The sequence below is a fragment of the Ambystoma mexicanum genome, chromosome 2q (assembly GCF_040938575.1).
Source record: "Ambystoma mexicanum isolate Mex_15411 chromosome 2q, UKY_AmexF1_1, whole genome shotgun sequence".
Lineage (NCBI taxonomy): Eukaryota > Metazoa > Chordata > Amphibia > Caudata > Ambystomatidae > Ambystoma > Ambystoma mexicanum.
The window spans coordinates 362,967,250-363,543,965 of NC_090924.1; the positions used below are offsets into that span (position 1 = coordinate 362,967,250).

The 576,716-nt window shown below is 46.5% G+C and overlaps 1 protein-coding gene across 1 annotated transcript; it reads right to left on the bottom strand.

Annotated features, from left to right (window-relative positions):
• Window positions 1–670: 670 nt before the first annotated feature.
• On the bottom strand, window positions 671–392,157 carry UBFD1 (ubiquitin family domain containing 1). Its single transcript, XM_069647393.1, has 7 exons — window positions 392,023–392,157; window positions 351,958–352,344; window positions 256,710–256,918; window positions 183,861–183,926; window positions 98,575–98,680; window positions 40,598–40,680; window positions 671–1,165 (listed from the first exon to the last, which is right to left on the bottom strand). Exons 1-7 carry the CDS (start codon window positions 392,036–392,038, stop codon window positions 1,055–1,057), a joined length of 978 nt encoding a protein of 325 aa, XP_069503494.1. The 5' UTR covers window positions 392,039–392,157; the 3' UTR covers window positions 671–1,054.
• Between the last annotated feature and the right edge of the window lie 184,559 nt (window positions 392,158–576,716).

Consider the following 576,716-nt stretch of genomic DNA (forward strand, 5'->3'; position numbering starts at 1 on the left):
AACCTAGATTAATCAACATACACATTATTCAATGATGTTTTAAAAGGGATTAAGTTTCCCCTCCAAAACATACACTTTCTTACCAGCATCCTATGCCCTGCAGGGGACTACAGGCACCAATTGGAAATCTAAAGAGGCTTGCATGGTAATGTGCGCTAAGAGACAGCAAGGGTGGGTTGGGTGGCTGCCAATATAACCTTTCACCCTATTAAGTGCGATGCCAAGCAAGGATGTCGTTTGCTGGCCCACGTTCCTCAGGATGCAAACTGGGCAAGTCTGTTGCAGGTCGCCTGGAGAGCCAAGGGTAAGGAGAGAGTAGAGGGCTTTCGGGCAGTCAAGCGTGCTCCACTTAACGGCAACTTCAGACTTCAATTGGGCCTCCAAAACACAGCGATACTAATCATTCCCCAAACCATAGATGTCTCTAATCACTTCTGCCAAAGAGGACAGGGAAGCAAAAACCAAAAATCTTTGGGATTCAAAAACAGCAATTAATTCACAAAATGATTTGCCACAAAAAAATAGCTGCACAGACCGGGGGAAAACCCACAGCATGTGATAATGATAAATGATGCATTCCACAAAAACAAAAAAAAACGTATGGGAAGAGCCAAATTAAGAGAAACATTTGCAGCACAATAATTAAGAAAATATTTGTCTTCTATTCAAATTCAGTTAAAAAAAAATATATTTTTTTCTTATTTTTTTATGTCAAAACTTTCTGGAAGAGCTAATTCTTATATATACTTTTTGGCAGAATAATCTTATTTTCTTACAGGTAACATTTTCTGGATAAAGGCTGATTTTCCTTTGTCTTTCAATACACCTGAAGCGGACTGCAGAACATTTTTTAAGTTAAAAAATAAACTAGGAGTGACCCAATGTCACCTCTGGCTCCCATCAATGTTGCGTGTGGGGGGGGGAGGCGGGTCAACAGTCAAAAGTCTTAGGGCAAACAGTCCTGGGTTGCTTGGGACCCAGGCGATGGCAGGTCGTCCCCTCCCAATGTCCTCTCGTTTGGGGTCCATCTCCTGTGCCAGAGGTGAACACGACTTCAAAAATACTGCCATTTGCCCAAGACGGTGTCCTTGATTGCATCCACATACTGCATCGGTACCCAATATACCCAATAATAGGAGGCTTCCGTCGGACCAAGCTGAAATGCCTAGGAACATAGAGGAAACAAGATTAAAATTGCAATGTGTGCTTAAATCGCGAAAGCATTCATTAACTACAATCGTGTATGTCAAGCTAAGCATCAAGGTCAGAACCTGGCCCGAGCCATCAAGCTTCTGCTCTCAGCACAGATTGACAAGAAGAAAAAACATTTCATAAAAATCCATTAATAATGTTCATTTTGAACATTAGGACGACATGAACAGCAAAACTCAGGACGATCCTAAAGTTGGGGCTAAAATCAGCACCTGGAGAAGCTAGAGCGTGTTGACCAGAGGAAATTCAATCTTGCAAGGAGGCTTTACCAACAGAGCTGTGACAATTTGTATTGGAGACAAGAAAAAAAAAAATAGCTCTTCTACCAGAAACACTTCACAAAATAGCCTAATTGAGCAAAGCAGAGGGATGTGAAAGTACGTTTTATAATGATAGGCGGTAAAGTGCTGTGATGGCAAGGATAACAGTTGGGAGAGGAAGGACACTTGTTCTTACAATCGGGACTAAACACTAACAAATATGTTAGAGCAAATATTTATCGAAATTAAAGATTTAATGAGGCAACGAGACGCTAGATTGTGTGGAGTAGGTGGGCACAACCGTATGTTAGTGAATAATATCTTTTACTGCTTTAGATAATTCTTTCTGACATGAATTTCATTCAAAGGAGCCATTTGGCATAAAAGGATCCTCCGACACAAGGATCAAAATACGTACACAAAAAAAGACAGGGTGTTTCCACTCAGTGGGCCGAGTGCTCACAATATGCTCTTAAAAAGCTGCAATTTTTTAAAAAATTATTTGAGAACTCATTAGAGAGTGTACAATTAATGTGTTGACTCCAATAAAAAGTGCCCACATTTCTGTTTAATTCTCTTTAGAGGAAACGGCAATCTAGAGCTACTGGATGACTGCAGATGACTTTTAGGTTGAGAGGGTTTAAACAGATTAAAAACCCTGGAAAGTTCTTGATTTCGGGAAGTAGGTAATACCATTTGAAGGGCAGCAGAATTGGGAAGGAGAGGGAGGCAGGGCAGCAAGCACAGGGACAGAATTTGAAAAAGCACATGGGTGCAGTAAGGGGCAGGGTAAATAGTGGGTGATTGAGTCAGCCATATCGAAGGGAGCACAGAGTTGGTGGCCCACAGATGATTTGAGGAAGAGGCATAAATGAAGCAGTATCAACAGAACATGGATAGCAAACATCCATGGAGATCAGGGGAAGAGGTACAGCAGAGGTGGTCAACAGTGCGAGCCACTGATAGTGGCTAGAGCCACTATCGGCTCAAGACTGGACTACTGTAATGCTCTCCTCGGAGGCACCTCCAGCAAAAACATTGCCAAACTCCAACTTGTCCAGAACAATGCCCTTAGGGCTGCCACTGGATTCCCAAAAAAGGACCACATATCGGACCTAAGGAGACAGGTTCACTGGCTTCCTGTCAAACAGAGAATCATCTTTAAAATCCTCTCCATCACTCACAAATGCCTCCATGATCTGGCACCCCCCTACCTCGCCCAGCGCATCGCCTTCCCCACCTCCACAAAGCCATCTAGGCTAGCCTACACCAACTTGATCACCAAGCCCAAAACCTGCAGAGTGCGTGCAGGGGGCTCCAGCTTCCCAGCCATCGCTGCCACCCACTGGAACGCACTACCTCCACACATTAGGGTAATCGACTCTCACCTAGCCTTCCGCAAGGCCATCAAAACCAGCCTGTTTGTCTGAAATGTCAGGCGCCGTATGCCCACCTGTACTCTGTAACCTAGCACATATGATGTAACCAAGTAACCGCATGTCCTAATGTACTCATGCCTACGTACACTTTCATGTAAACAGCGCCTCAATGCCTTGGGGCTGTAGTGCGCTCTACAAATGTAAAAATAAATAAAAAATAAATAGTGCAAGTAGCAATGTTGAGGACTTTATTCAGAGGAACCAAAGAGAGGGCAAGGACCAGGAAGGCAGGCTAAAGCAGTAGTCCCGAAAACTAAAAACAAGGGTAAATGTTATGGTGGATTGATTGGTAAGGTGTGGACAGATTTCCTGGTTAAGAGGTTCGTCGTAGCTGCCTGGGCAGTTCAGGTGATAAAAAGCTAGAGTTTGCAACCAGAGGGGGTGGGGAGATGAGGAGACCAGGGTAAAGAAATGTGAGATGTACAATAGGCTAATTAGGTTTTGGAGGCAGTGTGCATGAGGCACTGAAGAGACAGTCACATATGCAGGACAGGTAAGGGGATTTGGTCTCAGCAAATCAGTGGTAGAAGAAACCAAACAAGTAGACAGTTTACAGCAGGAGAAGCCTTGAGGGACTCTTTGGCAGAGTGGGTCGAAGTGGAGGAAAAGCTAGACCGGCTTGACGAGGTAGAAAGTAATCCAGTTCAGCATTTGATCTTGAATTTGTATATCTGAGAGTGTATGGAGAAGAGGAGTGGTTGACCATATGAAAGGTTGCAAATAGATTGTATAGGAAGCGGTTGGCAAGTGGTGGGCACAGGCGAGGAACTTGATGTCAATCAGTGCTGCCTCTAAAGGGGCAGCTTCAAAAACTCAGATTGAAGAGGTTTGCATTTACCATTGGACTCAAGGTAGCTAGTGATTCTGTGGAACATTACACATTTAAGGAATTCACAGTAGTGAGGAAGGCAATAGACTGCAAGTTGATGAAGTTGTTGGGGATCATCAGAGTAGTGTTGGAGGCTAAGCACGGTCTCTTTTATAGCAGGTAGGGAAGATGCCAGCAGTAAGGTATTTTGAAGAGGATGCAGTGTAGACAAACATACTGAGTGTGTGTGTGTGTGTGTGTGTGTGTGTGTGTGTAAGGCAGTTCAACCCCTTAAGTTTAGGGAAAGGGTTCAATAGGAGCACAGGAGGGGTTGGCCTCCACGAGGACATGAGCAAACTGAGCCAGGGAAGTCTGGTAGAGGGACAAAAGGATAGGAGAAAGCATCAGTAGCGTAATCAGGGTTACCTTGATTTGGGCATTCTGGAGAAGTGCAAAATTGTTGGCAGATGACAAGTTAAAGAAGTTGGGTCAACATGGGCTGAAAGGGGAAGGGGTTGATGATGCGGTCCAAGGGATTCAGAGGAATATTAGGTACAGAGAGGCACCTCCGTTATGCGTGGGTAGCTTACTTATTCATTTGTACTGCGCCGAAAGCCCACAGGCATCAAGCGCGAAACATATACACAAGAGACAAATCCGCCAAAGACAGGACAGGGACAGCAGGACTAATCTAGAAGGGAGAAGGAGGTGAATTACTTAAACAGCAAAGTTTTCAGGGCTTTCTTAAAGGTTCTCAGATTGTCATCACTTGTAACAGCAGCAGGGAGGGAGTTCCAGAATGTTGCCGCTTTGACAGGGAAGGATTTTCCTAGGCTTTTTCACGCTTATATTTAGGGCATTTGACCTGCTTTATGTCTGCTGACCGCAATGCTCTATCAGGATGGTACTGCGGTTTGAGAGTTTTCAGGTAGATTGGCGCAGCTCCATTTACACATTTGTGGACAATGGACACTACTTTGAAGTGGATTTGTTCTTGTCTGGGTAACCAATATAGGATCCTACTGTGATGTGTAATGTGCTCTCATTTTGTGAGTTCGTTGATAACGTGAACCTAGTTATTTTGTAGCACCAAACACTTGCCTACATTCCAATCAATTAAGAGTTGCAATAGTCCAATTTGGACAAAACTGTCTCAGGGATAGTTGCTGCGTTGTCTCAGGTGATATATGGTCGGATATTTTTCAGGAGGTGGAGGGAGTAGTTGCAGCTTTTTGTCATCTGATTGACATATGCATCAGTTCATGGAGGGTGACAAAAGAGTGAGCAGAGACGGAAGAGTCAAAGTAGTTGCTTAAAAGACTAGGAATGAAAGTCAGATGGTGGAATCAGAAAAGGAGGAAAAGTCAAGGGAAATGTGAGAAGGAAGCACAGTAACAGTGTGCAGGGTAGCGAGAGTTGCAGTGTCTTGGGTGGAGACTCCCGTTTCACTAATGACCACAATTGACTGCAATGTTACAGTCATGCGAATCAAAATAGTCCATAAACAAGTGACCAGTTGGGCTTCCTTCACTCCTGGAGTCCTGCAGTCTGGTGAGGGGACTCTAGCTCTGGTTGTCCTGCTTCTGGAGACCCTACAGTGATTTTTCTTCACCAAACTAACTTTGTGAAAGACTTTGCTATCTAAGTACCTCCGCTCCACAGACTTTGCTCCAATTGACTTTGGCTGTCACAATTCCTGCAGACTCTTAGTCCATTTGACTGATACTTACCTATCACCTATACGGACAAGTTATCACCCATGTCCCTCATAGGTGATAACTTGGTTTTTAACTATCATTGCTGGGAAAGTTTTTATCTAGACTTCATTGGAAGATTAAAAGTGCTCAAATGCTCTGAGAACCCGTTAAACCTTTTTCCTTCCCTTAACCCTTCCTTCCTACAAACCTCAGAATCTATAAAGTGTACTAGTGATACGTAAATGCCATTACTGTCCTAGCTAGCGAAGTCACCTCAGGGTGTAGAAAGTGTGCAAGTAGCATCTCTAAAGAGCATCCACTAACTTTGTGTTGATTCTGGAAAAGTATTTTAAAGTGTATTGGTTTGCTGCATATATTGCCATTTTTAAAGAATGATTACTTATAAATAATTTTATTTAACAATAGTTTTTAACAAAAACCTTGAGTTTAAGTGTTACTTGGCTACTTGTATTTGTGGATTTCATTGCTACAGCTCACATTTACACCCTTCTTGAGATAAGCCTGGCTGCTCAGTCACACTACAAACTTGTGTAGTACAGGCCTATAACAAAAGGTGGGTTACTTAATACCAAGAGGACAAGAGTTGTGTAATCTCCCACAGGGTTACCACATAAATTCTTGCCTAACACCTTAATACTGTCACTACACAAATATTCGTTTTATATTGACCCACTGATCGTGGTCGACTTTTAAAGTCACCTTATAGGTGTTATGCCTTTAATGCACGCTTCATCAGGAGTTATTTATGAACGTTTTAAATTTACACTTTAAGGATCCCAAGTACATTTAAGCAGCCCGAGTTTGGCATACTTTAAACAGGGTCCGCACAAAGCTTAGAGGGGCCCTTGGCATCAAAACACTTCCAGACCAGCTAATTCGCATATGTAGAAACATAGATAATTAGGTCACAAAATAAGTGCTATTCAAGGACATCATGGTGAGTTACATTAAATGTAAGTATTCAGAGTAAGCTAAGAGGTAAGCATTACATGTTCTTTATATCATTTGTGGGGGAGAACATCACAAGTGAGGATGTTTTGGAGTAGCGAACAGTGTAAGCTGAATCACTTGTACAGACACCTAATTTTGGCACATCAGGCACAGCGAGAAAAAAAAAAAAATGATTTGCCTTGGAGCACGCACTTTGGTTAAGTGTGAAAGCCGGAGACCAGTCTGGAACTCAGGCACTTAAATGCATCTTCTCAGCTTAGTTTGTAGAAGAACAAGTTACTTTCTTACCTGGTAACATTCTTTCGATGGGATGGTCAGACGACGTATTCCATATCTGTGAAAGGTAATGTCCACAGCTGTGCTGCTTCGGAAAATCTTTGGTGTCTGCGTCCTGTGTCGATGAACCGTCCCCGAGGACCTCCTCCGACGGCCGACGTCACCCGATGTGATAAGTAGGACGCACAACGCCCATAGCCTCAGTTATAGTTTTTTCCCCAGAACGTCTGCCACCAGTTTTCTGCCAGTCAGACACACAAGGTCTTGCGGAACGCAAGCTGCAATCACAAAAGAAATTTTGCAGCGGGGAAGGCAGGGAGGGAGCGATATGGAATACGTCGTCGGACCATCCCATCGAAAGAACGTTACCAGGTAAGAAAGTAACTTGTTCTTTGAGGGGATTGGGTCCTCCGACGTATTCCATATCTATGAGAGACTCCCAAAGCAGTACCAAGCAAGGAGGTGGGAAAGAATTTAGAATACAAATTTAGCATGCCCAATCAAATTGCGGAAGAGAACTGCCTTGCCAAAGGCCAGCTCTTGCCCTCTGATGGAATCGAGGGCGTAGTGACGTACAAAAGTATGTACTGAAGCCCAGGTGGCTGCATCACAGATGTGATGAATAGGAACTCCCCTTTGCAGGGCAGTAGACGCAGCCACTCCCCTTGTAGAATGGGTCCGCAAGCCAGCCGGAGGATCCTTACCCGCCAAGTGGTAACACTCGGAGATAGCTAAAATAATCCAACGAGACAAAGTGTTTCGTCACAGCTTGTCCCAAACGCTTTCCAGCGTAACCAATGAAAAGTTGATTGTCCACTCTGACCCGGGAAATGCGCGAAATATAAAAACTCAACGCTCTCCTAGGATCAAGCCTATGGAGCCTCTCCTCTTCCTTACCAGGATGTGGAGGAGGATAAAACGCCGGAAGAACAATCTTATGGTTCAAATGAAATTCCGAAACCACCTTCGGAAGAAAAGAAGGACGAACTCTAAGGACAACCCTGACCTTATGAAACACAGTGAAGGGTGGCTTAACTGAAAGTGCCTGTAACTCACTCACTCTGCGAGTGGAAGCAACCGCAACCAAAAACACAGTTTTCAGAGCTGTCGGCCTCAAAGGGCAAGAATGTAAAGGCTCAAACGGAGCACCCATAAGAAACTTAACAAGGTTCAAATCCCAACCTGGCACCAGAAAAGGTGACTGAGAGAACACATTAGTGAGCCCTTTCAAAAACTGCGAAATTAAAGGAATTTTAAAATAGGAACACTCTTCAGACGAGCGCTTAAATATGGACAGCGCCGCCAGGTAACCTTTAATGGTCCCCACTTGCAAGCCCCTGTGGGCCAAAGAAAGCAAAAAAGACAGAACCATGGGAATGTCATATTCGAAAGGATCCACATTCTGAACTCTGCACCAGTCGCCGAACTTTCTCCAATGGCAACGGTACAGAGACTTAGTTGCCAGCCGCCTGGCCGAGAGCAACACCTCCATCCCGTCTTCAGGGAGGTCCCAATCCTTATACCTCAATCTTTCAGAAGCCAAGCGTGAAGATTGAGGGATTTGACCTCTGGATGGAGGGAAGACGACGTGGAGGGCAGATGGACAAGTCTAGAAGATCCAGGTACCACGTCCTCCGGGCCCACGCCGGAGCAATGAGAATCATTCGGGAACCGAACCTCCGTAACCTCCTCAGCACTTGCAGGATGACGGGGACTGGAGGAAACGCGTACAGCAGTGGGAATGACCACTCCACCACGAACGTGTCTCCTAAGGCTCCTTTTGGAGGAAATTCCAGCGAGCAAAACCTTTTGCACTTCCGGTTGACACTGGAAGCGAAGAGATCCACTTGAGGGGTCCCCCAAAGGGTGAAGATCTCCAGGAGATCTCCAGCTCCCACTCGTGAGAGATCGTGCTCTGCCTGCTCAGAGCGTCCGCCGTCTCGTTGTTGTCTCCGGCCAGATGAACCGCCGAGATCGAAACTTCCTGCTGGATGGCCCAGAACTCGAGCTGCATCGCCTCCCTGCACAGCCGAACTGACCCTGTCCCCTCCCCCCTTTTTGTTGGGGTAGTGCATGGCCACCGTGTTGTCCGTCAGAATCAGGACACTCTTTCCACGCACAGTCGGCAGAAAAGCCTTCAGGGCTAGTCTGACGGCCCTCAGCTCCAACAGATTCATATGGAGTCTGGACTCCGACGGAGATAAACGACCGCTGACTGTCAACTCGTTGGCATGAGCTCCCCATCCTGTGAGGGATGCGTCCATCCCGATCGTCACCTCCGGCCAGGGCATACCAAAATGGCCCCCCCCCCCCCTCATCAGATTGCCCTCGACGGCCCACCACAGAAGGTCCCGGGCTACCAAGGGCAGCACCTGAACAGGGTCCGACAGCCTGCCAGAGGACTGAGACCACTGGAGCTTGAGTGCCCACTGCAAAGATCTCATCCGCAGACGAGCCTCTGGCACCAGAAGAATGCAGGATGCCATGAGGCCGAGCAGTCACAAGAACACGGACGCTGGGAGATCCTGGGCAAATTGAAACTTGTTCATCTGCTGAATGTGAAGAGCCCTCACCTGAGGAGGAAAACACTGCCCCAGGGACGTGTCGAGCACTGCTCTGATGTACTGGAGCCGCTGCGTTGGTGTCAAATGGGATTTCTTTAAATTGAGGGAGAAGCCCAGCCTGTGAAGGGAGTGGCAGGTGACGGACAGATGATCCAGGACTTGCTCGGGAGAGCTCCCCCTGATCAACCAATCGTCCAGGTAGGGGTAGACGTGAATCCCCCTTTCCTGAGATGCACTGCCACCACCACCATGAGCTTGGTGAAAACCCTCGGGGCGGAGGTCAATCCGAACAGCAGGACCCGAAACTGAAAGTGCGAGTCGCCAACCGCAAACCTCAGGTACTTGTGCTTGGGATGGATCGGCACATGGAAGTAAGCATCCTTGAGGTCGAGAGACACCAACCAGTCCTGAAGTTGAAGGGCCTGGGGGACTTGAGAAAGTCACCATCTTGAACTTGTCCTTCCTGAGGAGTTTGTTCAAACCGCGGAAGTCCATGATGGGTCTCAATCCCCCATCTTTCTTCTAAATCAAAAAATAAGGGGAATACCATCCCTTGTTCCTCTCCGCTACAGGCACCAGTTCTATGGCGCCTTTCTCAAGCAGGGCTTGAATTTCTTGCGCAAGGAGCGGATCCGGACTCTTCAAAGAGAGGTTCCCTGGTGGATTGTCGTGAGGCCTCTGCCGAAAAGGAAGACAGTAGCCGTGGGTTATGATCTCCAGAACCCACACATCCGAAGTAATGGCTTGCGCCAGTCTTCCCCCAACCGGCGAACCATGGGACCTGGCCTCATGACTGAGTGGTAGCGGCTGCGGCGTTGCCCGAGGGCAACGTGGCAACTGCCCGAGCGGCATTGGCACCTCAAGTACCTTTGTTTCCACCTCTGGCACTCTTACGATGGCCTCTTTGACTGCTAGCTCCCCTCGCTTTACTGAAGGACGAGTAATAGCGAAAGGAACCTCCCCTCCATTGCTGCCCCCTAGGACGAAAAGGCGGAGGTTGGCGAACTGCAACACCCAACAACTTTGCTGCAGCTTTGGAGGTCTGCAACCTCTCAGGGCTCTAGTCAGCCTTGCTGCCAAAAAGGTGTTCACCGTCAAAGGGCATGTTGAGGAGCCGGGACTGCACATCAGGAGCAAACCCAGACTTACGCAACCACGCAAACCTGCGCATGACTGTGCTCCCGCCATGGACCGGCTGACACAATCTGCCAAGTCCAAACCCGACTGAACGGCCTCACACATGGCATCCTTGCCATCCTGAACCATAGCAAGGAAACTGCCCCCTTCAGGAATATGTTCAGCCGCTAATGACGCTGATAACAGTTCCAGAGTGTGTTTGAAACGAGACAAAGCACATATGGAGTTGGCCGCCTGAAGTGCCATACCCCCCCCCCCCCCACCGAAGAAAACACTTTCTTTGCCCAGCCGTCAAAACGTTTGTCGTCCCTATCCGGAGGGATGGTAGGATACGACTCCTGCTTCGCCGGGGCTGTAGCCGTCTGCACCACCAAACTCTCCGGAGTGGGGTGCCTAGACAAGTAGCAGGGGTCGCTACTGGCTGGACGGTATTTTTGCGACAAAGACTTGCCCACTGCTGGGAGACTCTCCGGAGCAGTCCAAGCCGCCGCCACGCTTCTCTGCAGAGCCATATGAAACGGCAAAACCGGGTCAGTGGGGGGACCGAGATCAAGGATGTCCGTGAGATCATCCTGAACGAACTCCCCTGGGGGAGCTGACCAACCCAAGTACTCCGTGACCCAAGACATAAGGCGCCGATATGAAGAATCAGCATGAGTGCCAGGCTCCGGCCTACAAAACTCCACCTCCGGAGAGGTGTCCAGTCCACTGGCATCATGCAGTGACTGCCTCAGGTCATCAAACTGGCTATGGCCCGAGATAAGCTCATCTGGAACCGTAACCAAGCCGTCATCAAAGCCTTCATCACCCTCTGAAATGTACTCCAGGCGGGGAGAGGAAGACCCCTGGGGACCAAAGCAGTGCCTGACCTTAGCCAGAGCCTTTCTAGGGGCAAACCCCGTGCCACGGGGCACCTCCACCACCTCCTCGAAAGGCGTTGAGGGCGCTGAACGAGTCGGCGCTGGCGTCAACAGAAAAGGCGTCGACGTCAGCTGCAGCGCCGGCAGCATCGGCGGCGTCGACACAGGCCTCGAAGCCGGAGCTCCGAGCGTGTCCCTCGACGACCTAGGCGCCGACGACCCCCTTGGAGGCGGAGCCTCGAGAGAAATAGTCGACAACCTCGGCGCCACAGGCGTCGACGTCTTCTTCAAAGACGGCACAGGATCACACGGTCTCGAGCGCGTCGAGGACCGGGACCTGGAACGGGCATGGCGAGAACGGCTACCCTTGTCCGAGCGGGACCTCTCCCGCGAGCCGTGCCGACCCCGAAGGCGTATGAGCAGTGTCTCGACCGGTGCCGACCGACCCCACTCGGAGGCACGGACGGACCGGTGCCCTGCGATTCAAGAATCGCTAGCATCTGCTTCCCGAAGATAGCCCATTCCTCTGGTGTCGCTTGCATGGAGGGATAAGCGACCCGCCGACGGGTGGAGTCCTCGGAAGAGGACGGGGAAGGCGACCAATGCCGGCGCTTCCGGGAATGCCTCGAAGAGGCGGAGGAGTGGCGAGACCGACTCCTGGAAGGAGACCCACTGGACTTCGACGATGACGCAGAGAGTCGCCCCTCGAGGCATCCGTCAAAAGCCCCGCAGACCTCGACTTCCGGGGCTTAGACACCCGGCCTACCGACATCTTCTTCTTGTGATCCCGCAAGGCCTTTGCCGTGAGCGACTGGCAGTCGACACAGGCATCCGTATCGTGGGCCTCCCCGAGGCACCAGAGGCAGGCGTCGTGCGAGTCCGTGACTGACATCTTGGACCCACAGTCCTCGCATTTCTTGAAGCCCAGACGCGGGGTTGAAGACGAAGTAGACATCGCCACGAACAGGTCTTCACAAAAAACCGAACAGGTTCAACGAACCGAGAATCGAAAACAGCAAACTCCGAGTCGAGGCGTACCGAGATTCACGAAGCGAACACGTTCGCGGAAAAAAAAACGGAACTGAGGCTATGGGCGTCGTGCGTCCTACTTATCACATCGGGTGACGTCGGCCGTCGGAGGAGGTCCTCGGGGACGGCGCATCGACTTCATCGATGCAGGACGCAGGCGCCAAAGATTTTCCGAAGCAGCACAGCTGTGGACATTACCTGTCATAGATATGGAATACGTCAGAGGACCCAATCCCCTCTAAATATTGTTTGCTGTAGGTCCTTTTGACACTTTGTTTTTAAAGCAGCATCTGACTTTAGAATCAAGTGCAAAAAAAAATTGTTTTGCGAACTGAAGTAAACTGCTGTTTTAGCAGTGGTTTCATGATTGCTTTTATTTTGACGGCATACATTTTTGGCCATGTTCAAATTAGCAACATGCTTTTAATTTTGAAGCTCAGGATAAGGATCATCTCAAATGTCAAAACAAATAAATCTCCAAAAGGAAATCTATATACCTAAACAACATTTCCTGCTATTGCACAGGTTTCAAGGAATAACCAGGTTTGGGTATAGGGAGGAAAGAGCAGGGCCACTACTGTAGGATGGTCTCTTCACCAAGACAGTCCAGGGGCAGTGAGAGCAAGCAATTTTGCAGACCATCAAATATTAACAAAATCAGTACAGGGCTAGGACGAGGGAAAAACAACCTGTCCAGGCTCTAGGACCATTACTTCTATGCCCAATGAAATGACCCAAAAAGACAGAACACAAATCATTTGACCGAATATAGGGTGTATGAAAATCCCGTACAACCAAACATTCTATCAAATATGCCATACATGACCATTATAGCGAACAAGGGGAACAGGGGTTGCAGGGTTGTCCCCCGCATAGGGGAATAAAGTTTTTATTTTTTTTTAAAGGAAAGGCCTCTGCGCCTTCAGATCCTGAGCACCTATTGAAGGGAGCCAGTGTCGCGGGGAGTCAGCAACACAACGAGGTGTGCTGCCAAAAGTTAACTAAGGGGTGGCGGGGCGTGTATTTGTAGGGTATGCTTGGGGAGGCATTTACTTTGGGTTGTTTGATCGTAATGGTCAAGTTAGCTACTGTAATTTCATCCACGAACTATTCCGTAACGGGTAAACACAAATTATCTGCACACAACACTGGACCTGGTAAATCATCATAACCCACTTGCCCTTTCCACACTCCCAGGTTTGGCCTTCAAAAACAATATAGATCATAATAAACAACTTGGGCAAATACAGAAATCTTTAGAGAAATATGTTCAGCATAAACAGCAGTATTGTAGCAGAAAGACAAACGTCTCTGCCGGATTGACTCGGCCATCTTGCAGCACCTTGCAACATTAATTTGCAAAAACGACATTGTTGTAAAAGCATTTCCGGAGACATGAGGCTAGCCGCCCGCTGTCTCCCCTTATCTCCTGCACTCGAAAGCTTCTAACACTGATTAGAGAGCATTAATCCACAACAATTTGGACATTTCAATATAAATCAAGGTTTGCCAATACGGATTGACACTATGAAATCAAGAGTCTCTAGACTCATCCCACAGCACTTTTACCAGTGAAATTTTTTCGGCCAATCCGGCATTGCACGGACCTATCTTTTCTGGGAAAAGCACAGCAGAGGTTGTTTCCTCGTCGCACCACTTTGTGATGATACTGCACTGGTGAGGTCATCCCTGGCCTGTCTCCCAGACGTTCTGCCCCGATTACCGCGGGTCCAGTTTCTGAGGAAGGCAACTTTTGGAGTCAATTGCCAGACGTGTGGCTTATTTGCTGAAACGTATCCCAGATGTCTATTCAATTTGGTCATTATTAAGTTTTGAAAAATCTTTATTAAAATGACACGTATTAAATCTTGACCCTAGAAACACAATTCTCACAGAAATAAATGTTGCTTTTTTATCATGAGACTATCTCGATTGCTTTCAGGGTCTGACACAGCCACTAATTTGTTGTTTAAGTGATATCGTCAGGATACACACAATATGGAAATCTTCCTAAAAAATATTTACAATCAAATCACCAGCAATTTGGACCCTATCGTTATTGGCTAGATGCAGTCCCACTCCACTGCTGTATTTGGGACACTCCCCAATTTCTGTTTTAAAATGCAATACAGCGAGGGCCTAAACAAATGTGTGAAAAAGGTAACCTTTTTTTATTGTTTGAAGAAGGAAGGCTTCTTAAGCAGAAATGTCACATTGCGTGAGGAAAATGTGAAATGCTGCACACACAAAACACGTATTGGTGTGTTGAATAAGCATCTATAAAAATAAGGGAGATGTTAGGAAAGATCATCTTTTTTGCCATTTTCCTCCCACAGACCTCTATGGCACACCCTTTCATTGTGCTTGTTTTTATCGGCATCCTGACTTTTTGGAGGCAGGTAAAGACGTCTGCCATAGTAGCCTTGCCGGTTGCTCATTCCTATGAGCAAACTGATTAGTCTCCCCAAGACTATCAGTACTGAGACTTTGGGCCGCATTACAAGTATGTTGGTCTGGAATTAACGTGCTGGTAATTCAGTTTACCGGCAGGTTTTCGGACCAACATACTACAAGTTTGCCGGTGGGGTGGCCCAATTTACCTCCAGCCAAGAGCTATAGATAAGCCAGGCACCCCACCAGCAAAAAAAACAGCTGATATAACCCATTTCCGGTAATCCCACCCTGGAGTCCGATCGAACTCCATAGAATGGGGATTAATCCCTTACTGACACCTGCAATCTTCTGGTAATTCCAATTAATGGCATCACCATTTGGTGGTATCCACCAAACTTGTAATGAAGCCCCATGTCTCTCCAGGAATGTGTTGTATTGTTACAATTGCAAGAAACGAACAAGTTACTTTCTTACCTGGTAACGTTCTTTCGATGGGATGGTCCGACGACGTATTCCATATCTATGACATGTAATCACCACAGCTGTGCTGCTTCGGAAACTTTTTCGGCGTCTGCGTCCTGCGTCGATGCGCCGTCGTCGAGGACCTCCTCCGACGTCCGACGTCATCCGATGTGATAAGTAGGACGCACGACGCCCATAGCCTCAGTTGTAGTTTTTTCCCCCAGAACGTGTGACATAAGTCAACTGCCAGTCAGACACAAAGCCTTGCGGAACATAAGCTGCAATCGCAAAAGAAATTTTGCAGCGGGGAAGGCCGGGCGGGAGCGATATGGAATACGTCGTCGGACCATCCCATCGAAAGAACGTTACCAGGTAAGAAAGTAACTTGTTCTTCGAGGGGATTGGGTCCTCCGACGTATTCCATATCTATGAGAGACTCCCAAAGCAGTACCAAAGCAAGGAGGAGGGAAAGAATTTAGAAACAAAACGTAGAATAGCCAATCAAATAGCAGAGCAAAGGACCGCCTTGCCAAAGGCCAGATCCTGTGCTCGGATGGAATCAAGGGAATAGTGACGTACAAATGTATGTACTGAAGCCCAGGTGGCTGCATCACAGATGTTGCGAATCGGAACACCCCTCTGCAGGGCAGTAGACGCAGCCATACCCCTGGTAGAATGGGCCCGCAAGCCAGCCGGTGGGTCCTTACCCGCCAAACGGTAGCACTCCGAGATGGCCAAAATAATCCAGCGAGACAGTCTGTTTCGTCACAGCTTGCCCCAAACGCTTTCCAGCGTAACCAATAAAGAGTTGATCATCCACTCTGACCCGGGACATGCGTGAAACATAAAAGCTTAAAGCTCTCCTAGGATCAAGCCTATGGAGCCTCTCCTCTTCCTTACCAGGATGCGGAGGAGGATAGAATGCCGGAAGAACAACCTTCTGGGCCAAATGAAATTCCGTCACTACCTTCGGAAGGAAAGAAGGACGAACTCTAAGGACAACCCTGTCCTTGTGAAATACAGTGAAGGGAGGCTTAACTGAAAGTGCCTGTAACTCGCTCACTCTGCGAGCGGAAGTAACCGCAACTAAAAACACAGTTTTCAGAGTTAACAGCCTCAAAGGGCAAGAATGTAAAGGCTCAAACGGAGCACCCATAAGAAACTTAAGAACCAGGTTTAAATCCCAACCGGGCACCAGGAAAGGTGACGGAGGGAACACATTAGTGAGCCCTTTCAGGAACTGTGAAATCAAAGGGATTTTAAAGTAAGAACACTCTTCAGACGAGCGCTTAAAGATGGACAGCGCCGCCAGGTAACCCTTAACGGTACCCACTTGCAAGCCCCTGTGGGCCAAAGAAAGTAAAAAGGACAGAAACATGGGGATGTCACATGCAAAAGGATCCACATTCTGAACTCTGCACCAGTCGCAGAACTTACGCCAACGGCAACGGTACAGAGACTTTGTTGCCGGCCTTCGGGCCGAAAGCAACACCTCCATCACGTCCTCAGGGAGGTCCCAATCCTTATACCTCAACCTTTCAGAAGCCAAGCGTGAAGGTTGAGGGATCTGACCTCTAGATTGAGAACCTGACCCCCCTCCCGTGAGAGCAGATCGTCTCGGTAGGGAAGACGACGTGGAGGGCAGATGGATAAGTCGAGAAGGTCCGGGTACCACGTCCTCCGAGCCCACGCCGGGGCAATGAGGATCATCCGGGAACCGAACTTCCGTAACCTCCGCAGCACTTGCGGGATGACGGGGACTGGAGGAAACGCGTACAGCAGCGGGAATGACCACTCCACCACAAACGCGTCTCCTAAGGCTCCTTCTGGAGGAAATTCCCGCGAGCAAAACCTTTCGCACTTCCGGTTGACACTGGAGGCGAAGAGATCCACTTGAGGGGTCCCCCAAAGGGCGAAGATCTCCAGGAGAATCTCCCGAGCCAACTCCCACTCGTGAGAGATCGCGCTCTGCCTGCTCAGAGCGTCCGCCGTCACGTTTTCGGCTCCGGCCAGATGAACTGCCGAGATCGAAACTTCCTGCTGGATGGCCCAGAACTCGAGCTGCATCGCCTCTCTGCACAGAGGAAGTGACCCTGCCCCCCCCCCCCCCTTTTTGTTGAGGTAGTGCATGGCCACTGTGTTGTCCGTCAGGATCAGGACATTCTTCCCTCGCACAGACGGCAGAAAAGCCTTCAGGGCTAGCCTGACGGCCCTCAGCTCCAACAGATTGATATGGAGTCTGGACTCCGACGGAGACCAACGACCGCTGACTGTCAGCCCGTTGGCATGAGCTCCCCATCCCGTGAGGGATGCATCCGTCACGATCGTCACCTCCGGCCAGGGAAGCCAAAATGGAGCCCCCTTCATCAAGTTGCCTTCGACGGCCCACCACAGAAGGTCCCGGGCGACCGAGGACGGCACCTGAATCGAGTCCGACATCCTGCCGGAGGACTGCGACCATTGCGTCTTGAGTGCCCACTGCAAAGATCTCATCCGCAGGCGAGCCTCTGGCACCAGAAGAATGCAGGATGCCATGAGGCCGAGCAACCTCAAGAACTCGAACGCTGGGAGCGTCTGGGCATGCTGAAACTTGTGCACCATCTGCTGAATGTGAAGAGCCCTCACCTGGGGAGGAAAACACTGCCCCAGGGAAGTGTCGAGCACTGCTCCGATGTACTGGAGCCGCTGTGTTGGCGTCAAATGGGACTTCTTTAAATTGAGGGAGAAGCCCAGCCTGTGAAGGGAGCGACAGGTGATCGATAGATGATCCAGGACTTGCTCGGGAGAGCTCCCCCTGATCAACCAATCGTCCAGGTAGGGGTAGACGTGAATCCCCCCCTTGCCTGAGATGCGCTGCCACCACCACCATGAGCTTGGTGAAAACCCTCGGGGCGGAGGTCAATCCGAACGGCAGGACCCGAAACTGAAAGTGCGAGTCGCCAACCGCGAACCTCAGGTACTTCTTGTGCTTGGGATGGATCGGCACATGGAAGTAAGCATCCTTGAGGTCGAGTGACACCAACCAGTCCTGAAGCTGAAGGGCCTGGAGGACTTGAGAGAGAGTAACCATCTTGAACTTGTCCTTCCTGAGGAGTTTGTTCAAACCGCGCAAGTCCATGATGGGTCTCAATCCCCCGTCTTTCTTCGAAACCAAAAAATAAGGGGAATACCATCCCTTGTTCCTCTCCGCTACAGGCACCAGTTCTATGGCGCCTTTCTCCAGCAGGGCTTGAATTTCCTGCGCAAGGAGCGAATCCGGACTCTGCAAAGAGAGGTTCCCCGGTGGATTGTCGCGAGGCCTGTGCCGAAAAGGAAGACAGTAGCCGTGGGTTATGATCTCCAGAACCCACACATCTGAAGTAATGGCTTGCCACTCTACAAGATGCTGCGCCAGCCTTCCCCCAACCGGCGAACCATGGGACATGGCCTCACGACTGAGTGGGAGCGGCTGCGGCGTTACCTGAGGGCAACGAGGCAACTGCCCGAGCGGCCTTGGCACCACGGGTACCCTGTCGTCCACCTCTGGTACCCCTGCGTTGGCCTCTTTGACTGCCAGCTCCTCTCGCTTTACTGAAGGATGAGTAATAGCGAAAGGAACCACCCCTCCACTGCTGTCCCCTAGGACGAAAAGGCGGAGGTTGGCGAACTGCAGCGCCCAACGACTTCGCTGCAGCTTTTGAGGTCTGCAACCTCTCAAGGCTCTCGTCAGCCTTGCTGCCAAAAAGGTGTTCACCACCAAAGGGCATGTTGAGGAGCCGGGACTGCACATCAGGAGCAAACCCCGACTTCCGCAACCACGCAAACCTGCGTATCACGGTGCTCGCCGCCATGGACCTACTGACGCATTCAGCCAAGTCCAGACCCGACTGAACGGACTCACACATGGCATCCTTACCATCCTGGACCATAGCAAGGAAACCATCCCGTTCATCCCCTTCGGGAATATGTTCAGCCGCTAACGCAACACAGTTCCACAGAGTGTGCATGAAACGTGACAAGGCACAAATGGAGTTGGCCGCCTGAAGCGCCATACCACCAGAAGAAAACACTTTCTTCGCCCAGCCATCAAAACGTTTGTCGTCCCTATCAGGAGGGATGGTAGGGTACGACGCCTGCTTTGCCGGGGCCGTGGCCGCCTGCACCACCAAATTTTCGGGAGTGGGGTGCCTGGTCAAGTAGCAGGGGTCGCTACTGGCTGGACTGTATTTACGCGACAAGGATCTGCCCACCGCCGGGAGACTCTCCGGAGCAGTCCAAGCCGCCGCCACCCTTCTCTGTAAAGCCATATGGAACGGCAGTACCGGGTCAGTTGGGGGACCAACATCAAGGATGTCCGTCAGATCATCCTGCACAAACTCCCCTGGGGGAGCAGACCATCCCAGATACTCAGACACCCTAGCCAGAAGGCGCCGGTACGAGGAATCGGCATGGGAGCCAGGCTCAGGCCTACAAAATTCCACCTCCGGAGAGGTGTCCAGTCCACTGGCATCATGCAGTGACTGCCTCAAATCGTCAAACTGACTATGGCCCGAGACAATTTCATCTGGCACCTGACTAGGAACCAGGCCATCAGAATCCTCATCCGCCTCCGAAATATATTCCAGGTGGCGAAAAGGCACCCGAGAGTGCTTGCTCTTAACCAGAGCCTTCCTAGGGGGTACACCCGTGACACGGGGCACCTCCGACACGAAAGGCGTCGAGCGAATCGGCGCCGACGCCGAGAAAACCGGCAACGGCGCCGAGAGGATCGGCGTCGACGTCAGATGCAGCGCCTCCAGTATCGGCGGCGTCGACACAGCCCTCGAAGCCGGAGCCCCGAGCGTGTCCCTCGACGACCTGATCGTCGACGGCTTCGACGACGTCCTCGAAGCCGGAGCCTCGAGAAAGCCTGTCGACGCCCTCGACGCCTCAGACGTCGATGTCTTCCTCGAAGACTTCACAGGAGCACACGGTCTCGAACGTGTCGAGGACCGGGACCTGGAACGGGTACGGCGAGAACGAGCCTCCTTGTCCGAACGGGACCGCTCCCGTGACTCGTGCCGACCACTCTTGCGAGCGGCGTCTCTCGACCTCACACGGCCGACCCCACTCGGGGGCGCGGACGGCTGAGTACCCTGCGACTCAAGAATCGCCAACATTTTCTTCCCGAAGGAAGCCCATTCCTCCGGCGTCGCACGGCTGGTGGGGTAACCGACGTGCCGTGCAGAATCCTCGGAAGAGGACCTGGAAGGCGACCGGTGACGGCGCTTCCGAGAATGCCTCGAAGAGGCTGAGGAGTGGCGAGACCCACTTCTAGAAGAAGACCGACGAGACTTCCGACGATGACGCGGAGAGTCACCCCTCGAATCATCCGTCGAAAGCCCCGCCGACTTCGACTTCCGGGGCTTGGACACCCAACCTACCGACAACTTCTTCTTACGTTCGCGTAAGGCTTTGGACTTGAGCGACTGGCAGTCGATACAGTCATCCGTGTCGTGGGCCTCCCCGAGGCACCAGAGGCAGGCGTCGTGCGAGTCAGTCACCGACATCTTGGACCCACACTCCCCGCACTTCTTCAAGCCCGGACGCGGGGTTGAAGACGAAGTGGAAGACATCGCCGAAGGAAATTCACAAACGAACAGGTTCGAAGAACCAGAAAGAACAGAACTCCAAAGAGTGGAGGCTTAGAACCGAGAAACACGAAGCAACACGTTCGTGGAAAAAACAGAACTGAGGCTATGGGCGTCGTGCGTCCTACTTATCACATCGGATGACGTCGGACGAGGTCCTCGACGACGGCGCATCGACGTCATCGACGCAGACGCCGAAAAAGTTTCCGAAGCAGCACAGCTGTGGTGATTACATGTCATAGATATGGAATACGTCGGAGGACCCAATCCCCTCGAAAAGAGGGTTTAGGGGGATGAAAAAAGCTGTAAGTACTACTGCCTTCCCTAACCGTAAAAAAACAGTACTGGCACACAAAAGAACGGTTCCTTGGGAGAAAGAAAAATATATTTTGCGGATGAAAGTCAAAACAAGTGATTGTGGCAACTTTGGGGTAATCAAAAAGGGAAACACGATAACGGGGGTGCCTTTCCATAGACGGCAGATGGTGCAACGCCTATCTAAGAGGGATAGGTCAAGAAACAGTCCCGGACCCTATACAAAATGTACAGTTAATTGTGAATAAAACACACTCAATGTTAGAACAAACAGCCTAAAAAAGGGCAACCACCGGAAGTGAAGGTGTCTACGAGAGTGTGATTAGATCTCGTAGGGTGAAACCAGGTTGCATCAACTAGCATGTGGTAACTGGGGTCATCAGAATTTTTTCTGTATGTTTAATCACCCTAATGGCTCCTTTTCTCTGCATGCTGTGGTTGTCAAAACAAGAAAAAAACAAAAAAAATAAGATCGAATCTTCTTAAAAACACAAAGCCCAACATAGCTATAGGGTGTTAGTTTTCACTGTGCCCCCTATTAATCTCAGGGGTATCTGGTTATGTTGTGATGTTTCTGCTGGCCTCTGAATCGGGCAGCAACGGCAGGCTGCTTGAAATCCTATGAGGAAACACAACTAACATTGCAGGAGGGGCATCAGTATACCTTGTGTTGCAATGTTAAGTTGTAGTGCAGCCAAAATCTGCTCATAGTCTAGTTGTGAAGCTGATCAATGCTGTAATAAGAATTTATACTCTGCAGCAGTGAAGAGCATGGCCATCATTTTGTGTGGCTTTTGCATAGACACCGGAACCCGTGGGTTGGGAGGGGAGAACATGGGAGCATAGTGGCAGCCAGGGTATAAGCCACCGTGAGAGAAAGTGAGTGCCACCACCTAGTGAGAATTTACAGAGACCATCGAATACACCTAGCTGGATTCATAGATGTCCAGGAAAAGACGTCTGATGTAAGAAGGCAATGTGGTCAGTGTGGAAACAATGCCTGCACCACAGGGATGTAAACGAATAGTAGTCAGTGCCGTCATGGCGTACTGAATGATTCATACTTCAGCAGGATGTGCAGTGGGGCGTTAGCGGGCACATACCTGAGAGAGCTCTTAATGAATATCCTCTGCAGCCGGCTCTTGAAGGAAGACACAAATTGTGTGGCAAGCAGCCGGGAAAGCGAATGCTTGCTTACATGTGCGTCACTGGGGTGGGCGGGGCCTGTGGGTAATGGAGCACATTTGCCGGGCCAATGGGCAAGCACATAGTGGAGAGTGTTCCTATGGTAAGGCGCAGTGGATGGGGTGTGTGCATCCACCGGAGTGCAGGGTGGCGGATCAAGCAGCGAAGCCAACACAAAATGCCGCAATTGCACACATCACCTTACAGTGAAGTGCAGTTAGGATAATTTGCATCCTAATATCTTTTAATATAATGTCGTTTTGGTTACTTCAACTTGTGAAACAAGGCGCCTGCTCCTGCATTTTCTGCCTTTTTTTTTAACTTTCTTTATTAAGATTTTACAAGCAATACAAACAGTGAAAATAACCCCCCAAAATCCCCCACCGCCCCACCGGTACTGACGTAAAGGTGCAAGGTCCCCTCTAAACAGATCACTCCTCAGAGGCAAATAAGACAATGTGCGAGATAGATCCACCGTAGGGTACAGAGTCCGGTACCGTCTCTGCCCAGTCTCCTCTGGAACCACAGACCCATAACCTACACCCGCTTACCCCGGGCCACCCAAGGCGCACTCGCCTGCAAACAACCGGATACCTCCCCACCAGGCTGGCTGGGCAAATCGTCCTATGGTGATATAGGGTCCAAACCCCGGTCCGTGGATTGTTGAAGAAGGTATATCGTGTAGGCATTCCACATCTGCCTGTCCCCCCAACTCGGTCCTTTCATTGCACTCCACTTAGTTTCCATATCGTTACAGTATAAAATATCAGCAGACCATTGGGCAATTGTCGGACTCTGCTTTTTACTCCAGCCCATGGCCACTCAGCGTTTAGCCAGGATCAAAAGAAGGCCCATCAGCTTCCTGGTCGCCTTAGGCATCTGCTTGGTATAACCCAGTAGAGCCATTACAGGATCTGGCAGAATCAACTGCCCCACAATATGCCCAATCACAAATACACACCTGCTTCCAAAAATATTCAAGATCCCCGTATTCCTAGGCCACATGAAGGAACCCCGCGCCCTCACTCCCACACCTAATGCAAGCCCCCAAGCTCTGGGGAAAATATTCCTTCAACTGAGCTGGGGTGTAATAACATTGGTGCAGAAATTTGAAATGGATCAGTTTGAAATTTGTATTTATAGCCCCTTTCCGTATCATTTCACAGCAATAATCCCAAGTGGCCACCTGTATTTCCTTGCTTAACGTCCTCTCCCACAGTTCCCGGGACGATGTCCCAGCTCCCAATCTATTCCTCAAGGCCATTGCATATAAACCCGAGAGAACGCGTCGCCCAATACCCCCCCCCCCTAACCACTTTATCAAGCATTATAGCTACTGGGGGAGACTCAGGGAAGGAGGGGGAACAGCCGCTGTAGCGATACCCTCAACCTATAATACAAAAAAAATCTAACCACGAAAGGGCCCCCTTCTCTCTCAACTGATCAAGCGTAATAAACAGTCCGTTCGGGAACTGATCCCCACATTTAGTTACACCCAGCCTCTTCACCATCGCCATGTACCTGGCCTCGCTGGTCAAGGGAACTCCAGGGATAAATATAAATGACAGCTCAGGTGAATAAAGAAGCCTGCCCATAGATATATGCTCCAGGAAGGACCAGGGTCTGCACGTTAACTCCACCAGGTTCCTCTGCAACCGCGAGCGTGCCGGAGCAGTCGGAATAAGCGACCGGAGCAGCGCTGGTGACACAATTGACCTCTATCTCCACATGGCGACGTTCCGCTGCAATGCCATACCAATACCAGAAAACTAGCCTGTGCTACCAGGTAATACAATTCCAGATCAGTTAATGCTAGTATCACCCCTCCCGAACAGGTGCTGCGAGCTTAAACCAAGAAACACGGCCTTCTTACCGGCCCAGATAAATTTTGACACCAGCGAGCGGAGATCCCGAAAATACCTCTGGGGTACCCTAATCGGCACATTAAGAAACATAATAGCTTGGGCAAAATGGTCCTTTTAACAAGAGCGATCCTGCCGAACAGGTTAATCGGAAGAGAGTCCCATCTCATCATCGCCGATTTAGCCAACAAGAGACTCGCCATAATTCCTACAAAACACCACCACCTCCTCCTCCTCCCTAGCCACAGTGACCCCCCAAATAGCGGGTACTGGTCAGATCCCACTGAAACCCCCAGGCGTCCTGAAATTGACTCGGCCCACCAGTCAACGGGAATATGACTGACTTGTTAGTGTTCACCTTAAGCCCTGAAATTTCACCAAACTGCTGCACATCTACCATAATGGGGACCAGGTTGATCTCTGGATGACGAACAAATAGGACCATATCGTCCGCGTACAGCGAAATCACCACCTTATGCGTGTGCAACTGGACTCCCCGATGCAAATGCTGATCCCTTACCCTCTCAGCCCACGGTTCAATCGCCAGGGCAAACAACAGAGGAGATAGTGGACAACCCTGGCGAGTCCCCCGCTCAAGTGGTATCAACCCCGTGGTGAGCCCATTCACCCTCACCCTGGCTACTGGATTAGTTTCAAGGACACCAAGGGAAAAAAAAAACCACCCAAACCCATCCTACGCAAAACTGTAAACAAAAAGGGCCATTCAACAGAATCAAAAGCCTTGGCGGCGTCCAACAACACCGCCACCACCGGATTGTCCTTCGGGAGCGCAGACATCAAAACAAATGTCCTCCGCAGCCCGAACGAGGTTGACCGACCGGGTATAAAACCCACCTGATCAGCTCTCACTAGTATCGACATCAAAGACAGCAACCGGGTCGCTATAATTTTTGCCAAGATCTTATCTAAATGGATAAGCGAAATCGGGCGGTAAGAAGAACAGTCGCTACCAGGCTTCCCTGGTTTTAATAACACCACCACCACCACGGCCTCTCTAAGAGTCTGGCAGTCTGCCCTCCGACACCGCCTCCTGATATACCCGCAATAAGTACGGAGCCAGTTTATCAGCAAAGCATTTATAAAATTCAGCAGTAAAGCCGTCCGGCCTGGGGACAAGCCCCCACACGGCAATTATTTAATGGCCCCCACCACCTCCTCTAAAGATACTGGCCTATTCAACCACTCCCTTTGCTCCTCAGAACACCAGTACAGACCTACCTGATCCAAATATGCCTCGATAGTGGCCTGAGCGGACTGCAACTAGGACGCATACAAATGACTATAAAATTCCTGGAACTCCCGAGTTATCCCCTCATCGTCGAAGTGGTCTATACCCTGGTCATCTGTAATTACCACAACCCTGTTTTCTCGGCCACGAATCTGGGTGGCCCTAGCAAGCGATCGACCCGGGGCTTGACCTTCCCCATACTTACAAGGGGCCGCCTTATCCCACAAATATTTCAACTCCCGCTGGGCTAGAGCATGGAATTCCTGTAGCTTCCGCATGATGTTACCCTGTTGGGCCTTGGATGGATTGGGCCCCTCCCACTGTAAGATACGCAACTCACCCTCAACAGCTGTTAAGTCCCTACAAATCTTCAATATTCCCAACTCTTTCGCCAAGCACTCCCCTTATCACATATTTAAAACCTTCCCATAATGTACCGGGTGATGCCACAGACCCTTCATTCATCTTGAAATATCCATCGATAGCCCTACCTAACTCTTCCCTGAAAACTCCATCCAAGAGCGCATCACTTTTGAACCGCCACAAAGGTCTAGACTTCCCCTGTTCCCCCACCCGAAAAGACAGAAGGACTGGAGCATGATCCGAAAGTCTGTGCCAGGATGTCTACCCCTTCAGCCCGGCCCATGATCGTCTGGGACACCAGAATATAATCCAGCCTAGCAGCAGAGCCATGCTGCGCAGAGTAGTGCTTAAAGTGGTTCACCTCCGGATTCCATACCCTCCATATGTCCTCAAGACCCCACACAATAAGCATGCCTCGTATCTTAGTGGAACATTTGCTACTTGAGCACGCAGTAGTGCCTGCCTGATCCAGAGTAGGGCCTAAAATGGAATTAAAATCCCCCACCCAGATAATTTCCCTGTCAGAGCGCTCACCCAACCGTCTTTCCAACCACTCTAACAAATCTATAGTATCCGTGTTGGGTCCATAGTAACACACCAGCGTATAGGGCTTCCCTCGGATAATCCCCTGTACCACTAGGCCCCTGCCCTCCTGATCTTTCACCACCGCCGTTAGTCTAAAGCCAACCGAGCTGTGTACCAAGATGCAAACACCCCTCGAGTAAGAGGAAGGAGGAAAAATACCTGTGACACCCCCAGCTCCTACCAAATTTAGACTCAGTGGCAGGGGACAAATGAGTCTCCTGGAGGAGGGCCACCTCCACTCAGTGTCGCCTCAGATATTGTAAAACCTTGCAGGCTTTAGGTTGGTCATTAAGGCCCCTGACATACCATGTCTTACAGTTCAGTATTGCCATCAGGGAACATTTTGACATACCAACCCACCTCCACATGACACCCCCCCAGACCCACACTGTCAGTACCAAACAGCCCCCCCCCCGTCCCCACCCCCCACTTGTTGGTGGACCCTCCTCACATATCCACCCCCCCACCCCCTCCCATCTCCCAAAGGCAACACTCCCAAAACCACCCCACCGCTCCCCGCTGGATACCCCAACCTTCCAGCACTTGTAATACCCCCCCCCCCCCCAACATGAGCACAAGTCGCTTTCGCTCAGAGGGCGACTACGAGCCTGACCCCCCTCCCAGCACCAAATCAAGAGCCTCGTCTCCTAGCAGGTTCAAGCTCCCAATGTTGCGTGGCTACCCGCAACCAACGCATTAATCGCCCATTACACAGGGTCACTGGTTTTCCTTCCTCATCTTGGGGGAATCCGGCAGCCTATCGAGAAAGGAGGCGGCTTCCTCCGGGGTTTGAAAAAACTTTTTCCCCATGCACCACGTGCAGCTTGGCCGGATACAGCATAGCGTACATTATATTCTTGTCCCGCAGCCTCCTTTTCACATCCAAGAAAGTTTTCCTAACCACTTACACCTTATCAGAAAAGTCCGGGAAAAACTTAATCACTTCGCCCTTACAGGATACTGTACCCTTCTCCCTTGACTTTCGGAGAGCCACATCTCTATCCCGGTAATTCAGTAGCCGGGCAATCAATGGACGCGGAGGGGCCCCCGGAACTGGCCTCTTTGCACTCGGTATCCTCTGAGCCCTTTCTACTATGCACAGCAGGGAGAAACCTTCAGTCCCCAGTGCCACACGCAGGATGTCCTCCACCAGGGACTCCAAGCTCCCCTGGCCCACCGACTCGAACAAACCAATAATCCTTACATAGTTTCTGCGGGATCTCGCTTCAAGGTCCTCCCGCTTATCCTTGAGCTCCTTCAGCACCTTTTTGATCACGGACATGTCTCCCGAGACTGAGGCAGCCGCATCCTCCACTCCGGATGTCCGCCCCTCCGCCTCGTCTAGCCTCTCCCCATGTTTATCCAGACAGACCTGCATGTGGTCTACTTTGCAGGTGAGCGTGTCCAGTTTTCCGTCTAAGGATTGTATCCCGGACTGCAGCTGCGTAAACATATCCTTTATATCTGGAAACGCCATCACGGGGTCCGACTCAGCCCCCTCCGCAGTATCCATCGATCCGCTGTTTTTGGCTGGAGTGGCCAAAGTGCAGTTTCAACTGCTGCTTGCCCCCCTTGCTGGACTTGGACATTATACATGGGCTGGTAGGTCACCAAGGCAATCCCCAGCATGTGGAGGTCCAGGACACCAGACTCCCCTCCAACTGCCGCCACTCACCCAGGTCACCTCACGGCCATGCCGAGTATCTTCCCCGCTGGCTCCTATGAAAACACAGCCGTCTACCAGTTCGCAAGGGGCCCCCACCTAGGCCTCACCGTGTCCTCAGGGGCAGGATGTCTAGACAGAAGCCCACTCCACCTATAGTCGGTCCACATACAACCAAACTTCCCGAGTGCCGTAGACCCCGGTATTCGTCCGGAGGACCAGGCCAGGATTCACACGGATTCCCCCAGAGGACAGGGCAAATATGAACCCCAAATGCTGTTTAGTGCCTATCCTTGTCACAGGAGGCCCCCCCCCCAATCCGGGTACAAACGCAGCATACAGATCCAAATTACAGTGCTGCAGAGATCATCCACATCCCATGGCGCCAGCCCAAATCCAGCCTCAGAGTCACAAATCCATGCAAACCGCAGGGGCGTCAGTATGACGGCTGGTGCACTCCACTACATTATGTTCAAGGGATGAAGGCAAGCAGCAGATTTCTCGCTACCCAGTATCCTCTCCACGCAGCTCCAGCCTCGGGCAATCAACATGCGAGGCGTCGACTCTCCCTCCGCCGGGGTCCCAGGCCACGCACCGAGCACCACTGGTCGCGTCCACAGCTCTCCCCAGGACTCCTCCCTGGCGGCCTCACACACCTCCACGGCTGGCAGCTCCTTATCCCCAGAGACAGGACAGCCCAGGGAGCACCTGCGCGGTCACGGACGTGCTGCGGGGGAAGCACCTGATCTCCGTACTCCACCGGGCCCAAGGGCGCACAACGGCCACCCCCTCCGACAGTCTTTGACTTCTCCAGGCAGGTCCCACCACCATCCACCAGTCCTGGCCGCTCTCTCCCAAGACTCGGGCAGGCACTCCCAGCACCCGGCATCTTTTGAAACTGGCACCACTTTCCTCTGCCAGTTCGTTCGGCCCAGACGAGGCCAGAGCACGCACTCCACCAAGCTCCAGCCGGGCAGCACCTCCCCCACACTTCTCCCGCTCGGACCTGGGCCGTCACTCCGCCACAGCAGCCGACGGCAATCACTGCCCCAAATCGGCCCGAAACCAAGTCCACAGGGGGCCCAGGGCCAAAATACCTTCACACGCTGCGTGGCCACAGCTCTTCTCATGGAGACGTCCGGATGGCGATCCAAATGTATATGGTGCTGGAGAGCTTCACGGGCTTGCGGCCATCTTTGCCGGGCTCACTAGCGCCCCCCCCCGCATTTTCAGCCTTCTTGCATGTATGCAAACTGTGCTGTGCCCACTCCTTTGTTCATCCAAGGAAGATAGATCACCTGTCACCACCTCACTGCAGTGACTCCCATTGCAACAATCCTTTGATCTCTGGTGGTGTTGAGGTGGTCTGTCCAACAGAATACTTAATACTATTTTGGGTGTTTTACTGGAAGCGGTCTGGAACCGATTCTTAAGCACTGCGACCAACAAACTAAATCCTGTATCCGAAAGTGACCCCTGCACCGGCAGCCCCTGGTCATTCCCTGGCATGACCAAGCACAGACAATTGTGCCCCTAACATGTTCCGCAAACACCAGCAGTGGTCTCTTTAGACGTTAACCTACCTGTTTCTATCCCCATAGGGTTACATGGGCATAAAGTCATGTCCTTAAATCACTGTTTCACAACTTTGGTTGGTGGATGTCTGGCCAAAGATATTTTTCTAGGATTTTCTTAAGGAATGGATTGAGAGTGTTTAATTTCCTGAAATTAACCTTTTTGATTCATATTAATGAACAACCACTGCCATCGCCAATCGCTTCATAAACCTACCTATGACGTAGGTACATTGGAACTAGTGATCTTTGGGCACAATGCTCTAAACCAGCTCATGGTCTGACTTTATAAGAGCTGGAGACGGTGTTCTATGATCCTTAAGTGTTTTTATTCCTAATGCACAAGAACTTGCCTGTCCATTGCCCTGCCCTTACCTGTTATCTTGCCATTGAATCATGAATTGCTATTCTGTTTCTCCCAAGTGCGAACATATCTAGGTTTCATTAGTGTTGGTGTGACAATATGGGACTAAAGGATTTTCTTGCTTAGTGTGCATTTTAAAAAGGGATACTACACTACTGTATATTGCTTTACTTCATGGTCTAACTGGAATTACTGGTTTTGCTCTGTGGGGACATTGTAGCCCTGGACCACTCTCACCCTTCCTGAGACTTCCACTTGCAGCTCTGCTACCTTACCTAGATTGGTTTGGCCAAGCTCGATCTTCCCTGTTCACCATACTAGGGTGTCCTCCCAAATTCCGCCCCTTCAAGGCTGATTTTGGAAATCCATCTTAACAGGAGATAATTTAAAACTTTTAGTGTGCAACACATTTTGATTTATACCACACGCCGCTACCACCTTGGGGCAGTCTCCAGGTGCTCAATTGGCTTGAAAGACAATATAGATTTGGATAAATAGAATGCCACGTGATCGAATTTTTCAATTGAAAAATAACCTGCTGACAAATATTGCAGTTATCAAGGTATTGAGAAGAGATATAAAATTTCCCTTAGGCTGTTAGGTTTTAGTCATCAAGTTTCCTCTTGTTTTCACTTTAACTATATTGGATAATGCCTATCACACACAAAATAAGTCATTTATTTTGACGTCTCAGATTTAAACACTGGGTGCATGTAAATGTTATGTTGCATTGGTTTCTTGCTCAGTGACCAGCCCATATTAGGGCTACACATTTTACTTTAATGTTATCAATAACAAGTGTTTATCCATTACAAATATTTAAGAATGGTCAATTAGGGTGCCTAATTATCAGCAATGAATCAAATGTTACTCCAACAAAACAATGATGTTACTCAATTCTAGTATGAACTGTAAAAAAGAAAACTGAAAAACAATGCTTTGTTGGGTTAACATTTGATTCATAAACATGAGCTGTTCCTTTAAACCAATTAAAATGTACTTGTTTTTATTAAACTCAGAAGGATAAACAACTGAGTTACTCTCCAAGCAATTTGTGCAGGTTGTTCTACATATATTTATGTAGCAGGTGTACTGAACCACTAGACTATTATTCCAACTTTATGTGAAGGACACAATGTCAGGTAAGATCTGATGGCATCTTCCTGAAGCAAAGAGTAACCAAGATGCCATAACAGTGACCCCTTTCACTTACCAGTGCACACTGCTACCTCTACAAGAACATAAGAGCTCAGAATGTACGATTTTGGTCACAGAGCGTAACCTGTGGCAGTTAAGAAACACACTGGCACCAAGAGATTATGAAGCAAGTCAAATGAAACATACAATCCATTTTGAAGTGATTTTGTTGCCAAAGAAATTTGAGGTTTGAGTTAGACAGTACGTCTGCCTAGTTCAACTATTGCATTTACCGAGTATATTTTTAGAGTTCTTGACTAGAGAATGCATTACCCACTACCATGTCAAACTGTATCAAGCAATAATAGAATTACCAACACAAAAATTAAATATTTTGATGGTGTACAATTACTACTTTAGCTTAAGAAACCACCAGTATATTCTGATGAAAGTTCTGACACCTGCTATATAACACTTAAATCACTCCAAACGCGAAACAATAGCCATAGCAGTGTATGGCGGAGTAATCAGCATTTCTGCTACAGCCTTTGCTGGCAAAATAAAACAGCAACAAAAACAACTCAGCAGACTTATTTTTCAACAAATAACAAAATGTACAGGAATAGTGAGACAGTGGATTATGGATTCTTGTGATTAACATCTTTCTGAAGGTTTCTGCTCAGAATATTCCTAACGTTAACTCTTGAGAAAAATGTTGACATTATTAGTAATTTGATAACCCAGGCAACGGCCTTTAAATCCAACATGGAAACGGTCTGCATGCTTGCTTCTGCCTTTTTGATGACTCAAATTACCAGCAGCAGCTCAAGCCAGATGTCTAACCATCTCACTTTTAGATGGGCCAAAAATTATTTTTTCAAAGGAACATCTTTTGTTAATCTTATGCAGTATATTAGCACTGCTAACAAGACGACTTTTCACTATGACAGAACACAAAATATTAAACCGGTGAAAGTCAAAGACATTTTAAGAAACAGGGTGTCCGGTCAAAGGTTCGAATCCAAAAGGATCCTAAAACCAAAACCAAAGGGTCAAATATATAATATATATATAATACATTACTCACCGTAATCGTATTTCTGATGCTTGTATCTGCTAAGATTCACATGCTGTGCATAGGCTGACATCTAGTGGAAGATGCGGAGTACTAGTTTGTTTTTCGAAACTCGAAAATGGGCGTCGACACAGGGCGTGCCAGTAATACTATCCCTAGTGTGACGTCCACTGTACCCAAGATCCCTCACGCGTCTAGGATCCTCAGATTGTATTTTTTCTGACATGAGGTAGCATGAGGAGTAGCGCGAGTACAGATAATCCAAGCAGATGGACAGAAAGGTAAGACTACAAGCAATCATGCGCCTTCTCTCAGAGGGGAGGAAGGGTGGGTTGCATGTGAATCTAAGCAGATATAAGCATCAGAAATACGATTACGGTGAGTAATGTATCCCTTCTGAGGCTTGTGGAATCTGCTTAGATCACATGCTGTGCATAGATTAGCGAGCAGTACCTGAAGGAGGTGGGATGTGAGAAGGGTCATGAGCAAATAAGTGTCTTAGAACCGCTTGTCCCACTTGTGTATCTGCCTTGGAATGGGTGTCAATGCAGTAATGCTGAGTAAAAGTGTGAATAGAGCTCCAAGTAGCTGCTTTGCAAAGGGTGTCAAGGGGTACATTTGCAATGAAAGCCAGAGTGGCCCCAATGCCTCTAGTAGAGTGGGCTCTTGGCGTGAAAGGCAGAGTTCTTTCAGAGAGTGAGTAACACAGCTGGATACAGTTAATAATCCACTTGGAGATGGCACCTTTAGAGACGCGATCCCCCTCTCTGCCTGTAGCTACGGAGACAAACAGTTGATCTGTTTTTCTTAGCGGTCTGGTTTTATTTACGTAGTAGAGGACCGCCCTACGCACATCTAGGGTGTGTAGTTTCACGTCAGCCGAGCTTTGCGGGTCCTGGAAGAAAGCCGGAAGCTCGATGGACTGGTTTACATGGAATTTTGATATAAATTTAGGCGAGAACCTAGGGTGTGCGTAAAACCAGTTTGTCTTTATGGACAGTAAAGAAGGGATCCTGCACTGACAGAGCCTGAATTTCACTGACCCTTCTTATAGAAGTAATAGCTACTAAGAAGGCCGTTTTATAAGTCAGGTGTTTGAGACTGCTTTTATGCATGGGTTCGAAAGGGGGCCCCATGAGCTTGGCTAGCACCACATTAAGGTCCCACCCTGGTGGGTTTGAAATAGGAGGGTGAAGTCTCTTTACTCCTTCCATGAAGGCTTTAACTACTGGTACTTTCCACCACGAAACCTTGCTATGGGAAGTGGTTTAAGCCGACAGGGCTGCCAGGTGTACTTTCAGTGGGTTAAAAACCAATGTTGCATCTAGCTAGTGGAGCATGTATGTAACAATAGTGGAAGGAGTACAATCAACCGGGTTGATTTGTCTACTTTGGCACCAGATAACAAACCTCTTCCACTTGTCAAAGTAACAGTGCCTTGTGTTTGGTGTCCTAGATTCCTTTAGGATGTCCATACACCTCTGTGGCAAATTGAGATGTCCAAACTCTATGACCTCAGGAGCCATGCTGCCAGGTTCATTGAGTTGGGTTGCTGGTGCACTGTTTGACCTTGGTGCTGGGACAGTAGGTTGTACCAGGCTGGAAGTTTGATGGGCTCGCACACCGCCATCCTGTGTAGGTGTGGGAACCACGGTTGTCTTGCCCACATGGGAGCAACTAGGACGAGCATCATCGATTCCCTGTTCATCTTGTTCACCACTTTCCTGATGAGGAGTTGGTGGAAAAGCGTACGCAAACATCCCTGATCAGTTCATCCACAGGGCGTTCCCCTGGGAGTCTGGTTGGGGGAACCTGGATGCGAATCCTGGGCATGGTCTGTTTGCGCTTGTGGCGAATAAGTCTATAGTGGGGAAACCCCACTGAGAGAAGATATCTTCTACGACCTCTCTGTGTAGAACCCATTCGTGTTCCTCTGGGAGGGAGTCTCTGCTCAGAGCATCCGCTAGGGAATTGAGCTCCCCTGGAACATGTTGTGATGACAGGAAGATGTTCCGTCTGAGTGCCCACATCCAGATTTTCTGGGCAAGTTTGGACAGATTTGGCGAGCGAGTCCCTCCTTGCTTGTTCAGGTAGAACATGGCTGTTGTGCTGTCCGTCTGGATTTGCACTGACAGGTTTAGTAGGTGGGGCTCGAACGCCTGAAGCGCTCCGAATACTGCCAGAAGCTCTAGCAGGTTGATGTGGTTCTTGGCCACTGAGTGAGACCAGAGACCCTGAGCTGTGTGGTGGAGATGGTGAGCTCCCCACCCAGTCAGACATGCATCTGTAGTGACTACTGCCTGTACTTTGGGATCGTAAAAGGGTTTCCCCTGTGCGAGATTCTCTCTTGTCCACCAGTGAAGGCTTTGTACCAGTGTTGGCGAAACGACCACTAGATCGTCCCACTGACCACTTGCCTGAGACCACTGTTTCGCCAACCATTCCTGCATGGGACGCAGGCGCGCGTGGGGGACCAGGTAAATACATGACGCCATCATGCCCAGTAAACGCATTGCTTTGCGTACCGTTATTTGTTGACCGGACTGATAATGCGGAATTTGCAGTAGTATATTCCGAATTCTTTCTTCTGAAGGAAAGGTCAACCCCTCCTGGGTATCTAGGATTGCTCCTAGGAATTGTTTTGAGGTGCTTGGCACCAGGCTTGACTTTTTCTCGTTGATTGAGAAGCCTAACTCGTGGAGGAGGTCGATAGTCCTTTGAATGTTTGTCCTGCAAATTCCTGGGGTTTCCCCCGATATGAGCCAGTCGTCCAGATAAGGGTACACTGGGATTGTCTCCCTGCGTAGGTGTGCAGCCGCCACCGCCAGTACCTTGGTGAATACCCTTGGTGCTGAAGCTATCCCGAAGGGCAGTAGCTTGAATTGGTAGTGTCGACTGTCCACCTTGAAGCGCAAGTACTTTCTGTGCGCTGGGAACATGGAAATATGAAAATAAGCATCTTTCATATCCAAGGTTGCCATGTAATCCCCTTTTTTAGGAGGGGGGATTACCTCTTGTAGCGTGGTCATACGAAACTTTTGGGGATTGACATACTTGTTGGCAGGCCGTAAGTCCAATACTGGGCGCATTGTCAAATCTTTCTTTGGCACAAGGAAGTAAGTTGAATAAATACCCTTGTTTACCTGGTGTCCCGGGACGAGTTCTATCGCGTCCTTTCCTAGCAGAATGGCGATCTCCTTGAGGAGAATCTTCTGATGTTCTAAGGAGTGTACTCTTTGTCGTGGAGGATGGTTCCGGGGAAGCTGCAGTAGCTCTATACAATATCCTGTGGATACTGTTGACAGCACCCATCTGTCTGATGTGATCCCTTCCCAAGCCTGGGTGAAGTTGGAAATGCGTCCCCCTACTGGGGTTGCGTGAGAAGGGACCCTGAACTGAGCGTCACTGCTTTGGAGGAGGCGTGCCGCCTCCTTTGCTGGGGCTGCCTCTGCCTTTACCCCGACCTCTCCTATTACCCCTGCCGTAACCCTGGGTAGACTGTTGGTTGTTGTTCCACTGTGTACCCTGCCCCTGGGAATAGTTAGATCCTCTCTGGGAATTTTGGCCGCGTGGGCGACGAAAATTACTATTCCCTCTCTGGTTAGGGAGTTTATTGTTTAACTGGCCAAGGGACTTGAGTGTTTCATATTCGTCCTTGGCATTTTTCAGTGAGTCTTCGACCGCCTTACCAAACAGATCAGTTTCCACCGGTTTGTCCAACAATGATGCCTGGGTTAACCACGCATGTCTTTTGATAACAGTGCCCTCCGCTATCAATCTGCCTGCGTTGTCCGCGGCGTCGAAGGTTGCTTTCAAAATGCAACCAGACACGGCTCTACCCTCTGCGGAAATCCGAGCTAACTGGCCCTTTAAAGGTTCAGGAGCAGAGGCTATGAGTGCCGCGACTTCTTCCCACTGATGGCAGTTGTAGCTGGCCAACAGGGTGGTGGAGTTAGCAATCCTTGCTTGATAGGCAGACGTTGAGGCTACTTTCCTGCTGAAACCGTATTGTTTTTTGCTCTCCTTGTCGGGAAGAGCTTCGGACGATGACAAGGGTGTTTCAGCCCTCTTACGAGTGTTGGTGACAACTAGGGAGTCTGGCTTCAGATGTCCTCTTATATAGAGAGGGTCAGACTGGGCCGCGATGAAAAGTTTTTCAACCCTGGGATTGACTACTCTGGTGAGGTTCGGGTTCACCAGGGACGGATCTATTCTCCGCTGAATGGACTTAAGGATAGGGATGTCTGGGCAACAGGCCTCCTTTCTCCCACTAACTCTTCTGCGAAGTCCCTTTCCTCCTGGACACCGTGGGTGTCAATGTGGAAATGTTCTGCTGCGCGAGCAAGAACCTCATTTAGGAGGGGTTGTCATCGACCGGGGAGTCGGTAACCGGGGCTTCGTTCTCTACCGGGGAATCTACTCTGTATGTTTCAGGGTCGTCTTCTTCTTCCTGGTCCTCATCCCCATAGTAGCCCGTCCCGGTTTGCTCTTCTATCATACCAAATTCTTGGTCCTCACCAAAGGAAGCCTCTCTTTGATACCGTGAGTATGGTCTTGCGTAAGGCTGTACCTCGAAGGGTTCTGACCTCATCGGAGTTTCAAACCGGGGCTTTTTACTCGGGGGGGGGATAGGATCAGTAGAGCCTGAGGGTGTGGCCCCTTGTGGATCATACGAGAGGAAATGTTCTGGATTTTTATCATAAAAATCAGCCAAAGAAGACATTCTTGACATGACCCTATATGTCTTCACTGGACCATTTTTTGGAACTGGGAATGACTCTCTCAGCAAGTCTATGGGATTTAACTTGAGTAGCTTTGCTGGTTGTAGACCCATCAGCAGACCTGGTTTTGTCTGTCTGTTTAGGGGGAGTGGAGTGTTTGAGGTGTGGAAGAATGTACAGGTAGTTTCTTCTGCTGTTTTTCCCCCTCCCCGTGCGTTGAAAAATGTTTTCCCTGTCCTTTAGTGGCTCCGGAGTTTTTCGACGCCTGGCGTCGAGGATCGGGGGTGGTGTCTCTATCCTTTGAGCGTGGGGCCTCGCTGGCTTTAACTGCGGGCTCCGACTCCTGAAGCGCGGCCTGGGGGTGGAATTAGTCTTCGTCTTCCGACGATCGAACTTCTGTTAGCCTAGGGAGCGAGGCACTCTTGGCAAGAGTGGATGATTGCCTGGAGTCATGCGGCGATCTTGATCGAGAGCGCCCAGAGGACACCGAATCGGACCGTTCTGTTTGTGCCTCTTTACGAGAGCCCGACGTTGTGGAGTCTCGGTTGGACTTAGTGTGTTTAGTGTGTGTAGTATGTGAAGCGCTTGTGTCGCCGGGGGTCTTCCCCATAGCCACCCTGCCGGACGACCTTCCGACGCCGTAATGCCCTCGCCGTCCGAAAGTACGGCGTCGCTGCCATCGCTGAAGGCGCCCTCCGCTGCCATGGCCGCCTGCCTGGCGTGGTGGGACTAACGCTTCGTCGAACGGTCCTTAAGTGTCTTAGGTTTAAACCTACTACACGCTCTGTAGTTCGCTTCGGGGTGATCCCTCAGCAAGCAGAGATTGCACGTGGCGTGCCTGTCGACCCAAGGGTATTTGCGATTGCACTTGGGGCAGAATTGAAAAGGGGTACCCTCCATACGCACCTTGAGGCAGCGGGCAGGGGAAGGATGTCAATAGATTAATCTTTTAAATTTTTAGCAAAAGTATGGCTAAGGCCAGGGGACTCCGCAAAATGCTTCCGACCAGTATGGCGGAAAAAAACAATCTGAGGATCCTAGACGCGTGAGGGATCTTGGGTACAGTGGACATCACACTAGGGATAGTATTACTGGCACGCCCTGTGTCGACGCCCATTTTCGAGTTTCGAAAAACAAACTAATACTCCGCAGCTTCCACTAGATGTCGGCCTATGCACAGCATGTGATCTAAGCAGATTCCACAAGCCCCAGAAATTATATATATATATATATTTTTTTTTGGTTTCCGTATAGGGAAAAAAGTGGTTTTGACCACAAAAAAGGGGGTTTGAGAATTCGTTTTTTTTTTTTTTAAATAAAAAAATTCGACCCTTTTGTTTTCGGTCCTTTTGATTAAACCCTTTTGTCATTCGGTCCTTTTGATTCGATACTTTGACCTATAACCAGGAAACAGTGCATACAGTTTAAATACCGTACTTATATGCCTTAACCCTACTAGCTAACTAGTTTGCATGCAGAATACAAATTTCCCCATTGCAGTTCTCATCCCCCTAGATGTTTAAACTTCCGTTCTTGTCCTAAACTATGGTTACTCAAAAACATCATTTACGAATAGGCTCCCAATTAATATGCTCTGCTATAGCAAAAAGCAGTGTTAAGTAGTAAAATATTCGAGAGGACTCAGTGGGCCCTGCTTTGAAGTGTTTGCTGAGCAGGGGGGTGGGGGGGGGGGGGGGAGTTTTCTCACTGGGCCTCCTAAGGGGTTGGGTAGGTGACAGCGAGGCCTTCTCAGGGATAGGCAGAAGAGAGCCTAGCACCTGGAAGCAGCACAGCCCCGCTGCAAGCATTGTGATAGTTAGGATACACTTGGCAGACGGTGCCTGTCGGGGCCCCAATGAGTGCAGTGCCCTCAGTGACAGTACAGACTAACAATCCCTAGGTACAGCCCTGCATTTCAAAAGCAGAGATCATACTTCTGATTTGTGCCCCATACAGCTTCTAATACAAAGTATTATACTGTGCCAACCACTAGATGGTAGACGATGCATAGCATGTACATGTATAACAGATTCACATGTTCCTCCCTCTTCCAGCACCGGCCTTTTCCGCACAGCGCGTTTGCTGCAGTTTTACTTTTGGTGTCTCCCGTTGGCTGCGGCCAGACGGGCACTGGACCGATCAGCACTGTATGTTTCCTTTTATATACTGTCACCCCGAACACAAAATGTAGTGGTTGGGATGACCGTAGATTTAAGGACTACACAGAGTTCCCAGTAAATGGTGCTATACTGTAACTAAAAGATCCATCGCACAGATTGCTGCATCCCATAAATTATGACATTATGTCCTGCCTAGATCTTATCATTTGATAATTTTTAATGGACCATATTGCAAAAAGTAGAAGAAAATCAGACTAGGGAGATGCAGCAAAAATGGACAGGACAAGAACAGATCCTTTTTTCTCACTCAGTCATATTAATGGTCTTAATGAAAACATGTCACATATGTAAGATCAATACAACATCAATTTGCATTTAATCTAAGTTTCTGAAGCACCATTGGTATTTTTATTTTAATAAGAATTTGTGGGACAAAAAAGTCTGTTTTTATACATTCAATGTTCTCTCAGCCATTATGTTTAAAAAACAAACACTACACTTTATGCAGTAGGAGGATATTTAGTTTCCAGCCATTCAAACTCATTTAAGTTAAATTATGTTCTTACGGTTATGCTCCGATGCCTAACATCGCGATGTAATAATGTACGCGACACAGTGGACGGTGAAACGTAATTACAGGATGCACAAAAATAAAATGTCTCCAAGCATACCGTTCCCTTTTTCAGCATTAACATGAAAAGGAACACAGCCTTCTTCATTACTCTGGTATCTAAAGTAAATATGAAAAAATGAGTGCTTTTTCATCAAGCAACTTGGAATTAAATCACCAGTGAATAGACATACTGAGATCTAGATTTTCATTAATTCTTCAGTCCATGAGAATGGGAGTTTATGACTTCCTAATAGAGAAACAGTAATCAGTCCGGTCTTAGAAATGTAACCTGAACAAACGAGCAGAATTAGAAAATCTCAAAAGATAAAAGGTTAGATCATATACATAGGTCCCACTGCACTACATTTGCAATGTTGTAACTCGAAGGAATAACTTTCATAGGTTAACTGTAGTGGAGGACTGTTAATAAGTGAACCTAAAACACTACAAAAAGATGTTTTGAGTTGTAGATTATCCAGAAGTGTAGAGGTAATTAAGTTAAAGCGTTTCTAAACTAAGTGAGCATATTGAGACAGAATAATTTAGTTGCTCCAAGTTAATAACTCCTATTCATTACGTCTTTAGACCCAGAGTGAAAAGAAAGAAAAAGAATTCCGAAGAAGGTCCATCAATCAAAAAGGAACAGGACTGAAACGTGCATGTATAGAAAGAAGGCCATTGCTGGAGCTTGGGCAGAGCCAGTTAATATTAATTGCTTAGAAAAAATGAGCGTGTGACGTTTTAAAATGTGATTTTTTTGTTTCCACAGTACACAAAAGATTGTGATATGTAGTCTATTGAAGAAATTGTCATGTGAATTTTGGTTTGATTTTTGTCTTGACTGTTGGTAATCTACACATTGGGATTTGAAAATGATAGTATTTACATGGTGTTCTCTTTAATGTAACAATACTCAGATGTATGCTTTTTTAAAAGTGTTTTACATTTCCTCACTTCCTGTTACTTCATATATTTGGTTTTTCACTACACCACATATCTCCAGTGCGTTTATCACGATCACACATGACAGAATTGGTTAAAGGATTACTTACCATCATGTAATAATCTTCATGTCCCTCAATAACTTCTGTGATCACATTTTTAATGGACCCCATGGGGATCTTTTCTGTTCTTTCTGTATTGAAATAAAGGGAAAAGGTGGAGTCAGAACACAGCAGATAAAGCAACTCCAATTTACCATATGCTGGATGTCAGCACTGACTGCCAAGAGAAACGATGGGTTAAGGCCTGGTACAAAATACTGGTCATATTCCTCGATTTTGGTCCCCAATTCAATTATCCACTTAAGTGATGTACCAGCCCCTTTCACTCCCTAAAAAAACAAGCGAATACTGTCAAACAGAATAGGTGTAAAAAAAATACTCCCAACATGAAACAGGAACAAACGGACACACATGAACATGCCCCCCCCCTACTTCCATCCACAGAGCTTTGATATGTTTGGATTAGTGGCACACGCTGCACAGTTCCACGGGACGCAGTTTGCCTCAATTTTCTATTTATTTTATTTATCTGCGCTCCTCGGCTTCTGCACTTTCCACTCTCCCCCTTCCATGCACTTTTTCCCCTTTTCCCTTTCCCATGCACTTGCGCGTTCTCAATGTCACTGGTCTTAGTAAGATCGTTTTTATGTTGTGCAGTGTTCTCCCTTGTTCCACTCCCTTGCCTAGCCGCGCTCTGAAACACTTGTGTACGTGTGCGATACAAATAAAATATATCATATCTTAACTAATATTGTTTGATCTGAAGAGGAACTGAAATTTAAAAAAAAGTTAAGGTAAAACTGCATCTTTTGATTTCCATGAATTACGAGGTGCAAAAAATGCATTCTAAAAAAAACGGGTTTTGAATTAAAATGTATATTTTACTGGCCTACAAAATACTCTTATTGGTAATGTGAGTGTTTTTTACTCCATAAAATAATCTCACTCCAAATGGGAATAAAAAGTAACGCAATCCCACAACAAAATCTTATTTGGAGCCATGCACTCACAGCTCCCTCTTTTCTAAGCAGGGCAAAGCCGAATTCCAGCTTCAAATGGTAACCCAACAACCCCGAACAGGGTACGGCATATCATCCCAGATGGCCAAAAGGGTGTCTCTGCCACCACCAGACAACTCAATAGCTGGAATAGAACTTCCATCCGTTCTAGAACACTTCTGTCGAAGCCCAGCCCACAATACGCACATCAACATACAAGCCATCAAAACCATAATTTTCCGTCATATAGCTTTATTAAGATTTTACATTTTTTTATAATAATTGAACACTATGCTCCGGATGCATAGAACAAACCACATAAGGAGAATTTAATTTCCGAATTGGAGGACAACACAAAATGTTAAGCTGAAAAGAGAAACCTACAAAATGCAGGCTCCACAGATCACAGTTCATATACATCAAAGTAAACAAAATAAAACATGTGTACAACCATCCACCATTCTTGGGTCATAGCAACAGAAGGGTAATTCGTTGATGGGAAAAGATTGCTTACATGGAGTGAACAAGCAAGAGCCGTCTACACTTCGCTGTTGCTTTGTGTAGATCATTTAAAATATCTTTGCCAGGCTTTGACGATAGGAGAAGCAGGGTCTTCCAGTGGCGTTAGGAGACATTTCACCAGTACCAGGCGCAGTGAAATAAACAGTTGGTACCATGTCTGCCTTATGTTCGGGAACTCTGCCAAACAAGCAACCTGAGTGCGAGCTATCCTCTGCTCAATGAACCTCAGACAGTCAAACACACACCACAATAAGACCCATTGTAGGTTGCAATCCCACACTATGTACTTAAAGGTGGCTCCTTGGTTGCTACAACACAGAATTGGTAGCAAGATCAGGACAAGAAAAAAAGTTATTATTGGAGTTAAAACTTGTCATTGCAAATTATTTCTACACAGGACTTAAGTGGGCATTCATACTTTCATCTGATATTACGTATGCTCCCAGCCTTCCACTCAGTCTTCCAATGGGGTCTCTGGATAACGCTCCCATACCTCCTTGGCTTTCAGTTTTACTGGAGGTAGGATTTGGCATACAAGCTTTATACGTACTGGAGATGTTCCACCCTGCCACAACAAGACCCTTTAGAGAATCTACAGTTCTGTGTTCCACCGAAGTCAGGCCATGACCTGTGAGACACCTACAGAGTTGTAGCATTGACCATACGCTGTTTGAGACTACTATGGTGGCAATTTTGCATAGTATTAAAAACATAATAAATGAACCCTTGCGATTCCCCATTTGTCAAACCTTACAGCTTCTCCAGAGAAGACCTGCCGATACGCAGACTTACCCAATGATTCTAGTGGAACCTAGATAAACTTTCCAAATGTAATTTCCCTATGGCGTTGTCCCCATCGTAAAGACTGAAGGCACCCTCTCCTTTCAGAGTCTGGACCACACCTTTCTTACCATTTTTGCAGGGACAGGAAAAGCACCCGCTGTAGCTCGATCATCTCATAAGAAATTCAACAGTTTACAAAAAATGTACAATATGCTGGATCATTTTCCAAAGCTCATCTAGTACTCCCCATTACTCCCAGGGTGCTACATGGTTAATTTGGGCAGCTTGATAGTGCTTCGAATCAGGAGCACCCAACCCTCGCAAGGAAGACTTAAAAAGTGGTTGTAGATAGAGGAGAACTGCCACTCCAAAAAAAATGAAATTGAATAGACATGCACCCACAGCTTCATACAATGAAATCTTAATACATGTGGGATTAACTGGGATCAGATATACTAAGTCAAATAAGTTCTTGGGGAAACTCATCCAAGAAGGATACATTTTGGTAAGTTCACAAGGTTGTTGCACACATTATCTTTATACACTTTCTCGAAGTCTCCATTGATCAGACCACCCAAATATTTGACAGCCTACAGGGGAAGTGCGTACTGCTACACAGTAGCACAGCCTTGAAGTAAACGGTGTGAACACAGTCCAATAAATAGAATGGATAACAGCCCATATGGTTCAATAATTTCTAGAAGAGCAGGCAGATTTGTAGATGGCTGTTTAATATGCAACATAACAGAATACACAGATATAACATGATTTCGCACAAGCAATCTGTATTCCATGATCTTAAAAGGATGACTTGAGTCGGCAAGCTACAGTTCCGTTATCAAGGCAAATACCTGGGGTGGCCGGGGGCAGCCCTGCCTGGTGCCTGATCCAATGCTCACAAGTGCAGAGATTAAATCAGTCCTGGAATCATTATACCATTATTTCAGCCAATTCAGTGTTGGAGAGGGGGCATGGTACCAAATATTAGGTTATTTGTTGAGGGGCAGACCTAGCTTCGGGAAGCAATGGAGCACTTTACAATCATGGGGGAAGAAAATGGTGAGTGAGCAGAGAAACAAGGGAGTGGGGAGTGAACAGGGGAGGGTGAGTGTGGCACGCAACCAACGGGATTTCATGAGACGTGAGAGGAGCTCGAGTGGGAGAGAGAAGGGACACTGGAGCAGGAGATAACCAGAGCAAGATGAGCAGACCAGCACTCCTCTATATATAGACTGATCAAGCCAGAGACTTACTGCAGCAAATAAGAACTATGTAATAGTGCTTGTGTGATCACACTTGCCTGTATTGGGAACTGAAAATGCCATTACCAGCTACTGAGTGATTAAACCTTACCCTGTCACTCCAATCATCTTGTGGTCATCATTATATAACATAATTGGCGGCAAGTTGCAGGGGAATCTCCACACAGTCAAGATGCAAGGCGCCAATCCACCACACCCCGCATTCCATGGCCTCAGTGGGAACTCTTGTTCACCACCTACCTGGATGCAGGACACTGACCCACTGCCCCCCGTGCTACAAAAAGAGCCATGCTACTTAATGCCATCTGGGTGGAAGGGCAGAGGATATTTGAGGGCTCAAACCCCAAGCTAGTGGAGGAGGACGTCTCTAAAGAAGCCATCAGGTGCATAGTAAAGCAGTTTTCCAACAGACTACTGTACTATACCAGATTAAGTTCTATAATAGGAAAGAAGTTTCAGAGCTGGTGGACGACTGTTACATGGAGAGAGTTGGCGGCTTTTTGTGACTTTGGCAACAGAGAACATGATCTGTAACCTGCTTGTGGTTCACATGAACTCGAGAAAGGTCCAGGACAAATTAATTGTGGAAAAGGAGCTGGTGCTCGATAAAGTGATTGATTGCCAGAACCGTTGAGGAAACCTCCACCAGGCACAAAGAAATGGCAGGAATCGCCCCAAATCCAGAAGTGCATACCATGCAGTACCGCAGCCAGAAAGAGAAATCCAGGTGGGATAACCAAGATGACAGCCAGCAGAAGAGAACCATTGAAATGCCATAGGTGCACCAGCACCTGACACGTAGCCAATGATGGCGAGTGTCCAGCCAGGAACAAAGTGTTCGAACTGCAGAGGTTCGGACAAATGGTGGTTGCAACTGGTAGGGCAAGAAAATGGATAGTGGTGCAAGAAGCGAGGAACCTTCAGACGAGTGTTAGGGAGAATTCTCTGTTTAGGCTGAATTTCTTAACCTAGTGAGTCCCCCAGCAGCTTTGCTGGATTTCTGGAGTTTGTTTCTTCTTCCTGCCAAGAGTGAGTCTCTTTTCCTCACACTCTTGGACATGATTCGAGGGGTTCCTGTGATTGTTAATGTGTTTTATGGGCTATGGGGCCTTTTACTCCATAGGGTCTCGTGTTTTTACTATGTGTGTTACACAGCACCCTCAGTGCAGTGACACAGGGGTGTCATAGTGACACCCCACCATAGACTCCATACCCTGGGACTGACTACCGTCTCCCAGGGCCTGTAAAGTCGCCATTGGCTTTACTAATCCCAAATTATGAACAGAAACCAGTACAAACCATCATATTGTGGACGTACTGGTCGGGGCAATTCGATTGCCCCAGGGTCTGTTATTCGAGGGGGCACGTCTCCGTCCCCCCTGATCGAGTTTTGGCTGGTGGCAGTGGATACTTTTTATATTCGACCGCGAATATATCTCTATGGGATTTTCCCATTGTTCGAGGCTACCAACTTTAATTATTTAATTACTATAGCCACGAACATACCGCCGGGTTATTTATTTAATATTAATTCACTGGTTGGTATTTTTTGCCAGAACTCGATTCTAAAATGGCGTTTGTGTTCTCTTCTGTGACTCCAACCCAAGTCGAGCCCTTTGTTCCACTTTTTGGCGGGCTTCTCCACAGAAGCCTCCAGAAGTGGTGCCACTCTGTCTGGGTACCACAGGAGGTGTGGGAGGGGGGTTTAGGCACCCTGGACTGAGTTGCCTTGGCAACTCAAGTCGCACTCCTGTGTGATTGGCCCAAGTGGTGAGACGGCCGGCTCACCACTTAGCATGTTTGATTGACAGCTAGGCTGAATGAATAGGGATTTCTTGCATAAAAGCAGGGCTTTTGGGACTGGAACTTCAGAAGTCGCCACAGGACCTGAAAGATCCGTAGAGTGAGAAGCTGAGCCGACCGGCAACGACGACACCACCGGTGGAGCCCTGCTGAACCATCTCACCACTTCCCGACGACAGAGGAGATCTTCTTGCCGGAGAGTCTCTTCCCCTTGAGCTGGTGGGGACAACCAGTTTGCTTTCCTTTTTGCCTACCAGGACGTCTAGTGGTCGAATTGCCTGTGCCAAGCACCCCGGCAACCGGATAGCCACTTACCACTGAACCGCGAAAGAAAGGACCACTCCTTTGAATCGAGAAACTCTGCGGCTGGTTTCTTTCCTGGCAGCACAACGATCTCCTGTTTTCCTCCCCGACGAGATCTCTTCTGCCGGACGAAGCACCAACTCGCAACCGCTGCCAGGACAACTGCCCCCGCTGGAGTGTCCTCACCATTTCAAGGTACTGTGTCCGCCGGGCCTCCCTTTCTATAGATTGCTACAAGGTGACAGTAAATCCTTAACCTTCTAGACTGGGCTGGCCTCTTGACCATCTAACTGGTCCCTTTCTTTTGGTCCAACTCCTTTCTGAACCTTCGAGACTTTTGTGCACTTTACAACCGTGTGACCTTGGACACATTTCGTTCTGATCCTCTTAAAGTGGGTCCAGCTTTCTGAACTCCAACTTCACGGTTTTATTCTGCCTTCCTCTCTTGCTGTGTTCTTGTAAAGGTGTTGGGACCTGTTTCTATTTATTCTGCCTTTCTCTCCCTTTTAAACCGAATTATTAGAGTGCCATCTGCGTTAAGCGCACACCGCTGTCTGAAAATAAGTGGTGCTTTACTTAAGACTTGTCTTATATTCTTTTAAGGGAGTGTATATACTTTAGTGACTGTTTTTGAACTTGCTTGATATTAGTGCCAGTGTGTTTTCATAGGTGTGTTTTTAAATAAAAAAATATATATCTTACACCAAAGCTCTGGTCAGTGTTTGCTTGTTCTACTGTATCTACCTGTCCTATTGTGTCCTATTGTGTATGCTCTGTATACTGCCTAACTCTTCTTGAGAGAAGTCTGACTGCTCAGACACAGCTACCAGGTAAATCTGGGTGGTGCAGACTGCTACCAATTGGGTTTACTGCTAACTCCTGTAGTCCTAAACTTTTTGCAGTGGTCCAAGGGACCTGCACAGGTTTCTGCATAACAACAAGGACAAGCAACCGTTATCATGGTCAATAGCGTCACAGCAAAAAGATAGATCTGCACAATCGGGGATGACGGAATGGAAACCAGAGTCACGGCTGACTCCGGTTCGGAGTTACCCATTCTGCCAATACCCACGTACAAAGAGGATGGTGCAAAACAAGGTGCAAGTTTTGCAGACCAAACACAAATCCACAGTGTTTGGCGGTGCATCCGTTAGTCTGCTGGGGTACATCAAAGGCACAGTAGAGTTCAAAGGGAGGAAGAAACATACCAAAGTACATTTTGCTAAAACGAGCACTGCCGTGCTTGGGTGGGATGACCAAGCAAAGTTGGAAATAAAGATCGACCCAGCACAAGTGATCTGGTGTTATCAGTAACAAGTGGAGGAGTGTCAGTATTGGATGAGGATTTGCCAGAGTTTCTTGAAGGGATTGGGCAGAATTAAAAACTTTGTGCACAAAACCAGGCTATGCCAGAATGCCATCTTGGTCAAATAAAGTCAGGCCAGCCACAGCAAGACAAGCGCTAAAGCAGCAATTGGAGAAGATGTTCAATGAGGGCACGATGACATCACAATGGTTAAGTCAGATACTGCTCATAAAGAAGCAAGACTCAAACAACTTGTGGATGCATAGACTTGCGCAGTCTAAACCTAGAAGTCATCACTGACAGTTACCCGCTTCCCAGCATTAATGAGTTAATTTTAACGATGAAGGCGGCAAACATCTTTTCAAAGTTGGACATCTGCCATGCGTACCACCAAATCAAGACAGCTGATGGAATTGATCAACCTGTTTGGTACGTTCCAATACACGAGAATGCCACTTGAATTTTCCTCAGCTGCATCCGCTTTTCAACTGATGGACTGAAAAACATGAGGAATGTAGTCTACTTCCAAGATTACATTCTCATATATGCAGAAGACGCACAACAAGGTGTTAAGGTAAGCACTGCACAAGTTACAAGATGCAGGGGTACGGCTCAGATATGAAAAGTGTGCAATCAGTATTGAAGTGGGAATTAGTCCAAAAAGGAACTTAATTAAAGCCATAGTAAAAGCTCCTGCACCAACTAAAAAGATATTTTTTAGGCCTTTCAGAATATTACACGAAGTTCGTGCCCAGGTTCTCAGAAGAAACAGCTTCCCTAAGAACTGCTAAAAAAAGGGGAGGAGTATAAGTGCAACCTGACCCATGAAAGGGGGTTCAAAGAGGTGAAAGACAGAATACTAAGTGCGCCATGCCTAAGACCATTCAATCCGCAATGGAGCAGGGTCATCACCACAGATGCCAATCTAGCCGCAGCCCTCACTCAGAAACGAGGTAACGCTGAATAAGTGGTAGCTTTTGCGTCAAAAGGGCTGTTGGATGCTGAAAATAAGTATTCGACGATTGAAGATGCTGGCATGTGCTTGGGCTGCTGAATACTTTAGGACATGTGTGGGGCACCAGGTTCACACTGCTTAGCCACCACAAACCACTCATACGTATGAGGAGGCCAGGCAGTACCAAAATGTCCACCCCCAGGTTAGCGCGCATAGCTGCAAATCTACAAGATTACACATACAACATTGGCCAGGTAGTAGGATGAAGGAACTCACAGGCCGACTGCATGCAGAGATGAGGGAGGTAAAGACACTGCGATACATGAAACCGACTGGGCTCGCAAAGGATAGGCTGATGAGAGAGCAATCCCAGAAGGACTGAACCACTATGGAAAGTAGCAGACGAAAAATACGAAACAGATGGTTTGCTCTTTAGAGGAGATCAAATCATACCACCAGCGGGCATGAGGAAGATAATCATACTCAGGGCTCACTCAGGACATTTAGAGACCAGTATGAGGCGGCGCTGCGTCAGGAATGCATTCTGGAGGCAGAGTATCGATAACATGCAAATGATGATGGATCGATGTCACAAGTACATAAACAGCAACAAACTACTAAATGTGCTTCAAGCGGATTCTAACAGATACCTGAAGAGGTGTGGCCTAAATTGGGATTCGATTTCACAGGCCCACCGGAAGCAATGGGGCCAGAGCATAGATACGGGATAGTAATGAGTGAATACTTATCAAAATGGGTGGAAACAGTTTGTGGCAGACATTACCATAACAATGGTCATCAAAGTATTCACTGCTGTGTTCCAATGGGAAGGATTGCCCAAGCAGATAGTCACTGACAATGGGGTCCAGCTAGTATCCAGAGAGATTTATGATGAATAACAATATCAAACAAGTTAAGGCCTCTATATCACTTTCAAGCAAATGGATTGGTTGAGAGAACCAATAGGTTCATCAAGGGTGCACTGCAGCTGGCCAGAGCTTCAAAGATGGAACCATACCAAACTGTAAAAGAGACCTTTGCGCCTCATCGCCTCACTCCTAATGGGACCACAAATGTGACCACACATGTGATGTCATGAAAGATTTGGGATGTCATGGGTGTTAGTCCTTGCAGTGCACAGGTGGCACAAGTTTTGGTTGCTTAGCTTACCATAATTGTCAAATATCGGGATTTTTTCGGTTTTACCTGTAACCATAACATTCCTGTAAAAACGATTTTCCATTGAATTTCACAGGTTTTTTTAGTAGTGCAACCTAACCATAACGTCCCTTTAACAATGTCTTTTGTTCGTGAATTTCATAGGTTTTTAGTAGGGCACTTTAAGCATAAAGTTGCTTTAGGGTCGTTTTTCAGTAAAGGGAAAAGGTTTTTAGTAACATATATAGACTTCACCTGGTTGGCGTATGTGCAATTACACAGCAAGTATCTGTAGGACTGCATTAGTGTCCGCATCTTCAAATGCACTTTTAAGTAGTTGGGGAAGCGCACGTGTTTACGTTCCACACCTAGACCTACGTATTCATGCAGTAGGCTACCGCATTTAAAGTATTGCTGTCCACTTCATGGGTGGCTATGCAAACTTAACAATGTGTGGCTAAAGTACTCCTATCTGTATAACAGCCACTGGTAAACAAAACAGCAACCTGCACTGTGACGTAGGTGTGTTAAATGTGGCATTACTTTGATTTATCTGCTGCTTCCCTTTCAATGACCCGTGAAACAGATACATTGTGTGCACTCAGCAGTCTGATGGAAAGTATGAACAGGTCGCGTGCCGGTTATACAGTTGAAGAAAACATGTAACTGCAAGTGGGACAGTTTGTAGTAAGGCTGCAATATTGCAAAGCTGGTGCACCTTCCTCACGCACATACTAGTGGATGTAAAGGCAAGTAAGGAAACAGAATATGCAGAGCGCAAGCAATCTTACTGGTGGTTAGAAAAGCGCTGTATGTGCATGGGTTGCACAGAATAAATGGCTTTGCGGTATACGTAAAGAAGCTGTGGTTGGCGTTGTTGTAAACATTCTTGTATTTCACAATGTATGTATATCCGTGAATGGTACCGCTAACAGTAATGGCATAGCATGAAGTGTTTTGTACTCCATGTGACAACTCAAATTAAAAGGACAAAGGAGCAGTGAGCCGACTACCGCCCATCGAAGAATGACGTTGGGTACTTTCATGTACAGCATTTGCCACATCTGTTGCGGTCAACAAGAGGGGCACTCCTGTAGGGCAGTGAAGCTGTAAAACCTTTCCAAAGCATATGCTGCGCTACAGACCCTTACCCGGCAAAGGGCATTGTATATGTAGTGCAATGCGCTTTTGTACACAGGGGAGGTACCTGGACGTGCATTGCAACGGTCGTTACAGGAGCATTACATTGAGTGCCGTCTATATAGGTGAGGGCCACCCAATAATTCCGTCTCCCGGCACGTCCCCATTGTATCTAGGCAGGTGATGCCCCTTCTGTACCGGACCTTTCCTGGCTTTCCTTCTGTGGCGTGTGTGAGAACACGATAATAAATAAAAATGTACTGGGGAACGTAAAAAGGTAAAAAAAAGACAGCACCTTTCACAGATGAACAACGGAATTGCCAATGCACGCATTCAGGAGAACACTGTAGTTCAATCGGTTAGAAAGGAGTGTGCTGTACAAAAAGGTTTCTTTACGTGTTGCAGAGCATTTTCAAGAGAGTCGCAGCGCAACACTCGCTACAAGAAAATATCACTACTTGCAAGAAAGGCACCAAGCCGATTTAGATGGGGTGTGCAGAAATCGAGATAGCTGTCACAGTAAGATGAACGTTATAGCTAGGGAAATGTATTTGTGCTGTGAAACGTCATAATGCCATGGGTGAAGTATGCCATTGGCACATGACAAAGAAATGCACAAATACACTTCTTTGCAATGTACCGCACAATGTCTCCATTGACGGACCAAATAGAAAATGACGCTGCCACATCGGTAGCTGCATACTGCAATAGAAAGTTGTGCAAGAGATCAGAAAGAAATGCATGAACTGGGTAAGTGCCTCCATCGCAAACGGCATTGAAACTCATGTAACATGCTGTGCAATGTTCCCTGCAAAATGATCAAAAATGATAGTCATGATTGCGTATCACACACAAACCAAAATCAGGCACTTCATTGTACCTACTCCATAGCACTACACATGCACATCATAGATTAGTAAATGAGTAGCGAGTGCACAGTGTTTTGCATTCACTTTCACTGAATGTATGTGCGTATACCCTAAAATCTGCATGCTGTGCCTCGTAAAACACACAGCCATAACGGCACCCTTTGCATTTCTGTGAATACACAGTGTAGCACTGTCAGTCCGTACACACCACACCCACAAACTTTATTGCCCAATCCTGTAGCCTCTGTAGACCCATTTCTATGGGAGTCATCTGCAAAAGTAGTGTATGTACCACGTGCCACCCTGCAACTATTGCAATATTCACAGACTTTTCTTGCTGCACGCACGAGTGGGGGAATAACTTTCTACCAGGGGAGCGCACGTCAGTTGTGGTGGCTCTAAAAAAGAACTTTTTTTTTTTTTTAAAGGTGCTTCACTAGAACCACTTTTTGGGGGGTTTTCGTACGTGAATGCGTGTTTTCAACTTCAGCTCACATTCTTACAGTAGGATCTTCAGTGCACTCTGAAGATTGTGAATGAACATTTCATTGCCACTGGCCGACAGACATGCCATTTGTCTTGAAATGGTGTATGCATCGGGAACCAATGTTCTCAGTCTCACAGAACATCCCAGCAGCACTCAACAAGTCGCATGCTTCTGTTGAGACCCCTTCTGACCTCTGGCTTGCGACGAAGCATTGGAATAATGACAGATTCTCCTCAATTTCTCTGCAGTTTACATGAGAAAAACACTTGGCAGTAGGAAAAATGTGCTGCACTGCTTTCAACAAACTCTTAAGTTGACTCAACACATAGGAACAAGGCATGCAACCCAAAAAGAAGCCTCCAAAGTGCACAATCACAACATATACAGTTGCCGAAGAGGCCATGCATCAACATTCTAGAAGCAATCAGTCAAAACAGCATGATTCCATACCACTCCACAAAACATCCACTCCCTCCAAACCTAAATTGCTAGACAAGTCTTATTGAGGGCATACCCGCACAGATCCTCCACAAAGTAATCACCCACGATGAACTGTCTTGCCATGTTTGCCAGCCAAAGTACACAAAGTTATGGAAAAGTAAAGGCCTCCCCTTTCTTGTGACGCACACCCAGAGCACCCGATTGGCCAAAGGGCATAGTCCCATTTTCATTGGGCAGCATGCTGAGAAGGGAAGAATGTACCATGTGCCTTTCTCCAAGTACCACAAGCTCCTCGCCCCAGTGAAGCAGGAATGGTCCTTCCTATTGGTGCACTTTCCTGTGACGCACACCCCGAGTACCACCTGATAAAACAATCGCTACAGTCCCACTGCCACAGGGCAGCTGGTTGAGAGGTGTCAAATGTGGCACGTGCGGAACTTCAAGTATGTCAAGGGCCAGCCCAGAGAGAAGCAGTATTCCCTCTTGCTATTGCCAGACACCGTAAGCATGTGCATGGACAATCCCCACAGTTCTGTTTACGTGTCCGCCACTCGCAAATTCCCTGGATATGGCTTTCATGCTGCGTGCGTGGGGGAATAACTTCCAACCAGGATCAGGGGAGTTTGTGGTAACGGGCGGCTCTTGGAAGAGGCTGTGTGTTTTTTTTAATGCTTCTACAGAAGCACCTTTGTTTTGGTTATTAGCTTTTGTGTTGTCTTGTGCTACCATTGGTACAGAACTCTTCACGGCATCCTGTTCAGGAGCAAACAAAACTGCATTCGCAATTTGTGTCAATAAAATGCCATTTTGTTTGAGGAACTCAGCATTTCCACAACTAATGAGGTTAGTGTTGCAGAACATTGCAGGAGCACACAAAAAAGTATACACGTTTGTTGATGAGACACCTTCCTACGTGTGCCTTGGAACATCCATGAGCAGTAGCCCATACTCTTCGTCGTATTATGTATGAGAAAAGCTCCTTGGCGGTGGGAAAATGCGTGCCCCTTGACAGCCAGCAATCTCCTCAGTCTACCAAACAAATGTAAGCAAGCCAAGTAACCCACATGCATAGCGCAGTTGTAGACGATAACATCTACTACTGCAAAATTGGCAAGGTCTTTGCAAAGTGCATGAATCTCGGCGAAATTCCACTGCTACACAGCGTTCCACAATTTGTTCACTCCTTCCAAACCAAAATTGCCGTCTACGTGTCTTTCCAGGGCCTAGTTGTGCAGATGTCATCACAAAGGGATCACCTACAGTGGACACAATGCCTTTCGCCATGTCAGCCACCCTCAGTATGCCCAATATAATGTAGAGCACTTTCACCTCCCCTTCCCGTTAACCACAACACCTCATGGGCTAATCCCCACACTACCATGTCAATTAGCCAAGGTGGTGTAAAGGGCAGATTTTGGCACGTGCACCTCCCAAAGTAGCATGAGGGCCACACCCCTCTAAAGCTAGAACAGTCCTCCTTACCTTTCCACCATCTTCTCTGCAGCTTTACTACATTGGGTTACGTATAAACAGGCATACACACATCCACCAATCACATCGACGAACCCGCCATCATCCTACACTGTCACTCCTGTAGAACACTTCAAGTGTATCATTGCACATTTACAGTACAAATGGCATTGCAAAGCACGTGCAGTACAAAGTCCAATGAAAGTATGCATGATTTCTCCATCCCCATACATTCACATAGCCACCCATCATGTGGCTCTTGTAACCCTGAAAGTACTGCATAATGCACGACCATTTCCTGATAGTGAGGGAGGAGGGGAGGTTGGCGGGGGGAGCAATATCGAGCAGGATAGGGCATTTGGTCTTCCATCGTAGTTATTTATTTTTTTAACTTGCTTGCCAGCAACTTTCTTTTTTTTTCTCTTTATATGCGTTTGTTTCACTCTCCTCACATTTTCGCCACATTCTGCTCAAGGCTTTTTGCACAGTGTGCAAGAAAACGGCATTGTCGCTTAAATAAATGCCATTTCTACGGAACCACTGTATACTTTGCAACCTCAATCTCATATTGCGTAGAGAACATGCCAGCAGTTTCCATAAATTCAGACATGCTTCTGTTTATAACACACCTTCCGACCTCTCGCTGGCGACAAATAACACTGACATGCGCCCCTACTCTTCTTGGTGTGATGCATGAGAAAACTACCTTTGCAGTAGGAAAAATCTGCATCACTGCATTCAGCAAACTCTTCAGGTGACGGATTTTATGTCCACACGACATGTAACCCAAATGTACACGTCCATAGCGCACCATGACAAAGTCAATGTTCGTGACAGAGGCCACATATCCGCTAAGGCAAACCATACCCCCAAAACGGCAGTTATATTTACAACCCCAAAGAGCATCCACTCATTCCAACCCGAAATTACCAGCAATGCCCCTTTCCACCCAACACATCTGCAAATGGCACCCAAACGTATCACAGACGATAAGCACTGTGCGTCTCCCCATGTCCACCATCCTCACGACAGTATTGGGACGATTTGGTACCGCCCATTCCTGTCAACCACACCGTAAACTCCTATTTGCCTCTTTCCCACAATTCCATTTCCCTTCCCACCCATCTCAATCACAGGATGTGGCAAGTGCGCTTTCCCATCTACAGGGAAGGCCACGGGCTAGTAAAGCGCACAATACTTCTTCCGTTTTGCACAGTCATTTTTGCAGCACTCCATTTGGTGCTGTCAAATTGTCAAACATGCACGCACCAATCACATACAACACCTCTGCATTGCACACTGTCATTTCTATACAGCCCTCCATATTTACTGTTACACACTCAGTACACGTTCCCTCCAGTAGAAACTCAAATAATGCACGCTTGCAGCATCCACACACATCCTAATACGCACCCAGCACACCTTTCGCCATGCACACAACAGTGCAGCCCTTTCCACACACACCACAACAGTATACATCCAAATAATCAACCACATGGGCACCCAACATTAGGCATAAACGTAAAATAAGTAGCAGCAGTTCTACCCAAATCTCCCACACCATAAAACACCCATTCACGAAAACATGTCACACTTGGCACAATCCACAAACGTACCACGAGCACAATCGACAAACGTACCACAGCCTGCGCCACCCCTACGCACTGCCATTCAGAAAGGGAGTAGTTTCTTACCTGTAACTCCATTTCTCCAGCATTGGTATCTTTCATGGATTCACATGCTTAGAATATTCCCCGTCGTCAGGCTGGGAATCCCGAGGGTTCCAGGTCTGACGACGGGGAATATTCTAAGCATGTGAATCCATGAAAGATCCAATGCTGGAGAATATGAATAATTTTGTTGCTCCTTTTTCCTGCCATAGTTAAAAGTTGTGGATAGATGCTTTGGGGCTACGTGGGATACACATATCGGGTCATAGCTGACTGACCAATAAGTGGAGCAGAGCAGCGTATGGAGATCAACACAGGAACAACAGTTGAAGCAGGTGGTTACCCCCAGTAGCTTGATACCCCCAGTAGCTTAGACTAATGGTTAGGATATTCATAGAGTAATATCACCCTGCTGTGCACAGTGTGTTGGTATGAAGCGCAGAAAAGGGTTTGATGCGAGGGAGCGAGATCCAGGGATGGAGCTGGGCATTTGTTGGTGAAGTTTGGGGGAGGAGGGAGGTAGGCATAGTTTTGTTGGGGATCAGGGGTGAGTGGGGGAGTTTGGTTGAGAGGGAGGAGGGAGGGGGGGTTGTGGGAGCTTGGTTGGGCTAGTGGGGGATGGAAGGGTAGTTGGGGACAGGGAACAAGCTTACACACATGCGCTACTGCACATGGGGCAGTAGACAAGGGAGGAGAGGCGGGACTGAGTATAGATGAGAGATGGGAGACCTTAAGATAGCAACCTGGAATGTCAGGGGGCTCAACAGTTACTTGAAGAGGAATAAGATCATGATGTATCTAAGGAGGCTGCGGATACAAGAAACTCCCCTCACAAAAGAAAAACAGGATGCGAAAGTGGAAGGAGACCACCATAGGAGCAACATTCTGCATACGCCCTAGGGGTGATTACTTAGATAGCACCACATGTCCACTTTCAGTTATTACAGTCCACAGTGGATTCAGATTGGGGGATGGTGGTGATACAGGGACCAATAGAAAATAGATAGTTGTGATACAGTGGCCTATTTCAAGACCCAATATAGAAAAGTTAGTCTGTACATTGGGGGTGAGGTGATATGGGGAGGAGACTAATTGCACGTTGGACCCAAGGGTGGATAGATCGGACAGGAAGTTAAACAAACCTACCACTGCAGCCAAAACCTTGAGGACCCGTTTGGGAGATTTTCATCTGGAAGATATATGGAGGCTACACCACCCACATGAAAGACCGTATTCTCATTTCTCGGCCCCACAAAACATGTACACAGCTAGATTATTTTAGCTAGAAAAATGTTTATTAATTTTATTCAAACCAAACAATACAAACAAACCCAACACGCAGTGCAGTTTACAACAATTCCATTAAACGCCATTTGCATTTCCATTTTGCCACTGCTCCCCAAATCCCACCCTCCATTATGAGCCTATTTGTACTTCGCATTCAGTATATGCTACATGTGGCCAGGTTTCACTATCCTTGGATTCCGTTGGGTCCGATATAGATCCGAACAGTTCCGCTATTAATAATTTCCATGCCATCAGGGTACCCACTTCTTCCTCCCCATTCATGTTGCTCGCCTCCTGCCATACTACCGTTTCGGCCTCCGCCCATTTCTGTAACTCCTTCCACCATACCTCCACCCGTGGCTTGTGGCACTTCTTCCATCCCATGGCGATCCTCCGTTTTGCTAGCACGTATGCCAAGTTTCTCAGTTTCTCAACATGTTTAAGTTTCCGTGGTCTGGGGAACCCTCCCAGCAAGCAAGCCCAGGCCGTATCTATGACGGGCGTGACCCCTTTTGTTGCTAATTTTTGTGCCACTTCACCCCAGAAACATTCGATTACTGGGCATGACCAAAACATGTGCGTCAGGTCAGCGTTTTCCATATCGCACTTGGGGCACGCCTGTCGCCCAGCGTTTCGGAACTTGGATATCCTCAGAGGGGTCATGTATGCTCTATGCATTATGTACAGCTGTATTTGTTTAAGTCTGGCATTTCTTGACACTTTCTTATGATATCCCAGGGCGCGTTCCCACATCCCATCGGGGCCCCCACCTCCTCCTCCCAATCAAGTCTCGAATGTGTCAATTCCTTCCCCACCATCTCATACAATCTAGAAATCTCATGCCCCCCTCCCGATATGTCATATTGCCCCCACAGTAGCATCTGGTTCCTCTGCCAACACTGTTTCAGGCCACATTTTCCAAATTTTCTGAACCATCCTATGGTATGTAACATATTGGCCAGTATGTAATCCCACCTCCTCCCCAAGTTCTTCAAAATCTCCAATGGTCCCCTCTTGCCAGATGTCCCCCAACGTTACCAGCCCCACCGATTCCCAGTAGGTTCTGATAATCACCCTCAGCTGCTTGTCCCCTCCTGCTAAAGCGACCAGCGGTACGGGGAGCACGGGAATGGGTCCTCCATCATCCGACACGCTCAACGCCACATTTTCCACCCCAACATCATCCTAGGGCACTCCTTCATATCTGACTCAGGCAACCATATCATTTCCCTCAAGTAAAATGGTGTGCAAACCCGCTCAAACAACCTGTGTTCAGGGGTCACTTCGTCGGAGAGCCAATTGGCCACATATTGTAATTGACTTGCTACATAGTAGACCTCAAAATTGGGCAGCTTGATACCCCCCTTTTCGTAGAAGTTCTGCAACTTCCATAGCGCTACTCTATTCCGGGTACCATGCCATAGGAAGTCCCTGCACACACTATTCAGTTTAGCGAAGAACTTCTTGGGTATCATATGTGGGATATTACTAAAATAATGTAAAAGCCTAGGTAGGACCACCATCTTAAGCATTGCCCCCCGTCCCATCATAGCTGGGGCAACTTCTCCCAAAACTTCAAGCATTGCTGGATTTTCTCAACAGCTACCTCGGTGTTGTGCTTATGTTCCTCTTCTGCGGTGTGATACACATTTATGCCAAGGTAACGGAAAGAACCAATCACCCAAGGTATCTGTAACACCGGCAACCTTTTCTCCAGGGTCCCCTTATAGCTACCTAGCGGGAATATACTAGATTTGAGGATTTACCACTATGCCGGACAACCCCGCGTACTTCTCCATCACTTCAAGGATATATTGAAGATTCTCTTCCAGATATTTCAAGTATAGTAATAAATCATCCGCATATAAGGATATTAGATGCCGCTCCCCCCCAACCTCAATACCCATCGTATTGTTGCCTGAGGTATTTCACTAGGGGCTCCAGGGCTAGAATGTAAAGCATCGGGGACCAGGGGCACCCCTGCCTGGTGCCTCTACTAAGCTGCCATCTCTCGGATATCACTGATCCCGTTCGAACTCTGGCTAGCGGCTCGCCGTATAGCATTTTCGCCCACCCGATATAACCCGGCCCTACTCCGTAACCTCCCAGGGCCGCCAGCAGCCATGGCCACTTAAGAGTCAAAAGCTTTTACTGCGTCTAGGGATACAATCGCCATTTCGCCTTCATTCCTATCCGCCCATTCTATCACCCGGTGGAGTCGCCTGTGATTATGGGTTATATTCCTATTCGGGACATAGCCCGTTTGGTCTGGGTGGATTAATTTACTAATTACTCTTTGCAATCTGTTTGCCAGGACAGCCGTCAGTATCTTGCTGTCCTGGTTCAGCATCGACAAAGGCCTGTAGGAGCTACAGCTACACCCAGTTTGTTGGGTTTAGGGAGCGGTATTATAATCGCTTCTCTGAGTGACTCCGGCAACCTTCCCATCTCAAACACTTCGTTAAGCATGTCTAGCATTGGGGGGGGGGGGGGGGGAGCATTTCTCTATATACATTTTTTATTTTTTTTTAAAGAATTTTATTAATTTCCAACACAACCAACAATACAAACCAAACACGCAGTGCAATCCACAATCCTTACATTTAACATCAATTGATCATTGTTCATTGCTCCCCTGTTCTCCCCCCCCCCCTCCGCGAGCCCGTTTGTTCTTCACGCCCAGTATCTACCGCACATGAATGGGCTTCATCATCGTCAGATTCCTCTGAATCTAGCGCTGTTCCAAATAGGCCAGATATCAATGTTTTCCATGCCATCAGGGTACCCATTTCCTCCTCCCCAGTCGTACAACTTGCCTCTTGCCACACCAACGTTTCAGCCCCCGCCCATTTCTGTAAATCCTTCCACCACACCTCCACCCGTGGCTTGTGACTTTTTATCCCATGGCTATTCTTCGTTTTGCAAGCACGTACGCTAAGTCTTTCAATTTTCCAACATGTTTCAGCTTCCGAGGCCTGGGGAACCCTCCCAACAGACAGGCCCAGGCTGTATCAACGGCAAGCGTGACCCCTCTCTCTGCTAACTTTTGTGCAACTTCTCTCCAGAAACCCTCAATCATTGGGCACACCCAGAACATGTGTGTCATATAAGCGTTCTCTTCATCACACTTAGGGCACGCCTGTCTTCCGGCATTCCGGAATTTAGATATCCTCAGCGGGGTCATGTACGCTCTGTGTGTTACATACAACTGTATTTGCTGCAATCTGGCATTCCTAGATACTTTCTTATGGTATCCCATGGCCCTCTCCCACATCCCATCCTCCATTTGGGCTCCCACCTCCGTTTCTCAATCCAATCTCAAATGCGTCAATTCTCTCCCAACCTTAGTCATTACCATCTCGTATATTGTAGAGATTTCATGCCCCCCTTCAGTTATGTCATATTACCCCCATGATGGCGTCCGGCTCCTCTGCCAAAATTGTCTCAGGCCACGTTATCCGAATCTCCCGCACCAACCTGTGATACGTGACGTATTGGCCCCCATGTAGTCCCATCTCCTCCCCAAGTCCCTCAAACTCCTTAATGGCCCCCTCACGCCATATATCTCCCAACGTTACTAGTCCAACTGACTCCCAATAGGTTCTGATAATCACCCTCAGTTGCTCATCTCCCCCCGTCAAAGCAACCAGTGGCACATGCGGAGAACACGGAAGCGGATCTCCCATCATTATACATGCTCGTCGCCACATTCTCCACCCAAGCCTCATCATCCCCGGATACTCCTTTATTACTAACTCAGGCAACCAGATAATTTCTTTCAGGTAAAACGGGGCACAGTCATGCCCGAACAATCTAAGTTCCGCGGTCTCTTCAGCGGAGAGCCACTTTGCCACGAATTGCAATTGACTCGCTATATAATAGGCCTCAAAATTAGGTAGCTTGACACCCCCTTTTTCATAAAAGTTCTGCAACTTCCAGAGCGCTACTCTATTCCGGGTACCATGCCACAAAAAGTCTCTACACACCCCATTTAGTTGAACAAAAAAGCTCTTAGGAATCATGTGTGGAATATTGCTAAAATAATGCAGGAGCCTAGGCAAAACCACCATCTTAGGCATCGCTCCCCGTCCCATCATCGCTAAGGGCAACTTCTCCCAAAAACTCATGCATTTGTGGATTTTCTCAACGGCGATCTCAGTGTTACGCCTGTGCTCCTCCTCCACCGTATGGCACACATCTATTCCAAGGTAGTGGAAAGAACTTACAATCCACGGCACCTGCAACACCGGTAACCTTTCCACGGGTATTCCTCTGTAGCTGCCCAACGGGAAAATGCTCGATATTTGTGGGTTCACTGCTATACCAGACAATCTCGCATACCTACCCATCACCTCCAGAATATACTGCAGGTTTTCTTCCGGGTATCTCAAATATAATAGCAAATCATCTGCATACAGGGATATCAGGTGCCGTTCCCCCCTCCCCCCCAACCTCGATACCTATTTCATCACATTGCTGCCTCAGGTTCAGCGCCAGAGGTTCCAGAGCCAAAATGTACAACATCGGGGACCAGGGGCACCCCTGTCTAGTGCCCCTGTTGAGTTGCCATCTCTACGATATCACTGCACCCGTCCGCACTCTGGCCAATGGTGCACTATACAGCATCTCCGCCCGTCTAATGTACCCCGGCCCCATTCCGTACTCTCCCAAAACCGCCAGCAGCCACGCCCATCTGACCGAATCGAAGGCTTTCTCCGCGTCTAACGACACGATTGCCATCTCACCATCATTGTCGCATCCCCATTCGATCATCCGATGGAGTCGCCTGTGGTTGTGAGTGATGTTCCTGTCCGGGACATAGCCCGTTTGGTCCGGGTGGATCAACTTGCTTATTACTTTCCGCAATCTATTCGCCAGGACAGCCGTTAATATCTTGCTGTCCTGGTTCAACATCGGCCTGTACGATCCGCATCTGTGCCCAGGCTTGTCGGGCTTAGGGAGCGGTATTTTAATCGCCTCTCTGAGCGACTCCGGCAACTGTCCCACCTCAAACGCCTCATTGAGCATTTCCAACATTGGGGGAGCACTTCCGCCCCATATGCTTTATAAAATTCACTAGGTAATCCGTCTGCTCCCGGGGTCTTACTAAAGGGTAGCTGCCTAACCACCTCCTCCAACTCCTCTAGTGTAATTGGAGCATCTAGTGCTTCTCTTTCTTCTATGCTTATTTTGGGCAATTCAATGTCTTGTAAAGTTTCCAACATTTCATCCCGGCTCCCTCCTCCTCCATCTCCGTATAACTCTCTATAGTAGTCTGCAAATTCCCCATTTACTCCCTCTTGGGTATCTGCCACCACCCCGTCTTCTCTAGTTATTGTTCTAATCGGGGGTCTCGGGGTTTCACTTTTATATAGCCACGCCAAGAGACGGCCCGTTTTGTCTCCTCCCGCATGTTGTCTCTCAATTTACTTTTTATAATTGAGATTAGAGCCTCTCCCAGTATTCCGTGCATTGTTGCTGTAGCTTAAGCACTAGCTCGGTGTCCATGCACTCGCTTTTTAGTTCTATCTCTAACTCGCCTTCCACTCTTTGTAAATCAGCCAGAACCCCATCCTGCAGTCCTTTCGATTTAGCAATGGCCACACCCCGCACCACCACCTTGAATGCCTCCCACAGTGTCCCCGCCGAGTCAACGCTGCCTGTATTCATCTCAAAATAACGAATGATTTCTTCTCTTACATCTTCCCGAAAAGCCAGGTCCTTAAGCGCCTCCGCACGAAGGCGCCACGTAGGGATCCGTGCTCTAGGGCAGCCGTATTGCCACCCCACCACCAAAGGCGAGTGATCTGATAGGACTCTCGCTTTGTATTCTATGCAAGAGATTTCTGTCATCACATCCGACGTGGCAAAGACATAATCAAGTCTGGTGTGCAGCTGTTGTGGGGCCGAGTAGTGAGAATATTGCCTCTCGTTAGGGTGCTTAGTTCTCCACACATCTAATAACGCCTGCAATGCCCGAGCCGCTGGGGCAGGCCTGACCATCTTGTCATCTGACCTATCCACTACAGGGTTCAGCACACAATTGAAATCCCCTCCCCAAATCACCGCGCCACCCACGCACCAGCTCAGGCTGGTGCACATAGCCCGGAAGTACTCTTCCGTATTGTGGTTGGGGGCGTACGTGTTTACCACGTACACCTCCTTATTCTCCACCACCCCTCTCACCATGGCCAAACACCCCTCAGTATCCACAGATTCCTGCCTCAGCTGAAACGGGACGTGTGGCGCCACCCATACCAGCACACCTCTAGCATAGGCCGAGTATGTGGACCCCACTACAGTACCTTTCCACTTTCTCCTCACCAACTCCAGTTTATCCCGGGTCAAATGCATTTCTTGTAATAACGCGATGTCTATTTTCTGTCTTTTCAGATACAGCATGACCTTATTCCGTTTTAGGTGACTATTGAGTCCCCTGACATTCCACGTCAGTATCTTAAGCTCCCCCATGGTTCATCAATACCCCTCTCTCTCATTTCCAACCGCTCCCATCTACTTACGCAATCCAGATACAATGCTAGGTCTAGTCCCTTTAGGCTCGCGATTAAACTCAAACTCCCCAACACTATATACACACCAAACTCCCTCCCCTCCCCCTCTCCGTCCCTTCCCCTTCAACCCCTTCCCCAACTGTTACCAAGCTCCATCCCTGGATCTCAGGCACCCCCACATCTAGCCCTGTCTGATACACTCAGAGCTCAGTAGGGTGAAGTCGCCCTAGTGGCTACTTAACTATTGATACTACAGGTGGGTGCGAGGACTAGCCCTGAAAGGCTCCTTCTTAAAGCAACAGCAATAGTGCAAACCATGCATTATCTGCTCCACTCCAGGCCCGTCTACGAACGGGCCACTTCAGTGACTATAATCAAGTCCCTAGTCTCAAGCAACCCCATCTTCGATCACTGTTTACTTATCTCCTTCGCCTCTTCCTTCCGCGTGGACGTCTGGCTCCTGGGGGCAGCCCAGCGTATCTAACCATCCCATGGCTTCCTCCGGAGTGTCGAAAAAGAAAGTTCTGTTTTATGAAAGACCTTCAGTTTTGCTGGGTAAAGTAGCATATATTTCTGCCCCGCCTCTCTCAGTCTCCTCTTAACCACCCCGAAGTTCATTCGGTTCCTCTGCACCATCAGGGTGTAGTCCGGGTAGGCTGTTATTTTAGCCTCCCCTCGCTCGATTGTTCCACCTTTGCAAAAATATTCCAGAATCCTCTCCCGGCCCCTGTAGTTGAGGATCTTGGCAATCACTGGCCTGGGCGGGTTGCCTGGCGGCGGCCTCGTCAGAACCCTGTGCGCCCGCTCCACAGCGAATCCCTGCGTCAAAACTCCTCCAGTGATCTCCTGTAACAGCATGTTTTCAATAAACTCTGTGGGGTTGCGGCCCTCTGCTCCCTCTGGTATGCCCACAATGCCAATGTTGTTCCTTCGGGCACGCCCTTCCGCTTCCTCCGCTCTGCTCTCTAGGTTGCCCACTCTTTGCACCAGGTCGTGCAGTTCCGATTTGTGTGTGGCGCAGTCCGCCGTATTCGAGCTCCCTTCTTTCTCCAGGCTCTGTGCGCTCCGACAGGGACCTCACATCCTGTCGAAGTAGCTTCACCTCCTCATGCACTTCACCAACCTTAAGGTCCAACACAGTTTTTAAAATCGGCCACTACCATTTCAAGCTTGGCCTCCCAGGATGCTTTCAGATCTGCTTTCAGCTCCGCAATTGCGGCAAGAACCTCTTGATTTGGACTCACGGTGGCCATGCCACCTGCAGACGGCTTATCTTTGCTCCTAACACTTTCCGGGCCCATCAGTGTTTTGGCGAAATCGTCTAGCGTTGGTTGCTTCACTTTCTGTCTAGAGACTTGTTAGACATGACGCAACAACCGTATTGCATGGGTCCACCCACTTCTACTGCTTCACAATTAGGGGGAGAAGGGCACCCTTTCCGTTTCAGTGTCCAACATCCTATCCAAGCATGGGGGGCCACAAAACCTCAAAGCTCCACCAACCTTCTCCGCTCCACACTCTCCCAGTCGTCGTACACCTCGGCATGCAATGTGTATCTAGTTTCCTTTCGTAGGAGTCTCGGACTCGCCCATTTCCACCTACTGTCCGCTGTGCAGAGCATCCACCATAGCCCTTGCTCTGAAAGTGGTGGTGCGTCCTCTCGTACAGTGCGCCCACACCCCTGTCACATAGTCCCAGAGTGGCGGTCCGTAGCTGACTTTCGTGTCTGAGGGGACCCTCACACACACGTTCTTTTGCGCAATGGATTGTGTTCTCCCACGTAGTTGGAAAGAGAAATTTCTTTGCAGGGGTACTTCCTGTCACTTGTCCTACGTGTCGCCAAAGCAATTATGCGGCTCGAAGTGCCCACGTACTTTTCGGGATTGTAAGGCACTACTTAGTGTGCCTTTTGATTGCAGCACAGCATATTACTCTGTGTCCTGGTACTTTAATCTGCGCCGGCGACTGTGCAAAGTACTGCTCCTTACCCTGGGACACCACCTCAGGTGTCATTAGTGCGCAACTCCCATCCATACACTGGCTGTGCGCGGGTGACCCCCGGCGGGCGCACTCCCCAAAGACCTCTTGTTGTGCCCGTCGGTCTTTCTCCTCATTCAGCGTTGGCCTCGTCACTCCCTCGTTCCATGCCTGTATGCTGGGCTCCCATGCTCTGCATCTCCACGATAGTGTGAAGTCGGAGCGCGCGTCAGGGCTCTCCGCTACTGTGTCCTCCAGCACGGGCAATGACTTTTTTCCCCCCTGGCTTCACTCTGCAGGAGTCCGGAATGCCTCTCGCAACACTGGAACAAAGCGGTGGAGCGTGGTGCCGGAGCGCTACTGTACGCGCGTCGTAGGGGCTAGCTGTAGACTAAATGTATCCTACTTCGGATACATTGCATTTCTCCAAGTTAATTCACTCAACTTGCTCTTCACCGCACCGCGGACACCGCCCAACTTCAGCTCCTCCTCTCAGTGTCCCTCTCTGCCCGTGGGCATCCACCATGTCTCCTCTCCCGTCACCATGCCGATCCTGCTTCTAAAAAGTCTCGACTCCTGCAACACGCTTCCGACCGCAGGAAGGCAATTCCAGGCTTCTCACGCTCCGACCGCCGTCAGTCCATGCGCATATATTCTCGGTTTTCCATAAACGTAATACGCTGTGTAAATATGGTAATGGCACCCTGTCACGCTGCGGGTGTACGGAACCTGTCTGGCACATATGTCCACATCCGGAGCACCGCCTTGTCCTTCCAGTCCGCTGTGGTCATCTCACAACTCCTCGGTCAGCTGTTTCCTTTGTCCTCGCTGTCGGGCGGCCATCTTGCCTTCTTCTATCCGGCTCACGATTTCTTCTTCTTATGGGATTATCTTCTTCGCGGCGCGACCGCGGTCCCTGCAAACTTCAACAGATACAGCCGCTCTGCTCATAAGTCCGCGCCTGGAATTATAAGCATCTACAAGCATTTATTCATGCATTTTCAGCACAGGATCAATGCAGGATCAAGGGAGCTCCTCCAGCGCACGTCTCTTCACATGGCCTTCTTGGCCACGCCCCCTTCTCTATATACTTTATAAAATTCGCTAGGGAACCCGTCTGCTCCTGGGGTCTTACTGGTGGGCAACTGCCTCACAACCTCCTCCAAGGTAATTGGTGCATCAAGCTCTTCTCTCTCCTCATCACTTATCTTGGGTAGTCCTATATCTTCTAGTGTTTCAGTTATCTCCTCTTGACTACCCCCCCTCCTTGTCCCCTTATAGCACTCTATAATCCGCAAATTCCTTGTTGACTCCTTCTTGAGTGCCTACTACATCGCCATCTTCTCTAGTTATTGTCCTAATCGGGGGTCTAGGGGTCTCGCTCTTGTACAGCCACGCTAAAAACCTACCCGTTTTATCTCCTCCCGCGTGCTGTCTTTCTACATACTTTTTATAATTGAGGTTAGAGCCTTTCCCAGTGTTCCGCACATTGCTGCTTTAGTTTAAGTACTAGCTCCGTGTCCACACTGCCATTTTCTAATGTTCCTTCTAGTACATCTTCAACTCTTTGTAGGTCAGCCAGAACCCCACCTTGCAGGCCCTTGGACTTCGCTATGGCTGCCCCCCGCATCACCACCTTAAAAGCTTCCCATAGTGTACCCGCCGAGTCAACACTACCAGTATTCGTCTCAAAATAGTTAATGATCTCATCTCTTATGTCCTCACGAAAAACCGGATCTTTGAGTGCCTCCGCTCGGAGGCGCCATGTCGGGATCCGCGCCCTCGGGGGGCAGTATTGCCACCCGAGGACCAGGGGCGAGTGATCTGAGAGGACCCTTGCCTTGTATTCTATTTGAGTGCTCCCTGCCATTACATCCAGCGTGGCAAAAACAGTCCAATCTCGTGTGTAACTGCTGCGGAGCAGAGTAATGCGAATATTGCCCATCATTGGGATGTTTTGTTCTCCATACATCTACCAAGCCGAAATCATCTAGTAACACCTGCAATGCTTTGGCCGCTGGGGTGGGCCTGTCAATCCTGCTATCAGATCTATCCACCTTGGGGTTCATTACACAATTGAAATCCCCGCCCCAAATAACCGCGCTTCCCACACACATACTAAGGTTGGTGCACAGAGTCCTGAAGTATGCCGCCGTACGTTGGGGGCGTACGTATTTACGATGCATACCTCTTTATTCTCCACCAGCCCTCTCAATATAACCGTCCTCCCGTCAGTTTCCGCCACTGCCTGTAGTAGCTGAAACGGGACATGCAGCGCCACCCAGACAAGCGCTCCCCTAGCGTAAGCAGAGTACGACGAACCCACCACAATCCCTTTCCATTTCCTTCCCCCCCCAACTAGCTCCAGCTTCTCCCGCATCAAATGCATCTCCTGTAACAATGCAACATCTATCTTTTGCCTTTTCAAATACAGCATGACCTTATTCCTCTTCATATAACTTGTTCCCTGACATTCCACGTTACTATCCTGAGATCTCCCATAGCGCACTGATATCTTCCTCCCCCATTTCCAACCGAACCCTCCCGGTCATGCTAAGCAGATACAACCCTTCAGCTCTTCCATGTAGGCTCATGTTTAAACTTAAACTCCCCAAAACTATGTACACCCCAAACTTCCCTCCCCCCACCCAACCCTTCCCCAACAACGCCCCCTCCAACTGTTGCCCAGCTCCATCCCTGGATCTCAGGCACCCCCACATCTAGCCCCGTCCAGCACAAGCTTATGCTCAGGGCTCAGTAGGGTAAAGTCGCCCTAATGGCCACAACTATTAGTATTTCAGGGGTGGGTTGCTTCCATCCTATTACTCCCATTTCCAAATTTATTACGCATTGTGTTAACCCTATGCAGCTTCCAATTACATTTTACCCACTATATTCCAGTCCATGCCGAGCACAAGGCCCGAATACTATCCAGTGTTCAACCAGTCTCGCTTCCCGGTATAATGCAGTACCCCCTCCCACTTACCCCCTAATGTCCGTGGCACCAGTTTTTCAGTCGTCCTGTTCCTGCCGGTCATGGTCCACTTCTTGTTCCAGGCAGCCTTGCAGATCCAGCCATGTTACCACCTCCTTGGGAGTGTAAAAAAAAAGCGCTCTGCTGTTATGTAGCACCTTCAGCTTTGCCGGGTTCAGGAGCATGTACTTAATGCCTGCTGCTCGCAGCCTCCTCTTGACGGCCACGTAGCTGTATCTCAGTCTCTACACCAGCATCGTGTAATCCGGGTATGCTGTAATGTTGGCGGATGCTTTCTGTATTGTTCCACCTTTACGAAAATATTCCAGGATCTTCTCCCCATCTCTATAGTTCAAGATCCTCACGATGATGGGTCTCGGCGGAGCCCCAGGTCGTGGTTTCCTCATTAAGGCGCGGTGCACCCGCTCCACCGTGAATCCCTGCGAAAGCTTATCTGCTCCCATTTCTTGTAGGATCATGTTTTCTATGTAGTTTGTAGGGTCTTGGCCCTCCTCCCCCCTCCGGCAGGCCGACCACCCGTATGTTATTTCTCCTCGCTCTTCCTTCCGCTTCTTCCACCCGATTTTCAAGGTTAGCAACCTGCTTTTTGAGCACATGAACTTCCTTTGCATTATTTGTGCTGACATCAGTATTGGTCTTTACGGCACTCTCCAGCCCACTTGTTCTCTCCGCCAGTCCCCTGACATCTCGCCGTAACAGGGTAAGTTCAGTCCCTACCGCATCAATTTTGCCCTGCAGGGCTGTCCGTAAGTCCGCCATTGCCGCGCCCCACTTGGTGCTCAGCTCCGATATAGCCTCCAGGATTTGGTGCTCATCTCCCTCTGGGGCTTCTTCAGCAGTAGTAGTCGCGGCCACGCTGTGCTCCGATGTTTGGGGGTCCTGTGCGTTTTCGCGAAGACCTCCATTGTGGGTTGTTTGGTCTTGGTTCTCAGACTTTTCACCGACATGATGCAACCTTGCCCACGTGTCTGGCTCCGGCCTGGTGCTGCTTAGTTGTTGTTCAAGCCGTTGGGGTCTCTGTACATCAACCTACACCAATTGTTACACATGAAATTGTTATTCGGGTGGGTTGTGACTTTCCGCGTCACAATTTCCTCTGATTTATTATTATTTTTTTTTTTAATGGGGGCCCCCCCCCCAACCCCTGTTTTCAAAATATTTAACCAACCAAAACTAAAAAAATATATATAAATAAATAAAATTCAACCTTTTTTTTTCCGACCATTTGACTGTGGATCAAATGGTCATTCCATCTTTTATTTTCGACCATTTGACTGGACACCTGTGTCCGTGCCTGTTATCAGCAGGGTGCTGTCTTCTGCATCTTCAATGCTTCTTTCTAGTCTCTGCACCTATCAAAGGCTGGTGGTACATACAAGGTGCATCTACTCATTTGCTGCGTCTGCGGGCCGCAATGGTCGATCTAAGCAGCATATGCGTCCCAACCCTTACGAGGCTGCTTCACGGTCCACCAGTGTAATCCTTTGTTCAGGATCGGTCGCCATTTTGTTCCGGGCGTTACAGGTCTCGGCATTACTTGTTTTGTCCGTATTTGCTCTTCCACTCCTCGGTGCGGCTTCGGGATGTAATCCCTGCGTGCTCGTCGCTTTCAACCTATTGTGGGAACGCTGTCATTCCTCTTGTCTGTTTCGTGTATACATCGTCCCGGTCCAGTGGGAGCGCCGAGGACGTGCCGCCTATCTCATGGCCAGGTGGCCCAACGCTGTATACATCCTCTCGTCAGTCCGGGCTATTCTAGAGCTTCTCTCCGGTAGTCCGCCACTCACTGTTCCATCAGCCGCTGCACGCCTGCAGCCCATTCACTGCCCGCCTGGCACCCGATTTCAAGTGCTGCCGGGGGTCTCTGTGTTGGCACGCCGCCATCTTAGTATCAATTACGCCGCTCCCGGGTCAGGACACAAAGTGGCCTAATTCCCTCTACTGTGCCCACTTTCTCCCGCCGATACGCTCATCTGCTGCCTGAGGTATTCACCCAGATACAGTACCTTTTTTCTGCTGGAATCAGCCGTCAACACATGCGTTTTGCTTCGGATCAATAAGTCGGATCACGGTGCTCCAAGGAATCGCAGCCTACTCCATGGCTGCTTAGCCACGCCCCCGTACACAGCTAGATTATATGTTTGCTACTCCGGAGTTGACAGGGGAACTAGTGCGGTCGCAATACAAAGCGAGGGTCCTCTCAGACCACACGCCACTGACATTAACATGGCAATACTCGCCTCCTAGAGCTAGGATCCCAACGTGGCGGCTTATAGCAGAAGCATTGAAAGACAGTGTTCAAGGTGGACCTGAGAAAGGAAATCTTAGAATATTTTGAAAATAACACTGGAAGCGTAGAATCGGTTGGCACTCTATGGAGACATTTAAGGTGGTGGTGAGGGGGAGCAGCTATATCCAAATCCAAAGTGTTGCAAGGAGGCATAACGCAGGAGTAGCAAAAGGCAGAGGTGAAATTAGAGGCAATTATGCAAAGAGAGAACTTCCCTGAGGTTGCCGAAACCATAGACCAATTGCAGCAAGAGTGTGGAGGGCACAGGAAGAGGTTATGCAACTTAAATTACAAGAAAGAGGCACTCACAGGCTGGGACAAGCAAGGGAGGTTGCTAGCATGGTTATATAAAAATGACACCCAGACCAACGATCAGAGCAATAATGGGGGAGAATGGACAAATACCTGATACCCAAGAGGGCATGAACATCAACAACTGCATGGAGACGTTGAAGGAGCGAGATGATAGAAACATTAGATGATATTGGTTTACCTAAACTGGGTATTGAGGAGAGAACCTAGAGGCTCCAATCACATTAGAAGAACTAGAAGCAGTAATTAAGCTATTACCTACTAGTAAGGCCCCAGGAACGGATGGACTCCCTAGTGAGTTCTACAAAACCTATAAGATGGAAGTGCTCCCCCCGCTACTGGCAATGTTGAATGAAGCGTTAGAAATGGGGATACTACCGGAATCCCTGAGAGGGGCAACTATTATTCCGCTTCTCAAACCTAACAAGCCAAGCACAGACTACGGGTTGTATAGACTGCTATCCATGATGAACCAGGATAGCAAGATATTCACAGCTGTGTTGGCAAACAGGCTGAGACAGGTTATTAACAAACGTATACATCCGGACCGGATATGTTCCACACAGAAGCATATCCGACAATCTCAGAAGGCTCCACTGTGTCATAGAACAAACAGAAGGAGACTCACAAGAAGTTGAAATTGTCTCATTAGATGCGGTTAAGGCCTTCGATTCTGTCAAATGGCCTTGGCTGCTTGCAGCCCTAAAAGAATATGGAAGAGGGCTCGGGTACCTGAAATGGGCGAAACTACTGTATAGTATGCCACTAGCCAGAGTCAAGACGGGAGCAATCATTTCAGAGAGGTGGCAACTCAGTAGGGGCGCCAGACAGGGCTGCCCTTGGTCCCTGATGCTGTTTATCCTCGCACTAGAACCCTTAGCGATATATCTGAGGCAACAATAAGAGGCGGTGGCAATCTACACAAAAGGTGGGCCACATTTACTATCAATGTATGCCGACGCTATGCTGCTATACTTTAGGTATCCGGAGGAAAACCTGCAATATATCTTAGAAGTGATGGAGCGATATGCATTGCTCTCTGGCATCACAGTTAAACCTAAGAAGTCGTGTATATTCCCCGTGGGGAGATAAAGGGATTCTGCAATAAAATCTACCAGTATTACAAATACCTTGGGAGACTAGAACCTTTAGATACCTGGGGATTGAAATCTATCACACGGTGGAGGCTGAATATAAACCTAACACAGAAGGCAGTGGCAACATTGAGAATAGCATGAGATTCTGGGTTAGGCTCCGTTTGGCCATGGTAGGGAGGGTGGCACTGTTGAAGATGGTAGTTTTGCCGAGGTTGTTACATTTTTGGGGGGAATATACCGTACATGATACCCAAGTGATTCTTTGTCAAGCTTCAGAGCATATGTAGAGGGTTTATAATACGAGGAATAGAATAGCCCTGTGGAAACTGCATAACATATACGATAAAGGGGACATAAAATTGCCCAACTTTGAGGTCTAATATCTGGCCAGCCAATTACAATATGTGGCTAAGTGGCTAACAGAAGACTCAACATCGGAATCCAGATTGTTGGTCTGAATGTGCTCAGTTCTTGAAAGAATGGATATGGCTTCCAAAACCAGAGATAAAAGGGTGTATGAGGATGTTAGAACTGAGATGGAAGATGTGGCGTAAGGCTTGCCAGGCCATGGAGAACCCGACCCCATGCTCTCCAAAAGTGCCGCTAGTGGCATTGACCGGATGGGACGAGCAACTAGGCAAGACTATTTGTACCGGTGGGCATTGCAACGCTGGGAGATGTATGGCGAGATGGGAAGATAATAGAATTTAACGTACTGGTATAAGAAACGGGTCTACACTTAGGCCAGCATATAACCTACACCAGACTGTTACGGCGGGTTAAAGAGACATCGTCCGAAATAGTGCTGGAAGACCAACCTGACACGGCCATAGAAACAATGTATGTTATCTCAGAGGGGGGGGGGTTGGGAGGGGGGCGAGGTCTCTCGAATCTATGAACTGCTGATGTGCAGGGTGGGAAAGGAAGTGACCCAGCTGAGATGGGACTGGGAGGAGGAAGCCGGGGAACACATGAATGATGGGTTGTGGGAGAGTCCAGAGATACCATAAAAAAGTGTCTAGGAATGTGAGGCTGCAACAGATCCAGCTATATGTTACCCACAGAGCGTACATGACCCCCCCAGAGGATTGCTCGATTCAAGAGCGCAGAAATACAAACATGTCCCAAATGTGGGTAAGTGAACGCAGGGATGATGCATGTGTTTTGGGCATGCCCGGAAATTGGAAAATTCTGGGAGAAGTAGCCCACCGCTTAACCGAGAAGGGGATCAAACTAGATGTGGAATCTGTGTGGGCATGCATGGTAGTTTTTTTTTTCCTAGACCGCGCAATCTAAAACATGCAAGTAAACTCAAGGACTTGGCCTATATACTTGCCAAGCGCAGAATTGCCATGGGGTGGAAAGCAAACAATAGGCCAAGGATAGAGGTCTGGTGGCATGATCTCCGGAAATGGGCAGAAGCGGAAACAGCGGTATGGAATGAAGCGGTCAATAGGGGGGGCAGGATGCGGAAGCAGAAACTGATGGCCTGGAGACACTTAGTGGCCACACTGTCTGGTCCACCCAGGCCTGCCTAAGTGAACATGATTCCTCCGGAAATACCGAGGGGGTGGTACCCCAAGAGGAAACGATGGCGGAGGGCGAAGTGGAGTAGGCTCGAGTTAAGGTGGGGGGTTAAGGGGAGGCAGTGGACATGGCACGGATCTTTATATGATGCTTGAAGTTACATGACATGCACTGATTTGTTTTTGTTCACTGGTTGTTATAAAAGTTAAGTTTTAAAAAAAATTATATAAACTATAACAATGTTAAAATCAATACAATTCAGGTAAGTAAAAATAGTTAACAAAGATGGATATATACATTAGATATTTGCTGTTGCAATACTCAGTTCAATAGTAGACCTTTAGATGATAAACTGGTAAGTATAGAATGAGTGTCTCAAAAAGTCAGATGGGACACCGGGGGACCAGTGACCCTTGGGCGGCAGAACAAAAGAAGGCAGGTGCTGTCTAAGTTGTCAAATATAAGAAGATTTTTCATACCTAGTAATGGAATTTGATTCAAAGGGCTCGGGGCTACATAAGCCACCTGACGGATTTCAGCTTCTAGGGCGGATGTTAGGCCCGGGAGAAAAATGGTTGGGTTGTCCACTCCTTGACTCAGGAGGCGGGGAACAGCAACACAACTGCCTAGATAAGCACCAGGAGTCAAGACAGTACCTTCTATGAAGAAACTGTCACTGATCGGTCCCCACGGTAAGAAGAAAGCAGCTCTGGTTCATGTCTCTGGCCTTGGTGGCTGAAGGAGGAACTTTCGGCAGGATCAGATGGTCAGACTCGGTCGCAGGGATGCTCAGCAGACTATCTTTGCAGCACTTGCTTGTGGAGGATCGACTCAGGCTTTGCAGCAGTGGCGGTCATCACCCTGCAGACATTCTTCCTTCTCTGTCGCACAGAAGAGAGGGCTGGAGCAGCAACCACTTGGCTTGGCAGTAGCTGCATACGTCTTCTTTGGAATGGATTTTACAGTGGTTGGCTTCAGCATCAGGACCCTCCCTTTTATGCAGGAATCCAGCTAATCACCATGCATCCAACATTCAAACTTTGGGTGGTGGCTGTCTAAAAGAGACAGCCATATACCAAGTCAAAATTGGATGCAAGTAGACATACTGGAGGACAAAGACATGAGTTGTGGTGTCCTCCCTGCTTCATCTCCTCCCAGACACACTGGTGCCTTCAGGCAGGCTTCCCAATGACAGCCCGAAGACCAAGGAGTGAGCAGGACTTTCCCCACCCAGGTTAGCAGAGGGAGGCTCAAGAAAGGGCAAGCCAGCATGAGTTGGTGAAAAAAGAGGCACCAGTTTAGGTCCATGGTGACCCATGTGTCCTTTACCGCAGTTGCGACAGCATCATGCATGTAAAAATAAAAAATAGTCTCAAAATATCCACTGCCACCACTCAGGACACACATATCCCTCTAACCTGGTAACAGAATTGGAATATAAATTAGAAACCAAAGAGGGAAGCTCAAAGAGCTCCCAACAGCATTGCACAGAAGATGCCATGTGCTGCAATAGTAAAATACAGATGCCTCAAATAGATGGAGGAAAGCAAACTCATCCAAGATAACCAAAAAGAAGTGAGGAAAAAGGTTCCCACTCACTCGGGAGTCAGTTAAAAACCAGAAGTGCAGCAAAGGTGCTGGGGCACTCACTAAGTGGGTAGGTAGTATTACACACAAGTTGGAAATTCTACCCAACAATTAGCTTTTTCAAAGTCCCACAGACATCAGATGGTTCAGAGTGAAATTAGTGGCAAAGTAGTACACACTATTCTCGTAGTGGAAAAAAGAGCATTTTCAGTTCCAACTACATTAGGTGAAGGAATAGTATGCATACCTGGAGTGGCTGCCTTATGTAAAGGACCATAAAACCAGAAGCTGAGCACACAAATGTGTTTACTGAAAGCAATTCTCATTTCTAGGCTGCGTAGAGCTGCATTTAAAGAAAACCATATACACACACACACACACACATTACATTCAACAAGTAGGTTTTCAAAGTTAAGCATGTGTAATGGGGCCCCAGTACCTTCCTAAATGTTTTGTTTTTAACAAAAAAAATTAAGTGAATGATTTACAAACACATAATTGTAAAGCAGCGTATGTTCTGCATTTTAATTGAAACAAATGAACAGGGTCACTGAACCCGGTGCATACACTACTAATTTTCACACAAAGGTCATCTTTATCAGAACGTAAACATGAGCTGGATTGTTTCTTTGGTCAATGATTTAATATACAACACAAATATTTAAATTAAATATATTTACAAGACATTCATCAATTCACAAAAACAGTATCTACAAACAATACATTGTGTTCTCCCAAGATGATTAACTTGGATTACAGTGCAAGACATAAATACCCTTCAATCAGTGAGGAATAACATTGAGACAAATGTAAGAATTCAATAAGGTGTATTTAATTACACAGCTTTAACAGTGTGTGTTTTGGACACTGGGAAAAAGTCTACACTGTGTAGCTGCGAGTTGGTAGGCCCATTATCAGGACGAGAGGAGAATTGTAGTGGGAAGGTCCTGTTCGCTCGTGTTTGAAACGTGCCACAGTGTTGCTCTATGGCATCTGGACTGGAAAACAGTCCAAAAACGATGGCTGGCAATCATCAATAGTTGTTGCGTACCACATGTATCCTCTTACCATTAGGCGTTCTGAAGCTGGCAGCCGCAGGCTCTTCAGCGTCGCTGGACACGCTTTCATTCTCCGTGATGATTCAATCCACGTAGGCCTGGTGATACCAACCAGACAGCGCCTTACATATTAAGCTCCTGCGGAGGTGGAGATATTTAGGATCTGCCCCCAGTGGAGTTCACAAAAGAGGGTACATGTGGTATGCAACAACTGATTGCCAGTCATCGTTTTTTGGACTGCTTTCCAGTCCAGATGCCAGAGCAACGCTGTTGCACCTTTCAAACACGAGCGAACAGGACCCTCCCACTACAATTCTACTCTCGTCCTGATGAAGAACTACCAACTCACAGCTAGCCAGTGTAGCTAGAATTGGCCGAAACACAGTCGTGTCAACTTTTTCCCCAGTGTCCAGCACACAGTTAAAGCTGTGTAACTACACCTTACTGAATTCTTACATTTGTCTCAATGTTATTCCTCACTGATTGAAGGGTATTTATGTGTCTTGGACTCTAATCCAATTTAATCATCTTGGGTGTACACCAATAAATCGTGTGTAGGTACTGTTTTTGTGAATTGATGAAAGTCCTGTAAATATTTTTAATTTAAATATCATTTGTATTGTATATTAAATCAATGACAAAAGGAAAACCAATCCAGCTCATGTTTACCTTCTGATATAGATGACCATTGTGTGAAAATTAGTAGAAGTGTATGCACCGGGTTCAGTGACCCTGTTCATTTGTTCGTTTCAATTATCCACCCACATGGATAGAGCAGAGCTGTAACCAGAAGCCCTTATTCGATTATTTTCTGCATTTTAAGACTTTGAGACTGAGGAAAAAACACACAAAACCACAACTGCATGTATATTTTACATAGTACATTGTCTTTATCAGTGTAAATGCAACCGTCCCAAGTTCCCCATTTGCTGCATCCCAGTGTATGGAATTGGCCAGTGTTTAAGGGTGATGGGAATAAGAGCTTTGTAATAACTGAGCCAATATGAAATAAAGTTTGCTCCAAAGCCCAGACACACTTACTACAAAGCGTTGCGCCAGGAGGATACATCCATTGCATAATGCTAGCAGAAGGCACTTGTTGTAGCCCTAACAGATGGCATGCAGGTACATTTGATTGAAATGTGCCTGCCTGGAGAAAGCAAGAGGTGCCCTTCGCTCTGAAAGAAGGGGCGTGGCTATTCACCAGAGGCCATGGACTATGTTAAAGCCAGTAATCTGGGACAGAGGAGACTGTCCGTCTAGGATCTCCAACCCCCCCCCCCCCCCCCCCCCCCCCAATTCCTCCATTGGAGGTAGAAAGAAGCCCAGAGGACCCGAAAGATTCAGCCCTGTGCATATGTCATCTACATCATGGGCTTTTCCTCAGTCAAGGACACAGATGAACCTGTAATGAAAGTAAGACTCAATTTCTTGTGCGAAACTGCATCTTAACATTGATTTTCGTATAAAAGCAACGATGTTTAGGGTGTCTATTTAGGACAGTCAATTTAAACATGCTTTATGTAACGGTCCAGTGCCAAAGCTGAAAAGCCTACTAGTGCATGCCTTAGTCTTTATTACAGTTTAAGGGTTCCACTATTTAGATGTCAATAGGGATCCCCTGAAGCATGCGTTTAACCCCATCCGGATCTATTCAAGTAAGAGGTTTGTTCCAAATGCCCTCTGACTCTTCTATTGTAGCAATTTTCAAGCACTCTCAGATGGTGAGCATTAGGGTAAAAAGCTATTGGCTTGAGTAACATACTGTCCTCATTAGGTTTCATATTAACAAATACGTTTTTGTGCCGTTCGAAGGCAGATTTCTTGAACAGGATTGGCACTTTGTACCTAATTTACTTTAAGAAGGTTCAGTTGAGGGGTAAAGGGTCTCAACATACCACCTGGCACACCCAGGCATCCCGGCAATTATTGTTCAACCATTATAAAGCCACCTCAGTGTTTAGATCCATTTTAACGGTAGGGCCAATGATTGCCTCTCAATCCTGTCCTATGGAAAATCTACAGTCAATGCTCATGCAATCTGTCTGTTTTTCAGCAGTTTGTCCACAGTAGACAGTCTCCAGGCATCAATGTTATCGAAAGGCCAAATGTATTCACTTAGCACTGGGCTGGAAGGAGGTGAACTTGCACTTGAAGTTTCAGCTTCTCTCATAGAAGTTACATCAGTTTCCAGTCGTTAGATAAGTCTTTGATAACCGCTGGTGAGTCCGGGGAGGTCTCCAGTGAGCAACTTCTCTGGTAGACTAGGACTGTAAACAAAAGAATGGTCTGCTGCTGCTGGGGAGCACTGGGATCAACCGGTCCTGAAGGGCAACATTTATGGTGACCGAGTCAGTGCACTGATCAACCCATGACGACAACAGGTAGGCAAAGGCACCACTCAATGCACCAACGTTCTTTTAAGATCTTGCTTTACTTCATAGCAGGTCTGGTTAAAAGGTGCACATGTTGCTCAATGTCCCCGCGCCCCTCCTCCCCATCGGTCTTTGACCCAGGGAAACACTGCAGGGAGAATGGAAGCAGGCGGAGATGGTAGTATTCCCCAAAAATGGAACAATGCACCACCACAGTGTCCTTGTCAGTTCCAAGAGGTTAAGTTGCAATCATCGGCAGAGCTTCGAATTGAACCAGCAGAGCTTTTGCACAAACCAGGTAACGAAGCAAACTGAGATTCCCTCTGAGCCATATCTAGAGTCTTCTACAATAAATTTTGCACCCGCTCAAACTTTAGGCAGCCAATATCAAGTGGGGGCTAGCTCTTTGAAACTTGGGTGAATCTATTGCTGGGCTTTGGCCTAGAATGTGTATTCCAGAAGAACAAGTTACTTCTTACCTTGTAAGGTTCTTTCGATGGGATGTTCCTTCGACTTATTCATTATCCTTAATAGATAATCTTCCAGCTTGCTGTCCTCAGAATTTATTTTTCATTAAAGGCCGCTGCGCGTCGACGTCCCTCGAGCCGATGTCCTTCGACGGCCTCTGTATCGGCGCTGACGTCATCATGCGTATAAATAGACTCGCGCAGCGTCCGTTGCTCAGTTCCGTTTTGACGTTAACAGTTGATTTACATGAATTGGTTATTGACCTTGAAGCGCAAGCTGCAACCACAAGGGAAGTATTACTGTGGGGATGGATGGGAGGGGCATAAGGAATATGTTGGAGGAATATCCCATCGAAAGAACGTTACAAGGTAATCAGTAACTTGTTCTTCGAAGGGATTGTGTCCTCCGACGTATTCCTTATCTTTGATAGACTGCCATAGCAGTGGTGAGTAATTGGAGGTGGGAGTAAAATGCCACGTTTCCCTTTTAGGAATTAACCGAATGTAATACGGCTTTGCCAAACCTAGTCTCTTGACTAGAGGAGGAATCCAGGTAGTAAAATCTTGTGAAAGTATGTGCGGATGACCATGTGGCAGCCGCACATATGTCTCGAACCGGAACCCCTCTTTGGAGGGCAGAGGAGGCTGCGATACCCCCTGGTTGAATGAGCCCTAAGATTTTGAGGAGGCTCTTTCCCTGCTAGTTTGTAACATTCCAGAATGGCCAAAATAATCCATCTGGAAATGGTTTGTTTTGTTATCGGTAGTCCTAATTTGTTGGTCTGCTTGCCTAATCCTAGCAAGTCTGCTGATGTAAAAGCTTAAAGCCCGCTTTGGGTCCAGCCTATGGAGCCTTTCTTCCTCTTTCCCCGGATGGGGAGGCGGATAGAATGAAGGTAAGGTAATTTTCTGAGTGATGTGGAATTCAGAAACCACCTTTGGGAGGAAATTAGGCTTCACCTGTAGGACAACTTGGTCTTTATGAAAAATTGTATGAGGGGGTTTAAAAGATAGAGCTTGTAATTCGCTCACCCTTCTAGCAGATGTTAAAGCCACTAATAAAACAGTTTTAAGGGTGAGAAATCTTAGCGAACAAGAGTGGAGTGGTTTGAAAGGAGTACCCATCAGGAAATTTAAGACTAAATCTAAGTCCCATAAAGGAACCTGGAAAGGTCTTGGAGGGTAGACATTAGTTAATCCCTTTAGAAATTGTATTACTAAGGGTAATTTGAAATACAAAGGCTCCTCTGCAGTTCGCTTGAAGATCGATAGCGCTGCGAGATGGCCCTTGATAGTGCCAACTTGAAGGCCTGAATTTGCCAAGTAGAGTAGAAAGGATAACACCGTTGGTGTACCACATGAAAAGGGGTCGATATTCTCTTCTCTACACCAACTGCAAAATTTGTTCCAACGGCAGCGGTATAAAGACTTTGTTGCTGGCCTTCTGGCTGAAAGCAACACTTCCATGACGTCATCAGGGAGGTCCCAATCCTTGTATCTCAACCTTTCAGAAGCCAGGAGTGAAGGTTGAGGGTTCTGATGTCTGGATGGAGAACCTGACCTCCCTTCTGTGAGAGAAGATGCTCCTTGAGTGCAAGACGAATTGGAGGGCAGATGGACATGTCCAGAAGGTCCGGGTACCACGTTCTCCTGGCCCACTCTGGGGCAATTAGGATCATGGTTCTCTGGAATCTTCTCAACCTCCTGATCATTTGAGGAATGACAGGGACTGGTGGAAACGCATATAGGGGTGGAAACTCCCAGTCCACTACGAACACGGCCCCTAGAGCTCCTCTCGGGGGAAACCGATCGCACTTTCTGTTGGTACGGGTGGCAAACAGATCCACTTGAGGGGTTCCCCAAAGGGCGAAGATCTCCTGAAGGACTTCCTGAGCTAGTTCCCACTTGTGGGAGACTGTGCTCTGCCTGCTCAGAGCGTCCGCCGTCAAGTTCTTCTCTCCGGCTAGGTGAACTGCCGATAGAGAGATTCCTTCTTGAATTACCCAAAACCAGAGCTGCATTGCCTCTGCACAGTGGCAGTGATCCTACACCTCTTTTGTTGAGTTAGTGCATGGCCACTGTGTTGTCCGTCATTATCAGGACATTTTTCCCCTGTACAGATGGCAGAAAAGCTTTCAGCGCTAGTCTGATTGCTCTCAGCTCTAACAGGTTGATATGTAGTCTGGACTCCAATGGAGACCAACGACCGCTGATGGTCAAGTCGTTGGTATGGGCTCCCCACCCTGTGAGTGAGGCATCTGTGACTACTGTTATCTCTGGCTATGGTTGCCAACACAGTTCCCCCTTCAAGAGGTTTTTCTGGCAGGCCCACCACTGAAGTTCTCGAGCCACCTTGTCCAGAATCTGAAGGAGGTCTGTCATTCTCCCTGAGAATTGCGACCACTGAGTTCTCAGTGCCCACTGAAGAGATCTCATTCTCAGGCGAGCCTCTGGCACAAGGAAGATGCAGGATGCCATGAGGCCTAGCAACCTCAAAAGTCAAAGGCTGCGAGACGTTGGGCATTTTGAAACTTGGTGACCATCTGCAGAATATCTTGAGCCCTCACCTCTGATGGCGAGGCTTTTCCCAGGGAAGTGTCCAGGACCGCTCCAATGAACTGGAGTCTCTGTGATGGTATCATTTGTGACTTCTTTAAATTGAGGGAGAAGCCCAGTTTGTGAAGGAAGTGGCAGACATAATCTAGCTGGATCGGAGCTTGTTCCGAAGATACAGCTCTGATCAGCCAATCGTCCAGGTAGGGGTAGACATGGATCCCTTCCCACCTTAGACTTGCAGCCACTACCGACATTAGCTTGGTGAAGACCCTCAGGGCGGAGGTCAGCCCAAATGGCAGAACTCAAAATTGATGAGAGCCGCCAATTGCAAACCTCAGGTATTTCCTGTGTTCGAGATGGATTGGCACATGGACATAAGCATCCTGGAGGTCCAGAGATACCAGCCAGTCCTGGAGCTGGAGGGCCTGAAGGATCTGAGAGAGAGTTACCATCTTGAACTTGTCCTTCCTGAGGAACTTGTTCAATTCTCTTAAGTCCAAGATAGGTCTCAGTCCTCTGTCTTTCTTCGGTATGAGAAAGTAGGGGGGAGTACCAGCCCTTGTTCCTCTCCGCTACAGGTACCAGTTCTATGGCACCTTTCTCTAGCAGGTCTACAATTTCCTGCAAGAGGAGCAGATCTGGAACTTTCAGAGAGCTGTTCCCCGGTGGATGACTGAGGGATGCGTAGAATAGGCAGGCAGTAACCTTGGGCAACTGTCTCCAATGCCCAAGCATCTGACGTAATAGCCTGCCATTCCGTCAGATGTTGAGTTAACCTGCCCCCTACTGGTGTTTTGTGAGGAGAGTCCTCAGAGCGGTTTGGAGACGGCTGATGCAGATGCCGAGGGCAAAGAGGCACCTGCTGCGGCTTTTGTATTTTTACCCCGTCCACCTCGGGTGAATTTGTTCTGACCCCTTTGAACGGGCTGTCCTCTGCCTTTTCCGAATGCGGAATAGAAGCGAAAGGACTTACCCTCTCCAAGAGGTTCCTGAGGGGCGATATGGTGTCCGACGGATTGCAGCTCCTAGGGATTTTGCTGCTGCCTTTGATGTTTGTAGTTTTTCTAAACTGTCATCCGCCTTCTTACCAAACAAAGAAGAGCCGTCAAAGGGCATATTCAAGAGTCTGCTTTGCACATCTGGAGCAAGACCAGACTTTCGCAACCAAGCAAATCTCTGGGTTGTTGTACTTGCCGCCATGGCCCTGCTGATGCTGTCAGCAGAATCAATGCCAGTTTGAAGGGATTCGCACATAGCGTCTTTACCATCCTTGATTAGGAACGCTTCCCTTTCTTCTCCCTCCGGGAGGCAGTCAGCCGCTGATGAAGCACACTCCCAAAGTGTGTGGCTGAACCTTGCGAGTGTACAAGTAGCATTGATGGATTTCAACGCCATGCTACATGCGGAAAATACTTTTTTGGCCATAGAGTCATATCTCTTATCCCTATCCTGTGGAACAGTAGGGTAAGCCGATTTACTACCTGCTGAAGTAGCTGCCTCAACAACCAGACTCCCCGGAGTTGGGTGTTGGATAAATATTCAGGGTCAGCAGAAGACACCCTATATTTAGCTGATAATTTTTTGTTAACCGCCGGGATTACCTCAGGCGTCTCCCAGTTTGCCAATATTCTCCTTTGTAATGCCGCATGAAATGGCACCACAGGATCCTCCTGTGGACCTTTGACCAAGATGTCTGAGGTCGTCTTGCTGAAAAGCAGGTGAGGGTGTGGACCACCCCATAAACTCTATTATCCTTGCCATCAAGGTTCTATGAGGGGTTTCAGCATGTTCCCCTGAGTCTGGTGTGGCAAATTCCACTTCTGGGGAAGTGTCCAACCCACTTGCTTCCTGTAGGGATTCATGGAGGTCTTTCTACCTACCTTTCTCAGAGGTAAATTCCTCTGGTGAAGGAGTTGCAGATCCCTGCAATTCAAAAGGTCTTTCCTGATCCAAATCCTCCCCTTCTTCATAAACAGAAGACAAGACTCTGGAGTGATCAGGTCTTGAAAATGGTATAAATCCCATTTCCAGAGCAGAAGGAGCCAAATTCGTCATGATTGGCCGAGAAAACTTAGACATCGTTGACGCAGACGTTAAAGGCTTCGAAGCCATCAAAAAAGGCGTCGAGAAAGGCAGTAGAGGCCTCGAACTCGAGAGTATCGGGATTCTACTCGAGGTTGTCAATGACATTCTCGTGCTCGAGGCTCTGGGTATGGACACTGGCTGTGAGGTGGCCGTGGGTTTATCCTTTCTCAGCGTCGAAGACGGCGTCAACTCGACTGACCCTTTGATAACGGCGATCTATGTGTCGAAGGGATCTTCGACGATGGCGAAGATGCAACTTTGCCTTTACTCGAGGGTTCGTGACGCTCTCTAGTGGCTTCTTTCGCCGGGTGCTGCGACTCGCGGCTTTTTGGTTTTTCGGGTCTTTCACCCAGGGTATCACCCTCAGCAGTCTTCGAGGGGGTCGAGGCCGCTTTTTCAAAGACGCTTAGCATCTTTTTCCTGAATTTCTCCCACTCAGCCTGAGAGCTATGTTTTGTGGGGCAGGAGACCCTTTTTGGGGAAACGGAAGACGAGGATGAGGAAGGGGATCTTCAACGTCTCTTTTTTGAATGCTTCGAGACCTAGAACGAGAATGTCTTGTGATGGCGAGGAGACGAATGTCTCGACGCCGCTGAGGAACCTTTCGAAGAAGTTTTAACTGCCTTACCTCTCTCCAGCTTCCCCTTACGCTCCTTTAAGGCTTTCGCCGTCATGGACATGCAGTCCTCGCACTCCGAACAATGGTGCTCGATTCCCAGGCACCATAAACAGATCCTGTGAGGATCAGTCAACAACATTTTCTTTCCACAGTCTCGAAAGTTTTTGAAGCCGGACCGTGGAGTCGTCGGTTCGGGTGAGGAAGCCATAGAGTACGAGTCAGTATTCACGAGGAATAATGATATATTTGACTGAAGAACCGAGCAACAATATTCCGAGGCCCCACGAAGCGCGGAAAAACGGAACTGAGCAACGGACGCTGCGCGAGTCTATTTATACGCGTGATGACATCGGCGCCGATACAGAGGCCGTCGAGGGAGGTCGACGCGCAGCACCCTCTACTAAAAAAAAATGTCCGAGGCCAGCTAGCTGGGAGATGATCTATTAAAGATAAGGAATACGTCGGAGGACACAATCCCTTCGAAATAAACAGTCACTGAGGAATTTGTCTTATCTGGTCAAATCCTGCTCTGTTCCTGCACAGGAGGGAAGTCAGTAAATTACCACACAAGGCCCCGAGTCGTATCCAGCATTTAGTGTTAGCAAGGCTAGTCTCCATAACTACCTGGTCAAATGGGTGATCCCAGGGTGACTTACCCTACCTACTCCCATTTGCTCACACAGACACAAACGTGGCAAACAAATACTGGTGCAAGTACACTAAACTGGATCTCACTAGGCTGCCCAGCAGAGCTGTCTCAGAGCTACTGTACCCTAGTATAAATCAGGTATTCTGCCATCCACCAGTAATTACTGTACACAGACAGTGGTCACATCGAACTGGTCACGCTGAACAAGACCAGAGCCCATAGTTGTATAGTCTATGTAGGCCTGCTCTGAACACCTTACAGGCTAACAGCAAGCTATTTATCTGAACATTTGTAATGACCTACTATTGGGTGCAACACGGTTTAATATGTTGCAACACGTGTGTACACACAAAGGCAGACACGTGTCTCACTATTGAACAGCTAGATTTAGCTATACATGCATTTGTCACAGGGTATGCTCCACTGATCTTTATTTGCTCTTTGGGCATTGCTCTGCTGATACAACTTAGAACACGAGCTGTGTCAATATATATGCATCAGCCAGCAGCTATATCTGCATTCAGATTGGAATTAACCCCAATTGGAAAGTATTCAGCAGCATACTGATGACCTTTACTTTAATATGTTGTAAAATACTTGTTTTTATTCACTCAAGTATGTGCCTTGCACAATGGACGGAACACATTTAAAAGTTATATTTCTTCAATATACAGATGCCACTTAAGCTTCAATATGATTTTCGCCATTTTCACAATGTTAATCCAATGAAGCAGGAAGCCTATTAGTTATGATTGTGTTGGAGTTATGGGAGGGTACCTAGTTTAGAACGCTGACATCACGATTGGCCATGTGCACTGTTAATTTTTAAAATCAATGCCAAGGCCATTAAAAACTGACCTACAAGCAAAATGCAGTTGGTGTTGGGCATCCTGAGATTTTCAGGTGTCATTTTTAAGACACTATAGTGCCTTTTAAAAGGCATCCTTTGACAACTTTTTTTCAATAAGTTCTCTGAAGTCCCTGGACGCTCAACTAACTAAAGAAAACTACCAACTTGTGTGACGAGTCTTGCTCTGGAACACCGCTTTGCCTGCATCTCACCCTGCCTGGCTCCTAGACCACTAGGGTCCCCCTTCTGCCCCAGAGAACTCATGTTATAGAATTGGGAAGGGATGGATACTTTAAGGGGTCTGTCTTGAAAAATAAAACAAGGGTTCAAAGGTTTACTTGCAAATGAATCAGTTGGCAACTTTAAACTCTGGGTGAATAGTTACAAAGTTATTGCTAACCTTAGAAATGTTTTGACATTCTGAAAAAAAAAATTGAAAAAAATTATACAAATATTCTCAAAGTCTTACTTTACAGTAGGTAAAGGGTCATTTTACCTGCGAATTGGGTTCCCCTCTTCCAAAAAGTACTGCTGTTGGTTTCACTGGGATAATTGCATGTGTCCCCAAATGGGTCTTGCTTATCCTGGCGTAATATTAGCCTGTCCAGAATAAGTCTGCATAGGTCATATTAACCTTTTAGGTTGCTGCTAGCTACAGACAAAAGTATATAGGTTTTACTTACCTTGAGCAGAACTGTTATCAGAAAATAAGCTAGAGTTATTGCTTCCCTTAGTCTGAACTGAAAAGCAATTGTAATTGAATATTACACCCCAAAGTCCAACTCCCCTAGAATAACAATCAGAGTTATAGGCCTTTTACTGATATTGCATTTATAACGTGCCTGTACACAAGTGTTCCTAGAATAAGTGCTACACTATTCTGAAAAGTATATTGTCCAGTTGACTTACTATGTGATTTCCTGCTGAGTGTCACAGGACAACTGATAGGGTCACTGCCCTGTATTACTGAAAGTAATCTAAAAGTAACTATTCTATTTGCTTCCCTAGAATTGTTAGGTGTTCCAAATTAGGTTATATGCTTTTGCCTGTGTACCTTCAAGCATATGTGTTTATATGATCTGTGATAGTAACCCCCCCCCCCCCCCCCACTCCTCCCAAGATTTATATGGGCCTACTTTTATTTAAATAAACCATTTATGTTTACAATATGTAGTGTTTCAGTGTCTTTGGCTCATGTCTATTACAATTTCTTTGTACTGATTTTACAGCCCTCTTTCCCTCCTAAAATAAGCCTGGCTGCTCGGTCTATGCTACCCTGAAATCAGGTGTTACAGCCTTATACTAAGAGTAGTCTCTTGTACTGCCTACGTAGTTGGACTTCAGAAAAACTGTCCCAACAGCTAGTAGTGATCAAGAAGTATTTTTGTCAATGTAGCTCCTCTACTATTCTCTAGAGCGTGGATTACCACTGAAATTGGTGTGCATCAAGGCAGGGAAAAGCGCATTCAGAAGTCTCTGCTCATACTTGTAGTTCTCTGGCCAGAATAAGTGGATCCACATAGACACTAGTGAATGGAAGGCATAAACCCAGCAGATTGATGTTAATCCTGCAATTTTAATCCATGGCTTGAGATCGTTTGTACAAATATGATTGCGTTTTTGAGCCCTTTCCATTTACTCGGTTCACAGAAATTGGTATAAACTCCCCAATCTACTGGCTTGCTAAACCAGACAGCACTACTGAGTATGTTTCCAAGTTTTACTGCATCATACTTTCAAGCAATTGTTAGTGTTAATATATGCCCTATAGTATTGCCATGCCAAGTACAAAGCTTTTAGTAATTTACTGGCCGCCTTATGTTAGTATTAATCCCACTAGATTTGTATATCTTACATGAAAACTACATCTCTGATCATACTACTAGAAGACTATAATATGGATTTTAGTGACCCTAATGGCACTACAGCTACGTATGCCCCTTAGCACTTTCCTCAAGGAGCCTGACTTTCACTTTCCAACCTCCCAGTCTACTCCTACACAAGGATGCACGTTAGACTTGGTGATTATATATTGCACAGTCCAACAATTGCTTTTTATCACCAGTTAACTGGTCAGACAACGCACCTTTTTCAACTGGGGCAACCCACACTTGTCTCACTGTTGTAATAGTACCATCTTTTAAAGAATTGTAAACCTCATCACTCAAACTAAGTACTGGGCTAAACAAACATTCAGAGTTTAAGAACGAAGACACCCCTTACAATTTAAAAGAAATTGGGTTACTCTGCCATTCACGCCCAGCCTTGACACAGAGGACCGTCTCGGATATGCCGTTTCTGCTGAAAATACCGAATAAGCCAGCCTCTATTCAATTACTGGGTGACTCAATCGGGATTTCATCCACAGCGAGGCACAGAGCAGACCCTCTTAGATGTAAAGGACTCCTTCCTCCAAATTATAGATCAGGTCTCCTGACGCTCTTGGACCTATCGGCCGCTTTTGACACCTTGGACAAGTCCATCCTTTTACAGCGATTTCCTAATATAGCACACACTTCACACAAAGTAGTCTCATGGATTGTTTCTTTTCCTAAGAATAGAGCATCACGAAACTGGGCAATGCACCATCTGACCCAATTGCAGCAGAATATGGAGTGCTACAGGCATCCTATATCTATTTGACCTCCATCTCGAACCCCTTCATGACATTCTGTCATAGTGGGTGTGAAATCTCAGAATTCTGCAGATTTGTAGGCTAGATCCTCAATCAACAAAATCAGACACATTTTTAAATGTATTGTATTGAATCATGGATGTTCATATATTGGCTGGGCCTAAACAAAGAAAAATAATTATGCTCAATGGTGCGGCCTCGGCTTTACGGCAAAGTATGTGAGCTTTACACAGAATTCACTTTAGCAGGGTACACAATTAAACCCTTAAGAGATGTGAAGGCCCTTGGAGTTTTTCTGGATTCACATCCCAAATCTCATACTGAGATCAACACATTTTCAATTGATGCTAAGATAACTAAGACCCATTATCCGAACTTCACTGCTCCATTATTGCTAGAGGTATTGAAAGAGCAAGGCTAGATTAGTGTACCTATTAGCTCTCTTCAGCAGTTAAAATTGCAGCTCACTTTGGCAGTTGCAATTACGCTATATACATCAAAGGATATTGGGCAGAATATTTTGGACCCCAGTTCGTATGTGTAAATTGGGATTAGTTGGTGATGATCGGTGTTGGGGTTGTGGGAAAGAACAAGGTACTTTGATATATATGTTATGTTATTGTGAAAGAGTGGTGAGTTTCTGGAGGGAGGTTATTGATAGGGTCGATCAAATTTGGGACATTGTTTATCCACGCACTCCCTAAGCGGTCATCTTATTATTGTATAGTGGTGGACGGGATGTGAGTTGGGTGATATCGTGTGGGGTAATCAAAGTTTTGTTGGTGGCGGCTAAACAGGTGTTGAGGGTCTGGAAGACACAGAATAAGCCGATGGTGGAGGACTGGATTTTAGATGTTAGGATTTTATCCAGGCTTGAGAAAACGTATTGTAAACAAAACAAGGAAACCCTTTATGAGGAAATTTGGGGGAGCTTTATTGACCTTTATGGATGATGCTAGATTAGGTTCTGGAGTGGAGTGCATTGGTCTATTAGCATTAATATATGGGGAGGGGGTTTGTGTTGTTTATGTGGTTGTTTTGTGTGGTCTTACTTGTTTGTTGTCATTTGTTTGATACATCTGGCTTTGTTTTAGGTTAGTCCTAAGTTTCATATGGTGGAATGACAATGCATTACTTACCATAAAAGCATTTCTGATGGTTGTATCTGCTTAGATTCACATGCTGTGCATAGTCCGACATCCAGTGGTCACTGCAGAGTATTGCATTTTGTTTTTCGTAGTCGAAAAGGGGACGTCGACAAGGCGTGTCTAACACTATCCCTATAGTGACGTGCGTTGTACCCACAATCCCTCACGCGTCGAGGTCCCTCAGATTGTTTTTTCCGCCCAGTTATTGGTCGCCTCTATGCAGAGCTCCTCGAGAGACATTGCGAAATCATTTATTCGACCCTTGGTTGTTTATTATTATCTAACATATAGATCCCTCCCTCGACGAAGCTGCAAGCTGTTTCTCTGCCGAGCAAGATCTTCGACGGAAGGACGAGTGGAGGAGATCCTTCGGCGTCGCCGAACACGTGGCCTGGCCTCGCCGGCCTTACACAGTAGGGAGAGCGGGTTTGTGTGGTCTTTTCTTTTCTCTCCGAGAATGCCTTTCTCTTTTCCCCTCCCTCTCTTTCGAGGTCGTAATCGCACTTCTTGCCCTCAGCTATGGAGACGACGCCCTTTAGGTTTTGCCCACTTTGCAAAGGCAAATATACCTGCAAGGACAAGCACAAACGGTGCAACCGTTGCTTGCCCCTCGATCACAAGGAGGACGGCTGTGCGGCCTGTAAGTTACTTAAGCCCAAAACGATAAAGGACCGTAGGGTCAAAAGGTGGGCGGCCTACGCCATGTCTAGGTCAGATTCCTCGCCCGCTGCAGAATGTGACGAGGACAGCGATTACACGGCCTCCGTAATGGAGGTTGTAGACCTCTCGAGGGAGCATTCGCGCTCCTCTTCGTCCGGCCCCGGCCCCGACAGGCCCGGCTCACGGCCATTTTATGGGGATGAACACCCCGGCGACAAGGACGCACATAAGAAATCTCAAAAACACATACCCCACGGCACGCATTCGTCGAAGACAAAGGCGGCCATAGCGCCAACGGAGGCGTCGGGCCCACCGGCGTCTTCCGCCGACCGTAAGGGTTGTCGGCCCTCCCCGCTCCCGCGACAGGCGACCGGGCACTCTGGAAATAAGGGCGCTAACCCCAAACCCTCAGGCGGCGACGCGCCTCGTAAGAGTGCGCACGTTGCCAGTAAAGGCTCGACGGTACCTAGCGTGCACGTTGCCAGTAGAGACTCGACGGCGAGCGATCCCTCGGCAGACAGAATGATCGCCGAAAGCCTCGCGCGTATATCTTCGAAGGACGGGCAGAGACGGACGTCAAGTGACGCGCTGAAAACTGCGCACAAGGCCAATAACGCCGAAGGCGCCGGAAAGTAGGCTGGGACAGCTCCCACCGTCGACGGAAAGCCCTAGCCTGCCAGAGCACTTCTCAGAAGGCGAAGGCACATTATCTCCGACGCTATGGGACAGATCTAGGCGAATACAAGGAGAAGAGACTCCTTTTTCACTCCCATACCGCTCTGGCCTACCCCAGTGGACCTTAGAGAAGTTCCAGTCCTGTATGGACAAGTTAGACAGATTCATGGCCATTCCAGAAAATAGGACACCTAAAAGACCTAGGGAGGTACTCTTAGAAAGTCCAAGGGCTAAATACCCGAAGTTGTTCTATAACCCCTTTCAGGAGGATATGAACTCTTACAACCTCACCGAAGAGGACACACTCTTCCAGGAGGAGTTCATTAATGATGAAAACCAACAAGAGGAAGAAGGCTTCCATGAGGACACTAACATAAGTGAGGAAGGGTACGAAGAAGACCCAGGTGAGGGTGACCCAAATCCCTGGCAGTCGCCATCAGGGTCTACAGAGCCAGACATTGGACATCAGGTCGCCTCAGACCACACCAGTCAGGAACCCTTCGCCTGTTGACAACCAGCCCACTGTAAATGCGCTGCTGAGGAAGGCAGCTGCACATTTCGAGGTCGAAACTGGGGAGGTCACCCCAGACACTGACTTTGTGGAAAGGATTATCAAAGAAAAACCACCCACCAGCCAAACTATCCCAATACTCGCCTCTGTTAAGAGACGAATCAACCCGTCACTGGCCACCCCTGCACTAGTAAGAGGGGTTAATCCAAGAATCGAAAAATTGTTCTCACCCTCTTAATCAGACCCATTATATATTAAGGGTCACTCAATCCCGGACTCCTTAGTGGTGACTAACGCTAGGAAAAGGGCTGGGGTTCCACTGTCTACCAGCGAGGCACCCCCGGATAAAGAGGGGAAAAAGCTTCATGCCGTAGGCAAAAGAATTACCACCTCGGCAGCGGTCTCAACTAGAATTGCCAATAATAACACATTGCTGGCAAGCTATGCTGATGCGCAATGGGGAAAGCTTAAGCAGGACATCGAGGAAGTCCCTGAACCCCTAAAAACTAGATTGCTGGCTACAGTTAATGAAGGGTCTCTGGTCAACCAATGCATCGTTAAGAATACCCTCGATGCAGCGGAAACAGCTGGCCGCTCTTTGGTACAGGGAATTCTGCTGAAGCGCCACGTCTGGCTTCGCAATTCCGGTTTTAAGGCAGAAACGCAATCGTCGCTCAAGCCTATTGAAGAGTCTAACCTCTTTGGAAAGGCAGTGGACGAAGCACTGGAAAATGTGAAAAAAGAATTTGATACCATAAAGACCTTGGACCAAATCTCAAAGCCCCCTAACAGGCGGGGATTTGGCAACAAGCGTTCTTTTCGTGGCCAACGCCAACAACAGAATAAACTTCAATATTCTGCCAACAACTACCAAAGTAATAGTGGCCAGTACAATCAGAGAGGTCAACGCCGTGGCAAGGGGAGAGGCCGGGGTTCCACCCCTAGAGGCTCCCAAGCCACCAACAACACCAAGTGACGCGAAGATTCGGGTCCCCTCCCATGCATCGCCGGTTGGGGGCCGGTTAACATCCTTTCTTCCAGCATGGGAGGGAATAACATCAGACCGCTGGGTACTATCCACCATAGCCCGCGGCTACTGTATAGAGTTCAACAGTTCCCCAACATACAGACCCCGAGGGGACGACGCATGACACCAGAACACCTCGCCATCCTTCTCCAAGAAGTGGACCAGCTACTGGAAAAAGGAGCTATAGAGGTCGTGCCTCTATCTCAGGTAACGGAAGGTATTTATTCATTGTACTTCCTTGTACCCAAAAAGGATCTAACCATGCGCCCTGTATTAGATATGCGCCCAGCGAACAAGTTTGTCAAACCCCAAATGTTTCGTATGGTGACCTTACAGTATACCCTTACCTCGACGACTGGCTCATAACAGGGGATTCTTACGAGACATGCTTCTCAAACACCCAAAAGACTGTAGACCTTTTGTTCCAACTGGGCTTCTCCTTCAACGAGAAGAAGTCCAGCTTAGACCCCAGCCAAGTCAAACAATTTCTGGGGGCTCTAATTCGAACAAAGGACGGCCTCGTCTTCCTCTCCAACGAGAGGGTCCAAAACATGCTGTTTCAGATCCCCCAATATGTGGCAGGTCGAGAGGTGACCGTGCGCAAAGCGATGCGCTTGCTAGGAATGATGGCATCATGTATTTATTTGGTACCTCACGCGCGCCTGCGCATGCGCCCAATGCAAGAGTGGCTCAACAGCCAGTGGCGTCAGGCCAGCGGACAATGGGACGATCTAGTGGTGGTCTCGCAGGCCTTGGTTCTCTCGCTACAGTGGTGGACAAAGGAAAACCTGGTAAGAGGGAAACCCTTTGCCACACCCGCAGTGGAAGCCACTCTAACCACAGACTCATCCCTCACAGGATGGGGGGGCTCACCTATCCCATCAGACTGCTCACGGAGTGTGGACTCCGAGCGTAGCATCCAAGCACATAAACCTATTAGAGCTGCTGGCCGTGTTACTAAAAGCCTTCCAGGAACACCTACAAGGGAAGACAGTGATGGTCCTTACGGACAGCACCACAGCCATGTACTACCTCAACAAGCAAGGGGGCACCCACTCTCCAGGACTGTCCATGCTGTCCCAGAATATCTGGAAGTGGGCTCTCAAACACATGTTCCTACTGTCGCAACATGTACCAGGGGAACTCAATCTGCTAGCAGACGAACTCAGCAGAGACTTCCCTCTGCCCTCAGAGTACGAATGGCAGTTGCACGAAGACATCGTCTTCGACGTCTTCACACAATGGGGATTCCCAGAAATAGACCTGTTCGCAACTCTGGAGAACTCACAATGCCAAGATTACGCCTCCAGGTACCCCCAGAACCAATCCAAGGGGAACGGTCTATCGATTCCATGGTCGGGGAAATTTGCTTACGCCTTTCCCCCGACTCCCCTTCTCAACAAGATTGAGCGGCACTTTCTGCATACACCACTTCCCAGCTTAAAGTGTCGTGGTGGAAAGTCCCAGTTATAAAAGCCTTCATGGAGGGAGTAAAGAGAATACACCCTCCGATAGCAAACCCAGCTCCCGGCTGGGACCTGAATGTGGTACTTACCAGACTCATGGGCTCACCCTTTGAACCCATGCACAAAGCAACTCTTAAAGACCTCACTCTTAAGACCGCTTTCCTAATAGCTATCACCTCCATTAGGAGAGTAAGTGAACTACAGGCTCTTTCTGTTTTAGACCCCTTTGTAGCAGTTCACAAAGATAAAGTGGTTCTACGCACGCACCCAAGGTTTGCACCGAAATTCATCTAAAAATTCCATGTAAACCAGTCAATAGAACTACCAACGTTCTTTCAAAACCCTTCCAATTCGGGAGAAAAAAGTCTGCATACACTTGATGTGCGCAGAGCTGTCATGTTCTACATGGAAAGAACCAGACCACTGAGAAAGACTAATCAGTTCTTTGTCTCGGTGGCAGCAGGAAGAGAAGGAGATGCAGTTTCAAAATCCACTAGATCTAGATGGATTGTTCAATGCATCACTCTCGGTTACACTCTTGCTAAGAGAACTACCCTGCAAGCCAAGAGCACATTCTACTCGAGGCACTGGGGCATCCATAGCATTCATTGCAAATGTTCCCCTTGAGTCCATCTGCAAAGCGGCAACCTGGAGTTCTGTGCACACCTTTACAAAACACTACTGTCTAGATGCACACTCTAGATCTGACTTCCAGGTGGGACAGGCAGTATTAAGACATCTTTTCTCTACTGTTCCTTCTCATAACCCACTGCCAACTCTGGGTACTGCTCGCTAGTCTATGCACAGCATGTGATTCTAAGCAGATTAACAAACATCAGAAGACAGTGCATTACTTACCGTAAAAGCATTTCTGATGGTTGTATCTGCTTAGATTCACATGCGCCCACCCTTCCTCCCCGCTCGGATGGAAGGAACATAGACACCTTTCTACATCTCTCTTTTCTGTACTCGCTCATGTATAGAAGGCTCACTCAGGGCAGAAAAAATACGCCTTGTCGACGTCCCCTTTGACTACGAAAAACAAAATGCAATACTCCGCAGTGACCACTGGTTGTCGGACTATGCACAGCATGTGATTCCAAGCAGATTAACAAACATCAGAAACAGAGTTATGGTTTGGAATTCTGTTTTATTTTGTTTTCCACTGTTATGTATTTTTCAATTCAATGACCTAGGATGTTAATTCTCTTTATTGTAACTTGTTGAAAATGAGAAATAAAGAGTTTAAAAAAAAAATTGGAGCTCACAATTCTGAATCTTCCAAAACATGCCCATCTTTCACAGGTTCTCAAAACACTTTGTTGGCTCCATGTAAAGTCTAGAATTTCATTTAAACTACTTGCTATGCAAGGTTTTTGTGTGATGGCAAAACCCCTCTGTCTCAAGAAACATCTAAAATGGTACACTACCAGTTCAGCATTAAGGACTCCTTACAAGCATTCAGTGTTTGTCCCCAAGTGTACAAAAGTGCCAAAGGATATGGGAGGTCAAGCACTTGATTTGCATAATAATGAAGATCTTTTCACTTTTCGTAAACATATAAAAGCTTTTTCTTTTCTGAAATACATGCTCCTGGGCTGCAATCTTTCCCTCTATTCCTTGTGATAGTTTGCACGCTTACATACTGCAAAGTTGTAGCGCCTCATCTTATTAAACTACAATATGATTCAATGGCTATGCACATTGTTGATTGGTTGTAGGCTTTGGATATTGAAGTGAAGAGTAGTAACAACTATCCTTCCTGGATCACGTTCACCCGCCACCGGTCAAACAGTTTCAAGATCAGAGCTTTGTGCAACGCACCTCGCAGGGGAAAAAACTACAGAAAAGGACCTTCAAACTGTCCTCTGTGAAGCCACAATGGCCAGGACAAACCAGTCATTGCAGACAGCCTAATTAATCTAATCAATTATTGCTAATATCAGGGAATGCATTTTGTTTGAATATACCATGCTTAATGCTCATATCTGTGCTGGAGATTAAATACAGAGAAATGGTAAATGAAAGGAAGCATTCTATGTGTTTTTCTATTTACCAGTACACACAGAGTATGTCGCAATATACAAGCTTGCTTCAGTGATACTGTAGAGAAGGTAATGACTTTAAAAAAAAAAGTTATTTTATTGGCAGACTTGAGACAGTTACACGTTTTTGAGCACTTGAACATTGTTGGACATGAGATACAGCAGATAAATGAACAATCGTGGGTATCGTCTTCGCTGGGTAAGGGTCAGGCCTGTACAGAACCAGTACGCAACATGTTCATGCGGATGGCAATAAGGCCGGGATAGAGTCCTCATCAGTCTTTATTTAAGTAGCTGCAGAAGGTGGTCCAGACATTTCTGGGGCGATACTGCGTTCGTAGAGAGGCAATGTATTCCTCTTTGCATGTTTGTGTTGTGTCCATGTAAGGGCCGAGAGCCACATCTTAAAGGCGGGCGGGGAGGGGCATTTCCAACACTGCAATATACATTTCTTAGCGACCATGCAACCCACATTCAGAAATCCTGCCATTTTCTTAACCCAGTCCCCTCTCCAGATACCAAACAGCAACGCCAGCAGGTCCGGGTTTATTACCGTGCCCGCAATTTCAGAGAGTGCCTCAATAATATCTCCCCAGAATTTATTCAGCGCAGTGAACGACCAGAACATATGCGCGTGGTCCGCATCTTCAGCACGACATCTGGGACAGACCTGCATTCGGCTGCAGTTGAACCTGGTCAGTTTACGTGGGGTATAGTACACTCTATTCACTATTTTATACTGCATGCAGCGATATCAGAAATTTAGGGAGACTTTACTCGTGTGAGAGGACATCTTCCTCCTCGTGTCGCCCGAGATGTTGAGGCAGAGTTCCTCGGCCCATGCATTCTGGGCTTTGGGAGCCGTGTCTGGGAGCTTCGCTAGTAGTATTTTATATAAGGAGGAGACAATACTCAGATTGTTGCTGGAGTTTTGCAATATAGTGTGAGAAAGTAATGACTTCTAAGGTTCATCAATTACACAAGAGTAATAAGAATTGGTTCCTACAAATATTGCTGTCGGACAGTAAACCTGTTGTGTGCTCAGGTGAAGTGGTTTCTCTTGCATTAAGAACAGATCCACCTCTGCCAAAAGCCTTGCGTCAGGTATAGCACTATTCTCTGCCACAAAAGCAGGCACAGCTTCAGGAGGTGAGCATTTCTGTGTAGATGTGGAGCTCTGGGAAGTGGGTAAGAAATCATTAATGTGTGGTATACGCTGCCTAAGAGATCAAGCGGGCTCTCAGGAGCACATCGTTACACATTTGGCTCCACTGGCGAGGCCTCAGACATGAAATCACCAAGGTGAAAGTAGAGGAAACCCGGATGGGTACATGAAAAAAAAGTGACCAGGTAGCCTCTAACGAGGTGGGGCAGGGACCTTTGACCTTATAATTGGCCTCCTCTGACAGACAGTCCTCCAACAAAGTGAGGTTAAAGAGGTAAACCAGGGAGAAACCTTAATTGAGTTTTCATAAAGGCATCATTAACATACTCAATGCCTGAATAGGATTCGAATTTAGGATATAGGCATTTAAGTGAGGAAACTTCAATTTTTCCCATTACCAAAAGCTCAAATATAATTTCAGTCAAACTACAGATAACAGGAGTAATACATCTTAAGACTACTTGGTGATACAGTGCCACATACTTCCATCCAATATGCCGTTTTGTACAAGAATTTTCAAATGATTTCCATTTCTCAGATGAACCCACTTGTTCTAAAACAGGCTCTCACTTGTTTAGCATTATGTTTATGTTGTACATAGCACATGGTTAGTGGCAAGTCCATATTAGAATTGCATTTAGAATGTTTTTGTCCAATTCTCCACTTGTTTAGTTTGCATGTGCAGTGTAGTTCATCTTTCATGATTCATTAAACACAGACCTTTCCGTTAGTTTACAACAGATGAGAAATCACAAGTTTACACAGCACATCAAATCATGGACAGAAAAGCATGCAGGAATGGTCTAGATGACTGCACAACATACCAGGTAAAAACACCAGCACCAAGAGGCAGCCAAGCAGGGAGGGCCTTTAAGTCCAAGTCCCCCCACATCAGACCTAACCCACAACCACATCACCTCAAAACCGAACAGGTAAAAAGACCTAGGTACCGATTCCCCTGTACGAGGATCCTTCAATAGACCTAACCCAAGGTGGAAGGGATATTGGTGTGGCTTTATTCAAGAAGAGATTGTGTTTAAGATATTTAATGATTTATTCACTTTGGTCACCCGCACAAGTGTCTAATACAATATATTGAAACCTGAAATTGCTACAATTCCTTCCCTTTCTGTCTTCTTTTTTTTAACCCTAGCCAATACGGTGTCTACTCGGGAAACACTGTTCCTATTCCCATCAACAAGCAAAAAAGATACCAAACGTGCGGCAATAAACACAAAGGCGAAAATATTTACAAACTACCCACATGTTCCCTTTGAGGTTACCTTTTGTGCCGATCCACAACTGATCTTGTTCCAATTTAAAAGTCAGCCTGACTTTGCCACCTGATTTGTTGTACATGCCGGCCAATGGTACAGTGGGCAATCGTTCCTAAAAAAAATAAGTTTAAAAAAAGTTAAAAATATATAAAAGTGCAAATGTTAACACTGCCATCAATCCCAAACGACAATACAAATGGACCCGTTCGGACCATCACAAAGGGGCTTCAACACTCCCAACCACTGCATTAGGATAGCATTTCAGTTCAGGGGAGTTTAGAACCTTAATATGACTAAAATGCGAATGTCATACCAAGGTTGGGGATGGCATAGAGAAGTGGCAGAGAAAGAGGAAGCAGGAAAGAAGGAAGGTGTGAGCTTGAAAGGGGAGGAACAGTGAGAGAATGAGCATGCAAAAGAGCGAGCAAGGGAGAACCAGCAAAAGCAGGATATTTAAGGAGGGGGAGAAGTGAATAAGGAAGAAAAGAATGGAGAAGTCAAAAGGAGGAAATGCTATGTTGTAGACCTAGCACAGTGGAATCCTGATGGAGAAGAGAAAAGGCATTGTGACTTTGTCACTGTTCAGACGCTTAACTTAATTTTCATCAGTAACCAGTGTGCACTAAACCAATCAGTGCAGATTTGATTTCATCCACTTCCACGATCAGGACTTAAATAACATCCACGGATCGATTTTGGATGGGCTGCTGGCGTGATCCAACAGGCATGTGCCAGTGAGGTACCAACAAGGAGATAAAATCTCCTGCTGAAACACTGCCTGCCTTCCCTGGGACACCCCGCTGCCCACTTCCACAGAGGGTGGACTCCTCGCTGGAGCGCCGGGGACTGTGGGCCTGGCTGGGGGAGGGGCGACCACTGCACTGCTTAGCGCGCCCTGGGCTGGACCGTAACAGCATTGCTAAACCCCCTGCTTCCCGGTTCAGCGGACATCGGAAAAGACGACCTGGGACGGGCCTCCCTCTGCCGGTGTACAATAGGATCCCATTGGCAGCTCTTTGCTTGGGCTGCATTCCAGGCCCTTCCCTTCCGCGACTGCCTGACCTACCTGGCCCTGCTCTCACGGCTGCTGGGGGCCCCCGAACTTGGGGACCCGTGTCAGCTGGCCCTGCCATCGCCCTCTGGGCTGGAGCTCTGCCCCTGCAGGCCCACGGGGGGCAGGGGGGAGAGCGTAGAGGACAGCAGAGCTGTGCAGCCCCTGGCTCTGCTGCACATGACCTAAGTGGCCTGGGCATTCCACTGCAGTGTTCTCTCTCCCGGACCAAAGTGGCTCCACATACCTACCGCCCATGAACCATTCGGCACAGCGGATCCTGTGGCTGGCATCCTGGACATCTCTGGCCAGCTGGAATAGAGTGAACACAGTGCATCATTCCCAACAGGGTATTCACTCCGCATAACTCCTTCACCACATTCACGGGATCTACATTGTCCTGAAGCCCAAGACTCATCTGGGGTATAGCTACTGCTGCCCATGTACCCACATGCTGACCCCACTCACAGCCAAGCAGTGATTAACTTGGCTACTTACATCTCTCTTGACACCCTATCATACGGGGGAGACCACAGGGGGACAGAGATAGTCCCACTAGACATGACAGTCCCACTAGACATAACAGTCTGCACTGACGCTCTGAGTGGCCCTGCTTCACTCGATAGCAAGCCTCCACTCGCTAAGATCTTCTCCTGGGATTCGTGGCTAGAGTCCGCACCCTCTCACTGGGGTGCTGTGTACCTACCATAACACTCTCCGGGTACACTGTACCACGGTTGCTGCACCCCTGATTCGGACCCGTATACTTATACGGCGCCCGGCGACATGGAGCCCTGTACCTCACCATCCAGCGAAGGAACTTTAACCCTCTCATCAAAGGTCACTACTCGGAGAAGGATTACCAGCTTGACTTGGGCTCTACTGCACCCCTGAAGCTCCACAACCCTATTTTCCACGTGGCCGGACAGGATCTTGCCCAAAGGAACTAATAAAAAGCAGAGCTCCATCAACATGTACACCACAGCAGCATCAAAACCGAGTGATCCCTTATCAGAAACACAGGCATCTATATCAGTACCTACCAAAGCCACTGAATCACAGAAAATGATGGCAAACATGCAGGAGGGTTTCACGGCCCTACATTCAAAACTGGATGACATGAGTGGGAATATAAGCTCGATCAAAGCCCATATGGAGAAGACGGACTCTCGGGTCGCGGAATTGGAGACTAGGGTCAGGGTGGTTGAGGACGATGTCACTGCCCTCAGGACTGAGGTGGGCGCGCTGTCCAGGCAGGTCCAAGACATCCGGAAGAATGAGTACCTGGAGTCTCGTTCCAGGCGTAATAACCCAAGCATCATTGGGGTCCCAGAAGATTGATGGCTCCATGGAGGACTTCGTTGAGCGCTCCCTGCTCTCGATTCCGGATTCCCTGAAATTCTCCCGCAGTTCCCGATTGAGAGGGCCTACCGCTCCTTGACGGCAAAACCCAGACCAGGCGCTTCTCGCCCCATCATAGCGAGAGTCGTGAATTACCACGATAGAGATTCCCTACTTCAAGCAGCAAGAGCCAAAGGCGACCTCTTCCATAGCTCCTCTAGAATTCACCTTTATCCAGGCCTCTGTGGCTGTCCAACAGCAGAAAAACCTTCCAGGCAACCAAGAAAAGGCTGCGAAACCTGGAGGTCAAATACTCAATGCTCCACCCTACTAAACTCAGGATTGAACACTGAAATCGGGTCTTCTTCAGCATCCCTGAGGAGGCTTCCAAATTCATTGATGAGCATTTCCCTGGCTGACCGCGTCAGTCTTCGCCCCTCCGTTCACCCTAGGTTACTTTCCGTTGTAAGCTCAATAGTACCAAGTGTGGATCTAGGCCCGGATGGCTGAAGGGTCTACGCATAACTCAATCCTTCGGATCGACAGTCATCTGGTCCTGCCCCATGGGATTGCTTCCTAGCTCTCATGTATGGATATTGTTCAATAGTGCCGGGGGTAGGGCCGGGCCTGGCTGACCGGTACGTCATCGCACCGTTATACCCATCAGATCGATTACCATCTGGTCCGGGCCCACACTTTGGTTTCATTTTTGAGTTTTATATACTGTTCTAATATTGTGCATCACGCAACGCCTAATTAATGTGTACCGTTTCTGCATTATGTACCACAAACTGGGTAGTTAACGCCCCACTCAGAAGTATTGTCGCTCATGGCTGACGCACGCCCCCCCCCCAGGCGATGCTGCAGCTGTTTTTGGTTCATTTGGAGATTTCTTGGGATGGCACCTTTCTAATTGGGGGCCGAAGTGTACGCAAGTGTACTGTTGGACTGGGAGCTGTGTTCAACTGGCGTGTTCTGCGCCCAACGTTGCTACTGTGGACTTGCTGCCTGCTCCCTGGGATCCACTAGTGCACAAGAGGAAGGGTCGTGTTCCTCCAAACACGCTGCTCGTGTCTACATTTGACAGGAAAAAGTAACTCATCATTCTCCCTTATGAGTTATTGCTAGTTTCACTGGCTAGTTTCACTGCCCTGCTTGTGCTCGTTTCCGACTCTTGTGAGCCGTTACACTTACCAAAACTCCCTTTTCTTTTTTTCGTCTTCTCACTAGACGCTGCCACGCACCGTCACCAGTCCCTCCCCCTCTTGGATTGTGATTGGCGGAATCCAGTACAACTACTGCGGTCACGTGCATCGAAGTGTACGCAAGTGTACTGTTGGACTGTTTGACGGTGTGGCGGGTGAGTAAATCTTTAAGTATATTGTAGTGAGCAGATCCTGGAAACTTTATTTCTAGTCTCGTCTAAACCTTATTGCGGATTACATTGTAGTTGAGCGGTACCTGTGCCTGTTGTTTATTACTGACTGATTATGGTTGGGAGTTTACACAATGGTAAAAGTGTATCTAAGGCTGAAGTGGGCACTGCACTTGATAGCACTGTTCCCATTCAGCTTCATGACTCAACATTGAACGAGTCTGATCCAATACTGTATGAGGCACATGATAGAAAACGGGAAATGGATGGTAATACTGTCCCGTATAGCCTGCAATCTCTGTCTGTTGAACCAAATGACGCAACAGACTTACGATTGGCTGTAAAGTCGGAATCGCACATGGGAGCAATGCATAAAGGAAATGTCCAACAAATCCCTATTTATAGGACTCCGTTTAAGGGGAAAACCCCATTTGTCTCATCTTCCAAGACCTCTAAAAAAGAGCTCTCTGATGTATCTATCATGGCTCCATAAGTAGCAACATCATTAATGAATGGGAAAAACGATGCCGCATTTCCCTAGGGCCCTCCTCACCCGCAGTATTGCATCCCTCAGATATGGAAAGCATTTATTTACATAATGGTGACGATTTGACTGATGCCGTCTCCTCCCCTGATCATGATTTACCTTCAATGCCACCTTATACTGGCCCCTCCACTAGCTCTCCCTCTAATCAAACTATGGGAGAACTTTTTGGAATAGGGGTGGTCAGTGAATCAGCTTCTAGAAAGCGAACTGCTAAAATGACGGGAGTAGGCGTTGAAACTCACCCTTCAGACAAAGACTCGTTGAACAAAACCTCTGATATTGATGTAAACAGTGCTATTGATCCAACTAATATGGATGACGAAAATGCTGCATTTCCGGTAATTACTTCTATCCTGAAATTACTGGACAAGGGGCACGACCTTACCCATGTACATCTAAATTCGATCAAGGATAATATAGCAGACTTGTCTGGGAAAATAAGTAAAATCGAGGGCTTCATGTTGGCTTATGCCACGTGTAAAACTGAGAAAATGACGCTACTCTATTCATACTTATTAAAAACAGCGCAAACAATGTCTATAAATAAACTTGACTCTTCTCAGACAGATGAATTTTCCTATGAGAATGCATTGGCTCTAGGCGCATGTGGTCAAAACACAGCTCCTAGCACATCTTTAAGTGTGCTTCTAAAGCTTATTCAAGCAAATTCAGTTCAAATAGACGAAGTGCTATACCGATTAACGGTTCAGCAATGTCTTGCTAGAAAATCCCGTGAAAATGATACCCGTGAAAGAAACAAAGTGACTTCAGACGTTGCTAAGCATGACGATCCTAGTAGTCCTACGCCACTTGTTGACGTGATAATGAATGATGAGGCAGACCAAGAACTGACAGAAGATGGTAAGCAGAGTGACGATAATGTCAACTCAGTCAAGGTTATAACTAATATTGAGATCGAAACCGAATTCTATAAAAACACTCCCATTCCCTTTATATCTCGTAAGATGAAACGAGCCCAAGCAAAATCTATAAAAAAAGTAAATAAAAAAAACAAAAAAAAAAATCCTGCCTTGACTACTGAAGAGTCCTCCAAGTCTCAGAAAAAAAAACAAAAAAAAAAGGACAATTAGATCGTTCCAATAGTGGCCAAGGTGAAACACAAAGTGTGAATGGTAAGCAGCAATCCAATGAGCTTGTGATTGACTTATCCCAATTAAATGACGAATCAAAAGCATTGCTGAACTTGGCTCTCCCCCCTGAGCAGAAATTAAAAGGCTCAGGAGGGAAGGCCATGGTAAATGACTTGCAATCATGCAGTGTTATGGCCTCTGAAGAACACAACATACAGAAGCAAGGGTGTCTTTGAGCATTCTATCCTGTCTTTAAAACTAAGACGAGCAGAAAAGTGTCAACCTATGACGCTAAAACCTCTTTACCTCTTAGTGAAATATCTCAAGTATCTGTGAGCGATCTTGTCAATAAAGAGTTACAGAAATCTAGAGAGGCGACTTTGAACGCTAAACAAAAAACTGGCGCTGCTCCTGATGGAACGCAAATTGATGAACACTCTGAAATTGTTGATGTAATAACCAAAAAAATTCTAGAAAGCATTGAAAGTGCTGCCTCTCACCAAGATAGAGCGATTCAAAACCAGAGTAATCATCCTTCAAACATCGTCCATGAGGAAAATGATTTGGAAAACCGTGATGTATGGTCACCTAAAAATTTGGAGGTTGTTTGATGAAGAATGTTTATTCTCTAAGGATGCTTGCTATATATTGGGTTGGCAAAGTGATCCCCAAACGAATGGTCAACAAAGATTGAATAGATCTTTCATATTCAATGCATTTAAAGGAAGCCCACAATTAAGAACCTTACATTCGTATGACATCGAATGGATCAGACTAGCAAATCACAATAATCTACGCATGATATGTGCACCCCAGTCCCTAATAATTACGAGGTTACTTTGGGAACACAGGAAGGATTTCCATTTGCGTGGTTTAGAGTCATCTTTACTGCGGTCTATGGAAGAAGCGGAGTCCTTTTTAAGATACACCGCCTGTGCCGGAACTAAACCAACTTGGGGGAAAGAACAGGCGGCTGACTTTATCACCCAAATTACGACACTAGTAGGCGCAGCCTCTAATCTAACATGGCTGGTGCCACTGATGTCTTCTAGTATAGACATGGCTGCAAAACAAAAACAATCCTAATAATGCCGATTTAAGGTTTTTTTCATGGAACTGTTGTGGTATGAAAAACCTCGGCGACTGGCTTAAGATGTGTGTATCCAGTCGGCCAGTGTTTTATTTATACAGGAGACTATGTGTTTGAATTCCTTCTTCATTGATGGATACGAAACGCTCAGCGTACCTGCTAGTCATGGTCTTGCTTGTCGTCCCTCGGGTGGTGTGGCAATTATGATTAGCATCATCAGCCATAATTCAAAAATTCTTTATTCAGCAGATAATCTATTGGCGATCGAATTCTCTGCATGTGATTACCCCGATCACATATACCTATTAATGTGTTTATTACAATCCAGCTGATTCCCCAATAGAAAAATTTGACACGTTTGATGTGATTTTATTAGCAGCAATGGAGCAAAACCCCAATTATTCGATATCGATTGGTGGGGACTTCAATTCTATTTGTACTAGTTTGGGGCTTCCTAACAGACAGGATTGTATCTCCAAGCACAAAACCACTTTAAAGCACAAACCCAATAGCCTCTCTGGAAACTTGAATTTAGAAGTGTGCCCAGTAGATGCTCTGTGAAAATTGCATTTAGAAGTGTACCCAATAGCCTCTGTGAGAGTTACATTTAGAAGTGTACCCAATAGCCTCTGTGTGGAAAATTGTACTTAGAAGTTTCGCCCAGTAGCCTCTCTGGGAAAGTTGCATTTAGAAGTTTATATAACCCATCATATCACACCACCACGCTTACTCTCTCCTTTACATCACCACTCAACTAGAACACAGAGATACTATGACACCATTCGGTATAACTGTTCTCATACGAACATCCGCCGCTTACTCCACATCATTCTATGTAAACACTGCTGGTCTCACACCCCAGCCAGGCGTTTTCCTCAGGCCTAACGCAGCAACATCCGTTCCGGATAAATCCTGCCAGAACGAACACATTCTCCTGATCTCTCAACCACCACACCTACCGATAAGAAGCAGCTATTACACAAGTGCCGCACGAGCTGCACACATATCCGGTGCTCACACGCACCTTTTTGACTCTCCCTACTCTCTCTACTGATCTGAACTGCGGTTCCCAAGGGCGTTCAACCTACCAGCGCCTTCAGACCATACCAATGGTATATAAGGCGCTATATAAGTGCAAAATAACATAACATAACATAACAATTCTAAGAGGAAAAAAACTGATACAATACTTTAGAGATTGGAACATTGTCCTGGTAGACTTTGAACCTGGATCACATAGTGGTACCTGGAAGCGAGGTGGAGCGTCCTCCTATCTTGACAATGTTTTCATTTCAGAAAGATTAATGGGGCGCGTGAATAAGATAACAATAATTGACACCCCTTATAGCGATCCCGCGCCCATCAGTATGGTACTGAAATTAGTATTCTCTACTCTTGAAACCAATCCAATCTTAAAATTGATTAATATCAAGCGAGCGCAACATTCTTTAGGATGGCACCCCACCTTGTGTAGACGTTTGAATTTTCTGGTTCACCAGGACCTATGGAGAGTTCCCAAAGGAGGTGATATTAATCAGAATGCAAATTTACGTGAGGCATGGAACACCTTGGTTATACAAAAACATCTTCACTCCATTACTTTTAGTGAAGGGCTACGTGCTTCTCAACATCCTCATGCGTTCAATGCTCAAATTGCCTCCCTAAAACGTGACAAAACTGAGAAAATTGCGAAAATTTACTTTGAATACTGACTGTTACTCACTATGTAAAAAGAAATTCTGCTCAAAATATAACAAGATCAAATGCCTAAAATATAGAAGTTATATGAGAACCAAGCAATTATTAAAGCAATAGTTGCCAACGATACGCGTAGATTATGGTCAATCATTAATGATACGAACAGATATGAGCAGCGTGATCCAAGTTCTTCGGTTCCATCAGAATCTTGGAAATCCTTTATGACGGAGAAATTTAAACTACCATCCCACTTCCGAAACATAAGTAGCAACATCATTAAAGAACAATGTTCTGATGACGTGTCATTTACCATGGTTGATATACTGGACGCTATTAACACTAAAATTGTCTAAAGCACCTGGTCCAGACGGGGTGCCTTCGTGCATTCTGAAGGATGATCCGATTTTCTGGGCTACAATTCTTTATACCAAATTCACTAATATATTGGTCTCAAATTATATTCCTAAATCATGGCGAAACGCCATAATTATTCCGATATACAAGAAAGGTAATCCAAACGACGCTGCAAACTTCCGGCCAATAGCCCTTATGGACGCCTCGGCCAAGGTGTTTGCCATTTGTCTGAATAAATATCGTTCTTATCAATATAAGCTTGTATCCTCTTTAATAAAGTTTCAATCTGGGTTCAGAAAGAATATCGGAACATCCCTCAATGCTATTCTCCAGCATGGGGTCTGGCATGGATTCACATGCTCATGAATATTCCCCGTCGTCAGGCTGGGAATCCTCGGTAAAGAAAAAATCAGTATCAGTTTCGTTTCTGATCTGTCTTTCGTAGTAGTAACCAATCACTGATCTCTGCGTCATACTGACCACAGCCAATGACTGCCCTCTACCTAAGCCCCGCCTCTGGCAGCCATCTTCAGATTTTTACCGCACGTTCAAGTGTTGGGAGTCCTCGTGCTTAGCTCTTCTGCTTTACTGCGTGTTTCGCGCTTTTTCAGGTGAATTTTCACATTTTTTCGGTTAATCGAGCCTCAAGCTCCACTGTTTCTACTCCCGTTAACGGCTACCCGTTACGGGATTTTCCTACGCCCCTCAAGGGTGAAGATTTCGTCGAATCAACTTCTTGGAGGATTCCAGAAGATTCGCAGCCTACTTCGAGATGGCCCAGGATGCGAGTTCGTCACCCGGTCCCAAGCTGTTTCGCAGCTGCCCTGGATGCGGGCTGCAGAATGGGTTTAAGGAAGACGAACATTCGCGATGCCTCTACTGTCTTCATGGGGACAAGACTCATGTAGAGAAGGACTGCCAGTTCTGCAAGAACTTGTCGGAGCGGACCATGAGGGACCGTCGATCCCGTCTCGCAAGCTGGTTGGAGAAGGGCTCGACGGGTGAGAAGAAGAAGAAAGGGTCCAAGCGGGCTTCTAAGTCCTGTGCGGGCGCCCCGGCGACGGGGGCCCAACACCAGGCCAAGCGCCGCGAGTCCGCTGGCTCCGGGAGCGCCGAAAGGTCGGGCTCTTGGGTCGCCAGGCAGGGCGCACCTTCCCCGGCACCGTCAACCACGAGCCAACGCTCCGGTTCGGGGAAGAGGAAATCCGAGACCACGGGTAAGCTTCGGGAGAAGCCCCGTCCGATCTCGGAAGAGGGGGAGCGAGGCGTCGCCCCTCGCCCGAAGGAGAGGCCCGGGACGCACCTAAGGTGGTCAAGGCCCCTACCCAGCAGGCGAAGGCCTCTATCGAGGCTATCGCGGTGACTCTGGCCAAGCCGGCAGAGACACCGCCAGCGGAGACCACCTCCGGGACTAGAGTTTCCCTGCCGCCAAGGAGGGAATCCTCTTTTCAGCCCATCGTTGTGGCCGCCATGATGGAAGAAGCGAGGGGGGGGGCACGGTGCCCTCCTCGAGCTCGGAGTCAGCCTCGGAGGAGGAACTGACCGAGGCCGTGAGGAACCTCGAAGTCCAATTGGAGAAGGTTCGATCCCATCAGGAAGATCCTCGGGAGATAACCGAGGAAGACGACGATGGTGAGGAAGAGCGGCCTTCCCTTCCGGCGCAGCCGGATCCTAGGCCTCAGGATGGCTCGGCGGCCATTTTGTCTGCCATCCAGTCCTTATGCTCTGAGATAAGGACGAGATTCCCACGGCCCAGGCCGGAGGACCCGCAACCTGGCCCGTCGGGAAGTCCTCAGAACAAACGACGGAGGACCCAACCCTCTCCTCCGCTCGCACCCGTAAGGCCTACAGTTCCCTCCTCATCCTCCCACGAGTCGGGAGATGACGGTGCGTTGGGCTCGACGACGGGTTCGGAGGGCGACGGAACGGGTCTCCCGTCGCACGGGCCTCGCCGCCCGACGAGATTGGCTCATTCCACGCCATGATCGCCAGGGCGTCCGAATTGTTCCAGCTCTGCCCGGAGGAGCAGAAAAAGGAAGGTTTCCTCTATCAGCGCCGGGAGGCCAAGAGGAAGACGGTCATCGCGGTGCCCCTAATCGATGACATCTGGGAGGAGGGCCTGTCGGTTCTCAAGAAGCCCTCCACGGCACCAGCCAAACGGGACCGGAACGAGAAGTACCGGGTCCTCGAAACCGCTCCCCTGTGCCTCAGGGCCCAGCCAACGCCAGACTCGGTCGTCTCGGCGGCGGCGAAGAAGAAAGGAGCGAAGTTCAGGAGCCTCAACGTCGAATTCCCCGCCGGACGGCGAGGGAAAGAAGTTGGACACCATGGGGCGGCGGGTCAGTTCGTCGGCGGCGGCGATCAAAGCGGCCAACGCCCTGGCGATCGTGGCCCGTTACGACAGGGAGCTCTGGTTTAAGCTGGCCCCCATATTGGACTTCCTGCCGGACGACAAGAGGTCCGAGGCTCTGGAAATACTGCAAGAGGGCGAGGTGGCATCGGACCACGCCATAACGGTGGCAACCGATATTGCCGATACCGGGTTCCGCCAGCTGGGCAACGTTGTTTGCCTACGACGACGGGGGTTGGCTCCGAGCGACCGACTTCCGTCGGGACGTCCAGACCAGGGTGTTGGACATGCCGTTCGACGGCAGCAACTTGTTCGGGAAGGCGGTGGACGAATCCCTCCAAGCCATAAAAACGGACACGGAGACGGCCCGCGCCCTAGGAGCCCTTCAGCAACGACGGCCCTTTCGGAGCGCCGGAGGCAGACAGGGTGCCTCCAAGGGATCCAGCGGTGGCTCGTCGTCCTATCGCCAGCGGCACGCTCCTTGTCTCAGGAGGCCTACAGGGGTCGCAGCAAGCAGGCAGCTTCTCGCCGCCGTCGGCAAAGTGGCCAGGGCGGCAAGGCCACCACCTCCAAGCAGGACTGAATGGGCCGTGGTCTCGGGCCCCCAGCGAAGCACCCCGGTGGGAGGCCGGCTGACGAATTTCGTCGGCGTGTGGAAGTCCATCTCCACCGACCGTTGGGTGCTGGATACCCTGGCAAGAGGACACTATCGAATTCCTGAAGAAGTGCCCTCACGTTCCACCTGTGGCCAGGAAGGAAAATCACGTCCCGCAACTGCTGTTGGAAGTACAGGCGATGCTCAGGAAAGGCGCCATCGAGCTTGTCCCGAAGAGGCTCCGGGGTGTACTTAAGGTACTTCCTCGTCAGGAAGAAGACGGGAGGCTGGCGCCCCATCCTGGACCTTCGTCGTTTGAACAAATACATCAGATCACAAAAGTTCAGGATGGTCACCCTCCAGCACGTACTGGGACAGCTGGAGGAAGGCGACTTTCTATCGTCGTTGGACCTGGAGGATGCATACTTCCACGTTCCCATCCTCAAAAGTCACCGAAAGTTCCTCAGGTTCGTCGTCCAGGGACACCACTACCAATTCAGAGCACTGCCGTTTGGATTGAAGTCGGCCCCCAGGGTCTTTACCAAGTGCCTAGCACCAGTGGCGGCGCGGCTGCGCCTACAGGAGATTCACGTCTACCCCTACCTGGACGACTGGCTCATCCGCTCAAGGACGAGGGAACTCGCTGTCGAACACACTGCGAGGACCGTCCAGCTACTCACAAACCTGGGATTCGCCATAAACTACCCGAAGTCCCACCTGGTGCCGTCGCAGGTGGCCCTGTTTCTGGGAGCGAAGCTCGATACAGTGAGGCGCCTGGCGGCCCCGTCGGAAGAACGGACGAAGACCATTCTAGGCAAAGTGCAGCGCCTGCTAGCCACGGACGTGGCCAGGGTGAGTTCCATCAAGTCCCTCCTGGGGATGATGTCCTCTTGCATCTACCTGGTGCGCCTCTGCAGACTACGGATGCGCCCTCTTCAAGAATTCCTCGATGCCCGTTGGATACAGGCGACTGGCACCTTCGAAGACATGGTCCCCCTCAACGAGGTGTTCCAGCAGGCGATTCAGTGGTGGGGAGTTCGAGCACACCTCACGGCGGGCAAGGACTTTCAGACGCCGGCGTACCAGGAGACGGTGACGACGGACGCCTCCCTGGAAGGTTGGGGCGCCCACACCGGAGATCTCCACGCAAGAGGCCTCTGGCTCCCGGAGGAGAGGCTCCTGCACATCAACGTCCTGGAACTCCGAGCCGTGTTCTAGGCTCTCAAATCGTTCCTCCCGTCGCTCAAGGGCAAGGTGGTGCGGATCTTCACGGACAACACCACGACAATGTTTTACATACGGAAGCAGGGAGGCACCAGATCCCCAGCCCTATCCAAAGAGGCACAGGATCTGTGGCACTGGGCGGTCGCCCAGGGGATGTTCCTGTTTCCCTTACACCTGGCAGGAGAAAGCAACACCATCGCCGACTCGCTCAGCAGGGAGCTGCGCGCGTGTTACGAGTGGGAACTGCGCCAGGATCAGGTGGATCTACTCTTCAGACGATGGGGCAAACCCCAAATCGACCTGTTCGCAACAGCGACGAACTCGAAGTGCAAGAGATCCGCCAGCAGGTTTCCCCAGCCGAGAAGCATGGGCCATGCGTTCTCGTTCCCCTGGGACGGTCTATACCTGTATGCGTTCCCTCCGTTGCTGCTTCGACTCAGCCAGCTCATGAGGTCCCGGTGCAGGATGATCCTCGTCGCACCGGCGGCCGAGGCAGATCTGGTTCCCGGACCTTCTGGACTTGTCAACGTCCCCTCCCATCAAGCTGTCGGCGGACGCGGACCTTCTCTCCAGAGAAGGAGGCGCCATCTTCCACCACGACCCGGCGTCGCTGAACCTGCAGGCCTGGCTCCTGCAGCGCTAGAGTTTGGAGGCTACGATATACCGGCCGATTGGAGAGAGGTTCTTGCAAAGGCCAGGGCGTCCTCGACTCTCAAATGCTACGGTCATAAGTGGAAGAGGTTCTCTATCTGGTGCCGAGCACAGAAGATCAACCCCCTACGGATTACGGCCCCTCAAGTGCTGCCGTACCTGCTATCGTTGGCAAAGGCTGGGCTAGCCCATGCCTCCATTAAGATTCATCTGGCAGCGATCTCCAGATATACCAGAACCACAGGACGGACGTCCCTGTGGTCCCATTGACTGGTAAGAGTTTATGAAAGGACTGTTCCGGTCGTTCCCGCCGGTGAAGGCCCCGGCGTGGGAACTTAACGTGGTGCTGACCAGGCTCATGGGGCCCCCATTCGAGCCGATGCACTCCGCACCTATGAAGTTTGTGTCGTGGAAGACTGCGTTCCTAGTGGCCATTACCTCCGCACGATGAGTGGGAGAGATCCAGGCCCTATCCTGCAAAGCACCGTACTTGACTTTCCATGCCTCGAGGGTGGTGCTTAGGATGCACCCCTCCTTTATGCCCAAGGTGCCGTCGGACTTCCATCTTAACGAGCCCTTGGTGTTACCGGTTTTCTTCCCGTCTCCTTCGTCGCCGGCCGAGAGGACTTTGCACTCGCTGGATGTGGCTAGAGCGCTGAAGTTTTACGTGGACCGCACGAAGAGTTTCCGGAGGACATCACAGCTGTTTGTGAACTTTGGACCTGTGAATCAAGGGAAGGCTCTCTCGAAGTCTTCTATTTCCAGATGGCTCTCCGGCTGCATCATGCACTGTCACCGGTTGGCTAACCGACCGCTGCCAGGCCGTCCGAGAGCCCATTCGACCAGAGCGATCGCTGCTACTACGGCGTTCTTATCTGTGTGCCCCTGCTGGACATCTGCAGGGCTGCTACGTGGAGGTCGACGCACACCTTCACGAGATTCTACTGCGTCGATCGGGATTCCAGGGAGGAGTCCAGGGTCGGCCAAGCAGTGCTGCGCAACCTGTTCGCTTAAGGTGAGCCTGGTGAGGAGGTAAGAGATGCTTAATGTTGAGTTTTTTGTATTGCTTAATGTTGAGCCTTTTGCCACCCCCCGTGGTTGTGCATGTGTGTACTGCTATCTATTCTTATATTCATGAGCATGTGAATCCATGCCAGACCCCATGCTGGAGAAGGAACAAGTTACTTACCTGTAACTGTTGTTCTCCAGCATGGGTCTGGCATGGATTCACATGCGAACCCTCCCGCCTACCCCTCTGCGGCTCTTCACTTGGTCATTCTGCCACTTCACGTGCTACCAAATCTGAAGATGGCTGCCAGAGGCGGGGCTTAGGTAGAGGGCAGTCATTGGCTGTGGTCAGTATGACGCAGAGATCAGTGATTGGTTACTACTACGAAAGAGATCAGAAACGAAACTGATACTGATTTTTTCTTTACCGAGGATTCCCAGCCTGACGACGGGGAATATTCATGAGCATGTGAATCCATGCCAGACCCATGCTGGAGAACAACAGTTACAGATAAGTAACTTGTTCCTTATACTCTCACTTAAACGCAAAGTCTAAATCACCTGGGTCTGGACCTATATATATTGCGTCATTAGATTTAACCAGCGCATTTGATTGTATTATTCGCAAAGTGTTGTGGGTAAGAATGATCAACCTAGGCTTTCCACATAGACTTGTACAACTGCTTGCAATGCTGCACACGAACACCTGCTTTCAAATTAGAACAAACAAGGAAGGTGCTCTCTCAACCCTCATATCTTCGGAAATGGGGGTAAAACAGGGTTACAATCTTGCAGCAACCCTGTTTAACTTGTATCTTTCTGACATTGACAAACTATGGGTGTGTAATGGTATGTTTCCGGTAAAATTAGGTAATATGAAATTAGACTGGCTCTGTTTTGCCGACGACATTATATTATTTGATAGGACTCCCTCAGGTCTGCAGCTAAAATTGAACATCTTTTACGAATATGCTGCAGATAACAATCTTGTGGCTAACCCCAATAAATCGTAGATTATAATCTTTCATAATAGGAAAAAAATAAAGTCGTATTTTTGGGCAATCGCCGACGGAAGACTAGAAATGACGCACTATTAGATACTTAGGATATCCATTGGAGAGCAGTTACTCACTTAAATCATGGAAAGAGTTTCTAGCTACAAAAACCCGCTCTCTTATCCATGATGGTCCTCTATGGTAATTTTTGTATGTAGTCGGTGCTGCCTTTGTTGGACTTCTATTTACTAAAAGTTGAACCCATTATTCTCTTCGGCTTAGACATTTGTTTAACAAACATCGATCAGTATCTCAACCTAATTCAAGGGACTCTATGGAAAAAAACCTTGGGGTTATCTCTTGCAATACCAAACTTGATTATTTGTCACGAATTGGGTCTATCTTCGTTAGCGTCGAAATGGAGATGGCAATTAATGAGATATAATAAAATGCTGTCGCCACCCAGGAATTCACTATATGTAGATCTAAAAGTTGTATTAATGAATGGTGATGTGCAATCATTGGAAATGTTTAAAAATCAAATGAACTTGCTCTTGGACAATATTGAAGTAACTTGTGATGATTTAATAACTGGTTTGTCTAGAAACAAACGCAAACTATATGATTGGGACTGGAGGATGATAATTGAAAAAAAATCTGAACTACTCTATGTACACGGAGTGTGCTAGTAGACTTAGAAAGAGGGGTACGCATCCCTTATATCTTACTAGATGTCCCCATTATAAGGTGAGAAAGATCCATCTAAGATTTAGACTCAATCAAATTTCCACCTTGGAGCGCATATCGAAATGGACCTGTGTGAAAGGATCGATCTTGGACGCAAACTGTCACTTCCGTCTTTCCATTAGGCAGATTGAAACTATAAAACATCTTGTGGTCTATTGTCCTTACTTTGAGGAAAATAGACAAACGCTTCTGGGGGAATACCATCCAGGCCTAACTTATTTATCAAGGACTGTTTTCTGGGATCAGAGCATGCAGGGCGACAGTATGCGTTTGATCTTGGCACCATCTAGGCTACTATTCAAAATTGATGATGAATTGAAAGTTATGAATTTTACATTAGGAATAACTTCCGATCTAGAAGTTCAATAGAGTACTTTGTAATGGAGGAAACGTCATATCTGCTGCTCGGTTTAGACCCCATAAATTAATGAAATAGTAAAGGTGCTTGTTTACTGTTTACATATGTACTAAGCGTGAGATTGTTTCATTCTGATATTGAATCCACGTAAAAGGGCTGTATTGAATAGATTCACACGCTCTCTGAGAAATCTAAGTGGATAGCTTATGTTATGATGTATGTCAAGCGTAATATGGAAAATGTATTATGTATGGAATGTGCCAAGTGTAAAATTATGCTTGTAACGTGAAAATTGCGTAAACTTGAATGTTTATTTTGCTTTTTCTCTTTTAAAATTTTTCATGAAGTAATTTTAAATGATGATTTGGTTGTAAAAGTTTATAACTTGATGTAAACTATATACAATTTTTTAATACAAAAAAAATTGGGGTAGGGGAGGGTATGGGTTAGGGGCTATAAAGTTGATAAAAGGCTTGACAAGCGACTGAGGATCTGAGTACTCAAATGCATCCAGGGGAATCTCACCAGATCGACGCCCCTACACATTTATTCAAGACGCTGTAGTTTATGCTCGGATGTGTGCAGTTGCCTAATGTTGCAGTTTCCCTGTTTTAATGGCTGACGATAGTATTGTTTGCATGAGCTGGAATGTCAAGGGGCTGGGCAACTATACTAAAATGCGTAAGATACAGTTATATATAGAACGGCATAAAGTTAAACTACTTTTTTTGCAAGAAATGCATGATTTGTCCAGTGGATGTGAAATGTTTGCAAGATCATGGGGCCCCAAACGCTATTATACCGACTATTCCACCCATAACCGGGGCGTAATGATCTTAATTCATAAAAGCCTCAAATTTCAACTTAAAGCAACCCTGGTAGACCCCCTCGGATGCCATGTTTTACTATTTGGGGCCCTATTGGGCAGAGAGTTCTACTTAAGTCAACATCGACTTTTATACACATCTATCCTCCCTGCTGGCTGCATTTCCTCTGGTCCCTATCCTCACCTTGATAGATCAGGCTCCTGACCCAGTCAACTCTCAGGCCAGCCAAGTCCGTCCGTCCATCCATCCATCCATCCATCCATCCATCCATCCATCCATCCATCCATCCATCCATCCGAGCTACTGGTCCATTTGGAACTTACTGATGCTTGGAGGCCAATCCATCCCAATTCCCGAAATTATTCTTTTTACTCTTCTGTACACAATTCACACTCACACATTGACAGATGGCTCCTCTCGAATATTCTTCTCAGGGCCGTTAGCCACTTGTCTATCCTCCCCAGAACATTCTCAGACCACTCCCCGGTGTTGGTCTCCCTCAGGTGGAGCGCAAACAATCCAGGGTCCCGCTCATGGAGGCTTAAGCCGCACTCTTTACTGGACATTGCCTTTGAAACTGAACTGGGGACTTCCATAGATGACTTTTACGTTAAAAACTGGTTCCGTTGAGTTGCAGGCCACCCTCTGGGAGACATTTAAAGTTTACATTAGAGGCATCGCAATATCCAAAGAGCCGGGTCCTTAAAGTGCTCCAGAGGAGTATCGCAAAGAGGGAAGTCTGTCTCGCTGGGCTCGAAGCCCAATATGCTTCCTCACAGTCGCCCTCGGTTCTCTCGGATATAGGTGTCGAACTTGACACATTCCGTGCTTACGCGAACGGAAATTTCTCGACGACCCTCAATCCACTCACAGATACGGAGAGGGTGAGCGCCCTGGACGAGTCCTAGCTAGATTGGTCAGTCAAGAGAATGGGCTGCCCCATATCCCAGCTATGGAGAGGTCTGATGGCACACTGGCCTGGTCATCATACGTTATCAACACCGAATTTCGATCTTTCTACAAGACCCTCTACTCTAATATGGACAATGCCCCCACAACTGACAGGCATTCTTAGATAGCATTCCACTTTCTGTACTTAGAGACCAGAGATGCCCTAGACACCCTAATAATGCCCGATGAAATATCCAAGGCTATTGACTCTGACCTCGGGAAAGGCCCCTGGATCCGACGGACTCCCCATCGAGTTTTATAAGCGCTACAAGACCCGCCTGGTTCCCCAACCTGCGCCCTTTGGGAGGAGGCCTGCGAAGCCGGCACCCTCCCCAACCCCTCACTCTTCGGGAGGCGATACTCAGTCTTGCTTAAACCTGGCATGTCCCCCACACAATGCTGTTCATACCGCCCCCTCTGCCTTATTAACGGATGTCAAAATTTACACTACGGTGCTGGCCCTGACACTAGCTCCAGATAGGTCAATCATTATTCATCCAGATCAGTCGGGATTTATTCCGGGGGCCCCACTTCCCTTAATCTGCGCCGTCTATTCAATATGCTTGCCCGTATTGAACCAGGCACCCAAGCGATTGCAGCCACGTTTGATATGCAGAAAGTATTCGACTCAGTTTCCTGGAGCTACCTATGGCAGGTCCTTGAAGTGTAACTTTGGTGCCCGCTTTCAGGCCTGGGTTAAACTATTGTACTCTGCCCCCATTGCCAGGGTTCGCACTGAGGACCGGTGCTTGACCCAATCCAGATATCCAGGGGCACGAGACAGGGTTGCCCCTTCTCTCCGCTGATATTTGCTATACCCATTGAGCCCTTGGCTGATAGAATACGCCAATAACACGCACAGAGGCATCAGACTGTCTGGCTCCCCCAAGATCATATCCTCTACGCAGACACCGTCCTTTTCATCGGTTCTCCAGAACACAACTTAGCCCCAGTACTTGAAGATGTCATACTTTTCGGTGAGTTATCGGGTCTCAAAGTAAACTGCTCTAAATCGTTATTTCCATGAACCAAAGTCACCATCCCTCCCCCCAACCCTCTGGGATTCGCTTGGTCACATTCCGAGATCACCTACCTTGGAGCAGTGGTCACGCGCCACCACTCTTTGTATGAAGCCAATTTCGGGAAATACTTGATCACCCTTGCCCGAAAATGCATAGGGTGGGCTAAACTACCAGTTTCCCTGCCAGGCAGGATTGCCATCCTTAAGATGGTGGTGTTGCCCCAACATTTGTATAGATTTTTGAACATTCCTTTATGTCCTGGCTGCAAATTTAAAGCACTGACCCGGACCCTGAACACCTTCTCGTGGCACTCTGGTGCGGTACGCCTTAAAATGGACACACCAACTATACCAATGTCGAGAGGTGGATTTGGCACCCCCGACTTTGAGAAGTACTACTGGCTGCTTAGGCCCTCTATGCGACATATTGTTAAATTCCTGCTGACCCCCCTCCCTGCATTGGACTCGAACACCTAGCTGTGGACGACCGTGATCTACGCTCATTAGTTCTCCCCTCCCATTATAATAAATTTAAACCCCTAGACCCTGTTGGTTCCACGGCACCAGCCTTGAATAAGATGTGGAAAAAGGCTAACACACCACGCCCCTTCCATGGAGGCTTTCCCCTCTGGAATTTTCTCCCGGAGTCTCCCCGAGTGGATGCCACAACAACTCGTCTCTAGGCTGCTGTAGGTCTTCAGACTATGTGCAATGTCTTTGATCAAGGTATCTTTATGAAATGGCTGGATCTGCCAGAGCCCCTGCGAGGCAGGCCCTTTCACTGGTTACACTATGCGGGTCTCCACCGCACGCTCAAGCGTAGGTGCCCAGACTTCCTATCAATCCCGCTCGATGATTCGATTCTATCAGAACTCCTAAATACCTCGTCTCACATGGGGAAGTCTCTAGATTATACGCCCTTCTACAGAGCAGTCACCTCCCCATTTATTAAGCTCAGAGACTCCTGTGCCGAGGATCTCGGCACCGAAATGACTGAAATGCTGGGACCACATGAGTGCTTGTATATATGAAATTTCACTTAACCCTCGATGTAAACTGATCCAATTTAAGATACTCCACAGAATTCACTACACCCCGATCAGACAGCCACATGTCCAAAGAACACCCCTCCATTTGCCCAAGGTGCAGATCCGATGACACTTTGCACATGATCTGGTCCTGCCCATCTCTCTATGTTCTGGGGGGAGGTGTGCGCTACTGTATCCAACATATCGGATAGCACCATCACCCCACCCCCATTGATCTGTCTCTTCCACGAATTTCCCCGCCTGGGACATGCCTCTGGGAGGCTGGCAGGTCTCTGTATGCTACTGGCCTCCCGCTGTATTCTACTATTATGGCTTCGCCCCAGGGCCCCCACACACTCACTGGCTTTGTGCACAGTCCTGTGGGCCTCAGACAGAGGAATGCTGGATGGGTCTACAACCTGTGATCACTAGACCCAGGAATATTTGGACCCCTTTCCGCTCATATTTCCACCCTGTCCATAGAGGATGAAAGTGACCGGATTTCCCCAGCGCCCATCTCTGTTTAAATAAGGAGTCTCATCTGTATCACTGGATATTGTGACCTCAACTGGTGTTTAACGCTCTGTATAATTTCCCACCTGACCTTGTACATGGATTGTATGTTCGCTATCTGTTTGCTGCTTGTTTTCTCTGTTGTAAAAAAAAAAAATGCCCTTCAGAGCCTTTCCACCAGTTAAGCACACTGGATCCTTAACACATAATTAAAAATACCTTATGCTTCCTTCACTAACTGCGCAGTGTAGTTAGTGACCTGCTGTTTGGGCCTGCAGAGAGGCGAAGGGAGCTTTGGCTGAGCATCCAGCCTTTGTTTCAACAAAGGGGCTTTTGACCCCAGGCTCAGATTCAAACTCGAACTCACCCCCCTCCCGCCCCGCTCACCCCAACCAAAAGACTATTTGAGTCTTTTTCCAGGAACTTCACAGCACGTCAATGGGTTGTGCCTTTTTTTCCATAGTAACACAAATTGCTTGGTTCCCTGTACTGTAGTATGGGCATCCCACGTGTGGCAACAAAAGGACTGGATGTAGGTAAAAGATACTGATACAAGGGTCTTTTCGGTAACTAAAAGGTGCTACCAAAAAAGGGATTAACACTTGCAGGAAAGGTGCAAACCAAGTGACCAGGAACACAGGCTGAATCAGACCAGGATAGCCCATATTCCACTCCAGCTACCAATGCGTCCAACTCAGGCAGCCACTTTTTTTAACCCCCCGTATGCCCCTGCCGGCACCCACCTACCCCCTGTGCAATAGTCCCACCCAATGGAATAAAGAACCCAGCCTACTCCACCAGACGAATTACCAGAGTGCTGTCCATGCTATCATACAACTCAGGACACCAGGATGGAAATGGTAAAGGGAGACTTGCGAGCTTCCTTCACCATTTCCAAGGCAACCATCTTTGCTTGGAGGGACATTAGCGTGCACGCCCAATTAACATTGATTTCAATTCATTAATAAGAATGGAAAAAAGCATTAGCACCCCAGATTTCCATCTGTGTTAATACTAGCCAGGTGGCTTGAATACCAAGCCTGTGGAGGACCAAATACCTTGGTGAAGTCAGCTAGCACACCATTACCATCCAGGTAAGTCTGCAACTCACCATTAACACCAAGTCATGCACCATTAGACATTATGTTGAAAAAGAAGGAACAAGTTACTTACCTGTAACTGTTGTTCTCCAGCATGGGTCTGGCATGGATTCACATGCTCATGAATATTCCCCGTCGTCAGGCTGGGAATCCTCGGTAAAGAAAAAACCAGTATCAGTTTCGTTTCTGATCTGTCTTTCGTAGTAATAACCAATCACTGGTCTCTGCGTCATACTGACCACAGCCAATGACTGCCCTCTACCTAAGCACCGCCTCTGGCAGCCATCTTCAGATTTGGAAGCACGTGAAGTGGCAACGTGAAGTGGCAGTATGACCAAGTGAAGAGCCGCAGAGGGGTAGGCGAGAGGGTTCGCATGTGAATCCATGCCAGACCCATGCTGGAGAACAACAGTTACAGGTAAGTAACTTGTTCCTTCTCCAGCATGGGGTCTGGCATGGATTCACATGCTCATGAATAAAGAATACATAGCAGTACACACATGCACAACCCCGGGAGGTGGCAAAGGCTCAACATTAAGCAGTACATCAAACTCAACATTAAGCATCTTACCTCCTCAACAGGCTCACCTCAGGCGAACAGGTTGGGCAGCACTGCTTGGCCGACCCTGGACTCCTCCCTGGAATCCCGATCGACGCAGTAGAATTTCGTGAAGGTGTGCGTCGACCTCCACGTAGCAGCCCTGCATATGTCCAGCAGGGGCACACCAGAAAGGAACGCCGTGGTAGCTGCGATCGCTCTGGTGTAATGGGCTCTCGGACGGCCAGGCAGCGGTCGGTTTGCCAACCGATGACAGTACATGATACAGCCGGAGAGCCATCTGGAAATGGAAGCCTTCGAGAGAGCCTTCCCCTGATTGACAGGTCCAAAGTTCACAAAGAGTTGTGACGTCTTCCGAAAACACTTCGTGCGGTCCACGTAGAACTTCAGCGCTCTAGCCACATCCAGCGAGTGCAAAGTCCTCTCAGCCGGCGACGGGAAGAACACAGGCAACACCAAGGGTTCGTTGAGATGGAAGTCCGACGGTACCTTGGGCATGAAGGAGGGGTGCGTCCTGAGCACTACCCTCGTGTCGTGAAAAGTCAAGTACGGGGCCTTGCAGGAAAGGGCCTGGATCTCTCCCACCCGTCGTGCGGAGGTGATGGCCACAAGAAACGCTGTTTTCCACGACAGAAACTTCAACGGGGCCGAGTGCAGAGGCTCGAACGGAGGTCCCATGAGCTTGGTCAGCACCATGTTGAGCTCCCACGCCGGGGCCGGAGCCTTCACCGGCGGGAACGATCTGAACAGTCCCTTCATGAACTCTTTCACCAGACGATGAGACCACAAGGACGTCCGGCCCGTGGTTCTGGTGTATCGGGAGATCGCAGCAAGATGAATCTTGATGGACGCGTGTGCCAGTCCAGCTTTGGCCAGCGTCAGCAGGTACGGCAGTACCTGGGGAGCCGTAATCCGTAGAGGGTTAATCTTCTGTGCGTGGCACCAGACAGAGAACCTCTTCCATTTGTGTCCGTAGCATTTAAGAGTCGAGGACGCCCTGGCCTTTGCAAGAACCTCTCTGCAGTCGGCCGGTATGTCGTATCCTCCAAACTCTAGCGCTGCAGGAGCCAGGCCTGCAAGTTCAGCGATTTCGGGTCGTGGTGGAGGATGGCGCCTCCTTCCCTGGAGAGTAGATCCGCGTCCACCGGCAGCTTGATTGGCGGGGACGCTGACAAGTCCAGAAGGTCCGGGAACCATATCTGCCTCGGCCACGCAGGTGCGACGAGGATCATCCTGCACCGTGACCTCTTGAGCTGGTTGACTAGCCGGATTAGCAGTGGCAAAGGAGGGAACGCGTAGAGGAACAGGCCCTCCCAGGGGAACGAGAAAGCATCGCCCATGCTCCTCGCCTGGGGAAACCTGCTGGCGAACCTCCGGCACTTGGAGTTCGTCGCCGTCGCGAACAGGTCGATCTGGGGTGTGCCCCACCGTCGGAAGAGGTGATCCACTAGATCCTGCCGTAGTTCCCACTCGTGGCACGAGCGCAGCTCCCTGCTGAGTGAGTCGGCGATGGTGTTTTTTATCCCTGCCAGATGAAACGGCACCAGAAACATCCTTTGGGCGACGGCCCAATGCCACAGGTCCTGCGCCTCCTTGGACAGTGCTGGGGACCTGGTTCCGCCCTGTTTCCTGATGTAAAACATGGTGGTGGTGTTGTCGGTGAAGATCCTCACCACCTTGCCCTTGAGGGACGGAAGGAAGGACCTGAGGGCCCAGAACACTGTACAGAGCTCCAGGACGTTGATATGGAGGGACTTCTCCGTCGGGAGCCAAAGGCCTCTCGCGTGCAGATTTTCGGTGTGCGCTCCCCACCCTTCCAGGGAGGCATCAGTGGTCACTGTCTCCTGGTGGTCTGGGGTCTGGAAGTCCATGCCCGCCGTCAGATGCGCGTGGTTGCCCCACCACCGGAACGCTCGGCGGAAACTCTCGTCGAGTGTGATCCTCTCCTCGAAGCCGCCCGTCGTTTGGATCCAGCGCGCGTCCAGGAACTCCTGCAACGGGCGCATCCGGAGCCTGCACATGGGAATGAGGTAGATGCAAGAAGACATCATTCCGAGGAGGGACTTGATGGACCTCACCTTGGCCGCGTCGGAAACCAACATCCGCTGTACCTTGCCCAGGATGGACCGTGTCCTTTCCTCCGACGGGGAGGCCAGAAGGGACACTGTGTCGAGCTTCGCTCCCAGAAACAGTGCGTTTTGCGCGGGTACCAGGTGGGACTTGGCGTAGTTCACGGAGAATCCCAGGTCTGTGAGAAGTTGGACGGTCCTTGCCGTGTGCTCCACGTCGAGCTCCCTCGTCTTGGCTCGGATGAGCCAGTCGTCCAGGTAGGGGTAGACGTGGATCCCCTCGCGGCGCAGCTGCGCCGCCACCGGTGCAAGGCACTTGGTGAATACCCTGGGTGCCGACCGTAGTCCGAAGGGGAGGGCTTTGAACTGGTAGTGACGCCCTTGGACCACAAACCTGAGGAATTTTCGGTGCCCCTTTAGGATGGGAATATGGAAGTAGGCATCCTCCAAATCCAACGACGACAGGAAGTCTACTTCCTCCAGCTGACCCAGGACGTGCTGGAGGGTGACCATCCGGAACTTCTGCGCCTTGATGAACTTGTTCAGACGTCGCAGGTCTAGGATGGGGCGCCATCCTCCCGTCTTCTTCTTCACGAGGAAGTATCTCGAGTAAACTCCGGAGCCCCGAAGCCTCTTTGGGACGAGTTCGATGGCGCCCTTCCTGAGCATCGCCTTTACCTCCAGGAGAAGCTGAGGGACGTGAAGCTCTTTCCTGGCCACGGGGGGGACGCGCGGGCACCTTCTTTGAAACTCGAGCGCGTGGCCCCGGGCTAAGGCGTCCAGCACCCAACGGTCGGTGGAGATGGATTCCCACACGCTGACGAAGCTCGCCAGCCGGCCTCCCACCGGGGTGCTTCGGTGGGGGCCCGACCCCACGGCCGGTTCAATCCTGTTACGACGAGGCTTTGCCGCCTTGACCTCCTTGGCGACGACGGCGGGGTCCGCTAGACTTGCCTCGTCCTCTGTAGGCCTCCTGAGACGACGAGCGGGCCGCTTGACGGTAGGTGGAGAAACCGCCGCCGGAACCTTTGGAGGCGCCCTTGCCTCCGCTGCTCCGAAAGGGCGTCCGTCGTTGCTGCAGAACCCCAAGGGCCCGGGCCGTCTCAGTGTCCGCTTAAATGGCCTGAAGGGAATCGTCCACTGTTTTCCCAAACAGGTTGTTCCCATCGAACGGCATGTCCAGGACTCTGGTCTGTACGTCTTGACGGAAGTCCGTAGCCTTGAACCATCCACGCCGCCTAAGGCACACGCCGTTGCCTAACTGGCGAAACCCAGTGTCGGCGATGTCCGTCGCAATAGTGATGGCGTGGTCCGACGCCACCTCACCTTCCTGTAGGATCTCCAGGGCATCCGCCCTCTTGTCGTCCGGTAGGAAGTCCAGCAGGGGAGCCAGTTTGTACCATAGCTCCCTGTCGTAGCGGGCCACGATAGCCAAGGCGTTGGCCGATTTAATCGTCGTCGCTGCAGACGAGATGACCCTGCGTCCCATAGCGTCCAATTTTTCCCTCGCCGTCCGGTGGGGAAGTCGATGTGGAGGCCGCACCCCCCCCCGCTTTCTTCCTGGCCGCCGCGGAGACGACGGAGTCCGGGGTAGGTTGCGCCCGGAGGCACAGGGGGGCCGCGTCCGGGACCCGGTACTTCTTCTCGTACCGGTCTCTTCTAGCTGGCGTCGTGGAAGGGTTCTTGAGGAGGGCGAGGCCCTCATCCCAAATGTCGTCCAGTAGAGGCACTGCGAGGACCGTCTTCCTCTTGGCCTCGCGCCGTTGATAAAGGAATCCTTCCTTTTTCTTCTCCTCAGGGCAGAGTTGGAAAAGCTTGGATGCCCTGGCGATCATGGAGTGGAACGATCCAATCTCGTCGGGCGGAGAAGCCCTGGTGGGAGGTGACGACGGTAGATCCTCGTCGTATACCTCGTCGTCCGTACCCGTCGCTGCCGTGCCAGTCCCCGTATCATCCCCTCGGGTGGACGGGGAGGAGGGCTGGACGGGGCGCGACGGCTGAAAAGGAGGTGGAGGGTGAATCCTTCTTTTCTTGGGCGGGGGAACACCAGAAGGTCCCGGTTCAGGATCCCCCGACGGGAGAGGTTCCTCCGTCGGCAACGGTAGTCTCGTCCTTATCTCTGAGCATAAGGACTGTATAGCCAACAAAATGGCCGCCGAGTTGTCTTGCGGCGCTGGCAGAGGGGAATCCGACGGGCGATCAGGGGCCCCGTCGGCACCCTCGACGATGTCGTCGTCACCTGCGTCGGGATCCATCCCGACGGGCCGGTCTTCTTCCACGCCAAGGCCGTGGCTTAAGACCTCGATCAGCTCTTCCTCCGAGGTTGAGGCCGAATCTACGACGACGCCCTGCCCCCCCTTTTTCTTCCCCGCCGGGGATTTCACGGGGGTCCTATCGATGGGCACAAAAGAGGACTCCCTCCGAGGTGGCAGGGAGACTCTGAGCCCCGAGGTCGCCACCACTGGTGTAGCCTCCACAGGCTGAGCCAGGGCCGCCGCGACAGTATCGATAGAGGGCTTGGCCAGATGGATTAAGGCCTTCACCACCTTAGGTGCGCACACCGCCTTATCCTTGAGGGGGGGGGAGACACTGCCTCGCTCCCCCTCAGATGGGGCCTTCGAGCTCGACCGGGGCCTCTCCAGGAGCTTCGCCGGGTGCTCGCCCTTCCTCTTACCCTACCCAGAGCGTTGGCTCGTGGCTGAAGGTGCCGGGGAGGGTGCGCCCTGCCTGGCGCCCGTAGAGCCCGACCGTTCGGCGCTCCCGGTGCCAGCGGACTCGCGGTGCTTGGCCTTGTGTTGGACCCCCGTCGCCGGGGCGTCCTCAAAGGTCTTAGAAGACCGCTCGGATTTCTTCCTCTTCTTCTCGCCCGACGGGCTCTTCCCTTCCAGCCAGTTGGCGAGACGTTGATGGCGGTCCTTCTTCATGGTCCGCTCCGACATATTGCCGCAAAACGCACAGTCCTTCTCCACGTGCGTCTTGTCCTCATGTAAGCAGTAGAGACAAAAGGAGTGTTCGTCCTCCTTAAAGACGTTCTGCAGCTGGCATCCAGGGCAGATCCTGAATAGCTTTCCGGGCGTCGAGCTTCCCTTCTCCTGGGCCATGTCCGGGCCTGAGAAGCTTCTGGAGTCCTCCAAAAGCATAGCTCGACGAAATCTTCACCCTTGAGGGGCGCAGACGAATCCGACACGGGTCCCCGTTGATCGGATGGAGAGTCGGTGGAGCTTGAGGCTCTTTTGACCGAAAAAACGAAGTTTTTGAGAAAAAACGTGAAAAAATAGCACTAACGCTCGAGAGCAATAGCACGAGGATCCCAACACATGAACGTGCGGTAAAAATCTGAAGATGGCTGCCAGAGGCGGTGCTTAGGTAGAGGGCAGTCATTGGCTGTGGTCAGTATGACGCAGAGACCAGTGATTGGTTATTACTACGAAAGACAGATCAGAAACGAAACTGATACTGGTTTTTTCTTTACCGAGGATTTCCAGCCTGACAACGGGGAATATTCATGAGCATGTGAATCCATGCCAGACCACATGCTGGAGAACCACACAAAAAAAATTTGTTGAACTGGTAGATTGTCTATCCAGCCTTCCCTAGTCCAAACACAGAGGACTTACTTTTACAGACCATCAATGGATTTACAGACTGATCACACATGGTAGGGTCTCAGCAACCAATTTGATTGCGGGCCTTCTTGGTCTAGGACTAATCAAAAAGAAATTGCTTCTAGCAATCAGCAGATGTATGACATTATTTAGGTATTGATTGTGTTTTGCTTATTATATATTCTCCGTTATGTAGGATCATGATTTAATGTATCCGATTGATCATGCTCGCCATCGTATAAACAACGCAGCTGTACACATCTCCAAACTAACATAGATCAACATTACGCATATACGTGGGCACCGAACATGATCCTTTCTTCAACTGGAAGATCAAAGTGGTAAGCATTTACCTGCAGTTTCCAACAGAGTTGTATGTGTCAGAATACTGGCCACCATGCATCAAAGTGCCATCTACACTTTGTGATACTAGAGTAAATAGGGCTCCATATTACGTGGTATTACCCGTGTCCATATAAGATATAACGTAAATGGCACCCATGTCACCACCGATACGGCTATCCATTAAACCGTCGCCTGTAGATATGATATTCTGAAATTGTCAACTTCAGCGGCAAGCAGATGCACTAATTATATATATATATATATATATATATATATATATATATATATATATATATATATATATATATATACATATATATATGTGTAAGGAATAAAGGATTGTGGGGTAAAAGAAAGCAGGTACAGCATAGATAAACTACACTTCCCAGTAGGCATGGGGAAAATGTAGTTTCCTGGGCCGTTAGGTCACAGCTGCTAGTGATCTGCAATTAGTGCGGGTCTTCATAACGGCCGCTCGCCCATGCTTCAGTGCTGTTGATTAATGATTTGGAGAGCACGGGCGGCGACGGCAGCAGGCAGGAGCAAAAGCAGACCACTTAGAAGAGGCGTGAAGGAGTCACGCTAGCCATGCCGTGTGTAATCTTGATTCCTGGGCTGCGGCGGTGAAAACTTTCTTACTGCTTCATTTATTGCAGGTCCGGGTCTGTCACGGATGACTCCCCGGGCCATAAAGTTAAGTGGTGCCTATGTTTATGTGCTTGCCGGGCTGCAGCGGTGAAAACTTTCTTACTGCTTCATTTATTGCAGGTCCGGGTCTGTCACGGATGACTCCCCGGGCCATAAAGTTAAGTGGTGCCTATGTTTATGTACTTGCCGGGCTGCGGCGGTGATTTTGGGGAAAAAACACTGACTTTCAATGCATTTATGTTTTCGCTGGGCTGTGACGGTGTTCGTTTGATATGCCATGTAATTTTCATTTGAGTCCAGGCGATTTAATGAAGAAAGTCCGGAATTATGTGCACACTAATGGTGCTTCCATCTTTTGAAGCTAATTAGTGCGGAAGGTTTCTGCCAGAGATATTATGTTCTGGACACAAGAGATATTGTGCCTAGAAAGTCTTTTAACATGGATACTAGGTGCCTTCCAAGTCCATTGTTTCATGATTTATGAAGTATCTGAGTGGGTCAATGCTGTCTAGTTCATTATGCACGCAATATTGACAAGTCATGATTTCTAATGCAGATGGTTTTTGTATATGCACAAGTTAGTGTACGGTTACGTGAATACAGGAGTCAGGTCAGGTTGTAGGAGTCATTATTGAAGATTTCCTTCAATTCATTAGGTGTTCTTTGCTGGTATATGTCTTTGTTTCCCCCTCCTTTCCTTTATTTATCCATCCCCTTTCCCTAACTCCATCTTCCCCCCATTGGCTGCCACGTGGCTACCTGTATTCTATAGTCAGGCGCCCGTGCCAACCACGGTGGGAGGGGTCGATCCATTTGACTTCTGTGGTTCGGGAGACAGGATTGAAAACCACTCTCCCTTAAGTTCAGAGATTTTGACAGAATCAACAGCCCCCGAATTCGGGAGTACTGAACCACCCAGGCCAAATGGATAACCCTCCTTCTTTAGCAGAAGTGCTAAAGGTACTACAAGATATTCAGGTGGAATTGATACATGTAAGGCAGGAATCTAGCACTTTGAAGAATCAAGTGCAAGGATTAGTAGCACAAGGGACCCCACTGGAGGAAGCAGGGTCGTCTACGGGTAGAACAGGAACCAGAACACCCACTGTTGTGGTTCAGGCACCCAGCAGTGTGCCTTTGGCATCACCTGAAAGGTTTTCTGGGGACCCAAAGAAATACATGACGTTTTTGACCCAGTGTAGATTACATTTTCTGTGTAAACCATCGGCCTTTGAGACTACTCAAGCAAGAACTGCTTTTGTGATTTCATACCTAACAGGAGATGCAGCTGCTTGGGCGATGCCTTTGGTACAAAAAGATGATCAATTATTGTATAATTGGGATAATTTCCAGGCTGAATTCGGTAGATTATTTGATCGGAGGGAAGTATCATTGGCGCAAGACAGGGAGTTATTGGCGCTAAAACAGGGTACCAGAGATCTAGTTTCGTATGTGACTCACTTTAATAGACTGGTAATTGAAACAGATTGGCCAGAGAATAAACGAACAGTTCTATTCTATCAGGGATTGAAGGAAGAGTTAAAAGACGCCATGGCACAGGTAGAACCTCAACCCAACACATGTACAGCTATGATTGATTTAGCATTAAGGTTGGATCATAGAATGAATGAGCGAAAGGGAGATAGGAAAAAATCAGAGGTGGTACCTTTTGTACGATTAGATAGAGGTAGGGTGAACAACAGAAACAGTGAAGGGGAACCTATGCAGATTGGAGGGGTTAGGGGACAATTATCGGCCACAGAAAAGGAACAGAGAAAGGCTAATAATTTGTGTTTGTATTGTGGTCAACCAGGACATTATATCCGTACTTGTCCAAATACTCCTAAGAAGGTAGGGAGTGGAGATAAGAGCAAGGGCGAGTCGGGAAAAGGATTGGGCCGGCCTTAGGGGGAACAAAGGTGTCGGGCTCAGTGGTAGAAAAGTTCCCCACGTGGGTAGCAAATACTTCTCGAAAAGGTAATTCTCATTTGTATATACTGGTAACTTTAATTTTTGCTTGTAATAAACAGATGGTGTCGGCCATAATAGATTCAGGGGCTACTGGAAATTTTATTGACATTGATTTGGCCAAAAGACTAGGGTTGCCTTTGAGAGAAAAGACTCAAGTGGAAGGGGTACAGTCGGTGGATGGGTCACCTTTAATTTCGGGACCCATTTGTCAGCAAACTCAACCCATAGAAATGAGGTGTCAGTCTGGTCATGTGGAGGATATTGTACTAGATCTCATTGCAGCTCCCCAGTTTGGTCTTATTTTAGGAATTCCTTGGTTGACTCAGCATAATCCAAGAATTGATTGGGTAGCTAGAGAGATATTTTTTGAGAATACGGAATGTATGGGTCACATTGAAGAAGAAGTGAGCCCTGCGTTGTTTTTGGCAGATCAACCCCCAGCAGTACAAGTAGTGCGGGCGGTGGGAGCACAGGTTCCGGTGCAATATCAAGAGTATGTGAATGTGTTCGATAAAGGCGGAGCGGAACAACTACCCCCCCATAGACCATACGATTGTGTCATAGAGTTGGAACCTGGGGCTAAATTACCATGTAGTAGAATATATGCATTAACGGAAACTGAGAATCAACATTTGAGAGAGTATTTGGATGACATGTTGAAGAAGGGATTTATTAGACATTCCACATCACCAGTCTCATCCCCATTGTTTTTTGTGCCTAAAAAAGAGGGTACGCTGAGAACATGCATTGATTATCGTGCATTGAATAAGGTGACAGTTAAAAACAGATACCCACTCCCTTTAATTACTGGACTGTTGGACCAAGTAAAGACAGCAGTGATTTACACCAAGCTTGATTTACGTGGAGCTTATCATTTGATTCGGGTCAAAGAAGGGGATGAGTGGAAAACTGCATTTCGAACTAAGTTTGGATTGTTTGAATATTTGGTTATGCCTTTTGGTTTGTGTAATGCTCCTGCAGCATTTCAATTTTTTATGCAGGAAGTTTTGAGTGAGTTTTTGGATATTTTTGTTATTGTATATATTGATGACATTCTAATTTACTCAAATTCACAAGAACAACATGTGAGTCATGTAAGGGCAGTGTTAAAGAAATTACAAGAACATCAGTTATGTGTGAAATTGGAAAAATGTGCCTTTCATGTGAAAAGAGTGGAGTTTTTGGGCTTCATATTGACCCCGGACGGAATAATTATGGACAAAAACAAGGTACAGGCAGTTTTGGATTGGCTCAAACCCCAGTGTGTTAAAGATATTCAGTCTTTTTTCGGTTTCGCCAATTTCTACAGACGATTCATTACTAATTTTTCTCAGGTTGTAGCCCCTATAACACGACTACTAAGAAAGGCAACCAGCTTTTGTTGGAATGAGGATGCAGAAAAGGCTTTTCAGGAATTAAAGATGGCATTTACATCAGCTCCAGTGTTGCGACACCCAGACACGGATAAGATGTTTCAAGTAGAAACCGATGCGTCCAATGTGGCAATAGGGGCGGTGTTATCACAGAAAGATTCAGAAGGAAGTTGGCACCCAGTAGCGTATTATTCATGAAAACTCACTCTATGTGAACAAAATTATTCCATTACAGATAAAGAACTATTAGCTATCAGAGCTGCTTTCCTGGAATGGAGACATTTACTGGGAGCTAAACATCAGGTGTTGGTTGTGACAGATCATAAAAATCTACAGTACTTCAAAACTGCCCACACATTGAGTCCAAGACAATTACGGTGGTCTCAATTTTTCAATGAGTTTGATTTTGTGGTGACCTTCCGGCCAGGAAAAAGAAATGGTAAGGCAGATGCTTTATCACGTCAACAAAACCTGGTATCGGAAACCAAGTCCATAATCCCCGCAGAAAGAGTGGTGGGGGCAGTAATTTCTAAATTGATGACACAAGTGAAAAAGGCAATGAGGAATCAAAGGAATCTGAGTTGGGGAATGAGTAACCCTTTGGAAACATTTAAAGAGAATCTTCCTTACTATGATGGAAGATTGTATTTGCCCACTTTGGAACTCCAAAAGAAGGCTTTGTATTGGTGCCATAATTCCCTTTTGGCTGGTCATTCAGGGAGTAAAAAGACACAGGCTCTAGTGGAAAAATACTTTTGGTGGCCGAATTTGAGACAACAGGTGATCACGTATGTGCAAGAATGTGAAACATGTGTACGAAGTAAATCTGATCATACTAAAAAGTCAGGGTTACTTAAACCATTGCCCACGCCCACTAAAATCTGGACACACATATCAATGGACTTTATTACAGACCTACCACCAGATGATCAGTATGACACAATATGGGTGATAGTGGATTACTGGTCTAAACAAGCTCACTTTGTGCCCTGTAAAGGAATTCCAGGAGCAGGGAAATTGGCGGAATTGTTTTTGCAGCATGTGGTTCGCCTGCATGGGCTACCACGTACTATTGTTTCTGATAGAGGACCACAATTCACATCCAAGTTTTGGCGCGCTTTCTGTCAGATGTTAGGAATTGATTGTGCCTTGTCCACTAGTTATCATCCTCAGACGGATGGACAAACTGAAAGGGTTAATCAGACGCTTGAACAATACCTGCGCTGTTATTTACATGATGGTATGGAGTCGTGGGTTCGAGCATTATGGTTGGCTGAATTCACATATAACAATGCTGAACATGCCTCTTTGGGAATGTCTCCCAATGAGTGCTTGTATGGACAGGTACTGGAAATGTTGCCAGAACAGTTACCAGAGGTTGAAAACCTTCCAGTACTACAGGACAGAAGGCAATTACTTCTAAACATCAGACAAAAGGCGCAGGATAATCTTGAATATGCAAAACATCAATATAAAATGTATGCAGATAAAAAGAGAAGGGAGGCTCCTCAGTACAAGGTGGGAAATAAGGTGTGGCTATCCACACGCAATTTGTCTCTGGTAGGATCTCGAAAATTTGCTCCTAAATACATTGGACCTTATGAAATAGTAAAGATTGTGTCTGAGGTTGCAGTAAAATTAGATTTACCTAAGTCTCTGAAAATTCACCCGGTATTCCATGTGTGTCTCCTTAAACCCGCAGCACCTGGAACACGCATGAAGAGACCTCCTGCCATTCACAAAGAGGATCATGTTGAATATGAAGTAAAGAAGATTTTGGATTCAAAAAGAAGGAGACAAGTGTTGTGGTACCTCATCCAGTGGACTGGATATGGATTGGAAGACTGTTCCTGGGAACCTGCTAGTGCAGTACATGCACCTCGTCTGGTAAGACTGTTTCATGCAAAGTATCCGGAGAAGGCAGGCCCTGGGAAGAGCCCTGGAAGGGGAGGTAATGTAAGGAATAAAGGATTGTGGGGTAAAAGAAAGCAGGTACGGCATAGATAAACTACACTTCCCAGTAGGCATGGGGAAAATGTAGTTTCCTGGGCCGTTAGGTCACAGCTGCTAGTGATCTGCAATTAGTGCGGGTCTTCATAACGGCCGCTCGCCCATGCTTCAGTGCTGTTGATTAATGATTTGGAGAGCACGGGCGGCGGCGGCGACGGCAGCAGGCAGGAGCAAAAGCAGACCACTTAGAAGAGGCGTGAAGGAGTCACGCTAGCCATGCCGTGTGTAATCTTGATTCCTGGGCTGCGGCGGTGAAAACTTTCTTACTGCTTCATTTATTGCAGGTCCGGGTCTGTCACGGATGACTCCCCGGGCCATAAAGTTAAGTGGTGCCTATGTTTATGTGCTTGCCGGGCTGCAGCGGTGAAAACTTTCTTACTGCTTCATTTATTGCAGGTCCGGGTCTGTCACGGATGACTCCCCGGGCCATAAAGTTAAGTGGTGCCTATGTTTATGTACTTGCCGGGCTGCGGCGGTGATTTTGGGGAAAAAACACTGACTTTCAATGCATTTATGTTTTCGCTGGGCTGTGACGGTGTTTGTTTGATATGCCATGTAATTTTCATTTGAGTCCAGGCGATTTAATGAAGAAAGTCCGGAATTATGTGCACACTAATGGTGCTTCCATCTTTTGAAGCTAATTAGTGCGGAAGGTTTCTGCCAGAGATATTATGTTCTGGACACAAGAGAGATACTGTGTCTAGAAAGTCTTTTAACATAGATACTAGGTGCCTTCCAAGTCCATTGTTTCATGATTTATGAAGTATCTGAGTGGGTCAATGCTGTCTAGTTCATTATGCACGCAATATTGACAAGTCATGATTTCTAATGCAGATGGTTTTTGTATATGCACAAGTTAGTGTACGGTTACGTGAATACAGGAGTCAGGTCAGGTTGTAGGAGTCATTATTGAAGATTTCCTTCTATTCATTAGGTGTTCTTTGCTGGTATATGTCTTTGTTTTCCCCTCCTTTCCTTTATTTATCCATCCCCTTTCCCTAACTCCATCTTCCCCCCATTGTCTGCCACGTGGCTACCTGTATTCTATAGTCAGGCGCCCGTGCCAACCACGGTGGGAGGGGTCGATCCATTTGACTTCTGTGGTTCGGGAGAGAGGATTGAAAACCACTCTCCCTTAAGTTCAGAGATTTTGACAATATGGGATACATTACTCACCGTAATCGTATTTCTGATGCTTGTATCTGCTTAGATTCACATGCTGTGCATAGGCCGACATCTAGTGGAAGCTGCGGAGTATTACAGTTTGTTTTTCGAAATTCGAAAATGGGCGTCGACACAGGCGTGCCAGTAATACTATCCCTAGTGTGACGTCCACTGTACCCAAGATCCCTCACGCGTCTAGGATCCTCAGATTGTATTTTTTCTGACATGAGGAAGCATGAGGAGTAGCGTGAGTACTGATAATCCAAGCAGATAGACAGAAAGGTAAGACTACCAGCAATCATGCGCCTTCTCTCGGAGGGGAGGGTGGGTCGCATGTGAATCTAAGCAGATACAAGCATCAGAAATACGATTACGGTGAGTAATGTATCCCTTCTGAGGCTTGTGGAATCTGCTTAGATCACATGCTGTGCATAGATTAGCGAGCAGTACCAGAAGAAGGAGGTGGGATGTGAGAAGAGTCATGAGCAAACAGGTGTCTCAGAACCGCTTGTCCCACTTGTGTATCTGTCTTGGAATGAGTGTCAATGCAGTAATGCTGAGTAAAAGTGTGAATAGAGCTCCAAGTAGCTGCTTTGCAAATGGTGTCGAGGGGAACATTTGCAATGAAAGCCAGAGTGGCCCCAATGCCTCTAGTAGAGTGGGCTCTTGGCGTAAAAGGCAGAGTTTTTTCAGAAAGAGAGTAACAGCTGTATACAGTTGATAATCCACTTCGAGATAGCGCCTTTAGAGACGCGATCTCCCTCTCTGCCTGTAGCTACGGAGATAAACAGTTGATCTGTTTTCCTTAGCGGTCTGGTTTTGTTTACATAGTAGAGGACCGCCCTACGTACATCTAGGGTGTGTAGTTTCACCTCAGCAGAGCTTTGCGGGTTCTGGAAGAAAGCCGGGAGCTCGATGGACTGGTTTACATGGAATTTAGATATAAATTTAGGTGAGAACCTAGGGTGTGTGCGTAAAACCAGTTTGTCTTTGTGGATAGTAAAGAAAGGATCCTGCACTGACAGAGCCTGAATTTCACTGACCCTTCTTATAGAGGTAATGGCTACTAAGAAGGCCGTTTTATAAGTCAGGTGTTTGAGACTACTTTTATGCATGGGTTCGAAAGGGGGGCCCATGAGCTTAGCTAGCACCACATTGAGGTCCCATCCTGGCGGTGGGTTCGAAATAGGAGGGTGAAGTCTCTTTACTCCTTCCATGAAGGCTTTAACTACTGGTACTTTCAACCACGATACCTTGTTATGGGATGTGGTGTAAGCCGAGAGGGCTGCCAGGTGTACTTTCAGAGAGTTAAAAACCAAACCTGCGTCCAGCAGGTGGAGCATGTATGTTACAACGTTGGAAGGAGTGCAATCAACTGGGTTGATTTGTTTATTCTGGCACCAAATATGAATCTCTTCCACTTGTCAAAGTAACAGTGCCTTGTGTTTGGTTTCCTGGATTCTTTTAGGATGTCCATACACCTCTGTGGTAAATTGAGATGCCCAAACTCTATGACCTCAGGAGCCATGCTGCCAGGTTCATTGAGTTGGGTTTCTGGTGCACTGTTTGACCTTGTTGCTGGGACAGTAGGTTGTACCAGGCTGGGAGTTTGATGGGCTCGCACACCGCCATCCTGCGTAGGTGTGGAAACCATGGTTGTCTCGCCCACATGGGAGCAACTAGGATGAGCGTCATCGATTCCTTGTTCATCTTGTACACCACCTTCCTGATGAGGAGTTGGTGGAAAAGCGTACGCAAACATCCCTGACCAGTTCATCCACAGGGCGTTCCCTTGGGAGTCTGGCTGGGGGAACCTGGATGCAAATCCTGGGCATTGTTTGTTTTCGCTTGTGGCGAATAGGTCTATAGTGGGGAAACCCCACTGAGAGAAGAGATCTTCTACGATATCTCTGTGAAGGACCCATTCGTGTTCTTCTGGGAGGGAGTCTCTGCTTAGGGCATCCGCTAGGGAATTGAGCTCCCCTGGAACATGTTGTGATGACAGGAAGATGTTCCGTCTGAGTGCCCATATCCAGATTTTCTGGGCAAGCTTGGACAGATTTGGCGAACGAGTCCCTCCTTGTTTGTTCAGATAGAACATGGCTGTCGTGCTGTCCGTCCGGATTTGCACCGACAAGTTTAGCAGATGGGGCTCGAACGCCCGAAGCGCTCGGAATACTGCCAGAAGCTCCAGCAGGTTGATGTGGTTCTTGGCTACTGAGTGAGACCAGAGACCCTGAGCTGTGTGGTGGAGATGGTGAGCTCCCCACCCAGTCAGGCATGCATCTGTAGTCACCACTGCCTGTACTTCGGGATCGTAAAAGGGTTTTCCCCTTGCGAGATTCTCTCTTGTCCACCAGTGTAAGCTCTGTACGAGTGTTGGCGAAACGACCACTAGATCGTCCCACTGACCACTTGCCTGAGACCACTGTTTCGCCAACCATTCCTGCATGGGACGCATGCGCAGACGCGCGTGGGGGACCAGGTAAATGCATGACGCCATCATGCCCAGTAACCGCATTGCTTTGCGTACCGTTATTTGTTGACCTGACTGATAATGTGGAATCTGCAGTAGTATATTCCGAATTCTCTCTTCCGAAGGGAAGGTCAACCCTTTCCGAGTATCTAGGATTGCTCCTAGGAACTGTTTTGAGGTGCTTGGCACCAGACTTGACTTCTTCTCGTTGAGAGAAGCCTAATTCGTGGAGGAGGTCGATAGTCCTCTGAATGTTTGACCTGCAAATTCCTGGGGTTTCCCCAGTTATGAGCCAGTCGTCCAGATAAGGGTACACTGGGATTGCCTCCCTGCGTAGGTGTGCAGCTGCCACCGCCAGTACCTTGGTGAATACCCTTGGTGCTGAAGCTATCCCGAAGGGCAGTACCTTGAATTGGTAGTGGCGACTGTCTACCTTGAAGCGCAAGTATTTTCTGTGGGCTGGAAGCATGGAAATATGAAAATAAGCATCTTTCATATCCAAGGTTGCCATGTAATCCCCCTTTTTTAGGAGGGGGATTACCTCTTGTAGCGTGGTCATACGGAATTTTTGGGGCTTGACATACTTGTTGGCAGGCCGTAAGTCCAATACTGGGCGCATTGTCAAATCTTTCTTTGGCACAAGGAAGTAAGTTGAATAGATACCCTTGTTTACCTGGTGTCCTGGGACGAGTTCTATCGCGTCCTTTTCTAGCAGAATGGCGATCTCCTCGAGAAGGATCTTCTGATGTTCTAAGGAGTGTATTCTTTGTCGTGGAGGGTGGTTCCGGGGGCGCTGCAGTAATTCTATACAATATCCTGTGGACACTGTTGACAGCACCCATCTGTCTGAGGTGATCCCTTCCCAAGCCTGGGTGAAGTTGGAAATGCGTCCCCCTACTGGGGTTGCGTGAGAAGGGACCCTGAACTGAGCGTCACTGCTTTGGTGGAGGCGTGCCACCTCCCTTGTTGGGGCTGCCTCTGCCTTTTCCACGACCTCTCTTGTTACCCCTGCCGTAACTTTGGGTAGACTGCTGGTTGTTGTTCCATTGTGTACCCTGTCCTTGGGTATAGTTGCCTCTTTGTGAATTTTGGCCGCGTGGGCGACGAAAATTACTGTTCCCCCTCTGGTTAGGGGGTTTGTTGGTAAGCTGGCCAAGGGATTTGAGAGTCTCGTATTCGTCCTTGGCATTCTTAAGTGCGTCTTCGACCGCTTTCCCAAACAATAGATCGGGTTCCACCGGCTTGTCTATTAATGAAGCCTGGGTTTCTGTTTTGAATCCCGACTGCCGTAACCACGCATGTCTCTTGATAACAGTACCTTCTGCTATCAATCTTCCTGCGTTGTCCGCGGCGTCGAAAGTTGCTTTTAATATGCAACCAGACACGGCTCTCCCTTCTGCCGAGATCCGAGCCAACTGGCCCTTTAACGGTTCAGGAGCAGAGGCTATGAGCGCCGCGACTTCTTCCCATTGATGGCAGTTGTAACTTGCCAACAGGGTGGTGGAGTTTGCGATCCTTGCTTGGTAGGCGGACGTTGAGGCTACCTTCCTGCCAAACCCGTACAGTCTTTTGCTCTCCTTGTCGGGAGGAGCTTCTGACGACGATAAGGGTGTCCCAGCCCTCTTCCGAGTGTTGGTAACCACTAGGGAGTCTGGTTTAAGATGTCCTCTTATATAAAGAGGGTCAGACTGGGCTGCCCGAAAGAGTTTTTCGACTCTGGGGTTGACGGCTCTGGTGAGGTTAGGATTCACCAGGGATGGATCTATTCTACGTTGGATGGATTTGAGGATAGGGATGGTCTGAGCGACCGGCCTCCTCTCTCCCACCAACTCTTCTGCGAAGTCCCTTTCCTCCTGTACACCGTGGGTGTCGATGTGAAAATGTTCTGCTGCGCGAGCGAGAACTTCATTAAGGAGGGGCTGGTTATCAACTGGCGAGTCGGTAACTGGGGCTTCGCTCTCTACCGGGGAATCTACTCTGTATATTTCCTGCTCATCTTCTACCTCCTCCAGGTCCTCATCATCCGCATAGTATTCAGTCCCGGTTTGTTCCTCCATAATTGTAAACTCCTGGTCCCCTTCAGGGAAAGTCTGTCCTTCGTATCTGGGGTGTGGAGTAGAGTATGGAGTAGAGTAAGGCTGCACCTCGAAGGGTTCAGGTCTTTCGAACCGGGCCTTTTTACTTAGGGGGATAGGATCAGAGGAGCCTGAGGGTGTGGCCCCTTGAGGGTCATACGAAAGGAAATGTTCTGGGTTTTTGTCATAAAAATCAGCTAAGGAAGACATCCTTGACATGACCCTGTCTATGTCTTCACTGGACCATACTTTGGAACAGGGTATGACTTTAGTAGGCAACTTAGAGGACTTATCAAGGGTACCCTTGCTGGATGTTGATGTCCCAGTAGATTTATGTGCGTCTATCTGCTTAGGGTGGAAGGATGGTCTTACAGGAGTGGAAGGCTGTGCTTTCCGCTGTTTCCCCCCCTCCCCGTGCGTGGAAAAATGTTTTCCCTGCCCCTTGGAGGCCCCAGAGACTTTCGACGCCTGGCGTCGAGGGTCAGGAGAGGTATCTTGTTTCGAGCGTGGGGCCTCGCTGGTGTTAACTGCGGCCTCGGTCTCCTGGAGCGCGGCCTGGGGGTGGAAGTCGTCTTCGTCTTCCGACGATCGAACTTCCGTTAATCTAGGGAGCGAGGCACTCTTGGCAAGAGTGGATGATTGCCTTGCGTCATGAGGCGATCTCGATCTGTGCCTCTTTCCGAGAAGTCGACGTCGTCGAGGTTCGGTTGGGTTTAGTGTGCTTAGTGTTTGTAGGGTGTGTAGCGCTTGCGTCGCCGGGGGTCTTCCCCATAGCCGCCCTGCCGGACAACCTTCCGAGGTCGGGGACCTGCGCTCGGCAGTCTTTTGACGCCGTAATGCCCTCGCCGTCCGAAAGTACGGCGTCGCTGCCATCGCTGAAGGCGCCCTCCGCTGCCATGGCCGCCTGCCTGGCGTGGTGGGCCCAACGCTTTGTCGAACGGTCCTTAAGTGTCTTAGGTTTAAACCTACTACACGCTCTGCAGTTCGCTTCGTGGTGGTCCCTCGGCAAGCAGAGATTGCACGTGGCGTGCCTGTCGACCCAAGGGTATTTGCGGTTGCACTTGGGGCAGAATTGGAAAGGGGTACCCTCCATACGCACCTTGAGGCAGCGGGCTGGTAAGTGTAGGAAATATATAAGGTGTACCTATATACCAAGAGTGAAGAGTATGTACCACTCTCCCTACTTGCAGGGCCGAGGCCAGCGGCCTACTAGGCCCGGGCCGAGGCCAGCGGCCTTCCGAGGCCCAGATCCGTCGTGCAGCAGCCGACGGTCGATGTCTTCTCCAGCCGTCGTCGAGTGTCGAGGGTCGACGTTGGGGTGGGGAAGGATGTCAATAAATAATTTTAGACTTCAATAATTAGCAAAAGTATGGCTAAGGCCAGGGGACTCCGCAAGATGCTTCCGACCAGTATGGCGGAAAAAAACAATCTGAGGATCCTAGACGCGTGAGGGATCTTGGGTACAGTGGACGTCACACTAGGGATAGTATTACTGGCACGCCTGTGTCGACGCCCATTTTCGAATTTCGAAAAACAAACTAATACTCCGCAGCTTCCACTAGATGTCGGCCTATGCACAGCATGTGATCTAAGCAGATTCCACAAGCCTCAGAAATATATATATATTTTTTTTTTACACAGATGATTCCTGAAATGATGCCCGTTAAGCAGAATAAGTGAGTTTCACTGAATACAATGATAAGGAATCTTCACTTAATTAAAATAAACTCATCAATTGAGTAGTTACATTAAATATGCGTGAATAGGTTTTGCGTTTTTTTTTTTAAAGTTCCTTTTTTTAAAATGACTGCGTAGAATCAGTAAACAATATCCTCCTTGTTGAATTGTAAACTACGTATCAGTCGAGTGGTGACTGATTTCCAACTAATCCACTGCTACCCTAATCATTAGCAAAATATTTTCTCAAAGATCGAAAGGCTATTCAAGGTAAGAGTCAATACTGACAATAAGTAAGAATACATGGATAAGAGCAAAATTCTATTTTAGATACATGAACACTTCAAGATTTTAACTAGGAATATACAATGGTGGAAAATTGGCTCGCTTAATTGGACCCAAGTCAGGAGAATCCTATGTTTTCGGGTGACATATGACTCCCAATAAAGCAATCAAGTAGAATTCTGGTGCCTGTAACTGCTTAGATGCACATGCTATGCATATAGTCCGACATCTAGTGGTAATCATGGAGTATTGCATCTCGTTTTCAAAGTTCGAAAAGGGATGTCGACCTGGTGTGTCTGAACACTATCCCTACTGTGACGTGTAGTGTACATGATACATCATGTATCGAGGTCCCCCTGTTATTTTTTCTGCCCATGAGGGAGCCTGAAGAGAATACGCGTGCGAGTACAGAAGGATAGGAAAAGTGTAAAAGGTCTACGTTCCTTCCAAGCAGGGAGGAAGCATGTGAATCTCTGCAGATACAAGCACCAGAAATACAATTACATTAAGTAATGTACGTCTATAAATCTGCTGAGAATCACATGCTGTGCATAGACTAGCAAGCTGTGCCAGGAGATGGTGGTGGGATGTTGGAAGGAACGGCAAAAATATGTCCCAACACCGCTTGACCCACCTGACAATCAGTCTTAGAATGTGCTTTTAAGCAGTAATATTGTGCAACTGTGAATATGAAGTGGGAGACCCAAACGTGGCCCTAGTTACACCCAGCCCAGCGACAGACATGAGGTGTACATCACTTCTGGGACCCTCCTCCCCATGATTGATGCATCACAGGTGTGACAAACGCTACTCAGAAAACCATTCAGACCATACCTGGATGATAGTATTGGAGATACAGCTGTCAACAATTAAACAAGTTGACTGACTGCAACCTCTAAGAACGCTGATGACACCACGGCTGACATGACCGACATGACAGATATGTTAGACATGAAGCCCACAGGCATACCGGCACAAAGCTACACAAACTCTTTGCTTTATTGTTGATAGACATGAAGCATAGGCTAATGACTCATAGTTGGAGGACTGACGCATGTATGCCTTTTGCTACGCAGAAACTGCAAGATGCCCAAGAATACATATGAACTGCTTGCCTATGCTTACTGACAACTAACATGGACATCCATGCAAGCAAGGATGGAGCAATAGATACATTGGAGTGAACGGGGGAAAAGCAAGATGAACCTCAAAAAACAGGCAAATGCTGACCGGCTGATCCTGCCGAAGCATGCAGACAAGGCTTCCAGTGCAGACACTGCACAACCTCACCAGGGACAAGCAGGAAGGGAAAGTTTCCAGTTAACAGAGGAGATCGTGCACCTGCGAGGAATAAAAGCGAAAATCCTCTCAATTACAAGCAAGAGCTCCATTTCGTGGTCCCTACACATGTGACCTGAATCTGAGACAGAGCCTATTCATTCAAGGCAGACAGAGAAGGGTGTTCCTCATCGAACCAAAAAGGTAGAAAGAAACAGGTATACAGGTTCAAAGCTAAATGTTCTGTCTCAGGGCCTAGGAGATCCAAGATGGTAATTTATTGAGAACATGCAGCACCTTCGGGGTACTTCGCACTACTTTGAATAGTTGCACTTAGTCTGGTAACTTTCCAAGGCTGAGGAGACCCTTTCTGTCCAATCCCTAAACATCTTCCACAATAAGCATACACTATGGTGCACCTGTCAATCACCTTTATACTAACCTATAAATTTGTATTTGTGACACCAAGTTGGTCTCAAGAGGAGGCACCAGATATGGCTTACCCAATGATCATACTAACCCCTTATGGAATGAATACATAGTTTGCCCCACTAACCAATCCCTTCCCCAGTTAGGTTTCTGGGATGTAACTGTTTTTGTGACATGACTGATCACCAAAATAGAATGACGACTGCCTGGAGAGCAAGCGAACGTGGAGAATTTTGCATTGTTCATGTTGCGATCCCTGTCATTTTAATTGTTAATAAAGACAGTGAACTTTGTCATATGGCTGGGTCTTCCGTTCTTGAGGGAGGGGATTTGCAGGGCCCAGTTTCTCTTGCATGTAAATGGGGAGACTGATAATAGCTCCTCTGGCACTACATTACAAATAGACCTCCAGGTAGCTGGTTTGCAAATAGCAGCTAGAGGAAGGCTATAGTAGCACATGTGCCTAGAGTAGAATGTGCTCTAGGCGTAAAAAGGTAAAACTCTCCTTGAAAGAGTAACACATTTGCATACAATTAACAATCCATTTTAAATATGCCAAGAGAGGATCCCCATCTCTACCAGTGGCATTGGAGACAAGGAAGTGGTTGTGTTCTGTCTGTCGAAGTGGATTGTTTTATTGAGGTAGTACATAACTGCTTTCCTAACATCTAGTGTATGGAGATATCTTTCAGCAGAATGAGTTTGTTTTTGAAAGAAAGATGGATGTTCTATGGATTAATGTACATGGAATTTGGAAATTAATCTGGAAGCAAAGCGCGGATGTGTGCGTAAAACCACTTTGTCCTTATGAATGGTAACAAATGGGTCTTTAACTGAGAGCTTGCAGTTCACGCACCCTCCCAATGAAATAATAACTACCAGGAAAGCAAAGGTACGAACCCTAACACTGGCTTTGTGCATTGGCTCAAAAGGAGGTCTCATAAGTTTAGTAAGGATGACATTCAAGTCCCATCCAGGAGAAACAGGGGGTGAAGTCTTTTTACCCCTTCCATAAAAGCCTTGATTAAAAGGTATTTTACACCATGAAACCATGCTTGGAAAGATGGTATAAGCAGAAAGGGCAGCAAGGTGAACCTTTAGGGAGTTAAAAACTAGTCCTGAGTCTAAGAGGGAAGTTAGGTAAAGGACTGTGTGAATTAACGGTCAATTGGGTTCATGTTACGAGTACCACACGAAATGACAAATCGCTTCCACTTATTGACCAAACAATGCCTGGTATTTGGTTTACATGCCGCTTTAAGAATGTCCATACATCTTTGAGTAAGCGGAAGATGCCCGAACTCCGGAGCCAAGCTGCTAAATTGAGTTTGATGACATGGGTGCAGTGTTGCCCCCTGATCCTGGGATAGCATGTTGTAGGGGCAAGGCAGTTTCACTCAGAGGGCAAATTGACACCTCATGAGATGTGAGAACCATGACTGATCATTGGTGCTATTCTGATCAACCTGTTCCTGGTGCATCTTGTAAATTATCCCGTTGAGGAAAGGGTTTGAGGGTCCGGGGGGAGGGATGAAGCTTAAGCAAATCTCCCTGACCATTTCATCCAGAGACCGTTCCGCTTGGGCGTGTTTGGGAGATATGGGGAGGTGAAATCTGGACATTGTGCTTTCTCCACTGTTGAAGAGGTTGATGTCTGGATGCACCCATTCTGCAAAGATGCTCTGCAAAATGTGAGCATGTAATCACCACTCATGTTCTATGGGTAGTTGAACGTTTCTGCTGAGCATGTCTGCAAGAAGATTGTGTTCCCCTGGAACGTGTTGAGACGGGAACAACATGTGTTTGAGTGCCCACTTCTAAATGCTTTGGGCCAGTTTGGACAGTCCTGGAGAGTGCGCCTCTCCCTGCTGGTTTATGTAATACATGGTTGTGCTGTGTCAGGATTAGAACAGTTTTCCCCAGCAGTTGTTGGAAAACATTTAAGGCTTTGAACATTGCTAGCAGTTCTAACAGGCTGATATGTTTGTTTGAAACTGATTGTGACCACGTGCTGTGTGGAGAAGGTGTGCTCCCCACCCTGACAGGGATGAGTCTGGTGAGAGTGGCCTGTACTGCGGGGGTGGTGAACGATTTCTGTTTAACAAGGTTCTCCCTTGTCCACCACTACAGTGATCGTACGAGGTCTTTCGAAACAACCACTAGATTGACCCAGTGACCGCTTGCTGGACACCATTGGCTCGAGAGCCACTCTTGCATTGGGTGCATCGGCAGACGGATGTGAGACACCAGAAATCTGCAGGAAGCCATCATTCCCATCAGCCGCATGGCTTTCCGTATGGTTATCCGATGACCGGCTACATATTCAGGGTTTTGAAACAATGTCTTTTGGACTTTCTAGTTGGAGCAGAAGACAAGCCAGTCTTCTGTCCAAATTAGAGCTCAGAGATTGTTTCACTTGTTTGGGGACAAGGGTTGAGTTTTTCTGGGTGGAGAACCCTAGCTGGAAGAGTAGGTCTATCGTCTTTTGGGTGTTCTCTAGACAAGCTTGATGTGTGTCTCGTGTTATAAGCCAGTCATCTAGATAAGAGTACACCGGAACCGATCGTCTGCATAAGCGAGCTGCTGCCACTGCCAGAACCTTGGTAAAAAAGGGAAGGACCTTTCATTGATTATGTCTACTATTTTGAATCTCAGGTATTTCCTGGACACTGGCAACATTGAAATATGAAAGTATGCATCTTTCATATCCAAGGTTGCCATGTAATCTCCATGCTTCAGTAGTGGAATTACCTCCTGCAGAGTTATCATCCTGAACTTTTGAGGCATGACATACTTGTTTGTAGGACGCAGATCTAATACAGGGCGCATAGTTACAAGGTTTGAAATTGAGAGGCGCTGGGACATATTTAGCTCCTGGTTATAGCCCGGGAGATCCTGGTAGGCTTGAAACCAACAGCTACATTTGGCTCTACAGGTCAACTGGTGCCATACAAATATATCCATGTGACATTAAATCTATGAACCACACCCCGACTGTGCCACCGAAATCCAATTAACTTCAAAAATGATTTCCCTTTGCCAATGTGGTTGCAGTCAAATTAATGTTCTTGGTTCGTTGAGCCCATTGGGCGTTTACACGTGTTTCGGCCTCTCAATGGCCTTTGTCAAAAAAGATTCTGGGCAAATTAAATCATATCCATGTTCTGGAAGCAGTTATAATCATACTAATCAAGAATAGTATTTAAATAGAAGTGTACATTATAATCAAAGTAAAATAATAATGTGCGAAATGGAGAGGGAGCCTAAGGTTTGTAGTCGCCATTGATGATCAAACATGCACAACACAAATGACAATACAAGAAACAAAATAAAAAAGGAAACAGAAAAGAGAAAATATATATATATATATATATATATATATATATATATATACACATACACACACACACTAATTCACTTAAGCATTAAATAATAGTTCCTTGCATTCCTTTTATATTATTCAATCGAATATACCCCTTAGTGTTCAGAAACCTCAGTCTTGTATGTAGGTCATGAGCCAATAAATTATACCTCGTGTTTAAACACGTATATATTAGTTACTATTACCACTTTTCAGGAAATGTGACCCCCCTTAACACGCTGCGGCTGGTACAGTTGATTAGGCACTTGTTAGCTTGTATTCCTCAATGGTATGAATAACTAAACCTGCTTACCATATTAAATTCTGATAGGTCATGGGATAATCCCTGTAAAGGCAAAAACATATGTCTAAATTCCGTAGTCTATAGTGGTTCCAAATTTTAATATTATATGGCTGAAAGACTGCCAATTCATGCCTGCCGGCTATAGCATACTCATCTGTTCATGCATTGTAGTGTACTTGTTTGCAATGGCGAATCTCATAATATTGCTTGACTTGAACGTGTCCGTACAGAAGCTTAATCTGTTATGGTGACGCAGACATAAAAAGGAAACTATCGTCATGGACACCATGCGCGTACGTCAGCACAGCCTTTAGCATTGTTTAATGTACGTAATCTCGTTTCTCAGGTCGCGGACATACATAAACATCCCCTTTCCCCCCCCTCTTACCTTTCTAAGATACGGACATCTTTGGTCGCGTCAGCACTGCTGCTGAAAGCACCGACTAACACGCCCTGTATTGTATATTCGTTTCCTTGGCAACATCCGTTGTCCCTCTTTGATGTCTACATTATTGGGCTTGGTCGCCATGTTTTAACGAAGTCAAATAGTGAATGTGCCGAATAGTAACCAATTGCAAATCCCACGCATTAACACCAATAAAAGTAGCTCTAAAATTTCTAATTCACATTAATAGTAATTAATGTATTAGCAACATGCATTTGATTTGAATCCTATTGCGCATTGGGGCTAATTAGCGTTACTTAAAAATGTCCTGATTCACACTGATAGTGTTTAATATTTATATATTAATTAATCCATATTACTATTTGAGTTTCGGACCTGTTTCAGCATGCATTTAATTTGTATCCTATTATTCAAAAAGGCCACTGAGTTCTGCACTCGGTTGGGTCTCCCAACTTCCAGTTCCACTGTTCACAATTTTATTCTGTGCGGTCTGCGCTGGTCCCTAATAGATTAGGTTCCAAAGAATATGCAAATTGTCATCACACCCATCTATAATCCTCATTATTTTAAAACCTGTTAGTTTTATGTATTGTTAGCTTAACCTTTTATTCGATATGTTGATTTAATTTTTGATTCTGTACCAGATATTGCATGCTCGTGTTGCCGAGTCACTCTGTAACCGGAACAAACCCCCATGTGACATTAACCCTGCGCCTTCAAGAGTGTATAAATGCGCACTAGGACACAAGATATTTCAAGCCTAATGGGCGACATTAAATGGCAAAATGTTATAGTTTGCACCCCATATGGGAGTTAAATTTGCAGCACGCTACTTGTTTCCAGAGGTAGCTCCTGCTTACTGGGTGATGCCGGATACCCAGGAGATGCTTTTAGGTCCTGCTAATCAAATCTTTATTTCAATTTCTGTAGTTAGATCCTTTTTGGGTACAAGATGTATATTGAATAGACACCCTTGTTGATCAGGGACGAGTTTGATCGCTCCCATTCACAGCAGGGCCTCCACATCGGCTTCAAGAAGGAGATGGTCTTGGCCATTCTTCTGTTTTTTTGGCAGGAGGTACCAAGGTGTCTGGAGGAACTCTATACAGTAGCCCTTGGCCACTGTTTGGAGCACCCACTTGTCTGAAGTAATCCCCTCGCATGCGTGGGTGAAGCACGTTATCCCACCTCCTACTGGCAATGCATGGGAGGGGACTAACTGGAGAGTCATTTGTTGGTAGGGGAGCCTATCACAGCTAAATTCCTACCTCTTCCTTTGCCGCAGCAAAGACCTTGTTAAGTGGTCCGATTGGTGCTTATTGACCCTTGAGTGGAGTACCACGGTGAACCCACTGCAGCGTGGGAGGCATGTGTAGGTCAGGAAAAGGACTGCCCTGGAAAGGACCGTCTGGTGTTGAAACCCGGTGCTGCAGATACGGTTTGTTGGATATTTGATTTAATGACTTCTTGTGCTCTTTCTTTGCTGTCCAGAGCGTCAACTGCCTTCCCAAACAAAGCAGAATAAGGGAAGCCTGCATCTCTGGTTTTAACCCAGAGTTCTGTAATCACGCGTGGAGCTTCAGTTGAGTTCCTTCAGCCAAGACTAGCTGTCTGTGGAGTCCAGTGTTCTTCAAAATATTTTGGGTGACCTGCCTGTCCCTCCCCCTAAACAATAGTGAGCAATTGCCACATGGCTGGCTCATCAACACTTTCAAGGCCCTCTTGTACAAGCCTCTATTGAATGTCACAAACTGGCAAGCAAAGTAGTGTTTGCAAGACAAGCAGTATAGGCTGCTGAAGTTGCTATTCTTTTGCCCAAGGCATGCAATTTCTTACATTTCTTGGAGGGAGGCACTTCAGCTGAAGACAGTGGCACTCTGTTCCTGATTCTCTGGTTGTTAGCATGCAGGAGTATCCCCGAATGTATAGGGGATGCATGGGAGCACGTCTAAAAATCTTTTCAACCCACAGCTCGTGTTAGGGTAGGCATGAGAATAGAAGGGGAAATTCGCTTCTTTATAGAGTTAAGTAAAGGGATAGCTTGACTCACTGGCTTCTTCTCTAGGGATATCTTCAACAAAGTCAGGGTCAGGCATCACCTCCCGAGTGCATTTTAAAAAGTTCTGCTGCTTTTTTCAGATTATTAAACAGCAGTTTATCAATGGGCTGATGCATCTCAAGGCTGCACAACAAGTGTAGCGTCTGCAAATGTGGTCTGGCTCTGCCTCCCGAGTGGGGCTCTAGGCCAAGGCCCCTGGTTATTGTTGTCATGAGGCCATGTGTCTGGGTCCTGGGCAGTAGGATCCTGGCAATCGTCTCCCTGGTTTGCACATAATATAAACCCTTATCCCGATCATATGGATCATCGAGAAAATTATCACCTGAAGTATCTGTGTGTTGAAGTATGTATTGAAATAGTTTGAAAAACAGAGGGCTGAAGTCTGAGACAAACTGCGTAGGTTACTCATCTGATGGAAGATATCTTTTTGGGAATCTGTCTGAAAAAGAAATAAATTCAGACATCTTCATGGTTTGTTCGAACATTTCCCTGGTCCAGGACCCTCTAATAGGAATTTCAGATAGGAGAAAAAAAAAAAAAATGACCTTCGCTTCAAAAAGACTTTTGTGACCCTGTAAGGACAGAGGTGGTATATGCCTGAACATACCCTTGCGATAAAGCAGGAGAGGAAAACTGGGACCTCGTACTATGGGAGTCAGTTTGCTTCGGTGTTAAGACAATTTCTCCCTTAACTGCAGGCGAGTTAATGGTTGACGTATGTTTCGACGAGTCCGAAAGGTCCGTCTAAGATTTAGGAGGAGCACCATGAAAAGTCGAACACCTCGAACCATGCGCTGCCCGCAGAGGGTTGAAAACCACAGGTTCTCTACGTCTCGTTGTGAATTTTGACATACTTGTATGTGAAGTCGGCTTTTTCGATGGTTTAGTCAAGGATCACCTAAGAGTTGTGTGCTTAGTCTCTCTGTGTGAGTGTATGTCCTGGTCGCCAGTGGGGGAGCCCCCCCCTCAGCAGCAGTGCGGTCAGCATGCCTATTGGGGCTGGGGACACAACAGTCAGAAGACTGCAATGTCGTCTCCGGCATCCAAGCCTGAGCAAAGGCTGCTGGAGGGTTCCTCATCTGAGGAGACATCGCTGGTGGGGGAAAGGGATTTGACTTGCATAGCGTGGGCCGCCAACGTGCCGTTCTTTAAGAGTCTTAGGCTTAAAGAGTCAACAGGCTCAACAGGCCATGCAACGCTGTTAGTCTCTTGGTCACGAGGCAAACCGTGTTACCATCTTTGAGTGTCCCTCCAAGGAAACTTCCTATTAAAAGGAAGGGCAAAATTTAAATTGAGTTCACTCCATCAAATACGAAAGACAATAGTAAAAGCCGAGGGGAACATAAGTGATTAAAAAGCCATGCATGATAAGAGGCGGGGAGGGGGGGGGCGGGGGCAGAGACTGTAGAACTGATAACAATGGCACGGCTAGAAAAGATAGTAATGGGAAATTGTAACAGGTGACACTTGAACACGTTGGACTGGAATATAAATTGTAAAAAGCAAAATGGACAGCGTGAAGCGCGCATAGCTAGATGAGCAAAATAGGAGTTACGAGATGGAGTCAACCTACCCCCGGGAATTAGAGTAGTAGGACTGCCACTAGGGCGATATCTCCCTGCTAAGCCTTGAGTACCTGCAATTGCTGGAAAAGGGCTAGATGTAGGGGTGCCTGAGATCCAGGGATGGAGCTGGCCAACAGGTGGGGAGGGGTAGAGATAAGAGGGGGTTGAAGTGTAAGTTAGGGCAGGGGGGGAAGGGGAGAGTGGGGTGTGGCAGGGAAGAGGAGTGGGCGGGGAAGAGGGAACGTTGGGAGTTGGGAAGTGTGTTGGGGTTGGGATGCAAAGAGGGAGGGAGGGGAAGGGAATAGTTTCTTACCTGTAACTCCATTTCTCCAGCATTGGTATCCTTCATGGATTCACATGCTTAGAATATTCCCCGTCGACAGACTGGGAACCCTCGGTAAGCTTATATAGCCTTTTCCTATAGGAAAAGGCTCGACACTTTAGTGTCCTATCTATGTTGTTTTGGGCCGTGCACGCACGCCCTACCAAGACGTAGCTGTATAAATGCCCCTCCCCCGCGGCTCCTTCCAGATTTCGACCCCTCCAAGTGGAACGGGGTGAAACCAGAAAAAAAATGCGAAGATTGCATTTCGGGGAGGACGCATGTGAATCCATAAAAGATACTAATGCTGGAGAAATGGAGTTACAGGTAAGAAACTATTCCCTTCTCCAGCATTGGATCTTTCATGGATTCACATGCTTAGAATAGAATGCACAGCAGTGAACGTGAAACAATGAAGGAGGTGTAACTGCAATCGAGCAATCACCCCATTCTGCCAAAGAAAACGAACCATGATTACATAAGATTCGAAATCAACCACCTGTCACCGTACTGCATACCGCAATATACATAAGTTAAAAAACAGGATACATAAAGCACGCATTGGAACCACATATGCATGTTCGTGCATATAATTAAAAGCATATATTATATATATATATATATATATATATATATCCATATCTGCATGTATAAACACATATCCAATCAGCATAGAACCCTCTCGAAGAGAAAAGGCTTACCTTATTGAAAGAGATGTAAGTCTGCTCAGCCCATTTGAACCTCATCCACATGCTGTCGTTCTAAGCAGTAGTGGCGGGTGAATGTATGGGGCACTGACCATGCTGCTGCTCTGCAAATGTCTGCCAGCGGGATCCTCGCCCATAATGCCGTCGACGAGGTCGCTCTGGTCGAATGGGCTCTCGGACGTCCTTGTAGCGGCTTTCCCGCTTTCGAGTGACAGAAAGCAATCGTCGACGAGACCCATCGAGCCAGACCTTGTTTCGAAATTGCTTTCCCCTTTGCTGAAGGGCCATACGCAATGAAGAGCTGCTGTGTCGATCGAAGTTGCTGGGTACGATGCAGGTAGAATTTTAGAGCCCTCTTGACATCGAGGGTAGGCAGAACCTTTCCCGCTGCCGACGATGGCGTTGCAAAGAAGGTGGGTAGGACCATGGTAGAGTGTTTATGAAAAATCGTAGGAACATTCGGGATGAAACGACTCCTCGTTGACAAGATCACCTTTTCCTTGAAGAATCTGAGATACGGAGGGTCTATGACCAATGCTTGTAACTCAGATTCGTCTAGCCGACGTTATGGCTATTAGAAAAGCCACTTTCCAAGATAGAAACTTCATGGACGCCATAGCCATTGGCTCAAAAGGTGATTTCATCAAACCTGCAAGTACCAAGTTAAGGCTCCACGTTGGTGGAAAACGCTTAACCAGGGGAAACGTCTGAAACAAACCTCTCATGAAATGTTTAACCAATCCGTCACTAAACAAAGGCGTAGAGTTCCTCCTTCTTGTGAACCTACAGATGGCCGCCAGGTGAACCTTTAGAGATGAAAAAGACAAGCCACTCCTCGCCAAATGCAACAGATACGGAAGGATCTGTTCCGGAGTAACTGAGGCTCCACTTCCGCCTGCTCTTGGCACCACACACAGAATCTTTTCCACTTACACCTTTAAGACTTGTTGGTGGACGGGGCCCGCGCAGCCTGTAATATTTTTCGACAGTCCGATGGAATGGTCAAGGCCCCAAACTCCAAAAAGTCAGGAGCCAAGCCGTGAGGTTGAGACTGTTCGGGTCGTGATGCCACACCGTTCCTTCGTTCCGTTATCGGGTGGTCCGCTGACAGATGAAGGTCGGAAAACCATGGTTGTCTCGGCCAACATGGCGCCAACAGGATGACTCGGCACCTGTACCTGCGTATCAACTGCAGAGTCCTCCATATCAGGGGAAACGGAGGGAAGGCATAGAGGAACTTGTCCGTCCACGGGAAGGAAAAAGCTTCTCCCACTGAATTTTCCTATGACCATCTGCTGGCGTACATTTTGCACTTCTTGTTTGCCTTCGTGGCAAAGAGGTCCAGCTTCGGTTTCCCCCATTTCTGGAAGACCTTTGCCAAATGATCGTCGTTTATTTCCCACTCGTGAATCTGGTCCATCTTTCTGCTGAGCGAGTCCGCCTGCTCGTTTTTCACTCCTGGCAGATGATGGGCTATGATGGATACATCGTGCTTCAGCGCCCAGTGCCACACCTTCTGAGCCTCGATGGAGGGCCCTGACCGCGTACCGCCTTGCTTTCGTAAATAAAACATTGTCGTGGTATTGTCCGTCAGAACTCTCACTGTGGATCCCCTGATGTGAGGCAGGAACGCTCTCAGTGCCCAGCGGACTGCTCTCAATTCCAGAATGTTGATGTGTAGGAGAGATTCTTTCTGAGACCAACGGCCTTGTGTCTGCAGAGTGCCCATATGCGCTCCCCAGCCGGTTAGGGACGCGTCCGTTACCATTGTGAACTGAATTTCCGGTTCCTGTAGAGGCACTCCCTTGGAAATATTCCGACGATTCCTCCACCACCGTAGGGTTGACATGAGCTCGACGTCGTCGATGGTCAACTTGTCTGACCAAAGGCCCTGAGACTGCGTCCAACGAGCTGCCAAAAACTGTTGAACTGGCCTCATGAAAAGGCGACAGTTGGGCACTAGATGAATACAGGATGCCATAGCTCCCAGGATTGACGTATATTTTCTCACCGACAACCTGGAATTGATCTTCAGCTGGCCTGCCAAACGACTGAGCCTGGTGATCCTGTCGAGGGATGGTTTGACTAATCCCAGCTGGGTGTCGAACTGGGCACCCAGAAACAGTAAGCTTCTGGACGGCGTTAATGAGGATTTGTCGAAGTTTATCGCAAACCCCAATCGTTCCAATAGGTTCAATGTGTCCTGTAGACTGTCGTGCGTCGACGACGGGGAAGATCCCCTCACCAACCAGTCGTCAAGATACGGGTATACATGGTGGCCCTGCCTCCTCAGCCAGGTTGCCACTGGAGCCAGGCATTTGGTGAACGTTCTGGGGGAAGATTTTAGCCCAAAAGGGAGAACTGTGAACTGGTAGTGATTGTGTTCCACCACAAACCTGAGGTATTTCTTGTGTCGCGGACACACCGGTATGTGAAAGTACGCGTCCTGCAGGTCCAGAGACGCTAGAAAATCCCCTTTTTGAACTGACCTTATTACCTCTTGGAGCGTGAGCATCTTGAACTTTATGTCCTTCAACGACTTGTTCAGTTTTCACAGATCTAGGATGGGACGCCATTTTCCATTCGGCTTTTTCACCACAAAGTACCGGGAGTAAACCCCTTGACCCCTTTGCGACGCTGGGACGTGTTCTATAGCCCCTTTTTGTAGCATAAGTGCTACTTCCTGCAGCAACACGCTCAGATGGGAATGAGCTACACGCACCGGTGGAATATGCGAGGGTTGCTTTTGAACTGCAGGGAATGTCCGTATTCTACGGTGTCCAACACCCATTGATCTGTGGTCATCAGCTCCCATTCCTTGATGTAACATGATACTCTGCCCCCCAGAACGTTCCGATGCCCGTCATTGCTGACTCTTAGCTCGCTTATCCCTCGTCGACGACGAGAAACCTGCCCTTTTCTTAGGGGCTTGGTAGTCCCGGCGCCGTCTAGCGGCCTGTGAAGCTCGTCTGTATCCTTGAGAGGAATATGTTGATCTACCGAAGGAACGGTCCCTGGAAGAGAACCTGGAGTTCCCCAAAGCTCCTCTGAAGGGACGAAAAGACCGGGAACCCCGACCACTCTGGAGAGCTCCCAAAGAACGTGCAGTGTCCGAGTCCTCCTTCATGTCCTTCAGGGCTTCGTCGACCTTCTCGCCAAAAAGGAGGTCCCCTTCGAAAGGCATATCCAATATCTTGTACTGCACCTCGGGTCGGAAGTTGGTGCATTTCAGCCACGCCTGCCGTCGGAGGACCACACCGTTGTTCACCTGCTTGAAACCCGACTCTGCAAGATCTACTGCGATGTTAATTGCATGATTTGAAGATTCCTCACCTTCCCTGACTAGTAGCATAGCCGCTTTTCGATGTTCATCCGGAAGGTGTTCGAGTATGGGTGCCAGCCGGTGCCACATTTCCCTGTCGTATCTAGCGACTATGGCAAGAAAATTGGCCGCCTTAACCGTGGTAGCACCTACCGTCAGGACCTTCTTGCCGAACGCATCTTGGCGTCTAGCATCACTTTCCGAGGGGGTCGTATACTTGTGTTGTGCCCTCGCCTTTCTCGCCGCCGATACCACAGAGTCAGGTGTCGGTTGTGAGCAAAGGCACGAGAGTAGAGTCCGCGGCCTTGAATTTCTTTTCCAGACGACCTTTAACTGCTGACTCTGAGAAAAGGTGACGCATGGTCTGCAGACCTTCCTTCCACACGTGTTCTAGGATGGGCACTGAAAACACAAACTTTCTCCTTTGACCCATGTGGTCCAAAAGAAAGCATGTTGTCTTTTCCTCTTCTTGTGCCACCCCAAATTCCTTGCAGGCTTTAGCCATATTATGGAATGACCCGATATCGTCTGGAGGAGACGGCTGGGCCGGGCTCCTTGGCGTTTCCAACTCCATATCGGACTCCCAGGTCGGATCCCTGGAGGGGGAAAGTGAGACTATTGACGACGCCCTGCTGCCTGATTCCGAATCCAACAGCTCCCCTTCCTCGCGGCGTGGAACCGAGAGGCTTGCTTCCGGAGGTCCTGCGGCAGGGGTTGCAGGTGGAGAACGGCGAGACGGGCCAGGGTAGTCGACGATCAACCCGGCCGGGGCTGTTCGAGGCATTCTATCGTCCAGTGTCCGTAGCAGAGATTGCAGCGTGGATAAGACTTCCAACGATAGAATCGATTGTGGATCCAGCAGGGGGGCAGAACCCAGACAGCTTTCGGAGACCGGCTTGGTAAGTTGCAACCCCAGGTCTGCCGGGGCAGCTACCCTTTCGACCTCGTCCCCCGAAGACACCGACAAGGCCTCTTGCTGTAGGAGTGTGTCTGGTAAAACTGGGTCGTAGACCTCTGGGCACCAGGCCCTTTGAGGGATATCCGTCGACGAAGCCATAGTTGTTCCTGTCGGCGTCGACGTCTGCAATGCAGGTGCGGTAGATGTTAACTGCGTCAATGGCAGAGAAGTCGACGACCGCCCAACCGTCGACGACGGTGGTGGTGGTGGTCGTGCAGGTTTATGCGTTGCTCCCGCCTTCTCTGAACTCGACCTGTGTTTTTCCCTTTCTCGACTCGAGGTCGATCCATGACGATTGCCTGAGGAGGATTTGGATTTGTCTTTCTTTTCTCGTCAAAGATGAGGACGAAGAGGCACCTTTCGACGCCGAGTCCTTGGAGCGGTCTTCCGACGACTCTTTGACCACCGGTCTAGGCTTCTTCACCGGGGGCTCCGATGAGCGGCCCGGGGCCCCGGAAGATTTCGATGCAAAGGCCACGCTGCGTGTTGAGCCCACCTCTGAAGGCGGGTATGCCCCCGCTCCATCGTTCAACCATGCGACAAGTCTGCGACTCCGATCCTTAAGGGTTTTCTGGGAGAAGCCCTTAAAAATGTCGCAGTCAGCCGAGTGGTGAGGGTGCAGACAGTAAATGCAGTCCATATGCGCATCCTCCTCATAGACCTTCTTTACGCCGCTCGTAGCGCATGGGCGGAAAAGTGCTTTTCCTGACATCAAGAGAAGAGTGTAACCTAACCAAGTAGAAAAAACACGAGGTGTTCACACTTTGGAGACGGTCGAAATCTAGAAGGAGGGGCGGGGCATTTATACCGCTACTTCTTAGTAGGGCGTGCGTGCGCGGCCCAAAACGACATAGATAGGACACTAAAGTGTCTAAAGTTTTCCTACAGGAAAAGGCTATATAAGCTTACCGAGGGTTCCCAGTCTGTCGAAGGGGAATATTCTAAGCATGTGAATCCATGCAAGATCCAATGCTGGAGAAGTTGATGTGTTTATAGTTAGGGGAAGTTTATGTTGGGGAACGAGCCTACACGAAATGGGGAAAAAACACTTCGATATGGACTACACTTGCGGAGGGAGAGGAGTGGGATCATAATACATCATGGGGGACCTTAAAGTAATTAATTGGAATGTTAGAGGGCTCAATAGCTATCTAAAGAGGAATAAAGTTATGATGTATCTGCGTAGACAGAAAATAGACATAGCCCTGATACAGGAGACTCACCTCACAAGAAAAGTTGGAGGTGATACGAACGAAGTGGAGGGGGACCGTTGTGGGCGCAACATATTCGGCCTATGCTAGAGGGGTGATTACCTGGGTAGCACCGCATGTCCCATTCCAGCTACTACAATCTACAGCCGAAGCAGACGGGAGGATGGTTATAAGAGGGCTGGTGGAAAACAAGGATTTAAGCATTATTTCCCATTTTTTTTTATATGCCCCGAATCAGGACATAGCGGCATACTTTAGGACCCTATACAACAAACTCAGCATGTGCTTAGGGGGGGGCAGTGATCTGGTGAGGAGACTAACTGCGCACTAAACCCGAAAATGGTTAGATCAGATGGTAAAATAGTCCCACCCCAGCCGCCAGGACGCTGCAGTCACTGTTAATGGATTTTGGGTTTGAGGGTGCGCCATCTGCAGGACAGACAATATTCGCATTATTCGGCCCCACAAAATGCACACACTAGGTTGGACTACATGTTTGCCACACAGGAGCTAATGGCAGAAATAGCGCAGACAGAATATAAAGCGAGGGTCTTATCAGACCACTGGTACTGGTATGGCAATACCGACCCCCGAGAGCAAGGATACCAACGTGGCGCCTCAGAGCAGAGGCGTTGAAAGATACAATCTTCAGGGAGGATTTGAGAGAGGAAATCATAAGCAATTTTGAGATCAATACTGGCAGTGTTGAGACAGCAGGTATGCTCTGGGAAGCCTTTAAAGTGGTAGTGAAGGGGGATAGCCATAGCCAAGTCCAAGGGACTACAAGGAGGGATATTAGCCGAACTACAAGATGCAGAAAAAGAATTAGAAGCCGCGCCAAGAAGGGGCGGTAATACCAAGGAAGATAACGAAGGCTGCAACAGAAATGTGCTGCGTGCTGGGACAGGTTGTGTAATCTCAACTATAAAAAGTACATAGAAAGACAGCATGCAGGAGGGGATAAACCAGGGAGGGCCCTGGCATGGTTATATAAAAGCGAGACCCCCTAGACCCACAATCAGAACAATAACGAAGGAAGATGGTCGCATAGTGGACACTCCAGAAGGTGTTAATCAGGAATTTGTAGACTATTATTACCGACTCCTGTACGGAGATGAAGAGGCAAGAGATTACAGGAAAATAAGAGAAACACTGGAAGACATTGGGTTGCCGCAAATTAGCGCAGAGGAGCGAGAGGAGCTGGATGCTCAGATTACCTCTGGAACTAGAAGACGTAGTGGTGCAACTACCCACCAGCAAGACTCTGGGGGCCGATGGACTCCCTAGCTAATTTTATAAAATGTATAGAAATGAGGTGCTCGCCCTGCTCTTGGCGATGTTAAATGAAGCATACGAAGTGGGAAGGCCAGTAGAGTCCCTAAGAGAGGCGATCACACCGCTCCCTAAACCAAATAAGCCTGGCAATGATTGGTGCTCATATAGACCGCTGTCAATGCTGAATCAGGATAGCAAGATGCTAACAGCGGTCCTGGCAAAGAGAATGAGGAGGATCATTAATAAATGAATACAACCCGAACCAGAACCGTTATGCCATGAATAGGAATATATCCAACAACCTCAGATGACTCCACCGAGTTATTGAACACGCGAATGGGGACGCGGACGAAATGGCAATCGTATCGCTAGATGCAATAAAGGTCTTTGACTTAGTCAAATGGCCCTGGCTGATTGCAGCCCTGACCAATTATGGAATAGGGCCTAGGTATCTCAAATGGGTCAAACTATTATACAGCGTGCCGCTGGCCATGGTTAAAACAGGAGCAGTAGTATCAGAGAGGTGGCAACTCAGCAGAGGCACTAGACAGGGATGCCCGTGGTCCCCTATGCTGTATCTCTTAGCCCTAGAGCGCATGGCAATATACCAGAGGCAGCAGTATGACATAATAGGCATCACCATAAAAAGGGGCACCGCACCTAATCTCATTGTATGCAGACGATATGCTGTTGTATCTACGTTACCCTGAGGAAAACCTCCAATATGTTCTGGAAGTGGAGCGATTTGCAGGGCTGTCTGGCATAGCAGTGAATCCTAAAAAATCTTGTATATTTCCACTGGGCAGATACAAAAGGGATCCCGTTAGATCAATTACCTGTTTTACAGATACCATGGGAGGTCAACACGTTTCGCTATCTTGGGATAGACATCTATCACACGGTGGATGCAGAGCACCAACATAACACAGAAAGCGATCAAGAGTATTGAAAACAGTATGAAGTTCTGGGTAAAGCTCCCCTTGGCAATGATGGGACGAGGGGCAATGTTGAAAATGGTGGTCCTGCCAAGACTATTGCATTATTTTGGGAACATCCCATACCGGATACCAAGGCGATTCTTTGCTAGAATACATGGCATATGCAGGGAATTCCTTTGGCATGGGACGAAGGAACAGAGTTGCCCTTTGGAAGCTACAAAACTCGCACGAGAGGGGGGTATAAAATTGCCAAACTACGAAATCTACTATATATCAAGCCAGCTACAATATGTAGCAAAATGGTTTTCAGAAGAACCAACCACAGAATCCAGGCTGTTTCGACTGGACTGTGCCCCATTCTTCTTAAAAGAAATGTGGTTGCCCAGATTAGATATGGAAGGGCGCCCAAAGATGATACTAGGGTGGGAGATATGGCGTAGGGCCTGTCAGGTAATGGGGAAACCATCCCAGTGTTCCCCGCAAGTGCCACTAGTTGCACTGTCGGGAAAATAAAAGCAACTAAGGATGACAATCAGGAAGCACTGGGAACCGGTAGGGATAGCAACAATGGGAGACATATGGCAAGAGGGGAGGATAAAAGACAGATGTTGGAGGAGGAAACGGGGTTACATACGGGACAATATATTACATACCATAGGGTGGTGCGGCGAATCAAAGAGACATGGTCCACCAAAGATACAATATATGACATAGCAGAAGGAGGACACGAGATATCTAGAATATATGAGCTGATGTCCAAAGTGGGGAAGGACGTGGTACAACTGAGACAGGACTGGGAAGAGAAAGTGGGTGCCCCAATGAGAGATGGGATGTGAGCGCGAGCCACGGGTACCATAAGAAAGTGTCAAGGAATGCGAGGTTACAACAGATAATTATATATAACCCACAGGGCTTATACGACACCCCAGAGGATAGACAAATTCAAAAATACAGGACAACAATCATGCCCCAAATGTGATGAAGAAAAGGCCGGAATGGTGCACATGTTTTGGACATGTCCAGTAATTGAGAGATTCTGTGGAGAAGTAGCACATAGGCTGGAAGAAAAATGGATTAAGATAGTGGTGGAAACAGCGTGGGCATGCCTGATAGGGGGGTTTCCCAGACCACGTAAACGCAAGCATGTAAGTAAACTAAAAGACTTGGCATACATACTTGCAAAGCGTAGAATCACTATGGGATGCAAGGCATGCCATAGACCAAGAATAGAAGTATGGTGGAAAGACCTACAGAAATGGACAAAAGCTGAAACCACAGTATGGCAGGAACCTAGCAATTTTGGAGGGGAGGAGGCTGAAACCTTGATAGCCTGGAAACATCTGATAGCCACGTTATTTGGGCCCACGCAAGACCGGTCAAGTGATCGGGACCTAGCAGAGACCACAGGAGAGGAATCCCTAATGCAAACGAGGAAATAGAATATGAAGGAGAGTAGGCTCGAACGGGGAGGGAGGGAATGGAAGAAGCAGTGGACACGGATGGAATGATGCAAAATCAAAATAATATATCCACTGCAAGTTTGGTTTGTGTTTGTTGAAATAAAATTAATAAAAAATAAATAAGAAAATAGTAGCCAGACAAGGGAAAGTAGAGGGAAGGACAAGAAAAGATATTCTCTAATAAAGGAGAAGGTCAGAAAGAAGACCCCCAACTCTTCCTACTGTCAAAGTCCGATGGTGGAGGCCGCAGCCAGTCCTAGAGTCCAGAGGAAGTCTTTGGACGAATAAGGTAGCCAGTCGAAGGAGGTTGAGAGTACATCAAAAGATGGACTGTAGTTCGAATAATATAATAGCAATATACCTGTAGCATGCTACCAGCTCTGCATTACGTGACCGACCAGCACGGTGGAGGAAAACAATCTGGGGGATCTCGACGCGCGAGGGATCATGGTTACACTACATGTCACAGTAGGGATGGTGTTAGACACGCCCAGGTCGACCATTTTTTAACTTCAAAAACAAGATGCAGTACTCTGGGATAACCACTAGACGTCGGACTATATCCAAGCACAGTCATAAGCATCAGAAATTACGTTATGGCATTTGGACCATTGATCTAATACAAAACTAAAATACTGGGCCATCTTAAAGCTCTTAACCTACTCATAGCCAACCTGCACGGTAAAGCGCCCAAGATCACCAAGGTAGAATCGTCCCCTCCTTTTGACTTCAAAGAAATGACCGAATCAGAAGTTATCACCCTGCTTAAGTCCATCAAACTTAACTGTAAGGAGGATGCCTGCCCAGCTCAAATCAAAGACTCGCACATATCCTCGCTCCCTTCCTAACCGGCTTCATTAATTCATCCTTCCAGGCAGGCAATGTTCCTACTGGATTTAAGGAAGCCTGGGTATGCCCACTCCTTAAAAAAACCATCCCCTGACCCAACGGTCCCAGGGAACTACAGGCCCATCAACACTGTCCCTTTCTTACTAAAAATCCTGGACAAAGCTGCCTACTTGCAAATCCAAGAATACCTGGAAGCGAACAGTCTCAGCCTGCGGCAATCTGTCTTCCGCCCAAGACATGGGACCGAAACAGCACTCAGATTTGAAAAATCAAATGGACGATCTTAGAGACACAGGCAAACCTGCACTACTCCTGCTCCTAGATTCATCTGCCTCGGTCAACCTGGTAGATCATAACACTCTCTACCACCATCTCGCTACTGCGGCTAACTTCTTTCCAACAGAAGGTGACTGGATCACGTCCTCCCTTCAAGACAGAGCCATGAAAGTCTTCTCCGACTCGGCCTGTGCCACGCCAAACCACATCAAATGTGGAGTTCCACAAGGGTCCTGCAAAGTACCCACGCTCTACCACCTCTTCACGAGGCCTTTGTTCAGCATCCTTGACTCCCTGGACATCTCGTATACAAATTATGCAGATGACACATACTAATCCCACTCACTGGGGACTATAAATCAGATATGAACACCCTCACCAACATCTACTCTACTATCCAATCCTGGATGGCGGATAACTGGCTATGTCTCAACAGTGAGAAAACTGAACTTCTGCTCATCGGTTCGCCCACTACCTTGGGCAACTTTGATCAACAGTACACCTCATTCACCATTGATAATATTCCCATCACAATATCCAACAACGCCAAGACACTTGGATTTTACCCAGACTCTGATATTACCATGGATAGACAAGTGAATGCCATTGCCTCCTCCTCATCCTATTACTCCAAAGTCCTTAACGCAGCCAGACCTTTCCTATCATGCCAAAATTGCCTCACTATTGCCCGGGCAATAATTCGATCTAGGCTCGACTTTTGTAATGCCCTCCTCGTAGGGACATCCTGCAAAAACCTTGCCAAGCTCCAATTGGTTCAAAACAACGCCCTCAGGGCGGCTACTGGAACCACAAGGAAAGACCACATCTCGGAAGTAAGAAGGCAGGCCCAGTGGCTCCCTGTCAAAGAGAATCATCTTTGAAACCCTCTGCCTCGCTCATAAATGCCTCCATGATATTGCACCCCCTTACCTTGCTCAAAGAATTGTACAACATCACCACAAGACCTCTTAGGAAGGGCTACTCCAACATGATTCTCACTCCCAAGACAAGAACAGTCTGCTGGGGGATCTAGTTTTCCCACAATGGCCGCATCCCATTGGAATGCCCTTCCCACGCACCTAAGAACGATCGAGTCCCACCAAGCCTTCCGCAAAGCAATTAAAACTAAGCTTTTTGTTTGAACTCTGAATTATTACTGTGTAATAATGATTGCATCTCTGTATGTATCCACCTGATCTATATGTAATGTTCTATTACCAATGTAACCAAGGGACCTCATGGTCGCATGTGCTCCACTTAATCAAATCTTCTTACAAAATCTCATCTAACAGTGCCTCGATGCCTTTGGGCTGTAAGTGCGCTATACAAATGCAAATAAAATGCGACCATCAAATTTAATCCAGGAGGAGGAAAGCAAGGCACTTGTCTTCTGCCAAAATGTCAGTGCAGTGTTCATCTAGTATGTAATGTAGGTTGTATAATTAATTTCAATTGAGTTTCATATATTCAAATCACCAACACACCATTTCATTTTTATTAGGCTCTTCAATTTACAAATATTGAAGTAGTCATTACAATTTATCAGCAAACAGGAAAAAGCTTACTTTTGTATAATGGAGAGGTTAAAAAGCAAAAGTGGTTTGGGAGAAGAAAACCTTGAGACATGGAGATGGTGCTAGTGTTGTATAGAAAAAGGGCATATAGTGTGTGAGGCATACAATACAATCAGAAGGGATTAAAATGGAACACGCAAGTGAGTGAGGCCCAATCAGGGTAGACCGGGAGGGCCCGGCATTCACTCAGTTGCTCCCTCCCATGATACCCATTGCCTTCATCCGAAAAACTATCAAATGTTGCGCTGATAACTGGTATGTACTTGTAATCAATTTAAATTGGTGTTGTGCAGAGAAAGGCATTGCCAAAATCTCTTGCCTCACAAGACATCTACTTGAAGACCACTGTATTAAGAGATTTTCATTACGAGAGGAGTAAAATAAAATGTAAGGAACAAACCGCACCTTAAACTAACTTGCAATTTTAGAGCGAACCTTTGGTTTGACAAGCCTGATGGAATGTCATGGAGACACGGTTTAATATTTTACCAACTAAATACTTGGCTTCACTTTCAATGATAAAAATAATAAATGTACTCAGCGTAGTGACTACCTTACTCCTAGTCCATAGTCGCCTTTCCTCCATACTTGTGGGACATTCCTTCCTTCTGGACGAGACTGGAACACTTTTGTAAAAAGCATCAAAAATTTCGAATTTTGTCCCTTTATTTGTATGCGTGGTACCGCACGCGGCCATAACCCCGCCATCCTGAGCTCCGCCCCACACATTGCCCTTCAATTCTTTTCCATCGCCAGGTCTGAGACTATTTAAGCAATAATAGAGGATACTTTAGAGTGGACGGCAGGCGGGCGGCCGTATGAAGGAAAGGGGACTATGGACTAGGAGTAAGTTGGTCACTACGGTGAGTAACTTTATAATACTCCTACGTCCCGTCCCCTTTCCTCCATACTTTTGTGAGATTCCCAAGCATGCACCACAGTTAGTTTGGGTGGATGGAGGGATGGAAAAAACCCTTACTGAAATAAATTCCTAAGGACAGCCTGACCAAACTGGGCATCAAGCCCTGGAGCTCAGGTCCAAGCAATAATGCTTACAAAAGCAGATGGGGAAGCCCACGTAGCTGCCTTGGCGATCGTTTCCCAAGGAACATACTTTTGGAAGGCAACAGCAGCCGCTTTGCCATGTACAAGGTGGGCATGGATGCCCTTCGGAGGTTGAAGTCCTTGAACAGTATAGGCTTCAGAGATGCAGGAGGCAATCCATCAGGAGATCGTTGCCTTTGAGGCAGGTTTCCCTTTCGGGTCTCCGAATGTGACAGAGTTGTGAGGAGTCCCCGAGCTCACTCGTTCTGTCGTGGTAAAACTTCAGGGCTCGCCTGATGTCAAGGTGTGAGATCCTCTCAGAATATTGGGACAGACTCGGAAAAAAGACAGGTAATGAGATCGACTGATTCATATGAAAATCGGTAACCACTTTAGGTAGGGAAGAAGGATGTGTGCGGAGCACAACCTCAGCCTTATGGAAGGTGAGGAATGGATATTCTACACAGAGCCTGGAGCTTGCTTACTCGCCTCGCCGATGTTACTGCAATCAAAAAGGTGACCTTCCAAGAAAGGTATTTGACATCAGTAGTGGCCATGGGTTCAAATGGTTTATGGCATAAGACGGTGAGGACCACATTCAAATCCCATTTGGGATGAGGATTGCGTACCAGTGGGAAAAGATGTAATAGACCCACAAAATGCCTTTTAATGACTGGATTAGTCAAAGAAAAGGAAAAGCTGTCAGTGGACAGATAGCCTGCAATAGCAGACAAGTAAAACCTGCAAGACATGAATGTACGAAGCTGCGAGGTGAGGTATGAACGAAAGACCAGTGACAATCGTAGCGTGCTGGCGAGGTGTGCGGGGGGGGCGGGAGGGGAGTCGAGCTGTTTAGCTAAACACCAGTGGCAAAAACGGAGCCACTTGCTCCTATATTGAGACCTCGTAGAAGGTTTTCTGGCTGCTTGAATAATGCGCATATTGTCTTCGGGCAAGCTAACTATCTGAATTCAGACACCAGGCCGCCAAGCTGAATGATTGTGTGGGGGGGGGGTGCGCACATCTGGTGAACACACTGGTGAAGCAGATTGGGAATCAACAGCAACCTGAACGGAGGAAGAATCGACAGATGCTTAAGTTCCGAGAACCAGAATCTGGCTGGCCGCCAAGGAGCTATGAACAGGAGAGTGCAGTTCGATGTATTCCAGAGCTTGCATAGTGACCGATGAACCAGTGGCGGGAAAGCATAGGCCTTCATGTTGTGCCATGGGATCTCGTGAGCATCCGCTAGGGAGGAGACCCCGAGAACATTCCTGGATGCATATAGAGGAAGTTTCCAGTTTGTAAAAGTCACAAAAAAGGTCCACTTCTGGAGTGGTCATGAATAGTCAAGATTCTGCAAAGGATACAGATACGACCAAGAAAAGGATACAGATGACGAAGACAAATTCTGAATCCTTTGCAGCAGGGATACTGGATTGCTAGTAGAGTAGGTCAAATAGAGACCTTCCAAGTGATTGCACTCTATGACTGAACATAACAGTCCGATCACTGGAAAGGGCGCAGAGGAACAAAACACACCAACCTATGAAAGAATAAGGAGCAATGAATACCAAGGCACCTTGTTATGATCTCTCTTTGTAACTATATGAAGAATAAAGCACCACTAGCATTTAAATAATGAAGCGCAGTCCTAAACAGCATCAAAGAAGTATCCCAATAGAAGACAACGGCAAAAGGAGGGAAGGTTAGTAAGGGTAAACTTATCCTGAACGGCACGAGGGTCACACTAGATACGGGTTGGTGCACTACAACAGGATAGCGTCCAAAGTCTTGTGCACAATCTTTTTGTGGAGTCAAACTTGTGTAACAGTACTTCTTGTAATAACCACTCCGGCCCTAATAGGTTGACTAAACAAAAATAGATGCTTGAATTCTAAGGAATGCACAAAAAAAGAAACGGTCTCGTAATCCTTCTTACGAAAGTAAGATTGTTGTGGAGTTAATAACTCCAATATACTAATTAAATGATATACCACACTTGGTATGCAGGGTCCAATATTTCTGCGTTGTCCTTCCCAGTAATCTTGGAGAATGAAGCAGAGAGAACTGTTGCATGTTAGACTGAATACCACAGACATGCGCTGCTGAACTCTTATGGTAATTACTCAGCGGTAAATAGCCAGTCGGAATAAACCTTGGCTGCGACTATATGCGGCAGCTAGCAGAAATCCAAAGGCTGCCGCGTAGTAGAGGGAAAGGAAGCAAGTGTCCCACGGTTGGATGCACTGTGGAAACAAAACAAAAATAAATAGCGGTTGAGAACCCCCCGCTCAGGATTCTGGAACACGCAGCGTAATTGTGCAACTCTGCTCGAAACAGAATACTGCTGGCAGAGCCGACACAGGAACGCCGGACAGCTTCACAAGGGTCTCCAGAAGGGTAATAAGGTAATCAGAAGCCACGCGCATGAAAAGACATGCTGTTAATATACATAGCTTCATACCACACATGATCACAATAGGTCACGTGACCCCTAATGGCGAGTGTAATGTACACACAGTTTTCCCGGCAGCAAATCAAAAAGTCTCCATTTAGATAGAATGGTCTTGTTTTGAAAGCAGAATGTCTCATTTGAGGAGAGCGTGGCCTGGAGTCAAGAACCCGGTTGCCCATCGTGACAGGAGTGCCCCACTGGCGAAAAATGGCAGAGAGGACAGTTCCCAGTCTTGACTGGCAGCTGAGTCTGCAGTTACATTGATGTGACCCGGAATGTGTACAGCCAGCAGCCAAATGACGTGCTGGATGGCCCATTCCCAAATCAGTATGACTAGGTCCACAAGAAGAGGTGACTTGCTTGTTGATATTAAACATTTGAACTGGGATCATCTTGGAATCCAAGTCTGAAATCTGAGACCAAGAGCTCCGAAGAGCCATCCGAGTGCGCCTCCTCTTCACATGTGCAAGAGGAAGGGCTAGCAAACAAGAAGCCATGAGGCCCAGGAGTCTCTGAAACCACCAAGCCGTCATGTGCAAAGACCGGAGGAAGAGCTGCCACGTGGTGAATAGGTCTGCAATCCTGTCCGCCGTTAACACCCTGGTATTGGCAGTATTCCAACAGAAAGCTAGCAAAATCAGTTCTTGCAAGACCGTCATGGAAGATTATAGCCAGTTCACAGACAGCTCAAGGTGGAACAGGAGCTGGAGGAGGGACTGGAGATTGTTCAATGTCGTCTGTGGGCAGGGACTGTAGGAGCCAGTCGTCCAAATACGGTTTTACATGAACACCCTGTAGCCAGAGGAAAGCTGCGATGACCGACCTCTTCGTAAAGACACGCAGCGCTGAGCTGAGACCAAACGGGAGTACACGGAACTGGAAGTGTTCCGCTCCCAGAGAGAACCGCCGATACTTCCGATGTGGCCTCCATATCAGGACGTGCATGTAAGCATCCTGATGTTCCACTACACTGAGCCAGAGAGGACAATTTGGCAAGGCGTGATCATCTTGATTTTCTCTTGGGGAAGAGAACGATTGAACTGGGAAAGAGGATAGTGCGCAGGCCAGCCTGGTTGGGTTTGGGCGCTGAACAGACGAGAGTAAAAACCCTCCCCTTGCTCCCCAAGGGGAGCAGGTTCCACTGTCCCGAGGTCTAGAAGCTTCTGTACCTTGGCTCTGAGGGAGGGCGTACCGATCCGTTGGAAGGGAGCGTTGAAGGATGGGGTATGGAAGGGCAATCGAAAGCCGACCCGAGTGATGGACAAAACCCACTCGTCTTTGGTGATGGTCTGCCACACCTCCCGATGAGACGCGATTTGTCCTCCCACTGCACTCTCGTGCGACCGACAAATATTTTGCAGATTTGTAGGCAGGGAGACTACCTGTCCCTGGAGAAGAGGCTGATGGCCAAGAGAAAAACCGACCACCTTGCTGTTGTTGCTTTCGACGGGTCCCGCCGATTGGAGGTTCAGTTTGATACGCACGACTATCCTGAAGCCCCCTGAACCCAGAGAAGGAGAGAGTCTGGGACCCTGACCTCTGTGTGTAAGGGTCCTTAGCTGGGGCTATGAAGATTTGGGGGTTTGGGTACTCACTTTGGTCTTTGTGAGCTCCTCATCGGTAGAAGAATGAAACAATTCCTTGCCATCAAAAGGAAGGTCCAGCACTTCCTTTGAAAACTTTGTCGCGTGGAGCCACGCATGGTGGGAGGTGTCAACCCCTACCATAAGGCCTCAAGCTGAGGTATCTATGTGAGGGGCCACAGCTTCCAGTAGATCCTGTGCCAACACTCTGGCGTCCGACAAACCGGCTTTAAAGTCATCTAGCCTAACCGCAGGAATGCACTCCTGGAAGTCGGCCAACTTTTTCCACAGCCTCAGATTCACCGGCGTGAACGTCGGTGCAAGAGAGGTATCCAAAATGGCCGCCGTGAACAATGGAGGTTGGGCCACCATTTTGTCGACACCCGAGGAGAACAGCATCACATGTGGAGATGAGGCAATTGTCTCCTCAGAGAGTGGGGGGACTTTGACACAAGGATCCTCGGCAGAGCCGGTACTGGGTGGTCTCTGATGTTTACTGGACATCTTTGAACTGGACGTAACATTAGCCTACAGAGGAGGAACCTCGGCAGAGCAAGTAGTGGAGGGGTAATGGTCCGTGACCGCCCTCTTCGCCCCCCTCGACAGACCTGGTACCACCACGACCCCGAGCGTGGGACAGTTGAGGGATGTACCTCACCGACAAGACCTTCAAAGAGGGTGTCTCAGATCTGTCGGTGGTGACTTTAGCTCCAAGAAGAGGAAACTGGTTTTAACCCGGGACCTATAGCTCCCTCAAGAGGGGCCTGGACTCGTGACTCGGCCCTTGGGGCACCTCAGGGGAACCCCTGACGACAGAGCTACACGAGCCCCTCCCAGACCTGGAAGACCCTGGGAAGGAGTCCCCTGGCCGTGGCGCCCTAAAAAGTAAAGAATTTACAGGGCGTTTCTTTTTGTCGATGAAAAGCTGGAAATGAGGTGAGGAACGTGCTGAAACACTTCCTCCCACCGAAGAAGACTACAGTGGAGTGCCCGGACGGATAAGGAGTCGCAATAGAAGCACAGATCCCAATGATGTTCCAGGTCTAGACACTTCAAAGAGAGCGGGGATCCGCCCTAGCAAAGCGACATTTGCATGGAAAACAGGACACGAATCCCAGACGCTCCAGCATAGACAAAGAACTAGATGACCGAGGAACCGCAGCAGGAAGGAAGGAAATAGGGAATAAAAATAAAAAATCCCAGTGATGCTAATGCACCCAGCCCCAACCGCACGGAGAAAAGGACTGAAGTGTTGCGCGAGGCAGAGCTCAAGAGGGCGGGGTTACGGCAATGTGCGGTACCCCGCGTAAAAATAAAACTGCCAAAAATTTGCAATTATTGATGCTTTTTTTAAAAGTGCTCCGGTCCCGTCCCAATGGACGGAATGTCCCGCAAGTATGGAGGCAAGGGGCCGGGAAGTAGGACTATTGACATTTACAGCTAAGGATTTACATCTCTTACAGGCTCAAAGCAATGGGATGTGAGCTATGCAATCAAGTTACACTGATCAAAACAAGCTCGGCCCACACACGGTGTGATGAAGTTACTGTAGCCAAATCAACAAAAGGAGAGAACACAGCAGGGGGTGCGGCAGTGGAGCCGGGTGGCTTGGCAGGTAAGACACCTGCTATGTGATTCAACCCCGTAGGTTGGTAAATGGGGGATCCCAAGAGCTACTCTAGTACTCCTAAGGCTCGGAAGAAATTTTAAAAAAGCACATATAATGCCTAAACATAGCCAAAAAAAGAACACTTTGCTTGGTTAAAAAAAACGTCAACTACACGCACACCAGCAGCAGATGAGAAACACATGCAGCATGGAGAATGGACTGCCCAAGGCCCATAAGCTTGCACATGGAGCAGAAGCTCTAGATTGGCACTCATCCGAAGGACAAGGCCTGCCATGGACTGTGCACCAGGCCTCTGATGAATCTTATGTCATCGCTTCTTTCCCAGAAGTAGCTTTGCCCCATGTGGCCAGAGGATGGCAGCCACTACCTGATCCTGACCCTGGGGGCGGCTATTTGAGGGAGAATCACATGGGGGAGGTGACACTCAGGGAGAGGACAGCATCTGGTGTGGCAGCCGTGTCTCACCTATCAACCCTAGAACCCCTTCCTACACAACCCTAAGAATAATCCCTTCCCTAATGGACTCATTGGTTGTACTTACCCTACCATTCCCCTAATAAAGTAATAGGACGAGAAAGCATAGGAGTTACTTTAATGAAAATTCATCCCCCAGGATTGGGACGAGAAAGCTCTCCAATGACTCACTCACAAGAGCGTTACGTTACAAGGGCGAAGAATAGAGGAATGAGGATTACTTGCAAGAACCACATACAGCAGTCTAGTCTTTCCCCAAATCATATTGGCCAGAGCTAGTATAAAAGCAAGGAAAGAATCAGAAGTATGAGAGAGGACCAGGTAACAAGAATCGTGTGGTGCAGAAGAAAAGGTTTTGGACTGCTATTCCAGAGAAGAGAAAGGGGCACCCTTGCACCCAAACAGCTTGTGGAGAACTGGAGAGTGCTGGGGTAACCAAGGGGCCGCTGTGGGCACCAAAAAGTGGGAGAAACCCTGGGAACCAGCAGTGTGCCAGAGAAAAGCTGGAAGCTCCCTCACTGGGAGATTTCCCCAATTTATGGCAGAGCAAGGTCCCGGTGGCGGCACAGGAGTCCAGACAGCTACGAGGTGTGAGGGGGCAGCCCGGTGAGCAACGCATTTTGGAGAGGCATGAAGTAGAGCGTGAGGAAGCAAGTAGAGCGTGAGGAAGCAAGTTGTGCTTCCTGAAGGATGCAGAGACTGGGACGTTGTCCAGAGTGCAGACGCTTACAGCAACCTGCTTTGATTGTAAAGAGAAACCTGGGGAAGGAAGTCACTTCCCCTGAAAGTGGATTGCAGAATCCAAAAGGTGAGAGGAAAGTCATATGTACTTTTTTTATACTTTAGGAAGCTTGATTATTCTTGGTTTGAACTTTTTGGTATTAGTAAAAGGAACCTGGGGAAGCGAGCCATCCCCTGGAACTGTGAACATTGCCCATTTGGACTTTTGGTTTGGATTTATACCTTTTGTGTTGGATTCAAACATTTGCACACTTTTGAAAGCAAGAGAAAATTGCCTTTGCATCTTAGATTTAGTTTAGAGTGTTGAGGGCCAGAATAGGATTTCGGAGTCCAAGACATATTCTTACTTGGGACATCGCGACAAAGGACAGACCCATTAGTTTTACTGTTTAAAACATTTTATTAATTTGGAATAAAACAATGATATATAAAAACCGGCATATCATTATTGAATATCGAACAGTCTGAAAACGAATGTAACCGAATAAACAATTGAATACGAGCATATTATTCAAGTCGGCATCAAGAATCTTATTGAAAATTGCATAATGAATGAGACAAAAAACAGGGGAGGACAAAGACAAGGACATGACGGGAAACTAGGAGAGGAGAGGGGTAATGATAAAATATGAACAAGCTTATTTTCATCGTGAGTGTTAAGGTACTGAACAAAAATATTCAATTTTTTGTTAAACTTCTGCATAACATCAAAAGAAGAGGTATGGCATTTTCCTATCCCATGTATAGAGCAAACAGTGTTCCACCAAATGTTATATGATAGGTTGGTTGTATATTTCCACTTATAAGAAATATTCTGAAATGCAATACTTACGAACAAATTAAACAAAGAGGGACAATCAATGTGACAAATAGCTGGATTAACAATAGATCCAATCATTAGGTTACCAAGTTTTAGGGGCTCTGTTATATGAAAAATTTGCAATGGAGACCAAATTGAAGACCAAAAAGCGTGCCCATGTTTACAATTAAAAATTAAATGAATGAAGTCTGGGTTAGGTGCAGAACAAGACCAGCAGTTATTAGGTACATTATCTATAGCTGCAATAGAGTAAGAAAGGCACGATGAAAATTGAAAAAGCAGGTGTGAGTAACATTGAAAATTTAATGACATTTTCCATATTTTAGTCCAGTGGTCCGGGGTTGGTTGTAGATCCCATTCAATTTCCCATTGTCTGAGTGTTAGTACTGAGTGAGTTAGGAGAGAGAGGATCAGTCACAGTGGAGCAATAAGACTAGCTTCAATAATAACCCAAGGGGGCGCGCTATCAATATGAGATTCAGAAAGTTTGAAAATAGTGGTTTTAAGACAAAAGCTTTGCGATATAGCTGAAAATTGGGGAATATAACTCCACCCAAGGCTTTGGGGAGTCTTTATTAATGCCAATACGCAGTACTTTGTGATTCAATAAGAATTTGAGAAGCGAATCAAGTTTTTTGAAAAAAACATGAGGCATGGATAGCAGTGGGAATCATGGCTAAAGAAGAATAAATGGGACTGATCATCATTTTAAATCGTATGAGGCGTCCCCACCAGGAAAGGAAAAGGACCAATTTGAAGTCATTTCTGACATTTTTCAATTAAAAGATTAGTATTAATAGTAGTGTAAATGTCTTTGGTACTTAGGAGTCCTAGATAAGTAATATGAGATGGTTGCCAAGACAATCCAGATAGAGCTGTATTAAAAAGCTATAAAGAGGCAGAATTTCAGACTTCTCAAAATTCAATTTGTATCCGTATACTGAGAAATAAATATTTAAAGTAGCTATTCAATTTTGAATAGATGAGGCAGGATTAGATAGAGTAAAATGTCATCTGCATAATCAGATGGATTAGTTTCAATATTATTTATGCAGATACCTTTGATGTTGGTGTTCGTTCTAATATTTTGAAGAGGTTCTAGAGCAAGATTGAATAATAGGGGAGATAGCGGGCAACCTTGACATGTTCCTCTTTCGATTCAAAAAGAAGAGGAGAGGGAGTTATTAATAAGGATATGGGTGGTGAAAGAAGAATAAAGAATTTTGATAAGATTAATGAAATTAGGAGGGAGGCCGTGCCAGGATAGGGACTGGAACATGAAGGGCCAGGAGACACAGTCAAATGCTTTCTCAGCGCCAAGGTTAAGTAGGGCTAGAGATTTTTGGGATTTTTGTGAATGAGAATGTATTGAAAAGAAGTCTAGAGTTGGTAGAAGTGTAGTGATTTTTGATGAAACCAGATTGATCAGGATGCACGAGTTTGGGAAGGTGTGATTCTATCTCAGTGAAAAAGTTTGAGTTGGAATTAATGAGAGAAATGGGTCTGTAGTTTTTAACTAAAAAAGGGGTCTTTGTCAGGTTTGGGAAACAGGATTAAATGAGCCTCACCAAAAGAACCAGGGCTTTGACCTATATCCGCAAAATAGGAATATAATTCCAGAGGTTTTGGTGCAATAGAATCAATGAAAGATTTGTAGATGTCTGTGGTAAACCCATCGGGGCCTGGGGTTTGAGATCAACAATGGCTTGTTTAATTTCAGAAAGGGACATCGGAGTATCGAGGGAAGATGGGTCCGACTGGCCAGATTTACTTTGTTTATATCAAAGAAAGAATGGATATCTGAATTATTAATAGAAGGGTCAGAGGTATATAAGTTGGAGTAGAAATCAAGAAAGGCATCACTAATATTTTGGTTTGGTTAATCTGTTGCCAACGGGAGAGATGATTTGGGTGATGAGGGATTTTCCTTTTTTTTTATTCAATTAGGACGCTAGCATATTACCCGCTTTGTTGGATCCGCAGTGAAGTTTTGTTTTAGATTTCCGCAGTGAGTTAGCAGCTCCGGCTGTACACATTTTGTTGAAATCAATGCGTTTAGCCATTAGAGTTTTCATAGTGGTGGGATCCGGGTAGGATTGCTCAAGTCGTTTAATTGATGCGAGGAGATTATTATGAATGAATGAGTTCAGATTGTCTTTTTTGACAGCAACAAACTGTACTTTAAAGCCACGAAATGTAGCTTTAAAGGCGTCCCAGTTATTAAAGGACGTATGCTCCGGACGATTATTGTGGAAGAATTCTTGAATAAAAGAATTGGTGTTTTCAATTAATGACTTATTGAGTAGAAACTAATTAAATTTCCATCTGGTATAAACTTGATTAAAGGGTATCCAATCAAGAGTGGTGGTGAACAGTGCACGATCAAAAATAGTAATGGGGCCAATATCCGAGTGCAAGATTGAGGAAGTTAATGAGGAATTAACAAATATATAGTCTAACCTGGAAAAGCATTGGTGGGGGAGAGGACGACGGTGAGGGGGGGGGGTTCTTTCTGCTGTAAATATGCGTTGTACATCTTGTATGCATTGCCTGTAACCCCGTTTATGCTAAGTTGTAACCTTTCTGAAATGTGCCCAGATACCCTTGGTTCGGTGCGCTATATAAATCAATAAAACAAAATACACGGACAATAGTAACCAGTAAATTGATATTTGCATCAATGATAATCCATCTGCCTTCAGGGTCTTTATCTTCAGCAACTAGTGAGAAGTTCAAATGTTTAATTATTAAAATAGAGACTCTATCTTTGTCTAGTGCATTCGAATATAATGTGTGACTAATCCATGGGGCTCTAATCTTAAGGTTTTCTGTATCTGAGCTCAAATGGGTTTCTTGGCGGCATAGGATATCTTGCTTAACAAGTTGAGATAAGACCTTACAACGCTAATAGGGTGTCCCAAACCTTTAACATTCCATGGAGTTACTTTAATAGACATTTATAAATGTGAGTAGGATATTGGCTAAAGAAATGTATAAAGCATAGAGAAACAACTTTCAAATACTGTAGTGCATAAGACAAAGCGTATTTTAGTGCACTTGAGGCAAAAAAACATACCGACAACACTATTAACATTGAAGTATAAGGAGTAACACAGGAGGGGGAGACGACAAAAGTTGAAAGAGCATATAAGCGAACAAGTTGAAAATGTAAGGATGTATAAAAGTAAAGACTTAAAGGTGAAGAAGTGATTAACAAGATAGAAAGTGCATAAGAGTACCATAGCGGGAGCCAAAGTACAGAGATGGGCGAGGCACAGACCAGGAAGAGCCAAGAGCAAGAGGAGAAAGTAATAGCAAAAGTTGTAGAAAAACATGAACGTATGTCATAGTTAACGATAACAAGAGGCAACAAAGCTAACGGGTTAGTTATGTAGTAGATTACATTTTGGTAGAGGTGACAATGAGGCTAGGAACCATATTTATGAATTTCAAGATTGTAAAGTAGCAAGAGAGGGATCGATTGATTTGATGGGAGATGAGGTAGATGTAGCATCTAATGGAATAGAGGATGTTGACCTGCTGCGTTTAGGTGTGAATTTGATATAATTATATTCCAATAGTCGGTAAAGGAGGAGGATGATGATGATCCAAGGTGTGGGTGTTGGCAAAAGATTTTGAAGGAGTAATATCCATTGGTGTGATTTGCAAGGCTTGAAGAAAGTTATGAAGGTTATTTGGTTCTGTGAACTCTTTAGTGGGGCCATCTAGGATGGTGATGATCATCTAATAAGCCATATCTAATGTTAAGTGATTTTAGGAGAGGTCTCATATCTAGGAATCTTCCTTTTGGCTTGGGTGATTCTAGAGAATTCTGGGGAAATAAATAAATTCTGTTGCTCTGAAATAAAATGTTTTTTCTAGCAGATAGTAGAACTTTACGTGCTTGCTAGTGTCTAAGGCAGCAAGCAATGACTGTCTTGGTGATGAATTATTGTTGGAAAACCGAGGTCTGATTCTGTGGGCAAGTTGCAGCTCTAGTGGGGATGAGAAGGTGATTCCTAGAGTTGAGGGGATACAATTAATAAGAAAACTGATTGGGGGGGAGAGGGGGTCATCTCCAACTTTTTTGGGGATTTCGTAAAAGCGTAAATTATCCCTTCGATTTCTATCTTCTAACTCAATGACTTTGTTTCCAATTGTGTCAGTCTTCCTTGCATGTTTTCCAAACCTTCCACTCTATCCTCCACAGTGCTGATTCTTTCCTCTGTTTCCTCAAGTCTACCAGAGGTGGTCTTTATTTCAATTTTAAATTGTTTGATCTCATCTTGAATGGAGGATGTGCGGGAGTCGAAGGAGGAAATGGAGGATTGTATATTACCATGTTCCTCTAGGATTTTCTCCATACAAGCATTGAATGGAGTGCTGTCAGATGTCGAGGATTTAGTGAGATCCGACATTGTGATATGTTGAGCTGATAAGGTATGGCGAAGACCGGAATAGATGTGTTGAACTAGATGCTAAACATTAAATATGCATGCAAAGGCTGGTTTGAAGAGGCCATTTGCCGCCAAATTTACAAATACTAGAATCTGATAGAGAACAGAGCAGTTGCCCCAACGAATGTTGTGCGAATTGATATTCTGGTAAATAAATGGCAGTACCAAGATTCACCAAGCAAAGACATTTTGTTTAGCGATGGAAAATGGAAGTTGTTTTCCAGCGGGTAAAGAATTTATGATCGCATGAGCATCTTCACAAGTGAGGCTTCAATGACAAAATGAGAACACCAGGTTGCACCGAATTATTCGAAAGAATCACAGGGAATGAGCATGAAAAGAATACACAAGTTATATTAAAGTGCTGCGCATCTGTGTTCTTAAGAGAACATAAAAATTAGCATAGGTAGTAATAGGTGCAGTTTAGTACATGCGGTGCAAAGGCTTACTTAAACTCAGCCTAAAAGCGTGCTAAAAAAATTATACCTGAGAGAGAAGAAATGAGCAGATGCCTTATGAAGTATAAAAGCACTTATTGGCTTTGTGGTGATGAAAGGGTGCTTCCCGACATGAGTGAGATGTCTTAGTAACGAGAACCAGTCAGCTGACAGGATGCGTCAAAGCACTGATGACGCAAGGCTGTGGATGTAGGCTCCGCCCCCAACACAGCCAAGCAGCACGAAGAAGGTTCACCAGCAGTCAGCAGGTGAGACAATGGGCGTCTTCACAAAGAAAAAAGGCTGAATTCATTGTCAGACGACGTTGCCTGTGGTTATTTTAAAAGCATGTTTCCGTAGTACGCGCTCCGACAACGTGAGCGTATTTTCTGAGGAGAGTGAACGCCATAATGCTTGTGACGATATCCAGTAAATATGTATGTTTACAGCTGTTCAGAAGTGCCGCAGGTGCGCCAAGTCCACGTACAATATTAATATCCCTGGATTATCTCAGATAAAGAACTTTAGAACAAAGAAAGTACCGTTCTGTAAGTTCAACGTTTCCTCTGCCCCAGAGCTCAAGAGTTATGCGGGCATATCCGTTGCCGATTGGCCATGCATCCCCCCCCCAGACCCATTAGTTTTGTTGAGGTAGGGAAAGGCCTCCTAGAGTAGGGATAGTGAGGTGCATTTTTCCACTCTTCATTTAATAAAAGGTTTGTAAACAAAACAATGAGTCCTCTGTGTCTGCATCTCATTCCTGGATTCTCACACCTCCAAGCAAAACAGACAGTAAATCAGGTCCTCACATTTGGCGAACCACTGCGACCGACAGCGTTCAATTGGCAGTATACTCGATAGGCCGAGAGCTGCCTTTGTAAAGCCAGTTCCCTATGAAATTGGCAGGTAAAGCAATGGCATAGGAAGCAGCCATGACACTGTCTGAGCAGGCCTGGATAGAAGAACAGTATCTAGGAGACTAGGAGCAGTACAAGAGCTGGAAGGTTCAGAACAGGAGGGTCACTTGTGTTCGATCCAGGTAAACACAGTGCGCCAGAACCCGAAGGTTGATAAGTTAAAGCAGAGGGCCTCTTCAGGGCCTGGACACATTGAGGGCAGAGTGTACGTTTGCTGAAGCGTGTCAGGGGTGCTACATGCCCCTTCAGGTTGCTGAAGTGGGTCAGGAGTGCCATATCTCCTACAGATGGCTGAGCAAATAGGGCAATATTAATACCAAAGAAAGAAAGGGTTCAAACTAGTGTGGCAAGTTGTAGGCCACCAGCACAACCCTAGAGCTAGTACCCAGGTAGGTGAAAGAGGTGTTGCAGACAGTTCAGGGAAGCAGAGAAGAAGCATCGGGTGGGGAATGTCACAATTGCCCATTCCAGACCCCTACAGACATGGTCTCCAAATGCCACAGGGCACCAAGCCACACAACTGCAGCTAGGGTCGTGGAGGACTGGACCCATCAAGACCACATGAAGTGTCCTTGAACACCAACTCCTTGACACTGACTGACTTTGCACTCTGGCAATATAACCGTCTCAAGTCGGGAACATACAAGGTCTCTCTCCTCCTGACCACCATTTGACTGTAGAAAGCTCCCATCTTGTGTTCTATAGAGAGCTGCTAGTGTCCCATAAGAATTCACACAGCCCATCCTGGATGACTGGTGTAGGGGGAAACAGGCCACAAGGCTATGGCATTTCCAAAATCCAAGGATTTAGGGACAGACAGTCCAGCAAGGAAGAAATTTTAAAAACATCACCTTGCCTATCTTGGCCAAGTGTATGCAAACCCCGATTACTAAAACAATTGACTCCGATGATCCGGAGATGCTTATAAATAACTACAATCAGGAGATTACTGAAATGCTCGATAAATTTGCACCAATGAAAGAAACTGGTTAGAGATTTACCAAATCGCCACAAATGGTTCTCCCCTTCCCTGGCAGAACTCAGTGAGCAAAAGGCAGGCCGAACACACCTGGCACAAAGATAGATCCACTACTAATCTGTTAGATTGGAAACAGAAAGAGAAACAGTATAAAGCAGAAATTGTTGAGGCTAAGAAAAACTTTTACAACAACCAAATTAGCTTAGCTGGAGATGAGACAAAGGAACTCTTTCGCCTTTTTAGATCCTGGGAGAAACCCACTGCTTGTCGTCTTCCTATAAAACCGACAGATAATGACTGCGAACAGGTACAGAAGGCTTTCGCAGACAAACTATTAAAAGCCCAAGACAAAATTAAACTAGAAGCACAAGCAGCCCTGTCCCCTACACAAATGCCTACTCCAGTACTTACCGAGACACATCATACTTGTATAAAATTGCCACAAACTCAGCCAGCTTCTACATCTAGCAGGGATACTTATCAGGTTCTGCTGCAGGTTTTACCTTTAGAGAGTCTCCTGCTGCTGATATTTTGAAAATCCTTAAGTCTATGCACCCCACTAATTGCCCTGGCAAACTGCTTCCATCCAAACTCCTTTTGGAACATAAGGAACTTTTCGCGCCTTTTCTTTGTAGATTCGCAAATGCCTCCTTTCGAACATGTGTCATTCCTCAATCAATAAAGAATGTAGCAGTTTCACCGCTGCTAAAAAAAAGTGGGCCTTGATCCCTCTGACGTAGCAAACCTAAGGCCAATCACCAACACCCTGTTCTCCCTTAAGCTAATAGACAAGATAGCAACTATCCAGCTACAGGCCCACGTCCAGATGGCTGGCATCTTACATGTTAAGCAGTCAGGGTTCAGAAGCCATCATGGCACAGAGAGTGCCCTTCTGGACCTGCAGACATATATGCTCTCTAGACTGGAAGATAGCAAGTCAGGGCTGCTGATGTTGGATTTATCAGCAGCCTTCGACTTGCTAGACCACAAAAGCTTGCTTGACAGAATGCAGACTGTTGGGGGCCTCTCTGATAATGCCATAGCCTGGTTGAGAGCATTCCTGGAGGGTCGTCGGTCACAGGTGCATTGGGGGGACAGTTCCTCTGGGTCACAAATCAGAACGTGTGGAGTGCCCCAGGGGGCATGTCTTTCACCACTGTTATTTAACATCTACATTTTTCCTCTCCGTTACGAATTAGATCTTTTCCAGACCTTTTTTTGTAACTATGCCGATGACTTCCAGTTGGTCCTCAACATTACTGGCGATTATGACACGGATCAATTTACAGTAAATGCAGTTTATCAACTGATAAAACAGTGGATGTCTACTAACTGGCTGTGTCTGAACGCTACAAAGACGGAGCTCATGATCTTTGGCCCACGTCAGGCAAAAATCAAGTTGGGCCAGGAGTATACTGGTTTTAGGATAGATGGTACTTTCATCAACACCGTGCAGAAAGTAAAAACCTTGGGCAGATTCATGGAAAACAGTTTAGACTGAAGCACATGTTGCAGCCATTACCACTAGCACTAATTATCATCTTAAAGTGCTCAGGCAAGTTGCACCACTAGTTTCGGTTGAAAACCGTATTACTCGTGAGAGCTGTCATTTTACCACGTGTAGATTACTGCAACGCACTTCTAGGCGGTGCAGGTAAAGCAGAAATCCAGGAGTTACAAAAAATACAAAACAAAGCTAGTCGCATTGCATTGGTTTCCTGTGGAAAGCAGAATTCAATTTAAATTGATAACTATATGCCATAAATGCATCTTTGGTAGTGCTCCTGCTTAACTTAAGGATGTCATTAGCATGTACCAGCCTAAAAGAAACCTCAGGTCGGCTGAAGGCTATCTTTTGGTACAGCACCGGGTGAACCGCTCTCGAGGCTCTGGAAGGGCCTTTCACATCCAGGGAGCTAAGGCATGGAATGCATTGCCTGCATCCCTGCGCAAGGCAACTGATCTTCTTGCCTTCCGAAAACAATTAAAAACGCATCTTTTTAATTAGAGTAAACTCCTGCGGTAGTCTTTTTACTCACTGTACTCTGTTCTCTCGGCGCCTGGATGCCTATGGGCTTTGGCGCGGTATAAGCACAACAAGATAACATAACAGGACCAAGCTTCAGGGATATTCCTTAAAGTTAGGGTAACCAGGCTAGCTGGCCACCCACAGACACTGGAAGGAGCCTTTACTTTTCACATCTTTATCGCTAGGAGGGCTTCATATTTCTGGTACATCCCAGTGAGTAATTACTTAAGCCATTAAGTCGGGTAGCAATGGGGAAAGGGATACCATGGACTAAGCAAGCAAATGTTGCCAAGTATTCTTACAAGCCTTTAAATAAAACTATCTGAGCCAGGTGGAATATTTATGGAGTGAATGTACGCCTGTCAGAGGATGATAGAGGGATAAAGTGGGAGTAGAAAGAAATGGAAGGGTAGGAGGAGCAAAAAAGGCACACAATGAGCAGGTGTGAAAGGAAACGGGAGAACAAGAGGGTTATTTTTGAAAGTATCGGGACAGCGAATACCTTCAAGAGGGAAGCACAGACGAGGGGCATTCAATTTGAATCTGGGAGTCTATGGGACCACTTGATAACCCTCAGGCATGAACACCCAATTACGACCCTACAGAGGTCCACCTCCATGATAAGAAAGGGCCTGGGATCCATGCAAACATGACTCCAGTCCTCCACACAGCACATTAAGAGAATGGCTCAGTGTCTGCTCTCGGGGATGCTGAAAAGGGTGGATATGCCACTCAACTTTTATAAGACAGGACTTTTACACTTGTATTCCATAGATCAATGAGCATCATGTGAACTCTGCAGTGAGCCAAACACAGGCATAGAGAGAGGAAAGTACAGAATAAGCAAACTGGATTCCTAAAAGGATAATTCAACCTGACTGGCAATTGACACAACAGTTGAGTGCCCTCTGTACAACTTGAAGAGTCAAAATATAGGCAGTGAGTTCAGAGGGAGGTGCAGAAGGAATGTGTGCGCTATAAAGGAGCAGGAGCAGAAAAGATGCTTTAGGTTTGGTGAGGGTCTACAGAAATGAGGAGGCTGCATGCTGGGAAAAAGACTGAAGCGTGTAATGCATAACGGCCAGGCTTCTGGATTGCCAAGGGGTGGCAGCACCTTGCACAAGGTGGTTGGCGACTTCTGGCATAGCCTGTGGATTGGTAGATTCTGATTAAGCACGTTACTACGTTTTAAACTGTTTGCTGTGGGGGCATAATGTAGAGGCTTGTGGTTATATTGCTAGAGTTGGTCAATGCCTGCACCTTGGAAGGTGCTTGTAAATAAGAGTTGAAGATTCACAAATGATCAAAGGGACACACCAACAAAGTAAGGTGATTCATGCTGGTCACAGGCACGCCATTCCTAAAGCTTGGGCTCCCAGCTGTTTGGAGTGTGAACATTTACATGGGGGTCTTCCCCTTCAGTGAGAAAGGGCATACTACTCGATATAGGAGAACCCTTCAGGTAGGAGCAGTTTGCTGCTGATTTAGGGACTACCGCTAGGTTGTAAGGGGAACAAAGCCAGTATTGGTGGAATCCAAAGTATGAAGTAGAACATTGCTACTTTTAAGAGATCTCCGGAGGTCGGGAGTGAACATTGCTGGATAAGGGTAAAAGAGGTGTGAAGACACATTTGAGAGCTCAGTGTGGTGTACAGGTGTGATGCAGGTTAAGGGTATATTTCTAGAGATTTAGACTCCTTGTCACTGGCAGGGACAGTCCTGCACTGGGGCTTTGTGGGTTTGAAGGTCAAAATGTTAGAGTTGTGGATTCCCATCTGGTGATGCAAACACATTGCATGACTTAGTGTTTAAAGTAGGAGTGACTGCATCCTAAAGTTGAATGTTCCCTGGGGTAGATTACATAGCGCTGGAGTTTGTGCATAGTTGTAGAAGTGGAGGACATTTACTGGAGGTGGGACTTGCTGTGGACCCGCTTCAGGAATTCAAAACAATTTAAGACAGCCTTAATATTACAGACACCCTGTGCACTAACGGAATGGGACAAACACTTTAAAGGGCGCTATAATCCAGCACGTGTGAAGACAAGGGCACACTTGCACAACGTTTTGTATGTTCTCTAGCTTAGCTAAGAACAAGGAAACATTTTACTGCCTCAGGTGGGCTGGCTAACACACGGTCAGTTGGCAGCCTTTAGCATTACATGGTTAATTATCTGATAAGACACAAGAACAGGAAATATGCAGTTGACACAAATATGTTTGAAGTATGCACATTTACAAACTCGGGCCCCAAAGTTTGCAATGAGCAGCAGTTGGAAAAAAAGTTAAGATATCGTCACCCGATAACAGAAAGCCTTCATACATAGCTTGCAGAAGAACGTAATTCTGTAATGTTAAAGATATCCACTTCGGATAAACAAAGTGACACGACTGTTGAAAAAGCAGATATGACAAATCCACACGTGCAGGGAAGCAATGTCTTAATAAAAAAAATGGCGCATCACGATGGAGAGCGCCACGGTCTAGATGACAGCGAGAGGGGCTGGGGAAAGGAGCAAGACATTGCCAGGTCCAGAGTAGCAGATGCCCATTGATTATATTTCCTCTCTAACAAGTATGTAACAAATGGATCGTCCTGCTGTCATAAAGCTTAATGATAGGCATGTAGCGGAGAGTAGCTTAGAAGGAGATGCGTTTCCCTAACTTTCAAACTAAACATCACTTGTTTCAACATCTGAATATTCAACATGCTCTTTGCTTATATGATAATCTTGTTCATAGGTTTGATATCAGCTTTTTCTCTAGCTTGCTTAATGAGGATGAGAACCCTCAGAAGAGGGGGGGGGGGTTCATTAATACGATAACTCGTGTAGTGTATATTTAAGTGCAAACAGTCAGAACGCTTCCTCCAAGTGAGTCAAGAACCTTCATTTACGCCCCCCCCCCACACCCCATCCCAGTATGTAGGCTTAATTATGTCCATAACACCAGAGACTAGGCCAGACTGTCTTTAAGTGCTGGGACACGGCCTAGGGTGTTTTAAACATGGATGACTTGGGGTTGATTGTCACAGCCTCGCAGGAGGTGGAGATACAGGGATTGTGGTCACACCTGGACTGCAGGCAATCGTATCACTGTAGGTATGGAGGGCACATTGTTGGTGCCGAGTCAGCCAGATGGTGTGGAGGGTGTAAGTGAGGCATACTTATTGGTGGGAGTGGAACATTACAGGAATTGATGGAGCACTGTGTGTGTAGAGGACTCATTGCAAGTTTCTTACAGACAAACTTTACTTACCGGTGCACCTTTAATGGCTGGCATCACATCATCTGGTTTTCCTTTATCCAATACTTTTCTGTGTTGCTATAAAATAAAGAAACAATGTCAGGACTGAACGAAGACAATGAAATAAATCCAATCAAAACTAACCTTGAAGTGAATTGCAATATTAGAACTCACCTCCAGTTTAATGAGCCTGATGGGAAGCCACCAGTCCCGGGACAGATACAGCCCAGCAAAGTCCACCCCAGCCTTGCCCGTTATGCGATTATAGTGGTTAGTAACCTGGTCAAACAGAACTCCTACAGAAAAAAGCAGTTGTGTTCCAGTATAGTACTTAGGGGATAGTGCCGCAGAGATAGAGGAGTGACACACAAGACAGAAAGCGGATGTCAGCAGATCAGGGAGAGCTGGGGAGAGGTGAATTGGAAACTATGGAGAAGGGTGACTGCAGTAGACCGGGGGCCTGGGCACTGACTAATGACCTAAAAACTGCAAACGAAAACAGTCTGGTCAGACTTGAGGCGTGACAGGTAAAGCAACCATTTCAGCTGAGCTATTTTGATTAGCAATTAAGATAGACCTGGTTATTTAGCATGGGGAGGTATCCACAGCATAATCATTTGAAAAATGTCCTCGCCGAAGAAAACTAAATTTGCAGTGCAGTGATTATTAACCTTATTCCTTGCACAGATATGAGAGTTACATTCTGCCATGTTTAGTCACCTGGGAAATTCCTATGCAAACAGAAAGGTGCCAGGGGAGTTTCATAGGGTATTCACATTGGGCAAACGCTCCTCTTCTGTGTTCAGGCAGTATTATGTATAAACAATCCGCTTTAGTTAATATGTTCTGGGCCTGCTAAACGCAAAAGGGAATTGAGAGTTAAATGCTAAATCTTCAACAACCATGGACTCGTGGTTATGTTTCGCCCTTAAGTGATGGGCATGGGGTGCACGGAGCAGGTGTCCATTCCCACAAGTAATGTGCCAAAATGTAAAAGCCCATGTAAAGATGTAGATGTGAGCGTCAAGGGAGTTGAAAGAATTAAAGAAAGTAGGCTACGGCAGGGGAAGCTCAGTGTAATTCATTTTTGGGAGGCAAGCAGCAAAGGGGTTCATTATTGAGAAAGGAAGGCACTCGAATTATGTATTTGGCTCCAGAAGGGTGGGGTTAGGCAATGGGTGAATAGAATGCAAATAAGTCTGAAAAGCAATGCTGGATTTTGGGAAGGGAGTAAGAGGACCAAGGGGAAAGGCAAGAAAATTTAGTCTGAAGGGACAGCAGTGAGACAAAATTAGCCCATGTGGCCGAACTTTCTGCTGTAAGGGAGCGTAGGTCCCAATGAGTTGGGTGAATTGCTAGGTCCCGGGGTAGGTATTTGGTCTAGAGGTGGCTGTGGGTGGTGGAAAGAGGGCAGAGAAGCACACATGAGTTAAGGTGGCTTAGTCAAAAGGAGGAAGACCAGTAGAAAAAAAAAGGGAATAAAGGTGGTGTGGAAAGGAGGAAATGCATTTTCCAGGTGTGGAAAAAAAGATGGGTTGACAGTTTAATACAGGTGGGGAATTGAGGGCCCAACTCAGAGGGTACAGAGAAATTCAGCCCTAGAAAAAGGAAATGTTTGGAAAAGGGCAAGACAAAAGGATTGGTGCCATGTCAGTTGATGTTTTGGACTACAACTCCCATGATCCTTGGCCAATGTATAGAAGTTGGATATTCTTTACTGAAAGGCTTTACATTAATGTAGAGGTGCTGGGTGAGAATAATTAAAGGGGAACATGCACAATTATGCATTAAGGGAATGTCCACACAATATATTTGAACATTCTTAATGATTTAATGCAGAAGAGAAATGCAGTGTACAGCAAGATGAGCAACCTTTACGGTATGGAGTCTTTAGTGGAGATAATTTAGAAGAAATGTGAATCAGTGAGGGATTATGTTTGAGCCCAAAAGCATTAAAGACCAGGTTTTTCAGACAGAGGCAAAACCTTGTTACTCCACTGTAGAAAGTACAAAGGAAATCTGGTTTTGGACAAGAGGAGGAGATCCCGGGGAGGACGAGGGGGGTTCAGACATCTCAGAACCAACCAAGTTACACCATGTGCAGCTTTCACCCAATATTTTTCTAGGAGCCAAAGGAAAGCCTTGCATTGCAAAACAAAGGAGCTAGCAAAGTCCCGGTTCAACGACAAAGATGGTAAGCAGGTGATGGCAAACGCCCAGGTAGGCGGACGTTGCAGTTCAGGAGAACTAATCTGATGCTGGGTGGGAAGGTGTGGTGCAGCTAAGTCGGTAGCTGGAAAAGCAGTCTTGGTAGTCAAGTAGTGCAGCTGAAGTGCAAGAGACTATGCAAGTTGCTTGAGCAGTTGTTGGTCATAGTTCCTACCCACTGCAAGTCTATTCAGGTAATCGGTGCAGAAGCCACAAGATTAGCCATGGAGGGAGGGCCCAGAAAGCACTTTACATGGAACAAGGAGTCTTTGAAGAAGTAACCACCCAGTTGGCCACGTTGTGTCAAGAGAACAGAGCACGTGTGGTTGCCTCTGGTCTTGTGAAGACGTGCGAGAGGTTCAGAGCTCAGCAGTACTTTGCTTCTTGTTGCTGGTTCAGGAGCACGCTTCAGCTACTTTTGGGATGTGTCCCAGCAATTGACAAAATCTAGGGGACTGAACCCCCCCCCCCCCCCCCCTCAGCCCCACTCCCCACCTTTAAAGCACATTTGGGAGCTGGATAAACCCAAGGGAGATCTACTTGAGGACATGGACCACACGGTGCCTTTGGGGTACCCTGTCCTGGGAGTTATAAGAGCCCCCAGCGGCACATGACAGTTAAGTCACCTGCGAGGCCCTGGATGGGAACTTACTGGGGAACAAAAAAAAAGGTTGGTGAATCAGCAGGAAAAGTAAAACTATAAGGGAATGTGCGTATTTGTAGGATATAACATTCAACCTAAAACTGAAAACAACTGGATCAGAGGATCTGCTATAAGCTGGAGTCAAGAGGATACTGCTTTGGCCAAGTCACACAGCCTTGAAAATGTCATCCAAGGGAACACATCTTTGGGTAGGCCATGGAAGTGGCTGAAGAGTAACTAGGCCAGCATGCCCTTAGGAGGAGAAATTGTCAACATCTTGTAGACTTCAAGAATGCACATTACAATCCAGCAATCTATGGTGGCCTACAATGCTCTAAATCCCAGCGATAACCAGATAGATATTACAACCAAGTGGCCAGAAGAATGATCCTCCTTGGAATGCTAGAACTCAAATTTTAGTGCCCCACTAAATCCAGAATGTGCAGAATTATTTCAGCTTCTGAATAGGTGTCCTGGAAAAAGGCTGGTAAGGAGACCTAGTTGATATGAAACTCAAAGACAACCTTGGGTACAAAAGTCAAATAAGCATGCAGAATCACTGCCTTACCTAAACCTCAAAAAGGTCAGATGAAGAGAGACCCTACAATCGGATTACCCAGAGGGTTGCAGTAACTACCACTAGAAAAGCTGTGTTCCATGTTACCAGCCAAAGCTCTAAGGGAACCATTCTGAAAGACTGACAATTTGTTGAATTATTTTCAAATGCCTTGATGGGTAAAAGGACTGCATAGGCAGACCGAATTAAAAGCCAAAAGAATGCCTCAACCTGCTGGTTGGATAAGGAAATGGCAGTAGAGCCTACATTCAGCTAAGCCACAATGGCTTACAAATAAGTACTACAGAAATCCGACCTGACTCCAGAGTTAGTTGGATGCATCATGAAGGACAAACCTGTAGCAATGAAGCCTTCTGGATGAGATTTTTGAAGTTCACATACATATGGCAGATGCTTTGATCATTTCCTTCCAGCTGTGAGGAGTCGGGAATGAAACTCGGACACAAGTTAGTCATGTTTTTGGTTAAAGACTTATTGGAAACAAAAGGGTTGGCGAAAGCCCTCTCTGACCCTGCTCTAAGAGGAATTTCCCCATCTGAAACCAAAAACTAAGGATATGTGTATCAGAATATCCAAATCAAAACAACCCTTGTGTTGAAAAGTTCTATTCTGACCCTCACACTATAAACTAAAATGTAGGGTGAAAAGGGAAATGTCTTTAACCGTAGGTGATTGCAAAAGAAGTTCATAAAGTAAGAATAAACATCTCCAACACAAGTTCTCAAAGGGCGAAAAGCCTTTGGCTTCAGAGTGTGATGCCCTTTGCCTGGAATTCACCTCAATACACATTATTTGTCTAACATTTATGTGCGTCTTTCTTGGCCCACAACAGTTCTGTCATTTACAAAGCTGCTTAGCCTTGTATTTCCATTTCTTTCAAAACGTTACTTTGTCTGGTAAACACAGTTCCACAATTCGTCTTATGGCTTTTTGAATACTTGGCAACTGCCTGGTATACTCCCCTGCCAGGACTTCCTACATTTACACAGGAAACATTTATATTCCATACCATCATAACTTGATAGGGGCCATATTAGCAATATACTTTCTTCTTTCTCATTTGGCCTCTTTACTTTCTCTCCTTCTGTGGCTTTAATTAGTATAGCTTGTATTTGGAGAGGTCGCTGAAATGCCCCCGGGGTCCAAATTGTGTTTGGGTTGACTCGCCAGCTCTTGTTGGCGTTCTCAGCCCAGTTAGCGCTTAAGCGGCAAACGTGCAGCACATGCTTTCCTCTCTGCACTGCTCTCCGTCTTGCGCAGTCTCACCTCAGCACGCCTGTCTCGATCCAGGTCCCGGTCGGTAAAACGTGGCTCTGTGGTTGTTGCATGCCCAGGAGTTTTCCACAGGCGGGTCTGTGGCACAACCGGTCCTCTTAGTGTAACCTGTCCTCTTAGCGTTTCTCTTCTCCCTTGCTGGGAGGCCACTGGGCTCTGCCACAGCGGTTTGTGCTTCCAAGCTTAACAAGCCGCACAAATGGATGAGGCGTCTTCCACACAGCAGCAGCCTCCATGACTCAGCCTCCGGTCTTTAAATGTCCCCATGTACAGGGCATTTAGAAAACTAGAATGCTCACTGAGCATGTGGCACCTTTCGTTCTGCATTGCTCTTTCCCTCTTCCCAGTATTTGGGTGATTGTGGGAAAATGAGTACATGGTCATCAGGTGACAGATTACTTGGAATATCACTCAACGGTTCTAAATTATTCAACACATAGAACAGATTTTATTTAGAACTGGAAAAGGTGGTCATGGAGCTTCCACATTTAAGACCAGGCATGGAGGTTTGGTCTATAGAAACTTGGGAAAGGGTTTCTCCATTTTCCCTAAAAGGGGGGTGTAGATTTATGGCAAAAGGGCATGAGGCTATTGGGTAATAAGGGGGTGGAGGCATCATCTTCACAGGCAAAAGGGGACTACCATCTCATCTAATGAAGCCCCAACATCTGCCCGGAGGCTGTCTCCACGCATGTGATCCTCCCGCATTATAGTCGACCCCAGGATCAGGTAGCGGCTGCCATTCCCTGGCCACATGGAAGGTGGTCACCACCAGGGAGATCAGTGAGCACTCCATTAGATTTCCTCATCACACAGCCTTGATAATTTTCATGTTTTTTGCAGAATGTGAAGGAACCAACCATCATGGCCTTAGTGTACAGGCTAAGTGTAGCTACTGAGAGGATGAGGGTAAATGGAGCCCCTCACGGAGGTATCCAATCGCTCCATCTCAGGAGGAATAGCCAACAATGGCAGACAATCTGAGAACCAGACCATTTGGCCACTGAGGAACTATCAAAACGAAGTAGCAATTTTCTGTCACCTCCTGCACAACCTAGGATAGCAGAGGATGAAGAAAAACAAGTACAGAAATGACGTCGAATGGAAGGAGGGCACTGCTTAGTGAGTCCGGTTGTGAACTCTTCAGGATGCATAAAAGGGACACTTTGTTGCTCTGTTGCCAAAAGATACAGCAGGGTGAGCCCTACTGCTCAATGATTGGTTTGAAAACATGCATGGACAAATCCACTCTTCAAGTACACGGCACTGCCTACTGCACAATGTGCTCCCACACCAGATGGGTTGCCACTGAAAAGATACAGTGGGCAATAATATAGTGCTGCATAGATGGCGGGCTCGTGCCTCTGGTCAATATTTTTTTTTTAAAAAGACATCAGTTTGTTTGGGGAGAATTCCATTTTTGGGTGTTCCCCCGGTCCCATTCTATGGGACACCCCTAAAAACGTTTTGCTTTTTCCTGAATCTTTGACCTTGTTTTCTGGTCAGAGGGACTTCTACGAGTGCCCCTGCTACTGCAACCCTTTTCCTATGCCGTTGCATCCATCCCATATGGCTGCTAGGACAGGGTGCTTTTTAAGACTGGCCCCCTTCATCAGACTGCCCCAATACACAAACCCTGTGGGTGGACTAGAGTGCTGGGTGGTTTTGAGGGTCACCCAGAACAGCTGGCTGACAAACTTGTGTGCATCTGCTTGGTGTGAGATTCGAAGGCTAGCTTGGGCCATACCATGACTGAATGGGTATAATATTTGGGGGTGACCTATGCATTCCTCAGGGCTGGTGATTCTTACCCCAATTGCTGGAGGATTTGCAGGACAATGGGATGCTGAATCTCTAGGACCAGGTTTGGCCATACCAGCTGTGCTTTGCAGCATTCGTTCTTAGCTCTGGATTGTTTTTTTTAGCTACCAGAAGTATTTCCCAGGCTCTGTTCCGCTTCCTAGTCCTCTCCACTGGCTGGACTGAACGTCCTGCAACGGTACCATTTCTGGGCCACTTTCTCCTCACCTTGCAGCCTCGGTCATCCCAAAGGCGATGGGAAACCACTACCCTACCTCAGCTCTTTGCCTTGGCCGTTTGTCTCCTGCACTGTTGCCATCCCCACCCACCCCACCCTCATCACTGGACAATTTTCTGCTGCCCAGTTTTCCCCTTCAAAGAGTTTGGAGCCACTTAGGCAGGTTTCTACATTTTTCCCGGTGCAGCCATCGTTGTTGCTTCTGCTCATGGCTAGTGGATCACACATCTGGCAAAGCAGATTATTCTCTTAAGTGTCTGGGTTGCCCTGGTCAGGAGTGCAAGTGCCTAAGAACTGGATCCTCAATCTTGTCCTGTAAAAGAAGTGTGGTGTTCACCATGTGGTTTTGTGCTCTTGATCAAAGTACTTTAAATCTGGCACTGGAAGTACTAACTGCTGGCTCCATCCTATTCTCTCCCCCCTCACCCCCAATCGGGGTCCCCTGTGGCCTGCAGTAGTGAAGTGTTGGCGGGCCCTTCACAAGGTTTTGTCATTAGAGTCCATCAGGCTGAATTGTGCTCCTCTTCCTTCCTTACTGGGTCTTCTGGATGATGAACCTGGAATCGGAGCTCTTCGAGAGGGTCACCCGTCTTCTGGAGTTGGCTGCAATTTCAGCCGCAACTGTGGGGTAGAACAAAGATTTAACTGTCTTTATCCCATAAACATGGCTCTGCTTATGGACGTTGTCCAGCAATATCCTATGAGGTACTTTTCTGAAACACCTGAACAAAGTGACTTAAGGGTTGTTATCTAGACGCTGGCCGATTTCTTTTGTGCCCTTTGGATTCTTTGAGGTGTGGGCTAAAGACTAGAACTTTAGTAGACCACCGATTTTATTTATATATGCTTACATTATCTGCCATAACATGGAAATGTGTGAAGTTGCAATGCTACTGTTGGTCATGTTGCGTCACTTTATTGCCTCGAGTGTAAGGAGACCATTCGGATCTGGTATTTTAAATCTAAACATGTTCTGAGTTTTGGTATCCCTCTGGGCAGTGTTGTGAATTTTTAACCTCTACTCTCCCCCTCTAGGTGTTACATATTGCAGAAGAACTACCTGTCTAACGCACTTTTGATACATAGTGGAGGTCATGTGGGGAAAAAGGGCCTGGTAATGCATTAGCATTTGTGGGTCAGTCATGCTTCATTTTCACTCCCAAACCCTTAACCTTATAGTTTCCGAGTTTACCATGAGGCAAATCGTGCTACCTTGAGCTCAGGATTTGCCAGTCTGTCTTTGGCACCTTTACAAAGAAGCCAAACAAGCCAGGCGGAGGACTCGCAGTCATCTAACAAGACCTTGTGCCTTGCACCAGACAACGTCAACATTGGCTCCTTTGCCCTCAACTGAAACTGAACGCTCTCCCCTACAGACAGTCCCCTTCCATCTCATCTACAGACCACAAACACCAAATGCCATCTTAATTAGACACTTCACCGGCATGGTCACCACCATGTCCCTCACACGCAGCCCAACAACATCTTCCTAGGAGACTTCAACCTCCCAGGTAACAAGCCCACCAAACTAATGAAGGAAGCTCTCCTCTGCCTTCGACACCCTCAGCCTCACACAGCACACAAAAGACCAAAAGCAAATCCCTGCACGGTCTTCCATCCGCTTGACTGGTCGGACCACCTGGCCGTGCATTTTAACATCCTGCACAGCACCCCAGTCAAGCACTCCCAGCAGAAACGCAACAGACAATCTTCCATTCCTTCAAGAACTTCCCAGTGGAAGCCTTCATGTAAGACCTTGCCAACCTCTACCTCACAAGGACCAAACACCCCCAACCAAACCGACTATTGGAAGCACTCAACGCCAACCTCTCAGCCTCCATCGACCGACACGTGCCTCTGAAACAACGCACCTGCAAACCAAAACCATCAGCATCTTGGTACACAGAAGAACTCTACCGCCGCAAACGAGTATCCAGGACTGCATCCAAATTGGAGTGCCTTACCACACTCCATTGAAAAAAAATCACCATCAGCACCTTCATTGACACAAATCAGCAAGATTCTCCAGCACAGACACCAGCTTTGCATCCGCAGATCCACCTCACGTCCCTCCTTGGGAAATGTCCACAGCCTGGACAACATTCAAGACATTTTCTACAGAGTTCCTGGCCGCCCTTAAAGCCACATCGTATACAGATGACATCCCAGCATCCATCCTCAAGACCCTCCCTGCAGAAGCGCTCCATCCCCAACTGGAGATCATTCACAGCTCCTTAACTCGAGGTCCTTTCCCATGGACCCTAAAGACAGGACAAATCCTCCGTCTACTAAAGAACCCTAACCTGGATCCCAAAAACCTAGGTAACTATCGCAGAATCATCTCTTCCTAGGTAAGATCATTGAGAAAGCGGTAGCTGCCCAACTGCAGCACCACAGCAACACTAACAATCTCCTCCAAACCTACCAACCTGGGTTCAGACCCAGATGCTGCATGGAGATGGCACCATACGGGTAGTCGACAATGCCCTCAACATTCTTGATGACTGCCTCCTGGCTCTACTCGACCTCTTGGTAGCTTTTGACAAAGACCACCAGGCACTCGCAGACACCCTACGCTAACATGGGAGATCAGCTACCTTGTTATTTGCTGGTTCAAGTCCTACCTTGCCAACCTCCAGTTTGTTTGGATTGACTACTCTAGATCGCCAATGGTACAAGTCACCAGGGTTCCATCCTCTCCACAGTGATCTTCGATCTATACATGGAGCCGCTGAGAGCCCTCCCAGCCACACACACACACACCATCCATTCCAAGACCACATTCCTACAGCTCACCAACATCACCGAACACCCAGGCATACAGACCTGGCTACAAACCATGAACCCAGAGATCTTCCCACCAGAGGTCACCTCCTGCGCCGAGTACCTTGGGCAAACACCTTTGTGTCAAGACACATTGCTAAGAAAACTGACAGCCTAGCACCAGCTCTCTCTCATGCGCAAAGTCAGCCCAACGGACAGCTTTAGATCCACCATTCACGCACTGGTCATATCCCTCCTTGATGGGGGCAATGCTCTCCTCAAAGGCCTACCGTCCTCCATCGTGCCACCGAGAATGGTCCTGCACGCAGCCGCATGCCTCATCAAAACACCAGAGGCCCACCCATTAAAAGGGAAAGGTCCAAATAAATAAACAATCTCCACCAGAACATTCAGTCTGTCCATCCACCAATGCAAATACACCTTGAGCCAACAACTGTTTTTGAAAAGATTGGGTGTTGAGCTCCTGGGACCAATGTACAGCTACATACATCCGTTTCTCACATGCAAAATCTTGCATAAGGAACCACCTGCAGAGACAACACTAACTCCTAGAACTCGAAAGACTTCGAAGCAAAGCACATCTGCAAACAGACTACCCTGATGTCCTGAATTCTTTCCAGTGTTATGTTAATGTGATTCATACCACGCACTGCTGCCATTTTCATGGTCTCCAAGGGCTCTGGTGGATCAGAAAAGGGAGCAGGGTTCTGGGGGCAGGAGAATTGGTTAGTGGGAGCGAGAGGGAAAAGCGCAAGAGTTTTGATATGCTGTTGGTAGCTTTGGTTCAGAAAAGAAGTCACTGTGCTGGGTGCGTTTTGCGTCTGAGTGAGCAGGAGTGGTTTATTTGTGGTGCGTTGTGTAGTGGGTGTTGTACTGCAGAATGTGAGAGGTTTATAATGGCTTCAGGTTTATGTCCTGGTAGAGGGATGTGTGTTTTATTTTGATGTTGGAGGATAGGCATGCAGAATAAGTGGAAATTGTATTAGTAGGGTTAGTGAGGAGGGTGGTCAGTACCTTCTCATTGGGGTTATTTCTATTGGAAAGGTACAGGTTCTATGCTGATCTGCGTTTAGGTGCTTAATCGTTGGGGTATCGAGGTTTCCATTCATTAGGTTTAGGTTGTTTTGGGAATTTCTCTTGTGTCAAGTTGGCAGTTTCTCTTCTGCAGAGTTTCTGGTTTAGTTTGGCGAGTTAAAGAGCTATATTTTTAGCACTTTTCAGAATGTTAGGTGTTCTTCCGTTTGCATTTCCTTCATTCCAGAATATTGCTACATACATGAGGTACAGGTAAATGCTGATCCAAATTTCAGCTTAGAGTACCGTTTTGGCTCAAAGCGGATGTTGTTGCTCGATCTTAGTGTTCAATTTGGTTTGTAAGTGGAGATTTTATTCTTGTAGGAATTCCGCTCTCTGGCTGAGGAATGTGCAGAGTGTCCGGACTGAGTCCAAGGAGTAGTCTTGATGCTGAATTCTTCGTAGCTTTGTGGTGAGGTAGTCCGGCATTCCGACATAGCACAGAGAACGCTCTGCCCAGATTAGTGTAGCAAATCAGGTCAGTTTACAGCAGGTGCCAAGTCAGAAGGAGAGTAGATTTGTACACATTTAAACTGACATAGGCTCATTGCACACAATAGAGTGTAATCTATATAGAGCAATGCACTACTTTTGGAGTAGTCCAAATTAACGAGTTGTCCAACTAAATGTGTAAAGCAACCCTCTAAAATATTAAAAAAGCAATTTTAGACATGACTGGTGAATACTCTGGGTGCTGTAGTCAAGCAAATGGGAGCAACTTGATATTGCAACGAATGGTCTTCAGTATCAAAGAAGAGGCACTTGCGTCAAAGCTGCCTGTTAGTGAGATTTTCCTTAAGTCCTGTGGTCAGGGTTTTTGGGTGCATCTTCCTGACAGGTATATTTTAAGGATTCCCTCAAGGTCACCAGGCTAACCAAGTGATGATGTGGTTGAGCAGCCAAGGGTTAACTCTAAGAAGGTGGAGTGGGGGAAAAGAGGGGGTTACATGTGCAGTAGACACTATTCATGAATATATATCAAATGAGGGAATGGCACCAAAATAAAAGTGAAGAGATAAAATCATTACCCCAACAGGCAAGTAAACTTTGTAAAATAAACGATGTATGCAACACAATGCGTATGTAAATCTAAGTTTCAAGAACAGTTTTCAGACTTCAGTCCAGTCGTGAAGAGGAAATGCAGTAACAGGGAAGCAGCACACTTTTCCGATCTAAGTCAGAAAGGTACACAGAGGCCAAGGAAGACCAGTTGTGTGGATTTGAGGCAGTCTTTGGCAGGAAAGAGACCTTCTGCAAAAGGTGGAGTGAAGACACCAGAAGACCCTTGATGTTGAGGCAAGGGCACAGGGATGAAGAAAGAGCTTTTCATCAAGGCCAGGGAATCGGGTGTGCAATACCATGGGAAAGGACAAGCGGTCCTGTAGCAGCAATTGGGCGGTTTCTGGAGTGTAGGGGTAACGGGGGGTGGGGGTGAGAAGGGGGTTGTGCATGTTGTCTGGCGACCACCTTACATCGCAGTGATGATACACTGGTACAGGAGAGACCCGAAGACCGTTGAGAACAATTATTCATGATTCAGTAAACCCCGGGTCGAGGGTACGAGCCAGAAGAGATGGAAAGGCAGAGACACTGCAGTTAGTGGTAGCCTATGGTAGGTTCCCATGTCATGCTGAGGCCCAGGATTCAGCTTGAGAGTATGGGTTTGGCTTGACAAGTCCCAAAGGCAAAACTAACAGATGTGTGTTGGTTCAGCATGGAAAGTCTTCAGAGTCTTGGCAGCGAAGGAGCACTAGTTTCTGGATCCGTGTGCGTTAGGGAGTTTTTCTAAAGTCCGCATATCTAGGACTTCATCTCCAACTTCTAATATTGGCCTGTACCGCTCAAGGCAAGGGTAGCTATGGCAGAGCAGCCAGGCCCATCTGAGGAGGAAGAGAGGGCTGTAGGAAGGTACAAAGAACATGTAGCATACATATGGTCCAAACACACACACACACACACACACTGGGAGTTACAAAAATTATTTTATATTTACACATGCCAAGAGAATTCAGAAAGGCAAGTACTATTCATAATGAGCAAACAAAAAAAACGAATGCAATACTTCTGCTAAGTAGATCACAGTGTAAACGGCTCCTAGAATGGCAGCATGCACCACTTTGTAGTAAATACATTTACAAGATTCGGTTTAAGGAATAAAATGAAGCTTTAACATAAGCAGGAAAGCACTTTCCAACACTTGTAATGCTTTCTTTAGAGAGGCATTAGGCTTTAGCAGTCCTTACCTAACTAGGTATGGGATTGTCTCAGAGTCAGAAGGGGACACTGGGCAGCCATCAGTAGCCTGCTGCAGGCAGAACACAGTAAGATACAAGTTGTGGAAAAGCCAGAGTTCTGAGGATTCTTCTGTAACAAGTACTAAGATTTTTGTAGGTAAAAAGGGTTCAGGGACTTCGTAGATGGCTCCCTGAATAACACCAGCGTTAGGCTTGGGCGAACATGTATGGAACATGTATGGGTCAACCCCAAAATGCACGAATTACCACCTCAGCAACACAGGAATGGCAGAACAACTGTGGGTAAGTATTTCCTCAAGTCTCTCAGTTCCTCAGCAGTGAAGATGCAGGCGGACACCCTCATGATGCAGCAGCTACAGGACCCGGTCACCGAATTCTTGGTCTTCTGATAAAAGAGGACTCTGGAAGGGATTTTGCAGCAGCAGTCGAGTGGAGAGGCTCCCAGCAAAGGATTCTTCATGGATTCTCATGGCTCTGTGATCTTGGTGTCCTTTTCAAGACACCAGATGAAGAACGGTTACTGCCCAGTCGCAGTCCAGCACACCGGTGAGGGGACTTGGGAGTGGAATTTTGCCTCTGGTTGTCCGGAAGGAGTCCACCAAGATTTTGAGAGGATTCGATCTTCTGAAGACAATGCACTACACGATGGTAGCAGGTACCATGGTATTGGCGGTTTGCAGCCCAGGAAGGCCGCTGGTCCTCGGGGGATATCATCTCAAGGCAGATTGTTCCCAGCAGCCCCAAAAAAAGGAGCAGTCCTCTTCGGAGTCAGCACTGCAGCGGTCACTCAGCAGACATCTCCAGTCGCTGCAGAAGTCTTCTCTTCCTCTCCGGATTCAGTTCCAGTGGTCGACTGTCTGCACTAGGAATTCATCCTCTTATCCAGGAACCAAGCAAATCAGCATTCATGCCACATTCAAACTTTGGGGGTGGCTGTACTTTGAGGACAGCCAGCTTCTCAGTTGGAACTGGTTCCAGGCAGGCATGCCAGAAGGCAAAGACCACCAGAGTTTCAGGATCCTTCTCCGCTTCCCGTCCTCTCAGACATTCTAGAGCCTTCGCGTGCTTCTCAAAGGATTACTGCAAAAGCCAAACAGGGCCTCCCCCAACCAGCACAGCAGAAAGACCAAGAAAGGAGAAGCAAACAAGAAATGGCAAAAAAATAAGTCACAATTTGGGGTCAATGGTGACCCTTCTGTGAACTACCATGGCTGTGAGCACAGCCAGCGAGTGAAAATACACAAAAGCCGGTAGAACACGGCCACTGCCACCAGCGATTCAGGTATCTGGTTGCTGTAACGTTACAGGAGTAGTGAGAAAGGCGATACAGTTTACCCCTCAGACTTCCACATAAGACAGTGTGTGCTGATCTCACAATATAAAATGTTGGAGATAAAAAGTACCCCTCTACCCTTGGGAAAGAGATTTGGCATGCAAATTAAAGGAGAGTTCCGGGACTTTTTTTTTTATTGTCCCTACGGTTCGGCCATGTGTTTTTAAGCATAACTCGGTAGATCGTAGAAAACTTTCCTATGGACCTTACCCGACTTTTCGTCCATTAACGCACTCGAAATCAGCCGCCATTTTCTGATAATCCTATCATTTCCCCCCATCGCCCTGGCTCACCTGCTTTTGCGGCACTAAATCAAATCCCCCGCCCCTGAGCCTGACATCAGCAGACGCGTACCGCCCATTTCCCAACGCCAAAGCACATTTCGTGTCAACAATCGCTGCGCCTCAGCTAATGAACTGTCGCCATGGAAATGGCAGGACGCCTCTTTCCTCAATAAGTATAAACACACCGTTTCACAACACACAGCAGCAGATTTTCGATTCCATTACTCTGTGTGTTACTTTGAGTATTCTGTGACTCGTTTCTGTGCTCTGGTCAGCTACCTTCGTTGATTGTAGCCCGTGTGAACAGATACCAGTACCACCGCTATAAATTATTTTACTTTCTTTACCACACAATGGCTACAATAATGCCGTATATGTAAGAGCCCGAGTACACCGAGGAAGAACTACTGGAAAGGCAAGCACGCGAAAACGATGGGGATTCGGACGGCAGTTGGGAGGACCAGTCAACGGATGAAGAGCCTGGACCATGTCGCATGGACGGCGTCTCCACCTGGTGCACGTGCAATCGGTGCGAGCTAATGCCAACTGAGGAGGAGAACTGCTGCTGCCGTGAAAATTCCGGGTGCTTGGCCTACATTTCGGAAGGCGAGCCAAGTCCGCAATGCATCACCGAGCTGCCAGAGTTCAGGGAAGCCTGCCTCTCACGGACCGTGTTGAGGATGATGATGGTGCTCATGCACGAACTTCGCGGCACTGTTCGTCCGCGTAATCCGAGTAACGAGTAAGTATACTCTGGTTGCGATGTCAGTGATGCCACTACTATTTCATGGTCGTCTCCCACATATAAAATTACATCTACATATCATTCGAATGCATGTAAATTGGTTCCATGTTGTGCATTTTCTAGATAGAATTTTTTTCAAAACAGAATGACATTTTTTACCTGAATCGACAGTGATAAGAAAGTTTTGTCATTTTAATACAGTTTGCATCTTTCATTTTCACAGGTGGTACAGGCTGGTGGCCTATCGTTGCTTCACTTGGTGGCTTCACGGGAGGCTCGGACACCGCGTTCGGTGTGTAATACCTGCCTGTGCGGTACTTGCCATTAGACAACATTTCCCAGCGACAGTGGACAATACTGCGGATTTTCCCTGGATGTGCTGCAACCGGAACTTTACAATGTGTAATGTTTATTATTTATGTTCAATTGAAATTAAGATCTAAAATAAAACCCAACATATATTTTAACAATGGTTGTTTTGATTTTTTAAATGAATCTAGTGTGTCTCCATTGAATAGTCTTCCTGTGCCTTGTCTTGTCACACCACATGTCTCCGGCCAGCATCCTCCCTCACGCTGGCCGCCCACCTTCAATCCACATAACCGTTGAACCCATATGCAGCAGACATACATATGTTATTTTGCGGGTTGGCATCAAGCCTCCCGGCCTTGCCTCCTCCCCCAAAAATACTTATCACACCACTTTGTTCAAGCGTTGGCAATAAAAGGCCGTTGGATTTTATTGATACAAAACATGGTTATAGGTAAATAATCAATATGGTTGATCATAATAAATCATCCTTTTGGGCACCGGGTACAGAGATGACCCCCTCTGGCCCGTGCCGCCTTGCCACCACAGGCCAGCCTGCTGCTGACTAACTGCCTAGGCATCCAGGGTCTCCAGGGTGAACTGCACCCATATATTTTCTCCTGGGAGGGTGAGGTATTTATAAACTCACCCCCCTGCCTTCCATGTACTAGATCCTGCAGCCTGCCTCTTACATGCAGTTAGATGGCCTCTCCTTGGTGAGGCCCTGCGGCAAACGAGTCTTGTCTGCACGACCACCGCCCCAATCCACCCCCCGCCCTATCAAAGGCAGTTCGCACCGGGGTACTTGTGCTGCCATGTTGAGCTGTCAGGGAGCGATAAAGGCCAAGAGGTGCCAAAGACCATGTACACTTCAAAGTGGTCTATAGAGCATGGGTTGTTGTCCCCATGTCTACCGCCAGACCCCGTGTCTCCTGCCAAGCATCCCCCCTCACGCTGGACGGCCCCCTGCAAACCGCATAATGCCACGACATATACACGTCATTCAATCACAAACACACCCCTGTTTCGAATTCTTTATAACCCACTTCATATTTCTAATGAGAACTTCTTTGCACTTTGCTAGTCAACCCGTGAAGGTGCTGGTTATCTGCTCTTCGTCTCTGTGAACTTCCGTGACCACTTCGAGGAAACTCGTCAGTTTGCAACCTGTGAACTGCTCCCTGTTCTACGACAAGAAACTACTCTGATCCCTGCATCTAACTGTTTGCTCGTCAAGGTAAGGCCATGTACCATACTCATTTTGCATCCAATTTCTTTTCGTTCAAGACAGTACATGCAAGGAACTAGTCACATGTTCTGAGTTTAGTCAAATTATTTTTCTATTTTTTTAAAGTTATTCAAATACTTATCCGCATGTGAATAACGTGTATAGTTCCAAGAACCAAAACATACCTTGCATTGAACCTTTTATGTGTCATTTAATTTTTTAACACATTGGTATTCAGAGAATTATTGATCTTTACTTTTCAGAACTTTCCACAATGCCTGCCTGTTCCATTGGCGGTTGCCCTTCGAAGACCCATAATAAATCTGAAGGTACTATAATGCATGTTTTCCCTAAGACAATAGATCAGATAAGAGAATGGGTCCGATATTGCGGATATCCACCCTCTGAGCTTGAAAGTAGAGTCCTAGAAGTCTTTGCGGACAAGAGGGGTGATCGATACCGCATCTGCAGCAGGCACTTTACCTCTGACATGTACTCCACATCATTGCTAATAAAGAAGAACACACCGCGAGCGAGGCGAAAATTGCTCTCAACCGCTATTCCCACTCTATTCGTCCACATCCCTCCACTGGTGAGTCAAGTTTACGTATTTATCTCTCGGCCTTGCGGTAGTGTGTGGCATTAGCTAACAATTTCCCCATTTATGTATCCACCCAATATGAAGGCGGAAGATTCTCCATCCGTGTCGTTATTGCAGTCATCAGCCACTTCAAGCGCCTATCGGGTAATCTTACTTGGCTATTCTGCCACTGACTTGTTTTAGGCATGTAAATCAATAGTTTTAATTTATCGTCTAATTATTTTACCTAATGGTACACCCTTGTACTCGTCCTCTAGTCTTTGTTTTCAGTTATAATTATTGTTATCCAAAATAATTCAAGTACTGTCTTTCAGGGAGATGCTGAGGAGTCCAACGTATTGACGACTACCGTTGATGTCACTCAGATGCTCGAGGTACGTTTCAGGACAGTTCCATCAATGGAGATCATCAGATCTTGCATTCTTGTAGCGTGATTGTTACACACAATGTTTCTTTCGTTTTTAGCCATTGATATGTCCTTCTGTCGTCGCCCTCCTATGTGTCTTCTTTTTTCAATATTGTGTTCATTACTAATGAAAGTCCTATGTTTCAGGGAGTCGATGGAGCATTAGTCCAAGAAGAAGGGGGAGCATGCAGTTACGGGTCGGCGCAACAGCTTGCAGAAGTGTGCACCGCAGTTACATCGTCCCTTGATGTTCTTATGCATTTCGAGGTATGGATACTGACAGTTCAATCAAGCGAAATCATATGACGTGATTACATCCGCTATACTTCCTTCTTTATTAACGCAAGTACTATGTTTCAGGGAGATGACGGAGCTTCTTCTACAAGAACATCACCCCTAGTAGTTGATGCAGATCTCTGGGTGGTGACACTTCCAACGATCGAGCAAATCGAATCATATTTACATATCCATTATTTATTTTAGACAACTGATCATTTGTGCAGGTCTATTTAGATGAGCCGTTCACGCCTGCACAAAGTTTCTGTTCTTTTTATCAAAATAGAAAACCATACTAATGCAATTACTGTGTTTCAGGGAGTCACTGAAGCATCATCTTCAATAATATCATCAATGGAAGTCTATGAGGAGCCCGAGGTATGGATCTTGACAGTTCCATCTAACTAGATCAACAATGCGTGAATAATTGTCGTTTGAATGTTCTACACAAAGCGTTCATTCGTGTTTTGCTATTGAGATGCACGTGGGTATTGGTCCCCAAGTACATTTTGTTTTTTCGATATTATTATACATACTAATGAAAGTTCTATGTTTCAGGGAGTCGATGGAGCGTCAGTGCGTGATGGATGTGCTTATCAGGAAAACATAGTCGTTGCAGCGCAAGAGGAAGTGGAGACATGCACACACGAGTCGGAGCAACAGCGTCCTGATGTTGAAGTTCGAGGCAAGAAAGTCTCAAAGAAAAGAAAGCAAAAGAAGGTTAGTGTCCTGGTCACTATATTATGTTGTTTTTCACTGTTAATAGTTCAATACTGTAAGTTGTGTTTAAACTGAACATCCCTTTTCCAATCTGTCCTCTAGTTGCGAGTGGGTGTACGAACTAGATCTACACAGACAGTGAAGCGAACGAGAGATGTTGCTTGTCAAACCTTTTGGCAGGGACTTGAGACTGGAGATGCATCGTGCCAATGGGAAGAATATGAAGTGATTGACAACGGAGCTATACCACCACCAGCCATTGATAGTGAATGTCCTCCTGGTAGTTCGGATGCAGTCGGAGATCAATTCACAGAATCCACACCCGCAAAAACTAAGACCGCGAGAAAGTTGAAGAAATTGTTTTATTCACCCATCGCCGGAGAAGGAACAGATGTGGCAATGGAAGAGAATGAAGTGGACGACAATGAAACACCATCAATATCACTGAACATAGCGGAAGACGATATCAGAGATTCTACCTTTCATGTGAGTGACATGTCCTCAACGTTACAGGCCGAACCAGCTGGGATGCAGAGTGACAGTATAAGGAAAGAGGCCAAATTCATTGTATTCGATAGTTGTTTGATTGATATTATTATTCGGATGAAATGTGGGCATTCGGTTGGTGGGGAAGTATGTGGGGAGCCATTGATTAATGTGACTCGTGCAATTCGAGGCACTAACCTTAAAATACATGCCACCTGTACAAAATATCATCCTTTCACATGGTCTGCACAACCTATGCTGGGACAACTGCCAGCAGGCAATCTACTTTGTGCAGCGGCTGCACTTTTTAGTGGTTCAAGTTTTAAAAAATTAGAGTCTTTCTTTCAGTTTGTGGGAATCCATTTCATTGCGAAAACTCAGTTCTACAAATACCAAACCGATTATCTATTTCCAGCCATTAGCGAAGCTTGGAGAATGGAAAAAATGTCTATTGATAGTACATTCGCGGGCAAACGGTTCAGGCTAGCCGGTGATGGACAGTGCGACAGCCCAGGATTTTCAGCCAAGTACTGCACCTACCACTTTCAGGACATGGAAAGTAAGAAAATTGTGAGTTCGGTGGTCGTGCAGGTGTCACAAAGTACATCCTCAGTGGCCATGGAGAAAGTTGGCTTTGTAGCATCATTGCAAGAACTACAATCGCGGGGAATGGTGATCGACCTGATAGCCACGGACAGACACGTTTCAATTGCCAAGACAATGAGAGAACAGTACAAAAATATAAATCACCAATTTGACGTTTGGCATCTTGCAAAAACAATCAATAAAAAATTGTCGGCTGCAGGTAAAAAAAAAAGAATTGCAAGGTATTTCACAGTGGTCCAAGTCAATCAGCAACCATCTTTGGTGGAGCTCAAAAACATGTGGAGGGTCGTTGGAAATTCTGCTGGAAAAATGGCGGTCAGTTATGCCACATTGTACAAACGTTCACCGATGGAACACGAACCAACATTTCCACAATTGTGAACATGGCCATTTGTCCACAGAGGAGGCACGGAAGAAGAAGTGGTTGATTCCTTCATCACCCACTCACAAAGCCATTGAAAAGCTTGTATTTGATAAAACTATAACAAAAGCTTTGAGGGGACTCACGGAATTCTGCCACACAGGAGATTTGGAGGTGTTCCACAATATGTGCCTAAAGTACAGGCCAAAACGAATGCATTTTGGCATGGAGGGCATGATAAATCGGACTCTTTTAGCGGTCTTGGCACATAACCATAATGTTGGCCGTCAACAAAGTAGGCCGACCGGAACTTTAGGGACGCTTCGCTACAATAAGGCCTTCACTAAAAGAAGTAAACAATGGGTGATCAAACCAGTGTTTGAGGATATGCAATATGAGTTTATTGAGAGACTTATTGTTGACGTCCTAGATAGGCACATAAATGGAGTTGTGAACGAACCTGTGCAGGGGACAACTGCATTGCCACCCAACATTGCCTCTGTTCCATGTCCACCTAAAGAAGAGCTCATTGAGAAATACACATCACGGTTTAAATGATTGTAATTTGATTGTCTGTTCTCTCGAGTCTCCTCATGTCGCAGGCCCATTGAATATGTGTATCTATCCAACCTTGTTCATTTGCGCATTAAATTAAACCAAACAGTAATATAAATCATTTTTCAAAAAATATAGAATGTCTCCGTATTTATGGTTCTGTGGGGCTGCAAAGCACGCAGACAAAATGCAAAGATGGAGTGTAAATTTCAAGTCCTGTGAGATGGCCTTACACTGAATGTAGCTAACTAGGAATGTGTGCTCGTTCAAAGTGAAGGTCAGCTGCTTTGATTTTTTCTCGGGTGCCAGAATGGCCCACGACTCAGTATAAGGTTCTATTGTTATTTGACCTTGACAGGCCGGGACCACGTAAGAAACGATAATGAATATAATTTCAGAAACGAAAGCCATTTCATGTTCGTTCATTAGAAGAAATAACGTCGGCATAGAAGGAGTGGTATTTCGGGGCTGCCCTACGCACAGACACAATGGAAAATGCAAATATAATGTAAGTAACTCTTTAGATGAGTTTATACCGCAATTTAATTACTATACAGTAGCTTTAAAGACGGGTTAAGTTGTACTTGTTCGTTCTATGTGGCATATTGTTTTGTACCGCGCACTATCTTGGGGAGAACCGTCTCCTTTTACGGAAGCACCTCAAAACCTTCCTCTTTGCTTCTGCTTTCTCTCTCCCCTGCTACAACTGGTCCACTGTCTGCGATCTCGGTCCTGGGCCCTTCCACTCTCCACCTGCACTCCCTGTCAACCCCTGCACTGGGGGACTGTCTCAGTATCCTACAGCCCCCCCATGACGTATAAAACCCAGTTGCACTGTCCTAGCTATGAAATAATTTCCCGACCTAATATATAAAATGAATAATTGTAATAAAGATCTGATGGTGAGACTAATTTCATTTTTTATGTTTTTCAAACAGGTACTTCATCCATTATTGTCTGTGTCACGAGTACCAGACACCGGCGGATGGCTTCTATAATCGCCAATTGCTTCTCCGCGTGAACAACGTTAGCACCCTGACCATTTTGTGGGACGATCGCCAAGTACAAGTATGCCCTTACGCGGTACTAACGGCTAGATGCAACATACAGACCGTTGTGGTGGCCTAGTGCCTCGTTGTTGGAACAGCCATGCGATTATCAGTGCGACCGAAGAGCTTATTTTATCGTAAACCAACACCCTGTGTACTGCACACGAACATCGCTTGCCTCAAGACGAACTATTTTGGATCGAGAGCAAAGAAAAATGCAAATCGCTGAATATTCTCTAAAAATTTGATGTCCAATAAATGTACTTTGCCAAATGTACAATCTTGCAGTTTGCTTTTAAACCACAGTTTCATATTCCGAATTGTGGCGCTGTATTGTGAGATGATCTAAGACCCTGTGTACAGCAAAGGAACATCGCGTGCCTCAAAACGAACTTTTTGGAACGTGAGCAAATAAAAATGAAAATCGCTGAATATTCTCTAAACATTTGATGTCAAATAAATGTACTTTACCAAATTTACAATCTTGCGGTTTGATTTAAAAGTACAGTTTCATATTCCGAATTGTGGCGCGCTGTGTTGTGAGCTGATCTGTGTTGATTTCCGGGTTCTGTGTGGAGTCGCGTAGAAGACGCCTGGGCGCGTTTGCCTACGCAGCACAGTCACGTCACGGATAGAGGCGGGGAATATGAATGTTTTGATAAAGTCTGTTTCAGGGGCGGGGGATTTGATTTAGTGCCGCAAAAGCAGGTGAGCCAGGGCGATGGGGGGAAATGATAGGATTATCAGAAAATGGCGGCTGATTTCGAGTGCGTTAATGGACGAAAAGTCGGGTAAGGTCCATAGGAAAGTTTTCTACGATCTACCGAGTTATGCTTAAAAACACATGGCCGAACCGTAGGGACAATAAAAAAAAAGTCCCGGAACTCTCCTTTAAAAATCTACCTAACATTTCAGTACCATCAAGAGCTTCAAGCAAGACAAGGCCTTCAAGCCGTCAGCCAGTTGTCTCCACTTGATCAGGGCAATGGAGTGCGGCAGGGGTTTCCTTCTAATCATTCTGGAGAGGCAGAGCTTCGCCATCAAAGTGTGAAAGGATGCTATAGCAGAGCTTCAGTACCTTCATCAAGCAGCAGGCTTTCCAGGAACCTAGGTACAGATTTCCAGCAGTAGACAAGGCGAGTCAGTAAGACTCTTCTTTCAACCTTCTTGAGAGGCAGTGAGTTAACCGCACCCAATCACACACCAAGATTCATTCAAACAGAGGGTTGGTCAGCCCATGGCAAACCACACTTCCAAACGTACCCAATCATTCTGGAAAGCACCCACACACAAAAAAGTGAATCCACAGTATCCCAACAGTAACATAACATCTACTCCCAATTCTGTAGCACTAAAAGGATCTGAACAAGAGTGACCATCCCAAACCTTTCCACCAATAGGAGCTGGTTGCATTGTGACAGATCGAGAATAGTCTGCCTCCCCTGCCAGCCAATCCTGCTCTGGGATTGCACACAAAAAAAAAAAAATGGTAGAACAAGTTAGTGGACTCCAAAGGTGAACATTTTTGGCATTGATCTGAAGTAGCTTGGCAATTCCCTCACTCTGGTTCCATGAAGGTTGTTGGAGGGAGCAGTAGAAGCGGGGGACGATGAAGTCTTGACACCCCAATCACCACTTGGCCCGGAGGTTTCTGTTTGTTAGGGGCACAGAGTTTGCCTTCATTTTGCCACCAAAGTGTTGTGACATTAGGCCTGGGGAACATCAGTTCCTCAGTTTGCTTGCAGAGGATGTTGTGAAGTTGAAAAAGGATTTCAGTCCCTGAGCTGTCCTGAGCCCTTATCTTAAAGCCCCTGAACACCTATAATGCTGGACCTCTTTCACTCTTCAGAGAGAAGACTAGCTTGGAGACCAGTTTGATGATGGCCGATAAGGACAATCATTCATATTGGCTTTTGCTCTTGATAAATCCTAGTCTGTAGACGGTTGAAAGAATTATACCCCATTAAAAAGTAGTTTTCTTGAATCTGCACCCTCTGGATCCATTTTGAGCTAAGATCCAGTCTTCCTTTTAGCCTCGCGCCGTTGGTAAAGGATCCCTTCCTTCTCTTCTGGGCAGAGCTGGAAGAGCTCGGATGCCCTGGAAATCATGGCATGAAAGGATCCAATCTCGTCAGGGGGGGGGGGGGGGGAGACACGCCCGAGCAGGGGGCGACGGGGGACACGTCCCGTCGTCGCCTCCGTCATCTGTACCTGTCGTAGCCGTGTCCGTGCCTGTATCATCCCCGTGGGTAGTAGACCGGGGGAAGGCAGAGCAGGCCGCAGAGGTGGGAGAGGTGGCGTAGGATGCGTCGTCGTCCTCTTATGCGGTGGACTTTCCGAAGGTCCTAGCTCCGGTTCCCCCGTCTGGTCTGGCTCAGGTACCTCCGTCGGGGGGAGGGGCAACCTTGGCCTTCTCTCCGAGCATAAAGACTGAATCGCTGACAAAATGGCCGCTGAAGTGTCCTGCGGCGCCGGAAACGACGGGCGCGAGGGCTCTTGAGGAGCCTCGTCGGCGACACCGTCGCTCTCGTCATCGCCCTCGTCGTGATCCCTCCCGATGGGCCGATGGGTAGAAGGCTTAACTTTCCCTATTACTAAAAAGGTAATACCCAACATATCTAGAGAAACTAAAAGGTGCTGTCAGGAAGTCCAGAGTAACGATGCCCTCCATCTAAAAGAACTCTGACCCTAACACTACGTTTAACCAACTTAAATAGGCCAAGAGAATGAACTTCACCTGGTCTTTTCTCCCCCCCTTTTCAAAACGCTTGTTATTTACAGTCTCTCTGTGGTACAGATATTTCTCGATCCTTGGATAGTCTCTGAGATAAATTCTTGTAGTTCGTCAAGAATAGCCTTGGCTTTCGTACTGTGGTCCTATAGTTAGAATATCTTCCCTTCAGATATGGTCTCACACTCATCACTTGTAGACTCTTTCTTGCTCTTCCCTTCAGGCTTTCCTGAGGTAGGTTTATCTTGAGCCCTTTATAGGCATACGTCTTAACTTCTTTTTCTTACAATATCTCCATCTTATTCATTCAAGAGTTATGTCCGGTCTCTCATTACCTGTTTCCATAAAATACTTTCTCCAGTCTTCAATTCTGGAGGTTAAACTTGCTGCCAATCTCTTCTTGTTCCCCAAACGGGTTGCTTAAATCCCTGTTTTATAGGTTTTTCATTTATTTTCTTAACAGGCTTCTCTTGGAATATCTCGTCCTTGGGACTGGGATGAGTTTCTCCTCTCAGTTACCCTCCCCCTGACCGAGTTATTGGTTACTGCTTTATAACTTCAATTACAAAGTCTTAGTGTATCTTTCTCGTCCTTAGAACTGGGACGAGTTTTCAGATCTATAACGGTGTGCCGGTGGAATCCCACTCCTTCCCGTTTCCCCCTGGTACCTCTCTCGGTTGAGGATGGAGGCAGGGCTGGACTCTCGCTGGGGTGTGCTTACTCTGTCTTCGGCTTCGCGTTCCTGGTTCATCAGGTTGATACTTTGCACTTGCGCTGGTGGTTGGAAGCTATCCACGCTTCCCGTACCAGTGGTCTACGCCTCGTCGTTGGGCGTCCGGTCCACCAGGCTGCACTTATGGTCACGCCACCACCAACAATGCAGAGATTTCAGGTCATATGTACATATTGCAAGCTCCGACCCAACTCACTTGCATGCTACAGCATCAGAGGAGGCAGCATGCAGAGCGAAGGAAGCTGGGGGCAACGTGCCCCTGGCACTCAGTCACCACACTGCAGGAGACGTGTGGCGAAAGGTATTTGGGGGCTGATTGGTAATGTTGAAAGAAAGACAGCATGTGAAAGGTGAAGCTGGGAAGTTGGCCCTATGCTTGCTTTGGAAGGTTGAGGAAGTTGACGGCATGTGGGTGTAGAGAGGCACAGAATATGCTTTTTAGGGAGGCATTAGGGTGGGGAATGCCAAAAATAAAAGTCAGTGCAGTAGCTGCCAGCATAAAAGGGCAATGCCAGGAAACAGGGGGCGGAAGAAAAAGTAACTATGAGTGGCATAAAATACATGCAACGTGTTTAAAGAAATGGCATTAAAGAAAGGGTGCAGATTTAACAAGGGGGGTCCTGGGAGTCTCTCTGCCAGACATTAGTCCTGGTTACGAGAGACTTACCCAGAGTCTTTAGCTCACTATCTTTTCACAGAGAAGAAATATCCCAAACATATCAGTCTTTGTCCTGCCCTGGGGCAGTCCAGCACCGAAATGCGAGGCAATTCTCCTCTGAACAAGAGTACCAACAGAAACCCCAGACACGTGTTTCGGTCTGGTTGGACCTCATCAGTAGGGTGGATCTGTGCCTCTCTAAGAATAGTGAGCAAGAAAGGGTACCTACTGATGAAGCAAAGGACTAGCCCTCTATTTGCTTGAGGTTGTCGGGGGAGGCCTTCCATCCAACAGGCTCTTCTCGCTGTCTTGCACAGTTGTGCAGTATACAACTTGTTATATTTCGGGTAAAAGCTTGTTGGGCACATGCTTGGGAAATCTGAGCTGGGGGGACAGAACCACTTGTCATTCTGCTGCAGAATATCTGTCAATAGCTGGTCCCTTCAAGCCAGCCAGTAGGGCCTGCCAATGGGTGGTCCAGACAGCAGACTGCATAATTTGGAGGACTGGCATCTGAACAGGTTTCTGCATGTAAGAGGGTGGAAAGCAAAGTTTGCAGGACTTGGGAAGCAGGAGTAGGTGAGTGACTGATTCTTGTGTACACAGAAAGAACATGGAGGATCATCGATCCTATGCACATATTTTCCCACCGTCTCCACACTAAACAGGTCTAGGATCAGCATCTCAGCAGAAGATGCTTTATGTGACTGGGTAATAATTTCTGTACTTTCAGTGCTACCCAAGCCTGGAACATACTTTCAGGCGGTTTTGAACTTTTTCAGAGACTCTGACTTCTTCCACAGGAGTGCCAATAGGTCATTTATCGGGAGGAAGATATGGTTCATGTTATGAAAGAAGTGGTTTATGAATCTCTTAAGTTATAGCCAGAGTACAGGCCAACATGCCTGAGGAGTCTGCCTGGTCATCTGAGATCACAGGTAAAGGAGGCTCTAAAGAATTTGAGAGGTCCTTGATGTAGAAGGGGCATGAGTGACTGTGGTACACAAATAATTACCTCAAATAGTAAGATTGTCAGATAAAAACTGTACAACTACAGGCCATGATCCTAAAAAGGCACAGCACTCCTATGCATTTGGAAAACCATTGACATCAAGAGTCCCGAGTCCACATGTGTGCAATCAGAGAACAACCTCCCTCCATGGCATCCACCACATATGCAAAGGCACAGCGAACTATAATGAAATTTGACCCATGTGAAAATGTCCCCAGGAAAATGTAGTTGTGAAAAAGTAGTCAGCAAAAAGGTAGTTTTAGAAAATGAAGTGATTCAATAGACGCAATGTAAAGTGTGACAATTTTGCCAGTGAGGTCGCCAAAAAAGCAATTAAGAACCGAAAAGTAAAAGGCCACAACCCTAACAATGACCCAAACCACTAATAAAACCTGCACAATGAACCCAACTCCATTCCTATACCTTTACCCTAACTACTTAAATCCTTATTCTACCCTTATCTAACACCAACCCTTTAGTATGCCGCTTGTCAATCAATACAAAGACAAATACATAGACAATGAACAGTGAATGTAACTCCAACCACATCAACAGTTTGTTAATAAATCCATAGCCCCTAGCCAAACCCAAACTCTGGCTCCAATTCCAACCTTAGCCTTACCCTAACCACAACCCTAAAGCGTACCCTTAGCCAGTAGGAAAGCTCAGCAGGTAAAGCACTCCATTCTGCGATCCGTCACATTCAAATCCCGGCAAGCTCAATGCAGTCTTTCATCTTCCCAAGGTTAGTGCGAGTACCAATTTGGATTGGCTAATGATACATTATTTCTATAGCCGGAGCCTTATCACCACTACCTTATCGCTAAACCAGGCAATCACAAGCCCACTAAACCCTAGCAGCACTGTATTTTTAGCTACTTTGACTACATTTGGCTTACTAACTTTGTCACTGCAAAGGTATTTTCACCACAATTGTTTCACCGACTACATTTTTTGCTGGCAGCTTTTACTGGTACCAAATAACTAAAGGACCTGGATCAAATGGTTGCTTGTAAACAAAGCATGGATACCTTTAAAAACAATTCGTGTCGGCGAGTGTGGGCCGAGTGTCTGTTGTCTTGCAGTGCCCTCTGAAGTCACACAGCATATTTGCGCTTGGAGGAGAAGCACCTTTTCGAATTTTGATTGACCGTGCGTGTTCGCATCAGTGGATTGGCACTCCACCATTTGGACTGCAGCTTCACTTTTAAAATCAGACAGACGTTCGTCGCGAGTGGAGAGCCGAGTCTCTGTAGTGTTGCCGAGGACAGGAGCGAGAAAGACCTGGGTGAGTGCAATGTTTAAAGTTTGAAATTGACATTTTCTGTTTGCCTGCAACAATGAAGTCTGTTAAGCTTGTAACTATGGGCTGCGCAGTAGCCCAACGTGCACCGGCAAACAGACTGGTAGCACGCCAACTAAACGAGACCGCTCAATGAAACTCCGCTGCCAAAAAGGGACAAAACAGACAACCCGCCTGAAGTACAACCAAAAAAACAAATCACATGATTCTTTGGTGCAGCCACCCCCACAATGGAAGCTGGGGTCACATCTGGACCTGTCCCCCGCCCAATAAAGAAACAGGTATAGGTACAGGCTTTATTGTCTCACCCACCATAGATAACTACCAACTTAACCACTGCCTGGGTTTACAAAAAAAATTAGGTACGTCTGACACCACAATGGATACATCCGAGCACTACAATATCATTGGGACCAATTTACCGGCCACAACAGGTTGAGAAACAAAAGATTGTGCCATCAGCCATCTCAGATAGCAACAGTGAGGAGGACACCTCTCAACCGTCAGACGCTTCCCATGAAAAGAATTCTAGCCAGAGTGGTAGACAATTCTAGTGAGCTACGATGGAATATGTAGAACACAAATTATAATATTGGATGCAGATGGCCTTCCGCCCCCATCTCACAGTATGGAGTCTCATGAGGCTTTGCACTCATGTCGAGAGTTCAAAGGCCTTCCCTCACTCGTAGCTCCAACACCTGCATCACTGCCATACCCTCTCCTGGCTTGGTTCAGAAGCAACACTCTGAAACCAGTGGTGAGAACTGTGGCCTGTGAGTCATCTCCACTCTTAAGAGAGGAAATTGTTAACATCCTTGACACCTCTCCACCATATCAAATTGTTCTGGAAAAAAAGAGGTTGCCGGCGTAGTCCTCAGAAAACCAACTTTAACAAAGTAAAGCGCAAGCAAGCAACCCAAATGTCAGACCAGATGGGGCCTGGAAATGCGCACTCAAATACCAGAGTTTACCTAGTAAATTGGCAGGAACAAGAGCATTACACGATACCGTTTGTGAAGTGCAATTACATGGCCCCATGGACAAGTGGTTCCAAATGGGGAAGGAGGGCACAGTTACTACTGGATCAATGGCCGTTCATCCCCCCGCCCAACTCACATATTGCACCCCCACACCCGCAAGAGGCACACAGTGGCTTGATAAAACAAAACCGCATGGGACTCTTGAATTCATTCCCTTCTGCCTCTACCCTGTGGCCGGGTGTGTAACAAAAGGGAGACTCCATGTCACCTCTTAAAGCAAGGATGCCAATATGCCATATCCAGTGCGACAGACCACTCAAACATTTGGCAGTCAGCTCACTGGCATGGTCGCCCGTGGAGAATATATTACCCTTGGGGAAATGGCCCAAACTGGAAGAGTTGAACCCAAAGAAGCAAGTCCATTCATGAATCGTACCTTTTTGCTGGACTTGTGCTGCAACATACCTCGACTGAAAGCCATTGGATGATATAATCCACATTGAACATTGAGTGACAGCCCCACCAATTGGGTGCTGATAGAATTTCTCTCAAATCATAAAACTGTTGAGCTTTTGTCTTGCAGAAATTAAGTCATTGGGCTTTCAACTGATGGTGTCGTAAACAGTAACTTTTTCGGCCACTTAGTTTGCATTGCCTAGTAGGCACATCCCATTGAATAATCGCAATACAGAAAGTCAGTCTCTAGCGTCCTTCATTAAACCAGTAGAGATGGACCAGTCTGCGTGAGGTGGACCGATGGATCCCAGACACGCATGGAGTTAGAAGTAACTGATGCTCAGGCGTCTTGGAACACACTAAATGGCTTTACTGGAATACATGAGGCTACAGATCCTTTTTCTCTCACCCCATAGGTTTCACTTTTATCTCCTCTAGTGATATTTTTCCGTTACAAGAAACTTGGGCGAGTAGGGACTTTAGTATAGATGGATATAGTGTACTGTGTCAACTGGCAGTTCCAAAAGGAGAAGGGGGGGGGGGGGGGAGTGGTTCCACCCTATGGGGGCCTGGCATTTGGAGCCAGGGACATTTTAACTTGAGTGTTCACCGCTGGGGCCATCTCCCCATTCGTTTGGTCTGCCATCCTAGAAGACTCCTCCTTTCCTTCCACTAGGATGGATCTTAATTATTCATTTATATGATCCTCCGGGTGGCCATGCTTCTAAAAGCATTCAGAAAACCATTGAGTGGCTTCCCTTGCTGGTACGACTTGTATCGGCTAATATGGCGATAGTTGCAGGTGATTTCAATGCTTATTCCCATTCCTTCCTTTCGGACACTAATGACACTAATGACAAAATTCATATGGGAGAACATACTTACATAGAGCCTAAGAAGGGACGGGACAGGGGACGGGGACAACATTTAAATACTTGAGACTTAAGGTGTTTATATACCAAGGGTCAGGGCCACAATCCACCTTGGTATATTAGGACAAATGGTAAAGCTGTCCCTAGTATTGACTGTCTCCATTGATCCCTTACAGCGGAGCCGCTGTAGTCCTCCATCCATTAACCACACAACACTTTGTTATCATGCCCTTCATACTTGGACTCAGGCCATGGTTTGCAAAAATTGTCAGGGTTAACATGGGCATAACAGTGATCCTACAGGGTAATCATATCATCTGGACGAACCGTAATGTTAAGAAATTAACCCTGATAATTTGTTCTGACTAGCAGCAGTTGGAAGGGTGGCTGATCCAAAACAACTATGTAGAGGAGTAGCCGAGTACCTCTACAGGAGGTCCTGCCCCCAATTCTGCCTATATGCTTCAAACCAGAATTTGCGACATGTGCAACGCCAGTAATGGTACCTATACCACAAAGAATCTTTGAGGCCCAGTATACACTAAGAAAGCCCTATGTGAAGTATCCCCGAAAGACTGAGGTCTCCTGAGAGAAGCGCCTGAAGAAATGTGAAGATGTGGAAAGAAGAAGCTGGTGACGCCACGAGAAATGTGTAACGCGCCGAGAAGGATGACCAGAGAAGAGAAAACATAGGCGATATAGACTGATGGCAAAGCAAAGAATCGAGAAGACTTTCATGTGAGGAATGAAGATTGCATGTGTGAAGAGCACTGCAGAAAACAAGTCGTTTTACAATTGTACAGATGCTGCAACGCAAGTAGAGTAAGCAATCATAAGGCTGGCTATACGCAGCTGCTGACCGCATACCCATAACCTGCAGAGTACCCCAAGGCTCCTGCGTTTCCCCCCCACTTTGTATAACATTTGTAGAAAGCCACTATTCGATGTGCTGGATCATCTGGGTGTCACCTACACCAACTATGCAGATGACACCCAGATACTCCTACCTCTCGCAGGCAACTACGACACCGACATATACTGTGTAAATGAAATCTACACCATCATTCAGGCATGGATGGCAGTCCATGGCCTATGCCTGAATGATGATAAAAACCAAACTCTTACTAGTGGGCTCCACTGTCAATCTAAACAATTTAAGCCCCAACTATAACATTCAACATAGATGGGAATAACATCTCCATCGCTAAAGCAATAAAAACACTTGGGTTCTACTTCGATGCCACATCCAATCTCAACAAACAAATATGACCACTTAAGCTACTGCCTACACAGGCAAACTGATAAGAGCATGTAGACCCATGCTCTCTGCAGAAAGCTGCCTCACTATCCAGAGCCCTTATAGAATCCAAACTATACTATTGCAACGGGCTATATTTAGGCACAAAGAAAGCTGTAATCAAAAAACTTCAGACTCTGCAGGATAATGCACTCAGAGCTGCCCTTAATATACCCAGAAATGAACACATTTCTGCAATAAGAAAACAAATGGCTCTCCATAAATAAGATCGAACTCAAAACATTATGTCTCACCTACAAAGTGCTGCACAACACAGCCCCACCCCCTTTACCACACCAAAGAATTCACCCATAGACCATCTACACGAATCACCAGATCCACCGACACTGCTCGTTTTATGGTCCCAAGATATAACCTTAAAAGAACCGGCGGTTCCAGCTTTCCAGTATTGGCCTCCGTTATGGAACTCCCTCCCACCTAACATCAGAACTCTACAATCCTTTGACAATTTCAGGAGTAGCGTTATCGCCTGGATCCTCAGCAAAACTAACTGCCAACTTACATCCGACATCCTGGTTTGCCGACACTGGTAACCGGCTGTACGCAGTTACAACCATGCTTGCATCTTACCTGCTACCTTCATGCACATCTCAGTCAAATTGTTAATGTTATGTTTTGTATGCGGTTTTACTTTTCCATGCCAACCAGTTTACCATGTACATGTAACCATTATGTAACAATTTTTCTAAAGCGATCAGATACCCCTGGGTCAGGTGCACTATATAAATATAACAAACAAACGCAGTATATAGACTGCAAGCAGTGCCGCAAACATATGTATATAAGTGTTCTGGACATTCGATTATACATTTTAGTAAGCAAGTCTCCAAGAAGGAAGATGGATTGAAAGTTGTGTGTCGCAGCAAGGAAACGGTCTCTGATCACCTGAGTTGATGGTGAAAAATAGACGATTGGCATGGTGCACCAGATTGAAGATAGCGAGTGCTCAACTCCCTTATTTTCCCAGAGACTAGAAGCTACTACAAGGCTGAGTTCAAAGACAATGTGCATGGCAGACGGCAGGTGTGATGAGATGTTGGGCCAATTGGGTGGGGAGACAGGCAAGTTAACCCACCAGCACCTGGGGTACCAATTTATGTGCTGCTACAACATCAACTGTTCCAGGAGGGTACAAGCGTGCCAACCAATTAAAGAAGGCCGCATAACAGAGCCTTATATTTGAGCGTTAATGCAGTGTTCTGTTTCTAATTATTGTCGAAGATGACTTGCACTAAGGGAGGGCATGAGTGCCCACCTGACTGTAGAGACCCAATTACGATCTTATCCCATATATAAAGTATACTTAGATGTTCTCCTTGAGCCAACCACAATCTCCTGTAAGTTTTCTTAATTTGCCACGTATTATGACGTCACTTATGATGAACATTCAGTATAAATGTGTTTTTCATGAAATATTTCGAGATCAGGCTGTGCGACGTCCGTTGAGGTCTGTTGTACTCCCAGTTTTAAATAATTGAAATTAAAACAGTTATTCGCCAACTTCCTGAGTCAATCTGGTTATTTAGTTTGAGAAGTTATTCTCCGTCCCCATCCATAGTACGACATGTTACCTTGAGTAAAAGGGCCTCAAGGGTTCAACTGGGATTTGACGAATGAGTCTTTGCGGGGCTTCTCCTCTTGAATCGAACATGGTGTGACCATAAGAATGGCAATTATGGTTGGTTTGATATATCAACAAAAAAATAACAATCTTACCACAGGGCAATGGCATCCATTAAGAAATCTTGTTCAATGTCTAACGCTGATAGAGCTGCACAACTCATCTCTTTGTACTCGATACAATGATTGGTTAAGGCAGCACAAATGCTCAAGCAATAACACAAATTGGAAGTTCCTTTTTAGACTGTCGTAGGATAATGACAACACAAAATACTGGTACAGATATAGGACATTCCTAGCAGGCACTGCCTCAAAAGAACTTAACCCCATCCTAGAGATGACCGTGGCTAGTTTCATGACGAAACTCTACTATGATTGCCAATTGGTGGAGTTGGTGCCTGAACTTGCAGTCCGACCAATGAAACAATGGGTTTTGACTAGGATGACATGTTGGAGACTATCTGGAAATTGAAGGCCTTGTGGGACCCTGGCCCGGATTCAATTGAAAAAGTTGTCAAATTCGCTGCTTTTGCTGCCACTCACCGACTCTTCCCACCGACACAGCCCTGGCTAACCTTCACATCTCCATCTCCATCTCAAACACCCTTACATCCTTGCTCCAGTCATGAGTATCCGTATTAAGCCTGCCCTGCAAACTTAACCGTTGGTATGATTCCGACCTACCATCTCAGAAACGCAAGTGCAGAAGTTGCTGAACGAAAGTGGCAGGCTTCAAACACATCCACTGACAAACTGGCCTGTCGCCTGCTTCAAAGGCAATACCGTCTCTCCATCTGCTCCAAGGAGGGCACATATCGCTGGATCCACCAATAATGCAGTTGACCTTTTCAAAAGCTGTAAGGGACACACCCATCCCACTGCAGTATCTACCTCTCCTCTTCCATAACAGGTCCTGTGCACTGCATTGGTCTCCCACTTCACAACCAAAACCCAGGCTATCCTGGCATCTCTCTCCTCCACCCGGCTCCCTACTCTTCCTCCTGCTGTCCGGTATCCCTTAGCTCCCATCCCATACTTTCCTCATCCTCCCCCTTGGCATCGGACGGGATCTCTAAAGTTGTCCGCCCTAAGAAAGTCTCTTCCAACAGGTGTTCCTTTGCTCCTCCAGAACCATCAAGGACATCTCTTGTGCGCCTGCCTTGGCAGATTTATGCAAGCATTCCTTCGCCACTGGCTCCTTCCCACTTTCCCTCGAGCACTCCCTTTCTGAAAAAAAAAGCTCTCAGACGACCCCTTCTGCCCAGCTAACTACCACCCTAACTCCATTGCCCCCTTCCTGAGCAAAGGAATTTGGTCTTCCCCCAACTGACACCACGCTGAATTGGTTGGCTGTCTCCATGACCACCAGTCTGGCTTCAGAGCATCTAGAGGCACGGAAACTGCTATCCTGAACACCTGTGAAGACCTGCTTTCTAGCCTGGACTCCCAATTCTCCCCTCCGCTCTCACCCGCCTAGGCTTCAATCATCCCACCCTCCTAAAACAACTCCATGATCACCTTGGTATCACGGGCCTGGCTCTGGAGTGGTTGACCGCTTTACTTTCCAATTGCTCATCCCAGGTGCAACTGGGACCTTTCCTCTCCACCACCTCAATCTCCACCAGCGGTACCCCCGTCCCTCTTCCACTAGCCCCCCGTCCCCGTCAGTGTTATACGGATGACACTCCACTCACCTTCAAGTTTCCTTCCACTAGCTCTTCAACCTCCTCTCAATCCTGACTGGCTGCTATTCAGGCATGGTGTACCGCTAATGATCTGTCTTAATGCCAGTAAGACAGATCTCCTTCTCATTGGGACCCCTGCTCCCATTATCCTCCCCGCCCCACTCCTTTCTGTGAGGCTAAAAATCTTGGTGTCATCTTGGACTCCTATCTCTCCTCTCTGCACATCACAGACCTTGCCAAGAAGACCCATTTTGACTTCACCTCAGAGGCATTCTGCACTTCTTTACCTTCCCCCAGAAACTCCATGTCTCCAGAGCTCTGGCGCTCTCTAGGATGGACTACTGCAATAGCCTCTTCCTCAATCTGCCTCTCTGTGCCCCCTTCAACTAATCCAGAATAGGACTGCAAGACTTATCCTTGGCCTCAAGCCCAGCGGCACCATCTCTCCAGCTCTAAATTCTAGCTCACGGAGGCTGGAAGGATCAAATTCAAGACCCTCTACATCATCCACAAGGCTTTCTGGGGCCTGGGACCCCGCTACATTCAACTCTCTCCCTAAATGGGGGTCGGAATTGGTATTCATGGAGCAGGAGCTGAAAGTAGCCCCTGGGTTTCATGGCTTTTCCTCCGACAGGAGTTACTCACCTGGCCCAGGAGCTACTAAAGTGAAATGCCCTGAATGCCTTCTTGCCATAGTATGTGTAATGGATGAAAAAATTAAAACTGAGCAAAAGCACAGTAGAAACAGATCGAACGTATGGAATAATTTAACATTGAGAGATGCTCTCGTCAGTGCTTAGAAAATCATGTAACTTGATCTTATTTACAAACTGACATGCCCACAAATGAATACACCACACACGCTGCACCTATCAATTGGTTCCTCTGTCTTTTGCCATATTGCTTTACAATTAATAAAGCTGCTGTTATAAAAGCTACCAGCAGGAGGCTTTTGCTTCATTAGTGCCACAAGGGCAGAGATTAACTCGAGCACAGGGGGCTCGTCCATTTCACAAAATGGACGCCTCCTAGTGCTCGATATTAAAGGGGTTTAAACATTTGTGTAACATTTTACATAGGAACTTCCATTAAAAAGATTATATCTTTTAAAGCCATAAACATTTTGAGCACACTATTCCTTTAATTGGGCCTGTCTCGGCGTAGCACTACAAATATGTCATTGTACACAGTTTCCCGACAACTTACAGCTCCTGTTCTGCTCCAGTCCCATCTAGTTGTGGTAGCAGGCAATTCCTGCAGAATCGGTTTTTGAAGCAGGTGCATTTTACAGCTCCCGTCAGCCTTAGTGGGAGGCCTTACCAGGAGACAAATTACTCGAACCAGGAGCCATTTAGCGCCCAGGAATAACGGACCGTCTTAAATACCTCCCTGCTAGAGCCCTTCGATCCTCTAGCTCCAACTCTCTGCAGGTCAGAAGTTTTTCCAAGCAGAGCATGGGATGTAAATATCTCCCTTTGGCTAGTGCCTCCCTCTGGAATGGCCTCCCTAACCCACTCAGACTTGAGCTGGAGCTCCAGAAGCTTTCCAAGACCCTTCTTTTTCTCTACTTCCTTCCTTCTTGTGCTCCCTTGCTAACGTCTCTTACAAGTCCACATGGCAACAGGCTCTCCCTGACCAGTTTTACAAGCACCCCCTAAGCTCCTGGGACTCAAAACCCCCCACCCCCCTTTTACTGCACTTGCACGATCCGAATGTCACAAGGACTAGGACCTTTCCTGTTTTCCGCCATGTCGCCCCCTCCCTCTTGTTTTGTGGCGCCTGGAAACACCTTTTACTGTATAGTGCACCTTAGAAATAAACAAATAAGCTATCCCGAACATGTGGGCTTCCTTATTACAGCAATTTGGTTGGAGGTGAATGTCTGTTGAAGCATCAAACCGGTTTTAGATGAGCACATAGTACCATACATAATATCTGCGCACACCACTTTAAGGCAGACGTTCCACGATAACTGAAAAGGAGGCGATTTCTTTGTTTCATTGACTATTCTAAGGCGTTTCACTGTGTCAGGGCCAATCCTATGTAACAAACTTAGACGCTGGGGAATTAATCCTTACCTGCTCCAGAGTATAAAATCTATGCACACAGACACCTTTGTTGTAATTCGAGTAAGGCAAGAGGGTGTCATTACACAGCCTATCAACTAACCGGGGAGCGTTCTCATGCCCCGGTTATTTAATCTATGTGTCGGACATGGGTGAGATTATTGGATCTGTTCGCAACTCCCCTTCCTTTCCATGTTGGACAGGAGGCCGTACCATGGTTGGCCTATGCAGACAACACTATGCTCCAAAAGATTTCTGTTAATTGGAAACTGGCCCATACAACCTTATGCATACCTGGGCTCTCCAATTAAGTCTAGTCCTGCGCATAACTTACAGAGATTTCATCACGTCAAAAGCACCGAATAAGTGGCTCGTTCTTAATAGTTGTGTAGCCATGATGGGAGGACTCAACGTGGCGGGCCTACTTATTTTTTATAAATTAAGTATCATCCCTGGGATCTCCATGGACTCTGGGGCTCCATCCACTCAACATGTTACATGGTTTGAAAAGCAGCAAGAGTAAACTGCTCCGGTCCTTGCTGAGTGTCTCAAGTGCAGTACTCGAGGCTCTACGATGTGAACTCTGTCTACCATCAACTAGATCATTATGGCTTCTACAATGTTGTAAATTGTTCTTAAAACTACAGTCATTACAGGGCGGCCCTAGCACCCGCTTGGGTGGGAACAAGTAACATACCTGTAACTGTTCTCCAGCATGGGTCTGGCATGGATTCGCATGCTCATGAATATTCCCCGTCGTCAGGCTGGGAATCCTCGGTAAAGAAAAAAATCAGTATAGGTTTCGTTTCTGATCTGTCTTTCTTAGTAGTAACCAATCACTGGTCTCTGGGTCATACTGCCCCCAGCCAATGCCTGTCCTCTCCCTAAGCCCCGCCCCTGGCAGCCATACTCAGATTTGGTAGCACATAAAGTGGCAGTATGACCAAGTGAAGAGCCGCAGAGGGGTAGGAGGGAGGGTTCGCATGTGAATCCATGCCAGACCTATGCTGGAGAACAACAGTTACAGGTAAGTAACTTGTTCCTTCTCCAGCATGGGGTCTGGCATGGATTCACATGCTCATGAATATAAGAATACATAGCAGTACACACATGCACAACCACGGGAAGTGGCAAGGCTCAACATTAAGCATTACATAAACTCAACATTAAGCAACTCTTACCTCCTCACCAGGCCCACCTTCAGGCGAACAGGTTGCGCAGCACTGCTTGGCCGACTCTGGACTCCTCCCTGGAATCCTGGTCGACTCAGAATTTCATGAAGGTGTGCATCGACCTCCACGGAGCAGCCCTGCAGATGTCCAGCAGGGGCACACCAGACAAGAACACCGTAGTAGCAGCGATCGCTCTGGTCGAATGGGCTCGGACGGCTGGGCAACGGTCGGTTTGCCAACCGATGACCGTGCATTATGCAGCCGGAGAGCCATCTGGAAATGGAAGCCTTCGAGAGGGCCTTCCCTTGATTCAAAGGTCCAACATTCACAAAAAGCTGTGATGTCTTCTGAAAACTTTGTGCGGTCCACGTAGAACTTCTGCGCTCTAGCTACATCCAGCGAGTGCAAAGTCCTCTCGGCTAGCGAAGGGAAGAAAACTGGCAACACCAAGGGCTCGTTGAGGTGGAAGTCAGACAGCACTTTGGGCATGAAGGAGGGGTGCATTCTCATAACCACCCTCGTCTCCTGGAAAGTCAAGTATGGAGGCTTGCAGGATAGGGCCTGGATCTCCCCCACTCGTCGCGCGGAGGTGATGGCCACAAGGAACGCTGTTTTCCACGACAAATTTCAACGGTGCCGAATGCAGAGGCTCGAATGGCTGCCCCATGAGCCTGGTCAGCACCACGTTGAGCTCCCACGCCGGGGCCGGAGCCTTCACCGGCGGGAACGATCGGAACAGTCCCTTCATAAATTCCTTCACCAGGCGATGAGACCACAGGGATGACCATCCCGTAGTCCTGGTGTAACGGGAAATCGCTGCAAGATGGATCTTGATGGAAGCGTGAGCTAGTCCCGCCTTGGCCAACGATAGCAGGTACGGCAGTACTTGAGGGGCCGTAATTCGCAGAGGGTTAATCTTCTGTGCACGGCACCAGACAGAGAACCTCTTCCACTTGTGTCTGTAGCACTTTAGAGTTGAGGACACCCTGGCCTTTGCAAGCACCTCCTTGCAGGCCGCCGGGTTATCGTATCCTCCAAACTGTAGTGCTGCAGGAGCCAGGCATGCAAGTTCAGCGACTCCGAGTCGTGATGGAGGATGGCAACTCCTTCTCTGGAGAGAAGATCTGCGTCATTCGACAGTCTGACTGGGGGGGCGGGGGGCCGGACGCTGACAAGTCCAGAAGTTCCGGGAACCAGATCTGTCTTGGCCACGCCGGTGTGACGAGGATCATCCTGCATCGGGACCTCTTCAGTTGGTTGATGAGTCGGAGGGAATGCATACAGGAACAGGCCGTCCCAGGGGACCGAGAAAGCATCGCCCATGCTCCTCGACTGGTGAAACCTGCTGGCGAACCTCTGGCACTTGGAGTTCGTCGCCGTCGCAAACAGGCCGATCTGGGGTTGGCCCCATTGTTGGAAATGTCGATCCACTTGATGTAGAACACCACTTGATGTAGAACATCGTGGTGGTGTGGTCGGTGAAGATCCTCACCACCTTGCCCTTGTGGGACGGGAGAAACGACCTGAGGGCCCAGACCACTGCTCGGAGTTCCAGGATGTTGATGTGGAGTGACCTCTCCTCCAGGAGCCAAAAGGCCTCTCGCGTGCAGATCTCCGGTGTGCGCTCCCCATCCCTCCAGGGAGGCATCCGTCGTCACTATCTCCTGACGTACCGGACGTCGAGGAACTCTTGTAGAGGACGCATCCGTAGCCTGCACAGGCGCACTAGGTAGATGCATGAGGGCATTCCGAGCAGGGACTGAATGGCTCTCACCCTGGCCGTGGCCAGCAGGCGCTGCACCTTGCCCAAGGTGGCCTTCGTCCTCTCTGACGGTGAGGCCAATCGCGCCACTTTATCGAGCTTGCCTCCCAGAAACAGTGCGACCTGCGACGGGACCAGGTGGGATTTTGGAGTAGTTTATGGAGAAGCCCAGATCTGTGAGAGTTGGACGGTCTCCGCTGTGTGTTCGACGGCGAGTTCTCTTGTCCTTGCACGGATGAGCCAATCGTCCAGGTAGGGGTAGACGTGGATCCCCCCCGCAGGCGCAGCTGCGCCGCCACTGGTGCGAGGCACTTGGTAATCACCCTGGGTGCCGACTTCAGCCCGAATGGCAGAGCCTTGAATTGGTAGTGCCGCCCTTGGACTACAAATCTGAGAAACTTTCGGTGTCCTTTTAGAATGGGGATGTGGAAGTAAGCATCCTCCAAGTCCAGCGACGATAGGAAGTCTCCCTCCTCCAGCTGTCCCAGCATGTGCTGGAGGGTGACCATCCTGAACTTTTGTGCCTTGATGTATTTGTTTAGCCGCCGCAGGTCCAGGATGGGGCGCCCACCATCTGTCTTCTTTCTGACGAGGAAGTACCTTGAGTGGCACCCTTCTTGAGCATCGCCCTTACTTTTAACAGCAGTTGAGGGACGTGATTTTCCTTCCTGGCCACGGGAGGGATTCGGGGGCACTCTTTGAAATTCGAGAGTGTGCCCGTGGGCCAGGGCATCCAGCACCCAACGGTCGGTGGAGATGGACTCCCACACGCTGACGAACTTCGCCAGCTGGCCTCCCACCAGGGTGCTCCGCTGGGACCCCCCCACCCCCCTGACGCTATGGTCGGTTCAGTCCTGCTTGGAGGCCGGCTTGCCGACGACAAGATCCTCCTGACTTGCCGCGTCCTCTGTAGGCCTCCAGCGACGAGGAGCGACCCGCCTGGCGGTACGTCGAGGAGCCGCCGCTAGATCCCTTGGGGGCACCCTGTCTGCCTCCGGCGTTCCGAAAGGGCAGCAGTCGTTGCTGCAACACTCCCAAGGACCGAGCTGTCTCCGTCTGTCTTGATGGCCTGAAGCGACTCATCCACTGTTTTTCCAAACAGGTTGTTCCCGTCAAAGGGCATGTCCAAAACACTGGTTTGCACGTCCTGGCGGAAATCCGTTGCCTTGAGCCATCTCCGCTGTCGAAGGCAAACACCGTCCGACGTCACATCACCTTCCTGTAGGATCTCCAGGGCCTCCGACCTCTTGTCCGGTAGGAAGTCCAGCAGAGGAGCTATCTTGTACCACAGCTCCCTTTCGTAGCGGGCCACAATCGCTAGGGCGTTGGCTGCCTTAATTGTCGTCGCCGCAGACGAGATGACTCGTCGTCCCATGGCATCCAGCTTCTTTCCCTCACCGTCAGGTGGGGAGGTCGAAGTTGAGGATGACGCCCCCCGCCACCTTCTTTCTTGGCCACCGCCAAGACTACCGAATCCGGGGGTTGGCTGTGCCCTAAGGCAGAAAGGGGCGGAATTGGGGACCCAGTACTTCTCATACCGATCCCTCTTGGCTAGCGTCGTCAACGGGTTCTTCAAGAGAGCAAGTCCCTCCTCCCAGATATCGTCAATCAATGGTACCGCGAGGACCGTCTTCCTCTTGGCCTCGCGCCGCTAATAGAGGAAACCTTCCTTCTTCTGTTCCTCAGGGCAGAGATGAAAAAGCTTGGATGCCCTGGCAATCATGGCGTGGAAGGAGCCAATTTCGTCGGGTGGGGAGGCCCAAAGGAGTGGTGATGGAAGGCCCATCCCATTGTCATCACCGTAGCCATCCGTCCCCGTCGCGGCGGTATACGTTCCTGTGTCATCCCTAGGATCAGGGGAAGGAGATGAAGGCTGAGCGGGCCGCGAGGGCTGGAAAGGCGGGGGTCGGGAGAAATTAACTCTCCTCCGCTTGTTTGGAGGGCTTCCCGACAGGCCCGGTTCTGCTGGGTCGTCCGTTGGGGCGAGAGGCAATCTCTGTGCAGAATGTTTGGATTGCCATCAAAATGGCCACCGAGTTGTCCTGAGGCTTGGGCAAAGGCTGCGACTGGCACGTTGGTTGCTCCTCCTCCAAGGGAGTCTCGTCGGCACCACAGACGCTCTCTTCGTCCACCTTCTCGGGGTTCCCCCCCGTGGGACCGGACCGCCTCGAACCTCTTGAGGCCCTTCACGACTTCAACCAGCTCCTCCTCAGAGGCTGCATCCGTGACGGCCACCCCCCCCCCCTTTTTCCACTGGGGTCTTCACAGGGTCTTATCGATGGGCTGAAAAGAGGCTTCCCTCCATGGCGGCAGGGAAACTCTGGGCCCCCGAGTTCGCCTACACAGGCTTCGCCAGGGCCGCCGCAACTCCCTCACTAGAGGCCTTCTCCGGGTGAATCAAAGCCTTCACCACCTTGGGCACGCTTGAGGCCTTCACCTTGGGGAGGGGTCACTGCCTCGCTCCCCCTTGGCTGATCCCTTCAAGATCGACCGGGGCCTCTCCAGAAGCTTAGCCGGGTTCTAGGATTTTCTCTTCCGAGCCAGAGCATTGACTCGTGGTTGATGGCATCAGTGAAAGTGCGCCCTGCCTGGCAGCCGAGGAGCCCGACCCTTCGGTGCTCCCGGTGCCCGCCGTGCTTTGCCTTCTGTTGGGCCCCTGTCGCCGGGGCACCCTCACAGGACTTTGAAGACTGCTCAGACTTCTTCTCACCTGCTGGGCCCTTCTCCAGCCAGCTGGCGAGGCGGGTCCGACGCTCCCTCATAGTCCGTTCTGACAAGTTCTTGCAAAACGCACAGTCCTTCTCCACGTGCGTTTGGTCTTCGTGAAGGCAGTAGAGACATCTCAAATGCTCATCCTCCTTGAAAACATTCTTTAATCCGCATCCAGGGCAGTTCCTGAACAGCTTGGATCCGGGAGTCGAGCTTTCCTTGTCCTGGGCCATGTCCACGAGGTAGGCCTCAGATCTTCTGGAATCTTCCAAGAAGCATAACTCGATGAAACTTCGCCCTTGAGAAAATTCCAAAACGGGTCCCCGTTGATCGGAAGTAGAAACCGGTGGAGCTTGAGGCTCGATTGACTGCAAGAGATTAAACTCTGAAAAAAAACGCAGTAAAAGCTCGAGAGCTACAGCACGAGGACTCAAAACACTAGAACGTACAGTAAAAATCTGAGGCTGGCTGCCAGGGGCGGGGTTTAGGGAGAGGGCAGTCATTGGCTGGGGCAGTATGACCCAGAGACCAGTGATTGGTTACTACTAAGAAAGACAGATCAGAAACGAAACCGATACTGATTTTTTCTTCTTTACCAAGGATTCCCAGCCGGACGATGGGGAATATTCATGAGCATGTGAATCCATACCAGACCCCATGCTGGAGAATGGTTGCTTCTCATCTCTCCGATGAGACCCGGAATTCCTTTTTGCAGGATTTGCAAACATCTGCATTGGTACAGATCAGTTAACATTGGCTTCCCCTTGGATCAAGCTCTGGATTTACCCAATGTTCACTTCATACAAAAAATTAGAACTAGGGATTGGGACAGAGAATGTGTGTAAAATACATGGCAAAAAGATCCATTGAATATTGTACACAATGCTTTCATGTTAACTCTCCCTGCTCTTACTTGACCAAAATTTGTGTTGTCAACTTAAGATTTATCACCCGATCTCCGGTTTAACATGCTGCCAACCCTGGAGTAACATTGGCGGCTGGTCGAATATTCCATATAAAGAAAGGCTATGCCATCACCGTCACCTAACAGTTGAAACCAGCCGCCCATGTTCTCACTTGTCCCGTTTTAAGGATACATTATCTAAAGGGCCATCAAAAGCTTGTAAATCTTGAGGAATGTCTAATTACTGATCAATTCTGGAGCACCATCATAGGGGCAGAATCTGTGGGGTTTACATCTGCTGCTTTTATTATCTGGAAGGAGGCACTTACACTTTTTGAACCTGCACTTTAAGCCTACCATCATACTGGTCACCTGACCACTGTGCACATAGGTTTTCTGTGATATTATGGATTTTAAGGTTTATCGTTTATTGAGTTATTTCAGTTTGAGGAAAATTAATTTTGTTTTAAAATGACATGTCTTGATTATTGCAAACAGAACTGTGGTTGTATGGATTATTAATGCTGTGTGCAAAAGGTGTATTTATTAACCAAATGCAGTAATAAAAAATGACATTACACATCAAAGATCGCATATTACGAAAAGCAAACACTTCATAACATTGTTATAAGCCACCACAGTAATTTAGGAAGGTAGGTAATTGACAATTCCAGACACTGTGCACACATCAGTGGAGCACTGGAACCTGTGTCGCTTTATCTCGAAGTGGAATTGTCACCAAATAACTATGTACACCTAACACAAGATCCATGCTCATTAACTTTTTTAAAAAAATATGTAATACCGAGTCCCTGCTATAGAAGTGGTATAAGCTAAAATGCCTTTAGCCAGAAGATATGCAATCATAAATAGACGCATGTGCAAATGAAATAAAAAAGGAATCCCATTGAACATATCAGCGTCCACGATGCTGCTAACTACTGGGAGGCAACTTTTCAGGAACAATTTAGGGCCCAGTCAATAAAAATAGAGTAAGGCAGAGGTAGTGGGTGCGTTGAACTAAAAGTAATCATTCAGCTTAAATTGAAAACGTAATGTTTCTCATTAGCAACCTTACTTTTTTTCTTTTTAAAAGAAAAACAAAATAAAAAACCAGAAGCATCACAAAACTCCTCTAGATTCTGCAGTAGATAAAATGGTATTCCAACCAAGTTACAGGAGTGCTGAGAAAAAAAGAAGGAAGCCTTGCAATGAAATTCTTAAGAGATGAGGACTATGACCTTTAGGAATGATAATTTTAAAAAGGTATTTGTACCGCACACCTTCACCACCAGAGTGGTCCCCAGGCACTCTGGCGGATCTGAAAAAGGAAGTGGGTAGGAATGTTAGTAGGATTGAGTGGGAGAAAGGCAAGAGAGCAGTGATGTGCTGTTGGCAGCCTCAGTTCGGTTTGCAACGTTCAATGAGCTTCTGTGTGCTTTGCGGTTGGGAGCCGTTGTGCGAGGGTATGTGTAGTATATTTTGCTGTTGCAGTGTAGTGAATTGTGTGCTGTTTGTTGTTCATTAGAGATATGGTTGTGTTTAGTTAAGCGTTTGAGATGTGTATGTGGAGTGAGATTATTTAGTGGGTTGGTTAGTGGTATCGCTGTTTAGAAGTGACGCATGCTAATCTTCACACTCCTGTCTAGATGTGGGGCAATCCTAATCTTCACATTCTGTCTAGATGTGATGCAAGCCAGTATTACAATTCTGCTGTGTGCTTGCAGTGTATATGGTGTTAGTGTTGGAGCGAGGTTCCACTTTTTCACCGTGCGAAAATTGGAACTCTACTGCAGCATTTGGAACCTACAACAGTCTATTTCTATTTCATTGCCAAAGCGGTTTGCCTTCAAATACACTGCGCATGCGCGGTATGCTCGCAGTGTGTCTGGTGTCCAGCGAGTGGGCTACATCATTAACACTGCAGTAAGCTCCGAGCAATTGACTTGGCAAGGCTCAGTGAGCACTTTTGAACAAGCACTCTGCAAATTTTACTACTGTAAGCAACGATACCCACAGATCTCCGTTTTGAACAAACTTGTGTCTGGTTTGTGAAACTGTTGTTTCCTACAAACTGTTTGCATTGCGGCGGCGTGTACATTTAATTCTGCTGACACGTTATCTGCACGCTGTGTGGGCAACGGCAGAGCACAGAAACCGTGCGATTCATTGAGTGTCTTTTACCAGTGGAGTGCACACGTGGAGCTACTAACTGCGGGGCATGACCCTTTGAGCAGTCGCCTGCCATACACTGGCTTGGTAATTTAAGGGTAAGCCCATTCGTGGAGTGACGGCATTTGTGGGGCAAGACCTTTTTTTTTTTTTAACAGCTGCCCATTAAGTACCTTGCTTGTTCTGCTGACTTAGTGACTTGGGGAGACTGCAACTGCGGGCTAGTCCCTTTGAGCAGTCGCTCGTTACCTCTTATTCGACAATCTAGGAGTTTATATCTGGTGAGATTGCAATTGTGGGGCAAAGCTTCAATAGCTGATGCTAATTTGACAGTTTGTGAAACTAAATCAGGAATACGCAGCTCTCACAAGTGAAGTTTAATAGCCGCTTTTACAACTAAGAATACTTGATAGTGCTGGTCGTGAGCTTACAGGACAACATTGTGCTAGATACTGTAACAAGGAACAGTTCAACTCAAAGTTTTGACTGTCTTCTCTGGGCTACTCCTTAAAAACAGGCATACCCAAGATCTTGAAAATATAAAACATCTCCCTAGTTTTAAAGTCAACGCCTGTCTGCCCAACATCAGCCAATGCGTTAAAAACACAAAATGCTATACTATCCACTTGTCAATCATGACAAGATGTGTGCGTGCGACATCCGTGACTTCTGCAAACCATCAACTGGCCCCACTGTCATGGATGCAAACCTTGAGCTGCCAAACAGTGTATCCCTAACTATAGCAGCAAATTCAGAGCCCTGCAACAAGTCTATTACTGAAACCCAATTAATGTCAGTTGAAGGGCCGCAGCTGTTGGTTTCTAAAACACTGTCCACTTATGTTTTAAAAGATCTATTGCCGCCTGATGGTGTTTTACAGACTGCTCCTTCATTGAACTGGTCATTGAAGTCACATGGCTCAACTTCTTACATGTCATCTGATCACTCTGTGCACCAAATTGATGATAGCCGCAATCCTGTTGAAAACATTTCTTTAATTGCCTCATTCTCTTTATTAACCTCTGAAGGCAATAGTCTACCAGTCACCAAGTTTGACAATTCCGTGCACTCTGTTCACACGCCATCTCCTAGTCCGATTGCGGATAGATCTGCTTCACGGAGATACAGCGATGTTTACACACCAAACACTTTACCGCCAGCCCAATCACAGAATGTTTTGCTTGAAATAACACTCAATGCAATGAATATGACAATAGTCACTTTAACTCAATTGTTTGAAACGTTAGATTTTAAACTGAACAAGCTAAGCAAATTGACCAGCTAGTGGTATGGATGCGTGACATGAATCAAAAGACAAGTCTCCCCTTAGGTGGAGAAGCTTTGCGTGCACAGCAAAATGAGCCCGAGCTTGTACTTGCACCACATCTCAATTATCAAACCAATAGCTCGAGACACCCAGAATTGAGTAAAACTGTGGTGCCCGAAACCAGGAACATAATCGGTGTGCACACGGTCCATAACAGTGAGCTGCATCAGCCGGTTAAAGCAAATTGTGTGAATGAGCACCTAAATAGAATTCACACTTCCTCCTGTTTCACTACCATCTACTTGTTTAAAACAGATAGCGAATTCAGGAGATGTGTATAACATTTCCAGTATTACAAATCACACCTCCATTCTGACTGATGTGAATGTGGGACAGAAGATCTCATACAATCTTTTTAATCCTAAAGTAGCTAAGTAACAAGGTGCAGTGTCTTCTGGTCTAACAAAGAAATCTAAAAATCAGAAGGCATTGCCGTTGCAAGTTAGAGCCAATATTAAACAGTTAATTAAGCGACTGGCTCCCCAAAATAAATCTGCTCCTAAAACAAGACTGGTAAAACCCAAAACTCAAACATCTATAAGAAAAAAAAAATGGAGTCTCTCAGCCCACTGAAGTTGTGGATTATCTCCCCCCGGCCCCCTTAATGACCACATAGCTTCCACCACCCGCATGCCCCCCCCCCCCATCAAATTTGACGAAGGATGTTACAGACATTCTCCACACAAGCTTAGTCAGACCTCACTTGCCTATTACAACAGTTAAACAGGTAATGTTCACTACCGATGAACAAGACGAAAGTCAACTTTGTCTTGGCGGATATTCAACACAAATTGAGAATTCGATTAAACAATAGGTCTCAATGCAACAAACCAGTGCTCATTCTGCAACGGCCAAGCAACAAGCCCAGAAACAAACTGCTCATAGTAGTTTGAACCCCCTGATCCACCACCCAAGAGATTTTTCTCATAGTTGTGTGGGAAATCAGAAATTAGATGGGCACGACAAAATGGTCTCACAACTGATGTCGTACAATCAAGAAGTGGGAAAGATTTCATAATTTCGTGGAACACCTTCTGTAAGTCCGGTTGGCCCGGTGAGAGTCAACCAGGGATTCTTTGGTGGCACGAGGGGGTCAACTCAACATCACTGAGGCATCCAAAGCCAACTACAGAACATCTCATTGTGAAAGTACGGCTGGGCAGTCAAATGAATTAAAATCTGATCAAGTCACTACATACTACTTGAGTAATACAGTGCAACAATCAGCCAGCGATCCAATTGAGCAAATCGCCAAGGCAGTTGAGAATTACTTAAGTCACGTTGTCATCAAGCAATCCCATTAAAACAAGCAACTGATTCCTGTAGTCACGTGCAAAATTTGTCACATGCACCAGAAGCCTCATCAACTAAAAAATGGCACGCTGCCAACAATAATGGTCACGAAAATTCTAGTGGGCGGGCTGCGCGATCTACCAAATCAAACGTTTAAATTAAAAAAAAAAAAAAAAAAAAAAAAAAAAAAAAAAAAAAGGGGGACAACATCCATCGGCTCATTCTAAAATGCTGTCCGGCACCCTTTACACCTTCACGAGCATTCTGGCCAATATGGGATGAGGTGAGCAGTCTACAAGACATTACAACAGCAGATACAGAACAGGTCGAATTCGTTACCGAAAATGACCCTTCAATTGTGAGGATATGGCTTGAATCTAATTTAGTTAGAAATGCCCGTTGGCAAGCCCATATGGAAATCTTTGCCCTTTGGTTAGTTTTGGCACAGGATCCTATTATCATGGATTCCAACGGTGAACAAAAAGTTAGGTAATAAGTTCAATCTTGGGTAATCCGAAAAATAAAAAGAAATGCTGTTATCTAGGGAGAATCAATCACAACATACCCACGCCCTTGCATGAGAGAACTCATGAACCTAATTTATAATTCACAGCGAAGAATGATAAACGTGCCATATCTTTGATCAGTTGGAACACATGTGTGTTCTCCCATTTGTTGGGAGCTAGTGCAGACTTTCTAGCTGTTCATGACACTTGGCTAGTTGAAACACCAACATGGGACGATCACACTATCATATTACATGCAGCCAAGTCTTCTGCTCGTGGTTAACCATCTTCTGGTATGGTAGCGGCCATAAAAAAAAAAATCAAAAAAAAAAATCATAAAAACTGCCACTTATTCATGGCAAACAATCTATCCCAGTGGAGTAATTGCCATAGCTAACATGTATCGCCACCCGAGGGGGATAACGGAGGAGGACTTCTTTTCTGACCTAGAAAAATCTAATACTATTCTAGAAACACCTGAAATAACCAGTACTATTTTAATAGGTGACCTAAACTTGCAACTATTGCCTCTTCATAATCTTAAATACAATCAGTCTTGTCTGAGGTGGAGCTTGCTAATGAAAGAGGGTATCTAATGTGCAATGGGTCTGTACCAGGAGACACTCCAGCAGAAGTTACTTGGCAAAGAGGGTTGAGCAAATCGACAATTGACTATGCTTTTGTCGATCCATGCACGTTTGATGCGGCCACAAGCTTTAAAGTGTTGCCTCAAACGTATAGTGATCATGAAATGTTGAATTTAATCTGGAACGTAAACCAAGAGTCACTAGACTCAGCTTGTAACAGTTTAACAACCCATGATAGTTAACAATGCTCGAACACGTTTTACGTGGAACCTCCACGCTTTGCTTTCCATGTTATTTTTGGAACCATGTCAGTTACCTAGATGGCATAGCGGCCAAAAGGGACTATACATCTTTCCTTCATATATATTGGATGCAACTGCAAACAAAAACTTCAATCCATTATAAATGGACACAAATTTGATCCCATGGTTCAGACAAATAAATCCTTGTTGCGCAGGAATAAGAAGCTTGTTGCCGCCTCAGACTGCTTTGATAAGCATAGTCATAAGATCACTTAATTGTCGATATAAAAACTGGCTTTGCTCGCATCAAAAGCATTTGCTACAATCAGATGGGGAGGCCATGCTGTGCAGTATCCTTCAGAAAGATACAGCCCAAATCTGGTCCTTGATTAATATTGCAAATAACGTAGCTCAAAAGCCGGTGCAGTTGAATGGTGTGAATGAAAATGATTGGGTGTCAAACTTTACTGCTATGTACACGCGACCAGTGTGCTAAAACGACAATACCATCCCTGAGTCGTCCAACTATGAGGGATTACTTATCCCAGAGGAAGACATTCCATTTTACATAAACAAACTTAACAATTCTCTGGCTCCTGGCCCTGATGGGTTGAGCAACTTCATGTTTAAAGCAGAACCCCATCCTCTAGTCAAAAATGTTGTATAACATCTTTAAACCAATAACAACTCATGTAATACCTCCATCATGGCGATCATTCCAATTTTTTAAGAAAGGTGATTGTTCTGTTCCAGGCAACTTGCGCTTCTAGACGCGCCTTGTAACTCTTCTCGAAGTTCATTTTGAGGGACTTTAACAAGTGGACCCTAGATTTTTGGAGAATACACCCCTTTCAAACTGGTTTATTCCAGGTAGGGGACCAGTGTGAACTTTACTCTCACTTCAATCATTGAACACCATCATTCAATAAAGCAACCTTTATATCTAACCTTTAATCAATCTGTGAGCTGCATTTGACTCGATTTCTAGGGAATTACTCCAGAAATTGATTCAACAAGGGTGTCCTTCGTACATCTTGTCTCTCATAAAAGATCTTCACACTAACAACATACAAGTGAGACTAACAGCTGATGGTCTGTACAAATAATGACGTTTAGAGGGTTGAGGCAAGGTTTTCTTGAACATCCTTACTGATCAAGCCTGTGACGTTTTTGATGTATGCAGATCTAGTTATAATATCAGAAACCCCCAAAGGTCTCCAGAGAGCTCTGGACGCTGTAGCAATGTATACAGAAGAGAATCCTCCAACGATAAATTTAGAGAAGACTGAGATCATGCTTTGTAACAAGACAGCAGGAAATCTCTTGGACTCTCAAAGGCATCAGACTTCAAAATGTTCAATATCACACTTACCTGGGCACCACTATAGCTAGTCAAGGAGGAGGGCAACATATAGACAAACATTACAAGTTAAAGTAACAACTTCCATTCATAAAGCGAAACCTATCCAAGCAAAATATGGCAAATTCACCATTGCTCCCGCAATCACTATTTTCAGAAGGTTACACCGATTCTGCTCTATGCGTCGGAAACTAAACCTATTCTGCCGGAGAAGTTTTGGTCTAACTTTGAGGGGAAATATTAGCTTGGCATTCTATAGCTTCCTCCATCAACTCCACTACCATTGATACACAATAAAATAGGCCTGATTTCTCTGTACATGCGGTACATGTGGCAGCTGGTGGCTCCCTTGGGGGGGAAGTGCTTACTAGAAATCAAAACTTGTACAGTGTTGGGCATTTTGTCAGATTAGGTCTTCTCATCTATGGACAATGTATCACAAAATGGCACAATTTGGTAATCCATGCTCTTGCAGATGTCACCTTGTTGGTTCCTTTTCAGAATCCGGAGCAGGTAAAAACCAAACTCTTTAAGAGATTGGATTAACACCAGGGAAAATTGTAATAACTATTGTGACTTTGATGTGGAATTGTTTGCAATTAAACTCAGTAGCCCAGAGCTATATCTGATCAAATCACCATCAAAAGAGCACAGAAATTACTTCCTTAGTCTGAGATTGAACTTGTGGCCTACTAGACAGTTGTTGGCCCGACATAAGCAACTCAGAGAATGTGTCTGTCACAGAGAGGATCAAGAAGAAACATTAAGGCATCTCTTGACGAGTGTGCTGCATTGGTTGATCAGCATTTCAAGTACCTTAAACATGTCATGGAGCCCTATTAAAGACAACTTCTGAGATTTCATGGAAAATAATCCATTCTGGCCTTTCTACATTAGCGAGAATAAGAGCAATTGCCTTTCTTTATGATTTAAAACTTAAAGAGTAATGCAGGCATGCTAAAGGACCATCAGCTATTTACTCATGCACTAGTATAACTCATTACGTTGGAAGTGAGTGAGCGGATATAAGAGCATGCTCACTATTGTTGTGCTGCGTAAAGTGTGTAAAAATTTGCAAAACAAAATAACTTGCGCCCTTTGTTTCTTTCTTGCTAGTACGAATTTGTTCCCAATGCGGTTACCAGAATATATGAATTTAATGTTGTATTTGTTGATTTTATTTTCATAATTGTGTTTTAAGATAATATATTGAAGTGCATTTATATCAGCTATATCAAAAAATAAAAAATGTACATGTCTATGTGACGGAGAATAATCTTCACAATTCTGTCTCGATATGACGCAGGCAAGTTTTATGCAGTTATTGTTACGTTCACCTGGTATCCACAGGGACGCCACCTAGCCGGGTTACTCGCTGGTATGCTTCTCAGCTTTGCCCCGATGTGGTCTGCGGGGAAGGTTCTGCCTTGTGGTAGAATTAGGCGTGTTCTCCGCCCTGCCTTCTTTGCAGGGGTGCGTTGTCCTTCATGGGCGAGTGCGGTCCAGTTACTTCACGGACGTCGGCCTGTTTGATATTGTTCAGGTAGGTCTTATTGCTGTTCTTTAGTTTTGTTGCTATCCTGCATGCCTTTCCTTGTTTAAAATGTCTTTTTTCTCCATTAGGTATGCGGAGCTTCAGCGCGGCAAACTGACTTGGTTGAGCCCCGCCAGTAAATGATGGCGCATTAAGAGCGCTATGATGCGGTAATTAAGTGCTATGCGCAGTGCTGCGAAGTCTTGCCTTTGCTAACCTGTGTTTTCCTTCCTTGTAGGTCGCGGTGTTCTTCAGCGCGAGTGGAATGTCCAGAGTGGTGCCAGCCGAGAGGCGACCAGCCAGGTAAGCCTTTTGAGCAGTTCGTAATTTGTAAATGTCTCTACAGCTTTCTTTAATGTTGCCTCTATCTTCCGCTTTCAGGTCTTTCTGTCCGGAAGGCGTGCAGATTCGAGGAAGCTGTTCTCAGTAGCTGCGAGTGTTTAAAGATGAAGACTGCAGGTAAGATGCTGCTGCTAATGATGTTCCTTTTGTCTCCTTGCAGGTTCTGCTTCTCCGAGGTTCAAGGGAATAGCTGGACACGGTGAGCGTCACGTTGCAAGCTGCAAAGTAACTCAAAGCATGTTCTGCAGGCAGGGTGTGGTTTATATAGCCCAGATAAAGTAGTGCCAGGGAAAGTAGTTCCAGGCCTGCAACACCCAAAACACTAGACCGCATAGCTTGGTTCTTAGGGAACCAAGCTATGTGGATGCCTCCATGTTGGCTGACAATACAATAAAGTAGTTCCCAAGCACATTGTTGTTCATTGTGTATGAGCCTGGCGCCATAGGCGCGAGGACTGGCCCCACAAGGGCTTTTGAAGAGGATGCCAGGCTCTAGAGGCCCAAGACCTGACTCCACCTGGCCAACGGGTTTCCCAGAGGGGGTTTTGGGCGAGGGTCGTGACAGTTATGTCTAGATATGACGTAATGCTAATCTTGACAATTCTGTCTAGATGAAAGCGGAGTCTGTAACCTTTGCTGGGTCAGCAATATATGGCTTTGTGACCAATTCCGTGCCTCGGAGCATTACACAGTTGCACCTGCTGGCAACATGGCATGCAAATGCTACCTACATTTCCTAAATATCGGTTTTCCGCCGAGGTACAAACTGTGGGGCTCGGCAGACAAAGCTTTTCTAATGTCCTGTAAACGTAAAGAAGCTCAACTATTGCCCTATTCATTATTACCTGTACTACTGTCGTGAATAACAATTGGAAGAGATCTGGAACAAGGCTCAGTGAAGACCACAGCTTGGACAATAATGGCGCAAAATGGAGAAGTCAGTACACAATTCAAGTCATAGGTAGGAACCCTGTATAAAATGATCACCAACCACTTGAAAACCCTAGTCAAACCAAATAACATTTTTTTGGGAATATTCTGTAAATGCAATGTACGAAAATAAAGCTTTGCAACTCTACAAAATTGCAAATAATTGTACATTTAGGTGAAAACATTTTAATAAACTAACAGAATTCCTTTGAACTGAAGCACTGCATTATTCTATTACACGTAAACCATTCCAAGTTTCATCCATTGCCAATTTAACACCCCTATTAACTAATCATCTTTCTATAAATTCTCAGCCGAGAATGTTCATATTAAACGCCCTCAACTTTTTGGTATTGCGAACAATCATTTCAATTCCTACTGCATGACCCGAATGCCGATTAAGAGCAAAATTACCAACTTTACTCACTTTCCGGAAACATGATTGCCCGTTATTTCATACTATTGGCTTACATGCCTACTTTTTGAAAGTCCAATTGCATATGGCAACGCATAAATTAGATCTCAAAAAAATGATGAAGAGTTTGCTAATATAAGTTTTCTTGATTGGCAAACCTATCTGATTATCAATGTTGTACAATGTCACCAGTAGTTATTTGTACCGAAGACATAAAATGTACAATACAGCATGTGTGTACTGCTGAAGACATTAGTAAGTGTATGTCCATAAATTAAATTGTCCACTGTCCGGGTCTAACCTATCTGACCCTACCACCATTTAGAACAACTCAAACTCAGGAGAAAGACTCCCTTCTCCCGAGGTTTATGAACTTCTTGTTCGGCCACTTCTTAATATCTAATCTACGGATAGTCTCTGGTGATTACTTTCATCAGTTCATTGATTGTTGACAGACTTGTTTCTTCTCTGGTCTTTTCTTATATGAATTGATCCTATTCTCCCCCTTGGCAAATGTATGCCAGAATTATCTTTCACATCTGGTCTATTTCCATTTCTCAAATCTTTCAAATTCTTTCTTTTGTTCTTTATCTGGATGTCCTTGTACAAGCGCCAGCATGTTAGGTTTCCCATTAATAAACAATTATTTCACTCCACTTGAGCTTGTATGACTTCTTATGAATGGAATCACTTCCAATATATTTCTCTTTCTCTTCTCTCGATATTGACTGTACAACACTTTCTTTTATACTGCAATGAGTAGGAGCATTGGAATAATTATGCTCATTCACTCGTTAGGCTTCCTCTCTTGACCAACGAGTCAGACAATTCCACTAATGATTAGTTACTAGTGTTTTATTCTCCTTCTCGTGACCGATTAGCATGATCATTCCAATAATGATTCTCATTTATTCATGTTACACTCTCTCGTCTCTGATGAGTACAATTGCACCAATTATACCGATTGTCATTCACTCCCTCAGGTCTCCCAATATCCCCATTACCTTCCATTCTTGTCCCATTGTCTCTTGCTCTTTCATCAGCCTCTGTCGGGAAGAGGGAGGTTGGTTTAGAGTTTCTCACCCCTCCCCCCACACACCCTCTCCCCAACCAACAGCTAACACATCTGGTCTCTCACATTTGCAGAGTGCTGGGTCTTGTCCCAGCTTAGGTCTTTGCCCTTTTGAGGTCTGCAGGCTCTTCCTTCATTTATCAAGGCTGCGCCCTCCTTCCTGACTAACAGCCATGGAGTCTCCCTTTCACAAGGGTTTATTACTCAGTCTTGTGTTGGCTCGCTCTTCCTCCATACGTCCTCTTCGTCCCAGTGGACTGGGAGCTAAAAGGGAGGTCTTCCATTTCGTGATAGCAATAAGACGTGTACCTGCTCTTCATAGATCTCATCCTCGGAAAGTTTTACAGGTGTCTTTTTCCAGGTCCTCTAGGAAGTTCCGTTCCCAGAAGGAAAGGAGTCCCTGTCCCCAAAGGGGGGCGTCTCCTGGTGAGGTCTCATTTGCCTTTACTCCTAGGAAGCAGTCTTCTCCCCCTAGTTTTACAGGGGAAGGGAAGGCTCCCCATTGGTTAGAAGGGATGAATTGCCTTGATTCATCACAGCACTTGGAGCCGACAGGTTTTGTTTAAGAGAACCAGGCTTTGTGCAATTTACGCTTCCCTTAAAAAGAAATTCAACATAGGTCTCCGATTGGAACTATTTACGGGCACTGAAGGTGAGGCAGGTGGTCTGCTGGTGAGTGACTAGGGGAGTGGATGTGGGGTTTTGAGGGATCGTACTCCAGTTCTGAGAGTCAGCCTACGGTATCGCTTCCAGAAACGGGGTGAAGGGTTGGGGTAGAGGCACAGTGGGCTGGTATGAAAGACTGGTGGTTACTTGCAGATTCCGGATTGGCCATCTCTGTCCACAGGTGCTAATACATAATGCAATCAATAGTAGAGTAAAGCAAGCTCTGTAGGAAAGCTACAGTGTATGTTATGTACAGACTGGATGGAAGTATTGAGCACTACTTTGCATAAAACAAAGTTAGCTTTGTGAATTCATTATGTAAGAGAAAGAAAGGAAGAAACTAAGCAGAGTGGATGGCACAGCAGACCGAACTAGGCAAAAATAGGTGTAATATTGTAGTTTTCGGCCATCCCATTTTCAGTGAAGCTGGTATAAAGCAACAGGATGTTAAGATACAATGTCAAGCAGTTTGGGATCAGCTCATAGGTTGAGCACCATTTGCAGATGTACGCAACTAGCAGGTCCCAGAAATAGGCTTGCCATCATAAGCATTTGCCAGTGAGATCATGTACAGTTTGAAAACTAGTCAATATCATGCATCTTCCCCAACATGAAATATGGTTGACACTGCAGTGTTTTACAGGAGCAAAGCTGTAATGATGCATTATGCAACAGTTATATTTTTAAGAATGGAATAATAGGACTATCTTTTAAAAGTTAAAAAATACTGTCTTTGCTAAACAGGATATAGTTCGCTTAATAAAAATATCATCCAGATTTATTTAGTTTGCCATTATTAAAAAAAGAAAGAACCTGTCTGATCTAGCACCTCCCACAGGTCTTTGGCACTTTTCAGATTGGAGGAGATGACAGCTGCACTCTCTCCATGAGCCCCTTTGAACTTCCAGTGAATAGAGAAAGGGGGTGGAGAGAAGAGTGGAATGCACAAAGAGCTGTGCTTCCATTGAACAGGGTAATTAAAATAGGCTGTGCTACAAAAATGCCGAAAACAGTTGCAAATTGCTATGCAACACTGCTTATTGTATGCCTTGCATGGTCCTGAAGACATTAAATAGTAATGCTTTACCCTCGGCTGACTTCACTACCATTGGTCAAGCTTTTAGGATGCTCAGGACGGATTCAGTGAAAGATAATCGTCAGTTGAGCAAATTGCTCTCTTACAGCTTATTACTAGCTGTACCCCAATGCATTTCAGAAGAAGGGACATTCCTAGGAGAGGTGCCATCTCCTTAGCTGACCCAAACAATATTCAGGCAACCCGAGTGTCTACAACCTTAGGGGTAAAACCTCTTTGCTCCTCGATGTTATAATGAAAATAATATCATCCTTTTTTCTCCATTAACCCATGTTCTGTAACAATCTTCTGCCAGAGTTGGGTACCATGCCACCAGCATGGAGTTGGGGCAGATTGTGAACTTGTTTCTTCAAAGTCAATCTGTAGCTATGTTTTGAGAGTTTTAACAGCTGATCGACAGAGCTTTTGGTTTACATTTAACTGTACACATTCGATTACATTTTAATACTCCTTTTTCAAATGATGGGCAACTCACTTAAAAACCTAAATTAAATAAATATTAGCACACATATTTAACAGTGAATGGGCACCAGAGCAAGGAGCAGGAAGCAGTAGGTGACAAGGAGTACTGGATACAGGTACCTAAAGGAGATATTTGGGGCTTGGTTCATGGTGTGGTAGGTCAAAAGAAGGCTATGTGGAATGCAGGACACGCTGAATTGCAGAGGGTAACAAGAAGGCAGAAGCGGCGAGGAGTCTGTCCAGGGTGTCTCGAGCTGTGGTGGGACGTATACATTTTGTTTCTTCCCAAAAACAATCGATATGAGGCCACCTGAGGGGGCATGTGGGCTGGGCAGCTGATATAAAGGGAGCGGGGGGGGGAATCGAGGGGTCACAATTGTATTATGAAATAGCCTGGGCAGCAATTTAACAAATGATTATGGCGGCACGTCATCACGTACTAGGCAATAACCTACATGATTGCATTAGCATACCGACACAGATAGCAGTTGGAAATAGCAGCCGTGTAGTTACGGTGACATCATTTAGCAAATGGCAGTGTTAAATACAGTACATGTTAAATAGCAAGTAAACATATTCCATGACGACATAGCATAACCTCAGACAATATTTAATATTTGGTCGTGGCCCCCAGTAATGTGGTCAAACAAGGTGGCATTCTATGGCAATCAATGGGTAGATAAGAAACTTCGTGGAAGCTCTGATTGAGAGGCGCGGCTTATGCGGCCTATGAGAGTGAGGCAAGTAATGCTAAACAAACGATAGCACTAGCAGAGTGATAGTAATGAGGGTAGCAGGGTAGCCGTGTGGCGAGCAAGAGTTGGAAACAATACAAATCACACTTGAAGGGCAAATAGATTACCGTATGTGACTGGCAACACGGTCTGACCATACAGGGGTCCAACTGGAGGCAGGCAGTTTAGGATGGGAAAAGCAGAGCTTTTGCCGCATTCCTGCAGTCCTTCCGGCTCGGACAGGCTCAGGACAGGAGCCTTGGGTCGTGAGCCTTCGTTAGTGGGCTGGCTTACGCCTGCTGGCTCTGCAGGATTGGTTGTTTAAGACAAATGCAGCCAATCCGCTCGCAGGCAATGTGTGGAGGAAAAAAGGTTGGTGCAATTAGGAATCACACTGCGGCCATCTTGCTATGAATTAACACTTGTGGTTAGCAATAAAAAACGGGCGGCAGCAGCTTCCCTGTCATGGCAGCCCAACATTGGAACGTCCTCCCTCTCAACATCAGAACTGACCAATCCTATTACAGTTTTAGGAGAAACACCCTCACCTGGTTACGCTCCAACGATCCCCATGACTGAACAGTCCCCTTGCACCCCCAGCCAACCCCACTGTATACATGTACATAAACTGACCTGCTGAAATCTGTATGCATATTTGTATATATTCCCTCTTAACAGATCCTAGGAAATGTAATGCTCCGCTTACCAATCAACTGTTTCTTACCCTGTAACCAAGTTTTTATGTATACTTATTTTTCTGTTCTCTGTTGCGCCCTGTTACCTCTGGGTTTCGCGCGCCATATCAAATAAACAAAGGCAGATGGCATAAGTACATCTACCTGCAGATTTTGCCATGAATTTCGTTTCGGCAAAACTTAAGGCGGCAGGGTTGAGGAAACTGCAAGATTCGGCGCTCAATGTGGAAAAAACAGCTGATGTAGCTGAACGCTTCGAGGCCACAGGCTTACCTATGATATGGATAGGTATTCCGGTCTGTGTGACGACATTGCAGGGAATGAAGCACAAACACAATGAGAACCTATTACCGAAGAAATTTGGGACTTAATTTTTTTTACATCAGTATAAACTTTCATGTCAGTGCAGAGCTCCTAATAAAGATTTCAATTCAGAAGTTGTTACAAATAGCATTAGGAAATCTTCAAGCTCTAGAGCACATGGCCCTAATGGGCTTAATAATTATGTTTTTAAGAATGCCCCTAATATATTGCCTTCTATCTCGTACAATATTGCACAGACTTATGGAAGCTTTCTCATATCGTACACATACAAGAAAAGAAACTGGGACAAACCACAAAGTTATCAGTAGTGTTTTTTAGATGTTGAAAGCAAAAAATGTTCCTCCCTAGTTTTACGAGATCTAGAACATTGGGCTTTTAAAACAGGCTGCCTTGCGAAAAGTTAAACTGGCTTCAGAAAGTGAGTCTGCATGACAAGCATTTTTTATTTATGGATAACCTTCAACAAACGGCATGGCAGAAAGATGCCCCTCCTTTATTTGTAGCCTGTATTGATCCGTCATAGGGATTTGACACAGTAAATTGAACACAACTTTGGCATAAATTAAGGCGATAGCAGATTCCGGATGTTTTACTTGCTATTCTCTCTTAATTGCATTCGGACAAAAAAGAAATTATAATTCAACTTCAGTTAAAACCAACAAGACACTTAAGCGACATTTCTACACAGGGGATTTCAGCAGCCTCAACTTAATTGCTCGCCGTCAAGCTTGATTCCTGCCGCTCCCCTCCACCCCAGGTGAGGATGTGCAAAGTGGACATTGAATCAGAAGTCATTTATTACGCTAATAAGTACCACAGGAGTTGACCTAGCGCTTGGGACAACCTTCCTGAGTGTTCCCACCCATTAGCATAAATGAACATACACAGCCAGGAAAGGGTGTGAAATTCTTTGGAATCAAAGACACCATTCTGAAGCATTACTCACAAATATGCAATTGACACAGAGGATAGCAAGTTGATATTTTTAAGATCACAGCTATCTCCTACAATCTCTAATTTGCATTGCGTTGCCTTGCCGTGGTTTGCTTCAGAATATTGAATTGTGTAAAGTTTGCTTTAAACCAATTCACTAAACAAACCTTTGTATAAAAAGTCCTGAAAACCCAATGCCATTTTTGTGGCAGTCAAAGACTTTCTCCACTCCATCCAGGAACTAAGAGTTCTGAAACCAACAAACATTAAAGCAATGTTTTATCTTAAACAGGGTGGAAAGAGATTGCAAATGTGCAAACCTCAACCAATATAGTTCTGGATAATAAAGGAGACAATGGTAACTCCATATAGAGGACCCTCGATGTAAGAAGATTAATTTAGCAGAACCACTCAAGGACCCCCTTTGAGTGGGGAGGATCTTCCCACCATAATGTAACAGATTCAGAGTTGGGGTGTTGGACATGGACTCTACAGGACACCTTTTCTTACCTTGGGACGGACAGCCTGCACGCATTTTCTCCATTCCACTTTTAAAAAAATGTTTTATATTAGTTTCATACAAAACCTGAGAAAAACAATCTTCAATTTTCAACAAAGAAAAAAAAAAACGCTTTAGAATTGTGATTGTCAATCATTGTGTCAGGAAAAGACAAGCCCTCAAGGCATCAGTTATTTCCAGTTACTTAAGACCAGAATAGAGAAGGACAGAAGTATGCAACAAAAAGGCGGCATTGTTTGATGACAAAGGGAGACTTCAACCAAGAGGTCCGACTTCGATGAACCATATGAATTGTATATGGATCTGTCAGTTTAACAAGAGTTTGTCGAGATAAGCAACTGTGGCGCAGATCAACATAATTGTGGCCGGATAGTAGGTTAAACCACCAATCAGCCCTAAAATCTGAACAGACAGTGGCCTTGGCAAAGTTTGCCCCCCATCAACAGAAACATGGCTAAGCACCTGCCACCAAATGTTGCAGAGATTCGGCATGCTCATCACAGAATCAACATAGGTTGTTGGTGTCTTTATCATGTTTTAACAGGAGCATCTTTCGTCGGCAGCAGATTAAATCGCAACCGCATGAACTGGTTGCAATGGTATCTTGAAGGGAATTGTCGCAGATATCTCAGAATGTGGTTTACTGGACAGACATCTCCAAGTGTTGTTAAACAGGATTTCAGCTTCGATCGATTGAGTCGCAATACAATCGCGCCGGTTTACCTTTTTTTTTTTTTTCAAGCGTGCATGGAATGTTGTGGAGCAGTTCGACAGAAGCACCGACGTGGATCAAGTTTAAATGTTTTGTCTCCCAGGCCTTTAATAATCCATTATACAGGCTTTCAGGGGTTTCTTTCAAATTTGTGTACTGGGCAACATTATCGGAAATCGACATCTTTTGAAATAAGGCAAGGGATTTCCATAGTACTGTGGCACCAAGTGATTGCAGCCCCAGTTTGCATCTAATCGCTGCGATTGAAACATTTGACGGGAAGCGCAAGACATTTTTACAGAATTTTCCTTCAAGCCGATTTTCATATGGTGGAGAAGATATTCAGGCCCGCTTCACTGCCAAAAGTGATCGCTGCTACAACTTTCTGGCAATAGAATTTAATCACTGGCAAGAATGAAATTTGCCACATTTGCGGTGTGGCTTAGCGCCTTGTAGGGAAAGGTTAGACATTTTTAGTTGCAGATCTTTGATCCATTCCCACTCCCTTATTAACTTGTTAAAGATTATCCCCAGGTATCGGATTGTTTGTTCTTTCAAGTTTTTCCCTGATGCAAACCAATTGAATTCCCCCCCCCCCCTCGCTTCCCTAAGTGGGTCCCAAAAACAATGACCTTTGATTTCTCGACGTTGATCTCCATGCTGTTAGTTTTTGTTATCAGCCACTGGAGACCGATTTGCGTGGAACCCATTAGTACCACATCGTCCGCGTTTGTAGCCCAACTCAAATGATGACCATTGATTTTTGGTGGAATGGTATTACAGTCCAACAGAGCTTCTGCCATGTCGGTGATGTAAAGCTTGAACATTAAGGCTGCTAATGGGCATCCCTGCTTGCCACCTCTTTCAGTCTTAATCACTTTCGATAGGTCACCGTTGGCATTTAGATCAGTTTGTTCCATAGTAGCTCTCGGTTAACTGTCGAAAGCCTGGCGTAGGTCGACAAATGTCAAGAAGGGAAGCTTGTTATTTTTCATAGCTTCAAGATTAAGGAAGTTAAGCCAGGTAAGGTTCAGCTCAACACCAACACCGGATGTAAATCCGGTTTGTCGTTGGTCGATGATCCTCCCCTCGGTGGCCCATTTGGACAGTTGCTTCTGTAGCTGACCAGCAAAGACTTTCCCGATTACATCCAACAGGGCAATCGGACGGTAGTTGGCCGGATCTGCTCGGTCGCTTTTTGTATATAGGCACAACTACCGGTGAATGCCATGAGGAAGAGATTTTTCGTTCTTCAGCCATCTTCTGAAACAGGGTTTCGATAAAGGATGACCACATGGTTTTGTTCTTCTTAAGTGTCAGATTTCGCAAACCGTCAGGCCTCAGTGCACCAGAGTTTTTAAGCTTAGTAAGCAACTCCTTTATCTCTGTTCTGCTGTGGCTAAAATTCCAACGCAGAGTGGTCAATGTATTGCACAGGATGGGAGACGGCAGTTGCTTAATTTTCGAAAAATGATACATCCTGTCGTTTTCATTTACGCCAACTGTCATGTTAGCGACTTGCATTCTTGAACCAGCATTTATGATGGCCCAAATTTCATGGCTTTTTTTGCGAGAGCAGATCAGTCTCAACATGGTTTCTGCTTGTCCTTGGTCGCGGAAGCACTTGAAAGCAAACAACCAGTAACGTTAACGCTGTTGCAATTTCTTCTTGTTTTCCAGAAACAGGGTTGGTTAGCAAGAGCGCTGAAGCAGTTTGAGGTCTTCCTGTAGTTTTTTTCTTCATATTGGCTATTCTCTTGCTGAACGGGTGTTTGTGAATTTGGTGTGCTGCACTGAAGCTACTTCTAGGCGAGACAAATAGCCAATAGGGGAGTATACTCAACGGTGTCTTTGCCGTTTGTTGTACTACTGCTGAGTTTCTTAGTAAGCTCTGACTGCTGCAGGTCTAAAACTGATCCATTTAAGCCCTTAGTTTATCTCAAGTGGGGCATCATAATGCTGGTTTGTGTTGTGGAAAACCAGCGTAGGTTTACAGCATTGTGATCGCTATGTCGCAATTTAAAAAATGTTCAATATCTTGGTCTTTGCAACTAAGTCACGGGAGGCCCATATGTAATCGAGCGTCTTGAAGGAGTCGTTTCTTTGCCAAGTTGCATGGGCTGGTATATCGCAGTGCGTTTGACCGATCATAACACAGTTCCTGCTTGCTAGTTTGTTGAACCATCTCTTTGCTCGACCAGTTTTGAGCTCGTGATTTGGAGCTTGAATCTTACAACATGGGTCGACAAACGAGTGGTTGAGGTTGCCACATATGATAGTTGAAGATTTCTGATAACTTAGCATAAATTCGTAGATTAAGGTGGTAACTGATACTATGAAGTGTGAAGAAATTTTTGCCGTATTCTAGTATACATTCACGAGTAGAACCTCCTTGGGACTGGTTAGCTCGCTAGCTAACCAGTCCCAAAAAAACGGGTTAGGGTGGAAGGACTTTAGAATAGTCCAACCCAGAACGTCCTTAATTAGAGTAACAAGTCCAGAGAACGGACGTGCAGATGAATTTTTCAAGGTAAGAGAAGTTCATAGAGAATCCTTTGCATACTGGCGCGGTTCTCATCCAAAGTTCTTGGAGGCAGATTAAGGTATACTCCTCTTTGTTCAAATCATTATCTTGCACGAGATTAGGGAACACTTGTCAACTTGACTTTTAAGAGGGCCTATTGGCGTTTAGACTGATCTTTTGTATTGGTTTGTTTTAGATTGTAAAATTCTGTCCTACAAAGATTTTATAATCGTGATACTCTCCTCCATACTCAAAATGATCCTGCAAGGATTGTCTTCTGGTTTCACTAGCCGTAAGCAAACACTGCCATTGCTGTTTTTCCGTGAAGGGTATCTTGTGGGAGTTTTGCACCAGACCTGTGTAGTCTGAATTCATATCCAAATATTAGCAGCTTGTTTTTTGCGTGTCGAAGGGTATTCGCAACCAACTGGGAGCGGACATATAATACAACCCAATCTGAGCGCTGCTCGGACATGTATTCGACTATCTTGCTATCGTCCGATTCAATGGTTCTGAGAGTTGGCACGCAATTCAACAATTGCATGTTTCTTCGATTGAGGTTGACTCCATCGTTGTCTTGTAGTACGTGTTCCAATTGGAGTTTTTTCGTGCATCTCATACGCTCAGCCGTGATGTTATCCACAGACTTGTCTAATCTCCCAAGCCTTTACCACCTGAGCGGTGGTATATTTCAGATTCAACTTCGCCAAAGTTGGTATGCGCTGCTTTAGTGCCAGGTTCCTGCCGATGTCGATTCAGGATCTACGGTCGTGTCTTCAAAGGACTTCTTACGTTCAACGATTTCTTTGCCACTTTGGTCGTTCGAATTACTTTAAGTGCTGGCGGGTTGTCACCAATAGACTCCGAGTCTAAACTGAAGTTGGCTCTACCATTAGAGCTGGTCTCAGCACCACTTCGGGTCTTCCTCATCCTCAATAGAATACGTGGAAAGGTTTGCCAGGTCTTCAGAGTTGAAGGAGCCGTTGCCAGCTTGCTCTTCATCGTCAAGTCTCGGACGTTTGGTAGAACGACTAATTGTTTTCTCAGAGTTTGCAATAGATTGACTAGATCTTGATGGAATCTCGAGTGGGGCTTTTTTCCAGTCGTTTAAAAATGGCGATCGGTGGAGGAGTTAAGTTCCTAATGAAGGTATTCGCAATGTTGGACTTGGGACCCTTGTTCGCTCTCTGGTCTGCTGTTTTGAGGGTGATGTTAGTTTTTGTTTTCTTATTTACTTGACCCAAGAAAGCGGATTTGTCAGCTGAGAATATGCCAAACATTCCGTTTTTTGCTTGTCGAATTGATTACAGGGAGCACTAAAGCCTGAGGTTCTTTAGGCACAAGGTTGGTGAATATGAAGCTAGGTGGAATTGTTTTGTCCAACGTCTTTGGCTGCTTCTTTTGTACACTCTTCGGCAGTTTTTATAGCTCCTACAAATAGCACATCCTCATTCACGTCAGATGGTGGTGGCGTTGGTGCAGCCTCAGGGGCCGCAGTAGAGCGCCGGTCATTCAGGCTTTATTTTCTCAGCGGCCTGTAAGTAATCTTAGGGCCTTCGCTTCCAGAGACCCGAGATGGCAAATGACTCGATTTGGGGTCTTTAATGGGAGCTCCCTTTGGTTTGGGAGACATGCGACATGTGCATTTCTCAGTGATATCTGTTTGTAGAGGTCTGGATATGGTGGTGCATCCTATTAGGACATTCAAGAACAGCTTCCATCAGGTCGTTATTTTGCACCAGTTCATTTCTTGTGATATTACTCAGCCGGTGTTGCCATTTGGCAGAGGTCTCTGCTTAATAATCTAGTCGTTTGTGAAGGTGCACAGACAGTGTCTCGAGCTCGCTAATTTTGGCATTTACTTCCGCCAATAGCACATTTTGGTAGCATCTTTAGGGTGTGAGGTAATTCCTTGAGTTGACTTTGCTAGCATACAAGCCCTGGGAGTGCTAGTTAAGTCCGCTGATTTGTGTGGGAGAGTAGTGTTAGATGCATGTCTCGATTTTGCTCAGAGATGAAGGGATTGTCAGAGAAGAGTGATGACTGACAATGGTGGCATCAAAGCCCTCTGGTCTGAGTAAAAGGGTTGGTGCTGCATGATATTGATTTTGTTTAAAAGTCGGCCTTTAGCTGTGCTGCGAGCCTGGCTTCCCTTGCAGCAGCATCAGCAAAGTGAAATCTAAGCAATGTCATTTCAGATCCTCTTGTTCCAGTGGGGGTGTTTAAAACCCGGGAATCACTGATGCCGTTTTCAGAAGTTCAAGTGCCACAATCACTCGCACACCGAAGATCTGTGCCACCAGGAAACGGATTCCTCGACAGCAATCCTTCTGCATTTTCATTCGTGACGTTTTTAACGCTCATGGGTATTTTTTGCTTGAAGGTAATATCGCTGTTTGCTCGCTCAGAAGTAGGTCACCACTGTGTCTTTCGGCGTCGGTTACCCTGCAAGCGGCATTAAGCGCCTTGGTTGGATCGAAGTTGCAGGCAACAGGAACTATTGGGTAATTTCCTCCCCCCTAACAGTCTCGTAAGTGCCATCAGCTTGGTCAACCTGTTTATGTAGCAATGCAGGCGTGGCCTTCCCTGAAATGTATAAGTTGTCTTTCTTAGAGTGGATGTTTAAGCTTTTATCAGGTTGGTCTGGGTCGTTTTGGCCAATGTTAGAACAAAGACAGGTTGGACATTTGCTGGATTCCAATAGTTGGATTTCAGTAAGCTCCACCAACGTGTTGCCCTTTTTGCCAGGGCAGGCGGTTGCGTCTTCAGTTGTGATTAAAGAGTGAAATGGAACTGTATCATGTTTCGATCTGGCGATCGAAAAGTCAGTGGCAGCATCAGTTTGCACATCGAGCTCACATGTATTGGCGGCCTTGTCGATGTGCGAGTACCTCCAGAATTCACAGCCACCATCAGCGCTTTACCGGGAGCACAGTCTATCTCCGATAAATTAGGCATTAGCAAGTCATTTTGTGGCGGACACGGGGGTAAGGCGCATCGATGTTACAATTTGCAGCGCCGTCTGACTCACCTTGGCTGCTTATCAGCTTGTTTACGGACATCTTCCGCTGTTGTAGCAGCAGTTTCTGGCAGGTCAAGTGGCCCGCCTCTGTTGGCTTGACACTTTTTTGCAGATGTCGCATCTTGTAGATTAGTGGAGAGGGTTCCAATTGTTGAAAGAGCTGATGAAACGGTATAAGGTGGTGTACCGTTACACACAAGGGGGGGGGGGGGGGGGGGGACTCCCGGTTCCTCGCACCCCAAGACACTAAGACTCTGCTTCAGACTCTGCGTCTGCTCCGCGGCCTCCCAGAGGATTTATGGAGGCAGTATAGAGACACTGTCCACAGCACGTTGCACACAGCAGACACTTAGGCTCTGATTCAGACTCTGTTTGAATTGCCACATGATCCTCCTAGTTCTGAGGTGGATCAACAGGTTGGGAGCAGTGACCGATTCTCCACTCATCCCAACCATTTATGTCCTGAGCAACCTGGACATTGGGGCATTATTTAGGGATGGGTGAGACTAAGATCAACACTGAGGTGTTAAAAGTAGGCCAGAAACTGACAGTTTTAGTTGACTGGTGAGTAGATCAGGGCAAACAACCCTTGTCAATGCTTGTTGGGCAAAAAGAAATAGCCAGACCCGGTATTAAAACCTTTATTCCTGGGAGCCATCCGGAATCCAGACAAATTATTGTTCTCTACACAAACCTGCACTCAATGTCTATGGTCGCAGTAAATTTCCCACCATTTCTGAATCCTCAGCCGTTTTAGTACCCGAATAATATGCACTCTTTGTTAGTACATAAGCCCTTAGAAACTATGGCTTCAACAAATCTCTAGTATAGGTTGAGGGAAACTGCTTTCCTAACGGCTTGGTCAACCGCACACACAGTGAGGGAAATTCAAGCAATCTGTTCAAAAACACCGAGATGATGTGTTTCTTTGAACTCTCCTAAATTTTTGCCCCAGGTTGTCTCGGATTTCTAGCTTTAAAAAAAAATTTTTATAAAAAAAAAAAAATTCTCTCTCCAGGGTGGTCTTCCCATTTCCAGAGTCAGAACCGTAAAGGTTTCTCAACTTAGATTTGATCAAGGCTCTCAAATTCTACATTGAGAAAACTAAAGCACATAGATCTTTCGATCATCTCTTAAAGCATGGAGATCTTGCCCATGGATAAACTATAGCCAAGTCTCCAATCGGCTGCCAGATTGTATGCTGGGGACCCATTCACTCAGGAAGGCCCCCCCCGCCACCACAAAATTATCTGCACAAGCATTTGGTTTGTAAAAAAGCTGGCTCGGGACATATATATCCGAGGGAGGATATCTGCAAAGGAGCCATACATGTATTTATGTAACAATTATTCAAAGGATGCCAGTTTCAGGGCAAAACGTGTTTGCAGAGGCAAATCTGTATAAATATATGTGGCTGAAATCCTTGCCTACTTGTTCTGATTCGGCCATCCTACGCATAAAGGGTGCTTCACAATCTCCACCAAGTATGGAGAAAATGGGAAGGGATGTAGGAATAAATGCAAATGACTCCCCTTTAGTTCATAATGCCAACTCACCATCCCACTATTAACACCCAGAGCCTTATTGGTAGGACAACAGGACAGGTTCTGAGGGCAGTGAGCATGTGCCAGGGAGGCCATGTGTGGAAGGCATGGCAGCTCATACGCACCAGCACATTCTTTTCCTGAACTGATGTCATCCAATACAAATCACATCCTACAACCATAAAAGAAAGGGAACTATGGACTAACAGTTCAGTAGTCACTAGGGTGAGTAACTAAATATTAGGAAGCTCGATCAGAATGGACCATTAGGCGCTGGCCCTACCACCCATTTTGAAGGAGCCATGCAAGACAGTACAGTGAAAACATTGAGCACTCACTCTACTTCAGCAAGCAGTTCATTCCAAGTTGGCATTGTCAATGTAGGGAACAGATTCCCTTTGCTTGCAGAACATGAGTTTATGGCTATTAGGCCAGGCAAGGTTGGGGGTGTTTTGCTTTCCCAACCTTGCATGGCCTATTAGCCAGGCAGGCTACAGTACTGCTGCAGGCTGAAGTGTGTAGTGGAAACTCCGGCTGCTTCCTGCACACTACGGTGGCTTGGGGTTAAGAGATGGCTACACTGTGCAGATATGGAACCAGCAATGGAGAGGAGTTCGACTGACACCTCCCTGTGCTTCCTTCCTAAAGTGTGAATATGAGCCAGTGGGCCATCTGAAGGCGAAGCAGGAGTCTAGGGCTGGAGCACAGGATATATTCAGTAAGGAAAATACTTTCCTGTTTGTACATGTGTATTTCTGCTTGCATGTAAGGGATTGTCTTATGTGCCTGTGGATGTGAACGCAGATTGTATGCTGTAGCGTATGGATGCATGTGTGAGTGAAGAGAGCAGTGTGTCATGTGTGAATGTATGTGCGCGTGGGGAGACTGAGCCACTGAATGGGGATGAACTACAGTAGTAGTAGTAGTAGTAGTAGTACAGCCAGCCACAATGGAATTATGCAAACTGGAATAGCAATGGTACCGGCTTTATAGACAAAGCCAACACGTGGTCCTACATGGAGGTACTGGACTACATTGGTCCAGCTAATATGGGCATGTTTCCAAAAGAGGCATGCCATTTTGCTACTGGCATTATGGGCAAAACCGAACGGTTCTTACATGGGAATACCGGCATAGAAAGTTGTAGCCAGCCTGGACTTGTTGGGGAGCAGTCCTCATGATTTTTTATTTTTTTACACTGGCAAAATTCTGGCATATGCTGAGGACAAAGGCAAAATGAAAATACTTCTATGCACGGTTGGCAACTTGAGATCTATTGGATGTTTCACGTTTGCCTACAAAAAGCAATTTCACAGCAAGCATGCTGTAAAGTGCACAATTTTAGCACATTATTTTAAACATTGTCGAGAGGGGAGACTGTAGTGATTTAGGTTTCCAAGTTGTCTTTGCAGAATGAGTAGAATGCTGAGTGAGTGACATGGAATCTTGCTGGTGAGAATGTTGTTGTATGGTTGAGAGTTCTGAGTGTGAGAGTTGGTGAGCTGTAGCCTACCTGGGAGGATGCCGGTGCATGTTTGCCTGGAGCTCTGATGAACTTCACATATGAAACATAAAAGATGTACTGGAAACTCATTAAAGCGACAACTGGAACATCAAGAGATGTCGGAGTCATCATTGGGAACCCAGAGCTTTACAGAGACCCTCCCCAGAACCTGGTTGTAGGACTCCTTTGATACACTAAAGCTCGTGCAAATTCATGGGAAAAGCTTACACTACTACAACAATAATCCGCCCATCACTGAACTTCAATTCATTCCGGACAAAACAACTAGAAATCAACAGAGAATGGCATGACCTGATCAGATTGCACAGATCTGCCATTAAAGTCCCACAAATGGCCACTGTTACCACTAGAGCCACAATGTGTACTAAAGCAGAAGTTCTAGGGGTAGCAAGCCGTTTTCAGTGATGCATGAACTGCATAATAACTAAAGACATTATACAGTCTAGGGGCACACCACACAAATGGTCAGCAGTTCTCCAACTCAGTCCGCAAATTATCAACACCTTAGACTTCACTCTATTTGAAAACAAGTGGCCAAGTGTCTTTCAATGTCTTCTTAATTGCATCCCCAATTTGAACAAAACTACTCTACCTGGTTTCCTCCCAAGAACCACATCAGACAAACTCAAAGCCGCAGATCCAACGAAGTAGTGTAAGGGCTGTAATGTTCACTGGAGCAACTACCCGTGGTTTTGGTCCTGCATTTCTACCCAGCCATCAGCACTAGCATAGCATTGCCATCACTCTGCACAGAGCCAGGTACGGGGTCACAGCCTCATCCACTAGAAACAATCCTGCTCCATGAATCTTTGAATGGACATAATGCAAACACCATCTAATGTATAGAACAAACTTTAAAATATTAATCATCTATCGAGCTTAATACTGGGGACCAGTCTCGAAGTGCGGGACCGGATTCAAACCTAGGTTGCTCTGCGTTGCCTTGCTTCCAAGACAAGCGCACTGCCCCAAGCTATCCTCCCAACCCTAGATAACGCTGTGGAATGCTTCTGGAAGGTCAACTGGACGCAAACATTTTGTTAAGGACAGTAGCCCTAGATGTCATGGCAGAGCAATAGTGGAGCTGGAGCAAGTGATGACCACCATTGCTCGTCAACTGCATGAACGGGAAAAGGAAAGAGGGCATTAAATGTGATAATTCTGGGGGTGCGGAAGGGAATTAGACTTTCCTTTTGACTAACAATTTACATATAAAACGTTTGTAACAAACCATAAAAGTTTTTTTTTTTTTTAAAAGGACTTTGCTTTTTTAAATTTTTGTCAGCTACATGGCTCAGCCAAACCAGAATAAACCTTAAGAAAGAGAACAGACCTTGCAAACTCTCCCACAGAGCACATCCCAAGCTGTCAAAGAACAATCGGGAGACTGGCTAGCGCAATCAAGTGTTACATATGGGCTTCCGTGGAGCCCCCGCCTGACACAATAGAAGAGACCCACGGACACAAAGGAAGTTACCCAAATAAAAGCACCATTAGGTTGGGTAATAACATCAGTTATTGCAATGATTGAACAGCAAGCCGTTTGACAGATGCTGTATGCATTTGGCTACTATTAATGCACACAAACATTCAAAAACGAAGTCACTGAAAATATGTATCGGAATTGTGTATCGTAATTCACAGGAATAATGGAATAACGTGACGTACATATGGTCAAGCAATGGGAAGCATTAATACATGTTTTTTACATGCAGCATGAAAAAAATTGAGCACTATATTATCCATGAATGCCAGATTGCAGTTTAGTGACATTTACATAGATAGATATGAGAAAAATGACAATCCAAAAAAATCCCCAAATTTCGGTTAGCAAAAAAAGCATTTGGGAAAACATTGAAACATTGTGTATGAAAATCTTCCATGTGCAGTCCAATCATTGTTTTATGATATGCACAGAAAATAAAGCACCTAATCTGATCACCATCTAAAGAAAAGAGCAATTGACAACAGATGGAAAGCAGAGTGAAAAGGGTAGAAACAACAAGTGTTTAGTGCTTTGATTTTAGGCAACCCAGGTTCCAACTGCTCAAAATGATGTATGTTATTATGGACCTGCATGGAACGTAGGACGAAAGGGCAAAATAAAACATTTGTGCAGAAGAACAGTGCTAGGAAAATGGCAGTTAAGCTTTTGTGCACCACGTGAACTAGTCAACCAATTAGGATGCCAAAATATTCTGCACGCTTCGCATGGCTGCATTTTAGAAAATTAGAGCGCAGGCAACACTCTTATTCAGAGTGGCTGAAATAGCCTTTTACCTTTTTGTAAGTGGACTTTTCAGGCTTTCCAACTGGGATCAGTGAGCCCAGATCATAATCATGGCCTGTAAGTGGAATGGCGCAGGAGGATGTTGAGCCCAAGCCACAATTCCAAACAATGTTTGGGGAAATGGGAGTTTCACCCTGTGGCTGGTTCAAGTTCAGCAGTCAGTTTCTTTTGGGCCATTTCAGCCAAGCAACATTGTACAAGTCACTTGCAGAAGCTGAATGTTCTTTAGAGGATAGCTCACCTTTTGCCTGCAGACTGGCTCCTTCTTGCTCTCTTCAGCCTTCACCTCCTCCTGGATGGTCTCTTTGGGTGTGTTCACAGCCAGAACATCATTTATGGTTGAGCCCACAACCATCACTTTTGCTCCGTTGGTCACTTTGAGCTCCCTTAGCGTCTTTTCTTCTGAAACTAACCCCTTAAACATAACCTTCTGCATTGCGGGCGGGAGACCTAAAGGAGAGAGAACACAGTTGACACTGGAAGCAAAGTAGCAGCCTGGGACACAGGCCGACCTGGTGTTCAAACTGACATTCAGAACATTGAAACAGTGAAAAGGTTTAAGTTACTTACCTGTAACTATTTTTCTCCGGCATGGGGCTGGCATGTATTCACATGCTCATGAATAATTCCAGTCATCAGGCTGGGAATCCTTGGTAAAAGAAACAGTTTTACTTTCACTTAAACACTGTATTTATCCTCTAAACCAATCACTGTTCTCTGGGTCATACTGCCCCCATCCAATGACAGTCCTCTCCCTAAGCCCCTCCTCTGCAGCCATCTTCAGATCTGGTAAGCACATAAAGTGGCAGTATGACCAAGAAGAGCCGCAGAGGGGACGGAGGGAGGGTTTGCATGTGAATCCATGCCAGACCCATGCTGGAGAACAATAGTTACAGGTAAGTAAACTTCTCCAGCATGGGGTCTGGCATGGATTCACCTGCTCATGAATAACACTATTGGCTTTTGTAGAGCGCGAAAAAAGGCCAACAGGCATCAGAGTGCTGAAGAGAGTGAGGCAGCTGCAGACCCAGGGGATTAAAACATTGAGTTTAACTGTTTTCGTAATCAGGGATGTTATGTAGCTCGGGTGGCAGGGCGAGTACTGTAAAAGATCTTCCTCCAGCTCTGACTCGATGGAATCTGGGGATGTTCAGCAAAGACCGATTAGCTGAGCGGAGGAGCCTACTGCGTTTGTAGGGTACAAGTCTGGTTTGAACAAACGCTGCCCCAGCATTGTGAGTGGCACGATGAACAAGGCATAGAATTTTAAATTTGACTCCGCTCCTGACAGGGAGTCAATGAAGGTGGCGCAGAAAGTCAGGAGAGCAAGTACGTCTAGGGGCTCCCAGAGCGAGGCGAGCCACTGCATTTGAGAATCTGCAGTCGTAGTTGAGCCTCAGATTGGCCTAGATGGATTCCATTACAATAGTCTAGGGAGCCCATAATGGATGCAGTTGCAATCTTAGTCCTGGCCTCAAACTGGAGGACTTTCAGTATTTTAAGCTTAGTAAAACCAAATTGGCAGACAGCTGAGATTTGAGCTTCTCTGAAGCCTGAGGACATAACTTCGATCCCTAAGCTCTTGACTACTGAGGAGGGTTCAGGGAACAGTCCAAGCGAGGTGGGCCAGTACTCACAGGTTCCAGGGCTGTCTGGCGAGGTTGGACCCAACCATTAAGACTCCTGCTGAGTTTATGCCAATTATTGGCCATCCAATCCTCAACTGCAGATAGACAATCTTTCAATTTCTGGTGCGGAAGGGGGAATTGGGTGCGGACGACGAGGGGAAGTTAAGTCGGAAAAGAATCTGCATATCAGCATAGGGGTAAAAAAAATATACCCCATGGCTGGAGTTCAGATTTTCAGATTACCCAGAGCTTGCATATTAAGATTGAACAGAAGGGGGGAGAGGGCAGATCCTTGAGGAACCCCACAGTTCAGAGCTGTAGGGGGGAAGAGGTGAAGGGGGGTGGGGGGGGGGGTGGGGAAACAGTTTGAAGCCAGTTGGATAAAAAGGATGAAAAACATTTCAGAGGGATACCGGCGATTCCAAACCCTTGGAGACAGTGGAGCAGCTTCTGATGGTCAACAGTATCAAAGGCTGCAGAGAGGTCAAGGAGCATTAAAGTACCCACATCTCTACGGTCCTGAAGCAGGTCAATGTCGTCCATAAGAGCCACCATCACAGACTGTTCCCATTCCGGGGCGAAATCTGGCCTGAAAAGGGTGTAGAAGGTGGTTGGCTTGCGTAAAGGCGGAAAGCTGGGCGGTTGCAAGAGATGAACAGTTTCATGAGGACAGGAAGCAGAGATATTGGGCGATACGTCTCAATAGCAGGATCAAGATGTGCCTTTTTCATGCATTGCAGTACAACATTACATAACCACAGGAGGTGGCAAGGCTCAACAGAAGCAATACATTCTTACGTCCAGAACTGTCTCGCCTCAAGCAAATCGATTGCGTAGCACTGCTTGGTCGACTCTGGACTCCTCCCTGGAATCCCTGTCGACGCAGTAGAACTTCGTGAAGGTGTGAGTGTGACATGAACTCAAGCCTAATTTAAGACAGCTTTTCATATCTCATGCTGCCTGCAGCAATTGATAGCCAAAACATTTTCGTCAAACATACAGCACATGTTAACACAGGTTAGTGTGTGCACTTGCTGAACACATTCTTAGGCATGGCAAGAGCCACTATTTCCAGAAAGTGGCGCTTTCCTGTTCTGGCAGATGAGCAAACCACAAATGACAACTAACTGCCTGCTTTAACTGCACACCAGTAGGTAGGGACTTTGACTTCACACCATTAGGTGTTATCTGAGAGCAGCCAGTGGACCTTACAAGGGGAAGTGCTATATCTGATAAGGATTCGGGGGAAGTGCTATATCTGATAAGGATTCGGGGGAAGTGCTATATCTGATAAGGATTCGCGGACAGACAATGTGCATATTCCGCCAGTTAAGGCCCATGGAATTCCATACAAGTACTGAGTAACAAGTGAGATATTTGACAGATAGTATGATGCAGAGCTCCACGAATGCCACAACGTGCAGGAAAGGCATTCACTGAACGGGTGCAGAGCTCTCACTGAGAGGTGCGAAAACCCACCTAATAAAGTACGTAGGAAACCTAACTCCAGGAACACAGTGACACACCAATCCCTAGGCCTCACTGTTCAAACTAGGGGATAGGACAACACACATGTGCAGGGAAACCATATTCCTTCCTACTTATAAAGCCCAAGCACAAAAGGGGGATTTGGAAGGGGGGGGGGGGGGGGGGGGGAAGAGGAACACCAGCAGATTTGCCAGTGCATTGAAGCCTGAGGGGCTGGGAAGGAGTGCAGAGCAGAGGAGTCCCAAGCAGAGCAGCAGCAGGAAAGACAACAGCCCAGCTAAGCAGAACGTCAGCACAAGAAGGAGCAGTTTCATTTGATGCACACTCCACTCTAAACGTGAGTGACGGGGGGGGGGGTGCTTGCTGCATGCATGGAGACCGATTGTGTGTAGCGTAGCTTCATGAGACAAAGGTTACACATGCTGTTAAATACTAGAACAAGTGGTGGTTTTAGTTTATCTATTCAAACATGCTCTGCCCACATGGCGATTTTGTTCACAGAGGCAATGTTATGTTGTATCTGCTTTTGCTTTAGCTTGTTTAATGAAAATAAAAGCCCCCCGAGAGATAGGGGGTTATATTAAATGCATGCAAATGATAACTCCTGTGTCAATTGTATGATTCAGAGTAATGCATCAGAGTGGTATCTCTTGAGTCCAAGAACCTTACAATTCCTGGCTGTATATGTTTAATCATATTGATAAGCACATGAACCTAGGCATGCCCGTCTTTTAGCGCTGAGACACAGCATAGTTTTGACATGAATGACTGATGACCAGGGGTCCATTTTCACAGCCTCAAACGAGGTGGAGATGCGAGACTCATGGTCACACCTAAATCATAGGCAATCAAGACAGGTGACACTGTGCACAGATGGGACGTCTTCTAGATGACCCTAGCATTGCTTATAGTAAAATAACCACGCCCAGTCACGATGATGGACCGGGCCAAAATATTTTTTCTAAAAAGCTTTTTAATCAAAAGATGTTAGGTGGGTACAGAAGATGGCACATCGGGAAATCAATATGCCCATCCATTGTAGGATGGCAGTGTTCAAGTGGGGCATCTTACTGTCATGGAGTTCATATAAACGTACATTGGCGATTGGGCAACTGAGAGGGCTGCCCACTGAATCGTTCATCACTTACTTGAAAACCCCAGCCAACAAGGTAAATAACGTGTATACAACTCTCCTGACAAGGGGAGCCTTAAACACTATCCAATATCGCCCATATCAGTTTCCTGAATTGGCTTTAACACATGCAAATCATGTCAACTGGTTTGGAGGTAATTAGTTTATCCACAAAAAAAAAAAAATGCTAGACATGGACTGTTGGCCACACCCAACCTCTCACTAGAATTTCTAGCCCGGTTTCATCCAAACCGCACAGGACCTTTTTTTTTTTTACAAAGGGACCATTAACTACAGGCTGCACATTTTGACACTGTGCGTAACCCTGCATTGCAATATGCTGCACAGCATGGCATAGCACCTGCCCAGTAGCCACAAGGACAGATAGACGCAGAGGAGTGCTACAGACATTGAGAATTATATTCGGGCCATGCCCTTCAAGAAATTAGGCCATATCCAAGTGGTATTCAGAAAAGCTAGGACAGCAGCAAGCCGCCTATCCCCAGGTTACAAGCATTAGCCATGTTCCTTCCCTCTGGCTGCACACCGCCTTTAGCAAGTGGTGACAGCTGGATCTCAATTTATAACTGGCTTTATTTACAGCTGACAGGCACACCGTCTATCATATCAATATTGGCAGACATTATAGGAACACTGGGCACTACTGCCACCATGAATTTAGGCTTGTCCGTAGCATCCAATAATTATCAAATGGTTGAGAGCATAATTCTACCCGTATTGAAAGGAGAGCCTGCAAAGTTAGAAATTAATAGAACATTTTCCCAGTTAAATGAGCAAGAAAAAAAGGAACCAATTTGGGGACATAGTGACATCCACTAGGCAGCGATCACCTGTGCAGGAGACCTGCAGAGAGACACAAGAAGGCTAACACGAATAGTAAGCCAGACAAGGAGGCACGCCAGGACGGGGAACCCTCAAAAAAGAGGGGATTGTTTCAAGGTAAAAAGGGTGGTAAACCACAGACGACAGCTTTCACCAATAGGGGAAGAAAAATACCCAGAGTATGAACCAAAGAATAGGAAAGCTATAGGAGATAGGGATACCCCAGAGTGGCAAGGCAATCACAGGGGTAGACGATCTTGTGCATATTGTTGTACTAGTTCGCCACTCACTTCTTTTGAAAAGGCAGGCATCACTACCTCTTCACCTCTTGGTGCTGGTCTTGCATACAATGGTGGACGATCTTAAAATGCTAAAAGTCCTTTATATTGGATATGCAACTGTGGCCAAAACAGTGCTTCAATCTCTTTGGGATGTTCAACTTCCAGATGAATAGTTACACAATACACATTTGCTGATGTCTGCCCAGTGGGTGTAGTTATTTGTGCATTTCTGTGTGCGTTTGTAGGCTCCAACAGTGCCTTGTGGCTGCATTCAAATCAGACCCATAGTCAAACGGGACCTCTATCCAGTCAGTCTGACCCTTAGTCTTGGTAATGATTCGATGTGTGTGGACTCTGCATTCTGTGAAACATAGGGCTGCTGTGTGTTTCTCAACTTTCACATCATTCCAGTGCTGAAGCCACCCCCACCAAAGAGGCAGTATCCAGTCAAGCCACAAACAAATGCCCACATGCAAACCATAGTGGGCTAACTAATGGACCAGAGGTTAATTATAAATCAAGCATGCCCACATAACAGTCCGGTGCTCCCCGTTTTGAAACCTGATGGTACTTTTAGTTTTATTGTGGATTTTAGAATTCTGAATGCACTTTGTAAGAAAGAGGCAGTCCAACACCAACATAGTTCTGGATTTCTAGCCAACTTAAACAGATACAAATAGAAAACAAACCTTGATCTAGGCAATGGGCATTTCACACAACCTTTAAGTGTAGACAGGCAGAAATACACTGCATTTACCTTTAAGGGAACGCATTTCCAATTCACTAGAATAATGCAGGGGTATAAGAATTCACACAGCACATTCTCAAGTAAAATACAGAGTTTGCTGGCAGACATTCCCAACTGTTGGCAATATGTAGATGCCATTTACATCACCCATGAGAATCTCAGCGAACATTTGCATCAAGTAGACGTAGTCATTCACACATTGGCTGCAAAAGGGTAGCCTATTAACTTCGGCTATTCTTGATTTCTTGATCGTGAGGTTACCCTTCTTAGGGTTCACTCTTTCAGGTGAGGGCAGAGGCTTGTCAGCAGATTTTCTCGAGAAGTGTGCCAGGATACGGCCGCCTAACACACTTTAGGCAATTGGGGCAATTTTGGGGCTTTTGAATTTTGGGAGATCTTGTGTCCAATTTTGCCAAGCTAGTGAAACCATTGTATGCTTTGATAAAAACCTAATTGCAAAGCAGCTCATTGGTTGCCAGAACACACATTCTGCACTCAAACTGGTCCTTTGCAAGACAAATGCAGAAAACGACTCAAATAAACCTGTTGGTGGGAGATGATATTTTTTTACATACAGTTTGAAATATAGGGGAGATTAAACCAATTGCATATAAGTCACATGTCTATTCCACACCCGAATTAAGATTTACACCCGGGGAAAAAATGCTGTCTTCAGTTCAGATGATCATTCAGAAAGAAAGGCAGCTGGCGGCAAATAGAACTATACACAATAGACATTTAGCTCAACTGGAGGCTGCCACAAAGGCTAACATGCCCAATGCAAAAGCATTACATACTAGATGGATTCAATAGTCAGCATCTCAACATGCTGCAGATGTAAGTATCACTATAAAGCAGAATTGCAAAGAATTACCAGGTTACTCACCGTAGTGACCACCTTACTCCTAGTCCATAGTCCCCTTTCCTCCATACTATGGGACATTTCTCCGTCCTGTGGGACGGGACCGGAGCACTTTGTAAAAAGCATCAAAATATTTTTCAAAAATGTGTCCCTCTCTTTCCTGCACGGGGCCCGGCACGTGGCCGTAACCCTGCCCACCTTGGCTCCGCCACGCGCATCGCCCATCAGTCCTTTTCTATCGCAGGGTCCAAGACCCATTAGCAATAACAGGAACCTTATTAGAGGGGACGGCGGGCGTATGGAGGAAAGGGGACTATGGACTAGGAGTAACCTGGTAATACTCCTACGTCCCGTCCCCTTTCCTCCATACTTATGAGAGATTCCCAAGCACTCCTTACAGGAACCATGGGTGGATGGAAATACCCCTTACTGAAACAGGTTCTTCAGCACAGCCTGGCCGAACTGAGCGTCGGCCCTAGAGCTCATATCGAGGCAGTAATGCTTACAGAAAGCAGATGGGGAGGCCCAGGTAGCCGCTCTAGCGATGGACTCCCAGGGAACATACTTCTGAAAAGCAACCGCAGCTGCCTTGCCTCGCACCTGATGCGCATGAATACCCTTAGGTGGTTTCAGCTTTTGGACGGTGAAAGATTCTGCGATAAAGGCAGCAATCCATCTGGAAATGGATGCCTTAGACACCGGCCTGCCCTGGGGTTTACCGAAGGTCACAAACAGTTGGGAAGAGCTCCGAAGCTCGGCAGTCCTGTCCAGGTAGAACTTAAGAGCTCTTCGGACATCCAGGCAGTGTAGAACCCTTTCCGCCTCCGAGGCAGGGTTCGGAAAAAAGACTGCAAGGGAAATCGACTGATTCAGATGGAATTCGGTCACTAACTTTGGTAGGAAAGCTGGGTTCGTCCGAAGGACTACCTTGTCCTTGTGAAAAACCAAGAAAGGATGCTCCACCGACAATGCCTGGAGCTCACTCACTCTCCTCGCTGACGTAACGGCGACCAGAAAGGACACTTTCCAGGACACGTACTTGAGGTCAACCGTAGCCATTGGCTCGAAAGGTTTATGGCACAGCGCCGTCAGAACTACGTTTAAGTCCCAGGGCGGGTGCAGAGTACGAACCGGAGGGTAGATGCGTGTCAAACCAGCAAAATGTCTCTTCACCACTGGGTCAGTTAACGAATAAGAAGACCGGTCTGTAGAGAGGTAGGCGGAAATCGCCGAGCGATAAGTCCTGCAGGACAAGACATGAACCCCTGACTACTAGGGAGGAGACAAAGGACAGCACCGTGTCAATCGTCGGCACCCTCGGGTCCAATTCTTTCTTCAAACACCAATGACAGAACCTGAGCCATTTACTCTTGTATTGGGATCTGGTCGAGGGTTTCCTGGCTGCCTGGATAATGCGCATGTTATCCACAGACAAATCCAAAGGCTCTAGCGCCGTGAACTCAGGCACCATGCCGCCAAGTTGAGCGAATGTGGGGAGGGGTGCCACATCTGCTGTTCCCCTTGGTGAAGAAGATCGGGAGTTACTGGTAACCTGATCGGCGGACACACCGACAGGTGTTGAAGTTCTGAGAACCAAAACCTGGCCAGCCACCACGGAGCCAGCCACCACGGAGCCATCAGTAGAAGAGAACAGTTGACAGAACTTTTCAACTTCCAAATTGCTCGATGAACCAGAGGAAGAGGCGGGAAGGCGTAAGCTCTCATGTTGTGCCATGGGATCTCGAGTGCGTCCCCCAGAGAGGAGGCTCCCAGCCCCCCTCTGGAGGCGTACTTAGGAAGCTTCTTGTTCATCGCCATGGCGAAGAGGTCCACCTCCAGTGTGCCCCAACACGAGAAAATCCATGATCGGATCCCCGCCTTCAACTCCCACTCGTAGCTGACCACTGTCTGCCGGCTGAGGGCATCCGCGGTGACATTCAGCCGGCCTGGGATGTGCACTGCAAGCAGCCAGACCCCATGAAGCACAGCCCACTCCCAAATCTGAATGGCCAGATCTACGAGAGGGGGAGACTTCGTTCCCCCCCCTGCTTGTTTATGTAGTACATTGACACCACATTGTCCGTTCTTATGCGGACCACCTTGTTGACAATGAGAGGTCTAAACGCCTTGAGCGCCAGAAGCTCAAATTGATTTATGTGCAGGAGCTTGTCCGAGGTGACCAGAGGTCCGAGACCTGAAGAAGATCTAACGTCGCGCACCACCCGAAAAGGGAGGAGTCTGTCGTTATCGTCGGGGCTTGGGTCCTGGAACCCGACACCCACTGACAGATTGCTGGGAGAAGACCACCAGTCCAGATCCACTCTCATGGAATCCGGAATCATTATCCGTTTGGAATCCGGGTCCACAGCCTGACGCCAGGAACTCCGAAGAGCCATCTGGGTCCGCCTCATTTTGAGACGAGAAAGAGGAAGAGCCAGCGCACACAAGGCCATGAGGCCCAGAAGCCTCTGGAACCACCAGGCCGACATGCTCTCCGACTGCGTAAACATCTGACACGTGGCCAACAGATCCACCATTCAATCCCCGGTCAGATACACACGGCAGTCTATCGTGTTCCAACGAAAACCCAGGAAAGTTAGGTCCTGTGAGACCATCCTGGAGGATTTCCGCCAGTTCACCGACAGCCCAAGATGGAACAGGAGCTGAAGGAGAGAGACTGGAGGTTGCCCACTGCTGCCAACGGGCAAGGGCTGCGTAGGAGCCAGTCGTCCAAATAGGGATACACATGGATACCCTGGAGACGAAGATGGACCAGATCACCGACATCATCTTCGTGAAGACACGCAGAGCCGAAACTGAAAGTGCTCCTCTCCCAGAGAGAAACGGAGATCTCTCCTGTGTGGGTTCCAAATCAGGATATGCATGTACACATCCTGAAGATCCACCACGCTGAGCCAATCGCCCGCCTGCAAAGAGGAGCGAATTTGGCCGGGCGTGATCATCTTGAATTTCTCTTGGGGTAGGGAAAGATTGAACTGGGAAAGGTCTAGGATGGTGCGCAGGCCAGCCTGGTTGGGTTTGGGCACCATAAACAGCCGGGAGTAGAAGCCCTCCCCTCGCTCCCCAAGGGGAACGGGTTCCACAGCTCTGAGGAGCAGACGTTTCTGAACCTCGGCCTTGAGGGAGGGTGAGCCCGACAGCTGAAAAGGAGGGTTGAGGGGTGGGGTAGGGGGTAAAGGTAAGTGGAAGCCCGCATGAGCGACTGACAAGACCCATCTGTCTTCTGTGATGGTCTGCCACGCCTCCCAATGAGACGCAATGCGCCCTCCCACCGGGGTCTCGTGCGAGCACGGAAAACCCTCATTTGGCAGGTTTATCGGTGGCGGTGCCACCTGAACCTGATGAGGCTGAGGAGCAGGAGAAATACCGTGTACGCTGTGGTCTACGGCGGTTATTCCCCGCAGGAGTATCCACTCTGCGATCTTTGCGGTCGAGGAAGCCCCTAAAACCAGAGGAAGGTTGACCTTGCGACAACGGCCTTTGAGTCTTGAAGGGAGGTTTAACCAGAACAGGAAGATTTAGCCGTCTGAGTGCTGTCTTTGGTTTTGGTGAGCTCTACATCAGTAGAAGGGTGAAATCCGATGGGCCAAGACCCAGGCATCTGAAAGGCCTCATCTGAAAACCTCCAGCTTCTCGACCGGGATATGCTCCTCAAACTCAGACAGACCTCTCCACATCCGCATGTTAGCTCCCGCCAAAATCAATTCTGCATTGGCCTGCCTGAGCTGCAAGGCCGAATTGGCAAAGATTTTCCTCCCTAGGGAGTCCAGGAGCTTGTCCTTTCCCAAGACCTGAGTCGCCGTCGCGGAGGAGGAAGCTGCAGGTCTGGATTGCAACGTGGCCGCAGCCACCACTGTGGAGGAGGGAGGCGGACATGACGACAAGGCCACTTCTTCCGAGGAATGTAGCCTGTATCTCGCGTCAATCTTTTTATTGACAAAAAGTCCCAAGTGTGGCATTTCCCAAACTCTTCGGACCTCGGCCAGAACGTCCTTCTGCAAGAACAGGGCGGTACGCTCCAAAGGAGACAAGGTGAACGCCCCAGAAAGCACGCCCTCCTGCGGAGCAGGTGCCTCGGGCACCGGAACATCCAAGAAGCTCATGTCCAGTACCCGGTCATGGAAGGCTCTGGTAGAGCGGGGCAGGTCCTCGTTGTCCTGATCGCCTTGAGGGTCATCTGACAGGTCCGGCTCCTGCTGAGCCGAGTCAGGCCCTGCCTTGTCCACTGGGGACAATGGCGGCACAGGCGGAAGTGCAGTGGGAGGCACCACGGGCAAGGGAGGCGCCGGCGGAACCACCGACGGGACGGTTGGAGCCGGAGGCGCGGGTGGACATCTCCTTGAAAAGCCCCTTGAAATATTCCCTCATGGGGTCAGTGCGCATAAGCGCTTGAAACTTACCGAAAAAGGCATCCTCAGGAGATTGTTTCGGAACCTGAGGAGGACTCTCATGAGGTGGACAAAATCAGGGACTCAACGGGGACAGGTGCCACACCGGCCCCTCCGCCGACATATCCACATAAATCAAGGGAGCCGCCCCCGCGGGCAACGGAACATTGTGCGGAAGAGGCATCCGGGCGTTCCAATCAAAAACTGGCCGGTAAGGATGCGCACAAGGGACCTTAGGTTCACCCGAAGGACCGAACCCTACACCAGAGGCCGATGGCGTAATTGTAGGGGTAGTACCTAAAATGGCTGCCGTGGTCATGGCGGGAACGGGCGCCATTTTGTCCTCATCTGAGGGGAACTGCGGCACGTGAGGAAGTGAGGCAGGGATCCCCGTCGATGGATATGGGGTCTTAATTTTAGCCTTAACGTAAGGAACCTCGGCAGAGCCGGTACTATGAGGCCTGCAATGTTTCTGCGACATACCAACCGCCAACTGAGCCTTCGAAGGAAGAGCCTCGGCACTGCTGGTAAAAAGAAGAAACCTTCTTTGCCCCCTCAACAGATCTGGTGTCACCACAAGAGCGGGAACGGTGCGCTGTCACCGACGGGGCCTTTCCCGGCCCCTCAGAACTGTTGGTAGCCTTAGCCTTTGTACGAGGAACCTCGGACCTAGGCCCGGTAGAAGCCTTATCGGCACGGGCCTCGAACATGCGTTCGGTAACCTCAAGCCCAGCCCAGACCTCGGGGCGTACACCGGTTTTGTTTTTGAGGGAAGCCGAAAGAACGGCCTCAGAGCAAGCTCCGATACCCCACGACTCAGTAGAACTGGGTCTACACACAGGCCCCACAGGAGGGGCCTTGGAGTGTACTCTGGTGAACACAGGCCCCTTACGGAGACCCGTTAGAATTATTAGGCCCGACCGGCACCTCAGGGCGAACCCCGGTAACGAGAGGAACCCGGGAAGGTAACCCCCGGCCGGGGTGCTCTGAAAATCAAAGAATTTACCAGGCGTTTTTTCTTCTCGTCGATGAACGCCTGAAAATGCGAAGGAGGAGTCCGACCGAACACCACCTCCCACCGCTCCAACCGACGTTGGAGAGCCCGGACCAAAAGGGAGTCACAGTAAAAACAGGAGTCCCAACGGTGTTCCGGACCCAAACACTCTAAACAAAGAGGATGGGGATCCGCCCTCACGAAGCGACGGTGACACGATGAACAGTCTGGAAAATCTAGTTTAAAAGACAGACAGACTAGTAAATGAACACTAGCGAGAGCCAGAGAGGGAAAAACGGAAGAATAACTTTGAGGATGCAAGTGCGTCCGACCCCGATCGTGCAGAGAAAAGGACTGATGGCCGATGCGCGCGGCTGAGCCAAGGTGGGCAGGGTTACGGCTGCGTGCCGGGCCCTGCGCAGGAAAGAGGGACACATTTTTGGAAAAAAATTGGATGCTTTTTACAAAGTGCTCCAGTCCCGTCCCACAGGATGGAGAGATGTCCCATAAGTATGGAGGAAAGGGGACGGGACGTAAGAGTATGAGGGGATTGACTTGGATAATGCCACATCAGCTGTTGGAACACGTTCCAACTATGCTGCTGGAATACGTTCCTACTATGCTGCTGCATGTGCAGCAGTGGTAGGACATTTTACAACATAAAGTAGTACTTATACATAATTATATTGCAACAAAGCATCTGGGGACTTGTCTGCCCAGACTGCTGAAATTGCACGGATTGCTGCTTGCACTGCGCCAAGCAGACGGAAGCCCACACTGATTTGCATTGTTGGATTCAAAATGACTTTAGTGACATTAGGCATAAAACTATCGCTTCCAGGAAGCTCTGGAAACAGGTTTGGGACCTTAGACTTACCCTTTGCTGTGGATGATGCTCACTAGAGCACATACTAAAGGGTACGTTCATAGCATTGCCAATGCATTAGCAGATCAACATGCCAAAGAGCACCGAGTGAGAAAACGATAACAGCCATGACTCGCTCAGCAACTGCAATGGATGAGGAAATAAAAAGCTTATTTGGGTATTATACCTAGGCCAAAAGGTTTCCCCAATTACGACATTGAGAATAATAAAGCAGTAGTCACAATTCCTATGAAAAAAGGGGATCCAATTCAAAGACTAATCGCTAATCAAGCAGGCCGGGAAAAGCTAATAGCAGCCACACATGCTGGACTTGGATCTATCCATTTTGGGGTTACTGCTACTGCACAGCTGCTCCTTGACCAGTATTTGTGGGCAGGATTAAGGCAACACATAGCAAACTGTGACATGTCTGAAGACAACTATGGACCACAGCAAAAAACCTGAAGAGGCTCCTTTAAGAAATGCAATATGTGGATCATATAGGCCCACTACCAGCAATAAATACGTACAAATATATTCTAGTGATAGTGGATTCTTGCACTAGGATCAGCCGATTCCTCAAAAGAGAGCAGGCTGCAAATCAGTTATAAAGACACTCCGGGGTGTAGTAACTATGACAGCAACTCAAACGTTCCATGCTGATAATGGTCCAGCTAAGCATTAGGCGGCATGGGGATCAGAGCTTCACTATCCCCATCCCTTTCGTCCTGAGACAAATGGGATTATCGAACGAGCCAATCATTCCATAAAAGTGTCTGACTGAATGCATCCTTTGCCTCTAGTGATCAGAAGTTTAAATAATTTACCACGCCAGTCTCTATGCAACGGTGAAACCCCATTTGAACTTGTTTGGGAGAAAGATGTTTCTGCCTGATCTGCACACTCTCCCCAGACCCCTCCATAGGCAAGAGCACAACTGCTGACAATGCTGCTGGGCGAATCCCACCAGGTGGAAGCCGCTGAGGCAAGTCCCGAGACCACTCTCGAAGCAGGAGATTGGGTCCTGAAGAAGATCCATAAGACTCGGTTTGGCCTGTCTTACACACCAGCAGTGCAAGTAATCAGATTGAAAGGTTCCAGAACTGCTGTCCTGCCCACAATACCACCCAAGAGAGGCACCAGACAAGCTTCTGTAGATCACCTTCAACCCGCTCCAGATGGTTACTGCGATGTTGCCATGCAATCCTCTCCTTCAGTTGAGCAGCACGCAGAAGAAGAGATGGAGATCTGACAAATGAGGATTGGCATTCAAGACGAGGACTAATATGCCCCTCGACCAACTCCACAATTCAGGTCTGCCAATTTGCAAACAAACCCTTTCTGGCTGCTAAAGTAATGAAAGAATTCTTTTGGACAGACTCAAACACGGTAATATAATGTGAGCAGTATATTTCCTTCTACTGTGGCTGAGCCTCACTGTTTCTCATCTCAATGACGCCGGCGCTTTTTGAGCAAGGCTTCTACTCTACCTGCAAGAAGTTGTTCTAAAGCCTTCACGTTCTTCACATATGTTAGAGAAAGGAGAGCTCCAAGAGCCAGGAACTCCAGCCTCAACACAAATGTTTCCTCCAAACATGGGTCATGTGTGGATGCCATCATTTAAGACATGGATATGATGACCGTGGTTGATTAATCCAGACGGTTTGCACCCAGTAATCCTGTGTCCAGAACATATAGAGAGAACTGTTAAGAACTAGGCTCCACACATCTGCACAAAATGCGTTTGAGGTTTTTCAGGAGATGAGGTCCTATGTGTGTTTGCGCGATATTACAATGCCTTTTTACTCGTCATGCATGAACCCATCCTGTGGCCCAAATACACTTTCTAGGAACACTGCAGTGCCTTTTCAAACCGATAGTCCTGAATTCTAAGCACAGGTCCCTTGTATTTCACTGAGACCATACCAAGCAGGGGATTACATTTTTGAAAATCAGTATAGATTCCCTCGAGAGCCAGATGGTGCACAGTACATGTATGTTGCAGAGTCAGTCGTTTTTGACACAGTATACCAACATGCAAAACAGGGGGGGGGGGGGTGTCTGGGAAACTCTACCAGCACGAACAAAGCCCATTGACTTGTTCTTGGGTGGCTGGCCCCTGGGAGAGTCTCAACCAAGTCTTTAGCTCACTGTTCTTTTCACAGAGAAGAAATATCCCCGCATATCAGTCTTTGTCCAGCCCAGGGGCAGTCCAGCACCGAAATGCTAGGCAATTCTCCTCTGAACAAGAGTACCACAGCAACCCCATACACGTGTTTCAGCCTTGCTGGGCATCATCAGTGAGGTGAAGCTGTGCCTCTCTAAGACTTGGAAGAGACTCTACCAGGGGTTATTCACCCAACAACAGGTCATTGGGCTGTGTTCGTGCTGGTAGACAGATTCCCAGACCCCTCTTTGTTGTGCATACTTTGCAAACATGACTGAACAAACATGGCGGGAAACTGTCCTGTGGTCTACTTGGGGTCAACAGATATGGCAGATAGGTATTCACACGTTACACGGCATGTAGATTTGCAGTTCCAGGCCACTCGCAGTAATAGGAACTTTAGCTTCTACCCTGGCTGCAAGAGGGAACAAGGAGAGTTCTGGAGTGCGTCCTATAAGGGAAGAAAGAATGCAATGGCACTAAGCAGATCACCTATGCATCAGGGAGGCCTGTATTATGGGCGGTTTAAGCTAATTAATGCAATAAAAGAGCAGGAACCAGTGTGGGTCAGTATAGGGCTTGACATTCCCATAACACTTCCCTGACACAAGCTATATCCATACGCAAGCTGTGCCAATGAATGCTTTCACAGTTTCACTTGAGTGAGGTGATATAATCTCTAGATAACTTCACAAAAGAGAAGAGAATTGGACAGCTATCATGCAGTCAGCTACTGTTCCGAAGGCGCACACAGAGTGGGTGTGTCAGGAGATTAGCTACCTGCACCACCTCTGTACCCTACAGTATACCTTGTGAGATAGGACAAGGTATCGATAACAGGTACAACTTGCACTTGGTCGCAAGCAATAATGCAAATCCTACAGACTGAAAGTAAGGCTTTGCGGCTAGGATTTCATGCATCAGATTCTAATGAAGCAGCACTAGAGCAGGGATTCTATGCGCTAAGAGATGTCAAAACATATGTGGGATTGATTCAAAATGACCTGTATGATTAGAAGCGACCAAGAATCTGCAGCAAGTCTTTCTGTGGTAACCGATTTTCTGGACACTCTTAGCAGAGGAGTCCATAGTGGAGTGTTATTTCATGGCCAGGACAAATAAATGCACTTCACTTGTCCAAGGTTGCCATGTGCCAGGCAATGTCAGGCTCTAAATTCTTTTTTTAGTGTACTTACAGTTTTGCAGCATCATTTGCCTTGGCACCAGGCTTGACTAATAGGATTTTGCATAGTGTGTTAAATATTCCCTGTCAGACGACACCTTCAATGTTATGTCAGGAACGACATTCCTGGGGTAATGTGCACTTGGATCAGGGAAGATTATGTTGTGCCATATTCACATGCATGTGTGTCACCTTCAAGTCCTGAAATAACACTAATCATTACGTGAATGCAAAGGCTCCACTCGCACAATGTGTGCATATGTTACGCCAGTAAATTCCTGTGACAGTAACACCAAATACACACTTCATGTTACACCAATTGCATTTCTTCACAGTAAAGTACACAGCTTAACTACTGGCTCATACCTGGTGCAATTCAAGGAGTCCTGTTATGTTGCAATTGGGGTTCCAAACCGGGTTACTGTGGGTACACATGTGCTGTGAGTTTATTCTGAATACAACCAAACCATCACAATTTAAATTCCTACACTGACCGAGTTTCAAATTAAGACAATTAGAATATCCAAAATTGAGCTTGCATATGACAACTGCAAAATCTATGTCTAAAAGTGTGCAGCAGTGAAGAGTCATCTTGAAGCGCACACCTCAGTGATCAAACAGATTGCATCTCTACTAACCTCAGAAGATGCAATGGAAGAGGTCATGCACTCTTAAATTGACGTTCACAGTTGACTGGGCTCAATACTGGTTTTTCTGTGGTTAAAATGGCTTTCACAAAAGCTCTTAAAAAAGGGTTTACCACACTGGACACGTGGATTAAAACACTGACTTATTCGCCAAGTGCTTTGGGGTGTGGACTGCTGCTAATATTTGGAATCTCTCCTGTTGCTGTAGCTTATGAAATGGCCGCAACATGAAGAGCCTTGAAGCAACTCATTTTCGGTTCAGAGCGGAGCTATGCAGACGCCTTAGGTACCAGCAATGTGCTAAATTTCAAAAACATTTCCTTTTCTCATTGATCAGGAAGAAGTCAATTGTATCAGCTATAGCCAGATGTATGGTGTGTGCCAAGGAATCACTTCTTACCAAGAACGTGGGGGCCAGAGAGTCATCATGCAGACTTGCATTGTGGCATACCAGACTGGCCAAAATGTTGTCCATGCACAGACGTGTGTGGCATCCAGAGATTCTTTCCTCAAGTGTTCTACTGTGATTTCCTTGAAACCGCCCCAGGAAGCCACGCCTCGCCATGGGAGCATGTCAAGGTAAAGGAAAACCGCTCAGAACGACAAAAGCGACAACTAGAAAGCGGCGACTATGTTCAGATGTCTCCCATTAGACCAACACAGGAAACAGCTGAGCCTCCAGTCGCAAAGCCTTATTCACGCCAGAAACAAGATAAAACATGGCTACTCTCAAACCCCGACTCCCAGGCAGCTTCCCCAGTCGAGACAAGCGATGGATACCTCTGGTTCCAGAGTCAAGGGCAGAGTCAATTGCAGTCTGCGCAGAAAGCACAGACCCCTCATGCAGTTGTGGTAGTTGGAAGCCAACCACTGCGTTTGCAATTCTTAGATCCCTTTGCTACAGCCTTGGTCAAGTACACGGAAACGCGGCCACGGCGTGAGTTGTGTTGGTGTGTGCTCCGTTTTTTCCCTTGGAACTGAACTGCTAATTACAAGAACGCAAGACCTATAGCCCGCGGGACAGGGGGATGGGGGGGTGACGATACAGACTAGGGCGGCTCCTCAAGCCATCGGGCGTGCCCTGTCCTCAGAGCCACTTATCTAATACAATACTCTAATACGCCGGTGGACGCTTACGCCTGGTCTATTCCTGCAGTTTCCTGTTTTTTTTGTAAAAACGTATTGCAACTGTTGGCAAAACTGGGTACCGCCTGGGAACGACTACCTCTGCGAAGCCTTTTGTCTGCCTGGAGGCCTGTGAGAGCTCTGCGAGTGTTCTCTCCCCCTCTGCACCTAGGTAGGCAGGGGGTTAGAGCATAGTGGATTCTACTTACTGGAATAACTGCAGCAAGTTGCTGACTGCCCCGTGGCCATGCACTTGTGCCATTTTAAAGACATTTAACCTTTTGTTAGCTTCTGATCGTGCCAGCGGCTACCGTGTGTTTTGTAATTGTCCGCTCCCGGGTCTGCCTAACTTTGCTTGTTCTTTTATTTTCATATTTCCATAATCCAGCAATTCATCAATTTGATATCTAACCTGTGTATTTTATGATTAATTTTGTAACTAGACCAATTTTAATCATTTTTATTGTCTAGGTTTTACTGAATGCATTTTATCATGGAGTTTTAAGCTTGAGGTTATTTTTCCTTTTGTTTTTGCATCTGCACTTTCAGCATTCTGTTTTTTTGCATACTAACTGCCCATATAGCCGTTTAAGTTGTTTCACACCAGTGGCCATTATGTCTTAAGCGAAAAGGTAGAGATTTCTCCCTGGTGGTGAACAAAACTAAAAAAAGTAAGCCTAGCCAGGTCGCTGCTAGAATAGATCTCATCCCAGCTGCAACTAAACCAAAGAAAGGTAAATAATCAGGCCCCTTCTGGAAATGTCTTTCCTCCCAATCAGCCAAACCTGAATGACTATCTAAAACAGATGGCAGGTAAATTAGAGGAACGTATCCAGAATTAGGAAAGGGCAATCTAGGTTGCTATATCTTTCACAAGTGAATCCGAGAATATACTGTTACCCCTACCTTCACCAAATAATAGCCCTCCCAGTGTTTCCCAATGTCTTAATGTAAGTGACCCAGTGGAGTTGGGACCTCACTTTGCGATGGGATCCGAACATCTGTCTGGTTGGCAGAAACTGATGGCACAGGATAGGGGGCGATGGTGAACAGGGTCATACTCCCCAGTTGATGTCACAATGGACTCTTCTCTAGTGACTTCAAAATACTGAATGAGGCTCTAGATTTAAAAAAAAAACTGGCTCCTGTCCTCTCTGGAACTGCCTCATTGAAAAACTCTCCGATCACATCACTTTGCATTATTGATGATCTTATCAGGGGCTAAAAAGCTACATTCAGGAACTTAGGGAATGGTGGAATCCAGAAACAGCTTTAAGGTGGCTTGTCCCGTTTCAGCTGAAGTGATTAAAACCACCAATTTATCCCAGAAGAGAGCTGTGAAATCAACCGCCCATGACGTCGCTAGCCCCTGTTCATATCGACCAGAATGGGGAAGTTTTAGAAGGCCCTGCTAGGACACCCATTAAGGGTCTAAAGCCAGCTATTGCCCTGGAGTCTTACCCAATATGGAAATCCATTACTCAGGGCACAAAACAAATAGTTATTGATCTCCCCCCGGAAGCAGCACCCTTGGTCGGAGTCATACCAGAACTGCCATACCTAGATAAAGGCGTTGAAGAACCAACGACTTCCCTTATAAACAAAACCTCCCAATGGATAAACTCTCAACTACCGGGGTTGAAGATCAACCCAGGGGCATATTAGCGGCAAGAAGGGTATCCTGGGTAGCAAATTAGCACAAATGGATGAACGGGGACTGTGCGATAGTCCAGCATATTCAGGGCAATCATTGAAACTATCTGGTCTCCGCACTCAACCCTGGTGGTCCAAGAAGTCCAGTGCCCACAAAAGTGCATTTCTCCCTTTAGCTGCCTTTTAGCCGCCCCATACCCTCCCTTCTACACCAAAACAGGGGTGGGAGGTCCCTAAAACCCAAATGGGCGTGTAAGGGTCGATTCAGGTAGGGGGCAGGGAGGACTAGGGGAAGGGAGGGGGGGTAATGGTCACAGCAAATTGTTGAGGCTTTATCGGGTATTGAGGAGTTGGACTGACCCATTTACCAGAGGGAGGGGTCCCTAGACTATGAAGGGCCTGTAGAAGACCCCTTGGTAGGGTGTCCCCTAACAAGCGAGCACGTGGTTCTCCCTCCCCCACCCTCCCAACAGGGGTCGATATGACATTTCTTTGTTGGAACATCGTTGGTGCAGGGATGAAACTTGTAGGCGGAAGTAGTGTCACTCTTGATATCTTATGACAGGACATAATTTCTCTGCAGGAAAGATGGGTGCCGATACTATTATGTTCGGATGGCTAGGTTTCAAAATGTATACCAGCAAAGAAGGGTGCGAGAGGCCGCTGTTACGGGGGTATGGCAATTCTGTTTAAGTCTCATCTAAACTATGTAATATCGGTGAGGGAACTGAAAAACACCACGTTACAGTATGTGAGAGCCTCACCCGAGCATGGCAGGGAACTGATCCTGGTAAACTTAACAGCCCACATGCATTTAATAAGGGGTGTTTATTATGGGCGCTCAAGGGACTTTTTTGAATCAGAATACTTGTCACTGGGGAAATCAAAATATTATTATGGTTCAGGGTGGGGATTTAACGCCAAATTGAGTAAGGGGATGGCAAGTGATTTGGTGGACCCAGGCAAATATTTTTCTTATGGGATACCAAATCCCCAATTGATGGAGAGCCTGTGCTAGTGGCCTTCAGCTCAACACATGGTTTATGGATTGGGGAATTCGACCTTTGAATGGCTGCATAGGCTCGGATTCACTTTACTGGGGAAGATTACATTCACAAGTACAAAAGGTACATCCATTATGATTATTTTTGTATGCTTGTGCAACATTGGTCCCCAATTATGGACTTTGAAGTCACAGATAACCTTCACAGTGACCACTTCCCTTTGAGGCTGGTGTTGAGGGTGGGTCATCTTGGGATGTCGACAGCCAACTATCTGCACACATACCACTGTGAAATTAATCCTCTATGCAAGCGCAAGGTGACATCGGATAAGCTCGATCCAGTGTCTACACAGACCGAGGCAGTTCAACCTAATATGGAGCACATTGCATTTATTCTATCTCACAAAAAATATGGAAATCCCTCAGATTTATTCCAACATGATTTCAAAGCCAGGAAGAATAATATGCATAGCCGGTTTGATGAAACATGAAGGGTAGCACAGAACAACCTTAAGGGGATTTTGCAGAATAGGGCCAGCACGAAGAGAGATAATTAATGCCCAAGCACAGTACAAAAGTGCCCTGCCTTCTAGAAAAAATTGCCTAGAAGATCAGGCATGGGAAGAACTGCTTTTGGCTGTTGCGGCCAGGGACTCTTAAAAATGTTGGTAATTTGTAGCGGATGGCCCGGCTTATAAAAAGGGCCAAGACCCATAGAGAGAACAACGTGAGTGCTAAGGCCTGGTCTGACCACTTTGGGTCTTTATTTAAAGCTCAGGCAGTTAGATTCTATGACTGGTAGTGGAGTATGACACTCTGCCTAACTGTGAGGGAAGTGCAAATTGCAGTTAACCAACAAGCGCCTGGTCCAGATGAAATCCCAGCAGATCCATTTAAGGAGGAAGTAGAATTGTGGTCTCCCTTATTGACCAACTGTTGAACGCATACCATGAACTGGGGGAATACCTACAGTCCTGGAGTAAAGCTATAATTTAGCCAATTTTTTTAAAAGGGTGACCTTAGAAGCCCACCATCATATAGGCCCATCGCCATACTAGATACATATTAATATTTTTGGACGTGCAGTCCTGGAGAACCTTGAACAATGATTTCTGATAGTGAGGCCCTTCTAAACATCCAATATGGTTTCTGGCCAGGTTTGGGGACTAGAGACCAAGCCCTTAATCTGTACCTGGCGGGAGCACCCTCCATTTTCCTAAGGGGTGAACCTCTCTACCTGGCATTCATGGACCAGAGCACAGAATTCGATCAAGTGGATAGAGCATTGCTGTGACAGGTGCTCAGGTCCATGGGATGACCAGTGGAGTTGGTAAGTACTACAGATAATCCACAAAGACACTAGTGCATGTGTGATATTTAGTGAACAGGGCCAATGCACAGGTTTTTTGAGGTGTCTTTGGGAGTGCGCCAAGGTGGTGTGGTAGCCCCTGTGCCATTTTCCCTTTATATTAACGGTTTATATAAAAAGGCACTGGTGGAAAGAAACACCAATTTTCATTGGATGGGTGCATTCCCACTCCCCGTGTTGGCTTATGCAGACAGTTCTGATTGCTTGCACCCCTATTGCCCTACAACACCTAATAGATGCTTATACTGCCTTTATGTCAAACCTTAAGCTATCCGTAAACTCTAAAATGTCGGCAGTGATGGTGTGTTTGAGCGGAGGAGACAGAGGGATAAAGCTGTGGAAAACGTGGACCAGTGGTGAAATTATCCCTAGGGTAGAAACATTTACTATTTGGGCATTACCTTTAGTGAAAGCTGGCAGGGGGCTTCACATATAGGAAAGCAGTGCTCTATAGAGCACAAACCAAGGCTGCAACAAACTATGGCGTGGCCCTTTGGGGCATTGAGAAAATCACCCTCATTAAAGTAATAGAAAACGCTTTTTTTAAAACTACTTTGTTTACCTAGCTTGGCACTGAACTATGCTGTACATATCGAAGTAGGAATCCCTCACTGATGGCAAACTGCCCCACCTTCACATTGGTTGGCGCTTTGGGCAAACCCAAAAGCTAGTTTAATTAAAATATTTTTGATTAGCGAACAGACCAATTTGATTAGCACCCAAGACATGAAATGAGCAATATAGCAGTTTTTGCACACCGCTGAAATAAGACATGAGGAGTCAGGCCTTGCAAATTCTTTTAAACTTCAGTGTGACCTGCAGGTCGGATAACTTAACCTATTCAACCTAAGAGAAATGAACTTGCACAATAGCAACGGAGGACAACAAATTTAAAATACGATTTCTGTAAAATGTTGCATGTCACTAAAAACCCACTGTTTGGCACACTGCTGCTACCCAGTGAATGTTAAATAAAAGTTTCAAACATCTCTTGCAAATGCTACTCGCCCTTTCAAATCTACTCAACTAAGCAAGTGGGCGAAAACACTTGCGAGCCATAGGCGAGTGTCTGTAAAATGTAAAGGGTTAGCTGAATGAATTGACACAAATAAATAGATTAGATAAAAAGGCTATGAAAACAGTTTGGCTAGCTGTCTCCTGCAGGCGGTAATATATAATACAATCAGAATCATAAAGCAAAGCAAGCTCTGGAGGCTAACTACAGTGTAGGTCCGTAAATGTACAGACCGGGTGGAACTATGGATTACTACTTTGCTAAGCATCTAGTTCACTTTGTGTAGTCATTATGTAAGAGGAAAGAAAGACTAGGCAGAGTGGATTGCATAGCAGGCAGAGAACAGGCAAACTAGGAATATTGCAGTTTGTGGTCATCTCACTTTCAGGGTACCTAGTATAAAGCAGAATGTCAACTAGTATGGATTCGCTCATGCTTTGAGCACCAGTTGCAAGATGTATGCAACCTGCAGGTTACAGAACTAGGTTTGACATCAAAAGCATTTGATCATGTACATTTTCAAAAGTGTTCACTCGTCAATATGATGCATCTTCCCCAACAAAAAGAAATATAGTTCACAGTATGAAAGTTGTATAAACTAACCTAAACTATACTGTAAAGCATGTAAATGATGCAGTGTTTTACATTATCAATACTGTAATTATGCATTATGTAACAACTTACATTTTAGGAATGCAATTACAGGTCTATAAAATATATATAAAGTTGACACATAATTTGCCAGACAGGATATAGAAAGCTTAATAAAAGTATAATCCACATTACTTCTGATTTTCAATTATTTGAAAAAGAAATAAATTCTTGCCTAGCACTCCCACACATGCATTTGGCACTTAAGAGTGGAGGAGATGATTACTGCTGCATTTCCTCTCCATTAGCAATTAAAATTAACAGAGAAAAGAGGGTCAAGAGAGGAATGCATGGTGAGCTGTGCCTTCAGTGAAGAGGGCAACTTAAATAGCTAACTTTGCTACACAAGTGTCCATTTGATTAGCAAACCTAATTGATATGCGACACTGCTTATTTTATGCCTTGGATTAGGGCTTGTTTTAACTCGCTATGGCTTAGGGTGACTACTAAAAACTGGCTGAGTGCTGTGCAGTCTACAGTCTGCCTGGGGTTTAACTGGCCAGAAGAAGACCTTTTACACTTAGTCCTATTCTGCCTCGTCTATCAAGACATTAGAAAGAGGACCCTTGTACCACTGCTCAAAGTTGCTGGCTTTATTCAAGCCAGACCTGCTTTGGTATTTTTGTTGCAAGCAGAAATCAGCCCAGTGGCATGGGGCGGCCTAGATTTCATGAGAAGAACAAGTTACTCTCTTACCTGGTAACTTTCTTTCGATGGGATGGTCCGACGACGTATTCCATATCTATGACAGTAATCACCACAGCTGTGCTGCTTCGGAAAATCTTTCGGCGTCTGCGTCCTACGTCAATACGCCGCCCTCGAGGACCTCCTCCGACGGCACTGGATGTTATAAGTAGGATGCACGACGCCCGTAGCCTCAGTTTTTTCCCCAGAACGTGTGCCACCAGTCTTCTGCCAGTCTGACGCACAAAGCCTTGCGGAAACGGAAGCTGCAATCGCATAAGAAATTCTGTAGCGGGGAAGGTAGGGAGGGAGCGATATGGAATACGTCGGACCATCCCATCGAAAGAACGTTACCAGGTAAGAGTAACTTGTTCTTCGAGGGGATTGGGTCCTCCGACGTATTCCATATCTATGACAGACTCCCAAAGCAGTACTAATGCAAGGAGGTGGGAAAAGAATTTAGAAAACAGAAATTTAGAATGCCCAATCAAATTGCGGCGTAAAGGACCACCTTGCCAAAGGCCAGATCCTGCCCCTGGATGGAATCGAGGGAATAGTGACGTACAAAAGTATGTACCGAAGCCCAGGTGGCTGTATCACAGATGTTACGAATAGGAACACCCCTCTGCAGGGCATTAGAGGCAGCCATACCCCTGGTAGAATGGGCCCGTAAGCCGACCGGTGGGTCCTTACCCGCCAAGCGGTAACACTCAGTTCGCCAAAATAATCCAGCGAGACAAAGTCTGTTTCATCACAGCTTGTCCCAAACGCTTTCCAGCGTAACCAATGAAGAGCCGATCGTCCACTCTGTCCCGGGACATGTGTGAAATATAAAAGCTTAACGCTCTCGTAGGATCAAGCCTATGGAGCCTCTTCTCATCCTTACCAGGATGTGGAGGAGAATAAAATGCCGGAAGAAAAACCTTCTGGCCTAAATGAAATTCCGACACCACCTTCGGAAGAAAAGAAGGACGAACTCTAAGGACAACCCTGTCCTCATGAAACACAGTGAAGGGTGGCTTAACTGAAAGTGCCTGTAACTCACTCTGCGAGCGGAAGGGACCGCAACTAAAAAATACAGTTTTAAGAGTTACCGGTCTCAAAGGGCATGAATGCAAAGGCTCAAACGGAGCACCCATCAGAAACTTGAGAACAAGGTTCAAATCCCAACCGGGCACCTGGAAAGGTGACGGAGGGAACACAATAGTGAGCCCTTTCAGAAACTGAAAAATTAAAAAAGGAATTTTAAAATAGGAACACTCTTCGGACGAGCGCTTAAATATGGACAGCGCCGCTAGGTAACCTTAAAATGGTACCCACTTGAAGGCCCCTGTGGGCCAAAGAAAGCAAAAAAGACAGAACCATGGGAATTTCACATGCAAAAGGATCCACATTCTTAACCCTGCACCAGTCGCAGAACTTTCTCCAACGGCAACAGTACAGGGACTTTGTTGCGGGCCTTCTGGCCGAAAGAAACGCCTCCATCACGTCTTAAGGGAGGTCCCAATCCTTTTACCTCAACCTTTCAGAAACCAAGCGTGAAGGTTGAGGCACCCGACCTCTGGATGGAGAACCTGACCCCCCCCCTCCCGTGAGAGCAGATCATCTCGGTAGGGAAGACGACGTGGAGGGCAGATGGACAAGTCGAGAAGGTCCGGGTACCACGTCCTCCGGGCCCACGCCGGAGCAATGAGGATCATCCGGAAACCGAACCTCCGTAACCTCTGCAGTACTTGCGGGGTGACGGGGACTGGAGGAAACGCGTACAGCAGTGGGAATGACCACTCCACCATGAACGTGTCTCCTAAGGCTCCGTTTGGAGGAAATTCCCGCGAGCAGAACCTCTCGCACTTCCGGTTGACACTGGAGGCGAAGAGATCCACCTGAGGGGTCCCCCAAAGGGCGAAGATCTCCACGAGAATCTCCTGAGCCAACTCCCACTCGTGAGAGATCGCGCTCTGCCTGCTCAGAGCTTCCGCCGTCTCGTTTTTGGCTCCTGCCAGATGAACTGCCGAGATCAAAACTTCCTGCTGGATTGCCCAGAACCATCGCCTCCCTGCACAGAGGAAGTGACCCTGCCCCCCCTTTTTGTTGAGGTAGTGCATGGCCACCGTGTTGTCCGTCAGGATCAGGAAATTCTTTCCTCGCACAGTCGGCAGAAAAGCCTTCAGGGCTAGCCTGACGGCCTCAGCTCCAACAGATTGATATGGAGTCTGGACTCCGGAGACCAACGACCGCTGACTGTTAACCCGTTGGCATGAGCTCCCCATCCCGTGAGGGATGCGTCCGTCACGATCGTCACCTCCGGCCAGGGCAGCCAAAATGGAGCCCCCCCGATCCCATCAGATTGCCTTTGTCGGCCCACCACAGAAGTTCCTGGGCGAGCGAAGACGGCACCTGAACAGGGTCCGACATCCTGCCGGAGGACTGAGACCACTGGAGCTCGAGTGCCCATCGCAAAGAGCTCATCCGCAACCTGGCCTCTGGCACCAGAAGAATGCAGGATGCCACGAGGCCGAGCAGTCTCAAGAACTCGAACGCTGGGAGAGTCTGGGCAAGTTGAAACTTGTGCACCATCTGCTGAATGTGATGAGCCCTCAATTGGGGAGGAAAACACTGCCCCAGGGACGTGTCCAGCACTGCTCCGATGTACTGGCGCCTCTGAGTTGGTGTCAAATGGGACTTCAAGTTGAGGGAGAAGCCCAGCTTGTGGAGGGAGTGGCAGGTGACTGACAGATGATCCAGGACTTGCTTGGGAGAGCGCGCCCTGATCAACCAATCGTCCAGGTAGGGGTAGACGTGAATCCCCTTTCCTGAGATGCGCTGCCACCACTACCATGAGCTTGGTGAAGACCCTTGGGGCGGAGGTCGATCCGAACGGCAGGACCCGAAACTGAAAGTGCGAGTCGCCAACCACAAACCTCAGGTACTTCTTGTGCTTCGGATGGATCGGCACATGAAAATGAGCGTCCTAAGGTCGAGAGACACCAACCAGTCCTGAAGTTGAAGGGCCTGGAGGACTTGAGAGCGTAACCATCTTGAACTTGTCCTTCCCGAGGAGTTTGTTCAAACCGCGCAAGTCCATGATGGGTCTCAATCCCCCGTCTTTCATGGTATTTTCGCGGCAAAGACTTGCCCACTGCCGGGAGACTCTCCGGAGCAGCCCAAGCCGCCACCACCCTCCTCTGTAGAGCCATATGAAACGGCAGTACTGGGTCAGTTGGTGGACCAATGTCAAGGATATCTGTAAGGTCATCCTGAACAAACTCCCCCGGGGGAGCAGACCATCCTAAGTACTCGGTGACCCTTGACATAAGGCGCCGGTACGAAGAATCGGCATGAGTGCCAGGCTCAGGCCTACAAAACTCCACCTCCAGAGAGGTGTCCAGCCCACTAGCATGCAGGGACTGCCTCAGGTCCTGAAACTGGCTATGGCCCGAGAGAATCTCGTCTGGCACCGTGTCAGGCACCATGCCATCATCAGAGCCCTCACACACCTCTGAAATAAACTCCAGATGGCGGTAAGAAGGCACAGAACTTGAACCAAAGCCATGCTTGACCTTGGCCAGAGCCTTTCTAGGGGGTTCCACCGAGCCTCAGGGTACCCCCGTCGACACAGCCTCGAAAGGCGTCGAGTGAATCGGTGTAGACGACAGATGCAGCGCCAACAGCATCGACACAGGCCTCAAAGGCGGAGCCCCGAGCGTGTCCTTCGACATCCTGGGGGCCGACGACTTCCTCAGAGGTGGAGCCTCGAGAGAGAGTCCATCGACGACCTCGGCGCCACAGGCGTCGATGTCTTCGAAGACTTCACAGATTCACGCGGTCTCGAGCACGTCGAGGACCAGGACCTGGAACGGGCATGACGAGAACGATTCCCCTTGTTCGAGCCGGACCTCTCCCGCGAATCGTGCCGACCACCCGAGCCCGAAGGCGTACGAGCGGTGTCTCGACCGATTACGACAGACGCCACTCGGAGGCGCGGACGGACCGGTGCCCTGAGATGCGATAATCGCTAACATTTTCTTCCCGAAGGAAGCCCCTTCCTCCGGTATCGCATGCTTGGTGGGATAAGCGACCCGCCGACGGGCAGAGTCCTCGGATGAGGACGGGGAAGGCGACCGATGCCGGCGCTTCTGGGAATGCCTCAAAGAGGCAGAGGAGTGGCGGGACCGACTCCTGGAGCGAGACCCACTGGACTTCAGACGACGCAGAGAGTCGCCCCTCGAATTGTCCGTCGAAGGCCCCGCAGACCTCGACTTCCGGGGCTTGGCACCTTACCTACCGACAACTTCTTGAGCTCCCGCAAGGCTTTGGACGTGAGCAACTAGCAGTCGACACAGTCATCTGTGTCATGGGCCTCCCTGAGGCACCAGAGGCAGGCGTCGTGCGAGTCCGTCACCGACATCTTGGACCCGCACTTCTTAAAGCCCGGACGCGGTGTGGAAGACTAGGTAGACATCTTCACGAAGAAATACTTCACAAACCCCAAACAGGTTCGAAGAACCTGTAAAGAACAAACTCCAAAGAGTCGCGGCGCGCCGAGATCTCCAAAGCGAACACATTTGCGGAAAAAAACGGAACTGAGGCTACGGGCGTCGTGCGTCCCACTTCTAACATCCAGTGACGTCGGTCGTCGGAGGAGGAGGTCCGAGGGTGGCGTATTGACGTCATCGACACAGAAAGAATTTCCGAAGCAGCACAGCTGTGGTGATTACTGTCATAAATATGGAATATTTCGGAGGACCCAATCCCCTCGAAAAGCCTGGTACCGGCGGAAGAAAATCTTGATGGTAGAAATAGAATTTGCATATTTTTTCTTTTGACATGTGTAATGCGATTTTATTTGGTCCTCGTTCAGTATTGCTGCAATGTTGTGTAATGCTGTTTTTTCAATGCTAGTTTATGGATTTTTTTATCCAAACTGATGATGATGCACTGCATAAATGGCCCAATGCCCATGTCCTTGCAAAAATGACATGCACATTGTTTCCTTCACCACTTTTCTTCCTAACGCACATCAAAAGAAAGTTAGCAGCAAACCCAGAGTTCAAAAAGCCTGAAATTCTGCGACATCCGCCACCATCACAATCAGAGTCCACAGAACTGAACATACTGCATTATACCTCAAGGTACAAGGTTGTGCACACAGCATACGTATGTATTGGATGACCTCCACTTGCAAATCACTGTGTACCATAGGCACCCACATATTGTTCAACCTCAAGGAACCCCAATTTAAACTGGACGGTTTACGTGTGTGTCACACTCTAGAACAGTCTAAAGCGCATAGAGTCTGAATGTCGGGAGCAAAGCTATGCTGGTTGTTAATTGCCAATGGATTCTCAAAGAATCCCTTGTCTTACCTTGAAACTATTGCCAGTGAGGAGTTTGAATTAACCTAAATTCCTCACATTAAATACATGCATTCATGCATGCATTCATTCTTCGCTAGTTACAATATATTGGACTTATCCTGAATACCTCACTGTTAAATGCATGTATTCTTTTATGCTTGTGTTGGCCATAAATGCCAACTGTTATGAAGTGTGATGCGTTTATTCATTTGATTTTTTTTGGAGCAGCTACAATATGTTTCTAGTTGCTCATGTATTCACCAATTAACGCTGGCAGGCAGAAGCTGGGCCAGAGGAAAAAAGAGAACAAAGAAAAAAAAGGCCAGAGAACAGAGGTAAAAAAGGCCCGCCAGCCAGAGAAAAAAAGGCCCGCCAGCCAGAGAAAAAAAAAGGCCCGCCAGCCAGAGAAAAAAAAAGGCCAGCCAGCCAGAGAAAAAAAAAGGCCGGCCAGCCAGCCAGAGAAAAAAAAAGGCCAGCCAGCCAGCCAGAGAAAAAAAAAGGCCAGCCAGCCAGAGAAAAAAAAAGGCCAGCCAGCCAGAGAAAAAAAAAGGCCAGCCAGCCAGAGAAAAAAAAAGGCCGGCCAGCCAGAGAAAAAAAAAGGCCAGCCAGCCAGAGAAAAAAAGGCCCCGTCTGCGCTCTGTGGCAGACCAGATGCATCTCTACATTAAGTGGAGAGGGCATGAGCCCTTCTCCCTCCCTTCGATGCTGCAAGAGTATCCTGCTTCACCTGATCTCCGTTCAACATGTGCCTGATGATCCAAGTCACTACGACCAGTTGTAAAGAAGAAGCGGAGAGCCCATGCAGTAATTGAATGCAAGGCTCAGGCACCTTAACCGCATGGATATCAACCTTTTTGCAGTAATTCAGGTAAGCGAGTGCCATTTGCTCGTTGCCTATTGTTTCTCATTGCCACCCGATTTCAAAATGGCCGGCGCTGTATGAGCCCCAAACCGAGGCAGTTTACTAGTTGATAAGCAACTCAGGCTTACTTCTGTCCAATTAACACTGCCAGTAGGCGGAAGCCAGCTTTGTGCGCTTTTGCTTCTACGATCCCTCTACAACTCTTTCGTACTATTAATATCCACGGCTTTGGAACTTTATATTACTTGAGACATTACCTCCACGAACAAAAAAAGTGACATCTGTGTCGTCCTGCAACTGCTAACTGATCATTGCGTTCCCTTCATCTGAGCCGTAGGTTAGCCTTATGTTCTCAATACTCGGTCCTAGTACCTAGAATCTCTTACTGTGTTCAACTCCAACTATTCCTACTTGTTGATTACTGTCTCGCTGGTACTTATTTGCTACCTACGGTTAACCTGAACATCTTACCGTACCGGGTGACACTCCCAATAGCTAACAGGCCTCTTGTAACGTTGTCCAGGCGTAACTGAGCACGTCGTAATATCATATCTTCCATGCACGTAAATAGATTATAGCCTTTTAAGCTAATGTATCACGTCAAGAATGTTCTCTTTAGATACTGCATTAAGGCTGTATGTATCCATTGCAAACCTTGCTAAGTGATTAGCCATAACTGTGCAGCAGCCATAGCCTGCGCCATTATCTTACTTGCATTACACATAGGACTGTTGTCAATGTCTGGCCGTACCAAATCCGTAGGGGATTGTGCAACATAAGTGAATTTTGACCGACCATTGTCCTAAATCATAACCTGACCACCGATTTCCCAATGTATGCAAACACCTTTTAACTAGTTATAATCCTACCTACCTTGCCTACTCTTAATATCCTCCATGTTTTGAATTGTACGGCACCTCCAAGGCAATCTGCTATGGCTCAAAGGGTAGTTATGCTAAGTTACTAAGTATATTTGTGCAGTAGCATTAGCCTGATCTAACAACAAAGCTGATGTTCGCTGTTAGTTAGATCTACTCTGGAACCTGTTAAATTTTATATTCAAATTGACAACTGGAACTTCACTCCCTTGTATCCATTTACCTTATGGTAACACAACCATGCATGCTGTCATCTATACTGGTATCACTCACATATGGCAACACACTGGCACTCACTGCAGACCTACCTATACAAAAGGATTACCTACAAGCCTTGGGTTGTAACTATAATGATGCCTCCTACCAGGCCTACTCCCCACCCCCCCTAACTCACATCACCTGAATGGAGTAAGCCTACCAAATTTCTGCCACCTCTTCAACCCCTGGTTCAACCAACAACCATCACACCGACCAGATAGCTGCCTGAGTTAAACCTAGGAGCAAATTACCTAAACTTGGATGTACGCCCTTCGTTTGGAGATCACTGCACATTAACTCCCAACAAATGGATCCAGTGCGTTACCTCTAAACCTACACCCAACCAACCTTGCGCTACTGCAGTAAGAAATATTAGGCTGGGCTCTAGACTGTACAAAACTTACCCAACTCTCGCTAGCTCCTTCCCAAGCAAAAAAAACCTCTCCCGTAAGAAATCCAAAACTAGAACCAACCTATCTAATAAAAACCTTCCTGATCACTGCAACCTTCTTCAGGACCTGAACCTTGCAAACAGCAAATCTCCACAGATCAAAGAGGCTCTCATTAACACAAGATAATTGGTAGCCCACGCGCTAGACATAGCCAGCCCAATTATCACCAAACAATTGGATTTCTTAGCAATAACTGCAACGTGGCTCCATGCAGCTGCTGGACCCGCTCTCTTACTTGCAATCCCCGATAATTACACAGTTTTGAAGTTAGAAACCTCAAGAGGCTGCATTGCCTTTATTGCTAAATCCAATTTGGGACTCAGTATCGACTCATCCTCCCTTCACTTCAGGTGAACTGTTGTCAGTGAAACTAACTCTCACACTGTAACTATACACCTGCTATATAGCCCCCGCTCTACCCCTAACGGCTCATTTGAGGAAGACCTTACTACATTACTCTCAAGGAACACTAAACCTACCTTGGACATCTTAGTTTTAGGAGACTTTAACCAAGGTCTTAATGACCTTAACGATCAACATACACTGGCACTTGCCAACTCATTAGCTGAACTAGGTAACCAAAATAGCCCCCTTCGGACCAGGACTAGCCCTCTAACCCCCCCCCCCTCCTCACCAGGAATAAACGGAACATAACTGCACAAGTTACTTCCTCATCGCCTCCCTATCCTAAATTCTTTGCCTGCTAACTCAGACCCAGAGATGTTGGTAGACCTATACAACTCTACCATCCCCCAAGCTATTGACAATATAACCACTAAAAATGTGAAAAAGCAAACCTAAAGCCCACCGTAACTCGTGGTTTACCCCTAATCTTAAATACTTACCGGCGGAAAAAAAGGAAACTCGAAACCATGTGGAAAAACTGCCCAACAGCCCTAAACAAAGAAACTATGAAAATCACAGCCAAAGACAAACTGGAGATCTTGCTATCTAAAACGGGATACATATAATGATAGGATAAATAAAGTCAGCTCTAGCACTAGAGAACTATCTTAAGAGAAATGGAATCCCCTATCCCCTCCCACGGACACCTGCACTTAGTATAAAGCATGGTGCACTAATATTCAAAATGCCTTATTCAAAATTTCTTGCCTTCAAATGAAAATAGCAGTGAAGAAACTTAACATTCTTAACTCTGGTACCTCTGAGGCCCGAAACTAACAAACAACCTCAGCGTTTCACATTTCCACAAGTTTCCACTCAAGAAGTAGATAACAGCCTCGCTCAAACAATCTAGATGCCATGGTGATATCTGTTCAGCCTCTACAATCAAAGAACTTGCTAGAGACTTAGATCCCCTTCATTATGAATCGAATCAATTCCTCATTTAAATCATGTGCTGTCCCCAACAACCTTAAGGGCGCCTGGGTCCTACCACTCTTAAAGAAACCTACATTAGACCCTAATATCCCGACAAACTATAGACCTAACAGTCCCTTTTCTTTTAAAAATAATTGACAAAGCTGCTTACCTCCAAATTCAGTCATACCTAGAGTGCAATAACGGATTAGAGATCAGGCCGTCTGGCTTCAGACCCAAGCATGGTACAGAAACTGCCTTGATTGACTTAAACCAAATTGACGAATTAAAGGACAATGGGAAATTGGCCCTTCTAATCTTACTAGACCTCTCGGCTGCCTTTGATTTGGTGGATCATGAAGTACTTTGCAAACACCTGACCATTGCTGCCCACCTCTCCGCGGAAGTTTCAGCATGGATTAAAACATTTCTGAATAACGGGTCTATAAGAGTGTGGAGTTAAGCTCAGAGACAGGTGGATGCTGAAACAATAATTTAATCACTGGTTGAAGGATAGCGTTATGTTTAAGGGAATTACTCAAGTCCTCCCGGTTAACTTCACCGGTGTCTTGGTCTTCCAAGATATAACGACGTTAGTCCTGGTCTGGTCTCATCTTGAGGTGTCCGGATAGGCCCACCACTCTGGTTCTCCCCTCTCTCCTTTCTCCTTTCTCCGTGTCCTGTGGAATGAGAGCAACCCATTAGTTTGGCGCCCTTTTATCATAACAGGAGGTTTCAAACCTCCTCCAATCACTGGGAGCCTGGGCTAACACCCTTCTCATTGGTTCCTGGGACGTTGTCCCGCCTCCCTTAAAGGTTGCCGTCCCGGGCTGTCGCCATTCCCGTTTCCCTTGAGGTGGTGAGGGTTCACGTTGGCCATGCGGCCGTGGCGTAAGGACGCATCCGGATGATGGGCGTCCTTCTCCAGCCACATGTAGTCCTGGCACCATCAGAAGGAGCACGGAGGCGGCGATCCGGTCGCTGCTCTCCTGCGTCCCGGCACCACCGCGAGCACGGCTCCCCGTTCCCTGGGCCGGGGTGGAACCCAGGTGAGTGTTCCGCAGGCCCGCCGCGGCTGTCCACAGAGGCTTCTCTCGCGGCTTCGCCGCGGCTGTCTATAGCGGCTCTTTCCGCCGCGTCGCTGCGGCCGCCAGCAGCGTGGCTGTCCGCGGCGGCTTCCCCCTTCCTTGCTACAACGGGAAGGGCGGGCATGTATAGGAGGGCAGGCATGCCGCCAGGGTGTCCAGCGTCTCCGGGCTCGTGCGGGTTGAGTGCATGCCGCGGCACCACCCGAGGCATGACTCCACACATCCCCACCCCGATCCCAGGTCGTTCGGGCCAGGGTGAGCATCTAGACAGATAGTCCGCCACTAGCTGGAACCGGGCAGGTCTGTGCAACGTGATGAAGTCGAAAGGCTGAAGGGAGAGAAACCAGCGGAGAACCCTCTGGTTAGTGTCCTTATGCTGAGCCAGCCACTGGAGGGGGGCATGGTCGGTATACAGGGTGAACCGGCGACCCAGCAGATAATACCGGAGTGAGTCAACGGCCCACTTGATGGCCAAGCACTCCTTCTCAATGGTCGAGTAAGCCGCCTCGTGGGGCAACAGCTTCCGACTGATGAAGCACACCGGTTGCAGATCCCCTCTGGTCTCCTGCGACAGTACAGCTCCTAGGCCTTGGTTGGAGGCGTCTGTCTGTAAAAAGAAATGTTTCTGGAAGTCCGGACAGCAGAGGACCGGGTTTGACGTGATCCGTCGCTTCAGGTCCGCTATGGCGTTCAAGGCACTTGGGTTGTTGGTCAGATTGGGATTTCCCTTGAGCCTTAACGCGTCTGTCAAAGGTGCAGCCACCGAGGAGAAGTCGGGGATGAATCTCCGGTAATACCCGATCAACCCCAGGAATGCTCGTATTTGTTTCCTGTTGGTGGGAGTCGGTATATCGCGTATAGCCTGGGTTTTGGACAACTGAGGTTTAAGCACTCCCCCACCCACTATGTGGCCCATATATTTGGTTTCGTGGGTTCCCATCGTAGTCTTCTTGTGGTTGATATGTAACCCTGCCCTCTATAAATCAGCTACTACTAGTTCCAGATGGTCCAGATGCGACCCCCAGGATTGGCTGTACACGACAATGTCGTCCAGGTAAGCAGCAGCGTATCCAGCGTGCGGTCTTAGTATGATGTCCATCAGCCTCTGGAATGTGGCGGGGGCCCCATGGAGTCCAAAGGGTAGAACCTTATATTGGTATAAGCCTTGTGGGGTGGAAAAGGCAGTTTTCTCCCTATCCTGGGTGCGTAGGGGTATCTGCCAATAGCCCTTGGTTAAATCCAGAGTACTTAAGAAATGGGCTGCTCCAAGGACCTCCAGTAGTTCGTCCATCCGAGGCATTGGATAGGCTTCGTATCGGGACACCGCATTTAATTGTCTGTAGTCCATACAGAAACGGACCGAACCGTCCGGTTTAGGAACGAGCACTATGGGGGATGACCAAACGCTGACAGATGGCTCGATGATATCCATCCGTACCATTTCATCCACCTCGGATTTAATGATGTTCCGCCTGGCTTCGGGTATCCGGTACGGTCTAAGCCTCACGGGTGGTCCGGGGTCCGTTTTGATTACATGCTCCAGCACGTCGGTTCGTCAAGGTAAGGAGGAAAAGGCGTCAGCATAGAGGAACAGCCTGTTCCTAATGTCCGTCTTCATTTCGGGGGAAAGGGTGTCACCCCAGTTGACTGCATCCAGGGTATGGGGAACGGAGTTCAGGATTTCTTCCGATTCGGGTTCCTCGATGCTCACAAAGGCGCCCAGAAGAGGCTTGTTGCATTTTTTTAGAAGGTTGATGTGATAGACCTTTTCTGGGGTAGTTCGATCGGGTTGTTGTACCCGGTAGGTCACTGGGCTTAGCACATCAATGATCTTGTAGGGCCCTCTCCATCTGGCTAAGAGCTTGTTGGTGCTGATAGGCAGGAGTACCAATACCTGGTCCCCGGGGCTGAAGGTTCTCATCCGGCTCCCCTTGTTGTAATTTCTTTCTTGAGTTGTTTGGGCATGTCCAAGGTTGATCTGGGCCAGTGTACGTAATGCGGTTAGGTGTTCCTTTAATTCCTCTGTATACTCGGTTAAGGACACCTCTTCCGTGGATTCCCACTCCTCCTTAACCAGGTCCAGTATCGTCCGAGGTTGTCTCCCAAACAAGAGCTCGAAGGGAGAAAAACCGGTGGAAGACTGGGGGGTGTCTCAGGGGGATCGCCCGATCCCAGTTTTTCCCGGTTGGTCCCGTCACCCTTCTTAGCATTTTTTTGATCGTCTGGTTGTATCGTTCTACCAGCCTATCAGTTTGGGGATGGTATACTGAGGTTCTCAATTGTTTGATCTGAAGCTGTCCACATATTTGTTTTAGGAGGGTTGACATGAAATTAGTGCCCTGGTCGGTGATTATCTCGGAGGGTATCCCCACTCGGGCAAAGAACGGGATTAGTTGGTCGGATAATACCCGGGCCGATGTTCCCTTTAGGGGAAAGGCCTCTGGGTAGCGGGTGGCGTAGTCAACTACGACCAATAAGTATTTATAACCGCGGCTGGCTGGTTCCAGGGGTCCCACTATGTCCATGCCGATCCTCTGGAATGGGATCGAAATGAGGGGCATTTTCTGTAGTGGTGCCTTGGCGGGTAGTACCCCGCTGGTAAGCTGGCAGGTGGAACAATTCTTGCAATGTTGGGCTACCTCCCCGTAAATGCCAGGCCAGTAAAACCTCTTTAGAAGATTTTCTTGGGTCTTAAGGGAGGCCATGTGACCCCCACAGGGATGATTGTGGGCCAGTTGTAATACTATAAGACGGTGACTCTTCGGTAACACTTATTGTTCTTTTACGGCGTCATCGTCAACCTTATACCTCTGGTATAGGAGACAATGGCGTAGAAGGAACCCTGGGCCACTGGCTAGGTTGGGTTCCCCTTCCCGGGCTGCCCTTTCCCTGGCCACACGTAGGGTTGGGTCGGTTAGGGTCTCTCCCCTTATGGTGTCCTCGTTATCTTCAAGCTTCCAATCGATGGGTCGGGTCATATAACTGGCCTGACACCATGCCATCCGGGTCCGCCTCTTTCGCCCTGGTAGGGGTTCCCGGGAAACAGGGTCCGTTCCCGTAACATTGGATTCGGGCGGGTACTTCTCTTCCCTTAAGGTCTGTTTGAAGTGGGGAAGGTCAGTCCCAATTACCACCGGGGTGGGAAGACAAGGTAGGACGGCAACCCTCAAGGGAGTGGAGGTTTCATTTAAGTCAATCACTACATCCTTCATTGGGTAACACTTGGTGTCCCCGTGAATACATCGGATAGGTACCGTTACGTTAGATAAGCAGGGAGAGTTACTCACGGTTGGTGATATGGCCGTCTGCCTGCTGCCGCTGTCCAAGAGTGCACGTGATGGTCGGCCGTCGACACGAATGTCCACCACATAGGGTCCCAGGACGCCCTCCTCGTCTATTGGGTTCAGGTAACCGATGTCGGTCTTCTCCTGGGACAAAACCGGGCTATGTGGCCCCACTCGTTGCACTCATAACACTGCGGTTGCTTGTAACCAGGTGTCGCCATTGGGGCCTTCTCTTCGCTTCCTGGTCTCTTGTCCTCTGGTCTCCTGGTGTTCTCGTCTGAGGGTTTCCATCTGAAGGGTAGGACTCTGCTACCCCTAATCACATGGGGGTCGGAAACCGGGATGGCAATGCGGGCTGATACTCCTGTGGGTGGTAGCCGGAAGTGACCTGCCTTCTGATATGCCGACGCTATGTCCACTGCTTCGGTTAGGGTGGGCCGATGGTGCTGCCTGACCCATTTCTGCATTTGCCCGGGCAGGGCTTCTATGAACTGTTCCAGTATGATTTTATCGAGCAGGGGTTGGTTAGCGGGGTTTGGAGCCAGCAACCACTTCTCGGCTAGGTCTTTTATCCTATAATACAGCTGGCGTGGGCTTTTCCCAGCCCTGAGTCTGGCTTCCCTTAGCTGGATCCGGTATGCTTCATCGTCCAGGCCTAAACGGTCTAGCACTGCGGCCTTGATCTCTCCGTACGGCGTATTGCCGTTGGGGTTTACCGCCTGGTAGGCGCCCTGCATCACCCCAGATAGAAGGGGGGCGACATACTGACCCCACCGGTCCGGAGGCCATTGAGCGTTCCTGGCTATGCGTTCGAAACTGGTAAAGAAAAAGGCAGGGTCCTCCCCGTCCCTATACTTCTGCAGGAGGGCCGAGGGCACCAGTGGTTGGTTTCTCGTATTGGCTACTGCATCCGTGAGACGAGTTATGGTCTCATGCCGTTTGTCCTGCGCAGTGGTCTGTATAGTACCCTGCGGCTGGATGGCCTGTTGAAAGGCTTGCCGATCCGCAGCTGCTTGTTGTGACTGTAGCTGCACCATCTGTTGCAATTGCTGTTGACCCTCGGTCAGGGTCTTTATCAATGCCTCCATAGCGCTGTCAGAAATCCCACCTTCGTCGCCAGTGTGGAGTTAAGCTCGGAGACAGGTGGATGCTGAAACAATAATTTAATCACTGGTTGAAGGATAGCGTTATGTTTAAGAGAATTACTCAAGTCCTCCCAGTTAACTTCACCGGTGTCTTGGTCTTCCAAGATATAACTACGTTAGTCCTGGTCTGGTCTTATCTTGAGGTGTCCGGATAGGCCCACCACTCTGGTTCTCCCCTCTCTCCGTGTCCTGTGGAATGAGAGCAACCCATTAGTTTGGTTTGGCGCCCTTTTATCATAACAGGTTTCAAACCCCCTCCAATCACTGGGAGCCTGGGCTAACACCCTTCTCATTGGTTCCTGGGATGTTGTCCCGCCTCCCTTAAAGGTTGCCGCCCCGGGCTGTCGCCATTCCCGTTTCCCTTGAGGTGGTGAGGGTTCACGTTGGCCATGCGGCCGTGGCCGCGTGGTGTAAGGACGCATCCGGATGATGGGCGTCCTTCTCCAGCCACATGTAGTTCTGGCACCATCAGAAGGAGCACGGAGGCGGCGATCCGGTCGCTGCTCTCCTGCGTCCCGGCACCACCGCGAGCACGGCTCCCCGTTCCCCGGGCCGGGGTGGAACCCAGGTGAGTTCCGCGGGCCCGCCGCGGCTGTCCACAGAGGCTTCTCTCGCGGCTTTGCCGCAGCTGTCTATAGCGGCTCTTTCCGCCGCGTCCGCCAGCAGCGTGGCTGTCCGCAGCGGCTTCCCCCTTCCTTGCTACAACGGGAAGGGCGGGCATGGATAGGAGGGCGGGCATGCCGCCAGGGTGTCCAGCGTCTCCGGGCTCGTGCGGGTTGAGTGCATGCCGCGGCACCACCCGAGGCATGACTCCACAAAGAGTCATCTCACCTTCTGCTTCAGCTGAACCTACACCCCATTACATGGCGAGTTCCGCAAGGATCATGCGTATCACCGACCATGTAGAACATTTTCACTAAGCAACTGTTAAACGACCTTGATAATCTGGGTGTCACTTACACCAACTATGCAGATGACACCCAGATCCTCATTCCTCTAACTGGTGATACTGACCTGGCTCTCGTCAACAAAATCTATCTCAAAATTCAGGCTTGGATGGCCTCTCGTGGCTTATGCCAGAGTGATAAGACAGCTCCTGCTTCTTGGTGCACCCACCAACCTCAAACTTAGTACTCAATTCCAGTCTTTCAACATTGACGGCATGGATATCAAAGTGGCAAAAAAGAGTAAAAACCTTGAGCTTCTACTTAGACAGCCCTAAATATGCATAAGCAAGTCAATGCTACAGCCTCAGCAACAGCTCACACCTGCAAGCTGATTCATGCCTGCAAACCCTCATCTACAGCCAGTTGCATTACCCTAGTGAGAGCTCTAATGCCCTCTAAAATAGACTACTGTAACGCTCTTTACCTTGGATCAAGTAAATATATTGTTAACAAACTTCAAATATTACAGAACGCACTAAAAACCGCACTAAATATTCCCAGAAGACAACACATTCCAGAGGCTAGACGGAAGAACTGGCTGTCAGTCAAGGACAGAATTCAGTTCAAAGTTATAGTTTTTTCCCCAGAACGTGTGCCACCAGTTTTCTGCCAGTCAGACACACAAGGCCTTGCGGAACGCAAGCTGCAATCGCAAAAGAAATTCTGCAGCAGGGAAAGCAGGGAGGGAGCGATATGGAATACGTCGTCGGACCATCCCATCGAAAGAACGTTACCAGGTAAGAAAGTAACTTGTTCTTCGAGGGGATTGGGTCCTCCGACGTATTCCATATCTATGACAGACTCCCAAAGCAGTACCAAGCAAGGAGATGGGAAAGAATTTAGAATACAATTTCAGCATGCCCAATCAAATTGCGGAATAGAGAACTGCCTTGCCAAAGGCCAGATCTTGCCCTCTGATGGAATCGAGGGAATAGTGACGTACAAAAGTATGTACTGAAGCCCAGGTGGCTGCATCACAGATGTGACAAATAGGAACTCCCCTCTGCAGGGCAGTAGACACAGCCACTCCTCTGGTAGAATGGGCCCGCAAGCCAGCCGGAGGGTCCTTAACCGCCAAGCGGTAACACTCGGAGATAGCTAAAATAATCCAACGAGACAGTCTGTTTCGTCACAGCTTGTCCCAAACGCTTTCCAGCATAACCAATGAAAAGTTGATTGTCCACTCTGACCCGGGACATGCGCGAGATATAAAAGCTCAATGCTCTCCTAGGATCCAGCCTATGGAGCCTCTCCTCTTCCTTACCAGGATGTGGAGGAGGATAGAACGCCGAAGAACAACTTTCTGGCTCAAATGAAATTCCAAAACCACCTTCGGAAGAAAAGAAGGACGAACTCTAAGGACAACCCAGTCCTTATGAAATACAGTGAAGGGTGGTTTAACTGAAAGTGCCTGTAACTCACTCACTCTGCGAGCGGAAGTGCGCAACCAAAAACAGTTTTCAGAGTCAACAGCCTCAAAGGGCAAGAATGTAAAGGCTCAAACGGAGCACCCATAAGAAACTTAACAAGGTTCAAATCCCAACCTGGCACCAAAAATGGTGACGGAGGGAACACATTAGTGAACCCTTTCAAAAATTGCAAAATTAAACGAATCTTAAAATAGGAACACTCTTCAGATGAGCGCTTAAATATGGACAGCGCCGCCAGGTAACCTTTAATGTTCCCCACTTGCAAGCCCCTGCGGGCCAAAGAAAGCAAAAAAGACAGAACCATGGGAATGTCACATTCAAAAAGGATCCACATTCTGAACTCTGCACCAGTCGCAGAACTTTCTCCAACGGCACAGAGACTTTGTTGCTGGCCGACTGGCCGAGAGCAACACCTCCATCACGTCTTCAGGGAGGTCCCAATCCTTATACCTCAACCTTTCAGAAGCCAAGCGTGAAGATTGAGGGATCTGACCTCGGGATGGAGAACCTGACCCCCCTCCCGTGAGAGCAGATCGTCTCGGTAGGGAAGACGACGTGGAGGGCAGATGGACAAGTATAGAAGGACCGGGTACCACGTCCTCCGGGGCCCACGCCGGAGCAATAAGGATCATCCGGGAACCGAACCTCCGTAACCTCTGCAGCACTTGCGGGATGACGGGGCCTGGAGGAAACGCGTACAGCAGTGGCAATGACCACTCCACCACAAACGCGTCTCCTAAGGCTCCTTTTGGCGAAAATTCCAGCGAGCAAAACCTTTCGCACTTCCGGTTGACACTGGAGGCGAAGAGATCCACTTGAGGGGTCCCCCAAAGGGCAAAGATCTCCAGGAGAATCTCCTGAGCCAGCTCCCACTCGTGAGAGATCGAGCTCTGCCTGCTCAGAGCGTCTGCCGTCTCCTTGTCGTCTCCGGCCAGATGAACAGCCGAGATCGAAACTTCCTGCTGGATGGCCCAGAATTCGAGCTGCATCGCTTCCCTGCACAGCGGAAGTGACCCTGCACCCTTCCCCCCCTTTTGTTGAGGTAGTGCATGGCCACCGTGTTGTTCGTTAAAATCAGGACACTCTTTCCGCGCACAGTCGGCAGAAAAGCCTTCAGGGCTAGCCGGACGGCCCTCAGCTCCAACAGATTGATATAGAGTCTGAACTCCGACGGAGACCAATGACCGCTGACTGTCAACTCGTTGGCATGAGCTCCCCATCCCGTGAGGGATTCATCCGTCACAATCATCACCTCCGGTCAGGGCAGCCAAAATGGGGCCCCCTTCATCAGATTGCCCACCACAGAAGGTCCCGGGCTACCGAGGGCGGCACCTGAACAGGGTCCGACAGCCTGCCGGAGGACTGAGACCACTGGAGCTTGAGCGCCCACTGCAAAGATCTCATCCGCAGACGAGCCACTGGCACCAGAAGAATGCAGGATGCCATGAGGCAGAGCAGTCTCAAGAATTCGGACGCTGGGAGATTCTGGGCATGCTGAAACTTGTGCACCATCTGCTGAATGTGAAGAGCCCTCACCTGAGGAGGAAAACACTGCCCCAGGGACGTGTCGAGCACTGCTCCGATGTACTGGAGCCGCTGCGTTGGTGTCAAATGGGACTTCTTTAAATTGAGGGAGAAGCCCAGCCTGTGAAGGGAGTGGCAGGTGACGGACAGATGATCCAGGACTTGCTCGGGAGAGCTCCCTCTGATCAACCAATCGTCCAGGTAGGGGTAGACGTGAATCCCCCCCCCTTTCCTGAGATGCGCTGCCACCACCACTATGAGCTTGGTGAAAACCCTCGGGGCGGAGGTCAATCCGAACGGCAGGACCCGAAACTGAAAGTGCGAGTCGCTAACCGCGAACCTCAGGTACCTCTTGTGCTTGGGATGGATCGGCACATGGAAGTAAGCATCCTTGGGGTCGAGAGACACCAACCAGTCCTGAAGTTGAAGGGCCAGGAGGACTTGAGAAAGAGTCACCATCTTGAACTTGTCCTTCCTGAGGAGTTTGTTCAAACCGCGCAAGTCCATGATGGGTCTCAATCCCCCGTCTTTCTTCGAAATCAAAAAATAAGGGGAATACCATCCCTTGTTCCTCTCCGCTACAGGCACCAGTTCTATGGCGCCTTTCTCCAGCAGGGCTTGAATTTCCTGCGCAAGGAGCGGATCCGGACACTTCAAAGAGGTTCCCTGGTGGATTGTCGCAAGGCCTCTGCCGAAAAGGAAGACAGTAGCCGTGGGTTATGATCTTCAGAACCCACACATCCGAAGTAATGGCTTGCCACTCTACAAGATGCTGCGCCGGCCTTCCCCCAACCGGCGAACCATGGGACCTGGCCTCATGACTGAGTGGTAGCAGCTGCGGCGTTGCCTGAGGGCAAAGAGGCAACTGCCCGAGCGGCCTTGGCACCTCGAGTACCTTTGTTTCCACCTCTGGTACTCTTACGATGACCTCTTTGACTACTAGCTCCCCTCGCTTTACTGAAGGACGAGTAATAGCGAAAGGAACCACCCCTCCATTGCTGTCCCCTAGGAGGACGAGGTTGGCGAACTGCAGCGCCCAACGACTTGGCTGCAGCTTTGGAGGTCTGCAACCTCTGAAGGCTCTCGTCAGCCTTGCTGCCAAAAAGGTGTTAACCGTCAAAAGGCATGTTGAGGAGCCGGGACTGCACATCAGGAGCGAACCCAGACTTCCGCAACCACGCAAACCTGCACATAACGGTGCTCGCCGCCATGAACCGGCTGACACAATCCGCCAAGTCCAAACCCGACTGAACGGCCTCACACATAGCATCCTTGCCATCCTGAACCATAGCAAGGAAACCATCCCGTTCGTCCCCTTCGGGAATATGATCAGCCGCTAATGCAACACAGTTCCACAGAGTGTGTGTGAAACGAGACAGGGCACATATGGAGTTGGCTGCCTGAAGCACCATACCCCCCGAAGAAAACACTTTCTTCGCCCAGCCGTCAAAACGTTTGTCGTCCCTATCCTGAGGGATGGTAGGATACGACGCCCGCTTTGCCGGGGCCGTAGCCGCCTGCACCACCAAACTCTGCGGGGTGGGTGCCTAGACAAGTAGCAGGGGTCGCTACTGGCTGGATGGTATTTTCGCGACAAAGACTTGCCCACTGCCGGGAGACTCTCCGGAGCAGTCCAAGCCGCCACCACCCTTCTCTGCAGAGCCATATGAAAAGGCAAAACCGGGTCAGTGGGTGGACCGAGATCAAGGATGTCCGTGAGATCATCCTGAACGAACTCCCCTGGGGGAGCTGACCAACCCAAATACTCGGTAACACAAGACCTAAGGTGCCGATATGAAGAATCGGCATGAGTGCCAGGCTCCGGCTGACAAAACTCCACCTCCGGAGAGGTGTCCAGTCCACTGGCATCATGCAGCGACTGCCTCAGGTCATCAAACTGGCTATGGCCCGAGATAAGGTCATCTGGAACCGGAACCAGGCCGCCATCAGAGCCTTCATCACCCTCTGAAATGTACTCCAGGCGAGGAGAGGAAGACCTCTGCGGACCAAAGCAGTGCCGGACCTTAGCCATAGCCTTTCTAGGGACAAACCCTGTGCCACAGGGTCCTTCCGACACCACCGCCTCAAAAGGCGTTGAGGGCGTCGACAGAAAAGGCGCCGACGTCGAACGAATCGGCGTCAGCTGCAGCGCCGCCAGCATCGACACAGTCCTCGAAGCCGGAGCTCCGAGCGTGTCTCTCGACAACCTGGGCGCCGACGACCGCCTCGGAGGCGGAGCCTCGAGAGAAATCGTCGACGACCTCGGCGCCACAGGCGTCAATGTCTTTTTCGAAGACGGCACAGGATCACGCGGTCTCGAGCGCGTCGAGGACCGGGACCTGGAACGGGCATGGCGAGAAAGGCTACCCTTGTCCTAGCGGGACCTCTCCCGTGAGCCGTGCCGACCACCTGAGCCCGAAGGCGCATGGGCGGTGTCTCGACCGGTGCCGACTGACCCCACTCGGAGGCGCGGACGGACCGGTGCCCTGCGATTCCAGAATCGCTAGCATCTGCTTCCCGAAGGAAGCCCATTCCTCCGGTGTCGCTTGCATGGAGGGATAAGCGACCCGCCGACGGGCGGAATCCTCCGAAGAGGACGGGGAAGGCGACCTATGCCGGCGCTTTCTGGAATGCCTTGAAGAGGCGGAGGAGTGGCGAGATCGACTCCATGAAGGAGACCCACCGGACTTCCGATGATGACGCCGAGAGTCACCCCTCGAGTCGGTCGAAAGCCCTGCAGACCTCAACATCCGGGGCTTAGACACCCGTTCTACCGACAGCTTCTTCTTGCGTTCCCGCAAGGCCTTAGCAGTGAGCGACTGGCAGTCGACACAGTCGTCCGTATCGTGGGCCTCCCTGAGGCACCAGAGGCAGGCATTGTGCGAGTCCGTGACCGACATCCTGGACCCACAGTCCCCGCAGTTCTTGAAGCCCGGACGGGGGGTTGAAGACGAGAAAGACATCGCCACAAACAGGACTTCTAAGTAACCGAACAGCTTCAACGAACCGAGAATAGAAAACAGCAACTCCAACGATTCGAGGCGTACCGAGATTCACGAAGCGAACACGTTCGCGGAATAACGGAACTGAGGCTATGGACGTTGTGCGTCCTACTTATCACATCGGGCGACGTCGGCTGTCGGAGGTCGTCCTCGGGGACGGCGCAGGAGCCAAAGATTTTCCGAAGCAGCACAGCTGTGGACATTACCTGTCATAGATATGGAATACGTCGGAGGACCCAATCCCCTCGAAACATGCACTCTTTTTGCTTGAAACTCCCTTGATATAAGCTTAAGAATGCAGGGGGTAGTAGCTTTCCTTTCATGGCGGCCAAGCTCTGGAACTCCCTGCCTTTAACCTTGCTGATCAGTCGTTCTTTAGTATCAGGAAAAACACTAAAGAATTGGCTCATTTCTAATGATCTGTAACCAGCCTTATTATCCCACCCTTAGTACCAGCCAAAACACTAGAATGCTCCAAGTGACTTGTATATTTCTTATGTACAATACTGTTTTTTTTCACTGTGTAAATACTGTTAAGAACGTATTGTAACTATTCATCCATGTACATTAAGCAACGTGTAATCCTTTAACGTGCCCAGATACCTCAGGGTGTGGAGCGCTATATAAATAAACAAGCAACTTATTGACCTTTGCATGCCGTAACCATTACTCACCATTGCTAGGATGTGTACGCTTTATTTTTGCCACCAATATATGCGGTATGTTTTACAAATTTAGCTCCTAGCTTCACAGTTCTGCACATCTTTGATCTATGACAACTGTCTTGCGGGGGGTGGGGGGGGGGTATGACATGAACTCAAGCCTAATTTAAGACAGCTTTTCATCTCATGCTGCCTGTAGTCAGTGAAGCAATGAAAGATACAAAAGACAGCTTTTCAGATCTGAGGCGACCTGCAGCCATTGATAGCTGAAAACTGTTCGTCAAACATACAGCACAAGTTAAAACAGAAGGTTAGTGTGCACACCTGCTGAACAAATATTGGTAGGCGCGGCAAGGAAGTGGCGCTTTCCTGTTCTGGCAGATGAGCAAACAACAAATGTCAGCTAACCGCCTGCTCTAACTGCACACCAGTAGGTGTGAGATTTTCCTTCACACCACTAAGTGTTATCCGAGAGCAGCCGGTGGACCTTACAAGGGGACGTGTTATATATGATCAGGATTTGCGAACAGACATCACGCACATTCGCCCAGTTAAGAGTGCCATACAAAGTATGGAGTAACAAGTGAGAGATGTTGAATGCCATAAAGTGCAGTGAAGGCATTCACTGAACGGGTGCAGAGAGTTTTACATAGGACACCTAACTCAAGGAACACCGTGACAAACTAAGCCCTAAGCCTCACTGTTCAAATTAGCGGATATGACAACGCACAAATGCAGGGAAACCATGTTCCTTCATACATATAAAGCCCAAGCACAAAAGGGGAGAGTAACACAAACTGACTTGCCAGTGCATTGAAGTCTGGGGGGCTAGGGAAGAGTGCAGAGCAGGAGTCCTGAGCAGAGCAGCAGCAGGAAAGACAGCCGGGTCCAGCTAAGCAGAATGTCAGCCCAAGAAGGAGCTGTTTCATTTGAAGCACACTCCGCTCTAAATGTGAAGGACGGGTGGGGGCTTGCTGCATGCATGGAGTCTGAGGGCGTATAGTATATACACAAGACATAAAAGGTTACACATGCTGTTAAACTAAAACCACCACTTGTTCATCTATTCAAACGTGTTCTATGCCCACATGGCAATTTTATTCATAGGTGTGTTATGTTATATCTGCTTTGGTTTTAGCTTAATGAAAATCAGAGCCCTTAGAAGATAACGGGGGGGTGTGGGGGGGTCATTAAATGCATTAACATGATGACTTCTGTGTCAAACGTATGATTCAGAGTAATGCATCAGAGTGGTATCTCTTGGAGTCCAGGAACCTTACAATACCTGACTATGTTTAATCAGGTTGATGGGCACATTAACCTAGGGATGCCTGTCTTTTAGCACTGAGACACAGCCTAGGGCGAAATTTTGACAAAAATCACTGATGACCAGGGGTCTGTTTTCAAAGCCTCAAACAAGGTAGAGATAAGAGGCTCATGGTAATGCCTAAAATCATAGGCAATCAAGACACGTGGAACTCAACGTAGCAGCCCTGCAGATGTCCAGCAGGGGCACACCAGACAGTAACGTCATTGCAGCGATCGCTCTGGTGGGAGGAGCTCCGACTGTCAGGCAAAGGTCGGTTCGCCAACTGATGACATTGCCTGATGCAGTCCGAGAGCCACCTTGAAACGGAAGCCTTGGAGAAGGCCTTCACATGGTTCACAGGACCAAAGTTCACAAACAATTGTGAAGTCTTCCGAAAACTCTTTGTGCGTGTCACGTACAACTTATGGCACGAGCAACATCCAGAGAATGCAATGCCCTTTCCGCCAATGACAAAGGTTTCAGGAAAAAAACAGGTAAAGGCTCGTTGAGGTGGAATTCCGACAGAACCTTGGCATGAAAGAGGGGTGCGTATGCAACACCACCCTCTATTCGTGGAAAGTTAGGTATGGTTGCTCAGGATAGGCTGTGGATTTCACCTACCTTTCTGGCAGAGGTGGGCCACAAGGAAAGCAGTTTTCCATGAGAGGAACGAGAGGGCCCTGATGCAAAGGCTTGAAGGGGCCCCGTTCCCCCACCATGGCTCTCGTCAGAACCACATGGAGTTTCTATGCCAGGGCAGGAGCCTTTACCGGTGGGAAAGACGAAAAAGTCTTGAGAAATTCTTTGACAAGTCGGTGGGACCAAAGTGAAGATCCTCCTGAAGACCTGGTGTAGCAGGAGATAGCCACCAGATGTACCTTGATAGAGGCGTGCGCCAGTCCTGCCTTGGCCAAGGAGGTAGAAGCATCGAAGGGTCTTCAGGGCCGTGAACCTCAGAGGGGCAATCTTCCGAGACCAGCACCATGCAGCGAAACGCTTCCACTTGTGACCGTAGAACTTCAAGGACGCCCTGGTGAGGACCTCCTTGCAGGCCGCAGGCAACTCATCCTTCAAACTATAGGGCTGCAGGAGGCAAGCCATCAGGTTCAGCGATCCTGGGTCATGAGGAAGGATTGCCCTCCTTCTCGTGAGAAGATCTGGAGCCACTGGCAGCTTGACCGGATACAACGCTGACAGGATGACCGCAAATCTGCCTCGGCCACGTTGGGTGACGAGTATCATTTAGCATGGACACCAAGTGCGTTGACTCGTAGCAGAAGAGGGAACGTATACAGGACAGCCCTTACCACGGGAAGGAGAACGCGCCCCCCAGGCTCATCGGTTGGTGGAATCTGCTGCAAATATGTGGCACTTGGGAGTTTGCTGCCGTCGCAAACGGATCGATCTGGGGCCTGCCCCATCTGACGAATACATGGTCCACCTGATCCCGACTAAGATCCCACTCTTGACAAGCAGTTCCCTGCTGAGGGAGTCTGCAATGTTGTTCTTGACTCCCGCCAGGTGAAGAGGGATGAGGAACATCCCTGTGCGACAGCCCAGCACCACAAGCCCAGCGTTTTTTTGAGAGTGCCGTGGATCTAACGCACACCTGCTTCCTGGTGTAGAACATGGTGATGGTGTTGTCCGTGAAGATCCTCACCACCTTGCCCTTCAGAGACGGTATGAACGACTTGAGGGCCCAGAACACTGCCGTAGCTCCAGAATGTTCATATGAAGATCCTTCTCTTCTGGCGTGCAGATGTTCTGTGTGCGCTCCCCAGCCTTTCAGGGAGGAGTCTGTGGTGACCGTCTCCTGGTATGGAGGGGATTGAAAACCTATGCCTTGGGCATGTTGGAGGAGATGCCCCACCATTCTATCACCCGGGGGAAAAGAGAGAGAGAGAGAAAGAGAGAGAGAGAGAAACAAAGAGAGAAACAAAGAGAGAGAAACAAAGAGAGAGAAACAAAGAGAGAAACAAAGAGAGAGAAACAAAGAGAGAAACAAAGAGAGAAACAAAGAGAGAGAAACAAAGAGAGAGAAACAAAGAGAGAGAAACAAAGAGAGAGAAAGAGAAACAAAGAGAGAGAAAGAGAGAAAGAAAGAGAGAGAAAGAGAGAAAGAGAGAGAAAGAGAGAAAGAGAGAGAAAGAGAGACAAAGAGAGAAAGAGAGAAAGAGAGACAAAGAGAGAGAAAGAGAGAAACAAAGAGAGAAAGAGAGAAACAAAGAGAGAAAGAGAGAAACAAAGAGAGAAACAAAGAGAGAAACAAAGAGAGAAACAAAGAGAGAAACAAAGAGAGAAACAAAGAGAGAAACAAAGAGAGAAACAAAGAGAGAAACAAAGAGAAACAAAGAGAGAAACAAAGAGAGAAACAAAGAGAAACAAAGAGAAACAAAGAGAAACAAAGAGAAACAAAGAGAGAAGCAAAGAGAAGCAAAGAGAAGCAAAGAGAAGCAAAGAGAAGCAAAGAGAAGCAGAGAGAAGCAAAGAGAGAAGCAAAGATAGACAAAGATAGACAAAGAGAGAAACAAAGAGAAACAAAGAGAAACAAAGAGAAACAAAGAGAAACAAAGAGAAACAAAGAGAAACAAAGAGAAACAAAGAGAAACAAAGAGAAACAAAGAGAAACAAAGAGAAATATCTTATCCGTGAAGCTTCCAGACACCTGTATCCAGCGGGTGTCCAGGAATTCCTGTAGGGGGGGGGGTCGTATTTGCAACCTGCAGAGCCGGACGGGGTAGATGCAGGAGGACATCATGCCCAATAACAACTTGATGGCCCGCACCGTGGCAGTCTCCGTCAACGACAGCCTTTGCACCTTTCCTTGAATGACTGCCTCCTCTCCTCTGAGGGCGATGCCAGAGAAGACACTGTATTGAGTCTGGCACCTAGGAACAGTGTGCTCTGTGATGGCGTCAAGTAGGACTTTGGATAGTTGATGGTGAATCCCAGATCTGGTTGCATCCGTTGGCCAGCTCACACGAGCGGGCGTGAATCGGCCAGTCATCCAGGTACGGGATTAAGTATGCGCTGTAGACGTAGATGGGCCGCCACTGGTGCCAGTCAGGTCATGAACAATCTGGGGCCGACTTCAAGCCAAGCTAGAGCCTTGAACTGGTAATGCTGTCCCTGCACCACAAAACAGACATTTCTGATGTTTCTAGTGAACGGGACATGGAAGTAGGCGTCCTCCAGGTCCAACGACGTCAAGCAGTCTCCCTTTTCCAGTTGGGCCGAGCATGTGTTGCAATGTGACCGTCCTGAACTATTGGGTAGGTATTTGTTCAGACGTCGTAGGTCTAGAATGGGCCTCCAGTCAGTCTTCTTTCTGACAGAAAGAAACTGCAACAGACTGCGGAGTTGGGGAACTAGCTCCATCGCCCCTTTTCGCAGCATGGCCCATACCTCTTCCAGAGCGGTGAGATGCGCTGCTCCTGACTGGTAACCCGAGGGATCCGTGGACACCTGCGTTGAAACTCCAGGGTGTGCCCCTGGGCGAGAGCGTCCAGCACCCATCTGTCAGTGGTGATCTTTCTCCACTCACTGACGAACCTAGTCAGGGGGCCTCCCACCAGGGTGCACGAGTGGGTGCCAGACGTCATGGTTGGTTCAGGCTTGCTTCGGCGGCACGGGGGTGGGGGGTATTCAGGGACACTGAGCGGTGGGCGCTACCCTCACAGGATTAGAGCGCCCTCGGCTGTCGTGGCAGTAGCAGTCATCAACAGAGTCGCTGACGAGGTCTTAGCCTGTGTTGGTTGAGCCTGCCTGGGTTGTTTGCCAGACTTCTTCGGCGGCTTCTCAGATTTCTCACATAGTTTAGCCAGGGTAGAGTACTTCCTCTTTGAAGAGAGCTTGATGGTAGGCTGGGAATGGAGGCGGAAGGTGATCCCATCCGCTTTGGGACCAGCTTCCGCAGCGAACCCGGTGGACTCAGACTTGCAGCTCTTGGCCTTATCTTGGGCCCCTACAGATCACTTTGTAGACCGCTCCTCAGACCGGCCAGTCCTGGGTGAGGCATGACTCTGCTCGGAGTACAGGTCAGAGGCCTTGGTGTTCAGCCATACTGCCAGCCTACTACGCCTGTCCTTCGTTGTTTTCTTTGAGAAATCGAGGCATATCTCGCAGACTACCTCCTTGTGGTCCGGGTGCAGGCAGTAGAAGCATTGCAGGTGCTCTTCTTCCACAAACATTCCGTAGCCTGCGTTTGGTGCAGAGCCTGAAGAAAACCTTGCCTCCTTCTCAAACATGGTCAGAAGGCACAAAGTAGGCCCAAAGGCCATGTAGACTCTTCGATGATCTTCACCCTTAAGGGGCGCGGAACTTCACAGACACTGGGTCCCCTTTGTCGGCAGTTGAATAAAGAGCACACAGGCTTCTTTGAAATAGAACTTTTTCTGTCAAAAATGCCCAAAAAATGTACAAAGCAAACACAAGGACTCCCACACCAAAGCGTGCGGTCAAAATATGAAGACGGCTGCAAGGAGGGGCTTAGGAAGAGAACTGTCATTGGATGGGGCAGTATGACCCAGAGGACAGCGATTGGTTTAGAGGAGGAATGACATGCATTACTTATCGTAAAAGCATTTCTGATGATTGTATCTGCTTAGATTCACATGCTGTGCATATGGTCGGACATCCAGTGGTAACCGCGGAGTATTGCATCTGGTCTTTCGGGGACCGATAGGGGACATCGTCATAGGCGTGTCTGAAACACTATCCTTATCGTGACGTGTGTAGTACCCAAAATCCCTCACGCGCCGAGGTCCCTCCGATTTTTCTGCCATGAGGGAGCCCAAGGCTATAGTGAGCGAGTACATGGAGAGAAAGTAGTAAGAAGTCTATGTTCCTTCCACCCCGAGCGGGGAGGTAAGGAGGGCGCATGTGAATCTAAGAAGATACAATCATCAGAAATGCTTTTACGGTAAGTAATGCATGTCTTCTGATGCTTGTTAATCTGCTTAGAATCACATGCTGTGCAAAGACTAGCGAGCAGTACCCGGAGTTGGAGGTGGGTTGCAAGAAGGAACAGTAGAAAAAAAGATGTCTTAGTACTGCTTGTCCCACCTGAGAATCAACCTAGAATGAGTGTCTAGGCAATAGTGTTTTGTAAAGGTGTGTACAGAACTCCAGGTTGCCGCTTTGCAAATGGACTCTAGGGGAACATTTGCAATGAATGCTATGAATGCTCCAGTGCCTAGAGTAGAATGTGCTCTAGGCTTGAAGGGCAGTGCTCTCTTTGCAAGAGTGTAACAGTGTGATGCATTTGACAATCCACCTTGATATTGCTGATTTAGAGACAGGGTCCCCTTCTCTACCAGCTGCCACTGAAACAAAGAATTGTTTAGTTTTCCTCAGTGGTTTAGTTCTATCCATGTAGAAGATGACAGCCCTGCACATATCTAGTGTGTGAAGGCTTCTTTCGGCCAGGTTAGTAGGTCTCTGGAAGAACGTGGGTAGTTTGATTGACTGGTTCACATGGAACTTTGAAATAAATTTTGGCGCAAATCTGGGATGTGTGCGCATGACTACCTTATCTTTGTGGACTGTGACAAAGGGGTCCAAAACCGAGAGGGCCTGTAGTTCGCTAACTCTTCTGATAGAAGTGATAGCTACTAGAAAGGCTGTCTTGTAAGTCAGGTCTTTCAGACTAGCTTTATGCATAGGCTCTAAAGGGGGTCCCATGAGCCTAGTTAAAACCACATTTAGATCCCCACCCAGGGGCTGGGTGATTGATGGGGGGGATACATTTTTTTAACCCCTACCATAAAGGCTTTAATCACAGGTATCTTCCACCGCGACACCTTCTGCTGTGACGTGGTGTAGGCTGACAACGCCGCTAGGTGAACCTTTAAGGAATTGAAGACTAACCCAGAGTCCAACAGATGGGTTAGATATAACACAATGTGTGAAGGCGAGCAATCGGTGGGATTGACACCTTTGGAACTGCACCAGATGACAAAACGTTTCCATTTGCTGGCATAGCAATAACGTGCATTAGGCTTTCTTGCCTCCCTCAGTATGTCCATGCATCTTTGAGGGAGTTGCAGATGTCCAAACTCTAGGACCTCAAGAGCCAGGCTGCTAAGTTCAGAGTTTGTGGGCATGGGTGCAGAGTCTCCCCCCTGTCCTGAGACAACATGTTGTACGGGCAGGGCAGCTTGACTGGTGGGGAGAGGGACATTTCCATCAGGTGCGCGAACCAAGGTTGGCGGGCCCACATGGGAGCCACCAGAATCATGGTGACTGGTTCCTGGTACATCTTGTGTACTATTTTGTTCAGATGGGGGGTCGGGGCGGGAAAGGGGGAGTTGGTCGGGGGGGCCGGAAGCGTAGACAAATTTCCCCGACCAAGTTATCCAGAGACCGTTCCCCTTGGATAGGTTCTGGGGGTACCTGGAGGCGTAATCTTGGCATTGGGCGTTCTCCTGAGTAGCGAACAGGTCGATCTCTGGAAACCCCCATTCTGCGAAGACGTTGGATACAATGTCTTCGTGTAGTCGCCATTCGTACTCTTCTGGCAGAGGAAAATCTCTGCTGAGTACGTCTGCCAGAAGATTGAGTTCCCCTGGAACATGTTGGGATATCAGGAACATCTTGTGTTTGAGAGCCCATATCCAGATGTTTTGGGACAGCTTGGATAGCCCTGGCGAGCGAGTGTCCCCCTGTTTGTTCAGGTAATGCATTGCGGTTGTGCTGTCGGTTAGGACCAGCACTGTCTTCCCTTGCAGTTGCTCCTGAAAGGCTTTCAATGCTTTGAACACTGCTAGTAGCTCCAGTAGCTTTATATGGTTGGACGCTACCTGAGGGGACCACACTCCGTGCACCGTCTGTTGAAGCAGGTGCGCCCCACCCACCCCGTGAGAGATGCGTCTGTCGTGAGAGTGGCTTCCACTGCAGGGGTGGTGAAGCTTTTCCCCTTCAAGAGGTTCTCCCTCAACCACCACTGCAGAGAGAGAACGAGGGCTGGCGAGACAACTAACAGATCTTCCCATTGTCCGCTGGCCTGACACCACTGGCTGTTGAGCCACTCTTGGATGGGACGCATTCGCAGCTGCGCGTGGGGAACTTAGTATATGCATGATGCCATCATCCCTAGCAAACGCATAGCTTTGCGTACCGTCACTTCTCGACTGGCTACATACTGAGGAACCTGAGAGAGCATGTACTGATCTCTCTCGCTGGAAGGGAAGACTAGACCGTCTTCGATACGAATTAGAGCCTCCAGGAACTGTTTTACTTGGCTGGGGACTAAGCTGGATTTCTTTTCGTTGATAGAAAATCCCAGGCTGAACAGTAGGTCTGTTTTTTGGGTGTTCGAAAAATAAACGTCGAACGAATCCCCCGTGATGAGCCAATCGCCTAGGTAAGGGTTAACTGGAACTGAAAGTCTGCACAGGTGTGCCGCTGCCACTGCCAGGACCTTGGTAAACACCCTTGGTGCCGAGGCAATGCCAAAGGGGAGTACCTTGAACTGGTAGTGTTTGTCCTGAATCACGAACCTTAGGAATTTTCTGTGCGCTGGCAGCATTGAAATATGAAAGTATGCATCTTTCATATCCAATGTTGTCACGAAGTCCCCCCATTTTAGCAATGGGATCACCTCAGTGTTACCATGCGAAACTTCTGGGGCTTTATGAACTTGTTCGCTGGGCGCAGGACTAGAACAGGACGCATGGTGAGATCCTTTTTGGATACAAGAAGTACACTAATAGATACCCTTGTTTACCTGAAGAATCGGGACGGCTTCTAGGGCGTCCTTTCCCAGCAGCGCTTCCATCTCTTGGATCAGGATCTGCAGATGTTCTGGTGAAAGGTGTCGATGTTTCGGCGGTCTGAACAGTGGAGGTCGGGTGAATTCCACGCAGTAACCATGGGCGACCGTCTTTAAGACCAACTGGTCTGAGGTTATACCCTCCCATGCCTTGAGGAAAGATGTTAAATCGCCCGGGGAGACATGGGAGGGGACCTGGACTTGGTGGTCATTTCTGACCCGAAGTTGACGGAATTGGAGCCTCTGCCTCTATTCTTTCCGCGCTTCTGACCGCTCTGGGGGTAGTAAGTGGGGCTTGCAGCAGTTTGACTTGAAGTTGCCCGTGCCGAAATAGTTTTGAGCGGCGCAGGCTTGTCCTCAAAAGGACCGCCGGGAATTACTGCCCCTCTGTGAAGAGGGTTTCTGGGAAAATTGGTGCGGTGACTTAATAGTCTCGTGCTCCTTCTTGGCTGTCTCCAACGCATCATCTACCGCCTTCCAGAAGAGGTTGGCCTCTTCGATGGGTTCGTTGATAATAGATGCCTGGGTCTCAGGCCTGAAGCCCGACGTGCGCAGCCACGCATGCCTCTTTAGGAGAGTACCCTGTGCAAGAGACCTGCCTGCTGTCTCTGCGGTGACCAGGGTATTCTTTACCACATTCGGATTGGCAAGTTTGCCCTCCGAGACAATTGCTAGAAGCTTGGCTCTGGTTGGTTCCGGAACCTCTTGAAGGCCTTCCTGGAGTAGGTTCCATTGGGCGTCGACGTAGCTTGCTAGTAACTTAGTGTTATTGCCAACCCGGACGGTATAGGCCACCGCCGACGTAACCAGTTTGCTTAAGGCATACAACCTTTTGGACTCCTTGTCCGGGGGTGACTCTCCCGTGACAAGGGGAACCCCTGCTCTCTTGCGAGTGTTGGTCACCACCAGCGAGTCTGGGATTGCGTGTCCTTTGATATAAAGCGGGTCGGTGGGGGAGGGTCGGAAAAGTTTTGACCCTTGGGTTCACAGCCCTAGTCTGAGCGGGTGTGAGTAAGGAAGGGTCCAGCTGTCTCTTTACAGAGCTCAAGAGAGGGATAGACTGGCTTGCCGGAGGCTTTTCATATATAATGTCCTCCGCAAAATCTTGTTCGGGCAAGGCTTCCCGCGTGGCAATTTTAAAGAATTCCGCTGCTTTTTTCAACATGTTGAAAGCCATTTGATCATCTACCGGGGAAGCTTGTCGAATCGGGGTGGATGGGGCAGAGTCGAGGCAAACGATAGAGTTCTGATCGTCCTGCTGGGTGTCCTCCCAGTTGTCCGTTGCTCCTTGATCTTCCCCATAGTTGTCCAGAAAAGAGGCCTCCTCTTCTGTATAGATGTCTCTATACGTGTCCATCTGGACATCTTCTTGATAGTCAACTTGGTGTTGGACATCTAGGTGTTGGACATCTTGTGTTTGAGGGTTAGGGTCTACCCGAGCTTTTTTCGGCGGAGGTTGATCAGAAGCCCTGAAAAACTGCTCCAGCCGATCCATACACCCCTCGCATTGCTCCGTGGTCCACTAGGATGACCTTTGGAAATGGACCTAGCTGAGTAGGAACCGTGTTCTCCGCCCTAAGGCACTGAGAGGATCTCCTCAGGGTGCTTGAGAGGGGTACCTGGCTTTCTTCGTAAGAGTCTTCGGGATCATCTTCCAAATCCGTGGAAAACCTTTCCACTGATTGGCCCATAACTGTGGGCGGAACCGGTACTAGGCCCACCGCCGTAGCAATCCTATTGATGCTCTTACGGATAGTCACCGAATCTTCGGGAGACAACGCCTTCGATGATGTGTCAGCAGTAGAAATGTCTTCCACGGCTCCAGAAGGGCCAGCAGATGGCTTCTCAGGTAGAGGCCTACTCGTAGTTCTCGGGCCTGTGCGGGCCTTGGAAGCCTTGGAATCTGTCGAAGTTTCTTGTTCTGAAACTTCAGCACGTGTAGTTTTGGGAGTAGCGCCCTCGTTATGTTTGCTATGCCCAGTCATGTGCTGCTGCGGATGCGGGGAAGGCTTGGGACCTGACCGATCGGTGGGCACCGCTGAAATTTGCGGCGGGCCCGTTGGCGCTTTCGCCTTCCTCGACGATGTCGTTGAGGACGGCGTTTGGGTTGTGTGCTTGGTGCGGTGCGGTTGTACGCCCCTGTCGTCGGGTGTGTTCCCTGTAGCAAGACCGGAGTCGAGCCTGGAAGGGTCGGGGACGGGCGTGGCGGCCCTAGAAGTGTCCGCCTCAAGGTCTATAATGTCCGCATTGGACGTTTGCTCATCCAATGTGCCCCCGTCACTTTCGGCTGGTTTTGCGGCAGGGGAAGGAGGCTCCACGTGTGACATGCCGTACGCGGTCCACCGCTTTAACCGGCGCTCCCCAAGGGTTTTAGGTTTAAGGAGTTTACACGCCGAACACCGCCTTTCGTCGTGCTCTAGGGGGAGACAAGCATTACACGAGGTGTGCTCGTCTTTCCACGGATATCCAACCCTGCACACAGGGCAGAATCTAAATGGACTCCTTTCCATAGCAGAAGGGAAGGGTGAAGACATAACAGTATGGCAAACCCCAAGCCCACTCTCCCTACTGTGTAGGTCGGACGGAAGGCTCGACCACGTGGAAGTCCGAACGCCGAATCCTAGGCGTCGGAACCCACAGCCGTAGACTATTCCCCCGTAGTCTTCGTCGATGTTCTTGATGGGCGAAGTGACTTAACGGGGATAAACCGACAATTCGGTAAGATAAACAATGTCTCATGAAGAGCTCCGCTATAGGGCGACCAGTGATCTGGGTGGGAAAAAAACAATCTGAGGGACCACAGCGCGTGAGGGATTTTGGGTACTACACACGTCACGATAGGGATAGTGTTTCAGACATGCCTATGCCGACATCCCCTTTCGGTCCCCGAAAGACAAGATGCAATACTCTGTGGTTACCACTAGATGTCTGACCATCCTGTGCAGAAAGCCGACGTGGGGTAAGAAAGCCCATCTCTGGGCACGCGGATATCTTTTTTTTTCTCCGCCATACCAGGCCCCCAGGCCCACCAAGTGTCCCTCTCCCACCCCCACCCTCTTCCTGGTGTCCGCTCCCTCCTGCCTCCCAACCTGCCCACCCCGCTCTGATTGGGCCGTGAGCCCGTCATCACTGGTCCTCCCTGGGCAGCCCTCTGCCCGTGAAGCCCTGTGGCTAAGGGCCCCAAGGCCAAGAGCAGCTCCAACTGAGGCGGCTCCAGGAGGTGTCAGCAGGTGTCCGCAGGGGAAGCCAGTGGCCAGCCGTCAAACAGCAACTACAAGGACCTGTAAGGTAGGGTGGCTTGGGGAGATGTACAACTCTACCCTAGATACCTGAGCACTAGGCAAACCAATGTCGATCAATGCACTAGGCAAACCAATGTCGATCAATGCAATCACCACCCATTGCCCCAAACTGCATTGATAGCAGGGCCTCCGTGCCCACATTGCATTGTGTAGCCCCTCTCCCACTATACAGGTATCTCAAATTTAGCAGAGCCTCCATGCCCAAATTGCATTGTGTGCTCCCAAACTGCATTGATAGCAGGGCCTCCGTGCCCACATTGCATTGTGTGATCCCAAACTACATTGATAGCAGAGCCTCCATGCCCAAATTGCATTGTGTGATCCCAAACTACACCGATCGCAGGGCCTCTGTGCCCACATTGCATTGTGTGATCCCAAACTGCATTGATAGCAGGGCCTCCGTGCCCAATTCACAGTGTGATCTCCAAACTGCATTGTTAGGCCTCTCTCCCAATATCCAGGTGTCTCAAACTTAGCAGGGACCGTGCCCAAATTGCACTGTGTGTTCCCAAACAGCACTGATAGCAGGGCCTCTGTGCCCAAATAGTATTATGTGACCTCCAGACTGCACTGATAGGCCTCCCTCCCACTACACAGGTATATCAAATCTAGCCCACTCGCACATTTAGCAAACTCAAGTGAGACTGAAACCACCAGCGAATTAAGGTGATGGGTCACTCGGATTAGGGCCTCCCGCATCTCAAGGCGCAAGTCCAAACTATGCCCGTCTAGGCCAACCTCCAACCAGCAGATACCCTCGCAGCCCACACAGTGAACCGCGCTTAGGGAGACGGACAGTAAAGAGAGCCACCGATAACACCCAACTTAATAACCCTACCACCCCCTTGCCGTCCTAGAACAACGACTGAACGAGTCGTCAACTCCAGCCAGAATACCACCCACAAACAGAGCCCAAACTAGTAGCGGACAACCCCTCACCAGCCACTACACCACAAGACAACCAGACCAAAGCAGGACCGACTAGACGTAACCAAACAGACTTAACATTTCTCAATCCTACGATGCCGCTCAAACGACCAATTCCGAGAAAAATAACAAGAGATGAAAGAACAAACACGCCAGAACAGCAACCCAGAACCACCATTGACTGGACCCCCACAGGCAGGAACACAAACCGAAGGAACTCAGAAGAGAAAAATCCCTCTACCTAACTCCATACCTCGCAGACAACTGGCCACCACAGCAATCCGACCCAACACTAGAAGCATCCACATCAATCAACCTAACACAAGCAAGTAAAAGAAGGATGACCAAAACAAACAAAACAGACAAAACAGACAACCGACCCAATAACCCCCTACATCACCAAAGCAAGAGGAACTTCCAATCAACAACCACAACCCCCGGAAGATGAACCCGATGAAAACACAAAAAACCCAAGACAAAACCTAGAACAACTATTCGAAGAAGCTGACACCCCAAAACCCACAGCCCAACAAGTGGCCGACCGAGAAGGAAACCTCAACACCGAACGGAAGACGACCTCGACAAAACCCAAACCAAACACCTCCAAACTTCACTGCAATCTAAACACAAGATCCATGTCAAAACACTCCGAGATCTTAGACCTACTCGACGACAACGGCATTGACATCCTGTTCATCACAGAAACATGGCTGGACGACAACTACAAAATCACACTCCAAAGCTGCCTTCTGACAGACTTCAAATGCCTACAAATAAACAGAAAAAGGAGGAGGCATCGCTATAGCATTCAAAGAACAACTGAAAATAAAAACTGACAAACCACTCAACATCCTCAACTGTGAAACCATGGTAATACACCTAACAGCGAGCCCAAAAACCAACATCACATTCATCCTTGTATACAGACCACCAACATATGATGCAACATTCGTCGACAACTTCATAGAAGCCATCACCAACTTAGCCATCAAACACGAACACCTGATCATCCTGGGGGACTTCAACATCTGGTTTGAAGACAGCCACGCCCAACTCCCAAAACTCACTAATTGAACAACTCAACACCATGAAACAACAACTAGTCAAAGGAGCAACGCACTCGGCAGGACACACCCTAGACGCAATTTTCGCCAAAGAAAAACTAAATCACCACAGCACCTCCAATACAAATACTATGGAGCGACCATCTCATCATCCCATTCGTGATCACACTGCCTACCCAAACCTACATCCAACACCCGAAACTCACAACCATCACCAAAAGAAACTGAAAACACGTCAAAAAAAGCAACCTATTCGAACTGGAACTAACGAAACCCTCAACTACAGAACTGGAGCTAGCTGACCTAGACGGAAAAGCAGAGATACTGCACAAATGGATCACAGATACGATAGGGTGAATGGTTTTTCTGGGGCGATCTTGTCTATCAAAAAAGAAAAAAACACTGGCAAAATGGTTCACCCCACTATTAAGCGACATGAAAAAAGAAAACAGAAAGATGGAATTAGAATGGAGGAAAGAATACAGCCCAAGGGGAAAAAAAAAAAAAAAGCTACTACCAGAAACAAATCCATGCTTACAAGAATGAAATTCAAAAGACAAAGAAAAGACATTACGATGACAGAATCAACAATGCCACCAACACAAAAAGAAATGTTTAGCATCATTGAAGAAATGAAAAACCCACCAGGCTGTGATAACACCCCAACCCCCTCAGAAAATCTATGCAACGACCTAGCAGATCACAAAAAAAAAAAAAAACCAACGACATCCGTCAAACCATACAAAAGCGACCAACCAACCACAACATACAACCCAACGAACCCACCTCGGAACCACAACACAAACTCCAAAGCTTCCCTGAAATATCAGCAGAGGCATTCGCAATGCTGGTTAAGAACGCGGGATCACCCATGGACCCATGTCCCTCAGACATCTACAAAACAATCCTCGCGCAAGGAACGCCAGCAGAACACTACAGAAACCTTCTAAATCCATCACTATCAACAGGGACTGTACCGAGGATCTTCAAATCCGCATACATCAAGCCACTCTTAAAAAAAACACAAGTGGTGACGTAGATGACCTCTCCAACTACAGGCCGATCTCTAACATCCCCTACCCAGCAAAACCTCTAGAAACCTACGTATATAAACTAACCCAAGAACACGTAGAAAAACACCACCTGCTGGACCAAGCTCAAATCGGTTTCAGACCAGCGAGAGGAACGGAAACAGCACTACTATCCATCTGGGACGACCTCAAAACTAACGCAGACTCAAACACTACTTCAGCCCTTATTCTGCTCGACCTCTCCGCAGCCTTTAACACAGTTAGCCACGACACCCTGACCAAACGACTAGAAAACATAGGCATAACAGACACAGCACTACGCTGGACCAAATCATTCCTAGCAGACAGAACAGAAACCGTATGGATAAAACCTTTCAAATCCACTCCACGAGTCAACGATTGAGTACCACCACAAGGATCCTGACTACATTTCAACATCTACCAAACTCCGGTCATCAGAATCTTCAAAAAATACATTACATGTTACAACTACGCAGATGACACTCAGATCTCAAAGACACCGATGCTGACCATTCAACCTAACAGACTGTCTAAAAGAAGTCTTCGACTGGATGGATGCCAACAACCTGAAAATCAACCCAGGAAAGACAGAAATCATGATCGTATCCAAAGACCAAGAAAACGAAACCACCATCACATGGCCTACGGAAATGGGAAACACACCAACACCGTCGAAGGTAGTAAAAAATCTGGGAGTCCTAATGGACAACAAGCTATCCCTGGAGCCACATATAAATGCAACAGTGAAGAAATGCTTTTTCCTCCTGCGGGCAACAAGAAGAATTCTACCTTTCCTCTCCTTCGCGCACAAAACACTCACCATCGTCGCCCTTATGTCTAAAATAGACTATGCAAACAGCCTCTACCTCAGAATACCAGAATACCTCCTGAAGAAACTGCAACGGATCCAAAATGCAGCAGCAAGACTACTCCTCAAACTATCCAGAAGAGAACACATCACTCCAGCCCTAAAACACTATACTGGCTCCCAGTAAAACATCACATCACCTTCAAAACAATGTGCATAACGCACAGGGCAATCAGCGGAGAAGGAGCAGAATTCCTACAAAAGAAAATAACAGTCTACAAACCAACGAGACCCCTCCGATCGAGCAACGAAATCCACCTGGAACTCAAACCATACCTCAGGAAAAAACTTGGAGGCACCTCCTTCCACCACTTAGCCGCAAAAACCTGGAACGACATCCCAAAGGAAATAAGAAACACTGAAGGTCACCTAAAATTCAGGAAATCACTAAAAACCTGGCTCTACAACACCACAGACTAAACCTGGAAACCAAAACTGGAAAAAAGGATAACTAAAAACGAAAAGACACTGACATCCCTGACCCGGGAGAGCAAAGCCCACGGCAAATGGACGGGTGACACCGGATAGACAGGAACACAGGCGGCACGCACGGAGACTGAGTGAACTTACCCAGACAATCCCACCAACACTTCATCCGCCCCTCAATCTAATGCCGCCAGGTACCACACTGATGTGGTATTTGAGATATTGGCAATCACCCCACTACCTGAGAGGATGTCATTGGCAGGTGGACTGGCCACCGGAGCATGACTGGAGGATAGGGGGAGCTATGAGTGAGCATGTTAGAGGCGGGAGCTAGAGGAGTAAGGAACCTGTATGCCAGTCAGACCCAGATCAGGACAGAGCCGCAAGAGGGGAGACTACGCAAGCCGAGCGCTTCAATTCAAGATAGAGAGACAAATTAACCAACCCTACTAACAACTTCCCTTTCTGCATACACCTCTCAAACTCCAAACCAAACACAACCAAACCTACAGCACAACAAACGGCACATACTTCACTACATTGCAACAACAAAACAAACACACATAGCCTTGCACAACAGTACGACGACTACCGGACGCAAACACCCCAGGCCCAGCCAACGGACCCACCGGGCTGAGGCCGCCAACAGCACATCACTGCTCTCTTGCACTTTTCCCACCTCCTCCTACTAACTCAACCTCCCCTCCTCTTCCAGAGCCGCCAGAGCGGCAAGGGACCACTCCGGTGGTGATAGTGCGCGGTACAAATGTCCTTTAACATGAACATTAACATATGCACAGCATGTGATTCTAAGCAGATTAACAAGCATCAGAAAGTTTTATTAAGTGAAAGTGAAACAGTTTTTTCTTTTACAGAGTATTCCCAGCCTGACGATGGGGAATATTCAGGAGCATGTGAATCCATGCCAGATCCCATGCTGGAGAAAGTAGGGTTCCGACAGACTCCCACATCATGACTTGTACACCATGTGTTGCAGGTTACACCGACAGAGGGCTGGTGCTCCCTTCTGGATGCTGGGGAAAGGGCACAATGTAGGACTGATCAGTTTCACACCTTTACTCTCAAAGGAAAGTCCAAATTCCCAATGTACACAGTTGAGTGTTGCATGCATTCTATTCCAAGATTGCTCCACCACCCCCCCCCAAAGTATGCAAGTATGTATTTACAGCTTCCTCAAAATCATTCACTATTAATAGGAAAAGCACAATTGTTGGTGCAATGCATTAACAGCACATATGTGTTTCATGTCGGAATGTTGTATTTTAGGCTTGTAATCATTTATGCTGGCGTCAAGTACCAACGCACCATCTATGGGGTCACAAAGGTTGCCTGTCTGATGGAGGTTTCTGAAAGAGCTGTGGATTCAGGGAGCATAAGGTATTCTGATTTACAAAATAGAAAGAATCAGCCGTTAAGTTTTTGTGTGGTCACTCCATTTTTACAACATGATTCATACTTCAAACTTACCTGAATTTAAGTGATGGGGCTTGGTAAGGACCTTGCAATTCTCGTTGGCTCATTGAGGTAATACAATGTATGTCACATAATCATAGACTTATCAAGAGCATTTGTAATTATTTTAAGGCCCCGATACAGCTCATAGATAGTAGCAAGAGTTGGCCAAAATACACAAATGCAATAAATAAAAAATGAAAGACACACACACACTAGCATGGAGTAATTGGAAGAATGGAAATCAGCACACATGGAGTGGTTGGAGTATTGCAGTTTTAAAATGAAAATGTATTGTTTCAGGCATATCTGTCAGTTGGCTTGGCACCTCCAAATGATCCGACTGTTAACCTTGTGGGGGACGTTAAAAGAATTTGACAAAGAAGCCTGCACCACACCTGCACATCGCAGGTCCATCATACACATTCATGTGCTCATTTATACTAGTAACACCATAAAATGTACTAGTAACTAAACCTGATCAACATGCATTTGATTCACCGCCCATCCTTCTCACCACAATCCAAGACCTTCCGTGTCAATCCCCATTGCACCCTCTTGGTCTGGTCTTCTCCATCGTCTCACCTTTCCGTCCCACAGACCATGGTCTAGTTTACCTTCGGTGGACGCACAACACTTTCCGGACGGCACCATGAGAACACTATGGTGGTGACTGGCACAGTATATAAATGAGTAACGTGAGCTTTTTGTTTTCCCTAATGCATATTTAAAGCATAATGGGTCATCATACATTGTGGGCAAAATATTATAGTTTGCATCTCCTGGGGAAATTAGGACTTCTTGTCAAGAGGTAGCTCCTGCCTAATGGGTTATGACAAATTCAGAAGGGCTGTTTTTAGAGCCTGCCCATTAACACTTCCATTGAACCCCCAAAACAGGCAAGCAATGTCACTCCTAAATTACAGGATGATACCATGAAGTAAGTCTGCTGGCCACATTTCATATTATCTATGCTGATTTCACAATCCCAATGGTACTGGAGATATTTAACTCTAGTTAGGGCAGCTTCCAGCCACTATTAAACGGTCAATACCAACTGTATAAAAAGGTCTTCCTGAATCACTGTTAGGGGCCACCTCATATAGATGTTTTGCTTTTTAGAAGACGTCAAGGGAGGTAACATTGTTAATCCAAACTGACAATTGCAGGTTTATACCTGTCCGGAAACAGTCACAGCTTGCTATTGTCACAGTAAATGAGTATGACATGCCCTGGCTTTCAAGTTGTCCATCAAGAAGAGTTCCGAACTCAGTGTGATGCCTCACTAGAGTTTCTCCTAGAGCGTACCTCCGTCTCTTCTGCTTTAGCTTCCAAAAGTCATTAGCGGTTTGAGGGTTCCCAACGTATCCTCTGGAGGAGAAATTCGATCTTGAGTTGTGGTCAGCCCGTCAGCCACCTTGTTGAGATCAGTTTGAAGCAATGCCATAAAATTTTCAGTTTTATTCAGGGCCATTGTAGATGCTACCTTGTAGTGTTTTTCTGTTTCTCAAGACTGCCCCAATTAAATCCTACATTGACGAGCAATTGCCATTTTCCACAGTCTGCATCGGATCAGAAACTCCCTGCCATGATCAACCATTACGACTGCAGAGTGTTAGACAGATTTTGGGCGAACCTGTCTATATTGGAATGTGCTGAACCCTTCTGAGTCATGACTGCTTTAAAGCACATCCGTTTCATCCTTTCCAGCAGATCTTCACAAGTGCCAAACTTTATCAACAGGAGGCGTGCAGCAGTTCCCTCACTCTGAGAAGCACGTATAGAAGCAAACATGAGGAGCACAAAAGGATGTGCTGGGGCAAGTCACCGGACCAGTTTATGCCACTCTATACGACTTTTTGTTTGATGCAAACAATGGAGACTTCAGTCAAGGAAAGGAAGGTGGTTACAGGTATCAATCAGGCTCTAAAGTCTGAGTGCGTAAACCACATATCGCTAAAGCAAAGTAGTAGTGAAATCTAGGATTGGAGTCAACAGACCCATGCAAACATGCCTCATCTAATGCACAATGTATGGTCCTGCACAGAAGCTACCAGTCACCCACCCCTAAACCAATTCAGCCAGGAACACGCATCTAATCGGAATGGATGTGGAGATGATAAAGCAGACTTTGCACACATGTACAGGTCCCGTCCCCTTTCCTCCAAACAGTTAGGGCATCCCTTGCTAGGGACTGGAGACAACCTTTTTCACCAGAAAAAACAAACAGTCTTTCCCTTTAAAACTAGAGGCGCGGGGGTGTGGCCCTGGGAGCATGAGCTCCCCTGACTTCGCCTACCGGCGCCACTCCTCGGTCCCCTTTTCCGCATCGACAGGATTGGACCACTTTCTCCAGCGGTCCTGGGTTAGGCTTCCGGCCTTGTAATTCCATGCGCTCTTCCCCGTATAAGTATTTTCTTTTTATCTTCTGGTCTTTAAAATCAGATACCTCTGTCGCGCCATGCTCCTCCCCAGCACAGTTCAGCGTCAGCAGGCTCCAGCAGGTGCTCAGCCTGCAAGGGGCTCTTCCCTAGGTCTCATCACGCTCTCCTCCTCCGCTGCCCTCGCCCTGACCACGGCTGGGAGTCCTGTACTGCGTGCAATGCGCTTACAACGCACTCTGAAGAACAGGTTATCCCAGTGGACGGGGCTCTTCAGAAGTCCAGCAAGGTAGGGGCACCGTTTTCATCCGCACAGAGCAGGAAGGACCTCTCGGGTTGTTCCAGTGCAGGTACCGAGGCTACTCCAGCTACCGGCTGCCAGATCCTACTGGAAACTGTGCTGAGGGGCTGCAAGGTTCTATTACCGGGTCTAACCCGAGGGGCTACGCCCTAGTACTGGACAGAGGTCTCAGGGGCGCCTGTACGCACCATGAACCTTGCATATGCAGCTCCTTGCGTAGGAAGGGGAGGAGCCTTTCAGGTCCTGGTACCAGTGAAGGTTCCGAGGCTGCTACAGCTACCGGCAGTCAGGCCGAGGGGTAGTTCGATCTTGCTGGACACTGCGCTGAGGGGCCACAAGGTTCTATTACGGGGTCTAACTGGAGGGGCTACGCCCTAGTAACGGACAGATGCCCGAGTGGGCACCTGTACGCAACATGTACCCAGCATAAGTGACTCCCTTCCCAGGAAACGTAGGAGGGAGGGACCTTTCAGGTCCTGGTACCAGTGCAACTACCGAGGCTGCTGCAGCTACCAGCCGTCAGGCCGAGGGGGTTGCCAGATCCTAATGGACACTGCGCTGAAGGGCCACAATGGTCTATTACCGGCTCTACGCCCAAAGGGCTACACCCCAGTAGCTGACAAATATCTGAGGGGGGCGCCTGTACATACCATGTACCCCGCAAAAGCGACTACTTCCTCTAGGAAGTGTAGGAGCGGGAGGGAGCCTTCCTGGTACCTAAAGCCACCCCAGGGCATATAGCCAGACGCACACCCATGCTGGCGCACAAAGTTTGCAGACCCTTGGATCCTCGACACAGTGTCCTCAGGCTTCCGCCTACCGATCGTCCTTCCGCCTTTCCCCTCCCACAGATTCAGACAATTAACTGTGGGTGGGAATTTGCTTGCACGTAGAGAGGCAGGCAGTGGAGGACCCGGCTGTTACGCTCACCTGGGTTCCACAGGGGCGCAGAACGAAGCTGGACTGCAAAGGTCTCCACCAATTGGACTCGTAGTGTAGTGATGAGCGACTGCACTTGCCCACTTAGTTTTGTCTGTCTGGCACGTAGGAGGACTTTACTAAAGTGGTAAAAATGGTAGTTAGCCGACCGCAGTAAATAGGTTTAACGTCTTTTTTCCTTCCGTAACCATCTTGTGTTCCCCTTATTATGTCTCACCTCATTGTTAAGAAGGATGGGCTCTCCATCCTGCGTCGGAATGCAGGGGTGCGTAGAAACCAGTTAACTTCACTGATCCCGTAATCTTATGGCAGAGTTCCAGACAACAATGACTCGGAGGTAAGTCTTTATGCCAATCCAAAGTACCATGCAATGCTTTAGAGTTCAGGTTGCCTTATAGTTCACTCTTGCACTTTTTCTTATGTTTCTTCCTCTTGCAGAATGGCCCAAGATGGATGCCTCTTCTCCGAAAGAAACGAGGTAGCGCCAAGGTAAGAGTCAGTTTTTGCACCAAGCACTAGTCTTAGCAAGCAATATTGTTCATTCATGTGATTATTCAATTGTCCTCTTTATTTTGTAGGTGCGGCACTTCTCTAGAATGAGGGACGTATGATGGTGACTAGCAAGGTAATTGTTCCCAAGTAAGTATCTTGCGGTGCGAATTTAAATGTCTTAACGGAGCGCAGCTCACCTGTTGTCTCTTTCCTTTGCAGATGCGGATGCTCCGAGCGGCGATCTCATCAAAGTGCCTTGCGGGATCATGTGGATGAAAGGAGCATCAGCGAGTATTCCGCGGCGCTGCTGCTACAGTACAGCACGGTAACAGGCGTTCCTTTTCTTGCAGGTGCGGCAACTCACAGATGAATGCGATGACAAATGGTAAGGCTCCTGTTCTAATCTGCTTTTCCTTTTCTCTTTTGCCGGTTCGGTTTGTGGAGAACAAGACGGGCGTAGCTGCAGACTGGATTCTGGAGCTGCAGGCACAGTGAGGGTTACGCTGCAGAAGTGCAGAATAACACAAAGCGTGTTCTGCTCTCCGGGCGTGGTTTAAATAGCCACCACAAAGTAGTCCCCAGGTAAAATAGTCCAGTACCACACCCAAGAAAATAGTCCCTGGAAGAAAGTAATCCCTTCAAAGGCCTCACGATGGCCTGTACATGATTTCTCCACTTGATGACCTGATCTGTCTGAAAAAGGCACTATGAGCCTGGCGCCAAGACTTTGTCCATGAAGCCCCTAGGCAATCCTTGGGCCCCCATGAGTTCCAATGGGTGCCTGTACTCTGGGTAGACTGGCCTGATCCTGATGTCTGGGGCAGGCATCGTGACACCGGCTCCCAGCGGGGTCTGGTCACCTATTCAAAGATTCGCCATACAATGGTTGGTTCCCCCAGCGCGTATTGCAGAGATATTGTGCACGGGAGACTGCATGTGCACCCTGATCTGAAGGATGCTTACCTTCACGTACCGATCGGCAGCACCATCGGTCCTTTCGTAGGTCAGGATCATGGGCTTCCATTTCCTATGCAGGTTTATACCCTTTGGCCTCAATCCGGCTGCCATGGTCTGTACAGGCGGTATGATCACGTGGCAGCCCCACACACCGATCCTAGACTGGCTCATCAGGCAAAGGTCTCCGGAGGCAGTCCTCCACACCGCCTCTGCCCTTATGCTCCCACTACACTACAAGTTGGGATTTCCCCACCAATCTCAACAAGTCACAGCTGGATCCCAGGCACCCCAACGTTCCTGGGCCTCATCTGGAATACAAGCTCCGAGAGAATTTTCCCCTCAGAGTACCAGATCATAGCCATTAGAGGCCCTGGGGGCATTTTCTCATCAGAACAGTGACCTCAGCATGGTGGTACCAATGCCTAAATTGCAGTTACACTGCACAGCCTCCTGGAATTGTGAGAAGGTTTCATAGGCGGAGCCGGTCAGCATTCCACTGCATCTCCGTCACAACCTAGTGTGGTGGAGCATGGACAGCAACGTACAGACAGGCAGGCCCCGCAGGTTGCCATTAGGGATGTCACGATATTGATTTTTTTGATGGTATAATAACCTTAATTTTAAATGACGGTATACCACGGTTATCGCGATACAGCACACACACGCGCGTATATTCAAAATAAGTCACAAGGAGGAAGAAGGAAGCTTTAATCACTAAGGCTTGGTGTCGGAAGAAAGTGCAGGGTTCAGAAGCTATAGCGCTGCTGCTTGTAGGCTGAAAGAGCCTGGTTAATGCAGACATCTAGAAGACATTTAAAGCATAAATGGGGTATGTCAGGAGGGGACAGGGCCATATAAAAAAATTATACTTTATATGACCTGTGATTGTGTGCAAGCCGATGCATTACACTCGGCTCAGTCAGGACTCAGCAGTGTGGGAAAATGTAGGCCCTCTTTCCCCAAAGGTATTGCCTGATTACTTAATATAAACTGAATGGATTGGGGATGCCAAATACCCGATAGTGATACTGAGCAAAATCACTGCATTATGTGCAGTTCACCTGACATCTATGACTAACAGTATTTTATCCACATTTCCCAGTACAGTGACACAGACACACTTAGGATGTACGTCCAGAAACTGGAAATTGGGCAACATTTCTTTTCTATGGGGGCAAAGTGAGGTTCATTGCTAAAGTACTAAGGGGTAATAGCCCTGGACTTTGTCCCATGCTGTATTTAAATTACTGGGCCTGCACTGTGTGTGTCTTGTCCTGTTCTGCCATGGTCAGTCAAGTCACTGTAATCCAAAATTGCAGGGGGGTTGTGGGGCTGGGACTAAAGCCCATTTAGAACGATGAAAGGCCGAGTTGACTAGCAGGGATTGGAACCTGCAGATCACACAGATAGCTCAGCAAGTTAAGGGCCTGCTGCTAGCTTACCGGCTTTTGAATAGCTTTGTCAGGCAAGGAATGATGACCCGCAAGAGAGTTTATTTTTTGGCTATGTAATGTGTAGACTATTGGACTCCTGCAGTTAATAGCTCTGTCTTCTCTACTTTGGATGGTAGAACTAGACCTCTGGTGTTACACCATCTCCCCTCTGATGAGCCCTTGCAAAGCATGTGCTGTTGTGCGCTCTGCACTGCAAGTGCAAGCAGGGCTATTAACGTGGCACTGCACGTGCTGGAATATCTGGTGGTACTGGACTGGTAGGGGTTGGGAGGGATCCCAAAGCAACGTCCTGGTTGACAGAATTAACTTTGTGTAAAATAAAAAAAAAGCCATGTTTAATTTTATGCTTCCAACGGAATTAAACATGGGGGTGTGCCTTCTTTGCAGCAGATCTCCACTCCAGCCCTGTGATCCCACCTTGTGATGGTCCAGTGAACTTGCAAGCAATTGCTTGGGAATTCGAGTGTGCTGTGCATCTACACTGTGCAAAATGGAAAACGTGCTGATCTGTACAAATAAGATCAGATCAACTCGTTTTCCAGTTGCAGTTCCATGCTGTCACGGTGAGTGACACAGGGCTGGAGTCAGTGGACTGCTGCCAGCCCCACGTTATGTTTTATAAAAAAATAGTACTAATTGAATAACATGAGCATTCTTTTTATTTTAGAAGGTTACCATTTTTGCAGGAAACACTTGGGCACTTTTGCAACAAGCTGCCCATGGGAAGCTCCATGTACATGAAACTTCTAGTTAGGCAGTGGTGGAAGTGAAAAAAGGAACGAGTGGTACTCCGACTGCATCCAAAATGGAGGGAGTGTGATTGCCAGACATATGGCGAGGGGGCTGGGGGAGTGGGTGCGGGAGTGCTCGGGACAGACCAGGATCACAAACTTTGGCAGAACAGTGAGTGAAGCAGGGATTTTAATCCATTCTTCAAATGTGACCATATACCTACTTTCCAAGCTTTACTCAGTAAAAATAGTTTGGATTTCAAGGCCTACAGTTACGAGTTTACTTACAAAAAATGCAAACTACAGTTGCATAAGAAAGCCTATCATTATGGCTTTCATTTTTACATCACGAATGGTAATCCATCCCAGAATGCAAGATGTCAGTCAACGTGAAAAATCTATTTAAACCCACTGTGTACTTTCAGTGATTTAAGACATGTAATAAAAAAGGTTGTAAACTCAGAGAGGTACAGAGATTCTTTGCAACAAACCTCCGGCTCGTTGTTATTCATCATCATGAAAACATTTGATTAGTGAGTGTCATAAAGCAACTTTATATTTTTGTATTTCAAGATGTCTTTAAATGGGTGCTTTGTGTTGCTCACTTTAACTATCACAGATTTGCAAGGTAACTGAGCTTTGCGACCTCTTTCAGTTGGAAACATTCCATCATGCCACTGATAAAAAGAAATGTTTTTTGCAACCCAAGCACCTGCCCTCGTAGTACCTTGCTGACTCAGACCCCTCTCCGTCCCCCCTCTACAGACACCCATATTTTAATACACCAACTTGTAGCTCGTCAAGCTCACCCTACAAACACGCACTAGGTCGCATGCCCCTCCCCAGGCTGTAGCTGTTTGTCAGGTAAAGAACTATGCCCCCTACCCCTCATCCCTGTACAGTTTCAAGGTTACAGGCAGTTCTCCCACCAGGTTGAGGTCAGAAGACCCCCGCACCCCGGCCCCTTCAGGAAAAGACTATTTAACCCCTGATGCCCATCGCAGGCTAGGGCTGTTTCACAATCACACCCACCCAGGTTAAATGCTGGAGTTAGAGGCTCCCACGCACCCTCCCCCATCATAGGAAAAGGCTGCAGATCTCTTACTCAACCCCTGAGGAAAGGGTTAATGCCAGGCTCCGTGACTCCCCTGTGCTTTTTTCAGACCCCTGTACCCCTGCCCGTAAAAACAGTGGCTGAAACATCTCACTGTCCCAAAGGACTGCCCCCGCCCCCAACATCTCTCACTACAACAAAGACTGGGATACCCTGTCTTGAGCACACAGACCCTATGCACTCATAGCTTTACTTTACCTCATGGCTACCCCTCCGTTTCGCCCAATTACACCCACCCACTTGCCAATCTGTACCACCCTACCTGTATTGTTCCACAAAGCCTACCCGAGTTTTCATCCCTCTACTAATCCACACTGTCACTATTTGCCTCTTCCACCTCTCATCACGTCACGTTTTATAACGCCTACCTATCCCCTCATTACTGGCCCCAGTCCTCCTCACCCCCCCCCCCCACACCTGCCGACCTGCATAGCCAAGAAACTGCCAGTGTTTGAATGTACAGTCTGAGCCTATTTGGCCCAGGAGAAGGTGTAAATGACCCGTTTATTTATATTGCATATTCATGCGAATAGGGGAAAAACATATACCTTTCTTTTCGTGCTGACTGCTGCCCTGCTACTGCGTCCAATTCTGAATCCAGAGCACTAGACCATGTCGGAGTGGCATGTTGTCACTCGAGTCGCAGCACAGAAGTCAAAAGAGCTCCTGTTAAATAATCCTGTAATCAGCTGGACCCAAGGCAGCACCCGCCGTGAATGCTTCAGTCTTGTTTGATTGAGTCCGAACAAGCGCTGCAGGCACTGCTGGCGACTTTATTCTGTCTCAGCACACGTGTCGGCACATCTACTCTAAGCAATCCGGGCCTGGGCAAACTCCTCCTCCAGTCCCAGGCTCACTGACTGCGAGCAGAAGCCAGTGCCTCCACAGCCCTGTTCGCATATTGTAAAGTGCACTGAACATGTGCACTGCAAACACGATATCGGTATACTGTTACAAAGAAGATGACGGTTATTTCATGATAATTCAATTGTTCACGGTGTTTATACCGGTATACCGTTACAACCCTAGTTGCCATCCCCACAGATCCGTCCCTAGTGGGATGGCAAGCTACCTTCAACAGCCACAGGGTCCACAGAGAGGCTTCTGTCAGGAGCAGGCGGCCCTCATCGACTGGCTCGAGTGGGTGGCCACCTGGCTCGCCTTCAAAGCCTATCTGGCGGCAACCGGAGCCTACCGGAACTCAGGACGATGTTTTCTCATGCTCTAATACGGTGGTTAAGACATCTGACAAGCCTCTCCAGGCTCTACCCTCCCATCAAGAAGCCACACCTCGTGTGGGACCCTCAGCATAATGTTGGGCACCTTGGCGCATAAACCCTTTGGGCCAAAGGCGTCCGCGGACATCAGGCTAGGCACCATTAAGTCAGCCCTCTAGGTGGGCCTTACGTCTGCATGCTGCGTCAGCGAAATCCAAGCTCCGATGGGACCCTAGCCATACACTACCTTTCACAGGGCAGAGTGCTCCTCAGAACGCATCCGTACCCGAGGTAGGCTCTACATTCCATCTAAATGATTAGATAGTACTCCCCATTTTCTTCGCTGACCCTAAGGTGCTCAGACGGTTCTGCAATGTCTTCATGCTAGACAAGCACCAAAGTTCTATATGGACAGGACTAAGAGCTTAGACAAGTCTGAGGCTCTGTTTATAACCCTCAGAGGGTCAGGGCCAGGATAGCAAGCTTCCAAGGCCTCCATAGTAAGGTAGATGGTGGCCTTCTGAAGGGGGCAAAGGAGGGGCAATGCTAGCTGCCTCCGGCAAACATGCATGCCCACACATTCAGAGCTAAGGCCACGGTGGTCGTCCCCAGAGACACGTACCGTGGCAGGTCATTTGCAGGGCAGCCACTGATGCCACCCCCTCTGCTCTTTTCAAGCACTACTGTTGGGATGCTGGCTCCAGGTCAGACGCGGCATTCTGACAGGCAGCATTAGTGAACTTCTTTTCTTAAGGAGGTTCACCTCTCCACCCTGGGGCTACATTCAGTTGTAATTACTCTTACATCCCATCCTTTCCTCCATACTGTATGGACGATTACAAGTTACTCACCGTAGTGACTAACGTACTCTTAGTCCATAGTCCTCTTTCCTCCATACGTCCCACCATCCTCCCCCTAATAAAACTGGTGTCACCTTCGGCAATTATAATATTGTCGACGCCTCAAGGGGGACTGAGGAGTGGCACCAGTGGGCAGAATCAGGGGAGCCCATGCTCCTAGAGCCGCACCCCCACGCGCCTCTAAATTTAATGTGAAAGGCTTTTTTTGGTGAAAAAAGGTTCCGTCTCCCATCCCTAGCAAGGGACGCCCATACAGTATGGAGGAAAGGAGACTATGGACCAAGAGTACGTTAGTCACTACAGTGAGTAACTTGTAATATCCTGCCCACTGCTTCAAGAGGACTCGAAACGAATTGCAGACTTTCTCCTGGCATATGTGGAATGGTCACATTTTATCCCTAAATATCTTATTCTAGGTTTGATTCCAATAAAGAAGAAAGAATATATTAAGTAAACTCTGACAAGTTATTCTAAACATTAGATGGCTCAACGACGGTTACACAGAGTTACAGTGTCCAGGAGGATAGCTCAGGGGCAACCCGCTCGTCTTGGAAGAAAGACTATGCGGAGCAACACAGGTTCGATCTCTGGGTCCACGCAGAAACCTCAGAAACCTCTGGGTATTAAGCTTGTTATAAATAACCCATTACAATAATCCATTACAATAATCCATTACCGAAACCGGACTTTATTTGCACTATGGTGTTGGGATTTCTCTTAAAGGATTAATGTGGGAGAAGCATGGCTAGTCAGCAGACCATGGGGATATGCTGCCCATTTGCTCTGCGGGACAATGTTCCTTATGCCCCCCTGTTAACTGGCCAACTATGTTATTCCCCCCTCCTCTACTGGAAACCCTGCTAAGCAACTGGAGCACAGTGTGGAGTTTGTCGTCCGGCTTGCCGAGTGATGGGCTGAAGCGTGGCGTGGCGTGGCCGGGGGGTTCCTGTTGGGTCCATTTAAGATGGTCACGGCAGCGCTGGCGTGCAGGAAAAATGAACCTATGATCCACCGTTAAGAACTGCAGGACCCCTTAAAAGGCTGTGAGGTGCAAGGTCCTCCTGCCCCTATACCAATGTTAGAATGCCCAGATCGGAAAAACGGAGGAGGCTACATGGGGGTAAGAGGCAAAGGCACCAGACCCATCTGGTGCCCACTCCCTCTCCTACATCTGAGCAAGTCCCAGGGGGTCGGAAGTGTGCGCTGACCCACAGAATCGGTGAGAACACAGCAGAAGGTGTGAAGAGTGGTGAAGCCCCACGCACGCACGCAGAACAGCCCTGAAGCACAACTGGTCTGCGATCTAAAGTCTATCGTCTGAGTAGCTAGTGTGTGCCTGTGGGAGGAAGGGAAGCTGGTGAACACCAAACTTGGGAGGAGCTGCCCGTCGCAGCCCCAAGTGATAGACCCCTGGTGGGGGGAAAACAGCTTAGGAGAAGGGTTAGGGAAGAGACCCCATCAACTAACCCTGCGAATTGGGGCCCATCTTAAGGGAGAAACCAGTCGCCAAGACGAAAACAGGTGACATTAAACCCATGCTGTCAGCACAAGAGGGGAAACCCAAACAACCCGAGACAGTGACAGCATAGATCCACTCTCCTCGTCTGGAGGTTGAAAATAGTGACGCCCCAGCAGCTACTCAAAATGATCTTTTCAGTCTGCTAGCTGAAATCAAACAGGAGATCAATGTTAATAGGGACAATCACTCTAAATTCATAACAGGCCTGAACAAGCATTTGCTTATTGTGAAGAAGCTGGATGACATGGAGACCAGTTTTTGAACAGGCACATGGCCAGGTGCCGTTACTGAACACAGTGATGGTCTTGAGGAACAACTGGAATATGTGTGGACAACACTGGAGGACCCGGTGAACTGCTCCCAGAGAAACAACTTAAGAGTGATGGGAGTACCACACCAGAAATGGGACCAAGACACAGTGTGCCCGGACCCTCTTTTGTACCCCTGATAGACCTGAATCTGGACAGGGGTCACAGATTCTACTGAGCCATCTTTGATGAATTTGAAGGAGTCATCACTGATCCCCCTGGTGGTAACCTCCTCCCATGTGGCCAGGGTATGGCAGGCGCTACCTGATCCTGACCCTGACCCTGGGGGCAGCTATATCAGGGAGGATCACATGGGAGAAGACAGCCTACGGGGAAATGTCATAGCTGCATTGGGCAAGACATGGTAGCTCCTATTTTCCCGTGAAAATAACCTCCCGTGTCTGAAACCCTCATGGTCTATTGTCATGCATCTACTCCTTTTCCTATGAAGAACAGGCAACCCCTAACCCCCTTTCAAAATCTACAAACCAACTTTGCCAACCTGATGGATTCAGCTTTGACAACTCCACTTATCCATCAAAACGTTTTCATGTTTCTTCAAAGTCATAAATCAATTGTCACTAATGTACTACGGTTCCCCGAATCCTCAAAATGCAGGGATGAAGAAGAGAATGGAGCAAAGGAGATCACAAGCTCAACAAGCGTTCTAGTGTTTACCCGCACACAGCGGTGCACAGGAAATTTGAGGAGCCCAAACCGAGAGACCTGGACAACTGATGTGGCGCCTGGCGAGTGAGATCTAAACCTCTTTGAGAAGAGCGGGGAACTGAGGAGCCGAAACTGGCTTGGAGAAGCTGTGCGGCTCGCAGACGGAGAAAGAAGCAGAAAAGTGAAGAACCGCTGTGGGAACGCTAGGAGCTGGGGAGTGACTCGTGGGCATTCGAAGACAGAAACGCAGCACATCGCTTAACAGACCAGAGAGTAAAGGCGGCATATTCAGCAGAAGCTGGGGAGAACCGTTTACTGATGAGCATGCGGCCGCAAGGACACAGCAGGTTGGAATCCATCTTTTGCAGGCCGCGAGAGAGAGAATATCCAGGCCAGCGAAGACCGGTTAAACCACCCTGAAGCAGAGAGGACACTGGGGCATATCGGTGAGCACACAGACTGCAAAAATATGAAAAGCAATTTACAGAGACACAGTATGAACATATAGAAAAGGGGGAATGTAAATTGCAACTAACCCCTCTCCTAATGTGTGGATGTGCGAGAAGTTCAAACATTCAAAGAACAGTGAAAAGATAACCCATCACAGGGATATGTTATCCAAGGACCTGTGGGAGCGGGCAAAGGCTCCAAGTGTGTGAAAACAGAAGTCCTGGTAGGAGAGTATACCAGGCAATTGGAAAGGATCGTGTTAAAAAGAAAGAAACCAATATTGTAAAACCAAAACTGTTTGTCTAAGAATGGTAGTTGGCCTAGCGCAACTACCGCAGTTGGCCCAAAGAACTATTGTGTGGAAAAAGCCTCAAGGAAGAATCCAGTGGAAGGGAACTACCCTCTCGAACAAAGAACCCTCTTCTCTCTGAGGAACTTTTTGTTTGAATCATTTATTCAATATGAACATGTTTTCCGAACCTTCCAAGGTACCAAACCTTTTTCACCTTTTAGTAATTTTTATAATGCGAGGGTCAGAATAGAACTTTTTGACACAAAGGACATAGAGCTCCTTCCGAGGGTCCTTTCGAACCATGCCCCGGTATGGATATCACTGGACCTGGGACTACCTGCACTGCTCAGCAGACCGCTTTGGTTGCTTAACGACTTCATCTTGCGTGATATAGTGGGAAAAACCCTCATCACCGAAACCCTAAATAAATACTTTGTGGAGAACGACACAGAGGACTTCGATCTCCAGAAGTGCGTGATGCAGGGAAAGCAGTGCTCAGATGGGCAATCATTAACCAAACTGCAGCCAACAAGAAGGCAAACAATGCCCACAGGGCTCTCTTGGGTGTAGATGTCCAAGCCAGGGAATTAGCCCACAAACAAACCATACATGACTGAGAAAGCTGACCAGGCAATCCTGTATACGAAACAGCATTTTTATACTAAAGGCAACAAAGCCAACAAGCTTTTTGCTGCAAAACTGTGCAAACGGCCCACAACCCAGCATTCTCCCTGTGACTGAACAAGAGAGCTGTGATTAACTGGGAAAGACCAATGCTCTGGGAGTTACATAGGGATTGCCACCCTCTAACATTTAATGAGTATAAAGAGACATGTTCCCTTCAAGAGATGCAACACTTCTGCTACATGCAAATAAGACACTGCATAACCAATGGTGAAGTGAAAAGGGCGGTAACTAGGTAGTTACGGGTTTGCAACTGACGATACAGGAAGGGTTGAGGGTAAAAAGATCTCCAGTTGCTATAGACGCTTAGAAAAATTGATCGAGGAGGGAGAAGCTCCCATACATGCTCAAATGGGAGCAAGAGCTAGAATAAAAAAAAAAAAAAAAAAAAAAAAAAAAAAAACTCACTCTGCATGTAAACTTGCAACTTGTAGTTGCAAATGCTTTCATATACTCGTTTATACACGCTGAATGTCCATCAAAAATAAAGCTTGGAAAAAATGAATTTAACCGTGATGGGAGCGTAAAGGCCAGTTTAACACCTAGGCACATGTTCTACTTGGGATATGAAAGCCTCCTCTGGGAACGTGAACAGAATATGAGACTTGAAAGAAATTCCATTTATTTTATTTAGATAGTTAGGGAAGCTTGAGAAGTACCGTTACATAAACACAAAGGGATGACAGGACATTCCAAATATCTTGGTGCCTTACAATAGTACGATAGTGGGTGGTGACCATTGTTCCAGATAAGATTTTTAAGTGGGAGTATTTTACTCCCTATTGAAGTAAAATGATATTTAGGGAGTATAACTCCAGTTCCCAAAGTATTTTATAAGCAAATACAAATAAGTTTTAACTGGAAAACAGAAATGTTTTGTAATAATTCCTTTCCACCTAGTTATTCAGACACATTAAAGATGCGCTTTTACTTCATCCAATAAGGCAGTAACAATCGTTTTTTTGTGTGGTAGTACATGCCCGACTGGTCCAAACATATCCATGGAGACATGTTGGTGAAAGCAGTGGCACAAGGTCCAGCGTGCCCGTTTCCTAATTTTTGTTGGGAGTATTTGCCCATTTCTAATGGCTGATACACCCTTTATCTGTAGGGCTGACGGATACATTAACCAGGTGTAGACATTTTCTCTCTACTGAAGGAAAACTAGTTTAGGCAGTAAAAGGACCACTGTAGAAACCTATCAAAAATATTTCTTGCCGTCATTTCCTGATTTCAGTAACTTCGATTACTTATTGTACCTTCAGACATGTACCATCCTATATAAAATCAACTATTTTATCAAACAAACAAATAAGCATACGCCCCAATTACTTCGGATTGCTTCGATTAAATCGTGACTCAGGCATTTGGTAAAATGTTTCACTCATGACGAGTTTCCAGATGAATCTAGTCATAAAATTAGTTGCCCAATACAGAAAGGTAAATATATATATATATACACACAGTGTGCCATCTGGAAACTCGTCATGATTAAAGCATTTTACTAAACGCCTGAGTCACGAGAGATTTACGTCCATTTGAGACGCCCTGATTAATTGCATAGATTTTCATTTACCTGAGCAGATCAGGAAATCGCCAGGAGCCCTACAATTTATATTCTATATAATCATAGACACTTATTCACACCCATGGGTGTCTCACCAAGTGCTGTAACCATTGACCCTCCTCGAACATCACTTAATCAGCCTAGGATGGATTTGTAGCCTAGAGGCAGGTATTTGAATAGGGAATGACTGCAGATGGGAAACCAACCTTCAGAGCATCGTGAAGAGATACAGGGGGTGGGCCGGGGTGGGGTGGAGTGGAGATAGGGAGATGGCAAGGGCAGCAAGTACAGGGAGGCCAGGAGATGTTGTGCAGAGTTGGTGGGGATGGGGATGCAGCAAGTACAGGGAGGTGCTGTGCAGAGATGGTGAAATGGTGAGGGCAGCCAGCACAGGGAGGTGTTGTGCCGAGAGGCGAGTGTGGGGACGGCAAGGGCAACAAGTATAGGGAGGAGTTGCGCAGAGGTGGCGGGATGGTGAGGGCATCAAGTACTCTGTCAAGTGGGGGTAAAGGAGTAGTGACGGGCCTCGTGAGGAGGCTGAAGCAGTAAGCCTGCCTGCAGAGGACAATGGGGGAGATGAGTGAAAGTGAAAAAGCATTGATATTCTGGATGTGGAGGGGTTTTAAGCCTGGCAGACATGGAAGTAATACATTGTTGTAATTTCAGATTGCTTTCAAAGAGAACTTTAAGGTTGTGCGGAATTGGTTGAGGGTTGGGAGCCAGAGGGTGTGGAAAGAACGGGGGACACTCAAGAGGCAGGGGGTTGATTACTTCAGTTTTATATGAAGCAAGCAATCAGACAGTGCAGTAACATCAGGTGGCGATTGGCAGTCAAGCATTCAGTGACACCGGAAGAGGGCTGTAGAGTAAAGGAAGGGAAAAAGATAATTGGGTGTCATTGGCAAAGGGATGACACGAACACAAAGGAGGAGACGCACAGCGTGAATATGAGGGGACCAAGGACATACCCTTAGAGACCCCCGCCCACTACCCTGAGTGTTAAAGATGTTGCAGAAGAGGTTCCAGCATTGCACAGGATGGAAAAGAAGAAATCCGCTATGTTGGAGGTAGTACAGTCAGTTATGGGCCCTATCATCGAAGCCGAGGTGTGCCAGCATCAGGAAGGACGGGATGTCAACAGCGTCGAAAGCATCAGAGTAAAGAAGGATGAAGATACAGGAAAGGTGAGTTGTTGTGGTTAGAAGTAAGGAAACTACAGTTAGGGTAAGCATAGACCAAGGATTGCAGAATTCGGACTGGGGGGTCACACATTCATGCTTTTTTCCAAGAAAGTGGTGATGCTATTACTTGATCCACAAACAATGCCTTTGCTTGGGTTACACTGAGGCTTGAACAGTAGAACTGTGCCATACAAGCTTTGGGTTAGGAATGTTCTGGGAGCTATGATAAGGTGTTCATTTCACTTATCTTTTATGTGCCATGTAGTAATATTCCATCACACTTGTGACAAGACAAGTTGAAGCCGGTCATGGATGCAAATGCCATACTAATACAACTGGATTAGAAAACACAAGCCAATGAAGTTTATATCAATTTATTTCACCATTACACCGGACCAGTTGGGAGCTATGCATCGAGTCCAGTTTCATTAAATTAAAACAAAAGACAATGCTCAAGCCTACAGCATGCTGCCTCAGGAGTAAACATTTATTGTTGCAAGCCACTAGGAAGCTATGAAAACTCACTTTCCACCTCAATTCTAAACCTACACACAGCATACCATTTCTTACTCGTTAAAAAGTCAATCACTTGCCAATGGATAGTGGCGAGTGCACATTTTTGGTCTAGTTAGATTACACCAGGAAACATTCTTGCAGCCGAGATTGAAACGGATGCAGTAAGCAGGAATCAAAAATAAAGTGAAGGTGTGGGCCCCTGGTGAGTAGGGTTGCCTGTGAACGAGTGCATGGATCATACCAGCAACATCATTAGCACACCGAGGCACCCTCATTAATGCCGGCTCACTAGGAGATCATGCTATGGAAATACATTACCTTATCACAGAACTTCAACTAGACCTACTAGTATTTACCAAATCCTGGTTTCACCAAGCCTCAGGCCCCCTCCTGTCACTAGCTTTACCACCAGACTACACCATTCTCAGGCCCGATAGACCACACGCAAATCCATCATAGCTAAAAGTAACCTCCAACTAAGATCCTGTTCCACTGAAAGAGTCTTAGGTTACAAACTCCTAACCAAACTACCCATTAACAAAAAAAAAAAAACTTTTAGTCCTTTAGAGAGCACCAAATTCCAACAGCCACCCAGACATAGACATCCCTCTCATGTTAGCCCCATTTATCAAACCTAACACTAAATGCATCATTCTCGGTGATGTCAATTTAGCATTGAAAGACAGTTCAGACTCCAAAGCAGAAGCTTTATATTCCGCACTCAAGGACCCGAGTTTCACACAACTAGTTAATGAACCTACCCATATCAAGGGAAGAACACTGGACAGGATCCTCTCCCTCAATATCACACTAACCATTGATGCCATCTCCCCACTAGACAGGGCAGACCACCACAACATCCGATTCACCATCATCCCCGACGGGCCTTTCCCTAGCAAATCCGATGTAGCTAACGACCTACAAAACAATGCCCTTAGAGCGGCACTAGGCATTTCCAAAAGAATCCACATCTCTGAGAATAGACGACAGAATAATTGGCTCAGAACCAGTGACAAAATCCTTCTGAAAACTGTCGCTCACCCATAAATCTCTCAATAACGCCGCCCCCATCTACCTCTGAGAGATTCCACAGACATCCATCCATAAGACCTACCAGATTATCAAACAGGGACCGCTTGTCCATCCCTAAATTTAAACTAACCACGATTGGAGGCAACAGCTTCCCAGTTAAAGCGGCTAAACTATGGAACTCCCTGCCTCCTGCACTGATAACAGACCAGTCTTATCTTAACTTTAGGACAAACACCATCATGTGGCTAAAAGCCAATGTCTACTAACTCTCCTCGCCTGATGTCAACTGAATTAAACAACACTTATCCCAAGCTGTCTGTTACTCTCACCTGGTTCCCACAGGGGCATCGATCGGACCCGGACAGCTGCGGTCTCCACCAACGTGATGCGTAGTGAAGAGATGAGTCTGGACTGGCCCACCTAATCTTGTCTGCCGGACTCGTAGAAGTATTCTCCTGCAAGTGGAGAAAGGGATTTAGCTACCCGTGCCCCCCCCAACAGTTCTCCCCAGTAATCACCTCCGATATTCCCTTTTGGTAACCTCACCTTATGTTTTTTAATGATGAGCTCTCCATCCTGCATGGCATGCAGGGGCGCGTAGATACCAGTTACTTCACTGGAGGAGTTCCCGAGGAATATTGACTCCAGTGTCTATAAAGTTCAAAGAGTTCAATATGTCCGATGTTCACTCTTGTTCCATTCCCTCGTTAGGTTGCAGCTGGGTCCAAAAGAATTTTGCCTGGAGGCAGCTGATAGCGTTCAGTAAGAGTCTGTATTACCAAACACTGTCCGGTAAAAGTTGCATGAGTTTAACTTGCTGTTTTCTCTCCCTTTATAGGTGCGGCATAGGAAGATGCGGCGAATTAAAGAAAACCACCTCCGGTGGTAAAGCAGGTAAGCCTATGGTGGCAAAGAGATTGTCGTTGGTTTTCTCAGCTCACCTTATTCCTTTTGTTTTCCCCCCAGGTGCTGGGTTTCGACAAAGAAAATGATGGAGGCAGCGCCGAGTCGAAAGATGCGGTGGACTGGTGAGTATAACGCGGCGCTGCTGCTGGCGAAGCGACGCATGCTGAAATAATGTCCTTTCCAGGCTCGGAGATGTGCTGGATCAGGAATCAGGTAAGGAATCAAATAATGTCTGATCTAACCTCTTCTCCTTTCTTTACCTTTTGTCTAGGAGCTCCGGATTCGAGGCGGGCGTGGCAGAAGACTGGATGCTGACTTGCAGATACGGTGAGCGTCACGCTGCTGGATGCAGGATAACGCAAAGCATGGGCTGCTGTTCGGGCGTGGTTTAAATAGCCTGCAAAGTAGTCCCAGGTAAGAAGTTCCCCAGAACCACACCCGAGTGAAAAATAGTCCCTGTAATAAAATAGTCCCATCCAGGCCTCACGTTGGCTTGGACTCATTTGCAGCATGGTCTGCATAAGGCAAGTAAAGTCTATGAGCCTGGCGCCTATGGCGCCAGGACTGAATCGGTTTTAATGATTATCTTGATGCCTGCCCCCGGGGCTGATGGACTCGATCCGGATGCCCGGGGCTAGGCATCATGACACTAACCTCCATTTGTTGCTCCCGGTATACAACACTTGTAAATATTTGTAAATTTCGCCATTGTAAGTAATGTATTTCATCTTCATGACTCAACATATGTTACCCCTTGGGGATAACTACATCATTGTACACAATGCCTGTAATATCTGTAAATAGCAATCTCTCCTGCTCTGTAATTTATGCTTCACGCTTTTGACTCCCTGTAACCAAGCTTTGCATTATCTTGTAACTGTTGCGCCCCGATACCTCTGGGTCTGGCGCGCATTATAAATAATAAACAAACAAAGCTACGAAGCCAGAAACATTCTTAAGCTCACTCCCGAACTTCTTAACCCGTTCAGCAAATTCCTAGACTCACCTTCAATTGCCAGTGATAACCCCGGTGCCCTAGCAGACACTTGACATAACTGTCTCACCTCTACCATCAATGCTATAGCCAAGCTAACTACCAAAACTAAACGTATGAACAAACTAGCATGCTTCTGGTTTAATGACGACCTAGTCGTCCTCAGAAGAAAGCATGTGCCCTCTAACATGCCCACAGAAAACATCCAACAGCAGAGTCTGAAAACACCCTAATCCTGGCTAATAAAAAATATAAATCAGCCATCATTAACATCAAAGCTGATGCCTATAATACCCAGATAAATGAAGCGTCTCCAAAGAACTGTTTTCCATCCTCAGGGAACTGGAAAACCCCACGCCGATACCAATACTACCAACTATAGTAAAGAATGGTGCACCACTATACAAGATGCCCTAGTCGCAAAAATGAATCTTTTACAATCCAAAATTACCAGCAAAAAACAATTTTAAGCCGCCAAACCATCCAGCGATAATCATACTGTGGATCCTATTGTGAACACCTGCCCTCTTTTCTCGTTCACCCCAGTCTCCCAAGACATCGTTCTAGACACCACTGCCAAACTCAAAGCCTCGAACTGCAAAGGAGATTGCGTCCCGGCTCAGGTAGTCAAATCATGCGCCCAAGGACTCAATTCTATCATTACTAACTTTCTAAACACCTCATTTAAAACCAATCTGGTCCCAGCCAGCATTAAAAGAAGCCTGGGTCACACCCTTACTAAAAAAAAAAAAAAAAAAAAAAACCCCTACATTAGACCCCACAATACCTACCAACTATCGTCCAATAACAGTCAATTTCTTACTCAAAATCCTCGATAAAATAGCATATAACCAAGTCCAAGCCCATTTGGAAAACAATCAACTACTTGGCATTAGACAATCCGGCTTTAGACCCAATCACAGCACCGAAACAGCCCTACTAGATCTTAAAATGCAGAGGGATACTCTTAGGAATTCAGGGAAGCTATGCATTCTCCTCTTGCTAGATCTATCTGCAGCGTTTGACCTTGTCGACCACAACAAACTGCTCCACCCTAGCTAAAAACTTTCTCTACCAATGCCACTTTGTGGATCAAATCTTTCTTAGATGAACGAACATCCAGAGTTGCTATAGGTAAAGAAGTGGCAGACCCCATCCCAGTACCCATAGGAGTACCCCAAGGTACCCACATATCACCGCCCCTCTACAACACCTACACCAAGCTCCTCTTCTCAGCCTTGGACAGTATGGGTGTCTACACCAACTTTGCAGATGACACCCAGATCCTCCTCCCACTCACAGGGAACTACTCCCGAGACACTTAAACTATCAATAAGATCTATGCCATCATTCAAAATTGGATGGCGCTCAACAGTCTCTGCCTCAACAATGAGAAGACCGATTCTCATCATGGGGTCAAAATTCAGAATAAATGCCCTTCATCCTGACTACTCATCCATTAACATTGACGGCACACCAATACCTGTCCTAAAGCAAGTAAAAACGTTAGGAGTTTACTTGGATGCAAATCGGTCCATGACCAAAACATAATAGCCATCATCCACCTCGTACACTGCCAAACTTATCACACTCTGCCGGCAATTCCTCTCTCCCACAAACTGCATTACTCTGGCCAGAGCCCTAATTCTCTCAAGACTAGACTATTGCAATGCCCTGCTACTAGGCACATCCACCACCAATCTAAAAAAGCTCCAACTGATACAAAACAAAGCCCTACGAGCAGCACTAGGAATCAGAAAATCCGACCACATCAAGACCAGAAGAGAACACCACTAGCTGCCTGTCGCAGCTAGAGTCATCTAAAAAAACCCATGTATCACCTTTAAATGTCACCAGGAAAAAGCACCCACCGACCTTAATGAAGCATTAACAAAAAGAAAACAATCCTCCAGAGCCCTAAGAGCCAACGACCTACTCCGACACAAAAATTCAAGAGCAGGGGGGCAAAAGCTTTCAATACCTAGCACCTAAACATTGGAACTCCATGTTAATCCCAGTTTCCTGAAGTCAGTCTGCCATTCAGGCCTGTTGGTGAAGGTACGGGCGTTGGTCTCTGGAGCAGCTCTGAAGTGGATATGTACTGAGAGACGAGGAGTCTGCCTGCCTGGGGTTTAGCCTGCTTCTGCTTTCTTGAAGAAATGGAGCGGTCACTGAGACCTGCAAGTAGTTAGCACAAAGATTCATCTGACTTCGAAATGGTGTGGTAAAATAAATAGCTTCGATTACACCAGTTAGTGTATCAAAATGCTCCACATTTTAGCCATGGGTGTCCACACAGCAACTTGCTGGATGACATTTTGCCATGTAAGGCCTGAATGGATTACATTTTACAAATGGGTCTTGCTACAGCTATAATTAGCCAAAAATTATCAATATATATTTGTAGTTCATAAGTGTAAAGATACCGGTGGGGGCGTCTGTACTTCCGCTCTCTATATATGGTAGAGGAGAGATGCTCTATAGGGTAGCAATGGACGAGCAATCAAGGCCTAGCTTCTCAGGAGGTGATGCGGGCTGGTTCTTAAGTACAGTTTAGTCCCCGAACCCCCACAAAGGAATGTCCACACACTATTACTGAAAACAGTCTTTATATAATATTCAAAGATATGTACACGATTACAATAACGCACTTTGTACTCGGAAATCAACAATGATAAATATATACAATTCTAAAGTGGTACCACCAATGTTATCAAATCTCATTAAAGTGCATCAACTGTACGGTTAAAATGTCACACAGATCAATAACGAGGAAACCAGCAATAGAGATAGGAAGGAAAGCAAGATGGTTGAAACAATAGGCAGAATACTGGCCCCTACCGATAGACACAGTTCTGTGTGGCGATGCGCCCCCCTCCCACCCCCCCACCTGGGCAACCTGTAAAATAGATATATAGCACAAGGCCAGTTCATATATTGTTTAATAGCCTTATTTCCTCCTATAATGTTTTATCCCCCCCCAATGTACCTGGTGGAGTAGAGTTCTTCGAAGACGCGTCGAAGGATCCTTCTTGAGTGACTGCCTTTAAAGCAGGAGCCACGGATCGTCGAGAGGCGTCGAAGATGGTGAACTTGTCGGCGGCGGCGAGGAGAAGTTCAAGGGTGCCGAGACCACGACATCGATCCAGGCGGTGCTCGTCAGCGACGTCCTGCGAGGATGAGGTGTGCAGGGCACCTCGGCGATTGATTGTTCAGGACCGCAAAGAGTTTCAGAAGGACTGTGGCCCAGCAAGGGCGTCGAGTCGAAGTCTTTGTGGCCTTCAGGTGGCGGGTAACCCACCGGCGGATTCTCCTTGGCGCATTGGTCATCCTAGACTTTCTCCGGGGGACAAAGCGGTCGACGTTGCAGACAAGGGAGTCCTTCGATTCAAATGTTCTTAGGCAAAGGAGCGGGCGGCTCCGGTCGGCGGCGGCATGGCGTCAAGTGGTCCCCACGGCTGGGCAACGCAACTTCGACGGGCCTCCAGCGGTTACACACCTGCGAACCCTGGTCGACAGCAATAGACTTTGACAGCGGCGAAGTCCGGGTGCTTTGCTTCGTTCTCCTCGGCAGTCCCGTCTCGGCAGCCTTTCGAGGGTCTGACTACCAGGGAGCTTTGGCGAAGGTTAGCGGTGCTCGATGGTCCCTCAGAGCACGGGAAGAGGGCCCCCTATCAGGTCCTCTCTCGGATCAGTCTACGACGAATTCGGCCGCTTTCAGATCAGGTCGAAGCAAATGCAACAGCAAGTCTTCTTCCAGCTGGGCGTCTAGGATCAGCAGTTCCAGTTACTCTCCAAGTGTAGACACAGCTTCTGATCAATTTCCAGTGGTCAGAGGTCCCCAGATATACTATCCTGTCTCTCATCCACACTGCTGGGTCACACGCAGCAGCCAATCATACAGAAGGGCATTCATGCAGTCAATCAGCCAATCAGACACAGTGCATTCAGGCCATCCTCCTCCCTCTCAGACACTCACAACAAGGAATGTGGATTGGGACAAGTACCCCAGCCATTCAACACTACACACTGCATTCAGGCCAAGTTTGGGCAGGGCTGTCTCAGTCTTTGTCTCTCATACCAGAAACCAGACAGCCACAACAAGAAGTGCATATTGGTCACACACTCCATTCACCCAGGTCCCACCCAAGGGTGTACCCACAACATACAGTCACTGGGAAGGCTCCAGCCAGTCTTGACTGGACTTCACAACAAAACCATTTATGGAACTTCCACCCAACAGCCAGTCAGGGGGAAGGGACAAAGTCAGGGCTTCCCAGGACTTTGGGAAAACAAGGTAACAGGCAATAGAAAGCAAGAGGCCACAGGGGCCGTCTTGTTTTCCATCAGGAATCAACGGATTCCAATGGCAGGGCCTGGGTATCCCAAAATGGAGGATACTCAGAGCACCTGTCAAATTCAGCATGGAGCTGCCACCAGCCCATACCCTGCGGGCCACCTGCAGGTGCCCAAAAACACACTAGGGGCACAGGGTTGTACCCCCCCACCCATGGGTGCTGTAAGGGTATCCCATGGGTCTGTTCACAAAACCAAAAGAGAGCTGCACCGCCAGGAGTCCCACATGAACTCTGCGCGGAAAACACGACAGAACACACGATAAAAAGGCAGTAAAGGACAAGGATACGGAGGCCCTGTCCCTCCGATGCATTTCCAGCATCACAATAAGCTTGAACCCAACAATGTGGCAAAGGTGGCAGGCCAAGCTCTAGTGTTAAGGAAGAGCAGCATTGTGAAAGGGGGTTTGAGGGTGGGAGAAACATACATGTTAAATATTAAATAGCTTTCCAGTAGGACGACACCGAATTGGGAGAGAGGACAAAGCTTGGGATGGGGCTTGGGTGGCCAGGCTGGATGCATCAATGGAGAGGCCCTGAGCAAGGCAATACGTGTCAATGTAGGCTCCGAATGTTCAAAGCTCCAGCTTCATCAGCAAGCCACGAACAGATCACTGCAGGTTCATTGTGGGGAGCAAGGACTGCTCGTGAAGGCCATCTGATCTTCCATTGGAAGCACTGCACCATACAGAGTGCAAGAAACGAGGACGTAGTAAAGATAATGCAGCGTCACAGACATTGGCTTTTTTTTGTAAATTCCTGACACAGCAGATCAGACGTGGGCCGATGGGGGTGGAGGAGGAGCTGCCCTAGAACCCAATGCCTGTGGTACCCCTGGTTGTTGAGGCCACAATGTACCCAGCCTCTCCTATCAGGAGGAGTGACTTAATGTTGAGACTCAAAGGTCAATATGTAAATTGTTTTCTGCAGAGTGCCAGCTAATTGATATTCATGAATGGGCCTACTCATCCATGTTTGCAATTGTATATTGAGCCAGCAGCAGCAGCTTATACACCCTTTTACTGGCTTCTGCCCCCATAGTTGTAAATTCAGACACAGATCAGTGAGTGGCAGCATTGTGGGGTGCAGAGGATGGACTCTCACATGCACTGTGACTCATTAATATAAGTGCATCAGTTACCAGCAAGCCATTTTTTTAACATCCTGCACTTTGGTCTTCTAAAACAAACAAAAAAAAAAGAGCACTAAACACCAATTCACACTCCAGCCCTGTACTGTGCCTCAGGTGATGGCCCATTATGCATGGGATCATTTATCCGGACTGAAATCATCCAAACTTATTTTCTCCAACCCAACGGACAGAAAACTTGGCTGTCCAGGAGTTGGACTACAATTCCCATAAGCCCTATCCAGCATTGTTCATGTTGGAAGATCACGGGGAGGAAGGAGTGTGCATCCAAAACATTAAGGGTCACAGACTCCTGTTCCAGCTCCGACCACAAGCTATTGCTATCTTTAAGCTCCTCATCCAAAAGTAACATTCGCGTTGCCTAATGTGATTTCACATGTGGGGCATCTTGTTCTCCCTGCCGTCCATACGAAATTGCTATCCAACATGCCCAGGAGGAGGAGGGGGAAATATTGAAAAGGGACAGTAACACTGCTAATAATGCTTCATGGGCCAAGTTAATTTCTCTTAGTGCGAGCCAATAAACTAAGTAATGCAACCTGCAGGTCTAGCAGGATTTTAAAGATGTTTTAGAGGCTTGATTTTAGAAGAAAAAAGATTTTTGAATTTATGAAAACACATTTCGTCTTCTTTTTCGATGTGCACGTGTGTGTGTTGAACTTTTCTGTGCACAGTGCCAAAAAGGCCACTCCAACATATCCCTCACCAAGCCCTACCTACGGGCCCCGCGTTATGTTGGACTTTTTTCATGCCTCGTCTTCTCTGCATGCATGGGGAGATCACAAGAGTTCTGAATGTGGCGTCCGTGCTGGATGCTCTAGATATGACAGTCGGAGAGAGGTCGGCTGAACGAGACACTGTCATTGGAGCTCTGTCTTACCCCTACCTGAGCCTTTTATCACATCTATCTTTGGGGCTCAATTGTCCCGATTCCATAACCAAATAAAGATGTCCTTATGCACCTGCGGCTCCTAGTTAACTCTTGAAGGGCAGGACAGAGCATTGGCAAGCAGAGAACCTACACCTGCCAACCCGCTTGTGCTTTGCTGAGGTGACAGCCTAGTCACATCCACCACTGCCCGTTAAATCGCCCTTCCTCTTGTGTGGTGTGCACTTCTAGCCTTTAGAAACCGCAGATATAATCTACTGCCCATATCCTCCACTTAGCTGCTGCCTGCATGTGTATTTAAATCTACTACGTGAACAGCCTCTACCTCGGAATGCCAGAACGGCTCACTAAAAATTCCACAGCAGCAGGGATACTCCTGGGACTAGGAAAAAACACTTGCATCAACTTCAAAGCCCTCTGCATGGACAACAAGTGGAATTCCTCCAAGCCAAGATTAACCGCTGCCAACCAGGAAGAAATCTAAGAAACGACGACCTCCAAATCGAAACAGTATGACAAATGGAAATCAGGAGGAACCGCATTTTCATGTCTAATCGCTAACCTGTGGAACACAATTCTGAAGGAGAAACGACAGAAGACCACCTCACCTTCAGAAAACGACTAAACATGGCTATTCAATTGAAAATAAGAAAATGGGCACGCCGTCAATAGCAGCAGTGACCCAAGATAATCCAATCACAATAATTTTATTGTTAGTTCCGGCAATCCCGGAACCAACAATAAAACTGACAATACACCCACTAACCCTCCCCGCTTGCGACTACTCTCCAGCATACCCAGACACCCAGACCTACCTCACACGATCTAACAGATCAGCCTAATCTCACAAAAAACACAACCCCCACATCCACCATTAAACTAACTGCTGAAAAAAAAAACGAAAAAAAAAAAAAAAACAACCACTTGACATTGCCCTTATGAAAACAGTAACCCCAGTGCGAACAATTCAAACACACCTAGAAAGCAAACTCGCACAAGATGCCAGTAGTCTCGGAGGATAGCTAAGGGGTAACATGCTCATCTTGGAAGCAAGAAGACAGCAACACCAGTTCAATCCAGTCTTATGTAAAAAGGCACATAAAAAGGTTGTGGTGGATGAGCTAGTCTTAGAAGAGAGGGATGAGCAGCGAGAGGAGCTATAGAAGGAAAATAGCAGGAAAAGCAGTACAACAGGAGCAAAAAAAAAAAACAACATGTGGAACGAAACACAAAGCATCACTGGTTTCCACAAAAGGACCCAAACCAGGACCTTAGTAAATGTGTTTAGGTCTTGGACCACCTGGGGAGTGTGACACTTTCTGTGACTAAGATGAGTTATAAGAGCTACAGCAGCCAACACACCTGGTAGGAATAGAACAGCTGGTTGGTGCTGGGCACACTATAAAAAGCAAATAAGGCATGATGTCTCAATAGTGGGAAGAGAATGATATCCCTTCTAAGTGAACCCGGGACACTTTAACCGTGGACCAGGAAGTAGTGTGCTAGACACTATCCATCTAGTCAGATTATAAATACTGAGCTGGACACTAGGTCCATGCAAAGAAGAAAGGGGGCAAAGACACAGCTGGATGCAAAAGCACTCACTGTAAGAGAGAAAGAAGCATATGGGTATTTTTCACAGACTTGGTGGAAACCAGTATCTTCATGACAGACAGAATATCAACACTTCATAATTTGTCCAAACCAGGCACCTTCGGATACCTTTTATCACTCCGACCAGAGCCTCTTGTTTAGTTGGGGGAATAAGGACTGATACTTCCTTTCAGTGTTTCTCCATTCCCTCTGTAAACTGATGCCTGGGGAGACTACCCAAGACGAGAAACAGCTGTAGTCGATCTTACCATGAACCCTAATTTGTTATTGTTTGGCTTTTCCTTACATTTCTAACAGATCATTTACAGAGCAATTTCTAGTTTTGTATTAGTCCAGGATGCGGGATGATTTCATGTTGACCTTTGGCTGTGTGCCCATTGTGGCAGGAGTTTGGTGTGAGACAGCAGGGTAGACCTCTGGGCAAAATGTGCAAGGATTCTTGCCGCTGCCCTCATGAACATCTGACAAATTCCTTGAGTGGCTGCTGATGTGTTTTGCCATGATGGAAAAATGTCCCGTTAGGCTTCTGAGCACAGCATCTAAGCCTTGTTAGAGAGGCATCTCTCGGCCTGCCACAAACATTCGAAGGAAGATGAAATGGGTGCCAGAGGTCCTAAAATGTTATGCAACCCTTTCTCTGAACCACAAGCTCTTGCATTCCAGGACACACAGCATGTGGAGTTTCCAGACTGCCTCTTTGCCCTCATCTGCTAGTTCGCAGATCCTTGTTTTGTTGCACGACATGCAATGCATCTACTTGAGACAGCTAAAGAGAGGGATCAACAGTGGTAATGCGAGATAGTGAGATGGGACCAGTCTGCAAGTCTCAGGAGGATAGCTCAGCAGCAACGTGCTCGCCTTGGAAGCAAGACGACATGGAGTAACAGGTTCGAACCCCGGGTCTGCGCTTAGAAGCCTCAGGGTATTAAGCGCGTTACAAATAACCCATCATATCAAGAGGCCAGTGGTAAGAGTGCAAAGTTGCAGATTGATTTGCCTCGTAAGATGCACTTCACTCTTCCCCTAACAGACTTCCCAATAAGATCCATCACCTTACAGTGCACACCCAAATCCCCCACGGACTGCTGCCACAAGCCTATCCATTAGCATATCCACAGAAAGCAAAACTATCGAAGATCTCCTCTTTAGCCCTTCCACGCTCTCCCACATCAGTGACAACCAGACCCAAAGCGCTGTTATCCTCTCTCTGGCTCTTGCCTACAGATAACATTGCCAATTCTCAGTCAAATCCATAGAAAGGAGATTGGCACACAGGAACCAGGTAGGTACTTCTGACCTGCACCTATTAACATCATAGGTTTGACATCTTTTACTCCCAATAAGGACATCCTTCGTGCCCCCACTCTCCACTTTTTTTCAGAGCCACACACAGCAAGGCCATCAAAGTTGTAGAAACAGCACTATAAAAGACAACTTCGTTATAAACAGCCACTAACTAACAGTCCAATGAGGAACCAAATATACTGGCATGAGTGATCATGTTCACCTAGTTCAAACATAGTAATCCTCCGGCATAAGTACTGCCACGGTATTACTTTTAGTACTGCTGATGTGTGGCTACTGTAGTCATTGAAAAGCTGCAACCCACAAATCAAAACTTTTATATTTGATGCATGCTACTATGACAAGATAAAAGTTCAAAATAACTTGTAGCTCATATCAGTTGTTCTGGTAAGCAAAGAAGTATTTCTATAGCAGTAACTGTTACCATGCACTGTCTTCTTTATTTATCTGTAAGGCACATTTACCTGTAAGAGAATGGATCGTCTGCTTCAGGCTGGCTCCTGTGCTATCCAGGGGAAGTTTCACATCATATTTATTTTTGTTCCAAATGATTTTGAACTCAACAACTTCCTTATCTGTCTCTGAGTCACCGCCATTGCTGACCGAGGCCTTAGCGATTTCCCCGTCCACTAGTGCCTGGGCACCCTCAGTGGACTGGGCAGTGCCATCTACAAGGGCCTGGCTGGTGCCATCTCCAACAGCCTGGGCACCGCTGTCCCCAACAGCTAGGGCAGCGCTGTCTGCAGGGGCTGGGGCACTGCTGTCTCCAAGTGTCTGGGCACCGTCTCCAATCTCCCCACAGCAGCGCTGCACCTTCTCTGCATCCGCTTCCATTACCGGCTCTTCACCATCTGCCAGGAAATAAAAAGTGCAGCAATCAATATGCAGGCTATCAGATGGAACATGGATAGTTCCCGCTCCAAATTAACACTTAACTACAACAAATTAAAACACAATTAAATGAAGTTAATTTAAAAAAAAGGGAGGATTGAGGGTTGCAACATTTGATAAGTTTCTTTAGTGTCAAAATACAATATCTGGGCAGACACATTTTGCATGGAAAGCCCTTCCGAAGGGCTCAAATAACATTAAGAATCACACTCATACGACTGGCATGAATACAAAAATCTGTCATCCAGATATACCCTTCAGTTTGGTTTTAAATCAGCCAATCGGCAAACAGTTTTACACACAACATCCACGCGAGGCACATTCCGGCTCAAACAAGGAGTTAAATTCTGAAAAAACGATTTACCTAATTTGGACGCATCCACATGAAAACCAAACGGACATCTAATTCTTTTCTTTAATTTCGGGCGGTTGCAAGGATACGCAATTAACAAATAATTAGAGGCCTGGGGAAGAACTTGAATGAAACAGGTGTCTGCTCGCACACTGTATTTGAACAATAAAGAATCTTGCCAAGTCGAAGATTGCAGTGGAAACCTCCTGCGCCCATTTCGCATAAACTTGACTATAGAGTTTAACCACTGGCATCAACCACAGGAACTAAAACTCAAACGATCACCACCCATTGAGTACCAACAACTGGACGCAAAGCAAACATGAGAACAAAACCACCATTTAGAAAATAAATATTAGATGGCATACACACGCTGGCCCATTCGAAACTCACCATCTAATGAAACTTGCTATGAAAGGCGCAGAATGTGTATCCCGGGAGGATAGCTCAGCGGCTATGCACTCGCCTTGGAAGCAAGACAACACGGAGCAACACATGCTCGGATCCTGGGTCTGTGCTTAGAAACCTCTGGGTATTAAAGCGCGTTATAAATAACCTATCATATCACAATCACATAAGAAGTGTGAAAAGTGGTACAAGGAGCACTTTCAACTAAAACGAAAGTTATTTGACGTTTGGCTTATGAACTTTTTCAGTTATAGCTTGTGCTTGTTTGTGACCAGTTTACCACCACATCGAAAATGTAAACCCTTGCAAGAGTGTTCCCATTTGAGCTCAGAGCCGGTGGAGTCTTTGGCACCCACTGTGTCATTTCAGTTGAGTTCTTTATATGCAGGTGCAGACTTTACAGACCTGCTATGGGAATGGAGTGGTCCCTGTCTCTGGCTGCAGGCCAGGCCAGACTCAATGGCTAGTTTGGATGGCTTTGGAGGGTCTGGGCCATGCCCCCAGGAAACGTGGCAACAGGTCATGGCTGTCATCTGCGTGCTCTAGTTCCTAGTGATGTGATCACTGTTCATGGGCTGCACAACTGGGTGAGCTCAGAGTTCAGGTTGCACAGCTTCGAATACTAGCTGAATCTCAAGGGTTTTGTTGCATTAGGCCAGGGGTCTGCAACCGATTGCTCTGCAGATGTTTTGAACTACAACTCCCATCAGCCTTAGCCAGCTTAATCAATGGGAAGGTATTATGGTATGCAGTCCAAAACATCTGGAGAGTCAAAGGTTACAAACTTCTTTATTAAACCATCACCTTAATGTCACTTCAATATTCTCTCTCCCTCCCTTCACAGGGGGAAAAAAAGTAAAGAGCCACTAGCCAGGCATGAAAAGCCACTTGCCCCCTCAAATGTCCACATACGCACAGCAGAGCAGATCTTGCTCGCCAAGAGTCAATGGCTACTTGCCAGTGCGCATTTTGAGGTCTGCTGAATTAAACAGGGTTCGAAATTGAGAGGAGCTGGGAGCCATTTATCTCCTGCGTGTAGCTTACAAGACTCTGGTTAGGTTGACTCCAACAGCTACTTTTGCCTCCCCACCCAACAAATGCCGGACAAACACCCATGTGAATTTAACTTCATTTGGGAAATCTATAAACAAACATTAGGCCATACCTATATGCCATTTAAAACAGAAGCAGTCATGAATTACGGACAAAAGTATATGTTTGCATCTTATGTGGAAGTTAGATTAGTGGAATGCTACGCACCAACTCCTTGTTCTCCAATAGTAGCTCCTGGTCACTGGTTAATGTTGGATACCCAGGAGCTACTTTTAGCTCCTGCTATCAAATCCTGATTTCAAGCCTTGTTATATGTACATATATCCGCACAAAATAAGTTTGTGGGTGTGTGAAAAGTGACCGCGGCAAACTGACCAACAAAAAAAAAAGAAATTTTAAAAAAAGTCTGCTTGTGGTCACTTTTCATATGGTCAAACACCACCACCAACACCCTCCAATCCCCCTTCCCTACTTACCTGCTCGCTATACGCCTGATCTGCTTTAACCCTTCGGCATCCGATCTGTCCCTTTAATGCGGGTCGGATCCGACACCGCAGGGTCCCTTTTTCTTTCTTTTTTCCCCCCCTGTCCCCCACCTCCAATATCGGAGGTGGGGGGGACACTCCCGCAACCCACCAGGCCAATACACTCCAAGCATGGAGAGCGGGGGACACCCCCGCAACCTCCTCTCCACATGTTCGGTATGTATTAGCCAATTTGTTCGAATATATTCGGTCAAATAGTACAGGACAAATTCGGTCAAATATTCAGACAAATCTAATACCACCAAATACACCAATTTAGTAGGAATGTGGCATTCTGATATGAGATTTAAATATGCACATTTAACAAGCAAACAGACCGTCTTATTTTGGATTCTGCAAGTAACGTTATTGAAAGTACCGATTTGTTTTACTCTTTTGAATTATGGTAGCGCAGATAGTAAAGTTGTGCTTTTCATTTTGCTTACATGTGCAAACAATTTTGACTAGGCAGGTGGAAGCTATAGAAGCTACTTCATCATTAAGTGCACATCCCATTGTTTTAGGAGTAAGACAACAATCCAAGAATGGTTTAGCCTTTTCATATTTATGGGTACAGATGACATTTGGGTTATAAATTGCATCCTAGTACGAGTAAAACCGATACCCATTTCAGGGTTCAAAATTAAGATTCAATGAGCAGTAGCTAAAACCAGCTCATGGTTTCAGGCATCGCCGAGTAGGCAGGTGCTACCGCGAGTGAAGCAGGAGGCAGTACACAGCACACCGCAAATAGTCAGTGCAGAGTCTGAGGAGTTGTGGAGTTGGTGTGCTGTCCCCCTCTTGGTCTGCTTACACTTTCTACTGTGGGCGTGTGCTACTACAAAGACTCTCCCCGCAAAGCGGGAGCGGAGTCAGTGCAGAGTCTGAGAAGTCTGAGGCAGCCGTGCAGCCCTGCAGTCGACCCCCTGCCTTCCTCTTCACTTGTGGTGGCCTGTGCTACTAGGAGCGGCCCTTTAAGAAATGACGATTTATCAGTGGCTCTTCCACAAACTTTTTCGAAGACACAGGCTCAACTCAAACGGCTTAGACCTGCTGAGGACCTGCTGGATCCAGTCTAGCCTCAGTGTCGGATAAAGCAAGTAAGTCAATCGAGTTTTTATGCCTGCGACGCTGTTGACATTTGTGCTTCCCCTTCGTCACTCGCAGTTGTAGATTCCTGCGGCGCTCTGAATGAGACCAAGAACTTAACTAAAAATCAGTTTTCGAACACTTACCTGGCAAGTCTGTCTCGGAACACATGGCAAACTCGGTCCTTGCACTTTCACCAGTGAACGCAGAGCAAGTGGGAGGAGCTACATGCTCAGGCTCCAGGGGGGCCCCCTGCTACTCTCCTCCCATCATTGATGATTCATGCTTTCTGAAGTATCGTACACCAGTTTCTCAGTTGAGAGAGCTGGCATGAAACGCTTAGTAACTCATGCCCTGCACTACTGAGGGACCAAGCTACGCACCGACTCAAAATATGAATCTCAACTTGTTTTTGCCAGTGAGACCTTCAGGGGAAATTGCACTGCTGAGACGTTCAATTTACTTCAGCGCCTCTGCGAAACCTATGGGGAGTGATCCCAACTATTGTTGTGATAACGTCTTCTCGGAGCCCACAGAAAAATAGGATTTCCAGGCTGGGCCACACGCCATGGCTGCTATGTCCTTTCAGCCAGATGGTCACTCAATAAGCTCTTGTGATGTTGCCCCGGCACATTATGGAAAACAGACACAACTCATTAGACATTGTAGATAAGTTGTTAACCGACTCAACTCGGATCGGTAAGGACCAGCAAATGAAAAATGTGGAAATTGAAGTTCCCGGAACTGATGGTCAAACTTTGCCCAAACAAAAACCATAGGCCATCCTGTTGCTCATCAGACAAGAGCTGCTGGCTGTGCGAAACGCAGGAGAATCGTAGCAAGCAGCTCTCCTACCTCGAGATTCTCACAGAGGAAAAAACCCAAATGGGGACCACAAGTCCTGCAGCGTGCACCTGAGAACGACAGTGACCTCTGACAATGAGTTAAGAGCGAATAACCTGAGGCCTGCTGCAAGTCAGTCCTCATCCTCCTCTCTATCTGAAACTTTGTCTACCGATTCTTCCCTGATGGAACGCCCTTACCCAAAAATAAGGAAAGGTAAATGCTAATAACGACAGAAACAAAGTCACTAGTCAGGACTTGTCAAATTACATCAACATAAATTGGGTAAGGGACCTGCAGGCGTCCGTCACGGTCTCTATGGTTATATTCATCGCCCCTTTCACCAAACTATATGAGCACATTAATGAAAATATGAAGGATCATACAACTCTACTGCGGTCATCGACATGGAGAGGAAGATTACCCACTGCAAAGATGACTTACAGTCTCCAAGCAATAAAATCGAGTCCACGTTAACTACTATAACAGATCAAACCAAAAACAAACAAAAAAACAAACAAAAAAACTTCCTGCTGAAGTAGCAAAAGAGGCACTGAACAAGATCTCCTGGCGGCCACAACCAAGGGATACCAAAAAGCGACTGAGGAACTAAAAGGCAAGATATCAAACCTAGAAAAGCGTGTTGGGGGAAATCGAAACCAGAATGGAGGAAATAGAAACCACACTAGTCGACCAAAACTTCGAGATTGGGGAGGGGGAGGACAGACTAGCAGCACTAGAGGCCAGATGCGAAGCCCTGGAGATCCAAGCAGGAAGATGCTGAAAATAGATCCAGATGCAACAACATTCGCCTTCGAGGAATTAGGGGCCTACGTGAACGATCTCCTGCACTTCATCCTAACCCTCCCAGACAGAGAACCGCTTGAACTCGATAGAGTGCACCAAACTAGAGCGAAGCCAAGCACTGGCTACCCCCCTGATGTCTTAGTAAGGGTTTACTTCTATAAAATCAAAGAAGAGATCATGCTGGAAGCCAGAGGTGCACCCCATATTCACTTATAGATGCGGCGATATCCCTTTACCAAGACTTTGCCAAAAGAAAAACCTTGAAACCATTGACAGAATGGCTCCGTGAAAGGAAGATCACATACTGTTGGGGGTTCCCCACGTCGTTTTCCTTCCCCTGGGAAGGCAAAATCCATCACATCTTCTCCCCCAAAGAAGCGGAGGGCTTTATGAACGCAGAGGATGCACCAGGCGAACCCGATAAACCCACACATGGCAGGGCGGAGGGGAGACGGGAGCCACCCAACCCCTGGACCCAGGTCAACAAGACGCTGCAGACTCGAGGCCCTGCGACCAAGAACAAGAAGAACAGCATAGTAGGCATTCCATCCTCGAACATACCTAGCTCTATCAAGGCCCGCAGCCCACAGCTACCCGGAACCTTACACAAAATGGGTGGCATCAATACGAGCCCAGCAGGGCTAAGAACTCAGAGGCCTCTTCGGTCCTCCCATCTGGCCGGCCTGGGGACTGGCGCTTCGCCCTGCGGCACCCGCTGGGTCCCGGTCCAGCTGGCACCCCCATGGTTCTGGAGCCGGAGATGCGCGAGATGTAACTCAATCCTGTTTCACCAGAACTTCAAGAGGTACTGTTGCCTCCATCAAAGTTGACGCGTTGGGTTGGGCCAGCCGCCTGCCCCACTGGCTGAAGGCTGGTCCGGAAGTCCTGTTATTCATTAAGGGGCAGTGGAGGGGTGCGGCATGGAGGGGAGGAGACACTGCAGAAGAAAAAGCATCCAAGACGAGATGGAAACACCTCAATGGGAGACACCATAGCAAGGCACCATAGTTTTTCCTCGATGGGATCCCGAGATGAAACAATCACTATAACGACCTGGAACATACAAGGCTTGAATTCCCCAAGGAAGTGAAAACTAATGGAACACACTCAACTCGGGCCCGACATTGCCTACCTCCAAGAGACTCATCTCATAGAAGCTGACGAAAAACAAATTCAATTCCGTCATTACCCGAAACTTTACTTTGCAAACCAAAAGAAGAGAGGAGTGGCCATCTTACTCAGCGGCAGCTTGCCCCTAACACAGATCACAACAAAGAGGGACCCAGAAGGGCGATACCACCTCCTAAGAGGAATTCTATTGGAAGGCCTCACAGTAAATGTGACGAAATCCACAGCAATGGGCATTAACGTTCCGGAAAGTCTCAAGGAGGAACTACAGGCCGTATTGCCAATCCCATGGGCCAAATCCCAGATAAGTTACTTAGAGGTCAAGATCACAAGCTCAACCGAAACTGTATAAAGCAAACTTTCCACTGTTGATCAAAGAGTTAAGAGGGGACCCAAACGCTGGCAAACGCAGGAAATCTTGTGGTTCGGTCGAATCATGGCACTGAATTAATTTAACCCCGAGACTACTGTACGTGTGCCTAGCCCTTCCAATACCCTTCCGAAAGAAAGCCATCATCAAACTGTAGGGGGACATCCTAAAATACGTCTAGGAAGGTAAGAAGGCGCGGATCCCACGGCGTATTATGCGCAGCCCTGCGGTGGGTGGCCTGGGGGTATCCCGGACGTAACCAGGTATTGCCTTGCAGCTCAGTTTTCCCCAAGCCTTTGCCTGGAAAACAACTACTAATCGGCCCAGATGGCTGAAATTGGAAGAAGACTGGTGCATTTCCCCGAATGAGGCACTACCTCACATGAGAGCTCAAAAACGACAGGGACCCAGGTCCCGTCAGCGACTAATACAGTGGGAAGCTGGAAGGCTGCCGCCCGCCTATGGAAATGCGGAAGCTCAATGGGCCCACTCACACCAATCTGGGACAACCCGGACTTCTCTCCTGGCGCCATACCAAATAGTTTCACCAAATGGCGGGAGGGCAGACTAATGATCATAACCGACTTCTTCGAAAATGGCAATCCCTTGAACTCTGAGGCCTGTAAAACCAAATTTCAGGTGCCAGAATCGGAAAGGTTCAGATACACTCAACTCAGGCACTGGCTGTCTAGCGCACTCGTCAAGAAACATGGAAGTAGAGACCCAACAGCCCTTGAAAGAACATTGACCGCGAGCCTGCCCAAAGGGAAAATATTGACGCTATACAAACTATTGGATCAGACCCGGCTAAAAAAGAGCCCTACATGTTAAAATGGGAGAAAGACGTTGGCAAAACTATTGAACAGGAATAATGGAACCACATCTGGACCCGTGCGGGTAGAAGCTCAAAATGCATAACAAATAAAGAAGGCGCATTCAAAGTGTGCTATAGGTGTACCACACTCCAGAAATCATGAACAAATACAATCCGGCCATCCCCCCACAATTTTGGAGAGGATGCCAGGACACAGGCTCGCTGTTTCACCTACTTTGGACTTGCCCGAAAGCCACTCAATTCTGGGAAAAGATTCTCGAATAAATCAAACTAATAACTGGACTCACGATCCCATGGGACCCGGGAATCGTCCTCCCTGGAGCCACAGGAGAGGGCCAATTCCCCCTAACAGGAATCATGGCAGACTTATGCTCCCACCTCCTAAATGCTGCAAAGATTTCCATCGCTAGACTCTGGAAAAACCCTGAAGGCCCAGCCACACAAATGTGGTGGTCTAAGTGCTGGGAAATAGTAGCGGCCGAAACAAATCAGCCATCAGATTTGGTAATACAGCCAGGTTCGCCCAGACATGGGCCCCTTTCCTGGACTACACACAGAAATTCCCAGGAGTGGCTGGACAACCCCCGACCCTGCGATGGATGGGAAACCAAGCCTGAAAAGACAGCCCGAGTAACACAAAATAGTGGCCCAACGCAGCCAGAGCGGAATCCCAAGCTTCAGTGCAGTCCACTTACTAGGTAGTGAACCCCTGCAGCCATAGGCCCTGGTCGAGAAAGACTATGGTGTCCCCCCCCCAGATGAACTAAACCAACCGTGTAGACTGCAACCTCTCGCTTTCCACGCCTGCTTCGCTCCGCCTCCTCCCACAAAGACTCTATTATTTGAATAATTAAAAGAATGTGGAACCAGCTATTCATGCGCCTTGCAACTTCACGTTGCACGGTGGCCATCGAGGAAACATTTTGTAACCTGGCCCTTCAACAGTCAAAAGCAATCTTGAGACAACATACCTTAAACGGGTGACAAAGACTCCTACTGTTTCTAAATCTGTACCTAAACTGGTGCCTCCTGGGAACACCCCATTGGAGACTCCACTGGAGACGGCCGGAAATGAGGCCGGATCCAACTTCCCTGATGGGATCCTCTGATATGCCACAAATGTGCACTCAGTTTGCAGAGTCTCTTGAAAGTGCGTCGAAGAAGACCCCTGTTGGCACAAGTTCTTCTTCCGTGGATGGATCCGTCTTTGTTAAATTACCAACTGTAACAGCAAGTCGTATACAGCGACAATGGCCACCTTGGCCTCTCAGAAAAGGTTCCCTGGAAAACTGCATCCACAGTATCTTCTCCAAGTCCTGTTACTGGGTAAACGTCTCGGGCCACAACCTCCTTTGGTGAAGCTCTGTTGAATAGTCTTCTAACCAGTAAACCTGCTCACCAAAATCCACAAAATGGCTTCATCCTCGACCATACAATCTACTGGTTTAACTACAGGTGAGAACAGTGACAATAGTTCTCCTCCCACTGTTGACATAAGTGAAAGCGGGAGTCCTGAAGTATTCAATATTTTTAAAGGACTATTCCGCTCAGATAAAACAGTCAATCATCCTCTCTGGAAAAGGCCCGTTGTCAAAAAGAAAAACTAAATCAACCACCGACCAAAATGCAGCATGGAAACAGATCTAGAAAATTTCTGTGCAACATAAAAACTGTAAATTTAACTGTCAATAACAACAATGTGACTAAAGAGACTGTCTCTACAGCGAAAAGCCTGGACGACGACAAGGTCTGTCAAAATGCTGAACCTTTTGACTTGGATAGTCTCTCTAATGATTCAACTGACCTGGCTAATCCGTCTACGTACGAGGATGATGTGGATTGAGGAAAGAAAAAAAAAATAAAAAAACCCAAGCTGCCTCCATAGAGAACCAGTTTACTGACCTGTCCATTGTCGATCGATCAAAACTATTAGCGATTCTTCAAAGGAGGACTCCGCCGAGTCGCTATGTGTACCAGATCTGAAAAAGTGGCAAAGAAGCTGCACACTGGTTCAACTGGTTAATCCAGTTTCTACTGTGAAAAGAAGCATTAGCTCGACATTTTTGACCATGGAAGAGAGAAGAAAAAAAAAAAAAGCCTAAAATGGTGGTTCCTAAGGCCTCTGAAATAATAGTCTGCGGAAACCCACTGAAGAACCCGACCATGTACCGACATACTGATGAGCCACAAAAGCTTCAGAAGAGTCCTAAGGTGTTGGCCTCAAGTCACACTTGGGCCTATAATTCAGGGGCGAAAGAGTAATCTCTAAAACGAAGTACCACCAAGACAAAAAGCCTCCTTACACCACAGACACATCTCTCTCTCCCCTCTCTCTCTTATGTTGGAACATGAGAGGGTTCTTACACCTGTTCCATACTCCAGGGATGTTCGAACTTCACTTGGTTTGTTTACAAGAAACCTGTCCAATCCTGCTAGATTTCAAACTAGCATTAAATCCAGCGTTTAAACAGCATAAAGGGAGATCAATGGCTGGGCTCTTCATCACTGCAAAGAAATCTTCTTGACTGAGAATAGTGGAGTCCAAAAATATCTCCCCTATATACAGACTGCCAAAGTGACGCAAACGCAAGACTTTGATTATTAACCTATATTGGAATCAAGTCACTACGGGAACTGTGGTTTTGATAGATCAGGTTACCACCAGAATAGATGCCTTACTCAAGGACTGCAGCCATGCTAAAATAATAATTTGCGGCGACTTACACATTGATTGTCCAAGTTACGACAACAGTAAAACCACAATGACACAAAGACGGAACACTAAAGATCAAGCGGCTCATTGTTGATATTCGGAAATGGACTCGCGTAAAATGGCAGTCCTAAATGGTAACCTGGCCGGCGACATTCCAACAAATCCAACGTGGAGACGATATGAGCAATGCTCAACTCTCGACTATATCTTCATCTCTGAATCAGTACAACTGAAGGCAAGTCGTTTGGCGGTCATAAGAATCCAGTGACCATGACATGGTGAAGTTGACATTTACCTCACTAAATCTTACAAAACAGCTGATGTGGACACATCCTATTTCCTTTCACTCTGGCCGAATAAGACTTAATCTTAAAAATACTGATGTCAGCAACATTGTCTCTAGCCTTAATCTCGAATCAGGTGTAATAGAATATCAACATCTCTTAACACAATTTTCAGAACAGAAACAGGGCCTCAAACAGTCGAAGTTCCCCCATGGATAGCACGTTAGTTGGCTTATCGATGCGGGTGACCTAATTCTTGTAGACACTACGCCCATTGGGCTTCAACAAAAGCTTGACGCACTTGAAACATACGTGGCAAGGAATGGTCTGCATATTAACAAACAGAAATGCGAAATACTGACCTTTCAAAACTTGACAACTCCAAAACGTAGATACGAAAAAATGTCTGGCATCTTGAAAAAAACAAGTCTAAATACATCTTCTAACATCAAATAGTTAGGCACGCAGATAAGTTCCAACATAAACAATGCACCTTGGGTTGAAGCAACAAAAAGGAAATGTCGACAGCTGGCGTGCCAAGCTGCTACCATTAACAACAAATTTGGCCAGATTTCCATCAAGCCAATAGTAGCTTTTTACTGCCAAAAAGCTGTTCTGCCTCTAAATTATGGAGCTAAAAAACATGTTTGGATGCTCATATGACTTGTGGAGTACTCGAGACAATTTTTTGGACCAGGGCATTACATTTACCCAAAGGTTGAACAACTACGAACATAAGATACAAACTGGGACTCGTATCCATCCATGCCAGAGTGTTATGGAATTTATTATATCTTTTCCGGAAGACGGTAACAACAACTCAGGTGCCAAAGTTAAAAATTCTACATAATCTGAACAAAGACTTGGAAAACACGTTTTTCTATGTGGGGCAAAAGAGGTCTTGAAGTTCTTGAGGAGAACAATGTCCTTGTTGTCACCCTACTAGACAACCCTGACAAGGCGAAAATAAAAAGCTATGGAGAGAAGATTGGGAGAAAACCTATGTTCAACGACTAAGATCGCGTCTAATGAAAGACGATCCACCAGAAGCAAGGGCCTATGACGAATTGAGCCATATTTACTACAATTGTCAGATCAAAACTCGAGACTGCTCTTTTTACATTTTAGACTTAATCTCTTTCTTACTAAAAAGTGTACCAGAACCTGAGATAAAAGTTCAAATGAAAATGGGATTTACCGTTTGTGACCAATCTCTAGAGTCGCTTAAACATCTAACCCTATCTGTCCAAGAACTTTAGAAGCTAGTAGTATTTACATAGTATACCTTTCAATAAAACCTACATACAAAAATACACTTCTTCTAATTTATATTTCCAATTGCCACATGACTGAAAGGATGTCAAATATTGTGTGGTTCCAAGAACAGATCCGAGAATGATGTTCTCATGAGGCTTCTTCCATGAAAATTGTATGTCCTAGAGCAGAGGGCAAACGTTGCAAGCCACTAGCCAATCATACAAAAGTCAATTCTAAACATACAGACAGCATGCTATTTTTTTACTCGCCTAGAGTCAATCATTATCCAATGGCAAGTGCACATTTTACACCCTGCCCTAGGGATCATGTTCTGTTTGGTATCCATTGATTATTCCCTACTAAAATTACCCTTTCAATCTGGACATGGTGCCAACTCAAAATACTTTCAGCAAGGGTGATCATTCTAGTTTCTGGAGAATAGAGAATGGTACTAGCCACTCCTAGACGTCAGGTTGGAAGCAGTTGCTATTTAGGCAACTGGGTCAAGCCAACCCATGAGAAGGAAAGGCTTGGTGGGGCTGGACTGAAACACACGGGGTTTCAATCGAAATTATTTCACCCAACCTTTTTTTAATATAAAACAAAACAAAATGTATATAGTTGTCGATTGATTTAGGTTTCAGTTCCTGTGCTCATTCCAACCCTTTAGAGTTTTCTGGGGTTGTTCCTTAAAACTCAGGTAGAGGCAAGCTATGCATTTACCCATTTCAAGTGATATACCATTGTGGATAGCATTACTGCTCTGCTGTCCTTTACGGGTGCCATGCAGTGCTCCTAGAAAAATGAAAGCTGAAAAGCGGTTAAATTGTCCAAAAAGGCTAGCTTAACCCTAACCAAGAATTAACATGTCAGCTAATACGAACATACTTCTACATGAACACTGGACAGCTGAACAGACATCCTGTCATATAGCATATACCGTCGGCAGTAAGATTAGCTTGTTAGGCAGATGCCTGGTCTAACATATTCCTCATATTTTCACCATTTACTACGTTCTGGCTGAATAGTTGCATCTTTTTAAATCAATATATTGGATGAAGATAAATATGTTCATTAAAGAAACGTGCATGAACCTTCAATCTACCCACAAATCCTCTCACCAAATAGCCATGGAATACCAATCATTTAACTTGCTTCAAAATCTTTTTGGAGGGTGGGCGCCATTGCGCACGGAGCAGGATGGCTGCTTGGTGTTACAGCTCCCGCGACCCGGCACACGCAGCTCCTACCATCCTCCTGCGCACGATCCATCCGCTGCCTAACTGCCGATCCTGGTACCTGGTTGTGTCAACAATTCTTTCAGCCATTGAAAGCCCACTGGGGCTGTGCGTGCGCCGATCTGCGTGGCCGGGGCTCTGGCACCTTGCCGCACAACAATGGCGGCGCCATGTGTACCATGTGGGAGTGACAGCCGAGTGCGGTGTCGGCTGCTCCTGTCTGAAGTGATCGGAACTCTACTGGAGTGGCACCTAGAGGATAACTGGATAACCGCCTCCTGGCAAGGAAGCCACCCAACACATTGAACCTGTTGCCGCTCGCCCTCCGGGGGAGGGAACGGGGGCAGTGAGGAAACCCTGCATCAGAGCCAGGCTGCTTCCCCGGCGCTGCTTAGGTGGAGCAGAAAACACAGTGCCGCCTCTGGACGGGGGCCCTTGGATCCCGTGGAGCCTCCCCCATACCAACTAGACCTGCACCAGCACCCATCAGGTGTGTTGCGAGCCCTCCGTGCAACACCCAACATTTCGGGAGGTTGAGGCACCATCAAGTGACTTCGGGCCTTAAAACCTTGTTGAATTTCACACTGAATGTGACAGTACCACTGCAGCGCGTGATATTAGAGGTGCAGGCTTACAGCTGTAGCAGAAGCTACCCTGTGGACCCTATGCAGGGTCCCTGCACTCCTGCTACCCAGGAACCATGCGCCTGTAACTTATGCGAAGTGTGCTTTTGGATAATTATTTCTGCCGGAGCACGCACCGAGTGGCATGCTGGGTGCCCCTGAAGTCTACTGGCTCCCCATTGTTCGTATCTCTCGGCTGGCTGTGGCATAGTGGCCCATGGCGAGGGGGGGGATGTGGGCAGGGGGGGGGGAACTTGCTCTGTTTTAGGCCCACGAATATTGCTGTGCACCCATCTTGTGCAGTGACCTATAAGGCTGGCTCCGGACTGCTTGGCGTATGAGGAGTGTGGATGGCAGGCCTGTCTATACACACACCTTTATACTTTGTGCTGGCTCCCCTGTGGATACACTATATGTAGTTGTGCCCCCTTGTGAGTGCTTTGTGCTCCCCAGTTGGTCACTGCTACTGGCGCTTCAAGACCCTCCCTCCCTGAACAAGCACTTCCCAGCCCCTGCTTGGTTGGAAGGTGTGCTGGCGTAGAGGAGAATCAGCCGCTACATATCTAGAGGGTGTACAATTATCTATTCCCTATATTAGCCTTTTTAACATCCTTATTTATTAATCTTGTTCATAGATACATTTATACTCACTTGTACGTACCTTAGCAACTCAGCGGGTGTACAATGGTGAATACGGAACACATGCGCTAGGTTCGTAGCGCAAGGTTCAGTCACAGTGTTTACACCGTGACGTCACCTACTTCTAACACACGTTGCTCCATACAACATCCTAATAACAAATTATGTATTAGACCTCCTCATGGTCTACAGATTACCCCTTTTGAGCTTACTTTTTTTCCACATATGTTTATATCTTTGTTATGCCCGATTGGTATTCTATCACTTGGTATTCTATCACTTAATCGGATTGAATAACGCAGTGCGCATGCGCGCGATGATGTCACGGTGTAAACACTGACGTCACGCATTTCTGACGCACGATGCCCGATATCAGGCTGCCATTTGCTGGTATTTAAGGACCTCTACACCACCATTTAGGTAGTGAGTCCTTGAGAGGGATATCATCTATTCTCCACTGCTACACCCTAACAGACTACTTACCTGTAAGTATATTCAGACTTCTTTGCTGACACCAGTTCTACATTTCGTTTTTTAAAACTTCTTCTTTGAAACTCGTTTAGTAAATCCAGTTCTGGATTCTTTTTAGGTATACCTGGGATTCCACCCCCTCCCATTTTTTTGGTTTGTCGCTTCAACATGGATGCAATGGCATTTCCCACAAGATAATTTCACCAAGAGGAATGGATACTTTCTCATAGACCATCTTCAGTTATTTACAAGTCACTAGGTGGTAAGTCATCGCCTCATTTAGTCCAAATCTATTCATCTTACATTTAATATCACTTCTTTTGACCACTCTTTCTGGATCTTACTCTATTTAATAGCTTTTTCTGACAAGGGCTACACTACAAATTCAGCTCGTGTGTAGAGGAGGCTTGCATCTTTCCTCTTTTTGATGAACAGCCAGCTACTCATGACTAATGAAAATATTTCCATAGGTAATTTATTTGTATACAGAAATATCACCATGTTGATCTTGAAGAACACAGATGTAAAAATGTTCAATATTATACGGTCTGTTTGACTTATGTCCACAAATAAGGTTGTTTAGGTTTTGAAAATGATATGAGTTTACCATACAGTATTTTGTTCTCTTGAAATTATAAAATGTATTTAGACTATTGGGACTAATATGCATTTGCTTTAATATTATGTTTTCCAAATTCCTTTAAGAAAAATTATGCAAATTGCCCTTTGAAGAAGTGAATTCTTTCACTAAACGCATTGGGCTTCTAATAAATCATTTAATTTGTACTAAAGTATTTAACTGTGTGTGTCAATGTGTATTGATATATGTTACTAAGTAATTACCTATTTATGTTCATGTTTATTTAAAATACAAGACCACCACCAAACAAACAAAAAATCAGGACTCCTCACAGAGCCACCCATAGAGTGCAGAGGACAGGAGTTCCCACATTTGGGAACTTGATCTATTGTGTACATACCTGGACGCTCCAGAACTAGGAATGACAAAAGGGGCCGGGAGGAAGCAGAGCTCGATGTTCACAAAGGCTAGAGCTTGCGAGTACGGGTAGAAACCATAGAATGACAGACAGCACAGGAGGGCCTGCATGCAGGAGGGTTTCTCAGCTAATCACATGAAATTGGACATAAACGGTTCCATTAAGTCCAGCCTAGAGAAAACAGATTCACGAATGATGGATGTGGGGACTGTGGAGGATGATGTCTCTATCGAAATGGGATGTAGCTGCGCTTATTAAGCAGGCGGTAACCAGGAAGAATGATTAGCTCGAATCCAGATCATGCCATAATAATATTCAGATTCTAAGTTAAGACCTGAGGCAAGCACTATGCTTATCTAATTTGGTTCCATGTGATCTTAACGAAAACTTAAATAACTGTTGAGTGCATAGTGTAGCTTATTGCTGTACGTTTAGATTGGTTTTACATATGTAAGCCTTCATAGCGATTACTTTTATTAACAGATATTGTTGCCATGTTTAATGTTTGGTTGTGAACATATCTAACAATTCGGCGCGCGTGCTGGCACGAGTGACAGGGGGTGGAAGCAGTTTAGCTCTGCAGATGCTTGCTAAAGAGCACAGTGTGACTAATCTACCCGCTCTGGAATTTTCGCAAGCATCCGCTGCTGTACTGAGCGGGACCCGTGCTAGATGACAAGTACGCTTGGGGTCCCGCTCAGAAGCTGTCAGGGAGCTGGCAAGTGTGCACCGAAGAGGACCCCCCCGCCCATCCCTTGGAGAAGAGGAGCTTCTCCCCGTCGCATATGCGATAGCCTTCACAAAGGGCAGCGAACATACGCAACCCACCAACACAGGGCAAACAGCGCTCATGAGCTGTGAGCGCCCCAGAGCACCGTGAGCATTTAGAATATTAAAAGGACGATCCAGCCTTTTCCTTAGAAACTATTATTATCAATATTAAAGAAAAGCTCAAGTTAATCGAGAAATACACCAACTCATTTGTCAAACTTACTAATAAAAAAAAAAATTGACAAATTAAAAAACATCCTCATTTTACTAAAGAAGTTGCTTATTGTTACCTCAATGCGGACTATCAAGGCCCGGGGCACTGGCATGATCCATATAAACAACAAGGCCAAAAATGCATACATAAAAAAAAAAAGAAAATATAAAAGAAAATACAATTAAAAAAAAGTGTGACATGTTATGATACTTCAGACGAGAGCGGCACGTACTCCAATAGAAGTTCACGTGGGCCTAGAGGCTGTAATTGGAATAGGGGCCAGAACAGAGGGAGAAGGGGCAGACCTTATTGGCAATATCAGAACTACGCCCAGCCATCCAACTTTGGTTTTTTTGTACCCAATACTCCTTTCCCACTCCCAATCTCCATTTTCCTCCATTAGACCAAGGACTGCCACCTATAGGCAATTTGTTTGAACCCAGGAGACTATCCTACCGGAGTTAGCGAAACCTTCAGCAGTGTTCAATATTTCAAAGAGTCAATTCGAAATATCCATGTTGGAAAAGGGATTCCCTTTTGTTCCCATGAAAAATCTTACCAAAATGGAGGGGGAAATTGAACTTCGGAGTCTTGTTTGAGAGACTTCTTTGGAACAGACACAGAGGTTGTGGAAAGCAATGTACATACTCTGTTTAAATGCAAATCTTCCTTCACACCTACACAATATGGTTTCGGATGAAAGGGCAGTTCCTAAGGGATTTCAAATCCATTTATGGTTCCTATCAAGAGCCTAGTTATAATTTTTCCAAAAGGGAGTAGGATTGTCGTAAACTGAAAGAAGATCAATCCATTGTAATTAAACAAGCAGATAAAGGGTGGGGAGGTGGGGGGGGGGGGGGGGAGTAGTCCTTGATGCAGACAAATACAATGAAGAAATTATGAGACAGCTCAATAACCCTGTTTTCTATTGTAATTTGAGGGGCGACCCCATGGAAAGCATAATTAAGGAAATTATTCAAATTTCGACACAAGCGAGTGTTGCAGGAGTTCTATAAATGAAAACGAGTTCCAATTCTTGACAGCTAAAGGGACCAGGACCCCGCTAATATATGTATTGCCTAAAATACAAAGATCTTCTAAACCCTCCGGTCGACAGACTGTCGCTATGTAGTTCCATTTTGGAACCTATTGGTCAATTTCTTTACTTTTTTCTAAAACCTCTGGCGGAAAATACGGACACTTATCTGTCGGATAGCACAGATGCAATTAGAAATCTAGAGGGGTTGCCTTTCAATTCAGAGAAAGATGTGTTAATTACACTATGTGGAATCTTTGTATTCCAATATACCACAATTAGTCACTTATTGTGATGAAGGAATTTTTATATCTTAGAACAGGTTTTCACCAAATTCCTAGTACCTTTCTGGTTGAAATATTAGGAGGTGGCTTTAACTAAGAACCCTTTCCGACCCAAAACATCTTTTATTTGCAAATGAAGGGAACAGCAATGGTGGCAGCATTTGCCCCCACTATGCCACTCTATACATGTGGAAATTTGAAAAATCTTTAATTCTTGATGACTAACCCCTTTCGGCCTATTAGGTTATATAAACGGTATACAGATGACAGTTATTGTATGGGATATAACACAAGGAGACTACACACAGTTTCTTCCCTGGATCAACAGACTCAGCACGAATCTTTACAATGGCCTGTAGTAATCAATCCTTACCTTTTTTTGATTTAATCATTAAGATTTGTGATGACCCAATTATTGTACACCTCTTCTGCAACGAGACGGAGAGGAATACTATTTTGCTGTATGGTAGCTTCCACTCAGGCTTTACGCAAAAGTATTCCCTATGGGCAGTTCCTGAGAGCGAGACGGAATTGCTCTAAATTAGAGGACTTTAAGGTCCAAGCAGACATTCATAATAGACTACAGGCCAGAGGCTATCCCTCACATTTATTAAGACAATCTCGCAAGAGGGCTAAAAATTAGCATCAGGACATTCTACTAAGAATAAAAAGGAAAACATCACTGGCAAGCGTATTGTCTGTGCTAGGACCTATAATACGTACCATAACGAGATCAAGATAATTTCCAGACATTGGCACTTGTTGCAATTTAATAATCCAGACCTGGAACGCCCAATTTATGCTTTTGAAAAGGGCAAAAACCTTAAGAACTGGCTCTCACAAGCAGACAGATCTACCACAACTAAAAATCTGCTGACTATTGCGGCTGTTTGGGGCTCCAAGCCTGTTCAAGGACATTTTCCATGTGGCTTTTGCAGCCAATGTAAATCTACGACTGCTTGCACTTCAGTTATGATGAATGGTAAATCCTAGTATCCTAAACATCATACCACCTGCAACACTCCAAATGTTATTTAGGTTATCCTTTGCCTCTGTCAAAAAACATACATTGGGAAAACGGCTAGAGCTGTAAAGTTAAGGATAACTGAACACAAGTCCAAAATTCAGACTAACGCTATCTCGGTTAGTAGCTCACTTCTGATATTTTCAAAGTTGTGAGGATTTGAATTGGTGGGCTCTTGAACGGGCCTTTGGAGTGGTTTCCCATAGTACAGCAGCTAGATTGTCCCCAACGTGAACAATGGTGGATGTACAATACCTCAAGTTACCATACAGGTTTAAATCAGCAAGAAGAATGGCTTCACCGTGCATCATAGTGATATTTTAACATCTAGAATATTGTTCAGCTACAGGATATACATAAGTGATACATTGTGGTTGTACATCCACACTTCTTTACTCCATTATATCACTACTTGATGCATTTTCTTTCGCTTTATAGTTGGAGGCTGTTCATTTACATAACAGTTGGCTCACGTACTAGCTCCCTCATTATGCTGTTTTTTTACATCAGGAGCATCGAGTGGGGCTATATGCCAGTATGTCCATCTGTAGCCCCCCTCTATGAGGACTATAAAGACGAATAAGAGGTTCCTCTTTGTTGAGATCCAGGCTCACGTTTATAGTTTAGGCTGGAGCCTTCCAGATTTTGATATGCCCCTGGCCTGTTGGTGAATGCTAGCCCACTTCTATTTTTTTTAGAACCATCTGTTAGCCTTTTGCGGCGTTCACATTGTCAATATGGGCTTGCTGCATTTTGGAAATTGACATGGGGCTCGCCAGTCCCATTTCCATGACCAGGTCATTCTCTTCCTGAGTTTTCCACGCTCTCCTTATAGGATTTGGGAATCTATTCTTGTTTCTATGACCATGCCATTCCCTTCCTAAGTCACAGGAAACAAACTTTTCTACGCTCCTTATATTATTTATATAGCAGCCGCACGAAGTGCACACCTTTATGAAGGCTCCCAGTTCTTGCTGTATTGGTGCAAGTGTGCCGAGGATCTGTCTAAAGGCAAGCCTTTCTGGTTGGACGTTTGATTTCACGTTCGCTTTTCTATTTTCATCTCGAGCTCTTATACTTCCAATATTTGAATTAAAAAAAAAAAATAAAAAAAAACTCATGTAGCCGGCTCTCGGCATTAGTTTCTAGCCTATGGATTCTCTTTTTTTGTTTTTGAATGAAATATTGGGCAGCTCGATTGTATTCGCCCAGGGCCTTTGCCTCTATGAACAGTGCCGTAGTGACAATGCTGTGGTATCCGACAGAGGTTTCTAATACCTGACATTTATATAATGCGAGGACGTTACCGACGGCCCATGCACCACACAGGGATAGTATAAATGTTATGGGAACCTTATGGCTCCATTGGATTGAATTTAACTCTTGAACTCCTATCCTCCCAATTGGATTCTTTAGGATTAAGGTAGCCTCATGACTTATCTTTTCCCCTTTTTTTCTTGACCTTGGATGATTATGGTCTCTCAACACATTGGAAGACCGACTTTCCATCTTTAATCAGTTTGGGTCTTGATCCATACGGGCACCCATACGAGAAAACATGCTTCACTCACACACCTATGGAGGTAGGTCAAGCCTGACATTGGTAATTTGCACGGTTTAGTTGCTTGTGGACAATTATAGCCACTTGAATGGAACTAGGGATAGTTTTTAATCCAAATTCCTGTTTTTTGTCTCTGCAGATACATTTCTCCATTATTTGTTTGTTGCTGTGGTGGTTGTATGCAGTATGCATTCTCCACTAGATAGAAGGTCAATAAACTTTGGATCTGTTATTTAAGATTATATGAACAATTTTTAGAACGCTATTTGGTAGTATGGGGCTGCTAGGCTCGGTCAGTTTCAATTTTTTGCAGAACAGGTGGATTGCTAAAAAGATTCAAGACAAAGACTACTTGATTATTAACATCTAAGCAAGCCTAGATACGAGTTCAATCTTACATATCCATTTGTTCGTGCACATTAATTGTTGAACATTGGCTTGTTGCGTCCTGATGAAGATTAATATCAGTTCTTCCCTTGTGCCCCTTTTTCTTGGTTTGGGTGGAACTAGATAGGAGTATTTGTCGAAACTACTTAATTAGATATCTTGAGTTATGTATTATACAAGCGCATGCAAGATACCTGTAGTTGACAATTACTACTGTTTTTTTCTGTGGGCATTTGCTCCGTTTTATCACTTTGTGATATCCTGCATTTTATTACTTGTGCAATTGATACCATGTTTGAATTTCCCAGAAATATAGTCATTAGCCCCAAAGAACACGGATGGAACATGAGTCCATGTTTAGTTACTGTATAGGTAACCTAGCATCCATCCTTGTAGGGCTATGTTTCGAGGTTATATTCCTCCACATATAGACTATATACTACTGCTTTATGCAGGATCAAATTGAGATATTTTTTAGAAACTTAATTCTACGACTAATTTTTTGTTCATCTTAATTGTGTTTAATATAATAAAATATGACTATATAAAAATTCTACTGACCGAGCTCATCCCCTCTTTCCACACATTTGAGTCTATTCAATTAAAAATATTGTTTTGGCTTGTGTGACTACCTTTCTCTGGTACTTTGATCTCAAATGATCCCCAGGTGCACGACGAAGGGGATACCCATTATTTTGCTGTAATGTTTGGTTGTGAACATACAACTATTCGGCGCGCGTCCTGGCGCGAGTGACACCGGGGGTGGAAGCAGTTTACAGTGTGACCAATCTACCCGCTCTGGTAATTTTACAGGCATCCGCTGCTGCACTGAGCGGGACCCGTACTGAATGACAAGTACGCTTGGGGTCCCGCTCGGAAGCTGTCGGGGAGCTGGCGAGTGCGCACCTAAGGAGAGGTCCCCCTCCCCTGGAGCCTCTACCCATCGCATATGCAACACAGCCTTCACAAAGGGCAGAGAACATTTGCAACCCACCGACACAGGGCGAACAGCGCTCGTGAGCTGAGCGCGTCCCAGAGCTCTGAGCATTCATAACATTAAAAGGACGATCCAGGCACAATCGTTTCAATGTCCGGAGACGCTCGCAACAAAGCGTAGAGCATGCAGCAATCTAGCGGCAAGGTTAGCAGTGAAGTAAGCCACGTGGATTCCTCACCAAGCACAATGGATCAAAGTAGTGGCAAACGGCAGTGCTTGCAAACAAAATATCAGCCCAAAGCAGAGGATGCCAATAGCACCGAGTGCTAGCTAATGACTGAAGCAGTAGTGCACTGCAGTGGGTGCATTCTACTCCCCAGCACATACCTGATTTTTGGCAGACGTGCACGTCAGCCTGCTGTGTTCAGACACTGGCACAGAACACCTAGATCTCGTCATCATAATATCAGAATCAGAGTGGCGTGATATTGGACAGGCTGAGAGCGACCCAGTGCTAAATTTCAAACAGGTGTTGGGAAACTCCTTGGTAGAAGCACTGGCAGAGGGCGTGAAGCCGCTACAAGACAGGCTGGCCACCCTAGAGTCCATACTAGGGAAAAAAAATAAATAAAAAATAAAAAAAGAACCCATAAAAATATTACAAGCACGTCGGCGAAGGCTAATAACCAGGGCAAAAGTACCACGGAAGAGGGAGAAAAAAATTAAAAAAACAATTTAACAAAATAAAAACCACCACTTCTACTCCTCCAGCCCAACAATATGGAATCAGCCAACCTGACCCAGAAGCAGCTGAAGCGTCTGAGAAGGCTTCCTGCTAAATCAGTGGTACCAAGAGTCCCGACCACGTCCCCTCCCCCCCTCCAGCCCCTACCCCAAGGGGGAAGCTAATATGGGCGATAAAGGGTAGGACTCAGACAGGGGGTCCCCTGAAGCTACCGCTTCCTCACAGTAGGTAGTAGACAAACAGAATGAGAATAGAACGACATACCGACCCAAAGGGGCGGTAAAAGGCCTAGAAACACCTAGAAAATGTGTGGCATGTTCATCCCGGAGAAACCCCAATTTCTCGCACTGGCAGTCCTTGCCTAGAGTGGCAACGTATATGGTGCAGAGGCTTAGGAAGCCATTTGACAAGGACACCAGAATGTCCATGAGAGCAGAATGCCCGTGCCCAGACCTAGCCAGAAAAGTGGCAGAGGCCCCAGAATTGCATCCCAAAATGATGACCTTCGTCACCAAAGGTGCAAAGGATCTGAGGAAAGGTATGGATAGGTCCTGGAGAAGTTGCAAGGAAAAACTGCTGGACCTCACCAGGCCCATAGCCGAGATTATGGACCTAGCGGAATGCGCCAGGGATACAGGTGAAGTAAACCCAGACACCCGAGCAAATTGACTTCAGTGGACAGTGTGCCTCCTGGGAAATGCCAACTGCACCATCTCTTCAGAGAGGCATAAAGACCTCCTGCTTAATACAGACGCCAAGCTGAGCAATCTCACGTCCTAGGAGGCAGGGGAGGCACCATAAGGGCTCCTCTTCGTGGAGGCCTTCGGCAAAGAGATGGGAAGACCTACACCTCCCTAGAGAAAGTACAGGCATCCATCAAAAAGATGTTCCCAAACAGTTTTTGCCAGGGCTGGTCGTTAACAGGAGGGGGGGGGTGGTTGATTATATGCCCCTACTCTGCCTGTGCAGACTATTATCGTCTCAGAATTTCAAGGGCTCTGAGCGACCGTTTCCCACCCTTGTCCCCCCCCAACATGTTCCCACCATCCTTCAGCGCTTTGAAACACTTGCCTGTGCATAGGCGCTTTATAAATAAACATTACCATCCAGAAGGCCCCCAGACGCCAGAGCCCATTACTGGGAATCTTGGCAGCAAGCATCCTTCTTGGGCCTCAGAGGAAGATACTCTATCCACCCAATGGGGGGGGGGGGGGGGGGAGTATGGTGGGGGCCAAAGCAGTATTGGCAAAATTGGTGCGTGCTGTCCAGCGATGTGTGGGTGTTGTAGACAGCCCACGGTCTCCAATTGGAGTTTATTCAGCCACCATAGCAAAGTGCCTGGCCTTGCCCCATGCCAATGGGGTAGGAGGAGCAAGCGATCCTGCACAACAAACTCAGGCAGCTCAAAGAAAAGAGCACCATATAGCCTTGTGGGGAGCAGAGCCCCTTATTTTGTAAGCAATATGTTCCAAGTTCACAAGTAGAAGAAAGTGAGGCCAGTAATGGAGTTAAACAGCTGGGTGACTTGCAAGTATTTCAAGATGGAAGGCATCCATATGTTGAGGGGTATTCTCAGGAAAGACGACTGGATAGTCAGGATAGATCTGAAAGACACGTACCAGTCAGTCCCGGTGTCAGAAGAATTGTGCCCCTTCCTAGCGTTCAGGCGGGTAGGGCAATTTTGGCATTTCAAAACGCTAGCCTCGGCCCCTTGCACTTTCTCCAAGCTAATGCAGCCAGTGGCGGCAGCCATCAGAGAAAAGGGCACCCACATTACATTATGATATATCTCAACGACATCCTACTGTTGGCAGACTGCAGAGAGACCGAGGGGTCATACGCAATGGGTCAAGGACTTCTTTGGGTTTGCTAATCAATCAGGAGAAGTCCGACAATTCCCACAAGGAGGCTAGACTTCCTGGGTTTCGTAGTAGACACAAGAAAGGCAATGCTGGAGCTTCCAGCAATGAAGATCTGAGATATCAAGAGATCGATAAGGACATGCCTCGGAAAGGAGGTGGTGTCCCTCCGCTCCCTAGCGAGCCTAGTGGGCCTACTAGCATCCTTCATACAAGCCATCTTTCCGGGGCAGCTATACTACAGAGCTCTCCAGAGGCTGAAGATCAGAGATCTTCAGCAGGTGCTGAGGTACCACCAGACAATTCTGTTAGACACAGATTTGAGCACAGAGTTACAGGGATGGCTACAGAACATGGAAGTGTGGAACGTGCGTGCCATTTCAGGGGACAGCCCATATCTGGTGATGGATTCAGACACCATCAGAGGGGAGCCAGATGCAGCTCAACAGAAACAAGAGGCAAATGGGTTGCCAAAGAGTTACGTCCGTTTATTTGTCTAGGACGGTTAACTGTATATTTCACGACCAAAGCATTTACGAAGGGCAGAGCAAACTGTTACATTCTCCTAAAGATGGACAACATCGCTGCCATTCAATACATAGATCTAGGAGGGACCAAGTCCAAGATGCAAGCGAAGCTTGTCAAGGACTACTGGCACTATTGCCTGCATTCAGGAGTCTCAGTAACTGCAGAGTATATACAGGGGCCCTCAACGTGGTAGCAGACTGGAACTTGCAGTATCTGACCGACACCAGCAACTAGAAACTCAACAGGGGAGTCTTTCAGTAGCTAGATCAGCTCTGGGGAACGATCTACACAGACCTTTGTGTCCACATTGAACGTGCAGACAAGCAACTTCTTACGCTAGAGGCTGGTCGCAGCCGCGCAAGGGATGATGCGTTTCTACAGGACTGGAACAGAAAAGTCCACTAAGCGTTCCCGCCTTTCTTGATGCTGAACGGAGTACTGGCCAAGGTTTGCAGGGAGATCGTGACGGTAGTATTGGTGGCATCCATATGGAAGTGTGGTTTCCAGCTCCGATGGAACTCATCTGATTCTCCCAGCAAGGAGCCACCTGCTCACAGATCCAGCTGGGTCGTTTCACAGTGAAGGTAGCACTCCCGATGATCGTGTGCAAGTCAGGTGTCGATGGGCAATGCCAGGCATTTCGAGACACTACACAGCTTCTCAGACTCTTGAGCCCCCACCACTCCCAGGAGTTTCAACACGGCGTGGGGTAAGCGGTGAGTGCAGCAAGGTATTCCTCCAGATTCAGCACCTGTAGTATCCGTCCTCAATATTCTGGCACTTCTCATGGGGGGTGGCGGGGTGGCAGGGTGTTTAGGACAGCCAGAGTCTATAGATCAGCCAATCGGTAGACGGCGCACTGGTGGGTGATCACCCAGCAGTGGTTAGGCTCATGAGAGGGGCATGTTTTCATGTTCCTCCGGCCCCAATGTATAAAATCACCTGTGGTACGTGAACTTAGTCCCAAGTTTTTTTGTAACAATAGCCAGCAAACCGGTACCTCTCGATGGCCCATCGGTCAGGAAAACGGGCAATGTTGATGTGCCTGGTGTTCTACATGAGAGTCTCAGATGTCAAGGCGCTGGAGGTTGACATGAAGATATATGGCCCGGACGGGGTGACATTCATGCTAACGAGGAGAACTAAGACCTATTCCTCCCCCATTTCGTACCCTTACCTGATGGGTCAGCCGCAACTGCACGTGGCGACCTGCATCCTCGGGTACAAAGCCAGACCAGTGGCATTTCGGCCAGCAGGAATGACCCCGCAGCTAAATCGCTCGCAGGAAAACGTACTGGTGGCATTGGCGACGAATGCCAGATGGGTCCGCAAGGTCATGCAGCAAGCAAGGGGGTCGATCTAACCAGATTTGGTGCTCACTCAGTGAGGGGAGCAATGGAATCCAAAGCCTTAACGGTGGGGGTGGCACTCTTGGACATATTGGGAGCAGCAGATGGTCGAGCAAGAGCGTTTTTAAGATGTTTTACTTTAAACCAGTCCAGACAGTTGCTAAAGCAGTGGTGCAGAGCTTTGAACAAGCATAATGCTTGCTTCCGGTCTTGACATAGAATGAAGATTACCTAGGCTTACAGCACTAGGAGGCTTGATTTTATTAAAGACACAGAGGCAAGCATTACTTTCCCACCCGGCACTGGGATATTGTTGATCCAGCACTGTTGCTTCTATTCCGAATATGTAACAGGGTAGTGCATTCTCCCTCCCTACTGGGGTTTGTCTGTTCTGATAGGAGATGACCAGGAGGCCGGGTGAGGCGAGCCGTGGACGAGTGATCCTGGAGCAGCCGATTCATGGAGCGAGGAACCAGATTAGAGTGTTGTGCAAGGACCTGGACAGTTTATCAGGACCACTTCTTGTTTGGAGTGCGTTACAGTTTCTGATACGAGGGTTGCAGTTCAGAGCACTCAAAGAAGGAGTTGCAGGCAGGAAATGGCTAAAGGCTGCAGGGACAGGAAATGAGGACTACTCTTTGGGAAAAGTAGTTTTCATTTAAGAAAAATTAGATGATGGAAATACTTTTTCTGTTTTAAGTTGAAACTGCTGAAGACTAGAATTAAAGAAGTTGAAGCACAATGCTTCCATCCGTGTCTTTAGTAGAACCAAGGCTCCCAGTGCTGCAAGCCTAGGTAATCATTATCGGGGTCCCGGAGAACAACCTAGACGGCTCCATGGAAGATTTTGTGGAACATATCATTGAAACCTTGCTTGATAACCCTAAGCTGTCGGTTCAGTTTGTGGTGGAAGGTGCCTACTGTTCCTTCTAAACCAGATACGTTGCCTCGCCCAATTGCCAGATTGTTAAACTACCTGGACAGGTATGCCTTTCTACGAGCTGCCCGTGAAAAGTGTGAGCTATTCCTGGGCTACATTAGACTGCATAACTACCCTGACTTCTCTGTGACTGTGCAGCAAGAGAGGAAATTGTTTCTGGCAGTAAAGAAGAGGCTTTGTGATCAGGGCATGAAATACGCAAGGCTGTATCCAGTCAAACTGCGCATTGAGAGTGGCGGCAAAACAATACTTCTTTACATTGCCGTAGGAGGCCATGAAATTTCTCGAAAGCACTGCTGGATCATTACACTATATATGCTTTTTTGGAACCCAGTTACAATGTATTTAAACTCTCATTCCTACCGCTTTCTGGTGACTGTGCTTTAGATTAGTGGTAGTGCCACTGTATGGTGGAAGTGGCACCGTCATGCTGACGACATTATCCAATTGATCTTATTATTATCTTCCTTATTGTACTTCAGGAGAATTATTGTTTAATGCCATGTTTATTCCAATGGTTGAGTTACAGCCCAGGTCAGCCCCGTGCGCCGGGCTCCCCATGCAATATTTATGGGGTTGAGGACTATGGGTGATACATCTTTCGGATTGGGGAAGAGGATAAAGGTGGGTTATGTTGGGGGTTTCAAAATGTACTTTGTACTGTTGCATAGGCTCAATGGTTTCACAGTTCACAGGCAAGCGCTACAGGAAGTGCCAAATGGGGGTCTTTGATGATGCTCCCCTATAAGGGGAGAATGCGCATTTGGCAAGTCAGGGATGGGTGAATGCTCCATATTGAGCGACATAAGGCCAAGCTTCTGTTTTTGCAAGAGACCCATGTTATGCAGGTTGTGAGGGGTTTGCTAAAAGCTGGGGAACACCCACAGTCTAGGAGGGTGTTGATCCTACTTCACAGCACACTACCATATACGCATAGGAAAGTCTACACAGACCCACTGGGGAAGTATGGTATTGTCTATGGGTTGTTGGCAGGGAGGGAACTGATATTGTTAAATATCTATGGGCCTAATGTAGATGTGACCTGATGTTTTATGAGGAAGCCAAACAGGTTAGCCCTTTACCCCTCATACTATCCTGTGGGGCTGCAAATTTAATACCATTCTAGATATAAACCTAAGCAGGACATTTAGGGGGAAGAGGCTCGGATTGTGTGTAACAGAATGGTTGAACTGTACATGATGGATGCACAGAGGGCCCTTAAACCAGGAGATTGTTCACACTCGTTTTACTCCTCCGTACACGATACATTTTCCCACATTGAGTTACGGCTGATCTTGGCTAGCCTGCTCAGTGGCATTACCCGAGTGGACCTATTACCCAGGACCACTCCCCCGTTCTGATACCCTTCAGCTCGATGGGCTCCCCAAACTCTGTTCCAATTGGAGGTTTAAGTCTCAGGTACTATTGGATGTCACTTTTGAGAGTAACCTCAGACCACATCAAATTATATTGTGAGACGAACGTGGCGTCTGACTTCTAGTACTACACTTTGGGAGGCCTTCAAGGCCTAAACTTGAGGCATTGCGATGGCCAACGAACATGGGGTTCTCAAAACCATAAGATGAGATCTTGCGAAAAGCATGGACCATCTCGGCCGTCTCAAAAAACATACGGCACACCCCCCCTGCTTCACTCTCGCAGTTTAAGGGGGGCATTAGATCAATTCAGGGAAAATACTGCGAGGGATTTACGATTCCTGGACACTCCCGATGGCAGCGAGGCATTATGAGGAAGGTGAGCAACCGGGTAGACTGCTTTCTTGCATGGTCCACTAGGTGACTGGTTATAGCTGCATACCGCTCATTACGGATGTCTCCGGCACCCTGGTGCACACAATGTCTGGGGTTAGCCAATTGTTCTGAATAAAAGGCTTCGGTTTATATTCTAACATTCTAACAAAGACTCTTGCTCACATATTGATGTATTTCTGGAGAGTCTCCCCTCACATATCAGCAGAGGCCAGATCACAGCTAGGCCTTCTCATCTCTCTTAATGACATCACTGTGCTATTGGGCCTTACCCACCGGTAAGGCTGCCGGGCTCCCTGGCGGCCTAACCGCCGAGTTTAACAAACAGTAAGAATTTCCTGGCTCCCTGCCTTCATGAGGTGTGGATCAAAGCCCTAGAGTCACACATACTCGCTTGTACTATAAGAGAAGCAATCACAGTACTGTCAAAGCCTTGCAGCACCGCAGTTCTTAACGTCCCCTCTCATTGATTAATTCTGAGGTGAAAATCTTTGTTAAGATCCTGTCCACCAGCTTCACATCGTACATGCCTCAAATAATTCACCCTGACCAATTGGGCTTCATAGCCTGGCGTTTAACAGCACCTAATTTACGTCAACTAACATTCTCGCCCAGATTGATCCGACAACCCTGGCAGTGGCAGCTACAGTAGACATACAAAAGGCCTTTGATTCAGTGTCATGACAATGTATGTGTGCAGTGTTGTGCAAATGTAACTTCAGCCGTGGTTTTTTTTTTTTTATGATGGGTGTGGTTACTATATGCTTCTCCATCTGCCGTGGTCAGTTCAAACAGGATGATCTCAACCCCTTTCACATACCCAGTGGCACATGCCAGGGCTGTCCCTTATCGCCCATACTCTGCCATAATTGTAGAGCCACTAGAGGACTTGACTAGACAGAAACACAGGCACAGAGGAATTCATATGTCTGGTGAACCCGAGAGGATTGCTCTATATGCAGATTATGTGATACTTACATGAGGGAACCTCATGTACACTGGGCCCCGATTATGCAGGAATTTCTAGCCTTTGGAGAGCTATATGGTCTCTGCGTTAACTGCACCAAGTCTGACAACCCCCCCACCCCCACCGCCGGACGGACGAGTTGACCGAGCCGCAGGACATACTGCGTTTCTCCTGGTCCCCATGAGAGACAGGCTACTTAAGGACCACGGTAACCAGACATCACACTTCCCCTTTGATCACAACTATGCTGCATACATGTCACACCTCACAGTTAAGGTTTGGGTGCGATACCATGGACCGTTGCAGGTAAAATAGCCTTGCTTAGATGCTAGTTATCCCAAAGGGTCTTTATTATTTCCAAAATATCCCACTATGGCCTGGTATGGGGTTTTTTCAAGGACCTCGATATCAGTATTCATACTTTTATGTGGCACTCTGAGTCGGTACGCCATAAATGGGTAATTGTCTATGCCCCATGTACAGGGACGTGGGGGTTTGCTGCTCCTAATTTTAGGATATACTAGACGGCACCACAAGCACAATGTTCAGCCTTCTGGTTCGCCAACTATGTACCCAATCATCAGGTTAAACTCAAAGATTCTGCGGGTGGAGCGGGATATTAGATCACTGGTACTGCCCTGCCTGTTTGCAGACTCCTGCCCCTTTGACTTTGCGAGTGCGACTGCTTTGGCCTTGTGTAAAACAGGCTTCTGTATGTGATCCACCTCTTTCATGTGAGTTCCCGTTATGGAACTGTATTCCGAACTTCCCCACGCTAGATGTTGCTACTGAACAGCAGTGGCTAAGCAACGGGTTTGGCTTGCTGGAACACATGTACATTTATAGGAACTTTGGCACTGCTGAGAATATACCCGGACTTGCAAACCACAAATCTTCACCTAATACAGCTTAAAGTGCTTCATAAATATCACTAGACCACGGGCCAGATTGAAGCTCTTCTCCCAAGCAAATACCAGCTCCTACCCCAAGTGCAGGGCAGATAAAGCTGGGTACTTTCATATGTTGTGGAATTGTCCAAAGCTAGATGGATACCAGAACGATGTTTTGTGCTGCCCTTACTGCTATATTTGGTTGTAAGCTGGATGCCACCCCTTTGCAATGCCCCTTCAATATATTTGAGTCCTTAGCGGGGCGCATGCGCAAGCTCGCTAGTCTGTTTACTTCTAGAAGTACTTTGCATACTGTTATGCTGGCGCAAGCCTACAGCACCAACTTACCTGGGCCAATTCCACTGAAGACCAATGGACTGCTATGTAACCGTCAGGAAATCGCCCGATTGACATTTGGCAACATTTCAGATTGCAGATTGTATTTGCAGCGCATGGAGGAAGATACTTCTCCCGACTAGTCTGTGGCTGCTGTTTGCATTAATTCAACTCGTTGCCTTGCGATGTCCGATGTTCCCAACACTTCTTGCATGGTTCTACATATCCGTACGTACTGGGGCTGCTACAGATCGCTCCGTTGACTTGAGTTGCTGCTTATAAGATACGACTATCTTGTTTGTATAAGATGTGATACCAATTGCTTTAATAACTTGTTTTTTTTTAATAATCTTTTATCACCAAGCTGGACCTCAATTATAATCAAGGTGACACTCCTCAACCCTGGCACCTCAGAACTTCACCGAAATCAGATTCTCAACCATATGAAATTATATGTACCTCAAATCTATGGAGAATTTTAGGCTGTATTAGCTATTTTTTACCGAGACTTCGAAAGCAGGTTTGTGTGCTACAACTGAAATAATTATGTACAGAAATTAGAAAGAATATGCAGAAATGGTGTCTCACGAGTAACATCATTATTCTAATATTCTCTGAAATTAAATATCTACTGGGGCTTGAAAAGGAATTGATTTGTCCAGGCGGGTGACTCAATACGCAATACGTTCATTAATAAAATCTAGAAAAATGAAATAGAACATTCTAGATTCTAGAAACATATGACAATATTGCATGTTTATGTAAGGTTGAACATTCAGTCTTTTAAGTTGCCAGTGATTAAATAGCGCCTGCAATTATTTGCACAATGATGCGATTTTGCACATTGCTCGATCTATGCGATTTTTTACCATTTATCATATGTTATATTCAATGAAGTGTTCTTGTATTTTTCCCCAAATATTTGTCTATGTATTTCTAGAATATGTTTTTCTATGTGTTGTTTTTCTTAATGTTATTAATAAATGTATAGCGAGTTGATTCACCCGCCTGGATAAATCATTTGTTCCTTTCAAAGTTCCAGTAGATATTTAATTAATTTCAGAGAATATTAGAATATTTTTTGCGTTACTCGTGACACCATTTCTGCAGATTCCCCCTAGGTGTCTACGAAGCATGGGGACTGCTTATCCATAGGTTTCTACAGAAATGTTCAAGACTCACTGAAAACCAATTATGGTAAAAAAAAATAATAAAAAAAATAGAAAATTAAAAGCAAAAATGGCTGTGCCATTCGGTAAAAACAAAAAAAAGAGAATTAGATAAAATAAACGTGTCAAACGGTTATACAAAAACAAAAAAACAAGTTACTTCAAAGCATTCCTGATACACATGGACACACTTTTGAAAATCAATACACTGCGGCATTACCGACTTGATGCTAGCCGAAAAGCTACCTAGGGCCTCGAAAAATATGCTATGTAAATGGATTTGCACAACCAACTTGCATCTTACCGCTAAAAGGCAACTCCATACGCACAACAGACTAGAACGTGCGTGCAGTAAAATCAACTTTTCAATTTCATCTCAACATTTACATCCTTTTAGTTGTTCATCTGGTTCCACGTTTAACTTAAAATGATTAAATGTAAAATAGCGTCATCGAAAACTAAGAGTTCAGCTTAGGCATCTCATCAAGATACATTATTAGGCAAGAGAAAAGAAGTGTTGTATTGACATTCTCTAGTTATTAATTCGGTTGCAGAAAATAACGAGTAAATCAGCACCCTAATATAAACTGAGATGGGGTCAATGACTAAACAGCAATGTCCACACCGTGTCCGCACGTCCCTCTTCTATAAAATAGAACATCTGGTCCCGATATGTTTGCAAGTAGAGAAGTGAGCAGATGGGGTGTATGGGGCGAGAACAGATTTGTTGGGTGGAGTTGTTTGGTGGGGAATTTAAAACAAAACAAAAAAAAAAAAGTATGCCCGCTTCTTTACCCACAAACATTTTAGGTTATTTTAAGAAATTGCTGAAATAAACTTAAGCAAGCATGACAAATAACTTGCAGGAAAAAAAAAAAAAAAAAAAAAAAAAAAAAAAAAACTGTCCTTGGTCCGTTTTAGATGACATTGATAAAAAGAAAATACATGTGTAGAATTTGTAATATACAATGTTCCCACATGAATTAAATGGCTAGAAGGTTCCAATTTCAGCTGCATTGCTTACAGTGTAAACTTCAAAGATTTAGTAATCTGCAACAATTCCTACAATGCTTTCGGAATAGAGCGGTTCTAATTATTTCCTGGAGATTTGGAATGTCGGTAGGGAGTGGGGTTCACTTTTGGCTATGTGAAGAGTTGTGGTTCGGCCTTTCAATTGCATCTTCTGAAAGTAAGGCCTCAGTAGGAGCTCCTTTGAAGCACATTTCAGAATTGGTGTAGGGGAAAAAAAAAAAAAAAAAAAAAAAAAAAATCATACTTCAATTGTTTTTTTAGGAATGGCCGGACCAAAAAAAAGAAAAGAAAATAGCGTTTGGAGGAATCTTCAGAGCAATCCATGGGCAAGGTATGGAATTCATACAGGGAAGAATCTCCATCTAAAAACCGACAGGAACACTAAGGTTCAGCAATTACATTCACCTCGAACTGAAACAATATGCAAGACACAAATTTGGGGACATCAGTCTCCTGCGTAGCAGTGAGACTTGGAGCTCGCTCCCAAAGGAAGAGCACCTCAAATTCAGGAAACTGTAAAAACATGGCTCTTTACCTCACCAAGCTAAAGAGGTAACACTGGCAAAGGAAAACCACCAACACAATATGAAACTCCAAAACAGTATCTCCCAGAGAAATAAAAAACACTCGACCCCAAACACCATAGAATAAGATTAACCCAAAGCACATAAAAAGACTCAGATGACCGGCAACTAACCCTACCAAAAACAATTCAAAACACTGAAGAAAGCATACACACCTTGCAAACTACAAGCACTCTACTCTCCACAACACCCAAGAGACAAATAAACCACCCATATACATGCACCACATAACGATCAACTAAAACAAACCAGCATACAGCGACTGTTTTTTCCAAACTGAAGCTACCAACAGAATATCAAATCTCTCACACTTTTCCCTCTCAATCCCACCAACTAAACCAACCCAATGTCCACCTGGAGACCATGAATATGGCAGCAGAAATCACAACAGCATAACATAACTTAATCATCTTTGCCACTAGTAACCACTCCATGGACCTGGAGAAATTCGTTTCCTGTAAACTGTCCAGTGTCAAATCATGCTGCCGTTCATATACATGAGCAACATCAGCATTTAAAAAGGGTTTTAATAAACTTTTTGGGATAGATGTGAATTATAAAAGCTGAATATTTTGACAAAAAACATAAGCCAAGCAGATTAATTGCCCAAATGATATTCTTGTTGTTGGGCTATACATTTTATGAGCATGCCCGTAACCCCAGGGACGAAAACATGATCACGTAATTACAAAGCAGCTTGCATGAGAACACAGGGAATCTATAAAACACGTGCTCTAGCACAGGAATACTTGCAACAGTTTTGAGGGGGGCAAAATGATCGCTCTAGTCTTTGTCCAGGTATCGCATTGATCATTGTACACTGCCTAACCCTCAAAGTCAACTCAAACAAGCATTGGCAATGCCAACAGTTTGGGCTATTGTTAATTTATATGGCACTGCCTGAAATAGAAGAAAGGTTTGTGGTACCCCATGAAATGGGGATTAGAGGTATAACAATGAAAGTGGGGGGTACCATTAAAAGTTAATTGCACAGTTCAACATGTAAATGAGCGTAAGAGAAGGGCACAGAGGGGCTTAGCACCTCATCGTTAAAGTGCAAGAGGAATTCAGCAGAACGTAATAAGAAGTAAAACTAGCAGAATAAGAAGGGGGGGTTAAACAGCTACCGGCAAAGTGCAAGTGCTATCCTATAAGCATGATTCTTCTCTGTGGGCCTCAAGGTCACCAAAAATCAAAAGCAGAGGGGGTTCAAAGCCAAACGAAGTCTACAAGGAGGGTCCAGAAGGACACTCTTGGTGTACCTTCCTAACAGGGCCTTGTTTTGCTATTTTGTTTAGGCATGTGGTGGTTTAACTATGCCCAGTTATAGAGGGATATGCAGATGGGGTATCCCAGGGGTATTTTGGTGCCGAGAACCTCATGTGTAGATTTTGCATGGACCTGGTCAATTGCCGAGGACTTCTTTGACCAAATACACTTGTTCAAGGCTGAGATTCTGGGTGTATTTTTTATTCCTTGTTCCATGTTTTTGTAACCAGAATCAGGGATTCTCGATCAAGGTAGTGGATGGGTCCGATATCAGTAAGTAGAACTGAATTTCTAGGACACGATGCTCACGCCAACTTCTTTGTTGTCACTTAAACACGTTTAAGACAAGAAGCCAGTTTCCATTTTCTTAAATCAAGTAACCTACTGGTCTGACTTTTGTGCGACAGTGGGTGGAAGAATCATGGATCCTAAGCGGGTGTGGGGGGGCTTGATGCAGCAACTGTGCGTGAGCAAAGAAAGGGCATAACAGTTCTTTCCAAATCAGGTTTCATGAAAGATTCTCATGCCAAAAGGGTGTGTTTACAGGCAGCAACTGTTTGTCTAGACGGAATCTATTTTGGAATTGAAATGGGTTCCAAACAAGACTACAGGTGCCTAATTAACCACCAAGTTCTTCTAGAAGGTTACATTTCTATTGGAGCTATATGCTGACCATTAGACAGTTTACAAGGATGTGTATGGCTGCGGGAACTGTAGCCAATCACGCAGCTGCATTAAGAGTGCAGTAGCTGCCATGGGAGCAGGCTAACAACCGCGCCCACACAAGCAAACCCAGATCTCCCTCATTGAAGAGAACCGAAACCTTCTGGTTCTGCAAACTTAGACCATTCGTAATTGCTGCTTTCTTCCAGGGCTACCAAGAACTGCCCCCTGTGTGACTCAACTCCAACAAAGTGGCTCCCAGTGTACATCTCCCAAGCCACAGATCAGATCCGAGACATGAAAAGTGATTAACAAGCCTACCAGTGAACGAGAGGATAGTGGACCAGGGAGATGTGTTTAACACACAAGCACCCCTAACCTGTATGTCACCCACTGTTCCAGTGCACACACCCATTTGCAGTGTGGTGGGGGTAGTACGCTATGGCACGTGGTGCGACGAGTCAACCTCGAAGTTTGATCTTTTATGATGCCCTGTGCCATAAATAGCCTACATTAGCCAAAATCTGACTCCCATCTATGACAGTCTTACCAGGGGTCATGCAAAACATGAGAAGGAAGGATTTCCCCCGGCACAGTGTGTGAATGGTGTGCTGGAAAGGAGAGAGCACCATGAAGGAATTTGAAGCACAGGAGGCGATGCTACCATCCCTAGCAGAGAATACGAGGCTGGCAGGAAGACATTATCGAGACATGCCAGGAGCAAGTTGCAAAAAGCCTAGTTGAGAAAGAAGCAATGAGGTCTGCTGATTAGTCACACCGGCGAGAGACAGAACAAGATACTGCTGAGTCCAAACGTCAGACAGCAGAAAAGGGCAGAGCAAAATGCTAGACAACAAGCCTCTAACAACCAGTTCAGATCTACAAAAAGCACACCTGAATTCCGCTTGCGAGAGGCAAAGAGACATTATGAAGTACAAATGTCCAACTTAAGATGCCAACTGAAGGCTCGAGCGTCGATGTGCCAACAAAACACCCAAGGCAGAAATGAAGAGGTGAGGGACGCACTGTTGGCGAATGGCAAGATTCTGGGTGCCTCAAACCAGGGAGAGAATAGGGAAGCACAGTCTAAACTCTGAGAATGGTAAACTACCAGAATACAGGCAAACTCAGCGAGTAGAAAGGTTAGCAATAGGAGTAATATGGACCCAACAGAATAAGTCAAGAGTGCACTTCGGGGAACGGATGCATTGTGTGAATAAGCAAGAGAATGACCGTGCAGCTTATTGAAATACATGGACCTAAAGCTGACCGTGCAGCTTATTGAAATACATGGACCTAAAGCCACGTTTTGGAGGTGGACATCAGAACAATGCCCGCTTTTCTTTTTACTAGCAAAATGTGCACACTGCTAGCCAACCGAGAGAAGCTGATTTACTGTAGAGAGCCACTGACGAAGATTTGGTCCAAGGTGCTAGAAGTTAGAGGAAATTGTTCTTGCCATTAAGAGCAAGTGAAAGATCTGAAAATAACGTACGTTTAGTTCTGACTACTTTATTAAATTGTCACAACTTGATGGCAGCGAGAGTTGCCGGTTTATATGTTTGCAAAGAAAAGTGCTTCCGTTTGGTTAACAACATCACGGATTCAAAGTACTTATGAATCCACAATTCATGAGTCACCTCACTTTTCCTTGCAAAAAATATGTAGTTCAATTACATATCGTCTGCCACCTGGGTTAGTGGTCACTAACGCCTATATGGCAAGATAGAGGTGTTCATTATTCCAATTTCTCCTTAATGCCGCTGCCTTAGTCCCTTCAATCGCGCATTCAAATCCGGGCAGAAACGTGGGCACGAATGATTAGTTCTGCGGTACCTTTTTACGAGTTCTTGGATTAACGTCCTCGTAGCCAGCCTTGCGTTTCCTGGATCCGTTTACTTCTATTTAGATTTGAACTTTTGGGCTCAGTGTTCACGTATCTAGAGTTATGGTTCCATAATCAAAGTTCTTTAAAAAATGGTGTTCAATATCATACCAGATTATTCCAGTTCCCAAAATCTGCAACAATCAGGTCACCATTGTTGTCCAGTCTCGACACTCAATTTAGATACCAAGAGAGGCTGAAGGGTTGAGTCAACCAGACCAGGTTATCAAACACACTTCACTAGACAATGTTTTGTTCCTAAGGCGAATATGTTGTGCTTGAGCCATCTGTTATGAACTTGAACAAAAGGTCACAAGACAGCGCTGTAAAGTCACTTATGTCTGTATCACCACGACACCTAGAAAACAATATTCAAAATCGGCTGATCTCTTTATAAGGATGCATTTAAAAAGAACCAGACTATTGGATCTTGTCAGCAAACGTGAAGTGCCTATGCTTTTCAATGTTGTGATTTAGACGGGGAGATTACTACAGATAGCAACACCTGCCTCTAAAAGTACTGTGTGTCCCCTCCCACCAACTCTCCTCCAGAGGGCCACCAGAGAAGCAAATGACACGTCAACACGTCCCTCGGGAAAGGCTAGTTTAGTGGTAGTTTTAACTTCTGTATTGTACAACTTGTAGTGCCTGAGTTTATAAAGGGGAAATCCATGACTACAAGTTCCAGAATGCAAAGCTAAAACCAGAACGGGACTAGTACCTACAATATTAAATGCGGAAGTGCTTGCATGTACGACTCGCATCCACTAATCAAATCCGTAACAGGTGGTGGCAGGGAGGGTCGTTCGTGTGTCAGAACCGCTACCAAGTCCACCTCCTCCAAAACTATAACGAAAAGGTGACCGAGATTACTAGTTGGTTGCTGACCCGCTCTACCAGGACTGCCCTCTAATATACCCTGAGATTTACAAGTTGATTGGCCAGCCCTGTTTAGAAATGATAGTCATAGTCAGCACCAATAGGTTGTGTAAATGCCAGCTGTGTCCAATACAAACCCCACGTAACATGAGACATTGCCTTTAAACAGCTGATGTCTGTGCTTAAAGTCGATCTGAAGTTGGCAGTTGCGGGTCTATAGTGTTCTGCCTAGGGAAATTGATTTTTTAGTTATTTCGCAATATTTGTCCACAGTTGTAGAGCCTCCACCACTAGTCCGACCCAATATGGTGTTGGTTCTATGGGGTCTCCCCTCTTCGCAAAATGTTTCGGTTCTTGGTGTGCGGCTCCCTTCCTTGTTCAATTTCTGGATTCCAAAGGCTATGGTTCTTAAACACAGGGTTGCCCTTGCTTTCAGTCTACCTGCTTGTAGTTCTCAAACACGTCACCACCCTAGTTATACCTTCTTACCCACTTACCGTTACATCCCAGATATCGTATGTGTATCCGTTTTGTTTACCTGCATTCTAGTTCTCATCGACGCCAAACACGGTTCTAAACTCACATTGAAGTTATCTATACTATAGCCGCCGCTTTTGAGACATTCAACTGCCATCGCCACGTCCTTACTTAACTTACGTTTCCCTGAAAATTACCACGAACCCCGCCACCCTGATTTTGTTCCCCATGCATTATTCTTGCCCTCATCTGCTTCTACGGATTGAGTGCTAGACCACCACATCACCCTTCCCACGGCACCCAACCAATCTCAGTTGATGTCTGCTCCTGTATCGCGGATCACAGTTCAGCGGCAGTCACTCCTTCCCTTCACACCCCCATCCGGCACTCCGTCTCGCCTGCAAAGAGAACCCAGGCCGGCTTTTTCCATGCCCTTATTCCCGGTACCCACCGTCCTGGGACGCCATGATGATTGTGTACTAAGCGCCGCCCGGTGGCCGATGGGAAAAGCCAAGCTGACAAGCTTGGACCCCGTTGGCACCTGTCTGCAGCACAGACCGGAAGTGGGAATAAGAACATTGGGAATCATAGAGAGGAGCAGGGGGTGTAGGTAATGCCTGCATTGGAAGTTCTGAGTCCTACGAGACGCCCATATATGATAACACCATAAAGAGGCACGGCTGGCGCAAGGTGGCATTGTATCCATTTTCGAACAGGCAGTTAAACCACACGTTACTTTGCTTCTTTAAAGTGGTACCCCAATCCAATATGGCCACCTACCATCCAGCTGACAGTTTATGGGCGGGGCCTGTCACGAGTAGTCTTTTCCAGTCTCTAAGATAGTACGTGTCGGTTCAGTCTTTCGACGATGAAATACGACTCTTGTCTTACAAATGAAAGGTCGAGACAGCTGGCTGGTCTGCATAAGCGAAACCTAAGCAACTTTAGCAGTCGTAGCGCAGAACCTTATGCAAACCTGGGAAAAGTTCAGGACTTTCCTGGGTTCTTTTGGCAGCCTGTATTTTACCACTGCTGTAACAGCAGGTGCTCCAGTAATTAAGTGGTATTTTATGGTCGCCTCTTAGCAAGACTCCAACAGCATGAGTACAATTTTTATCGGACGCGGTGTAAGAATGAGAATGGTGCAGAGCAGTGGTAGAAGTGTTGTACCAAAAGAAGTAGTAGAAATGTGACCCTAGCGAGGAATAGAATAGGCAGGATGCGAGTAACGTGCAAAACGTTTTTCAAGGGTTGTAGCCATGCTGGCTGACAGCCAATTGAGTTAAAATAGATTTCCCTTAAGCTGAAACTGCTATCGGATGGTAAAGTGGTGAAGTGTGCTTTAACTTCACAAAGATCAGTTCCGGAATGGTGAAAATGGTTGCAAAAAGTAGTGGAACTGTTATAAAATAGTGGAACGCCACTCCCAACTGTGAGGGGGCTGCCTCCAGTCTCTGGGGGCAGCCTTCTGACGCTGTCGGGATCACCCGACAGCCTGGGACACGTCGGCGGGCAGCCAGCGTGTCTCGGGCAGGTAATCACCCTGCGGTGCCCCGGGGTCACCGGGCGCACAAACCACCGTGTGGGGGTGTCACCCCCCTGACTCCAGCGGTCGCGGCCCCGAGGGCACTCGGGCCACGCCACACTCACAAGGCCACGACCACGTGGCAGGCCCACACCACACAAGAAACACAGACACGAGTTGCCACTTCCGGGGGCTCTGCTGCTCTGCCCTCGCAGCGCCAGCAGAGCCCCTTTTATTAAAGGAGCACGTGAGCGTCATGACACAGTCACGGCGCTCACGTGACCCAAACAACCAGACCCCCACACAACATCCCTTCTTTATTATAACCAAACAAAATTAAACAAAAACCCACCACAAACATTTGGTGCATTCCAGTCGGCGCACCACCTAGCCGCTACCCCACCCCAAACATTTTTCTCTTTTGACACCGCAAGACAAAAACAGGTGTGCTCCAGTCCCCACACCATGGGGCCCTATGACGGGGTCCTCCCACTCAGAAAATTCCGGGATCAAACTGGCCCTCGGCGCCGCTGCAGGACAAGAAGAATACATTCTCTTCGTACTCCTCCCCCAAATCATACGGTGCTTCTCGGGGACTCTCCGCCACCTGGACCGCCGCCACTTTGGGGGTCCTTCTACCCTTCACCTCACTCCCCCCTGATGCCCACATCATGCCGGCTGGGGCTGGAGCGAGACACACTCGTGCAAAATGGTCTCCTTTCCTGCACCTTCCACAGATTTGTCCCATCACCGGGCAGTCCTGCGGGTGCACCTCCTCAACCTTCACTCGCTGCGTGGGGACCTCCATCTTTAGGTGGTATCTAGAGGAGTCCATGACCGAGGCCCGCGCCTCTGCCAGTTCCTGGGCCCGGCCAATCTCCAGTATTCGATCGAGGGTCAGCGCTGGGTCCTTCAGAACCTGCTTGCGCAGTTTGGTGGAGCTGCAGCCATAGATGATTTGCGCCCGGATCTCGTCCTCCTCGAAGTTCCCCAGGTCACAGGCCAGTGCAATGCCGCGCAGCTTCCCATGGAATGCATCAAGGCTTTCCCCTTGCTCCTGCTTCGCACACCTCATCCTGAACCTCTCATAGTCCCTGTTGACCATAGGTCTGAAGTATTCGTTCAGGGCTGCGACGGCTGCACCGTACGATTGATCTCGGGGCTTTAGTGTCTTGAACAGTCTCTGGACGGCCAACCCGGCAGAGTATAGGAGTGTCGGGCGTTTGGCTGCGTCTTTGATCTCCATTGCCTCGAAGTACAACTCCAGGTTCTCCACCCAGGCCACCCACCGGGCACCCAGGCTTGCCGGCGCACCGAGGACATCAAAATGGGGTATTGGTGCCAGCTGACCCCTACATACCCCTTCATCGTCCGACATGATGGTGGCAGGTGAGGACGTCATCTGCTACTCACTAGTGTTGATGTGCGCTTGCCGTTGCCGGGCTCAAGTAGCTGTCGATGGGTGCCTGGCGTTCTCCCTGCCCAGGGGCACACGAGCACTCCAGGTGGAGCTGCAACCCCAGGGTTTAGCACACGTGTGACTTGTGGAGTTGCACTGCCCGTTTCCCCGGGCCCTTCCAGAGTCTCTTCCTCCCTGGTTGGTTTCACCGGGGCAACTTGGTCTTTCCTGCCCAGGGCGCACGAGCACTCCGGATCGGAGCCGCTACCCTCAGACTCAGTGCAACTGGGACCTGCAGGAGGGGTTGACGTGATATTATCCTCGCCCCTCCTCTGAGTTGCCTGGCCAGGTCCAGGGATTACCCTCTTCTTATTGTCCTTTGGCCTTCCCAGGCTGATCACCGCTGCGGCCCGGGCACTGGAATCCTCTTCCTTTGGGCCCCGTAGGCTATGTGGGAGGTGGCTGCTCCTCCTTCCTTTTATTATTGGCCCGGACGCTGATGGGCCTCCCTTCCCTTTGTCTGGGCCACAACGTGATGAGGCCCTGCCCCTCCTCAGGCTGCGTTTCGGCGAATGAGGGAGAAAAGAGCGAAAAAGGAAGCTTGATGAAGGTATTCCCTTCCCCTTGTCCAGCTCGTTACAGCCGATCAGCGCTGCAGGCCTGGTTGCTTAGGCCCTGCCCCTTTTCTTTGTGTAGGGCTGCGGCTCCCCTTCCCCCACGCGGCTCCAGCCACACGGATGCAGGTAAGCTCAAGGGAGGCCGCCTGCAGCTCCGTTACGTGCGCCCCTCCTTCACGCACCGTGTGGAGAGAAACTCGTTCCTGACACGCGACATCGCCCGTCGGCAGCCCGGGGCTCAGCTGTTGTGCTCCCTGCTCCGATGGGCCATGCGCCCCGGGCCGAGCACCAGGCCCTGCCCCTTTCTTTGTCCTCGGGCAGGGCGGCCGCACTAATCCTCGAGCGGATCCCTTCACCCGCCCACCGCGAACACCAGCAGGTGGGCGCGACTTCCTCGTCGCCAATGTAAGGGGGCTGCCTCCAGTCTCCGGGGGCAGCCTTCTGACGCTGTCGGGATCACCCGACAGCCTGGGACACGTCGGCGGGCAGCCGGCGTGTCTCGGGCAGGTAATCACCCTGCGGTGCCCCGGGGTCACCGGGCGCACAAACCACCGTGCGGGGGTGTCACCCCCTGACTCCAGCGGTCGCGGCCCCGAGGGCACTCGGGCCGCGCCGCACTCACAAGGCCACGACCACGTGGCAGGCCCACACCACACAAGAAACACAGACACGAGTTGCCACTTCCGGGGGCTCTGCTGCTCTGCCCTTGCAGCGCCAGCAGAGCCTCTTTTATTAAAGGAGCACGTGAGCGTCATGACACAGTCACGGCGCTCACGTTGCCCAAACAACTAGACCCCCACACAACACCAACCGTCCCTTCGACCACTGGTGCATAATCGCTACCATAACTTACATGTTTCTCTTCTTCGCCCCAGTTTACTCATGAGGTACCACTCTCCATGGCTCCGACAGGAGCCATTTTTAGTTTGGGTTATAAGGTGGTGCCTAAGTGTTCCCTATAAACCGAAACAGGTAGGAGAGATGTGCCATTTGAGGGACACACAGCCTGTTGGCGTTGTTTGGTTATTTCCCCAACCATTGTCTACTCCTAGCCATGCTAATCCCTATAGCATAGTTCTCAACTCACCCACTTTGTAATCGGGTCGTTCAGCCTCCAGGCTGCCCACACCACAATACCCTTCAATGGGCTCTCGAGCGCCCAAAATAAAATCTGCTGTTTTCACCCGCCCATGGGACACAAAAGGTTGAGAGGTATGCCTTATGGCCTTTCCCACAAATTGCCTGCCACTCAACACCCAAAAGCATCCTCTAGGGATCTCTTCGAGCTAGAAGCAGTAACGTCACACTTTAGCCTGCTAAGCAGTCTGCTGAAAGGTACTGGCTTAATTACAGCTGTAAATGCCACTGGTGTAATATTATGTCCTAACCGATTGTGTCTTCAGCCACTTGAGTTATATCTCTAGCATGCTCCGAAGTTCGATTAAAACAAGCAACAATAAAGTCAAACGTTTTTACTAGGGTATTAAAGAGGTATTTTCCAGGTACTGCCATGCATTCCCAGGTAATCACTCAATTTTCTAGCTATTGCGATCTTATGGCCAGGTATTAATATTATATCAAACACCTAGCAAATGCCTATCCCATGCCTACACAAACGTCCAAACTGCTTTGCTAATGCTTGTTCTTGAGTCTTGCCGTTCCCCCAAATCCCTGCCTCACCCCTGTAGGTTGAATAACTCCTTATCTCCACTTATCTCTTCCTCATCCCACTACTTACCTTTGAGGTTTACCTCTCCTTTCAGAAAAGCATATCCACTACGTCTGCCCTGTGCCCCTTCAGGAGATATAAACACCTCAATACCACAATCCTTGGTTAGCATCTTTCCTTTCTTCATCAAGGACACTAGGTCATGGACGGGGCCTGGAACCTTCTCTTTTTGCAGGGCTTGAGCATAGCTCTCAAGTTTCCCATGGCCATGCGCATACCTGCCAACCTTTTCAAATGAAGGGGGGGGTGACCTGGAGCCGGGCACTCAGAGCTCCGTCCTTGTGCCTACATAGATCCTGCGTAAGTCCTGTTACCGAACGCACCAAAGGTCAAGATGAGGGGGTGGAGTCCTCCAGATACGATCAGTGCATGTGTGGACTGGCGACTTTGTGAATTATCCACTGATAACAGAAGGAGCAGCCGACTGGAGCCAACAAGCCACCATCTTGTGGTGGAAAGCAACCTCCGATCCAGCAAAGAGCCGCTCTATCTGGGCATGATCTCTGAAGTCCGTTGGTCCGGTTCCTTCAGGGTGAAAGGAAACCCCGACACTGGGAGGTTGCTGATAGCGAGGGGCTTGGATGCAGACGCAGTGGAGGTGGCCCGCTGCAGAGGTAACGCTCTCCTCAGCTGGGGAGCCAAAGGAAACATCAGCTTAGCTGTGCAGTGGGATGGTCCTAATGCACCAACGGACTTCAGTTTGATAAGCAGGTGGGGAATGTCAGCGGTCGGCTTGTATCTGGCGTCCCGAGCTTTACCCAGAAGATGTGAAGGGGGCAGCAGCAACAACAGACGTTGGATGAATATGTTCGTAATAGAGGCAAACAGGCCCAGCAGACAGCATAGGAGGCTGGGAGCAATGTCCCGACTGAAGGTACAATCACACTGGAGAAACTCCTGGAAGCCATGCAGGACTCCAGAGCTTCACTAGAAAATAAGGTACAATTATTGAGCACTGAGGACTCGCTGGTGAGGGCGGACCTGAAGAAAGTTGTACAGGAGCACCTGCAGCATTCTAAGTGCCAGATGGGATTACCAATACATGATCTCAGGTCCAAATAACTGGACAGACTCAAAGAATATGGCAAATATTACTTTATTATGAGCTCAGCTCAATAAAGTAGTGAAACCTGAATAACAAACAGATTTTAGCTCACACACTTGAAGCATTTCAGTTACACAAAAGGCTTTATACCTCAATGTACGCCAGTTATGACGTCATCCTACATGAGAAACAGTAAAAACCTATCAAATGGAGGGATTGGTTAGGGGAACATATATACCAATAGCTCATTTAGGTATTATTAACATCATTGGATGCCCTTTATCAATTAAGCATGCCTTGAACTACCTCTAACTGTGTACAATACAGATAATAGCAGAATAACAGCAACAGATTGACTTCTGCATCAACGTATAATCCTTCATTGCACAGGTCCTCACGATTGGTTGGAATTCTCGCCCACCCTTTGACATTCAGCTCGCTAGCAGCACGTAAGCGAAATGAAACCCAGATGATGGGAACAACGTCAGACAGCTGCCCACTTGGCCAATTAGCCTACCATCTCTCATCAGTTAGGCCCTAAGCCTAGGCTTCTTTTTAGTTGAACTTGGTGACTGTTCTCTTCCTCAGAACTTTAAAGGGATTGAAGGTAGATTGCTATCTTTGTCTGGAGCTTTATGAATAGGACTTATGTTCTGGTCTTGCAGCACGTGTGAGGAGACCACAATTCTGTCCATTCTACCCTTCTATTTTGTGCTATTTAATTCAATTATACTGGGTGCTATTGCTCCTCTTAGCCCCTGGAGACTTGGTTGCTCCGTCTTGCATGTGCTTTCTGCATCTTTGTTTGTCAATACTCGGCACTTGCAAATGTTCACTCCTTTGCTTAATCTAAGAGAAATGTGTTGGGTGTAGGTAGATTATCCTCTTTGACTCTTTTTGTGTCTTGCAATTGCTTCTTGCTGTGGCATCTTTGATCCTAAGCCCAGCAAATATTATTTGTTCTTGCACAGAGTTGTATTCCAGCCCTTATCAGCTCTGCAGCCTTGCTCTCTCTCCTTCAGGCATCTCCCTTACTATTTATGCAGAGTTGATGTCCACTTTACCTGTGTTATAGTTTCTACTGCAGCAAGCTTCTATATATCTCATCTACCTTGCGTTTATGCATATATACATCTACTGCATCTCTTCTCACTTACCTTCTCAGTGTATATTATTTCTTCGGGTTACATGTCTTTATAACAAATGACTAAATAACAAAAACCTTTTCAGTGAAAGATAAATAGCAAAACATGTCAAATTCTTTTTCTCTTTTTTAATTTGGGGGGTTCTCCCGAAAACCCATATCTCCCCAGCTTTTTTACCACTCCCAAACCCCCCATATATACTTTTAACCAAAAATGCAACAATTTGTTCGTTATTTATTTTTCACTGAAAATGTCATTTGTTATTTCTTTTTCGTTAACACTGTATACCATTTCTTCGTACTTGCATACATTTTCACTCTGTTACTCCAGTCACATCTTCTTTCATTAAGTATTCGCATATCATTTCAGTGTGTCCTCGTGTCTTCTCTTCATGACATCACTTTACTCTTGTCAGATTTAACTTATAACTCTTCTATGTTCAATGTTGTCTGCAGACATCCTTCTACCACCTCAGTTTGAGAGTACATTCGTTACAGTTTTCTGAGCTCATATCGTCTCTCATATCTTCGATGCAGTATTTGGATAATACCCTGTGTCATGCACAGTGTCTTATTGTTCTTCCAATATGATGGAGGTGAGGGTGTGGGCACTATTGATGACGGGTGCATCTGCCTCTCTCCATTCCCCCCTCTGGTCGAGTCATCGACCACCTCCTCAATTTTCTTCACCTTTTCTTCACGCTGTTTCTTCTGAATCAATATCTTTGTAACCCGCCTCAGGTTACCTGCATTCTTTATGTGCCTGTCCACACTCCAGGTCATATGGCAACACTCCCCATTCAGTTGACAGAACACCCAACGTCCCACATAGTTCTTATGATCTTTCGGGTAATAAAACTTTGTTCCTGAGGGTGCCAGGGGACTTCCTTTCAGGTGCTCACGTGTGGTGCTTTCAGTCTGTGTGTACTCGTCAGTCACAGCATTCACGTTGATCATTATCTTCATCCTGATAGCTTTCTTTGCTGTTTTCTTGCACTGTCCTATGTTTATTCTTACAAGACAGAATTCCAGCAATACTAACACTAGTATTGCTCCAAGCAGGTTAAAGGCATTCGCCAGCCGTGTTGGAACCCACGAAAACAGGGACGAAAACCAGTCTTGATCTTCGGTTTCATCTACGTATTCCTGCAAAGTTACTGCTTCTGGCAAGGTTCCATTTCCCCTTCATGGGCAGGTGTATGTACATCATGAAGGCCTGATCTTGGCGCACACACCTCTTTCCAGGGCTGTAATTAAGTCGAGGACATACCTGTTCTGGAGGGCTATGAGTCTGATGGCCCTCAATTCTTGTCTAATCGAATGAATCCTTTTATTGTCATATTAATTGTTTGTAGCAGCTCCCATCTGGTTATTTGTAACCACTTGGTGTTCACTGCAGTCTGAATTCCTGACATGACTATGGCTGTATATATCACTGCCGTTCTACTGAGCAACCTATGCTAATCAGGAATGTTGTGATAAGCTTCTATTGATTTTGCTGAAAATAGTTCTCTCTCTTCTGTCGGATGAGGTTGAGCGACCTCTTCTTCCTTTGATATGCATCCATTTTCAGAAAGCTGTCGATATGGCGATCATTTTGAGCAATCACCAATGCAGGAACATATATGATCACTATAAAGCATATTCCTCCCTAATTTCTAGGTAGCTGCATATAAGCCTTGGCTCCATAGGCCTAATAGTGGCTGATTAGCAAAGCCAGCAGTTCCTCCATTCATTCCTAGTGCATCAATTATTTGCTTGCATCCTGTATTTTCTCCAACTTTGGCCCTTGTTTCTGAAGTACATTCTTCATTGTTAGTATGAATACATGTCCTGCTTCATTTTCAACCCATGTTAATAATTTCAAATACTTAGCCCATTCTTTAAGGCAGTCATCAATCACTATGTGCACTATCTGTACTGATGCTGTCATCAATAAATGGGCACTGCATGCTAACATTCCTTCTTCTCATCCTTTACTGGTGGCTACTCTTCCATATACCAATAGCCGAGGTCTCTCCCAGCATCCTAGCAATCCTGGTGCTTCCCATGTGTCTGCACAACCCAGTCTCTTTTGTTCAACAGTCTTGTCTGTTCTCCAGTCATACCACTGAATGAATATAGGATCATTCTGCTTCTCCAATCTGGGTCCTTTTCCATTTTCTGCATTTCTATGTACGCATCTTCATATGGGACAGTCCTTTTTGACCTCCATCGCAGGGTTGCCCATCTTCCTTCAAATTGTCCTCTTGTTGTGCATGCCACTAGATGGCTGAGACACTTTGCATCATTTATAGGCATTTCTCATGTGATAAATGTTCTGGCTGTGCTCATGGCACAAGGGATGAGAGAAGACACATAGCAGCTCTCATCTGACGTTCTTCTCCCCACCCTCTTCATGTGCTGATACCACAAGTTATTCTTTAAATGGGCTGAATTATCAAGGTATTATTTATATCCTCTTGATCTTCTTCAGGATCCCTCTTAAATATCACTTGTGCTTTTTTAGGGATAAAAATAGATGTCTCATTGCTAACGACTTCAACTGCATTATAGAACATTATTTGACGAAATGCTATAATAAGGAAGAAAAGACAAAACATTGTACAGAATGAAGTTACAAGAAATATTGCAAAAGAATTCATCGATCATGCTGGGAATGTGTCTTTCATGAATTGGAAAATTCCCATTCTCTTTTAACAACATGTAATTCTTGTTACCTTTTATAACAACCAGACTCTTTTATAATTGAAATTGTAATATCATTGCAAAGATGATCCTGCAAATGAAAGGACTGCTTTTATGATTTCCCAAAAACGGCGACAATATCAACGTGTTGTCTCACTAAAGCTGGATAAGACTGAAGTATGTAAACAAAAACATTATGCAGAAATGCATACAACATTGTAGTCAACATAAAGTGTAATGTGCGGTCTTTGTGTTTTATCTTTAGAGCTTTGTCTCTTTAGTCTCACTGGAATTGTTCAGTGGATACTTTGCAAAGTTAATTAGTTTTCCCTTTAAACTTGGGAATAGTCATTGGCAAATAGTTCAAATAGTTTTTACTTCATCTGTTCTTTGTTTTGGCTCTTGGTAGCTGATGCGATCTGAACTTGTGGAACCTCTTCTCTTGCTTCATTGTCAGGGGATGCAGGGAGGGTAAGGGTCTCTCCTTTATATGATAAATATATGATCAGTTATTTATAACGCGCTTAATACCCAGAGGTTTCTAAGTGCGGACCCGGGGATCGAACCTGTGTTGCTCCATGTCGTCTTGCTTCTAAGGCAAGCAGGTTGCCCATTGTGCTATCCTCCTGAGACTTTGTGAAGTTTTACATCATTCAAGTGTAACCAAGTTCTTCTTTCTTCGATCTTCACTGTTGTGGGAGTGACTCCCTCTACTAGGTAGAGTCCTTGAAAACGGGGCTTACTCCAAGTACGGACAAAACTCTTTACAAGCACTTGGTCACTAGGGTACAAACAAGGTTGTTTCAGCAAGTTTATGGGACCAACTGTTTAGCTGTCTTATTCAATCTTCTTCCACCCTTACCTCTGATTTTTGATCTGTTGGGAAATAAAAGAAACACTAGCGGCCATATTTGTCAAATAATCATGCATCTCATTCCCTAATGGTTTTGCTACACTATGGGCATCAATTTCTATTCGAGTGGAAGTAGCAAGGGGTACTGTAATGCAGTGTCCACTCCCCAACTCACAAGGAGTCAGGTGGTGATCTGAGCCAGGATGGTTTCTCATGCAAATAATGCAAGGGGTAGGCAATGTAGCCATCCCTTCTTCAAAGTAATTTTGATCTTAACTATCCTTTCTTTAAGGAGTCTGTTTAGCCTCTTACAAAGACCATTCGTCTGTGGGTGATAGACAGATGAAAACTTGTACTTTATGCCTAATAAAAGTGTGATCTGTTTGAACATTTTATTTACAAAATGAGACCCATTATCAGACCTCTGCACTTCACACATACCCCATCTAAGAAACACCTCATGTACGAGAAACTTGGCAGCACATGTGGCATCGGGGTGTATACATGGACCTACCTGAATCCATCTTAAAAGGGGACATACTACCACTAACATGTATCTGTAACCACTGCATGTTTGCAGCATATCCACATAATATATATGTAGATGCTGAAAAGGACCATTGGGTGAAGAGATTGCTCCTCTCACTGCTCGCAAAGTATGCCCTGCTGTGAACCTCTGACAGATAATGCAGTTCACAATAAGCTGTGCAATGTGTTCTAACAAATTTGGTGAAAACCAGTCTTCTGCGATCATGGCAGCAAGACTCTCTCTAGTTGTGTGCGTGGGGTATTGAAACTGCTCCAGCGCCACCTTTAATAATAATAGAGGCCTAACTGGCTTTCCAGTACTTTCCTGTCTCCATATGGCCTCTGTGGGGGATAAAGAGCACCCCTGTCTCTTCCATAAATCCTGCTATTTTTGTGGGGCTTGACCTTGTAGCTCAATTAACTGTACAATGGATAACATATTAAAACCTTCCTTCACCATCATACATTGCTCTAAAATTTGCTTAACAGTTTCTACTTCAAAATCAGAAATATTTGGAAAATAAGCTGACCTTTTCGCTTCAATATCTGCAGCTTCGTTACCGTGGGAAATCATGTCTGCCCTCTTTGTATTAGCTGCGCATTTCATCACAGTGATAGCCAATGGGAGCTTTAGTACCTTAATGAGTTTGTCCAATAAAGACGCACGTTACACTGGTGTGCCGTCTGCGTAGAGGAAACCCCTCTTTTTCCAGCGTGAAAATCCTGCCTTTATGGTTGATGTCACATAGGCGTAGTCAGAGTACACTGTCACTTCCTCATCCTCATAGCTCTGTAGTGCTTCGATAAGTACCACTAATACTGCAGCCTGTGCTGAACAATGTGAAGGCAGTCTCGCACTTGCCACTACTTCAAATTCACCATTCTTTTTTAGCTTCACTACTGCTGATCCTGTATGCCTCTCTCCTGTCATCTGGTCAATTTTTGAAGAACCATCAATAAATAGAACTACCCCCAAGAGCGTTTTTTCTAACATGGGGAATATCATCATAAAACTCAGTATATGTCGCATAGTCATGTACAGCTCCTTCCCTACTGGTTCTGCTATGAACGCCATTGGATTCACTAAACATCTTACAATTTTAATCACTGGGTTCAAGAAATTCACTTCATATACCAATGCTCTTTATGTGGTGAATGTACTTTTGGTTTTCTCTAAAATGGCATATAAGGAATATTCGACGAATAACGTAATTGAGCTACCCATTGTAATACTTGCAGCTTTTTCAAATGTGAAAGCAGCAGCAGCTAATGCTTGTTAGCAAGGATAATATTCTTTCATTACTGGGTCTAAAATACCACTATATTAGGCTAATGGTTTATGCCCATGTCCTAATGTTATCTTCTGCATGAGTACTGCTGTCATTACTTCTCTATTTGAATGTGAGAATAAGTACAAATCTTCATTATAGTCTGGAATATCTAACACAGGATCTGTACAAATTGCCCTTTTTAATTCTTCAAATCCTTCAATCATCTCATCTGTCCATATTATCTCCTTTTTACCTATCTGTGCTTCCTTGAGTACTTTTAAAAGTGGTTGAATATATGTACTGTAATCAAAAACCCAGGCCCTACAATAATTACATAGGGCTAAATATTGTTGCATTTGCCTTACTGTCTAAGGTTTTTTGAGTCTTCATGATTGTTTCTGCTCTCTCAGGTGTCACTTTTCTCCCTTCTTGAGAGATTAGCTGTCCTATACAGGACCTCTTCCTGGCAATATTATAATTTCTCTTTGTCTAACTTGCAGCCTTTTTCTGCTAGTATGGTCATTAGTTGAACTGAATCTTTTCTGCATTTTTCTTCTGTTTTGCTGCATGCTAATATATCATCTATGTACCGAATTACCGTACTCTCAAGTTGTTTGTTACCTAGGCCCATCTGACAGACCATATTAAAGATTTATGGTGACTCACAGTACCCCTGAGGTCATCTTGTATTTGTTCAGTGCTAATTTCTATACGAAAATTAGGTAAAACTTGGGAGTCCTCATGAAGGGGAATTGAAAAGAAGACATTTTTTAAGTCTATAACTGTAACATATTTGGCTTTAGCTGGGATGGTACATAATATTGTAGCTGGATTTTAAACCAGAGCAAACTCTGCGTCAACAATATGGTTTAGGGGACATAGATCCTGAATAAATCTCCACAACCCCCTGTTGCTTTCTTCAGCAGGTACACAGCAGTGTTACATGGGGATTCTGATGGCACCAATATTCCCTGCTGTCCTAAAGCGGAAAGGGTTTCAAATATACCTTCATCTGCTTCTCTGTACAAGGGATACTGCTCTGCTCGTGGCAAAATTGCTCCTTGCTTAATTTTAACTGCTCCTGCTCCACTCAATAGACCCACGTCATAAGGACTGTTGGTCCATAAGATGCTTGTCACCTTTTTTACTCTGGGGTATTTCCCTATTCTCAACTTCTATCCAATAGCCAAGGCTTATGAAAAATACTAGTTCATCCCCTGAATACTCATCTCTGAACAGTTCCTCATCTGTCACTTTTGTTAGACTATTTCCTTCGTCAAGAGCTATTACTGTTTTCCATGCTCCTCTTACGCCATCTGTCCCATGAACGACCGTCCTTTCTTCTCTTACTCCTGCAGCCTGTAGTTCTGCGGGAATAACCTGTCCTTCCTCGTCATCGATAGGTATTTGGGTTCTAAAAAAACATTTGTCAGGTATTCTCAACAGTTTACCTATCAATCCAGGAAGCCATGTCAAAAAAATATTTACTCCATAAAAAAAATATTTTTGGGTCTAAAGGAACTCCTCGTAGGGCCTTTTGGCCTGTAAAAGCTAATACGAATTCTCTTAAATTCATATAATGTATCTCTGGGGTTGAAACACTATCCGCTTGTCAGGGAAAGATATCGGCATGTTAAGTTTTGTCATCAAGTCGCGTCCTAATATGTTAACTGGTTTCTGCTGAGAATACAATAGTGGCATAGACATATCATGTTCTCCCATCGAAATTGTTAAATCATCAGTAAAAGGAGCTAACCTCGTAGCCCCAGAGAATCCCTGTGCATTCATGGCAATGCCAGGCATTGGGTACTTTCCGTATCGAACACAGGAACGAGTTTCTCCAGTGTCTACAAGAAACAAAAATATCTTGCCTCCTATCGTTACCCTGACCCTCAGTTCCTCTGGGGGTCTGGTGTCACTGATAGTACTGAACACGTCGGGTTACTCTGAGGGCTTTACTATTGTGGATATAAATTCATCCCTGTACCTGTAAAAGGGTTTCCTCCCACTACTGTCACACTCCCTATCCGGGGTGTGGATGCTTGTGGGGCTCCTCTATTCGCATTCCGTTGTTGCACCATTGCTTGTTGTATCTGTGCTTGCTGTGTTTGCATAGGCGCTTGCTGTGGTTGCCCTTGTGGCGACTGTGATTGCAACGGAACTTGCTACGGTTGCTGTTTTTGCAGAGCATATGTCTGATTCTGCGTGTGATCTTGGGCAAAATGTTCCTGCGGTTCTGTGTTATACTGTGGAAAATAGCCTATTCCCCCTCTTGGAACTTGCCAGTTCTGCTGCATGCCCCCTCTACTTCTACACGTACGGACCATATATCCTATCCTCCCACAATTCCAGCATTTTTGCACCTGTACTCCATTAAATCCTCCTCCTCTTGAGGGCTTTGAAATTCACCTCCTCTACCTCTAGGTCCATTCCCTCTACCTCATGGCCAAAAACGTTACCCACCTTGATCTATAGAGTACACTACATTGCTTGGCTGTGCTGGCTGGAACTCTTGTGTGGCCATGCTTTCACCACTCGTCAATACCGCTCCTTCTATGGCAAATCTCAACAATTATTTCTGAACTAACATTGCTTCCTCCTGCTTTTTATTCTCTGATTTTTTCTTATTCTTCTCTTGTAATAATCGATAATGATGTAAAATAGTCAACTGAATTTCTGGCCGTGGCTTCACTTCCATCCCTACCTGATTCTTCATCTGCTGTTGCACCGGCTTGGGCAGGCCATGACGTAAAATATGATAGAATATTGCTACCATTTTATCCCTCTGTTCCCTCATCTCAAGACGCCAAAGTTCTTGAATTTCATGAATAAGCACCCATTTTCCTTGTCGTAATACATCCATGTCTAATTTGTCAGTATATTGTACTCTAAGCACCCGCCATACGTCTACTCGGCAATAATTAAATGGCTCTCCCGCATGTGGCGTGTTTTGTGCTTACACACTCGAATAAACCGGATCGTCTCCAAATGCCATCAGCTCTCTCCCCTTAAATAGCTGCTAGCAGGCCTTTTATGTCACCCACTGCTAACGTATTTCCTGCTGTCATTCTTTCTAACTCATAAATCATGTTTTCCGCACCTGCAGTCAAACCCATGGTATATATTGTGGTCGTCCTCCCCCTTTCTTTAATAATGGGAATTGTGTAAATCCTGCTCTACAATCGTACCCACCTACACTTCTTGTCTTCCAGGTGGGTCTAGTTTCCGCCGTCCGTCTTCATCCTGGTAATTACCTTAATCTACTTACATTAGTTGGGGATATATCCCCTGCACTGAGTGACCATGCTTGTGGTCATTCGGCATATGGTGTGGGTTCTGGTGTTTTTTCTTTTGGGTCTTCTAAATCTGACCACTTTACCCATCTTTCTATATTTGGATCTATTGGAAAACCTCATGCGCCTTTTCTTCGTGCTCTTTCATTTTCTTCCCTTTCTTCGTCTGACATCATTATACCTCAGCTGGTATGGCTGTTGTCCCTTTCCTCATCATCAAGATCTAGTATGCTTAAGCGCAGCGTTCTAAGCTCGTCCATCATTATGCCATCCAATCTTTCTCCTGTTTCCTTCGGTGGAAATTCTTTGATGCTCCCTTTGGGTTTGTAACCATCTTTCTCCCTCATTTGGCTAAATAAATCCCCAATTCTTTTCCCTATGCCTTCTGCCTCATGCTTATCAGCCCATGTCTATATTCTCGGTCTTCCTTTCAGCTCCCAGCATAGCTGTTGTGACTTTCTCTTTTCTTCCCATCGTTCTTGTGCTTCGATTGGCATTATATATCTATTAATGATGTGATGTAATTCTTCATCCCTTTGTCCCCTATTCCTTCTCATTTCTTCTTCCCATCTTCTCATCCCCCTTTTGTCTTCTTCCTCTCACCTTCTTTATAACCTACATTCTTTTAATCTATGTTTCTATTTCTTCACATTTCTTCTCCTCTTTTATCTCTTTCTCTTTTTTCTGTTCTTCATAGCTTCTTTGTTCTTCCTTTCACTTCCTCTCTTTTTCATTCATTCCTTTATATGCTCTTTCTCTTACCCTTTCCTTCTTTTCCCCCTCCTCTCTTTCTTCTCTCTTTCTAACATCTTCAATACCCTTTCCATATAATTTGAGTAATACCTGTCCTCCCATCCACTCGTTCTGTACTTTTGTCAATTCATTGGCTTTGTCCTTCTCTCCTTTTTGTCTCTTAGTTTCTTCTTTTATCTCTACCCCTTCTTTCCTCACACTCTTTATCTTCATCGCGTGCTGAGATATATTAACATTCTTTAATCTTGCCCTCTTCTAAATTATCCTCAGTACTACAAGCCGGGTTGGGGGGTGAGGGGGCTTTTGCGTATGTCGGATTAACATCCCCCCTGTGAAACCTGAGCCGGACCACCTGAAGTTCTGGAAGCAGCTCAAAACATTCCTTTTCACCTCTGCTTTCTCTCTCTCTCTCTCTCTCTCTCTCTCTCTCTCTCTCTCTCTCTCTCTCTCTCTCTCTCTCTCTCCGCTGCTGACCCACCTTTCCGCTGTGCTGGCTGGTTGCCTGGCTATCCTCAGAGTCTCACTGTGTACCAGGCTACTCCATGACCAGTGTTAGGGGGAGGAAGTCAAATCTCACCCCCTCACCATTCCCACCATGCCTACACCACATGCAAGTTATGAGGGGGGAGTGGGCCCCACTCCCATGGTACCTGATTGCATGATGTAACACAGAAATGTACCTGTAACACCTGAACCCCAGCCAACTAATGAACGCCATTTTGTATTAGAGCAGGCACCATCTTTTAACTGGGCCCAGAAAATCATCCCTCTGCAAATACCAGCTCTCCCCATCCACAGCGCCTCACACAGCAGAGAGAGCCTAATCCCCACCACCTCCCTGCCTCGCCCGCTCTGCGCGAAACTTGTTCCCACGCAAGTCCAATAATTTATTGTTGCAATTGTCCTGCATCACTTCCCCAGATTATGCTTACTGCAGAATGTGAGATCATAGCCAGCCTTTAACACAAGTGCCCATCCATCTCTACTATACTGCCCATGCCCTTTCAACCTCCACCCGATAGGCCAAGTCCCACCAGTCCTTGACCCCTCACCCTCTTTCATGCTGAGACCCCACAGACCACCTCATGTTGGCCATTCGAGAACACCCACCACAGGCCTAATCCTAAAACCGCATTATATCCTCCTAACAGCAACACATGCCTACCTATATCAGGAGAATTCAAACAAAGCCGCTGGCAGGTCAATCCCCTGGGGAGGGTACCTGGGTGCTGGGATAAATATCAAAGAGAACCTCAAATGAAAAGGTTGTAATGCCAATATATTAGCTCATTCGACCTAACCACCTCTATTCATGCAGGATTTTCTGTGGGTCATTATTTTCGTATTTTCAGTCTCTGTTTAGTTTAGTTAGATAGTTATATTGTGCACTCGACCCGACCCTCACACCGCAGAGATGAGCCCAGCAGACCCACGTGTGCCAGGAGCGACTTGGAGCAACAACCAATTAACATCCTGCCTCCCTTATAGTATCAACTGTGCCATAGGCTTCTCCCCAATCCGATGCTAGATTTTGTACCTTATATGTTCCGTCATCACTGATGCTTTTAATGTGCTGCCCATGTATTGTTTGGCAGAGTGCTCTCGGGCAGCAGAGTTCTTTGCCTGCTAATTTTATTCTATATAAATTGTGTTAATCTTTGCAACTTATCTCCCAGTCTTATTCCCCAGCGGGGTGTTCCCATTATTTTGGTCTATTGGATATGACGTGGTTTAAGGGTGCCGGCCTTCATTTGGTGACCCCTTTTGCGTGATATTCCAAGAGACTACCCGTGCTTGCGGCGAAATTCAGGGCTCCTTTCCACAGGGCCGCCCCCACCTATGGCTGACCAGTCCCCAAAAAACACAGAAGAGAAAGGTTCTTGTGGGTTCCGGCTTTGCGAATAGCCCACTGCTCACCTGAGCCGGGTGAGGCCCACAGGGAAAGGCCCACACTTTGTGGATAGACTGTGAATGGAGGCTCTTGGAAGAACACAGGCACGTGAGTATAAATTGCAAAGATGAGATACATTTGGAGAATGTGGGGGATTTAGAGCAGAATGATTGAAGGGAACGCGCATGGACAGGATGTGGATGAATAGAGTGATTGTTTGAAGTAAAGCGCTTTCTTTTTTCATGGCCATTAGTTTTTATATGAAGAGAATTAAGGTGAAAATATAGAAGTGATCCACGAACCTAGCTCCGAAAGGGTATCAAGTAATATTATCCCCACCAATAATATCAACATATATATGGTCGTGGGGTAAGGCCATAGGCAATATTATCAGTGGGAATAATTGATGGGGTATTGGGACCAGAGGTTGCGGGGTGTCCCCGGCTCCATTAAAAAAATTATGGGGTTTGCGGGGGTGTCCTCCGCAGGTTCCATGGCTTAATATCGCCACAAAAATATGGAGATATTTTTGTATGGTGATATTTTTGCAGGGATATTAACACATGGAACCTCCGGAAGGGGGTGGAAGGAGGCGCCGGAGTGCACTGTCCCGACCAGTGCACAGGATAAATAAGGAAGAGAAAAGAAAAAAATAGGAGCCCATATAATTAGAGGGCTCACGAAAAAGTAGTGGTTGTTGTTTTAGGGCCTGATCACGACTTTGGCGGTAACCCTTGAATCCAGCGGTAGCGGTATTACCGCCAGATTTAAGGGTCCGCCAAATCAGGACTTCGGCGGATTTTGCCCCAGCTCTGAGCTGTGGGTGAATGTGCCCTTGGCCATTGTTGATAGCAAAAGCCTCCTTATTTCCGCAGTGGGTTATCAAGCAACTCAGTGTGGGTGAAAGCAGGATTTCCAGGGGTGACCACAAACAATGACATTCATGATGCAGCATTGTTTAATAATGTAAGAGCACAGGTATGGGATGCCCTACAGAGAACCTTCCCAGATACACATTCTATAATGCAGTGCACTATAGGGGACGAGGAAGATGCTACGCAGATCATTCTTTGGGTGCAGGAGATGTGGAGGCCAGAAATGGGCACCGCGTGGGACCAGTCTACGTCCCTATTTTACTTTGTAATTAAAAGAGGACTCCCAAAAGAAGTACAGAAGGCCCTTGATAAAATAGCTGGGATAGAAGCCAAAGGCTGGCCTGAGATTCAAAGCATCATAGTGCACCATTGTAGGAGGATCAAAGAAAGAGAGAAGGAAACAGCGCAGAGAAGATTAGCTGAAAAAGCAAAACTAGTACAGAGTAAACTGGCGAAGGTCACTGCAGTAACAGCAGCGCTACCCTCGGAGCAAACAGAACAGGAGGGAGCCTTCTCTGTGGCTACACAAGCTAGAATGGTTGCAATGTGGACAGACAACGGGCAGGAGCAGTGGGGAGGAGAACAACAATACATGGCACCCCAATGGCAAGGAAGACCTACAAGAGGATGAGGTGGGTTTCGGGGACAGAGAGGAGGGGGGTATGGAGGGCAAGGACTTAGGGGCGAGGGCCACAACAGACAAAGGGGCAATTACTAGTACAATCAGGCATACCACAATCCACCGTAGTGTGGGCACCCACACCAGGGTAGCCGATACAACCTTCCCAAGGAAATTACGAACAAGACGACCAGCCAAACAGTAGACCAATACCAGGTTATAACACCCTCCGACACCCCCCACATGCCATGCAATCACAGCCAAACCGCACTAACCAAATGGCCCATCGGCATAAGAACCCTTTCACCACTATCCCAAATGGTGCACCGGCCCCCTTCCAGGGAGAGTGCATGCTCAGTGAAAATGTTTTCTCCTGCCCTGGCACAGACACCCACTCCGATTAGGACAGCCCACAGAGAGCACTTGCATGTCCAGTCCTATCCACTACCTTAAGTCCAGAAGAGGAACCACTGGTGGGGCAGAGATAGGAAATAAACAGTTCATCTGTATGGTGGACTCGGGGTGGAGAAATCAGGTATATGTGAAGGTGATTTTCCATTATCCGACAAATATTTTGAGATGCAAGGGTTCTCAGGGGATGTAGTAGCGGTTCTTTTTAAAGAAGATTTGGATGTTAAGATAGGGGCAAAAACAGTACGGGGTCCCCTACTATATTATGAAAGTTCACCTGTCAATTTATTAGGCCAAGATCTGCTCAGCAAACTCAACATGACAATATAATTTACTCACAGATGGGTTGTTTGTTTAACTCCTGGTATGTGCCACTTTAGAGCAATGCTGTTGATTCATTCTGTGGCTAATGAACTCAAGGTAAGAAGGGTACCAGTGGATCCTGACATGTTTGTATCCGGGATTAGGGTTTTGGCCAAAGCCATGCCTGAATTGACCAGACAAAAATGGAGAGTACCCTCAGATTTTGTGTTCCGACCAGTGGCAGCACCTGAGATCATTTCTGGCATAATACTTTCATTAGACTTACAGGGGGTGCAAGTTTCTGCCAAGAGAATAGTGGCAATAGGATTGGACACGCATGGATGCGAGTGGCATACAGTGTTATGCATAGATCCAAAAATACCATTACGTGAATGATCTGATGAGGAATTGTTCACTGATGACGACAAGGATGGGGAGATTATTTTGGAAATAAGTATCCTTTGTGAAGTAATGATACAATACCGAAAGGTGCCGAGCCCCAACATGGCCGTCTACAGTGCACCACATCCCTACTATGACCGAGACATGCATCAAGTGCCCCTTCACCTGTGGACCACAAACCCCCAGTATGTGGGATTGCTAAGGGAGGTAACACCTGTGAAAATTACCCTAAAACCAGGAGCACTTGTACCCAGGGAAAAGCAATACCCATTGTCTAAAGAGGCGGAGCAAGGGATACAAGAAACAATATGTGCGTTGCTCCAACAGGGTATAATGGTCCCCTCGACATCTCCATACAATACCACAGTGTATCTGATTAAGAAAGTGACAGGAGGGGTGTGGCGTATGGTCCAAGACCTCCGCCCCCTCAATGATATAGTGCAAAAAGAGTTTCCTCTTGTCCCCAACCCTGCTTCTATTTTGTGCAGCATTCCAAACAGGCAGCTTATTTTACTGTGGTCGACCTCAAGAATGCATTCTTTTCGATACCACTTGACCCTGACTCGCAATATCTCACAGCCTTCACACTAGGTGGGAGAAGATACAAACACCGCTGGTTCCCTCAAGTCTACTGCGAAAGTCCAAGCATATTCAATAGAATATTACATGAAGACTTAGGCAACATTCAAGTCCCGGGTACAATCATACAATACGTAGATGACCTCCTCGTCTGCAGTGAGAATGAGAAAATTGTTGAAGAGAGTCTTGCATTACTCCAGTTATTAGCCCACAAGGGGTATAAAGTAGACAAAAAGAAGTTGCAGCACTGTCTGACTGAGGTCCTGTACTTGGGCCAATTGATTTCCAAAGATGGTAAACGAATAATACCCGACAGGGCGGCAACAGTTCGCGCCTCAGCCAGTCGTCACACATTTAAAGATATGCAGAAGTTTCTCAGAATATGCAATCACTGCAGGGCCTGGATACTTGATTATGCAGCCTACACACAACCCCTTTTGCAAGGTCTAAAAGAAGCACAGAAGGATAAAACACACATAACAGGGACACCTGAGATGCAACAGGCATTTGAGAGCCTAAAAGAATTAATCAGCATCGTCCCCGTCCTAGCATCACCTGACTATGATCGAGAATGTTACCTGTTCTCACACTCCAATGGAACACTCATGACAGCATTGTTAACATAAAAAACATCCCTGGGTCACCAACCATTGGCATACTACAGTGGCATGCTCGATTCAGTAATGCAAGGCCACTTGGCATACAAACAAGCCCTCGCAGCCGCTGCCTTTGCTGTTGAAAAGAGCTCAACAATTGTCATGGGATGTTCTGTCACTTTGTATGTTGAGCACTCCCTGTTTGCGATATTAGAAAGATCAAAGTCCACCCTAACGACATAAAGAGCAACAGCGTATGAAATAATTCTTTCAAGCCGTAATATTCATGTAGTGCGCGGCAAAACGGTGAACCCTGCCACATTCTTTTTTTTCCATTTGTTTTTATTTGCATTTCTTAAACATTAAAATTGGGACTTCCAACACCGTCCCTTAACCCCGCCCTACCTTCCCTCTCCCTACCCCATCGGCCAGTTCATAGTGGTGCGTGTTTGTTCCCTCAGAGTTCAACTAGTCTTATTTAAACATGTCCAATATTCTTATTTTGTGCGTACACCATTGTAGCATAAAGTCACTTTGTAAGTATTCTAGCGTCATCCCCGAGTCTGTTATGAAGCTCTGGCGTGCTACTTGAATGTTATATGTTATACACTCCATTGCTATATGCTGCCATACCCTCTGTAGCCATTCAAGGTTGGATGGAGGTGTTTCCTGTTTCCATATTTGAGCTATGGCTAGCCATGCGGCCACTAGTAGTCCCATGAAGTTTCTTTTTTGCGTCGTTGACATTGTTATATCCCGCGGGTCCCACATTCCACCCATCCAGACCTCTTCTCCTAGGTTATCTGTTCCCTCGAACATTTTCTGCATTTGTGCTCTTACCTCTGACCAGAAGCCTTGAAGTTTTGGGCAGTCCCACCATATGTGTCTCCAGCTGCCTTCCTCATCGCAGCCTCTTCAGCATTTGTTTTGCGAGGTGCTGTACATTCTGTGCAGTCTTTCCGGTGGGTAATGCCATAGAATCATTATTTTTGTACATGCTTCTCTTGTCTGGATCGCCCATGTCCATTTGGGGATTATGTGCCATACATATGTCCATTGTTCTCTTGAGATTTCCCTTCCCAATGTTTTTTCCCATCTTTTCATGTATTGCCATTTCGTTTCTTCTGGCTGGGTATTTAGGAATCTGTACATAGTCGAGACAAATTTCCTATCCCCTGGTTGTGACATGATGTATAATTCAAATGGGGTTAATGCTCTTGTTGCCGCCTGTGTTATTCTTGGGGATGATAGCCAGTGGTGAAGTTGTTCATTCTTATATTTATCTGTTTCCGTGAGACCAAGAATATCCTGGCATTCTGCAAACGTCATAATTTACTGATTTTCGAACATATCCCCCCACCTTTGTACATTCCGCATTTATCTATTTCTGAAATGCTTCTTTTTCTGTGCCTGGGTGGAATTCGGGGTTCTCGAATAGCGGCATAAAGGGGCCGAATTTATCATCAATGTTTCTTTTTTGTTGCTTTATTCCAGATTTCTAGTGTTATGTTCAGGACCTCGCTTATGCAGACATTTGGGTGTCTATGTTCCGGTCTGAGCCCTAGCAGATGACGCAGGTTTGTCGTTGCCACTGCCCTATCCTGTGGTTCCCACAGCTTCTCAGACCTGTTTGTGCCGCCTCGTAGTATTTTATGAAATGTGGTAATGCCATGCCTCCCATAGACTTTGGAGCTGTGAGTGCGATATTGGAAAGTCTCAGAGTTTTGTTTTGCCAGATGTATTTGGATATCATCTTGGAGAGTGATTTGAAAAAGGGGGGTGGGATTCATATGGGGAGTGCCTGGAAGTAATACAGCAGTCTGGGCAATACCGTCATTTTTATGACTTTTATCCTGCCCCACCATGTTACTGAAAGTGGGTTCCATCTTTCTAAGTCTTTTTTCACTTGTTCTAAGAGGGTTGGATAGTTCCCGCCATACAGGCCTTTGATGGTATCTGTCAGTGTTACGCTGAGGTACCTTACCCCCTCTTTTACCACACGTAGGTGGAATTCTCTTGCTCTCTTGTGGATTTCCTGTCTGACTCCGTATAACGCCATTACCTCCGATTTTTGTTTGTTTATACATTAGTGCGGAGATCGTCCCATATTCATCTATGGTTTGCATAAGATGGGGCAATGTTTCCTCCGGGTCCACCAGGGCCACCATCATGTCGTCTGCGTATGCCGCTGTTTTATGGGCTATGCCTCCCATTGATATGCCTTTGATATCAGGTGTTTCTCTTATTTTCACTAACAGTGGCTCTAGAAATATTGCATACAGTAGTGGGGAGAGGGGACATCCCGGCTTTGTGCCCTTTCTATCTTGATCGTATCTGATAGTTCTCTGTTCACTGCTATTCTGGCTAAGGGTGTTTTGTAGTTGGCCTGTATCATTTTTAGATATGTATCGCCCATGCCCATTTTCTCCATGATTCGAAACAGTAGGGACCACTCCACTCGATCAAACGCTTTTTCCACATCTAGTGCCAGTATGTAACGCTCACCTGATTCCCACGGAGGCGCAGGTCTGGCTTCGAGTGCTGATGCTTCTTCAATGGTGAAGCGCAGGACTCTGAAGATGGACAGGAAGGGCCCTCTACTCTGGCTTCTCCGGCTCGCAGGAATATTCCCTTGTGCGTGAAAAGGGAGTATTACCTACTGACTGAGTTATGCTCAAGCCTCCCACTCTCTTCCAACCCTCCACGATACCCTTCCACGATTCCCCGTGAAGTCTCACCTTAGGGTCTGAAAGGACGAGCTCTCCATCCTGCTTCTGACGCAGGGGCGCGTTGAACCCAGTTACTTCACTGGATTGAGGTTGGATGGGAGTTCAGGTAAGCTTGATTATACTGGTAAGGTGCTGTAAAAGTTCTGTTGCAAGTTCAAAAGTTCAAGCTTTAAATAATAATGTTCATTGTCTTTTTTCAGGTGATGAATGAATATTCCTTTGGAGACTTCTTGCAACAAAGCGCTGATGTTGATGTCTTTTCCCCATTGGGGCCGGGGTTCGGAATGCCGGAGATATGGCGCCGACCCGAAGTGAAACGTGCAGTTCCAGTAAAGATCTGGTAAATCCTAGATGAGCGCTCAGGTAATGTTTTTGCATTCGCTCATCTAATGTCTTTGTCTTTTTTCCCCATAGGGGCCGGGGTCCTGCTTGGAAGCAGCAAGACCCGAAATGAAATGGGAATGACCCAACAGGTAAGTCTTAGAAGGAAACTGAGCTTTTCCTATTCCCTTCCTTCTCTCACCTCTTATTCTTGTCTTTTTCACTAGGCTCTGGGAAGTGGCTGTGTATCCGGATGATCGCTGCTGAAGATGGAGGAACCCAGGAAAGGTGAGTGAAATGCAGCGCTGCAGCGATCGTAACGAAATGCTTTTAAAAATGATGTCTTCCCTTTCAGGATCGTCGGTGATGTCTCCGTGGTGCAGATTAGCTGGTAGGTCTCTTGTCTCCCTTTGCAGGTGACCCAGGATGCTGACAGGCGTGGCTGAAGTCTAGATGCAGGAGCTGACACGGTGAGCGTCCAGCTGCGAGGAGCAGAACAACGCGAAGCGTGAGTTGCTGATCGGGTGTGGTTTAAATAGCTTTGGAAGAAGTTCCAAGTGTGTATCCTTCCTCCGATCAGGTATGTATCCTTCCCTGACCACACCCGGGTCGAAAGTAGTCCCACAGGTAAAGTAGTTCCTATTCAGGCCTCAAGAGGGCCTGGATGTGGCAGCATGGTCTGCATCAGGTAAGTGCACATTAAAACACTTGAACACATGTCTAGCTTTATGAGCCTGGCACCTAAGGCGCCAGGACAGAGGTCCAACATGAGCCTGGCGCCTAAGGCGCCAGGACTGAGTCCAAAGGGCCCCAGCTTGGGCCCGCTGGCACTCCCCTGGAGGAAATGATGCCTGCCTCTGGGGTTGCTGGGTCGGACCTGGCTCCTTGGAGGTAGGCATCATGACAGTACCTCCCCTCAAGGCCCCTCCCAAGGTTCTTCCCTCCGGGGGTTTGGGCTTGTTCGGAAATCTCCGGTGAAACCTTTGTACTAATCGAGGTGCGTGGACATGGTTAATAGGCTCCCACGATCTCTCCTGAGGTCCATATCCCTTCCAGTCAACAAGATAGAAGAGTTTCGACTTTACCACCTTGGAGTCTAAAATGTCTTTAACTTCGAATTCTAATTCCCCTTCAATTTGAACTGGATCTGGAGGCTTGGACAATCGGGTTCCTGGTTGTACTGGCTTCAAAAGTGATGCATGAAAAACTGGATGAATACGCATGTTGGACGGTAGATCCAGTTTAAAGGCCACTGGGTTGATTATAACTTTGATGGGATAAGGTCCTATGAATCTGGGATTGAAGGTTTGCGGGCCCTTGAGGGGTAAATGTTTAGTTGCTAGCCATACCTGGTCTCCTACTTGATAAGGAGTTTTACTTCGGTGCAAATCAGCGTTTTCTTTATACATTTTCTTGGCTTGCTGTAAATGAGTTGCAGCTTCTTTGAAGGCTCGGGTTATTGTGGAATGCAGATGATTTACTGCGGGCATTTCCAGGGTCAGAGGTGGATCTAGATCAGAGGTCCGAGGATGGTGACCATACAAAGTATAAAAGGGGGTTTGTCCGGTTCCAGAATGCACTGAATTGTTGTATGCATATTCTGCGATCCAAAGGATGTCTTTCCAATTTAACTCGGATTGGTGTAACATGCACCGAAGATATTGCTCGAGAGTCTGATTGGTTCTCTCGGTTTGTCCGTCGGTCTGGGGGTGGTGGCTGGTGGATAACCGCACATCTATTTGTGCTAGTTGGCAACACTTCTTCCAAAAATGTGAGATAAATTGACTTCCACGATCCGAGACTAAAATGGAAGGGAAACCATGTATGCAAACTATATTCTCCAGGAATTCCTTGGCCAAGGTGGAAGCTGAAGGCAAACCCTTTAAAGGGATAAAGTGGGCCATTTTGGAGAATAGGTCCACAATTACAAGGATTGTGTTGTAACCAGCACAAGGAGGCAGATCCGTTATAAAGTCCATTAACAGGGTGTGCCATGGTGCCGGTGGAATATCCAAGGGTTGAAGTAGGCCAGCTGGCCTTTTCTTTTGAGCCTTGTTTTGGGCGCAAATTCCACAAGACAGTACAAAAGACTTTATGTCTTTTCTCCAAGAAGGCCACCAGAAGTGGCGTTTGAATTTTTCTTCCGTTTTAGCGATACCAGGGTGTCCTTCCATTAAAGATTCATGATGATGGGCAATAACAAGTTATTGCAATTCTTTATTTGGCAGAAACAACCGCTCCTGGAAGTAGGGTAAGTCATCCTTAACGGTGTAATGAGGACCCTTATGACTCCATTCCAGTAAGGTTGAAGAGTCTAGAAGTTGTTTTACTTGCGTTTGGATATCCTCAATAGATTGCAATGAAGTTAAGCCTAAGATTCTTTGCTCAGGTATGATGGGCACAGGTTCTAAGCTCGAATTAGGTTCTTCCATGCCAATCCGGGATAAGGCGTCTGCTTTTCGATTCTTGCATCCAGGGCGATAGGTAATTACAAAATCAAATTCTGCAAAGAATAGAGCCCATCGGAGTTGTCGTGAAGATTGAGCTTTGGCCGTCTTTAAATACTGTAAGTTTCTGTGGTCCGTAATTACGGTGATGGTGTGTCTTGCCCCGAGAAGGTAGTGACGCCAAGCCTTGAAAGCAGATTTGATGGCCAGTAACTCTTTATCGGTAATTGCGTAGTTGATTTCAGGAGGAGAACATTTTCTGGACCAAAAGGCCACTGGGTGTAGTTGGTTAGTTTTTGGGTCTCTTTGCGACAGGACAGCTCCCATGGCCGAACTGGAAGCATCGGTTTCCACTATGTACGGGAGATCTGGGTGCGGGTGCTTCAATACAGGTGCAGAGGTGAATTTGGTTTTCAGGTCCTGGAAGGCTTGTTCGGCCTCAAGAGTCCATTCGAAGCGTTTGTTTTTCTTTAGGAGAGCGGTGATGGGTTGGACTGTTCGGGAAAATTCCGGGATGAATCTTCGATAGAAATTGGCAAAGCCGAGCATGCTCTGAACTCCCTTCACCGAGCTTCGAGATGGCCATTTGAGGATGGCGTCCACCTTTCGCGAGTCCATTCGGACTCCTTGAGGTGTCAGGATGAATCCGAGAAACTCAACTTCTGTGGTATGAAAAACGCATTTTTCGAGTTTTGCAAATAGTTTGTGCTGGCGCAGTTTCTCAAGAACTGCCCTAACATGTTTTCTGTGATCAGATTCTGAAGAAGAGTACACCAGGATGTCGTCAATGTAAACAATGACGCAGACATCGATAAGTTCCCGAAGAACATCATTCATAAAGTACTGAAAGGTGGCAGGTGCATTGCACAAACCGAAGGGCATCACCTGATATTCGAAGAGCCCAAATTTGGTGCGGAATGCAGTCTTCCATTCGTCGCCTTCTTTTATGCGCACCAGGTGATAAGCTCCTCGGAGATCTAACTTGGTGTACACACAAGCATCTTTCACCTGGTCGATAAGCTCAGGGATCAAGGGCAGAGGATAACGATTCTTAATCGTTATTTGATTTAGGGCGCGATAGTCTATACACGTTCTAAGGTCGCCTTCTTTTTTTGGCACGAAGAACAGAGCTGAAGAGACAGGAGACTTGGACGGGCGAATAAAACCATTGGCTAGGTACTGATCTAAATACTGACGCAAATGCAGGTTCTCAGGTTCCGTAAGAGCATAAATCCTACTACAAGGTAGTTGAGCATTGGGTACCAAATCGATCTGGCAATCATAAGACCGATGGGGAGGTAACGTGTTAGCCTCTTCTTTCTGAAAAACCTCTTGGAATTCTTGGTATTCTGACGGTAGCTGTACAGGGGTGGAAGTTGCTGTGGCTAGACCCATAGCTGGATTTCTTGGATAACAAGTTGGTTCACAATCAGGAAAACTTATCTTCTTTGCTCGCCAGTCAATTCTGGGATTATGTGTTTCTAACCAAGGAATTCCAAGAATTACTTGAAATTGTGGGGCCTTGATCACATCAAACACGATTGCTTCCCGATGTCCATCCTGACCCACCAGTGTCACTTCAACAGTGGAATGCGTTACAGGCCCTGAGGCTATTTCGGTTCCATCTACTGTAGTAATGACATCTTGGGTTACTTTCGGGCGGAGAGGAAGCTTAATCCTGGAAGCCAATTCACGGTCTATGTAATTTCCAATAGCTCCACTGTCGATGTATGCTTTTATAGCATGCAACTGCTGAGGCTGTTTTGGGTCCACGAGCACCATTGGCATGACGAAATGCGAGGTCAAAGAGTTAGTTTTCAAGCTCGGCAAGCGGACCCCTACGCTTGCCGGGCTAGGTCGTTTCCCGAATCAGGTGTCTCTAATTCATTATCAGTAGCTCCAACCACCTTCTTAAGTGGTTTAACTGGACAATTTCGAAGAAAGTGACCGGAAGTCCCGCAATACAGACAAAGTTGCATTTGCCGCCTTCTCTCTCGTTCTTTCTACGTTAAAGGTCCTTTAACACCACCGATTTGCATAGGTTCAGATACGTCGGTACTCTTGGAGGTAGCGTGGGTTTTGATCGGTGCTCGGTTTTCATACTTGAACCAATCTGCTTTTCTATTTTGAAGTCTGTGATCAAGTTGAACCACCAAGTCAATGTAGTCTGCGCAGACCTGGGGTGGGTTTACTATCTGAGCTAGAACATCCTTAAGCTCTCCGCGCAGGCCTCGATGAAACAATGTGATCCTTTTGCTTTCTGGCCATCCAGTTTCCACAACCAGTCTGTTAAAGGTGGCTATGTAGGACAGAAGATCCTGATTACCTTGTCGTAAGGATAGCAGTTCGTTATCAAGGGCCTGTCCTTGAGAGTGTCGAGCGAACAATCTTTCCATGCTGGCCTGGAAGCCCTGAAAATTCTGGAGAATGGGATCATCCTGATTTACCAATGGAATAGACCAATCGGCAGCACTGCCACTGAGGTAAGATAGTATAAAGGCTACCTTGGTCTGGTCGTTAGGGAAGGCTCAGGGTCTGCATAGAAAGTGTAAACGACATTGGTTCATAAAGACGGCATATTTCTTGGGATCCCCCGCAAAACGTTCAGGCGGGGCCAAAGGCATGTGTCCAGGTAGATTAATTTGTACCGGGTCAGTCAAACCCATTGATGTGGAAATGTCTCCGGAATTAGGTAAAGGAGTGTGCCCTGCCTGGGCCTGTAATAACCTTTTGGCTAGGTCATCAGTTCTTTCCTTAGATAAGATCAGTTCTCTTTTGAGAGCGTTAGTCTCCTGGCGGGCTGAGTGCACCTCTGCCTGTAATTCCCCCAAAAGCTGGGCCAGCTGGTCAGTCTCGGAAGTCTCCATAGCGCCCGGGTGGGAAATTGTGAGTAGGCTTCGCGTTCTGTAACGCTCACCTGATTCCCACGGAGGCGCAGGTCTGGCTTTGAGTGCTGATGCTTCTTCAATGCTGAAGCGCAGGACTCTGAAGATGGACAGGAAGGGCCCTCTACTCTGGCTTCTCCGGCTTGCAGGAATATTCCCCTGTGCGTGAAAAGGGAGTATTACCTACTGACTGAGTTATGCTCAAGGCTCCCACTCTCTTCCAACCCTCCACGATACCCTTCCACGATTCCCCGTGAAGTCTCACCTTAGGGTCTGAAAGGACGAGCTCTCCATCCTGCTTCTGACGCAGGGGCGCGTTGAACCCAGTTACTTCACTGGATTGAGGTTGGATGGGAGTTCAGGTAAGCTTGATTATACTGGTAATGCGCTGTAAAAGTTCTGTTGCAAGTTCAAAAGTTCAAGCTTTAAATAATAATGTTCATTGTCTTTTTTCAGGTGATGAATGAATATTCCTTTGGAGACTTCTTGCAACAAAGCGCTGATGTTGATGTCTTTTCCCCATTGGGGCCGGGGTTCGGAATGCCGGAGATATGGCGCCGACCCGAAGTGAAACGTGCAGTTCCAGTAAAGATCTGGTAAGTCCTAGATGAGCGCTCAGGTAATGTTTTTGCATTCGCTCATCTAATGTCTTTGTCTTTTTTCCCCATAGGGGCCGGGGTCCTGCTTGGAAGCAGCAAGACCCGAAATGAAATGGGAATGACCCAACAGGTAAGTCTTAGAAGGAAACTGAGCTTTTCCTATTCCCTTCCTTCTCTCACCTCTTATTCTTGTCTTTTTCTCTAGGCTCTGGGAAGTGGCTGTGTATCCGGATGATCGCTGCTGAAGATGGAGGAACCCAGGAAAGGTGAGTGAAATGCAGCACTGCAGTGATCGTAACAAAATGCTTTTAAAAATGATGTCTTCCCTTTCAGGATCGTCGGTGATGTCTCCGTGGTGCAGATTAGCTGGTAGGTCTCTTGTCTCCCTTTGCAGGTGACCCAGGATGCTGACAGGCGTGGCTGAGGTCCAGATGCAGGAGCTGACACGGTGAGCGTCCAGCTGTGAGGAGCAGAACAACGCGAAGCGTGAGTTGCTGATCGGGTGTGGTTTAAATAGCTTTGTAAGAAGTTCCAAGTGTGTATCCTTCCTCCGATCAGGTATGTATCCTTCCCCGACCACACCCGGGTGGAAAGTAGTCCCACAGGTAAAGTAGTTCCTATTCAGGCCTCAAGAGGGCCTGGATGTGGCAGCATGGTCTGCATCAGGTAAGTGCACATTAAAACACTTGAACACATGTCTAGCTTTATGAGCCTGGCGCCTAAGGCGTCAGGACAGAGGTCCAACATGAGCCTGGCGCCTAGGGCGCCAGGACTGAGTCCAAAGGGCCCCAGCTTGGGCCCGCTGGCACTCCCCTGGGGGAAATGATGCCTGGCTCTGGGGTTAATGGGTCGGACCTGGCTCCTTGGAGGTAGGCATCATGACACATTACCGCTGCTGGAGTTTTGGTGATTCCCACTTTCTCTATCAAGTGGATGATCCATCTAATATTGTCATGTGTTGTTCTGTTGATGACAAATCCGGATTGGTCCTGCTGTATCAGTTTAGGAAGGAGCAGTGTGAGTCTATTGGCTAGAATTTTCGTGTACAGTTTGGCATTCAAATTTATGAGGGCTATGGGGTGATACGAGCTCGGATTCTCCAGGTCTTTCCCTTTTTTGTGAAAGACTAGGATTTTTGCTTCATTCATGGAGCTTGTGATGTTAGCTGTATTATAGAGATCTGTCAGGATCGGCGTGATGGTTCCGGCATAGGTTTTGTAAAATGGTGCTGTGTAGCCGTCTGGTCCTGGGGCTTTGTTTTTCGGGAGTTCTCTAATTGCTTTAGTTACTTCTTCTATCGTAATTGGTGCATCAATCAGCTGTTTCTCCTCTGATGATATGCTTGGGAGGGTTAGGTTATTTAGATAGTTTACCTGGTCCTCTTCTCTTGGTCTATCTGTTGTGTATAGCTTTTGATAGTATTCTTTGAATAATTCTTGTATGTCTTTCGATTGCGTTTTCCTCTGATCGTGCTCATCCCTCAGCGCCTGTACCATCTGGTTTTGTTGTTTGCCTGTCAATTGTCTTGCCAGGAGCTTGCCCACCCTGTTTGCTTTTATTGCATACCAGTGTTTCAGGTGTAGTAGTTGGTTCTCTGCTCTTTCCGTTCTGATGGATTTTAGCTGGCCCTGTATGTGTCTGTAGGCCCTCTTCAATTTCAGGGAGTGGTTGTTTGACATTTCCTGAGTTATTTTCGCTAAGTTTTCTTCCAGCTCTTTTTCCCATTTCCGGGATTGTCTGTCCTTCTGTGCTTTTAGTGCGATCATCGTCCTCGCATTAACGCTTTGAATGCTTCCCACATTGTAGATTTTGCCACTTCTGGTGTGTCGTTTTGTTTGAAGTATTCCGTCTGATCGTCTCTCGCATTACAGGATCTTGTATGACTTCCCGTGGTAGTGTCCATCGCCATAAGCCTGATTGTTTGCGGCATGTGGGGAGTGTTATCCTCAACGGTGCGTGATCTGATAGTGATATTGGTCCCTTCTCTACATCCTTTATCTCCCCTACCAGGCTTGATGAGACCCACACATAGTCGATCCTTGAGCTTGTGCCATGTACATGGGAGTGGTACGTGAATCCTGGGGTCGTGCCCCTGATACGGCGCCATACATCTTCTAGCGCCAGTTTCCCCATGGTGTTCTTCAGTGTTTGCGTAGGGGTTCCCTGATGTGTCATTTTTGGGTTTGATCAATCTTCTCTGGGGTCCAATGCTAGATTGAAATCTCCTGCTAATATAATCTCCCCTTTAGCAAAGTTATCCAGTTTGGTCAGAGTATCTTTTATGAATACGTCCTGGCCAGTGTTTGGAGCTTATAGTGTAGCGAGTGTTAGCCTGCAGGTTTCAATTTGAATGTTTATGAACAGATATCTTCCTTGTTTATCCGCTTGTGTTTCTTGGATTTGCACATTGAGAGTGTTAGCGAATGCTATTAGGACCCTCTTCTTTTTTTCCCCATCGTTAACTTGTATTATTTGTGTGTAGTTTTTCAAGTGGAGTTTCCCTTTGTCTTTTTTCTTTACATGTGTTTCTTGAAGCATTATTACATCGTACTTCTCTTTGTGTTGATAGTGTTCCACTTTTTTCCTCTTAACTTTGGAGTTTAATCCTCTAATGTTATAGGTTAAGATTTTCAGCCCCATCGTGCTATGTATGGTTCCTTGCTCTTTTGGCTCTGTCGGGTGGAAATAGTGTAGCAGTTGTCTGTGGCGGTGGTTTCCCTTCGCGCCCTTTGTATCTGTCCCTTTTCATAGCCCCCAACTGGCTCCCCCCCGTAACTGCCCTGAGGAGGGCACAATGGTCTTTGTTCGCTCAGGCGTGTCGCCTTGTGGTTCGTGCCCTCTGGAACTCTCAGGGATAACTTTGAAGGGAGTCCTAAACCCTTCACCATGACCTCTGTGGCGTCCGGGTCTTCCCTCTCTCTCCCCTCCCATCTTCTGTTCTGGCGATCTCTCTCTCCTCCTTCTTTGTCAGATAGAATTGCTGTGTTATCTTATCACAGACGTCTGTCTGGTATTTCGTTCTAAATGTTCAGTCTTATATTTCCTTTTGCTAGGGCGTCTCACCCGTCTATTGATTGTCTTCCACTCCCACTGGGTCCTTCTTCCTGCTTGGTCCGTTCCGCTGGCCTGTGATAGTTCATTTTCCTGCTCTTGCAGGTTCAGTAGTCTGAATCCTTCTTCCTTTGTCGTTATTCTCCTTTGTATTCCTTCCCACGTGAACAGGAGCCCGAAGGGGAATGTCTACTTGTATCTGATCTGACGTGATACCAATTCCTTCATCACCTGGGTCTTCTCCCGTCTCTTTTGAAGTGTTGACTGTGCTATATCTTGAAACAGGTATATGTCTTCCCCGTTCATTCTTATATGGTCCATTGACCTTGCCTTCCTGAGAATTTGTTCTTTTTGGGAGTATCTGGTGAGTGCCGCCAAGATGTCACGGGCTGTTGTCCTCCTTGGGCCCACTCTGTGAATTCGGTCTATTGGGACTTCCTCTTCGTCCGTCAGGTCTAGAATGTCTTTGAATACCTGCAGCACCGCCCCTTTCAGGTCTTTATCTTCCACTGTCTCTGACATATTTTTAATTCTTATATTTGATCTTTGTGATCGATTTTCCAAATCTTCACATTGAATTTCCAGATTGTGTGTTAAGCGGACTAGATGTTCCTGTGTTTCTGCGCCTTGCTGTGTCTCTTCCTCCATGTTCTGTACCACTTTCTCGAGGGTGTCCGTTCTTTCTCCTAGCCCCGCCACTTCTGTTTTTAATTCTTGGACCACCACCTTAAATTCACTTTTCATTGACTCTAATTGTGTATGCATTGTGTCCATGAATTGTGCCTGGAACTCACAAAACCAGGCTTTCATGTCTTCCTTCGTGACCATGTTTTCTGGGGGGAATTCCGCATTCGTACCTGTGTTCTGTCTTTTTTGGGATTTCACTTTCTCTGGAGGACCTTTTTCTGCTCCCCAGAGTTGGACCAGATTCTGATCTTGCTTTGCCTGCAGGGTTTGTGGAGTCAGTGGGTTTTTTTTCCCCCTGGATTTTGACATTAGTGCCCTTCTTGTGTTGCTTTCCGGCCTTTCGTTTTCTCCTGTGTCTTCCTACTGATGGGTTATCCTAGCTTCGCCTGCCCCCGGTGCTGTCAGTGGATCTAGTCTGGAATTTGGGTTTTTGGGGTTTCTTATCTTGTTCCCCTCCTGTTTGGCGGTCCTTCCTACTAATTTTGGTATGAGTACTCCGCTTTTTCTCTATGAGGTCTGTCCCAGCGAGGTGTTTCCTCTTTTATTTTAGATGAGGCTCCCCCAGTCTCTCACACACTTTTGGTCCTCCTTTTGGTCCTCCTGTTTTGCCGTATTGTGCTCGTGGGGCGGACTGATTTCTGCTGGCATAGGTGTGCCTCCTGCACCCCGTGTTCTTTGTGTGTTTTGTGTCCTTTCTCCCTGTGGGAGTCTGGTTCGTGGGGGGGCACCTGTCATGTTGGGGGCCTTTTCAGGCTGTTGTCTGGTTCTCCTCTCCCTTGTGTTGCGGCAAACCGCTCCTGTGGTTGCTTGGGGGGGAGCCCTCCTTGCTCACTCGCTAGAAAGGCTTCCCCTTTATATATTTTAATCTCCCTCGACGGGTTCCCTTTCCCGGCAATGGGAGGCCCCACTCCACACTTCTTGGTGGGTTACTGGCTGGGCACTGCCTCCTCCACACAACCCTCCGTTCCGATAGGGGTTGGAGAGTGGAGGGGCCGCTCTACGTTGCGAGACTTAACTGCTTGATCCCCGTTCGTGCTGTGGTCCCTGGGGGCTCCCTTCGTTGTCCCGCTGGCTTTGAGGTTCTCCCACGTTGCGTACCTTTCCCCAAGAGGGGCCTGCGGCTTATCCTGGAGGTTCTTCCCTCTCTCTGGGCTTTGTTCCACGGTGGCTGTTCTTGCTGCTCTCCGGCGCCGTGTGTCCTTGTGGGCAAGTTCAGCTCCTTTCTCCTTTCTCAGTCGGCCTGCGCTTGGATGATCGGGTCATCCAGCGTCCCTTCTGTGGAGCTTCTTACTTCAGACTCTGCAGTCCCACTTGCGATTCTCCGACGTGGCCGCGTCTCTGTGGGTTTCTTTCTCTTGCCGATTCCCGCGCTCCGACCGCTTCAGTTCTCTTCTCATTGTTCCGACCTGCTGAGGATCCTCTCTGAACTAATCATACTGTTTCAATTTGAGAAATTGCGCTCTGTTGTTATGCTTGCTGATGCAACACAGGAGGGGAGACGGAGCCCTGCTCACGCACGTCTTCCCTCCACGGGCACCATCTTGAAGTCCTCCCTGCCACATTCTTGACGGAGCCATGTACTGTTAAAGATATTGCCATGGTCATGAAGTCAGGGGCACAGGCATGCAGGTGTCGCATGCACAGGAGACCTGGGTGGACACTGTCCTAGCGCCTTTGGCACCAGGCTCATGAACAAAACTAAACAAGAACATCCATTAACACCAAAAAGCTTTTATTATGGACATATCACTTCAGATGCATTAACCCTGAACATTACATCCATTAAGCAGGATGCATTAACCTTGAACATTCCATCCATTATGCAGCCCCAAGTGTATTCTTGGGTGTGGCTGCTAATGGATTGCCTTCGCATGAGCTCACACCCTATGAGTGGCAGCGTGTGGCTGGTAAGCTGACCCTAATGGGCGTGCCCACGATCTCAGCTATATAAGCTGCCCCAATCCTCAAGACAGATGCTTCGCGTTATTCTGCACTTGCAAGCAGCGTAACGCTCACCGTCGCCTGAGGTCAGACTTACCTTTGAAGATCGTATCTCTCCAGGACTGAAATCTCTGCACTGGCTCCCAGTGGCTGCGAGGATTAAGTTCAAAACCCTCTGCATTGTCCACAAGGCCTTCTGGGGCATGGGGCCGCAATACCTTCAACTCTCTCTCCCTAAATATCTTCCCCCTCGAGCGCTTCGCTCATCTGCCTCTAACTCCCTCAGGGTCAGTCGCTTCTCCAAGCAACGAGTTGGTGGTAGATCTCTCTCCTCGGCAGGCGCCTCCCTCTGGAACAGCCTTCCTGCCTCCCTGAAATTTGAGGAGAACCATCTCCGGTTCCGGAAGCACCTCAAGACCTTCCTCTTTGCTTCTGCTTTCTCTCCCCTGCTCCCTTGCTGAATTCGTGACAGTAACTGCACTGGTTACCTGGTCACCCTTTTCATCCCGGGCCCTGGCCCTGCCAGTCGCCCACCTGCACTGCCTCCCTGGCAACCCCTACACTTGGGAACTGTTTTCTGTATCCCTGCAGTCCTCCTACCAGCACCTATCTCTGCACTTACCTTGCACTTGCCACCTGCTGGCTGTTTTTATTATTTATTCTACGATCCCATGTACTGCACTTTTCCCCTCTCCTTTACCCCTCACACTTTTCCCTTTCCCCCTTCCCATGCACTTGCACGATCTGAATGACACCTGGCCTAGTAAGATCGCTGTCTGTTTTCTCTTGTTCCCCCTCCCTGGCCTAGTAAGATCGTTGTCTGTTTTCTCTTGTTCCCCCTCCCTTGCCTCGTCGCGACTTGAAACACTTGTGTATAGGCGCGTTATAAATGCCATATCATATCATATCATATCCTGCTTCCTGGACATCCTGCTTCCTGCCAGCATACTTACCAACTGGGGGAAGCTTTTCTTACCTGTACATCTCTTCGGCAAACCAAGTATTCATCTTTACACTTTCCAGAACGCCAAAATCTTCATCTTGGCACCACAGCATGACACGCTCCATTGTCGACAGCAGCGCCTGCAAGGAAAAACTGAAGACAAGGTTAGACATCGAAAAAACAGTCAGTTTAAGGTTGCACTTCGCCATACTTTTCGCTTTTCCTTAAACCATCACTTATCTGCTGTCGAACATTGCAGTAGCATCCATCTTCCATCCGGCCGCGTCTCGCGTCTCACAGCTGCATTGAGGCCGCATTTCCATTTAAGGGAAGAAAACCGAAGAGAGACATTATTGTGGGCATAAATAGGAGCAACATATAAAGACATTAAACAGAACGAACAGCATCACAAGAGCTCAAGAAAGATTTACCAATCATAAGGAGAAGCATAGTCGCAGCTGGACTGGACTAATCCTTTTCAGGGATCGTGAAGGAACTAGATCCCATTCGATGCGCCCCTGCCAGAAGTAGCAGGACAGAGAGCTTATCTTCCATAATTCACAGGTGAGCTTTATGGGTCGGCATATGCTTACAAAAACTGTACCTTGGGGTGAAGGGTTCGAGAGGTACAACAATCACAGGTTGGCGCACTCACACACTCTTATCTCCACGCAGGAGCAGTATCACCATGTACCACCGCTCACAGCTTTTCTACTGAGGGAGAGGCCTGAAGGGGGGGCTGCAACCGTGCCCCAAAGCCTCCACAGAGACCAGGTGAGCGTAACAGATATGCAGGGACATGATTGTGCCACATACCAGGGTGAAGGGGATGACATCCCACAAACACGAGAGAATGTATTGGAGGAAGGGGAAGTGTACTTTGTAGATGGATCAGCATCAATATGCCCAGAAACGGGAGAAAGGCATGTGGGGCCGGCAGTAGTGAGATTGGAAGAAGGGGAATATGAGGTCCTAGTTAAGAAACTGTTGCCCTACATTACTCGGCCCAAGCCGCAGGATTAGTAGTGCTGATTGAAGCACTCCATGCTGCAAAGGGGTGTGCTATAACAATATACTCTGATTCGGCATGTAACCACCACGGTACATGCCGTACTGTCCAGATGGAGAAGGAAGAGGTTCAGAAGAGCAGATGGGTCCCCAGTACAACATGCATACCTATTGAACAAACTAACAGAAGTGTTGGCAGAACCCTCTGTAGTAGCACTAGTGAAGTGTTAGGCACATATCCATTACAATGACGAAATATCTTTAGGAGACGCGTCTAAAGATGCGTCATATCTGCCCTATCTGCCCATCCCAATGACCACAGAGTGGATAATGGTAAACAAGCAGGAAGAAACAAAACAGGAAGGATACAACTCATTACCCATCACCCAAATAATTGAACTTCAGAAAAGGGCTCCTCCCACAGAGCAGGAGTTATGGATTAAACAAGGGTGTACCCAATCTCCCACTGATCTGCTGTGCGACAAAACAACACAGGTAAGGTAGTCCTGTCTGTAGAATTGTTAAGCATGGCATTTGAACAATTGCACTTCCCGGCACACTCTTCCAAACGGCATATGGCAGCCGATCTCCAGGAAGATTGGTTTATACCAAATGTCCAGGAACATCTGAACAAAATGGTGGTAGAATGTACAAGATGTCAAGTGTTTAACTCAGGAATGACGCTTTGAACATTGAGAGGAACTTTGCCCCACCCCATTGGACTGTTCCGTGAACTGCACATTGATTATGCAGACATGGGAGAGCGATGAAATGGGGCACGTTATTTGATTGTGGTGGTCTGTCTCTTTTCGCGATGGGTGGAAGCTGGGCCCTGTGCCCACCCTAACGCGAAGTGCGCAGCTAAATTTCTTGTACAAGAAGTGTGCCCACATTGGGGGATTTGTGATGTCATAAGGTCTGACAACGGAACACATTTTGTAAATGACCTCTTCAAAGAAGTAACAGCATAATTAGGAATAAAACACAAAGGGCCTCATCACGACTTGGGCGATACCGCCGGCGGTATTAGCCCTACCGCCGAAATCCCTGGCGCTAATAGCACCAGATCACAAGTTTGGCGGTAATGTTAATCCGCATTCCCCATTGAGCCCATTCGGGAATGCCCCATTCCCCGTTGGGCTCAATGGGGAATTTTTGCGCTCTTACCGCCGGCGGATTTCCCGCCGGCGGTAATAGCGTGAACTTTTGGTGGATTTCCCCCCAGCTCAGAGCTGGGGCGAAATCCGCCGAAGCCCTGATTTGGTGGGCCCTTAAATCCGGCGGTAATAGCGCGACCGCCGGATTTAAGGGTTACCTACAAAGTCGTGATGAGGCCCAAAATGTGCTCAATTTACCACCTGCAAGCGAACGGAATGGTCGAGAAATTCGATGGCCTTCTGAAGAGTAGATTATCAAAGCTGTGCCACATCCTCAAAAAGAATTGGGTATATTGCTTGCCCCTAGCTCTGTTTCAGCTGCGCACCCAGCGTAGCAAAGATCACCACCTGTCCCCCCACAAAATAGTAACTGGTTGGCGAATGCAAACACCCATATCCCCAGTAAGGAGAATGTCTGACGCCCACAGAATAGCAGCAGTACTAGGAGAGGAGTTCAAAGAGTACCTTACCCAGCTCACTAGAGCAGTGAGATGCATTGCCAAACAAATTGCACCTCCATTTACAAGGGAAAATGAAACAGGCACAATGACTGTAGCAGCAGACAGTCCCATGCAACCTCTACTGCCCGGAGAATTGGTGTATGTCAAGAGATATGTGAGAAAGTGGAACTCCCCAAGGTTCCACAGACCCTACAAGGTCATCTATTGTACCCACTTGATGTAAAAGTGAAAGGATTAAGGTAGCAGTACCTTAAAAAGATTCCAAAATATAACAAATAAAAATGAAAGCTAATGTAAAAATAAAAATGATACCGATATCAATATATTGTGACCAAGTATTGTATATTTTAAAATGTGGAATGTTTTCTTCATTTCTTGTTGTCCCCCTTCCATGCTATCTTGCTTTCCTTTTCTCTCACAGCTCATTCCATTTCGAAACTTTATTAATACCCATCCCATTATATCCCCATCTGTAGGTGCTACAATGGTGGAGACAACACCACTGGCAACAAAAAACGCCACGCTAGATATCAGTAGGGATAGAATAAGTGCCACTAGAGCATATAGTTATGACTGTGGCATTAGCTTCATACTGATCGTAATTATTATAACAATGTTGGGTCTTGGGGTTTATTGGTGCCCATCTAAAAGAAAGGAGGAAGGGGGTAAAACTGACCTGGGATGACAAAGTGCTCCAAACCTCACAACCATGCACAAGAACGTAACAAGAGCGACCACAGATTATGGGGCATTTGTAGCTAACACAACTGAGAGTGTATCCAATGTAGAAAATGCCCTACAACCAACCCCCATCATGTTTACAGAGATACAAGTTACCTCACATCCAACTATAAGACCTACCTCATCGTTCAGTAGAAAAAACAATGCACTCCAGACCCCAGTCTCTATTCTGAAAAGTGTTCCCCCTCCTCCTACTATGTACAGACAAACCGTTGCTGCTAGTACAAATTAAAATGCAAATTATGATATTTTTCCAATGTATAGAGAACAGACTATAACAGCTCAAGGATTACTGTATACTATTGATGAAATGTGTAGAAAGTTTGAAAACCACCACAATCTTTTTTGCCTAATAGAAGACGAAAGAGGCAGGTACGCCAACACAGATATGATGCATACCATGGTTTGGGCAATCTAACAGCTGGTATTTTGATATGAGTGCAACTGGAAAAAAGACAACCAACGGCAGTTGTTACGTGTGTTCATTAATACCCCATGCTTCCGGAACACCAAAAATGTTAGTACCGCAAGAAGCTCCCCTAGTAGAAGCTCAATGTCTCCTCCATCTCAATATCTTCATAATCTACTGTTCATATTGTAGAATAAAAACCTCCTTTCAGGCACGCACAGTTAAATTGAAACTCCTTCTGCCGAATGAAAATCTCTGCAAGGAGGGGTCACAGGGCCTGAACTGTTTTAAAACCGTTTCTGGAACTTGAAGGCACAAACTTTGCAGAAAACAAGCGATTAGAAACAAAATATATGTGCAAAGCAGAGGCGCAACGTGGCTTGTGGGATGAGGACTAGAATGCATGGACAGAACCTGTGCATAAACATGGACAACGAAAAAAGAAGAAAGAAAGCACACCCTTTCATATACGTGTTCTGTAAAAAATCAAATGTGTTGCTTAGTTTACAGCTCCTATGGCTCTTATACTAATAAGCTTTCCCTGGGTGCGGGGAAGAAAGACTCTGGTATCAATAAATCCCCGAGAATATGGGAAAGACGTGACATTCTGTGAAGCCGAGTTCAGGATCTTGAACTAATATCTCGGTTAAGTGCGTCAAATTAATAATCGAAACGTGTGCAATTCTGATTGCACTATTTTTCAAAGGATTAATGATTTATGATTAATTTCATGTGTTTGGTTACTATCACCGTCCTGTTGTTTAGTCAACTATTTGTTTATGAAGAAACATTTTCAATGTTGTGTGACCAAATGGTCATTTAACCGTGGTTTTTGATAATAACGGAATAGTTGTTAATAAATAAATAAATAAAACAATAAGCAAAACCCTGGGGACATATTTGTCAAAAGGAAATGTTTAATTTTGTATTGAAGAATTGTTGAAAATACTTATTGCTGTATTATTTGGAAATTAATTGTTGCTCCTGAAGAAGAGAGGGTAATCTCTCGAAACGCGTTGAGCTCATTAGTAAGCACATAGTTTTTGAATTCTCTAAGAGTGTTACAATTAACTGTTAAATTGAATTTGTTTGCTGATTGAATGGAACTCAAGGAAACAATAATACGTTTATTTTGTGAAACACTGAAAATTACCATCAGTAAAATAATTTGAACATTTTTGATTGAACTTCTGCAATTGGATTTTGTGGCCTTTGACTGTAGCTAAAAAAAACTTGGATATGTAGATATAGCAAATATATTGAATTAGTGGAAATTTTGAGATTTGTTTGGAAAGTTATTTTTCCACTATTGAATGGTGTGCAGGGGACGGGAGTTCCTATTACCTATAGGAACTTCGTCTTTCCCACAAACATGGACAAAACATGTCACCAAGCTAACTTGGCTCACAGCCCTCGAGAAACCAATCAAGGTCCGTCAAGAAGAGAGTTATGAACTGTGTTTCTATAGTGAAGGAAAGGTGTCTTTGGGTTCTAACACATGCTGCAACAGAACCCTCGTCATTCCCGATCTCCGGAAAGCCACGGCTGCCCTCATGAACTATTACTGGGTGTGCGGCAAACAAGCATACTTACACTTCCCGCCATCATGGAGGGGTTATTGGTCACTTGTAACACTCCATTCCGCACTGCTGTTGATACCTCAAGAACACATCAAGGGGGGAGAGGTGCTGTAAGAACTATCAAAGACACCTCAACCAACTGAAACACAACCCCATCTAGCAAATATTTCCTGAGCACGAGCAACATCATCAGATATCCCGAAAGAAACGTGTCTCCATCTATATATCTCAAGACTCTTCTGATCTTCTGGCACAAATAACGGACAAACACAAACTCTTTAGCTCAGCAGAAACCTTCTTTGCATCACTTATCCCCAGCATCCAGACAAGAACAAATGCCAAGTGGCTCCAAATTGTGCGTTGGGAGCTCATCCAATTGGCAAATGACACTGAAGAAGGATTCAAGGTGGAACTCCTAGCACTCCAACTCATGACAATGCAGAATAGATATGTGCTCGACCTTCTAACTGCTATGGAAGGTGGTGTTTGCAAGAAAATCAGTAGTTCATGTTGCACATTGGTATTGTCGTCCGGTGCTGAAAATGGAACATTGTTGCATGTGATTGCTGCAGTACATGAACTGGGAGTGAAAATTACGAAAGAAGGGGGGATAAGGAGCGATGACTGATTCAGCATGGCCTTCAGCTGGGTAACCTTGTGGCTTGGAACAATGACAAAGATGGTGGTGCCTATCATTGTGCTCTTCTTGCTGATTTTCTACTTGTGCCAGTTAGGCCTCAGGTGCTGCACAAAGGCAGTGCCGAGAAGTGCAATGATGATGGTGACAATCAGCAACAGAAATGTAACCAATAAAGTGCCTCATGATACCAAGGAAGCCCAAGTGCAGACAGGTGAAATAAATTAGCCCAAATACTGCATGGTGGCAATATACAACAACAGAGGCGTGGTAGATAACCTTTATCACACCACTATTAAGCAACCCTAAGATCTTGAACAATATAAGGAAGTGTGGATGGACCTGGACGGGGAGGGGGGATGTATTTATATGACATACACTCCTGAAGAATATGAACACCATGGGGAAAGTCTGAGAAGTGTGTGTAAAGCCTGGATGCCCATAAAACGTACACCCACCTGGGATGAAGTAGTAAAAAAGGCTGAAGAACGTAGACATACTGGAGGAGGGTATTCGTTACTTTAGGAGTAACGAAAGGGGGGAAAGTTGGGGGAGGCAGTCAAATCCCACCCCTACACCATTGACACTGTGCCTAAACCCCATGCAAGCTAAGGGGGGGGAGTGGCCCCCACGGTACCTGATTGCATGATGTAACACAGAAATGTACCTGTAAGACCTGACCCCCAGCCAACTAATGAATGCCATTTTGTATTAGAGCAGGAGCCATCTTTTAACTAGGCCCAGAAAATCATCCCTCTGCAAAATCCGCGCCTCACACAGCACAGAGAGCCCACGCCCCCACCACCTCCCTGCATCGCCTGCTCCGCACAAAGCTTGTTCCCACGGAAGGCCAATCATTTATTGTTGCAATTGTCCCACATCACTTCTGCTTATTATGCTCAGGGCAGAACGTGAGATCATAGCCAGCCTTTAACACAAGTGCCCATCCATCTCCACTAAACTGCCCATGCCCTTTCAACCCCCACCCGACAGGCCAAGTCCCACCAGTCCTCAACCCCTCACCCTCTTTCACGCTGAGACCCAACAGACCACCTCACGTTGGCTATTCCAGAACACCCACCATAGGCTTAATCCTAAAACCGCAGTACATCCTCCTAACAGCAACACATGCCTAACTATATCAGGAGAATTCCAACAAAGCCGCTGGCAGGTCAATCCCCTGGGGTGGGCACCTGGGTGCTGGGATAAAGATATCAAAGAGAATCTCAAGTGCAAAGGTTGGAATGACAATATATTAGGTAATTCGACATAGCCACCTCTATTCATGCAAGATTTTATGTTGTTCATTATTTTTGTATTATCAGTCTCTGTTGTTTAGTTTAGTTAGATAGTTATATTGTGCACCCGACCCGACCTTCACACTGCAGAGATGAGCCTACAGACCAATGTGTACCAGGAGCGACTTGGAGCAACAACCAGTTAGCCTTCTGCCTCCCTTATAGTATAAACTGTGCCATGGGCTTCCCCCATCCGATGCTAGAGTTTGTACCTTATATGTAACGTCATCATTGACACTGTGTGTCCTTTTAATGTGCTGCCTGTGTATTATTTGGCAGAGCGTTCTCGGGCAGCAGAGTTCTTTGCTTGCTAATTTTATTCTATATACAATGTGTTAATTTTTGAAATTTATCTCCTGGTCTCATTCCCCAGCGGGGTGTGTCCATTATTTCGGTCTATTGGATATTACGTGTTTTAAGGGTACCGGCATTCACCAGTAATCCCTGCACTGCCTCTGGGCCTACCACCCACTTTCGGACTGTAACTGGAACCCTGCTGTCCCCTGCCTCCTTGCAATTACCCAAACAAACACTGCCCTGGCTGCACTTACTTACTTAGAGCAATGCTGTTCTGATTGCACTTCCCCTTCCCTCCCCCTGGCACTTTCCCCTCTCCCTCCCCTGCACTTTGCGTCATCGCACTTGCACGATCTGAATGACACAAGGCTTAAAAAAATCGCTTGTTTTGTCCTCCCTCTGTCTTCTTTCGATTGTCTTTTCGCACATAGAAACACTTGTGTACAGGTACGTTATGACATCATATCATATGATAAGTCATTTATATCATATCACCGCTGCTTTTAAATCCTTTAGAAGATTAAATCAATGTTTGTCCTCAGTTCTACTATCATTTTTAGGAGGAGAAAGAGGAGCCAAGAGTGTTACGTCCTCCCCTTTATGATGATTAAGCATGCACTCCTTTTCAGGCGGGTCTTCTTTCTCGCTCTGATACATTTTCCATAGTTCCAAAATGGCTAATCTTGTCGGTAACTTCTTCCATGTGTATGCAACATGTAAGTATGTTGTCATGTGTTGCAATACTGCTCTTGATAGCGAACCTTATTGAGGCCAAGGCATGAACATTTTGTCAGCTGTGCCTTTTACCCATTCGGCATGGTATTTTCCCAATCTTGGGTGTGCCTCTCTGTAACGTTTTGCACAAGTGTAGTAGGGGAGTGTCCCCCATAATGACAAGTCATTTGTAACTGTCAATACTTGCAGTTTTTTCAAAATTCGTTTATTACTTTAATTAATTATACCACAACAATCAATTTGGGCCAGCACCATCAATCACAGCCCATTATCTCAAAATATCCACCAGGGCAATTTCCACACCTACACAATAATATTCTCTTTGTTTCTTCGTTTATGATTCTACTATCCTGTTTTTATTATTGACAATCTAAGAATCTTTTTATTTTTTCTCAACTGCTACTCTATGATTGATGGGTGCCAATCGTTTGTTTTTTAGGACCTGATAACTAGTCAAATTATTTACTATAGTTTTATAGTTGTAGCCTACAACCTATATTATCACAAACTAGTACAAAACACATCAACTTTTTACAGTAATATTTTTCACAACCCCACTAATGTGCACTATTATATCTACAATCGTCTTCTTTACTGTCTTCAGTTAAAGTATCTCATCTCTATTTTTACTCGATTTTAGAGTGTGTTGCACATCCTTCCTTGGCCTTAACAAATACTCCATTCTGGAGTTTGATGCAGTCCCTTCTATCTTCCTTGAGGAGAGAAAATCGGGTATCTCTCCTTAATCAAATTCTGTTTCGTTCCTCAATTATATATATATGCATGCAATACGATCCCTCCCTTTTATTTGCCACTTACATCCGTTGCTCACTTTGGTATCGACTTTTCCCCAATCGACCACTTTGCCTTTAGTCCGCGGGGCGCCTCTGGGGACTGGACAGGAATTTCTTCAAAGAGGCACCTGCCAACTGTCTCATCTTACACGTGTTTTTCTCCTGAAATCCACAGGAAACTCAGCGGTCTTCTGGCTATTGTTGGAAGTTTTCAAGAATCTGAGAGTCTGGATTTGAACCATCTGAACCGCTACCACACTGTGCAGTAGCATCTGAAGCAGATGGGATTACCAATAAATGATCTCAGGCCCAAATAACTGGACAGACTCAAAGAACATGGCAAAATACTACTTTATTATGTGAGAAACCTGAAGGTGTCTCCCTAGCTAGTCTCTGTGGATCTGTCATCCAGGTGGCCACTCCACAGCCATCGCTATTGGATAGTTCCTGGGAGTGGTCCACTGAGGGAGTATCACCTGGATGGGGGTCCTCAGGGAGTGGGAGTGGGACACCAATGGGTGAGATGCTGTATCCCCCTTCTTTCAACACCGTTTCCCCCATCCTACCATGTAGGGCATTCAAAACACTGCTCCCACTTTCCAACACAAACACTTTCGCACAACATGCAAGAGAACAAACTGACACCAGAGCCATTTACCTGACATGTCCCAATACCAGGGTCAGGCAAAGTCAGGCAATTGATCAGAATCACACACACCGGATGGCCCTTTCCCTTCTCCACAGGGATAAACCGTGAAGCACGAGAGCACAGTATGAGCAAGGCAGACTGCATGACGAGACAGCTAATCCAGCCCGGCAGTTTAAAAGAAGGAGAAAGGTGGTGCGAAACGAGAGGGTGCAATGTAGAGAAACCACCTTGCCCTTTCCAGCTCAGCCCTGTGAAACCTTCACGAAACAAAACATAAGCCAGAGAATAATAGCTATACAGTCTTGCTGCAGATGTCAACAGTACAGGGGGCATTCCTACGCCGATAAGCTGGAGCGAGGGAGACTCCTGCCACCGTGCTACCGGCCTTGACTCCAGATAAAAGGAAAGCCAAGCGATTCATCACAACCGGTGAGTCGAAGGGAGAACGGATAAGAACTGGGCTTTGTTGAATGAAAGACGCTAAGTGGCATATTGAGAGAAGCTCAAAGAACTGTGAAATTGTTAGAGGAAAAACCAGCTGCAGAGGGGACCGGCACCACGTGGGTGCTGTCTCGAGAAACCCTGGTTTATCCCATATTGATAAAACTACAGATACCAGAAGGCCGTAGGAGAGCCGTCAAGAAAGGTCAAAGTGGTCATACAGGGGGTCGAGCAAATTTCCCGTACAGTCGAAATCCTTTGACCTCTGAACTGTAGAGAAAGCAAGGGAAGTGAATCTCACATTGTGAGAAAGCAAGGGAAGTGAATCCCGCTGACAATGAAAGCAAATGTGAATGTGAAGTTGGCAAGAGTGAAACTCGCAGAGGGATGCTAATGAACAGGGACGAAGTCTAAGAGTCTGTTAGTGAACTGTGTGGTAAAAGTTGGCCAGAGTGAACCTGGCAGAGGGATGCTGATGAAGAGGGCCAAAGTCTAAAGTCCCAAGAAACAGTGTGTTGACAAAGGTGAACCCAGCAGGGGGATGTCCACTTGAATTGTTTAAAAAGACATTTAAGCTTCATGAACAAGAAAAGCCATAGTGAATCCTGTGGAGGGAGGTTGACAATTGAGAGGGGTCTGTGCCCAGAAGAGGGGGACCCAGGGGTGAAGAATCATCATCCCAAATACAAGTTGAAAATAACTTTCATTTTGTTTGTTATTTTACTGATCCTCAAAGTGAAGAGACTTTTGTCGAAAAGAGACTTTGCCATTGAGGCTTCTGAGAAGTTGAAACCGGAACTGTCGTCTCGTGCTGGCGAAAGCTCGAGAAGTGTGCTGTGCTCAGAAGTCCCACCTTATCCCATGCTTAAAACGTGGGGAAGGGAGACCTAGGCTACCGCATCCTGACATATTATTTGTGAACACTTCTTTTTTTTAATGAAAACTATTCCACACCCTATGTGTATTAGTTGTAAGGATTGGCAATAGGCTTTTCTTAGTATAGGCCCTTTTATGTGACACAATGCCACTAGGACTGCCTTATTCTTCTTTTGATGATCAACGCCTGCTCCCATCTTAGATTTATGTTTAGATTAGGTGTTTTTCCAACCTACATACAGTTTAATAAACACGCTTGAACTGTGATCACTTGTGTCTGTCTTTACTGTTGCCACCATGAGTTCCTTACAATTATCTGCTTAATAAAGTAGGGAAACCTGGCAAACAAACAGATTGTAGGTCACACACTCTTGAAGCATTTCAATTTCAGAAAAGGCTTTATACCTCAGCTATGATGTCAACCAAGGTGGCAAACAGTAAAAACATATTGAACGGAGGGATTGATTATGGGAACCTATATACCTATACCTTTGTTAGGTGTTAATAACATCATTGGCTGCCCCTTATCAAGTAAGCACACCTTGAACTACCTCTAACTGCATACAAAACAGATAATAGCAGAATAACAGCAGTGGATTGGCTCCTGCAACATGGTATAATCCACCATTACGTAGGCCCTCATGATTGGTCGGCATTCTCTCCAAACCTTGGACATTCGGCTCGTTAGCAGCATGTAAGCAAAACGAAACCCAGGTGCTGAGAACGTCAGACAACTGCCCATTTGACCAATTAGCCTACTATCTCTCATCAGTTAGGCCCTAGGCCAAGGCTTCTTATTTGTAGTTGACCTTGCTGACTGTTCTCTTCCTTTGAATTTTAAAGGGAGTGAAGGTACATCGCTATCTTCGTCTGGAGCTTCATGAATAGGACTTGTGTCCTGGTCTTGCACCACGTGTGAGGAGAACACAATTTTGTCCATTCTGCCCTTCTGTTTTGTGCTATTTCATTCAATATACTGGGTGCAATTACTCCTCTTTGCCTCTGGAGACTTGGTTGTTCCGTCTTGCATAATTTTTTCTTTTTTTTAAAATTGTTTCTTGGTTGAATAAAACCTTTTATACAAACAACAGACCAAAGTAAACAAGAAAAAGCAATTCTCATACAATAATGCAAATTCAGTTTTTAATACAGATTAAAAAAAAAGATTGAAAAGGAAGACATTTAATAAGAACAAAATCGATAACAAGTTCATAATCTCACTTTCTTTAAAATATCTTTCCATAAATAGAACAGATTAAAATTCATCACCGAATTTTCTGTCATAAAAATGGTATTGTGTCGTTTCATCGACAGTCATTTTTACGACTGTCTTTTTTACGAGTAAAGAATTACGAAAAAGGTCATTGAAATTTTAGGGGGCTGGTAAAGGGCAAATAAGGGGTTGGGGTTTGGGAATAGTTAAAAATCGGTGGGGGAGGGAGGTTTGGTGGCTGAAAACCCCCCCAAAAAAGAATTTTCAATGACCTGTACTCATAAAAAAGGCAGTCATAAAAATGAGTGTTGATGAAAGAACATATAACCCATAAAAATATAACACCAAAATTCAACAGTATGGATAAAATCTAGGGAGTTTAACCGATCACCATAAGCTCTTGGATATAATACATTTTGCTTTTCACAGTTAGTAAATAGATGTCTGGGGGTTTCAACTTCTCTGTTGCATAACCTGCACTGCCTCTCCTCATAAGGTTAATTAATCCAAGCACCTACATTCATAAATGTTGAAAGTTGATTAAACCTTAAAAGCAGTAAAAATCATCTGACCTCTGCATTTTGCACATTTGTTTTATATAAATACAACAGGTGTTCACAGGGAAGGATTGTCTGGAGTATTCAGCCTATCTGGTCTTCTTTGATAAATAGACCCATCATTCATTTATGCCCCAGATTGCTGCTTTGTTTTTCATTTAATTAAACTTGCTTGCCAGATTATCAGTAGAATCTGTCAGAATTTGCCTTGTGCTGAAATGGACAAGTTCTTATTACACTTGCACCCGTAGTGTAGGGGACAAATTCTTCCCAACAATGTACCCCTTTGTCTATATAACAGACAGAGGAATCTATTCCTTGGAAGATGTGGATGCAAGACTGACACCAGGCTGTCAAAGAACAGGGAAAAATCGTAAATATGCAGTAACAGAACACTGTCACAATTGTAACCCCAAACAAAAAAAAAAGCTAACCTGAATCAGACGTAGGGTGATTGTGGAAGTGATTCTGTTCTGGATGTTCTAGGGTGCTACCGGTGTACCTGCAATGAGCGCAACTTGGTAAGTGATGTCAAATTTTGGCTATACCCGATGCATCCGCCTCAACAACAAAGAACGATGATGGGTCCGGATGTTGTAAAACAGGCGCAGTGGTAAATGCCTTCTTAAGCACCCCAAAGGCTCTCTGGGCTGCAAAGTCCCATGTAAATGGTTTCTTACTACTTGTAAGTACTGTGAGTGGAGCAGCTATTTCTGAAAATGATCTTATGAATCGCCTGTAAAAGTTAGCAAAGCCAAGGAAGGACTGTAAGGATTTTAGGTTGGTTGGAATCATCCATTCCAGGACGGCTTTTACTTTCACGGTGCTCATCTTTACCCCCTTGTGGGTGATATTGTACCCTAGGAATTCCTCTTCCTTAGCGTGAAATATGCACTTTTCCAGTTTTGCATACAAGGAGTTTTCCCTAAGGCGTTGCAAAACTAATGACACATGTCTTACATGTTCCTCAAGGGAGGCAGAATAAATCAAGATGTCGTCTAGGTAGACTACTAGGAACTGATCAATCATATACCTGAACACATCATTGATGAAGTGTTGGAATGTCGCTGGTGCGTTACATAATCCAAAGGGCATTACGCAATATTCATATAAACCATACTTAGTCTTAAAAGTGGTTTTCCACTCATCTCCTTGACGTATTCTTACCAGATTATAAGCTCCCCTGAGATCTAGTTTGATAAATATGACCGAGAAGCCTAGCTGGTCAAGAAGTACCGTGATAAAAGTTAGGGGGTACTGGTTTTTGACTGTAACGGCATTCAATGCCCTATAATCAATACATGGCCTAAGGTCGCTGTCTTTCTTAGGGACAAAAAATGAAGAAGCCGCTGGAGAACGGGATGAGCGTATGAAACCGTGCTCAATGATTTGTCAATGTAATCCTTCAATATAGCGTCCTCCTTCTGTGTTAGTGAATAAATCAGACCAGAGGATGTCTTAGCACCGGGTATGAGGTCTATCGGGCAGTCGTATGGCCGGTGTGGAGGAAGACCTTCTGCCCCTTTGGCATCAAAAACATCCTGGAAACACTTGTATTCCTTAGGCAGTGGGACTGACTGAACCACTCCAATGGTAGGTGCATTGTTCAAAAGCATACGACAAGGACTACGTGATCTCTCATCGTTTTCCTGGCAGTTAGCTTCACAATGGTCCTGTATAAAGTCAACATCCCCCATCTGCCAGTCAATGATGGGGTTGTGGAGAGTCAACCAAGGCAAGCCCAGGATTAGCTTGTATTGAGGGGCTGCTATTACATCAAACCAGATGGTCTCACTGTGACCACTTTCTGTAACTATTGTCAAATCCACAGTGCGTTCTGTGACCAGTCCCAACAACAAAGTAGTACCGTCTACAGCGTTGACTACTTCTAGACGGGTTTTAGGAATGACCGGTATCCCCTTTTCGTGAGCGTAGGCACAGTCCACATAGTTGGCTGTGTCTCCGGAGTCAAGAACTGCCTCTGCTGACCAAGAAGAACCATCAGGACAGGAATACTGAGCGGGAATGGTAAAAGGTGTTGCATCCATGGAGTCAGGATTCACAAAGCTCGGTAGCTGGACTCCCTTTACTGCCGAGCTTTGGCGTTTCCCTGTTTTCTAGGTTTCTTAGGACAAGACCGTAGGAGGTGCTCAGTGGAACCACAATAAAAACACAATTTGTTTTTACACCTGAGTTCCCTTTCTTCAGGAGATAAAGGGCCTCTGACAGCGCCTATCTGCGTGGGTTCGCTATTTCCTAAGGTGGTATTTGCTGGGGACATAGCCATAGGAGTCAAAGTTCTTCATTCGCCCTTTCTTTCTGCCTTCCTGGCATCAATCTGAAGGACAAGACCAAGGAGTTCTGGGAAGGCATTAGGAACCACAAGAGCCATGGCAAGAATATCCTTTAAAGAATCTGAGAGTCCCTTATAAAACAATGATGCCTTCTTGTCGTCTGGCCAGCCGTTTTCGGCCACCAATTGATTGAATTTTGCCAAGTAGGTTAGTAACGGGGTGTCTCTCTGTTGTAACCCGAGCAATTCCAGGTCTGTGGCTGGGGTCTTGTAACGGGTGCCAAAGACCCGCCTCATGGTGTTGATTAAAGCGTCACAATCGTACAACATGTGACTCCCTTTTTCTAACAAAGGGTTTGCCCATGCGGCCGTGGTTCCCCCTAAATGGGACAGAAGAAAATCTGCTTTGGTGGTGGAGTCTGGGAATGAACTAGAGCGACACAGGAAATGTATACGGCATTGATTCAGAAAGGTTCGAAACATCTTAGGGTCCCCATTGAATCTCTCTGGTGGCGTTAAAGGAAACTGGGCATTCATATAAACATGCCCGGTATCTTGTCTGGGTAGGGATACCCCTGATCCAGAAGCCACTGCCGGGCTGTAGCTGTTCCCCCGGAAGACTGTATGCCGGCTTGCAGCTCATCGATACGACGCTGCGTACACACATGTGCAGCCGCCATAACGGAGCACAAATCTGTCACCAGTTGCATGATATGAGCCAGGATATTGTTTGCATCCATGATAAAGTTTCTGATTATGTCCCATAGTGTAGGGGACAAATTCTTCCCAACAATGTACCCCTCTGTCTATATAACAGACAAACAGAGGAATCTATTCCTTGGAAGATGTGGACGCAAGACGGACACCAGGCTGTCAAAGAACAGGGAAAAATCGTAAGTACGCAGTAACAGAACACTGTCACAATTGTAACCCCAAACCAAAAAAAAAGCTAACCTGAATCAGACGTAGAGTGACTGTGGAAGTGATTCTGTCCTGGATGTTCTAGGGTGATACCGGTGTACCTGCAATGAGCGCAGCTTGGCAAGTGATGTCAAATATTGGCTATGGACAGGTTTGAAAATAAGCTGTAGTATATGTGTATTGTGCTTACCAGGTGTAATGTATCAGAAGAGGCGGGACCAGCAGGAGATGGATCCAGGAAGGAAATGAATTAATGGAGGAGTGAAGCAACAATCCCATATGTTCCTACCCGATGGCACAAGTGGCAGAGTCTCTAGTCCAGGAGGACACCTAAACCGACGGAACGCGGATGCCTCACGGCTTCCCAGCGCTGTGAGCAGTCTCTAGTCCAGGCGTGGGAATTGGTAGTAGAAGGAGGGATGTGGCTTCAGCTCCAGAGGTGCTGAGAATCTGGAGGTGTAGCAAGGTTGGTAGCAACTGGCAGCAAGGATGTGTAGAAGCAATCCAGAATCAGAATTCCGAGTTGGCAACAGGCAGGACAAAACTGGGCAAAATCAGGTGGCACGGATGTCTGGGGGCGTTCCAAGGTTCGGTAACATGGAATCAAAATACAGAGGCAACAGCAGTAGAGGGCAAGGCAGCAGCAAGGCCAGAAGGCGGTCCAAAGATTCGGTAACAAGGCAATCGAAAAGAGTAAACAAGAGCATGTAGGAAAGCAAGAACTCCAAAATCAGAAGTGACGAAGAGTGGAGGGGAGGAGCCTAAGTACGATAGGTCACATTATCTAGCCTTATGTGGATGAGGCTAATGTACGCTGTGAAGCGGTTGCCATAGTTTCCAAGGCAACCTTCCGTACCTTGTATGACGTGATCTTCCCTTGCCATTCTGTGAATAACTGAATCTAATGTGTTGTTGTGGATGAAAGAAAATCTTATCTGCAAGTTTAGCATTGTGAGAATGGAACGGCGTGTCTGATAGGAGGAGGTAGCAGTATTGCGTGCAATAGGTGCACTTAAAGTATTGCATTTACGTGTACCCTTAAGGATGTTACCCTGAGTCTTGACAGAATCACATGAACATCCTATGTTTTCCCAAAAAGTATCGATGTCATTTCTCCACTCTTTCAAAGCCGCAAAGCTTTCAAAGATGCCTTCTTTAGACAGAAAATGTGCATCTAAAGTTTTAGCTTTATCCCGAGTCATCAGGATTTTTATACAGAAATTACATGATAAAATCTTTTTCCTTGTGGCTAGAGAAATAATATCTAAATCACAGCAGATTGCTTCCACCAGGACAGACTGAGATAATCTTTCCCTCTGAGGTGCTTAACCAAGTTATTTATTTTGAGGTATAAACCTCTAGACGGTATAAAGTGGCTGGGACAACACATGTGTCATATAGGTGTATCAAACCTTCAATCTAGTAACTTCCTGATTTTTGAATAAAGGATTTTATTGCCTTAAACTTTGTTGACACTCTGTCTACAAGAGATTTGGCGATAATCTCTGTATTCATGTTATTAGTGATCATTGATCCAAGATAAACATATCTGGAGACTTTGTCAATCCATTCCCCTTGAATGGACCAATGAAATCTTTTTATGTTTCATCTATTAGCTTTAAAAGTCATAGGGCCTCATGCTGAGTTTGCCGGTCTGGAAATAAGGGTGCTGGTAAGCTCACCAGCTCCCTTGTTTCCGAACCGGTAAAATACAGGTTTGCCTGCCAGAGCTGCTGTGCCCGACAGGTCTGACCCTGCCGGGCAAAGCAGTCATGTTAGGTAAAGCTGCCACGGACGCACCAGCATCGTTAACAACGGTGCTTCCGTGTCCCCACTCCCAAAGAGTCCTATGGGATTCTATGGGAATGAGGATTAACAAAATTTCTGGTGCCTGACTTCCCAGCTTCCGGACTTGTAATAGCCTGGTGGCACCGGCAAGTGAGGTGCCGGTAATTCTTTACGGGTCCGGTGGCAACCCACTGGTAGCACCGGCAGGGTTACCGCCGGAACTCATAATGAGCCCCATAACCTTGGTTTTAGTTAAATTTATGGTCAATCCATTCTCCAATGCAAACTTTTATAGAGCCTTAAGGCTATTTTCTAAACCCAAAGCTGTTTGATCAAATAAAACAATATCGTCTGCAAATGAGAGCCAAGCCACTGGGCATTGCGCAATGCGTGGCAGGTTATTCTTGCAATTCTGAAAAAGTTAAACCTAAGTCTGCTAGATATGTATTTAAGAAGGTGGGGGCTAACGTACAGCCTTGTTTTAATCCGTGATTAACCTCAAAAACATCACTTCAATCAAATTCCTGGTTTATTCTGATCTGAACTGTATTATCCTGGTAAAGGGATTTAACAACATACAGTATTTGATTGTTCAGATTTCCAGCCTTCATTTGATCCCATAGAGTGTGGCAGTTTACAGTATCAAATGCCTTGGTAAAATCAATAAAACACATATAAAGAGCCCTATTTCCTTCCAGCAGCGTATTACGAATAAAAAACATTAAATTCCATGAATTAGTCATTTTGCTGAAACCCTTTCTAAACCCTGATTGATGGATGCTAAAAATCCTCTCATTCTCAATCCATAAATGTACATACTGTAAAAGTAATTTGCTAAATATTTCGCACTAGAATCTATCATAGCAAGGATTCTATAGTTCTCTGGAGAATCCCTCAATCCTTTCTTGTAAATTGGGATCAGCCGAGACTGTTTTCAAAAGGTAGTTATCTGATCAGTGGACACAATATTCTGAAAGATGACAAACAGGATTTGAGCCCAGAAATGAGGGTGAACCTTGAATAAAGCATTTGGGAGGCCATCTGGCCCCGGCACCCTGGATGGCTTTAGATCTTTAATAATTCTTGCAATGTCATCTGGGGAGAATTTAAAGAACCCTCTGTCTGGCACGTTGGCATAACTATAATTTTCTTCCAAGACCCTCTCTCTAAAGTATAGTTTCAGAATATAATTTTCCCATACCTTACTCGAGATAGGGTTAATTTCTTTCCCTGTTAAATGACTCATGTTATGCCTATGATAAATGTGCCAGAATTTCTTTGAGTCCTTACTACCTTTTAAGATAGAGAACATAACTTTCTACTGGGCGGAGGCCATAGAGCCTTTATGCATCTTGTACACATTTTTAAAATAAAGTCTTAGTTTCCTAATCTCGCAATATTGCTCAGTAACAACCTTCACATTTTTTTTCACCCTGCGGATATCCTTAGATAATTGTTTTTTCTTCAGTGCTTCATTAGCATCATATACTTTCTGGCATATTACATTTGATGAGTGAAACTTTTTTACTCAGAATTAAAAGATTGAATAATCTGATAAAATTATTCATTATTTTTGAAATTCATAGCACTACCATTCATTATCAAAGACAACAAACTGAAACAAACTGAAACCTATTCCTGGCAGATTACCTTATGTCCATCTAATTCTATTTCCCCTATTGCAAATAGAGAATATTCCAACCAGTTGTGTAGACGGAGACAATGAGTCAAGGTCAAGAGTAGCCTCCATTACCACAAGATCACTCAAAACATTTGGAATATGTGTAAAAGTGTGCACCATCCTGATAACCTCACACGTAGTTAATATAAAATCAATCCATGAATGCTGCACTCCGTTAGACCAGGTATATTATAAGTCATCCATCCCCACATTCACCAATTGCAAAAGCTGGTAAGCTTGTAAGAATAATAACCAACAACTAGTGTTATTTCTCATTTCTTCAGAAGATCCTAGATTCAAATTGGTTTGTAACATAAAAATATTCTTGGGAGATGATAACAGCTTTTTTTTTGTATTGTGGTCGATGAAAGTTAAGATCACCTATTACATAATATAATCCACTTGGATATGCAGTGTCCCAGTAAATAATCAACCCTTCCAGGTGATTAATTAACTGAGGTAGTATATAGGGGGATATACACATTTATAAGCACAATAGGAACATTTCCAGCAGACCCTACACATTTCACCATTACTGCTAAAACTGATCAATTTGCTGTACAGGATAACATTCTATAGCCTTCAAATAATTTGCCACTCCTGTAATCAGCCCCCCAAAGGGTCTACCCTTCTCAGATCTACAAGCTTTCCTTTGAACTATAGCAAAATCATCAAAAATAGATCCTGCATTAACCATGATTCCTGGAGGAGAATAATGTCTGTCATTGTAAGATAATAAGAACATTCAGGGTTCTCAAGTAATGATCTAAAACCTCATGAGTTCCAGGATCTAATGGATAGTTTCCTAGGTCACCATAGTCACTCTACATCCTCAATTTCAATGTAAGTGTAATCTTCAGCAAAATGTTCCAAACCCTCTTCCTTTTTTTCAGAACGAGGAACATATTGTTTCTACAATGTCCCTTATGACATTTTCCAGACACTTATATTCACCCAAGAAAGGAATTTTTGGTAGAACTTCCTGTCTTTGCTTCACCTTTATCTCTTTTATAAGTTCATATTCCATCTGCAAAAAACGGTTAGCTTGTGTCATAATTAGCTCTGTTAAAATGGGGGATACCAGGTGGATCACCACTCAATGAGGCTCCCATGATAACCGTGGCAGTTCAACTCATTTAATATCATGACTAGAGAGATTTGATGAAGTAGTTGCAGCACATTTGAGCGATTCAAAAATGGACTAGCTGGGGCGGCAAATAGGTCAATGGTTTTTATCTGATTAAAGGATACTTTCAATGTTTGGGATGAAATAAGATCAAGATCAAACATGTTACAGTTCTCAGTTTCTATAGTCTCTGAAATATCAAGGAAGTCAAGGAAGGTTTTTTTGCACCAAGAGCCTTCTTTGGCACAAAGGAAAAGTGCTTAGATTTCTCCTGACAGACCAATTTAATAGGGGATGCTGCGGCCAAGCCTTTCTTAGCTACGCCTATTTTAACCAAATTAGTGCCTTTTGTAGTCGCACAATTTTTAGTTTTAGCCAAGCATTTTCTATTGGGTCTAGGGTGTATAAGGTGCGGCTCTAACTCAGGTAATTCTAAGAGTGGTTGGCAAATATTACCCAGCCCACACAGTCATTTCTGGGTTCATTTGTACATGTAGATTGGATGATTACTGATGGTAAGTTATCGGATCTGTGTGAAATGACCAAACTAAAAAGTCTGAAGCCCAAAAGTCCAATTTTTTTCCTCCCATTTCTCTGCATATATATACGTGGGAGGAGACCTCCCACACCCAGCCCCCCACCTTACCCCTATACATTTATATTAGCTTTACCCATATATATATATATATATATATATATATATATATATATATATATATATATATATATATATACATACATAAATAATATATATATGGGATACATTACTCACCGTAATCGTATTTCTGATGCTTGTATCTGCTTAGATTCACATGCTGTGCATAGGCCGACATCTAGTGGAAGCTGCAGAGTATTACAGTTTGTTTTTCGAAACTTGAAAATGGGCGTCGACACAGGACGTGCCAGTAATACTATCCCTAGTGTGACGTCCAATGTATCCATGATCCCTCACGCGTGTAGGACCCTCAGACATGAGGTAGCATGAGGAGTAGCGTGAGTACAGAGTATCCAAGCAGATAGATAGATAGAATAAGACTACAAGCATCCATGCGCCTTCTCTTAGAGGGGAGGAAGGGCGGGCGCATTTGAATCTAAGCAGATACAAGCATCAGAAATACGATTACGGTGACTAATGTATCCCTTCTGAGGCTTGTGGAATCTGCTTAGATCACATGCTGTGTATAGATTAGCGAGCAGTGTTTGAAGAAGGAGTGGGATGTGAGAAGGGTCATGAGCAAATAAATGTCTTAGAACCGCTTGTCCCACTTGAGTATCTGTCTTGGAATGAGTGTCAATGCAGTAGTGCTGAGTAAAAGTGTGAATAGAGCTCCAAGTAGCTCCTTTGCAAATGGTGTCGAGGGGTACATTTGCAATGAAAGCCAGAGTGGCCCCAGTGCCTCTAGTAGAGCGGGCTCTTGGCGTAAAAGGCAGAGTCTTTCCAGAAAGGGTGTAACACAGCTGCATTCAGTTGACTATCCACTTAGAGATGGCACCTTTAGAGACGCGATCTCCTTCTCTGCCTGTAGGTATGGAGACAAACAGTTGGTCTGTTTTCCTTAGCGGCCTGGTCTTGTCTACATAGTAGAGGACCGCTCTTCGCACTAGAGTGTGTAGTTTCACCTCAGCAGAGCTTTTGGGTTCTTGGAAGAAAGCCGGAAGCTCAATGGACTGGTTAACATGGAATTTAGAAATGAATTTAGGTGAGAACCTAGGGTGTGTTCATAGAAGCAGTTTATCCTTATGAATAGTAAAGAAAGGATCCTGCACTGACAGAGCCTGAATTTCACTGACCCTTCTTATGGATGTAATGGCTACTAAGAAGGCAGTCTTATAGGTCAGGTGTTTGAGACTGGCTTTGTGCATGGGTTCAAAGGGTGGGCCCATGAGTTTAGCAAGCACCACATTAAGGTCCCAACCAGGTGGTGGGTTTGAAATTGGAGGATGGAGTCTCTTCACCCCTTCCATGAAGGCTTTAACCACTGGTACTTTCCACCATGACACCTTGCTATGGGAGGTGGTGTAGGCTGACAGTGCCGCCAGGTGAACCTTGAGTGAGTTAAATACCAACCCTGCATCCAGCAGGTGGAGCATGTATGTGACAATATTGGAAGGAGTGGAATCAACCGGGTTGATTTGCTTATTCTGGCACCAGATAACAAATCTTTTCCATTTATCAATGTAATAGTGCCTCGTGTTTGGTTTCCTAGATTCTTTTAGGATGTCCATGCTGTGTGGTGAAGGAGGTATGCTTCCCACCCTGACAGGGACACGTCTGTAGTGACTACAGCTTGTACCCCTGGATCGTAAAAGGGTTTCCCCTTTGACAGGTTCTCTCTTGTCCACCAGTGAAGACTTTGTACAAGTGTTGGCGAAACGACCACTAGATCGTCCCACTGACCACTTGCCTGAGACCACTGTTTCGCCAACCATTCTTGCATGGGACGCATGCACAGGCACACGTGGGGGACCAGGTAAATACATGACACCATCATACCTAGCAAACGCATCGCTTTGCGCACCCTTATCTGGCGACCGGATTTATATAAGGAATTTACAACAATAGATTCCGAATTCTTTCCTCTGATGGAAAGGGCAACCCCTCTTGGGTGTTTAGGACAGCTCCTAGGAACTGCTTGGAGGTACTTGGCACCAGGCTTGATTTTTTCTCGTTTGTGGAGAAACCCATTTCGAAGAGGAGGTTGATCGTTCTTTGAATGTTTGATCTACAAATAACTGGGGTTTCCCCTGTGATGAGCCAGTCGTCCAGGTAAGGTTACACTGGGATTGCCTCCCTGCGTAGGTGTGTCGCTGCCACCGCCAGTACCTTGGTGAATACCCTTGGAGCTGAGGCTATACCGAAGGGCAGCACCTTGAACTGGTAGTGCTGACTTTTCACCTTGAAGCGCAAGAATCTTCTGTGTGCTGGGAACACGGAAATATGAAAATAGGCATCTTTCATGTCCAATGTTGCCATGTAATCCCCCCTTTTAAGGAGGGGGATTACCTCTTGGAGAGTAGTCATGCGAAATTTCTGGCGCTTGACATACTTATTTGCAGGGTGTAAGTCTAATACGCATTGTCAAATCTTTCTTTGGCACAAGGAAGTAAGTTGAATAAATACCCTTGTTTACCTGGTTGCCCGGGACGAGTTTTATCGCGTTCTTTGCTAGAAGATTGACGATCTCCTCGAGGAGGATCTTTTGGTGGTCCAGGGAATGTATTCTTTGTCGTGGAGGGTGGTTTCGGGGGCGCTCAAGCAGTCTATGCAGTATCCTGTGGACACTGTGGACAGCACCCATCTGTCCGATGTGATCCCTTCCCATGCTTGGGTGAAGTTGGAAATGCGCCCCCCTACTAAGGATGCGTGAGAAGGGACCCTGAGCGGAACGTCACTGCTTTTCGGGAGGCGTACCGCCTCTGCTGGGGCTGCCTCTACCTCTGCCACGGCTCCTTTTGTTTCCTCTGCCGTAACTCTGGGTAGTCTGCTGGTTGTTACCCCAGGATGTACCCTGTCCCTGTGTGTAATTGGTGCCCCTTTGGGAATTCTGGCCACGTGGGCGACGAAAATTAATATTCCCTCTTTGATTAGGGGGCTTATTTGTCAATTGTCCCAGGGACTTCAGAGCATCATACTCATCTTTGTCCGTTTTTAATGCGTCCTCTACCGTTTTGCCAAACAGAAGATTAGGTTCCACCGACATGTCAATTAGGGATGCCTGGGTCTCGGGTTTAAACCCTGACTGTCTTAACCAAGCATGCCTCTTAATGACAGTGCTCTCTGCTATGAGCCGGCCAGCGTTATCTGTGGCGTCAAAGGTTGCCTTAAGGATGCAACCGGACACGGCTCTTCCCTCTGACGCAATCTGGGCCAACTGAGCCTTTAGTGGTTCTGGTGCAGAGTCAATGAGGGCAGCTACCTGCTCCCACTGGTGGCAATTGTAACTTGCCAGCAGAGTGGTGGTGTTGGCAATCCTTGCCTGGTAAGCGGAAGTGGAGGCTACCTTCCTTCCCAACCTGTAAATTCTCTTGCTCTCCTTGTCTGGGGAAGCCTCAGATGATGATAAAGGTGTCCCCGCTCTCTTTCTGGTGTTTGTAATTACCAAGGAGTCGGGCTTCAGTTGACCCCTTATGTAAAGGGGGTCTGACTGGGCGGCCCTGAACAATTTCTCGATTCTGGGGTTTACGGCCCTAGTGAGATTAGGAGTGAGAAGGGAAGGATCAATTCTCCGTTGGCTGGACTTGAGAATTGGGATGGCTTGAGCAATGGGTCTTTTATGTCCCACTAGATCTTCTGCAAAGTACCTCTCTTCCAGCGCCTCCTGAGTGTCTATGCAGAGGTGCTCTGCAGCCCTAGCCAAGACCTCATTAAGGAGGGGCTGGTCATCTACTGGAGAGTTGGTAACCTGAGGTTCTTTGCGAACAGGAGAGTCTAACCTGTAGACCTCTGCAACGTCTTCCTCCTCCCCATCCTGGCCCTCGTCATCTCCATAATAATCCACCCCTGTTTGGTCGTCCAACATTGCTAAATCTGGATCCTCATCCTACTGTTGTGGATCCTCACCATACTGTTGGTAAGTTGGAGTCTCAAACCGAGGTTTCTTACTAGGGGGCTGAGGGTCCTTGGATCCTGAAGGAGTAGCATTGTCCATTGTATAACTGAGGAAATGTTCTGGGTTCTTAAGTGTAGAAGTTAGCCAGGGAAGGCATTCTCGTCATTACCCTGTCTATATCTTCACTGCTCCATTTTCTGGAGCTGGGAATGACAATTCCCTGAGAGGGTTCCCCTTCTATTCCCATATCGTGAGGAGTAAGAGGAACAAGTTTGGACTTGGGGGCAGGGACAGGGGTCTTGGATTTTTGCTTATCTGAAGACTTCTGACTGTCCTTATGTGCCTGTGGTGCAGAAGAAGAGAGAGAGAGCTTCTTCTGCTGTTTACCCCTTCCCCATGAGTAGAAGAGTGTTTCCCTGGTGTCTTCACCTTCTCTGAGCTTTCCGACACCTGGTGTCGAGATTCGGGGGTACTGTCTCTTTCTTTAGAGTGTGCACGTCAGGACTCTGAGGCAGACGCCGAACGGGCTGCCGGAGCCGACTTCTGGTGTGCGGCCTGGGGGTGGAGGTCGGATTCGTCTTCTGACGAACGTACCTCTGTGACTTTGGGGAGTGAGGCACTCTTGGCAACTGTGGACGGTTGCCTTGAGTCGTGCGGTGGTCTCGACCTGGAACGCCCAGAGGACACCGATTCCGGGGACCGCTCTCTGTGTGCCTCTTTCCGAGAACTCGACACGCGTGTCGAGTCTCGGTTGGACTTAGAGTGTTTATGTGTAGTAGTGGTGTGGGTAGCGCTCGTGTCACCGGGTGTGTTCCCCATAACTTCCCTGCCGGACAATCTTCCGAGGTCGGGGACTTGCGCTTGGGCGTCTTTCGAAACCTCTGTGCCCGCACCGTTCGAAAGTACTTTGCACATAAACACTGGCTGCGCCAATTTGCAATCCTTACATGAACTGTTATCTGGGGAGGGCAGAAGTAAAAGTATGGAGCAATAAACTTCAGAGTTTCAAAGGCTTGAAGCCCACAGGCACCTCCAGACAGAACTCCACTCCTTGATCAGCTCCTCCTGAGCGGTCCTTTCCTCTGCTCTCATATCTCCCCCGCCTTCAGAGAAGTAATTGCAGGGCGAGCGGTAGACGGGGCGAGCAGGACAAGCTAACAACTGGCTCCACCTTCCATGAACCCCCTACCAGCACATCAATAGTCACAAATTAGAGCTCCCCAAAAGTTCTTTGTAAGAGTTATAATCTTGAAAATCAAGGTCAGCATAGATCTTACCGTAGTAAGCAGGAATCACCCCCCTACCAAAAAGAACGGCGGTTAGAGCAGCATAATGATCGCGTAGGAAGGTGAGTGGAGGGTCAGAGGTATGAGGTTCCCACATCGCAGGTCCCAAAAGGCTGATTCCGCAGTGATGGAAACTCCTTTCCAATCCCTACCCGACACCGCCTAACACTTTGTCCACTTCGCAGGCCTGTAGTTTCCTCACCCACACACTCAAAGCACCCAAACACCAAAACACTCCTGCAACACTCTGCGTTCGCACGGCGAGATTGTGGGGGTTAAGAAGAAGGTTCCTCCCAACAAGTGCAGCCACGGACAAAAGATTGTGTGTTTCACAGTTCGCCAAATGTCAGCAGTACAGCACCGAAACACTCCTGCAACACTCTGCATCCGCTCTGCGAGAGTGTGGGGGTTAAGAAGTTGTTTCTTCCCAACAAGTGCAGCCACGGAAAAAAGACTGTGTGCCTTATCACGAGTTGGCGGAACGGTAAGTCCCGATTACCCATTGGTCCCATTCCTCATTGGGCCCAATGGGGAATTGTCGGAGCTACTACCGCTGGCGGTATTAGCATGGCGGTAATAGTGCCGAAAATCATTAAGATTGTGGCAAACCTGTGATTTGGCGGACCCTTAAATGCAGTAGTAATAGCGTTACCACCGCATTTAAGGGTTACCGCCAAACTCGTGATGAGGCCCTGTTTGTTTTACAGTTTTCCAAAAGTCAGCAGTACGGCACCAAACCACTCCTGCGACACTCCAAATATTCTTTTTTCTTGCACGGAGCTGTATTCCAGCACCTGTAAGCTATGCAACATTGTTCTCTCTCATTCAGGCTTATTGCTTACTATTTATACAGAGTCAACATCCATTTTCTCATCACGTCTGCTTTACCTGTGTTATATTTTGTAATGCAGCAAACTTCTATACAGCTCATCTACCTTGCGTTTCTGTGGATATACATCTACTGCATCTTTCTCGCTTATCTTCTCAGTGTATATGAGTTCTTCGTATTTGCATAAATGTTCACTATGTTACTCCAGTCACATCTTCTTTCTTTAAGTATTCACATATCGTTTCAGTGTGTCCCTGTGTCTTCTCTTCATGACATCACTTTACACTCATCAGATTTCACTTATAACTCTTATATTTTATGTTCAATGGTGCCTGCAGACATCCTTCTACCACATCAGTTTGAAGGTACATTCGATATGGTTGCCTGAGCGCATATCGTCTCTCATATCTTCGAAGTGGTATTGGGATAATACCTGGTGTCATGCACGGTGTCAGGTTGTTGTTCTTCCAATATGATGAAGGTCAGGGAGCAGGCACTATGGATGACGTGTACATCTGCCTCTCTACAAAGCTAATGAGTGGGTTACTGAGGTCGAACAGAGGATGAGCGACATGGAAGACTCTGTTACAGTGTTGCAGGCCAGGGCCAATGCCCTTATCGCTGCAACGAGATTCCTGCAGGACAGAGTGGAGGATGTAGAGGGTTGCACAAGAAGTTATAACATGAGGCTACTCGGGGTGGAGGAAGGTGAGGAAGGACACAACATGGAATTATATCTAGAGTGTTTCATTGTGGACACATTTCTAAAAATTAAAAAATTTGGTGCAGGAGCACCAGTACGTTTGCATTGCAACGTAAACGGCTCCCTGCTGCCAAATATTCATCATTTGCACTGTGGGGTTCAAATTCAAACGGCAAAAGGTGGCATACAAGCATGTATGATGCCATTTGCCTTTCACATGTGCACTCTGCAGTGCAAAGTTAGTAAACGCTGCCTGCCATGCTAGCATGCCAGGCAGCGTTTACTTTTCATTGTGAACGCCGCTTGCCATGCTTGCATGGTAAGCAGCGCTCACGTGTCAGGGAGGGATTAATTTCAATTGTGAGCACTACTCATCTGTGTGCATGGTAAGCAGTGTTCACAATTGCAAATAAACTGTCCAGACATGGGGGTTTAATTGGAATTGTACATGCTGCCTGCCATGCAAGCCTGGCAGGCAGCGTGTACAATAAATCCCTATGGGGTCTGCTTGCTTGATTCTGGTGCATAAATCTGGCAGATTCCACAGGGCTCTCCAGCACAAAATCCATGCCGGCACAAATGCTGAAGCATTTGTGTGGCGGAGAGGAAAGGAGGTGGCGGAAACACAATTTGTTTTCTGACTGCTCCCCCGCCCCCCGCTATGCCATGCACATGATTGAAAATGAGCCGTGGCGTGAATGGAAGATGTTAAAGCCTTACTCAAGTCTTTTATGCCTTTCATTCACATTACGGCTCACAGGAACATGAGCTCCTATGTATTAAAGGTCTGTCAAAATAGTTCACGATCGAGAGGGGGCACAGGATACTGGGAAGGAAGCCTCCAGTAGGAGCACCCTCACAGGCTATAATTGCAAAGTTCCTCAATTTTTGGGATAGGGATGCAGTAGCCAAGATGCCAGGAGTCACTCTGCTTACACGGTGGGAGCTCAAAGATCCTGTTCTTTGCAGATTTTATTCAAGAGGTACAAAGGCAGCTGAAATAGTGTGAGGTGGGGAAGAAGAAATTGAGAGAATGCAATTACAAATATATGATGTTCTATGGATTTAAGATAAAGGTGTTCAGATTTGACAAGTCCTTCTTCTACACTCCAAGTATGGCATGGGACTGGATCAATAACAAGGCACAGGGAGGCACCGGGATGAGGAAGACAAACCGTGTTTTCCCTGATGCTAGCTGTGGGAGTATTCCACGAATTAGTATGAGTGCTCCCAAAGGAACACTGACAGGGAGAGTACTTGTGAGTGTAGATGGAACTTTACCAGTGAACGAGGCGGTCCCAGACACAGGACCACACCACTATTATGCAGGAGGACCGGCTTGGTCTCCAGAATGATGGACTCACAGCATGAATGAGGGTGCCTGATTGAACTTTGGTGATAGCGGGCTGAGGGAACCTGCGATTTAGTCTACCCGGGGGAGCAGGTGAGGCCGAAAAACTGCAGAGGGAAAATGTGGAGGAGTCCAATATATGGCATCATAGGAAAGGGCCCCAAACTTATGCCATAGAGGTGGTCTATCAGATGTATGGAAATGGCTGATGTTGGTGCAGGAGGAGGCAATGATCTGCACATCAGGGTTAGCAGAGCGGATTTCGTCTGTACAAACTGGGGCCGGGTCGGAATGCAGCCTACCCTAGAGTTCTTCCCCTACCATAGGCCACTGGCCCTAGTTGGCAGGGGGGCATAGGTTTAGAGGGGGAACCTCTCTGTGAGTTTCATAGGGCGGGTAGGTTATGCCCTTTGGGGTGGGATGGTGAATCTTCGGTTGGGGTTTGTGGATGAGGGGAGAGGGGATGGAAGACTTGTTCTTGTTATTATTTTTGTTATGGTTGGAGTACATCCAGATGTTGATTTTTGTTATAAAGGGCTCCACACTGGATTTGCAGGTTACGTCTTTATTCTTCAGATATAAAGCAACTGCAATTAAAGCCCCAGCCACCTTACTTGCCGGCCGCCCTTCCAATAACTGCTCTTCTCAGAATCTCCATAGCCCTACGACATCACACAGTCCACTGGCACATCATACCTCACCTCATAACATATCCCACCACACATGGGGATATGTTAGATAAGGTATGATGTGCCAGTGGAATGTGTGATGTCATAGGGCTATGGAGATAAAGAAGGAATGATATATGATATGATATGGCATTTGTAACGCGCCTATACACAAGGAAGGGAGTTTTGTTACATATATAACACATCTCCCTTCTTTATTCAGTTTTCTCATATATAACTTGGTATCTTCACCTTCGCCAAACTCCACAAATTCCATACCTGCCCACTTTTCATCTGAATCACTACCTTCATCGCCTTTTTCACCCTTACAGGATTACAATAAAGTAAATCACCCTTCTTGCTCACCCCTCCTTTTCGGACCTGCACCCAATCTCCCACACATACACATACCACCTTCCTCAGAAGTTTCTCGTTCACTTTCCTTATTTCTCTTTCCCTTCTGATACGCACCTTCTCCCTCACATCCGCCATTACCATTCTTGCCTTACCCAAACATGGAGGACACACCATTATATTTGGTTTTCTTCCTCTCATCATTTCAAACGGACTTACCCCCTGTCACCGAATGCGCCATGTACAAATCCTCTCACAGCTTCCTTTTTGCTCCCTCCATACTCTCCAACCATTCTCACAACCTCCATGATGCCCCGAATTATCCTCTCAGCCATAGCATTACATTCTGGATGATAAAGAGATGTACTTTTGTGCTGTGACGAATTGCAAATATTCGTCCCTTTTTCCCTATGGAGAGACTCACTTTGTGAGGCTAGAGACCCAGAGTGCAGGACCGCAAAGGAAGCAGTACCAACACGAGGCGAAGGAAGGGGTACCTTGTAGTGGTGCGATCACTCATGCAGAGTGGTGAGCAAGATGCTCAAAAAACAGCGCAGAGACGTCTGAACACTTTCAAAGCAGCAGCATCTGCACACAGCAGACGTCCGATAAGGAACCGAGAATGGGAAAATTAAGAATAGCAAGGAGAGCGAGAAACAGTACCCGAGCAAGAGCCAAGCCCTGCAACCATTCCCTGCATAATGAGAGGTACCAGCGGAATTGGGAACAAGGGGAGGCCGCTGGGGAATTATTATCTACGTTAAGTAACTCTTCCCACTACTAACAGCCGAGAATAATCAGAAAGTTGAATGATTGAAACTGTAAAACTCTAAGAGAGCGAGTAACATATAACCAAGTAGAGAAAGACCGGGGGTATGTGAGGAGAGGCAATCATCCCAAACCTGAGGACGAAGTAGAATTGAAGACTCGAGTTTAAAGGATAGTTCCGGGACTTTTTTTTTATTGTCCCTACGGGTCGGCCATGTGTTTGTAAGCATAAATCGGTAGATCGTAGGAAACTTTCCTATGGACCTTACCCGACTTTTCGCCCATTATCGCACTCAAAATCAGCCTCCATTTTGTGATAATCCTATCATTCCGCCGCATCGACCTGGCTCACCTGCCTTTGCGGCACTAAATCAAATCCCCCGCCCCTGAGCCTGACATCAGCAGACGCGTACTGCCCATTTCAAGCACGTCTCGTGTCAACAATCGCTGCGCCTCAGCTATTGACGTGTTGCCATGGAAATGGCAGGACGCCTCTTTCCCCAATAAGTATAAACAGACCGTTTCACAACATACAGCAGCAGATTTTCGATTCCATTCCTCTCTCTGTGTTACTTTGAGTATTCTGTGACTCGTTTCAGTGCTCTGGTCAGCTACCTTCGCCGCTTGTAGCCCGTGTGAACACCTGTACCATCTCTGTAAATTATTTTACTATCTTTACCGCACAATGGCCACAATAATGCCGTTTATGTACGAGCCCCGGAACTATCCTTTAACAAAGGAAGTGAACAAGATATAAGAAGAAGATTTAAAGAAGCCATGTGGGGGAGCCAACAAAGACTGGGAAGGGTACCACTGAGAGGAAGGGCAATAACCATATATATTTAAGGTTGAAACTTGGAGAAAGTGCAACACTGAAACATATAACGAGAAAAAGGAGATAAGACTTGCAATTGAACAAGACAAACGAACAGTGAGCCTCAGAGAGAGTGACATTGACAAAGAAAGCCTGGGAGGAAATATAAGCAAATATCATTTGGAAAATGATAAGCAAATAGACTGTGAATAGCATATATGTGGTGATAGTAGTGTGAGGAACTATTGTAAGAAAAGGTATACAAAGAGAGGAGCTCAGAAAGTACAAGATCCAAGATTTATCTTGAGGAACTACAACAGTTGATAAGAAAATCTATCATAGGATTAGCCATTCCTTACTGTGGCTTGACATTTTGTTCTGGGCAGCTATGATAAAGTAAGCATGATAAGTGTTATTACTTGGTTAGATTGGCATTTTGGTGCTGCCAGTCTAGGTATGTCTTACTTTGGCATGGCATTTTTTACTGAGCCTCATCAAGGCTACAGCAAACATGATATGTGTTATTACGCGTCTGGCCTACATTGTGCTGCCAGTTTTGACATGCTTTCTTATGGTGGCATTGCCTTTTAAATAGAAAAGCGGTAAGGTAACTCAGCGGGTTGAGCGCACGCTGCTGTGATCTGTGTGTGAACTGCAGGTCACAGGTTCAAATCCTGTCAAGGCCAACTCAGCCTTTCATTCTCCTGAGGTTGATAAATGAGTACCAACTTCGGTTGGGATGATAATTGTATGTAAATATGAGAGGCGCTTTGGTGAAAACACTATATAAATAACAAATAATTATCATTAAGCATTAATGGTCCTGTGCACTGAAAGTGACTTGCATTTCTTAGATTTCTGGATACTGTACTATCACAGCAACTGGCAATGTAGCGAATCTACTTTGCATATAATGACAATACCTGACATGCAGCTGTAATTGGCCTAATATGGAAGGAACTGGCCATACAATGCTGACGTGGCATAATTATGGCAGTGCCCTGGCCTATTTTATTTGGTGTTTTTTAGTTTATCAAAACTTTAACACATTTGTAATCATATACTTCACAATGTTTAGTTCATTACAAATGGCAATAAATTAGTTCAGGCACAACATTCTTAAACACACATTACAGACATTAATTCATTCAACACAATACAATGTAATATATTCTATATACCTATCAGGGCCTCCCTTTTCCCTATTTCATTATGGTGGACTAATCGAGAACACCTTTTCCCTCACTATCAAAATATTCACTAAAGCAATGGTCGTTGAGATAGAATGTCCATACAAGGGCATAGCCCACTTGACCTCACTGTTTAAATCCTCTAATCTCCTTATGAACTTTCCCAACCACATTTTCCTTGGCTCTAGTGTGGCGCGACAGCCAATCAGCCAATGTTTTAGCGTTTCTGCTTCCCCAAGCTTTTTACAGAACCGACAATTTCTTTCTTGCCAAGGGATCTTATAGGACCCCACCTTTGTGAGGAGCCTAATAGGTTAAGGCGAAAGCGCATATAGATGTGCAGGACTGCATCTCTTTATATGTCATCAGGTGTGTGGTTATCTCCCTTTGTAGTTTATACAATGACTGTCTCTGTATATCTTTCCCCATTTTACTATTTACATTTTGTTGTACATCTTCACCAGGCTTTCCATCAATCCAAGCTTGTCTGAGTCCATTTCAGCAGGAATCGGGTCACATCTTTGCCCAGAATTGCTCAATGCTTTGTCATAATTATTCCTTAAAGATATATTCAAATCTTCAAATAGGAAACCCGATGGCGGAACCGAATTGTCCTCAGCCTATGTTGTACTAATGCGTCTAACGCTCTAACCCTATTATATCATGACCCCATCCATGTCATATGAATGCAGCACCCTTGTTAAAATGTGGTTGGTATCTAAGATATTCTTGTCTGCTTCATTGCGTATTTGGTATTTTAACATTTTTATATTTCCCTCTGGAAATAGGTTAATTTATGAACTTGTTAAAGTGGAGGCGCATTATTTGACTCCCAGGCTGTTTTGGCCTTTGTTTGGCACCCAGCGCCTCACACTCTCGATATTATATGCACCTGCATATCTTGCATGCTTTGCACAGTTCCTTAAATTGCACTTTTGCACATTTGGCACTTTTACATCGCTTGCACCTTTGCACAATTTGCACATTCAGAGATTTATCATGACCAAACGTAAGGCTAGGGATTTCCCCCCGCAGTGAACAAAACTAAAAAGACTAAGCAAAACCAAACTGGCCCTAAGATGCAAGCGGCTCACTCTCCTCACCAAACTACCTTGAATAAATACTTAAAACAAATGGCAGGGAAAATTGAGGAGCGAATTCTGAATACCGAGAGGGCAATTGAAGTTGCATCTACCCACACAAGCGATCTGAAGGGCATATTAACATTACATCTCGCCCTACCTCCAGCCCCCATGGTGCATCTTCCTGTACAAACCTGAGTGATCCATCATTGGGTGTCATGAGGGACAGGTCTGCTGGTCATTGTGGCATAGGTGGAGGCAGGCTGGTTGTATATTGAAAGGAACCCCCAAGATGGCACCTGCACTCTGCTGTAACGTTGCCCTCTCTCGGTATCCACACGATTCATTGGCTCTGCCCCCTGATGTCAGAACTGTTCATGAGGCTATCCGGACCGTAGCACCCTGCGTTGCTATATTTCTTGGCGAACGCTCGTAAGTGTCGACCCCTTTCTGTCCTTATGCTGCTACGCTCCCCTGAGCATTCTTTGTGTTCCTTACATGTGCTCCTCCTCTTATAGATCCCACGCATTGCTGCTAGAGTCTTCCCGATCCTTACCGCTTGCATCTGACTTCCGCGTTCTTCTGGGTAGGAATGCTACGAATTGTTACCATAACAACCGCTTCGTCTCTGGATCTGAAATCTGCTTACTTACCGATCTTTACTCCGTAGAAGCCCGGCGTTCTGCAGCAAAGCTGCAGCCTTCCAGACTTGCTTCAAACCCATTTTCCCGCGCAGCAGATCGAAATGGCGTGTGATACAGCTTGATTGTGGCCATTATAGTTGTTAAGCTCTGTTGATCAGCAACAGGTAGGCAGGGTCTTTTTCCCTCTACCTCGTCTTCCTTCGCTCCTGGTCATTAACATCTATCCATTATACTGCAGGTGCATGCCGCTACCAGTCCTCTCCACTTCCAGCCATCACGTTGTCCATTTTATTTATTTATTTATTATTACATTTGTTACACGCCCAGACCCTGGGGTATCACGGTGTAGTTACAGAACTCTTTGACATAAAATATTTAAATGTGCAATTACAGGATTGACCATAAACATTAATTTACAATATTAAAAGTACAAGATATACATTAAGACATAGGCCTTTGTTATATATAGGATGAGCATAATGCAGGAGTCATATTTATATCATCACCTAAACTAAGACTGCCAGTAGGTATGTGTCATTATAGCCTTTAATCGACTAATGGGACCTATGGCGGCTGGGATTTGTTTGCTAGTATTGGTTGAACAACCAGGTTTTCAACGATTCTTTAAAACTTAGGAAGGATTCCTCATTTTTTATATTCAGTGGGATGGAGTTCCAATGTTTAGGAGCCAGGACTTGGAAGCTGCTACCTCCTGCTCTAGTGCTTTTGTGCCTAGGGACCACAAGGAGCGAATTGTTGTTGGATCTGAGTGTCCTGTTAGGAGGTTTTTTTCATAATGGTGTTATTCAAGTAAATGGGGGCTTTGTTGGCTAGACATTTGTGTGTAACACGTAGTGTTTTGAACACTATTCTAGCCTTGATGGGTTGCCAGTGGTTCTCCCTCCTAGTATTGGAGATATGGTCGGATTTTTTTTACTTCTAGTGCTGCCGGTAATGCTTTGTTCTGCATTAGTTGTAGTTTGCTAAGGTTAGTGTTAGACGTTCCTAGTAATAGGGCATTGCAATAGTCCAACTTCGATAGACTCAGAGCTCTGGCCAGTGAAATACAATTTGTAGGATTGAGGAACTGCCGGCTTAATGCAATTAATTTGGATATGTATGATATACAGGATGAGAGTGCCGAGATGTGGTTGACCCTAGTAAGGTTAGCATCTAGGTAAACTCCTAAAGTCTTGACTTGTTTGAGTACTGGAATCAGTGTTCCATCGATATTGATTGAGGAGTAATCAGCGTGAAGGGTACTTATTTTAGTTTTGGAGTTTGGAATCTCTGTCTTCTCATTGTTAAGGCAGAGGCTGTTCAGGGCCATCCAATTTTTGATAATAGCGTAGACTTTGTTGATAGTCAAAGTGTCCTGGTCATAGTTCCCTGAGAGTGGTATGAGGATTTGGGTGTCATCTGCGAAGTTAGTATAGATAACACCCATATCATCTAATGGCAAGAAGAGAAGCTTCGTATATGCGTTATTAAGGGTTGGTGAGAGGCAAGAGCATTGGGGAACCCCGATGGGGACTGCTATAGGATCAGCTGCATCTTTGCCGATGGAGACTCTAGACATGCATTTGGCCAGGAAGGATTTGACCCAAAGAGTGGCATTATTGGAAAAGCTAAAGTCATTGGCTAGGGTGGTACATAGTTTGTCATGGTCTACAAGGTAAAACACTGCAGATAGGTCTAACAGCTGTAGTATACAGAATTTTCCAGAGTCTCTAATGGTATCCATCTGTATTTTCAAATCAATGAGGGCCGTTTCCATACTGTGGTTTGGCCTGAATCCCGATTGTCTCACTCCCAGGAGCTGGTTTTGTTTGAGATGGGTTTGAATTTGTGAGTAGGCTATTTTATCTATGTTTTTGAGTAAAAATGGGACCGTGGTTATTGGTCGGTAATTAGTGGGGACAGCAGAGTCGAGGGTCATTTTATTTAGTAGAGGTGTGACCCAGGTTTCTTTGATGCTGTCCGGGACCGTATTTGTGTTGAAAGAAGCATTGACAAAGTTTGTAATTATTGGTGTGGCGGTAGCCGCACATAGTTTAACTAGGTGGGCTGGGAAGTTATCCCCTTTATAATTCAAAACTTTTAGCTTGGCTATAGTGTTGTTCACTAATTCTTGGGTGACTGGGGTGAAATGGAATAATGGAGTCTCGTGATCTTTGGGGTTTGTGGCAGTGTTTGTAGGGGTATTTTTATCGGCTAATATTTTTCTTTTCGTGGTTATTTTCTTTTGTAGCAGCACGATTTTGGAGGCTAATGCATCTTGAATGGTAGTGCACCATTCTTTGCTAGCATTAGTTAGAGTGGTGGCTGGGATAGGGTTTTCCAACTCTATGAGGATGGAGAACAATTCTTTTGAGTCTGATGAGGCATTACTAATACGAGTGTTGTAAGCATTTTATGAATAATAATTGCCGTTTTGTTTGCAACATTAAATGCATTAGCGGAGTCGATAGTGCGTGATTTTTTTGTGGATACGTTCAAGTGAACGTTTAGCTCGCCTTAGTGAGTCTAGTTCATCATTGAACCAGAAAGAGGTTCTTTTGTCAGCACGTCGAGTTTTAGTTTTGAGTGGTGCTAGGGAGTCAATAGCGGTGGTAAGGCATTTATGGTAGGTCTCTGCCAATAAGCAGGGGTTATCTCTAGAGAGCAAATTGGTTTCTAGGGTTTTACTTAGGATAGGGTTTAAATACTCAGTTGTAAGTTTACGAATGTTTCTCGTTTCGTAAGTGTCCATTTTCACAGTTTTAGGGGGCATATTTCATTACTTGTAAGGGTGAATTTAATACTATGATGGTCTGTCCAATTAAGGGGTATGATCGACTCGATAGCTATGGTCGCTTTGAGTGAGAGTATCCAGTCTAACGTTCTACCCTTGAAATGGATAGGGGCTTTAACAAGTTGTGTGAAATGCATATCTTTAAGGGCAGTGTGGAGGGCGTCAGCTTTATGGTCCTTACTATCATTAAAACCAAGATTGAGGTCGTCGAGTATAATACATTTGGTATTTGGTTTGATAAATGGGGCTAGTAATAGGGGTATGTCTACTTCTGGCTGAGAGTTAGAGTTGGGTGATCTATAGATCACCACAAGGTTGATAGTAGTTTTATTATTCGTTGCAAATTTAGCTAGGAAGATTTCATAACCTTCTGTATTTTTGATTGGACATGATCTTAATAGTAAATCGTTTTTTGCTATAATAGCTACACCGCCTCCATGAGTACTGGATCTATCGGTCCTGAGGATGGTATAGTTGGGTGGGATGGCAATGGCTAGTAAAGGTCTGGATGCTTGGTGAAGCCAGGATTCTGTTACTGTTAGTCGGTCCAGTTGTTGTTCAAGAATGAGGCCGTGAATCTCAATGGCGTGGGCTCCTATTGATCGGGGATTGATGAGGGTGACTTTAAAATTGAGCAATCATGGGTGCCGTGGGGGGATTCTGGGCAAGTGTGGGCCTGGTAGATTGTTGGGAGATCATGGGTGTCTTGTGATGTTTAGTTTGGACAGCAGTGGTGGGTTTGGTCTGAATAGGAGTAGTTGTGGCAGGAATATGCTGGGGAGTGCAAACCTTGGTACGTGACCTAAGGCGGGAGGATCTGGTGTTACCCCGGATGGGAGTCGACTTGGTCTGAGCAGGTGTGGTAGTGGCTAGGATGGGATGGAGGGAGCTCACTTTGATACGAGATCTGAGATTATAAAGTCTGGTGTTGCCCTGAATAGGGTGGGACAATGTATCATCCGTAGTCTTTCGTTTATAGCCCTGGTCCATCCTGTATAGGATGGTAGTGGGTTCTGACTTATTAATACTATTAGTGACATACAGGGAATTGGTGATGTTCTGGATGGGCGGGAATGGTGCGTCGGGTGGGGTGGTGCCAAAGGCATCCTAGTCTAGCGAGGCCATTGCGATGGTTGATGAACGGGCTCCCTGTACAGGATAGGCAGTTGTGTACAACGCAGAATGGGAAGATGATAGCAAATAACCAGCCTAACATGACTAAATTCTCAGTGGGTGAATGATTTGGGTACTGTACGATATGTTTGGCAGTAGACGTAGCTCATTTATCTGCGCTCCTCGGCTTCTGCACTTTCCACTCTCCCCCTTCCATGCACTTTTTCCCTTTTCCCTTTCCCATGCACTTGCGCGTTCTCAATGTCACTGGGCCTAGTAACATCGTTTTTATGTTGTGCTGTGTTCTCCCTTGTTCCCCTCCCTTGCCTAATCGCGCTCTGAAACACTTGTGTACGAGCGCGATACAAATAAAATATCATATCAAGTACAGGATCGGCTATGCATTGCTATGAATAAAATGTAGACTAGACTGCTAGCATTTCATTTTAATGAATGATGCTAGTGTTTCATTTTTCTAGAGGTGAGCATACAAAAGAATAATACTAGCGTTTCATTTTCATTTTTCTAGAGGTGAGCATACAAATGAATGATACCAGCGTTTCATTTTCCTAGATGTGAGCATACAAATGAGTGACACTAGCGTTTCATTTTTCTAGAGGTGAGCATACACATGAATGATACCAGCGTTTCATTTTTCTAGATGTGAGCATACAAATGAGTGACACTAGCGTTTCATTTTTCTAGAGGTGAGCATACAAATGAGTGATAATAGCGTTTCATTTTTCTGGAGGTGAACATACAATGAAGGGAACATAAGGTGCAGTGTATAGTACTCATTAAAGACCCAATCGGCGTGGAATCAGTGGTCGAAGTGAGTGGGAGCGGTCGGTGCTCCTCTACTTTTTTTGATTACCTTTTACAGCTCTTAAACTTTTATTTTAAAAAAAGAAACCATTCCGGAATGGTTTCGTTTTAAAATAGAAGTGTAGGAAGAAGTTGAAACTTGCACTTTCAGTGCACTGCACTGATCGTTCCCTTAAACAGCAGGTACAAGTGTTTGGGGTGTGTATTTTGTGTGGGAGTGGGTGTGGTGATGTGGTTTGTGGGGAGTGGGTGCAGACCGGTAGGGAACATAGTTCCACTACTTCTTTTCCTACACTTCAACCACTGTGCGTGATAGTCTAGGTTAATAAATATACAATTTACAGAATAGTACAACGGATTTTAAATCGAACCATTTTGAGTTAGTACGAATACTGCAACGCCGTATATAACACATTGGCGTGAGCAGATTGACAGGATATGTTGCACTGTAGCATGCGTTGGACCCTGTGTATGGAGTGCTAAGGCCCCAAGAACAGGTGTATAAACACTCTTAGGGAGTGTCCCTAATGGCTGGCTGACCTGAATTGGGATGGTTTCACCAATCAGCGATTAGGAGTGGGCGCCGAGGATTGAAGATATAGTGGTTATCGAGCAAACACAATGGTCCGTGTACAATGATAAAATTACGAACAGCGTGAGAGAAAATGCAGTTGTCCGCTTTCAAACAATGAATACTGTATACAGAGGTGTAGGTTAATTCTCTGCAGCAGAGGGCCGGATGCAGCAGTCAATAGGTGAGGCACAGAGAGTTGCAATGCGATGGGCTAGGCAGGGCTTTAAGTGGGGTAAGAAATCGAGAGGGGCCCTCATTTGGGGGCGTGGCTTCTGGGAGGGGCGTGGCCTAAAAAGCACGCAAATCGTAAGGCCTGCACACAAATATATATACATGTTATATATCTGTGTGCGTACCTTACTATGGTTTGTGTACTTTGCAGGCCATCTTTTCTAAACATAGAAATATGTTTCTATGTTTAGAAAAGATGGCCTGCAAAGTACACAAACCATAGTAAGGTACGCACACAGACATATAACATGTATATATATTTGTGTGCGCACCTTACGGTTTGCCTAGTTTTCAGGCCATGTTTTCGGGTTTATAAAAGACGGCTTTGAAAGTACACAATTCAAGCCATCTTTTATAAAGCTTTGACTACGGACAAAATTGTCCGTCGGCAAAGCTTTATAAAAGATGGCTTGAAATGTGTACTTTCAAAGCCATCTTTTATAAACCTCGAAATATGTCGAGGAATCCCCAGGTTCGCCGAGGGTTAAAGACGCCTCGGCGACCTGGGGAAACAAAGGAACAGTAACTGCCTCTGATGACCCCTCGCGTGAGGGTTCACCCGAGGCAGTTATTATGACTGACAGAAGTGGCAGCCAGGCACAGCATCGCTGTGGTTGGCTGCCACTTCTGTCAGCTAGCCTGACTTCATGGCAGACTGCCAGGCCCCGGCCCACTTAAAGCACTGGGGCTAGGGGTTGGAGTGGTCAAGTCTACATCGAGACACAGGGCCTCATTCCGAGATTGGTGGTAGTCATGGCGCTATTTGCGCCATGACTGCCACCAATAACGGGACGAGTCCGGTGTGCTGCAATGGGGACTTACTGGTCTAGTCCGACCCTGGCGGGACCGGTAAGTCCCCATTGCACCAACCATTCCCCATTCCCATTTGAGCCCCCATAGGGTTCAATGGGAATGGGGAAGGTGCTATTTACGGGCCTGCTAACGGCAGGCCCGTAATTAGCGGCCTGGACCCCTAACGGGACCCGTAAGGGACGTGTGGTCCGACCACACGTCCCTAGCAGTTCCCGTTAGGGGACCTCGGAATCGGGCGGTAGGGGATTACCGGCACTGGTATCCTTACCGGCCGCCTGACTCGTAATGAGGCCCACAGTAGGCTGTGGCGAGCTTTGCAGCAGACAAGGCGGAGTGGGCTACAAGGTGCATCATACAGGTATCTGATGTAGCAGAATTGAAGTTTGTGGACAGTTCGGAGGCATAATGGGCCGATGAGGCGTTATGCACCTTGCTTCAATGATCTATAAGTAGTCAGCTAGGTGGGAACGTACAAAGGTGATGGGAGAAGGGACTAACGTGCATAGGTGCAGCGCTTACCGGTAATTCAAGTGCAGGAGAGTAAAGACACGGCTCCGCACTATACATAGACCCCTGATTAATTCGGCCTAACTGTTCACATACAAACACTACCCCATGAACACCTCATCACCGTAATAAAATGCAGCTAGCCAAGCACATTCCGGGCTAGTCGCTCACATATGCGTCCTTCAGCCCTAACGCAGCCAGAGCCCAGTCTGGTAAAACTCTATATACTACTGCTGTTAGACCTATCTGCAGTGTTTTACCTTGTAGACCATGACAAACTATGTACCACCCTAGCCAATGACTTTAGCTTTTCCAATAATGCCACTCTTTGGGTCAAATCCTTCCTGCACACATACAATGATATCTCCAGCACCGCACCTAACGCTAGGATGCAGCTATCACCCGGCAATTACATCAGCTGCACACATATCTGGTACACCAACGCACCCTACGACACTATCTCTCTCTCTCTCTGCTGACCAGAACTTCAGGTCCCGAGGGCGTTCAACTTACCAGTGCCTTGAGATCATACCAATGATATATAGAACACTATATAAATGCCAAGTAACATAATATAACATATAACATAACATACAGGAGGACTTTGAGAAGCTCCTATGACAGGATGATGGAAGTTGGCCAGGGGACCCGGCCTTGGCCTCTGGACAGGCTCGGGACAGGTACAAGCCTTTGTGCATGTGTCTTAGTGCTGTGGGCCGGCTCACACCTGCCGGCGTGGGATACGTGAAGAAAAATGGGCGTGTAGCCAAACCGAGGCCAGAATGGAGGTCGAGGACGACGTTAGGCTGCAGAACACACTTCAGTGTACAGGGCGGCCATCTTAGCATATGGTCAGCCTCGTGGCTCGTAATGGAGGTGCAGAGTATTCACGTGTGCAATCAAAAATATTGCTTGGATGCAGGTTGTAGCAGGCATGAAATATGTTATTATGGCCTCTTGGTAAATGTAGTTGCGTTCTTCTGCGCTAGAGGTGAGAATAGCAGCTGATTGCCGCTGCTACAATGAAGCCCTCAGGCTTACCTCACTGTGATTGTGGAATCCGGCTGCTGGGGCACTGCTCCTGCAGTGCTTAAGGGAGCTCCTGCTCCTTCGGGGTGGTTACACTTCTTCTACACTTTACACTACGTCCAATTTGTTTCTTGTAAAGGTAAGCTTGAGTTTGGGGCTTTAGACAGTCAGCGAGGTCTCTGGACAGCAGGGCCAAGGGATCTGGTCATTGGGACAGCGGGTTCAAAAGATGTGGTCACAGGTACAGCTGGGCTCTCCTGGATGAGATCAGCTGGGCAAGGACTGGTCACTGGACTCTTCTAGATGGGATCAGCTGCCTTTCCTCCTTTCTCCCTGGAGGTTTGTGTATGCCTGGATCTGGATGGGTGGTTCTACCTAGATGGAATCAGCTGCCTCTGGATCTGGGTTTTGAGTCTGAACCAGGTTGGGTTTTAACATAATATTTAATAGTTCTCCTACCAACCGTGACTCCACAACTTGTCGTCTTTCATTCAGTAATCACTTTATCCTATCATTCCCTGCGGTGCTCCACTTCTTTGCTGCAACAACTCTTAGGAACCACAGCCTTCAGAATCCTCCTGTACTTCAGCCTCTCACTGAAGGAATCCGAAACATCCTGAGAAGACACACAGGGTTTTCTTCCCCAGAGGGTTTCCCTGGAAATCCTGCTCCCCGTGCATCCATTACAGAAACAGAGGAACAGGGTGACCAGGAGGATCCTCATATCCTCAAACTGCTGCCACGGGTTCAGTGGCATTGTATCATGACTGATATTTGCACAGTGCACGTATAATTTGCTATTGCCCACATTGGGAGCCAGAGCAGTACATTTGTTAAACATGCCTTTGTTAGACTCAGTTTTAGATAGACATAGTGCCCTAGAAGGGGGCCCTGAGAGCAGAGAATCATCAAATTCTTTGCTTTTACAGGAACACAACACCATGGACTCAGTATCCAGTGACTCTAAAATTCTGGAAGAAGTGTTAGATAAGAAATTGGCTCCTGTATTAACTGGTATTGCATCACCTAAAGATTATCTTAACATTTCCCTGAGCATTTTAGACAATCTCATTAGAGGGATGAAGACTGATGTCTTGGAACTCAAACAGGCGGCCTATATTAATAGTGTGGCTACCACTGGGGGTGGGGCCTCAGGTCCAGCCACTGTGGTACATTTGATACTTCAGAATGAGGTCCATGCGAACATGCAGCTTACAAGCCCATTAGTCTCTATGCACACTCACCAGAATAGGATTGGAATAAGGATGAATGAGGCATTAAGAGCTAAAGGCTCTAAGACAAGCACTTTTTCCAAATTAGCTGCACAGTGGAATGTAACAACATCACAGGCAAATAAAGTTGTAATTGATCTCCCACCTGAAGCCGCACCTTTGGTGGGAGTTATAACGGGTGTCCCTTCTTTAGCAGAAGGGATGGAGGAGACAACAATCTCACCAATAAACAAAACGTCAAAATGGATTAACACTTGCTTACCTGGTCTATGAAGATCAACCCCAGTTGTATCTTGATGGCAAGAAGGGTCTTGTGGATATGCAATACTGGTAAATGGTGTGGGATATATTGACCCACTCAACAGCATTGCCCCACATCACTAGGCTACATTTGCGCAGAAACAACCACAAAAGGGTTGCGCTGGATACTGTGAGCACCATGGTTCAAAACTGCGTTTTGCCACAACAACAAAAATGGCTGCACCGTCCTGACAAGCACACATCGGGCGGGATGGAACCAGGGGGCACATTAAAGGAGATTGCCAGTGGGACCCCACATAAACAAACAGAAGAAAGTGGGAAAGGCAGCGTTGCTCTGCTGCAAAAGCCAAAGTATCCATTGAAAAGTAACCCTTTTTCACCTTTAAAAAAATGCAGCTTTGACGCTAATTCCATCTGTTCCTTAAAGCCACTGTGGCCCTACCAAGCCCTGTGTGTTTCACTGTGCCTCAGCAAAACCAGGCATGATTCTTAATTGACAGGCCCAGTCAAACCCACTCTAAAAAATCAACCAGGAACTTTACTTTTACTTACATGGGAAATGCGTTCATTTTCTGTGCAAAAGTATACAAAACTCAGCTGTTCAGAGAGAGACTCTAACTAGCTGAATCATAACTGTGTCAATGTATCTGTGCTGCAGACCAACTCCAGCCTTCAAGAGAATAATTATAGCTGCAAGACAGTGTATCAAGCTGCTGGAGATGAAAAGTTTTATTCAAGAAGGACAAGCCAGCTGCACCACGTATAAAAAAAAAGGGCTTTTGAAAATGAAAGAAAAACAAATGCCTGTGTTTTGGAACAGTACACTGGGGAATGAAAGACTGCTAGTCTTTAGCGATATGAAGGGCTTTGTTGCTGGGGAGACTATATAACATGGGTTATTTGATTCAACCGGCTTGCTTTAATTCTGGATCTAAGATCAGAAATCAAAGATTAAAACTATGGTGGCTGGAGCTGAAAGTTGAAAAACAGGTTTTCTGCTGGGAGGGGTGGTACCAAAAGGAGGGCTCTCTCTTAGCAGATACTGACAACCCCAGATAATTACGGGGGTGAACAGACTTTTGTCTGTGCTGGGACCCAGACAATGAAGCTCCCAGGGAAGGAAGTCAGAAGTGTGAAGGGGCAATATAACTTCAATCAGAAGGGAGAAACCCACACCATGCTCTAAAAGAAATGACAGTTGGCAGCAGTGGAAGGACAGGAAAAAAAGGACCCAGGAACAAAGAGACTGCCATTTGTTCCTAAAGACTATTTCAGGACACTTTAAAGACTTCTATCTTTGCAGCAAGACTTTGAAAAATTGTAAAAGTTTTGCAGTTTAAAAGTGAGCTTTTTGTGCATTCTTTAGAGATGTGGTAGAAGTCACTGATATATTGGGGACAGAAAGGGCAATGTATTGAGGATAAATAGAAAAGTATCAATGTTGCAAACATACATTTTTGTACATACATCCCTTGGGAGAATGTGCATCTGTGTAGAAGGTTATGGAATTTTAGGCCAATCTTTAATGCTAAAAATTACCAAAATGTATCAGAAGGGCGAAACAAGGTCCCACAGACTTGAGGATTGGACTGGTATGTGCTGCACATAATATGTAACCTGTGTGTATTATTTACTAAGAGATTGCAATTGTATAAATGTCTGTTTTTGGCAAAATTGGATTTTAAGTAAAGTAAATGTGGGAGTTTTTGGACATTGTAAAACTCACCTCATAAATCTGACATCATTCCTTGGAAATCCAACCAGTTGAGAGCAAGGCGGAGACTAGCACCCCTGCCCAATCCAAGTAGTTTAGGGGCATGCTTGGTTAACCCTGCCCAGCCTATACTTTGATGATGTCATTATGCACTATAAATAAGGGTCCCTGACAAGACTCTAGACACACACTCTTCCTGATTTCCTGCGCTGCATTCCTGTACCCGTCATCTTCCAGATCCAGACTCCAACTACAAGGCCAAGCATTGCTGATCCTACTCCAGGGCCCACTGCAAAACCCACGCATTACTGATCCCATTCCCAGCAAAGCCTCCAATATACAAAACCGACTAAATTTCCCATTAACAAGGGGAAAACTGTGGTACCTTTGGCATCCTGATTCAGCCTGGCTTGCTGCCACTCACTGCATGCTGATGCAATCCTGCTGCCCTGATGACCTATATTATCCAGTGACCAGAATTGCCAGTCCAGAAGTGCTACCCGGTAACCAGAACTGCCCAGCTGTTTGCCAGGCGCCCTGCCGTGTAGTGACCAGAACCATTGACTGTGCTAGCTCCATCTCTTTAGAATTTTTTTCTTTTGAAATCCTAAGCTTTTAATCCTATTTCGAGTGATCGGACTGGTTCCGCCAGGGTGTGCTTTGGGGGGAGGGGGTTGAACTCGCAAATCAAACCTGGAGCTTACTGTGTCCCTTCTTGGTGGCCTAGCCTGAATACTCTAGTGTAGAGTAAAACTATTCTTGCCACAGCTGATTTTCTTTCCTTTTTCATGCCTTTATCTACTCAAAGTGTACCTTCTTAGAGCTTGCATAACTCATTAAATTTACCAGCTAGAGACTTACTTTCACTTCAATAGTATACCTGAGATATATATCTATCTCCCTACCTAAAAAACGCATCGCGATTTACAATATTTCACCCATTTTTCAAAGAAACTGTTTTAGTAAATTTACACAGAAAACAGAAATATTTGCAAAGTTTCCAACGTGTCATTTTGATAGTGACTGTTTTAAATCTTACATTCATTTTACGAACTGTATGCTATTGCTAATCCATTGCTTGTGGTTGTTAATACCTTTACATCGTTGCTTTAGTGAAAAACTGTATTTGTTTCAAGGTTTTTGCACACATTCATTATTCTATTCATCCATCTCCGAGTGTCCTTTTTAACATTTCAAGGGTTCCAAATCCGTTTTTCACTCTTATTCGGGGAGGGAAGGTCGGATTTGGATTCTGTTTTCAGCTTCTTGTTCCTGATCACCTGCTGCTCCATTCAGAATTCATTATTTGTGGGTTGAGGAAACTTTGCAGGGGCAAATCCTAACTTGAGGGATATCTGTCAGAAATTAAAAGTGCTCCTATTCTGCTATGCTGTATATGTACTCCACTAAAAAGTCAAATCCAGTGCATTGCTCACATTCTCATTTGTAACTATCACTCCATTGGTGATTGCTGCCCTATATTAAAAGTGAGTGATTTCTTTTGAATTTTAAATAAATAAATAAATAAATAAATAAATATTACATTTGACCAACCAGCCTGGTTCATGGTCCATTGTAACCCGGGGTATTTGAAAAGGGGGTGTGATACGAGTGGTGTACCATCCCAAAATTGAATCCACGTAAATAAGGATAAAAGCACCTCAGTTAGGCGCTACAGACTAGGCTGAGACCACGGTGTGCGTGTCGCCTGATTGAAATCCTTAACAACGGGGCGAGGGGGACTGTGTGCTACTCACAGAAGTTGCTCCAGCTATGATGGATTACTTGGCCTTCACACTCAGTCCCACTCTGCATAACATAGAGAGCAATATTAAGACAAGTACATTTCTCCCTCTGGCTGCCTTCTACCCCCTGCATACCAGCTCCTCAACTTTACTACACGCTGGGTGGGAGGTGGTAAAAGGGAGCGGTAGGGTAAGCCACCCACCTACTAGGGGTATAAGCGGTGCCTGGAAAGAGGGAGGGACAATTACCACCTCGAACAGCTTTGACATCCTGGCAGGTATCCAAGAACTAGACTGAGTAGGGATCTCGGATGTGGGAATTCAAAACCCCTCGGGCCAGAGGTGGGAATTCAAAACCACTCTGTGCCAGAGGAGGTCCATCAGCTGACTAAGGAACAGTCTGCTCACCCCTCAGAGCATGTTGTTACCATTCTCAGCTGGAACATAGCAGGGGCAGCGTCAAAACTTGAAAGGATGGACATAGTGTCGTATATGATGTCCTATGACATATTGCAGGAAACCTGGGCTATGGCACCTGTACGCCTGGATGGTTTGGTTTCATTCTCAAGTCCAGTGCGGAAGAACAAAAGAGGCCACTGTTATGGGGGGAATGCCAATTTTGATTAAATCATCTCTAAACTATCACATTGGGGCGAGGGAATTGAATAGCTTTACTCTCCAATATGTAATGGTCATACCAGAAAGGGGATATAAATTACTGCTGGTTAACATCTATAATAGTCTGCATGCTTCAGAAACCAACCGGCTCGGGCTAATAAAAGACCTGTTTGAGTCTACCCTCTTGGATCTATCGAGTGAGCACACGGTATTGGTTTTGGGAGGGGATTTTAATTCGAAATTTGTTAATGGGATTCCAATTGGCCTAGCAGGTGCGGGTAAAGACTTTCCATCTGGATTGCTCTCCCGCAGATGTCTGATGACCGAATGTGGGCCAGGGGTCTACAACTGAATACGTGGTTCATGGAATGGGAAATGCTTTCTCTGAATGGACGAGTACACTCTGATGTCCCTGGAAAGATCACATTCACATGAGCCCAGGGTTCATCAACCATCGATTACTTTTGAATGCATGTTCAACACTGGCACCTAATTGTAGACTTTGTGATAGTAGAGGAAATGGTCAGTGATCACTTTGCCTTGAAGCTGGTTTTAAGACAGCATCACCCCGATCTGCCTATTGTTGTTCTTCCACAATTAGACCTATGTGAAATCAACCCACATTGTAAACACAGGGTAAAATGGGCAAAGTGCGATCCGATAGCGACCCAACATAAAACGGTGTCTACTCATTTGGAACACAATATATGCATTCTTGCTCACGATGCTGAGTCACACGAAATGACCCTCTGCTCTGAAGAACTATTGAGGTCCCTGACCAAACTATTACAGCATGATTTTAAAATGGGCAAAAGGAAACCAACTAGCTGGTTTGATGATATGTGTAGGACTGCGCAGAGCATTCTAACGTGGTTTTTACGAAATAAGGATAGTACCAGGGGAGATGTCATCCGGGCCAGGACCACTTACGAAAGGTCAGTGGAACTCAGGAAAGACCTTTTAGAGAATGAAGCGGGGGAAGAATTCCTCTTAGCTGTCTCCAACAAAGATTCTAAGAAGTTCTGGGACTTTGTTGCCGGAGGACCACCATATAAGAGAGTGAAGACACACAGGGAAAACTATGTGGGAGCCAAAACCTGGTCAGATCATTTTACGTCCTTGTTCACAGGTCAGGTATCTAGACATGAGGGCGATGATCGGTGTTCCCCATTATAGCTGACTTTGAAGGAGGTGGAAACAGCAGTCAAACAGCAATCGCACAATTGTGCTCCTGGCACAGATGCAGTTCCCGCAGATCTATATAAGGGGAATTGGAATTGTGGGCTCCACTTCTGACAATTTGTTTTAATTCCTATTTGGATACAGGAGTATGTCCACAACCATGGAAAAGTGCAATTATACACCCTATATTTAAAAAGGGTGACCCGGGAAGTCCCCTGGCCTACAGGCCTATTTCATTGTTGGACACCCCCTTCAAGGTCTTTGGACGTGCTGTCTTGAAACACCTAGAGGACTGGATCTCACATAGCCAAATCTTTTCGGATATTCAATACGGCTTCAGGCCAGGTCTGGTCACACGAGACCAAACGCTTCATTTATATTTGGTTGGGGTGTCCTCTATCTTTATAAAGGGTGAATTGATTTACTTGGCTTTCATGGACCTGAGCACAGCATTTGATAGAGTGGATAGGGCTCTGCTATGACAGATGCTCGGTTCCATGGGTTGCCCGGCCGAGTTGGTAAAAGTGTTGCAAATCATCCACGAGGACACTAGAGCCTGCGTTCGATTTGGGGAGCACCAGTTTTGTTTGTTTTGTACATTAATGGCCTGTATAGGACCTTGGTGGAGTCAAATGCAGATTATCCTAGGGTGGGTGCTAAAGCACTCCAGTATTGGCATACGCTGATTATATGGTTTTAATTGCCTGTACGCCTAAAGTCCTCCAGCAGCTAATAGATGTTTATACTAATTTCATATCCGATATGAAGTTGTCAACACCAGCAAGTCAGCAGTGATGGCATGCACCCAAGGGAGGGGTAAAAAGATAAAAATGCGCAACATGTTAAGCAATGGTGCCATTATCCCCCAGGTGTCTAAATTTGATTACCTGGGCATATGTTTCACTGAAAATTGGCAGGGGCTGTCCCATTTGCAGAAACAGAGCAGGAAAATGAAACAGGCATTTGGGGGCATTTCACGCTTTAGGAACATGTGTCAGGGCCGACCACTTAACCTTATTATGGAGGTGTATCGAGTACAAGCCAAAGCTGCAACGAACTATGGGGCAGCATTCTGGGCAAATGAAAAAGTAACATTTATTGAGGTAATTGAGAATAACCTTTTAAAAAAAATATTGGGCCTCCCCTGTTCTGCCCCAAATTATGCTGTACACAAAGAATTGGGCATTACTCACAAAGGAGATGACTGGCATATGGCACCATTTTTGCATTAGTTAGGAGTATGGTCAAATCCAAGAGCCAGCCTGTCTCACAATATTATTAAAGGCCTACTATTGAGCTCCTCCTGGTGCAAAGTACTATGGTTGAATGTTATCTCGAATTTTTTAAAACAGTTGAATGTCCCAAGTTTTCAATGCCCAGATGTATTACTATCACCAGCTGAGTGTAATAAGTATAATCAGACTTTCCGCTCCATAATTTGGACCAATCGTGAATCGAATGGAGTTTTATTTGAATCAAATAGAAAACACCTGCTACTTACGCAACTAGAAGTAATTCAGCCCTACCTGCTACTTAGTAACAAAACTGCAGACCGCTGGGCATTGATTAGGGCTCGTTTTAATCTTTTGTGGCTAAGAGACTATATGAGGAACTGGCCGGGCTATAAGCAGTCCGCAGCCTGTCCTGGTTGCAACACTGTAAAAGAAGACTTACTGCATTTTATCCTCTTTTGCACCCTCTATGAAGACATTAGAAAGAAGACCATTACCCCATTGCTGAGAGAAACACATTTTAAACAATGTCGAACTGCATTAATTTTTTTGCTACAAGCTGAACCAATAGCTGTTGCATGGGGGTGCTGAGAATTTTAAAGAAAGGATGGAGCAGATGAAAATGTGTGGTGGAAGCCCAATTTTAATATGTTATATCTATACTGTTGTTGTTATTTATTGAGTGCTTTTATTGTGATTACTCAGAGTTTGTCTATGAATGATGTACTGTTGCATTGTTTTTGCTGTGGTTTATGGATTTTTTCAGAATAAACTTACTTTTGATTGATTGTTTATGTACTTTATTTTACTCCAGCAAGCCACTTTCGGTAATGTCACCAGCGTTAAATAGTTACTGATGTCATTTGGGGCAAAGGTCAAGTGACATCACTTCCTGTGATGTCATCGCATTTGTGATGTCACTTCTGCTACCCCTGGCATTTTGGGGAATCGACATACATATTTTCACTTCTTGGATAGTATACAAAACTTCTCCATCCTCCTTTACAGCATTCTCCCACTCTATGATGCATGCATCATCCCATCTTGCATCAAATAAATGCGGGCCATCCATTCTACTTCCACCCCATCATCATTACTGCCTAGATGTGATAAATGATACGCCAATACATTATCATGTCCCAGAATCACTTCTATCGTATACGTGTGATTTTGCATTCTTCCTACTATGAGGAACCAGTAATGAGGATTAGACAGAGGCTAAGAAGCTTGGTGTCATCTTCGACTTCACCCTCTCCTTCTCTCCTCACATCTCTGATGTCTCTAAGAAGTCAAACTATCAGCTGCACCTCCTCAGATGTATTCTTCCTTTCCTCACTTTACCCCAGAAGCTCACTGTCTCCAGAGCTCTGGTCCTCTATAGGCTGGACTGTTTCTAAACCTGCCTGCCTCTACTCTCTGACCTCTACAACTTATCCAGAACAGGACTCTGAGACTTGTCCTTGGCCTCAAGCCCAGAGATCGTATCTCTCCAGCTCTGAAATCTCTTCACTGGCTCCCTGTGGTGGCAAGGATCAAGTTCAAGACCCTTTGCATCGCTAACACGGCATTCTGGGGCCTAGGACCGCACTACATCCAACTCTCTTTTCCTAAACGTCTCCCTTTTCGAGCTATCCGCTCATCCACTTCCAACTCTCTGAGGGTCAGACGCTTTTGCAAGCAGTGAGTTGGGGACAGGTCTCTCTCTTCGGCTGGGGCCTCCCTCTGGAGCAGCCTCCCTGCCTCTCTAAAACTTGAGCAGAACCACCTCCGGTTCCGGAAGCAACTCAAGACCTTCCTTTTCGCTTTTGCTTTCTCTCTTCCTCTCACCTGCCAATGTCCCGACTGCTCCAGGCACAGGTCAACTGGCTACCCTCTGAACTCGGGCCCAGGCTCCTGCATGTCCAGTTGCCCTTGCGTTGCATCGGGGCTCCCCCAGTACTCATGGTATGTATCTGCAACTCTACAGTCCCTTCTCTCTCCACTTATTAGCCACTCGTTGGCTGCTCTTATGAATTATCTGCACTTCTCCCCTCTGCCCCCCTCTGCACTTCTCCCCTTCCACTTCCCTGCACTTGCGCGATCTGAATGACACAAGGCCTAGTAAGATCGTTGTTTTGTCCTCCCTCTGTTTCCCCCTCCTTGTCTTGTCGCTCCCTGAAACACTTGTGTACAGGCGTGTTATAAATGCCATATCATATCCTAAGGGTGATTGACTATATCTTTATCAACAGACTCACTTTTGTTCTTCCTCTTTTTATTTCACACAGTCTTTGTGCCGTCTCGTTACCTGTCCTTACTCCAGACACCTTCTGATGGGCCTGCTGCCCCCCTGTGGGCCGCAGACTACGGCTCCCCAAAGCTGTTCCCTGATGCCAGTGTCACCAAGGCTCCTGTCGGCCATAGAGGAAAGGCAGCGGGGCATCTCACGTTGCCCAGCAATGTGACATTAGAGGTTCCATTGCAACACTGTAGGAGCGTTGCCCTCGCTGATCGTGGTTGCGAGTGCATATTAGCACAGAGGTGATCAACCCCAAATCCTGGCCATATCTTCCCTCGGCATCAGATGATTCTCTTGTGGAGGCGCACAGCCTCTCACAGAGTATTCTTTCCACTTGCTTATGCAGGTGCCCCAGCAGGAACGTCGGCAGGGGCAGACATCTAGGGGTTCAATACCAATAAGGGCACGGTTCTCAGATCCCAGCACGCATGTCAGCAATGTTATGAGGATCCACACTGGATTTGCAGGTTACGTCTTTATTCTTTATATATAAAGCAATTGCAATGAAAGTCCCAGCCACCTTCCTTGCCAGCCATCCTTCCAATAACTGCTCTTCTCAGAATCCTCGTAGGCCTATGACATCACACATTCCACTAGCACACCATACCTCACCTCATAACATATCCCTACACATATATAACACATTTACATATGTTAGGAGCAATGTTTTGGTGACTATAGTTACATGGCAACATTGATCATAATCAGCTGGAATGTTAGGGGAATTAATAAAGCAGTTACAAAGAGCAAGATGTTCTCATACTTAGTCAGGCATAAAGCCGACTTGGCAATATTGCAGAAAATACTTTTTACTGAAATTGAGATCACCAAGCTAAGTGCTAGATGGAAAGGACAGTGGTGGGTTCCTCCTTTTCCTCCTATGCTAGATGGGCGCTAATTTGAGTTAGGGACTCTGCCCTCCTCACAATACAACCAGTGGACTCGGAAGGGAGATACATAGGGATACTGGGTAAACTAATGGGACGGCCTATACTACTGGGAACATACTGTGACGAATCCGATGGCATCATCATTTCTTTCCCGGGATCATCCTCTCCCCATGTGGCCAGGGGACGGCAGCTGCTACCTGATCCTGACTCTGGGGGTGGCAATATGAGGGAGGATCACATGGGGGAGACGACCTCGGGGGGAGGAGCAGGGCACCATCTGACAAGACATGGTATTCCCCTTCCCCTCTTCAAGATACGTCATCCATACCCAATGCTTTGATGGCATATTGTTACACTTCCCCATATCCATTTAGGAATAACACAGAGAGTCCTTCTCCAAGAACTGTAAACAAGTCTCATAAAAACACTTTTCCCAATCTTACCTGCAAGTCACTCAGAGCTGACTTGCCCTTGAAGAATGCTTAACCAGAATCTGTATGTAAAGCATCAGGAATGGACTTCCATTCCCATAACTACAAAGATACTTGGACGTGGAAGAGGAGCAGAGTAATTTCTTTTTTATTCTTTTTTTATTTTTGTGTTTGACCTGCAAATGCAAATCTTTCACCTAGAAAACATTTATATAAAACACTTGACATTCTTTGCCATCTCATTTGATACAAAAAGTCTTTTTGAGCTTGATCATTGACAAAAGAAGAAAAAGAATCATGAAAAAAATCAAACATATACCATTATTTGCCACAGTCATCAATATTAAAGAAAATGTCCCTATTAAAAAAAAAACATTAAATTCGGACCAGGGCCGTCTACCAGTCTCAGCCGATGTTCTCTCTTCTGAAAAATGTATGACTTTGAATTAGCTCTATTACCTTGGCATGTCAAACACTTGTTCCAAGAATCCTAAAACCCCAATGATCAGGGAGATTTTTTCCCCCGCAGGGACCCATGACCATAACTCTTCTCCCACAATGTAGAGACCTCCGTCAAGAATCTCGTCAGGTATCTTTCCCTTAAGGTGTTCAATCCTTCACAGCCTAAAACTACGTGCTCTAGTGTTTCTCCTAGCTGTTATTTTACAAAATATACAATCCAGATCTATGCTATTCAATTGTTTCCTTGCCAACAATACTTCCTTTGTGGGGAACAGATTTAATCGAAATCTTAGGAAATTCTGGCTCAACAAACTACAGGGCATTTTCTCCAAATACTTAGGCAAGACATCCCTTCCTCTCGATTCACAAGCTGTTACCGGGAACAGTTTAAAGCCCACTCTTTGTTCGCAGGTTTGGACCCAGTCCTTTTTCCATAACATCTTTTTAACCAACATGGGGTTTTGCACCAGCTCACTTAGGAGTGATAGGCAAATTTCTTCCAGTTTTATCAACGGTTGGTAATTTCCCTTTGTGATCGCCTCTCCCAAGATTTTGAAACCTCTATCTGCTTTTACCCTTATACATTTTTGCCAGAGGGAAAGCGTTTTCCAAGTTACCATTGCTACCAAGGCTAGTACTGCCAATTCACACCTATTAACCTGAATCGGGACTCCTCCCTGGAGCCAGTGGACTTTCCTCCAAGTACTCATTGCTGTATGCAGTGTGCCTTCCGCTCCATAGGTCACTGTTGGAACGACCTTTAACGATAAAAGGTTATCAATCGAGTTAGGGTAAACTTGCAAAACTTCCTTGATAGTATCAGTCCTTGTCCCGCCAAACTTCTCATTTTTGCACTCAGTAACTCTACCCTTGGTGCGTCATTTCTACTGCTGTTTATTGACAATCCCAAGTATGTGAAGGTGTCCATCCTTGTGAGCCTTTCGCCCTCTAGGAACCAATTTCTTGTCTTTGCCTTTTTTCCTCTGCGAGAGTTTCCTAACAAGGACCCTGGACTTAGATGGATTAATACTCAACCCATTTTTTTACATAAATAGAGAGTGGGTCCAGTTTTCTTTGCAAGTCTACTGGGGTTTGGTTTAAAAGAACCAGATATTCTCCATACACTATGTGGTCTATTGGCTCTCCACTTATTCTTGGGGGAAATCCCCTTATCTCACCCATTGCTTCCCCAATATCTGAGAAGAAGAGCGTGACCAAAATTGGTGCCAATGGGCATCCCTGTAAGTCCACTTCATATTTTGTTGATTGCGGACAGTAGCCCTGCGCCATTCATCCAGAATCTTAGGGTTGTACCCTCCAGCAACACCCTTGTGGCTGCGACCAAATCTCTTGGACAGTCCCATCTGTCCAATTTCTGCCATAGTGTTTGTCTGTTTATCGAGGTAAAGGCCTGAGCCAGGTCTATAAATGCCAAGTAGACTGTTTTCCTTTCTAACAAGGCCTGAGCTTTCAAAACACTAAGCAGCACAAAATTACAGCCAGTTCCCATTCCCTTCACAAATCCTGACTGAAGCGGGTCGAATCACCCCTTCTCTATGACCCATTCATCTAATCTCTGCGGAGTAAGCCTGCAAAGATTTCCCCTATTACATCCAGCAGAGAAATATGTACTATAGTTTACAGGGTCCTCTCGATCTCCTTTTTTGAGATCAATATCGTGATCGATTATTTCTAAAAGGCTGGCACCCGACATACTGCCAAGATTTGATTGAACAAGGTCGTTGTATACTCTGCCTATGCCCTGATATCTTTTTTTAGCATGATGTTGGTTATTCCATCTGGCCCGGGTGCCCTCAAATTACTCACCTTTTTTGTCTCTTGCACTTACTATTCTGTGCTTCGCTGCTATGTTAGCACTGCGAAACCCGGGCGCTATTATTTCAACGATTCTGCAGTTCTGTCATATAATTCACTTGTATTAGTGCTTTAAAAAATTACTTGTGAAGTGTATGCATGGTGCTTATGTTTATTCAATACAGTTGGCTCTCAGGGGATTAGCGGGTCTTCGTTAACTCACTTCTCTCGGTTCTTGCACTTTCTCAAGTACATGATGTTTTGTGCCATGGACGCCGAACCTCTGTCAAACTTCTGCAAAACCACTCTTGCACCATGCCGTGCAGCGTCCCTAGCCGGAATGGGGTATTTGTAGTGGTGGAGCACAGTCAGCTGCACAGCTCCTCCTCCTCAGTTGAAACAATAGAAAGTCTTTGGAAACCACTGCAAAAACCACTCTTTCTCCACTCCACCGGGGGAATAATTCTGCAGACCCACAGTTGTCTTCGATCTGCTCCCGAACCACACAGCGATGTGGGAATCGCAGGTGAGGTGGGAGCAGCAGAAACCAAGAACCGAGCATATTTGTCAAATAATTCAATGCTGATCGAAACAGGTCCTGCAATCTCGTGCACAGTGATACTGGGACGTGGAAGAGGAGCAGAGTAATACAGAGCAAAAAAGACCAAGAGTGCAGGTTGCGCTCTAGTTGTGCAACGTGCATACCTGGAGCCGGGAAATGTAAACAGTGGGCACAGCTGTGTGTGGTGTGCCATAGCTGGAAGGAGAAGGCTGTGTCTCCAGGTTGGAACTGGGAAACCGTGGGGCTGCAGGAGCTGCCAGGAAGCCATCCAGCTCGTAGAGGTGGAAGTAGAGGGTTGCTGATGCGAGAAGAGAAGCTGCGGGAACACCTGAAACCAGCTGAGGGCTCCAGGGCATTTGAAGCTGTTTTACAACACTGCTTCCCTGAGGGAAGCCTGATACAGAGAATAGAAGCTGAGCAGGCAGAGAAACCGAAGAGTGAGAGGGGCAAGAGGAAAAGAGACACTCATCGCTTGTTACCGATTTGCAGCCGTAGGGAGAAAATATGCCAAACATAACCGGTGTGCCCCCATAAGGGAAACGGGGGGACATCGGAGCATACTGGCAGCCATGCCGCATGCAGATAAACATCAATGCAAGCGAAGTATTGAAAAGTAACAGATGCATGCATATGAATGTTAGAAAACCAAAGAATTATTGAAAAGTAACAGCTGCATGAATATGAAAGTTAAGCAAACAAACAAAATATTAAAAAGTGACAGCCACATGCATATGAACATTAAGCAAACTAACAAAGTATTGAAAAGTGATAAAGCCAGTGAGCATTTTGTTAAATGGGAATACCGAAGAGAAATTGAAGACTTACCAGTCTGCGAGTGTATGTGATACATACATGGGAAAAGTCCTGGCAGGATATTATAGCATAACCAAAAAAGTGATGGGTGAAAGGTGTTGAATGAATCTGAACCACTACCACTGCTCTAGACAACATTACACACCACCATTTTTTAGCCCGTCTGTGCCATTGCAAAAGGGTTTCCCCCATTTGAAAATCAGTCAGGTACTGCATGGGAGCAGCCCAGTTGGAACTGCTAGGCCATGTCCACTCTGCACAGAAACACAAGCAGCCCTAGACACATTTCAGCGATGTTAGGCCTCATCAGTGAGGTGCAGCTTGGTTCCCTACGGCACAGCGAGCAAGGGACCCACGTCTGTGCATACCCTCTCTCACATAGGGAGACAAACTACAACCAAAAAAGTGATGGGTGGAAGGTTTTGAATTAACCCGAACCACTGGCACTGCTCTGGGCAACCTTCCACAGCATTGTGTTTTAGCCCGTCTGTGCCATTGAGAAAGGGGTCCAGCCATATGCAAATCAGTCAGGTGCTGCCACCAATGGGAGCATCGCAGCCCGAACTGTTAGGCCAGGTCCCCTCTGCATGGAAACACAAGCAGTCCCAGACATGTTTCGACCTTTTTGGGCCTCATCAGAGATAGTAACCAAGCAGATTCAGTACTAAACAATGAAAGGTCAGGAAGACTGTATGGTTGGAAGTGTGCTCAAGGCCCACATGAGAAGAACCCTGACAAAAAGGTAAATCAAACAAAGTAAAGATTCAAGTGTGTTTCTTCAAGAAAGTCCTAACAGGAAAGTATACTAGGCCGTTACAAGTGTATTAAAGCTTCAAGTATGTTTGTTCAAGAAAGTCCTGGCAGGAGAGTATACCAGGCAGTTACAAGTGTGTTAAAGCTACTAGTGGATCTGTTCAAGAAAGCTGTGTCAGGAAAGTATACCAGGCAATTGCAAGAAAGTCCTGGCAAGAAAATATACCAGGACATTATATGTGTGAATAACAAAGCCCTGGTAGGGAACATACCAGGCAAGGACAAAGTGAACATTGCATAAGAAATACATTACCTCAAAAGGCTCCTGAGACGGATATATCAGGATGGGCCAAAGGCTGTGTAAAATCAGAGAAAAGAAGAGGGAAAACCAGGAATGGAAATACACCAGGTATCCTAGCAAGAGAATATACCAGACAGCTATAAGTGTGAATAAGAAAGCCTTGGTAGGGAAACATACCATGTAAGGACAAAGTGAACAATGCATAAAAAATACCTTTCCACAAAAGGCTCCAGAGAAGGATATATCACAACAAGGTAAAGGCCATGGAAAACCAGAGAAAGGGAGAGGGAAAACCTGGCGGAGGAGTACACCAGGTACCCTAGCAAGATAATAGACAAAGAATATCTTCAGGAAATCCTACAGAAGGAAGAAAAATCAAGGGAAAGGAGAACACTCTCTGGAATAAGGAAGTCTATCCTTCTCAATCTTTTATGTTGGAGTTATGCATTTTTCTTTTGAACATTTATCAATCACCAAGGCCAAAGACATTTCCCTTTTCACCTTAGAGATTATTTTGTTAAGAGTGTGTGGATCAGAATAGTACTTTGGACACAGGATGGTTTTGTTTTGGACATTCTGACATCGACAGAGATTTGGTTTTAGGTAGGGCAACAACTCTAGAGCAGGGACATAGAGGCATTTTCCCACTCCTTTTTTATTTCAGTAAAAGTATTTTGACCACAACCATGATTCCCTTGTATCTAAGTCTCATTCCTGATTCCTCACAGCACGGACCAAATATAGAGCAGGCTGTTTTTGAAAGCATGAGTAATCTGACACTCATAGGAGATTTCAATTGTGTTCTGAACAAAGGGATTGATACACAGAGCAGGAACAAATGCCCGCTGGGTGTTGCATCTGAGATGCTAACCAGGATCACAGCAGAACTACACATGTGTGATGTATGGCGATTAAAACATGGGGTGGAGCATTGCTAATCATATTACTCTGGAGTACCTGGCTCCTACTCTTGCATAGATTACGCCTTAAGCAAATTCCTAGCCTGGCTGGTGAAGAGAGAATGAATGGGGAATGCAGCTATGTGAAGGTGTTAAAGATATACCTGCCATGCCAATAACAGACAAGGATGGGATTTGCAAAGTGTTTCAGGACTTCTTTAAGGAGCTATATGCAACATGTGCGGGGTTTGATTGCGAGCAGGCTATCGTGTGGCTAGCAGAGGCAGAATTCCATAGATTGACAGATAAACACAGAGGGATACTGAGAGCACCAATTGTATTAAATGACAAAACAGCGATAGAGCATTTAGGCCTTGGTAAAACACCTGGGATAGACAGGCTGACGGTGGAGGTGTACGAAGCGTACACAGAGTTGCTTGCCCCTAAGCTCAGGGCTGCTTCTTTTGGAGGCATGGACAATGGGCAAAGACGCTGGATCTATGGTGGAAGCACTAGTAGTTGTGGTTCCCAAGGTGGGCTAGGGCAGTAGTGAGTGGAGCTCCTAAAGACCACTCTTGATGATGTGAAAATTCTATGTAATACTGTCTGACCAATTGAACCTCAATCTGCATTTTCGAGGGGTTTGCCATAGGCACAAAAGACAATCCTTTACTCAGGACAGGGAAATCAAGATCTGTCTAAGTTTTAGAAGACAGATTAAGAGGTATCAGTTACCGGCTGTATTTCCTCCTGCGAGTTTCGATCTCGGAGGAGGTTGGAAAGTCTGCTCTGGCTGTGGAGGTTGCATGGGTGGAGGAAACACTTTGCTGGTCCTGACCACCTCTGCCTTAAAAATATGTCCTATTGTTTCTGTAGTGCCCCTGACCTCTGTAATATTGGTCCTCTCCTTCATAATCAGAACCAAAGGAGGTGTCATAAAAGGTAACGCCTCCCAGAACTCTGGCTGATAATGTCGTTGACCATGCAGATTAGCTGTTCATCAGTATGCAGTGAAAGACCTCTGCCCAGAAAAAGGCAGCAATATGGGCCCACATCAAGGGATTGTGATGGCTGTTGACACTGTTCCACATGATGCGGAGGACTGACGCAAACGTTGGAATATCTTGAAGTCTAGGGTCCACAGCCTCATCTCACGCCACAGGAGGGAGAGTGCTGCCACAGGAGTTTGCACTGTCGAACCCCTCACCCTCATGCTGTGGGAGGAGAAGGCAAGCTCCATACTCCATATGGAGAGGATTGAGGGGGTCGGGAGCGGAGAGGCCAGAGCAGGAAGCCATAGTGATGACGGTAAGTCTATCAGACCCCACATACTTGTGAATGCAGTGGCCAATAGCATGAGTCCCCTAGCATAAATGAGCACAATGGGCAAAGGAATGGGCAAACACATGGCAATCACAGTAAATGCTCAGTGAGTGCACGCATGTGCCAGGGGAGGCGGGGAAATGTAGTAATGCACATGCACTGTAGGTGAAATGTGCATGCCAACACATGTAAACATGAGAAGCAGCCATGTGTGCCATGATAGTCCATGTTGGCAAGTGAAGGCCCAGCGCACCCACAACAAGCAAACTAGGCAGGCCAACAGGTAAAGTGCACATACATGCACTTTGTTAACTCTCAGAAGGCACTACCTCCACCTAGTAGTAGCAGCAATCATTGGCCTAAAACCGCCAATGCCAATCAGACAACATTTGCATATTTAGAATACACACAATGCCACATGAGTGTCTGGCAAGCCCCCAGATATGTCTAGAAAATGACTGACAGCATGTCATTGTACTCCCGAAAGGTGCACAGTGCATGGACAGTGAACAGGCCGGACCCTTCACTTCTGCCACACCATCCACCTCCACCCCTGCACAGGCTGGACCCGTAGGCAGTGGGAGTAAGCGGCGGAGCAAGGCCACCACATACCACCTCAATGGAACCTTTCGGTAGGTCCAGAGGATAGCACCATCCCTACAACAGTGCCCCTGAAGCTGCCACAGCCACACCACAGCCAGCACCTGTTGTAATCCACACGGCTGCAGTCTCTGCTCCGGCTCCCATATTTCAGGGCACCAGCACACCCTCCTCACCATTTCGGGTAGTGTACTCCCAACACCATCGTAGCCCCAAAATGTTAGTTCCAAAATGAGTTATTACAAGTAAATGAAGAACACACCAGTCACAAAATAAATATATAACAATATTTTATTCTCGCTTCAAGCGGGTCCCAGGTTCAGCTATGTCAGTGAACAGACATAGAGAAACAGAGCATTCATATGGGGGACAGATAGCCTTAAGTAAACTTCAAATCGGCTTTGGTTACTAAAATAATACATAGTTTATGACCCACGTAATGCAGGCATTTACCATGGCAACTGTGGTACCTCGCTCTGCGTCACCTCTGTACAATTTACTGTCTCAGAACACTAAGGTTTACCCTGTTCCCAATGCACAGAAACATTCCTGGCCACCATTCTCTGCGTTTTCCCTCCTACCAAGAAGGACACTTCACATTTGGCTCTGTACTTCAATTAGCCCTACTAAGGATGTGCATGGTACGCCATGTTTCCTAAACATTGTTTGCACAATTAGCTTCGGCAAGCCAGAGACAGGGAGAGACATAAACTATTCTTTATCTCTCCATCCGTGTCTGCATGTTCAATGCTTGGAGCTCATAAATTGCATTAGCTAAGCATTCTTTACAGAAATGCATTTGCCAGCCTTTCGGGCTGCAATCATTTTTCTGCAGGTGACATGAAAACCCTGTAAGTGATCAAAGTAACAAAAATGGAGTCTGAGGATTACACTTCAATGTGTGCGCCTGGGCTAACTCAAAATGATACAGAATGGATGCATTTTTACAGCACAGGCAGCGTCCGTACTACTAATGAGGAGGAGGAGCAGAACATGGGCTCCCGCTCCCCATGCTTGAGCTCAAACCCTCCTCACAGCCCACCACCACTACCCATGCACAATATGGCAGTCAAATGGGGACATCTAGATGTCACCGCATGGCTTCAGACACCACTTCAGACACTAGTAGAATATATACAGGCCATGAGGGACTACCTGCAGGGATGTTGCCAATGGATTTCCCATTCCCTCTGCCAGGCCACTGCTGCCATGACCACAGTGGGGTAGAGGATGTGCGAAAACACAGAGGGTATGTCAGCCTTTGCTGAGTCCTGAAATGTATGCATGCTGCTGACTCTGCAGCATATCCAGGGCCAGGGGTCTGAGCCCTTCACCTCTGTCACCCCCACAGAGAGGTCACAGCCCAGCATCCCAAGGTGCCACTGAAAGCACCACTTAACACTAAAGGTGCTGGAGCAGGTTTCCAAGAGGCACCGGTAGGGACTATTTGTGTGACATTGTAAGGGTGTTTTGGGGATGGTGTTTTAGGAGAGTTTTTAGGGAGGGTTTCTAGAGCAGGGGGGAGGTGCAGTATGGATGGTGTTTTCGGGGGGTTCAGGAGGGGTTTTGAGGAGGGTTTCTGGGGAGGTGGGAGGTGTTTTATGAATGGTGTTTTGGGATGGTGTTTTGGGAGGTTTATTGAGGAGGGTTTCTGAGGAGGGTTGTTTGACATTTGCCCATTAAATAGTTGTTCTGGGGAAGTGCTGGCCAGAAGGGGGCAAGAGGGAGGAGGGGGTTCTATCATCCTCTGTGAAATATGCAAAAACCCGGCAAACCAATAACTAAGACATCTGTTTATGAGATTTGTGGTGAATGAATGGTGGACCTGTACCGAAGCATTCTGGGATAGGTTGATCACGGGCCAAGAGACAAGATTGACAGTACCCGTGATACAGGTCCTAGAAAGATGTAACATCATAAATAAATGTAAACAATTAGTCTGTTAAAGGATCTACAATTAGGGTACAGTGTAGGGAAGATTGGGTGGGAGGGAATGGGTGATTATCTACCCATCTTTTACTTATCACATGAGCCTTGTGATGGTAGCACTTGGTCCTCATACATTTTCTCTATGGGAGCCTCAGAAAGTGTTGGACTCTTTCGCTTATAGTTCTGTCTTATCTCATTAATTTGTTTCTTTAGCCTGAACTTGCTTCTCCTTGTCTCCTGCTGTTTCCCACTTCTCATGATAGTGAAATACTGGTTGTTGTTTTTAGTATCGGACTGTTATGTTTGAGAGTAGGTGTAATTGTCACATATGTTGGAAGATCAATGGGTCATATAGGCCCTCCTATAGTTTGTTCATCCTCTTTAAACTCTCTTTTCTTCTTTCCTTCTTCCTTATTGTTCATTTCTTTTCTTATCCTTTTGCCTCTCTTCTTGTATAACTCTCAGTTTTTATTGGTTAGATGGTTTTTATTTTTTTGTAAATGTTATCGTTTTTTTGGGGATCAGGTCTTAAGTTTTAGTGTACCTGATACGTTGTCCTGGTAAATCTGCGATGAAATATTTTGGTTTTATCCGGGTTTTTTAATATGTTGAATGTGATGAACTGTTTCGAATACCTTATGATGAAACCAGAATTACTTTTGTTTTTTCTTTTACTTTCTACTCTTGTAACAATTTGTTTGCGCAGTGTTTGTTAAAGGTTTGAAAATAACCAAATGACAATAAAAAAAAAAATAGTTGTTCACTTAAAGCAATGCTAGGACATTCCCTATTGTGCACAAGAGTTTACTGAATAATATGACTGTATACAGAGGTGCATTGCCAGTGCATATCAATTGGCCTCAAAAGAAATTGTCTGTCAGTTCTTGCTGAACCAGACATCCATCCCAACCCTCTTCCCGCTCACTGCATGGCAGCACAGCACCCACAGGTAGTGAGTCCTCCTCTTCTGGGGGTGGCATATCCTCATCAGGGGGCAGGGGAACATTCCACCTGAGGCAAATGTTGTGCAGCATGATACAGGTAAGGACAATTTTTTGACCTTCTCTGAGCTGTATATTAGGGCCCCTCCAAAACAGTGTAGGCACTGGAAATGAGCCTTCAACAGGCAAAGGTCTGCTCGACGCAGGGCCTGGTCCAGATATGTGCCTCGTTGTAGGCCACCTCCTGTGGCGTCTGTGGAGTCTGCATGGGTGTCATCAGACATGGTAGCTGGGTGTATCCAGAGTCACCTGCAAGGGCAAAGGACATAGGTGTCAGTCACAGAGCATTGTGGATGTGTTGCCTGTTACAACATCATGTTGATAGACAGTCTGTGCATGCATTTCACAAGTATAGCACCACACTACGTTATTCACACAACATGATTTACCATGTCAGTACTTGCATATGGAGTAATTCTCCCAGGGGTTACATTTGCTCTTTCGTGGAACATCATGCACACATCTCACAGCCAGCACTCTTTGATTTCAGGGTCTGTGATTGACATGGCAGCATGCTATGGTGCCTGTGTTGGGCCTGTGCGTTGCTCCCATGCATGTACCCTGATGGGTGTTTAGATGTACTTGTGCAAGTTGTCTGCATCTATTACATGATGGCTTCACATCCATGGTTACCTCTGTACATGGCATTACATCTGGCAGTGTTGAATTCTTTGTTGCAGTGTTCAAGCATGTAGAGGAATATGTAATGTTGCACTGTGGTTACCCTAGTCCAATGTGTGTGTTGCTAGCCTGTTGGACGAATATGCATTGGCGATTTACTGCAGCATTGTCACTCATATCCTGGTCTTGTGGGTTAAAGTCTGTAATCTGCCATGTGCAGGGTTTGTGAGGGCATATCCCGCATGTACAGAGCCTTGACAGGGCATGCATTCTTCTGTTGTGGTAATCCCCCCACTTCACATGGCATGTCAATTGTGCTGCGAGAATAGTTGCTGCAATGGCACTTGTACTCAAACAATATCCACGCCCGTTCCCCTCTGTGCCTCTTCATGTATCCCAGCATTGTGCTGTTCCGCAGGACCATGGCATCGTGGGTGGAAACAGAGAAGCAGACACAGCAGTGTGAAATGAGGAGGAGGTCAGAATCGCAGGTGACCTGGACATTAAGGGATTGGTACTGCTTCCCGTTGCGGTATACCTCCTCAGATGCCTGGGGGGCCACCAACGCCACATGGGTGTAGTCCAGTGCAGCTATCACATTTGGCATGTGTGCTGCTTAATGGAATCGTGCCTTCATGGTGTTCTCCTGTGCCGGAGTGGTGGGCAGGGAGATGTGCTGTGAGCCATGGCGCTGGAGTACTTCCATCACCTGCACGAGCACATTTGAATATGTGGGCTGGGACATGCCGTGCAGCATGCCCACAGTGTGCTGGAAGGTCACTGTTGCCAAGAATTGCAGGGCAGACACAAGCTTCAGCACTGGGGGAAGGCTGTACTGATGTTGATCCTGCTCTCTATGCCATCATGGATCAGGATGAGCAGTTCTACAATGACCTCCCTGTTCAGCCGGTACATTGTGATTAGCTGGTTGTTAGTCAAGGTCCAGGCTGAGGGCCAGACGGGGTTATAGGCGCTAGCATTACAAGGTGTCTCCTCCTCCACCTCCTCCTCTCCTCTTTGTCCTGCTCTTGCAGCATCGGCAGCTCAGTGCGAAGCTGGAGCAGCTGCACATCCCTGTGCACAGAAGCCAATGGCAGCATGGTGGTGTTGGCAAGTGTGTTTGGGAAGTTGTGTGCCTAACGTACCCTTCCTGAGTGGATTGGGTGCACCTCTGGCTTCATTTCCCTCCCATGTATGCATTTACCTCCACTTATTAGGTGGAGGTAAATGCACTGTACTTTTGGCGGTGTTACTGCTGAATTTCAATGGGATTACCACCATATACCAATTTGTAATAAAGTGATAATCCCATTTTGTGGTTTCAGTGGTAATACCGTCAGTTTTAATACTGTTTACATTAATTCCGCCAACACTGTTGGCGGTATTACCATTGATGGTATCACTGTTGCCTCATAATTTGGTGGAATGGAAAAAGTGTCAGTAATACTGTTACTTCCACCTTTAACGTATACTGCCAGATTTGTAATGACCCCATCACAAGTTTGGTGCGAATACGGTGGTAATTCTGCCCCGGCAGTATTACTGGTACAGCCGGGATGACCAGTGGAATTACTGCTGTATCATAACCTAATGGGAATGTGCACACCCCTCCGGCAGTAACAGTAATACCGTCTGAGCGGTATTACTGTTGTTTATGGTCATCTAGCAGTAATAGCGCTGAGATACAACAGTATTACCATTACTGCTGGCACATCTGGTGGTATTACCACCAGTAGAAATAACATCACCGCCAAAAACAGGAAGTGCGGTGGTAGCCCTCTTGAAAAACTAAATCCACTCTGAATCTCCCATTTCCTATTGCCATCCGACACCATACTTGGGTAATCATCAAGCCTCAGGAAAAGGGAAAGTTCACTGAATCAGAGCTTAATGCACTGGCTTATGAAGTCGTTGACCATTCACAGGAGCTGTTTGGCAGTAGGCAGTGAACCTCTGCACAAAGGAAAGCAGACATATGGTCCAACATCAAGGCAAGGTGATGGCCGTGGGCACCATTCCACGTGATGCGGAGGACGGCCACAAATGTTGGAATGACTTGAATTCGAGGGTCACAGCCTCATATTATGCCATGGGATGGAGAGTGCTGCCACAGGAGATGGCACTCTGGAACCCCTCACCCTCAAGCTGTGTGAGGAGAAGACCAGCTCCATCCTCCACATTGAGGGGATCGGGAGCACAGAGGCTTTAGCAGGAATCTACGGCGATGGCGGTAAGTCTATCAGACGCCATGTACATGTGAATAGCATGCATCCCGCAGCATAGATGAGCATAATGGGCATGGGAATGGGCAAACACATGGTAATCACAGCAAATGCATAGTGAGTACACACGTGCCAGGGGAGGCGGGGAAATGTAGTATTGCACATGCACTGTAGATGAAATGTGAATCCCAACACATGGAAATATGATAAGCACCCATGTGTGCCATGATAGTCCATGATAACTAGTGAAGGCCCAGCGCACCCACAACAAGAAACCTAGGCTGGCCAACAAGCACATGCATGCACCATGTACACCCTCAGCAGGCACTACCATGACCTAGTAGTAGCAGCAGTCATTCGCCTAATACCACCCATGCCAATCATACAAAATGTGCATATGTAGAACACACATAATGTAGCATGAACGTCTTGCAAGCCCGTAAACATGTCTGCAAGATGACTGACAGCATGTCATTGAACTCCCAACAGGTGCACAGTGCATGGACAGTGAAGAGGCCGGAAGCTTCACTTCTGCCACACCATCCACCTCCACCGCTGCACAGGCCGGACCCGTAAGCAGTGGGAGTAAGTGGTGGAGCAAGGCAGAAAGGCCAGCACACACCACCGCAATGGCACCTCTGGTAGGTACAGGTGATAGCACCATCCCCACAGCAGTGCCCAGTGGCCCCTCCACAAAATCCATCCACTGAAGTTGCCACAGCCACACCACAGTCAGCACCAGTGGCAATTCACACAGATGCAGCCCTGACTCCGGCTCCCATACTGCAGGGCACCAGCAAACCCTCCTGTAGTCAAATGTGTGTGTTGCTAGCTTGTTGGGAAAATATGCATTGCTGATTTACTGCAGCATTGTCACTCATGTCCTAGTCCTGTGTCTTATAGTTTGTCATGTGCAAGGTGTGAGGGCAGATCCTGCATGTACAGAAGCTTGACAGGGAATGCATTCTTGAGTTGTGGTAATCCCCCATTCACATGGCATGTCAATTGTGCTGCGAGAATAGTCCATGTGATGGCACTTGTACTCACCCAATATCCAAGTCTGTTGCCCTCTGTGCCTCTCCATGTATCCCAGCATTGTGCTGTTCCGCAGGGCCATGGCATCGTGGGTGGACCAGGAAAGCGTACACAGCTGTAGGTAATGAGGAGGTCAGGATCACAGGTTACCAGGTGATTAAGTGAGCGGTACTGCTTCTGGTTGCGGTATACCTTCTCAAATGCCCGCAGGGACACCAACGCCACATGGGTGCAGTCCAGTGCAGCTATCATGTTGGGCATGTGTGCTGCTTCATAGATTCGCGTCTTCATGACATTCTCCTATGCTGGGGTGTTGGGCATGGAGATGTGCTGGACACAGGAGTGCTTCCAGCATCTGCACAAGCACATTTGAATATGTGGGCTGGGACATGCAATGCAGCATGCCCACAGTGTGCTGGAAGGGGCCTATTGCCAAGAAATGGAGGAGCAACACAAGCTTTAGCAGTGGGGTTAAGGCTGTACTGATGTTGATCCTGCTCTCCATATCATCCTGTATCAGCGCGAGCAGCTCAGCAATGGTCTCTCTGTTCAGCTGGTTGTAGTGAAAGTGAAGGGGGAGGGCCTGATCGAGGGTATAGGTGCTCGCCTTACATGGCGTCTTCTACTCCTCCCCCTCCTCCTCCTCTCTTCTTTGTCCTGCTCTTCTAGCTTCTGCAGCTCAATGCAGAGCTGGAGCAGCTGCATGTCCATGTGCACAGAAGCCAGTGGTAACATGATGGTGTTGGGAAAATGTGTCTGGGGAAGATGTGGGCCTAACGTACCCTTCCTGAGTGGATTGGGTGCCCGTGTGGCTTCATTGTCATGTTTTTGGTGGTATTGCTGCCCAATTTAAATGGAATTACCGCCATATCCCAACTTGTAATACAGTGGTAATACCGTTTTATGGATTTGACAGTAATACCGTCAGTTTTAATATGCCAACTGTATTACGGTCGCCTCCTAATTTGGCAGAACAGTAAAAGTGGCAGTAATACTGTTACCACAACTTTTAACGTATACTGCTAAACTTGTAATGAACCCCTATGTAATTTAATCTTAGTTGTGAAGTAGGAGGCAAAATCAGAAGCTGCCAGAGAAGAAGAAGAAGAAGATCAGTATGGAGCCGGTGGAGACAACAGTTGATTAACACTGTGAAATGGGTGACAAGTGGAAGGAGAGAGTGTCCGGGTAGGATTTGCATAATATTGCTTCTTAACTAAGAAAATAAACTGATGATAAGCAGTATGAATGGAAGAGAGAGTATCAGGATCAGCAGGAAAATATCTATCCTATGCATGCTCTGCTTGACGAATGGAAGTTCGGAGGACTGGAGAGCAGGGATACACCAAGGTTGAGGAGGGCTATACGTGGGATAAAAAGACATAGAGGGGTGCAGAGTTCAGTGTTGAACAAATAGCAAAGCTGCATCTACGAAAGATACTTGGTCGCTAAATACATTTTTAATCGATAACCCTTGTGTCTTAGAAAGTGTACCTTTGAAGTAATCTCAATTTTATGCAGATAAACTATCAATTTCAGTGTTTTATATTTGCACACATACTGCATAGCCGTTTTTGGGAGTCAGAAGCGGCTGTGTGATCTCGTGTTCTGTGAGACACTCAACAGCGCGGCTTGATTCGTTGTTTCCCTGCTCCTAAGTCCTTTCCTCTAGTGTATACGAGGAACGAGGAGCGAGATAATGTGGAACTCAGGAGCCGTAGAACCGAAAGAACGCCTGGACCCTTGAGCACCCTTAAGGCACCTTGAGAAGGCGGGTGCTTGGCGGAGACTGCCGCCGGGCCCTGCCCTGCCTATCCAGCTGAGCAGAGAAATCCTGCATACGCTCCGAGCGAGGCTGTAAGGCTGTTTGAGGCTGAAGCAGCGAGCAATGTGGTGAGTAGGGTGCCTGAGAGAAAGTTTGGTGCACTAAGGGGTCTGCCGCTGTGCTTTTGTCGCCACATTGCTCACGTGGCCTTAACCCGAGGGGGTGGCCTAAGTGATACTGTTTACAATGGTGCATATTCTAATATATGTTTACAAAGTGGTTGCAGATGTAGTTTGAATACGACAGCATAATCACTTGTGTTTTCCTCACTTGACTTGTTGTACCCAGTGATTATCGTGTTTGTTCGTCTGTTTATCGGTGCTTATTACTGATAGGCATTCTGGTTGGGCACTGTGAGGTCTGGATTGTAATTACAGCAACCTATACTCTAAAGAGACCTGACATTCAGGAGTTGGACGCAGGTTGATTTTTATCCAATCTGCTCGAGCTTCCTCACCACACTCACATACCATCTTGCATACCATTTGCCTCATCCTTCGCAGTGCTGCTGCGCCACCTGGCCTCCTGCTGTGCTCCTCACAGCACCAGCCCCCTGCAGAGACTGCTGCGAGTCCCTATCATCCTGCCCAGCTGCGGCAACGAAACCTGAGTCAACTCTGAGCCCCTCGCCTAGCGTCGTGTCTAGGAGACTGCGGGGGCTTGCCCCTTTGATCCTGACTGATGCTTGACTCCCACTTTAACCATCTTTAGTGCTCGTGTGCCTCGCTGAGCCTGCCTTTACCACCACCTCTGAGCACTGCCCATGATCGGCCCAACTGTTTAGAGTCGTGTCCAGGAGACTGCAGGGCTCGCCCCTTGGACCCTGACCGACGCGGGGCTCATACCCCCTCCACTTCTTACTCGTGTGAGGCCATCTGCTTAAGATTGTCCCTCAACTTGTGATGCACATACTGAATTTGCATATAATCATGGATCCCTGATTGAGAACGCTAGTGGGAAAAGAGCCTGGCCAGGGAGACTGTCGGGTCCTCCTGCCCCTCTGAGCCCATACATCGCAAGCCTCTGAACTGTTCTACATCCCGACAGAATACATTGGCGACACTTCATTGAAATATTGTTTCTGAAAGACATTTCAAGATGACAACCCGGTTAAACTCGTTCTCTACTGGGCAAGAATGTACTCCTACAAACAAACCCGGTCTTAGAACCAGACAACGAGGGAAACGTGATAAAAAAAACTCCCCATTGTCTCGGATTCCTCTTTTCAATCTACGATAGAGCAAGCTCTTTCCAAGTCCTCTCGCAAAAAGAAGACCTGCAAGCGAACATCCAACAGCCTTTACAACAGCCGCCCATAATGGATGAGACGGCTACTTCCACTTCAACAATACTAACTCCACCGAGACCGGATCTCACTCAAGAAACAAAAGATATTACTTCTCACCTTCTCCCAATTGACGGTCCTGAACCTTTGAACAGTGAACTCGAAATCTCCAAAGCAGTGAGACAGAATATCTCCCCACCTGGAAATGATGATCTGAATTGAGTTGCTCCCCCTCTGCTCAGTGCTATAAATTCTGTAGACTCTCTGAGCAACTTTGTGAATCTTATCACTGCTGATCCCCCCTCTCTCCGAATATTGTCATCGAGAGGAGACCTCAACCCATCAGCTCTCCGCATGTGCTGATGCCAAAAAAACAGATGAGACATAAAAATACGAGGAGATTCGGCAACGGAGCTGTCGTCCAAGACTTCACAAGGCACCCAACAGACAGAGCAGGCTATAGAATCTAACCTGGCTCTTCTATCTAAGACAATAACCTTCAAAGCTCCAAAAGACACAAAAATTAAAGTAGACAAGAACCAATGCTTGGAACCGTCCGAAAAAGAAAAAGCCAAACAAGTCAAACTGAGATGGCTCAAGTCCTACTCCATGAGAAGCCCTCAAAAAACCACGAAGCCAAGCGGTGCACATCAATCCAACACTAGGGCGGCGCAACTATCGCTAGATACCACTGAAATTGAGTCACCCATGACCAATATTGAAAAAAGGAAGGAAGTATTTGGAGACCTACACTTCAATCGATTAAATGACCTCCCATCTACATCGACACCTGCCTTAAGATTTCCATATCCCCTTGCCAAGTACCCATCAAATAAAGCCTTGAATGAACAGTCACCATTTAGTAACAGGGAGCCAACAATAAAGAAATTCAAGTTTGAGCATGAGGAAGACGACCCCTCTTGCTTCACTCACCCTGAGAGCAACAAGAGAAAGACAGTCTCCTCGAACCATACAGAGGATCAACTTAAAATCAATAAATGTCAATGCAAAACCCCTCATGAACAACACCATCAAAGGATCCCAACCACCATGGTCGAGCTCCAAAATATACTCATAGCAATTACCACGCAAACCATGATCCTGTCCTGTGCGCTATATGAAGCTGCCAACAAAAACATCAAAGACAAAGCAACTCTTTTGGCATTAATCCACACCAAACAGATCTATTTTGATAACTTCCTTGCTACAGTAGAAAAACGTTTGGATCAAACCAGATTGTTTGACATGGCAGCAGCAGGTAGGGCAGAAAAAGCCCTCCTGACTTCCACAATGATGACTTTGATAAAGGCACATCCCTTGCCATTGTCCAAGCCCCGCATGACATCATCACCAGCAAAGCTGAAGGACTATGAAATGCCTTCTACTGCGAAGAGACCACAGAATCCTAATACTATTACTGCCCCCTTGCCTGATCAACCACAATCTCCCAGTGTGTCATCCGCAGAAACATTACCCATTACGAAACCTACTGATATTTTCCACATTTTTTCAAATAACAAAACACACAACAAAATGCTGTTTGCCAAACAGATCTCTAAACCTAAAAACAAAAGAAAACGGGCACTAAACAAACGGGATCTCGAGCCTTTCTAAGAAATCTAAATACGACCATAGGTCCCGACACAAATAAGCCCTCCAAACCCTCTAGCACCAACTGGAAAAAAGATAGAGGACCGAAAATAGTGTCCAGTACCACGCATCTCCATCCACTATGCCCGACCCAAAGCTGTTCAAAATTGCCAGAAAATCAAATAGAAGATCTCCTCAATCTTACAATACACATGGATCCCCCGGAGACTCCTGAGATCCCACCCCCCAATGAATCAGTACTGATAATACTGGATGAATATGTATTTGATCCACCGGAGGGGTCCAACATGCCAAATCTTTCCCGTGAAAATATGTTAGACTCGCCTTCCACCTACTCAGGTGACATCACAAGAATTTCAGATGCACCATCAAACTATTCCAGCGACACAACAAGAACGTCTGAAAATTCTGAAAGGACCTCAGAAAACAAGATCACAATCACAGATCCACCAATTCACCCGCTATCTGACAGACAACACCCACGAGAGGGCAACACACGAAAGCCTTATATTTCTGATGTATACCGATTACCTCAGTTTGTGGACCCATGGCAGAAAAAACAGATCTACACCCTCCAGATGGCCTGTGTTGATCGCAGAAGAGATCCTATCACTCTCAACAGGACTAACCTTCTAAGATTGTTACATGCGATACTGCAATTGAAATCATTATAATCGCAAGAAATCAAGACAGTACTTTTTTTGGACGATCAATCGCTAGACAAGATCCAGATCGAACTATACACGAAAGATACAATGAATTGAATTACACAGATGACTGAACCATTACTATCACTGTGCTTTGCATGTTCACCTACATTAGGGAAAACAGAAGCTCCTCAGGAATTGAAGTCGCCAGCTATGTTACCTGCAGCAGCTCTTGACGATCGCAGATGGACACAACAGATCGCTGAGAACAATGAACAACAGGAACCATTCAGATAGAGACAGAGTAACCTCCAGATCGAATGTTCATCGTTCTGACAGCAAGATATACTCTGAGTCTCCTTTCTGGCGAGAGTATGAAGATTACTTTCCATCACAATTTAACGAGCCGGTATACCACTCATAACCATCAGCCTCACCAAGGACCCATAGTTGGATACTGTGCTCATGGAACACTAGAGGCCACTCCCATTTGTTTGACTCACCAGCCCCTGAACTTGAATCCTGTCAAGTTCTATGCCTCCAAGAGACTTGGCTCACCAAACCGCCGATCTGTGATGGGTTCATAACTGTGCTCAACCCTGCCCTGCAAAGCTCCCGGGGTCATGCGTCCTCTGGTCTACTGACGCTGATTAAAATCACCCCAACATGGAACCTTCTTGAAACAGAAAATATCAACCCATGGACACAATTCACATTGATCAAGATTTGTAAACCTGCCAAAACGGCTCATCAAACCCAACTGACCAGCCCAATTTCCAGATTGATTGCAATCATAAATGCGTATTGGAATCCAGCGGCAATAAATGACAACAACTTCAAGGATGGTGTTTTTCTGACCATTGATAGACTTAGTGTGAAATTTCCTAACATCGATTTCATCATCTGTGGGGACTTCAACATCCATCTCTATGCTTCCAACGGTCTCCACAGACCACCTGATGATCCGACAATCAGAGCTTTCCGTTGGTCTAAAGAAACAACCATGAGAAACTTGATTCTAACAAGCCACCCCTGTGATGAACACAACTCGCTGATTCCCACCTGGTCTTGTAGAAACACAACAGCAACCATCGATTATATTTATTTATCTCCATCATTGAACAACCTGATACTCGAATACAAAATCCTCCCCTCTATCAAGAGCGATCATTCTATGCTTGTGCTGCGTGGTGTTGGAATGTGCGAGCAGAACATGATAATTCCAACTCCACCTCTGGAACTTACAAGAACAACTAACAGACCCAGACTAAAACATTAAGCCTTCCTGCCGCAGACATTCTCCCAAACAAAAATGCCAGACGAAGAAAAGTGAAACTACGACTGGATATTGATACCTTTCCAGATCAATGGCATGACAGCAGAAAAGTCTGCCCGTCTGCATTACTATAATATAGAGCTGGCAAATGTAAAGAAAACTCTTCCGCAAAACCCCCGAAAATGGAAGAAGAATTTCACCCCTGAAAATCTGCAAAAGATGAAAAAAGCTAAACAAGCTTTCAGAAATTGGAAAAAAATCCATGCGATGACTCTGCAACAAACAGTTGCCGAAACTATGCTTTCAGTGCTCAAAAATGAGAACTTGAGGAATTTGTGGAATCTGCTAAACCACAACGCCAGATATCAACAATTGATGGTCTCCAATGTCTTGGACCAAAAATGGATTTCACATTTCTCCAACCTGTACAAATCCCGCTGTCCAGAAGATAACTCACCAGAAACATCAATCACAAACCGATGGACCATTCTTTGGGACAAATATCTTTTCTTGGAGATGATCAAAAAACTAAATGCCTCTCGAGCTCCTGGCCCTGACCGCCTGTCCAACGCCATCCTGAAACAGGCTCCGGAGACTTGGGCGAACCTAATGGACCTTATTCTGACTCTAATCAACAAATTTAAATCGATACCTGATACTTGGACTAGAGCAGTGCTGATCCCGATCTACGAGCAAGGAGATAGAGACGATCCATCCAATTTTAAACCTATTGCTCTCCTAGATCCCCTGGTCAAATTGTTTGCAACATACCTTCTTCAAAAACTGACTGCTTGGGCCAAAGAAACAAACCGCTTCGATGCCCGACAAACAGGCTTCACGCCAAATGTGGGCACAAATGTGAATCGCCTAATAAAGCACAAAGCCCTAAAAAACAACTCCCAAGTATATGCCGCTTTCATAGATCTCCATATGGCGTTTGATGCCATAAATAGGAACAAACTTTGGTAAAAACATGCAAAATGGAAATGTCCCCTGGAGATCAGCGAACCCTTCAAGATGTTCTACTCCAACACCTCTGTCACCATCAGATTAACAAAAGAAGGAATCACCACAGACAAAATAAGAACATGCAACGGCCTACAACAGTGATGCCCCCACGCTGCAACCTTGTATAACCTCTAGAATGCTGACTACCTCACCTACATCAAACACGATGCACTTAATCTGCCAAAAATAACTTCTCGTCCGATTGCATACCTCATGTATGCAGACAACATTGTATTAACGGATAAAACTCCATCAGGTCTTCAAGAAACTTGCGTATGACAGAAACATACATGAATGTCAACGAACTCCAGATGAATGTAAAAAAAACCAAAATCATGACGCTAACCAAGCATCAAAGTACAAATACCTGACTCAGACTCACAAACTTCATCCTTGAGGATAAACCACTTGAAGTAGTCACAACCTTCAAATACCTTGGTGTACTAATTAATCATCAGAAAGCTGAAACAGCTTGGGTAACTTCGCTAGAAGGCAAGATTCTAAGGCTAGCCAGACAAGGAGTGATGCTACATAGACGTTATAGCAAATTCTCTTTAAAACCTCTCCTGGCGTTCTATCGTCAAAAGGTTATCCCCATCATCACTTACGGGAGCGATGCGATGATTACAGCAACTCAGATAAACTGCCAAATCATTGAAGCTGCCTTCTGGCGGAAGATTCGGAATCTCCCAAAAATGTATCCCATGGTCAGAATATGGTTTGAAGTGGCACTACAATCTCTTTCCTCAATTGTATTGTGGAAGCAGATGGACTTCCTGCACAAGCTGATAAATGAAGATCTAATACCGGCAATTGAAATTCTACGAGAACCCCACACGCCATGAATAACACTCTGCTGAAAACGTGGAAAGTCATCATATTCCAACAAATGGCAAATGAAGACATCACGATAGAAATGCTCACCAACCGCCCTGAATGCGCTAAGGTAAAAATACAGCAAAACGATTGGGCTAAACATCGGAAGAAAAACAAAAATACTCCATGAACCTACAATGCTCACTTGATATCCGAGCAATTCATGAACTATCTCAATATTTGGTTCTTTTCCCAGACCCAATCATTCGTACTGCCTTCATGAAAATCCGCCTAAGCACTTTTCCAACTAGACAAAGACTAGCAAATATTCGACAAATACCTAGGACGAAACAATTCTGCCGATTTTGTATGGATAAAAAACACCTGAAACTCTGAAACATTTTATCATGATCTGCCCTGCCCTCACTGACAAGAGACTCCTATTTGGAGATCTATTCAGGATTTCTCAGCAACAAGAAGAAGGAGTCTCTAGATGGCTGAAGATCTTAAGAGGCCAGAACAAGAAATTGATATATACAGTCGTCCAATTACTTGCGGACATTCTGGACCAGTCAAAAGATCCAAACCCCATTAATGTTGGATTGTAGAAAATCGCCCTTTTTCAATGTTACTATGTTTGTGATACTGTTAAGAATGAGATACATTTTTTATGAAACCAAATGAAAAGTTTATGTTTAAACTAAAACATTTTAAATTAAAAAAAAATTGTAATTATTGGTATATGATGAACTGTGTTTTATACACCATTTGCATTAATTTGTTGTTGGTGCTGTAATTGATTTTTCAAATGAAATCCCAAAATAGCAGAAGAAATAGAAGATAAGCTAGAAGCAGCTGATTTGGCATCAAAGGATGCAAACACAAGAGGAGGATAAGCATTTGAAAGCGTAGAATGAAAATGAGAAAAGTCAAACGTTTGAATAAAGTGGCGGAAAGGGGTTGGGGAAGTGTGACAGATTGCCATCTGGCGAGGGTGTGGAAGCCCTGGCTTTCATGATTTTTATTAAATAATAAAATGATGCAGTGATTCTGCTAATCAGACCCCCTTTCATATATTTCCATGCCAAAAGCATAGTTCATACTTGTGTCCTTGCTAACATCATTATCCTGACAACTGCAGCATCTGCTCTTCAGTGGCACATGTGCTAGGTCACGTATGCATTCCTGACAGCTGCTGTGACCCAAGTCACTGCAGAGAGATGCTGCAATTTAACTTTTGCACCTCTGATCCAACATGGAATGATTGTTGCCTTAGCTGTCTGGTGGCAGGGTAAAGTCTTAAAATAAGCTATACATGGTTATAGTATGGCAACTGATAATTATTAAAGCCACACCTATATATTATACAAGTGTCAGCTCTGTGAACCCAGACCAGCGGTCTGATGGCAATGTACATTCATATTAGTCTGATGTCTGAACTGCTACAACAAGAGAAACAATAGGAAGGAGGCTATCTTACTTTGATTCCCCCACAGGAGGATGGACAACACCTCCCCTTGGGCATAGGAGCTCCCACTAGGAGATCTCCAGGCAACCTTGTTTTAAAGGGGACTTGCTTAAAAAAAGCTAGCTTCACACCAGGGTGCTACAAACCAAAGGGCCTTTGACGTTTCAAGCTTCGGAAGGGAGCAGAGTTAAGGTGTCCAGATAAAATGAAGTGGCCCTGAGAAAGGGTTACACTATCTTGCTTTTGTGTGGGGCTCCATCCTGTTCCTCCATTTCATGCGGACCAAGGCAATCTGGGTATGATGCAAGAAGGCAAAGGTCACTTGGTACAACAACAGGGATTGGACCCCTTACAGCATGCTTGATTCTGTACATCCCATGGACCCTTTTACCTTTATAAGGAAAATGATTACCACTCCTCCCTTGATTCATCTTTTGACCAGCAAGAAAAGAAGGTACACGTTTGGACTTCTGTTGGGAGTGCAGTCCATTCTAAAGTCCTCTGCCATAGAAGTGAAGGCAGAATGCATCAAAGGCAGAGGAGAGCTCAGTCCCCTAACCATCCTGTGGGAACAGTGGGCATTGGGTTCTTGGACCGCACTGTGTGTTGGACCAAGTCAATCAGCTCACCAGCCCAATGCCAAATCACCAACTCCGGAAGCTCCTAAACGCTTGACTCAATGCTGTTTAGTACCCAGAAAAAAGAATAAGGTACTGCGGGGAGTACATGTCCCCCTTGTCCACATTTTGGACCATAGTGAATAATTTTAAGCCCTCGTCCCTGCCTTTTCTTGAATGACATATCCCTTGAATAGTGACATTGCTGCAGTGGCTTGTCTGACTACCCCTGCTCAAGGACCCACAGTGATATACTATACCAGTTCTGCCTTTTCTGTGTTCCCTCCCCACGGCGGGCGGGGGTGGGGGGTTATTAGTTTGCATTTTGTATTGTTTAATTAAAGTATATTTATTTTTCTAGAACCTCGATTGGACATTAATTTATTTTGGAGACTTTACACAATTGCTGTTTGGGTTGCTACTGTTAACACTTCACACCCTTCCTAAGAGTATAGCCTGCCCTCAGCCCACATTACCACAAAACGGGAAGGCGGTACACTTGTTGGGCTGTGTCTGTTTCTCCTTTCTGACTAAAATCATTGCTTGTTTAGTAGCAGTGTGGGCCTGGGTAGGTGGTTCAGCCAATCCTGGTACTCCTGCAGAACAGTAGTTTTTTCATCAAAAGAAGACTCAGAACAAATTAGAGGACCAACAAGGGGAGAAGGAAAAGAAAAAAAGGAAATAAGAAAATGATCTGCAGAGAGAATAGGAAAAGCAATAGCTACAGGTTTGTGTCAAGATAATAGCATTTACCTAATCTTCCTGATACTCGTCAACTAAATATTAAGTCTGCCCTCCTACCTTCTTGCAAAATCCCTCAGATAAATCCTTTTCTGCCTCAGATTTCTGACCTCCTCCTTACCTCTAATCTCCTCGTCAAACTTCTTTCACTTCTTCCTTCAGACCACTCCAGCTTGATTCAATCAACCCTAGGCCATCTCTTACTATCAGCCTCTGATGTTCTCCTGTTACCACCTTCTGATTTTCTTCTCCTACATTTTCCTCTTGTTCTCCTCCATCTCCTTAAATTCTCCTAACACCTCCTAACATTTACCAACCCCCTCCTTCAACATTCACCCCCCCCCCCCGTGAGGCAGACTAATCACATCCTTAGGATGTTCACCTACCTCCATGTTAGTCTTACCAATCTCCTCTGTATGATATTTCACCTTCTTCCTACTCTCACCTTAAATTCATCAATCTCCTCCTCAAGGCATCCATCAATCTCCCCATTAAATGTCTCATACTTCTCCCCCAGGTCTTCGTGAATCTGTACCTACTGAACCTCTCCTGGTGCCTCACTTAGAACTTTACCAGCCTCCTCCTTGAGTTCACTAACCATCTCCTTACACTCAACAACCTCCTCCTTAACCAGAGCACACAGTATCGGATGTTTCCCAACCTCTTCCCTAGTAACTTCTGCCACATCCTTAGTAATTCCCACCAGCTCCTCCTCACCCACTTCTGGCCTCCAATCTCCCCCACTCCTGTATACTGCTTCAAACTACCTTCTCCAACTATGTCCGCACTTCCTTAGGTCCTTCTGTAAATTCTGACCTCATTCCACCAAATTCAAACCTTGCCAAACTGAAATTGTGTTTTTTGTAGCCCTCTGCCCCCTTCCCCTGGGCTGGGCTCTGTGTGAGTGTCTACATCTCTGGGCCGGAAATGGTGGGGCGCCCCACATAGACTCACTTGAATTTACTCTGAGTCTTAGAGTGATGGAGGCTGTACCAACTTGTAGTGGCCTTCAATGAATACAGGACAGTTGCGTGGTAAGAAGGGGTGTTTATTCTGACACCTGACACAATACATGGCAAGGGGCATATATGTCCATGACTGGGGACTGGGGGCAATACTCACAGTTCAGTTCCTTTGCCCCATGCAGTTATCTTCACTGCACAGTATATGTGCTGGGGTATTGATATCCCCTGCCAGCTGGAGCTCCCATGATGCTGCCCTCAGCCATGGTATTACGCTCAGCTGTGAGTAGGGGTCTGCAGATGGGGCAGCCATGCATAGGAGGGCTGGTTTCCCTCAATCTGGAGGAGCACTGAGGCCTGACTGTATTCTGGTGTCTCGCTCTGATTCTGCCGCGTATCGCTCGCGTTGCACACTACTCGCGCAAACTCTCGCAAGATCTAGCCGTGCACGAGATCTTGCGTGATGAGTCCCCACACAACCCTTTATCTTACTTGTCCCCGATCTTGGAATCCACTTCCCCTTTCCTGCTACTGCAAAGCACTCTTTTCCCCTGTGTGTGAAACATCTGACAATATTTTTACTCTCTCCGAATCCGAAAGGAATTCTTGCTCTTGGTAAAAGTGCAAATTTGTATCACCCATGAAGGAAGACCTCTGGTAGACAATCGCTTGGCATATTTGTATCATTTATGGGTAGAAATGCTGCAAGAAAACCACAAACTGGCAACATTGTGTTACATGCAGGCACTCAGGGCTCATGGAGGATCTTTCTGGCCCTTTGAAATGGATTCAACACAGCAATGGTATCTTTGACAACAGTAACAGTGTAAAATCATCTTGTGTGTAAAGCTGAATTTTGATGAATCAATGTGTTTGTTTTTCCTCTGAAGTACTTTGGGCCTGGCTAGTGGGAGCATAAGGCTCCCTAATCAATAATGTATACCTCAGCTGCTGACTTACATCCTCCTATATCAACTGCGCCCAGATGCATTTTTTGCTTGGTTCTTTGAATTATGCGCATTATAAATTCTATTTCCATTCCATTCCCAACAGGAGGAGGTGTGGTCCAAATTAATTATGTATGCAACCTTCCCTAACGGGAGAGGACTGGGAAGCAAATGGATAAAAGCTAGGGCACTCTACAGGTCTTAGTAGGTCCTAATGCTCTGAACACACATGTGTGCATTTTTCTCTGAGTATGTGTTGTGAGAAACCCGAGGGTATTCTCCCAATTAAGCCTTGGGAATCCCTTATTCAGGTGGCCACGGGAGGGCTGGCACTCTCAGATCCCAAGCCTGGGGGTGGACGAGTGAGGGAGGATCACCTGGGTAGGCAAGACCGGGGTTATGCTCGGGGAAGTGCCCCAGGTGAGACGCAGTACTATACCGCAGAAGAAGGAGAGGAGGACAAAGTCCCAGAGATTTTCTTTGGTTATTCCACATCTACGTTCCTTCCACCCAAAGAAGCTCTCTTGATAAAAGACTACCACCCCTACAACTCTGATAAACCAACTAGGAATCCAAACCCTGTTACCCTCAAAAACCACAACTCAGAGAATCCTGGTTTTCCTGATTTCCACCCAAATACTCCCCATCCTTCGTCTCCACATCCCTCTGGTTATTCTTTTCTGAACACCCAATCTACTCTGACGAAACACTACCGTTCCCACAATCCCCCTTGTTTATTTTAAGATAGTAATCCCGGTCATTCCCGTTTACGTCACAAATTTTACCAATCTCACCCTTCTGAATTTACCAACCCTGTTAGGTCGAAGAACATAATTTCTCATGACAAACCCACCCCACCCTTTTGACACAAACACTTTCTTACCCCATGGAAGACAGCAGACTAACTCTAGAACTGTTTACCTGACAAGTCCCGACACAAGGGCCAGGCAATTGACCAGAATCACACACACCTGACAACCCTTTCCTTTCCCCAAAGGGATAAAAGGTGGAGCACAAGAGCACAGTACGAGGAAGGCAGAACATGCGACGAGAGAGCTATCAAAGCACGGCTGTTCAACAGGAGGAGAAAGGCGGCAAGTATTGAAGGGACGACAAGGAGAGAAGCGACCTTTCCCTTTCCGACCCAGACCCGCAAAGCCTCTGCAGAAGGAAATATAAAACCGTGAACAATAGCCCAATTGTGTTGCAGCAGATATCAATGTTACACGGAGCGTGCCTACGCTGATAAGCAGGACAGAGGGAGACGCCTGCTACTGAGGTACCAGCCTTGACTCCAGATAGAGTGAAAAGCCAAGCGGTTCATCACAGCTGGTGAGTCGAAGGTAGAACCAATAAGGAACAGAAACTGTGTTGAACGAGTCTCAAAGTGGCAAATTGAGGAAAGTTCAAAGAACTGTAAATTGTTAAGGGGAGACCAGCGGCAGAGGGGATCACCAACACGTGGGTGCTTACTCAAAAGACTATGGTTGATCCTGTGTTGATTGAAACTACTGATATCAGAGGTTGTAGGAGAGCCGCCAAGAAAGGTCAAAGTGGTCATAAAGAAGTCTAGCAAAATCCCTGTACAGACAAAAGTCTTTGACTGACAAACTATTGAAAACACAAGGGAATTGAATCCTGCAAAGGATTTGTGAAATGGCAGAGTGAACCCGGCAGAGGGATGCCAATAAAGAGGGGCAAAGCCTAATGTCCCAAGAAACAGTGTGTTGACAAAAGTTAACCCAGTAGAGGGATGTCCACAGTGAATTGTTTAAAAAGACATTAAGATTTGTAGGTGCTAAAAGAGAGACTGATTTGTGAAAAGCCATAGTGATCCCGATGGAGGGAGGTTGCGATTTGTGAAGGATCTGAGCCCAGAAAAGGGAGATCCAAGGTGAAAAGCCATCACCCAAAGACTGGTGAATATAAGAAAGGATAAAGAAATAAGCCATAGTATAGGTCAGAAAGATAAGGGGAAGTGGACTGTCCCCCTTGGCACTGGGAACCGAGCCCGGCAGAGGGAGATCCTGAAAGAAAGGCCTGAGCCTTATCGAGGGAGGTCAGAAAGACCAGGGGAAGTGGATTGTCCCCCTTGCCACTCAGCAAACAGGAGACTAAGAAAGACCAGGGGAAGAGGATTGTCCCCCACCGGCACTTGAGGAAATAATATTCAGTGGATGATTGCCATAGTGAACCCGGCAGATGGAGGCAAACAGTCAAGAAAGGCCTGGGCCCGGCAGAGGAGGGTCTAGGGGTGAAGAAATATCACCCAAGTGCAATCAGAAGAGAATGAACTTTGAGGGATCAGCACCCGGAAGAGGGGGACCCAGGGGTGAAGTCATCATCCAACGTACATTTGGAACAGAACTTCTTTTGTTTGTTATTTTTGAAACCCAACAGGTCCTTGGGGACAAGAGACTTGTTGTAAAAAAGAGACTTAACCACTAAAGGTCCTGATACGTGAACCGGAACTATTGTCTCGTGATTGGAAAGCTCGAGAGTGTGCTGTGCTCAGGACTCCCACCTTGTCCCGTGCTGAAAACGTGGGGAAGGTAGACCACCGGCCAACAAATCCTGACATAATTTGTGAGCACTTCTTTCTTTCTTGTGAACCCTATCCCCATTCATTTGTATTTTAGTGTAAGGATTGGCAATAGGTTTTCTTAGTATAGGCTCTTTTATTTGACACAATGCCACTAGGACTGACTTATTATTATTTGTTGGTCATAGCTTGCTCCCATCTTAGATTAAGGTTTCGATTAAGCTTTTTTCCAACCTACCTATACAGTTTAATAAACACCCTTGAACTGTGATCACTTGTGGCTGTCTATTCTTGATACCATGCCATCCTTACAGTGTGTACAGTTCCCAATGAACAAGTATGTGTAACTTTCAATAGACATGTGTGTGTGCATGTGTGCAGTTTTAAATACTTTGGTGTACAGCTTTTCCCTTAAATGGCCACCCCCCTGAGACAGGTTGCCCTTGTGACGGCCCCCCTGATGTGTCATGGAGGAAGACCAGGAAATCTTTTGGGTCACCCCCATTAGAAGTCCCCATAACTAGGCTGGGGACTTTGTCACAGTAACTAATGAGAGATACCCTCTCAAAAAGTAAACTGCCCCCTGAATAATCTGCCATATTTAGCTTTCAGAGAATTTCAGAGCTTTGCCGTTTATGACAGCGTAGAAATTACCATGCAAAGGTTTATTTATAGGTTTGTTAGTGCAATATGTTTAATCTCATGCATCCATATGTACAGTCCCACCCAAATATTCTGGGCAAGGAAATAGACTGTGTGATTCACCAAACTAGTTTTTATTTTTTTTATTTTTCAAAGAGTCACTTTACCAAGGTGGTCTCCAATATTGTACCCATGAGATAATGCCAGAATCCATCTCTACTTGCCCTCGTAGTGTAGCCGACGGATTCTTCCCAACAATATAACCTACTGTCTGTGAACAAAACAAGACAGTAGGATTTATTCTTTGAAAGAATGGATCCCACGAACACCAGGCTGAAGAAAATGGAACCAAGAAACGGCAGACGACCTAAGAAGATAAGTACACTAATTAATCCTGTTCCCTCAGAAATTACTTGGTTATGCTCGCAAGGAAAAAAAAACAACTAACCTTGGTATAATGAGGAAAGAACTGTTGATGTCACCAACTGTTGGAATAGTCTGAAGATTTCTTCCAAGGTGTACTGTTATGATCTGTAAGACATGTACCCTGAGTTTAGCAAAAATGATACGTGTGTCTGCAAGGTGTGTGTGTCAAAACAATAGGGGCAGGTGTCTTACTGGGGAATCCAGAAGTCCACTCGGGAAGAACGCTTTAGTTGCAGAGCCGTAGCAGCAGTAGGAATGAGGAGGAAATGGAGCAGCCCCTTTTCGACTATATCCGACGAAACGAGGATGCCTTAGTCAGAGAGTCTCTAGTCCGAGTTCTAGCCTGACGATACGAGGACGCCTGACGAAGGTTGCTAAACACACATAGGAAGTCACTAGTCCGTGTGCAGCAACGCGTAGTGGTACTCCAAATACAGTCAGTGGGATGATCCAAGAAGACAAGCAGGGTCAGCCAAGAGCAAGGAAACCAGATGGCAAGAAAAACAATCCAAAAGACGTTCCGGGTCGAGAAGGCTGAAGGCAGGAGGTATACGGCAAACGTAACAGACCAGGAAAATGCGAGGCAAATCCAAAAGATGTTCCGGGTCGAGAAGGCTGAAAGCAGGAGGGCTACGGCAAATGTAACAGACCAGGAGAAGATGAGGCAAATCCAGATGGCAGGCAAAGTTCGGAAACCAGGTAATCCAAAAAATAGAAAAAGAAAGCAAGGCGAAGGTCAACGCACTTCCGCAAATTCAGAAGCACCGCAGAATGGGTAGGAGGTGCTTAAATGTCACAGGATGCTAACACGTGACCAAAATACGGCATTAAACTGAAACTGAGCCGACGTCAAGGTCGTGATGTCAATCTCCATGGCAAACCTCCAATCCGGGCCGTAACGTCCCCTCTTGCGGGAAGGCACTGGTATCTGGGCCTTGTCGTGCGGATACTGCATAGGAGAGTCAAAATGCATATTCTTTGGCAAGGACAGTAGATGTGGTTGCAAGCAGAACTTGTGCACGTGTTTTCTCATGGTGTGTATGTGTCCTGAATTGCTCAAATGAGAGAGGTGTGACGTAAAAGTAGTGGAGGAACGTACATTCCTGACAGATAACTACATTGTTATAGGCACTGAAATGCCATTGGTCCATCAAACACATTTTCCCTGCCTAAATGAATGTCTCTACTGTTTACACAGAAGCATTCTTTTCCAGTCCCAATACATAAATATATATATAGTTATATATTGACATGGGGATATATTGACTTGCCCCATATTACATGCAACTCAGCTTAGATTTTTAATTGCTTGCAATACATTGCACATTAAAGCGTAACATGATGTATATGGAAGTTATAATCTGGGTGCTTTGCAATGGACTGAATATTGTGTTTCATGTATTACTGGTTTATATTTCTTCGAATGATGCATGTGTAATGTACACTAAATTAAAATGGCACTCAAGGTAGCTGTAAAGAACCAGTATGTAATACCAGTCCTCTATCTATTTGTGACGATTTGTAAACTTGCTGTCAAGGAGTTCCCCCCCTTCTCACCTGGGTCCGGTGTTTGCCGGTGTCTTCGATCGCTGCCTTCTTGCGAACGCTCCTGCTCTTGAACAGTGCTGCTCGAGTCTCGTCTGGTTCCAGGTTGCGTTTAGTTCCGGGATCACGGAGTCCAGGAATCCGGGAGACTGAAAAGGCTAGAAATGCCCGGGACCAGGAAGGGGGAAAGGGACAGGAGTGGGTAATAGCACAGGGATAAAGGAAACAATACCGCGAGCTACGAACATACGTCTGGGCTATTCTGCAATAGCATTGAGACGCGCCGAGCCGTGGAAGGCGTGGTCTATAAATAGACCACGTCGCGTTCAGCGCATGGAGCGAGCAAGGGCTTCGGCTCTGGACGGCCATGTTGGAAGTAATACGGAATGCAAGCCCTGTTGAGACAAGGACCAGGAGTTCCAAAAGGGGCGTGATCTGAAGTTCATGACATATACACACACACTTGCTCTTCCTGCCAAGCCATCCCCTAGAGTTTTAAAGAATGTATTGTACAAATGTAAGCACTATGCCATTAGCCAACATATTTTCTTACCATCCTTTTATACAGGTGCAATACCCACCTCTCTCCGGAAATCCACTGGCCTGGGCACTTCAAAATACAACCTGCAATAAACTTACTCTCACCAACTAACAAAGTAAGTACTGAGAAATCCTACCTTAAATTTAGATCTAGCTACATCAACCAGCTGAAGCAATCTTCCAGCTAGCCAGTGTTTTCAAACTCCCTTCCCCATATGCCTAGATATACCCCCTACCTGGTATCTGTACTCGCCCACTCCGGCTTATCTGGAGACATGTGTGGTACAGATACGGCCTTTATACCGCTATCTACTCGACTATCACCCGTACCTATTCCACTGCCTGTATTTTTTCTGTGTCCATGTATAGTACTATCTACACTCCATGTCATGTATATTCTTGGGTATCTGTGTTACTAATATGGCCTGTATATACATTATCTGCATTTTATTACCTGCATTAATGCCACTACCTCTACTCTATTTGCTACTATGCATAGTACTTTGTATATAATATTTACTGCATCATTGCCACAGCTTGTATATTTGTTACATTATTGTATATTATTTTCTGTAACTATGTAACCTAAGCTTCGCATATCTTTACTGCTGCACCTTATTAACCACGGGTCTTGTGCGCATTATAAGTGAATAAAACAATCAAACAAACAATACCATCATAGTGTTATACGTCTTAGTAGAAGAGTGCACTATTGTTGGATTGCAGCATATACATTTGCGGCAGTCCACCAGTATGTACTTCATTATTACTCATGACACCTCTACAGGTATGAGATGATTGTTCAGTCAAAACTAGCCCAAGGGAAGGTATGGAGAATACTCTTGTAATGATGGCTCAATATTGTATCCATGCTACTGCTACTCATATTGCTGCCAACTGTGACTCTAAAATGCATCCAACTAAAACACAAAGTAATACTCATTTCAATTCTTCTAACTACATTGAACGCATATTTTGTTTCAAGATTGCATCTAACACAGTCACATCATAGGCTTGTACAATTTACGTAATGTAAACCTCTTTCCCATATTGGGACCTAAAACGTCTACCCCAACATAACTGTCTATGGTATTTATGTTAAGAATTGTCTATGGACTAATATTAAGCTGTAGTGGAAAACATCATTAAATATGCATATGTCTCACATATTTCACTTTCAATACCATCTTCCGTGGAATGCTAAGGCATACCTGAAAGCAAAACACTCTCTATTACTCACATTTATGATTGGTCAATACATTATAAAAGAGTATTATTAATAAACTCACATATTGCAGAATAGCTTCATTCTTCTTCTGGTGGCTGCACCTCAGCATCCCCCTTTTGTATGTTTTCCTCTGTGGGGAAATTCTCCTCTAGCCATTCCAGATAATTTTCTATATTGTAATTTTCCCCAAAATACTGTAAACTGTCTCTCTCTCCTGTTTTCTAATAATAAAATCCTGAAACATGTTAACATCACAAAGAACATGGGATTATCTGTATTTCATTTTTGATTAGTTTTGTACTGTTTGTACAGTGATAAACAGCCAATAGGATGTCAAGCACCTCAGGTGATCTTCAGCTATTGAACTAATAGGACATTGTCACTGTGTAAGAGACACCTTCATGGACCAATTAAAATGCAGACACTGTTGCACCCACCTCTTTTCCTCTCTGCCAAAACAGCCCTTTTCCGGAACAACCTTTGAGTTATATAAATAGAAAAAAAACACAGACTGTATAAATGGATCAATAACCTTTATATGATCCATTTTATACAGTCTGTGTCAAAAAATTACCTTTTCAATTTTGTTTTAGTATAGCTGCAGTTGTAGCTGGTACCCTGCTGAGTAGCCGTAAGTATACCAAAAGATTAAAAAAGGGGCCTTTTTCCTCTCTACACACATCCACAACCCTATTTGTCCTCCCTCTCCCACTCTACGCTTAGAAAAGTGCTCCCTCCCTCCCCTTGATGTTCCCTTTACCTCCCTATGTATGCACAGTATATTTTTCTGACGCACATACAATTTGCTCACGTGTTTCTATTATACCCATTGCTACGTAATGGGTCTGTATACCCACGGGTATGTGACGAGCTAATGGGACGTCATGCATTTTGGCAGGATGCCCTAGCTGCCGTTATAAAGTCTGTGGTAGTCACGTGTATTAAGACACAAAGCTCTTTCAAATTGCCTCATCATTTCATGGATGATAGAGCCTAGAATTTCACATACTGTTCTTTTTCCACCACCCCACCTCTAGCCTTATGTGATTTGAAGTTTGAAACCTTTATACATATGTGTTTCACAGTATGTCGAAATGTATGTATATCCAAGGCTACAAGTGGGTTGTTCATACCCGCAATTATCGGTAAGTCAATGGGACGTCGTGTATTTTGGCGGGATGCTTTTTTGTGGTAATTGCGGGTATACGCCCACCTGTAGCTGCAAATAGCATTCAATGTATGCAGACTAAACTTATTATTTTGTGTATGTTGGAGGTCAACATTTCACATATCTCAATGTTTCCCTCTCCCCACCTCTACCCTGATGTCATTTGAACTTTGAAACGTCTGCACATTTGTGTTTTCGAGCATGTAAAAAGTGATGTATACCAGCGGCTACAAGTGGATTGTTTATAGTCACTGCTATCAATAAACCAATGGGACGTTGTATACTGGCTGCTTTAGCCACGTCTATAACTCTTATGGCAGCTGCGGGTATGATCACAATAGCCACAGTTATACAGGTAAGTTATAAGTGTACAATTTTTTTTCATTGGTTGTTCCAAGCTACATGTTGAAAGATGTTATGGTATTGGATGGTGGTATATATATTTTACATTCTACTGGAAAAGAATTGCGTCATTAAAGGCTGTAGGGATTGAGGAGTGCATTCATACAGTTACTGTTGGACATTTGTGGTATCAATTGTTTTTGGTGGTTGGTGAAGACAGGGAGCGAAGTTGTGTAGCAGTAGCTGAGAATTCTTTTAGTGACTTGTCAGGTGATGAATTTGCTTCTTTAGATGATTTTCAGGTAATAAGTTAATGTGAGAATGTAGCAAACAGTGATGTGGAAGAAATTGGCATAGTTAGTGAGAAGCATTGGCTTACTAGATATTTTTGGTATTACAGCATAACTTGGGAAGGAGTAGCTATGTGTATGGAATGTGTACAGATATTGTTGATTGGGATTACAGGATATTTTATTTTTGGTAAAAGGCATCTAAGAGAACATCACAGAGACAGATTGCAAGATTATATGGATCCTTCAAAGGGATTTTTAAATGGAATTACAGAAGTAGACACATTGGCCCTCATTACGGGTCTGGCGGTACCCCTTACCAGCACCTGTCTTCCTGGTAACACCGGACTATTACAACCCCAGCGGCCAGGAAGTCAGGTGCCAGTAATTCTGTTAATCCCCATTCCCATAGAGTCCGACAGGGCTCTATGGGAGTGGGGACCACGGAAGCACTGTCACCGTTATTAATGGTGATAGTGCCTCCGTGACGGTCTGCCTATTCGGTCCGGTAACAATGGTGCCGGTAGGCTTACCGGCACCGTTGTTACCTGACCGGCACACTTAGAATGAGGCTCAGTGTCAGAATACATTTTTTTTTGGGGGCAAAACTTTGATGTAAAAACACAAAGGCTCTTTTAAGAGACACCCATAGAAAATATATATTACTATTGAAAAAGTATAAATAAAATATAAGATAATTGCTATAATAGAATGGTGAAAACATATATTTGTTTGGTACATTTTGAAATACAAATGTGTATAATAAGTAGCCCTTAAAAGAACTGTTTGGGGGTACACTGAGTGTAGTATTTCCGCACATTTGAAGTATTGCTCTAATGTTGATCTAATGTTGTCAAGGAAGAGAGCATTCCTTTCATCAGATCTATACAAGTTAGACATGTTGAACTGGATTTAGGTGTTCGATATCCATAATTGTTTTTGGTCTCTGATGAAAGCTGAAACTACCTTATTAAGATTTCTCTGAGGATTTTTCAATTTTGGAATTAAATCTGGTGGTTCACCTCCATGTATGCCTTTGAGTCAGGTTGGAAAAAATGAAGGTGGTGTCAGGAAACATTTCCATGAGTTTCTCCAAATCTTTCTTCATCATTAAAGCCAGAGACATGCCTCATGCATTCCCCAAATCATTGCCACCACAATGACTGAGTATGACATCTGGCTGCCCTGTGCTTCTGAGACTCAACAACTCTGTAAAAACCTGGGACCATTGCATTACCCGCAATCCAAACCATTTAACTTTAAAATCAGTCAAACCCAAGTCCATGTTAATATTTAGTTTCTGACAAAAAGTCAATAACCAAAACAGCCAACTGTCTCCAATCAGCAACACAGTTTTAAAACTGCCCATGCTATCTGCAGTCCTTCTCTTTCTCCAGGAAAATGGCTCCTAGTTTGAATTTCTACTAGATGTAGGAGTGGGGCATGCATGATGTCTGTGTTTTGGTGTTTGCAATTGGTTGGTATTACTGTTTCAATTGTGTGCCTGCCTGTGATTGGTTGCAGTGAAAATGTGTCCGCCATTTTAGTAATGTGCTTACTATAGACTTCTTTTTGTGCCATTGATTTTTGAAAAGTATCATAGGCATCATTTTGAATACTTTTGCTATTCTGATGGCAGAACCCACATCGTGGAGATGCTGAGTCTGTAGATGATGTGAATATCTTTGGATCTTTTGGATACGTTGAAAGTAGCATCAGTAAATATTTACATATTTGAATGTTTATTTGCAGTGTGGTGTGTATGAGCTATATTAAGTACATTTATTTTTTTAGTTGCTTAAGGTTACGCATTTGATTATTAAGGAAGGTTTCTTTTGACAAATGTGTGTATTTTTTTTTAAGACAGTGGGGGTCATTACAAGCATGCCAGTCTGGAAATAAGGTGCCAGTAACAACGTGTACTGGCACCTTTTCCGGACCGGCATACTCCATGTTTTCCGGTAGGGCCTGTGAACCACCAATAAGCCTGACCTGCTGGTAGTTCGGCCCCTACCGGCAATAAAATGGCAGAATCACAGGCAGCGGTCGTAACATTGCTGGTGATTCCGGCAACCCATTTCCATGGGGAATGGGAACTTACTGTCATTCCCTCACCCATAATATCCTGGTAATACTAGGATATCAGGCGGCAGAAACGGTAAACCGAGTTTGCCAGTATGCCGCTGGAATTTCTGATGGCTTACCGGCAAACTCGTAATGACTCCCAAGTGTTTGAGCAGGAGTTTCAAAAGGCATGTACACATGTTAATGTAACTGAGGTGCAAAAATAGTTTACCTTAAGACAGAGGGCCTCATCATGAGTCTGGCGGTAACCCTTAAATGTGGCGGTAGCGCTATTACCGCCGCATTAAGGGTCCGCCAGATCATGGCTTTGGTGGATTTCCCCCAGCTCTGAGCTGGGGGGAAATCCACAGCAAATTTGCCGATTTTCGACGCGATTACCACTGGCGGGAAATCCGCCGGCGGTAACAGCGCAAACTTTCCCCATTGTGCCCAATGGGGAATGAGGAAATCCCGAATGGGCCCAATGGGGAATAGGCAATAACCCTTCTGCCAAACCCGTGATCTGGCGCTAATAGCGCCGGGGGGTTTGGCGGTAGGGCTATAAGCGCCGGTGCTAATAGCGCCGGCGTTACCGCACAACTCGTGATGATGCCCAGAGTATTTTGATGTGCTACCTGGACATTGATTTGTAACGATTTAGATTTTTCATAACTGTGCTGAATGCATATCATGTTATGGTTATTTATGAAAGAGAACTGATTGCATTGATCTCTTCTTTCTTACCATTTTGGTGTACCTTATATTTTATAATATGGTCTTAATATGGCTTTGGTGTGTTGTTATTTCTCCCTTACTATAATTTCTAAATATATACTGGTACATCTGTATATCTAAAAATGTTTGGTACCATTCGCCACATGAGTTTTTCAAAATAGGTGCTGGTGGTCTTTCATTTGAAAACATACTGTATTTATGTTTGGAGAAGCAGGATGTACATTTAGATTTATGCTGCAAAAATGGCCTCATTACAAGTATGCCGGTAAGTGGTAAAATTCACAGTAATTCCATTATTGCCAGCTTTATCACTATGCCTACTGAGTAATTGGCAGTATTTTCCCCTGCGGAATTACCTCTGGTGGAATTACGTCCGGTCGTAATTCCTCCTGGAATTAGCAGAATTAGGGTCGGGGCTAATTCCGTTGGTGGAATTACCGCCAAAAACAAAAACCCATTTCGCCACATTACAAATTCCAAATCAGTGGAATTGCTGCAAAAAATAGCCAGTAAAACCGCCAAAAACACATCAGTTACCAGCGGAGGTAAATGCCTACAGGTGCAAGAAATCAAGGCGCAGGTGCACCAGACCTACTCAGGATGAGCATAAATTCCATAATGGAAGTCATACATACCCCACTAAGTTGCGCAGATAAAACAAAGCACCCATCAGGGCACATACATGATATCAACGCACAGGCCCAACACAGCCAACATGCATACCGCCATGCCATTCACAGACCAAAACAAATGCTGAGTGCTGCCTGTGAGCCGTTGGCATGGCGTGGCATGACAAAGCACATGTTCCCCATAGTAAAAGACTACACAGACAAGTACTGTGAATGAATATCATTTTGTGCCTATAATCCTGAAAAATCCACCCACATAGGGCCTCATCATGGGTTGGGCAGTATCCCGGCGGTAAATCTGCCGGGATACCGACCAACGCTAATAGCGTTACCGTAGCTCGGTCTGGTGCAATTAGCGCCGGATCCCGAATTGTGGGGGGGGGGAGTCCATGGGCCATGGGGCATATTGGGCGCAATCACTGCAGCACAGTTTGCTCCACAGTAATTGCACTGCAAATGGGTGCAAAGTGGCAAGATTTACCTTCAGCTGAAGGTAAATCCCCAACTTTCCACCCAAACTTGGGATTCGGCAGAGCAGTAATGCAGCAGTCCGCCCAACCCCTGATGATCCCCACAGTGTCCATTCACATGCCGGTGTACAAGCCAAAACATACACAATGCACTGTGCTGACATCTGTGACCCTTGCTCTTGCAGTTGACACTGGATATCCCGAGCTACTATGGCTAAGGACACCTGTGCGCAATCCTTGTACGCCACACAAGGCGTGCTTGCCACAATTCCTTCTGTAGGGGTGTTTGATATGGAACTGCCGGTTCACTGCCCCAGACATACACAGTGAGGGTGATGGCCCTGGATATGTTCTCATTGGTTGCTGACATTTGTGCACACAACTCCTGTACCCTTCAGCTCATGAGGGTGGTGCTTGAATTTCATACAGCAGCACAAAGACACAGTCCGTCCAGGGCACTGGACACCCTCCTGGAGGCATTGAGCACCACATCATGCAGTGCCCACGCATCAGACTGTTGCCGTACAACCATTCGCTCAATTACATTCTGACGCCACTCCATCTGCCTGAGCCCCTTCCAGATGTTATCCATGGCGTGTTGTTTTACTGGCCTTGGTGATGCATGGTGGTGCCTTCCCTGGTGGCCAGACACCTGCTCACAAGGCATGTCGTTGTCATCTGCCTGTGGATATGTGTCCTCAGTGTTTTGCCTATGGAGGGCACATCGAGAAGACAAGGGGAAGGAACAGGACTGCATGGGCGAGTGACCGGACAGGGGGGATGATCTCTGGGACATTTCTCTCAGAGGGGTGGCTGGGAGGAGGAACCAGGGGAGGCGGGGCGCCAGTGTCAGGTGCCGTTGTGGCAACAGATGTGGCGCCAGTGTCCACCGTGGATTGCTGTTCCGCTGACACGACTGTGGCTGGTGTGCCCGTGTCCCAAGAGGTGCGAGCAGCATGGCCCTTGGACATGCTTATGCAAATACGTTCATGTTTCATTTCGAGTCAATATATATGCTAGACAATCCCACATGGTCAGACAAACTGGCCATGTGGAGAAGATACATCTATGACATTTTTGCAATCTGGATAGGCCCTAAACAAGAACTGGAAGTATTTTTGAAATACCTTAATGAATGCAACCATAAGATTAAGTTTACCCTTGAAATAGGAACACCAACAGTTAATTTTCTGGATGTTAAGATCTATCCTGAGAACGGCAAGTTACAAACAACTATCTTCAGGAAACCTACAGACGTTAACAATAGCCTATTCTACACCAGTCATTACCCGCAACATTTAAAAACAATTTACCACTTGTACAACTTCAGAGAATCAAACAGGTTGTATCAAAGGTAGCATTATATAAAGAAGTGGTAGATGAACAAATTTTACGATTTCAAGAGAGAGGCTTTCCAAAACCAATTCTATCAGAAGCAATAGAGAAATGTCAATTTAAGAAAATAACTCAACTCCTTAATCAACAGAAAAAAGTTGACAAAGACAACCCTCCATTGATCTACTTATCTCAGTAGTCTACAAAAAGTGCACAAATCAAAAGGACACTGAACAAAAACTGGAAAATGACAAGACTTGACCCACAATTATGTACACTGTTCCCTAAACCACCATTAATGGCCTACAACAGAGGTAGAAATCTACGAGATTTTCTAGTGAAAGCCGAAAGAACCAATAAATCAAAAGAACGATTTCTTTCAAAGCCAAAGAAGGGGACATTCCCTTGTCTATACTGCTGCCATTCTAATAACGTACAGAAAGGGCCACTCATCAGACACCCCTACACAGGACGAAAAATAAACTTACAAGACTATGCCACATGCGAAAGCAAATGTGTCATATATGGATTGATCTGCCCATGTGGGAAATATAATGTTGGTCAAACAATAAGACGAGTCAAAGACCGTATCACAGAGCACAAATCCAACATAATGACTAACAACATGAAATCGCCAATTAATAGACATTTCAAAGAACAGCATCATACGATCTCACAATTAAGGTTTGTGATTCTTGAAACAATAACACATCCACCGAGATGAGGTAATTTACAACAGATACTATCACGAAGAGAGATGTTCTGGATTCACAAGCTAGAAGCTGTCATGAACCGTCGTCTGCGTCCCTTCTGGACCTCATGGTCCCTGACCCATAGGGGATTGAATGCAGTGATCCTTCCAACATGCCCGCTCGGAACGGAACGCTCCTGGTCAGTCTCTACGCTCCACGCTGCACGCTTTACAAAAGAGACACGCCCCTGCGGCTCTGCGCATCTCAACGCTACCGCTTGTTGTAGTCGGACGTGTGTAGCTGGAGTTTGTTCGGGGCTTCCTTTTGAATCCTTGTTTCCAGTTCCTTGAAACCCCATCCTTCCTCCTATTCCTCCACCTACCTTCCTGGCATTCTTCCGCGCTCGGGTCATAGGGTTCCGTGCCTCCGAGCGTAATTTCATTGCATCTTGGTATCCATCCTGGACTTCTGAACGCTCCCGGAAACAGAATAGCGAACCTCACGCTGGACTCCGAGGACTCCGAGGTTTGTACAAATCCCGGACCATGAAAAAGAAGATATCCCAGAAGGTTGCAAGCAAACAAAAAAAACAGGTGAGAAGGGGAGAGACTTGTGACAGATTGAGACACAGAGATGGAAGCCGCTGTTCAAGACCTCATGCGAGGCATGCAGGAATTAACCACGGAGGTATAGAACCTCAAGGCTGAGAACGCTGCATTAAAACAGCTAGTTTTGTCACATGGAATAGTGACAAAGACTCTTCCAAGACTCTCCGTGCATTCCTTGATTCATGTTTAGTGCACTTCACCTTTAAGCCCTACTATTTCTTCACTCCTAGAGCAAAGGTGGGCTTTATGATCTCACACCTCACTGGAAATGCATTGACTTGGGCAACCCCCCTAGTTAATTCAGGCAACACCCTCCTGGATGACTATGATGGCTTCATGAGTGCTCTAAAGGAAATGTTTGATCGCCCAGAACAGGTGTACAGTGCTCAAGAAAGACTGCTCGAGTTTCAACAAGGATCCCAGGATATGCTCACCTATGTGACTCGTTTCAAACAGCTCGTGAAGGAAGCAGATTGGTCCCCAGAAGCTAGCTTCACTCTCTTCTGAAGAGGTCTGAATGAAGAAATAAAAGATGAGTTAGCTAGGGTAGCCCGCCCAAGCTCCTTCCAGGCTCTTATGGACCTTTCCTTACAAATAGACTTCCGAATCCAAGAAAGAAGAGCAGAGAAAAAGAAGTCTAAATCGGGTTTCCAAAAGACCACCACAGAACATCCGTCTAGATCAGAGCCCACTGTTTCTCCTACCCCGGACCCAGAACCCATGCAACTAGGGGCTTTCTGTGGACCCATTACCCCACAAGAAAGGATGCGACGGATCCACACTGGTCTGTGCATGTATTGTGCCTCCGATAAACACCTCTTGAGAGAATGCCCTATTGCTCCTCCACGGCGTTCAGGAAATGCCAACCCCCGATCCTAGATGGGGCACAGTGTCGGGAGAGAGATGTTTGCTCCACATCAATTACATCCTTGAACTCTCCTGGACAAAATAATCTTGTGGTTCTACAGGCCCTTCTATCGCCTTCCAAGACAGAATCCTACCCCATCCTGGCATTAGTAGATTGCAGAGCTATGGGCGTATTCCTAGATCATGATTGGGTCACTGTTCACAACATTCCACATGAAAGCCGAGAAACAATGCAACCATTAGAGGCTATTGATGGGAGACCTCTTTCTTCATGACCCATAACCCTTCAGACTAAAGAGATTTTACTCTCTCTATAAACCACCATCAAGAAAGGATCAAATTCGACATCATAAAATCAGCCCATTATCCGATGGTTCTTGGGATGCCCTGGTTACAAAGGCATAACCCTTACATCAATTGGGCAGCAGGCTCCCTGTTCCTTGGATCTGAACACTGTATGTCTCACTGCTTGTCCATAGATACCTTACCGAAGCCTTCTGAAGACTCACAAGAGAGCCAACAAAATCCAGATTCCCAGGGCCTACCAAGCCTTTTCTGATGTGTTTTCGACCGCTATAGTTCAAGCTCTCCCTCCTCACAGGCCAGAGTATTGCACCATCGATACCGAACCGTCAGCAGTGATTCCTTTCGGCAGGATGTTTATATCATCAGAACCTGAAAAAAGGGCCCTCTGGGAATACTTGGATACTAACCTGGAAAACGGCACCAAACGACCATCTAAATATCCAGCGGGTGCTTCATTGTTCTTTGTTCCCAATAAAGATACCAAGGAGCTCAGACCATGTTTGGACTACCGTGGCCTTAATCAGTGCACTCTCAGGGATCGCTACCCCCTGCCACTCATCTCGGATATCTTGGAAGCAGTCAGAGGTGCAGTAATTTTTAGAAGATTAGACCTAAGGGGTGCCTACCATCTCATTCGTATAAAGGAAGGTGACGAATGGAAAACAGCTTTTAGAATCCCCTTTGGCCATTTTGAATACCTGGTTATGCCCTTCGGACTTGCTAATGCCCCAGCAGATTTACAACGTTTCATGGACCGAGTGTTCTCTGATATGTTGTTCCTCTTCGTCATCGTATATCTAGAAGAGCATGTGAAGGCAGTCTTACAACGACTATCTGAACATAAGCTCCTGGCCAAGCCCGAGAAGTGCCTTTTCCATGTATCAACTGTTCACTATCTCGGATTCGTCCTCAGTCCAAAAGGAATTGGTATGGATTCCTCGAAAGTAGACTCCATTTTGTCCTGGCCCACTCCAACTACCGTAAAACAGATTCAATCCTTCCTAGGGCTTGCTAACTTCTATTGGAAATTTATACCAACCTTTTCAGAAATTGTACACCCTTTTGTCTCACTGTTAAAGAAAGATACCCCCTTCCTTTGGACTTCAACCCAAGACACGGCCTTTCAACGCTCGAAGTCGGAATTCACACAAGCCCCCATCCTAGCCCAACCTGACATTGATCGATCCTTTCTTGTTGAGACTGATGCTTCCAACTACGCCATTGGGGCTGTCCTAAAACAAGATTTGGATGACAAGTTAGAACACCCCATCGCCTATCTTTCTCGCACTCTAACTCCCAGTGAAACCCATTACTACGTTTTGGAAAAGGAACTACTAGCCATCCGTCAAACCTTCACTGACTGGCGTCATCTCCTCCTGGGAGCCAAACACCCAGTACAAGTCTGCACGGACCATCAGAATCTTCAGGTTCTACAATCCCTGGAATGCAGAAACAGTCGTCAAGCCTTTTGGGCTTTCTTTTTTGCGCAATACCAGCTCCAAATCCATCACGTTCCCGTAACACATAACATTATTGCCGATGCCTTATCCAGACGTCCAGATTACGAAACCCTCGAGGATCGGACCTTCCCAAAGATGTTTCCCCCCACATTCTTTGTTGCCCAAGCACTCACTCTTCTGGGGAGCATTCAGAGCCAAACTCGATCCTTGGAAATCTGGAAGGAGTTTAAGAGAAATAATAGATGGAATCTCACTACAAAGAATGGGTATCTATTCAAGGACAATCACTTGGTCATTGCCACTCCTGGACTGAGACAAAGGATCACATGCCTATGCCATGATACCTTTCATTCGGGACATAGTGGGATTACCAACACCCTCCATCTAATACAAAGACAATTTTGGTGGCCGAAGATGAAGGATCCATATCCAAACATGTGCGGTTTGCAATCAGAACAAACATGATAATAAGAAGCCGGAAGGACTCCTACTCCAACTAGCAATACCAACAAGACCCTGGGAAATCACTGCCACAGATTTTATCGTGGAACTACCATTCTCCAGGGGCTACACAACAATCATGGTCACTATTGATTTGTTTACTCATATGGCTAATTTTACACCTTTTTCCAAACTGCCATCCTCATCTGACCTTGCCGGAATCTTCCTGGAACACATATTCCGGCTTCATGGGCTACCTTCCAAGATCATTTCAAACCGAGGACCCCAGTACATATCTCAGTTCTGGAAACAATTATGTTGTATACTAGCAATCCAACGTGCCTTATCTTCAGGCTACCACCCACAAACCAACGGGGCTACCGAACGTGTAAACCAGACTCTTGAACAATACCTTTGTTGCTTCACTCCAAGGTCCAGGATGATTGGTCACTCTTAATACCTGTGGCCGAATTCGCTTATAACAATTCAGATCATTCAGCTATCAAGACCAGTCCCTTCTTCTGTAGTCAATGATTCCATTCATCAGTTCTACCCTCTGTACTCCCACACCCTACCCCAGTGCCTGCGGTAGATTCCTGGATTGAAAACCTCATCACAGTACACAAAGAAGTTAAGGAACATCTAGAAAGGGCCCGAAGAGATGTCAAACGTTATGCTGATTCCAAAAGAAGACCCGGACTCTCCTACTCTGTAGGCGATAAAGTCTGGTTATCCTCGAAACTCCTTCCTCGACATCTACGCCCAAATAAATTGGCACCCAGGTACTACGGTCCCTTTTCTATACAAGAAACCGTCAACCCAGTGGCCTGTAACGCTCACCTGACTCCCACGGGGGCGCTGGCCTGGTTCGCGCTGCTGTGACCTCGTCTAAGGTGATGCGCAGGGTTCGGAAGACGGACTGGACCGGGCCCCAGATCTGGATTGTCTGACTCGCAGAAGTATCCTTCTGTAGGTGAGAATAGGGGGTTAACTGTCTGCGGGGTAATGAAATCGGCCTCCCACTTACCCCTCTCACCCTCCTCAAAACCCTTCTGTGCTTCCCCGTAGCGTCTCACCTTAGGGTCTGGAAGGACGAGCTCTCCATCCTGCTTCTGATGCAGGGGCGCGTTGGTATCCAGTTACGTCACTGGATTTTCTGATGGGTGAGAACCAAACTTGCTTGGCTTCCAGGTAAGTTTTTCTATAAGTGGTTCCCCTTGTGTCCATGCATTAATGTTCTAATGCTAGTGTATTTTTCCCCATAGGGGCCGGGGTACAGAATGCCGGGGAACAGGCACCGACCCGAGGTGAGCGGTGAAATCCTTGTGGAAATCAGGTAAGTCTTTAATGAGTGTTTTGGTAATGTCTTTTCATTCACTCATTAATGCTGATGTCTTTTTCCCCTTAGGGGCCGGGGTCCGAAAATGCCTGGATGCGGCACGGACCCAAAATGAAAAGGAAATGACCCAACAGGTAAGTCTTGACATGGAGTTTTAGCTTCCCTTTTCCCTTCTTTCTCTCACCTTTGTTCTTGTCTTTTTCTCCCTAGGCGCGGGGGCGCGACTGCGAATCCGGATGGTCGCTGCTGAACATGGAGGCGCCCTGTAAAGGTGAGTAGAATGCGGCGCTGCAGCGATCGATGCGATGTGCTTTTAAAAATAAATGTCTTCCTTTTCAGGATTGTCGGCGAAATGTCTCTGGGATGCAGATTTAGCAGGTGAGGCCTTTTCCTTCTTCTGTTCTCTTGTTCCCTTCCTTTGCAGGTGATTCAGGATGCTGGCAGGTGTGGCAGAAGTCAAGATGCAGGAGCAGACACGGTGAGCGTCCAGCTGCTAGATGCAGAACAACGCGAAGCACGTGTGGCTGATCGGGTGTGATTTAAATAGCCTTGGAAGAAGTTCCTAGAATGTGTCCTTCCTCCAATCAGGTATGTATCCTTCCCCGACCACGCCCGGGTGGTAAATGAGTCCCACAGGTAAAGTAGTTCCTTTCAGGCCTCAAGGAGGCCGGGGTTCTGCAGCATGGTCTGCATCAGGTAAGTGCACCCAAACACTTTCATAATGAGCCTGGCGTCTATATGGCGCCAGGACTGACGTTTTCTATGAGCCTGGCGCCACAGGCGCCAGGACGCTGTCCAAAGGGCCCCTATAAGGGGTTGCTGGGACCTTCCCTGGGGACTTGATGTCCGCTTTCGGGGACGCAGGGCCTGAGCCGGCTCCCCAGGAGCGGGCATCGTGACAGCACTCCCCCCAAGGCCCCTCCCAAGGTTGTTCCCTCCGGGGGTTTTGGTTTGTTTGGGAAGAGTCGGTGGAATTTCCTGACTAATCGAGGTGCATGCACATGGTCACTGGGTTCCCACGACCTCTCCTGAGGTCCGTACCCCTTCCAATCAATTAGGTAGAAAAGCTTTGACCTAAACATTTTTGAATCTAAAATGTTCTTCACTTCGAATTCGGGTTCCCCATCTATTTGAATAGGTTCTGGAGGTTTGAGTAGTCGGGTTCCGGGTACCACTGGTTTCAGAAGTGACACATGAAAAACAGGGTGAATTCGCATATTAGCTGGTAAATCAAGTTTAACCGCTACTGGGTTAATTATTGCCGTAATAGAATAAGGTCCCAGATATTTTGGGTTAAAAGTTCGAGGCCCTTTGAGCGGTAAATGTCTGGTAGCTAACCACACTTGATCCCCAATCTGATACGGAGGTGCTTCACTCCGATGTAGGTCAGCATTCTCCTTGTATTTTCTCTTGGCTTGTTGTAAATGCATGGTTGCCTCTTTGAAGGCTCGGGTAATGGTAGAATGCAGATGTTCTACTGCGGGCACTCTGAGGTTCTGAGTTGAGTCGAGGTTTGAGGTTCGAGGGTGATGTCCAAACAAGGTATAAAAAGGACTATGGCCAGTTGCAGAGTGTACCAAATTATTATATGCGTATTCGACCATCCAAAGAATGTCTTTCCAGTTGCTTTCAGATTGCTGTAACATACACCGTAAGTACTGCTCAAGGGTCTGATTTGTCCTCTCGGTCTGACAATCGGTCTGAGGGTGGTGACTGGTCGATAATCTTACGTCGATTTGTGCCATTTGACAACATTTGCGCCAGAAGTGGGAAATGAATTGGCTTCCCCGGTCAGAGATTAGTATAGATGGGAATCCATGTAGCCGAACAATATTTTCGAGGAATTCTTTGGCTAGGACAGAAGCTGAAGGTAAACCTTTCAAAGGAATGAAGTGGGCCATTTTGGAAAACAAATCCACAATTACCAGAATGGTATTGTATCCCGAACAAGGAGACAAGTCCATAATAAAATCCATTGATAGGGTGTGCCAGGGTGCTGGCGGTATGTCTAGAGGTTGAAGGAGACCGGCTGGTCTTTTCTTTTGAACTTTATTTTGGGCGCAAACACCACAGGACATCACAAAAGATTTAACATCTTTTCGCCAAGACGGCCACCAGAATTGTCGTTTCACCTTTTCCATTGTCTTGGCAATACCGGGGTGTCCCTCTATTAATGTATCATGATAACCTGAAATAACTAGTTCGTGTAAATCCATGTGCGGCAGGAATAAGCGTCCTTGGTAATAAGGTAAACCATTATCTATGGTAAAGTCTGATCCCTTTTGTATCCAATCCTGTAGGACTGTAGGGTCCAGGAGTTGTTTCACTCTGACTTGAATGTCTTCAAGCGTCTCTAACAAAGTCATGCCTAGAATTCTCTGTTCGGGAATTATTGGTACTGGTTCTGAGTTTGTATCAGATTCTCCCATTCCAATTCGGGATAAGGCGTCTGCTTTGCCGTTCTTGCAGCCAGGTCGATAGGTAATCACGAAATCAAATTCAGCGAAAAACAAAGCCCATCGGAGCTGCCGTGATGACTGAGCCTTGGCGGTTTTCAAATACTGTAAATTCCGGTGATCAGTGATCACCGTGATGGTATGTCGAGCGCCAAGCAGGTAATGCCGCCAGGCTTTAAAAGAGGACTTTATGGCTAACAGTTCTTTGTCAGTGATTGCGTAATTAATCTCTGGTGCCGAGAATTTTCTGGACCAAAATGCTACGGGATGCAGTTGGTTGGTTTCAGAATCTCTTTGAGACAGAACTGCTCCCATGGCTAGGCTGGATGCGTCAGTTTCGACGACATATGGGAGATCTGGACGTGGGTGTTTCAATATAGGTGCGGAGGTAAACTTAGCTTTTAAATCCTGGAAGGCCTGCTCGGCTTCTTCAGACCATTCAAAACGTTTATTTTTCCTCAAGAGTGCAGTAATGGGTTGTACTATGCGTGAAAATTCCGGGATAAACCTGCGATAGAAATTGGCAAAGCCGAGCATGCTTTGAACCCCTTTTACAGAGCTTGGTGATGGCCATTTGAGGATGGCATCCACTTTTCTTGAGTCCATTCGGACTCCTTTGGGTGTCAGGATGAAACCGAGAAACTCAACTTCTGTGGTATGGAAAACACATTTCTCCAGTTTAGCAAATAGTTTGTGTTGGCGCAGTTTTTCCAGAACTGCCCTAACGTGTTTTCTGTGATCAGATTCCGAAGAGGAGTACACTAGAATGTCATCGATATAGACGACAACACAAACATCGATGAGTTCCCGAAGGACATCATTCATGAAGAATTGGAAGGCAGCAGGCGCATTGCACAACCCGAAAGGCATTACCTGGTATTCGAATAATCCATATTTTGTACGGAAGGCTGTTTTCCATTCGTCGCCTTCTTTTACTCGCACCAGATGATATGCCCCCCGGAGATCTAACTTGGTGTATATGCAAGCGTCCTTCACCTGGTCAAGGAGTTCAGGAATCAGAGGCAGAGGATAACGGTTTTTAACCGTTATCTGGTTCAATGCGCGGTAATCGATACAAGTTCTAAGGTCGCCTTCTTTTTTAGGCACGAAGAACAAAGCTGAGGATGCTGGGGACTTTGACGGGCGAATAAAACCATTGGCGAGGTATTGATCCAAATATTGTCTCAAATGCAGGTTCTCAGGTTCGGTAAGGGCATAAATCCTGCTACAAGGGGGTTGTGCACCGGGCACCAGATCGATTTGGCAATCGTACGATCGGTGAGGAGGTAACGTGTTGGCCTGTTCCTTTTGGAAGACGTCCTGAAAGTCCTGGTATTCCGGAGGTAATTGCATGGAGGCAGAGGTTACAGATGCTAGATTAATCTTCAGGTTTTCTGGGTAGCAGGTTTGTGCACAATCCGGGAAGGTTATTCTCTTAGCTCGCCAATCAATTCGAGGATTATGTGTCTCTAACCAAGGAATTCCAAGAATAACCTGAAACTGTGGAGCCTTGATTACATCAAACACAACTGCCTCCCGATGGCCGTCAGGACCAATAAGAGTCACCTCAGTAGTGGAATGTGTTACCGGTCCAGAGGCAATTTCAGTTCCATCGACTGTAGTGATGACATCTTTGCTGGTTTTAGGACGGAGAGGGAGGTTAATCCTAGAGACCAATTCACGATCCACATAGTTTCCAATAGCCCCACTATCGATGTATGGCTTTATTGCATGCAACCGCTTAGGCTTTTCTGGATCTACGAGAACCATTGGCACAATGAAATGCGAGGTCTGAGAGTTAGTTTTCAAGCTCGGCAAGCGGACCCCTACGCTTGTCGGGCTGAGTCGTTTCCCGAAACAGAGTCTTCATGGTTTTTATCAGCGACTCCTACCGCTTTTCGGGGCGGTTTTGCCGGGCAATCTCGTAGAAAGTGTCCAGAGTTCCCACAATAAAGACATCATTTTAACTGCCGCCTCCTTTCACGTTCCTTTTGAGTTAAGGGTTCTTTAACCCCTCCAATTTGCATAGGCTCAGAGACATCAACTCCCTTGGGGTTAGCGTGGGTCTTGACCAACACCCGGGTCTCAAACCTGGACCGATCTGTTTTTCTGTTTTGAAGTCTGTGATCCAATTGGACCACTAAGTCTATATATTCTGTGCATTCTTGGGGCGGATTTACAACTTGGGCCAAGACATCTTTAAGTTCTCCGCGTAGACCTCGATAAAATAACGTGACTCTTTTATCCTCTGGCCATCCCGTTTCCACAATTAGTCTATTAAAGGTTGCAATATAGGATAGGAGGTCCTGATTGCCCTGTCGCAGGGATAGAAGTTCGTCATCCAGAGCCTGCCCTGAGAGTGTCGAGCAAATAACCTTTCCATGCTTGCTTGAAATCCTTGAAAATCACGGAGAATCGGGTCATCTTGAGTAACCAGTGGAACTGACCAATCGGCAGCGCAGCCGCTGAGATATGACAATACAAAGGCTACTTTGGTCTGATCATTAGGGAAGGCCCCAGGTCTGCATAGGAAGTGCAAACGACACTGATTCATGAATACGGCGAATCGTTTGGGGTCCCCAGCAAAGCGTTCAGGTGGGGCCAGCGGCATGTTTCCAGGTAGATTAATCTGCACAGGGTTACTGGGAACCACAGGATCGGGGTTCCCTCCGGAACAGGGTAGAGGAGTTTGTCCAGCTTGACCTTGCAAAAGCTGTCTGGCCAGGTCATCAGTTCTTTCCTTTGATATTATTAATTCCCTCTTGAGGGCATTAGTCTCTTGATGAGCGGCATGTACTTCGGCCCGTAATTCCCCCAGTAATTGGGCCAACTGATCAGTCTCAGAAGTTTCCATAGCGCCTGGGTGGGACTTTGTAGGAAGGCTTCGCGTTCTGTAACGCTCACCTGACTCCCACGGGGGCGCTGGCCTGGTTCGCGCTGCTGTGACCTCGTCTAAGGTGATGCGCAGGGTTCGAAAGACGGACTGGACCGGGCCCCAGATCTGGCTTGTCTGACACGCAGAAGTATCCTTCTGTAGGTGAGAATAGGGGGTTAACTGTCTGCGGGGTAATGCAATCGGCCTTCCACTTACCCCTCTCACCCTCCTCAAAACCCTTCTGTGCTTCCCCATAGCATCTCACCTTAGGGTCTGGAAGGACGAGCTCTCCATCCTGCTTCTGATGCAGGGGCGCGTTGGTATCCAGTTACGTCACTGGATTTTCGGATGGGTGAGAACCAAACTTGCTTGTCTTCCAGATAAGTTTTTCTATAAGTTAGTCCCCTTGTGTCCATGCATTAATGTTCTAATGCTAGTGTCTTTTTCCCCATAGGGGCCGGGGTACGGAATGGCGGGGAACAGGCACCGACTCGAGGTGAGCGGTGAAATCCTTGTGGAAATCAGGTAAGTCTTTAATGAGTGTTTTGGTAATGTCTTTTCATTCACTCATTAACGCTGATGTCTTTTTCCCCTTAGGGGCCGGGGTCCGAAAATGCCTGGATGCGGCACGGACCCGAAATGAAAAGGGAATGACCCAACAGGTAAGTCTTGACATGGAGTTTTAGCTTCCCTTTTCCCTTCTTTCTCTCACCTTTGTTCTTGTCTTTTTCTCCCTAGGCGCGGGGGCGCGACTGCGAATCCGGATGGTCGCTGCTGAACATGGAGGCGCCCTGTAAAGGTGAGTAGAATGCGGCGCTGCAGTGATCGATGCGATGTGCTTTTAAAAATAAATGTCTTCCTTTTCAGGATTGTCGGCGAAATGTCTCTGGGATGCAGATTTAGCAGGCGAGGCCTTTTCCTTCTTCTGTTCTCTTGTTCCCTTCCTTTGCAGGTGATTCAGGATGCTGGCAGGTGTCAAGATGCAGGAGCAGACACGGTGAGCGTCCAGCTGCTAGATGCAGAACAACGCGAAGCACGTGTGGCTGATCGGGTGTGGTTTAAATAGCCTTGGAAGAAGTTCCTAGAATGTGTCCTTCCTCCAATCAGGTATGTATCCTTCCCCGACCACGGCCGGGTGGTAAATGAGTCCCACAGGTAAAGTAGTTCCTTTCAGGCCTCAAGGAGGCCGGGGTTCTGGAGCATGGTCATCAGGCAAGTGCACCCAAACACTTTCATAATGAGCCTGGCGCCTATGGCGCCAGGACTGACGTTTTCTATGAGCCTGGCGCCATAGGCGCCAGGACGCTGTCCAAAGGGCCCCTATAAGGGGTTGCTGGGACCTTCCCTGGGGACTTGATGTCCGCTTTCGGGGACGCAGGGCCTGAGCCGGCTCCCCGGGAGCGGGCATCGTGACATGGCCTTTCGGCTTCGGTTACCAGAATCCTGGAAAAGGATCCATCCAGTATTCCATACTTCTTTGCTAAAACCATATATTCAGTCATCTTGAACAGCTCCTAGATCTACCCCTGTGATTGTAAATGACCAACTAGAATACAAGGTTTCCAGAATCTGTGACTCCAGATACCGACGTGGTCAACTCCAGTATTTGGTTGAATGGAAAGGATACCCTCCCAGGGAACCCATGTCAAACATGAATGCCCCCAGGCTGGTTCGAAGATTCCATCTCATCCATCCGGGCAAGCCCAGAGGAGCTGGGTTTCAGAGGAGGCATACTGTCATGAACCGTTGTCTGTGTCCCTTCTGGACCTCCTGGTCCCTGACCCATAGGGGACTGAATGCAGTGATCCTTCCAACATGGCCGCTCGGAACGAAGCGCTCCTGGTTAGTCTCTATGCTCCACGCTGCACGCTTTACAAAAGAGACACGCCCCGTGGCTCTGCGCGTCTCAACGCTACCGCTAGTTGTAGTCGGACGTGTGTAGCCGGAGTTTGTTCGGGGCTTCCTTTTGAATCCTTGTTTCCAGTTCCTTGAAACCCCATCCTTCCTCCCATTCCTCTACCTACCTTCCTGGAATTCTTCCGCGCTCGGGTCACGGCGTTCCGTGCTTCCGAGCCTAACTTCATTGCATCCTGGTATCCATCCTGGACTTCTGAACGCTCCCGGAAACAGAATAGCGAACCTCACGCTGGACTCCGAGGACCAGGGTTCGGGTTTGTACAAATCCCGGACCGTGAAAAAGAAGATATCCCAGAAGGTCTCAAGCAAACAACAAAAACAGGTGAGAAGGGGAGAGACTTGTGACAGAAGCCTTGCAACCTAGAGTGATGAATGAGGAGTTCTCGTTGAATGTATTCTTATGAGTTTGCTAAAAAAAGGTTGAAAAACACACAGAGAATACTAACACTGTCGAGTTAAACATGAAAATAATTACATATGTCACAATATAATTACCTTCAATAATAATGGTATTTATACAATTTATTACTTTTTTTACATAAAACATTGTCCAATATTGATGCATAAATAGGTGGAATGACTTAATAATATTTCTGTCAAAAACAATTACAGATTGTAGAATGTAATGATGAGGCAGCACCATAGTTTTTCCCACAATACAATGAATTCAATTAATTTTGAACTGGAGAACTATACAATTGGGCAATAATCAATATGAGATTGTCGTTATTATTGTGGTACATCTTAAAATTTTGTTGTGCCATAATGGAATGACCATCTCAGTTAGCAACAACATAATAGTATGACCATCTCAATGACATTATCAAGACGACCATAATTATCCAAGTAACTCAGCATCTTATAACAGGTTGACCTGTTGGTTGATTGAAACAGACAGAGAACTCGATCACTATTTAAATTATGCTACAATTTTCCGCACCTCGACTATTGGGCAAGTCAACAGTATGTCTCTTGACATCACCAAACACACTACACACATGATGCATCATCCAACCTCTTTTAATGATGTAGCTAGGGTTGCTCAATACATGAGGTCATAATTAATATGAATTACCTAATTCCGTTGAATCGCTTTGGAATGTGAATTATTGAATTCTGATTGAACGTCTTGGAACTACTATTCCCATAAGTCTACACAACACATGACAACCTTCGCTTAGTCACGTGATCGTACTTTACAACCGTTACAGAGCAATAGGCTCACACGGCTATTGAGTGAAAAATATGGCTCGTTTTTGGGAACTTAACTGACCCTAAGCACAATAGTGAACATGCTGTTTTTGTCATCTTTATTGAGCACGCGTAGTGAATCAATTAGATTCAAAGACTTGGAACTACGGTTCCCACAATTCTAAAATATCACATGACCACGAGCGTCAAGTCATGTGACTTCATTTTGTGACCGTTACTGAGCATCTTGTTCACTCGGCGATGGTATGAGGGAAACGGCTAGATTCTCCTTGATACCGTGTACTTGCAAGAACTATACAGGTAAGCATAGCGAATATGACCACATATTATACAGGATACATGTCTGTTCTTTATTCTAATGCCAGACTAATCTCTACAGACAGAACCCTGATCCCGACACAGAAACTGCAAACGCATTTGTTTTGAACACTGCAGACATCCAATTGGTGAGTACTCTCGCCATGTTTGCAAATTTAACTTATTGATTTGGAAAGCAAAAAAGATATATACTTACAATGTATACACTTACTGTTTTAGGAGATACAGATGCAGTTTACAAACATTACGAGATTGTTGGTGACACATTGATCTTGCTAGTATTGAAAAGAAAGAAGACCTACTTCATCTTTTACACTCATAGAAGACTCACCCATGTACAGGTACTAACCATACCTATGTTCTATTAATTGATTACTACATACACCATAATATTTAATACTAATATTTACACTATACAATTTTCAGATTATCACTACAAAACGAAAACTGACGCCAATAGATGATGTTTCCATGATCTTACAACAAAATAACACCAGAGAACAACAAAGACTTTTGAATTTTAAAAAGACCATTTGAAAAATACTTTTTAATCAATTTTACTCCTGAAGAAAAGAGACACTATCTCTCGAAATGCGTAGAGCTCTGTACCTAATTATTTATTTATTTATTTAAATTTGATATAGCTGATAAATCAACTTTTCAAATATACATAACATTTTTACATTTTTCCAAGATCTTCACATAAACAAAAATTAAATATACAACTTATCTTGACACAATACGTACATCAACAAATGCATAACAATTAATTATATACAATATTACAAAATAATTTTAAAGGAAAAGAGAAAAAAATGGATATAAAACACATTCTAACTAAGAAGTTCTAGCATTAACCTCAGGACATACTTCATCAAGGAATTGTACGATTGATTTCCATATGGTGAATTTGACACTTTGGAATAACGTAATCCATGTCTCCTCATCATCTACAGCATGTAGGAAATTTAGCTTATTGGATAAATGCCTTTCACGTTGCATATTTAATTGCGGGCAGGTAACTATAACATGTTGCAATGTTTCGCGTTTTGTAGGATCTTTACAAAATCTACAAAAGTCCAAGTTGGGTGGTACAACTTTCTTCCTAACAAGAATTTCTCTTGTCGGCCACTGGTTTAATCTAAATCGTAAATATTTCTTCCTTATGATTGGGGAAGGACACTTCAGCAAATAAGTGGACATACAGCATAATTTCTTATGTCCAAAGGTGTGAGTCTCAAAATCCTTATATTTTAAACAAGTTTCTCTATTTACTATCCAATCCCAATGGTAGAATTTGATTTTGGCACGGGTTTGATTTTCGAGGAGTGACTTGATGGATATGTCTGCTTCGGTTAATGTATTCAAAACCAAGTTACGTCATTTATTTGGAAAATGAAGTTTAGATAGAGCTAGTTCACGGGCTACCACACTCAACATATTATTGGTTTCTAAACCTGTGTGTCAGGTTCTGGTTCAAAATCCCCCTTCTCCTCACCTGAATCCTCAGAAAAACGGTCTTTAAGTACCTTTTCGGATTTCTTACTGTCCTTCTTCCTTTCCTTGGGATGGTTATCCCTTAGTTTCCGACCTTTTCTTTCGTGTAAATAAGGTCTGGCCCCTCCAGAGGCCACCGTGACAGAGATGAGAAACTGCCCAGGGAGGCCCCCAGGAGGGCCAGCCTCGCCCCAGGGAAAAAGCCGGAAGGCAGAAAAAACCCTGGTTCCAAAGTAAGTGAGAGTTGTTTCCAAAGACCAAATCTAGTACTGAATGTAGTACTGTAAGCTGAGAATGGCTCAATTCACACAGAAGAATGTAACGAACAAAACATATAGGGAAACATATTATATATATAGCAAAAGATCCCTTAACACCGAAGAAATTCGCTGGGAGTAAGTAAGAAAATGAAATGAAAGTCGCGAAAGCTGTTCGCATACAGAAAGTAAACACCGCCGTCTTGCGTGTGTTACAAGCGGCTGGTTTCGTTTGGCAAGACGCCTTGAATGCAAGCCGTGAATGCAAGCGGTGAAATGCAAGCCAAGAAAGAAAGTATAGTTACAGAAGGCGGACAGACAGAGGGTTGCCGGGAGTAAGTAAGAAAAATGAAATGAAAGTCGCGAAAGCTGTTCGCATACAGAAAGTAACACCGCCGTTTGCGTGTGTTACAAGCGGCTGGTTTCGTTTGGCAAGACACCGTGAATGCAAGTCGTGAATGCAAGCCGTGAATGCAAGCTGAGAAATGCAAGCCAAGAAAGAAAGTATAGTTACAGAGGGCGAACAGACAGAGGGTAAAGATAATAAACAGGTAGGTAAACGTACAGAAGGAAAAGAAAGAAGTGAAATCACAGATACCAAACAGAATAGACCCCGGGGAGGGGTTTTCTAGATACAATAGAGTAATCACAAGAATCACTAGAATCACAAGAGTGGCACCGAAATGCAAGCGAAGTAGCGAGAGAAAACAGATACAACGCGCCGGCAGAAGGGGAGGAGCCGGCATTTATAGTATAGTCCGCCATGTTGGATGAGGACTAGAGCGCTATTCAGAGTAGAATTAAAGCCGCCAGTAATTCCATACCTTCCAACCACCGATCCTGACAGTATACCCCCTTCTCCTCCGGGGACCCCCCGGTTTGCCCGGGTGGAAGTGGTGAAATCTCCGAACCAATCGGGGTGCCTTGATATGACTCACTGGTTCCCAGGATCTCTCATCCAACGGATAACCTTTCCAATGCACTAGGTATTGCAACCTACCCCGGTGGTACCGGGAATCAACTAAATAAGCCACTTCATATTCTTCAGGTGTTGGTTTCACCTGTGTACGTACCTTGCGGACTGGTCTTTGGAAAGGATCTTCCTTGTATTCCTTGAGTAAGGAGATATGGAAGACCGGATGCACCCTCTTGAGGTAATCAGGGAGCTTGATCTTAAAGGCAACCGGGTTAATCCGTTGCACAATGGGAAAAGGTCCGAGGAACCTGGGGGAGAATTTACCAGAATGAACCCACCTGGGCAGGAAACGGGTAGACAACCAGACCAATTGGCCCACCTGCCACGTAGGGTTGGGGCTTCTATTCTTGTCTGCCCATTTCTTTTGAGCCTGTTGGCTGGCCAGGTGTGCCTTTTGTGCAAGTTCATGTACCTCATGTAAGTTCTTCAGAACCCCGTCCACAGCAGGAATCTTAGTGGAAGGGGTACTGAGCCAGGGCAGATGTTGGGGATTATACCCGTAGGTACAAAAAAAAGGACTCATCTGGATGGACGTATGAACTGCATTGTTGTAGGCGAACTCTGCTTGTGGAAGGAAGCGATACCATCCTTCCTGCTGTGGACTACAAAAGCATCTCAGATATTGTTCCAGACTGGCATTCAACCTCTCGGTCTGTCCGTTACTCTGAGGATGGTAACCCGATGAGAGAGCCCTGTGAATTCCTAGTGCCTGGCAAAGAGATGCCCAAAATTTCGAAGTAAATTGAGGTCCTCGATCTGAAACCACAGTCCGAGGCAACCCATGTAAGCGGACTATATCCCGAAGGAATACGGCTGCTGTCTCTGAGGCTGATGGAACATGCTTGAAGGCGGAGAAGTGAGCTAACTTACTGAAAGTATCAACCGTTACCATGATCACAGACATATCACCCGAAGGAGGGAGATCCACAATAAAATCAGTGGAAATATGTTCCCAGGGACATTTAGGTAAGGAGTCCTGCTGAAGTAGACCTAGCGGTCTTCCAGTTCGATGTTTGTTAGAGGCACAAACCGAACATGTGGAAACATATTGGCAAACATCGTTCCGTAGGGTAGGCCACCAAAAACCCCTGCGTAGCAAGTCATAAGTCTTCCTGACTCCTGGGTGTCCTGTTAAAGGGGAATCGTGGCACCAGGACAAGACTAGAGTCTGAAGTTTCTTGGTAGGAATGAACAAGGCCTCATCATGATAATATAACCCATCCTTGCCTTGGATGATAGAGGATGGAGGATCAGAGCCTGTTTGATATTGAGGTATCAAATCTCGAAGAAAGGATAGAGTGGACGCAACAATCTTAAGCCCTGGGAAGACCAATTCGTGTCCCCTGTAGATTCCAGAGCCTTCCCCCAAACTACGAGACAGGGCATCCGCCTTCGAATTTTCTGTGCCCGGAATGTAGGTGATATTAAAATCATATTGCAGGAAGAAATAGGCCCACCTGGCATGGCGTGCATTGGTGCATTCCATTTGTTGTAAAACCCGAAGATTACGATGGTCCGTTCTGATGTCAAAGCTGTGAGCGGCCCCTTGCAACAGATGGCGCCACTCTTGACAGGCTAACTTGATTGCCAAAAGTTCCCTTTCCAGTACTGAATAGTTGCGCTCACTAGCAGTAAGAGTCCTTGAAAAATAGGCCACTGGATGTTCCACCTCGTCCTCAGACTTCTGTAGTAGGATAGCCCCTACTGCACCAATGGAGGCATCCGTTTCCATAATGAATGGTTTAGTTTGATCTGGTTGGATCAGTATGGGTGCCTTAGAAAAGCATTCCTTGAGTGTTATAAAGGCTCTTCTGGGATCCTCATCAAAGATGAACTTTACACCCTTCTTTAACAGAGTAGTTAGTGGAAGCACCGTTTTAGAAAAATTGGATATAAATCTCCGATAAAAGTTAGCTAAACCCAGGAAACTCTGTAGCTCCCTTATATTAGTAGGTTCCTTCCAGCTCCGGATAGCCTCGATCTTGATTGGGTCCATCTCTATGCCCTCCTTAGTTAGGATAAATCCCAAATAGGATACTGACGTAGCTTCAAACTTGCACTTTTCTGGTTTGATCAGCAACTGATGGGACTTAAGGCGTTGCAAAACCTGTACAACAAGTCTTCTGTGTTCTGAAAGTGTCTTGGAAAATATCAAGATGTCATCAAGATAAACCACTACTGTTATGAACAACATATCTGAAAACACCTTATCCATGTATCTTTGGAATATTGCTGGAGCGTTTACCAGTCCGAACGGCATGACCCTATATTCATATAGACCAAATGGGGTGCGGAATGCCGTTTTCCACTCGTCTCCTTGTCTTATCCGCAGAAGGTGATAGGCACCTCTTAGGTCGAGCTTAGTGAAATATACCGCTCCTTGTACCGCTTCTAATATATCCCTTATAAGTGGCATGGGATATCTGTCACGGATGGTAACTTTATTCAATCCTCGATAGTCGATACAAGGACGTAACTCTACTGAATCTTTCTTAGGGATAAAGAATAAAGAAGCCCCACAAGAAGACCTAGATTCACGGATAAGTCCATTCTGTAGATTTGCATTTAGATATTCTCTAAGAGAATTGCGTTCCAGAAGCGATAATGGATACATGCGACCAAAGGGAACTATGGCTTCAGGTATCAAGTCGATGCTGCAGTCCTCTGCCCTATGAGGAGGCAGTATCTTGGGTATAGTATCCAGAAATACTTCGGAAAATGCCTGATATTGAAGAGGGACAGAAGAAATGATCATGGAATTGTGAGTAGATCTTCCTTCTTCCAATCTGGCCTTGGTGATTTGGGTAGTAGGAAAGTCCATACAGTTGGTTTTACAAAACAGAGAATCAAAGCTCACCTTATTGTCTGTCCAGTTAATGTGCGGGTTATGCCTTCTTAACCATGGGATACCTATCACAACCGGAAAATGGGCGGCCCTGATCTGATCAAACACTAAGATCTCTTTATGTTGGCCCATCTCCATCTTCAGTGGGAAAGTCTCTGAGGTGATGGGTCCAGAGGATAATGGCCTGCCGTCAACACCTTCTACTGGAATGGGAGATGACTTGAGTCTGGTAGCCACCTGATGTTCAGTGGCCCAATTAAGGTCCATAAAATTCCCTGCTGCTCCGCAATCCAACATTGCTAATACCTCCGTGGGGGCAGTATCGGACAGCCACAGTTTCACCTTGAATACCATCAGGCTGCTTTCTTCCTTGTTGTCTAAGGTTCTTGAGTTGTTGCAAGGGTATTTGTCAAGTCCCCCGACACTTCCCTTGCAGCAGAGCGGGGGGCTGAAGTTTCCCTTCCGTCGAAGAGGTACCTCCGGGCAGTCTCTCAGTAAATGTTTGGAAGAACCACAGTACATGCATAATCCTGTGTCCCGTCGTCTTCTTCGTTCGTCTGGAGTCAGGGGACCTCGAGTGGCTCCTATCTGCATGGGTTCTTCCGTCCTGGCTGAGGGTCTTGCTGGAGGAGAAGGGGATGGGAGCCTCATGGTTAGAGGAGTTCCTCTGGGTCGTCTTCTTTCTTGTCGCCTTTCCTGTAGGCGAAATTCGATCTGGAGTGATAATGTTACCAACTCTCTGAAGGATGCTGGTCTGGCAACTCTAGCAAGCTCGTCTTTGATCTCGTCGTGAAGACCTCGTCTAAAAATGGTCTGTTGGGCCGAGTCTGGCCAGTCTGTTTTAGCAGCTAAACTCTGAAAGCAGGAAATGTAGGTTTGAAGATCAGAGTTACCTTGATAAACATCCAGAATGGCTTCCAAGGAGGAGTAGAAGACCTCCGGTCTGTCGAATCTTTCCTTGAACAGTTCTATGAAACGGTCATAATCATTTAGGGATGGGTCATTATTAGTGACAAATGGTGTGACCCAGGATAATGCGTTTCCTGAAAGGTTTGCGATGATGAAACCGACCCTTGATCTGGCCGTTTCATATGCATGGGTCCTGAAGGCAAAGTACACCTTACAAGCATCTAGAAAGTCCTTTAGACCTCCAGGGTACCCGTTGTACTTGCCGAAAGAGAGTGGCATAGTGGGTAAGTCACCATGACCTTCCTGACGTACCACTACCTGTTGTCGAAGTGCAACATTTTCCGTTCTCAGGGCTTGAACCTCAACTGTTAAATTCTGCATAGCCGCAAATAGCTCTTGGTATTGCTCCAATGATGCCATAGTGTGAATAGGGCGTTGTATGCTGTCAGGTTCTGGTTCAAAATCCCCCTTCTCCTCACCTGAATCCTCAGAAAAACGGTCTTTAAGTACCTTTTCGGATTTCTTACTGTCCTTCTTCCTTTCCTTGGGATGGTTATCCCTTAGTTTCCGACCTTTTCTTTCGTGTAAATAAGGTCTGGCCCCTCCAGAGGCCACCGTGACAGAGATGAGAAACTGCCCAGGGAGGCCCCCAGGAGGGCCAGCCTCGCCCCAGGGAAAAAGCCGGAAGGCAGAAAAAACCCTGGTTCCAAAGTAAGTGAGAGTTGTTTCCAAAGACCAAATCTAGTACTGAATGTAGTACTGTAAGCTGAGAATGGCTCAATTCACACAGAAGAATGTAACGAACAAAACATATAGGGAAACGTATTATATATATAGCAAAAGATCCCTTAACACCGAAGAAATTCGCTGGGAGTAAGTAAGAAAATGAAATGAAAGTCGCGAAAGCTGTTCGCATACAGAAAGTAAACACCGCCGTCTTGCGTGTGTTACAAGCGGCTGGTTTCGTTTGGCAAGACGCCTTGAATGCAAGCCGTGAATGCAAGCGGTGAAATGCAAGCCAAGAAAGAAAGTATAGTTACAGAAGGCGGACAGACAGAGGGTCGCCGGGAGTAAGTAAGAAAAATGAAATGAAAGTCGCGAAAGCTGTTCGCATACAGAAAGTAACACCGCCGTTTGCGTGTGTTACAAGCGGCTGGTTTCGTTTGGCAAGACGCCGTGAATGCAAGTCGTGAATGCAAGCCGTGAATGCAAGCTGAGAAATGCAAGCCAAGAAAGAAAGTATAGTTACAGAGGGCGAACAGACAGAGGGTAAAGATAATAAACAGGTAGGTAAACGTACAGAAGGAAAAGAAAGAAGTGAAATCACAGATACCAAACAGAATAGACCCCGGGGAGGGGTTTTCTAGATACAATAGAGTAATCACAAGAATCACTAGAATCACAAGAGTGGCACCGAAATGCAAGCGAAGTAGCGAGAGAAAACAGATACAACGCGCCGGCAGAAGGGGAGGAGCCGGCATTTATAGTATAGTCCGCCATGTTGGATGAGGACTAGAGCGCTATTCAGAGTAGAATTAAAGCCGCCAGTAATTCCATACCTTCCAACCACCGATCCTGACACTGTGAGACATTTTCTAAAAAACGAACACATGCGCCATTTAACTCGACTTGCTAAAGAAACAATTCCTAATTTGAATCTTATAATTGTCATTGGAGAGCAATTAGGAAGCAATAACACTCTTCTCCAAAAACGCGCTTCAAGTTTATTCCATATACTATCAGGGAAATTCAACATTGATTCAATGCCGTAAGTTAATACGGAAATTACCTTTTGCTCGTAAAAGAGCAATAAATGTTTGTAAGTGAATTTCCCAAATGTGTACGTCAAAATTCGAACATGGGATATTAAGGAAACCAATTTGGATTGAATGTTGGTAAGGAATCTAGTATTTGTCATTGTGTTTGGAATTGTAATTCCTAAGTACTTATATTCCTTTACAATTTCTAGTGATTTGTCCTGTAGAGTCCATTTGTTTAGATAAAATCTTTCTGATTTCATGGCATTCATACAAACCATAATCTGGGATTTATCCAAGTTCACTACCAGGTTGTTCTTAGTAACATAGGATGCTAGTGCTGAGAGTAGTGTCTGAAGTCCTCTTGGTGTTTGGGACATCAAAACCAAATCATCATCGTAAAGCAACCACGCTATACGTTGGATTCCAAGCTTTGGAGCGTCTGAGATAATATCCGCAAAAGCGGCACCCAAGTCCAAAATAAAAAGATTGAACAGAATGGAAGCCATTAAGCAGCCCTGTTTGAGTCCTAAGTAGGTAGTACATTTCTCAGATAAACGGCCATCCATCGACAGACGCACTTGCATTGAGGTTTCGGAATGTAGTTGTTTTATCAGAGCCAGTAGGGATGGTGGGCAGCCAAATCATTTCAATTTATCAAATAATAAAGTTCGATCAATGGAATCGAATGCCATTCCGGGTAGCGTATTGCGATTTCAGAAGGTTAATGGCAATCATGTTAGGTAAAGTTCCTAGCCCCTGTACAAAGCCAGACTGAAAGGGATCTCTTTTAAGGTTAACTTTAGAACACTCATTCAGGTCCCTGAGTATAATACGGCAGAATATCTTACTAGGAGCATCCAGCAGGGAGATGGGCCTGTAACTTGCCGGGTTCGCTCGGTCGCCCTTTTTGTAAACTGGTATGGTTATTGAATGTTTCCAAGAAATTGGAATTTGTTGCCTTTGTAGAATGTTTATAAACATAATATTCAATATGTCTGCCCATAGTTCGGGAAACCGTTTCATAGTCTGAATAAATTTTGCTCCCGAAGAAGAGAGACACTATCTCTCGAAACGCGTAGAGCTCTGTACCTAATTATATGATTTGTTTTTGAATTGTTACTATGATTATTATTAGTGTCTTTGATGTTTGAAGTAAATTGAACTTACTTATAAAAAAGTTTTCTTTTCTCCTCTTTTGAAATGTAAGAATACAAAATTTACTTAGTAAAGGTACTATTGAAATTGAGTTATTTTGAAAAACAGTTATACGGAATGTACTTATCTTTCATTTTGTTGAACTTATACATTTAGAAACAACTAAACTATCAAGGAGACCTATTAGTTTTGATTGGAAAACCATTTTTCCATTATTTTATGGTATGCAGGGGACGGGAGTTCCTATTACCGATAGGAACTCTATTGTATTCATTACTGTGCTGACTTGTGATACCAGAGTCATTTGTTTTCTCCCCCGCACCCTTTACACTCAATACGATTTCATGAGCCTTAGGAGCTCTATATGACTAAAGATTATAACCAGTGTTTTCATACACACACATAAGAAAGGGTGTGCTTCTTCTCTGTTATCTTTTTGTGCATCATTGTGAAAAGTACCTTATAGTACAGCACAATGAGGCTATTGTGTTTCATGGCCCTAGGCCATGAATTTCTGGTGGTTGTACAATGTGCTTTAGGGCAGACTAGCGGCAGCAGTAGCTTTTTCTTATATCTTTATAACTTGTTCTCTAGCCATACCATGTTTATTGCGTTTGGCCAAAGACTGTGGCTGGAGTCCAATATGATCGTGCCACAAGATCTTTTGTCTGTTCCTTTGGCCATTTTGCCCTCTGACCGTCCCCCTGCCTCTCCAGGTGCGGCACTTTCCTTATTTGGACATGCACTTGCCTGTAAAAGCTGCTTCTTTCCCGGGCCTATGCAGGTCATGCGTATGGCACCCTGGAAGTGGGCTGGGACTGTCAGTCCCAATGGTGCCAGGGTGTCTGGTGTGCATGAGAGCATGAGGACCCTAGTGGTCCCTGAATGAACCGCTGCTGGAGTGCATGCATGGGACAGATCTTCTCAATGGTGGGCTGGGTGCGAGCACTCGCCTGGTTTTGGATATGAGGAGGGGTCCTGTGTACATTCCAGCAGATCAGCAACACATTTGAACAAGTCTGCAGAAGGAACCAAGTATCCTGAAGAGCCGAGCAGAACAATGGACGATCCTGAGACTCACTGAAGAGGGCTGGCACCTGAATCCCATTGTTGTCCCGGTTGAGCACTGCATTGCGCTTGATCTCAGAAGACCTGTGAAGGTGCTTTGAAACCTTGGACTGGTGGGACTAATGACTCTCTCACCTCCTGAAACTCTGCAAGTAAGCCTTCTCGGGAAATGTCCCTGGGCCATTAAGTTGTCTGACAAGCTGAAACCTTGTGTACCATGCAGGAGCATCACCGTTTCAAGTTTTAACCCAAGACTTTAGGGAATTCCAGTTTATCCTACAAAGCACCTTTCCACTGAATTTCTCTGTCCTTTCACCTTTGGGTCACAAGATAGGAGGGTGTGTCGTGCCACAAGAGTTGGGTGCTCCTGCGTCACTCTGCGACAGTGACAGTTTCATAAGGCGGTTTCCCTGTGTTCCTTCAAGTGCCCTTAGGCCTGCTGTTTCAGTGTTTTCTTTATTCTTCAACCGAATCGAGAGTAGCAGCTCCTGTCCCATACCAGACCTGTGTCAGCACCTGCAGCTCCTGTGCATCTGGGAACCGAACCGAGGGCAGGAAATCAAATCTCTGATGACCACCTCTAGACCCACGAAGTCTGAACCAAAACCAATCTAAGGGTGGTGAGTGTTGAAGTCACTTACCGGTGGCCCTTTTTTCATCAAAACACATTTATGCACAGAAGACTATTTTGGTCTTCATTTTGCCTTGGGTAGTATCCGCTTCCTAAAGCCCTCCGAAAGTTGGGAACAGCTTTGTTCACCGTAGCAAAACCCCTCGTAACTTTTGAAACCTGTTTCACCCCTTCAGATTTCTTCCCCTAACTTTTCCCTGCATCCTAAGAAGTGCTTTGTGAACTTTACGCATGATTACGCGTGCATTGGACATTGAGCTCAAGCACCATTAACCATAGGGCTGGACTTCTAAAGTTAGTGTTGCCATCTCTTAAGGTTGTCTGTGCTATAAAAGTTATTTGCAGTTTTCCCTTACATGCACTAGTGGAGTTATTAACTTGTTTGCACTGACTCCAGTCAAAGTATATATGTTATGTTAAAGGTTCTTATACCACGCACATTTGCCACCTTAGTGGTCTCTTGGCGCTCTAGTGGATCTGTAAAGCAAGGAGGGTGTAGGGAGGTTGGTTAGTAGGATTGAGCAGTAAAAAAGAGCAAGAGAGCTGTGATGTGCCGTTGGCAGCTTCAGTTCGGATAGACCATTCACTGAGCATAGGTGTTATTTTCGGTTGGAGCCCACCATGTGGTGTTGGGCAAGATAATGTGTGGTTTGCTTCGCTGTTGTGGTGTTGTGAAGTACATGTGGTTTGTGGTGCTGTAGAGGTATGGTTGTGTTTAGTTTAGAGTTCGAGAGGTTTGAGAGGTGTATGCAGAAGGGTGAGTTTTTAGTACGGTTTTTTAGTGGCAATACATTTCCTACCCCTGTTGTTCTGACTAAATTCAATCCATATCCCTTCCCCTGTGGATCATTCTGAAGATTAGCAATTACCACCCCCACGAGTTCCTCCAGGGGTAGTGTCTTTCCTGTGCCCCATGGTCACCTTGTGGGCTGCCTGGTTTCTGCGTCCAGCCCTTTTCCTTTATGTGTGATGGGTTCCACACCCCTGCTGGTCCGATTAAGACCAAAACCACTCTTCTCAGTCAGGCGCCTCTCTCTTCTCCCCTGCCCTTCACTCTGGTCCATCCTATCTCCACTCCTTTTCTGTTGTGTGCTTATTTCATGGTGCGTGGATATTGTTCAGTCATTTTCATCCTAACTGGAGATGAACAGCCAGGTTTTTAGAAGTTTTCTGAATTTTGTATGGTCCTTCATAGTTCGTATTTCTCTGGGGAGAGAGTTTCAAAGTTTTACGGCTAGGCAAGAGCATGCTGATCCACCATGTTTTTTCCTTGTGTATGGTTTAGGTTCTAAGCGAATGTCGTCACTGGATATAAGTGTTTGCGTTGGCTTGTAGATGGTGATTTTCTTTTGTATGAATTCTGCTCCTTGGCCATAGATAGCTCTGTGCATTATGCACATTGTTTTGAAGGTGATTCATTTTTGACTGGGAACCAATGTAGCATCCTTAGCGCTGGTGTGATGTGGTCCCTTCGTGAGAGTTTGAGGAGAAGTCTGGCAGCTGCATTCTGTATTCATTGCAGTTTCCTCAGTAAGTAGTCTGGCATTCTGAGGTATACGCTGTTGGTGTAGTATATCCTGGCCAGTGTTTTGTGCATGAAGGAGAGGACTGGTAGAATATTTTTGATCGTGTGTAGATGGAAGCATTTCTTAATGATCTCATTTACTTGCAGTTCTAGAGTTAGCTTGATGTCCAATAGGATTCCAAGGTTTTTTACCACTTTAGAAGTTGTGGGTGGCCTTCTTAGTTCTGTGGGTCACAGGATGTACTGGTTGTTTCCTTGGTTGCCAGGTGTAATCATGATTTCCGGGTTGATTTTGAGGTTTTTAGTGTTGATCCATTGGTAGCTTTCTTCAATACAGTCTATTAGTGTTGTGTTCTCCTCTTGTTTATCGCTGATTTTGTAGATGATTTGGGTATCACCTGCATAGTTGAAGCATGTGAATTTGTGTCGTTTGATGAGGTTGATTAGTGGTGTCATGTAGATTTTGAATAGTAGCAGGGATAATGTTAAGCCTTGTGGTACTCCACAGGTGGTGTTCTGCAGTGCAGATTTGAATGGTTTTATGGTTATATCCATGCTGTTTCTGTTCTTTCAGCCAAGAAAGATTTAATCCAGAGTAGTGACGTGTCAGCGATCCCTATTTCTTTCAGTCTCTTGACGAGGATGTTATGATGTTATAGTTGACTGTGTCGAATGCTGCTGTCATGATTCCTGCCCCTCATGTCCCCAGCCCTCCAAGATGTCAGGCTAGAGCCAGGCCACGATCACCTACATGGCCCTCAAGGGTCTCTCCATCCCTCCAAAGGCCACTTGGAGTCAGACTTGGCGCTTGTGGCACCAGACTCACTGTCTCCCATAGGATAACATTGGGGATTGGACTTGTAGTGCATTGATGGGGACAAGATGGATGCCCCCACATATTTCGGTTCCCAGAACTGCATGTGCGGTCTAGTCTTCTGGGTGTGGTTCAGCCCAGAGGCACCTGGGATACCCAGAGACTATTTAAGCCACACCCAGGCTGAGAAACATGCTTTGCGTTTTCTGCACCTGCAGCGTTACACTCACCGTGTTGGGATCGGTCTCCAGTAGGCCTGCATCTTTCTTCTGCGCTCAGCTCCTGCAAGAACAAGAACACTGTTAGGAACAGCCTTACCTTGCGGCACTTCTGCCCATCAGTCATTGCTCCTTCTGTTCTGCGGGCATCTTCAGTGGTGTCATTCCCATCCCGGCACGCCGCTTCCTAAGGAAAAGGGAAAAGAACAGAAAAAAGGCATTAGTAAGCATTCTGCAAATCTTCGCTTATTTTTAAATACTGTATGAGCTTGAAATGCTTACCTGAATCCCAGCCTCTCTGGGGGAACTCTGTCTCCGGAACTTCTCATCCATCTGCAAAAGGGAAAAGACACTCCAGGTTAGTGTGGAAACATCAGAGGCGCCGCATACCGCGCTTACCCACCGCATTTGTTCTTCATAACCGGCATCCACGCTGGAAACATCGCGGCACCTAAAAGACACAGAAAAAGAACTCAGCGCTACTCATCTCAGCAGCACGCCGCCATCCCCGGACGCCGGTCATCATCTAAGGAAGGAAAGGAACGAAGTTAGAGAACTGTTCAAAAGACTCATTATACTTACCTGTCGGACTCTTGCCAGTGAAGTAACTAGGCAGCAACCAGCCCGCATCAATCAACACGCCCCTGCGCTGAAGGCAGGACGGAGAGCACACTATGCAAGAAAACAAGGTGAACTGTGGATCAAAGGGAAGGGTTGGACCCCGGGGAAGAAGGGGTTCAAGCACACAGAGACACTAGGGAGTTAAACTCTACCAATCCTGTGTTTCAGGCCCAGTCTCCAGTCGAATAGCCTCCAGGGAAGGGTTCGAGGTGGTAAGAGGTCAGAATAGGCTGAGTGATGTACCCGTGGATACCAGGTGAGCATTACAGAACGCAAAGCCTCACATCAAAATCCACCTGGGCATCATGGAAATGTCAGAAACCGACCAGTTAGCCCACATGTTGGGGCAGCTACGTTCCGAAGTACATGCAGCCAGGCAGGAGACCAACACCCTGAGGAGAGAGCTGATAGTAGCCAAAGAACGCACTGATGATTTAAGCCAGCAACTTCTCCAGTCACAAGCAGGGCATGCACCATTGCCGGGAAGCGTGCCCTCGATGCCAGCGCCATCAGCCAATCCCGTTCAGATAACCCTTCCTGGGGCAGTTCCCTTGGCCCCGCCCGAATGATTTATGGGGGATCCCAAGAGGTTTGCAACGTTCATGAACCAGTGCTGCCTGCACTTCCTTTGTAGGCCAGGGGCCTTTCCGAATGACCAATCACGGGTCGCTTTTGTGCTATCCTACCTAAGGGGTAGCACCACGGACTGGTCTATACCCTTTGTGGCCTAGACGATCCTTTGCTGCATGACTTCAGGGGCTTTCAGCAGGAGATGGAAAAGGTGTTCACCCGTCGTACTCATGGGCAGGCATTAGACAACGAACTTCTGTCCCTACGCCAAGGGAATCAAGACCTATTAACATACATAGCCACATTCAATAGACTCGTAGTTGAAGCAGAATGGCCAGTGGAGAAGAGAACCATGTTATTTCATCAGGGTTTGCGGGGGGAGCTCAAGGATGTTCTCGCACAAGTAGTGAACCCCCCGAAAGACTGCTCAGAATTCATTGACCTTGTTGTTCAACTGGATCATAGGTTGCAGGACCGAAGAGTAGATCTAACCAGACCGGACCCTTGCCCTATGTATGTGCGTTCAAAGGACAATACTGCCCGAACAACAGAAGGTTCAGGAGAACCAATGCAAATCGGGGGGTCAGATCCCCCTTGACTAAAGTGGAAAGGGATAAAAGGAGATAGCAGCAGTTATGTCTGTAATTTCCTTAAAGAGTGCCATGTGAAGCCACCGAGGAGGGCGGTAGGGGCCATGGACAAGGAAGATACCATCAAGGAATCGGAAAACTACCTAGCCCGGCAAGTGTAGGGGTCCACTTGTCCGGCGAAGAAAGTGAACTACAGACCTCCCATTTTGCACTATCTGTGGTCTTGATCAATCACCAACAACCATCTTGGATGCACGCAGTAAGAGCGTACATAGACAGTGGAGCCGTTGGGAATTACATCGACCAGGATCTTGTGGCGAAGATGGGGCTTCCGTTACGCCCTAAATCAACCACCGACACTGTTACCACAGTCGATGGCACGGGAATAGCTTCTGGTCCAGTATCCCAATGCACTGCAGCTTTAACCCTTCTGTGCCAGGATGGACACCAAGAATCTATCGTTTTCGACCTCATAAAGGCACCACAGTTCCGGTTGATTTTGGGAATGCCATGGTTGGTAGCTCACAATCCTCGAATCGATTGGTGAGCAAAAGAAATGGCCTTTCCCGAGACTTGCGCCCACACATGTTATCGCCAAGAGAAACAACCAATAGACACCAGAGCCCCCACGCTTGCGACTGTGGCAATCGGCACCCTACCAAGTGGATACCAGGACTTTCAAGATGTCTTTCAGAAAGAACAGGCTAATACCCTGCCACCGCATAGACCATACGATTGCCAAATCGACCTGATACCCGGCGCACAAATCCCTTGTGGGTGAATTTACACACTCACGGAACCAGAAAACCAGCACCTGAAGGCCTATCTTGACCAATACCTGGCCAACGGGTTCATCCGTCCCTCGAAGTCTCCAGCAGCCAGTCCTCTATTCTTCGTACCGAAAAAGGAGGGGGACTTGAGAACGTGCATCGACTAGCGCGGACTGAACCAGATTACTGTAAAAAATCGCTACCCTCTGACACTGATCCCTGAATTGCTTGATCAAGTCAAAGATGCCCAAATCTACACAAAACTAGACCTGAGGGGGGCATACCACCTTGTTCGCGTAAAACAGGGGGACGATTGGAAAACCGCTTTTCGCACCAAATAAGGCTTGTACGAATATCAAGTAATGCCCTTTGGCCTTTGCAACGCACCTGCTGCATTTCAATACTTCATGAACAATGTCCTACGGGAATTGACTGATGTCTGTGCTCTAGTGTACATCGACGATATCCTAGTATATTCCGCATCAAAGCAGGACCACGTTAAACACGTCCAATCCGTATTGGAGAAACTCCGTCAACACCAGCTCTACGCCAAGCTCGAAAAAAGTGCTCATTCCACGTCTCTGAGGTGGAATTCCTGGGCTATATTCTCAGCCCAAATGGAATCCGAATGGATGTACACAAGGTAGATGCTATGCTGAACTGGCCATCCCCAAAATTTATTCAAGGGGGTTCAAAGTATGCTGGGTTTTGCAAACTTCTACCGCCGGTTCAACCCAGGATTTTCGCAAATCGTGCATCCCATCACGTCATTACTAAGGAAAAGCAACAAAAAGTTCCAGTGGACAACAGAAGCCGAGGAGGCTTTCCAGGAACTCAAAGCAAGATTCACATCTGCCCCAATCTTACGCCACCCTCGCCCTGATCTCCCATACCTGGTTGAAACGGACACCTCAAGCATGGCTATGGGAGCCGTCTTCTCACAAAAGGACCCCGAAACAGGCCAGTTACACCCTGTTGCCTTCTGGTCACGTAAATTCACACCCCCTGAACTCAATTACGCTATCACAGACAAAGAACTCCTGGCCATTAAGTCAGCCTTTTACGGCATGGCAACACTACCTCTTGGGCGACAGACACACAATCAACATAATAACTGACCACCGGAACCTCCAGTACCTAAAAACGGCAAAGGCCCAATCCTCATGACAACTACGTTGGGCTCTTTTTTTTTGCTGAATATGACTACGTGATTACATTTCGACCAAGGGTGAAAAACGGGAAGGCCGATGCCCTTTCCCGTATGGGGGTGGAAGAGCAAGGGTATCAGAACCCTGACCCAATAGCAATCATCCCGAGTGACAAGCTCCTAGGAATCACAGCAACCATAACTCAGAAAGAATTACATGAAGAAATCCAAAACCTGATGAGTCCGGAGCAATTACAAGCGTGGAGTGCACAAGGAGAACATTACATGATAAAAGATCAGTTGCCCTACTTCAGGAATCGTTTATTCTTACCAAACCAAGAACTACGAGAACAAGTCATGTTGGGTTTTCATGATTCCTCGATCGAGGGGCCACCGCAGAATCGCTAAAACCCTAGCCAAGGTAAAACGAAATTATTGGTGGCCCACGTGGCGTAAAGACATTATCCAATTCATCCTATCTTGTGGAGTGTGTGCTCAAAACAAGTTATCCAAGCAGAAACCGGCTGGGCTATTACAACCATTGGAAATCCCACCAGCATGACTTACCACCCAGTCAAGGGTTTAACACTATTCTTGTGGTCGTGGACCTATTTTCAAAAATGGCACATTTCACTCCTCTTAAGGGGCTCCCAAATGCTTCCACTCTGGCAAAGGTATTTCTTGAAGGCATCGTACGGCTCCATGGGTTTCCTTCAGTTTTGGTCTCAGACCGAGGTACTCAATTCGTATCTAACTTCTGGAGAAAATGCTGCTCTATGGCCCAGATCGACATCCGGCTATCCACCAGTCACCATCCCCAAACGGTTGGTCAAACTGAGAGGACAAATCAGACGCTCGAGCAGTATCTGCATTGCATGTTACACCAAGCTGAAGGAAGCTGGTTCGACCTATTATGGATAGCTGAATCTGCTTATAATAATTCCCTACACACCAGCACTAGGCAGACACCCTTTTATACCATGTATGGCAGGCAACAACGTACTTCTGAGTTGGACGTTCCTACAACCCTGGAATTGCCAGCAGTCAAAACCTTGCACACAACCATTTCTCAAACCTTTAAAAGGGCAGCTGAACACCTATTTCAAGCTAAGAATCGCCTTAAGAAGTTTGCTGATCAACACCGAGCAAAGGCCCCCAACTACCAAGTGGGTGACAAAGTCTGGCTGGCGTCTAAACACGTGTCCATTAAAGGAGCCCAAACTTTCCGTCCAAGATACCTGGGTCCATTCACTGTCACCTCTGTGATAAATCCTGTGGCGGTCAGACTAGCTTTGCCGTCAAACATGCAAATTCATCCTGTGTTCCACGGTTCTCTCCTTAAACCTGTTCAACCTGGGACCTGGGTAGCAACACCACTGCAGCCAATAGTAGTCGCCGGGGAGCCAGAATTCGAAGTCAAGGCATCCTAGATTCAAAGTTCATCAGATCCAAATTATACTACTTAGTAGACTGGAAGGGGTATGGTCCACAAGACATGGCACGGGAGCCTTGTGAGTACATCCATGCACCTCACTTGCTTAGACGATTTCATCAAAACCATCCAACCAAACCAGGACCAGATAGAAGAGCCGCCTTTAGAGGGGCCTTGGGGGGAGTGCTGTCATGATTCCTGCCCCTCATGTCCCCAGCCCTCCAAGATGTCAGGCTGGAGCCAGGCCACGATCACCTACATGGCCCTCAAGGACTTCTCCATCCCTCCAAAGACCCACTTGGAGTCAGACTTGGCGCTTGTGGCACCAGACTCACTCACTCCCATAGGATAACATTGGGGATTGGACTTGTAGTGCATTGATGGGGACAAGATGGATGCACCCACATATTTCGGTTCCCAGAACTGCAGGTGCGGTCTAGTCTTTTGGGTGTGGTTCAGCCCAGAGGCACCTGGGATACCCAGAGACTATTTAAGCCACACCCAGTCTGAGAAACATGCTTTGCGTTTTCTGCACCTGCAGCGTGACACTCACCGTGTTCGGATCGGTCTCCAGTAGGCCTGCATCTTTCTTCTGTGCTCACCTCCTGCAAGAACAAGAACACCGTTAGGAACAGCCTTACCTTGCGGCGCTTCTGCCCATCAGTCATCGCTCCTTCTGTTCTGCGGGCATCTTCGGCGGTGTCATTCCCATCCCGGCACGCCGCTTCCTAAGGAAAAGGGAAAAGAACAGAAAAAAGGCATTAGTAAGCATTCTGCAAATCTTCGCTTATTTTAAAATACTGTACGAGCTTCAAACGCTTACCTGAATCCCAGCTGCTCTGGGGGAACTCTGTCTCCGGAACTTCTCATCCATCTGCAAGAGGGAAAAGACACTCCAGGTTAGCGTGGAAACATCTAGAGGCGCCGCATACCGCGCTTACGCACCGCATTTGTTCTTCATAACCGGCATCCACGCTAAAAACGTTGCGGCACCTAAAAGACACAGAAAAAGAACTCAGTTCAATGCAAATACGATAGGGGTGCATCGTGCATCGCGCTCTCACTCACCTTCAGCACTACTCATCTCAGCAGCACGCCGCCATCCCCGAACGCCGGCCATCATCTAAGGAAGGAAAGGAACGAAGTTAGAGAACTGTTCAAAAGACTCATTATACTTACCTGTCGGACTCTTGCCAGTGAAGTAACTAGGCAGCAACGAGCCCGCATCAATCAACGCGCCCCTGCACTGAAGGCAGGACGAAGAGCACACTATCCTAGAAAACAAGGTGAGCTGTGGATCAAAGAGAAGGGTTGGACCCCGGGGAAGAAGGGGTTCAAGCACACAGAGACAATAGGGAGTTAAACTCTACCAATCCTGTGTTTCAGGCCCAGTCTCCAGTCGAATAGCCTCCAGGGAAGGGTTCGAGGTCGTAAGAGGTCAGAACAGGCTGAGTGATGTCCCTGTGGATACCAGGTGAGCGTTACAGCTGCGGAGAGTTTGAGTAGTATCAGTGCTGAGTTTGTGTTGCACTCTGCATTGGTCTTTAGGTCGTCCCATATAGAGAGTGGTGCCTTCTCAATTCCTCTCATGGGTCTGAAGCCTACTTTTGCCCGGTCTAATAGTTGGTTATTTTCTACGTGTTCCAATATTTGTTTGTAGATGTAGGTTTCTCATTGTTTTGCCGGGTAGGGCATGTTTGAGATCGGTCTGTACTTTGAGAGGTCTTCCACATCCCCTGTTGTAGCCTTGAGGAGCGGTTTGAGGTAGGCAGAATTGAATGCTTGCAGTACTCTCCCTGTTGAAAGTGATAGATTAAAGAGGTTTTGGTAGCATTCTGATGGTGTGCCCTATCTAAGGATTGATATGTGGATGTCTGGTGGACAGGGATCCATTGTGAAACCTGCCTTGTTACTTTTTTTGACGAGGCTGAGGAATGCTTCTCTTGATATTTGGGGGAAACTGTTCAGTCTGTTCTGTGGTGCCGGCGTTGATAGGAAATGGTGCACGGTCTGGTTGATCGGTCTACTTTGTAAGATCTGATGTATGTCAGTGATTTTATCCTTGAAATGATCTGCAAGATCATTGCATAATTTTTCCGAAGGCACCGGTGTGTTATTGCATCCGGGGGGATTTCTCACGTCTTGTACAATGTTAAATAGTTCTTTTTGAGTGTTGATGGTTTTTGTGATCCGATCCTCATATTTCTTTTTTGCTTTGAGAATTTCCATTTTGTATTTTGTATGATCGGATTTGTTTTTGATACGTTATTCTTTTGGTCTTTTGACTTGGTTTAACTTTTTTCTCCATTCTCGTTTTAGTTTTTTTTCATTTTTTTTCATTTTTTTTCTCAATTGCATTGAGGTGGGGTGTGAACCATCTTGCCACTGCTTTCTTTCGTGATGGGATGAAGGGTTCTTGTGGGGAGAGGCTATCAATTGTTTCTGTTATCCATTTCAGGATAAGGTCTGTTTTTTTTGTCTATGTCAGTTGCGACAAGATTACAAATACATGACTTCAAGGATTCTAGTTGTCCTTCTAGGTTACTGCTTTTGATGGTTTTCCAGTTTCATTTCCTGATCGGTGGGTTCTTTTTGGATGCTTTTGATTATATATGGATCACAAAGGGTATAATGAGGTGGTCGGTCCATAATATTTGGATTGGTGGTGCTGTTGTGATCAGGATTATATTTTGGCGAAGACTGCATCCAGAGTGTGTCCTGCCATGTGTGTCATTCCTTTCACCACGTGTTGTAGTCTCGTTGAACCTAATTATAAGTATGGCGGTCCAAAAATAATTGTTGCAGTACTAGTTGCGATGCCAGTAACAGCGTTGCCACTAACATTGTCCACTGTGCGACCGTAGCTGACAGCACCGTCAACTGTAACACTGGCAATCCCGAAGGTAGTGCCGGCATGATGGTACCAAGGCAGCATTACGACTGCTGTCTGCATGGAAACACTGGCACCAAAATGCCAATGCCACCGCGAAAACCACGCTGGAAACACTGGCAGCGTGGAGCAGGCATTAAGCAGGCTCAGGTGTGCAACAACATCCCACAGGTGGCCCTAAGCAGCTCAGCTGCACATTATGAGCACTGTGGACAGCCATGGAGATGGAGGATCTGCATGCAGAAATGCCCATCAATGAGCAGGAGTTGGAAAAGTGGCAACAGGTTGACAGGCAGATGAGGAGGAGGAGGAGTATGATGATGATGAAGTGCAACAATGGGCAGCAGGTAGCACCCCACAGGCAACCCCCATACCACGCACAAGGGCCACACCCTGGACCCTGACTCAGATACATACACTGTATCGCCTGGACAGGGAGACCATCCACAGCATAGTGGACCTCATCCACAATGACATCCGAAGTGTAATTGGCATCCGGAATGCCCTACTCCCCTTGCTGAAGGTGGTATGCGTGCTGCATTTCCTGGCCACCGGCACATACCAGCACACTGGTGAGCTGCATGGGATTTCCCAGTCCGGTTTTTCCAAGGTGCTTGTGCAGGTTCTGGATGCCCTCCTGCGTCATGTGTCCCAGCACACAGCCCTCCCTACAACACCAGCCCAAGGTCAGTTTTCATGCCCTGGCAAGCATACCCAATGTACTTGGAGCGCTCAACTGCACACACCTCGAGCTAGTGGCCGAACATGCCATTGAGAGGGTATATCGCAACCGGAAACTGTACCAGACAATGAATGTAAATTTGTCTGTGATGTTGACCTCATCATCACACACTGCTGTGCACGTTACCCTGGATCCACGCATGACTACATCGTCCTGCGCCATAGCACGGTGCTTGAGTACATGGAGCATTACGTTGGAGAGCGAACGTGGATGGTGGGTGAGTGAAAGTACCTACACACAAGCCACATAGCATGTGCACTGGGGATTTGGGGGGGGTTATCCACTGTCACAAGTGCATGTGCGTCAGGCAACAAGTAAATGCATGGTGTGAGGGAGGCACAGTATCACAAGTAGCCACTGACACAATAGCTGCAAGTTTCAAAACCTTTATTGATGGTTTATAAGGGGTTGGAAAACTCCTATCTTTTCCTATAACTAAGATGGGAGTATTCTCGACCATCAACAAAAAGATAATACAGTCCTTAGTCAAAATAAAATGGTCTATATTAATAAACCTAATGCCTGCCCTCTTTCTGATACAATAAATGTGCAAAGGGAATGTGAAATGCAAAAAGGAAAATCAGTGTTCAAAAGAAATGTGTGTATGGCTGAGTAAACTCCCTTCCCCACGTTTTGTAGCACACAGGGTAAGGTGGCACACTTGGACCTTGCGACACACTCTGGCTTCGCACGCAAGGATGCAGCTCGTTTTGTGGACCAGGGTGCAATTGGCCTTCCACAAAAAGTCACTAGTTTATGGACCTCTCTGTTTTTTCTCACTCCAGTCTAGGTCACCTTTCAGCCTGCAATACAGTTCAACAAACGCTAGTTTCCTTCTGGTTACCATAATTCAGTACAGGTTTCCGCCGGGCTCAAACCTTTCAATCATAATTTATAGGGGTTCTCTTCACCAAGCTTCAATCACACTTTCATAGGCTTCCCTGCTTTGGGGTCAAGACTCCTTTCACTTTCCTTCCACTGTAGAAGCCTTTTGGAACTGCAAGTCTTTCGTCAAACGTCACTTTTTCTCTCCTACACCAAGGCCTCTAGGTAGATGTAGTTTCGAGCACAGTACTTATTTCAAAATTCAAAGATATCTCTCACATCCAGGTTTCTCTCTGCCGGGATTAAACCTAGCAACAGTTTTCAGTTTCTTTCTCTTCCCACCGCTTTTACGTCATCAGATATTTCACAGAGACTTTTGATTGGGCAATCTTCTGTCGCCGGACTGCTCTGTTACTTTGTATCTTTAGTTTACAGTTCTTTACAATGCTTTGCTTTCTCTTGGGTTTTATCGGGACACGCGCAACCTTCATTCATCGGATACTGTTGCAGTCAAGTTTCATTTGACACAGACCAGACTTTCATTGCTTTCATCAATGCACCGGCTATGTTAATTCATGTTCTTCTTTCGCGCCTTTGATCCTGAAGTCAAGGATGATACCCAGTGCTCCAGATAAGATTTTGAGGTGGGATTATTTTACTCCCTCTTTTTAAACTTTGAGAGTAAATGTGATTTTAAGAGAGTAAAAATGACTTTTCTCCTTTGCAAGAGAGTAAAATGTATGTGACATCCAGCTAACACATGCACAAACTGTATGGAAATCATTACCGTACGGCAGCTTTCTGCATTGTGACAGAATACGGCTTTCATTATTTCTCTAAGGTCTGGCCATTTGATCTCTCCTGTATATATTTAAATGTTGAAATCACAAAAACCTAGCCAATTACATAGTAAAGCAAACATGAATTGTATTGTGTGTTTTGAGGTTTGATAGCAGAATTGTCATTTGATGTTTAATTACTACCTAATGGTATGCCAATGTTATGATACAACAGTGCAGAGAGGCAATGACTCCATGCTAAATTCTACATCTAATCTAATGGTCAAATGGTTATTTATATAGTGCTTTTGGCCAAGCACTCTACATAGAACATATATATCACAATTATCACCAAAACAAAGCCGGTACTCCTTTATCGACCTCAAAAGGATGAAAGGCTGAGTTGGACTTGCTGGGATTTGAGCCTGCAACCTACAGATCACGCACAGATTTCAGCAATGAGTGCTCAACCGGCTGAGCTATCTTATTGGCTAACATCCTTCAGAGGTCGGTTAACTGAGTATCGACTGAGGTATAATAATCACACTACCTAGATGTTGGATGAACCATTTATGAAGCACTACATGAAGTTAAATACCTATCTGGATTATCACAGGGACAGGTTTTGCTGAGTTTCTATTTCAATTACCAATGTAACTTTCATTTGTTTTTTTTTTTAACAGTGCTCGCACTTCCTGGAGAGTCAGGTTTTGGATGTTTAATTGTAGTCTTGAAGATTTGAGAGGCTAGAACACCTGTGATTGGTGTAACAACAATCACTCACCCTTGAGCAAAGACTCTGCTGCCACTGACCATTTATAGTAATGTACCCCATTCACTGCAAGGTTGAATGGATGTAATCTAGACTGTGCATAGTCATCATTTTACACACTTATAATTACAGTGTAAATTAAATTATCAGTGTAAAAATGATCTGCCTCCGCATGATTATGCACACAGCGGTTTATAGTGATAATGTCGAATTACAAAATGTCGAAAGTCAAAATGTGGAAAACAAATGTTGAATGTCCTTTTTCTTAATTTTCTGTTTGAAATAGGGGGTTCCCCCCCAAACTCCCCCCTTTTTTAAACTCTTTTTTAAATGCACGAATGCAAAAAAAAACATGTCAAATAAAAAAAGACATATTCAAAAAAATAAACCAGCCATTTATTTTTAACATTTTTGTCATTTGACTTTTTGCAGTCGACATTATAACGGCACACCCACACAGCACCAGAACTCTGAAAAATGCAATTATGCAATACTGGTTTGCTTTCACTGGAAAAAAAGCATAATTTGTTACAAATATTAATCCTCAATTGCAACTTAGTTTTCCATCTTATTAATTATACAATCCTAAAATTCTAGGAAATTATGCACAGTGCTTCTAAAGCTGAATGGAAAGAAACCATTCCTTTTATCACAGAGTGAAGTTTCTTTTTTTGAAAGGCTTCAGAGAAAAAAATTCTGTTTCAGAGGTGGCTTGCAATTACATCCATGTAGATAAAAATCAAAAGAAGCCTCCTAGTTTCTATCTGACCTTTGCACTGCCCTCTGCTCTAAACATGTGTGTAACTGTACCCAGGAAAATAATAAAGCTGTTCTATTTGCAAGATATACATGCGTAAAAAGGCCTGGTACCCACCTTATCTGGAATCCTGATGATACCAGAACAACGGCTGCACCTCCCCAACTCTGCCATTCACCCGGGAGGGTGGCTAATATCCTTGAAACACAAAAGAGGTTTGTCTCTTCTTTCTAGCCGGACTTCCTTGCATAGCCTTCAAGGCCCTTCGGAGGTAACGATCTCTCGCCGGGGTGTCCAAGGTTTCTCCATACCTTGTTTCCATCCCTCTGCCTTTCGCTCTGCTCCGCCTGGTTCACCGTTGCCTTGGAAGAACTGCTCCTTCTTGTGCACAGTCTTGCTCTGAGTGTGTCTCAGTGTTCCACCTTTTAACCATGTGGGGAGAGCTAATAGGTACAAGGTGTATGTAATTAAGATCAAGTGCCTGACCTTGCCTGATCTTATTAGTGGGACATGTCCAGTGTAATGCATGGGTGGTACTCTTTTCAGCCTCCAACCTCCTCTTCCTCTGCTCAGTGTTTGTTTAGGAAAGGGGAATCCGGGAAGTTGGAATATCCTATAACATAGTATGGGTCAGAGGTATCTGGAAAGGGGGATACCATGTCTCGCCATCGGGCATTCCTCCCCCACCCCCTGAGGACCACGCACCCATGTGATCCTCCCGCACTTGTCCACCCCCAGGGACTGGATCCATAGGTGATGGCTGTGCCCTGGCCACCTGAATAAGGGATCCCCGGGGTCTAGGCAATGAAACACCCTCTGGTTTTTCAGATACCTTTGCCCTATGCAGTGTAGATGGAATTGTTTCGTAGAGGAACCAGAAAAGGAAGTCAACGCTCCCCTGGTCTTTACCCTTTCGATGTTCCACCACAAAACAGTATGGTTGCAAGTCCAGGAACCAACACATGACTCGAGAGTTAGATTCTTTCCTCTAACTTATCAAAACTAATGGTGAATGATCAGTAATAAGGGTAGTACCTGAGAGGGAGTATCGCCCATTTAATGGCAAGGACTTCTAGTTCCAACACAGAGTAGTTTTTCTCTCTGGGAAATAGTTTGCAACTAGTAAATAATGTAGGATGTTTTAAGCCGTCATGTATTTGAGACAGTACAGCTCCTAATCCAGTCAGGGAGGCATCAGTCTGTAAAACAAACTCTTTTGAGAAGACTGCCACTTTCAATATGGGGTTGTGACACAATGTTTGTTTGAAGTTGTTAGAACAAACATCCTCCTCATTGGTCCAACACATTTTCTGGGGTTCTGCATTTCGCAATGTATCTGTGAACTGTGATGTTTTGTCTGAACATTTTGGGATAAACCTGCAATAATACTCAATCAAGCCCAAGAATGCTCTAAGATCTCTTTTGGTCTTGAGTGTGCTGGCATCTAAAACAGCTTTCACCTTTTCTTGCTAAGGCTGTACACTACCATTCCCCACGAAGAAGCCCAGATAGTTCATGGCAGATTGAACCATCTTACACTTCCTAGGGTTGGCAGTCACTCCGGCCTCTCAGAGAGCTCTCATAATAGTGTAAAGATGGGAAAGATGGTCCTCCCACGTTTTACTGTAAATAACCATATTGTCAATGTAGGCCCCACAGAAATTGGAATAGGGTTGTAGTATTCTGTCAATAAGTCATTGAAAAGTTGCAGGGGCCCAAGCAGACCAAAAGGGAGAACTTAAAAAGTGAAATAGCCCTATGGGTGTTGAGAAGGCTTTTTTTTCCTTATCTGGTCCGTGTAACCCTTTATTTACATCTAGAGTAGACAAGAACACTGTGTTTCCCAGTTTATCTCCGTGGCATAGGACATGCATCAAAGGTGGAGATGGCATTGACCAGCCTAAAGTCTATACAAAATCTCCAAGACTGGTCTGGTTTAGTTACTAACACCATGGGGAGGACCATGGGCTTGAAGAGGGCTCGATAATATTTACCTTCAACATATTCTCAACCTCATTAATGGCTATTTTCTTTTGTGCTCTTGTAGTCTGTATGATTTTAGATGAACCACTTGTCCTTTTTGGGGTTCTGATTGGCAGGGTGGTGTGTGGGACAAGTACTGATAGGGGGGATTTTAATTGCATGATGGATGTGTAGAGGTGGAGCCAAGTACCCCCACTCAAAGCTCTGCCCCTATGATGCCTATATGTTGGGAGCCAGACTGTGAGACACATGCAGTGCCAGTGAGAGTACCTGTACCGAAGAGAATCCTGGAAGTAATATACCCATTGAGAAAGCCATATATGCACTCCCGACAATATGGTGGCCATTTGAATGAAATTGCGCAAGAAGTGTGAAAAACAAGCAAAAGAGAAGATTGATGACATCATGCGAAGCAAAGCTGACACATCCAGAAAGGAGACAAGAGGATGAAGAATGTAAGCAGTATTCTATGAAGATATACGGAGGAGGTGTTAAAAATGAGCAACATTTTGGGCTTGAGATGAAGATGCTCATGCTACAGAAACAATGACGAAAACGTTAAGTCATTTTACAATTGTACAGACGCATTAACGCAAGTAGACAAAGTATTCTTAAAGCTGGCTACGTAGTGAATAGATAGCGGCAATGCGCCAAAGTATATACATAGGAATGGATAGAGTATGGATGTTCCACAAGGCATGATTAGAAGAGTTTGGCCCCAGTAAATAGAAAGGCTTTGTAAGTGTGGCACAGTTGGAAAATGACTTAATACCAGAGGTAGATTCAAAAAGAGCTTGGCTGGCCCAGCACCAGAAAGTCAAGGCCATCGTGAGCTTGTATGTTCGTTCAGTAGCTACAAAACATGTGAAAAGGACAAACTCCTGTTTGAAGTGAGGAGCAAGAACATTAAAGATGTCAGAGGTTCATCATTTAATAGTATTTCAAATACCAAAAAGCTCTGAAACATGGTCTCTAGTCACGTGGATGGATGAAAATAGATACTGAGTTGGGCTGTATCGAAACCAAGAGACAGAGTATGCCTCTACTCCCTTTTATTCTCAGGCACAGAGAACATTTCCAAGGCCAATGTTCAAAGGGCTAATTGACTGGCAGACAGCAAGAGTGATGATAGATGACAGGCTAATGAGGTGGGAAGCTATGGTTATGACCAGCCCATCAGCACCTGGGTGCCAGTAATAGAGAGCCATATAGTTTGTGTAACCAATGGGACATTGTGTATTTGATGACGTTTGTAGTGACTTGCACTAGAGGAGGGTTTAGTTGCCCCACCTGATGATAGAGACCCAATCACCTCCCCAACAAGTATGGCACATATACCTAGATGTTCCCGTTAAGCAAATCACTTTCCCAAGTAGGTTTTTGTAGTTTGCAACGTAGATTGAGGTCAATGATGGTGAGTTTCAACTATAAATGTTGTGTTTTTTATGAAATTCGTTGAGTGAGAAGATTGAGGGGATGTTCGTTATTGTCCATTGTAACTCCCTGTTTTAGAAAATTGATATTAAAACAGACGTATTTTGCCAACTTTCTGAATCAGTCTGTTTGTGGATATTTGAGTATATTCTGCATCTCCATCCATCTCAAAGTATTGCTACCTCGTCTTAAAGGGCCTAGTGTTGGGTACACAGATTCACATGGTAGCAGAGGATGGTTAAAGACCCATCAATTTAGTAAGCTTTTAAGACTCTCGAAATATTGAGTGTCCTCCGCCATTTAGCTGGAGGAACGTGAAGCTCCCTGTACATAGCAGGCTATTAGAAAAACTTGCAAGTCACTAACAGACAGGTGGGACGGGGCCCTTGTATTACGGAATCCCCTCCCGATTTCTACAGGCAGCTGAGCGGACCGAAGGCTGAAGCCACTGGTTGAGGAGGAGGCGATCTCGAGGTTCAGAAGCTGAAAAACAAATGGTGAGTAGACTGAGTGAGAGGGCAAACAATGAATGGGTATTGAGTGGGTAAAGTGATAAAGGGATAACGGGGAAAGAGAAACGGAGGAATGGTTGGGGTATGTTTAGTTTAATGACGAAGAGCGTCACAGTTTAAGGTATATAGACGAGGAGCGATCTACATGATAAACCCGGAATCCTATGTCAAGGATATTTAGAAGGAATTTGTCCTAAAGTCCAAGTGGACGTATCTAGGCTACAAATGATAAAGGATCATTAAAGAGGACAATTCATACTCCGATCGGAGTCATTATTATGGGCGTAAATAAGTCAGGAGGAACGTTGACAGAGATTTATGTGGGCCGGCCAGTTTGTTAGTTTGTCTGTTTGTTTGTATATTGTATGTGTTGTATATGGCGAGGTAGTGAAGAAACGAAAAGTAATAGATTGTGGTAAAAGGCTGAAAAGTGATTATTTATTTACTTAGTCAACTGATAATGTTCAGTGAATAAGTCTATTGAAGTAAAGTGGAATAGAGGCTTGGAGCTGCGATGATTGGTGCACGTTCATATTGCATTATTTTTCTGCAAAGTATTTATATAACTTTATAATAACTGTGAGTATTGACAGTCGATTGTGACTAGTCATGATGGAGGATGTTACTCCGCTTATACATTGTGCAGACAGCTGCCAAAACATGCACCCAAGCTTAAACAGTACAGTGCAGAATGGGTTAAGGGCATGGCAGATAAAATGTTCATGCCATGGCCACAAGGGGGATCAATGTCAAAGAAGTTATGCAACACATGATGACATATTTGCATGCAGTGTACACAGGAAAGAAGCTAGAAAAGAGGTTAGCTAGCTAAGAGCTTTGGAAGATGTACCAGGAGGAAAGAGAAGATCTGCCTCCGGAGGATTGGATGCTTTACCAGTGTAAAGAGGGGAGTGAAGAGCCTTCTGCTCCCCCTACCGCCCCTGAAGTAAATGAGAAAAGTAAGAAAGATGAAGGATTATATCCTTTAAGAGAGCTTAAGGGAGTGACATGGTATAGCAACCCAGCACATAAGTCGCCTGCATGTATCCGCGATGATAGTCCCAAAAGAACTCAAGAAAGAGATGTGATCCCTAAAGTCCCACGGGAGAAGGAGAGAGGTGAAAGACCAGGTATGTCCCTAGACATAGAAAGAGAAATAAAGAGATGGAAAGGAGAGAGATAGATAAAGCTGACGAGGTAGCTCTTATACAGAACGAATGGATGGGCAGTCAGACATTGCTCAAACTTGATGGGAAGAGCATTGAAGAAGTAAGGCAAAAGGAAGATCAGCACGAGCAAGATAAGAAAGACAAAGAATGAGAGAAAAGACTTAAGGACTACGAAGCTAAAAGAACGAGTAGACAAAGACGGGGACAACTGTATCAAGATGAACAGTTCAGAAAGCAGGAGAGAGCAGAGGAGCAAAGAAAGTATGACAATAGACAAAGAGCAGTTGAAGAACGAGACAGGCTAGAAAAGAGAAGAAGAGGAAGAACAGAAATTAAGAGATAAAAGAATGCAAATACGCAGAGATGAAGAAGTGCATAGAGCAAATGAGAGAAGAGAGGTGAAAATACAGGAAGAAGAAAGGGTCAGGGAGGAAGCAAACCAGAAGTATTTCACTATGGGGTACGCATTTTGTTAACATGGCTGCCTGGTATCGTGGGTAAGACTATAAGAATACCTCATCAATTTCTTTTTTGGCCAGAGATTCCCATGGACGAAGAGGGGGACAGATTTTTCCCTTAGCATTGCAAGCAGCTGTGGTACAAGGAGAATTGGCCATACTCATAGGATTTGATGATGATGGCGGATCATGGGGCACAGTGGTTGCTATTGGAGAAGGTCATAGATTGTTTGACGTCACTGATGAAGACATATTTAAAGATGACCCATCAGACAACGAAGTGGTGTTTGAAATGAGTATTACATATTGGGTTAGGGCAGAAAGACGCAAGGTTCCACAAAAATATGATGATAGTGTGACAGTGTCCTGCATTATTTGATGAAGACATGGCAAAATTGCCAGTTTCTTTTTCGGACCATGGGCCCCTATGACGTAGGCCTATTAAAGGGGGTTGGAGAAGTTAAAATTAAATGGATGCCAGGAGCAATTTTACCTCGAGCAAGGCAGTATCCCATGTCTCGAGATGCAGACAAGGGTATTTTTAAGATGATATCCACCATGATGGATCAAGGCATTTTAGTAACGTCAGAGTCACCATGCAATACCGCAGTGTACCCTATCAAAAAATCTAAGGGCATTTAATTCAAGATATGCACCCAATTAGTCAGATTGTAGAGACCGAGTTTTCTCTAGTTCCAAATCCGGCGACAATCTTATGTAGTATCCCTGTTGAGGCGCGATATTTCACTGTGTTTTTCTCAATCCAGTTACATAAGGATTCTCAGAATTTGATGTCATTTACGTTCCGTCAAAATAAGTTGAAAAGCTCACGTTTGCCTCAAGGGTTTTGTGAGTCTCCATCGATTTCCAATAGAGTCCTACAGATGTATTTAAGCTATATTGATTTGCCAAGTGTCGTGTTACAATACGTAGATGATATTTTAGTCTGCAGCAAATCAGAAGAAGAGTGCAGACGCGACTCAGTTCAGTTATTGATCATACTAGCCAAAAAAGGATATAAAGTGGACAAATAGAAATTACAGTATTGCCGAGAAGAGGTGTTATACATAGGACAGTTAATCTTGCATAAGGGAAAGAAAGTCACACCTGAACGGGCTGAGGTGATTTTGAAAACAGTAAAACTGCACAAAATAAAGCAAATATATTTATTTAATGTATTTATTTTTTAGATATGTTAAGTGCACTAACAACCCAAGGGCATTGAGGAGCTGCTGCAAGAAAGTCTCTTAGGTTACAAGGAGGAGGGCTTTGCTCAGGGCTACAGAGAGTGGAAAGCCTAACAGTGGGGTGAAGCAAGTACATAGGTGGTTCTGTGTTACATAAATCAAATCATACATTAGCAGAGAAGGTTACATAGCATGTAGCATAAAGCACTAGAAAGCAGTGAGGCCAGTTGGGCCCAGTTTATACAAACAAAAGAGTTTTGATAGCTTTCCAGAAGGCAATGTGCAAGTCAATGCTTCTCAGGTGCGGTGGTAGGGAGTTCCAGTGGGTCGCGGCACTGAACAGGGAAGCTAGATCCTCCTGCGCGAATCCTCTTGGTATTAGGAATGGTGATTTGGTTAGTGTATGTGGTTCTGGTGGGACTGTCTCTGGTAGGTTTGGCAATTCTCTGTGAAAGGTACAGGGGGGCAGTGTTATGGAGACATTTATGTGTGAGGGCGAGAGTTTTGAAAATGACCTGATGGAGAGCCAGCAGACTAGTTTCCTGGTTGCTGAAATGTGGCCCCTTTTGTATATGCCGGTAGTGGCCCTGAGGGCATTGTTTTGGATGGTCTAGAGTTTTCTGAGGCTTTTAGCAGAGGTGCCTGCTAGGAGGGCGTGGCAATAATGAAGCCGAGACCCGATTATTGTTCTTGCTATGGTGAGGCAGTTCTGCTCAGACAGAAAAGGTCTAGCTGCATTGAGCAATTTAGAGTGGTAGGCCGCAGCAGAAGCTATAGCGTTAACCTGTCTGGTTATCGAGTGTTGTCGATTGTGAAGGAGCTGTACTGTTCGTCGAGTTTCTTTAGGGTTGCCGGTGATCCAATAAGTAGTAATTTGTTTTTTTCTCTGTTAAGGCACAAACAGTTTTCTGCCATCCAGGTTTGAATTGTGGAGTAAATGGAGTTCAGTGTTTCCCTGTCGAACTCATAGTCGCTGGTGAGGGGGATGAGGACCTGCGTGTCATCAGCATAGTTCGCATATGTGATGCCTAGCGTGTCCAGGAAGTTGAATAGTGGCCTCATGAAAAGATTGTAGCACGTGGGTGGGATGTAAGAGCCCTGTGGGACTCCGCATTTCATCAGATTAGGGCTGCCGCAATCTTGGTCAGAGAAAACTTTCATAACTCTTCCATGAAGAAAGGATGTGATCCAAGCTGTAGCGTTAGGGGAAAAATTAGCAGCGGAGGAGAGATGGTGGCAAAGGGTATTGTGATCCACCAAGTCAAAAGCTGCAGTTAAGTCAAGGAGCAGAAGGAGGGCTGATTTGCCTGCATCTCTAAAAAAATCATCAATTTGATTTTTGACATCTAATAGTGAGATTTCGGTCTCATGGCCAGGAACGGAAGCCTGACTGGCGGAGACCAAGAAGACTATTAACTCAAGGAATTTTTGGACCTGCAGGTGAGCTGCTTTGTCGAGTATTTTTAAGAGAAAAGGGACTGTAGTAATGGGCCTGTAGTTCCCAGGGATGGTTGGGTCGAGAGCAGGTTTCTTCAGGAGGGGGCGTACCCAATCTTTTTTGAGGCAAGCTGGGACATGGCCTGATGTGAAGGAGGCATTGATAAAGGCCATAAGGAACGGGGCGAGGGTGGAGGCACATTCTTTGGTAAGTGGAGCGGGACAGGTGTCCCCTTTACAATTGGAGGGTTTGATTGATTTGAGAAGGGCAATGATTTCCTGTTCATTCATTTCCTTGAAGGAAAAGGAGGGGGAGACACAAAAGGTGCTACAGTAGAGGTTCGATATTTGTTTGCTTAGGGACTGTTGGTGGTCGATGATTTTGTTTTAAAGGATGTTCAGCTTGCCAAGCAAGGCAGCCTCTATACTGTTACACCAGTCTTCATCTTTAGTGAGGGTTGGCAGGGTGGGAGCTGGTGTTTCCAACTCCCTGAAAATGGCAAAGATCTCTTTGGAGTCTGATTTAGTGTTTGCTATCCTCATGTTGAACGAGTTGTCTTTGGCTTTAATTATGGCAGCTTTATATTCTTTGGAGATAGTCTTGAATGCTGTTTTAGAGGAGGGACTAGGCTTGGCTAACCAGGTGGAGTGCGCTGCTCCCTTTTTCTAGTGCACAGTTCAAGAAGCTCACAGGAGAACCAAGCATTTGTGTGTTTCGTGCGCTTAGCTTTCCTAAGGGTAAGTGGTGCAATGGCGTCAACTGCTTGGGTGATGATGGTGTTGTAGGTGGAAGCAAGGGTATCCAGGTCACTGAAGAAAGGGGGTTTGAAGGCAGGCACCAGGAGGTAGGGTAAAAGCCTATCCTTGGTGAGCTGACAGGAGCTCCTAGTGAGAGCAGGGGGAGTGCAGTCTCTTGCTCGGGGGCCCCACGGCTAGGTAAAGATCGAAACAAATGGATTGGTGGTCTGACCTTGGAATGGGTGAAGTGGCTGTAATCGTGAGAGGGCAGTTGTGGTGGGGAACCTAGTCAAGGGTGCGTCCTTTGATGTGGGTGGGCTTAATGACGGTCTGTTTGAAACCTAAGGTGGATAAAACATTATTGAGAGTGGCTGCATGGGAGTCAGAGGCATCGTTCAGGCCTAGGTTGAGGTCTCCCAGGAGGATAGATTTGGTGGTTTATTTTTAGATTATCAGAGATGGCGTGTATGAGGGCATCTTGGAAATCTGTGACTGGCCCAGGTGGTCAATACACAATGTGGAGGGCAATAGTCCAGTTGGGGATGGGTTGACTTTAAGGTGCAGGTAGTCACTGTTGAAGCCAAGGTTTCCTTGCACCATTCTGATAGGTATGGCCTCTTTAGCTATGAGAGCTACCCGTCCATGCTTCTGAAGGGTGGGATCTTGCCTAAAAATAGTGTAACCCTGAGGGAGGGCTAAGGCAAGGGCTGGGCCGGATGCTTCGTGGAGCCAGGTTTTGCTGATGATTAGTAGATCAAGGTTGCAGCTGGTGATGAAATCGTGAATGTCCAAGGCATGGGCTGGGGCTGACAGGGCATTGATGAGGGGGCAACTGAGTGGGCAGGGGTACTTTTTGCAAGGTTTAGGGAAAGGTGGGGAGTGAACTAGGGTGGGGGGCTAGCATCAGCGGCCGCTGGCGGTATCCTCGGGACACACATTGTAGCAGTATCAAAATGAAACATTACAGGCACAGTGGTGGCAGCAACAGGCAGTGTCATAGGGGCAATCAATGAAGCAGTTTCAGAGTTAAACATTACAGGCACAGCGGTGGCAGCAACCGGCGGTATAATATGGGCAATTGATGTAGCAGTTTCAGAGTTAATCATTGCAGGCACAGTGGTGGAAAAACTGGGAGGTATATTAGGGGTGATCAATGAAGCAGTATCAAAATTAATCATTACCGGCACAGTGGTGGCAGCAACTCACGGTATAATAGGGGCAATTGATGTAGCAGTTTCAGAGTTAATCATTACAGGCACAGTGGTGGCAGCAACTTGGTGTATCATAGTGGCAATCAATGAAGCAGTATCAAAATTAATCATTACAGGCACAGTGGGGGCAGCAAGTGGTGGAATAATATGGGCATATACTCTAGAATCATGGGAGGTGTCGGTTATAGGCTTGGTGATGGTTATCACGGGTTCTAGTAAAGGGGCAGACAATGCATCTTCTGGAGCAGTGCTGTCCTCTCAAAAGCATTTGAGGGCGAGGACAGTGCTGGGTGTTCAACAGTAGGTGTTGGCAGCCGAGGGCGGGCTGCTGTCGTGTGGAATTGTCTTGCAGAGAGAGGGATAAGTCTTTGAAGTGACAGTGCAGATGAGAGCTGTGACGCCCTGTGCACCTTGGTTTGCGTTTGTGTGGATGTCTCACAGAGAGGATTAGGTTTGACATGATAGATGAAGCTCCCGGGTGAAATTATGTTTATGTTGGTTGTCTTGGCACCCATCTCGCCATCTAGAGGTCACTGGAGGCCGCGTGGAGCGCGGCAGACGAGGGGATCCGAGGGAACACTCTGGTGTCTCTTCTGTTTTATGAACAGCTGATCGCTTCTTAGTTAGATTGGTCTCTCTCAGCAGAGCTGCAGAGAGCAGCTGAGGCCTTTTCCTCCAGCCTTCTCCAGACAGCTTCCTGTGAAAATATGTCAGAGAATGGGTATTTGAAAAAGGCACATCAAAGTCAGGAAAAGATTGTATGGACTGAAGAAATGGAGGAAGGGTTTGATGAGTTAAAAAAGGCAATTTGTATAGCTCCAGTTCTAGGGATTACCAATTATTCTGACAAATTATTTTTATTTTCACACATGAATGGAACAGTCATGACAGCAGTACTCACGCAGAGGACTACGTTGGGATATAAGCCTCTAGCATATTATAGTGGGATTCTGGACCCAGTAATGAAGGGTCACGTTCTGTGCAAA

Coding starts and splice junctions, on each gene's coding strand:
- UBFD1 (XM_069647393.1), bottom strand. Junction 256,919..351,957: donor GACGATCCATTCTCTTACAG/GTAAATGTGCCT, acceptor TCTCTCCTTTAG/GTCTCCCGCCCGCAATGCAG. Junction 98,681..183,860: donor CAGCCATTAAAGGTGCACCG/GTAAGTAAAGTT, acceptor TATTTTTTTTAG/GAACGATTGCCCACTGTACC.